Here is a 576,716-nt window from a genome sequence, read left to right as displayed (position 1 = left end):
GGCTCAAATGGAAGACCATGGGACTCTTGATCTCAGGGTTATGAGTTTGAGCCCCATGTTGGATATGGAGACTATTAAAAGAAAATAATATTAAACTTAAAAAAAAAAGGAGACCTTTAGGTTGATTGAGAATGCAAACAAGTCACTGACATTATTTGTAAATACTTAATTGCATTTAAACTAGAAGATGATTTCCAAGAACATCCACAGGCAAACAGCAGCAGCAAATAATAATGGCATACAGAAATGCAAAAGTAAATTTTGTCCCATAAAAAGCAAACAGGTACTGGGTATTTTACAGTTAAACCATGCACCAGAGATACTCACAAGCACAGATTTTAAAGAAAATAGGAAGAAAAGCACACGTAAGTGGAAGGGTAGATATACCACTTGACCTCATGGTGAGAGAGAAGAGAAAACAAAGAAAAGGAAGAAAAAAAAGAAGTTGCTTCTCGTGACGAAAGATGAAATCTGGGGTCATCATACCCTTTTCACTCAGATGACCAACGAACTGTATTTATAACACAACACGTAACTCCTAGGCCACTTTGAAATATCCAGTTACGCAAGAAATATGCAATCATTGAAAATACTGGAAATGCCACATCCGTTAAAACGGGAAATAGGTGAGCGTCTCATAGCACAGTGAAAACGCTCCCTCGGCCTGAACTTGAAACAGTCTCTTGACACTTCAGGGTCTAGTTTCTTGATCTCTAAACTAACGGGCGTGGCCTACATATCGCCAAGGTTGTGGCAGGACTGTGGCCACCTGAGACTACCAAAGAAAGACTTACTTCATCCTACCAAGCCAGGTGCTCACGGATCAGTTCTTCCAAAGTCGTCTGCCAGCCTCCATTCGTTTACTAATATTATCCCTCTAGGTTATAATTGATAGTAGCAACTAGCCTGGGAAAACTTCAAGTAGTCGTGTAAGTGAAGTCAGTTAAATACCGAGGTGACACAGGGAATGAAAACTGTGGGAAATAAAGGGTTTGTTTTCTTCCCTCCCAGGCCCAAGAAGGATGTTCTAATTGTTCCATCGCTTGTCCCCCAAGCCACATACAAGTGAATGATAGCGCCACCTATCAGCAGCCTCCAGTACTCAGATGAGTTTAGACATGTATTCCTGCACGTGCACATATATAAATGTAAACACACGTACACTTTTCAAGGTCAGATTCTTTCTTGTCTTAATGCCAAAAAACTATGTGACTTATATTCTGTTTATTTTTCAAATGCTGCACATAATTTAAGTAGACACATGTTGTATATGTGAGATAAACTAAATAAACGTTTAGCTCAAACAATGCTATATAAATGAAACAAAACAATCAGCTGACAGGGAAGGGGGAAGGGTAGAAAATAAAGACTGAAATAGTCTGCAGACCAATTTCAACCAGAGCGAGCTGTGCTCCCTTCCTCTCCCAGGGGCGGGGGTGGGGGTGCCTCCTTAGTTTCCTCTTCTAGAAAAGGGGCCCTTTCCTGCGACCTCCAGCATGGAGAGTCAAGAAAGTGGAAGGTGCTAAGTTCACGTTCCTCTTATACGTACCTTCGGTGAGCTTCATGAATGCTGTCAAACCAGAGAGTCTTATAGGAAGGGCTATTAAGAATTCCCAAAAGAGGGGCGCCTGAGTGGCGCAGTCGGTTAAGCGTCCGACTTCAGCCAGGTCACGATCTCGCGGTCCGTGAGTTCGAGCCCCGCGTCAGGCTCTGGGCTGATGGCTCAGAGCCTGGAGCCTGTTTCCCATTCTGTGTCTCCCTCTCTCTCTGCCCCTCCCCCATTCATGCTCTGTCTCTCTCTGTCCCAAAAAAAATAAATAAACGTTGGAAAAAAAAAAAAAGAATTCCCAAAAGAAAGCTTAGCCTTGGGGGGAAAAGCAATTGTGAATTAAAAAGAAGCAGAAGCAGAAGCAAGCAAGCAAGAAAGAAAGAAAGAGAAAAGAGAAGAACAAAGAGTTTTTCTATTTCCATCCACTAACTTCGATCGAATTCACCTTCGCCTGCTCAGGACAAGTGTGCAGGACATGAGGTGACATCTGCACGGTACAGCTCTGGACACTAAGACCTGTAATTAGTCACTACTTTGAAAGAACCAAATCTGGACTCAAAGAGAAAACTTTCTGCCATTTTATTCCAAGCAGCAAGATGGCATATTTGCAGGAGAGCCTGGTGTACCCCAGATAATTCTGCAGTGGAAGAGCTGTCATCAGACAACCAAAAAAGGCCAAGGAAAGGCCCTTAATGAGGACAGTGGTAACAAAATGAAGAAAAAGAAAGCGTACACACACACACACACACACACACACACACACACACACACACACTAGCAGAGACCGTTACCAGTCAGTCTGAACATACGCCAACTCCCCTACGTGCGCGGCAGAATAAAACCGGAGGATGGGCATGTGTGGCATGGCATTTTGACACTGAATAAACCATCCTGCTGGTGGCATCGCTTAAGAAAATGCTTGACGAAATGCTGCCAGCCCACAAGAGGATGCGCACCGTCTCTGTTCACAGTGCAGGCAGCCCTTTATAAGGATGGTCGGTCAATGCTGAGTGGGCTAATTTGAGAGCTCCGTCATCAGATGGCATTGCAAATTTCATTACGTATTTTAAATCACGTTAACATGGTTTGTTAATGCTGGTGTTCACTGAAAGGCCACAGCTACTTAAATAATGAAGAGGCATGATAATTTTTATACATGTTATAGAAGTGACATGTGTGGCTACTCTTAATATTCCTTTCTTAGAACCTGTCTTACATCATTCGTGAAGTGTCATCACCAAAAACATAGATCAAGATGTTTCCGAGACACCACAGACTCACGGTGCTCATAGTTATTTATTGAGATAAACAACACACCTACTTGAAGGAAAAATACTTAAATTATGTTCACGATACTATCCTATCACCTGTACCCAATATCCCGGAGGCAAAAATGTCACACCACTGTTTTAAAAAAGAAGAGACAGGATAATATTTTGTTAAGCACTAAACAAAACTTAAATGTCAGATATCTTCCTTTACTTGTTTACTGATGCATGCATGTACCTGTGAGCGTGTCAACAAATTCACCCACATAGGTATATATTCCCCCATGTATTTCCTGGCCACGTATCTCCCATGTTCGGTTAACACATCGAAAGTTGTTTCTCTTGCTTCTGCAAAATTTTATCTCCTGGCCCCTGATACTGCCTTTGTACAGGCTCAGAAAACCTTCAAAAGGCCAATTCTTTCAACCTATCTATTGGTCTCTAGGCTCAAAAGTCTCTTCTTCCCGACTCACTTTCTCACTGCCATATAAATGGCCTCTCTAAAGCCCAGACACAACCTGGAGCCAGCAGAGGCCATCGGGGGTAGGGATTTGGAGCTTGAGCAATTGAGTCCACGGGAAAGAGCTCAAATCTCCACTCTACTGCTTTTTGTTATGTGGCCCTGAGCAGGTTATTCACCCTTCCCGGCTTCCTCAGCAACAACAACAGGGGACACCATTCTCAAAGACCCACAGTGAGAAATAGATAAGGTATGTATACTAGCCCTGGAAGACACAGCAACCACTCCCTAAGTGTTAGGGTATTTTCGTATCATCCCCCTCATCATCACAGTCTTATCGCCATCATCGTCAATATTAACACAAGATCATAAGATCCCACATCTTCAACCAGGTCCTCGGGGGGCCTTTGATTTGTTTTGTTTTGCTTTTTGGCCTTCACCTCCTGCGTGACTCAGCACAAATCCTTTACTATAACACTGACCCTGTTTTGCTTTAACATTAGAAATTTTATTCACCATGAGCTTCTCGCACTGATTTTGACTTTTCTTAATATTGCATTAAAATACTGTTTATCTTGATCACGGGGGTTTTTTTTAGCACATCCTTAAATTTGTCTCCAGAGGAGGCGCTGGCCCTACCACTGCTGCAAAGTCTACCTGAAACGTTCCCCTTTTCTTTATCTACCTGCTTCCCCTCCTACACATCCTTCAAGTCTCGGTAAAGAAAGAGGTCGTCTTCATTCTGCATTATTGGCTACTCTTACATCTGCCCCCAAAGGAGAAGAGCACTGTGTGTCCAGTGGTCCCCGTGTCTCCTCACGCCAACATTCTTCATATATCGCTGCCCTGTTTAACGGAAGCACCCACAGGCCAAGGATTCTGACTTGCTCACTTTTGCATTTTCTCCCCCCTGCGGCAGCACAGGAGGGCACTCAATGAACATTTGTCAGATGGGAGAAGATCAAATAGTTTGAGAGCGGCAATTTTCAAAGGACAGATTGCTATATAGTGGGTGGTAAAACTGGGTCACAATCAGCACTTTTAAAAATGAAATACAATCAAGAAGAAAACAGCCGACAACACCACCCACAGTTAGAGAGCTGTTCCATAAAATGTTTGTTTCAGACACACACACGCACGTGCACACACACGCATGTAATACACAAAGATACACACACACGTATAAACGTGGGGATACATGCACTGGGTTGTGACATAAAAATCTTCCGTGGTAATCAAAAAAGGTTTGAGGGGCTCTGGGGTGGCTCGGTTGGTTAAGCATTCGATTTCGGCTCAGCTCACGATCTCACAGTCTGTGAGTTTGAGACCCGCGTCGGGCTCTGTGCTGACAGCTCAGAACCTGAAGCCCGCTTCAGATTCTCTGTCTCCCTCTCTCGCTGCCTCTCTGCCACTCGCCCTCTCTCTGTCTCTATGTCTCTCTGTCTCTGTCTCTCTCTCTCTCAAAAATAAACATTAAAACAAAACAAAACAAAACAGGTTTGAAAGACAATGTTCTGGAGCACCAACAGGACACGTTGACCCATCCTTTACCACCTGCCTGGCCACCACACAGTAAGGGCACGCGTTTCAAAATCATCCAAATGTTTGGAAGTTCGTAAAAGAAACAGAAAGCAACAGCCTCAGAGACCAATCCCGGATAACTGAGAAACCCTAGAATGTCGGAACAGACTTACAGAGGAATTTCTTAGGTATTAGCTGCGAAATGAATACCAGTCGTTTATCAAATCCATAACATATACTTCTGGATGAACTAACCATCACAAAGACTCACGGAAAACAAAACTGCACGTGGTGAGACTGAGATCTAAAAGTGTGGTTTGGTGGGAATACCCGACCCAAAAATCTCATGAGACAAAAGCTGTAAAACTCGGCGTGTGCAAAAAGCAGATGATGACCTCTTGGCTGTACAATGTATCGAGGGGTGTGGGGAAAGGTCCTGGTGAAAAGGAGTTTGGTAAAATACAAAAATTTTTAAAGCAACACCTTAAGTATCTGTATCAAGTTTAAAAAGTTGATCAAGATATTTAATTGACTTAATGGAATTTATCCTGTATTAGACTCTCATGGGGAAAAAAAAATTGGTCATTGTTAATATAATTCCGATTAAAATGTTTTATTCATAAATACGGAGTTAAAGAAAAAGTCTCGGGATCAAAAGAGCAGGCTGAAATAGTTGGTTTTATCTCCCCCTGCCCCCAAGCAGATTTTCTAAGTGTACGTGGCTATCTGCATGATATAATGAACCCATTTGTTGAGTACGTAGTGTCTACAAATGTCCACATACACTGTGATTGATAGCTAGCTTTTGTTGTTTTTAGAAACCATCCTGAATGAACTGAATATGAGATAAATACATTTTTCACAAAGATATTTAAGAACAGCTGACTGAAAAATAATAATGGGCATAGGAGAAAGAGAATAATCAAGAAATAGAAAGAGAAAGACGAAAGAAGAAGTAAATGTATATCAGGTCTTTGAAGAACTGTGATTGCATGCATATACATGTGTGTACTTCTCTGTGACTAGAAGTCTTGCCATCTGGGCAGCTGGTATACTCCTTGACAGAAAACAATATCTAGCATCATATAAATCATATGAGGAAAAAAAAAGTGGAAATAAAAGCGAAAGCCCCCCCCCAAATTCCAAACGCAGGATGGTTTTATTAAAAGATACATCTTGTTGGGGCTCCTGGGTGGCACAGTGGGTTAAGTGTCCGACTTCAGCTTGGGTCATGGTGTCACGGTTGATGAGCTCGAGCCCCACGTCAGGCTCTGTGCTGACAGCTCAGAGCCTGGAGCCTGCTTCCGATTCTGTGTCTCCCTCTCCCTCTGCCACTCCCCTGCTCACGTTCTGTCTGTCTCTGTCTCTGTCTCTGTCTCTGTCTCTCTCTCTCTCTCTCAAAAATAAATAAACATTAAAAAAAATTTTTTTAGGTTCTGTTTTTTTAAGTTCTGCAAAGGGTATTGCATCATCTCTTCTGTTGAATGTGGACAATTCAGAAATATGCCCCAAAGTGCAGACCAAGATGAAGTGCTTTTGGCCTTATATTATTAACAGATTTAATGTGATATGCCTGTACTTCAACCTACATCACTTTAGTAATTCATAGTTGATCTGCTTCCAAAAACGGATTTAAGGTGACCCAAAGAAAGAAAAGGCACAGAACAAGAGGAACAAAATGTAGAGCCACTAAAAACCAGAGGAAGCTGATACGCTCACCATTAGCATTAATATGGCTTGAAAAGGCACAGAATTGGATGAGCAGCTCCAGCAATACGCTACAATTTCATTACCAAGCAGAAGAGAGAACGGTAGGTGCCCAGGGGCTCTCCTTGGGATTCAGAGTTCAAGGGCATTCCCAACACGCAGTGTGGTACAGCTTCACGTGTTTTGGGGTCAAATAAGAGACAACATCCCTGACAGTAGCTTCTTGTGTGTCCTCAGAAATCAGTAAACCCCAAGAAAGTTCACATTAACAAGTAGGACACAAGAAAACCAGTATTTCTTGAGGGTCTACTCTATGCCCCAGGGTTGAGTGATGACTTAATCCACAAACAACCCAAAGATGTGGGAACGATTTTCTCCATTCCAAAGAGAAAAAGAAAACCTGAGGTCCAGAGAGGTCATGTGATTTGCCCACTACAAGGAAGGGCTGAAGCTCAGAGCCCTGCGTCTTCAACGTCAAAGGCATGGCCTTTGTGCTTACATTGCGATGCGTTTCTCTTCCACAAGATAGATGAACACGCTCTTCTCAGGTCCTACAGACCTTACACGGCTGGTAGCGAATGGCAGGAAATAAATGAGTGGACACATGGGAGGTGCTTAGAACAGGTGAGTCCTGATAAATCAGAGCAGTGGTTTTGTGGTTATTAGGTTTTTTTTCCTCTAGATTCACAGAGCATACACTTATCCAGGGAAAACTCACAGCGAATCTCTCAAAAAGAAAGAATACATTTCAAACCTTAACGTTAGAGACTTAACAAGGCAGCGTGTCAGTGGTGCACACGGCAAAGGTAAGCTTGTTTTTGCTCTGTATGAGAAAGACCTCCACTCCGGGTTCAAATATGACTCCGACAGAGCCTTGAGTCTGGCAGTGAGACAAAATGACACTGGAAGATGTGGCACGCAAGCTTAAGAGGAAAGCAAACCGCTACAGAGAACAGGCCCTTCTGGGTCTGGGATATAGGAATTTGGTACGTTCCCCTACATTTCATCCACAAGGAACATGCCGGCTCATTCCTAATGGTTTTAACAGAGTGCACGAAGACAGAAGAAATCTATATTATTTTCATGACTGGATACATTCCAGAATCTAATTCTTTTGAAATACGTTGTAATTTTTTTTTTCTTTTAAACATCTTCTTAATGCCTTCTTTATAGGACACGTACTCAGAGTTAATGCTGAGATGTTAGGCCCACAAATTTCATTACGTGGTCATTTATGGTTATAGAGAGTCAACAAAGACACAAGTTACACATAACACACCCAAAAGCCAACAGGAGATGCTACGCTCTAAGAAGGAAAAACAGACTTATTGTATTCACCTGCCGAGGAATATTAAAATAACAAAAAAAAAAAAAATTTAAGTTCCCAGGTTTTACAGTTGTTTTTTTTTTTTTTCTTTCTTTCTTCTGAAGAGTGAGAATACTAAGAAAACATTGTGCAGGTCTCAGTAGTTGATATACAGTATTTTTTTTGGATCTGGCGAATATACTTTTTATAACTTTTCTGTGAAAGGAGGGACCTTCGAGCTCAGATTACTTGGACACTCTTACTGTTTATTCTTCCCTTTTTTGAGCAGTCAGAAGAGATTTCTCTCAGTACTTCAAATAAATAACATATCCAGCTGAACAAACACCATACATTCCCGTGGATTACTTTGGCTTCTTAAAGAATATTTCACTTTCTTTTTTTTTTTTTTCAAAATGTAAATGATTAAAGAGACCCCATCCTATGAAACTTGGAGATGAAATGTCTCAAGCGGTGTAGAAGGCAGTATGTGGCGAAACAAAAGCCCCATCTTAGTGAAAAAAAAAAAGAGAGAGAAAAAAAGCATGATATTTCACAGGGGAATATTAGAATATTACTAAGATATTTTACTTATTATACTTTCTAAAGGAGAGGTTTTATAACATGAACACATTCAAAATCAATCTCTACAATATTTTCTGAAAACAGCAAAATGAAAGTGTTTCTTCCCCTTACATTGCTGCTGAAAAAAATAATAATAATAAACCCCAAAACCGAAACAACAAATCCTAGAGACTATACATAGACTGCAACAAGAATAATATTCTACGTGGACTTTGAAATGATCGCTGAATTTTATCTAGCTTTATGGCTTTAAAAAAAAAAAAAAAGCCCAAGTTCTCTGGCCAGTTTTTGAAACTTGAATCAAAACTCGGCAACACACGTTTCTTTAGGAAGAAAATTTGGGCCATCGATTAACATGGCCCCCTCTACTAAAGAGGCAAGAAAATAAATACTTGACTTTCGGAAACAGAATCCACACGTTTCTTTATTTTTTCCATAAGCTCTCTTATTAAAAGACTAAATCTTATCTCCCACCGTGAGGCAGAAATGCATAAATATATAAAAAACAAAGTGGGGGCATCTGGTACCTCTTGCGGCCCAGAAAGAGGGAAGAAGACAAGAACGTAGAAAGGACCCGAGCAGAACAGCAAGGCAGACAGAAGCGTGTCAGTAAGGACTGCCATGGCGCAAGGCCAGGAAATATCGAAGCCTGGAAGCAAATCTGTCACCAAAAGGCACTGGAAAAAACCAACGACACTGGACTTGTAAAGTGTGACAGCCTCACAGTGCTCCCTGCCTCCCGGTCTCCACGCCGCGGTGAAATCCTCTCTCTGTGAATGCGGGTCCCACCCAGGGACTGGCTTCTAACAAACAGAACGGGCCAAAGTAGTGAGGTGTCACTTCTGTGCTAAGGTTGCGAAGGACCGGGACTTCATCACGCTGACAGACTGTTTCCTCCTCGGCTTCCGCGCTCTGATGAAACAAGCTGCCACGGTGGGGAGGCCTGGGCGGCAAGGAAGGGAGAAAGGGGCGTCCAGCGCATGGCCAGGGAGGAACCAGAGAGTCCCCAGTCCGCTGGGCCACAGGGAGCTGAATCCTGCGAACCAGCACGGGACCCTGGAAGTGGACCCCTCTCCAGCTGAGCCTTGAGACGGTTTCAATCTGGCTCACCCAGGAAGGGTGGTCTGGGAGCCGACCCGGAAGCAGGCAGCTCCGTGAAGCCATGCCCGGGGTTCCAAACCCACAGAAACTGGGACGGAAGAAGATGGGGTGTCATATTTATAAAAGTGCACAGGCTGAGACAGGTGCTTGTGGGGGGAAAAAATCACCTACACTAGGTCAGCTTGTACCCAGATTCAAACCTCGCGCGTCCCTGCACTGTGCTTTACTCAGTTCTGGGGAGTCTAGGTAGGTCCGCGTTTCTGAGGGTCTCACCTCGGGTTCATGACAATGAAGTGAGACGCAGTTAGCTTTCCCGCAAGTCTGGACCTGTGGGGTCTTCTGGGCCGGTCATTCCCAAGGGCAGGCCCAGGACTTTCAAGAACAACACAGCAGTGACACCATCAGGAGTTTTCCTGAAGTCAAACGCCGTCCACCGCGAGGTCTGCTTTTGGGTCCACAGTCGGGTCCTGTTTATACTTTTTGGCGTTAAAATACCCATTCCTTAAAAAACGGTGCTGATAGTCAATGGTGGTGGGTTTGTTTTTCATGTTTTCGGGATAAAAAGGTACGAACCTACCTTAGTATCCCTTTCTTACTTCCTTTCAGATTATACCCATTCTCTAAAATCCGTAAACCACATAAGCCATGGGACTAATTTGACTAATCTGGTCAACCGACTCATTTTACAGATGACACAACTGAGGCGCAGAGAGGGCAAATGATGTGCTCAGAGACACACGATTGTCTGATGACAGCAAACTCTAAGACGGCATTAAGTGAGACAAGGCACATAAAGATGTAAGACCCAGAGCCTGGAGCCTGGCCCCGAGTACCTTTGCATGTGACACGACCACCGGAACTGATTTTCTTAGTGTCTCAAGAAGGGGCGGGGGCAGGTGTGGGTTTCAGTTTCTCTACAACTCAGAACACGGGATCTGAGTTCTTTTTCTTGCTGCCAAAAACGCACACGAACCGCCCACCTCCCAAGGAACGATCCGCGCGTCCGGGGAGTGACACAGAAAACAACGTCCACAGAGGACACGTGGCAGAAGTGCTGTCACGGGGCCACGCAAGCTCCTGGCGTCTGTCTCATCGTGCTGGCCTCCGACGTCTACGCTGCACGCCAGCCAAAACCCGCCGGAAAAAAGCATGAAATTGGAGAAAAGGAAACCGAGAGGGGAGGATCAAAGGCGGCACCACGGACTTAAAAGCAATGAAAGAGCTAGCGAGGGAGCGGGGATGAGGCCACACGTTACCAAAACGCCGGCAGGGGTGCAGAAGAAAGGGAGGCGAGGAAGATAAAACGAGGGGACTTTCAAATCTTGGCTAAATGTTCATTAAATAATTTGTCACACATATTAAGGCCAGATCGTCACTCCCCCCCACCTCTGGAGTCCTCATTCGGGAACAAAGGCCTAACCAGACTTGAAACGCTGAAAAGCCAGGCGGAGAAGATGCCGGGAAGAGAGGCTGTGGCCTCACAGAGCCACGCGTACTTCCCTTGTCTTTGTCTTCAACAAGCAAGGGCTGATCTTCCCTCAAAGCTAAGTGTGCAGTTGGTGGCTCCAAACAGGCAGCCGGGAGGGCTTGCGATTCGCACCACGGAAACCCGTCGGGTCGCGGCGGCCATTCTGCGTGTTCCTCCGGCTGGTGGGTGGTGTTTCTGCGCTCAGCGCTCGAGGGGGTATGAGACCTTCAGGAACAGACCCAGAGCCGTCAATGGGAGGACAGACATCGACTCGAGGGGAAGGGAAGGGACCGTCACTCGCCCGAAGACATGATGATGACCACAATAATAAATATTTATTGAGCATCTAGCGTGTTCTGTGTGCTGTGTCGTCCTGCTCGTCAATTCTCAATGCGTGTCAGTTGTAACAGTGATACCACTTAGTGTTTGTTGAGCATCGAGCACATTCTAGATGCAGTGTATTCCTAAGCTCCTTCAATTCTCAACAAGAACCCCTGAGGTAGGCCGAACGTTCCAGTTCATGAATCTCAATCAGCTTAGAAAATGTACCCAAGAGGTAAGGTGGGAGGGAGAGCCGGGGTCTCACCCAGTTTTACAGCCTCTTCCCCACGCCTTCCGGTTCTCTCCTTAGGGTTTCCCTCCACACACACCCCTTTGGAAGACCCCTTATCCGGCACTTGGCCGGGAGGCTGGGGGGCCTGGGTTCTGGTCCCAGCTCTCCTGCGTACTAGCTGCGGGATGCAGGCCGGGCCCCCTAGCCTCATCCGCTTCTCTATGTGCACATTGTGAAGTGCGGTGCTCTGCCCTCCTCAGATAGAGTAATGATAAGGAATGCCTTAATGACTGTCATTCATTAAGCACCTAATCGTCTTTCATTTATTCATTTACAAATATTTACTGAGCATTTACTTTATGGACCAGGGATACAGTGGTGTGAATGCAAAAACAGCACTTTCAAGAGAGGGAGAGAAAGGCATTAAACACAGAACCGCACAGATTATTTTTCTAAATTGTGTTTGTTTCCAGGGATCTGTAGGAGAATTTCTGGGCGTCCTTCATTCGTTCATTGGGCACATGTTTACGGAGGACTACTGCGTGTCAGACAGTATTCTGAGAACCAGCCCTTAGGAGGGCACAGAAAGGGAGTCTTGACCACATTCTGATCTAATGCTTCCTTGGGCTGTGATGTTTGGATTGAGCTTTGAAGGACGAGTAGAAAGTAACTAGACCTGGAGGAAAGGGAGGGTTTTAGACTAAAGGAAGTATGCTTCAGCATCCTCGAGAAGGAAGGAGAATGAGCTCTAATGAGATTGAGGTAAAGCTCGCCGCATGGAAGGGGACCAGACAAGGCCATGCTCCTTTCATTCAATTCTCACATGCTTTCACAGTGACCCCTAAGAAAGACAGGATTCCCACCCGACAGATGAGAAAAACTATAGGCACACTTATTCACCAGAGCCTGCTCAAAAGCCATCGTGCCATCCATTTTCTCTGCCACCAATCTCACCTCCAACCCTAGAGACACAAAATGCCAGAAATGCACTTTCCCAGCCTCCCTTGCACCACGGCTACGGACAAGCGACTCTGAATCCTGGCCAGTGGGAGCTGAAGCAAAGTGCTACAGAAGACAGTTCTGAGATGGAATGCTCTGAGATGGAATGTTCTCTTACTTGATAAAGAAGGGAGGTATGCAAGGAGGAGTCCCATCCCTCCCATTCTGCCTTCAGACCTCATCATGTAGGACGCAATGGTTGCTGCTACTGCAGCCATCTTATAAGCATGAGGGAAAAGCTAACACAAGCACAAAGAAGCTGCCTAAAAGTAGCCAAACACACCCCTAACAGCCCTTGGATTTCTGGATACATGAGAAAAACAAACCAATATTATTCCAAAGATTTTTAATTGGGCAGTATTAACTCACAGCACAAAACATGAACACTGATGTAGAATACGAACCTCACAAAGGATGCATCATTTCAAAGTTATATAATCATAAGAGGTGGAAACGTTGAGTTTTGAATACAGTCCTAATGGTTCTAAATGCTTTGCTCTTTTTCACTCTACCATATCCCTTGGGCTGTACCTTGAGCAAACACCGTTAACTTTCAAGCTCTGGACGGAATCAGAGGTGACTAATAAAACCAATGCCAATGATAATCCGGGAAAGTGAGCAGAACGTGTGAGATAGCGGCTATGTGACCTCGGCAGGAAGAGCACTGCCAACAGGTCCTCCTGTGGGGTTCTGCAGGAAAGGTCAAGTGCGGCCCAGCCACGGCGGGGTCGTAGGAGTCTAGTTTTCTAACATATCTGGACTGGCAAAGGCAAAGCAGCCAGAGAACTCAACCCTCACTCGGGAGTCCCCCAGCATTTACATTAGTGAGGAATATTCTGAAATTTCTACTTTGAAAACTCTCTCTCCTCCTCCCAGCCCAGGAAAAGGCCCTTGCCTTCTCCTCCAGTGCATGGGTAAAGATTCCAACGGGGCTTTGTCCTTGATAATATCTGGAGTGTAGTCAGCTGCAGGTATTTAAAAGTGGGGGGGGGGGGGGAGGAGAAGTATTTTTCTAAAACACTAATTTAAAGAACAAATCAACATCTATTATCTCCTTCATTATGTTTTAAATTATACAACTATAAATCACCCTGCGGCGGGTCGTTCAAGGGCAGAATTACCCAGCTTGGCTTTCGCGAAGGTTAGAAGAATGGCATCTTGTGCTTTTTCTAGTTATAATTTATAACTTTGCAACAGGACCGGTGGTGCAGATCCATCCATTAGCGGGGTGGCCGCACATCTGTTAAAACTCAGCCCAATGACTGCCTCTACACGGCCACAGGAAACGTAACTCAATCATTCCAGAAGTTCGACAAACTCGAGCCATTTTTTAATGTAAAATGATTTGAAAACGCAGCTCCCTAAAACATCTGCTAAGCTCCTGCTACCCTAACACATGATATTCTTTCTACCGTTACCTGCCAACATAAATATTTGGTCACACAAAACACCCTCAGAGGCACGTGACAGAGCTCAGCTTCAAATTTACATACCGATCCGCAAAGGGCTGGCTTGGACCTAGGAACTCGAGCTAATGCGTTGTTTACCAGAACTGAAAGTTTACGTGGGGCAAAAAAAGAAAAAGAAAAAGAAAAAAAAAAAGGCCGAGGGTTAAGTTCATGAAGGTACTCTCAAGCATTTTAAAAAGGAAACAATAACGGCACGAGGAGATCTACACAGTGGGGACGCTGTGGTGCATCAGACAAGGCAAATGTACTTGGGAGGAGCCGGTAAGGGTCTCCAGGCAAGGTGGGTGAGTTAGGATAATCATTCTAGCATTGTGTGGAACCGTTGTGAGGAATTAAAGCATCACAGGGTCTGGACTAAGGTGCAAAGGCACATCCTACCTGGGGGCACAGCAGGAGTCTAAAGTCACCAAATGGCAACGATTGCCAATAGCCAAAATTGGAAATCTCTTCTATCACCCAATAATACAATAAGCCTGGTTTTGTGAATTAAGTTTCTTGGAGAAATACCAAGGTATGAGCACTTTATATATCCTTACAGTATATATTCATGCACACATATGCAAGATACAATTTTAGAGTATGTTAATTGCATAAAAGAAAGCTAGGGAGACAAGAAAATAATGTATAACATAGACATGTGACTTCATTATCAAAAAGCTCCCACCAAACTTTAAGATGTTTCAAGAGGAGCTAGAGTCCTGCATATTTTTTAAACAATATTTTAAAACAATTCTATTCGCCAGACGCCTGGCTTGTTCAACAGGAAGAGCATGTGACTCTTGATTCGGGGATTGTGAGTTCAAGCCCCACGATGGGTGTAAAGATTACTTAAAAAAAATCCTATTCCCATTGGTATGAATTATTTTTATTTTTACACAAGTTGGAGGGAAAGGAAACAAACGCTTCCCCCACAGACTCCTCAAACACTTGGCCTACCCTCCAGACCTCAAGGGGACGCGGTGCCAAAGACACAGCCTTACCAGTAGGGGTCGCTGTGCTGAGATTAATCCCTATGAGTTTCTCATTAGTGATTATTATACTGCAGGCAGCCAAAATGGAAAAATTAATTAATTTCAAAGTGATAATGCATTTACAGCAACAATTAGAAATGTATAACTGTAAAAGGGCAACATTTAAAAGACAGATTACATTTAATAAAGTTGCACAAGAACATCCAATTGTAAAATTACTGATCTGCAACAATATTCCTTAAAGAGGCACTTAAAATAGCCTGACTCCATGAAGGGTGACCTAATTACTGTAACTAAAATCGCCGTAGTCACAGCAAGTCACAGCAAATAAAAAAGGGACGTTGATATTAGAATACTGCTGTTTAATACTTAAGGGAGCCAGCTACAGTGGAGAAGCAAAGGCAGGGCTTCCGAGCACAAGGGTGGGCTGAGCTTCTCCATTCCGTGACCTTGGGCAATGCGATGGGTACCCCAGCAACACTCATGTCAAAAGGAGACCCTGTTGGAGTGACACGCAGACACATCAGTGCAGCACAAACGGCCCCCTGGCGATGAGGACGTTGCATTTATGCTAAGCTTCTTCGTGGGCATTGAGGAATCCAGCTTTCACAGGGGGTGACAACGGGGATGCGACTATGTGGCTTATGTCCAAAAATAAATGTGTGTTAAAAAAGGGAGAAGGACACTCCGCATCCACAAAACAAATGTCTTCTCATGACAGAAGTAGCGTCAAGCCCCGTACGGGAGGATAAAACACAAGGTGACCTTTCCAGTGAGCCTGGTCTGTCCTGCCAGTGACATAGCCCCATCATGCTGATATCTCTCCCGCATACACCCCGTCCACACACACACACAGTCTACATACACACAGTCCTAAATGTCTATGTTGTGAAGAAGCAACTGTCTGTGACTCTGACAAATTCATTCCCATTCCACGTCTTTATAAACCTAGCCAGAGAACTCTGATGGCCAAGAATACCACCGGACACCTAAATATATCAAAACACGATTAGAAAAAAGAATGTCCTAAAAATCTAAACCTACATACATACTTCATAGTCTTTATCATCTATATGCTTCTCCAAAAAAGTGCATCATGGCATAGAAAAGATGCTGTTTTTCAGTTACTGGGGGCCCAGAACATGGAAAGTTCATTCTACTATGGCTCCTGGGAGACCAGGTGTACGTGTCCGAGGCCAGACTCTCTTCATCTGGACACCCTTCCCACTTTGCCATTTGCCTTCTCCTTGGGCCTCTAGGGACAGAGACAGAGGTCCACCCAACTATGACCAGCAGACTCCGGTCTACGGACTCCTTTAGTTCTGCAATCTTTATATGCAACACAAACAATGACACTTCGGAAAATAATCCTCTCCAGAGGTAATATAAACAATAACAACAACCATCATAGCAGGAATACTACATACCTACTATCTAGGCACATTATTTAACCGTGCTTTCCAATCTTGCAGCTATGTAAATCTAAATCAATCAAGGTAAAATCCAATGAAAAATTCAGCCTCTCGGTTGTATTTAGCCACTTTTCAAGGGCTCCAGAGCCACACATGGCAGGTGGCTACCACAGTGCACAGTCAGATGAAAGTCACCACAGAAATTCCATACCCAATGTTATAAATGTCATACCCATTAGGGTCAATCCCCACAACAACCCGTATTGCCATTTTAAGTGTGAGGAATCAGGCTCAGAGTGGTTGGGTATCTGACCCACGGTTAAGTGGGAATGGCTGCTGGAGGAGAAGGCAGACTATTCAGAGGCCACATGATCATTTTCCCAGGATAATGAATTCACCTTGTGATACTCTCAGAAGCCAAAACGTGTTTGGACCTTTCTGAGGATTAGAGGTTAAGTCGGTTAACTGGAATAGTATTTGCATGCACTAATTTCAAGCGTTTTTAAAGGCCCGTGGTTTAGGAAAAAAACACCATACCAAATATACTGTGTAAAATGTGCATTGCTCATTTAAAAGACTTCCTACTAAAACGTTTTCATGGAAGAAGTTTCTAGATATGGAGGTTATACGACCATCGAGAATGTAAAAACTTCCTATTTACCTTTGTGAACGCTTCCGAATCTAACCACAGAAGTGTGATTCATCCAAAAGGACTCACCTTTGGGGAAGTAAAGAATAAAAGGCACTTGGGACCGACAAAAAGTTTTCCAGGTGAGGTTCACATCCATTAAAAGAAGAATTTAGAACATCAAATATAGATTCCCAACTGAAACAAAGGAATCACTTCGGCTGATAATTCAACAGTCACCAACCCATGTTTTTCACCTACTGACACAAAACATGGTTTTCAAGTACTATGCCCTCTGAATAACAGCAATTAAAAAAAAAACAGCATCAAAAGAAAGCAAAGCATCTCCACCAAGACTTCAAGCCATCCTTAACGCAATACTGGAAAAACCACGTTTTCTATCCAGCCCTCCAAGACGCCTTTAGAGAAACAGCTATAATCTAAGTCAACTGAAAGTGTTCGAGAGCCCTGACTGGTGGCTTTAACGGGCCCGAGGACGTGGCTGTCAAGACCAGACTCGGCACTACCGGAGGAGAGAAGCTGAAGAACACGCGTGTGTCCATTAAGAGCGCACTGAAGGTGTCTGTGGCGGCGACAGAAGCCATTCACTTACCATGGACTTGGTGAAAGGCCTGGCCAACGTAAACAGCAGCGTGTACACCCACCAGTTACGATGAATGGACGAATACAACATGTTTCCAGGGTGCACGGCGTTCGACGTCACCCCACGCGGGGACAGGCGGCGGTGGAGCTCGTTGGAGAAGAGAATGTTGCACAGCTTAGACCGGTTGTAAGCCAGCATGGCCCAGTAGTCATTTTTAGATGGAGAAAGGCGGCTGAAGTCCAGTTTGCCCGAGGAATCGTTAATATCTGTGAATCTAAACAACACAAAACAAAAAAAGATAGGAAGTATGACATGAAGCAGCCAATCTCTGACTCCTGATAACAATAGCGTTTTATTTTTATTAGAAGTCTGAGGACACCACCACAGAGGCAACTGAAAACCCAACTGGGCAAATGTAGAAACAAAGTCTCCCTTAGAAATGGACAATAGTGACTGGACACGATAAAACAACAGCATCCAAAGACACACTACGTAAGGGCCCAAACTCAGAAATGGGGCAATCTTAACACACTCAACTCCCCCTGCTTCCAACGTGTATTTTTCAAAACCTTCAACAGGAAGTTCAAGGATAATTAAATTAAATGGAAAAGCATCTTAAATAAAGGGCTACAGCTCTTGGAAGCAGAAAGATATCACATTCCTAACCTTTGACGGGGCTTTCCTGGGTTATTTTAGCCAACGCTTGAGTCCTGTATATTTTCATTTGATCCTCCAAGTAAATATAGATGAGTCTTGCTGCCCCCAAGACTCTTTTCCAGATTAAAAATTAATGATTATAAAGGGGTTATGACCTTGGTGAGGTGCCATCAATAGCCTTATACGTTTAAAAGATAAATGTAAACAAAGCCAGAATGAGTTCTGGCAGACTCTACTGTTTTTAAGTATACCCATGGCATAGAAATACACAAATCAAAGTAAGTAGTTGATGTTTTATAATTGGGTCTGACGGAGTCATTAAACACCAGCTGTTTGTTTCTTTTCTCTTTCTTTCTTTCTTTTTCTTTCTTTCTTTCTTTCTTTCTTTCTCTCTCTCTCTCTCTCTCTCTCCTCTCCTCTTCTCTCTCTCTCTCTCTCTCTCTCTCTCTCTCTTGAGTAACAGCAAAGTAGTGACTGCCCTAAAATAAAAAAAGGATCATAACAAAAGGAATTTTCTGGAGGTTGATCTCATCCTTGTTAAAGACTCCTCATAGTTTCCTTCATTAAATTAACTCTGAGCATTTGCACCAAGTAATAAGGAAATATAAGGAGAGTACTCCGGGTGCTGGCTATAGAAACAAAAGCAAAAGGTAAAATGAAAATCATGGAATAATCTGGTTGTTCCTGGATATGAGCAGTTCAGGGTGAGCTACAAGGAAGGTAAAAGCAACCCAGGGACAGGTGAAATTCATATTTTCATGGAAATGAAATAGCCCTTCTCCAGGACTCAATCAGTGACATCCAATTTCTAGTGTTAAATGACATTGCCGCTCTAAAGTCATCAACAAGGCTGATAGCCAGAAATGTTATCACGGATGCAACAACAAGACCCTGAAACTAATTGTTGGCTGCCTGTTTCCAAGTCCCCAAACCACAGGAAGTGCCCAGACTTGCGAGCTTAATCATCAAAAGCACTGGAACTTAGCGGGAAATTTGAAAATTTATGGGGGCCTTTTTCTGATTGTTATAATGGCTGCCGGCAGGGGCCGGGCATGGTAGACGTCCTGCAATGCAGACGGGGTCTTGCTCCATGAAGATCGTCCCACTGGACATTCATGCAGATGAAAAGCCCGTGTATAATTATCTGAGCCTACAGCCTGGCTGTTTTTCATATATGCACAGTTTTCACATCCACTGCGTTTCCAAGACAGTGCTCCTACAGCCACGTATATGAAGAATGAATGCACTTTCAGATTTCATGGGTTTTGGGGGGAGGTGACGCTTGATTCCATGCCAGGAGTATTTCAGTCTGCAGTGCCACACCTGTTAATGGTCCGCATTTGTGAGTATCCCAATGGAGGTGACCGAGGCATGGACACGCACATCTGATTACTTATCCTCCTTGTAGTCCTTCTCAAGTTAAGAAACAAGCTATTTTGTTTCACATTTATTTTTTTCTTTCCATTACAGTTAAGCTAGCATATTGAATTAAAATGCATTTATGCAGGGAAGTTCTATTATTTCTGAACTTTAATCCAACGTAGTAATAAGGTATTACAGAAAAAGACTGTTGACAGCTCAGTGGTCCAATGTATGGGCCATGTCTTAGAGATTCTACGTACTCTGTGCAGAAATAGTATCAAGGATCCAGACCACATCTACATGGTATGGGACGAAAATACCATCCTTCTCTTACTCTCCACTCTTTCTCCATCACCTTTGCAGGAAACCAGTCTTGGCATCTGTGTTTAGCCTAACCCAGCATGAGCGCCATTTCTTCCAGGAGGCTCTACCTAACCAGCTCTTTCACTGCTTGTTGTCACAATGATTTCTTGGGTGGCAATGGGGGACAGATTGAAAGAAGCCAGGCAAAGCAGATTGAAACACTTGTTTCCAGGGAAATGAGGTGCCCACTCGCCAGGACCCAGGCGGTGATATTCCCAATATCCAATGGCCCCACGCACCTCCCTGCCAACATCAGTAACAAAGCAAGTCATGCCATCTTTGCATTTTATCTGTATGCTGGGTACTGTGTGCTGTGTCCCGTGTGCCTCTGTCCTTACCATGACAGAGTGCGGGCCATTTGCTCACCTGGCTCCCCCAATGAACTGTGAATTCTTGGAAGGCAGACAGTCAGCGTATTTACGCCTACCGCAGTGCCCAACACATAGCAGGGACTATATACAGGATTAGAGAATTAAAGTTCGATCCTGGGTTCAGAATTCCAAACTAAGCGCCAAGCTTCCTTTGAGCCTTGCTCCAAAGGCAAAATTTAGCATTACCTTTGGGTTCTCTATATCCCTCATCGATATTTGCATGTGGCACTTCTACAGTTTAGAATGAATTCCCTGCTTTGGTTTTTAAGGACAACACGGAAGTCTTTCATGTGGGGAGCACTAGGTCAGTTAAACTCCTAAGAGGTGGGAAAGGCATTCATTCCTAGTCCTTAATCTAGAAACAAGGCAAAAAAAAAAAAAAACCCACAAACAAACACAAACAAACAAACACACCAAAAAAACCCACCATGATGGGAAATTAGGTGGAACCAAGTTGAAGGAGCTTCTCAGGTTGGAGAAGCACAGCTAGGAAACAGGAGGCCCACCCTTTGCAAGCAGCCCCCATCCATGAGCAGATCCCCGATTTCCTGCCCTGCTGATCCCCTGGGCAGCAAACCCATTTTTCAGGTCTGATTAGCTTGTATTGACAGTCCTCTGGAAAGCAGGAAGGGGGGAAAGCCTTGGGACCCCTCTGAGCCAGGGCGGGCTTCCTGAAAAATGACTGCGTTCACCTCTCCGCTCAAGAGGCAGTAAAACAACCCTTCAAATGCTGCCGACTCTATTTTCAACTTGAAGAATCGACAAAGCCACACAATAATGTCTTAATAGAATTATCCCCCTTCCAATACAGCAAAATGTGACCATTTTGCTCTCTGGACATCAACATTTGTTGTTTGAGGGGACCTCTGTCTTGTATTTCTACATATACTGCTCCCTTATTTTTTTTTTAATGGAGGATTTTTACATTACCAAAAATAATTAGGCTGGATTCTATGTAGACAAAAGCTAGTATGTTCAAAGAATAGGACAGAATTTGCCTCCGAAGCTGTGTACGTGTGTGTGTGTGTGTGTGTGTGTGTGTGTGTGTGTGTGTGTGTGTGTGAGTGCGCACGCAGCAACTTGGCCCTCAACGCAGCTGCAGCCATTCACAGTTGTTCAGCCAGCCCTCCGCTCTTTTCATTCCATTTTAATTGTTATCTGAAAATTTTTCACAGCAAGGAAGTCGAGTTCTCCTTTTCATATGATGTATTTTAGGTATGCAGAAACTGCATTCACTCGCTCAGACTCCAGATAAGTAACTAAAATACAGTGAAGACACGGGGAGGCTAATAAATATTTTGCCTGGGGGCAGTCTGGTATAATATTTTCTGCAAACATAGGACTTTATTTTTCCCCTAACAGGGGGTCTTGACTCCAACGAAGAGATTCCGCCAAGGTTTATGGAGGTAATTAGATATCAACACTTCCATTTTACAACATGGTTTAAGGCTCTGGTCCTTGAGCAGTGAGTGAGTGCTTTCCCAGGACTATGCACCCAGTATTCACACCACCTCTAGGGCACTACAGGAGGCCATGCAAGTGTAATAAACAAACCAGCTGGGGGGAATTAGCATTTTGTAAAACACACACACACACACACACACACACACATGCGCGCGCGCAAAACACACAAAACACACAAAAATACCCCTTAACATGTGCGAAGAATGACCAGAAAGCAGAAAACTAGGGCCAATCACCAGACAGGACAGGGCCTGATAACACATTTCAGGAAGTCCTCATCTCTAAACTAAACTGGGTCTAATTCAGGAGACCAAGGCCCTTCCTTCCAATTCCTCTGTTAAATGAAATTAAGATTCAGATCTCCAAGGTAGGCTCGAATTACGCTGAAGTCAAGGAGAGAACAAAGGCAGCACATGAAATACCATTTGAGATACAGATTTACAAAGCGAAGCAAGAAGCTACAATTCAACATAATCTCCCATTAAATACCAGCTCATTTAAACATATCCCGTGGTGCCCTCCACATCTGGCAAATGATTGGGACTGGCAGATTTATTTCCGGAGCTCGCGCTCCCGCGCCGGCCCCCACTCCTGAGCAGGGCCACTCTACTTTTTTTTTTTTTTTCCATGAACCTGGTGTGATTTGCAAAGATAAGGATGTCCAGATTTTGTTACCACCTAATTACTAGATGTTTCGTGTCTTTTAACACGGGGGAGGATTATTACGGGCATTTTCCTTTCATTTCAGCCCTCATAAATGTAAAATGGTAAAAGTAAATCTATCTGCAGTATGTCACTTCTACTATAAGCCCCTGTGTTTGGGAGTGATAAAGGGTTCAGGCTAACCCTTGGCTGGTCTCTCTCTTCCCAGGGGTTACATTTTATGGAAGCGTGATTAAAAAAATAAGCTTCATTCTGGGTCACTAAAACATTTCAGGACTTAAGTCGGAGAAGAAGGGGGAAAAAATAGGCCCCTGCACACTATTTTTTTTTCCAGCTTCTTTGCTAAGAGTGAATGCTTCTGACCACACCAGGAAAATCTCCCCCACCCCACACATTAAATCTAGCCTCGCCTGGCGAGTCCTTTGTCTTCTTCGATCACCTATCTTTAGACAAATAGTTGTTCATCAAACTCTAGAAACAAATACGCTGAAAATAGGATGAAATTTTCAAACGCCTTTTTAGTCAATTGGATATTCTCCTAATGGTAACAGAAGAGAAGTGCCATCTGATGTTTTAATTGAAATTTTAACCAAAAGAGGCATGGCCAGATTTCTAATATGTTCTAACTACAGTACTTCCCTTTCTACAATTACACAGCTAATGTCTGCATTGAATTCCCTAATTTCTCATTATAAAACAATTGGATTTCATCTCGTGGTCTTTAATTGCATTGTTTCTCCTGCTGGAATAACTGCACATTCTTCCTGGTGAGGTGTTGAAGTTGTTGAATGACAAATCAATAAAGGTCAGGCATTCAGATTTAATCAATTATTATCCCATCTCGAAGCAAAATCAATGAGGGGCTTGAAGTAGAGTTGTGAAAACCATCTACATTGCTGGAGACAAAACCCCCATGTCACCCCCCTCCACAATCTCCAAAACAGAAAGACCTCAAAAAATTAAGGAAGCCAGGTTGAATACACCTGAGTGGCGTTACTGAAAATTACTTTCAGGAAGAGAGCCTTGGGGGGACACTGGCTGGCACAAGGAAGGGGCCATGGGAACAAAACAGCAGATTCAGGGGCATCTGGGCAGCTCAGTCAGTTGAGCATCGGACTTTGGCTCAGGTCACCATCTCTCGGTTCCTGAGTTCGAGCCCCGTGTCGGGCTTGCTGCTGTCAGTGAGGAGCCTGCTTCAGGTCCTCTGTACCCCTCTCTCTATGCTCCTCCCCCGCTGTTGTGCTCTCTCTCATTCATCATCAAACAAACAAACAAACAAACCTTTAAAAAAAAAAAACCCCAAACATATCAGATTCTAACCCACCTATGGGATTCTGAGGAGACCACAACTACTCGGGCAGGAGCTGAGCGGCACAAGACATCTTGAAGGAGTTGGACAAGGTAGAAGTGTCCCAGGTGATTCACCTGGAAGGTGGTCTCCAGGCCGTCTTTGGTGAGGCTCCAGGGGAGAGCAAAAGCCCCCGCATTGCACACAAGCACATGAAGGGATCTGCAAAATAAAATATCACCGTTATGCGGACATAAACACTCTAAAACCAAGGATATCCCATGCCCTGACGGGAACAACCAATCTTTCACTGTCTTCAAGACCCAGCAGCTGGAAAAGGGATCTCCTGCAATGTCACATCCTAAGCCACTCTGCAGGGGAAGGGCTTGGACTGGGAGTGGGCTGCAGGGACCCAGGGGGCTTCCTGGGATGTAGGACTTTCAGAGCTGAAACCAGGACCATACTGGGCAAACTGGTCACCCAGGATGGATCTCAGAGTCTAAAATCTAATTTTATCTGTGCATCTTAGTTTAACCACTTCTTCACCTCTAACATCAAAACAGCCCTTAAGTAGATGTAAGAAATTAAAGAGAAAATCTGCTATATAAACAACAATACAGGAACCAGCATTTAATAGGTTCTAAGTAAGCACAGCAAGGGGGAAGTACTCTGTGAAAAACAGGCACGCAGGGATTCCTGGGTGGCTCAATCATATAAGCATCCGACTTTGGCTCAGGTCATGATCTCACGGTTCAGTTCCTGAGTTCAAGCCCCACATTACAGAGCCTGTTTAGGATCCTCTGTCTTCCTCTCTCTCTGACCCTCTCCCACTCATATTCTCTTTCTCTCTCTGTCTCTCTCTGTCTCTCTCTCTCTCTCAAAAATAAGCAGAAAAAAAAAAAGAGAGAGAGGCATACAATGTTTGAATATATTCCTTTCAGAGGTCAAATTACATCTAGACAACAGAAATGAATGAGCCGTGGGGATGGGTAAGTGGAGATCTATTATACTATTTTCTCCCATTGTGTTTATATTTAATTTGTTTCATAATAAAATTTAAAAAAAAATAAAAGTAAGCCTTTCATCATATGAATCAAAATCCCAAAGCCTCACAGAGAAGTGGTGCTGGTGGGAAATCATCCTAATATATTAATAAAAATTGTTAAAATGTCATTTATTCAAGGCTACCCACAGCGTCTGCAATTACAATATGAAAGCAAAATGTAGAAATAAATGACATATAAAACTGGGAAATCATGTAATGAATTTGCATGGGATGCATATGATAGAATACTACACAGCCATTAAAATGATAGATCTTTCAACCCTGTAAAATATGCATGCTACAAAACAAAAGATATAATATTGTATGATCACACAAACACACACACAAAATATTTATGAAGCACAGCCAAAAGTGTGAATAGTAGTTATCTCTAGGGGTGGGTGGAACCCAAAATGTCTTAAATTATCTTCTTTCTGAGTTTTAAGTTTGAGGAAATATGAGCTATATATACATTTTTCTTTCGCCTCTTGTGCTTGAGGGGTCATATCTAAGAAAGCATTCCCTAACCCAACATCACAAAGATGCAGTTCTATCTTCACTCCTAAGAGTTCTAGGTTTGGCTCCTACATTTAGATCTATGCTCCATGGAAGCTTAACATGGATAGACAGTGAAGGCAAGCAATAACTTCATTCTCTGGCAAGCGGGCATTCCAAGTGTAGCTTCGTATGTTAAAAAGACTACTCTTGCCTGCATTGAATTGTCTCAGCACCCTTGAGGAAAATCAAGTGACCACCTGTAAGAGTTTATTATGAGACTCTCTGTTATATTCTTTTATGTTACTACTACAGTCTTTATTACTAATGCTTTGTAGTAACAACAACATACATATATACGTAACATTTTATATATGTTATAAACATTTTACATATATATAGTTATATATATTTATATATATAAATATAGTTATTGTTGAGAGAGAAGGATAGTGCCCCATTGAGCACCAGCTATGGAATCATGGGGGGACAGGGAGGGAGAACGAGAATATTAAGCAAGTTCCTCAGTCTGCCCAGAGCCAGAGCCACCTCAGGTCTTGATCTCAAGACCCTGAAGTCTAGACCTGAGCCAAAATCAAGAGTCAGATGCTTAACCAACTGAGCCACCCAGGTGCCCCTATGGAGTAAATTTTGAAAACTGGGAAATGAAGGTCCTTAAACTTTGTTATTTTTCAAGCTTGGGTTGGCTAGTCTGGGGCCTTTGTATGCACATAAAAAGTTTAGAATCAGCTTTCAATTTCTGGCAAAATAGCCAACTGCAATTTTAGTAATGTTTACATTAAAATTACAGATCAATTTTGAGAATACTGTCCTCTTTACAATATTAAACGTCTTGATCTATGAACATGGGATGTCTTTATATGCATTTAGGTCTTTAATTTCCTTCTACAATATTTTATAGGTCTCAAAATAGAAATTTATCACATCTTTTGTTAAATGTATTCATAAGTATTTTATTCTTTCTAATGATATGGCAATTTGCATTGATTTCTTAATTTAATTTGGAAATTGTTAGTTACTAGTATATACAAATACAATTGATTTTTTCATATTGATTTTTTATCTTCTAATCTTGCTGAAATTATCAATTAGTTTTGTGAGTTCTTTTTAAATTATCTATTAGTTTTAATACTTTAATGTGGGTTTCTTAGTATTTTCTACACATAAGGTCATTTCACCCACAAATAAAGATAGTTTTACTCTTTCCTTTCCAATCAGAATGTCTCCCCCTACCCCAATTACTTTGGCTGGAATTTCCAGCACAATATGGAATGTAACTGGTAAAATTTGATATCCATGTTTTCTTTTCTGATCTTAAAGGTAAAGTATTCTTGGGAATGCAAGCTGGTACAGCCACTCTGGAAAACAGTATGGAGGTTCTTCAAAAAACTAAAAATAGAACTACACTACGACCCAGCAATTGCACTGTTAGACATTTACCCACGGGATACAGGTGAGCTGTTTCCAAGGGATACATGCACCCTATGTTTATAGCAGTACTATCAACAATAGCCAAAGTATGGAAAGAGCCCAAATGTCCACCGATGGGTGAATGGATAAAGAAAATGTGGTATATATATACAATGGAGTATTACTCGGCAATCAAAAACAATGAAATCTTGCCGTTTGCAACTACGTGAATGGAACTGGAGGGTATTATGCTGAGTGAAATTAGTCAATCAGAGAAAGACAAAAATCACAGGACTTCACTCATATGAGGACTTTAAGAGACAAAACAGATGAACATAAGGGAAAGGAAACAAAAATAGTATAAAAATAGGGAGGGGAACAAAACAGAAGAGACTCATAAATATGGAGAAGAAACTGAGGGTTACTGGAGGGATTGTGGGAGCAGGGATGGGCTAAATGGATAAGGGACACTAAGGAATCTACTCCTGAAATCACTGTTGCACTATATGCTAACTAACTTGGATGTAAATTTTAAAAAATAAAAAAAAAAATTAAAAAAATAAAAAATAAAAAAAAATTTTTAAATAAAAAATAAAATTAGGGGCGCCTGGGTGGCGCAGTCGGTTAAGCGTCTTGACTTCAGCCAGGTCACGATCTCGCGGTCTGTGAGTTCAAGCCCCGCGTCGGACTCTGGGCTGATGGCTCAGAGCCTGGAGCCTGTTTCCGATTCTGTGTCTCCCTCTCTCTCTGCCCCTCCCCCGTTCATGCTCTGTCTCTCTCTGTCCCAAAAATAAATAAACGTTGAAAAAAAATTTTTTTAATAAAATTAAAAAAAGGTCAATGTAAAGATTCTGAATTTCACTAGAGATTTTAATTTTGAAAAATAATAAAAAGAACTGTCTGGAATTGGAAAAAATGCAATATCTGAGATTAATATATTAATATATGTGTTTAAATATATTGGACACAGAACACTAAATAATTAAAATTAAACACAGACTTATAGAAAATACAAAAATGAAACATAGATACATGGAGAGAGAGAGAGAGAGAGAGAGACAGAGAAATAACAATGCAATAAAAAGAAAATCATAGACCAGAGCTTAAGAAGCATGTGGTAGATGTTTGTAGAAGAAAAGAGAAAATATCAATCCACAGATGCAATGAACACAGCAAAGCACAAATAGGATAAATACAAAGGCAACATCTTTTAAGCACATTACAGAATAAACGGCGAAAATCAAAAACAAGGGGCAAGAAATTGAAAAGGCCCTAGAGAAAACAAGACACATTGGTTTCAATAAAGCAAAGAATAAGATTGGCAGATGACATTTCAATGGAAATGAGGAAAGACAAAAATAAATGTAATGATATTTTTAAATTGCTCAAAGACTGTAACTACCAACCTAGAATTGTATACCTACAGAATGTTCCCACCAAAAAGTAAGGATAAATAAAGACATTTTCAGATAAACCAATAAGAAGACGATTTGCTGCCAACACTTCTGAGTAAAAGATAGAAACTAATTTCAAATAGTAATGGGTATGTAGAAGGTAATAAAGAACAATATAATCATTAAATTGATGTACACATGTAACTTGTCTGTACAACACAATTGTAATATCTTTTAAAAATTAAACAATGCAACACTAAACCATCCTACACACCCAGAAAACTGACTGGAGGATTAACACAACAATCTGCACAACCTGAACCACAGAAATCAGCAGGTTCCCGGCATGGAGAAATGACCTTGGGGAGCTAGAAGCCGCAAAAGGTAAGGAACCGTTTTTGCGGGCAGAGAGATGATGGAGACTTGTGGGGGGAGAATACGGGAAAAGCACCCCACCCCAAAAGCAGCTGGAGAGAAAGTGGCAAATTGGAAACAGCCGCAGGGACTAAACTAAAAAGGGAGAAAGAAGAAAGGAGAGGGTTTAAATTCCATTAAGACTGTAAACAAGGGGAGCGCAAAGGCTATAACTCCGCAGCTCGATAGCTGGCGGTGCTCTGGTGGGAAGGGCGAGTCCCCAGGAACAGAGTGGGGTCCGGGAGGTTGTCGGGCCACACGGGAAAAAGCGGTTCCACTGCTGGAAGGACATCCGGTAGAGACTGCTGAAGCCACCTGATCCCAGCAGACCCTGGAAGGCGGCCACATTCACTGGTGCTGGGGCAAGATTGTTAAGAGTGAAGCCTGGTGCCAGATGTGTGTTGTGATTTTCCATAATCCCTGAGACGCTGCTGCTACACTGTCTCGCGAACTTTTTCTGGGGCGGGCTGGCACCTGGCCACGGTCTCGGGGCACCGGCAACCACAGGGTCCAGCAGGCGTTCCTGGGTGCAGCCGATATTCGGCAAATACTCATTTGGCCATTGCTCAGTGAGACCGTCCGGCAGAGGGACGAAAGGGGCCAAAGCCGCAGCCCTTCGGAAGTAAGGGGCTGGGGAAAACAGCCACATCTGAGACAAAACGTGGGAGAGAGGTACTGCCTGGGGCCTGGTCGCGAAGAGTGAAGAAGCGGGGAGTGGACGAGAGCTGAAGACAGAGGACAGGGGCGCGATTGCTTATCAGGGAGAACAGACTGGGTAGGTGGGTGGCGCCATTTACACCTCTTCCTGCCCATGCACACCAACGAGCACTGCAACAATCCACCCCAGTAGGCTAGCAGCACCCTCTAGTGGAGAGCAGAGCTGTTACACTGAGCCTCGTCCAACTGGGCCAACTTAGCTCCTCAAGAACACAAGTCTCACCGCTGGCTTAATTTATGGACTATACAGAACTACAGAGAATGACTTCTAGGGGAAAAGAAACCAATTTGAGTCCTACTTCAGTCTGTTAGCAGGTTCATCTATTCAATTTTCTTTATTTTTTGTTTTTTCTTTTTCTCTTTCGCAATTCTTTTACTTGAATACAGAAAGAGAAAAAATTCATTTTTATTTTCCATTTTTATTAAAAATATCCTTAATTTTTATTACTGTATTTTTACTTTTGTGTAAATTTTTTCAAATTCTACTTTACTCCCATCATTTTATTTTAGTCTACTTCAGTGTATTCACCTTTTCAAATTTTCGAACAGTTTCCATTTTTTCTTTTTTTCATTTTTTTCTTTTGTTTGTTTTCTTTTTCTTAAAAGCAGAAAGAAAAAACTTCATTTTTGCTTTCAATTTCTATTAAAAATATTCTTATTTAATTTTCGTTAATATGTGTTTTCCTTTTATGTAATTTTTTTCAAATTCTATTTTATTTCCATCATTTCATTTGAGTCTACTACAGTGTATTGACTTTTTCAAATTTTCAAATATCTTTTTTCTTTTATCTTTTTTCTCTTTTTCGTTTTTCTTTTTTCTTAAATACAGAAAAGAAAAAATTCATATTTATTTTTAATTTTGATTAAAAACATTTTTAATTTTTGTCCTACTATATTCTTTACTTTTGTGTATATTTCTTCAAATTCTATTTTACCCCCATCATCTCATTTTAGTCTACTTCAGTGTATTCATTTTTTCAAATTCTCAATTTCCTTTTTTTTTCCTCCCACCCTTTTTTTTTCTCTCATCTGTCAAACGACTTTCAACACCCAGACCAAAACACATCTAGTATGTAGCAACATCTATTCGATTTTTGGTGTGTGTGTGTGTGTGTGTGTGTGTGTGTGTGTGTGTTTAATTTTTTATTTTAATACTTTCTTAATTTTAATATTTTACTTGCATTTTTCTACCTCATTAATAACTTTTCTCCATTCAAAATGACAAAACGAAGGAATTTATCCCAAAAGAAAGAGCACAAAGAAACGACAGACAGGGATTTAACCAACACAGATACAAGCAAGATGTCTGAACCAGAATTTATTTTTTTTTATTTTTTTTTCAACGTTTTTTATTTATTTTTGGGACAGAGAGAGACAGAGCATGAACGGGGGAGGGGCAGAGAGAGAGGGAGACACAGAATCAGAAACAGGCTCCAGGCTCCGAGCCATCAGCCCAGAGCCCGAGGCGGGGCTTGAACTCACGGACCGCGAGATCGTGACCTGGCTGATGTCAGACGCTTAACCGACTGTGCCACCCAGGCGCCCCTGAACCAGAATTTAGAATCACGATATTAAGAATACTAGCTGGAGTCGAAAATATATTAGCATCCCTTTCTGCAGAGATAAAAGAAATAAAAAATACCCAGAATGAAATTACAAATGCCATAACTGAGCTGCAATCATGGATGGATGCAAGACGGAAGAGGCAGAACAGAGAATCGGTGATATAGAGGACAAACTTATAGAGAATAAAAAAGCAGGAAAAAAGAGGGAGATTAAGGCAAAAGAGAACGATTTAAGAAATAGAGAAATCAGTGACTCATTAAAAAGGAACAACATGAGAATCATAGGGGTCCCAGAAGAGGAAGAGAGAGAAATAGGGGTAGAAGGGTTATGTGAGCAAATCATAGCAGAAAACTTTCCTAACCTGGGGAAAGACAGACATCAAAATCCAGGAAGCACAGAGGACTCCCATTAGATTCAACAAAAACGGACCATCAACAAGGCATATCATAGTCAAATTCACAAAATACTCAGGCAAGGAGAGAATCATGAAAGAAGCAAGGGAAAAAAGTCCCTAACATACAAGGGAAGACAGATCAGCTTTGCAGCAGACCTAGCCACAGAAACTTGGAGGCCAAAAAGGAGTGGCTGGATATATTCAGTGTGCTGAATCAGAAAAATATGCAGCTAAGAATTCTTTATCCAGCAAGGCTGTCATTCAAAATAGGAGAGATAAAAAGCTTCCTAGACAAACAAAAATTAAAGGAGTTTGTGACCACTAAACCAGCCCTGCAAGAAATTTTAAGGGGGACTCTCTGAGGGGAGATAAGATGAAAATATATATATATAAATAAATAAATACCAAAAGCAACAACAGATTAGAAAGGACCAGAGAAAACCACGAGAAAGTCCAATTCTACAAGCATCATAATGGCAATAAATTCAGATCTTTCAGTACTCACTCTAAACATCAATGGACTCAATGCTGCCATCAAAAGACACAGGGTAACAGAATGGATAAGAAAACAAGATCCATCTATATGCTGTTTACAAGAGACCCACTTTAGAACAAAAGACACCTTCATATTGAAAATAAGGGGATGGAGAACCATCGATCATGCTAATGGTCAACAAAAGAAAGCCGGAATAGCCATACTTATATCAGACAATCTAGACTTTAAAATAAAGACTGTATCAAGAGATGCAGAAGGGCATTATATCATAATCAATGGGTCTATCCACCAAGAAGACCTAACAATTGCAAACATTTATGCACCAAATTTGATGGCACCCAAATGTATGAATCAATTAATCACAAACATCAAGAAACTCATCGACAGTAATACCATAATAGTAGGAGACTTCAACACCCCACTCACAGCAATGGACAGATCATCTAATCAAAAAATCAACAAGGAAACAATAGCTTTGAATGACACACTGGACCAGATGGACTTAACAGATATATTCAGAACATTTCACCATAAAGCAGCAGAATACACATTCTTCTCCAGTGCACATGGAACATTCTCCAGAATAGACCGTATACTGAGACACAAATCAGCCCTATGTAAATACGAAAAGATCGAGATCATACCTTGCATATTTTCAGACCACAATACTATGAAACTGGAAATGAACCACAAGTAAAAAAATTTGGAAAAGTAATAAATACTTGGAGACTGAAGAACATCCTACTATAGAATGAATGGGCTAACCAAGCAGTTAAAGAGGAAATTAAAAAGTATATGGAAGTCAATGAAAATGATAACACCACAACCCAAAACCTCTGGGACACAGCAAAGGCAGTCATTAGAGGAAAGTATACAGCAATCCAGGCCTTCCTAAAGAAAGAAGAAGCATCTCAGATACACAACCTCACCTTATGCCTTAAGGAGCTGGAAAAAGAACAGCAAATAAAACCCAAAACCAGCAGAAGATAGGAAATAATAAAGACTAAAGCAGAAATTAATGCTATCAAACAACAACAACAACAACAACAACAACAACAACAAAACAAACAGTAGAACAGATCAATGAAACCAGAAGCTGGTTCTTTGAAAGAATTAACAAAATTGATAACCCGCTAGACAGTGTGATCAAGAAGAAAAAGGAAGGGACCCAAATAAATAAAATCAAGAATGAAAGAGGAGAGATCACAACCAACACAACAGAAATAAAAACAATAATAAGAGAATATTATGACCAATTATATGTCAATAAAATGGGTAATCTAGAAGAAATGGACAAATTCCTAGAAACATATACACTACCAAAACTGAAACAGGAAGAAATAGAAACTTTGAACAGACCCATAACCAGTCAGGAAATCGAATTAGTAATAAAAAATCTGCCAAAAAACAAGAGTCCAGGGCCAGATGGCTTTCCAAGGGAATTCTACCAAACATTTAAGGAAGAGTTAACACCTATTCTCTTGAAACTGTTCCAAAAAATAGAAATGGAAGGAAAACTTCCAAACTCTTTCTACGAAGCCAGCATTAGCTTGATTCCAAAACCAGACAGAGACCCCACTAAAAAGGAGAACTAGAGACCAATTTCCCTGATGAACATGGATGCAAAAATCCTCAACAAGATATTAGCCAACTGGATCCAACAATATGTTGAAAAAATTATTCACCACAAGCAGGTGGGATTTATGCCTGGGATGCAGGGCTGGTTCAATATCTGCAAAACAATTACAGTGATTCATCACATCAATAAAAGAAAGGACAAGAACCATACGATCCTCTCAATAGATGCAGAGAAAGCATTTGACAAAATACTGCATCCTTTCTTGATAAAAACCCTCAAGAAAGTAGGGATAGAAAGAGCATACCTTGAGATCATAAAAGCCATACATGAAACACCCAACGCTAATATCCTCCTCAATGGAGAAAACCTGAGAGATCTCCCCTAAGGTCAGGAACAAGACAGGGATGTCCACTCTCGCCACTGTTACTCAACATAGTATTGGAAGTCTTAGCCTCTACAATCAGACAACACAAAGAAATAAAAGGCATCCAAATCGGCCAACAGAAGATCAAACATTCACTCTTCTCAGATGACATGATACTCTACATGGAAAACCCAAAAGATTCCACCAAAAACTTCTAGAATTGATTCATGAATTCAGCAAAGTTGCAGCATATAAAATCAATGCACACAAATTGGTTGCATTCCTATACACCAACAGTGAAGCAACAGAAAGAGAAATCAAGGAATCGATCCCATTTACAGTTGCACGAAAAAACCATAAAATACCTAGGAATAAATGTAACCAAAGAGGTGAAAAATCTATACATTGAAAACTATAGAAAGCTTATGGAAAAAAATTGAAGAAGACACAAAAAAAAAAAAAAAAGGAAAAAGATTCCATGCTCCTGGATAGGAAGAACAAATATTGTTAAAATGTCGATACTACCCAAAGCAATCTAAATACTCAATGCAATCCCCATCAAAGTAACACGAGCATTCTTTACAGAACTAGAACAAATAATCCTAAAACTTGTATGGAACCAGAAAAGACCCCAAATAGCCAAAGTGATCTTGAAAAAGAAAACCAAAGCAGGAAGCATCACAATCCCAGACTTGAGCCTCTACTACAAAGCAGTAATTATTAAGACAGAATGGTAATGGCACAAGAACAGACACTCAGATCAATGGAACACAAAAGAGAACCCAGAAAGGGACCCACAAACACATAGCCAACTAATCTTTAACAAAGTAGGAAAGAATATCTGATGGAATAAAGACAGTCTCTTCAGCAAGTGGTGCTGGCAAAACTGGACAGCGACATGCAGAAGAATGAACCTGGACCACTTTCTTACATCACACACAAAGAGAAACTCAAAATGGATGAAAGACCTCAATGTAAGACAGGAAGCCATCAAAATCCTTGAGGAGAAAGCAGCCAAAAAACCTCTTTGATCTTGCCCGCAGCAACTTCTTACTCAAGACGTCTCTGGAAGCAAGGGAAACGAAAGCAAAAATGAACTATTGGGACCTCATCAAAATAAAAAGATTCTGCACAGTGAAGGAAACAATCAGCAAAACTAAAAGGCAACCGACAGAATGGGAGAAGATATTTGCAAATGACGTATCAGATAAAGGGTTAGTATCCAAAATCTACAAACAACTTATCAAACTCAACACCCAAAACAAATAATCCAGTGAAGAAATGGGCAAAAGACATGAATAGACACTTCTCCAAGGAAGACATCCAGATGGCCAACCGACACATGACAAAATGCTCAATATTACTCATCATCAGGGAAATACAAATCAAAACCACAATGAGATACCACCTTACACCTGTCAGAATGGCTAACATTTACAACTCAGGCAACAAAAGATGTTGGCAAGGATGGGGAGAGAGAGGATCCCTTTTGCATTGTTGGTGGCAATGCAAGCTGGTGCAGCCACTCTGGAAAACAGTATGGAGGTTCCTCAAAAAACTAAAAACAGAACTACCCTCCGACCCAGCAATTGCACTACGAGGCATTTATCCACGGGATGCAGGTGTGCTGTTTCAAAGGGACACATGCACCCCCATGTTTATAGCAGTACTATCAACAATAGCCAAAGTATGGAAAGAGCCCAAATTTCCATCAATGGATGAATGGATAAAGAAAATGTGGTGTATATATATCCAATGGAGTATTACTCAGCAATCAAAAACAATGAAATCTTGCCATTTACAACTATATGGATGGAACTGGAAGGTATTATGCTAAGTGAAATTAGTCAGAGAAAGACAAAAATCGTATGACTTCACTCATATGAGGACTTTAAGAGACAAAACAGATGAACATAAAGGAAGGGAAACAAAAATATTATAAAAACAAGAGGGGGACAAAACAGAAGAGACTCATAAATATGGAGAACAAACTGAGGGTTCCTGGAGGGATGGTGGGAGGGGAATGTGCTAAATGGATAAGGGGCACTAAGGAATCTACTCCTGAAATCACTGTTGCATTATATGCTAATTTGGACGTAAATTTTAAAAAAATTAAAAATTAAAAAATAAAAGAAAATTAAACGATGCAAATAAAATTAAAATGGATGATAAAAAAAAAAGATAAAGTATCCAATCTTATAGCATTAAGAAGGTTAGGTGTGGATATTTTTTGTAGATGCCTGTATCAGGTTGAGGTAATGCCCTTGTAATCCAAGTCTGTTGAGTGTTTTGATCCAGAAACGGTGTTAGAATTTTCCAAATGCTCCTTTTGTGTCTATTGGCATATCTTTTATTTCACTGATATGATGTACTGCGCTGACTTTCAGATGTTAAACAAACCTAGAACTCCTTGGATAAATCACATCTCACCATGGTACATAATCTGTCTTCTATATTGCTGCATTTGGTTTGTTAATATTTTGTTGAATATTTTTACAACCATATTCCTACGTGATTACTGGTCTATAATCTTCTTGTGATACCTTTATCTGGTTTTCAAATCAGAGTAATAATGGCCTTATACAGTGAGTTGAGAAGTTTTTCTTCTTATCCTATTTTTTGGAAGAGTTTGCAAAGAATTGATATTAGTTCATTACTTATTCATAATATTAATGATATTGTTAATGATGTCAATGGTAATAATTTCATTAAGAATTGATAATAAATGCTTGGAAGAAAGAATGAATTTATCACTAAAGAAAAAAACAATTAACTCACTGTTTCTTAAAAGGTATTTACACACCAGTGCCCGGGTAACTCAGCCAGTTGAGCATCCAGCTCTTGGTTTCAGATCAGGTCATGATCTCATGGTTCAGTTCATGAGTTTGAGCCCCACACTGGGCTCCACACTGACAATGCAGAGCCTGCTTGGGATTCTCTCTCTGTCCCTCTCTCCCTGCCCCTTCCCCACTCACATGCACAAACTCTCTCTCTCTCTCTCTCTCAAAATAAATAAACCTTAAAAACAAAGTATTTATGTAAATCTCACTGCCACTAGGCAATCTAAGTCTGGTTGAGAAACTGTCATATACGTTCTGTTGCCTGATATATTTCCAACCCACATCACCTACCTAAGACCTAAAAGTGGTGATGTGGCTGGGGTCAGCTGTATTTGGGTGGGATCACATGTTTTCCACATATGGAACCCACCACAGTTATCAATGTACAACTCCCCCAACAGTCCCATTAGTCTCTTAAGAGGTGGACAGAAAATGCTTTGAGGCATCTGGTCTACCTACAACATTCATCAGAGCCTATTTCAAATCAAAACAGAATCTACTCATTTGTAACCAGAAGAACCCATATGTTGTAATAAGGCAAGACTGTAGGAAAAAACTTTATGAGAGAGAAAAGGGAAAATGGGCCAAGTGAACATATGACTTATATGTGAATGCCTTTCCATTTTCATCTCAAATATTTGGTTCACTTTTTCAGAGTTGCTGATACTTTATTTTTCTTTTTTCTCTTTGAGTGCTGAGTGTGGGTTGAGCACTTATTGATAGTTTGTGTACATAAGAACTTTAGATGACAGGAATTATTATCACTGATAGTAATTAAAATGATTGTCGTCATTTCACAAACAGGAAAACAGGGATTAGAAACAACTGTCCTACGGTCAAAATAAGAGTCAGAAACAGCTAAAACAATAAAGAAACAAATATATGAATAAGAACAAAACAAAACAAAATCAAAACATCGTCTGACTTCAGAGCTAATGCACAATACCTTCTTTCTTAGATAAGCTTCCTTAAATGGACAGAGAGAAATTCTAGCCCAGCCATGTGATTATACTTCCCTGACTTGTGGTCGGTTAATTAATTAACCTCTGTAAACCCGTTTGCTCTCCCTGCAAACTTAGAACGGCAGCATACATTCCTCCCAAGGTTCTGATGAGCAAAATCCCAGTATCGTGTAAGGTACATGCCAGGTTAAATCATTATTACACCCCTTGCCTCTATACCCTTCCCTTCTATCCACCGGAGAAAATATAATTCTTCAAAGGTGATTTTTGCAGCATTTCCGTGTCTTTAAGATAGGCCTGGGCATTCGGAATTTTGACACCATACCTCTTGATAACTACAAGGCCCCCTCTAGGTAACTTTACCCTCGCCTGCACATTTTCTCAAGGAAATGCAAAACACATCAAGAAACCTGCTACCAAAGACCTCCGCCTGGAGGCGTGAATACACAGAGGACATGGGAAATCCTCTCCTCTTTTACCAAATTTTAATGCTCTTCATTAATGTTAATTGCACAACACCAGAGGCGAAATATGTACCCTGTACCTAAAACTTGTCACCTCCATTAATTAAAAACCGGCTTATGGAATATGGAACTATAAAGTGCTAGACTTTTCTTAATTGTAAAGACACTTAATTGGCTTGTACAAAAGGAAAAGAATTTCTTTTGCCTCACTTTAATGAGGTTTTTATTATTCAAATGGCACATTTTGCTCAGTTTTGACTAAAAGCCATTGCAATTCAAAAGGCTCTGAGATGATGAATATTTACAGAATATCAAAAGGAAAGTTCAAACTATAAAGATAGAATGGAAACAAAAATAGGATCATTCCAATTCCAAAGCTGATGCTGTTAGTCAGCACTCTGGGACTGATTCTTTTTTCTTCTTTGGTGGATTCTGGTCTGTGAGGGGTGAGTGAGGACAGGAGAGGTCTTCAGGGTACTAATGGAAGATTCCAATGAAAGGGGGTGTGCTTCCTCTCTGTGGCTCTAATCTACCCACAGAGAAGAGCCCCTCCCTCTCTGTGGAGGGGACCCCGGCATTCTCTGTGCCTGCTGGGAATGCTGACAAAACAGCACTCCCGTCCATTAGGACTAACGTCTTCATTTGGGCCAGAAAATGACTGCTCAATGGTAGGGAGAGTGGCATTCCAATTATTTACGGGTGGGTATGCTGTGTGTCATCAGTGGAAGCAACGACAGGCCAAGGTTTCTAGCCAGAGTAGCCTTAAGTGATACTTCACACTGGAAAGAGGGGGTCCCGGGGCAAAGGCTGTCACTCACTGGCTTTCAGAGAGCTGATCTCTAAGTTTTCCTCTCATACCCTTCTTATTTTTTTTTTTTTCTAATTCTGGTATTACTGACCTATCACATTGGTTTCAGGTGGACAACCTTTCAAGCATCCCATCCATTGAGTATACCCTCTGTTCCTGGCCTTTTCAATCATTCCGTCTCCACTGGCTCATTCTTGCTGCCTTTCAGGCTAATCAGACTTTTCTGACCATCAGGAAAGGGAAAATGGGGAAAAGAGGAAAGAAAGTGGAGAAAAGAAAAAGGAAGGAAGGCGGAAAGACAGGAGGGAGAAGGCTGGAATGAGGAAATTGTCTACTTGACACTGGGGCTCTTTCAAGTCGCTCTAGCTTCTCTCTTCCCATTTATGGGCTCTAGTTTTAAAATATTTATCTCCACTCATCATCTCTTTTCCTTGCCCCAAACCCACTTCTTATCACCAAACCGACTGAATGCTTTCCCATCACTGTCCAGAACCTCTCAAGGCTGCCTGAAGAGTAATGGCTTTGCAATCAAGAAACCCAACAACTTCCCCTCTGTTGAAACGGACCTCCTCCGGATGCCACCACTGCCCCATCTTCTGCCTCTTCCAGCCAGGGACTCCTAACGACGTGTCTATACAGATGAACTTCACACCCACAGTTCCAGCACCCATACTCCTCCCAGGTTCCAGAATCCCATTCCTACCCACCCCAAATCTAAACTCTTCATCGTCTCTCCTCAGTTCTTCCCCCCTTCCGATGTCCTTGTTTCTACAGTGGATGATACCCTCTAACTGGTCACCCGATGAGAAACACTTAGAAAACCCTTAGTCTCTAAGACTAGTCAACACCAACATCTCTAGACTCTTCAGACTGTTAATATTTTGCTAATTCCCTACATTTCCAATGGAGGAAGCATCAAGATGTTCTGTCTAGATCTCAGTTATGGGTCCAGTGTATCCATTTTCCACTGCTGAGAGCAGGGACTTCTCTAGAGAATTGTCCTTGACCGATGGGCACCATCGCATCTGTAAACTCACGTCCCAGACCCAGATGTTCTGCTAACAAGAGAAACTAATTCTAGTGTGAGTCCTTCTCCAGGAACCTGTGGGATCAGGCTGAAGCTAGACTCCAGTTGAACATAATCTGTTTCCCTCCCTGCCTTCTTCTGAGAACACTCCCCCAATAAGTCATCTGAACAAACATGCCCAACCCAGGCTTGATTTCTAGGGAAGTCGAGCTAAGACGATCACTGTCTTCAGCTCTGGTCACTGCAATAGCCCACATGAGGTCTTCCCACCTCTACCTTCTCCCGTATTTGACCTATCGTCAAGTTAAACACATTCTCAGAGTCGAATAGAAAAATTGATGGAGACATTAAAAACTTTATAAAACTAGATTACAAATAACCAGTACAAGATTTAACATGCTAAAATCCTCTCATAGGGGCGCCTGGGTGGCTCAGTCGGTTGAGCGGCCGACTTCGGCTCAGGTCATGATCTCACAGTTCGTGGGTTCGAGCCCCGCATCAGGGTGTGTGCTGACTGCTTGCTCAGAGCCTGGAGCCTGCTTTGGATTCTGTGTCTCCTTCTCTCTGCCCCTCCCCCACTCATGCTTTGTCTCGTTCTCTCAAAAATAAATAAATGTAAAAAAAATTTTTTTTAAATCCCCTCATAGCAATCATTAAAATAAGATATTTCCAACCAATGAAATCAGAAGATTTATAATATTATTTTACTGTTAATAATGTTATAAAAGCTGATAGGAATATATATTCCTGCACCTTGGATACGTGTTGTTTGAAGGCAATACATTTGTGGTAATTTATTACAACAGCAACAGAAAACTAATAGAGTAAGGTGATAAATGTTTGCTGTTTTAAGTCACTAAGTTTTGGGAGTAATTTAACAGCAACAGATAACCAATAGATGCGTCATGCTATGTGAAAGAAACCAAACTCAAAAAGCTGCATACGGAATTCTTGCATTTATATAACATTCTGGAAAAGGCAAAACTCCAGGGACAGAAAAAAAATCGATGGTTGCCAGGGGCTCGGGGTAGAGGTGGGAATTATTCCAAAGAGGCACAGGGGAAATTTGAGGGGAATGAAACTGCTCTCTGTCTTGACAGTGGTGACTCCATGACTGTTTGTCAGAACTCATGGAACCATGTTATTAAAAGGGTAAATTTTACTGTATGTAAAATACAACTTACAAACATAGATACAACTTAAAAATACATAGAAACTTAAAAACATGGAAAATACAACTTAAAAAGATATATAGAACTTAAAAAAATTTTTTTTTCATGTTTATTTATTTTTGAAACAGAGACAGAGCATGAACAGGGGAGGGGCAGAGAGAGAGAGGGAGACACAGAATCTGAAACAGGCTCCAGGCTCTGAGCTGTCAGCACAGAGCCCGACGCGGGGCTTGAACTCACGGACCGTGAGATCATGACCTGAGCCGAAGTCGGCCGCTTAACCAACCAAGCCACCCAGGCACCCCTACAGAACTTTAAAGAATAGAGAAACAAAATAGGGCCCTGTGTGCTTCTAATGGCCCCAGTCACACCCTGGGGATGAGCGACTTGTGTATTTGTGTGCTAACTGCACCTGGAGGGGGGCCACACCAATTGGGCCTCATTCACTTCCGAGTCTCTGGACCAACCTGAAGAGCACCTTGTACCTGACAGGTGATTAAAACAAAACTGTTAAATCTGACTGAGGTCAAGTAAAATACTCATGGACTATTTACGATGTGCTTTGCCCTGGGTTCCAGGAGACAAATGAGGAGAAAAAATGTTAAAATCTACTTGCAGAGAGAACAGGTCAATGTAACAGTGTAGAGAGTACAGAATACTTGGCCCATGTCTACAACACCCATGCTGAGGGTCCCATGTTCTTTCAAGAGCCAGCTCAAACCCCAAATCCCCCGTGGAACCTTCCTGAACTGCCCTACCCATAACAATAGCTCCTCTACGTGGCCCCTAGGGGTGGGTCGGTCGAGCATCCAACTCTTCATTTTCGCTGAGGTCACAATCTCACGGTTCATGGGATCGAACCCTGTATCGGGCTCTGCGTTGACAGCGTGAAGCGTGCTTAGTATTTTCTCTCTCTCTCTCTCTCTCTCTGTCTCTCTCTCTCTCTCCCTCCCTCCCTCCCTCCCTCCGCCCCTCCCCCACTCACGTTCCTTCTCTCTCTCAAAAGTAAATGAACATAAAAACAAAACACAACAAAAAGAATGGCTCCTCCTCTGAATTTGTAAAGCATTTAGTATCTGTGTAATTCCATAGGCAACTGTCGAACCTCCTCTTGGTGAAAGCTTCCCAGAGGTTCTGACCAATCACAGAAACCCTTTCTTATGAAATTTTACGTTCTACTTATAAACGTTGTAACAGCAGGGCTGCAATTCCATTGTTTCGTTATGCCCTATAATACTCGGCATAAGATGTTGGTCAGAGACAAAGTTCAAGAAGTGCCTGTTTATTTGAACACAGAGACCTAGTAAAGATGAACTGAGAGACCTATACATGTTCCTTGACAAGGACATTCACACGATGTCAGTCTAAAGAAACACTGTTGGTGGTTCTTGTAATGTCAATATTCTTTTTTAATAATCATAGCAACCCACAAGGTAGACAGCATCATTACCATTTAACAGAGTGAAAAAAACTAAGATTCCAAAGGTCTCTTGTCAAGTAGTTGAAGAGGCCAGACTTGAAATCTAGGACTGTCACCAAAACCTTTTCTTAGCCATGAAAACACATGGGCTTTACAACAAGGGAGTAGGAAGGCTTGCTGTATGGGGCCAGCGGGTTGAACACAGATAGTGGGCTATGCGAATGGCACCCCCAGACTTGTTCAGTGCACACCCTGCACAACTACAAACAATAATGCTCTGATGTGACATTAAGAAACTGAACTTGAGGGGCGCTTGGGTGGCTCAGTCGGTTGAGCATCTGACTTCGCTCGGGTCATGATCTCAGGGTTCGTGAGTTTGGGCCCTGCATCGGGTGCTGTGCTGACAGCTCAGAGCCTGAAGCCTGCTTCGGATCCTGTGTCTCCCTCTCTCTCTGCCCTTGCCCTGTTCACACTGTCTCTGTCTCTCAAAAGGTGAATACACATTAAAAAATAAATAAATATGTGTGTGTGTGTGTGTGTGTGTGTGTGTGTATACACACACACACACATATTTATTTATTTATATATATATGTGTATATATATATTTATTTATATATATACATATGTGTATATATATATATACACACACATATATATTTATTTATTTATATATATATACATATACATATACATATATATGTGTATATATATATATATATATGTATATATATAAATTAAACTCGAATAAAATGCCAGTATTTCATACTGTCTCCAAACTGACTCTCACCCATGGCGATGGTAGGTGTGGACATTTCTGGACAATAGAGAAACTAGTGACGTTTTTATCACATGACTTTCCAATCCTTGCTCACACAGTGACAGAGTGCTTTGCTGCTTCACTTTACTGGTCCACTTAGATGGAACTAATGGGGTCCCTCACTCGGTCCCAAATGCCCATTGTACACATCACAACCCACCCCGTCTCCCAAGTGCTACTCAGAAGACACTTCCTTGGAGAATTCCTTGCTCCAAATCTGGATGATAGCACTGTCTCCCTCTTCTGAATTTCGTAAACACTTTCCCTCAATCTTTTCCAAGGTTGCCAACAGTGTGATTGACGGAAAGACAGATATAACCAATGGACACAAGTTCCTTCGACCTACGACCACTAGATAAATGCATGGGACAGGAGACCCATCTGTTTCCCAAGATCCCTGACCTACAAGTCCCCTCCTACTGACACCGACCCCTCGAGGCCCAACATCCTGTCTGTGTTCTCCACAAACATCCACTGCCATTCTCAACCCTGCCAACCATTCTGAATGCTCTTCAGTAACTAACAAAAACCCAACCCAAGCACATCTTGAGTGTTCATTGGAAACAGAAGATCAGCTTCTGAGGTATAGCGTCTCCCAGGAGGCTTGGCCTTCAATTCTGCCTGGGTTGTATCCATTCCTCCACGACTTCACCTTTGTGCCACGATCTGTTATCTTTGCCAGCAGACTACAATCTGTGTCCATAGGAAAGAAGTCTTTGCTTGCCCAGCCTTTGTTTGCATGCAGTAAGGAGTAAGCCTTTGGTGTAGAATGAATGAATGAAAGAATGAATGAGTCAATGAATACACTGAATCAGTGCTATTTTCCCAAATCCTAAAACATTTGGTTTATAAACCATACTCCATAGCCATGTTTTACACTATACTGTTACCTAGAATATGGCAAGAGAAGGGGGGGAAAAGTGCACTTGGTCCTAGCTGATCCATGAAGACAGAGTTATTTATGCTTTGAGGATAAGACCAGCCCATCATGAGTCAAACAACCAAAGAACCAGACACACAATGTCAAACGTGAAGACTGAGAAGGTGCTTTCAAAGAGTCTATGATCAGCAGTAGCAACCATCACAGGGTTGAGTTACAGTGAAGATTTGTAAACTGAATCATAACATGCTCCAAAAAACGAGACAGACCTTTACAGCCTAAATAAACACCCTGCGGAATATTAACACAATTGTGGCTTTTGGGGATTCCATCTCAGACACGGCAAAAGAATGAGCTCAGTGTAATGTTATGTAAAGGGAAATACTTTTCAATTCCTCCTTGAAACAGAATGCCACGCCATCTGGGGCGTTTCTCAAGCGAGCTGTGGGGAATTCATACTATTTGGAAATAGTCTGAAATTCAATAGAAAAAAGGGCCTAAGGACCCAAAGTCCCAAATGCAACTGTTTCTCAGACTTACTGTTAGGTTTTCTTTTTCTTCCAGAAGAGGAAGAGGAAAAAATTACTGTAGAATTCCAAGGTGGATCTCTGCTCAAAGAGCTAGGGCTGCTTGATTTTGAATTCATGGGTGGCAGCATACAACAGAACACAGAAGTTCTCTTGAACAGCTACCTCAAGCCCAGGGAAGGTTCTCAACACTCCAGCAATCCACCAAGACCATAACTGTCCGAGAGGCTCGCGCACAGCGTGCGTGCCAATGGCAAAAGTCAAGAGGATTTTAGGTGCCATACCAACAAACTTTTACAAAAATGCTTACTTATGGTAACATACTGGAAACAATATATAATCAGCTGCTCAAACTCACAACAATAATAATGATAAAAGAGAGAGGAGAGGGGTGCCTGGGCGGCTCAGTCGGTTAAGCGTCCAACTGCAGCTCAGGTCATGATTTTGTGGTCCATAGGTTCAAGCCCTGCATCAGGCTCTGTGCTGACGGCTCAGAGCCTGGAGCCTGTTTCGGATTCTGTGTCTCCCTCTCTCTCTGCCCCTCCCCCACTCATGCTCGGTCTCTCTCCATCTCTCAAAAATGAATAAACGATAAAAGACATTTTTTTAAAAAAGGGAATGATAATACCCACCTTGTTTGCTAGTTATGAAAATTCGAGAGAAATGTAAAATACCTCACATCAGCCATTAAAGGGATGGTATCTAAAACATGCTATTTTTTTCTCGGCTGCCTATTTCCTAGACCTTGACTACACTTTGGGGACATGCTAGCTATCAATAATTCAGAGATATAAAATATGTATATAATGGTCTCCCATATTTACAAAATACCTATACGTGGTTTCCCACATTCTTACCCGATATCTCTGGCAGGGAAGATCCTCAATAAATATGCAAGGAAATCAGGCAAGTGGAACAAGAGAAATATGAACACATAAAATCAACATCAGTTTAGACGGTCAGTGACGGCCTCGCCGCGCTTCTAAATTTTAAAGGACCCGCATGTTTTAAGAATTTAAGGACACCATCAAGCATTAAAGTAATAATTAACCCAGAGTGGATTCTGCTGTTAAGATAACCCAGCTACACTTTTTTTTTCCCCTAAGTTAGAATAAAGAAAATAATCCAAACCAATCAGCAGGAATAGAGCCGAGCACTGGCTGCGTCCCTGGAGACCACCAGGAATTTTTCATTTCATGCACCATTTACAACTTCTTAGAGTGAATTCCAGAACATCAGTACATACACTTAACGGAAAATAGAAACACGCTTGTTTTTGTGATTTCCTTAAATTTTTGCCTCGTGTTGATTACCTTGATTATATTTTCCCGTCCTATCATATACAGGCCCAGCAGCAAAATCTCAACCTCGCTAAACGGCGCAAGGTCTGCCACAGGAAAATACCTACATCCTCTTCCAAGAGGGCTTTCCAGAAAATATGTGTCAATTTGGTAATTATGCCACGAAGAGCCCTTAATCCAGCTGACACGATATCTCAAATGCGGGTGTGATGCTTTGTTGTTACAGTTCAATGTTGTTTCGTTTCGTTCTTCCCCTTTGCGTTCAGCTCTTTATCCCCCTGTGTTCTGGCTCCCTGGGAGTATTTAATACTTTGGACAAACAATGATGAGCGCAATAAGGATGGAAGGATGGGAACAGTAAGGATAAATAAATTCAACCCCGCTCATAACCCAGTAACTTCACTTGAACGTAGCTCCCACAGATGGAGCAAATGCAAATGAACCAAAGTCTCTCTTGGCAAACTCCCATTTGTTCATCTGACGAATGATGGTCACGTCCTACAGAAATTCACTGGTGATGTGAAAGTAGTCTTGGGAGGCTAATGTAGAGTTGAAAAAACTCCGCAAGGGAACTCAGAGAGTGTGAGTGTTACTCATATAAATGCAGGAAGGGAAGAAGCTGGCGGACACGGAGGGCTGGGGCTGGCATTATTTAGAGAAGAGGGAGCTGGTTACTTTCTTTGTGGTGCTCAGTTTTCTGGGACACAAAACGTAGTCGTCACTACGGGTGGCCAGAAACCCCTGAAGGGCTGAGTCTGTCGCTGAAGTCACCCCTGTGCTCCCACACGCAGCACCACGTCTGAGATGCAATAGAAGTTTGGTGAATCACTGGATCCCTGAAAACTAAATAAGAGATCGCAGGTGACAGCTCTCTGCATCCTTGCTCGTGTGATTCAATCACTGCATGCGCACAGAAATTTGGCTTTAACCCATACAGCCTCTCTCCGTGTTGGCTTCGTCCACAGTGCAGTCACCTCTGTGCCACTTGCCTAATTTGCATCAAATTTAAGGACCACCTGTAATCACTTTTGTAAAAAAGACGACTGAGGGGCACCTGGGGGGCTCAGTCGGTTAAGAGTCCGAATTCAGTTCAGGTCATGATCTCACAGTTTGTGAGTTCAAGCCCCACACCGGGCTCTCTGCTCTCAGTGCAGAGCCTGCTTAGATCTTCTAGCCGCCCCTCTCTTCCCCTCACCCGCTTGTGTTTTGTCTCTTCCTCAAAAATAAACTTAAAAACTTAAAAACAAACAAACAAACAAAAACGATGCACTGGAAACCAACATCTGTATTTCTCGGTTTTGTCCTCTGCAAAAACAGCTGCTAAGGAGGGCTGCTGTTCTGGCTTTAGTTTTAAAAAATTAGTATGTGTTAAGATAGAGTACTTGCCTGTGTCCAGCTTATACATAAAAAGTGATATGAGGACTCTGGGAAAGCGCTCTATGGTTCACAGAGCTCGTGCGATTTGGCTGTCCGGCACAGGGAATAATTAAATGAATAGGGCACGTGGCCTTAGAAAACACATCCATTACGAAAAAAATCAGAATTATCCGCGACACTTGAGTGAAGGAACGAGAGCTGGCAGTAAATTATTTGGCCATGCCTATGAAGAATCCACTTGCCCTCACAACTGAAAACACTGGCTCGTCTCTTTCACTGTGATTTCCTTGTGGGAGGGTCCTTATATGCACACCGAGCGGTGACTATAATACAGGACCTTGCTCACAGGGGATTCCTGGCATTTGCTGACAAGGCGAAAATAATACCTGGGCATCCTTCTCTAAGTATAATGTATCCCTCCAAACGTTCTACTCTGTGGACAAGCGGAAAATATAAAGTCAATGAAGAAAGAACTCGCCTCTCTGAAAACAAATTAGCATTCTTCTGAATTAAAATTGTATTTTGTAGCCATAAAGCAATATTAAGCATTACAAGCCATTATTTATAAACTTCTGCAATACCAATCTGCTAAATAAATTCTGCTAAAACATCTTGGGAATGTTCATTTTTTAATATACTTACACAAGAGCTGTCTAAGTACCAGATGATGATTTCATTACCGTGACGCAAAAGAGCTTTGTTAAAATATACCTTATGTGGTCACGGGGAAGGGAGGGGGTTTAAAGTGGGGTGGCAGAGGGGAACTTACGTGGACAACAGGAAAAAAAATTAGCTGGGGAATGTGCTTAAGTGCATGGTCAAGTTACTCGAACAATAAAACGTCTCATGCATTTTGTACATTCCCCTGCCAATGAGGACTCCTGCCTCTGTTTTGCCTAGAGATATATGGAGCTGTAATCGAGTTCAGAAAGCCCCTGACAGCTGTGTGCTGCCATTCAGACCTGAAAGATTCCATGTTATGATAAAAATTAATGTACTCTGACATCCTCTGGGACTCCCTGGGCCCTGGGAATAGCTAATGAAGAAATACAACCTTGCTGGAAACAGCGCGCAGCTCAGGAGTTAAGGATTAGTTCACATACGGTAGCAGTGTGGCCCCTCTGTCATCAGCTGTAAAGCAAGCAGACCCCAGTGCCAAAGGGAGTCAACCATCATTGGTTGGAATTCTTTCCTGGGTCAGGAGAGGTCAAATAAACAAAAAGCTTTACAAAATAATTGAGCCCAAGTTGGAGGCAGCCTGTCACTTTGCGCTGGTGGCTCAAACAGAAAAAGGTAACTACAACATCTTGGGTCTCTCGTGGGCTGTGATTGTGGACTTGAAAACTTCTCCCCAGGAGACGTGCTTTCTAGAAGATCAGAAGACCGCTGGGCACGTCCCAGTGGGCCGTTCTTCAAGAGGGGCTTGGCAAGGGCCTTGTTGAGCATGGGAGGAATACTGGTCCCCAGAGAGTCGTTTCACTGTCTGAATCACCCTACCTTCTAACACCTTTCACCCCCAAGTACCATGATTTCTTCCAAGAAGGCAAGACACTGGGAATAAGGTTCACAGCGGCATTGCTTCTAATTGCCAGGAAGTGGAAATATGCCCCATGCCTACCAAATGATGCATGGATATGCAAAATGTGGTCTACCTGTGTAATGGAATATTATTTGGCCATAAAAAGCAATGAAATACTGATCGTGCCATGGCTCAGAAACATTATGCTAAGTGAAAGAAGCCAGGGGCAAAAGATGAAGTGTTGTATGATTCCACTAATATGGAAGTCCGGAAGAGGCAAATCAGTAGAGAGAGAAAAACGAGCTGTTGCCAAGGGCGGAAGCAGGGGTGGGAGGTGGGAAATCACTGCTAATGGGCACAGGCGCGAGTTTCTCTTTGGAGTGATACAAATGTTCTGGAAATACTGCAATGGTTGCACAAGCCAGTGGATAGAATAAGAACTACTGAACAGTACACGTGATTATTTTTTTTAGTCTTTATTTGAGAGAGAGAGAGAGAGACCGCCAAGTAGGGGAGGGACAGAGAGAGGAAGACACCCAAGAAGACCCCGTGCCACCAGCGCAGAGCCTCACATGGGGCTCAATCCCACAAACTATAAGATCATGACCTGAGCCAAAAGCAAGGGTCTGACGCTTAACCCACTGAGCCACCCAGGCACCCCCCCGAATTGTACCCTTTAAAATGGTAAATTTTAGGGGCGCCTGGGTAGCTCAGTCGGCTGAGCGTCCGACTCCAGCTCAGGTCATGATCTCACGGCTCGTGAGTTCGAGCCCCGCGTTGGGCTCTGTACTGAATCTCAGAGCCTGGAGCCTGCTTCGGATTCTGTGTCTCCCTCTCTCTGCCCCTCTGCCACTCGTGCCACATCTCTCTCTGTCTCTCAAAAGTAAATAAACATAAAAAAAAATTTAATGGTGAATTTTATGGTCTACAAATTCTATCTCAATTACAAAAAAATCCTTGGCTTCTGAGAAACCTACCATGACACTCTAGGAACGAGCTAGGTGGCCTCCCGTTGGGCTCCATCCACCATGAACTGGAGCAGCTGTGGCTAACAGCTCTCCAGGCCCCATCCACCCTTGCCTCACACTTCCACCAAGAACAGAAAAGGAGACTCAACGGGCGCCTGGGTGGCTGAGTCGGTTAAGGATCCAACTTCGGCTCAGGTCACGATCTCACAGTACAGGAATTCGAGCCCCACAGCGGGCTCCGTGCTGAGACCTCAGAGCCTGGAGCCTGCATCGGAATCTGTGTGTCCCCCTCTCTCTGCCGCTCCCCCACTCGCACTCGGTCTCTCTCTCAAAAATTAATAAACATTAAAAACAAGTGAATTTCACATAAATAATGGATAAACATTAAAAAAAAAAGACTCAAGCAAGACAGTGAGTTCAATGAAAACAAGGTTGTGTGGTTTGGGTGTTCTGGGTTTTTTGTTCGTTTGTTTTTTTTGACAGTTGATTGATTACGCAAAGCTAAATGGTTTCAGTTTGTGACACTATTTTAGCCTATTATTAGGATCTTAACAGGTAATATTACGACCTACCGTAATAGTTTGCTGATTTAGTATCTCAACTAAATAATTACAGAAAACTTAGGGAAAAACATAGGAGAAACAAATTTTTAAAAAGTACTTGAAATACATATTTAAACACATAGATGTTTAATGTCTTTCCTACCGAATGCGTATCGTGCCACTGAAAGTAAAAAACAAAACGGAAGGTGATTTCTGAAATACGAACAGCAGTATTAACTATGGATTAGTAAGAGTGTGTTCATGGATGGAAATTTATAATGTCTTAGATTTGCTTTAAAGTAATCTCGCAAGAAAGGGGCTTCAGATTGAGTAAAACTGACCATATGTTGATGATTGTAAGACCTAAATAAAGGCTATGGTAAAGCCCCTTATACCTCTTTTCTCTCTTGTGTGTATTTCAAAGTCTCCATAGTAATAAATTTTAAGAAATCAAGAGAGATTAATGGAGGACCAGGAAAATGGTCAATTTTCATATGTACGCTTTTCCACATTTTTCCAAATGTTCTGCAATGGGTGTGGACCACTTTTGCTGTCACAAAACTTGTGTATACATGATGGTAAAATAAATAGGTCTGACATCTGCCTGAAAGATCATAAAGGCGGTTGAGCCTTTTATTAAAACGAAACAGAACTAGACCAATGTGATCACTCAGAAACCGTCCCAAGAAGACAAAAACAAACCGAAAAGCAGGACGGGAAGCCCCAGCTGGCAGCCTGCCCCGGCAGGTAGTGGCAAACCCACTTTGTTCCAGTGGTGCAGTTGAGTGCAGTGGCAAATAAAACAAAACGAACCTCATCCACAGCTCCGCTAAGCCTGGGACTCTCCCACAGGATGAAAAAGAGGGAAGAAAGGTCTGCTTGGGCCAAGACACCTGAGGGTCAAACAGGGCAGGGAAGCCTGGGATTGAAATCTATTTTGGTGTCAGGGTCTTTAAAGGTCATAGCGAATTCTCATGGAAAATCAATAGGAAGGCCTCCCTCTAACAGGGTGGCAAGTTCTGCTTGTAGGTGTCACAGCAGAGCTGAGCCTGAGAAAGTTTCTGAAAAATTAACACAGTCGCATGCCAGAGCTGTGCTTCTACAATGGAGAAAACCCAAGGAGGAGCCTAGAACACCGCCATCTAAGACAAGGAATGAGCTAGGAATTGGTCATAGTGATAGTGAGAGAGTTGGGAGACGGCCAGTCCTTCCTGACTCCCAGCGCAGTGCTCTATCCACTTTCCCAGACTGCTCAGCCCCAGTGAGCTCCCCCACGCATCTTCACCAATAAAGGAAAACCTAGGATGTCTCTTCTGCCCCCACCAGGAAGTGGTTTCTCCTCCCCCTGGGTACGATGGGCACAGACGACATGAATCAGTCACTGAAAAGAGAATTTCAGCGACTAACGAACAGAAGCCTTGCACTTGATAATACATAGTTGATGGCCATTAAATAAATATTTCAGATTTCAATAGCAATTGCCCAGTGTTTAAGAAAGTAATGAGAAAAAGTTACACGTAACATTTCTGGAGGGTAATTTGGCTGTATTCACCAGCAGTATTAAAAGATATTCTATGCTTTGATCCAGAAACTCCCCTTGCAAGAATGGATCCTAAGGAAACAAGAGATCCAAAAGGAGGTATGTGCAGGACCTTACCATAGTGCTTACAATAGCAACAAAAAAAAATGAGAGTCAACCTAGCATCTGACAATTCAAGCTTGGTTACATAACTTTACATATATGCAATGGATTCCTGTAAAGCCCCTAAAATTCAAGCTATAGAAATATGTTTGGTCAGGCGCCTAGGTGGTTCGGTCAGTTAAGAGTCCATCTCTTGGTTTCGGCCCAGGTCAGGATCTCATAGTTTGTGAGTTCAAGGCCCAGGTAGGACTCCATGCTGACAGCACGTGGAGCATACTTGGGATTCTCTCTCCCTCTCCCTCCCTCTCTCTCTCTCTCTCTCTCTCTCTCTCTCTCTCTCTCTGTCTTCTCTCTGCCCTTCCCCTGCTTACATGCATCTCTCTCTCTCTCTCTCTCTCAAAAAAAAAAAAAAAACTTAAAAAAAAAATCTGTTTAATGACATAAAAAAAAATTCCCATGGTGTTCTTAGAATGAAGAAAAACAGGGGCGCCTGGGTGGCTCAGCCGGTTAAGCGTCTGACCTTGGCTCAGTTCACGATCTCACCGCCTGTGAGTTCGAGCCCCGTGTTGGGCTCTATGCTGACAGCTCAGAGCCTGGAGCCCGCTTCAGATTCTGTGTCTTCCTCTCTCTCTGATCCTCCCCAACTCGCATTCTGTGTGTCTCTCTCTCAAAAATAAATAAACATTAAAAAAAAATTTCTTTAAAGAATGAAGAAAAACAGATTATAAGAGAATATATGTAACATAACCACTTCCCAACCACTAAGGTGGCTACGATGAGAAAGGATGGCTGTAATTGAAGAACATGAAGAAGACTAACAAATGTTGGCGAGTTTGTGGAGAAACCGGAAACTCACGCACTGCTGGTAGGAACGTAAAATGGTGCAGCAGCTATAGAAAAGGTTGACGGTTCCTCAAAAAGTTAAACGTAGAGTCACCACATGACCTCACGACTCCACTCCTAGACATACACCCAAGACAAATGACAGTACACATCCACACAAAACTCTGTACACGAATGTTCATAGAAGCATTATTCTTAATAGCCCCAAGGTATAAACTGCCCAAATGTTTACCAACTGATGAATGCATAAAGTATTATATCAATACAATGGAATCCTATTTGGCAATTAAAAAAAAAAAAAGGACAATGGAGGGCCGATACGTGCGGAACATGGATGAATCTTAAAAACATTATGCTAAGTGACAGAAGCCAGACACAAAAGGCCACAAATCCAGACACCATAAACAGATTGGGGGTTGCCAGGGAGGTGCTGGGATGGAGAGGAACTGCACGGTGACAGCTGATGGGTTAGGGTTTGTTTTCAGGATGACGAAAATGTTCCGGAATTCAACAGTGGTAACGGTTGAACAACTCTGTGAATATACTAAAAACCAATGAACTGAACACTTTAAAGGGTGAATTTTATTACATGTGAGTTAGATCTCAATTAAAAATGCGTAAAGAATACATGTAAACAGACTTTCTCTTTTCAGGAAACTATGAACACAGAATAAAAACGGGTACATCAAGCTGTCAACATGGAGTGTCCAGGATGGTGGAATTATGGTTAATTTGTGCTTTATTCTGTATGTTTCCCTAGAATCCCAAAACTTTTCCTGAAGACTTATGGAAATCTTATGGAAAGACCCCGAGAAAGTCTTCCAGAGAGGTGGTATGGCCACATTCAGGACAGACGGGTTGACTGTCCAGGGGTCAGGTCTCAGAACTGCCTTTTCTGAGTAGCTACATAAAACACAGAAGCACATGACAAGACGTGAGAGGAACAAATATGTGTCGTGGGGAGAAGGGCATTTTTACCACAGATGGGCTCTTCTCCAGACACAGATACATCCTTGACATATAAACACTCCTCGCTTTTAATCCTCAGGATGCAGCTCGGACCCTCCATTGCACTCCATCTCACAGATGAGGAAACGGAGGGTCAGAGAAACAAAGTTAACTTGCTCAGGGTCCTATGCTGTCAAGACAGGCTTTGAACCTGAGCTGGTCTGACACCACACTAATGGTGGTGAGAGACCTCTGTCAACGCTCTGAGCTGCTTTAGGGGAGGGGATGACAGCAGAAGAGGTGAAGCAATTATCCCTGCTGAACTCCAGGTGGGCAAATGATAACCACGACTCCAGCCCCAGTGAGCCCCAGTGAGCACACAAGAACCGCCTGGGAAGATTCTAACGGCCCAAGTCCCAGCACACATCCCAGAAACTGGAAGTCAGAATGGGAGTAGCAGCCAGGCGTCAACGTTTTTTAATGGTGCCCAGCTGACTCCACGCACAGCAGAGCTGAGACCCACGGGTGAGGGTCCCTCGGGGGCTCGGAGATCTGATGTGGCAAACTAAAACACCTCTGTCCTTTCAGGCAGAGACATCGTGCCCAGATCCATTTCCCAAAACCACATCGTTTGTCAACCTTCCCATTACTAGTGCTTCTCAGACAACCAGGAACCTTTTCTTCTTTCTGTTTTTGGTTATCAATTACTGCATAATGTCAGCTAAAACATCTTTTTGATTACAAGTCGGTGTCTGAACTGTAACAGAAGTAGAAGCTTTTGAAAGGCAAAATAAGAACTTTTGCCGCTAATTGAGAGGATCTGTTTCAATTTTTCTGAATGACAAGGTGTTGGGTAGATTTTTACGAAATAAAGAAAACAAAGGACTCACAATATCAAAAACACAGTGTGGTGACAGGTAGTTCCACTAAAAATATCATCTTCCTTGGGGATTTTCAGCAGGCTGCCGCGGCACAGCACCGTTGATTTATTTCAGATGTATATTCGAGTTTTGGGGCTGACAAGAGTTAGCTTCTCAACAGTTTACTGGGGAAACGATATGGTTCCCACGTTATTAAAACGTGAGCGCCGTGGGGCTGAAGCACACGTCCCCCACATGTCAATTCTACAAAAGCAGAATTCGGACGTGACAATGGGGGTGCCTAGGCGGTACCCAGAGAAAACCCAAGCTGGGTTCACAAGCCAAGATGGGACGTAACATTCTCGACCACAGGCAGTGAAACGTTTTTCCTGAGTCTTACAGAAACCAGAGGTCTCTGAGAGTAATCACGGGCTTGCTGCGTAGACGACTAGGAGGGTGGTCTCAGCACAGGTCAAAGAACAGGCCTGGCAGGGCCCAGAAAGTGCTGGTCCCTGTGCACACCCCGTGATGCCAGGCCGCCAGGGCCACGTGGTCTGCCCTGCACCAGGGGAGCCCATGGTTTCCCAGAAAGGAACTTTCATGGTATGGTTTTGTTTAGTCTCGTTTTTTTTCGTTTTTGTTTTTTTGCCTGCAGGAGCTACTGTATACATGATTACTTTAAAATTTGCTTCCCAAGATCTGTAAATATATAACCTCAATACCACCCATGGAAGTATCAGTTCAAGAACTGGGAATGGCTGAGAATCGGCACGTTGAAAACAGAGTTCGGGTCACCAAAGGGAACTGTGGTTTTCCATTTTTATCCTTCCTTTCTCCCTCCCAGCCACCCAACCCACCCTATCCATCCACTTCTGTGAGCTTATTATAAGGCAGTATATGTATGTAATCATCACAAAGAGTGATGATAGTGATAGCAACGACACAGCTAAAATTTATTAAGTGTTTATCAGGCATCAGGTACTAGGTTTTACAGACATCATGCTATTTAATCCTCTCAGCCACCCACGATGGAACTGCCATCATCTCCTACTTGTACTGATGAAGAAACTGAGGATCGGAGAGATTAAGGAATGTGCTGTGGTCTCCACGCTAGTCAGGTGTGGGACAGAAATCCAGAGACGAATTAGCCAAGGCTGTTGCCTCTGTGGGGATGAGCCTCACAAAGAAAAATCAATGGAGAAAAAAGCATCCCCAAAGGATTCAAGCGTGATGATGGCATGTGTTGTTGACACTCTGAGAAGTGACTTATCAATTCAACCATGGTGTGGAGGTGAGAGTAGGGAACATGGAGACTCTATACAGGATGCGACAAAGTCATCCGGTGAGCAGGTGGTGGACAGGTAGGAGAGGAGGGGCTCAAGTCAGGAGCACAGGCCCAGAATCAGGAGGCAGAACCTCTCAGCATCTCCCTACGCAGAGTACAGAGACACAGGATTGGGAAGAGACAACGGTAAATGAAGGTGGAGGAGGGGCCAGACCCCAAAGGCCTTGGGAGGCCACACCAGCAAGTAAGTGCAGCCTTGGCAGTTCAGGTGGCAAGACATCACCGAAAGGTCCCTCCGCAGGACAGTGTCAGGGCTGGGTTTGTGTCTGAGAGTGATCACGGTGGCAGTTCAGGTGCATAAATAGCAAAATGACCCCTTGCTCTACTTCTGTCTACCTGATCAGCATCATGATGAAGGCAAGTGGGAAGTAAGGGGAAATGAACACTGACATTTGGAATAAATGCACAAAGACAAGTGCAAACGAGAGTAAATAGTTGCCATTTCTGCTTACCCTGACTCTGCAGACAAGACCCCTTCTACGTCTGGTGGAAAACAGCCCAAGTTCCTTAACTGAAGGGAGGAGCTTCTCTTCCATTGGGCTTAACCTCCTTTTACATATTTCAGCAAAATGACTTCCTCTTGGTGATAGCAAATTGGCTGGAAGGAGCGTCTCCTTCAACCTTGAAGTGACCTTAATAATTGTCCCAGTAGGCAGAGGTTGTCATCCATCCTATTAATGGGACAAATTGCCTTTGGAGGCAATGCGTCCTGCATGATGCATTTCCCAAATGAGACAGATCTTCCTGATTCTCCAAACTACTGTCTAAGCCGAGCTCAGAGGCAGCACAGATTGTGGACCAACTTGTAGCCTCACTCCCTACTGGCGAGCATGACCTTGGTCAAGGTCCTTAATCTCTTTAAGCCTTGATATCTTGATCTATGAAATGTGGCTGCTCATTGAATTAGGCTGAACCCTAAGACACCGCCATTCTTCCACCATTTGTGACCTACCCTGAGTCCTAGTGAGGATAAAAGGAGATGACACAGAAGTACTTAACAGGGCTTGACACATAATAAATAGGTGACAGATATGAGCAATTACTATCATCATCATCATTACACGGTTCCAAGCCTCAATTAGGACTTTAGTGTCTTAGTATTTAAACAACACTTAGTTGTCTTAGGTGACCTGCTTTCCCATATGGCAGTTATTTCCAAACCTCAGCAGAGCACGCTGTTCTATTCAAATTCTTACCTTTTCTCCAAGCCTCTAAGTATCAGAGTACTTTCTGCAGGGCTGAAATTAACCAAGCACACAAATGCTGGCTATATATACTTATTTATCTTGATCGGGCTAACATAATCCATTTTCTAAGAAAAACGGCATGTATTTCTCATAGTAAGACAAGATGCTATCAAAATAAGTCCCATTTCAAGAGACAGTGGGTTCTGGCCCAAGAATTAGCAAGCCACAACTCCCAGACCAAATCCCAACCTCAACCCACTTCCTGTTTTTATGAATAAAGTTTTATTGGAACACAGAAAAACACCCAGTCATTTCTAACTTCTCAGTGGCTACTTTTGAATTACAAAGATCTCACTCAACAATCAAGATGCCCTCAACACTAGCTGCAACAGAGACCATCTGGCTGACAAAGGCAAAAATATTAGAATAGATTTTTATGTATCTGCCTGATTCTCTATGGAAAAGCTTTGCTGACTTTTACTCTAGTCCACTGACTTAAGCGTTCATTGTTGAAAACCAGCAATAAAATATTATTTACTAGAGCTAAAGACATAACATGATTTATGTATACTTTGGTGGGATGGTGAGTGTAGGAGAAGGCAGCCACAGGGTAATTGTACCTGTCCTCCAAAGCTGGGTTTTTATTCTTCCTGGAAGGGAAGTTTTTTTGTGTGTGTCTTCAATTAACATATATCACTTTGATGTCATGAAACATGATAGTGATGGCTGAACTGAGAAATCTGTTGGGAAATCAAAACTGTTTATTTTGCAAACATCGTTGTGGTTAATTCGAACACAGTTTCATGTATTCCTTAGCTGTGATGGCTTTTAATGACGGTCAAAGCCTCACTGAATTTTTTTTTTCTGACAAATTTAATTGCAATGTGGCCCCTAATTAACTTAATAAATATTCTCCTCCACTAAGGATTTGTTTTTGAAGAGAGTCATCATGGAAAGCTATCAAAAAAAAAAAAATCCTCAAGCTTCACAAATATTCTAAGAGAGAAATAAGGCTGGGTAGAAGTGAGGCAGCAAATGGTGTAATGCTAGTGCCTAGCCCAGTTCCTGGACCATTGTAAACACCGAATAAATAACGATGTGAAGGGAAAAAGTTAAAACACACACACACACACACACACACACACACACACACACACACACACACACACAGAAAAGGAGGGGAGCAGAAGGCAGATGGGTACTTTGGTACCACAGAAGATACAGGCTGATTATTTTCAGAAGGTCCCACTATACCTTCCCAATGTACCTGTACATTCAAAGCAGGATGCTCTTATGGCAACACTAGTCATCTGGAAAAGCTACCGAAAGCCAAGGGAAACAGATGTAGCAATAGCAAAGAAAACAGATCTAGCCATTTACTCTGAGATCCTCAGCGGAGCGCTGCGATGACGACAATCATTTCTGTTTGGATCTTGTCATGCTTCCAGCTTGCAGGCAACATGAAGGTCATTTTCCCCCTTCTCTTGGTTGCCAGGAATCTCAAAGCTCATTCTGAGGTCCAATTTTTAAGGATTTCGAAAGATTATTAAGATCCACTGCTTGGCTAGGGCCACATCTTACTAGTCTGCTTTTATCCCCTTTCTCTGTGGAAGTACATTTCTTATTTCTTTAATTGTTTTTAATGTTTATTTATTTTTGAGAGAGAGGGAGAGGCAGAGCGTGAGTGGGAGAGGGGCAGAGAGAGAGAGAGAGGGAGACACAGAATCCAAAGCAGGCTCCAGGCTCCGAGCTGTCAGCACAGAGCCCAACACAGGGCTTGAACTCACGAACCGGGAGATCATGACCTGAGCTGAAGTTGGATGCTTAACCAACTGAGCCACCAAGGCGCCCCAGCAGATTTTTTCTTTCTATTTTATCATACTGCAGGTATTCTTAAAAACCTCTCAGATCATTTTAAGATCAAGAAAAGCAACAAATACAAATTAATAATAGTTACAGACAGTGCACTGAGATGTGCCTTGTTGTTTCATGCATCATGGCTTTCCTCCTCAACAACCATGAAAAAGGTAGGTAACAATCTACTTTACATAGATCTGGAAAGTAAGGCCCAGAGACGCCAAGAGTTTGCCCAGGACCACACAGCTAGTATATAGTAGAGCTGGGACTTAAATCTAAGTTCAGTTGAGCCACAAAATTCTATTCTTTCCACACCAGGGGTTAGCACACTATGGCCCCTATGCAAATCTGGCCCATCGCCTGTTCCTCTAAATAAAGTTTTATTGGAACACAGTCATGCTCACCCAGTGAAATATTGTCCATGGCTGCTTTCACACTACAGAGGCAGAGCTGGGTAATTGCAACAGAGATCTTACAGCCTGAAAAGTCTAAAATGCTTACTCTCTGGCCGTTTATGTAAGAGATTGCTGGCCCCTGCACTACACTATACTACTTGGAGTTAGTGTTTTCATTTAAATTTTTTTTAATGTTTGAGAGAGAAAGTGAGAGGGAGTGAGCATTAACGGGGGAGAGGCAGAGACAGAGAGAGGGCGACACAGAACCTGAAGCAGGGTCCATGCTCTGAGCTGTCAGCACAGAACTCAAAGCAGGGCTCAAACCCACAAACTGTGAGATCATGACCTGAGTTGAAGTCAGACGCTCAACTGACTGAGCCACCCAGGTGCCCCGTTTAATAAGAAATGACAGTATATAAAATGCTTTTGAAATTTTTGAAGAATTATATAAAAAGATGCTTAGAGAATTAAATTTGAGAAGGCAAAGAATTTCCTTACGAGGGACTCATTCTTCCCTGATATCCCTAGATATAGTAAATGCTTCACAATATAAATTTTCAACATCCTAAGATGGAAAATGTATGGGATGGGAAAAAATTAACTTGTAGCCTTTTTAAATTTTTCCTTAAAAAGTCATAATTAAGATCTAGATTTAGAGAGTTCATTATAGCAAAATCTGCCTCTCCTTTTTTCTTTTCTTTTAGATTTCATACTGGGAAGAAAAGCAATACAATCCTCGGTTGGGCAAACCAGAAATGGATTTCTCATGTTGAGCAAAGAGTAAAAAGAGTAATGCAGATATGTCGGCTAAAACATTATTCTTAAAATTGAGCTGAGGAGAAAAAGAAAGATTAAGCTGTAATTTACACATCGGTCCTCGGGGTAATTTATCCCTCAAAATGTAGAATTTATTTATAATTTATGGCCCACCCATTTCCATAGAAAGATTTGAGATGGCAAAATTTGGAATAAGAACCCAAGAATATTATATCTGGGATTAGTAGATTCAAATTCTGAAAGCAATTTAGTAAAAAGTAAAAATAAGTAACTTTGTTCAAGACCGTCCCCCTCAAATGTTTAAAAAATAAAGAACAGAAAACTGTTCTCTTAGCACTTTTTTTTAAAACGTCACTACTCTGTATTATTTTCTAAATGAAACAAAGTCTACTTTCCTTAAACTATACTGGAGACAGAAAGCTGAGAAGGAAGTGTAGAAATCCATGATCGAAAATGTAGTTCTAGAAACCTTCAGAATTGTGTATATTATTTTAATATGAACTATCGATTTCAATTAATTTCCAGAACAAATCAAAACCCTTGGTCAATAGCGTAAGAGCTGATTGGTGCCTGGGATCCCAGCCAAGAATTTCCTAGATTAGGTGCCATTAGTAACTCTTAAGATTTCAGGATTGGAATCGAGGTGTCCATTATTTCAGGAGTATGTGGAACTCAGACGTTATAATATCTTGTGAAAAACAAAAAACAAAAAACAGAAAAAACCTACGGAGCTCCGAGGTCCAGCAGCTGGTGAAAATACGCACTTTTCAGTAAGCCAAGCAGCTAGAAACTAAGAATGAAAATGCGTCACAGCAGCACAAACAACCAACTATCGTGGCAGAGCTCATTCCAGAAAATGCCAATATTGGGTCTGAATGATTAGTAAAGGTCCCAGCTCTTCGTACTCTGACGGATGCCTCTGCCTGCCAGGCGGTGTGGAGCCTGGCTGCTTTCCAGGATTGCAGCTTAAACAAAATTTCCTTCAAAATTCAGTTTGGTTGGGACTTACCACAGGCTTTGGCTTGGAACTTTCCAGTAATGCCCAACATAATTCGACCTGAGACACACTGGCCGACCACCACCACCACTAACTCTGGGGAGAACTGTCTGGAAGCAGGAGGAGGATTCCGGGCCTGACCACCCAGAAGACTGAGTAAAGAATAACAGAAGGAATGAATGCAAATGGAGGTGAGCAGAGGAACGGAGCGGTCAGGGCGTGCTGAGCCCAGGAAAGCTGGCGTTGGCAAGTAGCCATGTCTGTCCTCTCCATGGTAGACTATGCTGTCCCTATGCAGCACTCTTGCCCCAGAATTAAAGAGGCACCGGACCAAGCCACTAGAGTTACCTACACTTCACAAGAAACTTGGGAGACAAAAGAACAAAAGAACACGATAAATGGCACCACAGGGATGTAGTCACTGACGTAAAGAACACAGAAAACTCTAGAGGACAACCCTGTCCCTTAACCAAGTAAGTTGCATTAATTAAAAGAAGGTTTTTTTGAAGGGAAACCTATAAAGTGCATTCACATAGTTTGAACAAACAACTGATCTAAACAAACCGAAAGAGAGAGAATAGATTGGTCGCCTGGGTGGCTCATTCGGTTGAGTGTTCGACTTCAGCTCAGGTCATGATCTCTCGGTTCACCCACCAGCCCTGTGTCGGGCTCTGTGCTGACAGCTCAGAGCCTGGAGCCCCCTTTGCATTCTGTGTCTCCCTCTCTTTCTGCCCCACCCTGGCTCATGCTCTATCTCTCAAAAACAAGTAAGACATTTTAAAAACATTTTTTAAAAAAAAAGAAAGAGAGAAAATAAAAATGTTTCTTGGTTTTAATGGTTTTAAGCTGCTAGCTTTTGGAGCAACTTCTTACTCAGATACATCCCAGTACAGGAATCCGTACTAAAAGGTGGGACTGAGTGAGGCATGAGACATACCAAGAAGGAGAGTTGTGGATTCAGACACACTTGGGCTCACACTGCGGATCCACCACTGGCTGCAGCTGGAAACCTGATCTAACCTCTCTGTGAAAGGCTGGAGCCTTTCCATTCGTAAACTACAGACAAAGGTAACTAATGCCTAGGGTTGTAGTAAAGAGAGAATACACGTGTAGGTGCTTAGCGCCTTGCCTTGCGCAGAATAATCAACAAGCCGACTAGCAGCTATGATTGTATATAATCATCAGTAGCGCTCATTCTAAGAGTGCCTCCCACCACCATCTCCACCCCTCACCCACCCCCACCCCTGCAAAGAAGCAGATCTCCGCAGAGATCCCGGAGGAGGCTGAATCCATATCTCCTGGTCGAAGGCAGAGGGAGGGCGGACCTGCAGGACGACGGACCGCATCTTTCACCAGCGGTTCGGCTGAGCATCTGTTTCTAGCTTTCTCTGCATTGGGTTGCACAATACACTACCTCTCCCGGGGCGGGGAAGCTCGCGTGAGCTGGAGCAGGATCCGGGGGGAACTCGCATGGGAGCAAGGAGCCTGACCGTGTTGCTGGTGTGCCCAAGCGCCTGAAAACGTTACGGTAGATGGGGGTGTCCAACGGAATTGCGACGCGAGGGTTTTTTCCTCTGCTCGGTCCAACGGCGCCAAGAAGAGGCTGGTTCTGAACCGGCAGCCTTTCTTTCACTTGTCATTATGTTTTACACACAAGGAGATTTTAATGTCTGAAGATGGGCGGTGATGAGAAGGAGGAGGCTACACGTGTTTTTTGGCAGCCTAGTCACCAGTACTTAAATTCACTTCTGACAGCGCTCGGAATCTAAAGCCCTGTAAGTACCAAGCTGTCATCTGCCTTTCCAGGAGAGACTTCGCCCTGGCGGTGTTTCAAAAGTAAAATCACTCACTTTTTTATGCATATTTTCGCCACCACAATATTGCTCTAAGCCGTGTGAAAGACTGCATCTCGAGAGACATATAAAAAGAGGTTTGCGGTACCGGGTTTTGCTAAACAGGAAAATCGCCTTCGTTTCTGAACCCAGAAGGACAAAAATTCAGCCATTTGCCAAAATCTGGGATTAGGGCAAAAGAGGTGCATCCGAGGGCGGGGGGACTACAAAAGGCAGCTGAACATGAGGATGTCTGAACTACTTTAACTGACGGTCCTGTTAGGACTTGGACGGCGGTCCCATTATGTAACAGTTGGCGTGCCTCAGCACCGCTCGCATCCAACGAGGAAGCCGAGGGAGGCAGCCTGTGCGAGCCTCTGCCAGAGCCTCTCCGTGTCAGGGACAGCGTGACAGAAGCGGACGGAAGTCCCACGGCTGCACCTGACCCGCCAAGTGACCCTGCGAGAGCCACTCCCCGCCTCTGATCTCAGTTTCCACCACAAGTCAAGCAGAAGACAGGACCGTGCGGTGTGTGAGGGGAGGCCCAGAGTGACGGCCGCAGGGGCCCTCCGCCCCTCCTGCTTCCCAGCCGCGGGCCCCCCTTAACCAGCCTTTCGCGTCCAGTCATGCTCCCCTCGTCCGTGTAACAGACTAGGAGCCAGCGGTCAGGGAGAAAATGCGCAGGAAGGTTCTTGACACGTGGCCCACAACGCATGCTCGATAAATGAGTGGCTACTGCTCCCTGTTGCTGCTGGGACTACTGCTATCCTTGCAAACAACCACAGAAGTAACAGGTTGAGGAGTTAGCCATTCAGCAACGAAACTGCTTGCTGGCACCTGAGGTTTACGGCTCATCTGAGGTGAAGTGGGCTTCTCACGGCCCCCGCTGCCTTCCCAGAGCCCAGAAGAGGGGCCGGGGCCCTGGAGGCACTCACTGAATGTGTGTTAAGTGAACAAGCAAGTGGAGACATGAGTGGAGGAGGTAGACATGAGCAATCGTCTTAAAAGGGACTGGGGCACACCGGACCTGACGTCCTCCGGAAAACACCAGCGAGGGCCAGCAGCCAGCAACTGCCAAATAGGGCACAGAACAGGCACGGCAGACTCAGCCAGGTCTGCAGGCTCGGTGGGGACGTTACCCAGCCGTTCTGTGAGTGCGGGGCCTGCATTTACGGGGATGGAGCCACTCCGCCACCAACTCCGACTCTGTGTGTCAGCCTCAAGGACTCAGGCCACTTGCCAGCTCCCGAAAGGGCTTGGGAGAACAGACTTCCTGGCAGTGTGAAAGAGCAGAGTGAGAAACTGAGGCAGACTCAACAGGGGCTGGCCACGGGCCAGCACCTTTGGAATATCTGCTTTCAAATGCCTCCGCCTACAACCGTCATCTGCTTGGAGAACTAGAAAACCACTGACTGCTTCCCACCAGAGCCTAACCCAAAGACAACGGGTCATTTGTCAGCCTTCTCCAAATTTGGTCATTCTGGGGCCACTTGTGGAACTATCGTACCCTTGGCACTATGTAAACTGTCATTAACTTAACCCTCGTGTCCAAATCAATGCACTAAAAAAAAAAAAAATTAAATGCAGTTATTTTTTTAATGAAATTTAAACCACTGTGTCAAACGAGAAACCACTACTGGTGGCCCTCCATGTGAGGGAACCATAAAAATAAACCCTTGGGAACAAAATATCGTAATTAAAACTGAGCTAGCCTCCATTGCTTTCCCCGGCTCTGGGTCTGAGGGCCGCTGTGTCTCTGATAGAAAGGGAGGCCGGCATGTGGGGGCATGAATGCTCGCCAGCCCTGAGCTAAGGCTTCCTCCTTCGGGCGTGTTGAAAGACTATAAACAAGAAGGAGGGGAAGGAGCGAGCTTCTCACGACGTGAGTCCATGTGTCGGAGCCACGTTCGCACGCCACGTAAGCTCACTGCACACGCGGATACGGTGGAACCTTCTCACGCTCTCGATTCTCGGCCCCCTTGCGGTACTGGGTAACTGAGGCTACTCGTTCCCGGATGCAATTAAAACACGCTTTTCCTCGATCCCGAGACACACTGCCAAAATGTCTGTAATCAGGATGCATCATACAATCGGCTGGCTTTTATTAGCCACTTTAACTAGTGCTTCAACAGTGTCTTTCCATTTTTATTGGGGGGGAGCTGTTATTAAACTGAAGGCACATCTCATAATGAGGGTGACTCAAGAAGTCAAGAAAATATGGGACACCCTAACGGGGCCAATATAAATGAGCCCGCCGTCTGGATGCCAAGACAACACAACAGCCTTGTGCTTGCGTTCTCCCAATTGTGTTCATCTGATAAAGACATTACAATAGCAAGATATTATGATCTATAACCCTCCACTGAAACACTCACACATTCTTGGCCTTGAACGCTTGAGCAAAATGCTGCACGCTACGGAGCAGAGCGAGGTCCAGGGTCATTGCTTCTACCTTGGCTTTGTGCTGGAATGAGAGAAAATAAAAAGAAATGATAAATAACAGCAAGTTTAGTTCATGGTATCAAGTTACAGTAAATGTGTTATGGAACATGTCGGAATTCCCCTGTTTAATATTAGACGCCCAGAGAGAATATAAATCATCGGAATGAATGGAAGAACAGGGCTTTTACTGCCAAGTTTGGGAGGATGTGAGGCTGGGAATCCGCTAAAACCACAGGCTGGGGATTGTGCTGTTTCACTCAGCGCACAGAAGACGCTCCAAAGGGTCTTCAGGCTCACACATCTCCTCTCCATCTGTGTCCTAAAAAAAAAAAAACTATGAAAATAGGGGAACGCCACGACAAAGCCTGGCTCGTGCAAGAATTCAGTAGATGACATTTTAATCTCAAAAGCTGCCATCGGGGCTCTGGAATGATTCCATCGAGCCTGCATCAGAAACTAAAGACGATTCATTTCTAGAAAATACAAAAGCAGGCAAAACTCATTTATTCCAGTGGACCCTGAGTGACCCAGGTCCCGAAGAGCCCTCTGGTTTAGCAACCCAGAAAACTACAGCTGGGTGGGCGCATGCAGATAATAAGAGTGGCTGCTGTCTCTCCAGGGCGGACTCTGCACCGGGCGTTTCCTTGCATCATCTCGTTTCTTCCCTGGAACAACAGAGTGGGTTACACTCTCCCCGTTTTACATGTGGCCCCTTGTAAGAGATCACAGAGCTCACAAAGGTGGGGGGCAAGGGTTCACCACAGTCTGACGCCGAAGCCCTCGTTCCCTCTTTGCCGGAGACTAGAAGGCCTGGAGCCTCAGGATTTGAAGCAATCGTGCTCCACTAGACAGCATCCTAACACATTTCTGGAAAGCTCAGGGTTGCCTCTCAGCCTTCCCCAGTGTTTATGGGGCACTCCCCACTTGTGAGTCTGGCTGGGCTGCAGCGTATGAGATTAAATATAACCACTTCTTTTTTCATAGTTTATTTATTTTTGAGGGGGTGAGGGGAAGAGAGAGAATCCCAAGAAGGCTCCACACCGTCACATGGATCCCGACGTGGGGCTCGAACTTGTGAACCGTGAGATAATGACCTGAGTCACAACCAAGAGTCAGATGTTTAACTGGCTGTGCCACCCAGGCACCCCTAAATACTATCACTTGTTAGACCTATCTCCTCCAAAGGATGCACAGCCAAGAATGTAGGGGCCACCTGCTCGTTCAGGTAAGGAAAGTCCCAGGAAACAAACGGTGAGCCTGGGAGTTCTGGTCTAGACTATGCTGCTAGTGACAGTGAGACTAGTAGCGTAACAAGCTACTTCCGATGCTATGAATGGGGATGCGATGGCACAGTGGAGAACGTCCTCCACCTCAGCCATCTTATCAGGGAGAGACACAATCTGTGCTGAGGTGCTTAGCGTATCTGTGCCCATTGATCTTGGCCGCCTAAGTCCTGGGCTGTAACCCAGCCTCGAACAATAAGCATCAGGCACGGGAAGCCGGGAGGCCAACTGACTTGGGGCCATTTAATATTCCTGAGGGTCAGTTTCCTCATTTGTAAAAGGTGAACATTAACTACCTTCTCACCGACTTGTGAGAAGTATAAAGCACCTAACATCCAGCTTGGAAGACAGAAGGGATTTAATAAACTTTATGAGAAGGAGAGAAGACGTCTGCCGTGCCAAATTCCTTCCCTGATGCGAGTCTGTGACGAACGGTGGTGCGGGTGCACTCCAGTGCAGCGTGGTGGATGAAATGACGCTCATGAAGACCGCGTGGGACCAGCTCGCTGTGACATCCTGGAGGATCCAGGTCATGTGTACTCACAGAGCCCAGTTTTAGGGAGAGGGGTGTACGGTGATTAGATGACGTCCCCAAACCCAAAAGCACACAGGCAGCGAAAGCAAGCTGGCCGACGTAGATGTACCTTCCTGGGACAACAGTGGCAGAGGCACAAACATGCCGATTTGGGAAGGAGGAGGGCAAGCATTTGACCTGAGCCAGGAAGAGGGAAGGTGCCAACGCGTGGGTGTTAAGAGTCTCCTAAGATCACTGGGGTGCCAGAGAGGCTCAGTCGGTTGGGTGTTCGACTCAATTCAGCTCAGGTCATGGTCTCGCGTTTTGTGAGTTCGAGCCCCACATCCACCGCCCCCTCAAAAATAGATAAACATTACACAAAAAGTTTCCTAAGATTAGAGAATAGTGGGGCTGGGGGATCCACAGTGATTGAGGCCACACCCCTCGTTCTACAGACAAGGAAAGCGCCAGTGGCACAAATGAGCGCATATGAGTGAGGCTGTACCCTGTGGACAGCTTGGGCCTCCTGGCCAGGAGAAAAACCCCGCTCGCTTTCTGTCTACACAGCTGGTGTGTCTGATGACTAAAATCTCTTGGGAGAACCAAGCCTGACAATGGCTAACTTTTATTCCCCATAGGTTCTTATGCTTCATAGATGCTGGGCCACCCAATTTGACATTAACAGTTAGCAGATACAGTGGCCTTTCACCTCATCCGAACCCCTCTGGCTCCAGCCTCACCATTTAGAACATTCACTTAGAATCTTAGACAACTCTGAATGTATCACAAGAGGAAAGTCAGATATTCATTTTGTTGGGGAAGGGGTGGTGAGGAAGGACACTGTTCCTCTCAGCCAAGCCCCTTAGGGACACCCCAAGGGATGTGCAGGCAACATATCATAAAAATGCATATAAATATTTCCTTCATACAACAGGGGAAACATTCCCAGGTGGTGACCCTAAAGCAATATCCCAACAAAAATGATGGTTCAGCCGAGTGGGCCAGTATACCCTTCTGTGTGTGTAACTTACAACTGGTGAGTTATCTTTTGGTCCCCCCCACCAACCTCCACTCTAAAATAAAGTACAGAGCTGCCACTACCAATAAGAACAAAATCAGAACATACACACCCAGAGGGAACAAGGGGTCACAAGCCATCGAGTAGTTCAACAGACTAATCCACAGGCTGTGGGTTACTAGGCTCCTGGGGACAGTGATTCAAGTCCACGCACTATTACTCAGGTAATTCTCCTGCCCCCGGCATCAGGTTTCCGGTTTCTGCTACTGACCCTGAGAAATGCAGACAAACTGCAGGCAATCCTGTAAGTTCAGGGAAGAGAAAACACATCTTGTAGAATTAGGGAGGGTGGATGTGTTTGTGTGGGGGGTGGGGGGTGGGGGGGTTCCTCTTCTGATTGTCCAACAAACCTAGCAACGTTATAGAAATGTTTTTCCGGGGACATGCTCTAACGGGGAAGGCAGGGGCTGAGACACCGCAAACAGAACCCATTTCTGAGGCATAAGCTGCTGATTGTTAGGTGAGGCAAGAGGCTCCATCTGCCAAGGCGAGCTTTCTGCCAAGTCTGGACGTGAACCTGGGACTGACCACAATTCACGTTCTTGGTTTAACTCGTGAACTTTCTGTTGTTGTTGTTGTTAACTTTGACTTGGAAATACCTACGGACTGACAAGACGCGGCAAAAATAGCACCAAGAGTGCCCACATAGCCATCTCCCAGCACCCCCAATGGGGCCGTCTTAGCCACGTCTATAGTACACGGGTACAACCGGAAAACCGACCGTGGCACGACACAGTTCATTACAGCACAGACATCACCAGGATTTCACCAGTTTGGGGATGCACTCACTTTCTTTTATTGGGAATATCTTGGTGAATAATTCTATGACACTTGCTTCTCTGTATAGATTCATGTAACAATCACCACATTCAAGACACAGAACTGTTCCACCACCACTAAGGAACCGGTGGGTTTTGTTGTTGTTTTTTTTTTATTAAGAGGTGTTAAATTAGCAAACGCCATCTAGAACATAAAAACCCGAGGCCTTGTTTGGCCTCAGTCTGCTCTTTGGATTGGCAAAACATGCACATATACAAAGCCCCAGCTTAAAACCCCTTTGTAGCTTAGAATGGCCAATGAAATACGGCCCAAGTCCCTTAGGATGGTTCACACAAGTGGCTTCGGATCAATCAGGATGCACTTCACTATCCTTACGGAACAGCTCCCAAGCCTCAATGTCTTTAAACAGCCGAGGATTCCCACTCGCCCATACTTCATGCCCATCCCAGGCAGATGGGGCCTCCACCTTCTGCAACATCACTTGCTTCTACAGCGTGGGAAAGAGAATGGGACAAACTGCACACGGAACGGGTTTTAGAGACCTCTACCCAGCAGTACAGATGTCACTTCTGCTCATATTTTATTGGCAGAGCAAGTCATGTGGGCTACACTTAGCTTCAGAAGGTGCAACCTTCCATGTGCCCAAGAGCACACAGAGAAATATACATATGGAAGAAATGGAAATATGGAACGAAAACCGGTAGTGACTAACACACATTTAATGACTTTGCCCTCTCCAGGGTTATTTCACTTCCCACTTCCCACGTCCTACTTTCATTAATTACAGAAAAAATTCAGAAAAGACAGATGGATATGGACAAACAAAAAACAACCTCCCTAATTCCACCAACTCTAAAATGAACTGCTAGCCTTCCATAGGTCCCTCCCTTCTTCCCAGCCATCTGGATAGATAGATCCATCCATCTATCCATCCACCCAACCACCCATTCACCCGCCCAGCACTGCTTAACAGGAAGAACTTCATATTGAGAGCTTTGAGTCTTAAAATGGTATAAAATGCCTCTCTCAACCCTTCCCGAAATCCTTACTCTTCTCTCTAATCGCACCAGTACACAATCTTCTCATCTCAGGCAGAATGAGAATGTAAATTTATTTTAAATTATGTATACAGATGCTGGTACCCATCATTTTAAAAACAGAACCGCACAGGTGGCATCCACACATGAAGCATCAGGCAACTTCTAAGTAGCTGAGAAGCCCACCTGCTCCTGACCCCCCAGGCTCAGCCAGAAAGACGCAGTAATTAAGCACCCCACATGCTCTTCCTCCATTTCCCTGGGACCCAAGGACATTTGCTGGTGGCACAGTTCACTGACACCCTCAATAGGCCAAGTGCCCTTGGTCTATCCTTTTTTGAGTTGCACAGTGGGTCTGAGTGATTCGAGAGTCTGTGAGTGCCGAGCCAAAGGGATTGTGTGCTGTTGTTATGCAAGAGTGATCTCTCATATCACTTTATGACTATAAATCAGCCAAGTGTGACTCAGATGTCATACCGCCTGAAACCAAAGGAACCATACGGAGATCATGCGGTATTTAAACGGACAAGTGGGGAAACGTCATCCACAGCAGAGACAGCAGAGACAGCAGAGCCAGGCTGACCTGGAGCCCCAGCCCGGCGTGACCACAGCACTGGCAGAGTGACTTCGGAGCTGCTCCTTGAAATGCTCTCAGGCTCCAGTGCCTTGTTTGAAAATAGGCATTGGCCTTGTGTGATTAGAGTAAAGATGAGATACGCTGTATATATAAGGCCTGGGGCACATATATAATAACTACTACAACCATTACTTGGAGGGCCACTGCTCAAACGTGGTACCCACTGGTTTTCAATAGTAAAGTATATTAGGGGTGCCTGGGTGGCTCAGTCAGTTGAGCGTCCAACTCTTGATTCTGGCTCAGGTCATGGTCTCACGGTTCATGAGTTCAAGCCCCGCACTGGGCTCTGTGCTGACAGTGTGGAGCCTGCGTGGGAGTCTCTCTCTCCTCCTCTCTTTCTGCCCTTTCCCTGCTCATGCTTGCGTGCGCGCGCGCTCTCTCTCTCTCTCTCTCTCTCAAAATAAATAAATAAACTTAAAAAAAATAATAAAGTACATGAGTAATTGTGGTCTCCCTTCTGTATTTCATAAAATTAATATAAGCATCTCTGAGAGAGTCTGAATAGCAATTCTGCAATGGAGGATCATACAGGACCCCGAAACAGGAGGAAAGGGACTCACTGAATCCCCCTGAGGCCATGATAACCCAGTTTCCAAATTCAATGATTGGTGTGAACCTAAAAGGTGCTGGTGAAGGCCACGGACTCCAGCTTTACTGCCTGGGTCTGAATTCCGGGTCTAGCGCTGACCAGATACGTAAGTTACATCTCCCATTTATGCCTCTATGAAATGGAAATCATGATAGCACCTACCTTATCAGGAAACGAGGTAATGTATGTAAAGCACTTGGAATGGTACCCAATTACTGGACATGTATTCTATAACTGTTAGCAATGAATGTCCTTATTGTGACTGTTTTTGTTGTCATTTTCACCATTATCATCACTGCGGTCACCATGATCACTACCATCATCACCATCATTATAACCATCGTCACTCCCACCACCATCGGCACCAAATCGCTTCATTCTTCACTGAAAGGACTGAATGGGACATAACAGGCCAACAAGAGGGATCTCAGAATGTTGGTCATATGAGTCCTTGACCCACAGCACCCCCATCCCTACCTATCCCCAACCCAATGTGGGCAGTTTTCACCCACCACCATTTCATAGATGTAGAAACTGAAGTTCAGAAAGCTCTTGAGCAACTTGACCCAGATAACAGTGCCAGAAACAAGTTCACACCAAGCCATGGTTTTAATCACTGTTCTATACTCCAAAATGCCCATGCGACCCACCTGTCCCCTCTCCCCCTCAGCCCTGTTACTCCCCAGAGGCCCTCAAATCAAGGCCAACACCAGGAAACCACCAAATCCATTGGTCAACATTAACAGCAACAACATTCACAAGCATGAATCCATTCATTCATTCATTCACTAACTCTGCCTCTAAAATAAATGTATATTTCACGGATTCCACTTCCTTTACTTCTTTTCTTCTTCCCCCCATCATTGCAACATGTAAGAGGAAAGATATCACCCATAATTTACTTACAACCAATGGAAGAACAAAAAAGGTAATAATAGCTCATGGCAATAAGCCTTTTAAAAATGTTTACACATAATTCAAGTGGCCAAGCATACTTACAAAAAGAAACTTTTACTTAAAAGTCATCATTGGGACACCTAAGTGGATCAGTCGGTTAATCGTCTGACTCTTGATCTCGGCTCAGGTCATGATCTCACGGTTTGTGAGTTCGAGCCCCGCACCAGCCTCTGCACTCATGGTGCAGAGCCTGCTTGGGATTCTGTCTCTCCTTCTCTCTGCCCTTACCTGACCTGTGCTCACTCTCTCTCCTTCTCTCAAAATAAACATAAAAAAATGTTTAAAACATCATTAGTCATAAAGGCCTATGAATTAGCTGGGAGTATATCAACGTGTTTGCCCCATTATCTGACTTCTCCTTGTAGTGAACCCAGAGTATTTGGCATGGGAACCAAGACCCATTGGGCATTATGGAGCGTGCGCAGTGAAATCAACTAAGTATACTTCAGAATGGTCTCATCTAGTATGTGACCCTTGCTTCTTCCACTCAGCTTGACACACACACCTTTGACACAATCATAGGGAAGCAGCAGGTGAGACAGCTCTTCATTGTGTATTTGAGGACACTACCTCTGCGTTGGCCAAGAGGAGGAGTACCCAGGACAGGTGTTGGAGGTGGAAGGATGGAGAAACCCAGATGTGCTAAGTGGGCACAGGGAGCCGAGCCTCTGGTACACCCAGAGGGAAATCTCCCTCATCAGTGGAGACTCATCACATGCAATGGCAGATACGAGATTTACTATTTAGGGGCAATTAGCTACTGTGTATCTTCACTTGAAGATGCCGATCTGTGTGGATCTGATGGGCATGTGCTTACTACCCATTTCTTACACTCATAGAAGAGTTAATTTCTGTGTTTCCCTTAAAAAAAAAAATCTAATTTATATATATTCATTAATTATAAAATCCAAAAAAATAAGGAGCATCTATGGTATGCCTGACATTTTTCATTTAATAGTAACGTGAAGAATCTTTTAGAGTGTGTATCATTCCCCCATTTTACAGACCAGAAAACAGAGGCTGATAAAGGTTGAAAGCGGCACAGCTAGTGAGACACAGACCCAGATTTCCAGCTGAGATATGGACAGTTCCAAAGCTCACGCCCTTGCTGGAAACCACACTGCACTGCACCCCTGTCGCCAAAGTCGTCACCATGGAACACCGAGAAGCTATAAAGAAATTAACATCATCGATATATTCTTATTTGTGTCTATTTTATATCCCATTTATTTTATGCATTTAGAATTTATAAGAGAAGCCTATTGCTGGAGGAGAAAATGTAACCAAGGCAATAATCTACATTCAGAGCTTATTGCTAATGGCATCCTGCAAATTCTAATCCAATGGGCCTTAATTGCATTATGCTGATGTCTCTCACCCTTCCACTTTACATACCCTCAGTCCTGATTTTATGTTCTGAAGCCTTAAATAGGAGTTGTCACATTTACAACAGCAAGAGACACTGGTGCTGAGCATATTATTGACATGGCATTATTCACTCAACTACAATACAGACCTAACTAAACTGGTTTAATAATTCATCAATATCCTATGTGGGACTTCAGAGCACTAATCTCTCCAGTATTATTTAAGTGATGTTAATGGTGCCAAGGAACGGCAGCATCTTCCCCGGAAAACGCGCCAGCGCACAGATACTTGTGTCTCCTTTCAGATCTGGTACCTTTCACTCAAACAACCATCATGAAAACATCTGATGGGGCGTTTGCCCAGTCTTGGCCAAGCCTAAACATGAAGAGGATGCACCGATAAATGCTCTATCTGATAGGGCCCCCAAGGGGAAATGAGAGTTTGAGAGTCTCCTTTATGGCTCTAAACACTGCACCTGTCTATATGCCACTGTGCATTTAACAAGAAAAATAGTCTTAGACCACATTCTGCATCTCAAAATAGGAAACCGAACCAAAAACCATCCTAGGCACAGCCCGGGATTTTTTGTGAAGCCTTGAGGGACAGGGGCTGAGTTTGTCATTCCTAACCTTCAGATCAACCATCAGCATCCCCCCGCCCCACTCCAAGGCCCTCATGAGCACCTCCTAACCCCGCCCTCCCACCTGCAAAAATACACAAACATCCCTAATAAGAAAATCATGACAACTCTTTCTTCATTATACACAGGTCAAAAACGTTGTCTGGTGTGGCTGGAACTCAATTTATAAAATAACTGTATCAATATCTATAGGTAATTGTGAGGCTGATTCAAGAAGAAATTGCACTGGGTAACAGCTTATTTAATTTGGTGTAGGAGTTACGTGCCGCGTAAAGCAAAACTATTAAAAATGCTTAGACAGTAATTGGCAATATTTTGCGCTCGGGATAAAAAATGCTTATCTTGCCAGAAACTAACAAGAGAGTGAAAATATTCGAAAACCTTCCAATTTCCCTCCGTGCGATGCGTTCACTCTGCAGCTTAAAAACAGTTTAAGGAAGGACAGCAATGGCACAGGAGTTTGGCAGTCAACATGATTGTGCATTTATGCCTCGCTATTGAAGAAAGAGCCTTTTTTCATAGTGAATTTTTCATTCTAATGTAAGTGATGATTTACGTTAACTATAGGTAAAGCATGGTTACATTTTCCTGAAGGATTGCAGGCGAGTAAAGAGTAGTACAATAAGTTGAAGCATAAAAGCTTTCTCTGTCATAATATTTATTATAATGGCATATAAAATAGCTGAAATAAATAATAGATGACTGAAGGTAAATTCATATGATAAAGAATCCTTCAGCAGACACCATTACTTTTGACTGGTCTAGTTTTATACACAGTTGAAGACTCTTAATAAACAGACCCTATATCTTATGTAAGTACTGGAAACATCAAAGATGTGCTTAAAAGGCAACATACTGGACATGAGCTAATTTACTGTATAATTATATTCTCAACAGGAACAGTCTATATATTTTGCATATTTAGTAGCTGTGTTCTTAATGAAACTTGTTAAGCACCGGAACCCCCTATTTGGGGGAAGCTGCTGATGAAAGAAGTATCCGTGCCCCCCACCCCGACGACTCCCAGATTCAGAAAGAGGTGCAGAGCAGAAAATAGAGATCTGGGGCCCGCTGAGTATCTGGTGGCAAGTCAAGAGTGGGGAGGTAAAGTGAACGGAAAGAGGAAAGGAAGATGCGTCTGCTCTGCTTTAGAGGATTCTGGATTCCACATGACGGTCGCATGGAGCTGGGAGGACCTCAGATGCAGAGACGTGATCTTCGTGAGAACCGCTGGCATGGGGAGATCCACACACGGCTCGGCCGGCATTCAGCTCAAAGGGTCCCAACTAAGGGCATCCCCCCCGCCCCCCTCCAAGGGACGTCTGCCAAGGTCTGGAGAATTTCTGGTTGCCTCAGCTCGTTGGAGGGGCGTACCGGCATCTAACGGGGAGAGGCTAGGGATACCACTACACATCCTATGATGCACAGGTCGCCCCTGACAAGTGGCCCCAGATGTCACCAGTGCCAGCTTGCAGGTGTGAGCTTGGTGCGAGAAGCTCTGATTAACTCTAAGTGTTCTTCAGCTATTTAAATGTATCACGGGTTTTGTAAAAATAAAACGGGCTCCCTGATGAAAGTATAAATAACGCACAAGCGGATAACGTATACAGTGAAAACGTCTCCCAAATCCCGTCGCCGCAAGATAAACACAGAGACAGCCTGATGCACATCCTTCCCGAATAGAATTTCTACACGTGAATACTTGGTGCAGCTAAGTTTCCCTACAAACATAGCATTGAGGCTCATGCATTATCTTACAATCTTGTTTTTCCCAACTAACACAAAAATGGATATATCTTTTATTTTTTTATTATTTTTTTATATTTACTTATTTTTGAGAGAGACAGAGACAGAGTGCTATCAGCAGAGGGGCAGAGAGAGAGGGAGACACAGAATCGGAAACAGGCTCCAGGCTCTGAGCTATCAGCACAGAGCCTGACATGGGGCTTGAACTCCACAACAACAAGATCATGACCTGAGCAGAAGTCAGATGCTCAACCGACAGAACCACCTAGGCGCCCCACTTTTTTTAATGTTTATTTATTTTTGAGACAGAGAGAGAGAGAGAGAGAGAGAGAGAGAGAGAGAACACGTGAGTGGGGGAGGAGCAAAGAGAGAGGAAGACGCAGAATCCAAAGCAGGCTCCAGGCTCTGAGCTATCAGCACAGAGTCCAACGCAGGGCTCTTAACCTCACTTAACCAACTGAGCCACCCAGGCTTCCCTGGATATATCTTAATAGAGCTCTGGTCCCAACTTATGCCAACCAGTATGTTTAGGCCATTGTAGGGGGTGCTCAAACATTTATTAAAAGCCAATCCCCTTAGGAGGACTCAGCCCTCCACATCCTTCACTGGCTTTATGAACTTATTACTTAAATTCTCAGTGTCTAATGTTCCCTGTCGGTAAAAATGGAAATTATAGAAGACCCTCCTCATTCAGGATTGCTGTATGGATACAGTGAGACCATATCCATGGAAAGCATCTTAAGCGGATGCTCTGGAAATGTTACCCATTGTTCTTGTTGTAATGAGTATTATTTTAGGTCCTTTCTGGGGTTTTTTGTCACTAAAAGCAATGCTGTAATACCTATACTTTGCAACATGTGAATGGTTTCTGTAGGATAAATTCCTCAAAGTAGACTTGTGAGGGGCGCCTGGGTGGCTCAGTCGGTTAAGCGTCCGACTTCGGCTCAGGTCATGATCTCGCGGTTCGTGAGTTCAAGCCCCACATCAGGCTCTGTGCTGATGGCTCAGAGCCTGGAGCCTGTTTCAGATTCTGTGTCTCCCTCTCTCTCTGACCCTGCCCCGTTCATGCTCTGTCTCTCTCTGTCTCAAAAATAAATAAACGTTAAAAAAAATTTTTTTAAAAAGTAGACTTGTGAGATCAAGAGATGCCCACATTTTATTTTAATTTGGGTAGACGTGGCTGGGTGTCCTCCAGAAAGGTTACAGCAATTTCCATTCCCAAGAACATTGGAGGAGACTATGAAAGAAAATCCAAACAACCAATAATTCACACTGACATTTATAGTAAATTAAAATGCAAAGTTTTATATCTCTATTTCAAATACCTGTACGCAGCAAATGACACAGAGTAGGTTTTTGAGACAGGCTTTAACTGAGGAAATGAATGAACGAATAATGCACCACTAGACTTGGGACAAATTCAGAGGCAGAGATAAAAGTCGGCCAGGGATATTAGCAGCAACAGCTTTCCCTAAGCCAGTTGGGAAGCCAGCAATTTCTCCTGGTGCTCCATGCTGGCAGACCAAGGGCTTGCCTCTCAGAAGTTGGCCACACTCCTGGATGATGGATATGAACTCGGTATGCAAAGCAGGCAGTAAACATGTAACAGTATCATCGTGCCTGAGAAGTGACCACGACAGTTATTTTTAATTTATAGATGAATCCAAAGGGAGAAATCTTTCAGAGGTTCTACAGAAGCATGGCAAGATATTCAACAGATAATATGGAAAAGATAACTCACACACACACACACACACACACACACACACACACACACACACACACGCCTCAGAGAAAAACGAGGTATCCCGCTTAAAGCGGCATGTGCCTAAGCAGACTTTTCTAGGTCCAACCAAAATACCCATAAAGGCAGAAACAGATGAGAACACACACAAAAGACAAGTCGCAGTCAAATTATCCCCAAATGCTGTGCATCTTTTAACTCAACTGCAGGACCAAATAAATTACACTTAAAAAAGACTTGGACAAAGAACTGAAACAACGATAACAAGGAAGATAGTTTTTTAAAGGAGGAAGATTTCACTGAGTCATTATATCATGTATAGTCTGGTTAACATAAGAGAGACATGAAATAGCTTTACCCTTTGTAAGAAAAAAAATGTAGATATGTATGTGAAAATTTCAAGAGAAAGAAAGAAGAAAAGAAAGGGAAAGAAAGAAAAAGAAAGAAGGAGGGAGGGAAGGAGGAAGGAAGGAAATCCCAGTTCCACCAGCTACTAATTATATGATTCTTTTTAACATTTATTTATTTTTGAGAGAGACAGAGACAGACTGGTGGGGGGGGGGGGGAGAGGCAGAGAGACAGGGTGACACAGAATCCGAAGCAGGCTCCAGGCTCTGAGCTGTCAGCACAGAGCCTGACACAGGGCTCAAACCCATGGAATGGTGAGATCATGACCTGAGCTGAAGTCAGATGCCCAAGTGACTGAGCCACCCAGGCGCCCCAATATGATTTTTTTTATCAGATTTAGTTCCCAAACCAGCAGCACGGGGGGAAATGATGCATGGGGATCAATCCAAAAAAGTGTTGAAAAAGAATTAAATATAATAACAAAAGAAAACATTTGGTAGAGAGGAAACATGAAATGCAATTCAGAAATGAGGACCAATGTAGCCATAATCACAAGCAATATAAATATACTTAAGTTCACACAGTAAGGTAGAAACCAACAGACTAGAATTTAAAAATCACCTCCAGGTTGTATAATGAAGATACACCGCAGACAGAGAGAACTGGGGTCCCTCAAATTAGCTTTCCCCTTTCCCCAGCCTGGGGTGTGCTGGGCAGGGAAAGCCACTGTCCCCCAGCCTGCGTGAAGGTGGCTGGGGAATCCAGGCTTCTATCAAAGGCCTGAAAAATGGAAGAGTGTGTAAGTCCTGAGCTGTTCCTTTTAGGAATTAGGTTGCCAGTCTTTGCTTTCTCCTTCCCTAAGACAAATGTAGATCATGATGATTTCCCAGGGGCAAGGGGGGCGTAGGGGAAAGAAGCTGGGATATTTATTCACTAAACAGACAACAGCCACCTGTCGATCAGGGACACCATGTGGATCTGTGTCACATATCAGAAACCATTTGGTAAAACTGTTCTGTTACACCTTAAAGACTGATCAAGTACCTGGAGCTCAAAAGAAGAGCCAGAATGTCCGTGTGGACTGCTCTGTGCTCCTTCTACCAAGACATTACAAGAAACACAGGGGCGCCTGGGTGGCGCAGTCGGTTAAGCGTCCGACTTCAGCCAGGTCACGATCTCGCGGTCCGTGAGTTCGAGCCCCGCGTCGGGCTCTGGGCTGATGGCTCAGAGCCTGGAGCCTGTTTCAGATTCTGTGTCTCCCTCTCTCTCTGCCCCTCCCCCGTTCATGCTCTGTCTCTCTCTGTCCCAAAAATAAATAAACATTGAAAAAAAAAAAAAAGAAACACATGTGCACAGGGAAGAATCTTCTGGATGGCAAGCAGCAATGACATCAGGCACATCAGAGAGTTGGGGAAAAAAAAATGGATTCTGGAGCCCAAATAGCATAAAATGAGCCTGAAAAAGTCTTTGAGACACAAAAGCCATTACGACTTCTGAATTAATTCAAAAAAATGCAGCCCAAGAGGATGTATCGGGTTAATGATACTGCTTGTCCACTGAAGCCTGTTACTTGGGATGGTTTCAGGGTAGTTGCTATCGAGGAGAAAGAGGGAGAGAGAAAAGAGAAAGGGAGAGAGAGTGTGTCCGTGTGTGTGTGTGTGTGTGTGTGTGTGTGTGTGTGTGTGTGTGTGTGGCAGGCCTGGGAGGGCTTATCTGACATCGGAACCAGGCTTGCTTCAGGAAATGAAGTCCAAACAGAAGCTGAGGAAAGGGGAACCCATGCAGAGTGTCCAAGTGAGGCCAACACCGCCTGCAGAAGCCGAGCGCTCGACGGCTGTACCGTCTTCTCAGCGCACAACGCATGCTGGTTGGGGCATCGGCACACGGGGCCACAGTCACATCTGACTGGTCTGTGGCCGCCTCCCTCGTAGAGAAATGGGACACACTGAATCACACTGGGTAACTGTGTTGAAAGCCAGCTAAGTTACAGACTGCATGTTTCCAGAAGAGCTTCTCCGAGGGCATTAGAGTGGGGAGGGGGAGCACGGGGGACACCACTTTGCAAATGTCCATTAGAAGCCGCTGTGGAACAGCAGGCACGTTAAAGCAGCCTGGCCCTGGTGCATGCTCTCCCTGCCTCTTCAATATTTATAAACAGCTTCTTCCCTTTTCCCTTTGGCTGGACGATACACATGTTACCCACAGGCTGGACCTCTGCTGTTGCAGTGTGATGGGGTGCCCAGAGTTTTACCTCCTTAAAGGGAGGCTCTCGTACATTTGCTCCTTCTTCCTTAAGGAAATCACAGGCTTTAGGACACTGTACTCCTTTCTGGGATACTCGGTCTGCAAAGCAACACCCAGAAGGATGTGGGGATGTTAAAGGTTCAGTGAGGATCATACTTCCTAATTAAGCCACGTGTCAACTGCCATCACCCATCTAGAACTTTAAGACATTCTTCCCCTGTAGAAATTTACAAAATGCATTCCATAAGACAAACACTCACTGTGAATTAAATATATTTGAGGACCTACTCTCTGGCAGATACTATTCAGGGAAGGGACAATTAGAGATTTTGCCACATCTTACCCTGTGGAGCCCTTCCAAGGTAGACCTAATTACCAGTATTTTATAAATAAAACAAAGGCTGAGAATGTATGAAAAACCTGAACAAAAATCATACAATTAGAAGCTGGCGAGACTGGGATTTCAGTTTTCCCTCCACCCTGATAAGTCAAGTCTCCTTACAGGACAGTAGTACTGCGTTGGCACCAGAATTTTCTTCCCAACCCTGAAATTATCCCTGAATCCAGAGAGTATGGTGTGGCCAAACATACTTCACTCCCAAGAATGTTATTCCTTCTACGAACCTGAAACCTTTTATAATTTTTTATTTGACTTTGACCATTAACATTTTAACTTTATGATGAAAAAAAAAAAAAAAGCTAACTTCAATCTCTCCCCTATCCCCATCCCCTAGGCTTTGGATTAACCAAATTTGATAAGTAAATCATGTGTAATTTGAATTGTTTCCATATGTGTGGAAATAGATACTAATCAAACCAACCTGCTCATTCTGAATTAGTGGAACAGATTTTTCTCTCCAAATGGACATAAGTCCTCTAGAACATGGGTCAGTAAACTTTTTCTTGAAAGGACCAGAGAGTAAGTATTTCAGGTTTTGTGGGCCATATAAACTACTCAACTTTTATAGCATGACAGCAAAAGCCACCAGAGATAAGGTAAACAAATGGGCAATGGTCACGTTCCAATAAAACTTCATTTACAAAAACAGTAGTTGGGCTGGATTTGTTCCCAGCAGAGCATAGTTTGCTGATCTCCATTTTAAAACCAGAATCAGGAACACTGAGTGTGCTTTCTGAGGTCTTGTAATTAGTAGGATTTACAGATTCCGATGAATGTAAGAGAAAAAGGCGAACGAGAGTGTGTTGTTTTATCACACAGGACATTTGATAAAGATACAGATAACACACAGCATCAAACCCCAAACTGTGCAGACTTAAGGATGTACCATGGGCTCAGCAGTGAGCATCTCTTAATTGCTCCTTGCAATGTGTTTACTATTAAATAAATTTCGGGAGCGTTACACTTTCTAAGTATCAGCGCTAAATGGTTCTCACAATTCCATGTCTCTATGCGAACAGAGAACCTTTTTGAAATACATTTTGGCATCTCTATAAGTTAATAAAAAAACAGTTAAAAAATTGAAATTGGGGTTACTGGACATTTTCCAAGCATGCAAAGTCTTAGGCATTTGGGGTTGGAGTAATTGACATTTTTCCCCTCACTGGGCTCAGAGGTATGTTCCCAGATCTGCTGAAAATTCTCTCTCCAGAATCCTACCAACAAGCATCAGATTACAAGCCCCATCTTGGACACTGGGTATTTCGGTCCCAATCATATGCATTTATATTTCAGAAAAACAAAACAAAACAGCAACAACAACAACAACACAACGCTTTTCTTAACAAAAAGAAAGCTACGCACACCTTTTCCTTTACTAGAGAGGAGAGAGTCCCCAAGGGAGACACAGGGCCAAGGTAGGGGGGAATACTGGAGTGGGATGGACCGAAGCACGCGCGCACACACTAACAATGAACACACGAAATAAAGAGATTGTTCACAAAAGAGTTACTGATGAGGCCATTTCTTCCATGTCCTAGAATTTTACTAAATCCAAATGACAGGGGTAGATTAAGGGTGATCGACAGACTACAGCCATTCCATAAAGTCATAAGAATTAAGGCCACATTAGCATATTCAGGAGAATTCATGCCTTCTGCGGAGGAAAGCAAAGATGTGCCCTCCAGCAGGTTATTATCTGAATCATTTGGCCACTGGGGAGGAATCCAGTATCAAGCCATGCTGAGAACCAGGTTCTTAAAATACTTCAAAATAAATACAAGGTCCTCTAACTAACAGGAAAATATGAAAAGGAAATGGTATCGTAACCACCAGCTGGTTCATGGCACGGGGATCCTCTGACTGACGCTCAGTTTCACGGGCTGTGACAAACCACGCAATCACGTGGACGGTGACACAAGGGGGGGGGACAGTTGCACCGGCCACTCAGGGCCAGGTTTCCAGCCAGGTGCTTTGCAGCCACACGGATTTCCTTCTTCACCCTTAGCACCTTTAGGAAGTAGGTATTAGCATCTTTATGCCACGAGAAAATGAAAATCAGGTAACTTTTAGTCATAAAATCAGATGTAGGGAGGATATGAACCAGGTCTAACTGGTCCCAAATCATCTGCCACCTGCTCGCCCACGATACACACAGGCTATTACGATGGCCGTGACCGTAAACTGGAGAGGAAAGGTTGAAGGCTGTCAGAATCCTTGCAAATGATGAAATTCTAGGTACCTAAGCAGAATGGGAAAAGGGTAAGAACACTCGGGAAAAGTCCAGAAAGACCACACGTGTAGAAAAAAAGCAGAGAAAATACCCCATTCCCCTTTCTCCCAAGATCCATAATCATATGCTGCACTGTTCCCTGCAAGTGCAGACATACACAGGGTAGCACATTAATCCTTCAAACACTAACAGATGCTGGCAGGGATTTAGACTGGAATGTATTTACAAAGTGACAAATTATGTTCTGTATTATAGAGAGAGAGAAAGAGCACCCACAAACGGGCTGATAAATGTCAGTTGCACTCATGACAAACGGTTTATTTTTATTATACTGTAACCACAAATGTTTTTTTTTCCCTTTTTTTTTTTCAGGGAGTCCCAAAGATTTATTTGTTGCAGGGAAAAAACAAGATTATATATGACACAAAGTAATAACTGTAAGATCACTGATATTCCGGGCACTCTGCCCTCCTGGAAAGCTACCTCCAAGCTGAACAGAGCCACTAAAAGTGCTACCTTCTCCGAAGCACAGTAAATGGTTAATAAATCAGAACTGATACAATGCCTTGTAATTAGATATAGTCTTAGTTCACAGACTAGCCGATTGATAGACAATATCCAATTCCCCCTTTCCTGGCTATCAGGAGGGTAGAGTAACTATTAAAATAAATTTCATGGCTGTGACAGGTAAGAAAATATACCAGAAGCTAAAATGTAATCAGTATATCCAAACCCAAAATAAAATTATAGTCTTTGCTACAAACACGGTCGCTGGGAAGGAGGCTTATGGACACAGAGCGACATCCACAGGCCTATAAGGGCAAGGTCACTAACTTCAAAGGAATGTTCAACCTTGAGAACAAGATTGAGAAGAGGGATTTGGCCTGGGGCCAAGAGAAAATGTAAGCATTTATTATTAAGAGACCATTCTGAAGAATTCCTTCCAGACACTTGGACAGTCAGACAGTGGCGGCAGTGACAGGCATTCGTGAGCAGCCACCACAGCAAGATGGTGGAAAGGTGGTCAGGAGGGCACACCCCTGGCTTCTCAGTTGGGCTCTCCCCTGACTCCTTCTGTGACCTTGGGCGAGTTCCTGCCCGCCCCAGAACCTCTACCACCTCAGCTGTGAGCCAGACGGTTTGTGTACCAGGCTGTGGGTGGTATCTCTTCCGGAGCCCATGCCTTTGCCTCTAACTGGTTGAGGGGTGGTGAAGACGGGAGGGCTAGTAGAAGACAGGACCAGCGGTGGCCAAGGAGATTCACTAGAAAGGGGAACACTTTCTCTTCTGGGCTCTCAGGTGCAGAGTTCTCGTGAAATCACTGCAAATTAAAACTCCCCACACTTGGCATGCTCTAAAAGCAAGATTTGAGATAGAATGACAGGAATATACAAATACATTTAAATCCACAGATTACATACAAGGGTGAAGAAATACACACACACACACACACACACAGCAGGGATTACCACAAAGGAAGGTATTTTTCTTTTCCCATGATACAATGAATAGAAAGGTTTTTGTGGTGGGGAGTGAACGGGGGTGGCACCGTCATCAGAAAACAGGCAGGAAATTTTCTCCCCAGCCCCTGTCCCGGTGCTAAGCCACGAGTTTGTAAAAAGTGCACAGAGACAGTCCCTGGGGACAGGTGACTAAGATACAATCCCAATTCCACCAATTCCTTCATGTGTTTTGACCTCTTGGAACCCTGGACCCTCACTCCTCCCATCTGTGAAGCCATAATATTTATGTCTCCTCCACTGTAAGATCATAACAGGGTTAGATAAGACTATGCTTGTAGCCTATATGGCCCAGCACCTGCTTGGCACATAGTAAGTTCTTGATGAGCTACACTGCTCCCTGGGAACCCCACCACCACTACCAAATCCCTTCTAATCCTGAAAGAAATAAGTGCCCTTCTCGAAGGTACTACGTCAATGTATTCTTTCTTGATCCTGCTTCACGTTCCCATCACCACTTTCCTATGTCTTCTCTCTTGTTATTTCTAAAGATGAGGGAACGAGACACAAATTGGGCACTAAGCATGTTCCCATGACTCCCCTTGCACTCCCTAGGCCAGTGTGTCCCAAATACTAGACCTCCGACTGTTTTCACTAGCCCATGGCGATATGAAATAAAAAATGGGGAGCTTGGAGGAATTTAGTGAGAAGGTAAGTCCACTCAATTAAAATGGCAGTCCATCACAGAAGCCAGCCAGGAGACACCCTTAATGTCTAAAGCTGGGGCCATGTGAGCAACAAAATAAATAATGATAATACTGGATTATACACCACAGAATAAAATATAGACCCATGAGTCTACGCTATTATAAGTAAAATAACGGACTCGATCAGTAAGTGGAGGAAAAGGGATAGCTCTTACTTCAGGAGAAGTCCAATTTAATACGTGGAAAAAACATGATGGAAATACAAATCCATCATTAGGCAAACATCACAGTTATTCACTGCTGCTGACGAGATCTACTCTTGAATGTTAAAGGTAGGTCAGCGTGTCCATACTTACGGAGAAAGAACATTCGCACAATCTCAAAGCGTCTCCCCCCAAATATTTATGAATTAAGGAAAAAAAAAACCTGGTAACATTACACTGGAGAAACTCAGCATATACCACCTTAACCAAATGATCAACGTTACTTCACTATGAACATCGCTGGTGATAAGGCTATCAACATCGTGTATGCCCTGATGTGATGTACTGAGGATAAAACGTTACTTCTATGAAATTCTGGCTGAAATATTAAACTCAATCTAATCGGGACCAAAAAAAAAAAAATGAGACACACAAGATTGTCAACATTAGGAAGGACTTGGAAGGAATAATGAACTGTCAAAGACTGGAGGAAACAAGGGTACACTACAACTAAAGATGATGTGGGATCCTGGACAAGATACTAAAATTTTTAAAAAGATAGTAGGGGAAATAGGTGCAATTTGAGTAACGTAGTGCAGCCGAGAGCACGTACCAGTGTTGATTTCCTGGTTTCAACAGTTATGTTATGGTTAGATGAACTGTCAAAACCAGGGGAAGGAAGTGAACTCTCTATACTATTTTTATAACTTCTGTGTGAGTCTAAAATTAGTTCCAAATAAAAAGTTCATTAAATGAAATATGCCTTTAGAGTAGGCCTATGTCCTCACAATGTTTGGTGTTAAAATCCCCTTTGTTTTATCAAGTAATGTTGATTGGGGTGCCTGGGTGGCTCAGTCGGTAAAGCATCCGACTTCAGCTCAGGTCATGATCTCATGGTTTGTCAGTTCAAGCCCTGCATCAGGCTCTGTGCTGACAGCTCGGAGCCTGAAGCCTGTTTCAGATTCTGTGTCTCCCTCTCTCTCTGCCCTTCCCCTGCTCATGCTCTGTCTCTGTCTCTCAAAAATAAATAAACATTTAAAATATATATATATATACACATATATATATACATATACATATATATATATATATATATATATATATATATATATATATATATAATGTAATGCTGATTGTTGATAGAGGCATATTGTTACATTTTGTTGTTAATTGTTGCTGTTGTTGCTGCTGTTTTTACTGTCCTTTCTTGGGGGAAAAAAGTAATACCTGTTTGGCAAGCCCAAGTTTGTATTCTCATTTTTATCTTCTTCTGAAAAAGTTTATCCTCTTGAAACGCAGAATTCTGGGAACTACTAACCAAGCCCATTTAAAACTACTTACTAATGACTGAATACTGAGACAATGAAAGTTTACAAAATGGGCACTGTCTCCCTCACAGAATCCTATCAATACCCCAGAGACAAAATTAAGCCCCTACAACAGTGGAGTGTCAAACCAAAATCAAGCTCATGGTCACCTCTTCCAAGAAGTCTCCTCTGACTGCTCCAGGTTGAGTATGGCATCATGCTAGACTCTCCCACAGTTCCCTGCGGGAAGCAGGGATGAAAGAACCCAGCACAGAACGTTGGCTTCCTCACGTGTCTCTCAGGCCATCTTAGAAGCTTCTTAAAATGAGGGCCTCTCACGCATACCTTTATATCTACTGGGAGGTAGAGTCCCCACCACCACCACCACCTCCAGTGAAAACTCAAATTAGTAACACATTTTTTTAGGGGCCCCTGGTTGGCTTGGTCAGTTAAGCGGCTGACTCTTGATTTCGGATCAGGTCGTGATCTCACTATCCTGAGTTCAAGCTCTGAATTGGGCTTTGCGCTTACAACGTGGAGCTCGCTTCAGAAACTCTGTCCCCCTCTCTCTGCCCCTCCCCTGCTGGCTCGCTCACTCTCTATCTCTCTCAAAAATAAATAAACGTTAAAAAAAATTTTTAATATTTTTATATGCATCTCTCTAGGCTTTATGACACTTCATACATGCTAAATATATTTTTAAAATCCTCTTTCAATATAGAACCTATGAAATGCTGAGAAACACACAATCTAAATCATTTCACATCTTTCTATCTTTCGGCTCCAAGGTGGATTTAAAACAAACAAGCAAAAAGTTGTTTCATTTATTTCCTAAGTACCAACTATCGATCTCTGAAGTTCCCTAAGCACTCTCCTTATACCAGTTTGGGGGCCCTAATGATTGGTGCTTTAATAAGGATTAAGTGCAGGAAAAAAACTTAATTTGCACACCCTAGGTTACAGATTACCCTGAGAGCTTTAAAGGATTTTATGTAAAACGTGAAAACTTTTTGTTCAACTTTCTGTTCCTTGACGTTGACGAAGACTGGGACAAAGGCCCCCTCATCAATGAAACGGAGAGAAATGCTCATCTGGCAAGTAACACAAATCATAAAATGATAACCCCAAAGTGATGCTGAAGGTGTGGGGAAAAGACCCTCCCCGAAAACTGCAAACAGAGTGTAAATGGAAGCCACCTTTCTGAAGAAGAATGACCAATTTGCATTTAAAAGCTTCACTTCATCCAGGTAAAGCAGTGGCATTGTTCAGGACTCTGAAAAATTGAAAACAGCATCTGTGCCCAGCAATAGGGGATTCATTTAAGAAGTCAGGAAGGCAGAATGTGGAGTCACTGGGACCATACTTGCAGAGGATTGTTATCGGTATGGAAAGATGGCCAAACTAGGTTGGGTTAAAAAAAAAAAAAAAAAAAAAAAAAAAAAAAAAAAAGCAGACTGGAGTGTGATTACCATTTTAAGAAAAATAGATCAACATATCTGAATGTTTAGAAGACAAAAGAGATAACACATGAAGTTAATAATGATTGCTTCTGAGACTCAGAAGAACTTCTTCCTCCTTATCTATGCACATGTAACTAAGTATAATTGTGAAATTTATAAAAATACACTAGTTTTCAATCAGGAAACAATTTATCAGCAGTGTTCCAATTTGACTAAATAGATACATATTATATGTGAATATATAATATACATGAATCAATTGACTGCGGGTGTAGGCATCTTTTTTTCCTGGAACGACACTCAACAGGTTATCTTTTAGCAGAAGGCTGATGTTTAACAGATACTGGGAAGAGCCTAGTCATTTTGATTTTTCTATACTAGTTAAAATTCGATCCTGGGCACATTTTTTTTTTAAATAAAGAAGTCATTTCTAAGAGTATCCAGAAGGTTATCCTGCGTGTGGCCCACGCATGAATACGATGTCCAGCCCTAAGGCATAACTCAGACCCTCGAGGAAACAAACCCTCAGGTATACAAGGGACCCAAAGGAAGCAGTACTTACTGACCACAGGATCAGTAGGGCTTCCTGTCCTCAGGGAAGAAACCACAGCCAGAGAAGTCAGTCCTAACCAAGTCGTATCTGAATTCTGCCCTTGGTGAGCAGTGCCATGCTGGGTGATTCACCAAGCTTCCTGAGCCCCAGGTGAGTGGGGTAATTATATATACCCAACACTGAGTTAGATAATGAGCATAAATCATCCACAAAGCATGTTGAATATGAAGGATAACGTGCAAGGGAAAGCTTAGCATGGAATAAACAGTCCATAAATGTGTTCCAGGCCTGTTTTTTCTTATGCGCATCCCTAACCCTAATATCAAGGTTATGATCACATCACAAAGACAAGGTTTCAGAAAGGTTACATGTTGAAGGCATCCAGACCTGCTCTTAGCCTAAGGGAAAACACAAGCACTAATGGGAAGAAAGGTGGCCATGAGAGGCGGGGCAAGACGGATCAGGCAGGCCTCTCATAGTCATGGATGCGAGTGCGTGTGCCTGTGTGTATGTCTGTGCGTGTGCGTGTCTGTACCTGTGTCCGTGTGCGTGTCTATACCTGTGTGCATGTGTGTACGTGTGTGTGTCCATACCTATGTCCGTGTGTGTGCATATGTGCATGTGTGCGCTGGGAAAGTGGGACAGCTGTGCCCCTCCCTAGATCAGGTCTCAGCAGAATCTAGCAGTGGCATCCATATTATCATCACAGCACCATCCAGGGAGCCAATTACCAACCCAAGTGCCCCCCGTCACAGGCAGGACTGTCAGACATCAGGGACCTTTACTGTGATAATAACCACTGGGGCCATATCTGCATCCCAGGAGAGAAAGCAAAGTCTATGCCCCGTGTCCCCCGACCAGTAAGTACCCCTCTCTTGGCCTTCAAACAGCTACTCCCATATCTCCACAATCAGGTCTCAGAAAACGCAAATGGAATTGAGAGAAAATGGGTGTGGACACCAACAGGCTGGCTTCCTTTAGAAATCAGCCGTGTAACCTCTGATTGGAAGGGCCCCACCCAGGCCACACACCCGCAGGGGAACTTCAGTTTCCATGTGAGAGTCTTTCAAAGAGCACCACCTCTTTGCCCTGCTGCCCGGCTCTGCTTATGCTTCAGGCAGAGCACTGGAGATTAAGTTTAGGGCGACGAGACCAGGGACCACGATGGCTCTTCCCGCCCTGAAGGGGGACTGAGATTCTCCCACATGCCCACAAATCCACGAGAAAAATCAAGCTTTGCGTAACAGAGCTTTTAGTTTTCACTACTTAGATGGGCTTTACTCTTATTTTAAGCAAAATTTTATTTAAACTCACGGAACAATATATTCATATATGTGCACACACACGTGTATACTAACGCACACATACTTACGCACACAAGCACACAAACACGCAAGAACAAGGGCTGAACAAAGAAAAACAGTTTCCTAATCGTTGAAGCAGGCTGACTGGCATATGTGGACTCATTATTATATTACCCTCTTTACTTGTGAATATATTTGAAATTCCCTAACCAAAAATTGTTTTTTTTTTTTAAAAGCAGGCCGTATCGGGGCGCCTGGGTGGCGCAGTCGGTTAAGCGTCCAACTTCAGCCAGGTCACGATCTCGCGGTCCCGGAGTTCGAGCCCCGCGTCAGGCTCTGGGCTGATGGCTCAGAGCCTGGAGCCTGTTTCCCATTCTGTGTCTCCCTCTCTCTCTGACCCTCCCCTGTTCATGCTCTGTCTCTCTCTGTCCCAAAAATAAATAAACGTTGAAAAAAAAAAATTTTTAAAAAAATAAAATAAAAAAATAAAAGCAGGCCGTATAGTAAAGCACAAAAACATGAAAAATAAGAAACATAAATGAACAGAACTAGAAGGGAACAGATCAATAATTACAAAACTGTGTAAATAGTTTACATAACTTACCTAAGAACATTCTTACACCGGTCAAAAAAAATGAAATCCACATATTTATCGGTAAAGATATACCAAAAAATAATTCAGAAAGATTAAGAATAAAATGCATTAAAAAGCACAAACAGTGGCTGGCTGAGTATTTTTAAGCCTATGAAAAATAATGGTCTCTTCAAAAAAAAAAAAAAAAAAGGGAATGTTTTCCAGTTGTAATTGCGGGTTTATGTGGTTTTTCAATACATCATCAAGGTCGGCATCAAAATTAAACTACAATAATGAGCAGATTACCGGGCTTCACGGCCATTAATGAAATAAAGTGCCCGATTCCCTCTCCAAAGTCATTTGGCAATATGTGCTAGGTCTGTGGATTTCAGTTAAATAGTTGCATACCTATGCACCTGACCAAAAAAGAAAAAAAAAGCATCAGCTGACACTCGGTCTAATCCCTATGCCAAGCAAAAAGAGGAGACCCTTTATTTCTGGCGGGGGTGGGGCAGGCACCCGCAGACGTTTGCAAACAGATGTTTACAAACAGAAGGTAACTGATAAAACACCAAACACAATGCTGCATTGTCTTCCGTGATTCACAGATGAACCCATTGGAACCACTGCAAAGAGCCTTCCTGGAAAACGTCCAGAAATTAAAAGGTGCAAACAAGCTGCCTAATCCCCTTGCGTAGACTGAATTCTTATGAAGAAAATAAAGTTTATTGTCTGGAAAGAGAGAAAGCATGAGGAAAGCACTAAAGCAATGGCGGTGAACAATTAGACAGATGTTCACTTGAGGAAATAAAGAGAACAGAAGAAGCCATCGCCGAGGAATGTTACGAGGACCCTGACAGGTCGGCACCGCAGCAAGGGCACGGGGAAAGTGAAAGCCATCGGAGCCCAGGCTGTGCAACTTCCCTGCTAAGTGCTGACCTTGCGGAACCGGCCTGCAGGTGAGGTGGCTCCTAGCAAAGGCAAGTTGCCCTGCTCCTTTTTAATAAGTCTTTAAGATCTTCTCAAACCTGAGCTGCAGACTGTAACTCACGAAGGCAGAGAGCTGTGTTTCTTACTCTTAATAATATCCCCCCGACTCAAATAAAAGCAAAAAAAAAAAAAAATTACATGCCCACGTCTCTGAACATTGGTAAATGCCCCCCCCCCCCCCACCTTTCTTAAAGACCTGTAGGGGAAAAAGCACAGACTCCTTCAGAAAGGCACTGGGCTGCCATTCTGGTCCCGACCGGCTCCAGCAGGAGGAGGAAGGACAGCCAGTTGATTACTGACTGAACATCGGTGTCAGGGCTGCTGGACAATTCGTCCTCACTGATCGATGCAGGGGACTGTGTTCTCCTTCTTCCCTTGGACCCTAGGAGGCTCTCCGGGAGCTCTTCAGCCCACAGGCAAGATCTACTCGTAAACGGCCCGGTATCTTAGGCCCAGATATTTGGATGGGGCTCTAACTCCTGATGCACCTGATTTTCTGGGTTCCTTTTTCTCCTGTGATTTTGTGCACGGATCCTGCATCAGCAGTCTCAAATCCTCTCTGCAAAGAAGCAGTGAGGTTTGCCTCCACAGATGGTATGAAGCAAGTTTGGGGAAAGGACCAAGTAGCTCATGGGCTGGGAAGCTGGATGACTGGAGAGGTTGACCACAGACAGGTACAAAGAAGAAGGGAAGGGGCGCCTGGGTGGCGCAGTCGGTTAAGCGTCCAACTTCAGCCAGGTCACGATCTCGCGGTCTGCGAGTTCGAGCCCCACGTCAGGCTCTGGGCTGATGGCTCAGAGCCTGGAGCCTGTTCCCGATTCTGTGTCTCCCTCTCTCTCTGCCCCTCCCCCGTTCATGCTCTGTCTCTCTCTGTCCCAAAAATAAATAAATGTTGGAAAAAAAAATTAAAAAAAAAAAAAAGAAGGGAAAACGGGTCTTATGTTACCTACCCCTCACACGAAAATCTCAGTGTTATTAGTTTACGAGAAAAGAAACGGAAATAAATTACCCATTCCATGCAGCTTCCAAGACTGCTTTTCAATTAAGTGAGAGGAGTTTAAAAAAAATCTTTTTAATCTTTAAAGGCTAAAACTAAAAGCTACTGTTATAATTGATCTCTCTTGTCCACTCCTGTCCAATCCTTTATGGGGTGGACATTCAACCATCAACCAATCCCCAAAAATCCACTCTGGTAGGCACTAGGGGGTACCAAAGAAATTTAGGACCCAGGCATTCTTGAAGGGGAATATACATCATAGGGACTGTGGTGAGCAGGATGATCCCCCCAGCTGAAGAGGCCCATGTCCTAATCCTTGGAACCCATGAATGTTTTAGGTTACAAGGCAAAGTAACCGAGGTTCCAGATGGAACTAAAGTCGCTAATTAGCCAACTTTATGATAGAGAGATTTGCCTGGATTATCAGGGAGAGCCCAATGCAATCACGGGGGTCCTCAAAACTAAGAGGCAGAAGAGAGAGAACGAGGGAGGTGTCAGTTTGAGAAGGACCTGACCACCCAACTGCTGACTTTGAAGACATAGGAAGGGCCCACAAGCCAAGGAATGGGGGCAGCTGGAACAAGCAAAGATGTGGATTCTCCCCTGGAGCCTCCAGAAAGGAATGCAGGCCTGCTGACACGTTGCTTTTTGCCCTCTGACACCCATTCTAACTTCTGACCTCCAGATGTGTAAGATGATAACTTTATGTTGCTTTAAGCCACTGAGTTGATGAAAATTTGCGATATCAAAAATAAGAAAGGAACACAGGTATACATTTCTGAAAAAATTTTTTTAAGATTTTTGAGAGAGAGACAGACAGGGCACGAGTGGAGAACAGGCAGTGAGAAAGGGGGACACAAAATCCAAAGCAGGCTCCAAGCTTGGAGCTGTCAGCACAGAGTCCAATGCAGGGCTGGAACCCATGAGATCATGACCTGAGCTGAAGTCGGAGGCTTTGGCTCACCAACTGAACCACCCAGGTGCCTCCAGTCATACATTTTTAATGGGAGATTTCACATTACCAGTCTAAATTCCTGGCTCTTCTTGAAAAATGAAGAAAGAGATGGGCCTCCTGGGTGGCTCAATCGGTTGAGCATCCAACTTCAGTTTAGGTCATAATCTCGCGGTTTGTGGGTTTGAGCCCCATGTCGGGCTCTGTGCTGACAGCTCAGAGCCTGGAACCTGCTTCGAATTCTGTGTGTCCCTCTCACTTTGCCCCTCCCCTGCTTGCACTCCGTCTCTTTCTCTCTCGCTCTGTCTCTCAAAAACGAATAAACATTAAAAATATATATATTCATATAAAAAGAAAAATGAAGAGAGAGAAATGTCTGTGAACTATTTTGAGCAGAAGCAGAAGCAAGATGCTTCTTGAAACATTCCTGTTTCTTCGAATATTCTTGAAATAGACATGCCTCTCCACCTCACCTAAAAGCTTACATGATACCCCCTACCCGTGAGCCAGGCACACTGCTATGGCCACAGTTTTGGCTAAGCTGATGCAGCCAGGCGTCCTGCAGCTTTCTAAGTTTCCACAGCAGCTTGACAATGTGTGCCTGCTTCCTCAGAATTATTCTCGCCCTTCCAGAACTCTGGTGGTGCAAAAATGCAAAAGGGGTTTCAAGAAAAGGCTCCCAGGGACTGTCATTTAGCCTCTCCGTGTTGGGCATGTGGATCACTCCTCCACCCCCTCCCTTGCTGCAGGGACCCTATCCATGGCAGCCCTGGAATGACAGAGGCACGTCTCTGATACTTAGATGGCGCATACACAGCCCTGAAGGCCCACTTGACTCCATTTGAGAACACGAACGCTTCCAAGTGGTGACCATCAGCTCAGCTACCACCTCGGCCACCGGGGTTTTGAGAGAGAAGTGTCTTCTTCTCCCCACGTGGAACTGAGTACGTGGGATAGGAATCGCTCTGAAGTCCCCGAACAGTCTTCAGAATGGCAAAGAAGAAGAAGGAAGAAAAATCTTAGGGACTCACTGGCCTCGGTCCACACTCCTATCTATAAGACAAAATGGGGCCGAGCTCATAACTTGCAACGGAGACGCGAGTCATTGAGAATGAGGTTACAGCGACCAGAAGGTGGGATCAGAGGCGGTCTCGAACATCAGCAAGCTCTCACTCATGTTGTTCACCAAGTGCGGTATCGTCTTAAAACTACAGACAACGAGTTCGCCATCACACCACATCCTCCGGCCCAGCGGTTTCTTTTTTTGAGAGAGAGTGAGAGAGCACGAGTCGGGGAGAGGGACAGAAGGAGAGACACAGAGACACAGAGTCTTAAGCAGACTCCACACTGTGTGGAGCCTGACACGGGGCTCAATCCCATGACCCTGGGTCATGATCTGAGCTGAAATCAAGAGTTGGGCACTCAACTCACTGAGCCACCCAGGTGCCCCATCCCAGGAATTTCTTTTTAATATGTTATGTTATGTTATGTTATGTTATGTTATGTTATGTTATGTTATGTTATGTTATGTTATGTTATGTTATGTTATTTTTTGAGACGGAGAAAGAGAGACACAGAGAGACAGAGCACAAGCAAGGAAGAGAGACAGAGAGAGAGACACAGAATCCAAAACAGGCTCCAGGCTCTGAGCTGTCAGCACAGAGCCCAACGTGGGGCCCGAACTCACAGACCTGCTAGATCATGACCTGAGCCAAAGTGGGATGCTCAACCGACTGAGCCACCCAGGCACCCCTCTCACTTTCTATGTTAAAAGTTTAAACGGTCATTTGTGTTTATGTGAACTCTCCACCCTACGATTTCATGGGTTTCTCTCTTGAACATTCTCAACATTTTCCCTGAAGAAGGAATACATGTATTAATAAAGAGGACACTATAGTAGTAATAATAATAATAATAATAATAATAATAATAATAATAGTGTCACCATACCACCAACATAGCAAACTAGAATTAATCATTTTATCATCATCTCTGGGTGAGAAAACTCAGACGCAGGAATGTTAAAGGAAGCTGACCACACTCTAAGTGGCTGAATTTGGACTGGATGTAAGGTGGTGCCTCTACCACAACCAGCCTGCGATGCTGTCCATGAAAGGGTGCCAGGCCAGGCACATTCTCAAAGTTTCTGAACTATGGTTCCCCAACAACACTATGCATCCCAACAGATTTCTGGACTCCAGTCACAAAGATTCTAATTCAGAAACCAAGGGGTGACAAGAACCCTCAAAAGTTCTTTTACGGAATTTTGCAGGTAATAATTTTGAAGCAGGAGGGTCTGTGAAAGCTCCTGGCATTTACCTAAAAAGGCACAGTGTACCGCATGGGAACGAAGCAGGCATTAGGATAGGGCTGACCTTATAAGTACTTCCAAAAAAATTACTTTTAAATCACTCATCCAATAAACCACATGAAAAGGTGCTACATGTGATCGGCCATCAACGAAATCCAGCCAAAACTACAATGATACACCACTTCACACCCACTAAAATGACCACAGTCAAAAAGATAGACACTGACAACTGTTGGCGAGGAGGTGGAGACACTGGAATGCTCACACACAGCTGGTGGAAAGGGAAAATGGTGCAGCTGCTGTGGAAAGCAGTCTGGCAGTTTCCCAGACGGCAGAACACAGAGTTACATGTGATCCAGCAACGGCATTCCTAGGTTTATACCCAAAGGAAAGAAAAGCATACGTCCACACAAAAACACAACTGGCCGTAACAGCATTATTCATACTGGCCAAAAAGCGAAAACATGCTAAAAAGCGCATGAACTGAATGAACAAATGCAGTGTGAGATGTCTCTGTAATGGAATCACATTTGACAACAACAATAAAACATGCTAAAACATGGATGAATCTTGAAAACACTATGCTCTGTGAAAGAAGCCAGACACAAAAGACCATAGACTGCGTGACTCCATTTATATGAAAAGCCCAGAATGAGCAAACCTACAGAGAGTGTTGCCCAGGACTGAAGTGAGGGAACACTGGGAGCCAGGGAGAGGTCCCAGATGGATTGTATGGGGTTATTTTGGGGGATAATGAAAATGTTCTAAAATTGATCGTGGGTATGGTTGTACAACTCTGAATATACTAAAAGCGCTGAATACTACACTCTAAATGGATGAAGTATAGGGTATGTAGATTGTATTTCAAAAGGATCTTTTGAAAAATAATTCACAAATGTCTGCGCTTCAAGAATTCTCAGTAACACATTATTTGGGACAAACCTCACAAGTGATGGAAATATATCAGGTGATTTCTAGGACTCTGATGAGATTGTAGGTGGGAAAATTATGGTATATGCATATGAAAGAATATTGCCCAGCCACTGAAGAGCATGCTAAGAAAGAAGATTTACTGATATTGAAAAATGTTTGCAACTGATCACTAAATTCAATAAAAAGCAGGCTATAAAAAATACACAGTGCAATCTTGTTTCATTTAAAAGTATGCATAAGTAGACATATATATCATGTGGGCATTCATATAATACACAGAAGAGAAAAAACCCACATCTGTGACACAGACAAAAATGATAACAGGGGTTATTTTCTGGGCATGAGACTGAGCCCAGAAATAAAAAAAAATCAATATGGCTCAAACTTGGGATTCGTTGTTTTCCAATCACTGGACTTACTAGAATTATTTCTGTACCGTATTTGTTACCCCAAGGCATTACTATTTCATCCATGACACCTGCATACCAAGCATATTTTCAGTCACTAGAAACAACTGCAAATTTGGGTTGGCTGACAGAAAATCTGTGAAGGGTGAAGAAATGTCAGAAGTGCATGCCATTGGGGCCCATGCCACTCCAGGGCTAAGCGGGGGGCAAAATCCAGCAGGACTGTGAAGGCAGCCTAGAGATCCCCGAGGGCTATCTCACGACAATTAATGCAGTGTGATCAGCTGATCGGCTGACCGTGACCTGTCAGGGTGGGGAATGAGTGAGACAGAAATACAGATACCTCCTGAAAACTATCATATCCCCATATAAATGTTGGGTGACAGTATCTGTTAAAAAGCCTCATCCCCAGTTGTTACAGGCTCAGTTGTGTCCCCCAAAATCCATATGATGAAGTCCTAACCCTAATACCTCAGAGTGTGACTGTCCTTGGAGGTAGGGCCTTTAAAGAGGCGATTAAGTTCAAATGAGTCCATTAGGGTGGCCGCTAATCCAAACTGACTGTTGTCGTTTTAAGAAGAGGAAGTTTGGACACAGATACCAGGGATGTGCACACAGAGAAAGACCACGTGGGGACACAGCAGGAAGGTGGCTCTCAACAAGGCAAGCAGAGAGGCCGCAGAAGAAACCAAACCTGCTGACACCTTGATCTTGGACTTATAGCTTCCAAAACCATGAGACAAGAAATCTCTGTTGCTTAAGCCACCCACTCTGCTGTACTTTGTTAGGGCAGCCCTAGAAATGCAATACACCAACCTCAACCCACACCACGGCCCAGTCTTCCTCTTTCCTCATCTGCTGGGATGTTTTCTCACTCTCTACTAGCTCCTGAATTAGCCCCATTAACCCATTACCCCCCCAACACATACACATACACACACACACACACACACACACACACACACACACACACACCAGATACAAACCTTTCTTTCGCTCTTACATTTGGGTCATAGACACCTGACCCTCTTCCCTGATTCTCCAATCTAGACATCGACATACCTCTGGGTTAATTTACCTCCATGACCCCTCTCGTATTGCTTTCCTCTTGCCAACAACCTTTGCTCCGACCCCACCACCCGCGCCTTCTGTTAGGATGGCTCTTTGCCACCACCCTTCTCGGGATGGAGTGACATTACATGGGCTGCTCCAGTAGCAGGTGACCTTTTAGAGTCGAGCTTCTCTACTTAGTACCCTCTTCGGCATGGGCATAGTACACGAGGTCTCTTGGGCTTGTGCCTTGCTAAGATGAAACAGAGCTACAGCACAGAAGCAAAGACATTTTCAAGCTGTCTCTAGACCTTAGGGGTTTTGGCTTTGTTCCCACTGCAGAGCCATAATAAAAGAACAATTTTCAAGTCTGAGTGAAACTAGACTTGAGCTTTGTGTGTTAGGAGATGAAAGCAGAAAGGTGTATTTTTTAAATGGAAAGTTTTATATTCCTTTAAAATTTGGACATGATTTTAAGAGAGTCTCGTTCTTGTCCTTTCGGGTAAGCTTTCACACTGCTCAGGGGAACAAGGCCATAATCCATATTGTTTTATGGGGAATTCGTTTTTAAGATATGTACAACATTTAAGGAACATTAAGGAAAGGTGGAAACTGAATTCCTTCCAGAAAAGCTTTAACTGGAGATAAGACAAAAGGCCACAGGTTAGCGATCTTTCCAAAATTATAATCAGAAATTGCCAGGGCAACTGTTGAGTAGCCTCATGAATTGCAGCATGGAATTATTTTCATAGACGTTTAATGAGAGAGTAACGAAATTAATTTCCAAGGAAGATAAAAGTGAAGGACATTTTTGGCAATCTGGAGAATACAAGTACATTTATTCATTAGATGAGTATTTACCCAGTGTCTACTAGGCTAGGCTTGGTGCTGGAAGGGTACAAAGAGACACAACCCCATGTGGCTTGTCAATAGGAGGGGGTAGGATGTGTAAGCGAGGATAATATGATGACACTGGGGGAAGGGGGTTGATGGGGGAGGGAGTGAAAAGACAGCTCTGGGACCTTGCAGAAGATACATGCAGGTATGAATAATCAAACTACACACAGATATCCAGAAGTGAGCGTATCGATATGGGAGTCGGAACGATGGTTGAAATTTTGGGAGCCACTATGATCTCCAGACAAAGAGAAAGGGTCAAAAGCAGAATTACCAAGCATGCTGAATTTACATGGTGGGAGAAGAGAATGGAGGCAGCAGTGAAGTGGGTGGGAATGATCAACAAGGCAAGTGTTAGCAGATACAGCTTGATTGTGGAAATGGGGTCACAACCGTGCAAATACACTAAAGACCATTCATGGGTGAATCATATGATATGTGAATTATACCTCAGTAAACCTGGTGCCCCCACCAAAAAAAAAAAAAAAAGGAAAAAGAAGATATACCAATAAGCATATTTTTGGTGTTCAACATCATTAGTCATCATTAGTAAACTTATTAAATAAAACCACAATGTACCACTGCAGGCTCAAATAGAAAACTAAAAAGACTGACAATGTCAAGCATTATTGAGAAGTCAGAGGAACTGGAATTTGCCAAGAATGTGAACTGGCCCAATGCATCAGGGGAAGGCTTGTCAGCCTTGGAAATGTTAAACATATTCCCACTGTTGACCCCCTTGTTCTACTCCAGGGAATTATCCCCAAAGAACTGAAGATGTATATCTGCACAAAAGTGTGTGTGTGTGTGTGTGTGTGTGTGTGTGTGTGTGTGTGTGAGCAGCTTTATTCAAATTCATACCCCATTTAAAATAGCTAAATGTTGGAACCAACCCAAATGTGTATCAATAGGTAATTCGATAAACAAAATGTAAGGCATTCAAACAACAGAGTACTACTTAGCACTGAAAAAAATGAGCTACCAATAAAGGCAACAGCATGGGTGAATCACAGACTCATAATGTTGAGTGAAAGAAGCCACATGCAGCAAATGTACTCTAGGATTTCATTTATATAAAATTCTGGGAAATGCAAATTTATCAGTAGGATGGAAAACAGGTGATTTCCCAGAGCCAGCACTATCTGGACCGCAAAGCAGCATGGATAACAGAGTGAGCACCAGAAATTTTTGTGGGGTGATGATGATGCTCTATCCCTTGATTGTAGTGGTAACTTCATGGGTATGTGTATCTGTCAAAACTCATTATGTTGTATGTCTTGATGGATGCAATTTATTAGACATAAATTATACCTCAACAAAGTTGGTAAAACCAAAGCAAGCTAGCAAAAGGCATGTGACAAATGCCTCAACTTCTTCCTTTAAAAATTATCGAAGTGACATCCAAATAGCCCATCCTGCTTTCAGAATTAATGAAAACAGTATCAATGGCCACCTTTACTGAGTGTCTGCCTGTATGTATCACAAGCTAACTAAGGCACATCCACAAATTATCTCATTTAATTCGAGCAATCCCATAAGGTTAAAATCCCCCAATTACAGTTGAGGACTATAATGTCCAGGAGACTGGCTTCCACAGAAGTTCTGTGGCTCTGAAGTCAACACTGCGTATGCTCCAACGCACTGCTTTTCAACTACTTGACTGATATGATCGTAGTACGCGTAGTAACAGTGAGAGTAAACCCTTATGGGGTTAACTACACGCCAGACAATCTCCTAAGTACTCTGGGTACATTACACCATGCATTTTCCACAACCACCTTATGAGGTGAAACTATTATTAATCCCCTTTTCCACCTGGGGAATCAGGAGCTCAAGGAAGATAAGTGACTTTCCAGAGATCCCATGGCAAGGAAGCCACAAGGTCAAGACCGGAACACAGGCAGTCTGACTCCAGAGCCTGTGTTCATCCAATCCACTTCACAGAGGTCTCAAGAAGTTTTCTTTTAGTGCCTGACATTAGTTAGAATTTGATGTGCTTTTATCCACTATAAATAAGAAAAAAGTAACGGGAAGTAAAGCTTGAGCAAATCCAAACACCAAGTGGGTAAAGAAGCTGGGATGAGAATCCTTTTCACTCAATTACTGCTTTTCAAATGAGCACAAAGAGCAGGTAAGTGCTAAGAATACAGGTACTCATTAAAACGTAGGGCCCCCTCTCCTTGCAGCCTACATCTATGGAAAGAGGGTGGGAGCAGCCCATCCTCTGCAGATTCTCAGGATAGACTCGCAGATGCCTAATAATAGGAAAGGCAAGAGAGGGTTCCGGTGGGCGGCATGTCCTGTGTTCATTTGAAGAGAGCCCACTAAACATTCAATCACCCGTGGAGAAACACTGGCAAACAGGTTCATTTCGGTAACCCAATCATCCTCGTTGCAGGAAATTACTTGAAAACGGACATTAAGAGCTAGGTTTTTATGGCATATTTCTTTAAGCAAGTACCTTCAGACCAAAAAAAATACAAAATTAATAAATGCAGATTTTAGAGAAATTAAGCAGGGAGTCCTATCGCTTACCAGACCACAAAGAAACGCTCATCACCAGAAGTCCTCTGAGCCCAGCATGTTTATTCATCATCCTGTCAAAATACTGCCATTCATTCATAAATACAAGCCGGTATCGCCTGCACCTGGCTGAGGGTTCTGTTCAGTCTGGTGAAATGCACTAATTGCACACCTTCTCCCTCTGCCCTTAGGACGATACACTTGACAGTGGTGAGGAAGAGTAATGATGGAATTCCAGAAAACTTCTTGGTAGTGGAGAAAAAAAGAGGGGGTGGGGTGCCATGCGAGGAAGAGGTGGGCATGAGGGGGAGAGAAGAGTAAGCGAAGAAGGCAAAAAGGGAGAAAACACTGATGGAACTGGACGCAGACTTCTCTGTTTAAACCCGCAGGGCCGGAGTCAACATGGTCATTATCATTCTTAGCAAAAGGGAAACTTTCCAAAGCCAAAATCAGTGTCATACCAATACTAAAGCAGCTTAAGGACAGACAGGTTACAAGAAGTCACTCCTTTCTCCATGAGTATGCTGACCAAAGAGACAGAGCTCTTTGGTCTTCAGCCTGAGGAGCCAAAGGTTGTATCCTGACTAAAAGGCCATTAAATAGACCCTTAGCTGGGTGCACAGCCATACAAAGATAGACCAAAACGCTGCCCATGAAGCCACGCGTCCATGCCCTGCCCCTTTAAAGATCTGCTTCCCTTCTGTACCTGTACTGGATTCGCCATTACAAAAGCTCAAAGGGGCTGCACCCAAAAAGCATTAAGACCCTGCTCAGGGCACTACTTTACACGATGAAATGCGGGGAATCTGGAAACAAGGGATATACATCATCAGGTCCCACCAAAAGTGGTGCCTGTTGACAGCTGGCCGTCAGTGATTGATTGAGAATTAATATGGAGATGGAAGGTTGAGAAAAATGAGGATCTGTGCGCCGACCATTTAATGTGCCTAGAAGCAAGTATCCAAGGGAAGTGGCTGTGGATTATGAATTAGTTTACTCAATCAGCATAGCATCATGGGTGACAGGCAAGTTGATGAAAGCTAAGGGCGCGCGCACACACACACACACACACACACACACACACACACGATCCTCTCCACTGACTGTGCTCTGAGGGCACATGGAGGACACCCAGACATCACACAGAGCCACAGTGCTGTCCTATGACCCTGACATCCCTCTGTTGTCACAGAAGCCTCAAGTTGAAAAGGAAACAGCAAAAGCAAGACGAGGACGGCGAGAGCATTGCTAGGCCTACTGGATGGCCATGATGTATGTCAAAGGCACATGAATACACTGGGCGTTCTGCCTGGTTTCTCGAACGTTCCAAAGCACCTTTCTGGCTATCTGCAAAGCCCCTTCTCCGAGGTGAATCTATAGCTCCAAGAAGATGCTTGAGTTTCATAAAGTGAACGGAGATCCTGGAGTACGAAGGGCTCCCCTGGACCGACACTAGAAGGAGCAGGGTGTTCCACAGCTGTTCTGACACCATCGTGCTGATGGCAGAATGGTAGTGCATCGGGGGCAACCTGGTGACGCGGGTTTTCAGATACTGTTCAAATCTCCAAGAACAGGAAGCCACGGGGCTAGCCCCTCAGTACACATGCATTTAGTTAACAGAGTACAAACAAAAACCCAAAACCCGGATGCTTACAAAGCAGGTGGAAAACAAGTAAGTGATTTAACAGACAAGAAAGCTGAGCCTTAACTATGGGGACAGCCAAGAAGTCACGCAATTCACAGCACAGCACCACCAAAGGCTCCGAAGCTGGTGGAGGCTGGTACTTCTGGAAGTGGAGGATTTCTGCCCTCCATCCAGCCAGGGCTTTGTCATTTCTAAACCCCAGAGAAAATACAAGTTTATTCCCTGAAAAGAATTTAAACTGTTGAGAACAGTGGTGTGACACCGCAAACAGAAATAACGTAAATGCTTACGCACTGAAGGCTGAAGACTCACCCTCTTCCCTCACTTGGCTCCCAGAAACCCTGGCAGCCAAATGTGTAGCCTCCTCCAACACAGTACTGAGGACTCTTCTCTGCACACCTGTCGCCCAACAGGAAGAACCTAAAGATTCAAACACAGGGATTTCCCCAACAAAGAGTCTAGCTAGACCACCTGTCAGTACAGTCCATGGTTGATTAGCTCTTCCCAAGTTGGCAACAACTTTCTGGGTCCCTACTCTTAAGTACAAATAGACATCCACAGACAGATCACCTGGGGAAAGACTTCATCATCAAAGACAGGGACCAGAACAAACAATTAAAAGCAATTTATAGGAGACAGAAGCTATACGAAGAGAAGAAAACCTAAAGCAATTATCATTAATATCAGATGTAAGAGAGTAAATTTCATCCGCAAAGCAAGAATAGAATGCTATTAAGCAAAAGGGAATTGTGGGAAAACCAACCAAGCACACAAAACACAAAAATGTGTAGAAATTTAAATATGCCAGCAGAAAGGAAAAACTCATGGGAAAGCTAGAAGAAGTCTCTTAAAAAGTAGCACCAAAGGCAAAGATGAAATATAACAGAGAAAAATAAATATGAAAGAGTCTGGGAGGTCAAAGACCTGAATAAAAAAGTTCTTTAAAAAGAAAAAAGAGGAGGTGAGGTGTGGAGAAGAAAATCATCAATGAAATATTTAAAGAAAAGTCCAGTTTTTAAAGAAAAACTAAAGGATATGTGTTTTGAGACAAAGGGTCCCAATGAGTGCCCAGCACAAGGGACAAAAATAGACTCATATCACAACATATGATGTAAAAGTTAAAAACAGTGAGGGCAGGGGCACCTGGGTGGCTCAGTCCGTTGAGCAACCGACTTCAGCCCAGGTCATGATCTCATGGTTCTTGGATTCGAGCCCTGCGTCAGGCTCTGAGCTGGCAGCTGAGAGCCTGGAGCCTGCTTCAGATTCTGTGTCTCCCTCTTTCTCTGCCCTTCCCCTGCCCCCCATGCTCTGTATCTCTCTCTCTCTGTCTTTCTCTCTCTCTGTCTCTCTCTCTCTCTCTCTCTCTCTCTCTCTCAAAAATGAATAAACATTAAAAAATAATAATAATAAACAAAAAACAGTGAGGCCATACTAAGCATTCTTTTCAGGGCTTTTATTTCCTAGTTGGAGAACAGCAAAGAGTAGAAGATATGCCTCCCTTAGTACTTTCAAAAGAGAAACAGAGAGAAATAAAAAAGACAGAAGATCAAATGGCTTTGTATTTCCCAAAAGCAACACTGAAAGCTACAAACCATTAATGTCTTAAAACCCCAAAGAAAAATTCATTCCAAATCTATAATTCGATACCTAGCTAAACAATCAATTAGGTGAGGGTGGCAATAAGAACATTCTGAAACACAAAAGGTTCCAAAAACATATGTCCATATAGGTTACTTTTTCAGAAAGCTACTGGAGGATGTGCTCCTACAAAACAATACACAAACCAAAACAGCAAAAGACATGAACAGGACCTCAAACTCAGGACAAAGGTGAATGAATTTTCCAGATTATGTAACATAAGGTTAGCTCTAGGTAGAACCACAGTAAAGCGTTCTTGTGCACCAGGTGTAGAGGACAACCAGCCCAAATTGTCAGCCGGAAGACTCTAGGAGAGACTTTTCTTTCAACAGGAAAATACTGGAATACTTGCTATCTTCTAAATCTTTTGAAAAGAGATTTATACAATCAGATGAGAACCTGAGATACAATTACTGACAAATAAGTAAAAAAAACAACAACAAAAAACAAAAAAAAACTAAGCAAATGAGAATAGAAGACATGTATTAACACCAAGGAAAAGACACTATTGTGCGGGAGAGAAAAAGTAATCTTGGCATGCTCTTTGGCTTATCTGTGAACATGCCTACATATTCACAACAATACAAATACTAAATTGCTTAAAAATTTCATGATAGAACTCTAGTGAGAGGTTGGAGAAGACAACAGAAAGATGTACCTACAGGCAGACGTGTAAGGATGAAGGAAAGCTAAATTTTCTTTACTGTTCCGGGAAAGCCCACAGACGACGTCTAAAACTGGAAAATCAAGAAGTAGCCATCTCAGTGTGGTTAAAGCTATACCTATAGAAACCAAACGAATCCATGAAAGAGAAAGGAAGAAATGAAGAGACAGAACTGGTGTTAAGAAATGTTTTAATTTATCATATAAAAGCAAAATGAATTTACCTGATTATAAACTCTGTGCAAGTATAATTTTTACAAAAAGAACAAGAAAATAATGAAGGAGAAGAAAGACTAACAGAGCAAAATGGAAAAAAAAAGTGAAAAAACAAAAAGGAAAAGGGATGAGGGAAGAAAAAAGTCCATAAAATATTCCTTTATGTCCAGAGACAATCACACATTAGGCTTAACGTATGACAGAACATAACCCGAACTCCCAGCCCTTTCTGCTTTCCAGAATGCATTCATGATAGATTATTAGGGCTTTACTGCCCTATGTCCAACTCAAAATATTTTCTGGAGGAAAGGGGCATTTTAAAAACCAATTCTCTTCAATAAAAGAGTCTCCAGTTCTTTTTAGAAACTGCAAAAGGTCTAAGAATATTCTATGTGTCCTTAACTCCTTTAAGATAAAAATAGTAAAACAATTTAAAATAAAGACATTTTATCCCCCACAGGGCAGAAAACACAACACAATCTCTCGAGGATAAAACTGCTCACTACTTTCATGACTTTGGAAGACAACACATTTGTCTCCATGGATGAAGCAAACAGTCCAAATTCTCAGGAGCCGGAAATGCATAAGGGCACTGGGGTGTAGACCACTACCTGCTCACCAGGCAGGAGGAAAAGTCTGGTTATTCTGTGAGATTGTAAATTTTTGTGCTTTTTCTCATTCACAAAAGTAAATCGTTTAACATCTTATTTACATAGGAGAATTCAACAGTAATAAGTATACTATATGGATACAAAACTCAGGACCTAAATTATTAGCCATCCCTCACTTCTAGAAAGCTTTGATCTCTGTAATTTTGGGTAAAAATAAATTTACATATATTTAGAACAAAAAACATTGAAAAAAAATACTGTCACGCTCATAGACTTGGTTGCTAGATCTGCTACATTTGGGCAAGATCTCTCTCTAAGGGAGACCCTGGCAAGAAACAGAAGGGGAGAGAGGGCGCAGGTGTCCCAAGAACAGAAGAAGTACTTCTATACCGATTCGACCTTAAGGACCTCAGACTTGTGACAAGGTCCTCAGCTCTTTCTCTACAAAATGAAGGGGAAAGATGGTAGCCAAGAAACTCTACCTCCAGGATTCAACTACAATTGCTTGAGTCATCTTGAAGTATGTGGATGTCTTGTTCTGAGCATTATTGAGACCCCTCCAAACTGCAGAATCTTAATTCTAAGAATGACTTTGCTAGGGGAAATGGTTACATGAACAGATGGCGCTTTTAAAAACACTTTCTGGGGGCACCTAGGTGGCTCAGTTGGTTGGGACTCCAACTCTTGATCTCGGCTCAGGTCATGATCTCACAGTTTATGGGTTTGAGCCCCGTGTCAGGCTCTGCACTGACAGCCAGGAACCTGCTTGGGCTTCTCTCTCCTTCCCTCTCAAATTAAATAAGTAAACTTAAAAAAAAAAAAAAAACTTTCTGGGGGATTTTTAAGACAGTAAAACTATGCTGTATGAACCCGTAGTGGTGGATACACGTCATCGTGTCTTTGCCCAATCCCATGAAATACACAACACTAACAGTGAACCTGAATGCAAACTGTGAACTCAGTTAATCCTATGTCAGCATTGCTTTATTAGTTGTAACAAATATGCCACACTCATGAGAGCTGTTAATGACAGAGGAAACAGTGTGTGTGTGTGTGAGGGGATGTCAGGTGGGCATATGGAACTCAATGTACCATCTGCTCACTTATTCTGTAAATCTAAAATTGTACTAAAAAAAATCCTTCAACATAGTCTCTCCAGGATTTCTACAGGCCCCCAACCTTATTAACATACTTAATAGACTTGATAAAAGATAAAGTCTTAGGGCACCTGGGTGGCTCAGTCAGTTGAACAATCAACTCTTGATTTTAGCTCAGGTCAGATCCCAGGGTGGTGGGATCGAGCCCCACATCGGGCTCTGACGGTGAGCATGGAGCGTGCTTAAGATTTTCTCTCTCTCTCTCTCTCTCTCTCTCTCTCTCTCTCTCTCTCTCTCTCTCTCTCTCTCTCTCTGCCTCTCCCACTCATGCTCTTTCTCTCTCTCTCCCAAAAACAAAAAAGATAAAGTCTTAAGGTATTATGAACTGGCTGCCTACCACAAACATGTTTTATTTGAACTGCAGGTATTTTAAAAAAAGAATTAATTGTTAATAACTTAAAGTCATAAAAGATTGAAAAGAGACAGACTTTTTTAGCCTCTAGCAAAAACAAAAAATCAGAAATCCCATCCCCATATGAACATGCGCCTGGAGCTGAGTAGCCCTTCTCTCTCAAATAGGTCAGATTGTGTCTCCTAGTTTAACACAGGTCCTCACCACTCCCTATTGCCTACCCTAAGTTCCCTTTGATCACTGTATTATCTGCCTGGCAACCTCAAACTATGCATTTCATTGGCCAGGACAAATAGCATCACTATCATGTGAATTCCTTTTAGAAATGCTAATTCTTGGGCCTCATCTCAGTCCTACAGAAGGTGAAATGTAGGTTCTCAACTGTAAGCATGTAACAGAATCCCCTAGAGGGCTTGTTACAACTCAGATCACATGGCTCTACCCCCATTTCACCCCTCTCCCTACCCTCCATCAAACCCTCCAGCTTCTGATTCGGTGGGTCTGAGATGAGGCCTGAACATTTCTATTTCTAACAAGCTCCAGGGTGATGCTGATGTCATTCCTCCAATGACTTCATGAAGAACTTCTGATTTCTGTCTTTAGGTATCTCATAATACATGCCCATCTCAACTTGTGCTTCCTTTTCTTAAAAAAAAATAAAGAAAGTTTGGCTACTCCTCAATGGAATTTTCCTCATCTTGTTTGATATGATTATGACTTGATTTGTTTTTGGGGGGGGGGGGATTTTCCACTTTCCTTGGTGGGTGGTTTTAGTTCTTTGGAAACTTCTCCCATATGGGTGAGCATTTTGTTTAGTTAGCTATTTAAAAACAATGTGGCTTTTTCTCTGTGGAAACTGGGTCATTTAAATTAATTCTTGGATTTATAATACATATAATTAGTTCTAAACAATATACAACTCTATGCTCTGTTTGGGAATATCTTGATTACACAAATGTGAAAATAATTGAACGGAATGATGGCGAGAAAAACAGCCTTAAAAAAATCCCCCATTTCTGATTTTTTTTTTTTTTTTGCCATTAGGCTATGAATTGTGTGACACCCTCACCAAAAGCGCTTGCTGTATTTTTAATGGTTCGCCCATAGCTCAGAGTAAAGTCTGAACTATTTGTTGTTCGCTGTTGTTATATTCTGTTCCAAGGTTCATAATTTGAAAATCGACTTTGGGGACTTTTTGCTCGGTCTATTAAAATGATTCATGTTGCATTCAACATAAATTGTGCATTCACAGAGGAGGGTGAGAGCCCGTATTCACAGCATAATAACTAAAGTGAATTTTGTACGAGCTGCAGCTTACAGCAGCGATGTGGTATCATTTGTCTTAATTTTTCTTTGGCATTACATTAGGCGAGTGCATTTACATTTCCAGGTATGGCTAACCACTTTAAAAACTTTGTTTTTACAGCGTGAGTAAAGGGGGAATCAAATCTGCATGTTTATGTGATGTAACATCAAATAATGCCATTTTACTGTCTGGAGTACGTGGGGATTTACATTCCATTTACCTGACTTCACAAAGGGAACTCAGGCTGATATGCAAAGTACATGAAATATTTACCACCAATGGATCACGGGAGGCTTCTAAAAGAAAGAGAGGGGGAGGAGATAATACCTTTCTGCTATGGCTGTGTTTTTCCTTCAATACTATAGTAACTAATTTCTTAAGTGGATTAGCCATTTAAAATTCAATTGCATCTTATGTAAAAAACCAAACTCCAAATAACTTGAACCAGAGCTTCAGGTCGCATTTACGGAACAGAGCGAATATCTGAAACCTGAATGAGCGTATATATATCTGATATCTATACATACATATAAACATATGTACACATACACACACACACAAACATATGTGCCTCCTGCTCATGAAACATTTATTCTGGAGAACTGAGATGGAGTATTCCTACATTTCCATTAGCGTCACTTAAGATGCATATATGTTTGTGTGTATATTTATATATTTTTATCAGAAGAATTCTGTAAATATGATACACTGATTTTATTATTTCACTTTAATGGAAAAGGTAAAAATAATACATCTTAAATTCTGCCAAGTTTATTTTTCACAAAGTAAGTGCACGATAAGAGATTATGATCGCTAATCTGCATGATTATAATGCTTTATAAGAAGTCATTATTTTTTCAAACATGAAAATGAAATCTTGAAAGGGTAACACCTATATAAAACATGGTATTTTTTCCAAGTTGCTCCGAACGTCCAAATGGAAAATCTTAGTTGAAGTGATCTTCTGTGCTTCTGCACAAAGATTATGAACAAAACAACATGGTTTATGAGGATATAGGTAAAAGCATGAGCAATGGACACAGGTATGGGTTCACATTCAGACTTCACTCTTTGCTGGCCATGGGGCATCAGCAAATTGACATTCTCTGAGCCTCAGTCACTATGTCTGTAAAATGGGGATAATAACACTTCCCACATAACCCACGAGAATAATGTTCCTTAAGTCTTGAACGCACAGAGCAAAAGGAGCCCTCAACAAATTAATGCCAGCGAGCCTCATCAATCACCATGATCGCCATTATTAAAACTATAACGCACGGGATAATTTGGGCAACTGTGGAATCATCACATCCGATCATAATGACATAGAGGAAAAGCAACAGCTCATTAGCCACCAGAAAAATTCGTTTATCAGCCCATTTAATTGAACTACGTAAATACTTGGGATAGATGAATAGATGTGCTTTTGCCCGAATGAACAGATTGGAGCCAAACCTGATGAGCTCTCAGCTTTGCTCTAATACCCATCTTTCAGGCTGTTAGCTCACTAACTCCTTAAGCCCCCACATAGTGCAGGCTACTCACCTGCCCTTGGCTTTAAGGAGCATGTGGCCTACTGGGATGTTTCTTCCACTTGAACTCTCCAAAGAACTACCTGGGGAGGATTTTAGAAATGCAGTATCAGACATTCTAAAACAGTAGGTCCACCTGGAGCCTGGGAGTCTCTCTCTCTCTCTAATGAAGCGCCCAGGCTCTCTGGAAAAAGAGGTGGCAAAGTTCACGGTGGAGGAAAACACAAGCCGGGATGGAGGCAGGCACAAAGCAGGGTAGGGACCCAGGAGACCCAAACCTAAGTTGGCCTAGGGCACTCAAGGATGGCTTCTCAGGGGAGAGGGTTTTTAGTCGAGCCTGGACAGACAACTGCAAGTCCAACTCCCTTGCAGTTCTGAACAGCATCCCAAACCATCGTCCTCCACTCCAACATAGTGCTCAAGGGCAGAGCTGTGCAGTCGGAACACCTGCTCCAGATTCTAGCTGCACTGTCGAGGCACACTTAGCAAATCACGTACCCTGTCCTTAAGTCTTAGTTCCTGTGTCTATAAAAAGGAAATGATTATAGTAGATATCTCAAAGATACTCCATGATAAAGCAATGTATGCCCAGGGCTAGCACACAATAGGCATCTTGTAAAAGAACAGCACTATGGACAAGCCAAAGTCCACGTAACGAGGGACATTTATAGATGAGCATTTCATAATAACAAAATTCCACTTTGTTTCCATAGGCCCCTGTCATATAGTCATTTTGTGCCCACTGCTCATGAATCTGGTACAATAAGCAGGGATAAGCACATTATTTCCTTCTTACACAAGGCTGTGTCTTCATGTGTCCAGCCAACTCCTATCTATTTTGGTACATGGAAGTTAAATCAAAAAGAATGAGCAGGACACCAGGGTGGCTCAGTTGGTTAAGCGTCTGACTCTTGGTTTTGGCCCAGGTCATGATCATCAGTCACAAGATTGAGCCCTGAGTCAGACTCCACGCTGAGCACGGAGCCTGCTTAGAATTCTCCCCGCCTCCTCTCTCTCTCTATCTCTCCCCCTCTCCCTTTTGCATGCTCTCTCTCTCTCTCTCTCTAAATTAAAAAATGACGAAGACAGTCTCCAAGAAATCTCACCTACATGTAAACTAGAAAAAAGGACACTGTCATGATATTTTGTACATTAGTATATAACTGCTTTATTACCTGGTTATATTTTATTTGTAGGGAGAGCATGGAACTCTTACAAGTTTGCACAAAGCCCACAAACAACAAAAAAATTATGTTGATATTACCTTCACCCTTAACTACAGTTTTGAGAGCTGATAAGACTTCCAGCTAAACATTTTATTTAATAACAAATGCAAGAAACTCAAACATAAATAAGAAAACACTTTTCATGATGATTGCTGCAACTGAAAAATATGTTTTACACAATAAAAAGGCCTTCCAAATTTTGGACACAAATCCGAATCAAACATATTCAGGGACTGTAGGTATTAATAATAGAGAGTATGAAAAAAATCTATATTTTAATCTTTTTGGGGGCAGAAACAAATTATCTTATTTACTACATGAATGGTTTCCTCAATTTAACGCCAATCTTTCGCGTCAACTTCCACCTGTCTGAATAAACAGGCTGCACAAGAACAGACTAGATTATTTATATTATGAGGTAGTGTTTAAAAATAAAGTGGAGAGATCACTTTACCTATATGGAAAATAAGAATAACATGCGTATCATCCTGGCTTACAAAAACCTCATTTTATTTTCTTCGGTTTCCACGAGCAAGTTTGAGAAGCAGACATGAAGGAGTAAATTAAATTCCTCCCTGAAGGGGAGTAAAAGGAGGAAGGAGAGTCTTTACATTTTACTGACATGTTCAGAAAAACGGACCTGTATATAGTGTATACAAAGGCAGCTTCCCGTCTGTTTCACAGTTGGTAACTGGAATGGAACATTTTATCAAAAGTGAAATTGTCTTTCAAAACACAGTAATCTACAATATGTTATCTGGGGCTTGTGTGGAATCAGTGACTTTTTCTTTTGTTTTGTTTCTAATTGGTGGGAAAATACGCATAACCTAAATGTTACCATTTTAAGTGTATTGCTCAGGGGTGTTAAGGGCATTCATATAGTTATTGGGTTTTTTATTAAGTTAAAACAGCAATGATAAATACAAACGTGTCATTAAGCAGCAGTTTCAATTCTTAAGGAATTTTTTTTTTTAATGTTTATTTTTGAGAGAGAGAGAGAGAGCACAAGTGGCGAAGGGGCAGAGAGAAAGGGAGACACAGAATCCAAGCTGTCAGCCCAGAGCCCAAAGCGAGGCTCGAACCCACGGACTGCAAGATCATGACCTGAGCTGAAGTCGGAGGCTCAACCCAGTGAACCACGCCGGCGGCCCAAGGAGTGTTTTCAAATGCCATTTAGGTGTCAGCGATAAATATCTACAGGGACTGCCATTATGGAGGAAGAAAAGACGTGTCCCTTTTTTCTTTCTGGCTACGTTGACAAGTCTTCTCCACGACCGTCTCCTCTTCCTGCGCATGAGTTCAGAAAACGGCTTCTGCTCTAGAGAAGCTACGCTTGAGGACATAGCCAAATGCCACCAAATTCACCCGAGGACCCTGCACCTTGGCCTCACGGGCCATAGTCACACGCCTGCGTGGGAGCAGCAAAGATAGGTCACACTTGCCACAAAGCCCAGAGAACTAATCTGGCTGCTGGCCTTCCGGGAAGAGCACTGGCAAATGCTGAACCGGCACTCTTTCCAGAACCTGAGAGGTCGGAGGCCCCTCTAAGAAACACCTTCATCTTTTTGTCGCATCCTATTTCCTTCAGAGAGCCATTCTCCAAACACCCACAGGGGAGACCTGGCTGGACTCCGGGAGTCTGAGAAGCACATCCCACCATCCCTGGGAAACCAGGACCGGTGGGTCCACCACTGCCCTGGGGTTGCAATTTCGCCCCAACTATTTCTTACGATAATTACAAACGCACCAGGGAAGGTCAGCTGCCCTGACAGCGGGAGGAGGAAGTGGCGACGTCTACAGTGTGAGAAGGGTCTTGCGCGCCTTCGAGAGGTTTTTCCACAGAAGGCCCGGGCTGGCTGGCCGTGCTCAGGTGTCTGTACTGCGGGCCTGTTCTTAGGACTGACCCCACCTCACTCTCCTTCCTCATCTAATTGGATTTCCGCATCTGCTTCCCCTCTGGGCCTCCACACTGGGCACAGCAGGCCTCCAGCAAATGTCGCCTGAGGGAAGGCCTCAACCTTTCAGGGCTCCCCTGCAGGATAATTTCTCTTACCTTCACCATAATCTCCTCATTCACCACCCACCTGTAGACAAAGGCAAAGAAAGCGACTTGCCCATGTACTTCTCCACCCAGAAGTGTTGAAGGACTGTGATTTTCCTTTTTAAGCAGCCTAACGAGTTCATTGACCGCTCACCAGGACCACCAAGAAGACCCCACACCCAGACATCAAATACACTAATATTTCTGCAGGGTGACCCATCACTAGTCACGTGACATGTAAAACGGGGACAGATGAAGATTATAAACAGGGACCCGATGGTGACACTCAAGCTATGCTGCCACTTAAGTCTGCCATCAACTTGAGGAACATTTTTTTTTCTGCTTATTTTTAAGGGTTTGGGATGTTTTGAATCACAGATAAGGGAGTGAAGGCCTCCGGAAATCAGGACTCATTCAGATTGGCTGATTCCTGACCTCTTGCTCTTTTAACGCTGCAAAGAGCTTTGCTGAAACCCGACCAACCTGGCAAAGAACCACTTTAGGTTAAATAGTGGAGGCACGGCAGGGGAGCAGAAAGAGACTTTAGCTATTTGCTTGCGGAATAAAGCATCCCCACTGGACAGACCAGAGATGACTCCTTCAGTCAAGAAAATACAAGTCTGTGGCGGCTCCGAGTCATGTGGAAAGGACAGGTCCCCCAGTGGAAGCCTTGGGGGAGGACGCAGCGAGCCTCCAAGTGATGGGAAGAGATAGGCCATGATTTATACTCGCTAAGCACTCCAGGTTGAGCCAGTGCGTCTCAGCTTCGAGGAAGCCTCCTGCCCTGTGGATTGGGTCCTCTCCATGGCCCCTGGGGAGGTGGTGGTCAGAGAGCCCGAGGAACCTGCTCCAGACCCATCGCTGGGGAGGTGCAGAACAACACGGGAAGTGAGCAGGCCTTGAAAGCCTACACACTTTGCACCCCCATCCGGACTTTTAGGGAAACCGGCACAAACAAATCAAGCCAGCCTGTCATATGATGACAGAGTGATTTCTTTCCCAGCGTGACATATTCATTTATCATCTTTCATAAGACAGACCTGGACTGTAATTTAGTCCCATTGCTCCTGGTTAAATGAACTCCGGGTCTGGATGGGTTTTCAAAGATTCTCCAAAATGGGTTCACTGAGGGGCTTGAGTGTGAAGAGGTCAGGATTTGAGTCCCGAGGGGAGGCTTCGAGGAGGGGGCAGTCCCTGGCACTGTGCCAAGGATCCAGGACACCAAGGATGACTTAATTGATAGTGTTGATGATAAGGAGCCCCCAGGCCATAAGAAAAAACAGCAAGAGAAATTTGGTTGGAAAAGTAGGATTTTTAGATGTATTTGTTGTTTCCATTTGTTATTTAGATGTATTTGATAGTGGGAAAGTTACATTCAAAAAAGCTTCAGAAACCGTCCTTATGGGAAAAACACATTTTGAAAATAAAATAAATATACTTCGGCAATGAAAGTTACATCCACATTTTAAGTAAACTGCACCCTTAAACATCTAAATGAAATAGCTAAGCCTATGTCAGTAGCAATCAAGAATCCAAAAATCCATTGGTATTAATGATAAAACATAAATCATCAATTAAACATGTGCTCTGTGCCAGACACGGGACATTATGTTCTTTTTCAACAATCCTGCCAGAGATTTCTACCTTAGAAGGAAAATACAACAAAACAAATGAACTCAGAGGGGTTAAGTAACTTGTCCAAAGACACACAGCAAGTAGCAGCAAGGCTGGGATTTAATATTTAAATTCTCTCACTAAGCCAAGCTTCCTCTAGGTGAGAAGGACACCCGATGGGCCTGTGTCTCCTGTCTTGAGTTAGGACCCCGTTGTTCGCGTTCCCCGCACCGTGGCGGAGCAGCGTGCTTTCAGCGAATGTGCCCCCGAGCACTTCCTTCCGTTAAGGTCTGCCTAGAGCCACGGACTTCTGGACGGGCCGCCAAGTTCAGAGGCAGATGGGGAGTGGAATTCTGTACCCCCGCTCCGGGCATCCGTGGAACCCTGGCGTCCTCACCTATAAACGGAAGTGCAGCACCTCATGGGGGGGAGGGAGAGGGCGGGGGCTCAGGGTGCGAGATGACAGCGTGCACGCCAAGCTGCGCGAAGCAATCAACGCGGCGCGCTTCATTTCATTAATTACGATTATTTTTTTAGTCCTCCTCATCATCTGAAGCTGGCGATGAGTGTTGGAGTTAAGGCACAAAATCAAACAAACTTCTAACTTCTAAGCCTTCTATTCCAGGGAAACGGACTTGCGTCTTTGCCTGAAAGGCTAATATATCAACAGTCACTCGGGTTACAGTCCCATGAAAAACACAGGGTGACAAAAGCCCCTTGCAGCAATCTCCAAGAAGGAGAAATAAATTAATCAAGCTGCCAAACGGAGAAGGCCGGGTTGACCTCCTTCTGATCTCATTACTTCTCTATTACCCTCTTGAAAAACATCCTCTTACAGAGATCACTAATTGAAGATTATGTTGAGGGAAACCGCACCTCTCCATCGCGGTGGTAACTTTGCCTCATTTGTCATTCTAATAATTCACTTCTTTTCTTTTCTGAAGAGACAGAGACACTAATGGACTATCATCAGTTAAAAAGGCAATTTTTCCATTTAATTGCACTCATTAAATACTGCAATAGAACAATTGGAAAAGCAATATTCTCAATATTTAATCATAGTATAGGAATAATGAAACATTGCTTCAAAATAAATCCCGGAATATTTATAAAGTTGTAAAAGGAGCTGTTTTAACAACACCTGCGATCAGAGGCAACATATTTAAAATGAGACACATGATTTTTCATTTCTCCCGATGAGAGCTGGCGTGCACACGAACCGCGAAAGGCGCAGCTGCAGACGGGCCGTTACCAGGAACGCTCGGCTCCGGCTGGCCAAGGTCCTGGGGCCAGGAAACCACGCCGGGTTGGTGAAGGAGACCTGTAGGCCTTCACTCAAACCAACCTTTCAGGCAAGCGTGACCAAAAACAAACAAAAAAAATCTGAGAAATGGGCTTCGGGGCCCCTGGAACAGGTGTTGCTCTGTGGGTTTTCTCAGAGCAAAGACCGATCACCACTGTCACATTTCTAACTGCTAGACTGCGATGTAATTCACACACCATACAATTCACCCATCGAAAGTGTATGATTCAATGGTTTCTAGTGCATTCACAGAGTTCCGCGTCCTCTGCCACAGTCAATTTTAAAATATTCTCATCACCTTTAGCTGTTATCGTCCTAATCCCCCCACCACCCCCTCCCAGCCTGGGGCAATACAAATGCACTTTCTGTCTCTACTAATTTCCCTGTTCTGGACACTTCACATAAATGGAACCATACAATACGAGCATGAGGTTTTCAAGGTTTGGCGATGCTGCAGCAGATCACTACGCCGTTCCCCTCGACGAGTGTGCAAAACTCATCATCGTGTGCACAGACCTCAGTTTATTTGTTCAGTGATGGATTTGGGGGCTGTTTCCACGTTTGGACTATTAGGAATAATGCAGTTACAAACACACATATACAAGTTTTGTCTCTGTTTTCTTTTCTTTTTTTGGCTACAGATCCAGGAGTATAGTTGCTGGGTCATTTGAGGAACGCCAGACTGACTTCCAAAGTGGCTGCATCATTTTACATCCCCATAGGCAGTGGGTGGGGGTTCCTCACTTTCTCTGCACCCCCGCCAACACTTGTTATCGTCTGACTATTCATTTACACATTTCAGCAGCGAGGCGGGCAGCGTCTAGGACCAGGGAGACAGAGAGGTACCCCAGCTCGCTGCAAACAGAAAAGGCCAGTTCCCTGACATGTCAGAGGCTGCAGGACCTGGGTGGGAATGGCGTGGGTTTCAGAGTCAGGCAGACAAAACTCAGTCCGAGCCCTGACACTTCCCAACTGTTGAAAGTCTGGGCAAGTCCCCAGAACTGGCTGACCTTTCATTTCTCTTGTCTGCAGTATACAGGACAAAAGCTCATAGGGTGAAGGGGACAGACACTGAAGGAGCAACATGCAGGGGAGGGTTCCCAACGATATGCCTGGCATCTAGCCACTTCTCCCTAAAGGGGTACCGACGATTATGAAAATTAGTGGATGCGGCCTCAAATCCATCCCTGCCGTCCCATTAGCCACGACCTGTGCCTCAACGCTTCTTGTGTATTCACACCGTACAGTATCACAACTCTGGGCAAGCCTCCGGTCCTTAGGACTGAACACACCGGATGCTTATCCTGCCGTGGGCCCAACAACCTCAATAACCAATAAAGTATGTGAGGCAGAAGTAAAAATACACACACGCGCGCACACGCCTGCATGCACGCACACACACACAAAGTGACCAGGAAAGTGCAACCTTACTTATCAAAGGATACTTGGAAGAGAAACATGTCTTCCTGATTCCAAAGACATAAAGTAGGGAAGCCACTCTCCCTCATTCTTTCATTCTGTGCATGAGAAGGAAGGTCTACAGGCTCACAGCCAAGCGCTGGGCACGACCCACTTGGAGGGCAGACCATCCCTTCATAGGCAGCCCCCTCTTCCTCTCACTGCCTGGTGTGTTCAAACTCAGTGTCCAATCAGCTTCAACCAAGCTTAAAGAAGAAGACAGAAAAAGCCAAAGGTATTGGGTCTTCGAATAATACTGGACATCATTAACTGAGCCTCAGGCGCATACTGACAGTCTCCCTGCTATTAATAGAAGATTACAAGAGGCGCAGGGCACTGTGGACAAGAACTGTCTTGTTATCTGATGTGTAAAGAGCACACAGCACAGCGTCTGGCACATAGTAGCTGTTCAATAAGTATGTGCTGAATGAGTAAATGCATGAGTGAATGAATGAATGTGTACCATAAGTAATGCCATGGAACCGTGTGGATGCCCCCTCTCAACTCATGCTATAATTTCCATTAGTGCATAGAAAGCAACTGAAAATAAACAAATCCAAGGGTGGGGGGGAAGATCATTGCTCTAAGCTTCAAGACAAGCCCCTCAGCCTCTTCTCAGCCTCAGTCCATCAGATGGCCATCCCAAGACTCTCAAGAGCACCCCCTTAATTCTATATTCAGATTATTAATGTATTTTCTACCATTTCTCTATAGCAGACATCAGCAACCATCAGCCCACCATCCAAATCCAACCCACTGCCAGTTTTTATATGTCCTGTGAGCTAAGAATGGCTTTAATATTTTTAAATAGATGGAAACAGGGGCACCTGGGTGGCTGAGTCGGGTAAGCATCTGGCTTCGGCTCAAGTCATGATCTCATGGTTTGTGAGTTCGAGCCCCGCATCAGGCTCTGTGCTGACAGCTCAGAGCCCGGAGCCTGCTTCGGATTCTGTGTCTCCCTCTCTGTCTGACCCTCCACTGCCCCTGCTCGCTCGTGCGCGCTCTGTCACTCAAAAATCAATAACATTAAAAATTTTTTGAAAAATAAATGGTTGGAAATCGATCCAAAGAAGAACATTTAGTGACATGCCAACATTCTATGAAATTCAAATTCAAATTTCAGGATCCATATATAAAGGTTTTTTTTTGTTTTGTTTTGTTTTGTTTTTGTTTTTTTATTGGAGCACAGTCCCACCCATTCATTTACATGCTGCCTGGGGCTGCTTTTGTGCTAAAAGGCAGAGTTGGATGGTTGTAATAGAAACTGTACTTCAAAGCCTAAAATACTGTCTGTCCCATTATGGCAGAGGTTGGCGGATACCCATTCCATTTGCCAACTTTACCTACATTGATAAAAACACAGTAATCATCAGAGGCAGTGTCATCCAGCGTCAAAGGGTTAATTCAGGAGATGTATTTGGACCTACCTGGCTTTGAACCCTGGCTCCAACACTCATTCACTGTCTGATGCTATAGGCAAGCTACTTAACCTCTCTGAATCTCCATTTTCCCTGCCAAAAATGAGGCTAATAGTATCTCTGTCACCGGGTTGCTGCCAAGTTTCAAAAGTGAAAACATATGGCACAGATCTTGGCCACAGTAAGCACTCAATAAATGCTAGCTGCCATGCTTACATACTATTACTTTAAAGGAGAAACTCTACAAAAGTAGAGAGACGCATGATGTTACAAAGGGAGTCAAAGACAAAATGTCACAGCCCCACCCCTTCCCGCAGGGCTGGCTAATACACAGAAGGTTTGGAAGACGTTAAAAACAACAGAACAACAAACTATATAATCAGCGTATAACCAAATCCAGATGGATTTGGCTCATTGGCTCCTTTACGTTGTTTGTCCTCGTCTCCCCCACAAACCCCATCCCACTGGCAGGGCGAGTGAGAAGCAAATATACAATCATCCCATGTATATACAACAAAATTGAAACCATTTGGCTCTTTGTAAAGTTTGCAGCTAAATGTTTAGGCAAGACATGTGGGTTTGTCCATTCAAGCTGCTGTTTCGATGCACTGACATGAATGTGTGTTCTATCCACAACCTGTCTTTGTGGGTCTGTCACTTGCAATATGTTTACCAGACGCTCAAAAGTGAAATCCACTCGCACCTATTTGGTATGAAGAACTAACGTCACCGAACGCCACCGGAATCAGACACCCTTCCCCCTCCCCCAACGGCCACTCCCCCACCTCCAAATGTTTAGAACTAAGCTTCAGAGCTGGAAACACATCAGACCACAGACCTTGGCTGAGGCTCCACTCGATGGGAACCCGGATGCTAAGACCATCTGGGCATGCGCCTTAAGTCCTCCACCACGCGACTCCCTCTCATTTACCTTTCCGTGTGCTCTGGTGTGTCCCTCGGGGAAAACGACAGAGGAGTAAGATAATACACACACACTCAAGCCTCATGTGTTTATTCACTGTTGGGACATCCTCGTAAGGTCCCGCAGACCCACAGACATCAGACGAGGATTCCTACAGCAGACTGCAGCTCGGCTTCAAGTTCCACGAGCCTTCCAATCATGTTATTCTACTCCAGCCTTCATCGAATTCTTTAAAACATATTTAACTGTGAGGCCTCTGTTTAGGCTTACACAAGAGAAAACTGGGGGGGGGGGGGTAACGGGGTGGGTGGGTGCTACTCCGTCTTCAAGATTTCAGCTCCAGACAAGACGCATCTCTAATCAAAGTTTATAAATTCCGATTTCCTCCAGGAATTTCAGGTACCAAACCTTTTTCTCTACTTTGGAAAACACGAAAACGTTTAGGAAACAATGCAGCTTTTGGCAGTGCTGAATGTCAGCATTCTCACATTCCATTTGGAAAGCCATTGGTTAAGAGGTGAATCCGTTATAAACAGAATAAAGCTGCAAACAACTCTGACTCTGATGGTAGGTGAGACAATTAACCTAAAATCTCTGCATTCTGGCACTCACAGCAAGACAACAGCTTCAGAAAACAGGAAGCTATTTTCGTTTTTGCATTCGAATCATGGCTTCAGTTAAAGGCATATACCGTGTTAGTACATATGGGATGACATCAGAATTTCCCAAGAATACAATCTCTCTCTTCCGTTAGACGAGGTATACCATCTTCTGCAAAACATCTGGATCATTTGTCAATAACCACGAGAACCAGATGGTCAGAAACATCCAGATACTTAAAAACATCTGGATATTTCATTCTTCACCCAGATGTCTGGCTTCCCCCAGGTGCAGCCTATCTTTGGTTGAATGACTCGAAAAAACGTTTGGCCAAGAGGTAAGTCCCCTTCATCAGTTCATCCTCAGGATAATTATGTTTGGCAAAAGAAGCCTGCATTCTTTGGGAAACAAAGCTGTTATTGGGATTTATCTCATCCATATGAATTAACGAAACTATTTCAGGAAGACGCTGGGAAATAAAAACCCAAGTGCAAAGCTGGCCCACTGTGTGAGGCAGGCTCCGCCATGTTAGACTGTCTACTGGGAGTTCACGGAAATATAACTGCCCCCTACACGCCATATCAGAACCAGAGTTTAGCATGACAGCTGACACAGAAGGGGAAGGGGAAGGGGAAGGGGAAGGGGAAGGGAAGGGAAAAAGGAAAAAGGAAAGGAATAAGGAAAGGAAAAAGGAAAGGAAAAGAAAAAAAGAAAGAAGAGAAGAAAAGAAAAGAAAAGAAAAGAAAAGAAAAGAAAAGAAAAGAAAAGAAAAGAAAAGAAAAGAAAAAAAGAAAAGAAAAGAAAAAAGAATAGAGAAGGTTCCTTGAGTGAATGCAGGTAGAATATCTTACAGTGCTAGTACACTCTTCCACTCAAACATCTCGGTGAGATCTTGGCTGTACATCTCCAATACTGTCATTTGTTCCTTCAGTCAACAAAGATTTACTTGGCCCCTACTGTCTGCACAGTCACACACACACGAGGGTGAGGAATCACTGATAAGACAGATACAGTGCCTGCCCTCAGTTCCCAGGTTAGCTGGAGAGACAAAGATTAGACAAATAGTCTCACCCACATACATATGCCATTATTTATATAGGTGGTGAGTGCTATAAAATAAAGAATTTAGGGGTGCCTGGGTGACTCAGTTAAGCATCCGACTCTTGATTTTGGCTGAGGCCATGATCTCATGGTTCATAAGGTAGAGCCCTGTGTCAGGCTCCCATGTTGGGCTTAGAACCTGCTTAAGATTCTCTCTCCTTCTCACTCTGCCCCTCCCCTACTTGCACACACTCTCTTTCTGGAGAAAAAAAAACAAAAACAAAAAAAGAATATAGCTAGAGATCATACTGGGAAGTGGTCTAAAATCCACAGATCAGAGCAGGAATTCTCTTAAGTCTGGAAAGATGAGGAGTTAGCAGAGCACATTCTAGACGCCTGACAAGATGCTGGCAGAGGAAAAGGGCTCTGCCTCCTGGTGGAACGGAAGAAAGGCGGGGGCGGAGGGTGGAGGATGGGACTCCAAAGGCAGGTCTCTGCAGTGCTGGGGCAGAGTCCCGTGTTCTCACTACGGTGGTGCCTACATGTGGTAGAATGGCATAGAACACAAGTTAGTTTTCCACCACTGTGCAATAAATCAGCGAAAACATCATGCCTTAAAATGACACAACTTCCACGAGTGTAGAGTTCTGTGCATCAGAGGTCTACCACAGATGTCAGCGGGCTAGTGAGATCAAGATGAGGGCAGTGTGCGTGCCTTTCCGGGCTAAGGGGAGAATGCATTCCACCTGCGTTTCCAACTTCAGCAGGGCTGCGCACTTTCCAGGACTCGTGTCGCCCTCTCTACATCGCCACGGCCAGCAGCGTCCGGCTTACTCCTCAGGCTGGCCTCTCCCCGGTGCTCATCTGATTCCCTCTCCCACTTCTAACGCCCTTGTAGTGACACCGTGCCCACCCAGATGACCCTGGATGACCTCTCTCTTTTCCATTCGGCTGATTAGTAACCTAAATTTAACGCGTGACCCTAATTCCTCTTTGCCATGTAACACAGCATACTCTTAGGTCCCAAGCACACAAAGCGATCGGCTCTGGATGGCCACGACTGTGTCTGTCACAGAACTGCACGCTCACGCTGTACCAATGTCGGATTCCTGCTTTTGATACTTCACTCTACTTTCATGAGATCTAACCACTATAGAAAATCAGTAGGGAATATATGGATCCTTTCTATACTATTTTCGGTAGCTTCCCTGTGACTCTGTGATAAAAGTTTTAAACAAAGTGTTTCTACAGCCAATACTTACAAGACATATTACATGTGTGCGACACAGTTCAAAGCATATGATATTTATGATCCCATTTAATCCCCACTACAAATCTATAAAGGTGGGTACTAGTCTCTTTTTACAGATAAGGAAAGGAAAGGAAGGACAGGCTTTATTAATTTACCCAAGGCCATTCGAATCCATATAGGATGTCTCTAAATGTTGTATCTTGACATTTGTTTATGTTTTTTGGACTCAAATGTTAATTAAGGGACCAAAGAGATGGACCATATATCAAAAAAGTAGAAGAACGCAAATTCATGAGAATTATCATCATTAAAAAAAAAAAATGCCTTGGAAAACAATGATCCTAGATGGATCATAAGAGGTCATGGGGGAGGGGAGCTAAATGCTGAGTTTGAACAAGAACCTCTGAAATAGCTCTCTTCACTTCCAAAAAAATCAACTGAGTGGTAGAAGGGGTAAACATTGGGAGCAGAACGATCAATCACTGTGCTTTGGGATCCATGGCTTACAAATTAATTTAGAGGCCAGGAACCTACTAAATGCCAGCTTCCTTCCTTTTCCTTCCCTTTTCCCAACCCCATGGATCCAAGAACAAGTCTTGGTTGGAGGAGTGGGGGGGGGGGGGGGCGCCTTCATTGACGTGTGGCGCAAGGGACCTGTGGCTCATTCCCACCCTTTTGTGGTTTTCTGCTCAGGGGGAATGGACAGTTGACCGTGACCACGTCCACAAGGCAGCAGCCTGGATCCTCTCCTGAGAATCTAAACCTGTAGCTGAGTCACACGAGGAAGGGGATGAGAGCGGAGTCGTCCCGAGTGCAGCAGCACGCACAGGCTGTTCCACGAGTTCCTGGTCCCCTGACCGTGGGGCCCCAGAGCCAAGGACGAAAGCCGCACACCTACCACGGGCAGCCCAGAGTAGAGCAAGGTGCTGACGCACCAACCCCGGACTGCCCCCTCCCCTGCGGAAAATAAGCCATGGTGCGGCTTTCTGTTACATGCGGCCAAGTCTGTCCAGACGCAAGTGTGTTTTCCTTCTCCCAAAACTGCTCAGTCTTCTCTGCTGTTTGCAACCAAAGAACCTTAAGGTACGCAACACCTCCCACCATGAGAGAAAGCTGGGAATTCCTTTGTACTTTACGCCCTGCCCTCATACCCCTCTGCTCCCTCTCCATCAAAACCAACATTTGCATAGAAATTTAAACACAGATACAAAAAAAAAAATTTTTTTTCCTCCCAAGCCCAGGGCTTCTAAAGGTTTCTATAGCTGCTTCTGGACTGCAGCGGGCACTCAATTATCAGCCCCTCTAGGAAGTAGGGATCAAGTACATGTCAACCTCTAACTTTGAATGTGAGGGACAGAACGCCTTGAACACAAAAGGGAAAGTGACTCACATCCCCTCGGTGTTTTCTGCAGGGATATTGTTAGAACCAATTTCTACTCCCGGATCTTTTTGTGCTCGCGGGAGAAGCAGGCAGCGGTCCAAACACCGCGTAACCTTTTCGGCAGCCATAAGGAAAACGTCACTACCACTTTGCTTTTTGTGCCGAGGCTGAAGAAAGAACACGCAGAGCCAATGCACGAGGGGATTAGCAATGCCTTCCAAAGAAGAAACAGAAAATGTTTATGGGGAGTGAAAATGAATGATAATAGTCCCACTGTCCACTCTCATTTCCTAGTGGTTCGACCAAGTCCCTGGATGTCATAAACACTGAAGCGGGGGATAAAGGGCTCTAATAAATCATGGTGAGGATGTCGTGAAGGGAGCCAATGGTGAGGCACACCTGCTGAGTAGCTAACTCTCTGGACAATGAGTCGACCGGCAGAGAGCAGGCTTCCAGAACCCACACACGGGCAGCCAACAAGTAAAGGGGAAGTGGATTCCTCCCATTTCACACAAGTACATGTGCGTGCATACACACATGCACACGCACACGGTCACACATCTTCTCATTCTGAGAAGGGAGGCAAGGCACTCCATCATCCTACCTTCCACCTCAATACTTCCCTATGCTGCAGCCCAGGGTTTCTCCACTGGGTACCGCTAACATTTGGGGTACTGCTAACAGTTGGGGTACAGCTAACATTTGGGGTCAGGTAGTTATTTGCGTGGGGGCTGTCCTGCACATTGTACCTCTCCATCACGCAGGAATAAAAACTTTCCAGGCATTGCCAAATATCCCCCTGAAAGGTAATGTCATGCCCAAGGAAGAAAAAAACTGGTTTACCTTCCCTCTGTGTGTGTGTTTACCCGAAACACCATCAGCGCTCAGGTTTTTACAGCTGGTTACCCCATCCTTCACTTGACAAATTCCTATTCGTCCTTCCAGATTCTGCCTCAAAAGGGCTTCCTTCCAAAAGCCTCCTCGACTCCCCCACTCCTTGGAGCAGTTACATGCCCCCTTCTCCATGTAGCCCCAGTTTTCTGGGCCACGGGAGGCTTCCCCTCACCCCTGGTCTACCCACCTACCAGGCTTCACCTCTAGACTCTAACTTCCTTACAAGCAGGAAACAAGTTTATTTCATCTTTGTACCCGCCGTGCTCGACCGTGTGCCTGTATCATAGCAGATACTCGGTAAAGGCTTGTTGGAAAAACGAGTAAGGAGTGAACAAAGAGACCGAGGGAGGCTTGGGCAGGAGTACGTCACAGAACACAGAGCTGGATTTCGGTAGCACGGCCCCACAACTTTCAAAGCAGCGTGGGCGAACACCAGGCCAAGAGTCTGCAGCCTGTGATGGGACATAGCAGAGGATTTCAGCAGCAGCAGCATCTGACAGGCACAGACTTTCACAGGTCATACGCCTGGAGGGAGCAGCGGAGAAGGCAGCACAGGAATCCCAAAGGCCCTGTTTTCCAGATGAGCAAACTGAGACTAGGAAAGCTTAAATACCTCGCCTAAGGCCACACGGCAGAAAAGGGCTGGGAGAGCAGGTCGGCTGTCAGGTTCACGTCCAAAGTTGCCTGCCTTGTACCACCCGACAGGGAAACGGAGCCCTCAGGTGAGAGCCGGCCATGCTGACAACAAAGCTGAGGGAAGTATTTTATTTTAAGCAGAAGGCTAGGAGTGGGCACAGTCCTCTTGGGAAGGAATCTGACAGCACGTCCAAAGACCTTGTGACGGCCCAACCTCCGAACTAGCGATTCCACGTCAGGGAAATCAACCTAACAGAACCGTCTTGAGATACTGGGGCGGGAACGGGGACATGGAAAAGTTCGGTGCATAGACACAGCCAGTGCTCACCGCGGGGCCACTTTTAACAGGAACAAAGCAAAACAAAAACACGAGCAGAAACTTCCTGAATATTCAATAATAGGAAAAATGGTTAAGTAAATACAAACCCACTCGATTAAACACAATGTTTCTATTAAATGCCATGTTACACGGTGTACTACCAGGATGTTAAAACAGGGGGAAGTGGGGTGCCTTGAGGGCTCAGCCGGGAAAGCGTCCGACTTCGGCTCGGGTCATGATCTCACAGTTTACGGGTTCGAGCCCCGCGTCAGGCTCTGTGCTGACAGCTCAGAGCCTGGAGCCTGCTTCAGATTCTGTGTCTCCCTCTCTCTCTGCCCCTCCTGTACTCGCTCTCTCTCTCTCAAAAAATAAACATTAAAATTAAAAAAAAAAGGGGGGGGGAGTGCCTGGCTACAACGTGACATGAAAGCATGGGATTTGAACTTTCATAAATGCAACCATCGATAATTGGTAAATTGCATGAATTAAGTAAATTACAACATATTCACACAACACAACGCTCTACAGCCATGACAGTGAATGATCTACAACTGTATGCAATATTAAGCAAAAATCTCAGAAGGGTCACGTTGAGAGAAGGAAGCCAGACACAGAAGGAGCACCTCCTGTCTGATCCCATTTGCATAAAGGGATTCCATTTCTGCCAGATCAAGGACCGACAAAACTAGACTTTGCTACCCGAAGTCACGAAGTCAGGAGCGTGGGTATCCTTCCTCGGTGGGGTCCTGGGTGTAATGAGTGAATGAGGGCAGGAGGAGACCTCTGTGTTGCGCTTTCTCTCTGGATCCAGGTACTGATCAGCTGTGCGTGGCAGCTTTGGTTAACTTCATCCAGCAGCAAGAATGTACCACACACTTTTATGCACGTGGGTTGTGCTTCCACAGAGTTTTAAAACCACAGTCACAAGTCCGTGAAAACAGGAAGCTGCTGCTGGGAGTTAGGAAAAAGGAAATCGCCACATGAATGGGGTGGGACCACACCATTGTCTTGTCATCCTTCTACTTCTGCATCTTTTCCAAATAATTCGATCATAAGCATTTCTATGGGGGGGGGGAGGAGGAAGCAGTAAACAAAACATTGTGCAAAACTACAGGAGCACGCCGACAGGGCTGGAAGACACAGGCGTGCACGTGTGTGTCTGTTCTGCTCTTACCAAAAGACGCATTACCAGTCAGGAGGAAGGGGGTCCTTCTGAACCCCCCAAGAGCAAAGCCAGCATTCTCTCTCATTAGCAAGGCTGTACCAATTAACTACAGAGAGACGGTTTTAAAATCGTGTGGGAATCGGGGCGCCTGGGTGACTCAGCCAGGTCAGCATCGGATGCTCGATTTTGGCACAGGTCAGGTCACGATCCCAGGGTTGTGGGATCGAGCCCCGTGTGGTGTTCCATGCCGAGCGTGGAGCCTGCTTAAAGATTCTCTCTCTCTCTCTCTCTCTCTCTCTCTCTCTCTAGCCCCCCCCCCGCCCCTTTCCTGCTTACGATCTCTTTCCTCCCCTCTCTCTAAAATAATAATCTTGTGGGAATCAATAAAGAAACACAGAAAGATGCATTCACAGTAAAACATCTGAAAACATATACACTACAATACGGTGGGTAGTTTGAGTGATTTTTATTTTCTTCTTCTGTATTTCTCTCTCTCTTTGTTTCTTGTTTAAGTAAGGGAAAGGGATGCCTTATTTATACCTGAGTTACTCATCTGAAAATGAGGATAAGAGAAAACAGTAACGGCGAGGTTTAACAAGCCCTAAGTAGTGTAAGCATACACTGGGTGATAAAAGCATACTTAACAAGTGATTTTTTTCTCCTTTGTCTTCTTCCTCTTCTTCCTCCTCCTCTTCCTTCTTTCCCTTCCTCTTCCCCCTCCCCCTCTCCCTCTCCCCCTTCTCTTCCTCATATAATTATTTTAGTATTAAATAAAATTTAGTATTGTATAAAATCTTGAAGAATGTAAGGTGAAAGCTTTTTCTTCCTAAAAACAACGGTTCTACTTCTCATGTCAACATTTCTATTCATGATTTTGGACACTAATTTTCAAAGAGAGGTAGTAGCTATTTTAGGGAAAGTTCTACTTTTGCTTCATGCTTAATATTCTCTTACATAAGAGACAGAGAAAAAGGGCAAGGGACAGTGAGGGAGAAGGACGGAGAGGGGGGCGATAGAGGGATGGACAGATGGAGGGATGTAGAGATGGATGGACGGATGGATGGATGGATGGAAGGAAGGAAGGAAGGAAGGAAGGAAGGAAGGAAGGAAGGAAGGAAATGTCCAGGAATGGTCAAGCCCTTCAAATGAAGGAGAGGCTCTCTGTAAAAGATGCCAACAAGAACTCCCATCCCATGCCTGGAATGACTTCCCCATGGGGTTCCAACTGACCGTGGAAATGGGAAGAGGCTGCCAGAAGAAACGAGGTGACTCCCTAAGTAGGAACACTAGCACTGACAGTAGAGGTAGTGTTGGTGGTTGGACTCAGGCACCGGCAGCAGCAGGAGGAAAAACCGCGGGAGTCGCACCCACACCCAACACCTTTTCACAGGGCTTTCCAGTCCTTAGCTGGTAAGGAGGAAGTGCAGGTGCAGTTGGGGCTGCTATCAGCTGACCTTGAGACAGAGACCGTCTGCCCCATCGGGGTGACCCAATATAATCACAAGGTCCTTAAAATGCGAGAAGGGGGCAGAGGAGAGAGAACCAAGGGGGCGGCCCTTTGAGAAGGATTCAGCCCAAGGCTGCCGGCTTAGAGACGGAGGAAAGGGGCCCCAAGCCAAGGAATGTGCACAGTGTCTGTCGCTTAGAAAAGCAAGGAACTGGATTTTCCCCCGGGAGCTTCCAGAAAGAACAGAGCCTGCCAATCAGAGCCTGATTCTAGCCTAGGAAGCCCTGCACTGGACTTCTGACCTCCAGAACTATAAGGTGATGAATGTGTGTTATTTTAAGTCACTGAGTTTGAGGTAATTGGTTATGGCGGCCATAGAAAACTAATTCCCCCAGGCTACTTTTGAAAACAATTTTTATTATATAAGCAATACATGAACACATTTCCCCCTTTGGAAAAACCTGAAGCGTCTGAACAAGGCTGAAGCCCCCCCCTGCCCTCAGCGCTGACCCCACTCCCCACCCCTCCTCCGGAGAACCACTTTAAGTGGGGCGTGCACTCAGCTGGCCTCCTAATCCGCACCGCTTCCCACGGCCAAGTGCACGGCTCACGCTGCACACATTCTTTCAGCACTCCCCGTCGGGAAACGGTTAACACAATGGCCCCAGGAAGGAAAGCAGCTCACGAGCCCAGAGACTGCACTGGGATCGGTGTCTGCGTGTGCTCCGGGGGGCGAGGAAGTGACACTTTGAGGACCTTCCACATACCTTCTGCCTCCCATCCAGGTGGAAATTCCGGAGCTGATGTGAGGAACCGAGCTCCCCAAGACTGAATCTGCTAAATACTCATGGCTTAGAAGATTGAGAAAGGAATGTCTTTATACACGTTGGGCCTTGAATTTACCAAAAATCCAGCCTAACACATACAGGGAACCTGAACAAGAGCAAAACAACCAGCCCAACCACACTTTCCTACCACAAGATAATGAACGGCTACGAAGCTGCCAGAAATTGCTGGGACCTTATCCTCCCCTTCTTATTTTCCCACCCTCAGGGCATCTGGGATGCTTCACAAGTCTCGCGTCTGCTCCCCAAGTCTTCCGGGAGACTGCTCGCAAATCACAAATGAAGTCAGACTTTCGGAGCCCCTGGGTCTTTGAAATTCCTGAAACCACACGTGGGGACACACTCGACGGCCCTTCTCAGGGGTTTCCTGAGCGTCCAAACTGACGCCACGCCTGGCTCTTGCCCACAGGGCCAAAAAGGGGGGCCCTGCCCGTGGTCGTAGCTTCAGGTCTCCACGACTCTCTGAAATTTTCCTGGCTTCTCTCAGGGGCTAATACAACAGAAAGGGGGTGGACATGGGCCAAGGCAGATGTCAAGAGCGTGCAAGGTGGGAACGAGGCCCCGCTCACGAAGCCCTGCCGTGGCTGGTGGAAGCCAACTCCCGGAAGCCAGGTGGAGGCACGTCAATCCCCATCCCACAGAGGTGCCGATGCACTGGGAGGGCTACGAAGGGACCCGCACACAGGGTGACATGCTGACCGTGTCTACTTATCAGCTGGGATGGAAAGTCCGTTTGATGTACAGCCGAAGCCATCAATCTGTGACTTGGCCGCGCGCTCAGACAGGAGCATGTAGCAGCCCCACAAGGAGTATAATCAGCGTGGGTTTGTCATTCGGCAAAAAATGAACGCATCTGATCCACAAACACTCTGTGTGCTGGTGTGCACTCACACCCAATATGTGCCAGGTGGTGTGATAGAGAACCGGGGAGGACCCTTTTCTAGAAAAGCCACCATTTCTGTGGGTTCTATGTGTAGCTGAAGGAAACTCATACGCAGAACATATCAAACGAATGTTCCTATGAAAAATGCTGTATGACCCTTGTATCTGATGGCATTAAGAAAAAAAATGCGGATTCAGTAAGGTGGAATGAGGGAGTGGCTATGGGTGATGCTGGTGATGATGATGAAGGAAGAGAAGGGAAAGGAGAAAGGAAAGGGGGAGGGGAGCAAAGGGAGATGATGACGATGACCATGGGGGCCTCAGCTGGGACGGTCACTGAAGGCTTACCACTGCCAGTCACGGTCCCAAGCACTGCGCCCCTCTGACCTAACTTAATCCTTCTCATAATCCTACCATAGGTCCCATTACTATCCCCATGTTCTGGAGGGTGCCGCTCGGTCTGAGAAGGGTTAAGCGTATGTCACGGTCCAACCAGGGGAACAAGGTTCAAACCCACAGCCAGCATCCGTGGGCACCGAGGCAGACGCTGCCTCGTTCTCTCCCTCCACCCTACTAACAGCCCTGGGGAGTCACACACCCGGTGAAACAGCATCACCTCTCCCGACTCCCTGCCAGCCCAGCTACAGGTGGCCACGTGACCTGCCTCCGGCCACTGACCTGCGGGGGGAATTCATGGAGTGAGCTGGCAGGTGCCCGTTGCCCTCCACTCTCCCCTTCTTCTTGCCTGGAAGACAGACGCGACGCCCCGAGACTGAGCAGCCACACGCTAAGAAGGGTTCAGCGGAAAGACTAACACAGGTGGAGCCCCTGGTGGCATCGTGGACCCGGGCTCCTCAACCGGACTGCCTGCTCCCAAGTCTCTTGTAATGAGAGAAACATTAAGGTCTTGTTGGGGAAGCTGGGGTCAAGTCCTTGTTGATGCGGGCACTGTGGGAAGATGAATCCCAGGCAGCACAGATGAGCCCCCATCCTTCCATCAGCCTCCACAGCCCGAGACCTGAGAGGAGGTTGGACATGGGTCATGAAACAGACGATATCTGGAAACCTAAATCGTAGACAGGAGAGCTACTCAAAGATGCACCGTGCAAGCGAGGTTTGTGGATTGTGGGAAGAAGTGGGTGGGGTTCAAGTTTCTCAACTTTTTGAGCTAGAGCAAGAAATATGCCCTTGTGGCCACACACAGAAGCAAGGCCAAGACACTGAAATAACAGTGAATGGTTGAGGCCACACAGGGGGCCTGTGTTGGGGAAGAGTGCCCAGATGAACTCCAAGGTAACCCTGCGCATTTCTGTGGGTGCCCTATAGCGGGATTCTGAAGGAGCTATTGTCATAGGGGAAAGAAAATGTGCAGAGGAACCCTAATAGCCTGAGCCACCAACGCATACCGACGGACGGAGCCACATAGTAAGAGTTGGACTCACCCTTCCAGAATCCTCTACCATAAAATGCCCAGAGATATTCCATAGTGCATTTCCCCAAAGCTTCTCTATCTCACGTTTTCTTTTTGTCACCTGCTCCATTTTTAGATGAAGGAAGGAGAAAGAAATCATTGATTCGTTCATTACAAATGCACTTAAGCTACAAAAACGTGAGTTACTAAAAGGCAATTCCTTTGGAAGACTTCGGCAGTGGCACACAGATGCTTCTCCACACAGTCTCTGTGGGCGGGTGTCTATATATAAACGCAGCACGAACCAGTTGTGGGATGTACCACCGGCAAAAGTGGATTGGCCGTGTGAAGGACATCTGTATTAGGACCCGTTCCCAGTCAAAGGAAAGCAATTCTCCTTGGTGGTCCAACCACTTTACTTAAACAAAAAGAACCGAGCCAACTTCCATCAATGAGCCTTTCTTCTAACCAGAAAAAGAAGAAGAAGAAGAAGAAAATAAAAAAAGAGAGCTGCCTACTGGTTACGGCGATGATGTGTCACAAGGTTAATAATGATGGGTTTCAGGTCACTGGCAATTTCTCATTTCAAACTAACTTGAACCATCAACCCTCAGGGGCTGATTGTTTACTGTAGGATATATGGCATCCACCGTCCTTGACGGACACCCAAGCAGTGGATGAGTGACACTCTGCCATTATACCGTGACCAAGCACAAGACAGGCGCTCTCGATCCCTAAAAAAACAAACAAAACAAAACAACACAAACAAACATACAAAAAAAAGTGCCCCTAAGCTCAATCTCCACGGGGGCCCATAGACTTGGGCAGATTCACAAGGACTGGAACTTGAATGGGCTGGTGACTCATAGTCAATTCATGGGAACCAGACTCTTCCAGAGGGAACTGGGGAGGAGGAAAAAACTCTAAATATTCCTGCAGTGATTCAGAGGACGCCTCTGCTTGTTCCTCCATGCTGTCGGTCACTTCTCACATATCCCCACTTCGCTTCTAAATGGCCCGAGGACACATCCAGAGGCTACGTGGCTTTCTCCTCCTGCTATGATGAGAGCAACATGGAGCGACACAAAACTGCAGGAGAAAAGCTGCTTTGGCTCGGAAAGAGGACAATCGACAATCGGCAGAGGTAGAGCCTAGAGAAGACTAGAAACCGCAGGACCTGATGCCTTAACTCAGCTCCAGCTGTTACTTCTACTTTCAATCTTCAAATCCAATGAGAAACCAGATTTTTACACGTAATCTCTCAATTTGTATATGCGTCTTGGCTATTTCTTAAAAGTCTTTGAGTGGTACGGGGCACCTGGGTGGCTCAGTCACTTACACATCCGACTCTTGGTTTCAGCTCAGGTCGTGATCTCGTGGTTTGTGAGTTGGAGCCCCGCATCAGGCTCTGTGCTGACAGTGCAGAGCCTGCTTGGGATTCTCTCCCTTTGCCCTTCCCCTGATCATGCGCTCGCGCTCTCTCTCTCTCAAAATAAATAAATAAGGGGCACCTGGGTGGCTCAGTGGATTAATCGTCCAACTTCAACTTCGGCTCAGGCCATGAACTCATGGTTCGTGAGTTGAAGCCCCACCTCGGGCTCTGCACTGACAGCTCAGGGCCTGAAGCCTGCTTTGGATTCTGTGTCTCCCTCTCCATCTGCTTCACCCCTGCTCGTGCGCTCTCTCTCTTTCAAGAATTATTAAAAAAAAAAAAAAAGTTAAATAAATAAACTTTAAAAAATTGTTTTTAAAGTCACCGTATGGGGAAAACAAACCATGTCTGCTAGTAAGCAATGGGTACTGTTGCAAGCGAACACCCCACTGGGTTTTCTTCTCTGGAGCCCGCACCCAAAGCTGTGCTGGGCCAAGGAAAAGGGTGGGAGGAAAGTCCTAAGACTTAAGAGTTTTGTCATATATTCGCCTGTCAAACTCATGAGCCTAGAAGGATGATAAACACACTCAAAAACCTCATCTAATTTTAGAGTTAAGTTACTTTGACGCAGGCACCAAATTTATGGGAATATAATCCCCTCTCTGTGACGCGGGTCATCCTGACCTCCCCTGGCCCCGCCAAAGGGGTTCTACCAAACGGCCCAGGGTCCATAGGCCCTGGCGGTGTATTTGCCATCGGGTGCCCTTCGTTCCCCAGAGGAGCCGACAGTGACGAGAGGCAGTCCTGACCGAAGCTTCTATCTCTCTTGCACTCTATGTATGGGCAAGTAGCCCTGAGGTCTTGGGGCTTTCATTTCTTGAGACTTGAATCTTTCTTTCCGCAATTTTTTTTTTTTTTTTTTTTTTGGTCTTGCTCGCCGCAGCACAGAGCCCTGGGAGCCCTATCCTGCCTGAGATAAATACAGCGCTCTCCCATAATTCTAATTAACAGATTTTTTTTTCCTCTCCTCGAAAGTTTCCCCAAAGGAAATCCTTCTCAAAGCCAATCTAAGCTGTCCTGGAAGTCAAATCCAGATTTACAAAAGTACAACAAAACGCACAACAAATTAAGTTTCCTTGACAACACAAAAGTACCAAAAAATAAAGAAAAGCCTCACTGGCTTTAAAAGGAAGTTGGCGGGATCCACAGTATCCAGACGGGAGGAACCTTCCCCATGACCCGGATCCCCCTAAAAAAAAACTCTATTGAAAACACAAGAAAAAGATCCAGTCACGTGTGAGCCTTGACTGACTGCACCCTGAATGAGAACAATAATCTGTGAAAGACATTTTGAGAAGAACCAGGTAGATCTGGGTATGGACTATGTCAGAAATTATTATCAAGTTGATAAGCATGATAGCAGTGATACATAGAAAAATGTCTTAAGGTGGCGCCTGGGTGGCGCAGTCGGTTAAGCGTCCGACTTTGGCCAGGTCACGATCTCGCGGTCCGTGAGTTCAAGGCCCGTGTCGGGCTCTGGGCTGATGGCTCAGAGCCTGGAGCCTGTTTCCGATTCTGTGTCTCCCTCTCTCTCTGCCCCTCCCCCGTTCATGCTCTGTCTCTCTCTGTCCCAAAAATAAATAAAAAACGTTGAAAAAAAATTAAAAAAAAAAAAAAAAGAAAAATGTCTTAAGTTTTCAAAGATACCTGGCAAAGTACTTTCGGGTACAATGTGTCAACATCTGCAATTCACGTATATGGGTAGGTGGGCGGGGAGATGGATGAATGGATACAAAGACGGATGGATGGATGGGTAGGGTAGGAAGACGGATGGACTGACAAAACATGGTGAAACGTTAGTAAATGCTGAATCTAGGTGGTGGTCATATTACATAGGTTGTTCATTTGCACTATTATAGTCTTGATTATGTTTTCTGTATGGTTGATAATTTTCACCACCAAAAAGTTTTAAAACCTGTTATTTTCACAAGTTCAGTGTTTCAATTAACTTTAAAAAAAAAATACGTTTTAAGGTATGTCATACAAAGAAAAGTCCCCATGCGGAAAGGAGGGATAATGTGGGAGTTGCTCCAGTTAATATTGTAGAGAAGGGGGTCTGATTGCTGAGATCTCCAGACTGAGAGCTTTTTTCAGAACATTCCTTGCGCGCCTGGGTGGCTCAGTTGGATGAGCATCCGACTTCAGCTCAGGCCATGATCTCACAGTTTGTGGGTTCGAGCCCCGCGTCAGGCTCTGTGCTGACAGCTTGGAGCCTGGAGCCTGCTTCTGATTCTGTGTCTGTCTGTCTGTCTGTCTGTCTCTCTGCCCCTCTACCGCTCATGCTCTCCCTCTCTCTCTCAAAAATAAACAAACATTAAACAAACATTAAAAAGAAAAAAAAAAAGAACATTCCTAAAACTCTAGACGTTCATCTCCTTCAGCTAAGTGGTACGGAAACAGGCTCAGAGAGGTTCAGTGACTCCCACATGATCACACAGCAAGTTAGTGGCAGGTGAAGAGGCCTGGTGGATTTTAGGGCTCCCCTCTTCAATATGCTGCACCACTGAGCTGACTGACCTTGCCCAATTCACAGTCGATTTTCACAAGGGTAAAGGATGCCTTAACAATTGACTTTATCATTCATGCTTTGTTCTTTGGAAATGATGGTCCTCAGAGCCACATGCTTTAAATGAGCATTCTCCTCTTTCCCATTCACCCAATAAACTCTTTATCACGCTTACTGTAAAGGGCATTATTCTGGGCACTTGGAAAAAATATATTTCTGCAGCCTGGGGCCCCTGTCCTAGAAACACTAACACCCTACAAGTTATGTGCTAGCATAAAGGACAAATCCCTAAGAGCCATCCCAAAAAGGGTCAACTTCTAAAAATGGTTTCCAATCATTATATCTCACTGACAGGAGAAAAAATGTTATCTTGATAGTAAAGGATTTAAATTTATTGCATGGCTGAAAATGGTTAGTGAAGTGAAATTATAAAGTAATGAATCATTTCCTAAAAAAGTTGAACTGTTAGTAATGCCACTGCACAAAGAACTATTTAGAGATGTCAGAAGGAGAAAGAAAGAAAGAAAGAAAGAAAGAAAGAAAGAAAGAAAGAAAGAAAGAAAGAAAGAAAGAAAGTTAGTTATGAAGCCTGCCCAGGAAATTACTCCTAAATGTACACACTTTCCAGATTAAATTACTTTTTCAAAAGGAAAGAAAACTAAACAGACTCCATGATTACTGCTGGAAAAAATGAAGCTGTCTCTTCATTTCTATCCAGTTCCCTCTGGTTCAAGCTTGGTCCTTCGTCAGCAATTTAATGATCTGTACTTCTCAAAGTTGCTCTTGTAGGCAGCCCCCCCCCCCCCCCAGATGAGCCAGAGGACTGGCCAGGCCCTTCAGATTTCTCTATCTCCTGGGTTCTGGGAGACGGTTCCTGCCTCATCTCGCCACACTCCAGCTGGGACCACTTGACCCAAAACTTTAGGCCAAGTCCTTAGATGGCAACACCGATGACCACCTGGTTGATAAAGAAATGGGATTTCTGGGGCGCCTGGGTGGCTCGTTCGGTTAAGCGTCCGACTTCGGCTCAGGTCACAATCTCGCTGTCTGGGAGTTCGAGCCCCGCGTCGGGCTCTGGGCTGATGGCTCAGAGCCTGGAGCCTGTTTCAGATTCTGTGTCTCCCTCTCTCTCTGACCCTCCCCCATTCATGCTCTGTCTCTCCCTGTCTCAAAAATAAATAAACATTAAAAAAAAAAAAAGAAGAAATGGGATTTCTACTCAACCAACACAGAAGAAACCAGGGCACCGTAAACTGAGTCTGTGTGTCAGTTTGGACTCCCAGGCCCAATCATTCACTCTTCTTCGTTGTTCGTACTAATAAACGTAGGCAACGGGGTTCACTCCATTCAAGCGATCGAGACCAGATGCATACTTAAGACTCTCAGGGTCCACAGAGGTGAGGCACCAACAGAGGAAGAGTTCACATGAAGAAGGTGGCTTTCACTTTTAAACAACTGTGTCACATAACATGGCCTCTGTCTGCCACCGCCAGGCTTCGCTCTGGCATTCAAAATCCTCCAGAAAAGAGGCTTTCTTTCTAGGAGTCATTCTTCAGGGATCTGAGGACGCTGATAAAGATGTGGCTCCATCCACCCCAGATCTTAGAGACTCACTGCTTAACCTAATCTCAGAACATTCTCCCAAATATCTCCTGGGCTCCTAGCAAAGTGGAATGCTGGCTGCAACAGCAACAACAAAATATCTTCTCTTTTATGAACCTTTACCAAAAGGAGGAGGGGGAAGAATGGGAGGAAGAGAAAGGATAAGAAAAGTAAGAACAGTGGCTGTAAGTGTAGCAGTAAGAGAAGCTGATGTTTATTGACGATTTACTATGACCCACAACGTGTCAAAGAATTTGCATACATTATCTTGTTCCACTCTCACAATCTAGAAGGCAGAGACTATTAATCCCATTTTATAGGTGAGAAAACTGAGGCTCACGAAGATTAAACAAATCCCCCCAGATCACACAGACAGTAAGGGACAGAGCAAGGATTCAGACACAAGTCTATCTGAATCCAGAAACCCTGTAGTCTCATCTGCTCTGCTGCTGGCGGCCTTCCAGGATGTTCTTTTGAGGAAAGACCTCTTGTCATGTCTTAGCTCGGCACCCTGCCTCGGCATTATGGCCCAGCTCTGTAGACCATTAGGGTCGCCCAAGATGGGAGACGTGGCTCCTTCTCCAGAACCCCCACATAAAAGCAAAGACTTTAGAGCAAAGATCTTATGCCTCCTACTGGATTGTAAGAACAGTTTCTAGGACTTTTGTATTCCCCTAGGCATAGACAGGCACCCAGATTATCGACTGGAAATTAATGCCACACTGTGTCAGCCGGATAGCCCATCGCTGATGGAGGTATCCAGCCATGGTTTGTGGAAGGACTGAACCTCCTCAGTAGCCAGAAAGCAAAAACAAACTGCATTTGTTCTGTAAACATTTATTCAGTCCATAATACATTCAAGTTCCTTAGACTCCAGCAGCCTGCTTGAAATTGTCAGATCGCCTCTTAGGAGGAAACTAAATGGCATATCTCTTTGGCATCAAATGAAAATCACTTCTTAATAAGGTTCTACAAACGACAGCCTTGAGGTGCTTCTTCCAAACTCTGTACCCGAAGTCGTGGGGGATGCTGTTGCAAGGCTCCCTACGCAATGCCATAATTACCAGAAAATGGAAAAATCCAAGGAACACCGGGGCCGTGGAGCAGGGTTCAGGGACTGAGGGCAACTGTTGATCCATGCAAAGATCAAAGCTGTGCAGAAACCATTCTCGGGTTTACACAGCTGCATGCTCCGTGCGAGGGCCATAAAACAAACACAATCTGGACGGGAGGGAAAGGTCTGTGATTGGGAGCGTGTGGGTGTCAATGACTCCCCAGGACATCACATGAACCAGGCCAGAAAGCCACCTCACTCCGGGGCTAGAAAAAGAACCTGGTACTCTTTTCCAATCCAGGACATATTTTTTATTGGGTTGAAAAGAAAAAAAAAAATTCAGCATTCTAAAACATAATGAGAAAGAGGGAAGAGAATCATTAGCAAATATGCAAAAAAGTTCTTGAGTTTAATAAACATGGCCCAAAAAAAAAAAAAGTGAATTGGTCAAATCTTAATAACCTAGAGATGAGAAACTCCCTGTTCCAGCTTATCTTGTTTAGTTGCTGTGTACAACATCTGAATGGGACCCAGAGCTCTCGAAACTCCTTTAGGTGCATAAATTTCTAAACTAAATAATAACAAAGCCATATGTTACTGCGTTTTTAGATATGAATTGCTGTTCGATGCACAAACACAACAGCAGCTCCCGCTATCGTTTGGATTCATTAAAAATAAAATCATCTCATAAGCCAGCAAAGTTGATTTTTATTTTTATTTTTTTTTTTTGCACTACAAAACTTTCATATTTCCCCTGTGTGCAAAAGTATAATTTTTTTATGTGGTTGTTCTCCATGTCCTGAACTTGATATACATGTAATATTGGGAAATGAAAATAATATCTATATGTATGTGAATTCCTCATTTTGTGTATTAGAAAACAATATGTTTTGCTCATTAAAGCCGCCAATATAAATGCTATAAACCATGAAATTACCTTTGAGCCCTTCCTGAAATAACCAGTTCGCAAACAAATGATCCATGCAAAAAAGGAAAGGGGAGATTACAATAATAAGACTAAGTTACATTTTCATCTCAGGATTTTTTTTTTAATGTATAAAAGTATTATTACCGCAAAACCAACATCTGCGGCAGGGACATCCAATTTTACAGGAAACACCAAACAATACAGGTAGCTTGAACAAAATAAGTTCAAGGAAGGGCTCTTTGTATTCTCCAAATGGGATACCGAACTCGTATTTACAACACGTTATCTCAATAAAAGAACCTTACTCGTGGTTTTCCCACTTGGTAGGGCCGATTTAAAAGCAATGATGGCAAAAGCATTTTGCTAAAATGACTCTGATGTTCCTCCTGCTTAGAAATTAAGATTCTACCCTGCTGACGACTGACAGAAGGTGTCGATGGCGGGAATCTTCTCCCAGGAGTCAATACTCCGAAGCTGCGATTAGCAGGGCGCTCGCTCCAGTGTGATCCCCAAAACCAGCAGCAGCAGCATGTGGGAAACCACTGGGCATGCAGACCCGGGGCCCCACCCCAGACGTTCTCAATCAGCACCGCTGTAGGTGAGGCCCCGCGAGTCTGGGGTGTGCTCACGACAGAGAACCGGCCTCGGTCTGAGAACGTCAGTAACCAAAGCCTCAGATAACGACGTCATCCTGCGTGCGGTCAGCAGCGCTTCTTTCTTCTGCAATGGCCTGTCCCTCCCTATCCAGAAAACAACATCTGAGCCAAGTGATTTGCACATTTCGGTCTGGATTAATCCCTGCCACTCTCTCCCATTCTAGCACACGTAATCTATGAAGCTGTAACGACAACTGCAAGACGACATGGGACTCCTGAATCTCCTCCAGGTGCTGACCACTCTCCTGTGGTAGCCCCAAAGAAACCGAGAACCAGGCCAGGGTGATGGCATCTTGGGCAGGGAATGGCCCCCCGCTTCCGAGCAGGACCTATCAAAGGATCTTCCGGAGCATGAGCCCCGAGTCAAGGTACCTGTTTCCCATGGGCCAGATCTAGTTCTTGGCTCATTCATCCATTTGTTCATTTAATTACTGAGTCATCCACACAATCATGAAACAAACTTTGATGGAGCTCTCACTTCTTTTTTTTTTGTTTTTTCCTTTGGTGCTTCATGGGAACAAAAAGCTGTGTTAGATCATTACAACATTCTCAGAGTGCACAGTCTAGTGGGGAAAACACAGGTAACACAAATAGATGATCTTCACGGAGCAGGGTGAGTATACGATAGAAATCTACACAGGACAGAAAGAATGGAAGGATGAAGAACTGGTGGTTTTGGCAGGAGGGAGTCAGTCACACACACACACACACACACACACACACACGCACACGCACACGCACGCACCAGAACTGAACCTTAAAGAACGATTAGAAACCAGGCAGGCTGGAGAAGGGAGATGGGCGAGTTCCAGGCAGTGGCAGACCGTGAGTAACAGCACTGATGCGTGGCCGGGACTCCCTGATTGAGAGCCCGTGAGGCAAGAAGTCTGCCTCAATGTCTACATCCCCAACCTGCTGGGCTTGGCACATAGGTGCTGAGTGAGGTCCACACGAGAGGAAACTGGACAAGCGGTAAGGAAGTCATCAGAGGAAGTCAGCCCCTGAGGCAGGAAGAAGGTGTGTGGCCCCATTTGAGTGACCTAGACAAGGAGAAAGGGAGGCTGACCAGCCCAGGGCTCAGCAGCAGAGGAATGGAAGTGTGGAAGGCAGGACACCAGTCAGGACTATGTAGGGAGCCTGGTTGCTAAATGTGAGTGAAGCCCAAGGAAAGTTCTCAATCACCTTGTAGGAGGGTATGAATGTGCTTGGATAAGATCCTGCCAGAATTGGCCAGACGAGGCTGGAGCCAAGAGTACCCAGTCAAAGGCTCCCACCCACTCTATGACCTATTTAATAATCCTGCCACCAGCATGGGATGGGGAGCAACGTCCAACTGCCCTAGACCTTGAAGAGTAGACAACTAACCCAGAGATCCTAAAACCACTGTAAGGAAGAGGAAGAGACGAAGGAAGGAAGGGAGGACACACAACCCAACAAAATGGTGCTGGGCTGTCACAGGAGATACACAAGAGAAGAGGGGACCATCTGTCTAGATTTCATTTCTAAAGAAGCCTGGGCTCAGTTATAGGAATGGCAAGAGAGGGGGCAAGAGGACAAATCTTCCCTGCCTCCTAAGTACACACTAGAGAGTTCCTCAGGTGACCTGCCAACGTCCTCCTTCCGAATCCTTGCAGCAACACCAAGAAGGGGATGTGAGATGCCCATCTTGCTGCTGAGTTAACCAGTGGCTCAAAGAGGTGAGGTCACTTGCCCAGAGCCACACAGCTGGTAAGCAGACGATGCAAGGATTAGGTTCTGGTTGGACTCCAAAGTCCGGGGCTGGGCCCACCTGCGTCAGACAGAAGAAAGGCTCAGATACATCAGAGGCTGAAGTGGCTGCCAGGCCAGGAACAGGAGACTAGCAAGGAAGGGTGACGATCAAGTGCGCCCACAGGATTGGAGTGGGGTGGGGGTGCGCTCATGAGATTCTAGAATTTTCTACCTTTTTGGCAGAAAAATCTCTGGACTAAGAATTCTGCACTGGGAACCCTCACCATTCTAACCCATTCCTGAAAACCTTACAAAGTCTTCTGACAAAACGCACGCTCAGCTCGGCAACCGGGGTCTGTCTGAATGCACTTGGCTCTTCTATGAATCCCTCCAAATACTTGAGGGTAAGGGCCGCACATTTCAACCTAATGGAATTTCCTGCCGTATTCTGCAATGCCAGAATTCCTCCAACACAGAAATAAATTTGAGAAGAACTTTTTCCTTCCTTTCTTTTTTTTTTATGAAATAGAACATAATCTTTTCAGTAAATCCTAATTTAAAGCATTCTAAGTCCAAAAGATAATTATTTGGACCATATAAATACTGCATGTGGGTGTAATATGGATTGCATGCAGAGACATAAAAAAAAAAATCACTTGGCTCTGTTATTTTCTTAAAATTGCTGTGTTGTTGCCATTTTTATTGGGTTAATTAAAAGACCATAAAAATCAATCCCAACATGTTTGGAAACAGATTTTCAAATTTTATAAACTGTGTTTGGTGGGCGAGGCCAAAGATAAGAAAATAACAGACTTCCGTGCACTCAGAGCTTTGGTGTGACAGGTCATTCATTCATTCATCCGACCCAAATCCCCTTCTCTGGCCCGGTACTAAAACCCTCGCTGCTCTGGTGGGACACAGAAAATGAAGGACATCTTGTTTAGATGAGGGGTGGCAAACTTTCTACAAAAAAGCCAGAAAGTAAGTATTTTCAGCTGTGAGGGCCACAGGGTCTCTGCAAAGCAGGACACTACCCTGACAGCAGAAAAACAGCCCAAGACGATCCCTATGCAAATGGCTGTGGCATATTTCAATCAAATTTTATTTGGGGCGCCTGGGGGGCTCGGTCGGTTGAGCGTCCGACTTTGGCTCAGGTCACCATCACGCAGTTTGCGAGTTTGAGCCCCGTGTCGGGCTCTGTCCTGACAGCTCGGAGCCTGGAGCCTGCTTCAGACTCTGTGTCTCCTTCTCTCTCTGTTCCTCCCCCACTGGTGCTCTCTCTCACTCTCTCTCAAAAATAAATAAACATTAAAAGAAATTTATTTACAGACATTATAATTCGAATTTCATATATTTTCATGTGTCAGGAAATACTGTTCTTCTTTTCACTCTTTCTTTCAACCAGTTAAAAATGTAAACATCATCCTCAGTTCGTGCAAAACCCGAGGGCGTCACAGACACTGGTTTATACTCTTACCAGCGTAAGATACCACGGTATGATTGACTCAGTATCTGCAAAGAAGATTCTCAGCTGACAAGTCCCAGGGGGCTACCAGTCCGGCATGTCAATCCAAAAGGCATGGCTGCAGCGCAGAAAAAAAGAGGCTCCCTTCCTCAGCTGGTGGCCATCAGACCTCTCTGCTCATTTCAAAGATGGCTCCTTGCCCAGTTCCAAGCAGCGGTCTTTGGTGACTCTCCCGGCTCCCTGGTGGCCTTGGCAATTTGCTCCAAACTTGATAAAGTGCTAATTTTGCTTTTTACAGCCGTTGTGTAACTTTGATAAAAAGCCAAGCCAACCCCTTTTGAAAATCTGAAGAAACGTTAGCCCGCAGATGGAAACCTGGGGATCCGCGTAACAACCAGACGGCAATTTTCATGGTCAACTTCTAAAACTGTCCAAACAGCGGTCTCTGACGGAAATAATGAGAAGCCTCTGTGCTATTCCCAGGTCCCCTGTCCTGCCTCAATTGCTGAATGTCAGCCCCAGACAGCTCAGTTATAATGACAGAAACATAACGTAGTTCACGCAAGTGGCCTTCAGTGGGCAAATGTTCAAGCACATTAAGGTTTTAATATAATTATAATTATAGAACATGTTCAACCAATTAACCACAAATATGCTGTTTATCTGAAAGGCTGCCAACACTGTGAACTGCAGTCAAAATAACATTAGGCTGTGGTCCTTAAGCAAAGAATACACACTGAATCAAAAGAGAGATCAGAAGGAAAAGGCCAAAATAAATATTTTATCTGATATTTTATGAATATTTCCTCAAATGCCAGATTAAAATATGTCATTTCAACTTCCCATATATTTACTTGATGAAATCAGATTAAGTGAGTTCATGACACTGTTGAAAAACATCATAAACCAGAAAGACAAAGAGAGAGAGAGAGAGAGAGAGAGAGAGAGAGAGAAGTGTATTTTGTAAATCTTGGCAGTCAAGTTCCCCTAAAGTGAGCGTAAGTATAACATAAATAAGAAATGGCAATTAGAACAAATCATATTTTTAAGGTATTTAGAAACTTCTCCTTGCTCCTTGTACCTTTCTTAGTTACAGCCACCAAGAGTTTAAGCAAAATTAAACTTTGCCTTAGCAACTAAATACGATAAGCCTTCTCATAACTTTCCTCTAAGAAAGAATTAAAAAAAAAAAAAAGAATCCAGTTGTACGATTTGTATATACACAATTTGTACTGCTGTAAAAGCATATTTTGAAAAGTGCTCCGTAAATAATTAAGCTATTCCTTTTACCATACTTCCTATATTACAGAAGTCATTTTCCCACCAAGAATCAATAAGTCATTCCTCACACCAGTCATTTTTCTCCATTTAACGGAATGGACGAAAGTCCGACACTGCAAGTTACATTACCTCTGAATTATGTGTGTAATTTAAAATTCAAAGTACTACACTAAGGAGCTTTTTAGACTGACCACTCTACACTCTCGTCATAAATATGGTCCCTTGCAGACCCTTCTGACAGATTTACAGAACAACAGGAGTTTGAAACAGTTAAGCCGTGAGCCCTACAGGAAAAGCCACGCTCGGTAACAATGCCACAGGAACAGTCTCCTTTTCAGAGGAAGCGCAGGGCAAACTGTCATATATCATTCCCCAGGAAACGACTCTATGTTTTTAGATTAATGGTAAAGCCATTCTAGAGCGTTTTAACTTTAATTACAAATAAACACGTGGGCAGATATTGACATGTCAGTCTGAAGAGTGCTCCCTAAGTAAATGCCCGTATGATGTTTGCTTGACCAACCCCAAGTCCTCCAGAGAGAGAGAGAGAGAGAGAGAGAGAGAGAGAGAAAAATGGAAATGTGTGTATCTGTGTGTGTGTGTGTGCACGCGTGCGCAGCAATCTCATTTTAAAGAATTAATAGAAGTGACTTTAAATACCTGTAACTGAATTCATGGGCTGATAAGCTTCTGATTATCAATGAGATACAATTACTTCACTCTTCACGAAAATAAAAATAAAGTGACTCCTAAAACTCTCAATGAATATCCTCAAATCTGTGATAGGCTGACTCATGCTGTAGACTCGGAAAACTTGAAGAAAACACCTGTCAAGTAAAGGGCATTTCTCTCCATAGTACACATTATTTTACTCAGTGCCTCCTAAAAAGAACCAGACCCACTCACACCCCCAAGCTAGTACGAAAGAAAATGAGACTCCCCAACACTGTGTTTTTCAAATACTGGTTACGTAGAAAATGCAACAATAGGTTTGATTTGAGAACTGGGATGTATGTATACACTTGGATCTCTTGTGCTTTCTTGGGTTCATGAAACGACCCCTCTACCTTTACGGGAATCTGGGAGTTTCCCTGTCCCCTTCGTTCCGGGACAAGGGAAACCGTTCTTCAGGAAGGCACTATCTTGGATCCCCATGGCAGAAGGTTTCTCAGAACACTTCATCTTAAGAGCTGCTGCTCATTCCCAATGCCCAGTAGCCCAACAACCTTCCCCCCCCCCCACCTCTTTTTTTCATTAGTAAGTAATTCTGAGAACTGTACACTTTCCCTGATGTGGAACAATCTTAGACCACTGGAGCCTTACTAAATCACTCTAGGACATGCCTTCTCTGGGTCATCAAAAATCAACTTTCCTGCCTAGGTTTTATTCTTGCCAATTTAGCATTCCCAAGACAAATCACTTAAAAAACGCCTTAAAAATCATTAGCGCTCATTTATTCAAGCCTGAAGCGGGGGAAGAAACAGACTGGCAAAGTTTCGCTGCCAGCACCAGGTAAAGTTCTCCCCTCCAGCACTGTGTGCTCCCAGCAAGACTTCTTCGAGAGCCGCCTTGCACCGCATTTCAGCCAGGACCCTCACTCTCTCTGGCTCCCAGCTGCCAGGGCACCTTGTGTTAACTGAGAATTTGGGAGAAGAGCAGAACCTCCCTGCTGGGTGTTAGTTTTGCATGGCAACAGGCAACGATCTCAACTTGTGAGACCCCAAGGATAATTCTTTTTTCTTCCCATCTCCAGGATGGTATTTTTTTTCCTCCCTTCTTATATTTGTTTGGACTTCTTCCCGCTTGAAAAATGCGCCAACGTCCACCCAACTGATGGATGCTTGCGGGTGAAATACCAGATCTGAACAACTGTATACCGACAGAGCCTGTAAATTACAATCCAACGCGGTTAGTTCAAATAAAAGGAAATTTCATCTAAGGGAAATGATACTCTGGGAATTGTCGTTCTCCAAAGGATTACTTCTAGGGAAGTAAGACTTATAAAGGGAGATGTTGCAAATGTATCGGGCTCCTCTAGGATATAAAGGGTCACTATGATTGTTCGGGCAATGCTATCGTGTAGAAGGATGTATTACTCGTGAAAGATGGACAAGACATATATTCTTCTCCTTTGATAAAACAAAATATTGCTCTGTGAACAGGCTTGTTGCTTCCAAACGCATTTTATTCAAACAACCACCAGGACCATAACTTCACAACAAAAATCAGACCAACCTAGATCCACCTGCTGTGAATAAAACTAACACGACTTTCATTGCCATAAGGCACTGGCCCTCATCAGACCCTCTCAAACATTTCCCTCAGCCATTCATACTATGACTCAGTAATAAACTGCACACACATATATATACAAACATACGTATATATGTATGTGTGTGTGTGTGTGTGTGTGTGTGTATATATATATATAAAATAGGTGCTGCAAAAAAAAAAAAAAAGATAAACTCATAAATAATTCGATGCACTGTCTCCTGCCAACTGACCATGTATCATTCATGTTGCAACTGTCATACTAAATAAAAACTTTAAACTATTTCCTTTTTTTTTTTTTCCATTAAAAAGCCCAGGCTGTAATTGGAAGCAATTGTATGAACTGTCTTGAATGTAGTAGGCTTTCAGAGACGGATTGCTTAAACTTCCTGGTTAAAAAATATTCACCAGGAATGGCTGACTGACAAAGAAAAAAAGTTAGGTAAATCTTAGACAAATGTTTTCCTAAAGGGTGTTTCCAAAGCTGCGTCACTATCATAATCTCTAACTAGATAACACCGAACGTGAACAAAAGAGCTTCAGCCCAAACTTAGGGAAGACAGGCTGTGCTGGTTTCTTCAGACTTTTTAAAAATATGCTGTCACTGTAACACTTCTTCTTTTCATGCCTTTTACAGATAATTACTACCCACACGGTCATTAAGATAAAAATAATACAGAAAAAAAGATTTATAAACCTAGTTTAGTGAAACGATCAAACACATCTAATATTATCAAAAAGTATCTAATCTTTTCTTCAAAGATTTGACTTACTAACTCAAAATCAGAGGAGATGGCCCTCCTGGCCTGGTCTCTGCCTTGGCCCCTGTACCTTGACTGAGCCGGTTCCTTGTGAAGCCACTGGAAACAGGGCACTTCGAGCCCTTAAAATGTCTTAGATGCAGAGGAAGAAAGCAGCAAATGTGTGACATCTTATAGAGGACAGCAAATACTGTTAGCTTTGTTTTCAATGGTAACTCGGTTCCTGCTGAACTGAGTCTCTCTCCGGACCAGTGGCGGGTCAAAGTTACGGCTCTTGTTCATGACTCCATGACAAAGGATTCAAAATGAGCTTGGTACCCAGTAACAGATCAGGCTTTAACCACCTGAGCTAACAGTCCTTCCAGCAGACATCGAGGTTTAAGGAGAGTCATATATTGCTTAGGCAATTAGAAATCATTAAGTTTCAAAAGCAAAGCAAAACAGAAAAGCTAAGCTATCTGAAGCATCAGGCCTCATCTGCCAAAGGGGAGAAGTTCGTCTTATTTCATTTTTCCCTGCGAAACGCATCACCAGTTCCCACGTTTCCAAAATCTCTTGTTGTTGTTTTGAACGCCAAGGTCAAGCCTACCATATCTTGTCCCATTATGTCACCCAGTGGCTGATTCCCACCCAGTGATCAAAAAAATAAGCTGGAGCATGACCCCACTGGGGCAGTGACATAAAAGCATGGGTGTCCAGCATGACAAGGAGCCGTAAGATAAAACAGACTTTCTAACTTGGAAAAAAGAAAATCGGGAGGTTTTTATTTTTTTTTTTCTAAATAAAGGAGAAATTAACTATGAATGTCTTGAGTGGTTATGAAACCAATATACCTTTGGGATAACAGTAGAAACAGCTTAAATTTTTTTCTATGACACTCACCTGGTCATATTTAGGGTGGCTTCATTGGTATGAGCAGCAATTAATAAGAAGCCATTCATTGACTCATTTTTGTGTTTTAGTTTACTGTTCCCTTACACTTCTAAAAGTCTGCCCATATATATTGTTTATAAATCACACCAAAAATACATCAATTAAAACCACAGTTATATTTTCTTTTCAGGAAGGGGGGGGTAAAAATCAAGTCCTAGAATCTGACTTTCACGTTTTACTTAATTACAAACAAAGACATAACGCATTATTTTTCTGTATCCACGAGAGGCAGGCAGACTGCAATTTTTATTGCATGTTAAGTTTTCGCTAGATCACAATATTATTAAGCTTTAAATCAGAGGATTGGTTTCTTCAGCTAAGCCTAACAATACTAGAAAGTAAAAGAAAGGAAAAAAAAAACACCTCATCTGGGGCTGTAATATTTGCTGAAAAAAATCTACTTCAAAACATTAATCAAATTTTTCGCCTACTGGGCAACCATATGGAAGAGCAGCATGTGAATCTCACAAACTTGCTGATCTCCTGTAACTGGGTGCAATTAATTACGCCGGCTGCATCCATCTCTTGGATTTTCGCCTTGTGAAAAAAAAAAGTATTTATTGCAACAGCTTTTACAAAACAAGGGAATGAAAATCACAATTGATTAATGAGCTGAATGGAAATATTTCCGTTAGCAGATTTTTTAAAATGAATAAGGATTAATACCGTGGGTAGAAACGAACACACGTTGTGATCTCCCTGTACTTTCCGGGCCCCCCAAAAAGGTGGCGGGAGCGTGGGTAGTGAAGATGCTGAGGAACGTACCATGCATAATTCACTAGCAGGCTTTGGATCGCAAGTAATAAAGCCTTAAACCAGTGAAGTAATAAAGAGGTTGGCTTTACAAGATACTATCCTGGGAGACAAAAAGCTTGTTCTTTGATTTGAAAACACAGATATTAAATACTCAGTGGGTGAGGAACATCGCAGGCCTGACAAAGAAGGGAAAGGAAAGTGGCCCTTAGAAAAAAAGCAATCTACTTTGTCCTTAGCTATTTAGGCCCAAAGATTGCTACACATATGGTCCGGTTATTGTTTTAAGACCCCTTCATAAAAGTGAGCATCTGAAGGGAAGGAAGGATGGCAACACTGTCCTTACCTGCTGGCTAAAGGGACAAACAGTACATAATGGCTGCCTTGTGCCCCACCAGCGCACAGCTCTCATGCATTTGCCTTTTCCTAACCGTCGGAACCCGTGACTCCAGCCTTCCGGGAGCCGGCTGCTTGACAGGCACGGGGGTCACCATCCTGCCCTCCGTGCGGGGCCCCGGCCCCAGGCTGGAGGGCCCCAGACCAGCAGCTGCTGCCCTCGGTCCCTCTCTAGAACGGCTCTCTAGCCGGGCATTAATGACATCTTCTTCAAAGCACCCTTACTTCAGGACCATCAGGTCCAATTTCTCTAAACAGCAAACAGCAGAGGAGACCAGTCTCCGTATTTGCCACTTGTTAAATACTTATCTGGACAAAACAGAGCAAATGCTAAAGGTAGGTGGAAGGAACATGTAAGCTGAGAGAGATCAAACATTGTAGAGCTTTCACAACCTGTGAAGCAAAGAGCCGCAAAGAAGGACCTTTGCAATTCAACTCTTAGGCCAACTTTTTACTTCACTGCACCTAGTGTATTGAAACTTCTACCAGGAAATTCTACAAAGGGCTTGTTAAAGAGGATTTTTAATAATTTCACTAATGCCCACATGACACGTGGGGCCAATATATTTGTTCCTTCGGGACAATCACCTGAAAAATGAAAGCACCCGAGAAAAGAGGAATGAAGTTTTATAAAACGAAGGTAAGTCATGTTTTTAAGTGACCTTATTTCATCTCCAACAACTCATTCCAAATATGGTCTATATTTATGTTAACACAAAAGTTCAGAAATTTTGATGCAGTGGACGAGAAAAAAAAAAAAAACACGTGCACTTTAAAGTAACAAGCAGATCTAGGTAGACAAGAGATTCCAAAGGCCAGCAATTGGGGAACTGAATAGATAACTTAAAAAACTCTTTTATTAAAATCATTCCAGTCGAGAATCAGAAATGCTTTATAATCAAAGAAGCCGCTGTTTTGAAGAAACCATCATCCAGGGAAAAGTAGGAGGAGGTTACCAAGAAAATGTGCTTGGCTTCTTGAAGAGGGGGGAAAAAAATCTAATGGGAACTGAGTGGTCCAACTCCTTAAACCAGTGACCCTGCCAATGTATGCCACTCCCCACCACCACCTAGTAGACGACTCGAACACCTCCTACGTGCAATGGTTGTTGGCTTAAAAGTTTAAAGAGCTAACAAAATGTTTTAACGAGATACAAATCTCAGAGATCATTAATCAATATGTTCAATGTTATTTGTGATAATTCATCATGACATGATATTAATGGGTTACTGTACCCTTCAGAGGTGAGATTAATGCAAATGAGCTGCCACAATTAACTTTACTGCTCCCAACTCACAAGAATGGACAGATGATTATAAATGACAACTATATGTCAATTACAATATCCAATAAAGTGAAGCTTAGAGAACAATCCGTCTCCTTTTACTGCTCTTCCTTGACGTAGCTGAATTTAGCTCAACCCACTGTTGTCACAATGTAGCCATTGTTTGGAGGAGGGGTAAGGGGTTTGGCTTGGCTTTCCACCACCCCCCTTTTTAATTTTTCAGTTTCTTAAGAAGTGCTTCAAAAATACCCATGTAAATACATTTTCTGAAGGAGGAGAGCCACAGGAAACCAGGAATAAATGCCTCATTCATTCTATGTGAGTTAAAGAAAATTGTATCCATTTTCAAATTGTAGCAGCAAGGCCAGCAAGGAAATCACCTACCCAGCTGTGTATAATATATTTACTCAATTAAGGAAGGAAGACATTAGCACAGCATCCTGAAAAGGCTTGAGTTTCACTAAACAAAAGTTATTAGAGGATCACTCTGTTGAAGTAAACAGGTCGGAAGGTGGAAAAGCGGGTATGAGGCCATTGTCAGAAAGAGAGGTTTAAACTTCTTAAAAGCGTAGACCCACACTTGGGGCGTCCGTTAATACCCAGGTACGTACACTGCCTGCAGAGTATTTTGATGCCAAAATCCTTCTTCCTTCCATGGGTAGAGGGCTGAGAGAAGCCTCTCTGGTGCAGACCAGCCTATTACAATGCTGCCTCCTAACCGCAGATGCCCTCACTGGCAGGTGCGCCCAGTGGCTCTTGAGTGTTGGCTGCTAAGCCACAACTACCCCCTTCTGCTTCACCTGGGGCTGTGCCCACTAAGCCTCCTTCTCTGGCAGAGGCTGGCTAATCACTGCCTGCCAGCCAGCCAGACCCTTGTCTCAAGCAGCATCCACGCTCCAGCTTCATAGTCCAGAGCTCCGCATGGGCGCGGGTGGAAGCCGGGCCACTCCCCCTGCCCTATGCCATTTTCCTCACCCCCCTTCTTGCGAAGGCGCAACGTCCCAGATCAACCGAACGAGAAGCCTGCCTTGAGCTCTGCTTCCAGGAAGGAGCTGCAGTGTGACTTACAGAGGCCCATACTTTGCCAGTCATCAATAAGAAACCACCCTACGCATTCCTTTTCTGAAGCCATACTCAGAAAGGACTTCTTCCTGAGGTCTCCAGAGACATCTAAAAATAAAATTATAACGCAAGACTGTAAAAGGTTCACAGTGGAGTCTGGAAGCGACACCTAGGACTGTCCAGGATATAAGCCCATGTCCTGTCTGTGGCCAAAATGGCACTCATTTCTTCATTAGGGAGCTGGGCCTCCCAGACTCCACGTAGGGCCAGGCCTTGGGACCAAAGAACCGCATCCTGTGGGTCATAAATGATTCAGGGGTAGCACTTGCCTCAAGCCAGGCCAATCCTATTCTCGCTGCGGCTTTTGGGTGGGGACAGTGAGGGAAATGGCTTCTTGCTGCCGTTGCGGAAGGGCTAGTCCGTATCAGTGGCAAGCTTGATCCCCACTCAGAAAACTCTCTTGGAAGAACACAATTTTTAAAAAAATCAAAATCAAGAGGTTAAAGACGGGGCCCTCATGACATAGTTAAGCTCTGGGACAAGTAGACTCTACACCAGGGGCTGGCAAACAGACCACTGAGCCCAATCTGGACCTCAGCCCCATGTTTTCAAACAGCCCAGTGTCTAAAAATACATGTTTAAATGGCTGAAGAAAGAAAGAATAGATTTTAACACGTGAAATATTACATGAAATCCAAAGCCTGGTCTCCATAAGTAAAGTTTCATTGGAGCATGGCCACACCTGCTGGTTTACCCATCGTCGTTGTGGCTTTTCTTGCTACAGAGGAAGAGGTGAGTGAGTATTGTGACAAGAGACCACGTGGCCCACAGTGCCAAAAATATTTATTATCTGTCCTATTACAGAGAAAACTTGCTGACTTTTGCAGAAAACTTTACATTCATGAGCCGATAATGACCCTTTCCAGGTAAGCTAGTTTGAACTCAGACTCTTTCATGTACAAGGAGAGCATCCTGATTAACTATTCGTAGCCCCTCCCTCGAACCCAGACCCCTCTGCCCCCCAGTCTGTTGGAGATCCCCAATATAAAGAATCAATATACAGACCAGCTGACTGGCTGTTTCTCTCACCTCATCCTTAGAGGTTATTGCATTTTTTTTTTCAATGAATGTCACAAAGTATTGAAATGTTCACCTTAACACATGCAAAATACAGAAAATCAACCATTCCAACTCATGGGAAATTCTAAGCCAAACACTGAAATATAAAGTAGATTAAAGGTGGGGAAATAAACTTTTTTTTTTTTTAAGGAAAGCATTTTATTTTTGAAGTTTATTTATTTATATATTTTTTGAGAGAGAGAGAGAGAGAGAGCGAGCACACGAGCGAGCAGGGAAGAGGCAGAGAGACAGGGAGACAGAGAATTCCAAGCAGGCTCCCCACTGTCAGTGCAGAGTCCAACGTGGGGCTCAAACTCACAAACTGGGAAAACATGACCCAAGCCAAAGTGGGAGGCTTAACTGAATGAGCCACCCAGGTGCGCCCAAACTTTTTTTTTTCCATGTACTTGAAGAACATACTGAATCAGAGAGGAAATCCCACCACTGCCAAAGTGTGGCCCCCGATGGGGAGAGCCTACCATGGTTAGCCGTAATGGCCCCGAACATTCTAGTCCCGGCTCAAGAAACTCAGGTGCCTGGTGAAAACACAGTGTGACTTTGATGACTTTTACAGAAGATCGCCACGAGGCGAGATGGGAGTCATCCCCTTCATTTCTGGTTTCCTGTGTTCCATCAGGAGATAGTTGCAGGTTGGAGTGTCTCTTCCCTCTTCCTGGCTGTGCTCACCTCTGTCTCAGGACAGGAGCAGTGATCACCATGCAAAGAGATGCAGGCTGCCTCCCTGGACCCCCGGCTCCGTTAGCTCAGGCTTGTCAGGAAGGTTAAGGGCCAAGTTATTTTCTTTTGTGAAGACTCAAGGGTATCTCACTTTTATTTTAACAATATGAAGACAACTTTTGTTTCCTCCTGTAACCAATCTGCTACACTAGATCCTAATAGCTCTATTACATTTTCCATACATTCTCCTGGCATGGGGCATAAACAGGCAAGACAGCACCGGATAAATCACAGCCAGCAGCAAAGACATTCTCTCTAGGGAATGAAGGCTCCCATTTAGCATCTTAACTCACTCCCTTTTTTGGAAACACCGAGTCACAAACGAGTCTCTCAAACCGAAGAAATTGAAATTGATTTCTTAGGGTAATAATTAACCTTGGAAAATAACTACGAAAGGTTGCTTATTAATTATTTTTTGTAATATACTTTGGGAATATTTCCTTTTTTTTCATAAAAGATGGAGACAAAAGTAGACACATTTTATGATCATATAAAATGTTATTGGATTCCTATTTTATGGGAGAATGAAACTCACTTAATTTGCAAAATGCTCGATATGAGAGGGCAGGGCTCTCCCCCCCTCCAATCTCCCCCCCCACACACATAGCTTTTTCAAGACCCTTAAATATCTCTTTTTTAAAACAACACAATCCTTCTGTTACTTATTTTTCAACACATAACTGCAGTAGAGTTTTTAATACATCTGTCCCTATTTAAGTCTCCCACTGTTTTTTTTCTACTTATTCAAAAAAGAAAGTCCTTTTCATCAGAATTGCTTACAGGGCACTCTGGTGACGCCCTCATTCTCTTCTCAGGATGGAAACAGGAACGGTCACTAAGAAACTTGTTACTATCCCAAGTAACGAAAACATGGGAGCTAGCATGATACTATAGATACAGAGGTAGATACTATATACACAGGGTTGGATACGATATACACAGAGGTGGATAGTATATATACAGAGGTGGATACTATATATACAGGGGTGCATACAATATATACAGGGGTGGATACTACACATATAGAGGTGGATACCATGTATACAGAGATGGACTTATGTCCTGCAAGCAATTTAATCCACACACATACACACACACACACACACAGAAACTGCCAAGACGATTCTTTTTTTTTCCTTTAGTCACCTGCAAAGTCCTCTAACGTAATCACAAACTCATCAAGGTACAAGTTAAATCACGTAATAGACATTGCCCCAGATACTACACGTCTGTTGGATCACCAGGGGAGAACTCCAAACATTAACAGGCTAAGAAATGTCCCCCAAAGAGGTAAGAGGTAAGATTATTCAAGGTGTCTTACTTTTCCCTTCCTTTGGTGGTTGAAAACATTTTATTCTGCACTGTTTGCAGGGAGGGGGTGTTTTGTTTTCTCCAAAGAGACAGACAAACACAAAAACAATTGCGTGGAATCAAGTTATGCGAACATCACGGAACCGCTTCTTGAAGCATTCCAAATATACGTTTTTGCTAATTAATTAACAAATTCAAGCTGGTTAAATAAAACCTTCTTCCAACACCTCCTATTTAATTGCAGTTTGGCACCAACAAATATATATCAAAATTATAGTATTTCCCCTGACAGGAAGCTCCTTCCTTCCACACACTATTATGACTCTCTGCAGAGTAAGCCAGAATTGCTGACAACCTTGAACACTGCGACAACAATATTACTATACTTGGCAAAGAAGTGCCCTTGCGGCGAGAGAAAAGCTGTAATTTTGACTGTCACTTCACATTACACTAGATATTATTTCACTGTATACACATGCACACACTCACAAACTCTTAATAGACTACAGTTTTCGCGCTGTCTGCCTTTCCAATATAAATGGCAATATAACACCAGCGCACCGCCAATGGAATCCCGGCGAGAAACAAATGGTTTGCATTATGGAAACATCGTCGGAGGATGCCTTTTAAGGCATATTTCATTCCTTTGTCCCCTACTCATGCCGGGTACACCCCAGCATCAACTTCGTAAGCTAATTGCTTTGATTATCAAGAGAATTTCAATTTTTTTTTTAACCTCTGTAGAGGACAAGGTTATCAGTAACAAATCCTAGGCTTGAAAATCCCCATGACATGTGGCCAAGGAGGCACCACATGATTCTTAACGTTTTGGACACTCTTCAAGTCCGATGCCTGATTTGGAGAACTTCCAGATTTCAAAATGCATCCTTCCCGTGCATTTATTCTGCTTTTCTCTCGGCGAGGAGGAGTCTGTTAAGGGGCAGCGACCACTGGGCACGTCGCTGCTGAACCAGACTGGCACACGCACAGCGACCCCCACAAATCCCGCAAACTCTGCACACCGTCCCTACCAGAGAGCAGAGTGTGTCTCTGCAGAGAACTGAGTGCAACATATGCTTCCTCCCCTCTAAGCTCACGCTGAAGCAGATTGGGCCGGGCTCCCTACTGGGCCCTGCCTCCACCCCCAGCTTTGATTTACAAGATGGTATGGTGACATTCCCTCTATCTGTCCAGGGCAAGGAATTCTGTGATGTCAGTGGGAGCTGCAAGTGGAGACCCCAGAACCCAGAGCAGAGGTCAGGAGGACTGAAGAGGTGGAGGAATGTGCAACGTGCCCCAAGGAGAGATGCTAGGCACGGCGGGGAGGTGGGGTAGGGCATGGCTCTGGACCTCGCCTTTAGGAAGGGGTCCGCCCCTCATATGCCCCTGGGAGGAGAGCCACAGAAAGCCCGGGCAGCCAGGCTATCCGACAAGGAGACAGGAGCTTCTTTCTCTACTTAATCGCTGCTGTCCGCCCCCACCTCACTCCGATGTTCTTTTCTACCCTCAGATCAGTATTTCCAAATATTAAAAGAAGATATAAACTCAACTGCACTGAATCGAGGGGAAGCAACAGCCAACTCTTTGCCCTCCATCGAGGGAACGCACCCGAAACTTCACCGTGTCTGCTGACCACACCAAATTTAACAAGGTTCACAAATGAACTGGAGTAAGTTTCCCACAGTGACACATTAATAATAAGTTCCTTATCCCATCTATCCCAAGCCATGAATATGTAATGTTGTAAAATGAGTCCTTTTCACACAACAGAACCTCAGACGTGAATAAATAAAAACTATCCATCACAAGCCTGTGAAAAATTAATGAGAGTTCGGAGACGCAAGGAAAAATGGGGACTGAGGAGAGATGGCCCAGTTCATAAAAGCCTCCCTAACTTTCGGGTGGTAAATATCTTCGCCTCCGCCCCTCGCGCACTGCCAGGTGAGGGCACAGGACAGTGACGGTCCACCCCACCCGCTGGGGTCTACTCAGCATCTGAGGACTTGGCTGCAGCATGTCACCGCTGCGGTCACGGCCACACACGCTTGACCCCCATATTCTGACGGTGACCCCACCCACAGGGGCAGGGCCCGGGCCTCTTGATCGAATTATTTATAGTTCACGACCAACCTGCTTCCAGAAGGATCTGAGGTTGCTCACGGCCGTTAGGAGAACGGAAAAGCAGCAGGCTGCTGTAGGCACAGCTAAATGCTGGGAGACGGGAAAAGCCCTGATTTGTCCGTCTTTCCTACGAGTTGCTAGGGACACGTGGCACTTGTCATTTCCATTGTCATTAGCAGCACCATCAATGCCACTCACTGGCGATGTGCCCTCAGCCACGGCTGTGCTGGTGCCATGCATAGATGAGCCCTCAATCTCTCAGTCTTACTCCTTTTGACCGACTGGGAGACTGAGTCTGGGATTAAAGAACTGAACTTCCCCACAATCGGAGAGCGGGTGGGGATCACACTCAAAGAAAGGGGGTTCTCACCCGGGGCTACTCGTTACCACTCACGCGATCGGGTGTCCTGATACCGCTTCTGTAACCTCTCATACCCACTAAAGGGCCTTTGATGGACAAACCACTGGGGGTGAATGTCTTTTTCACTGGATTTTTCTGGGGCTGGAAGTGTTGTATCGAGGGACAATCGCCATAAGCAAGATTCCACAATGAACCGATCGGGGCAATCCTGTCGACCCCTCCGAGCCCCGTTCTTCCACCTTCCACTCCAAAGTAGAGACAGTGAAGTACGTGGTTAATGGCACCGTTACTCGGAGCACCCTGTGCTGTTTTGTTTTTAGCGCTCTGCTTCTGCCTGGGGCGACTGCCTCACCACCCTCTCCACCTGCCTAAATCAGTCATCCCTAGAGATGCACTTTTGGGCCTGTGACTCCCGGTGTGGCTGAAGAGGCCCTCCTCCGCTCCACCACAACACTCAGCACACTCCAGCAGGGAGGCCGGAGGCTGCAGGTGATGGCTGTGGACCAGCCAGGCAATGTCAATGAGGAAGGGAGGGCAGGTGACACCCCAGGGTGTGTCACCCCTGGGGGAGGGCAGGTCACCCCTGGGGTGACACCCCAGGGATGGGCGAGAGTGAGCTGACCTGGAGTGGATGCCCCCTGTCCCTCCAACTATGACAGCCACTGAGCCCAGCTCAGCTCTGCGAAACATGGGGCCAGGGTTCCTGGAACACTGGCAAGTTGTGGGGGGACAAACCAAGAATCAACGTTTTGAGTAAACGTTCTCCATTTCAAAAATGAGGGGTGCCTGGGTGGCTCATGCAGTTAAACACTGACTTCGGCTCAGGTCATGATCTCACGGTTTGTGGGTTCGAGCCCCACGTCGGGCTCTGTGCTAACAGCTCAGAGCCTGGAGCCTGCTTCAGATTCGGTGTTTCTCTCTCTCTCTCTCTCTCTCTCTCTCTCTGCCCCTCCCCCTCTTGACTCTCAAAAATAAGTAATTGTTAAAAAAAAAAAAAAAATGAAACATGAGGGCCAAAGACACACACTTGCAGGCTGGATTCAGCCATGGTTTAGATCTATAGTCAAATCTTCTCTCCGCAGGGGACGCTGTGTCAGCCACATGTAGGCAGGAGCCTACCACATGGGCAGCACTCACTGCTTCCTAAACTGGACTGATTCACATGGTAACCTGAAACTAATGGACCAGAAGCACAGGAAATTAATACAACCAAAAACAGACCAAAAAAGGGGAAAAACTGTCGGGCTACTTTTGAGAATGTTACTTTTCATCTCTGCAGCCAGTAGGGACTCGGTATACTTCTGCGGAGGGCTGCTTGGGAATCCACCAGGCACTCAAGGAAAAAGAATTTCTGTTACTTTCCCTTCCCCAAAGAGAATCCCCGATCCAGGGAAGGAAAGCAGTGAGGGACAGGTGAAACAAGAAGTCATCGGGCTGAGAGTTAGCTTAGTAAAGTCCAGAGTCTAATACGCCAGGAAGGACACAGAGCCTGAGGCCAAAACACAGGACTATGCTAGAAAGTAATCAACCCCTTGTCTCTGAGGCACAGAGACTCAACATCCTTACTCTGATCAGCAACACGGAATACCTGATGCAAAAAGATCTAATTCTGCCAAAATCCTACAGGGCTCAGGGGCGCAGGAAAGGTACAGCTCAAGGAAGACAGGAACTATGTACTGTCTGAGCTATTAAATGATAGAAAACTGGGGCGCCTGGGTGGCGCAGTCGGTTAAGCGTCCGACTTCAGCCAGGTCACGATCTCGCGGTCCGGGAGTTCGAGCCCCGCGTCGGGCTCTGGGCTGATGGCTCGGAGCCTGGAGCCTGCTTCTGATTCTGTGTCTCCCTCTCTCTCTGCCCCTCCCCCATTCATGCTCTGTCTCTCTCTGTCCCAAAAATAAATAAAAAACGTTGAAAAAAAAATGATAGAAAACTATGTAAGGTATGAAATCTGCAAAAAGAGGGGAAGCCGACCTCACTCTGACCTCAAGGGAGTTTACAAACCAGTAGGGGAACCACGAAGAGTTCAGAAACTAATATAATACAATTTGTTATATGCTAAATGCACCAAAGACCAAAAAAAAAAAAAAAAAAGGCATTTGGAGGGTAGGAAAATGTGGTGCTAACTCTGAGCAGCTACAACCTTGAAACACAAAGGGTTTCAAAGCATGGGCAGGAGTCAGACATCAGGAGACAGGAGGATGGTAGGGGAGGGGGCAGGGAGGGTAAAAATGGGGAGTGCCATCCCAGCAGAAGGAACAGCAGGAAAGGAACAGAAGCAAGAAAAGATTCTAGTTCAGCTGAAGTGCAGGGTACAATGGGAGAGTCCATTAGGATGTTAGGAATATATTTGCTTGTAATTTGAAAATCAGCCATTTGCAAGGCAAGCAGGACACCTCAGTTAAATGCGGGGTTCTCCAGTCCAAATCGGCCAATACAATCATGCCAGGACAAATTCCTTCCCGTCCGCATCCCTGACTGCCAGATCTAAATCTAGATGCCGACAGATCACTTCCACTTGGAGGCCTCACGGGAGCCTTGAACCCCACACGCTACCGTGGACTCCTGTGTTCCCATCCACTCCTTGTCCTACATCCCACATCATGGATGGCTCTGCCATGTACTCCACGGTCCACGGATCACTAGCCTTCACCCTTCCTTCTCCACTGGCCTCGAATATCACCCCCTACAGGTGTTGACCATATTGTGATTTCAGCTCCTTCCTACCTCCCAAACCATCTCCTCCACTCTGTACCCAGCGCAACCACGTTTGTGCAGACACCTCTCGCCTGGGCGACCTGAAGCATCTGCCAGCAGGCCCCTCCACCCTCGTTTCTCACCCAGCTGCCAGAATGGACACCTGCAAGGCAGGTCCCATAATTTCACACTTCAGCTCCAAATTCCTTCTATGGCTTCTATGGATGCAGTAAATGTCTACTGAATGAATGAGTTGTCTGAATACATGCTGCTCTCTGTCTGGTCCAGTGGAGGCCAGGCTCAGGGCGGAAAAACACTTCTGTGCGGAGCTGGACAAGGAACCAAGTGAGTTAATCTGATTTCCACACCACCCTTCAACACTGGTCCTTGGGAGAAACTTAGCAGGTGCAGCTGAATGGGGAATACGGTGGGAGAAGCTGGCTGGGACCAACTGAGGGAAGAGTTAGATGCCAGCAAGTTTGGACTTGACTGCTACCCAAGGGGAAGCTCATGAATGGTTTTCGTCATGTGGACGCACCCAGATCTCTACTACGGTAAGGCAAAGGACAGCATGAGAGGAATCGATTTCAGAAGGGATCCTGGGAGGTGCAGAGACAGATCAAACATTCTGCCACTGACAAAAATGAGACACAATGCTCAGAATTAGAGTGCAGATTGGGGGGGGGGGAGAGGCTGCAAGAAATTGCCAAGGAGAAATCACCTGCAGTCAATGACCATTTACTGGGGTGCCTCTGAATTTGAGATGGAGCCCTGATGACAAACACTCAACTCTTCACTGTACCTGCTGCTGAGGACATCGCCTTGTGGAGGTAGAAGGCAAAAGGAAACCATGCTGCCCCATTTCTCACTGGCTCGACCTTTCTAATTGCAAACAACAGGCATAGACTGTCATGGAGAAAAACAGCATTGTTCTTATTGTGATGTAGCGTTATTACTCTAATTGCCCTTACGAACAGCTACAATGTCCTGGACATTTCCCATCACCCACATAAGGTGCTTGGTGCTTTACAGGAACATCTCATTCAGTCTTCAGAAAGCTTGGACTTACTCTGCAGGTGATAAGGTAGACGCTATTATACCCACAGCGGCAGATTCAAGAGGGCCACAAATTCTTCGACACTTCTATCTCGGAAAGTGGGTGTATGTCTGTTCCCCTTGAATCAGAGTGGGCTCTGTGGCTGCTTTGACCACAGGAGTAATATCATGCCAGTCTCTAGGCCCAGACCTTAAGAAACTGCCAGCTTCTACATCCTGTCCTTTAGAACACGTTCTCTGGAAGCCCTGAGTCACCACATAAGAAATCTGCCTCCGCTAAGACTGCCATGTCAGAAAGCCACGCACAGGCGTGGGAGGCGAGAGGCCCAGGTGACCCCAGTATCCTAATCACCCCCAGGAAGGTGCTATGCATATGAGTGACCACCCTAGACCAGCTGAATGCCAGGAACTCATCCACCAACAGAGTGCCACTGAGAGACCTTGGTCAATGCCACAAGGAGTAAAAAGATTCATCCAGTTGAGCCATGGCTGAATTCCTAACTCAGAAAAATCACCAGGCAAAATGAATTGGTTGTTGGTCTAAGCTTCAAAGTTTAGGTGTAAGGTGTCATACAGAAATAAATAAATCCATTTTCTTTTTACAAATAAGCTAGCTGTGGCTCCAAAAGTTTGACGAGCTTATCAATGGTCTCCTGGCTGGGATGGGAACCTTGCTCTGCCTGACACGGAAGCACACAATGTGTATTAGGTAATCCCTGAAAAAAATAAAAAAATAAAAAAATAAAGCCAGACAGGAAAGGCAGACTAACAAAATTCCCCAAGCTCTTTGGACTGCGTGCTCACAAAATGCCTCACCAGGCCCCTCCCCCACCCGCCGCCATTAACTTGGTAGAAAAGGTTTTCACTGCTGGAAAGACTGAGCTCCTTAATGACCAAGAAGTAAAGGCAAATCTGAGGACAAGAGACAATCACTCATCCCAAAGCCTCCTCCTCAATGGGGCAAACAAACACTGAGCTCCCATCAGGAAAACAAGAAAAGGGGACATTTAACTGAATTACTACATGCGCTCTCTGCCTACACCTAGATTTTGAAGAACTAAGAGATGTAAAATTCTCATGACTGGCTCCCAGGATCTTTCGAGATTTCCAGTAATATTCAAATGCTAAAGCAGCCCAGGGGTGATAAATATGGGCATGCTTCTAGGTTACAACAATATGAAACTTCAGCAGATTGTAGTTTCTATGAACGAGATGCTGGAAGCAAGAGTGAGTTTACATGGGCTTGTGATTTGCTCTGACAAGATACACACGCTCATTCCTTCAACCTAAGCAAAATTCCCAAGACTAAAGCAGATTTTAAAGTCAGGTGGACGAGAAGACCATCTGTGGAGGGGATGATACATAAAATCATCAAAAGTATTTTTTTTTTAAAATATGGCTCAAAATGACATAGAATAGCATCCACACATCTATTCTCAGTTACCTGGAAAATGGGATTTAAAATAATGGGCTTAATATGGGTGGACTTCCAGAGTTCTAGGAGATAACATAAAAATCTTCATTTAATATCAGATTATCCCAGATTAAACAAAAAAGTGGAAACCACTAAAGACTGGTAGGACTATAAGACGATGGGGCCTTTCAGAGCAACTGTTTTACCCAAACAAAAACAAGGAATTTGACAGTGAATCCACTTAAGTTTCCGAGGAAAAAGTATTCTACCTTTTGTTTTTTGTTTTTTTTTTTATTTTTTTTTTAACGTTTATTTTATTTTTGAGACAGAGAGAGACAGAGCATGAACGGGGGAGGGTCAGAGAGAGAGGGAGACACAGAATCTGAAACAGGCTCCAGGCTCCGAGCTGTCAGCCCAGAGCCCGACATGGGGCTCGAACCCATGGACCGCGAGATCATGACCTGAGCCGAGGTTGGACGCCTAACCGACTGAGCCACCCAGGGGCTGCTGTCTTTTTTTTTTATAATGTTTATTTTTGAGAAACATTATTTTATAATGTTTATTTTTTATAATGTTTATTTTTGAGAAAACATTTTATAATGTTTATTTTCTCAAAAATAGAGATGGGGCGGGGGTTGGGGGGGGCAGAGAGAGAGGAAGACACAGAATCGGAAACAGGCTCCAGGCTCTGAGCTGTCAGCACAGAGCCGACGCAGGGCTCAAAGTCATGAACCATGAGATCATGACCTAAGCCAAAGTCAGGTACTTAACAGATGGAGCCACCCAGGCGCCCCATCTGGGAAGCTTCACTTCCAGCTCTTTCACGATGGATCGAGGGATATGGAGCACCTTAAGATTCCTCTTCGGTTCCCTTTTATGTCCCATTTTAGAAGATACATCATCCTTAAAGGGGCCAAAGTATCTAAAGACCAGACAAATGTCCAAAAAATACACAGGCCCATCAATGTAGAGGAAGTGATTTATAACCAACATGAAGAATTAATTTAAGAAAGCTGTAAAATATTCCAGCTCGTCACTTTGAAAATGGGCCAAAATAATGGCTGCCTTTGCCGTAGAATAAGCTGTGAAAAGAGTATCAGCGTTGGGGCCAGACGGCCTTGGGATCTGAGTCTTGGGACCAATGCTGATGGTGACACAACTTTGGGTAAGGCTTCACGCTCGCAAGAGCTTCCATGTCTAGATCTGCAAAAGGCAAGCCCACCGCAGAGGGCTACAAAGAGCACGGAAAGGCACCTAACAGGTGCAGAGTAAGAACTCAAGGATTTGAATACCCATCATAGTGAGGCAACAAAGTGTTAAGAACATGGGCCTCAGAGTCTGGCAGCCTGGGTTCTAAAGGGTTACTGCCACCATTCATTTACCAGCTGTGTGACCTTGGGTAAGTTAACCAGTCTCCCCATTATAATTCAGAAAAGACGGTAATAAAGGCACTCTTGTGCTCACCTGTAGGAAGAGGATGGAAGTACGCACCTCACAGGACAGCTGTGAGGGTGAAGGGCACTAGTGAATGGACAGTATACATAATTAACAGTATTTCACTGTTTGCTGTTATAACTGTTGTACCTTCGATGTATCAGACGCTGTACTTATAGCTTTCTCCGTATCAGCGCTTAGCACATTTCTCCTGTAACGGGCCAGTAAATGCTTTAGTAAATACTTTCGTCTATGGGAACATATGTGGTCTCTGTCATACAGTCTTTGTTTTTTTATTTTTGTTTGTTATATTTTTATGGGTCTGGAAAAGCAGGCTTGTGGGCTGGATTTAGCAAGCAGGCCACAGTTTGCTCATGCCTACCTAGCTCTTTATAACCTCTGTTACTGATTTGGTAATTTTCAAACTGTGAAGAATCTAAGATTTCACCCTATTTGTAATCTAAGTAGCCAGCTGCCACGTGTTGTGAGAGCTAGTAGAAGACACGAGACTCCAAGGTCAGATACAAAGTACTTGTTGCTCACAAGAGTGCAAACAGTGCAAAGTCCATTTCGGTATCAGCTCCAGTCACCTCTGTCCCCCGGTCCCACAAGGCTGATGCAGAACAGGTGGATGCTGCACCCTTACTGGGTGTGAGTCATGGAAGAGAAACAGTGAGACGAGGAATCCAAATCTTTTCTCAGGCAAATCAACCTCAACTTAGTGCTGGAGGAAGACATTATCTTCCATATACTAGACAGCAAACAACCCTCCCCTCCGCTCCCATAGGAAACACTATCTCTATCGTCCTGTGTTCTTTACTCCACAGAATTCCTTGAAAAGATAGTCCAAAACGAAAGCTGTCACTACCGTTCCCAAGATGTGCAAAGCCAGGAGAGACCAGAGGAACTCTGTTTCCCCACAATGATCAACGGAAGAAAAAAACCAACGCTAACTAACACTAGCTTAATCTGAAGATCCTTCCTCTGAACTAATCAAGCAGATTTATATTTTCTAAACAGTGCTCTCATGAAAAGGAAGTTGGCCATTTCAAGGCTCATGCCACTGAGATTAAAAGTTAGATCATACACATCTTTTCTGCTGAAAAAGTGCCTTTAGTTAAAAACAGAAACCAATTTGTAAATGTGAATTAAATGCATACTCTGCAAAAAAAAAAAAAAATCTGGTGAAAGGGGAAAAAAAATTCTTATGTGTAGATATAAATGTTTCCTGACAGACGTAAATGAAAACTAATATGGTGACATTTTTCAAATTAGCCATTGGAAAACACTGTGTCCGTGTGTGTGTGTGTGTGTGTGTGTGTGTGTGTGTGTGTGCTTTAAACAGCCTAAGCATTTTTTCAGTTAGGTTGGTCTAGGAAAGTATTTATGAAAAGGATAATAAATAATTAATTCTACTGGCTAGGAGCTTCAACTCCTTTCTGCTCCGACAATATACATTGAAATGCTGTTTAAATTATAGGAGCAAATTGATTCAAAAGGCTTCCATTAGTGAGCTGGCAAACAGGTTTGAAGCTGGCTAATAAATTTTAGATAAAGATATAGCCTTTGATGAGGACGGCAACGCCAGAGTGCTGAACTCCGAGTCACCAGTTTGTTAAACGGTGGCTGAAGTCTAGATTTCTCCCTGTCTCATAACTCACTGTGTTAAGCATCGGCAGAGACAAACCGGAGTGCCTGCTGTGTGCACAGAGGCTGCTTATGGGGCTCGGAATAACATATGATCCAGACCTTCCTCAGTGTCCCTTCCTGAGTCTCTGTTCTATCAGGTTTTCCAGCACATTAATCAAGGATAATTAGGCCCACCTGTGACATAAAAAGTTCCACCTATGATATGCCTTGCAGCCTAAAGTCATGTCTGAGATATCTATTAAGAAAACTCCTTCATCAAAATCAAGAAATTATGTATGAAGCTCTTAATTCCATTCGGACACATGTCCTTTTAGCTGGATGCAACCTGCTGGCCTAGGTTACAGAATATTATGCAACTATTAAAAAGAATATGTTGAAACTGTACTTACTGGCTGGAAGGCAGATCTTGTATACTATCTAGGGATGGGAACGTATGTGTCCACTTACTTTGGAGAAAAAGAACACAGTCTTCAGCGTGTGTGTTGCACATGTGAACGTGAACAAAGAATATGCAAGAATACACCAGCTATTAACTATGATTACCAGGGAAGGAGGCAGGGTTGAGGGGAGGAATACAGAGTAAAATGAGGGAGTTTAAGTCCCCCTGTATACAGATCTACACTTAAAAAAAAAACTGCTCAAATAAGCATGCATTTCTTTTGTAATTGAAAAAAAAAAGAAATCTAAAACCAAAGAAACAAAACTATAAGATGGGCAAGCCATTTATTCTCTTCACTTATTTCCACCTGGCTCCTTTGGGGAACCTGCTCAACGGCTGGACTAGCTTTCTTTCCATCCTCCCTTCCACCCACGTAACCCACTGACCATCCTAGGAGATGGTGGGCTAGGAGGACGCAGTTTGGGAATCACCTAAACCTGGAAGGCAATTCTGGCTCTGCATGGTACTGGGTCGTGCGCTTCCTCTCCTGCAAGTGCAAAACTATTGCTGGAGGGACCGTGAAGGCAGGCAGCAGGATCTCAGGACAGCCAGCTCTGGGCAGAATAGGCCATGCTCAGCTGCAACAGTGAATCGGGCTGATAACACTGAAGCCCGTGACAGGGAAGTGATGACAGACGACTTCAAATGTATACAGTCTCAAGTTTGCTCCACTTACCGATGGTGGGGAGTGGGAGTGTTTTTTTGTTTCGTTTTTTTGTTTTAAGGAATACCATATTCTCCTTTGCTCCATTCCACGAAGTCATTTATGCAATCCCAGCCTGCCACAGGAAAGGCGGAATTTACAGATGAAAATCCCAGAGAACTTATCCTAACTGTACAGGGACCTGAAGGAGCCCGGGTGAGTAGGAAGAAGGTCCGCCAAGGCCAGTCTCTGAAAGAGACCATGGCCAGTGGACCCCCATGGGCCTGATGCACATGCCTGGGTTTCCCAGCCGGTGACTGCATTCCTCGGGGGCTCAGCACTCACAAGACCCTGCAAACGCCACCCCCAGCAAGGCACACAAAATGCGTTCCCGTCGGACCGCCTCCGGGAAGACTCATCAAAGTTACTGACACTTAACACTCACCTTCAAATTTTAATGGGCTACAAAATAAAATACCCAGATTGTGCAAACGGAGAAAATGAAGTGAAAAGTTAGAGTTATCCATTTTTAATTAAGTTCTTAATTATATCACAACAAAACAAGCAATTAATTTCCGCGCGGCTACATTAACCACTCCACACTTAAGCAAGGCCGAACGACTAAAAAGTATGTTCTCTTCTGGCTCAGATAAACAGAAGATAGAAAATTACATGTGTGTGCATGAGGGAGAGAGGGGGTGAGGGAAGGGGCAGAGAGAGAGAGGGATGGATGACGGGAAACAGTAACTGGCATGTACCCAGCATTTATCAGGTACCAAGTGATGTTTCAAGTAATGAGTCTAGCGACATGTGGTCATTCCTACAGCTAATCCTCACGCAACCCGCAACCCGATGCACTGGGTACAGTGTTACTTCCACGTGACTGATGAGGAATCTGGAAAAGAGGAAAATCAAGGCGCTCGCAATGTTGTTCCTGCAACGAGTCAGTGCAGAGACAAAATGGACTCGTGGTCTAACCCCAAAGCCTTCTGGTGACTGCTACGCTATCCTGCCTTCCCAGGAAAGCAACAAATAAGAAGAACAAAGGCAGATGTGGGAAGCTACAGGAGGGGCCACCAAACCTCTGCCAAGAACCAGACAGTAAATATTTTGTGGGATTGGGGGGCCATAAGGTCTCTGCCCCGACGGCTGAACTCTGCCATCATGGTGCAAAGGCAGCTACAGACAACGTATAAACAAAGGAGTGTGGGGCTGTGTTCTAATAAAACTTTATTTACGAACACTGAGGTTTGATTTTCATTTAATTTTCACGTGTCACAAAACACTATTCTTCTTTTGATTTTTTCCTCAAACATGTAAAAATGTGAAGCCACTCTCAGCTCTCGGGCTGTACAAAAACCCCAGCAGGCCAGACTGGGCCCACGAGCCGCTATTTGTAGGCCCCTTTCCGTTAAGGCCAATACAACATAAGGAGACGCGCTTGTTTAGGCTTTAACATCAGACAGGCCTGGGGCTGAGTTCTGTAACCTTGGGCAAGCTCCTTCACAGCTCTATGCCTCAGTTTCCTCGCCTGTAAAATGGGGTAACAACACCTACCACACCATTTTATTTTAGAAATAAAATTACACATGAGGCGAGCCCAGCGTTGTAGGACACAGGACAGACAACTTCCTTAGGTATCCCGTTCCCTCAACAAAGCACTTAAGGAGTCCCTATCTTCCACCAGGAACTATTTGAGGAAGTGGGGAGGCAGCTGTGGAAAAAAAGCAGACAAAACTTTCTGCCCTCATGGAGCTGTCCTTCTGGGGCCAAGTCCTTCCCCGTGGGTGGGCCCGGCCCCCTGAAGAATGAGCCAAGACACTGGGGTGCTGTTCTGTTGTTAACCATTCCTTCCAATGTCACCCCACCTGCAGTGCAGGGCGAGTCTCAGGTAGGGGAGAACACAAAGACGGACAGTGCATGGATGTCAAATGACTCCCACTGTTTTGAGGATTCGGGCAACAATTATGCTCCCTTGGGATCCGGGATGTACGAGTAACAGAAGCAGTGAAGGGGCGCCCAGGTGGCTCAGGCGGTTGGGTGTCCGACTCCTGATTTCAGCTCCGGTCACCACCTCGAGGTCACTAGATCGAGCCCCGTGTTGGGATCCGTGCTGAGCATGGAGCCTGCGTGGGATTCTCTCTCCACCCCTCCCCTGCTTGCACTCACTCTCTCGTGTGGTGTGCATTCTCTCTCTCTCTCACGATAAATAAATCAACATTTGAGATAAAAAGAAGCAATTAATGACGAGAGGGGAAGAGCAGGAGCCAGAGGTAACCCCACAGGCTTTCAAGGCAGAGCGCCATGAGCATGATCTGTGCCCCGGGCTGAGGGCGTCCCCGCGCGTGTTCTCCAGCCCCAGTTAGGCTCGCTCCTAACGACTCACGGGAACTCCTCCTCCTACCCTACGAAGAGGGGCATAATTTGGGAGAAAACAGAGAACACTGTCATCTCCTAAGCAGGGTGCAGGGAGGCATAATTTCCCCAAACATATAAGAATAAAACCTCTTAACTCCTCTCTCAACTCCCTGCTGTGAGGGCCTGAAAAAGCCTTTCAGACGGGTCACTGGGAGGAAAGTTGCTGCATGGCCTATAACTCACCTTATCCCAAGTGGGTCCCCGGGGCCGTCCGTGGTGACGAGTAAATTAACACCAAATGTCACTTCAGAATGATCAAGACCCAAGAAGCGACCTCCGTTACGGCAGTCACAGACACACTTAGGGCAGATGGCCAGGAGCGAGCCACCCAGAGAAAAAAGGCACACTTCACCGCTCTACAGCAACAAGGCATCACAGCCAAACACGCACTTGTCGGCTGCATTAAGGGAAAACTCTGGAGGCGGCAAGCAGGCTGGAGTTTCAAAAGATGAATTAGAGCAAGGTTGTTTCCACACGGCCAGGCCAGAGAGCATGCCGCTCAGTCCGTCCCATGGAGAGGTTTCTAGAGCCTGGGACTGGGCCTTCTTGGAGGCAGGTGGGCAGGGGGAGGCGGACACCCTTTCCACTTACTGCAGGTAAATAGAAAATCATCCCAGCAGGGTGTCGGCTCGGGCTTTCTCGTCGGAAATTATAAAACTGAAAACCATTTGCGAGGAACAAAACGGGCCAGTGGTCCCTTCTCTTTTTCTGTTTAAAGCCCCTAGCACCACGTCTCTGCACAGCCATGAAAGTCTCATCTTAAGTAACAAATTGGCTGGGGCCAACAGGATTGATTAGGGTGCATTTAGTTACTGCACGACTCTAACGGACATCTGTTTTTACCTGTCCTGAGTCCATAGCTCCTTCTTCTGACGACAGCCTCTCGATCACCTCAGGGCCACCACCTCCAACCCCAAAAACTTCTCAGGGGGCCCGAGCCCACCTGCTGAATCAAGGGGTGAACACGTAGCCAAGCTGGACGAATCAGAAGTGGCCACCAGGACTGGTGTTCAGAGATGCCACATGAGGCGGGTTGGTCCATTGTGAGCAAAGACCTGGGCACGGCCTAGATCGACAGGGTAGTGAGAATCACTCTTGTCTGAGGGGGCTGAGAGAACAGGGTTCAAGCCCCTAAGTGCTGGCTTGCTACAGTGTAGGAATGGAGAGAGACACAAGCTTGAATAGCCAAGCCTCTGCGTCCAGCCAGGATGAATACTACTTTTTGTGGTGGCCATCTGATAGTTTTCCAAAAGCCCTCAGAGGAGGATGCAAATACCTTCCCAGGCTACTACCACAATGGTATCAAGTCCCACATTTCTGACGGTCAGAGTGAGGCCATCTACAAACGACTTTTCTCTTAGCCTGCCACCTCCCTGCATCCCAGACCAGTCTGTCATTGATGGCCCAAGACTCAGTCGTCCCAGGAGCTATTAATCACACACCATCTAAGACAGGGGATATCTTTGATTCCCCCTGATTCCCCGTCCCTTCCCCTCTGGCGCTCTCTTAACATTTTCATTGCGTGAACCTTTCGTTAAGCGGAATTTAGGCCTTATCTGCCAGAGAGTTAGCACCTTCAGAACGTGGCGGACATCCAGAGACAGCCAGTTCAACGACAATCGGCCTCCATTACCATCTGTGAGTCCCCAGCACACAGGCTAGTGGCTGCTGTATAGCTGATCCTGAATAAAATTGACTGAATAAATAAATAAGCAAAGAGTTCTCCTCAAATACACTGAAGACACCTTGAGAGTAAAAGTGCCATTCTAGGGGTGCCTAGGTGGCTCACTCTGTTGAGTGACTCTTGATTTCAGCGGTCATGATCCCAGGGTCCTGGGATAAAGCCCCACATCAGGCTCTACCTAAGATTCATATTCATTCCATCTCTCTTTCTCTCTTCCTCTGTGCCTCTCCCCTCCTTATGTGCTCTCTCTCTCTAAAATAAAAATTAAAAGTGGTTTTCTAGACCCCTCAATCCGCCAACAGGGCCAGGCAGGACACTCTGTACCTAAGAGATGCTCAAAATATATTTGGTGGATGAAAATAGATGCCCCACCACCAATTAAAAGCACTCCCAAGTTCACTTACAAACAACTGGTACTGTTTACAATTTATGGGGAAAACAGGAAAGAGAGGGTGTGTATATTCCCTATTTCTCAAATTCATAGAGGCCTAGTCAGACATGATGAGGCCTTGGGCCCTACCGGGTCTTCGAATTTGCATTATTGATCTAAAATATAACTTACACAGGCAAATTCTAAATGCAAATTGCCAGAACGGGTGGAGAAAAACCTGAGGTGTTACAACCGTGGGCCTACAAGACCCTGCATCACATCACTAGAAAGGCGAAAATGTGACCGCATGCACGTGATTTAGAACCTGTGGTATTGCATCCGGGGCCTTGGACTGAGATCTCAGTACCGGGGCCTCCATAGTGGCCCTTACTCCCCAGCACGTAGTTTCCATCACAGATTCTTCTACAGTGAGAAGGCCCCACAACTGCAAGTATATCTGCAAAAATACAGATGCAGTTCAACTCAAATGTAAGACAAAACTAGGGGGGAAGAATCACTCCAAAAGGGGACTATGGGTGACGTTCTTGTCCTTCTTTTTCCTTCATGTAGTTAGGAGGACATCTTTTAAATATAAAGCACTCTCTGGGAGCCTGGACGGCTCAGTCGGTTAAGTGTCCGACTTCAGCTGGGGTCATGTACTCACGGTGCATGGGTGTTGGGTTCTGTGCTGACAGCTCGGAGCCTAGAGCCTTCTTTGGATTCTGTGTGTCCCAGTGTCTGCCCCTTCCCTGCTCATACTCGGTCTCTCGAGGAAAAATACACACACACACACACACACACACACACACACACAAATTTAAAAAATAAATAAATAAATAAATATAAAGCATTATCTCTCCGACCCAACCACCAATCACCGGGTGTTGAGTCTCTTGGGAGACTTTATGAATGGGGCAGCAAGTAGAGGGAGTAATTTTACACTAGCTACACTTGAAAAGGGAAGTCTGAGGTCCAGGCGCAAAGGTCACAACACGCACAACAGGCACTTCAGCAAGTCTGACCACGTGGACGGCCTACAAGCACAGATGAGAGAATCAGAAAAGAGCTCACCTTGAGTTTACCAGGTGTATCAGCCCCGGGATCAGGACCCCGAGAACAGAGAAGGTAGCCGGGACCTTCCTAAGTAAGCCATCCTCATGCATGAACAGTAAGGGCTGCCTTGGGTACCGGAAAGGGTTAACAGACCATGCTCCTGAAGACCAGAAAGGAATGGCTCGGGGAGCTACGGACCAAGAGCATTACAAAGGGGCAAAGATTATGCCACTTCTGTTAACACCCTAGGGGTGCAGTGGAAATGTGGCAGTACTGGGGAAGAGCGGCCACCCCCTTCCTAGTTCGTTCTGACTCCCGAGAAATGATCCAGAGTACAAACCTCACTTCCAGTTCCAGGCAGCCGTAACTTTTCTGATCCATAATTTCTCCCGTCCCGGAACATTGAGACAATCCTATCCATCTCGTAGGAATGCCGGAATGAATACGTGAGAACCTGCATCGACCAACTAGCCTAACACTAGCATCCAGCAGACGTAAAATAAGTGGTAGATATTATCACTACCATCATCCATCAGCATCATTAAGTCATTCAGCTCAGGGTCAAGGGCGACTTCCGGCCCACCGGGGGAAGGTTGACTATCACCCCCTCAACATGTCACGAATATCTAATGAAGTACAGCTATGTTATCTCAGCAATGAAGAACTATAACTCCACAATCCACTGATTCCTCAAAAGCCCCAGAAATTTGTATTAAAGATTTCCCATCTTCAGGCAATACTTTTTTAGATTCCACATTTTTCACAACCAAACGCTATTTCCAAAATATGTCCTTGGGAGCTTTCTGCATTAAAAAGGGAAAAAAGGAAAAGACACTCAGCTGAGTCATATGATCCCTCCTGAAGTTTCAAGTGAGTTTCGTTTTTAATTATGTCTCCTTGGAAACAAATGACCCACTGTCATCAAGGCAAGACCTCCTGACTAATCTCCCAGACTCCGTGGTACAGGAGGGCTGGTAAGGAAGACCCGCCCTAGCCTAAAGCAGCCCCTAGGCTGCAGACATGAAAAAGTGAAAACAGGGGTGACCTTGAGGTATTCCTCTGGATGGACAACGTACATTTAGAGAGCAGGCAGGCAGTTTTCAGGCGGGACCCCAAACAGAACATGACTCTTCTAGACAAGAGCAGTTTAAACACTGCCTCAGCATGGACCACGGCTGGTCAGAGCAGTCCGTGCAAAGAACTCAGGGAACTTGGGTCTCACTCTGCACGTACATAAAGCAGGGGCCAGCGTTATATATGAGGGGGATGTAACTGAATAAGAAGAGGCTGCGGGGGCCTGGGTGGCTCAGTCGGTTGAGCGTCCGACTCCGGCTGAGGTCATGATCTCGCAGTTCGTGAGTTCGAGCCCCGCGTCGGGCTCTGTGCTGACAGCTCAGAGCCTGGAGCCTACTTCAGATTCTGTGTCTCCCTCTCTCTCTCTGCCCCTTCCCCACTCATGCTCTGACTCTCTCTCTCAAAAATGAGTAATAAACATTAAAAAAAAAATTTTAAATAAAACAAAAGAAGAGACTGCAAATCATCCATAAGTTCATGGGGCTCTTGAAAAAGGTACAAGACAATGAGCCAGACAGGGAACCCCAGACAAGGCTCTAGTGAGGAGCTGTATTCTTAGTCACAAAAAGGCACTCATCTGCTCTCTTGGACAAGAGGAGCGAAAAGAACTTACCGGAAGCCACTGCACATCATTTATGGTAGCTACCAACATTTACGATTAACTGCAGCGGAATTCCATTCCAAAGTGGGGCTCCCAGTTAGTCCTTCTGTCTCCATGAAGGTGGAGGACTCTGGCAGGCACTGTAGGCAAGCAATTCGCACCCAGGCTGGCCACCCATCCTTAAAAACTGTGGGGCTCTGCATTACTGAGACCCATGCCTCTCCGAGCTGCACATTACACAGTCCTGAAGCAAATGAAAGATGTCCCCACAGAATGAATCCAAGGTGATCAGCCAAGGCTGAGCCATCGAAAAGACAAAACGTGCGGGAGGCCACAGTTCAGTCAAGACGACGTGGTATATATTTTACCACGTGTATTCAGATGATTGACAGCCAGCTCCTGCTTCCTAATGCTCATTGATTATGTATTAACAACATCACCAGCTTATTTTAGCAAGCATTATCTGCCAGGTAGACTCCTAAGAGCTATTTAAAGAAAACACACACATTGCGGTCATTTTAATCATCATGGAAATTCAATCATCATGGAAATAAGACACGATTGAGATAGAAGTTCTATGTCCCCCAATAAGTCCCACTGAGGGATGGGGTATTTCTGATCCAGAACACAGGAGATGGTAGCACCTCTCTTTCCATGACTGTAGCATCAAGTCAACCCAGTTATGAAATGCAAACTAATCACTTAGGATAATTCAGATGAATCGCACAAGATACAAGCCCTATAATACCTAAACCGAATACGGATAAAGCACTGGATAGCAATCACACCGAACAATGTCTTTATCACTTTCCTTTTAAAATAGTTTTAATCTAAAAGAAATAAAGCAGTGGTAAGTACAACCACAGCGGATACAAAAGAGAGTATTAAATTCTCCTAGGAAACCTCCCAATTTTAATTAGGGTGCCAGTAAAATTAAATTTTCCCAATTTCTTATCCCTGTCAACTCACCAAAAATGCTAGACTTGCTATCTTTAATGTAACACACTGAGTCATGAAGCTAAATACTCATTTGTTTATGTGCACATTACCTACCAGGACCAGCCCTGTCTGAGTCAAAAAAGAGGTCAATTGTCTCCACGAAATTTAAGGTTGTCACAATCTCAAATTGGGAACATTGGCTCATTCTGCAAACATTACCATTATCTTTGAAATAACTGAGCACAGGGGCGCCTGGGTGGCTCAGTCGGTTGAGCGTCCGACTTGGGCTCAGGTCATGATCTCGCAGTTTGTGAGTTCAAGCCCCGCGCCAGGCTCTGTGCTGACAGCTTGGTCAGAGCCTGGACCCTGCTCCAGATTGTCTCCCTTTTCTCTTCCCCTGCCCCACTCACACTCTGTCTCTATCTCTCTCAAAAATAAACATAAAAAAAAAAAAAAAAGAACTGAGCACAACATCAGTTGGCTCATTTAGAAGTGGATAAATAGAAACTGAAATAAACTCGGTGAGCTCACAAAGCTTTTGTGTGAAATCTAAACTTTTCTTTTATTGCCACTTACCAAGACACGAATCACAGGACAAAAAGGATAGGTCCGGTATTATTTAAAAAAATAATAAAAATAAAAATAAAAAGTCCTCCAACTGGTCTAAAACTGATATAGTTCTACTACAAGCTTTCATTGTATTTAATTAGTATTTTATCCTCAAAGTCAATTGAGTAACAACTCTACATAATACTTATTAGAGAAATCTTATTAAAATCCTGTTTCCTCAAATGGACAATTCCCTACTCAAAAATAAATAAGTAAATAAAAATCCCTATTCAAAAATAAAAACAAAAAAAAAATAAATAAAATAAGGAAAACAATTCACTAAACCCTGCCCCCACCCTTATAGAAGTTCACATTCCTAAAACAGGAATATAGGGTTTTCCTCGAGCTGATCTCAACTTGCTTTCCAGTTTTCTTGCACATCCCTGGGGAACACAAGCTCCATGACCGGGGCGGGGGGCGGGGGGTGTCTTCGTTTCATTTACCGCTACATCCCCAATGCCTACAACCATGTCTAAAAACATCGAGTGCCATTTTGGACTGAATGGCTGAATGGGTATCTGAATACAGTATTGGCCTGGGACCCACAGAAGATGAACACCTGCCCTAGGCCCCAACCTTTAGAAAGCACCATACACCACACCTCCCCCCAAAAAAATACATTCACTGGGAAACGCACTCATGCCCCCATTACCTGAGATCTGCTGCTGAGCACCTGTATAGCATGGCACGTACCCTAAACATCCACTCTGGTGACTGCCACCAGTCAGGCCCCAGAAAACCGCTGCTCCACGTCTCTCTTACCCTACATCTTTGAAACAAAAGACCACTGTATCTGAATGCCCTTGTGGTTTCTGGTGCACTGTTTCCAAGTTCAAAAATAGAAAACGCTTCTGGGTATCAGGAGTATTTGAGTCTTACAAGCTTTTAGATAACAGAAAAGACAAATTAATTAACTTGTCAAATCCTTTCTCTCAGATAGCCTGAATCCGAAAGATTCTTGTATAATAAAGTATTGTGTCCCACAAGCACAGAGTATCCGTTTTCTTGTGTCCCAGTTCATGATGTGAGAGGCACTTAAAGACTGGCAGATATTCACAGCAGATGCGGGTAGTGGCCAATATGAAGGCCTTGCTATCACTCTTAATTGTGTGTATTTGCAGAACTAGATGTAACATGCATCAAGCTAGATACCGATTCCCTTCACCAGATGGACAGTCCATGCGACAATTTCAAATTATTTTTATAATGATATGTGATGTGACTTAATTTTCTTTAGAAAATTAAACTTCAAGGGTAGCTGAGTGGCTCAGTCAGTTAAGCATCCAACTTCGGCTCGGGTCATGATTTTATGGTCCATGGATTCGAGCCCCGCGTCGGGCTCTGGGCTCATGGCTCAGACCTGGAGCCCGTTTCAGATTCTGTGTCTCCCTCTCTCTCTGCACCTCCCCGCTCGCATTTTGTCTCTCTCTCTTCTTCTCTCAAAAATAAACACTATAAAAAATTTTTTTTAATTAAACTTCATGTTTAAATAATTTTATGTAGTTTTATAGTCGTTTGAAAAAAGTATTTTATGAATCAAAGAAAATGTTGATAATCTTTCATTTTTCATCTAAGTTTTAATAAATATTTTTAAAGAGAAACAACGTAAAAGCATACAACCACAATCTGAGATTTTCAACTTCCTACATTTGCTTTAGTTTATATTTTTGTGAATTGCATAGTATTTTATGCTTGGGGTCATCATAATTTAACTCAATAGTTAAATATTTTTAGTGCTTCCTTTTTTATAGTATAAATAATACAGGCATAAACATCCCTATACGTAAATTTGTGGATGTGTCTTTAAGTATTCCTTTAACATATTTTTTCCACTTATGAAAATCTTAGGTGAAAAACATTTTTAAAACTTTTGCTATGGGGCGCCTGGGTGGCGCAGTCGGTTAAGCGTCCGACTTCAGCCAGGTCACGATCTCGCGGTCCGTGAGTTCGAGCCCCGCGTCAGGCTCTGGGTTGATGGCTCGGAGCCTGGAGCCTGTTTCTGATTCTGTGTCTCCCTCTCTCTCTGCCCCTCCCCCGTTCATGCTCTGTCTCTCTCTGTCCCAAAAATAAATAAACGTTGAAAAAAAAAAAAAAAAGAAAACTTTTGCTAGTGACCTCCACATTAAACCTGAGAAATGAAATGAGGAATTCTATTTCTTGCGCACAATGTTTCAGAAAACCCACTTCTGCCCTGCTCCAATATAATATGCTAACAGTTTTAACCTTTGTTAATTAAAGGTTAATTAACTTCATGTATAAAGGTTGAATACAGTTTCTATTCTAAGCTGTTTCTTCCTTGCTCGTAAACCTGAATATTTTCCAAATACTTATTGGTCATTTGAATGATGTTTTAGAATTTTGCCAATTGTCCTACAACTATTATTTTTTTTAATTTTAGCTTGTTGATTCGTAGGAGCTATTTACTTATTAAGCAGATGAAATATATGAACAGACAGCTAAAAAAAAATCCTATTACTAACTCAAACATGTACTTACAAAAATTATTCAAAATTGTGCTCCTTTTATTAATGTGGTGTTAAATTACTTTATGAGTTCTTGAAGATTCTTATTTTTGGCACAGTTGAGGTAAGGAATGAGCAGTTCCCTGTGTTTCCATCTGTGAACACCAGTAACAGTATTTGCAGGCCAAACACAAGTTTAAAGGAGACAGGGAAGTGAACTCTGTAAAGTGGAGATTTGTAGAGTGTGATAATGAGGCAAGTCGTTATGTTCTAACTGGTCTTAACTGTTCCATAAATGTTTCCTTTACCCTGTAAACTTTAAGGTCAAGATAATATGAGGAGCACTTAAAGCAAAGAAAAGCCATGTGGGCCTTGGCTAGGGAACATGCCTTTTGGGGGTGTGGGGAGGGGGGGAGGTCGGGAGGAATCTGGAATACTCTTTAACTGCCGTTCGAACACATAAAAATATATTTTCTTCTCTAGCACTACTGCCAAACTGAAACAAAGAACAACTAGGCCCTATCACTCACCTTGGAGGAAGTTCCTAGGAGAGACAAGCCCCCAAGAGGTCATGTCCTGCTCTGCAAAGCAGAGCCCTGCCCGACACGCGAAAGACACAGCAAGCTGGGAATCTGAGGGATGATCCAGCTTTCCAAACAGCGAGATCACCTCCGCGGGCCTTTGGTTTCACACCACTTGCGGTATGTTAATACCCAAAAAGCGCCCGTCATTAGTAAATCGCCCAGCAAAACTATATTTAGATTCATCGAGCCTATTTTGTAATCCGTTTGTTTTTTTTTTTTAATCCCAGGAAACAAAGAGCTAGCAATATAGGGTAGAACTTACTGGTACTTTAAATTAACAGAATTTTCTCCTCACCATTGTTAATGCTGAGATAGGCCAGGTTTCCTTTTTTGTATAAGTGGCTAATATAAGCTTTTTTGAATGTCCTTCCGACCTCATTAGCAAAGGTGAGGTCAATGGATTATTGGTTAGTGCCTGAAACATCTTAAATGCCACAAGCCATGCCTTTGAAATAAAATATTTTTTTTTAATTTTTTTTTCAACGTTTATTTATTTTTGGGACAGAGAGAGACAGAGCATGAACGGGGGAGGGGCAGAGAGAGAGGGAGACACAGAATCGGAAACAGGCTCCAGGCTCTGAGCCATCAGCCCAGAGCCCGACGCGGGGCTCGAACTCCCGGACCGCGAGATCGTGACCTGGCTGAAGTCGGACGCTTAACCGACTGCGCCACCCAGGCGCCCCTGAAATAAAATATTTTTGATTACATGGAGGGTATGTTCATCCATGGGCAAGTCAGGATTCATAACTTCCACAATTAAGTCTTCCCTGTATCAGAATTATATACGATAGGACTTGGACTTCTAGATATTTCTTTCACTAGGAAACAAAGTTTGGGCCATTTTGTCCATATTGTCTCTGATTTTTTTAGGCCAATAAAGAACAGTGGAGATATATTCAGTTCCTGTTTCGAGGGAGAAAAACAAATCCTGTGGCTCAGAATAGTTATGTGTCCCAGGTCACACAGCTGGTGAGGGGTTGAAAACCCAGAATCGCCGTCTTAGATCAACACGAGTTCCAAAAGTTGTCCAATCATGTTTCCACTCAGAGCAGCAGAGCGTGTGTGATAATTGTTCTAAATCTTTCCAAAAGAACGAAGAAGCTGTGATCTAATTACAGGGCCTCCCAACGAACAAGGAATGGGGGGGCTAGCGAAAACCTCTGTGGCCCGACTTTGTTCTGTTCCTTGGTTTTAATTGTGTGGTTGCAGGGGGCTGGGAGGGTAAACAGCACTGCCTCCCACCGGGCTCCCAGCACGTTTTCCCCGCAGGAGTGAGGTTCTGCCCATGATTGATATGGTTCGAGACATACAGGAAGAATCTTGTCACTCAGCCCCCCGCTTCCATCTCTGGCTCCGAGGAGCCTGCAATGCCTCACAGGAGCCTGTAACTGTCAAACGGCATTCCCCAAATCCATCAATACTGCCTGCTGCTCTACAGGCTGCAAATATTTCAATCACTCCACAGACCCGCAGCAGCAGCATCTGAGCGGACATGGAAGAAAACGCACGAAATCTGATGGCTTTATTTACTCTTCAAAGTAAGGGAAACACACACACACACACACACACACACACACACACACACACACGCCGAAACCTTCACTTTCCAAATGTTTACTGGGAGATTAGAAAAACAACAGACGACAGCCAGTGTGTCAGCCTATAAGAATCACAAAAATCCTTCTTTAAACATTCTAGCAACCAGATGAAGACTCCAGACCAGGAGCCCCTGTGTATGTTTAAGAAGTTCATGGGGCCGGCATTCCTTTGGATTGTCAAGAAACAGACAGGGACTCAAGTCCAAAGCCAGAAGTGTCAGAAAGTGAGGATTTCCTTGGCCTCACCTGAAGCAAATGTATGTAGATGTGATTCTTAGAATCACAACACAGGACACCAGGGCTGCAGGTATGGTTGCTCAGTTGGTATACTGAAAAATTGAATGGGTCACTATTTACAGAGACTACAATGTGTATAGAGCCTTCTATCCGGTGTACAATTACACATAACAGCTTACAAGACTACAGAGAGAGAGGCATCTGGGCCACTTTACCACTCACTAGTGCCCGGTTCTGTTTTCTATTCATATTTATGAATGCACTCATCAATCATTCATTCATTCAACAAATACTCACTGAACGCAGATGGGACGTGAGTTTCATTGATTCCTGCAAATACTTTATTGGGTAGACACTGTTCTTCCCATTTAGCCAATGATGAAACTGAGGCTGAGGCAGGTTACGCATTTGGGGGTAGGGAAGTGGGAAGCCCACCACAAAGCTTTGTCTTCTGAGTCTGAACCCAGCATACTTCTCTCCTGGACTGAGCTGCTAGGTTCAGTGAGGCAAAAAGTTCCTTCTTGTTGTTAATTGTTTTTGATGTTTCTTTATCATTTTTAAGACAGAGACAGAGTACAAGCTGGGGGGGAGCAGAGAGAGAGGGAGACACAGAATCTGAAGCAGGCTCCAGGCTCTGAGCTGTGGGCACAGAGCCCGATGCGGGGCTCAAGATCACGACCTGAACCGAAGTTGGACGCTTAACTGACGGAGCCACCCAGGCACCCCCAACAACTTCCTTTCTTAGCAATGACGTTGGGTGTTGAGTTCTTGGACAGGAGAGGCAGGAAAGCAGGATATGTGAGGATGCAGTCAAGTGACAAGGACAGTAGGCTGGAAGCCGGTGGTGGGGCCGACTGGAAGATCAGTTTTGACCTGCCGCTCACCCCACTTAGGGCAGGCGTGGAGCCTCGCGGCGCAGTGGCCGGGCCCCGGGACTGGTGGTCAGATGCACGGGGCTCACGTCCTGATACCGCATGGCCTTGAATAAGCTGTCACTCATTCCTGAGCTTTCAGTTCTTCATCTATAAAATGGGAACAGTAAAACCTCAGGGACATTTTGAGGGATGAACGTGATTATGGTTCTGGAGGAAGCAGGAAAATGTCTGGCTGTCACGGGCGCTCAATAAACTGTGGAGACTACTCTTGCTTAGTGTTCTGGGATGTGTGATTCTCAGCTAGGTCTCCCGCATCTCAAGGGCATGCGTTTTCCTAACCGGCGTGCGTGGGTACAGGACGCTCTTGTGCCGCTCTGCCCCAAAAAGACATTAGGGAGAGTAAGTGTGTACCCGCTTAACCATAGGACTTCTGGCTCTCTCCCCTCTACCCAAGTAGTAAAGAGAGCGGTAACTGCAAAAGCCAATTTATCGAAAAGAATGTATATTCTTCTCTTTCCACGGTGTAGTTTCTTCTTCTTTCCTTTACGTTTAATCACAGAAGTCCCTTTTCCCTGCTTCTCAAAGGTACCTGCCCCTACCGACTGTTTTGGAAGTAAGGAAACCCAGGAACAGCTCTCTTGGCTCATAAAGTCGGCGTGCCAGACCCAAGAAGGTATGGCAGGGGGCAGGGGCGGGGGGGAGAGGGTAGTGAATGTGCCAAGACAGTTACACTCTTATTGCTTATGGCAATGTTAAACAGAAAATCAGAGGCCCTGGACAAGACTTGTAAAAATCACAACGTGAGAGCTTACCGTAAAGGTGAAGAACATGACAAGGGAGGCTGTGGGTGGCATTTGAAACATGTCGGAGACCGTGCTGGAAACCCACCCTGAGCTGTCCTTGCAAAGCGAGGCCTCTTTGGAGGGTGACCCAGTGGCCCCCTAAGGAACAGGCCAAGGTGTGGCCCTGCCCGTGGACATACGGACAGCTTCCAATCCCGTGACTGGAACTGAGAAACGAGGGGCACAAGTCACAGACTGTTCCCGATGCTCTGTAAGAGGGCTCTGAGAGCAGGGAGTCGGACAGCTGCCTGAAACAAATGACTGAGCGATGGAGGAGAAGAGGCAAGGCTCTGTGCGAGAAGACAAAACGGATTTTTTTTGGTGTATTCAAGATAATTCTTTATGGAATGTTAAAGAAATAAAAAAAAAAAAAAAAGACCATCATGCAGAGATCCCAAGCAACCCTAGCTAAGTAAGGAGAGTAGACCAGACGTCCTGAGCGCGTGGCTCAACAGATTTCATTCTTGCCTGGGACCTGTATTGTAAAATGAAATACCAGTGGATTCGTCCTGGGAGACAGTGAGGGCAGAGCTGGAGAGTCAGCTTCTAGCCCTGCCTGGCACTCTGCATACAATGAAAGCACACTCCTAATTCTACCACCTTAGCCTTCTCATGCCCAAGTCACTATTACATAACTCTTACCATTAGTCTCTTGGGTTTTATTTCTTGAATTCCATTTTAGTGAAAGTAATGGTGTTCATTCCACTCTAGGACTATTTAACACCAAAATGAAGCTTTATGTTTATGAAGTGAAATATCGTGTTTCCCTGGCTCTTGGGAACTCTACATTAGACAGACTCAACTCAAACACTGACCCAACCACTAATCAAACGTGGTCATGACGTCGCAATGCCCACGAGGCAGGAAGAGATGCTCTATGGAAAGCACCAAAATATGAAGCTAGGACGTGATGGTATCTTTCAGGTTCCCAGCTCCCTCACTTACTGACCCTGTGATCTAACGCAGGGTACTTAACCCCTTAGAGCCCTAGACTCTTCAACTATAACCACATTTATTCATAGAGTTCGTGTAAAGACTGAAAGACAAAACACATGCAAAACAGTTAGGACAGGGTCCGGCAAAATAAGAGTTAATCTATAATATACATGATTATTATGATTATCATTGCTTTCATTAATGAATCACTGGTCTCTGACACATTAACAGTGTTATGTGTTGGAAAGACTATGTACGACCTTAGGAATGTGACCTCAAGCAAATTACTTAATCCATCTGAACCTCGATTCTCCCTCTTCTGTGAAATATGGACTCTATCAGGGATCTCATGGGGATTCAAGGACTTGAGGAAGTAGATGCCAAATCTGTCTTTGCTCTCTTGCAAAAGAGAGCTGGAAAATTTAAACAATTATTCTGATCTACACAGAGAGTAGGGTCCGACATTTATAAAGGGCCTACGTGAGTAGATGATATTACTGCCACTAGTTGTGCTCCTATCAGCCTCTATGCTGAATAATCAATAATAAATGTTGTTTAAACAAATGGTGTAATTTTCCAATCTGTGTTGTTCTAAACTGACCTTTGCTCCTCGTTGCCATTTGTAATGCATGCATAATTCATTGATGAAGCAGAAGGAGAAACAAGGATGTTGGTCTAAGTGGCCCTTTTTGGGTTGTTTTTGATGATTTGTTATAACCCTATAAATAAAACAAAACTTGTCATTGTAAATATGTATTGTGTTATCTAGAGGTATATTTAGTGGGTAAAATAATAAAAACTAGCCTGCCTCTCCTGGAAATCTCAAGGTATAATTAACTGCTGGTAAGATTTATTCCAGAACATGGGAGCCCTAAAGTAGAAGGGAAAATAAAGGCCACTGACAACATGAATGCTACAAGAAACGCCTAAAAGGCAGAGCCATTTGCCATTTGCAGGAAGTGTTTGCTACTACGCTTGTCCGGGAGGCAAAAAGGGAGATTGAGACGGTATTTTTGCTCGGGTGGAGATACGTGTGTACGTATATATACACATATACTTTTTAATAAATCATCAATCAAGGGGTTGGCAGGGCTAACTTGTCAACTTCAACCTTGTCTGTCATTGGTACACACACACACACACACAAACCTCTCTGGCTGGACAGAAATATGTACACGAAAATATGTGTATGCATATGCATACATAAACACACACGTGTATATTTTTGAAATAAAGCAGAGATCAAAAGGCTTTCAGAGCTAGCTCCAGTCAACTCTAACCCCAGCCTGCTGTTTGTTCACCCACACACACTCACTGTGCAATAAACCCTTTCAACATGGGAGACAAGAGCAAGACGCCCCTCTTCTGTCCCCAAAAGGCACCTCTGTGTGCTCCCTCAGATCATAGCTGATGGCATGTCAATGAAACGGTGCTTGCTCTGGTCCCGGAGATCAAAATGAGGGCTTAACCTGCAATTTACTCTACAAGTCCCATGACACTTGCCAGATCTGAAGACTTCATTCTAATCTTCCCTGCTGAAAAAATAATCAAATACTCCGGCAAAGATGTATTGACAACTCTTAATTAACCATGCTAATGGGGGTAAGAGAGAGCGTGGATAAATGAAATCCACACATAACCTAAAACCTTCATTTGGCCATTAATTTCCAACTTCTCCTTCACTAAACCTTGCAGGGGGGCAGGTATTAGCACGTGCTTTAGCAACAGAAGTACTTGATGGCTCTGTCTGCACCGTGCCAGCCAGTTGTTGGACAAGCTAACAAGCAAGGAAGTGGCCGGGGCACCATGTAGTCCAAAGGTACTGGGGCTTAGGGGTAATGGTTTTGTATCCTTTTGGATACAAGTAAATATATTTTAGGTGGCTTTTAGACTGAGATTAGATGGAACAGTTTTGTAGCAACAGAGGTTGACCGGAGAGAGACATTCTGGTTCCTTACCTACCACTGCTGCTCCTCAAACAGAAGGAAAGGAGAGGAGGCATAGGGAGAGGGGCCGGCACATGTGCAAAGTCAATGGTGGTTGCTTTGGAATGAGCAGCTGATTGCAATGGAACAAGCTGCAGAAAAGGCAAAAGCTGATGCTTATGAACTGACCCTAAGGGAGCACATGAACTTGCACTTACAGAGCACCTGCTATGTACCAGGCCCTGTGCACACATACTGTGATGAAACAGCATGAAATGAGACCTTGGATACAATCTGGGCAAGGAACAAAAGCGGGCTTCCTCCTCCTTCTTCAAACACCTGGCACAGCTGCACCAGAAGGCAGGAACCAGGGCTGATGGACCTTGGGCAAAGTTACTCCAGACGTCCGTGCTCAGCTGCCCCGACCGGTCATTTCGGCTTGGCCACCCTGCCTGGCACGGCACAGACACCCAGTAAGCAATCCTTCCAACGCGAATAACTTGTATCTGTTGGGCACCACCGACTGGCCAGGCATGTGTACACGACCATCTCACTTCACCTTGCCAACGAAATGTCTGTTGTTATCCGTGTATTACACAGGGAGGGGAAAATGCACAAAGGAAATGAACTCACGTGCCCAGAGGAAGACAGGTAGAAAAGAGCAGTGTTGAGAATCAAACCCAAGCCATCAAGCCCCAGAACCAAGCTCTTAGCCACGACACTGGCAGTTCTGGAGCTCTCCCTGACGTGCCAGATAGACAATGTGTTCAACACTCAGAGTGTGATTTCTCATTTAATCCCCTCATGGTCCTGTGAGTTAGAGATTACTGCTGTTTCACAAATGAGGAAACTGATCTCGGAGAGAGAGGGGAAGTAAATTGCCAAGGTCACAGAGCCAGGGAGTGGGGGTGGTTCGCCCAAGGCCGGGTCTGCTTCTCCAGGTGAAGGTAATGATTTGGAACACAGGTCTGGAGTGGGTTTGAATCACTCTGTGTACAGCTGCTCCCCAGGGACCTGGCCTCAGCCCTCTGATTACTGCAGGACTTTATTACTTTCTGAATTCCCTTTGCTTATCTCACTCGCCCCTTCCTCCCGTTTTCCCCTTCTGGTGCCCTCCCCCCCCCATTCCAGGCTCCCAACCCCCACACACAGCCATCCCATCTCTGCTGTAAAATGTGAAACGTTCACCTTTCAAAAGCTGCGGGATGGTTTGCAGCGTGCAATCCTTGGGAAGAAAAGGGCCCTACAAATACAAACAAGTCCCAAGTGTTGTTAAAATGATCACTTCGGTTCACCTGAGTTTATACAAAAACATTTTCTGTGGTCTGATGTGCCCTGAGTGTGCAGGAGGTGAGGGAACAGTAAGAACCCAGGTGGGCACCGTGAGGACCAAAGAGCATCTCTCAAACAGTGAAGTGATCCAGGAACCCATTCATGGCCCAGAGGCGGGAGTGAAGACCTGTGAAGAGGGGACCCATATGCATGAATTTTAACCAGGGGGTTCACAGGACTCCCCCCCCACCCCCGCAGAGGGCAATGCACAATGAGGGACTGAGCAGACCTAACGGAAGCAATTGCAGTGCGAACCTGGGCCAACTGGCAACTGGCATCACCCTCTGCATTCATGCATCACCTCCCCCGTTCAACCCGAACCACCAATCCCAGGGTCTCTAGTGGCACTTCTTGCACCCATGGCACAAACAGAGGGGAGTGGCCAGTGGGGAGATGGGTCCACTCAGGGTGCAAACAATAAACAGGTGCACTGTCCGTAGAGAATTTCAAAGCAGTAATACAAGTGGCCCAAGTCCAAATGCTTTTTATCATCATACGATCAGCATTTCTCAACAGCGTCAGAGAAAACTTACTCCTCCCCTCCGGGGCGGGGTGGGGGGAGCCCTCATCCATCGCCCCCTCCCTCTGGAGTTGGCACACACAGCTGTGAACACTGCACTCACTCAAGGAATACTCTCCAGAGGACTGAACCTAATTAAAGGGGTCTGGGGTAGGGCAGCAATCCTGTTGATTTCTGGGCAGAAAACATGTAAACTGACACTGAGATACACAAAATACATCTTTCAAGAAACACCATGCCACGCTGTCTTGTGTGAAATAACTACACATCCCCATGCAAGACTCCAACGGCACAGATGGACGTCGCTACGGGCTGACTGGGGGCATGACATTTCGCCGCCCTGTGGCTACAAGGATCATTCCCAGGACCCCAGGATTTATTTCCCTTTCTCAGGAGCCCAGGACAGATCATGAATCCCCCTCATCAGCGGGACCATCGCTGGCACTTCCAGACTGGCACCCAGCACTCCCCCCACCTTCACCGCCCCCTGAACAAGATTAAAAGAACAGACTTCTGAGCGATGGTCAGAGTGGAACTGGCTTAGGAAGAGGAAGCTGAAAATATTAAGAAATCAACATCGGCATTTAAAAGCAAAGCCCTTTCCACACCACAGAAGACGCTTCCCCTATTCATCTTGTTCCCTGACTCTGCTCCACCAACTTGATGGAAGATGGTTTAACTGACATAAAAACCAGCTATACATGAATAGCAGTGATTGATGGAGCCATTCCAAGCATCAGCCAAAAAACCGACACTAAAAGATGCCTCAGGCTTCCCGTTAACTGTTTTATGAGGGGACCCAATACTGGTTCCTCCTCTTGTTTAAGAATAAATTAGCAGAACAAGTACTTTCAAAAACAGGGTATTGTTGTACAGAGGGGAAAAAAAGTAGAAGGTCTTTGGAATGTGAGTATATGTGTAGGGCAGTTAGGATGGTGACCGCTGGGTCACAGAAGGCTTTTTCCATATGCAGCTGCTTGGTTTCAGGGTACATGATTTAACTGGGTTTTCGTTAATTCCATATAATACCAAATGGTTCTATGAACTTACTGAACAAACACAACATCTCAGCGGCCACAGAGCGAAAATCCAGTCTTCAAGGGGAGTCTTCCAAAGAATGTATGGATGAGCTGTGACAGGGAGGGGAACTGCGGGAGGTCACTTGCCAAAAAAAAAAAAAAAAAAATGAGGAAGGGCAGATTTTTAGGACTTGTGTGAAAAGCGTAGACTCGTTCAATCCAGGGAGAACGGTTCTTAGTAAGGAATGGACAAGAGCAGGGGTTTCAAGAGTGTTAGCATTTTGCAATTTTGTTCTCCTTCCTAGAGCGCAGAAAGCCTTTCAGCAGCCTTTCTCCCTTCTTATTTTGAAGAAGGTTAATTATGACCTGGGAGCGTCTTCCGCATCCTGGCACTTGAGGCTCAGCCATCGTCGAAGCAGAGTATTGTCCGCACTGCACCGCAAGAAGTGACTTCAGAGGCATCCAAATTTAGAACTCCTTTTCAGAAGCCTCGGGACCGGTTCCATGTCCTGGCATTCTATGGTGTGACAAATACCCGTCCAGTTCCCAATTGTCTTGGAAGCCGTGCACATAAAGGAAGCATAAAATCCACTCCATTTTTACAATAAAATAAGCTGGTCATTTAGCCCATCTGGATAAGTCCTTAATCGGAAGATCCACTTACTCCCATCCTTGCCCCTGGCTCTCCAGGCAAGCCCAAGGTACATTCTCCATTATGTGGTGGGTCTCTGGCCCAAGTTCATATGTAGTAGGGGGTTCCCAGTGTCCGCACCTTTGACCTGGAAATTCCACTTCTGGCAAATCGATCCCACAGAAATCATCTTAACCGGGAAGTACTTGACAACCAAAGATGGTCATGGCCTTGTGACTGGCAAGAGTCAGTAACAACCTAAAACTCCAGTTAGCAGGAGAACGATGAAGTGAAAATCACAGTTCATTTACATGGTTTACTGTCACGATGCCTTTCAAAGGGCTGCTTAGAACAGTCTAGAAAACCAGGAAGGATTGAAATCTTAAGTGAAAGAAGAAACTGGTACCTAGGTACCACTATGTATATAAGGTGTGTAGGAACTATGCAAAAAAAAAAAAAAAAAAACACACATGATCTCTGGATTTGTATTTGGACTGAGCAAAATTAACTCAGAATTAATTTGTAGGGGAACCCATCACAAGTGTGTATGTGGCAATTACAACAACACAAGACAACAGAGAACAACCTGTGCATCTAAAAGTACCAGACAGTATGTACCAAAATGCTAACAGGGACTGTACTGGGTCATTTCTCTTTCTCTCTCCCTCTCTCTTCCACGTTTCTGTGGTGTCCATGTTTTTACTGAGCATGTTCTTATTTCATATGGGAAATCCTTAATTTTAAGAAAAATGAAACTCTGAGAGGAAGAACATGCTTTGTTTTTTTAATTAATTAATTTATTTAGAAAGAGTGAGAAAGGGGCAGAGAGAATCCCAAGCAGGCTCCTCAGCACCAGCGCAGAGCCCGACTTGAGGCTCGAACTCACAAACCACAAGATCATGACCTGAGCCAAAATCGGACACTTACCGCACTGAGCCAGCCACCCATGCACCCTGGAAGCAAACGCTTCTTTCCACTCCAGGGAAAGCAGATGATGCAATGCCCGGGGGGTTTGGGTAGCACCTGCCTCACTGCTCGTTCGCCCCCGGGGGTGTCTCCCCTGCTCTGAACCCGCACACCAGGGTCAAGCCCCTCACAGATGACCAGGTTTCTTCCCGGCTGACTTGGATCATCGCCCTTAGCTCTGCCCAGACACAGTGGGCCTACTGATGGACCTGAACAGCGGACCGACTGATGGACAAGGGTGAATGCCTGGAAAGGGGACCAGGAAGACCAGGGGTAGAGTGCAGTGTGGCTCCCAACTCGAGGCAAGGCTGACGTGGCTGTGCAGCTGTGTGCATTCAGACAGAATGCCAAGCCCCACTGAGTCCCAATTTCCTCACCTTCAACAGGAGTATTAATAGAGTATAAGGAGGTTTAAACAAGGCCATACATGAATTGTGCCATAAATGGCAATTTCTCACCATCTGTGACCCTAATACTAATAAGTGACCCCTTCTCACGGGTGACAGGGAGATCACAGGAGCGTCTTCCCTGTGGGGACTCGCCCACCAGCACACGGGCGGAAACAGGGAGAGCCGGGAACTAACAGCCCGAGCAGGACGCGTCCCAACCCCCCTGGAGATCTTCCACCCCGCTCGGCCAAAATGTCCTACACGGGACATCAGGCACTGGAGGCGGAGTCAAGAACAAGGGCTCCCCAAATTCCTAAGGCAGGAGAGCATCACGTGGTCGCACTTTCGAGAGGAGGGATGGGGGAGACGTGCAGGTTGGGGAGAGGGCATGTAGGAGTTCGACTGAGCTTACTTCTCCTGAGAACGTGTTTCTGTTTCCACTGCCTCCTGTCTGTCCTCTCCCCGGGGGCCCAAAGACCAGAAAAGAGCCAAGGAAGATGGGGGGGGGGATGTCACCCTGGCCACCCCCACTCTTTAATGAACCCCCTCAAACCCTGGGTCTACGTCTCCCTCACCCAAGGATTTATGCCTCGTTTTCAATGGAATGTTACATTCGGTCAGACCATGAAGAAAACTCCTCATTATAAACTAGGAAATGTGTGGAAAGAGAATTATTTACCCAAGGCAGCGCTCAATCAGTGTTGCCCGAATATTTATTTAGCCCACACACGGAGAAGTTGTGTTAATGTTTGCCAAAGAATGTAGCTTTATAAAGTAACTGGGTCAAAAAAGACAGCATATCATTTTACAAATAACTTTAAAATTGCTCAAGTTAAATGGCCGGCTCGCTCAGGTTTGTCTTTTCAAAACGCTGCAGAAACAATATCCAGAATTATGTCTCATAAAATACAGGTATTACAAAGTGGCTGTTTAGCCCATTAAGGAAAATGGAGAGTGAAATCTGAATTATTTCTACCCGAGGCAGAAGCAGGCAGAGTTACCAAAATTATGTTAGGCCAGTGCTACAATCCTTCAAGTCCGTGGGCAGCGAGGCTAACGCTCTCGCACCAAAACTCTATTAGAAGGGCTGTGTTTTTCAGTCAACAATGACAGGAACTCCATTTCTCAGCCCCAACTCCAGTGTGGCTATGGCGAATTCACCCAAAGCATTTGCTTTTGGTTTATCGGTGGCATTTGTCTGCCCCAAAGGGCCCTGGGAGGGAGAGGGCTCTCGGTGACATTGCTGGAGAAGATGGCTTGAGGCAACTTATTTAACGGATCCAAAGGCAAGCATGACAGCCCGCGCCTTCAAAGATGTGAGCAGGGGCGCTGGGTGGCTCAGTTGGTTAAGTGTCCGACTCTTGATTTAGGCTCAGGTCATGATCTCACGGTTCGTGGGTTCGGGCCCCGCATGGGCTCTGCACTGACAGTGAGGAGTCTGCTCCAGAGTCTCTCTCTCCTCTCTCTCTGTCTACCCCTCAACCCCCTCTCTTTCAAAATAAATAAACTTAAAAAAAAAAAGTGGGTGAATCTGAGCAACCATGTTGTAATAATCATTAACAGTAAGGGCAACAAGAATAGTGACAATGATCATGACTGGAGCAACCAAGAGGCACATGGGCCCTGGTGATAATGGAGGAGGATACCAGGTAAGAAGAAGAGACGGCAGAGAAGGGAAAAGAAAAAAAAAAAAAAACAGCCACACAGTATCACCAACTGACATTCACTGAACACCCCCTAGGTGCCGGAAACAGGGCCGAGCGCTTAGCTCGTAAAGCTCACCTAGTCTTCCTCAAACAGGCAGGTAGACAGCACTGTTCTCCTCACTGTAATGTCTGTAGGTCACAGTGCCTTCACCAGTGCACCGGAGACACTGCTGGCCCCCCGAAAGGCTGGTGTTGGGGGAATGGAAGCCTGTACGGCGGTGGCAGTACACAGGGGCATCTAACCTGATCAAGAACACACCCATCAAGACGGGTGTCACTTGGGCCAACGGATCCCTAAATCCCAAGTTTCCAGCTTGAGACTAAGGGGTGCATGGCCTGACCCTAATCCATTCTGAGCATGTCTCCCTGACTCACGGCTATTTCTGCCACTGCTGGAGAGTGGCCACATGGGCTCATTAGAACTCTACTGTCCTCCTAATGGAATCAGGAGCTTCTTGAGGGCACCGTCTTATAGATCCTGTCCCCACAATGCCCAGGCCAGCCTGGCCCTCGTAGGGGCTCAGTAAATATTTACTCATGAATAAACAAGGGAACGTCATGAGATCTCTGCTCTGGGATGACGGCAGGGAGGCCAAGCAGCTGCTCAGACTTCTGGAGGCTGCAGATCCAGAACCAAGACCTCGTGAACTTCCTCGGGGAAACTGAGGGATCTTAGTTCCCTGGGGCTGCTATAACAGATCGTGACAAACGGGGTGGCTTAAAACTACACAAATCTACTCGCTCCCAGTTCAGGAGGCCAGCAGTCCGAAATCACCATGTTGTCAGGGCTGGTTCCTCCTGGAGGCTCCGGGGGGGGAAACCACCACGCCTCTCTCCCACTCAAGGGTGGTTGCTGGCGATCCTCGGTGTCCCATGACTTGTAGACACATCCCTCTGGCCTCTGCCTCCATCGTCACATGGGCTCTCCTCTATGCCTGTGTCCCCTTTTCTTACAAGGACAACAGTCCTTACATCCAGGATTTCGTCCTGAGATCCCTAACTAATTACATCTGCAAAGACCCTGTTTGCCAATAAGGCCACATTCTGAGGTTCCAGGCTCACTATTCATCCCCCTTCACTAGAACTTGGGCCCTGCCCACAGTAGGCTTCCCTTCCTCCTTTCTCCCCATGGCTTAGAACCAGAGAGCAGCCTTGTCGACATGGACTTAGAGAACGTGCACAAGTAAATGTCTTGACCCATTCTGTGGTGAGTCTTGAGGGGAAAAGAGCAGAGGGCTCCAAAAGCAAGAAGGGCCAAATCCCTAAAGTCGTAAGCAGGATAAAGAAGAAGCAGAGGAACACAGGTGGGTCTCAGGGCCTGGGAAGTGAGGCCTTCGGGACCCTCAACTGTCCCACTGGCCCCAGGAGCAGAAAACCTAATTGCTATCCGTGGGCTCAGTTCCGCAGCAGTCTTGGCCTGAACGAGGCTCTTCACTCCTCAGGGGGACAGGAACCCCACTGCCCTGCCGCACCCCCCCCCAAGCCCGCCTCCTCCAGCATCCACAGAGGGTCACACAACCGCTCGGACCACTAGATGGCACAGCACACAGTACAATCGTGTTGGGCTGGGGCCGCAAGCGGCTGCGGGGACACGCAGAGGGACAAAACCGCATCTGTCAGAAGTGAGCACCATACACCCTCACCCTAGGCCTCCGAGATAAACTCGCGTGGAAGACCGTGGGGAAGGGAAGGGGGAAACAGTTTCAAACAGAGAGGGAGGCAAACCATAAGAGACTCTTAAATATAGAGAACAAACTGAGGGTTGATGGCGGGGCGGGGGGGGGGATGGGCATTGAGGGGGGCACCTGTTGGGATGAGCACTGAGTGTGATATGTGAGTGAGGAATCATGGGAATCTATCCCCAAAACCAAGAGCACAGTGTATACACTGTATACAAGTTAGCTAACTTGACAGTATATTATATATATATTTATATATATTTTATACATATATTTAAATATATATATAATAAATATATTAAAAAAAAAAAAACAGAAAAACACGCATGGCCACTGCGAATCCACATGATGGGTGTGGCCAGCTCAGAGAGGCCATCCTGGCATCCAGTGGGCAGAGCACAGCAGAAGGCCACCCCCCGTGGCCTGCTTCCGTAATTCAGAATCCATCCATGGGATAAAGGTCAATGGATGCACAGACTGTGTGTCATGAAATACCCCCAGCGGGGTTTAGGGTAACGTCCTGTAACAAACACTTTTCTATTGCTGCACTGGAAACAGGATTATCCACAGTAGAGTGGGAAAAATAGGGACACGAAATCAGCTCAAGTCAGGTTTTACCACCAAGAGTTTTCTGGAAATACAAAAAATAAATATATGTATATAAATACACATATATATACGTGTATATATATATATATATAGTTTGTTTTTCAGAGCTTTTTTGGATTTTACAATAGCATAAAGGAGACTGCAGATGGGTATTTACAAGTCTGAATCCAAGCACTTTTTTTTTTTTAATGTTTATTTATTTTTCAGAGAAACAGAGAGAGCAGGGCAGAAGCACGGGGACAAAGGATCTGAAGCGGGCTCCGTGCTGACAGCAGAGAGCCTGATATGGGGCTCGAACCCACAAACCATGATATCATGGCCTGAGCCAAAGTTGGACACTTAAGGGACTAAGCCATCCAGGCACCCCAAGGCACTTTCTTAGCGAAGACAGCCTAATCCCCAAGCGGGAAGGTGTGGCCCGAGTCTGACACCCAGCAAGGCTCAGACCACCGCCTTGGTCCAAACAATTCCATCTTGTACCTACTTTGTAAAGCAGGCTTCCCCCAAAAGGTTTCATTTGATGAAAGATTTTGAAAACTACAAAAGAGACTCAAAAATCACTGCTCTACATCAGGAGGTAGCAATTTTCTTTCTTTCCTTTTTTTTTTTTTTGTAAAGGGCAAGACAGTAAATATTTTAGGCTTTGTGGGCCAAGCAGCAAAACCAAGGATAGTATGGAGGTATTCGCAGAATAAGAGAGAAGAAAAATCTCCACATGACTTTACTGATAAAATTTAAAATTTTATCTATGGACACTGAAATAGAAATTCCATATAATGTTCATGTGTCATGAAATAATATTCTCCTGTTGATTGTTTTTCAGCATTTAAAAATAAATGACAAGAGTAAAAACTATTCTTAGCTTGCAGGCCATACCCAAACAGGTGCGGGCTGTATTCGGCACAAGGGCAGGCAGCTGTTTGTGACCCCTGCTCAAGGTCATTCCTGGTCAAGCAAGGTCCAGAGTGAGACCCACTGTGACCCTCTCCCACAAAGGGACCAAGGGAAAGCCCTTGGCCAGATCAGAGCAATACAAACCTCATAGCTCCCAAAAGTAGACATCCCTCACCTTTGACTCACAAGTCATTCTGGAAAAAACAAACTGCTTTCTCCTTCATTTTTAAAATATAAACACCAAAAACGGTATGAGCCATAACTGGGCAAAATTATTTTCCTTAAGCAAACACTCCCTTTTAAAAAATTATATATATATATGTATATATATATACATTTATATATATATATTTACATGTATATATATACATTTATATGTATATATATATATATATACATATATTTATATATATATATATATATATACATACAAAAAAGCCAAATGCAATGTTTTTTCTCTCTTGGGATCATGGCACAGAAGACAGGCTATGAACTTATTCACATCATGTTCAGCGGGTACCATCGTTAATCTGAATATTTACAAAATGCCCAGTGAACATAAATCAGCAAGACTTCGAACCATCGTAGCAGCCTCTGAAGGCTTATCACGAGCTTACTAAGCCAGGCAGGGATGCAGATATCACCATTAGAGAACAGTCCATCCATTCCCAGACTCCAGGACCCCCTTTGATGCCCACTGTGACACTGAGCACACGCTAATTATCTTAAAAAATTTTTTTAAGTTTATCTATTTTTGAGAGAGAGGCAGAGTGCAAGTGGTAGAGGGGAAAGAGAGAGGGAGACACGGAATGTGAAGAGGCTCCGGGCTCTGAGCTGTCAGCACAGAGCCCGAAGTGGGGCTCAAACCCACAAACCATGAGATCATGACCTGAGCCAAAGTTGGACACTTAACGGACTTAACCACGCAGGTACCCCAAGTGCATGCTTATTATTAAATATGAACATAACTTCTTGATTTATCGGTTTCAGGGTACACTACTATCCTAGCATGCTTGGGCCAAGAATATGCAGTAATAGATTGGACAAACCCTGAATTAAAATGTACAGTCCAGGGGCACCTAAGTGGCTCAGGTGAGCATCTGACCCTTGCTTTCAGCTCAGGTCATGACCCCAAGGGTCGTGGGATCAAGCCCTGCATCAGACTCCATACTGATCATGGAGCCTGCTTAAGGTTCTCTCTCCCTCTGCCCCTGTACCCCGCTGGTATGCTCGTTCTCTCTCTTTTGTGTTCTCTCTCTCTCTCTCTCTCTCTCTCTCTCTCTCTCAAATAAAATTTAACAAAATAAATGAATAAAACGTGTAGTCCGGCCTCAGAAAGAGTTGGAAACAATTACGGAAAAAACACATGCGAGTAAACCACTTAAAGGCAAATCTAGTGTTTAAAATGGCAATGCAGATGATGTTCCCAACATGGAAAGGAAAAAAACACAAAATGACCTTTAAAGCTCTGAATGTATCCGCCAAAAAATCAAGGTCAGCTGACAACCTGAAGAATCAAAAGCTTCACAATAACACCTATTTATTTTCCAACAGCCTCAGATCCAGAACCATCTCCCACCTTCTGCTGGAAGTGTGCATAAGGAGGTCACTGATGAAAACAGTATTCGTTGAGATCTTATACTCTGAGCTCACTGTGCACATCATTTCATCAAACATTTTTAATAACTGCTAAAAAGCTATTTTGTCCCCATTTGACTGAAGAGAAAACTGGGCCATAGGATTTCAATTAACTTCCCAAGTCGCAAGGTTAGCAAGAGGCAGATCTGAGGCTCAAAACCTGTACTCTACACACTAGAGTCTAGTAAACAACTATGGTCCCTGGGCCAGGTCTGGCCCACTGCCTGTTCCCGTAAATAAAGTTTTATCAGAACACATCCATTCATTTATGCATTGTCTGTGGCTACTTTCATGTTCCAACAGCAAAATGAGTACGGTTGACCCTTGAACAATACAGAGGTTAGAGGTGCCATCCCTCACACAGTTGAAAATCCATCTACAACTTTTGACTCCCCCAAAACTTAACTACTAATAGACTACTGTTGACCACAAGCCTCACCAATGACACAAACATTCGATTAACATATATTTTGTACATTATACAAATTATATATATGTGTGTGTGTGTGTATGTGTATATATATATATATATATATATATATATATATATATATATATAACCTAAAAAAAAGAAAATGTTATGAAGAAAACCATAATGGGGAACCTGGGTGTCTCAGTGGGTTAAGCGTCCGACTTCAGCTCAAGTCATGATCTCACGGTTCATGAGTTCGAGCCCCACATCAGGCTCTGTGCTGATGGCTCAGAGCCTGGAGCCTGCTTCGGATTCTGTGTCTCCCTCTCTCTCTCTCTGCCCCTCCCCTGCTTGTACTCTGTCTCTCTTTCAAAAATAAAATAAAATATTGAAAACAAAACAAAACAAAACCAATAAGGAAGGGAAAATACACTTGCAGTACTGTACTGTAAAAAATCAACATACAGCCAAAGTAATATTGAAGAAGACCAAAGCGGGAGGCATCACAATCCCAGACTTTAGCCTCTACTACAAAGCTGTAATCATCAAGACAGCATGGTATTGGCACAAAAACAGACACACAGACCAATGGAAAAGAATCGAGACTCCAGAATTGGACCCACAAAAGTATAGCCAACTAATCTTTGACAAACCAGGAAAGAATACCAATGGAAAAAAGACAGTCTCTTTAACAAATGGTGCTGGGAGAACTGGACAGCAACATTCAGAAAAAAGGAACTAGACCACTTTCTCACACCATTCACAAAAATAAACTCAAAATGGATAAAGGACCTGAATGTGAGACAGGAAACCATCAAAACCCTAGAAGAGAAAGCAAGAAAAAACCTCTGACGTCAGCCACAGCAATTTCTTACTTGACACATCTCCAAAGGCAAGGGAATTAAAAGCAAAAACGAACTATTGGGACCTCATGAAGATAAAAAGATTCTGCACTGCAAAGGAAACAATCAACAAAACTAAAAGGCAACCAACGGAATGGGAAAAGATATTTGTAAATGACCTATCGGATAAAGGGCTAGATCCAAAATCTATAAAGAACTCACCAAACTCCACACCCAAAAGACAAATAATCCAGTGAAGAAATGGGCCGAAGACATGAATAGACACTTCTCTAAAGAAGACATCCGAATGGCCAACAGGCACATGAAACCATGCTCAACGTCACTCATCAGGGAAATACAAATCAAAACCAAACTGAGATATCACCTCACACCAGTCAGAGTCGCTACAATGAACAAATCAGGAGACCATAGATGGTGGCGAGGATGTGGAGAAACGGGAACCCTCTTGCACTGTTGGTGGGAATGCAAACTGGTACAGCCGCTCTGGAAAAGTGTGGAGGGTCCTCAAAAAATTAAAAATAGATCTACCCTATGACCCAGCAATTGCACTGCTAGGAATTTACCCAAGGGATACAGAAGTGCTGATGCATAGGGGCACTTGTACCCCAATGTTTATAGCAGCACTCTCAACAATAGCCAAATTATGGAAAGAGCCCAGATGTCCATCAACTGATGAATGGATACAGAAGTTGTGGTTTATATACACAATGGAATACTATGTGGCAATGAGAAAGAATGAAATATGGCCTTTTGTAGCAACGTGGATGGAAGTGGAAAGTGTTATGCTAAGTGAAATAAGTCATACAGAGAAAGACAGATACCATAAGTTTTCACTCTTATGTGGATCCTGAGAAACTTAACAGAAGACTGTGGGGGGAGGGGAAGGAAAAAAAAAAAAGTTAGAGAGGGAGAGAGCCAAACCATAAGAGACTCTTAAAACCTGAGAACAAACTGAGGGTTGATGGGGGTTGGGGAAGAGGGGAAAGTGGGTGATGGGCATTGAGGAGGGCACCTGTTGGGATGAGCACTGGGTGTTATATGGAATCCAATTTGACAATAAATTTCATATTAAGAAAAAAAAATCAACATATAAGTAGACCCACGAAGTTCAAACCCATGCAGCTCAAGGGTCAACTGTAATTGCAACAGAGACTGTACAGCCTGCAAAGCTGAAAATATTCGCTCTCTGGCCCTTCAGAGACAAAGGCCTCGTTCTGGTTTCTGGCAGGAACCAACCTCACAGCCCTCTGCCGGGGGCAACACGTACACTCACAGGCTCCCAGTGAGGCTGCATGTCCTCGGAGATGGGTGGCTCCGGGATCTCCTTGCCTCGATTACCTTGGGCTTGCTGTCTGTGCAATGGGAGGGAGCACCCATGATGTGAGAACAGCCAGACCCCGAGGTGGCCTGGCTTGAGTGCTTTGTCCAAAAGGCACAATGTGACTACACATGACCAGTCAGATTCCGTCCCTTTGAAGGGTCTGAAGTGGGGGGGGCCCAGAGTAGGAAAGAGGAGCAAAAAGGCACAAGGTGGGAAGCAGAGACTGCAAAATGAGCTGGGAGGCCCTGATAGTCGCGACAGAGCAGTGGAGTCAAGGTCAAGGGCCCCTGTGGCACCGCAGCTGTGGTCTGGAGGCTTCTCTAGTCTAGAGGAAGGCAGTGCTCTCTCGCTTCATCCTTAACCACGAGCATCTGGCATGCGCTTCCTGCTCTCCAGGCCACCAGGGGATCAGAAGAGCAGGCCAAGGTAGGCTTGTCTCACCATTCCAGAAGCTCAACGTTACTGACGCGTCCTCTCCAAAAACAAAATGTGGAACCAAATCGAAGAACACACACCATGACTGAGAAACACGGACACATTCTAAAGTGCTGAGCTAAATGAAGAAAGAAGGTGTGATATGTTCCTTTCCCCATCAATAACAATGATAAATATTTCATGATAATTTAAAATAAATTCCTAATTATTTGTGGCGTTTTCCTCCATTATCATCATCAACATTATTGTGTGTGTGTGTGTGTGTGTGTGTGTGTGTGTGTGTGTGTGTGTATTTTTTCTCATTTTAAAGCCAGCTGGTAAGGGGTGGGGTTTTCCTCTCCCCCTTCTCTGGATGGAAGGACTCACAGTTATTTGTGAGTTTTCAAAACCACCCAGCAGGAAGTTGGAAGTTTGGTTTCTGTCTCTATCCCCTAGTTTAAAAAAAAAAAAAAAAAAAAAAAAAAAAAAAAAAAAAAAGGAAAATCTATATCCAAGATCCTGCTATGTCAACTTGATCAAAAAAATTTTAAGTTAAATTTTACTTTCAAATCCCTTAGATGATGACATTTATGGGTCTTTCTCATTTTACTTCCATTTTTAAAATACAGACTTGTAGGTGCCCCCCACCCTGCCCAAATCAATCCAAGTGAATTACCATCAATGTGTAATGAAAATCAGAGTGACTTCTGGGTTGGGAAAATTAAGTTGGGAAAATTTCGAGGTGATGGCTTCCTAGTTCTTCAAGTTCAAAAGTACCTGATCAAGTCCTGGACTGCCCGAAATCCTGAATTATACAAACTGCTCTTTCTCAAGGCTTTCAAAACTGAAAGGGCATGAGGCCATAGGAGTCCGGCTATTGGAGAACGTGTACATCCTGCAGAGATGTACAAAAACACAGCTACTTGAGCCAACACTTTGGTGAAAGGCATGGGGCCCTACACTGCACATGTGAACTTCTCATGACCCTCAAGTATATTCATGTGATATATCGTAAATACCATAAGGCAGATTTGTAATTACAGGGAGCAACTGATTTTAAAAGGCCTCTATCAAAATTAATCCTCATAAAAATGTAATAACCTGAACCAGAGAATTCGGGGGTTAGGGCATTTTGAACATTACACTTTAAATTTATAAAGGCTGTGTATCAGTTAGCATTCACAAAGGTTTTATGTTTGTTGTTTTTGGGGTTTTTGTTTTTTTCTAAAAAAAAAAAAAAGCAAAGGAATAGCTACATGTATGGTGAATTCATTATAAAATCCAGATATAAAAAAAACAAGTATGAAACAACCCCATGTTCGGGACTAAAATCAGTTAAGTTCCTCTAACATAATTAACAAGCTGGTCCTGTATTTGTAGGATTAGAATGTTAGGCCACACGGCTCAGTGGGAAGGCCAGGAGGAGCAGCCAATACTTAGATGCCTCTAGGGCCAAGAACTGGGGATGGCTTTTCCCAGTGCAAGGAATCAGCACAGAGCCCAAGGAGAGGAAAGCATCGGCATATTTTGGCGAGACTGAGGTATATCCTGGAACGCAAACAGAATCGTCCAAGGACAATGTGTCAGATTTTTGGTTGAGCTCAAACGGGGTGCTTGTCATGGAATCCATTCACGCAGAAGCCACACATTGTCTGACACAGGCCACCACAACATACTGAAACTATCCCTCCACCTGGCCATTACGATAGGGGAAGATGTATCTTGAACAGAGGTGAATAAATCTGTACAACAATGAAAGGTCAGCTAAGCACACTGGCCATGAGCAATGTCTCGAGAACATTCCAGATATGTGGAACTACAAGAAAACCTAACTCTCTGACTTTGAACTGGTTTCAGCTGATGTGACCACTATTCAGACAAAATTAATGAATATTTTCTTTCCTGGCCTTCCTTCCACAAACCTCTAAAAGATAGTAGCATTAAATCAGGGCAGGTCCTTCAGAAACAAATAAACAGACCCAGATATTCATTCCTTTTGGATCTCTAGATAAATGATAGTGAGAATCCTGAGAAGCAGTTGACATTTTTTGAAGGATTTTTATAGATCTCGCTGAATCTTCAAAAGAGCCTACCTTAGGAAAAAGTAAATTCAAATTTTTAAAAATGTTATTCCTCCTACTAAAAAAAAAAAAATCTGGGGCGCCTGGGTGGCTTAGTCGGTTGAGCATCCAACTTTGTCTCAGGTCATGATGTCACAGCTCGTGAGTTCAAGCTCCACATCAGGCTCTGCACTGACAGCTCGGAGCCTGGAGCCTGTTTCAGATTCTGTGCCTCCCTCTCTCTCTGCCCGAACCCACTGGCATTCTGTCTCTGTCTCTCTGAAAAATAAATAAACATTAAAAAAAAATTTTTTTTTTAAAGAAAAAATGTTAAAAAAAAAAAATCAGTAAGGGCACCTGGATGGCTCAGTCGGTTAAACAGCCAACTTGGGTTCAAGGTCAAGATCTTGTGGTTCGCGAGGTTGAGCCCTGCATCGGGCTCTGTGCTGAGCTCAGAGCCTGGACCCTGCCTCAGATTCTGTGTTTCTGTCTCTCTCTGCCCCTCCCCTGCTCATGCTCTCTTTGTCTCTCAAAAGTAAATTAAAAAAATAATAAAAAAATAAATACATAAATATAATTTAATTTAAAAAAAATAAGCCCCTTGAGAGAACCTCCAAGTTTCTCAGACTTCAAAAGATAGTTTTCTTTATCACGGCCCCAAATTTGTAGGGACAAGAATTTCTGTCCAACAGTGAGCGTTGCTTTCATGAAATCCTTATCTATTCAGATTCACTTCTACAAACCTGTGTAAATCCCTCGTTGTGAACCCCTATCTGAGACTGGCCCAAATAAGTTCAAGGCTGTTGGAAAGGCAGTGCCTGACCAGCTGCAACCAGGCATGGGATGAGAGTAAAGTCACAATGCCATGTGTATTTATCAGGTTCCAATGAATGAGACCCCACAGACACTTCCTGTACAGTGCCATCCTTATTGGTGTAAATGAATGAAGAGACAAACACGTTCGATTCGGATTGCAGTCACCCTGGCACTATTTCTCCCTAGTGAAAAACTGAAATTCTTCAATGGGTAAGTTTTCCTACTCGTAACTTTGAGGAGAGTGATTTTTGAAGCTGTCGGTGAACTACTTCATTCCTCTAAAAAAAAAAAAAAAAAAAAAAAGGAATGCACTTTCTATCGCTTTCTATCATCTGACATGTTACATACTGTATAAATTTTATTCCTCTGATAGAGGGTAACAAAGACTTCACCTTATTCACAGGTGTGTCCTAACCCACAGCAGTCACTCAGTTAGGACTTACTGAATGATTGAATAAATACATTGGATTCCATATTGTGTAGGGGAAAAAAAAAAATCAAAGTTTAAGCCTCTTAAAATATTGACACGCCTTGCAGAATTTACCGTACGGGCAAACTTGAAGAGAAGTCCAATGGGAAGGACTTCTAAACAATGGCAATGCAATCAAGACAAGGCCCAATTCCAACCCCGTATTTCTCTGAATCAGCTACTCCTTTGGTTCGTATATTGCTCCATTCAGCCAATGGCAATTCCGGGAGAGAGGCAATTGATAATAATTATGTTTTCTGCCTTCTCTTGGGTTATGAATTTATCATGATGCGAAAGTTGAGCTACTCTGATGCCACGTTAACAATGATAAACACCATAAAGACAAAAAGAAACTAAATTTAAGCATTTAGATTCTGCAGGGGAGTTTATTAAACGGATTAACTAAGGAAAGGCAAAGCCACGCAATTATGGAAAACAGGTAGCAGCACTCTGGCTGGCTATTTCTGACGGCCACCTGAGAACGGATTTCAAATGCCCTCATTTCTGCAGGTACATTATCTTGTGTTTTATTGTTATTCACAGCTGCAAGTTGATTAATTTGTATTCAGAAATTCTAAGTGGCAAATGTGCAACGCATAGTAATATACATTTTCTTTATGGACACAGTGAAAATGCCTAAGCCACTTCTCGTGTGTAACTCTTGCTCAACCAGTGAGCAAAATGCATAAAAGAGTTTTGCAAAAGGCTTTGAAACAGTTTGATTTGGGAGGAAAGCTGCAGGAGGAACCGCCTCTCCCCTATCCATTCTCTTAAAGAAACAACTAAAAAAGACAACCAAAAACCCAGAGAAAAACAAAACAGAACAAAACAACAACAACAAAATCTACGTCTGAAGGAAAACCAAACAAAGAGAATGCTTGGGTAATGTCAAGCTGCCAGAATCATCAATGTCGTCAGTTCATGTTCTTGTCTCCCTGCTCTCGAAGCGTTTCTAATAAAACTCAGACAAACCAGTGATGAGTCACACCAACAGGCCTGCGTGCACACCACAGTCTGAGCTTAAATAAGAGATAATGATACCTGTTAAATCCATTGCCTAAATGCAATCATGGGAGGTTCTTAAGAATACTGAACTAACTCTCCGTTTTCTGCACTAAGGAGATAAGGAGCGGCACGGATAACCAAAATGGGTGGAAAATATAGAATCACCGGTTTGGGGCCACGTATCAGGATCCATCCCTCATCAGCCCCTGAGCCTAGGCCCCAGGCTGATTTATTTTCCCCATCATGTTTCCCCTGCTTAAAGTGAGTTTACATTCCCTTTCACACCGAACCTTAGAAGTAGATCTGAGACCAAGCTTCCTAGCTGGAGAAAACAAATTTCCCATTTGAAACCTTTGCAAATTATCCACGGCTTTGACAACAGGTACTCAGCACCTGCCAATATTCTCATTGAAAAGTTTCATCAACCACTTAAGGTAACTTAAAATGCCGTAAAAGTGGCGGATTACCAGGCAAGCATATTCATCAATATCATTCAAATGCAATCTGGGATTACTTTTTCATAATTTCCTGTGCTTAAATTCCTAACTGCCATGAACACGGCCCGGTCAAAGAATCTATCTGTATGTGTGCGCCCATACATTATGCCTGTGCTCATTTCCACCCAAGACACCACGGACACAGCTGAACTACCAGACCTAGTCTTCTGTAAATTCATTACAGCAGGTCAGATGTGACTGCAGACGCTCATGCTATTTGTCACTCTGTAATTCAAGTATTTCCCCAAACCTTCCTTGGCAGCATATACTGGATAAATTGGGGTGTATTAGACTGTCAACAAGGAAAGAAGCATCTGAGAAGGTGCTCTCAGGAGAAAGAACAAAAGATCAGCCACTACTGCTCAGGAGGAAGACTGATACTGATGGGGGCACTCTGCTAAGGTTTCACTAATGGGATTCCACATGGCCCACGGGTTTATGGCTTAAATGAACTACAGACACCGAAATGGTCCACTTAATTAACCCAAAAACAAAAAGTATGGCTGGGAATCTGAGACCTACAGCAACTGCAGAAACAGAAATTACTTCTTCCTCAGGCTAATTACTCCAGGTCCTATAAATACACACAAGGTCACAAACAGTCCACACCATTATTTTTAAAAAAACTTTTACAGAAGAAACTAAACTTCTAAAGGGCCAGATATAGGTTAAACCATACAATGGTGACAATTAAAAGTGAAAGTCTCTTCCTGAGTTTAAAAGAACAGGAAGGGGTGGGGGGGGGGAGGTGCCTGGGTGGCTCAATCAGTTAAGTGTCCAACTTCAGCTCAGGTCATGATCTCAAGGTCCGTGGGTTTAAGCCCCACGTCAGGCTCTGTGCTGACAGCTCAGAGTCTGGAGCTTGCTCCGGATTCTGCGTCTCCCTCTCTCTCTGTCCCTCCCCTGCTCGCTCTCTCAAAAATAAACATTAAAAACAAAAATTTTAAAGAACAAGAAAAAAGGGGAGATTATAAATAAAAACTAAACAAACAGGAAAAAATTAACTTGAGTTGAAAAGTAACTTAATTAAGAACCAAGAATTCAAGGTTCCAGTCCTGGCTCTTCCAAAAATATTTATGGAGTTTTTGCTGAGTATTCACACTATGAACCCTGGTTTTATTTCCAAAACAGAGAATTAATATTTGCCCTTATTGGTGTGTTAAATTCAACCAACAGGAACAGTTAAGCAGCCAGATGAGCACATGTTAAAAGGATCCTACAGACAGCACTATACAAATGGGACACGCTGTTATTATTTTATTGAGTTAAATGACAAGCTCCTTAGCACACACCAGCCCTGGCATAATTCAGGATGACAAATAATCTAAGGTATAAGAATAAAAACGAGAAGATACCAGGTGACCAAGGAAAGTGCTATTAGATTTGACTTTCTACATAAACACCACCAAGAACTCAAAACAGTTAAGTTGGGATTAAGGGACCCCTGGAACACACAGTCCCCAGAACCCCCAGGTCTGGTGGAACATTTCCACAACTCCACAGGGAAACAGAGTACTCAGTGGATGATCTGCCAGCTGACAATGACATGTGCAAGGTGAAACCTCAATGGTACATTTCTCAAATAACGCCATTCACCAAAAAGCTCAAATTTTACAAGGCCCGCAAAGATGAAATCCTGTTTCATCTACGAGAATGGGATTCCTATTCATGCAACAAATGTTGACTGAAAGGGGGGACATGGCTATGCATATGGAGTCTCCTCCTCACAGATGCCTCTTCCCCATGCAAGGAATACAAAGTTGCAGTGCCAACAGAACACCTTGGACTTCACGATGACCCTCGTGTGTCGTGTCACCAGCCCTCACTCTCCACGCAAAGGCTGGAAGTGACAGGCCCCTGGAGCGGGAAGAAGCATCAAGGCATCTGTGATGTCCTCCAGCTCCCTAGAATGGGGTCCCCTCCCAACCCACCCTCCCCAAGGCCCTAGGTGATTACCATAACTCTACTGGCCAGAGAGGTGTTCCAGAGGCCATGCTGGTATGGTGTCCTGGTGACATCTTGTGGTGAAATAGAATATAAATCAGCCTAAAATTCTACCCATGGCTGCATTTGGGTTAACTAGAACCTGATTTCACCTTTCTTTGTTTGTTGGTTTGTTTTTCCTACCTGAGTAACTTCTGACTTTACCCCTCCTTCTCTGAAGAGAAGCATCTTCTAAGCCCATAGACAAGAGGCATATACTGGGGTCTAGGAGATACACAATTTTAATCACAAATCAAAGAAAACACTTCCCAGGAGTGATTATATATACACGAGACAGCAGCAACTTTCATGAGAGGGATGATAGGTATTTTCAAAAGGATAAAGATTCTACCTTCCATTGGTCACCAACTATCCCAATGGATGAACAAATGAAAAGGTGACAGGACGGAACTATAGCATATTGGTTAAAGTGGCCAGGTAACATGGGTCTAGCTCCCCTGACTTCAAGAAAGCCTGAGTTATGATGATAAAACTCCCTCAAATGTGTATGAAAAGTATGTTAATGTTAAAATATATAATCCACAAAAAGTAAACTTGGGGTGTTTACCTATGTGGGGTTAAAAATGAATCATGAGGAAGAAGAAGATTCCACAAATAAAATGATATTGTAGTAATGTTAAGAGCCCACATGGTCTGACTGCAAACATAGATGAAAGATTACACAGCCCTGAGGACACTAACAAGAAGGCAGGCCATTTGCATCGTGAACTAAAGAAGTACAAAGGAAGGGTGTGCAAATGCTAATATAAATACCTCCTGGTGTCCAAAGCAATTTCTTTTTAAACATTTAAGAAGGCAAGAGGTGCACATAATGGAAGTGATATGAATCTGTCTGTATGAAATCCTTATGTCCGGGAACAGCTCTTAACTGATTGGCCTGGTCACTGGAAATGCATTTCCTGCATATGACACACAGAACGTGTACCTTTGATAAGTGTGCCCATCAGCAAGAACCACAACACAGTCATGTCTGGCCTTTATTACCTATTCGGTGTGACAATAAATGAGACACATCTGTTACCTCGTGTCATCTCTAAGAGGGGCAGCAGCACAGCAGTGAGCAGTGTAGCTCAGGCTACACAAGAAAATGGCACGGGACACCAAATAACATTTTAAAGCATTTTCTTTCTAGTATTTTCTAGGCAATGCCAAGGAAAATCATTATTAAGGCTTCTCTGGCATAATATGCATCCCTGAGAAAGCAGAGGTCTGGAGACTCGAAACATTAGGGACCTTTCTCTTGGATGCCTGGGAAGTGGCAGGCTTGGTGACTTTTGCAAACCAAATTAAACCTAAACTCAAGTTCCAGGGGAGGGCGGAATTAGAGCATTTCACCCATGGAGGTCTTGTCTGAGCTCCTAAGAATATCCATCGCCCACCATTCATTGCACTAATGCTGAGGTTACCCGGAAGAAGAAGAGATAACTGAGCATTACATGCCTTCCTTCTCAAAGGGAGCCAAAATGCCAAGGTTATGGTTTTTTGGTTTTGTTTTTTAGATGCAGAAATAACAGTAAAAGGAGTGGCAGCTCCAGAACTCTTTTTTTTTTTAAAGTCTTGGGTGGGGAAAAAGACAAATATATATTTCAATGTAATATGAAAGGGAGTCGAATTATAAAAATGGAAAATAGCATTTGCTCAAAGGGATGGGCTGGTTGGAAGCTGAAAAGCAAAATATACCCAAAAGGTAGGATTCCAGGATTTTTATATATTACTCTAATATTTTATGAATTAACATGAAATAATATTGAAGTATATTCACTGAAAATACTAAGTATATCCATTGAAGTATAGTTTTCATAATCAGCCCAGGTGTACTTACTGGGGAAGGAATAAATTATTCCAATAACTGGTGTTGGAACAACTGACTAATCATCTGGGGAAAAGAAAATAGATACCCCATTTCTCTTGGCAAATTAAAAAAAAAAGGTTCCCAATGAATTCAATGATTTCAAGGTTAAATATAGGAGCGTTTGGCTAGTAAGGCACGGTGAATAGAATGTTACAGTGGAGAAGGATTTTTAAAACATAACGATGAAAAGCAGAGACAAGAGACACTAGGCTGACGAATTTGGCTACACTAAAATGAAGCATAGGGGCGCATGGGTGGCTCAGTCTGTTAAGCATCCTGGTTTTGGCTCAGGTCATGATCTCACGGCTCTCAGTTTGAGTCAGGGTCCATATGTCAGGGCAGACATTCTCTCTCTCTCTCTCTCTTTCCCCTCCCCCATTCATGCTCTGCCTGAAAACAAAAATAAAACCTTAAAAATTAAATTAAGCATAAAATTATAAGACAAAAAAAAGGAGAGATCATGAGGAAATACTTATGATAAACATAACAAAGGGCTACTATCCCAAACTGAACACATAAAAAGTTGTTTCATAAACATAAAGGCACAGTGATAGAAATCAATGGACATGAAGAGACTATTTCCAAAGAGACAGTGTTGATAAGTACATATAAGACAAAACAAAAAAAGGTTTAGCTTCACTAATTCAAAGAAATACATAGTGAAAGTAGCCAAGATTCAACTTGGCTTTGGAAAACTATACGAAATGAAAATACAAGCAAGTAACCTCTCAATCTTTCAAGAAGACAATTTAGCAATTTACCTCAAAGCCCACCCCCTCTCTCAGAACCAGCTCTTGGTTGCACACTTGGCAATCAGTGATTGGTGTGTGCTACAAAGACATTCGTCGCGACTGCATTTTCAATCGAGAAATTGTACATAACCTGTATGTCCAACAACAGGGGATTGGTTAAGTAAATTACAGTCCACCTATACATTAAGGCACTGGGCAGCTATTACAAATGCTGCTGCTGCTGATTTAATAGCATGGAAACCGTGTTAATTGGAAAGGAGCAGTTTCCAGGACAATTCTCTTTTCTTTCTTTGACCTGACTGCATCTTTAAAATTTCACACGCAATATGTTTGTGTATCAGAAACTACACATGCGAAATAATCACCAAAAAAATAATAACAATTTGTTCCACTTAATAGAGAAGAAGAAGAACAACAACAACAACAACAAAAACAAAAACAGATGCAGCCTCTGGTCCCTTCCTTTTCACTGACAGACTATGGGAGCTTCAGCCGTCACTTAATCTGTTTGGGCCTCAGTTTCCACATCTGTAAAACAGGAATAAGGACGCCTTCCGTATCTTAGACATACAGAGAAGGCTGACAACACAACTGTGTGAATATACTCTCTCTGCATACCCACAAGTCTATTTTGTTGTGGTGCTGTTTTGGAAACCGTTGTCATACTGAGCATGTGAAAAAATGTTGCTGAGTTCTATTTGACAAATGTGTCCACTTGGTTGGGCTGAAATGCCTTTCGCCATATCTTTGCAAGTGAACTCAAACACCCTCTCCTTCTGGAAGCCCAGTCCAACTGCAGGGATGGTTCCCTCCTTCTGTTGCCCAAGACACCTGGTCTAACCACTCCCGTGTTTTCCGTGGCATTGTTTTGTGGTCTGCCCCCTCACCATCTGCCAGAGGGCTTCCTTCATACCTCCCCCACTCTGCCCGCCCTACCTCCCATAGGTGTCAGCACCCCTCACCTTGGTCACATGGGTCTCCTGGGGCCCAGCCAAGCTTGAGAAGTAGAAAAAGGCATGTTCCACACAACTGCAGGGTTTCTCAGCCTCGGCCCCACTGGCTTTTGGGGGCTGGACAATACTTCACGGGGGCCTGTCCCATGCCTTGTAGGCGTTAAGCAGCATTCCTGGCCTGAACTCACCAGATGCCAATAGCAACTCATTCCCCCCTGAGATGTGACAACCAGAACATGTCCAGACGCTGCCAGATGCCCCGGACAGGGAAGAGGGCAGATTGCACACAGTGAGCATGGCACTATTTTCCTTTTGCTAATGGGCATGGCCTCTGAGCAGCAGACACGCAGATCAAGTAAATGACCATCTTGAGCTCAGTGCCCTGGCAAGAGAGTCCGTGGCCGTGCCTCAACCCAAGTCGCATGAGCCTGAACGACGTGTGACAGGGAGGGCACCGCTCTCCTCCCTCCTCAGGCTCCTTCTCAGCCTGGAGCAAAAGGAAGGGGGTGGCCCCCTGAACCCACGGCCGATTTGCGTCTCCTCTGAGAGCGTGTTCTGGAACCGCTTCGGAGAGAGCATGAAGATCTTTTGTGAGATTACTTATCTCAAGCGTGTGTCACTTTTTCAGCACCATAAAACTGAAATACTTGAAATAGATGTCACTACATTTGTCATGAACTGACATGGCCAATTAATATTACAAATTCACCATGGAGAAACGCTTCCAGCTCCCAAGGTATAAACTGCTGAACATCACAATTTCATCTTGTAACAATGGGCCAACCTCGCCAGGGCTATAAATACGACCAAGTTGATTAAATGTTTTGTAAAAAGTGCTGCTCCCTGGGAGTCGCTTTCCAGGGCTGACACTTGCACCGTGTGCCTAAAGTTAACAGGTGTCACCCATGTCTTGGCTGAGAAAAATATTTTTTTTCCCTTTCTTTCTTCAGGAAAAAGTTGACTGCTGCATACCGTGTCGTTTTTCTCCCCACAGCTAGCAAATGGCACACTCATTATGGGACATGAAAGGTTCCGGGCACAGGTCGTCCCACATTACGTTGCCATTTAGCTGGGTGGCCTTCTTTTCTCTTCTTTCTCTTCTCTTTTTTCTTTTCTTTCCTTTTCTTCTCTTTACTAGTCTTCCTCTGGTCCTTCTTTCCTTTCTTTCCTCCTTCCGTCCTTTTCTTTCGTTCTTATTTAATGAAGTGGTACCACAGCCAGACTCTTGCTTCTAACGAGGCACAGCTGGGCCTTTGGCCCTGAGACACACATGCTGGAAATGAACTTGGAAAACAGCAAGTGGCCTCCCTTTAACTTCTCGTGAGCCAGCGTCACCCCACTTTGCCCCCTGGGAGTCGGCCAGCTTCTTTTCTGGTGGCCATCTTGGCGGTCAGGCAGAAAAACGCCACTGCTCACAGTTCACATGGTGATTTCTGGTGCTTTTCAAACAGGCTCCATCTACCACCTCCAAGGGAAGGCATTTGACATGAATTCCACAGGGTGTTTTAGGGGCTGAGAGGCCTTGACTTTCCTTTCTCAGAGCAAGTTTTAAGTTCGTGCACTGTGACTTAGTTCTCCATATTGTTGGTTTTCAAGACAGGGAGAGCATTAGGGGAAGAGATTATGTATTAAGGAAAATGAGTAGTGGCCAATAAATTACCCAGACTGAATACACAAAGTTGACTCTGGAAATAAGGTTTTGGAGGAAGGTGAGACCTATTTGCATGAGTGTATGAAATCAGAGAGAAATGTGTCAAAAATAAATGACAAATCTTCCCAACACAGGATTGCACATGAATGGATGGTAATAATCACGCATCAGTCAAACTCAGCGTGTGTGTTACATCTTGCATTTCATCAAACAGAGCTAGCTCTTGGGTCATTAATTAGCAACCTCGGTTCTAGATACCAGAATCGGAGAAAGGCTATACAGCACACTGGTCCTGCCTCCCCACAGTGATTCATTTCCTTATCTACTTCTCTTTTGCTTCCCTCATTTTGCTAACAATGCCTTCTTGAAGAAAACGAAAACCTTTCTTTTCAAAGGAAAACTCATGAGTCCTTGCTCACAAAGCTCACCATTAATGGAAACAGGGATCACTTCTTCAAAGTGCACTTAATTAAAGTAATTTACTAACTCCTTTACATCTAATACACACACACGTGTGCACACGCAAAGTCTTACAAGTTTTATGTATTTATACTGTACTTTTTTCCTTATTCTTCTTCTCTAAAACAGACTCTTTCTGTTTTAGAAAGCTGAACCACTCCCTACAAAGAACAGTTTACTCCAATACAAATTATAGAAAATATAAAAACCCCAGTAAACCCTTTAATCTCTAACTTTCCAAGCAGGTGAATTAATACAGAGGACACTCGAGATTTATTTTCTTTAAGCTCCGACAGTAAAGAGTGTTTCAAAGTCATTCTCAAAGCCCTGGAGATTTTTAAAATCCAAATGAACCAAGCTTAACTTTGTGGTGTGATATATAATAAAACCTACTGCAGGATTCACCTACTTAAAGATACACAGTACACTTGGAAGACAGAAAAAGAAATAGGTGCTAAACATGTACGGATCTAATGGTTGAAATTTTTGATTAAAGGTTTCTTGCTTCAAGTAATAAATGCAAGCTTCTTGCTGGTTAGTTTGCACCCTGATTTTTCCAAAAAGAAATTATTGGAGGGCCGCCTGGGGTGGCTCACTCGGCTAAGCGTCCAACCCTTGATTTCAGCTCGGGTCATGAGCTCACAGTTCGTGGGTTCGAGAGCAGAGTCTGCATGGAATTCTCTCTTGCCCTCTCTCTCTCTCCCTCTCTATCTGCTCTCCATCTGTCTCTCAAAACTTTAAAAAGAAAAAAAAAAGAAATTATTGGAGCAAAGGCCATGTGAAGGGAAGAAATTGCGAGCATGTCTCCCTCCAAGAACAAAGTCCTTATCCTGTGACCATAGGTACCTCGTCATCACATCCTAGCGCAAAATTGCTCACAGGGTCCTTTTACTCTTCTTGGTCTGAGTCACACCATCTGCTTTTCGTGTCAATCAAAGTGTAAATGGTTTTCTTATCCTTAACTTCCTTGTCTTACATAAGAAAACATTAAGCACATTTCAAATAAAAATCTACAATTACCAATAGCTGTGTTAAAAAGTACCCAAGGTGAGACAGCTGAGTGGAAGGAAGGAAGGAAGGAAGGAAGGAAGGAAGGAAGGAAGGAAGGAAGGAAGGAAGGAAGGAAGGAAAAGAAAGAAAAAGAAACAGATGATAAAATGGAGGAGAGAGCGGGGCGCCTGGGTGGCGCAGTCGGTTAAGCGTCCGACTTCAGCCAGGTCACGATCTCGCGGTCCGTGGGTTCGAGCCCCGCGTCCGGCTCTGGGCTGATGGCTCAGAGCCTGGAGCCTGTTTCCGATTCTGTGTCTCTCTCTCTCTCTCTGCCCCTCCCCCGTTCATGCTCTGTCTCTCTCTCAAAAATAAATAAATAAATAAATAAAAATGGAGGAGAGAGCTTTGATTTTCTCTTTAAAATCTCAAAATACCACTGGAGACTGTGGAGGAAACAAAAGAACAGTCAGAGGCTTTGGGGGATTACTTAGAAAAAATCATTTCAGTCATACAGTGAGGACCGAAAGGAACACGTGTTGGATAACTGTTCTTCACTTTAGTAATTACCCAAGCTGAATAAACAACGCCATCTTAGGAACTAAAGGTGCGGAGGAAGGTGAGAACGCTATGCCTGCGCGTATGCAATCAGGACGACTCGAGTTGATGCTGTTATTTTGCCTACATGGAAGCATCAGTGATATAACCACAGCCTTTGAATCACAGAAAATTCACCCATATCACATATGAGGCCCAAGAAACGGAACCCCAAACTCAAGAAAACATCAAACAGAATTCCAACACATTCTAGACACCAAGTGGATAAAGAATTTGAGTGAGCGCCCTGGATTACAAACATTAGCAATCACCGGGCGTTACCTTAGAACGATAACCCACTGCAAATTAATTCTGAATTTATCAAAACGCAATTTATGAAGTAATTATGCTGACGATGACTCCTGAGACGTTTTAAAAAATATATTACTGTGTGAATGGGGTGACTGGGTGGCTCAGTCAGTGAAGTGTCCAACTTGGGCCCAGGTCATGATCTCCGGGTTCGTGAGTTCAAGCCCCGCGTCGGGCTCTGTGCTAACAGCTCAGGGCCTGGAACCTGCTCCGGATTCTGTGTCTCCCTGTCTCTCTGTCCCTCCCCTGCTCGCTCACTCGCGCTCTCTCTCAGTCTCTCTCTCTCTAAGATTAAACATTAAAAAAATTTTTTAATATTTATTACCGCTTTATTGATATACTTCATATGCAATATAATTCATCCATTTAAAAGGTACAGCTCTGTGGGTTTTAGCGTATTCATAGTGCTGTGCAGCCACTGCCACAGTTGAGAGAAGAGAAAGGAAGGGGAGGGCAGGGCAGGGGAAGGGAGAGAAAGAAGGAAAAGAGGAGCCAGAGATGTGGAGGCGCATCATCTACGGCGCGTTCTTGCGCCTCTGACATCGTAGGATTTCCCACCGACTCCCAAGGTGACAGAGCTCCGTCTGCCTGGTTGCCATATACAGTCTCTTGCCAAGTAAAGAAAGCAAAAGAGAAAGCAAGAGAAAACTGTTCGCTCGCAAAACTGAGGCTCACCGAGTTAAGAAATTAAGTTGTACAGATCAGAAATGTAATCATAGGAGACAAGCTCTGAGAATTTTTCAATCACTGTGGGGATGCGTCAATTTAAAGTCATGTTACATTAAAGAGAAAACCGTCTCAGAGAGTCCCCCCGTGTCACTTTAGATTAGATTTGTTGTTGTTATCGGGCTGTGCATTTGGTCGGCTTTATTTTACATTTTAAAGATATTGCTTAATGCCCGTAAATAAGAAAACACATAACCTATGACTTGTTCTCGGTTGCCCGGAGACTAGCAGGCACCACAAAATTAACATGAAGAGTGAAACATGCAGCGCTCATCTGGATTCGTATTAACATATTAACTAACTTCCATGCAGCAATCAAACATAGGGCAACTTCAAATCCAGCAACTTCTTTTTTTTTTTTTTAACTCTGCTCCACTTAATTTAAAAGTTACACAAAAATCAATTTGTGGTCTGTCTCCCTTCACCTATTCGACCATGGAGGAGGGAGGCGGAAAATTCCATCCAGTTTGTCTCAATGTCTCCTCAAGTGAGACTTCCTTCATCTCACCGAGATCTTGTTAAATTGCATGCGAGCTTCGTCCTGGGCTCTGAGGATTTCTAAACATCAAGTTGCATAAAAGTGACACTTCACCAATTTAAGTGATAAGTTTTCAAATTGTGAAGCGTCTAATTGTAACAATAAATTCACCTGGCTTTCCTCTCTGGCCAGACATCTGTATCTTTAACAAACAAAAGTGGCAGTTTAAAAACAATTAGACTCAAAAACTCTAATGAATAAAAATCACTGTCTCTATCGATAGCACATAAACTCGGATGCACTTATACACGGCATGGCACATAGGCTAAGGAAGTTCTGAGCCAGGAAGGGCCCTCCCCGTGAAGTAACGCCTCTAGACATCAAAAATGTAGAGAAAACATTAAAACCTCACTGTGACGGTCATAAATGTACCAACTTTATCATTACATTTTGTTTTCCTTGGAGGATGGAGAGTAGGTCTTCATATTGTTTGACCACAGAATTCGAGACAAGATTGTTTCCTACCCCATACAGTCCAATCACACACCCACCGACAAGCCACCTCTGAACGGCAAGGGCACTGAGGAAAGTGAAGACAACGGGGGGCAGAGCCCACCCAAAATCGAGACGGTTGGATGGGAGTGGGCCTCTGCTTTCCAGGGAAGAGTAGGCTGCTGCTGAAATCCAAGAAACTGGCCTACGAGTTTCCAAACTGGCTCTGCGTTGCCAAGGACGTGCAATCTGGAAGGATCTTTGGGGGTCATTTGACTGCACTCTCTCTCCAGCTTAGATGCTGACTTCGGAACCTGACCTCTGCAGAAGGTGAGTCTCCACGGCCTCCACAGCGTACAGAATTATTTATCCCTGTACCCCTATATATTAAACGCCCTTGCCCGGTAGGTGAAATAACTTTGCCAAGTGAATGGATGAATCTTCTGGTGAACGTTACAAACAGGTGACACCTGGCACATAGTAACTTTCAATAAGACATTTCTCTTCTGAGCCTTTAGTAAGCTTTTTGGTGCCTATTGAGGTCAGAAGCTCAGAGCCTGGTGGAATAGTCTGGTTCAGGCTCTGATCTCATCAGGGGGCTTGTGCTGGTCACAGTGTGGATTTACAAACAGCAGTGTTCTATCTTTGCTAGTACATTAGCCCATGCAATTATTTGGGACAACCCTTGGCTTTCCACTGCTCACACGAAGGCTACTTCCTCCTTGCCTGTATGGTCTTCTTATATGTTCAGCCTTTTTGTTCCCACCATCGTTGTGTCTACAGTTCTACCAACCAGAAAGCAGGATCAACCAATTACCCTCACTTTGGGGTCTATCTAAACCACTCCATACATCCTGAAAGGCAGGGCAGGAAGTTAGAAAGAAACAGGAAGGGAGTGCTGGATTCTCTTACTGTGTACGTAGGGCCACGCGCTAACACTGTGTAGGAGACAGAACGATGCCCCTCCCTTTCTCAAAGCTGTCCAGGTCCCAGGCCCCGGAACCTGTGAACAACACATTGGGTTACGTGGCAAAGAGGAAATCGGGCTGCAGGTGAAAGAAGACTGCCAAGCAGCCGAACTTAAAACAGCGTGCCCTGGGTTATCCACGTGGTCCCAAGGTAATGACAAGTGTCCTCAAAGGTACAAGACAAGTGTCCTCAGAGGAGGCGGGAGAAGACAATCAGAGGAAGACCTGCTGCAAAAGAAAAGCTCAGAGAGATGCAGAGTTGCTGGCTGTGAGGACGGGGCCGTGGCCAAGGAGTGTGGCGGCCACAAAGACAGGGAGGCAGGGAACAAGACGCCCCTTGGACCTCCAGGAAGGAACACTGACACCTGCATCAGCCTTCTTTCCTACGGAACTGTGCCACAACAAGCCCATGTTGTTTGGCCACTACAACACGGGGGCCACTACATTTGGGACAGTGGCAACAGGTACCTAACACACCTGGATACTGCGGGCATCCATTCACTCTCTTCAGTCCGCCCCCCGGCTGGCTGATTTGCAAATGGCCCAGCAAAGTGTTGATCTGCTTTAAAATAATTAAGCCAGACTTTAGGGGGCCACAGAGACAAAAAATAAATTTTATATTTGTTACAAACATTACTTTTATCGTTGTTTCCTGATGATTTCTGCCTTTTGGCTGTTCGGATTCAACTGACCAGAAGCGGAAATTTACTGGGATGGAAGGGCCCATGTGGGTCACCTGCCAAAAACAGGCAGTGTGCCTCCTGGATGAGGGCAATGGCCAGCGACATGCTCCTGTCTCTGTGGTGCCTCTAACTAGCTGTCTTGTCTGGAGCCAGTTAACCTGAGTCCCAGTTTGCTCTGTTGTAAAATGAAAATAGTAACAGTCCCAACATCTAAAGGACCATCATTAGGGTTTTAAATAGGACACTACGCATACCTTGCTCAACGCAGCACCTGACACACAGTGTTTGAAATGAGGAAGAAACCGAACCGTGGGACCTGAGTGATTTGCCAAAGAGCAGGGCTATGTGGCAAAGACAGAAACACAATGCGGTCTCCCTTCCCCGGCTCGTGATCTTCCCCTACAATACCCTGCATCTAATACCGAACCTTTCATTGACTCAAGCTGATGGATTTTACTCCCACGTTGGCTTAAATAGCAAGGACAATCCACTTAAGTGAACCCCGCTCTCATCCAGGTCTAATGCCGTTTGCATATAATTAAGTACCAAACACCGTCACACCAATGGAACTAAAATACACGAAGCCAAGGCCCGGGGTTCCGGTCTAGCTCCGAACGTTTAAACTGAACAGAAATGGGTATTTATCCATGGACTGTTGACATTCAACCTGTTTTTCACAGAGACAAAGCAACTCATTAACAAAGACATAAAATGAAACTATGAAAGCAACTAGGGGTCAACCTGCAGAGAGAGCAGCGAGGTATCAGGGTTACACGGGAATCAAGACGTAGCCTCGCACCCCAGCAGGGACTTGAGACACTAACGTTAGGGAAGGAAAGATCTGGCAGTATGGCCACCTGGCACGATTGGCAGACACACCATTACTCAAAGGAAGGTGCCCTCCCAGGGGGCGGAGGACCAGAAAGGCTGGAGGGCGGGTCAGCCTTGGACAGAGGGGATACGCTCAAGGCAGCAATGCTGAGGGCCAGCCCTGTGCTTGGTGACGTATACAGCTGGTCATCCAACCCTCGCACAAACCCTAACTGGAGCGAACGGTTGGAAACCACGTTTTACAGGGGAGAAAAGGGGAGTTCAGAGGGCTTCGGCACTTGCTCAGAGGTCACACAGACAGGAACCGGAGGGACTCACACTTGGACCCTTCAGTCTGACCTGGAAAGTACTGATACTTCCGGGAAGAGGGACAGCAGTGACCGTGCGGGATGGGCCTGCGGCGGGGACCCGGATCCTGAGGCCTGAGGGCCCGGGAGGTCATTGTGAGATGTGGGACCAACATGGCACTGGCCATGAGCCCAGCAGTACAGTCAGAGCACAGGCAGCCGGGAGACAAGGTGCTGGTGCCCCAGAACTTAGGCGGGACCTCCTTCCAGTGGAAGGAGAGCCGAGGCAGCCCTACCGGGAGGCGCACAGCAGAGCGTGACACGTTGATCAGCTCCTGCTGTGTGGCGGGGCCGTCCCCTCACACCCCGGACAGGTCTCAGACAGCCTCCTGAAACCGCCCTGGGGGCCCCAGAGGCCCTGAGGTCTCCGGAGCTTGTCACTCAGGCACCGAATACACTTAGTCTAATTGGATATTATTCCTTCTTTATGAAGCCAAGCAGGTTGTTACCCAGTTCCCTGGGTAAGACACTTGCAGCTTCATTTTGCAATTACATCTCCCTGGTATTTGTCATGGCACAGAAGTGAAATCTCTGTGTCGCCGGTCCCCGATGTCAGCTTTTCCTTCTGTTTAAAACATAGGTGCTCTGCCAGGTCTTTTAAATCTGTAAGCGCTTTTCCACCCTCTACAAAAAAAAAAAAAAAAAAATCCTGCAACATCTGACCAATTATTTTCCAACCCACATTAAAAATAGATGCCATTTCCACTGCCACTGTGGCAGTTAATAAAACTGCTCACAGCTGCCCTGGTTCTTCACTTCTTTGGGGTACACAGTAGGCTTGCACTTCCCTGTCCATCCAAAGTTGGACATGGCTGTGGACTTGTTTTGGCTAATGATCTGTGCAGGGGGCTGGGAGGGGGGTTTGGAGGGGTGGGGGCGGGAGATGCAAGTAATACTCCTGGGCAGAAACTTTCAAGGGCAGGCACTGATCTGCCGTGTCCCCTTTTCTGTACTGCAAACGACAGAGTCATGGGTAGGAGATGGGGCTGAGGTCAGTGACTTTAATGAGCAGAACTCCACCCACCCTTCCTTCCCTTTTCTTGTGAGTGGGAAATAAACTCACTGCCTTTACAGAGTCACAGAGATCTGGGGATGTTTGTTACTGCATCACAACCTAATGCATCCTTACTGGTACAAGCCATTATAACCAGTTCAAGTCCGGTCTTTATGTTCTACCTCCTTGTCACAAAGTTTTAGCTTCCCTTTCGCCTCCCAGCAGTATGGCACGACTCATGAGCTATCAAGGGTGGGCTGGGCAGGCCGCCCAGGTTGTGATGTTCATCCCAAGCCCCGCATCCTTTTTGGCTCCTCCCTCTCTAGGCAGCACACCCTTCCCCTTGGACCTAACCTGGATTCACAGAGCAAGATAACAGACCTTGCTTTTCTCCCCACTCTGTCTTGAAAAGGTTACAGGTGGAGTCACCCACATTTCAGTTCCAAAACACAAATCCTGGCACAACCAGGCTATTAGTCCTTCCAAGGTTTTCTAGAACCCAACATGAGCCACACATGTGGTCAAAGAAAGGGTCGCTCATCCCGGATCCCCTGGCAAAACGCCATGACTCCCGGGGCCCGAGTCCTCTCGGAACGCCTCAGCAATCGTTTCCCTTGAGGGTGTCCCGCCAACCTAGAATGATCAACCTCCACCCTCAGAGAAGCATCTTCTGTTCCTGCTCCATCTAGGGAGACTTCTTCATTCTGCAGCAACAGCTGGTGGCCTAAGAAGCAGACAGCCGAATGTCCTCAGCCACACTGTTGCTCAGGCCAGACACTGCTCTCTGGAACGAGGTGGGTTTCCCTGCTGGGTGCCTGACTGGGAAGGGCAGTTCACAGCCCTGGGTCCCAAGCAGGATGCTTACCTGCTAGCTGCTCTCACATACCCTTTCCAAATCCCCCAAAATAAGGGAATATGATCAAATAAAATAGAGTGACCACGATCACAGGCTAGACACCTAATACGCATTATCTCTAACGTCCACAGCAAACTAAAGCTCAGAGGGGTTACACGGCAGAGCCTGGATTTGAAACAGGTTCCTCCACCCACTCCACCAAACTTCCATCCCTCATGCCTTTTAATTAATTAATTGGGGGGGGGGTGGTCATTTTGGGGGCATTATTCTTCATTCCAGGAAGATCCTCGTCAATCATACCCATACTGAAACGCCTTGCTCCGGTTTCCCAATCAGCTGTTCCGTGTTACCCACACTCACCTTGAACCCCTCCTTCTGGAACCTCTTTTCCACACACGTGGCTCAAATAACACACGTGTTTCTCACGGTTCTGGAGGTTGGAGTCCAAGGTCAAGGTGATTCATTCCTGGGGAGAACTCTCTTCTAAGCTTGCAGACAACTACTGCACTGTGTGCTCGCATGCCTTTCTTCGGTGCATGCCCGCAGACAGAGACCTCTCTCTTCCTCTGCCTCCAAGGGCACTATTCACATCACGAGGGACTCCCTCTCATGACCTTGTCTAACCGTAATCACCTCCCAAAGCCCCCGCCCCTCCACCTCCCGGTATCATCACTCTGGACATCAGGCTTCAGCATATGTATGAATCCAGAGGGGACACAAACACTCGGCCCATCATAGTCGGGAACAGAACTGATGCGTTAACTGTAGGCGCACAGTGTAGCTGCCTATTTTTGTCTAATTTTCCAAGGTGCCACTCTTTGTGCCTCCTAAAGTAGCCCCTGACAACGCACCAGCAGCGGCAGCAGTGACTGCCAACCTCCACGGGAGCTTCCAGATGCAGGTACTTTATTAAGCAGTTCACACATGGGATCTCCTGTCGGCAGGGCTCTCTCCTGCACTCCATGCATGTCCCTCTCTGCCCAAATGTCACCTCACCAATGAAGCCTTCCCCAAAAACCCTAACAAAATAATGCTCGGTACACAGGAGGCCCACAATACAGGTTTGATGAGCGAATGAAAGACTGAAGGAGTGAATGCGTCGAAAACGCCCTTCAAAGCCATGTCTCTGGACTCTTTCTGATGAGTGAGCCCTACGCAATGGCCACGAGAAGACCCAGCTGGCTCCATCATCACCTTCCTGGGAAGTAATGCCCACCCCAGACTCACAGGAGCTGAGCAGCACTAGGACGGAGCCCGGGGTGACCCATCCTGTGCCACAGAGCTGGGCCAGGGCCAGAATCAGAACCAAGAATAAATGGCCTGTAGCTCTCTAGCCTCTCAGTAGGAATATCTGAAGTATCTTTAATCAAACTTTAGAGGCTCAAATTGCCCACAATTCTAGAAATGCCTCCAGTTACTATGGATTTATCAGTGAAGAGAATGAAATAAAGAAAATTTGTTCCATAGTTAAAGCCAAGGCCACTTTATCCCAGATGTACTTAAATCACTTAGCTCTTAACAGAATCTTTAACTATAAATATACTAAATTTGGTAGTAGGATAGATTAACTACAAAAGGAAATTAACACTGCCTCAGAGAATGGAGATAACATATTAAGCCACTGAGAGGCCACTTTTGAGAATTATAACTGGGTAGACCTAACATTTTTAAATGGATATTAGAGATGATGAAATACTATGTGGCCACCCTCCGAAATGCAATTGAATTTACATTGATTAAGAAAGAGGGAGAAAATCCAGTCTCATAGAAGGCCTTTAAACAAGCCCCCGAACGATTCCTTTGGGAAATAGGTTTTGGTGACTCAGTGGCGTGTCATGAGTCGTCCGGCAAGAAGCTGCAGCACTGAGGGCCGTTATGACCGCACGCGAGCAGGATTTCCTCCGTGGAAACGTTGACACTTGCCTTCCGAAGAGACGGGTGGGGGGGGGGGTGCGAAAGCCGAAGTTGGTGGGGCTTTGTCCTTAGCCCTGTTTGCATTCTCCAAAGCCAACGGCCGGTCTCGTGATGCAGTACATCACAAATCCTCAGCGGTATCGACTGCTTGAAGCGGATGCTTCCCCGTTAAATACAGCGCAGCTCAATTAACGGCTCTTTCAATATACAATTTAATTTTTCTTTCATCTTGATCCACAGCCTGGCTCAACATGAGAAATGCTAGAATAGATGGACTTTGAATATTGAAGCAAGTCTTTATAAATAAACCTATCACACGTGTAATGATTTCTGTCATAACATGACAGAATAGATGAAGCCCCCATCTAGTGCTTCTACTCACACGTCATTTTTCCAATATCACCAGAACCTACCTTTTTTTTTTTTTTTTCGGCTTTTCCCTGATACTTTTTTCCAGTTATCCCTGAATGGCATTCTGCTGTTTGAGAAAAGTTTATCCTTCTTTTTTTTTTTTTCCTTCCCTGTGTGACAATTCTTCAGAAAGAACAAAGAAAATTTACTATTCTGTTACTTACATGTAAGATAAGGAATGTAACTTATAAATGAATTATGAAGGTCTTACCCTTGGAAAGACATACATATTTCATCATAAGTGTGATCCGTAACACTTATTCCACATACAGTATTTATATTTACACACGATTATTCAAGGTGTCTTTTAATCTCACCGAGCCCATACTTTCATAAGCAAATCAAACATTCTCCTTTAACCTGTAAGGCACGAAACAGAATGTACAAAAGGGGCTCCCAATTGACCCTGCAACACATACTCTCTCCCTGGATGGAAGGTATTCTGTTTACAAAGAATGCTGTGATTCCGGTGATTTCTCAAAGGTACACGACGCAGTGTTCAAACGGCTCCACGGGCTTGCTGTTGGTCAAAGAGGTAGCTGTTTCACTGTGGACCAGAGACAGTTTCTTCTGTTTAAACATGTTCACAAAAACAGACGGGACAACACTGAATGCCTTGGATGGGAGCCAAGCAGCGCTGACTTGGATGTCTCAGTCTTTTGGGGCTGGTTGAGGAAAGAACAGGGCCTTCCCTCGGTAAGTGAAGGAAGTATCAGGGGAGGCCGGCTGAAACCCCTGATCAAACCATTCTGGTTGGTCTCTTTGAGGCTACGGGAGAAGGTTCATTGCCAAGCCGGGTAACATCATAGTCACGTCACAGTGACAAATGACTTATTTTAAATTTACTGGTTTTATCCTGGTGTATCTGATTTTCATGGTATAATTTAGAACCTACTTAAAAAATTCAAAATACATTTCAGATTTTTCAACTCATTCACTGCTTGTGTAGCAAGAAATAGAAATTACACACAAATATGGATGTGTGTGTGTGTGTGTGTGTGCCTGCGTGTGTACAGACACAAAAGAGCAAGCATTCAAAACAGGAACTGACAAAACGACCCACATTTTAAACACCCACCTTCCATTCTTACTCTGCTTTCCTCGATACTGGACTGCTGACCTAATTCAGAGCGAACAATACAAAAGCTGTAAGAGACTTTTTAATTGTCAGAGATAGAGCACTTAGAATTTATAGTAATTAACTAGTCATTAGTTCAAATAAGAACATTAATTGGTATGTTCAGAGAATCTGCAGCATTGCAAAATTTAAAATAAACATTACAAAGATATCATTTACAACTAATCTATATTTACCACTGAAGTGAGCTTCAAACTATATTTCTTTCTATTACGCCTTTATTGGCTACGGCACGCAGCAAATGGGGTGTGTTACACACAGCTTCCTAACCACCTAAATTTATAAAACCCAATTACATAAATTAATTAGGAATGAACCATACATTTATGCCTTTGTTTGCAAGTGCAACATATTAAACATGACAAAGTTAATAAGTAGACCCTAAAAGAAAAAATAGTGCCGTGTATTCATTTTCCATAACAAATTTTTATGAGATTTAATTTGACTTGTCTAGTCCTAAGGGTCATGATTCTTAATAAATATGCAGTTTCTTGCCATTTCATATATAGGTAAGGGTATGTTTTTATGGTTCCTAAAGGACCAAGAATGTATAAATTCAAGTGCATTTATTTCCAGATCCAGAGACAGAAGGGCACAGAATTACTCAAATGTTATTTCTATCTTGCTTATCTCCTCCGTTGTTATCAAAGACAGCGTTTCAGTAATCAGAGCAGTACGCACACAAAATTAAGTGATTTGCCATCACCTCGCTTACCATGGGATACAACCATTAAAATAAGCTTAGTCTTAGCTCCAAGGAGGAATAAAACACTGATACAAGTTGAAGCTAATCAGAAGAACATGGCTGGAAACAGAATATAATTTTATTAATGCAAAAGTCAGAACCCTAAAAATGTGTACCATATTTAAAAAAAATCAAATAATCTTACATCATTGTTGTTCAGAATGGTATTTTCCTGCACGAATAAATGCTGGAAGAAAATCATCTATTTTTTTTTTAAGGTAAAAGGGAAAAAAAAGTCTGGAATGAAGATAATCTCTCCCTTTACCCTTAGTCAATGCATATTCCTAATAGAATCATTCATGTGTCTCAACAAGATTCCCAGGTTCAGAAGGGCAACCTGGCAGGCATGTGCATTTAAGTGCACTTTTACCTGCCTTAAGAGTGTGGGTTAGAGGAAAACCCGAGACGTCGTGACAAGCCTCCAGCCTCTGTTCTGTCACAGCCCATGGCAAACACATGAAAATCCTCAGGTCACAGACCACCCGGACAAATCAGACAACGCCCCCCGGTCCCCAGCCTGACTTGCCCTTGCTGGCTGGGGCAGAAGGGACCCCTCACCAGAGTAAGAGGGCAGAGCTCCTCATCACCAGAGGAGGGAATGCACAGTCCGTCTTAAAAGGGCCTGACTTCCCCTTTCGAAGACAAAATCCTCTCCCGGGACCCTAGGGACGGGACATGGGGAACAGGGGACACAGCTTGCAGCCTCCTCCACACCCTTTCATCCAGCCTCAGACCCCACTGCTCCATGTGGTTCCTCCACATGTGCCTCCAGCTCAGCAGGACCCACACTCGCTCACTCCTCTCCTCACTTCCTCCTCCTCCTCCTGCACTCCTCCCTTCAGTGAACGGCACCGAAACCCAAGCATCACCGGCAGGGATGTGCTTTTCCTCCTTCGGTCTGAGGCCCTTGCCCACAGGATGCTGTAAGGCTGCAAGGCCCTTCTCTGCTTCTCTTCTCTCTCCTGGTAATGCTTCCCAATTCAAGTCAAAACCCACCTCTTCCACCATGTTTTTTCGGACTCCTCATCCCACTGACCACCTGGATCACATAGGACGGTGGTGTTCAAATGCGCCAACAAATTCTTTGACAATCCTCCCTTCAAGAGGTAGAGCCCAATTCCCCTCTCTTCAGTGTCGACTGGATGAAGCGCTCCACTCCTTCTTTTTTTTTAAGTTTATTTATTTTGAGAGAGTTTTGAGAGTTTATTTTATTTGAGAGAGCAAGCTTGGCGAAGGGGCAGAGAGAGAAAATCCCAAGCAGGATCCACCCTGCCAGCTCAGAGCCCAAAGCGGGGCTCGATCTCACAAACTGTAAGATCATGACCTGAGCCGAAATCAAGAGTCAGACACTCAACCGAGGGAGCCACCCAGGTGCCCCAAGGTGATCTACTTCTAACGAAGTGAATGTGGCAGAAGTGAAAATGAGCGACTTTTGAGACGGGGCATAAATAGTACCGTGGCTTCTACCGGGCTCTCTCACCCTTGGATCACACGCTCTGGAAGAATCCAGCTGCCATGCTGTAAGGACTCTGTAACAGAGGTCCCTGTGGCCTCCAGCCAAAAGCCTGTGGGTGCACCATCTGGGAGGTGGTCCTCCAGTCCCAGTCAAATCTTCAGATGCCAGCTTGATGGCAACCTCATGAGAGAACCTGTACCACAACCACTTAGAAAAGCCACATCCCAATTCCTGACCCAGAGAAACTCTGGGAGACAGTAAATGGTGACTTTGAGGGTAACTGTTGGGGTCATCTGTCATGCAGCAGAGAGAACTAATTCAGGTACCCTTCCCGTGTGCTTCCACGACTCCCTATCTCCAGCACCCAGCATGGCACCGGCATATTGTTGACACTGAAGACGTCTGAGGAAGACGTGGTCGACAGCTGAATGAACAGATCAACGAACAAATGAACCAACACCGTGAGAACTGCTGGTAACATATGTAAGATACTCTCACTCCAGTTATATGAATGCGACACTATGATGTTCTGGTAAGATGATCATTTACAATAACCACTGATTCACTTTGGAAAGACGAATAGAGACTCTGCCACGTATCCATAATAACATTTCAGGAGGCTACACCATACATCATTTTGGAAACCACTGCTCTGAGAGATCCCCCCTCAATAAAATTACCTCTTTATTGAGAGAGAATTCATATACCATGCAATTTTCCCACACAAAGTATACAATTCATTGTTTTTTTAGTACATTCACAGAGTTTTGCAAATATTATCACACTCAGTTTTTGGACATTTTCATCACCCCCCATTAATTAATTAATTAATATTGGAAAAATATTTTAAATGTATACGCTGTAAGCAAATAATTTCTAAGATCCCATCCCATGGAAGTAGTCAAATATGGAATAACTTACATAGAAGAATGGCCATCAAAGCATGATGATTAAAAATGGGAAAATAAGGTAAATATCTAACCCGAAGAAATAAATAAATCATGGTTTTTCCTGTGGGATAGAACATGCTCATGTGGGTATTTAAGAGCATCATGTTTTAAGAACATTTAATGACACGGGAAAATGCTCACAAAATAGTTAAGTGATAGGGGTGCCCGGGTGTCTCAGTCTGTTAAGTGTCTGACTTTGGCTCAGGTCATGACCTCTTCTCTTGTGAGTTTAAGCCCCACACCAGGCTCTATGCTAAGAGCACAGAGCCTAGAGCGTGGGGCCCGCTTCAGATTCTGTCTCTCTCTCTCTCTCTCTGCTCCTCCCCCACTCACGCTCTGTCTCGATCTCTCAAAAATGAACAAACGTTGCAAAAAAATTAAAAATAAAAATAAAGTAAAATAAAAATAAAAGGAGAAGGATTCAGAGGCTACCACCACACTCAGAAGAAGAGTGCTGTGACCAAAAGTGGTACCTGTCACAGACACAGGAGACGTGAGCTATGGTATTGTCATACCTGACAACAGTTACAAGAGCTGCTGTTTAATGAAATTTTGCAATAAACCACCTGTATTAAAAGCAAAATTGTTGTTCCCATTAGTAAGAACCCATCTATTTTATTTTCAAATTTTATGTTAATTTTATTTTTTTTTAACGTTTATTTATTTCTGAGAGAGACAGAGACAAGGACAGAGACTGATAGCTGATAGCACCAAGCCTGACCAGGGGCTCGAACTCATGGACCACGAGATCATGACCTGAGCCGAAATCAGACACTTAACCGACTGAGCCATCAGGCACCCCTAATTTTATTTTAAATCCATCCATTTTTAAATTCAAAACTCTACACATCATTTTCTCAGCATGGACACACACCTAGACCAGTAACACAGACTCAAAACTTCAGAGTCGCTTTCTCCAGCCCCCTCTACTTTGGCCTCACCATCCAATCAGTTGTCTGTCTCCATAGATCCCATTTTATCCAGACTTAATGGTCTCTTACTGCAGCCTCCTCCATAGAGCCACGTTTACAGCATTTACCAACTAAGGTCCTGGAGGAATCCCTCAGGCATACCACTTAGAAGTCCTATAATGGTTCTGCATTTCCTAGCATAAAAATTTCAAACTCCTTAGCCTGATATTCTAAACCCTACAAAGATTCTGCCTAATTTCTTTTCTGTTTCTACTAAAATTGTCTGTTGCCACATTCAATGCAATGGTGAAACTTAAAATAACCAGAAATTTAATGGATGGAAGGATGGAAGGATGGAAGGATGGAAGGATGGAAGGATGGAAGGAAGGAAGGAAGGAAGGAAGGAAGGACGATTGCTGGGATGGATGGATAGACAGATGGATTAATCCTAGTCTGTTGTTCCATGCAATTTTTTTGTTTGATTGTCTGCCTACCTACCTCCCATCTCTTTTCAACGAAATCCTTCCAGGCCCAACTCTTCCACAAAGCCTTTCATCACCTCATCTTCTAACCCCTTCACTGAAAAAGCCCCATCTGTGTCCCAAACTTCCACAGTTTTTAAGTCATTTATCCTGTCCTCCTCATCATAGAGTTCTTTCGCAAGTAAGTTCCCCGCCTCCTAGAATTCAACTCCTGGCATGCAAGGCTGGTTTAAGCTCCAGCTTCACGAACTCTACACAATGTCCTTAACAAAACTGTTCATTAATTAATAATTATTCATGAACTGGTCGGATATACATAGTAACTTTCAATTTTTATTTTTAATTCCTAAAAGATAATGACCTAGAATTAAAAATCCTCTGTTCTGCGATTTTAGAAAATTAGTGGTCTAAACTCACTTAAATAATGGCAAGAAGGTATGACATTAAGCACCAACAGGGAGGGTCTAGCTTTGCTTTTACCCCGGACTTGCTGCACAATCCGAAGTAAGTTTCTTCTCTTGTCCCTGCATATTCCTCATCCACACAGTAACCAGGTATGGAAGCAGGTGCTGCGTAAGGGCCTTTCCACTTTCCCAATTCACAGTGCCAAGATTCAGATGAGAACAGAAGAGGGATGAAAATTGATAACCCTGACCTAAGCAGTCACTCTATGAGTCTAATCCATTGCATTGATAGAGACTACAGTTTCAAAGAACAAAAGGCTGGAGGGTCTCTCCATGGGCGTTAATAATGGCTTTTCACATCTGTGCCCCCTCCAGATAGGAAGCCAAATGCTGCAGCTGTGAAAGATACGTTCTTCCCCTACGGAGCCCAACTAGGCCTCTTCCCATCTGGCAATACCTTCCCCAGTTGCCCAGCATCGCTTTCACCACTGCTGTCCAGGAGTTAAGGCGGTGGCAGACAAATGTGTCCATGGCAACACCATCATGACCAAGGAAAGCACACACATGAACGTGCTACCTTCTAACTCCCCACAATTGGAGAGAATTCAAGGCAGCAGGCTTTCACGATCACCGTGAACTCACACCCACTCTGAAAAGCTATGCTTAGGATTTATTCCAGACGTGGTTTTTTTCGTGTGATAATGGTAACAGGCAAGGTAAGAGCAAAATGTGAACAATCTGTCACTACCACACCAATGGAGAAAATGACAAGACTATGTCATGACCAAGACCTTCTTGAATACTGAGCCCGGTCTCTTACCTATCTCCTATCCCTCTCCCTTCCCCATGTAGTTTTATTAACTCACCTGTCCACAAATTCCCCCCTAGTGTCTCTCCTGACTTGTGGTGGCAAGAACGAATGTTAAAACCGAAATCTCCTGGTCACGCCTTCATCTCACAGACTTGAGACATGGTCTTCTTGTCAACAAAGAAAAGTTTTTGCCTAATTCAATTAGTGAATACGCTACATCTCTGCCAAGAAAATAAGTATAGAATATCCCCCCAAACATACACAGAATTTTGCCATTTCCTTTATAAACTTCCACCCAAATACATTCAAAACATTTACTATAAAACCTAACAAATTTTCCTTCTCCATTAAAATACATCTCCCTTCTCAACGAATCTACCCGTCAACAGTCTTCCTGAATACTCATTCACCCCACCACAACACGAACCTGTGCTTCACAGTTCGGCAGATGCACCTGTCTCAGCTCTCTGTCCCCAGGCCAGAAAGGAAGATGGGGCACCAAGGCGCCCAAAACATGCCCAGTCTGGTCAGCCAACTAGGCTTGGGGGGAATCCAGGAGCCAAGTCAAAAGTGGTCCCTTACCAAATTTTCAGCCAGACTGCCAGACTAGGATGGCTAGCAAAAGTTTAGGAAATGAAAGACAAGGTCAAGCGAGAACAGCTTAAAAAGTGGAAATAATTTGAAAAAACTGAAGAATAGATGGAAAAGGATGCCCAGTGAAGGGGGTAAAGAGGAGGTACAGATGAACTTAATGATGACTCAGAAATAATTCCACGTGGACAACCTGTCACACATGGCTGGACTAGGACCCCATTCCCAAAGGACCCCAAAATTGTGTTCAAAAAGTATTAATGTCTACTTTTCTCTTGCATTTTTTCCCCACCTGTGATTCACAGACCTAGCCAAACATTTCTCATATCTCACAGCTATTAATGCTTTGGACTTTGAATAGAGTCTTAAAATAATGAAGCTCAGATCACTAGAATGTTCTCATCATGCCTTCTCATTCTTTCAATCTTCTGTTAAGCTTAGAACATTTTCATTGCATCCTCAACCTTGTCCACATTCCCCACAGAATGATGCTATCTTAATCTTCCTTCTCGAAAAATAATTGCCTCAAGAGACAAGTATTTTGGTTCTCAGGTGAAACTCAGAAGAATTTCAGGTTGCAGAAGAAAGGAAACATACTGCCCGATTCGTGGGTATCCTTGTAATTGTAATGAGAAGTTTTTATCTGGGTGTTTCCCAGTAGTACAGACCCCTCTGTGTGGGGTGGATCAGTAGGGGCAGAATTAAGAACCAGAAACGACTGTACTGTTTTCAGACCCACGTCTCCTCTAACTGCTTCAGTGAGAGCCAAGAATGGGGGTCTCCATTTGGAAGGCAGAGGTACATGTCTGCCTTTTCATCGTGGGCTTTTCTTCTCTTTGCAGTCTGCTGTACACCCAGACCTGCTCATAAATACAAAAGGAATGTATTGTTTTTAATGCTATTTTTTAGAGAGAGAGACAGAGCATGAGTGGGGGCGGGGGGGGGGGGGCGCGTGCAGAGAGACAGAGAGGGAGACACAGAATCCCAAGTAGGCTCCTGGCTCTGAGGTGTCAGCACACAGCCCGACACGGGGCTCGAACTTACGAACCGGGAGATCATGACCTGAGCTGAAGTCGGACGCTCAACCAACTGAGCCACCCAGGCGCCCCTGGAATGAATTTTTTACTAGCCTAAACTGAACTTGGGAGTGATGCCTGTTTTCCCCTCGAGTGCTGAGGATCATGAATGCACGCGTGCAAAGCACTCCATCCAGAGAAGGCAGGCAAGAGCAGCGAGGGTCGGTCCAAGATACAGAATGGGGATGCCTAATGCAAACAGACAAGCTCACCTTGGGCAAAGACCACCATACTCTAAAATTAATCCAGCCCTTAGACATAACAAAGCTTCCCTCGGGCTTTGATCATGGCAGCTGGATCTCCCAGTACGTGGATTCACGATGAATAAACATCATACAAGGGCAAGCCTCATGCAATCACCTAAGAAGCCAACCGCCCCTGATGTGTGAGTGCGGTAATAAGAATGACAATAATAAAAATGTTGTGGCGATCTAAGCTATAATAAACACTCTGCTAAGACTTCAGCAATACCACCTGAAGCACTCACAACAGCCCTACAAAGCAGCTATTAATATCACATTTTACACATGGGGAAACTGAGGCTCAGAGAGGCCAAGTGCCTGGACCAAACCTTGTTTTTATTCCTTTCATTTTCTTTCTTTCCTTCCTTCCTTCCATTCTTTGTTACTGTAGCAAGCGCAAATGCTACAACCATATAGAAAATCAATTGAAGACATGTAAGCCAGGTGACAGAATGAGAACTCAGCTAATTTCGCAGTGGGTCAAGGGAAACAAAACAGGAGGAAATCAGAAGGCTGGAGAGTAACTGTGAATTGCCTACTATGTGTAGAGGGAACACAGTCAGAGAATGAACAACAAATACTGCCCTTCTATCTTTGACGTTCTGCCACTGGCTCAAAGTCTAGCCATGGAAACCTGTTGGTGACACCCGAAGGAGGAGATAGTAAGCAATGCCTTATTTCTTTGCTGGCTGTCTCACCAGGCTTCAAAAGAAAACCAGGGTGCACACTGGCCACTGGGTCACTGGTGACTTCTCAACCCACTACCTTCATAGGTCCATAAATAATTATTTTTCCTACTTGGAATGGCTCTCCTTGCATATGTTAGTGTCCTTCCTCCCACCATTGATCATTCCACCCAACAGGCTGCTTAGTCTGTCAACGACTCATTGATGAGGAAGCCTATATACATAAATGCCATCCACCACTTGATTCGAACAAGAGAGAAGAGAGATCTCTGAGTCTGGAAATGAGCCTGAGCAAGACACTCCCAGATGTAATTGGTGGGGGAGGGGGAGACCGAGGGGTGGATGACATGTGTACCTGAGTCAGACATTTGGATAAAAGATCACCTCATCAGGCTCAAAAATATCAGGTAACGGGCACCAAGGCGATTCAGAATCTGCACCCCTAAGCCCTCTAATGAACTAACAGCATGCCATTATGATAGCAATTGAGAGAGGATAAGAAAGGAGAACCCCTGTGAACATTAAGGTCATTGTCCAAGGGTCATAACACAGAAAGAACCCTAGAAAAGGAGATATAATAGAGCCACATTAATTGGCCTTGGGTAAGAAATAATTATAGGACCATAAAGATGTAAATGTATATTGTTTCTCATCTTTTAGAATCAATCCACAGAAAATACAAATCAAAACCACAATGAGATACCACCTCACACCTGTCAGAATGGCTAACATTAACAACTCAGGCAACAGATATTGGTGAGGATGCGGCCACTGGTGGTGGCACTGCTGGTGGGAATGCCAACTGGTGCAGCCACTCTGGAAAACAGTATGGAGGTTCCTCAAAAAATCAAAAATAGGGGCGCCTGGGTGGCGCAGTCGGTTAAGCGTCCAACTTCAGCCAGGTCACGATCTCGCGGTCCGTGAGTTCGAGCCCCGCGTCGGGCTCTGGGCTGATGGCTCAGAGCCTGGAGCCTGTTTCCGATTCTGTGTCTCCCTCTCTCTGTGCCCCTCCCCCGTTCATGCTCTGTCTCTCTCTGTCCCAAAAATAAATAAACGTTGAAAAAAAAATTTTTTTTTAAATCAAAAAATAAAAAAAAATCAAAAATAGAACTACCCTACGACCCAGAAATTGCACTACTAGGCATTTAGCCAAGGGATACAGGTAAGCTATTTCTAAGGGGCACACGCACCCCAATGTCTATAGCTGCACTATCAACAATAGCCAAAGTATGGAAAGAGCCCAAATGTCCATCGATGGATGAATGGATAAAGGAGATGTGGTGTGTGTGTGTGTGTGTGTGTGTGTGTATACACACACATATATATATTTATGTGTATATATAAATACACACACATATACATATATATACATATATATACATAAATATGTGTATACATATGTATACATAAATACGTGTATTTATATATACACACATAATAATATATAATGGAATATTACTCAGCGATCAAAATGAATGAAATCTGTCATTTGCAACAACATGGATGGAATTAGAGTCTATTATGCTAAACGCAATAAGTCAGTCAGAGAAAGACAAATATCATATGATTTCACTCATATGTGGAGTTTAAGAAACTAAACAGATGAACATAAGGGAAGGGAAGCAAAAATAAGATAAAAATAGGGAAACAAACCATAAGAGACTCTTAAATACAGAGAACAAACTGAGGGTTGCTGGAGGGGTGTTGGGTGGGGGGATGGGCTAAAGGAGTGACGGGCATTAAGGAGGACACTTGCTGGGATGAGCACTGTGATATGTAAGTGATGAATCACTAAATTCTCTTCCTGAAATTATTGTAACACTGTATGTTAACCCACTTGGATTTAAATAAAAAGAAGATTTTGTGTCAAAAACTTTTAAATGGCATTTGCTAAGTCATACTAAAAGTTAGAGTAAACCTTGAAAAAAATAACCCATAGATAATGCAGGAAATTTAATTATGGCTATAGGATGGATTGCAAATGTTATTATTCACGACAAAATAGAAGTGTATGAGGCAGAAATTAGGGGGCAAAGGGAAAAAAAGAAAAAGTGGAAATATTGGTAGCAGATACCAAAAGGCTCACCTAACAAGGTACAGAGTCAAGGGCACTTCCAGAGTAGAAAACACACACATCCGTACCATATAAATACATGTACACACATATATACACACACATATAAGTGCATACATACATGCATATAATTCACAGAATGTACAATATAAATATATAATACAGAAATCTGACGTTGCAAACACAATGGGAGCGAGAAGATAGAACCAATGAAGTTGGTATCAGTGAGCTGAATCCACATCCGTAACAGCAAACGTCATTAGCAAGTCCCTGAAACTGAGAGATCAAGACATGGCAGTTTAAGCACACTGTTGAGACACAGGAGGCAGCCACTAGAAGCATCAAAAACACCAACTGTTCAAAGTGGCTGCCTTTGTTCATCCTATAAAGCAGTACCCAGAAAAGCGCCGGGCACAGAATCCATTCTCTACAGTATTTGTTGAATGAATGAATGAATGAATGAGTGGACAAAAGCAGAGGGTGGGAAGGTAGGGTAAGAGGCTACTGCTTGCTATTATTAGCCCTTCAGAACTACTTGATTTTTCCCCTAATAATTGCAAATATTAACTTTCTTGTGTGTGCCTGGGGGCAGGGGGTGTGGTGTATTGTTGTTGTTTTGGGTTTTGGTTTCATCTTAATTCTTCCAGTAAGAATTGGGTTTAGGGCACCTAAGGGGCTCAGACTGTTGAGCCTCCATCTTCTACAACTCAGGTCATGATCTTGAGGTTCGGGAGTTCAAGCCCCGAATCGGGCTCTGTGCTGACAGCTCGGAGCCTAGAGCCTGCTTTGGATTCTGTGTCTCCCTCTCTCTCTCTCTGCTCCTCCCCGGCTTGCACTCTTTGTCTGCCTGTCTCTCTCTCTCTCAAAAACAAATAAACATTTTTTTTTATTTTAAAATAAACAAAAATAATAATAAAATTTCAAAAAAGCAGCATTCAGTCTGGAAGTAGCTGTACTACCAGTTTAGTGTGTGCTGAGACCCCCAAATGCACCTGCCCCAGGAAAGGGGAGGCAGCCTGGGAATGGAGGGCTGGAGGGCAAGCACCTGCGGAGATGAGAATGGCTCACCAACTGCTGCAAGTGGACAGCGGTACGTTTTTGGTTGATAAACTACAGTTTTAGGCAAAGGAGTGAAAACTGCCATCTGTTCCACAATTACCACACACTTGCTGTTTAAAAAAAAAAAGGGAAAGGGAGGAAATTAAAGGAAAGGGTGGGGGAAGGAAGGAGGAGTCTATGACCTTGTCAGTTTGCTATGTTTAGTTAAAACATGTGGGTTCTGTTTTCAAATTCTACTTCTACTAAGGAGTCAACGGTGCAGCCTCAGGCAAGCTGTTTACCTATTACTGACTTTCCCCTCATTTTTCAGATGGGGACACTGATGTCCGTTTCACGGTGTGGCGAGAGGATTAGATTAGCTCATGTCGGTAAACATGTGGCACGTGATAAGGACTTGGTTTCCCTTCTCTCCCTCTCTCCTTGGGTGAACACTGGAAGAATACATAGCTCTCCACCAAAGAACGAGTTTATTCATAGACACTTCCTAAAAGGATGGGACAAATGTTGCATGGTAATGTGTATTAAACTGAAATTAACTTCAAAGCACATGGAAAGCATTCATTAAATCCAAAAGATATTTTGATGTAAATTTTTTTAAAAAAATCACAGAATATAAAGCTCAGTCACTAATTAGCTGAATTAAAAACAAAACAAAAAGAGCCTGCATCATTTACATTATACCTGATGTGAAAGGGGGATAATTTAATCACTGTTTAGAGTGTCATCCACATGGTGTGTTTATATTGAAGCGGGTCCTCAGTTTCCTTTCTATAAAAAAGGAGATGAAATCACAGTCACAGAGGTACTCAGGAGTGAGGACTAATGGAGGTCAAGTGCCCGGTACCACGCCTGGCACAGGGCTGGCCCTCAACTCAAGCTTACATACCACGTGAGTAATTTTCTCTTATGTGTGCGAAGGATTTCGCAAGGATAACAAGGAAATCAGAATCATGTTTTGCCCTCACTTAAAATGCTCAACCCAGGCAGCAGTCAGTGGGGGTGATAAAATTGCCTCATGGATCTTACCATGACTTTTGTCCAAAATGATCAGAGAGTACATTAAATCATTAGCAGAAACTTTGCTGCCTGCTGATTTTACAATGCAGGCAATGAAATTCATTGCAGAAGCAAAATAGGGCCAATAATATAATTACAGCGCTCTGCCTATGCAGTCAGAGCTAATGCTATTATTTGACATTGCAAGGCTGTGTTTTTTTCCCCAGAGTCTCGGTGCAGACAAGGTTCGCCCTAATTGGTTCCAAAGCACAACCTCCCCACTACAATCTTTCCTCAGGACCAGTAATGTTAATTTCCACACGACTGTAAATAGTATTTGCAAACAATACAAACATGGTAATAAGAGGCTAGGTGGGTAATTAATGTGGTTACAAAGTAGCTTATTTGCATTTTTATTTAAAAACGGCCTTCTTTAAAAAGCAGCTTAGATTTCTCTTTGCAAAAGGAGCCCTGGTTAAAGAGTACAACAGTAATTACTCTCTTTAGGGGTTCCTTTATATGTCCTTCAGGGAATTACAATGAAAAGATAAGCAGAATTATAAAGGAAATCATGTAAAATATGAAATGTTCTATAAACACTTAGTAGTGTATTTACCATAAGCTAGGCCTACCTTTTTCATTAATGGAATATTTTAACCAGCTTATAATACATTCAAAATAATTGTAGATATGGCTGAAAGTTACAATCATCTAAACTTTTTTTTTTAAGGTATAGTATTATAAGATTTTCTATGCCCTCACAATCAATTCCACATGATCTTCTCCTGCCAAAAAGTACACTAAAACAAGGCAAAGGTGACCATCTGAGATAAAACACAGATCTGTGTTCTTCTCCAATAAGAGGAAACTAGAATGTTAGAGCACGAATTACTTCTGTCTTTTCTCAGTTTACGTCTAACATTCCTGGGCACCAGACATAGGGAAGTGAGGAAACGTCAAACGCTAATCTGGAATGGAATTCAGTCTTTCTCACTTCTTTCCCAATTGTAACATGCAGAAATTTCTAGACGGTGGACGGTGGTCAGGACCATTCAGCAGCTGATATACGTGAATTCCTTTGGAGGCCATTTCATCATCCCCTACAAACCAGGGGGAGGGGAGCCAGGAGCTGGGTCACAGAGAGGATCAGTCACACCCCTACTGCTCAAGGGGTTCAGGCATTCTTGGGTAAAGCTGACGCAGAGGAACGAGCCAGGCTTCATGAAGGGGCCGGTCCCGGTCAACCTGCGGGTCCCAGGGAAAGTCTCACACACGGCACAATGCTTGTGGAGCACAAAGAAGCCAAGGGTCTGAACAAGGAATTAACGGTGGGCCCTAAACATGGAACTGTCAGCACATACCAAGGTAGTGGGGCATACAATAGCTTGCCGGGTCTGGGGAAACCGGGTGGGGGATGTCCAACAGGATCTCAGCAGAAGGCAGAAGAAGCTGTTAAGTGCAAATGTCAGCCAGGTAACAACTCCATTCACTAATTCTGTCAAGGAACATTTATTCAACAGGGTCTGCTATTTGCAAAACTATGTTTTACATGAGAATGCACATTCCATGGGGGGCGGGGGGAGGCAGTCAAGAAACAATGAATACAACACATGAGAAGATTAAATAAAATGTTAGCACATTACAAGTGCTAAAAATAAAAGAGAAGGTGGTTTAAAAGGCACAGGACTGAGGGTGAAGGCAGGCAGGAACAGTATGCAGAGTAGAGGGGTGGGGGTCCTGTGAGGCCCTCCCCCACCTATAAAAAAGCAGCTGCTACTCAGTCCCAGTTAATGATTGCCGAGTCTTCCAGTATTTTTAAGAGAAGCCAGAAATTTGGATACTTAAGCACTATCTTTTTTTGCTTGTTTTTAATTAAAAAGCAAACACGTCACCCACAAAGCAGCTTTAGGGGCAAAGCTCAGGGACTTGAAAGGCGCAGCCTATTGGTGTCAAAAAAATAAATCTTTGGGGTGCCTGGGTGGCCAAGTCGGTTGAGCATCCGACTCTTGATCTCAGCTCAGGTCATGATTTCACAGTCCATGAATTCAAGCCCCAAGTGGGGCTCTGCACTGACAGCACAGGGCCTGCTTGGGATTCTCTCTCTCCCTCTCTCCGCCCCTCCCCTGCTTGCGCACGCGCTCACTTTCTCTCTCAAAATAAATAAATAAACTTTAAAAAAATAAAAAAATTAGTAAATCTTAAAAAGGTGTATCTTCACTCTCAGGCCTCCAAAACTTCAACACGAACAAGTTATTTTTGGCTGAGTCTACCTCTCTCCATTTTAGCAACTGTATTCATGCAAATTCCCTACCTTATCGATACTGGGTCACTCCCAAGTCTTACCAGCCTCTAAACACTCAAAACGTATCATTGTACTGCAGGGAGAGAAGACCGGACCTAAATACAACAAGCTACTTGGTATTGTTTTGAAAATAGTCAGCCGGTGAAATGTATTTATACTTTAGACAGAACTCAGAGGCTGTAATGATGTTTTAAATACGATTTCAAAATACTTGAGAAAAGCAGAAAAGCAATGAAGTGGAAGAGAGGGATAATAAGTTTATGACACTCAAGTAAATATATCCAGAAAACTGGGTCATTTATACCAGAACTGCAATCTTTTCTGCTAAAATATGCAAACGACAGTATGAAAAATGGTTTGTGATTTTAAAGAAATATAGCACTACAAACGTCAGTGTGAGGAGACTCAATAACACTTAATGAAACTTTGGATTTCAAATTAATTACTGATTGACTAAGGCATCTACAGGGAAAACAGCCTCGATTAGAGAAGTCTGGGAGAGGCCGTAAATCTGGATGCCTCTTTCGACGACTCTGGTATTTCCTACTTGTGTCATTAATGCTGGGTTAATGCTGGTCACTCAAAGACCACTGGTTTCATTCTCGGAAATAAGATGGGTCAATATTTTCCTGACTGTGTCAGATGCTCCTTTCTTTCTTTCTATCTGTCTCTCTCTCTCTTCTTCCTTTTTTTTTTTTTTTTGCTATGATTGTATTTATGGTTTTAAATGCTTAAAAGAGTTTAAAAGAAAAGGTTAAACAAATTTGTGAAGCAGTATTTTAGGAAAGATAAATGGTACCAGTATTAAGAAAGCCATCTTTGGTATACTGTATTATTGATTCATAATTAATGTTCCCTCCTTGCCTTTGCTATGCTTTCCAGTAGGTGGGATACACATTCCTGTCCCACGGATGTTGGTTTTAGCCATGACACTTGATACGGCTAATGGAATATGAAGCAGACATGAGGTATCACAGTGTCTGAACAAAAGTCCCTTGGGCTTTGCCATCTGTCAAGAGAACAACAAGGCCCTAGTGACTTCTCCTGTAGCCTGGGTCCTGGAAAGAGGAGGCATGAGATACAGCACAGGGAAGCCCAGCTAAGACAGTAGAGCTGCAGCCAACCACGGCCCTCAGGTGTCATGAGCAAAGAAATACACATGTGTTTTTGTCAGCCCTTGAAAATCTGGAAATGCTTGTTATAGCAGCAAAAGCTGACTCATACACTATCCCTGCCAGTCAACTAGGAAGACGTCTACCACAAGATTCAAGTCATAATGGTGTTTTGGCCTTTTTTTACATAAGTCACAGAATTCGTAATATTCAACTATAGCAGCAGCAGGCCCATAAAAAAAATTCTCACCTAATGGATAAAAGCCTTTTTTAAAAAAATAATTATTGTCAAAACACGGACAAGGAAGAGAAATATCAACCATCATCTCTATCAAGAGCTTTAGAGTAATGAATAGTCATTGGGTGGAAAACAGTGAAAAGAAACCAATAACATTACAAAGTGTTTACCACGTACCAGGCACTGTTCTAAGCTATTATGAATACCCACTATTTCCTCACAAAAACCCAGGGACATAGGGATGATTTTCATCCTCCTCTTATACATGAAAATGCAGAAACAGGTTAACTAATTTCCCCTAAAAGATAAAATGGTCTCACCTTTTTATTCTCCATATAATTGTGGGTTAATCCTTATGAAACTGGCATTCTCTGTGTCCTACCTTCAATATAGCCAAAGCAGATTCATTAAGAATATCCCAAGCACCAACATCCCATCATTCCTCAGGGAAGTTTGCTCCTATGGTCAAATATCCCATAAATTCTGAGAACCACCCTGGCCATTATTGCAATTCATTTCTCCACGTAGCTGCATTTCCCAGTCTTCTTCATACTACTCTGAAATGTCATGCTCAAAAATCCTGCCTCAGATGACAATCCCTTTCAAGGATCAAGAACATGCCTTGCTGTAATCCTCACCCAAAATGTGCCTCATGTAGGAAATCTGTCTTAATTCCACCAAACTATAGCTATAAAACAGCAACCATGTACAGGAGAAAAAGAGAGAGATCAAAACTAATAAAATGGAATTAACATATTTAGGTAGGATGTTATATATAATGTGTACAAAACACATTTCCAAAGTTTTTAAAATGAAGACTTCTGAAATGCTGAGATCACAGGACATGTTTTTGGAGCATTTTGTTGAAAGCTCAAACACATGTATTAGAAACTCATTATTCTGCTATTTTCAATCAGCAGGAGTATATTTTTCTACCTTCCCTACCTGTAACCAGAGGAAGATCACCCAAGCTAGTCAGTTCAACGCAACAGCGTGGTCCAAATGGTAAGGGGGCCTGTCTTCCAACATGAACTGTGTTCACGAGGCTATGAGCCCAGGCGGTGAGGGGCTGTGGGCTACAAAGCAAGAGGGGCACCTTTCCTAATCCTTACCAAAGGGATCACGTGGCTGATGGCACTAGACTCGATGGGACACGATCCTGTGGTCCAGCAGCGCTGTCTTGCCTGATCTAGTCCTCATCGCAGGGGTCAAGAAGGGAGGACGTAAAATATATTTTATTCCAATTTTGTTTTTTAAACAGGAGTGAAGGGCGCCTGCGTGGCTCAGTCGGTTAAGCATCCAACTTCAGCTCAGGTCACCATCTCGTGGTTCGTGAGTTTAAGCCCCGTGTCGGGCTCTGTGCTGACAGCCCAGAGCCTGCAGCTTGCTTGGGATTCTGTGTCTCCCTCCCTCTCTCTGTCCCTCCCCTGCTCGCACTGTATCTTGCTCTCTCTCAAAAATAAATAAAAACATTAAAGAAATTTTTTTTAATAAAAGGGAGTGGGAAATGAAACAAGTGAGCTTGAAGCTGGTATTCATCTTTAGTGTTTAGACCGGGCTCCAGACTCAAGTAAAGGCCCTTGAGAAAATCAGGTGATTATGAGATTCCTGGTGGCCTGGGTTCCAAGCGAACACCAAGTGGGGTCTGGAGGGACAGCACAAAGGGACTCCAATACATGAACCCATGACATGGAAGGTGCTCGGTCCAGAACCCTCCATCATTAGCACAGTCACTTTGCAATCCATGAAGCACGCAGGGCAGGGGGTCAGCTCAGAAATTAACGACCCGGCTCACTAAGAAGCTGAGCTGGGATTCAAACCATATAGTACCAGCATGACTAGAGGCAGCCACCGAATAGATGCCGGACCTGAGCCGAACTGCTCTAAAGGGGCCCAGCTCCTCCTCTTATCGTATCTGTAGACCAAAACTGACCAGACTGAACATGAGCTGCGGCCATTAGGGGCTGGGAGTGGGAGAAACTAAGAGTCCAAGACCTACTAGATCCTCTCTTACCCTGTCTCCTTGTGGCAGGACACATGGCTGCTAGCCGCCCACATGAATATCCCTCTGGCTCCCAGCCCCTCAGACGAGAGAGCCTTCTCCGCCGACTACCGACTGGGCTGGCTCAAGCCAAGGGCCCCTCTTGCCACTAACTCCTCTGGTGTGATGGACCCCAACTGGCCAAGCTAGTGCGTGCAAACTACGACCAACACCTTCATTTTCACAGTCCCCAGGATGGAGCTGTTAATAACGAGCCTGGGGGCAGGTGCCAGACCAGACAGCAGCTGCCGCGACAGGGAAGCCGCGACAGGAAAGCCGCGGGCGGGAAGCGTGCTGCTGAAGAAACGTAGGAGGGAGTAGTGGCTATTGCCGTGTCAGCCACTGGCTGTCCACTAACTCCCCGATCCCTTCGCTTTCTCAAAAACTACCCTCAAGGGCTGGCATCCCCATTTTCCATGTTGTGTGTGTGGCTCTACTTCTGGCCCTCTTCACATGGCTGTGGACCCGGACAAGCGAGCAGCACCATTGCAGAGACACACAGGCCATCATGATCAACCTGCACCAGCAAAGAAGGGGATGGACACAGGGGCCCCCTCTGTGCGATGTCATCAGAACACCGAAGGCATCGGTGACTGGCCATAAGCAGCAGTGAAGAGCCAAACTACGAGGTCAAAGGGCAAAACCAGAGGCAGAGGGTCCGGGGGTGGGGGGTGGGGGGGGGGCCTCCACTGCTCAGCTGAGCTGAAGCCCTGAAGGCCTCCCCCACAAACCCATCACAATTTGCCTCTGGAATCTACCTATTCCTGGCCTAAGGACCCAAGCTTCCTCCTGCTTCTGCCACAACTCAGCCCCGAACTTGCCTCCTGGGACTCCATCCTACAGAGGAGCTGCGTGCTCGCAGCCACGGCTCGAAGGAAACACAAGCTCCAACAGGAGTATCAGGAACTCTGCTAAGGACCACACCTCTGCCTGCCCCTCCAAGTTCCTCCCACCCCCTCGCGTTGCTCCCCTCCTCTGACAGTCCCCACCTCCTTCCCAGCCCTCCAAAGTAGTTTTATAGCAGGATCTAATCTAATCTTCATGGTTAGCCAAGCACGGAATCAAAACAGAAGATGTGCCACACTTCATCACATGTAGGTTCCATTTTCCTCACTGGCCCCAAGAAAAATAATTTATATGATTTCAAAAGGCATGTCTTCCCCCCCTCCTGCCCCCCACCCACACACACACCCAACATCTATTAGGGGTCTTAAAATCCATAGATTTTTCCATATCCTTAAGTAAGCCAATGACTTTCCATCCTGGACCATAACATAATGGACCACAGTTTAGCGCCCTCCCTATACAGTATTACTGTTCATTTTTTTCTCATTTTAGCTCCTCAAAACTTCCAAATAATACTTCTACTATTCCTGGATTTTTCAAATATGACCCTAGAACTCCAATCTGTAGTCTTAAACCTTTATTTTTCCCAACTAAGGCAAGCGAACGGGTCTTCTATGTTTGTTTGGGTTTTTTTTAACTTTTTGTTTGCATTTATTCATTTTTGAGAGATGAGAGAGACAGGGTGCAAGCAAGAAGGGCAGAGAGATGGAGACACAAAAACTGAGGCAGGCTCCAGGCTCTTAGCTGTCAGCACAGAGCCCGACGTGGGGCTCAAACCCACAAACCGCTAGATCGTGACCTGAGCCAAAGTCAGACACTTAACGGACTGACCCACCCAGGCTCACCAAGTGGTCCTCTAAGTTTGGATGAAACCTCTTACCATCTCTTGGATCACCTTAGCTTTACTGATTTAACATTCATGGACAAGTAGTAAATTCCACGGAAAATAGCTAGCTGGAAAACCACAGAAAGTACCTTTTAATCAACCGAATAAGAAACTAAACACTCCCAAGTTCTCATAACCCTGGTGAGGCATTACAGTGAATGAAGAGATGTTATATTAATTAAATTCTTGGAATGCATCCATAATGCTTAATGGAAAATGGAAGCCTTAGGAGGTCTTAAATGCCTGGGAAACACCCATCACCTCATTTAAATCCCTGAAACCCGCTCACATCTACCAAAGAACCTGTTCATATGCAATCATTTACATTACACGAAAATTGACTTAGAGGAAAAAAAAATAAGGAAGGAAATAGCAAAAATTCATCTAGCTTCCATATATTGTTTGATTTATTTTCTGATTTGGTTCTAAGTTACTCGTTACAGTCATTTAAAGTTTCCCTCAACCTCCAAGAAGAAAGTAATTGAGACTGGAGAATTCAAGTGCATTCATTCACCCATCCATCCATCCATCCATCCATTCATTCACTCACTCATTCAATAAACAGGAGAAAGGCACTGAAATATAATCATACGGGCCAAGTCCTATGCTTACAGACTACCTATTTTTATTACAATTACATGATAATCATGTGGACAAAAATCCAGGTTACTGAATGCCACCAGTGTGCCTCACACCACACCAAATAGTGGATGTTCAAATAGAAACACCACAAATCATATGACACGCATCATTATTAGTGCCTTCAATTCACCCATGTGGAAACTGAGGATCAGAGAAATTGGATTTTGTGTCTATCACCACGTGGGACTCTCACTGGCACCAAATATATGTTCAAAAGTGCTTTTTGTTAGTGTGAGATTTCCAAAGTCATAATAGGTCCTGAAGTGGAAAACAGGCACTACAAGGAAGATTCCATCCTTCAGCAGGGTGGGAAGACATATTCCTTATAACAAAATATAAGACATCCCATACTGATGTATAACCCATAGAACTGGTGGCATAATCCTCCTGTCTTGTTCAGGCAAAGCAAAAGCAAAGAATACCGTGTCTGCAGCTACACGATATGTTTGAAAACGACGTGGGGAGACAGGAAGGGACCATAGAGGAGATTTACTAGGCAGGGCTCTGGTCCCTGGGTTGTTTCACCTGGACAAAATGCAGACAGGTGCTTCTCTGTGGCCTCCAAGCATGCTAAAAATTATGAGGAATGCCTTCTCCCTTAAGAGGAAATGGACACAAGTCCTAGGACATATCAAGAAAGACTACTTTAAATAGCCATAGAAACAAAAACCTAGTTAACCTTGTCATTAAAAAAAAAAAAAAAAAACGAGAGCCAAAGCATAAGAGACTCTTAAAAACTGAGAACAGGGGCGCCTGGGTGGCGCAGTCGGTTAGGCGTCCGACTTCAGCCAGGTCACGATCTCGCGGTCCGGGAGTTCGAGCCCCGCGTCAGGCTCAGGGCTGATGGCTCGGAGCCTGGAGCCTGTTTCTGATTCTGTGTCTCCCTCTCTCTCTGCCCCTCCCCCGTTCATGCTCTGTCTCTCTCTGTCCCAAAAATAAAATAAACGTTGGGAAAAAAAAAATTAAAAAAAAAAAAAAACTGAGAACAAACTGAGGGTTGATGGGGGGTGGGAGGGTGGGTGATGGGTATTGAGGAGGGCACCTTTTGGGATGAGCACTGGGTGTTGTATGGAAACCAATTTGACAATAAATTTCATATATTGAAAAAAAATTAAAAAATAAACAAACAAACAAAAACTATTTCCAAAGTTTCCAAGTGTAATTTTTGAGGCTCTTCCTTGGGGAGGAAAAGAAATCTGAAAACGTAGGAGTTAGATCCAGCACAGATTTCACAGAACACCTGGCTTGTGTAGATCACACAAAATGGCTTTTGGGGGAAACGGCATTCCTTTCTCCTCGAAAACCTTGTGAGAAAGCAACTGGCTTCTGATGTGACAGCAGCCACCCTCACCTGCTTAGGGTGAGCTACACAAAGGGCAAGAGGCTTAGGTCCTGAGGCCTGGAAAAGAGGTTCAGTGCTACCCTCCTGTCTTTGGCAGGTCAAGGCACCAACTTCTACTCTACCATGCCCCACGTCCTAACGAAACTAGTCTTCCAAAGACCATGGGTTCCCCGAGTGTAGGCTTTTCTTCTTGGTGTCTGCCCAAGACCGCCTGCAAAAGCTTGGCATAACTCCGCCACGCGCTAAGGGCGGGATAAGCAGGCAAATGAACAGGAGCCAAGAGCATCTTTTGCTACTGAAGGGCCTCGAAGTTTTACCTTCAGTAACAGCCCTGGTTAAAAAGTAACTCAAAGAATAAAAATGAGAAGTGTTCTGGAGTGAAAGAATAGTTCGGTATCCTGGTTGTGGGTGGTGGTTACACAAATATGGGTGCATGACGATATAGCGGGATAACACTTCATGGACCTACACACACACACACGCGGAAATGAGTACACGCAGAAATGAAATCTGCAATTCATAGTAGTACACCAATGCCAGTTTCCCAGATGCGATCACTGAACTATGGCTGTATCAAATGTGATCATTTGGGGAAGCTGGCAAAGGATCGCCAGAAACGCTCTATACTAGTGTTTGCAACTATAGGAAAGTCCAAAATTATCTTGAATTTAAATTTTTTAGGAGCGCCTGAGTGGCTCACTCAGTTAAACATCCGACTTCAGGTCAGGTCATGATCTCACAGTCTGTGGGTTTGAGCCCCATTTCGGGCTCTGTGCTGACAGCTCGGAGCCTGGAGCCTGCTTCAGATTCTTGTGTGTGTGTGTGTGTGTGTGTGTGTGTGTGTGTGTGTGTGTGTGTGTGTCTGCCCCTCCCCTGCTCGTGCTCGGTCTCTCAAAAATAAACGTTACATGGGGCGCCTGGGTGGCGCAGTCGGTTAAGCGTCCGACTTCAGCCAGGTCACGATCTCGCGGTCTGTGAGTTCGAGCCCCGCGTCAGGCTCTGGGCTGATGGCTCAGAGCCTGGAGCCTGTTTCTGATTCTGTGTCTCCCTCTCTCTCTGCCCCTCCCCTGTTCATGCTCTGTCTCTCTCTGTCCCAAAAATAAATAAACGTTGAAAAAAAAAAAATAAACGTTACAAATTGAAAATTAAAAAAAAAGAGCTTTTTACAAAGACTAATGCTAGTAGAAAATTACAGCAGGTCAAAGGATATAAAACGCCAGGTTAAATTGTGAGTTCTAGCAATTAGGCATTTGTGAGAAAGACAGCAGATCATACTTTTTTTTTTTCCTCCCCAGTGCTTGCCCTTTGGATCAGCGCCGTTCAGTAAAAATAATGCAGCTCGTATGTATAATTTAAATTTTCTAGCAAAAAGGTAAAAAGAAACGGATAAATTAACTCTAATAACATCTTATTTAACCTAGGATATCTAAAATTTCACTTTAGCATGGAAACAACATAAAAAAAATGTTAATCAAGTATTTTCCTTTTTTTGTAGAGTAAGCCTTCAAAATCTGATAGGTATTTTGTTTGACACTTACCCATCATTTCAACCTGGGCCAGGCACATTTCAAGGACTCAACTGCCACATGTGGACAGGAGCTACCATACAGGACAGCTCAGCTCTAGGTACCACCTTTAAGTTACCATTAAAAGTCACTTGGGCTGTTGGGGCGCCTGGGTGGCGCAGTCGGTTAAGCGTCCGACTTCAGCCAGGTCACGATCTCGCGGTCCGGGAGTTCGAGCCCCGCGTCAGGCTCTGGGCTGATGGCTCAGAGCCTGGAGCCTGTTTCCGATTCTGTGTCTCCCTCTCTCTCTGCCCCTCCCCCGTTCATGCTCTGTCTCTCTCTGTCCCAAAAATAAATAAACGTTGAAAAAAATAATAATAATAAAAAAAGTCACTTGGGCTGTTTTCATAATGTAGGCTTTTTATTTCCTACGAATGTATGCTTCTCTCCAGCATTTTAGGCCTACTCTATGGGGGCAGTGCAAACCACTTGGGGTAATATATCTTGAAGAAGTACAGTTGATGAGCTTCCAGACATGAATTTATTAAGGAAGGAAGGAAAAAAGAAAAAAAAAAAGAAAGAGAGAAAGCAAGAGAGAGAAGAAAGAAGGATGGAAGAGAACAGGGGAGGAAGGGAGAAAACCAAAACCACAGCTCAACTTGAAAAAGTTTTGAGGCCTTGAACTTTGTTTCTGGAGACAGTTGTGGATCCTTTCTGTCCAGATCATCATAAAATGAAGATAGCATCATTGAAGGAGTTTGGGTACAGCTGGCAGGAGGGTCTTTGAAAATGCCTTTCTGGTTCCCTTCCAGTTCAAAGTTGTATCAGAAGCAGAGTATGGGTTCAGTAACTGCAGAACACCTTGAAGGAACCACGGAAGGGAGCCCTTAGGGCTGCCCTCTGATGTCCCAGCTCTCCACCTCCTCCTGCTCTCACGGCGGGTGTGCACCCTCCTGCACCTGGAAGCTGCACGCGGCCGCGAGCCTTGCTTTGGCCAACAGAACGTGAGCAGATGAGACAGTGTCACCTTCCGAGCATAAACATGACGAGCAGTCCACAGGGTCGCATGCCTTTCTCTTCCTCTCTCACACCATCCGGCAACACAGGCTACTCTGCTGGTCCTCGTGGCCGAGTGAGCTCCCCTTCTAACAGCCACCCAAGCGACTCATGATGGAAAGGGTGTTGGAGCAAGAAATAAACCTTTGTTCTCGGGAGGCCCGGCGACTGTGAGGTTGTTTGTTGTTACGGCACAGCTTGGCCTGTCCTAACACATAATTCAATTGTTGACTCCGTGCACGTGACATCAACTGTTCCATCCAGGGTGTCTCCCTGAATATTAGGGCTTTATCGCATCTGCTATATAACCCGGGCTCGGTTTTACAGTGGTTTCATTACCAACCATAAAAACTGTAACAGTGGAACTGTATAAACAAACCGAACAGTGTTTTTACTGTAAAACATGAATGTAATATAAATATTTGTCTTTGCCTTCTCTCGGCATCTGTAATGAGAGCAGAAAATTCATGCCATATGTTTATAGCATGAAGAAGGGAAAAAAGAGATCTCAACGATTCATCATGCGGGGACCAGCTGAGCTGTTTAATATTTGCAATCCATCCATTTTCTTTCAGATATAAATCCTCCACAAATCACAAAACCCTTATGACCGTAAGTTACCAAATCCATGACTATTTCTGCAGAAGGGTCCTCGCTAGGGAGAAGGTGGATGGGGTGCTCTGAGGTCAGTTTCTGCGACAAGCTGAGAAACCACGCGGTGAGTCAGTGCATTCGACTGTGGCCTCTCCCAGCCAGCCTCGACGAAATCCGAAGGTGAAACCGCTTCTCTGAGGATTTCAACAGACCCACCCTACCTCTGGCCGGAAGTGCATCTGAACGTCTGGGGTCCTGGCAGCTCCTCTTTCTTCAGTCCTCACAGGGAGAAACACTGAGCATGTTAAGTGGTTTCTGCCTTCTGTAGGGCCTTACGACCTTGTGGGAGGAGATGTTACTGCACCCCCGAGGTCTGTGCTGGGCACGGGATCCAGCTTCTCACGCAGGGAGCAACGGGGGGATGTTTTTATTTCAGAGCCGTGATGGAATCCTTGATGTGAAGTTGCTGAAGCCTGCCCAAAGTGTTTGTGCAGCCTTTTAGGATATGAGCCGAGAGGCACAGAGAATGATTCCATTTTCTCCAAACCGGCTCACGGACCAGAGGTTTCTGGAAACTGTCACTGTCCTACAAAATCCAATACCACAGGGAGGAACCTTTCTTGAGCACAAAGCAAACCTACCCAGTTGAGGCTCTGGCTGGCACTCAGGAGGCCAGCCCCTCGTGGGCACCGGGGCTGCTGGCAGGAAGAGGGGAAGGCAGGACACCTTCAGGGCTTAGAACCCAAAGCATGCAAGGCACGGAGAGGTAATATTCAGAAGCCCTCCACCCGGTGAGTGGCACCTGGCCGGTGTTACCAAGCCTGGGCCACAAGCTGGGCACCGTTATCTGATCCGATCCTGACAAGCATCCTAGCAGCCATCATTAGATTTTTTCCATCATTAGATCAAGAGGTACACGGAGAAGCGCCTTGACTGAGATCACACGCTTCCAGGGGATGAGAGAGCCAGGATTCCTACCTACGTTGGGCAGATTCCAAAAATCTGTGTTTGCAGCCATTAACTACATGGCTAGAGTCAAAGAAAAACCTTCCTACTTCCAACCAACCAGTCCTGTGCCTCCAAAACGTGACGAGAAACACAGGCCTTGTGTCTGCTCCTGCCCAAGTGTTACTGAGGTCACCATAAACCAAGTCTTGCTCTCCTCCTCCCCATCCACCCACAGACACATCTACTAGAGTGTTTATATTTATTATTAATTTACACATCTGTCAACACACTCATACTCCTCGAGAGCAAGGATAACATCTTATGTATCTACATATGCCCAGAGTCGAGTGGGATGCCTGGCATATGATAAGGTGTCAATACACGTTTGTGGCTTCGTAAGGACACGTCTGGTCACCAGTGCGTTACCAAAGCATGGACTGTAAGCTCCTTGGAGGCAGGAAACTTTGCTTTTTAGTCACTGCCGTATCACCAGTGCTGAATGCAGTACTTGACTCAGAGAAAGGCGCTAAGTATTTGTTGAAGGGAGGGAGGGAAGGCAGGCGAGCAGCGGAGAGAGCAGAGGGGTCCAGGAAAGCTTTGTGGGAAGGACACCCACGGGAGGGAACTCGCGGGCTGTGCAGGTGCTGGTTGGATGGACAAGCTCGGCTGAGGTCCTTCCACGCACAGGAAACATTCTGGGCTGAGACGCGGGCGGACTGCGGAGTTGAGGAGGAGCAGTGAGTCTGATGCAGTGAGACAAGGAAGAGACAATGGTGAGGGATGAACTGAGACAGGCGGGCAGGGGCTCCAGACGATCTTTTTTTCTATCTTTGCCAGCAATTGTTGGGCACACGCCAGACACCCACATGCCATTCTAAGCCCTTTATGTGCAGGACTTCACTTGATTCTCACGACCTTTTTTGGGGGGTACGATACCACCCCCACGTTACAGATGAAGAAACTGAGGCAACAGGAAGTGAGGGTCACCTGGCTCACGAATGGCAAACAGAGAATCACACTCAGGCAGAATGAATCCCAAGTCAGCTGCATATCCCCACGTGGCATATCTTATAGATCGATCCCTTCAGACTGATGAAGTGAGTTGTAGCATCCCCTCCCAAGAAGGTGCCTAGCACAGAATAGGGACACACGGATGCTAAAGGAAACCTTTCCAACAGCCATCAGGTTGGTCAGGTGAGCTATTTCCTCCTCTTAAATAAAGTCTTTAGATACCTCCACTTTGTCTGCTTATAAATTTAAAATATATACTATCTTTTTTTAAAAAAATCTATATTTAATTATACGGCATCAGTGAAATTTCACCTGGGGAACGATAATCTAACATAAATGAATAGATCCAATAGAAAAACCTGTAATTTAAAATAAACTCCTGTGTTAGTCAGAAAAAAAAAAAATTTACTCTCTTCAAAGAAAAAAAAATTACTATCTGGTATGAGGTAGCCCCACTCAATTAGAAAATTGCATCAAGAGCAAAGAACCAAATAACCCCCCTAAATTCCTCCTCTCCTGGCGTAGATTTCACTGTCAAGCCCAACCACGAAGTGTGTGCAGCCGCGCTGGCCTGAGCTTCATTAAGGCTTAAAGTCAATTAAGCCACGAATTGGAACAATCATTCCTCCTTTGCAAAGTATTGATATTTTTTTTCCTGGCCGCTTTAGGGCTTTTCCAGCACTCACGAGGAGATTTATGTTAGACAATTTCTTTCTGATTAAAACAAATCATAGCTCAACAATTCTAATTTCCTCCTTTCTAAGCAAGAAATGATCAGAGAACACTGAAGACCGTGATCAAACCCATCGCACAGAGGCCGTCACTAGGAAGCTCCACAAACACACTCCTGAGAGGCGTTCTCTGTCTCTCCCTCTCTCCATCTCTCTGTGTCTCTCTCTGTCTTTGTGCCTTGATCTCTGTTCTCCCCTAGGAGTTCATCTTGTGTGTGTGTGTGTGTGTGTGTGTGTGTGTGTGTGTGTCAATGTCTGTCTTTCTCCATATGTCTGCTCCCCCTACCTCCAGATATCTGTCTATCTCTCTCTCTCTCTCTGTTTAATTCTCTTTCAGTACACATTTACCTTGACAGCCTTCTGGACAATCACCTGATTCAGTATTATCTGTATTATCTGAAAGGGAAAGGGATGTTAGAAGCAAAGTCAACCCAAGCTGGTTTTCTGACCTAAGTAATAGGAAACAAGAAGGTTCCCATGTTTACTTCCAAAAGCCCAGCATCATCCAAGGCCTTTTCATTGATGAGCAGTTACTGCTCTCTCAAGAAAAGACCAGAAGTCTTCTGGATCCATGCACCAGCCTTTCACACGGGGCCCTCTACCCTCAGAGCTGCCCTCTCCACGTAAACAATTCATCTTCCTGTCCTTCAAAATCGAGTTGACTGAGGAGTCCAGTCCTCGCTGCAGCCAACGCCCAGTGCTCCAGAATGGCCAGAGAGGCTGGTCAGCTGAGATTTCCCAAATCGGGATTTGTAATTTTCAAAGAACTTGGAATCGCAATATGCTTCACGCAGTGTCCCCTAAATAACAAGCCCTTCTTTAATGGGCGACAAGGCAGCTGAAGAACTGGGGGAACCACAGCAGCAATGACACGAAAATCAATTTGCAGAGCTCAATACTTCAGGAAAATCATCTGGTTACTGTACCCTCTGCTGGTCTGATTTCCAAAAACAAACCAACCAAACCATCCCCTCCCACAGTGACAGGAGGCTGCTGACTGGGTCATAACCACCAAGGCCCAACTGTCAACCTGACTGCACCCACAGCCATTCATTCCACAGATGTGTCTAAGTCCCTCCTACCGACCAGCCACTGTGCTACACACAGGGCCAAACAGAAGAATAAAACGGGCAAGGCTTCTGGCTTCCTACAGCATTTCACCTCTGCTACTTACAGGCTGTGTGAGCTCGGACAAGGTCCTAAACTTCTCTGAGCCCCATAGCCTCATCTGAAAACAGGATTCAGAACAATGGCTACCGAACAGGGTTGTCATAAAGATGAGCGGAATTAAAGATTTAAAATGTTTTGGACACTGACTGGCACGCATTATCATTACTGTTCTCATAAAAATAAAAAGGGTTAAACCACCCAACTGACATTGTCAGGTCCTTAGATTCCTGTCTTACAGGCAATTCTATGCTCTTTTTAAAAACATGTATATACATGTATGTTTTCTCACAACAGGTAAGTGGACAGCATGATAATGTCTCAAAAGAAGGCACGACTGGGGGACACCTGGGTGGCTCAGTCGGTTGAGGATCCGACTCTTGATTTCGGCTGAGGTCGTGATACCAGGATGGTGGGATTGAGCCCCACAACGGGCTCTGTGCTGACCGTGAAGCCTGCTTGGGATTCTCTCTCTCTCCCTCTGCCCCTCTTCTCCTGCTCATGTTCTCTCTCTCTCTCTCTCTCTCTCTCTCAAATAAATAAAATGAAGGGGAAAAAAAAGACGAAAGAAGGCACAACTGCCTAAGTAACATTGAACAAACAGGTCACTTACCCTCTCTGGGCCTCAGTTTTCCCACCTGTCAAGGGGGCAAGTTAAATTGGCTGACCTCAGAAAGTCCATTCCAATCTTAAAGCTCTAACATTTTATAACGAAACTACACCCAAATATGACCTGTGAATTCATTACTGTCTCTAAAAAGACCTTCACTAGTTCACAATTGAGTTTCTCATCATGCTATTCTTGCATAAACTGGCTCACATCTTTGCTGTATCCCCTAAAAGTAATGGCTGAGAGAATCGTGCAAAAACCCAGTGGGTCATACATGACTAAGAACTTTATTTTTAACCTACACTTCAAAGGAATGTAGAATTATCTCTGCTCTTCCTTGAGATCTCCCCAAAGCTGTCTGTGTGGGCAGGTCTTCAAAGATGCCACAGACAGTGGTGGCTCAAGCCTGCAATACAACTCCAGTCACCGACGTCACTGCCGAGTACCCCAGCACTGCCACCAACATTGCAGATTTACCCAGCGCTGAAAATAAGCTTTGAACCAGCTTTCAGACATCCATGTTTATGGTCTAGGCAGGCTGCGAACCAGCCCAAACCAATGCACTACTCATTTCTCAATGGCTTCCTGGGTAGATTTGCCTTGTGAAAGGGTCTGACTCTGTCTAACACTGGGACGCACGCCTACTCCTCAAGGATCCATCACTGTCCATGAGAGGGAGATCGGAAGGTTCCAGACAGTGGGACACACAGTATGAAAGGAAGGGTCTCTGGAATAAAAACTCCACATCCTGCTCGACAACAACAGATCTGGAGTTACGGTCACATCTGCAACTGTCCAGGAACCAGGGACGCCCTTGGGCAGGAAGCTGGCCGAGCTTTTGTGAGAGTAGACACAGGAGCGTCTTTAAAAGGAAAAGTGCTAACAGGAGACAACCCAGTACTACGGGGACTAAGGCCAGCGTGAGGCTCAAATGTGCCCCATCACAAGCCAGACCTGTCCCTTGTGTATTGAGTCCAGCCAGGCCAGCCACTCAGGGGCAGCTCCACTCAGGGGTGCATTTCTGGAATACAGCGTTGCTCAGACTTTACAGTTTCTTTCCTTGCTTATTGATGCCTGCTCTCCCAGCACAATTAGCACGAGCCCCTCCTCTGGCTCTCAAGATTTCCTGATTTGAACAATATGTGTCTGATCACCCTACCCCTGACAGAGCGATGCAGATAAGTAAACACGTTTCTCTCCCCATTTTCTCAGAGTTTCTGAAGAGTAAGGGCCATTTTCCCCCGTAAACGGAAAGGTTAAAGGTTCTCGGAGCAGGAGACATTGGAAGGGACAATTATTTTTATCCTTCGGGACTTGGTGTATGGATTTAAATTTTTTTTAATGTTTATGTTTGAGAGAGAAAATGGGGGGGGGGGGATAGAGAGAGAGGGAGACACAGAATCCGAAGCAGTCTCCAGGCTCTGAGATGTCAACAGTGAGCCCAACACAGGGCTTGAACTCATGAACCATGAGATCATAACCTGAGTCGAAGTCAAATGCTCAACCGACTCAGGCGCCCCGGATGACAGACTTGAAAACATTCTTGAGTGTCAGGAAATAGGCAAGCATATTCTGTGAGCTAGAAAGGATCACAGCTGCCACTTGGACCCCACTGCCCAGGAGCAAAGCCAACGGTGCCTCTATTTCGGCCTGAGTGCTTATCTTTCTGCATCACTGTGGACGGATGGCACATGCCCACATGGATTCTTGAGTGGCTGCTAGGACCTAAAGAATAAAGCTCATTCCCCTAGGAGAACAGAACCCCAAGGCCTGAACGAGCCGGCTTCAAATGGAAGCTTCTGGACTCCTCCGCAACACTGCATCCAAAGTTGGCTATTCCCCATAAGCCCCTCTGCGCATCACCTCCCTTGCACTGGACCGTGCCCCCACCATCTCGGTTGACTACAGCCTGCCCACAGCTCCTTCCTCGAGGACGCTGCTTAGAAGCACCTGAGAAAGCATTTGTCATGAGTCCTAGAAGAACTTCATTCTGACCACGCTCACTGGGTTCTGGCATGGGTTACACCTCAGAAGTCATCCCTCGCTTGTGAAACCCTTGATGGTAATGACAATATTCCAAACTGTTTTCAATCACCCACTATACGAAACTCATTGTAGACAATTTATAAATATTTCTACCATTAAAAACATAGTCTGAAAGTCTTCGTCTAGTGGGGTAACTGTGTGTGAGAACATCTGATTTTTGTAAACAAAGTTAAAACTCTGCCCCTGACCTTTCATTAATAACAACAACAAAGAGAAATCAACCAATCACTCAAATAGTCTCAGAATTGTAGAGCGTTGCTTAACTTTTTTGTGACTCAGAATCCCCTGGAGGGACTGCAAAACACTGATTGCTGGGCCCCATCTCCAGAAACTCAGATCCCTTCAGGTCTCAGGTCTCAGGGTGAGGCCCAAGAATTTGCATTTCAAACAGGTTCTCCAGTGATGCTGTAAGCTTCTGGTCAGGGAAGGGGCTTTGAGCAGGCACTGGGTAGCTTCTGCAGCAAGGGAACCACAAGGACTAATCAATGAATCACTACTGAGACCATCAGAGATGTGTCCTATCCTCCTCTGCCTTAAAAACAGCACCCTCCCAGCCCCCTTTTCATTTTTGTCTTCAGATGGCTCACAATTTGATGTAGATTTTAAGCATCCTGTAATTCATCAACTAATTCTCTCCTGGCTACACATTCCAAGTAATTAAAGTTCAGTAATAACTTATTCTTTCTGCTCCAGCACCTGCATTTCATTTGTTTATTTTCCCAGAGTCATAAATCTGAAAGGCTGTCAAAGTGCCACAATATTAGTGCAATAATCAAAGTTAATTAGTCCTTCTCAATAAACAACAACAAAGCCATTACAAAGATGCATTGAAGCTTCTCCCAGCTACCCAGTTTACGGATCACATTGTGGCTGGAACAATTAGACTCTGAGAACTGCCGGGTAAATGAGCGCAGTGTTCGGCAGTCATTTAAAAGGAGACTGTGCGCTTCATTCACACTGATTCATTAACTCCAGGGAAGGCAAAGCGGGTCTGGGCTCCGCATCTGCCGCCTGCAGAAGGATGCGGCGACAGACGGAGATCCCCCCAGCTGCCAAGCCCTGCCATGCGCATCCCAGACCCCAATAATAAAAGGAGACAGGGGTTGCAGAGCGAGGAGAGGGGCCAGCCTGACCGCCAACTTTTAGTAACCCGATGTCTTCAATAACTTTTGGTTTATTATTTAGGGAATTTGAGAGATGCAGGTGTTAGGCGGATTCTGATGAGAAGGCAGCCCAAGGAAACTCGGAGGGCAGGACCGGGGCCGGTGGGTAGGAGACGCTTGGAGAAAGAGGCTGCCTTCAATTTAAGAGAGACCTTTGTCATTCGGAGGTGCTGCCTGACAGGGAGGAGCTTCCCCGTCAACCGGGAGAGCAGGAGCCAAGGCCTGGAGATCCCTGCTCAGGGATGTTGTGTGAGCGGTGTGCACGTGGGAAAGAGGTCAAACAAGGTGACCTGGACAGCTGAAGAAACCCTAAGAACTTAAGGTTCCTTGCATTTGGAAGCAATCGCTGGGCGAGTGCTCATGTCTTGCACTGAACTCACTGTCCTGTTCCTCTCCAGAGATCCTTCTCCCCTTGAGGCATGACCCCCATGCGCGTTACCCACCGCTATGTAACACGTATCCCCAAAGCGTGGTGGCTTCAACCGGTAAGAATTCGTTACCGCACCAAGTTTCTATGGGGTCAGGAATCTTGAGTGGTTCTGAGTCAAGGTCTTTCGTGAGGTTGCCGTCAATCTCTCGGCCAAAGTCACCTGCAGGCTTGAGGAGGCTGGAGGGGTCCAAGGGGGCTCACTCTCGAGGCTCCTGGCCGAAGGCCTCAGTTCCTTGTCACGTGGGACTCTCCACAGGGATACCTGAGCATCTTCACAACACAGCAGCTGGCTTCCCCCAGAGGGAGTGATCCAAGACAGCAGGCAAGGAGGAAGCCGCACACCTTTTACGACCCTTCCTGGGAGTCCTACTCCATCACTTCTGCCACATGCTATTCATTAAGGGTGTCACTAAGTATAGCCCGCGTTCAAGGGGAGGACAATTGGGTTCCACCTCCTAAGAAGACTATCAAAGAACCTGTGGGCAGATTTTAAAAACACCACGAATACCTCTGAGGCCTCCTTCTAGTCATGTCTGCATCCCCTAGTTGACTAAGTGGAGGGACTAGTTCCACAGGAGTCCCCTAGGGGCACCAAGTGGATTTTTCTCCACTCTTCTCCCTCAGCAACCCCAGCCTCTGCAAAAGGCCGGCCAACTCCACACCGTCAGCACCGGGGACAAGGATGGTCACCTCTCTGCTCCCTGGGAGGGAAGAAAGCGCCTGCTCCTTACCTTAGCTATTAAAGGACACACTGATGGGAAGATGAAGGCAGGTTTGGCTGTGTCCTCGGACTCTGATCATTTAAAAAAAAAGGGGGGGGGGAGTAGAAAGACAATACATTTTCCAACAAGACTTCTGGGACTATTTGTCTAATTTAGGGAAATGATGAGCAAATCAGCCTGTCCAGCAGGTACCTGGAAGTTTCCTGAGTTTTTACTAGGAGCCACATTCTGTACAAGAGAGGCTATGTCTTCTGACACCCAATTTCCAACACGGAGCAGGGGAAGAGGTCCCCACACCAACCAACAATTCTCCTATATCAGCAGTGTGTCCAAGAATTCGCCTCAGTTCTGACACCATCTACCTGGAGATCTCATCAGATCCTACAGGCTATGGGTTCAGTGGGACAAGACTGGCTCCGGCCCAGGCGGTCACCTATGCTTCTGACCAACAGGCTACAGACTGGCAGTTCCCACAACCCTCTCCTTCGACTTGAGACTCCAGTCACCAAGTCTACCTGTACTTCAGACTGACCAGCTATAATCAGAGGTTCCCAAACCCCCACTCTGGGCTTGACTGATTTGCTACAGTGGCTCATGGAACTCAGAACATTTTACTCACTAGACCACCGGTTTCTTATTAAATGATATAACTCAGGGCAGTCCGATGGAAAAGATAGACAGGGCAAGATATGTGAGAAAGGGCACAAGCTTCCTTGCCCTCTCCAGGGGCACCACTCTCCAGGATCTCTGTGTGTTCACCAACCCAGAAGCTTTCTGAACCCTCTCCTTTTTGGGTTTTTACGGAGGCCTCATTACAATCAGGCATGACTGATTAAGTCACTGCTCATTGAGGACTGAACTTGGTCTCCAGCCCCTCTCCCCATCCCAGGGGTCCAGGGGTGGGACTAGAAGTTCCAACCTCTCATCACACAGCTGGCTTCACTGGAAACAGGTCCCCATCTTTGGGTGGGGCCCAAAACTCACCTCCTTAACAAAAGACATCTCTATATAGGGCTCTCCTCACTTGGGAAGGTCCAAGGCTCTTAGGAGCTCCTCCAGAAACAGGCAGGAAGACCAAATACACGTTTCTTGTCATACATCACAAGATCACAATATGTGTTATTTCACTTCATCCTCACCATGACCAAGAGCTATCAAGGACGTAACCAAATTTGCCCAGGGATACCCAGTGAGCATGTGCTCGAAACTGGATACACTCCCTAGCCTGTGTAGACTCCAAAGGTGGGGTTCCCTCTACTCCACTGGGCTGCCTCCCTATAAATTAAACATTAGTCTATTTTGAATACACAGTTAAAGTAAACCCTGATTTATTAGTGTGTGCTGCTCCATTCAGAGACTGGCTGCCTTGTCTACACTGCATCTCCATATTTGTCCTTGTGTAGGAGGTTTTATTCTTTCTCGTCTCTGTTTAATCTAACACCTGCAATGTCTGAGACTCTCTGTAAATGGCCCATAATAAATATGAAAAACAGTCTCAAGCATATTTTTTTCCTCTTAAGTAATGAACAGAGTCTAAATGCCTAGTGGCCAGAAGGAGGCCTTTGAACCAGTGGCTGAACACCATCTCAAGATGAAATCTGTCTCTTCAAACTATGTCAAAATTGCTTAATAAGAACTCAGGGGACCCCATATTAATGAAAGGATACATCTGCTTTGGGTTTCACATGATTGGGAGTGATGGCTTGGATCTAGCCATTTATGCTCGACTTTCACTCTTTAAAACTCCACGGTTAATCACAGCCCTCGTTATACAAAGGTTACAATGGATATAAAGTTTGAAAGATTCAGTTCAAGACTGAGAGCAGTGACCGGGGGAAAAAAAGAACGCAAAACAAAGACACACAGACAACGATCAAAGAACAATGACACCCAAGACTATGTCAATGCAAAATTTTCGGAATGAGAAATGAAACAAAAAACTTGGAGGATAGGACCAAGCCCAAGTTTGGGGCATTGTGGAGATACAGACAACTCAGAATATTTTAGCAAACAATTATGTCGATGAGGGAGAGGCATAATTTATTGCCTGATACAGAATCTTTCCTGAGCCCGTGAAAAAAAAGTCAAAGACGCAACTCAAATACAAGAGTAAATACCCTGTATGCCACTTGAAGTTAAGTCTGGGAAGGAGACAGAAGGAATGAGCTTCCTTTGGGGAGGGGAGGTACACCAGCTCCGTCAGATTACCAAAAGGCACCCAGAAGTTCTCTTTCCTGGGATATCAGTACCCTTATTATCATGAACAGAAAAATGCTCACATAGAAACCTCTATGAATACAATCTTTGGCTAAGTCTTTACAGAGGCCAGTCTTTTGATAAAACACACACCAGGAACTTGGAATTAGGTGGCAAGATGGCTTTGGAGTCAGGCAAATATGGTTTCATACCCAGGTTCCACCCTGTAGCTCCCAGCTGGGTGAGCTCAGGCAGGCCTTTTCACTCCCTCTAGCCTCCAATTCCAAATCTGCAAAGTGGGTTTAACACATAACATGGATATTTCATTGCTAAATGTTAAGCATCAGGCCTTGTAGAGAAATACATATGAATACCTAACCCCATCTGCAGGGGATGATCACACCATGACATTTGAAAATGGAAGTGTCTTAAGGGAGAACTCTAGAACTTTATCTTCACCTGTGTGTGTGTGCAGGCTTATTGATTTAAGCAAGTGGTTTATATGGTTCGCAGACTTGTTTATACCATACTTTATTTATTGAAAATCCAATACTAACACATAAAAACAATTTTTTAAAGCTAAGAAATGAGGAACCAAACCAGCAGCTGAATTAAGATGAATTTTTCCCAATAATCCACAACTGTTAATAATATTAATAGTTTTTATATTTTTGGTTTAGCTAAAGATCATTCAAAACGACGGGGATGAGCCCTACTGTGATGTGTTGAATGACAACCATCTTTCCCGAGCCAAGTCACCAGCTCAGACGGGCATCGAGCTTGTAAATTACCCACCCCAAAGGCTGCTCGCTCCCCCGAACACACAAGCCACATAAAAGAAGGCATCCCACCACACCTAAGGCCTTTGATCTGGAAAGTCAAGTTAAAGGATGTCAGCTTTTATTACCAAAGGGCAAATTCCAACAAATGCCACAGCTCCACCAGATCATAAAGGACATTTGAGGGAGCCTAACAGTAGCTCAATTCCTCCAGGGCTCTTAAGAAGGCATGCGATTCAGCACTAGGCATCCCACCCCATCGCTCTCAGTATCACGTCATGAAAACATAGGGGGCTGGTGTCTCCAAAAAGCACAGCAAAATCAAGTGTCGAACCCATGTGCCTAATACATTGGTTGGCATCAAGTCCTCTGTATCTCAAAACACAACTAAAATCATGATTTCCGATGCTTATCAATGAGGCTGCACCATGACATAATACCGGCAGCTTTCCACATGCCTGCCCTCCAACGAGATAAATAGCCCCCGTATCAAATCTATTGAAAACCGGAATAATGATGACACTTCAGTCTCGCCAGCATCAGACTGTGTGGTTACAACCAACCAGGCATACGCTCTCCCTGACACATGCATATCCCATTACCTCTGACTAATAAATCTTTTCTTTTTACCCCTCATCTCCCTGCTTTCTCAATAACCATTTTGGTATAAGCCATCGCTCGCTGTTCCTGATGACTGATCCCTTAATCATCTTTCCTAAATATATGCAAAGTGTATTTCTTTGTAAATACAAAAGAAAAAGCAATCTCATAAATAATTAAGATGGCTTTTCAAATGACAGTTGAGTGCTAATATGAGCTTCACTGGAAAATACTAATCAACAAACTAAATACACATCTAATAAAATGTAGGAGTCCAGACACAGGAAGACCGAGAAAGAATTCATTGCAACCCCATTTGAATCATGCTGATAAACATCCTCCCTAAAGCAACTCTTGAAGCCACTTGGAGAGGTTAAGAAGAGTAAGCATCACTCGTACCTTCATGTATAAATAAGAAATTATTATTATAGTTATTAATAGCAGCAGATAAAATTTAATTGAATACTCAATCTATCCTCAGCAATGCGTTAAAGACTATACATGCATACGGTCAATGCATTTAATAGAGCCGCTTATGTCTCCTGGCATAAATATTGTTGTCTGAATTATTGTATTGTTATAGATGAAGAAACCGTAGTTGAAGAACTTAAGGAATTCACTCAAGGTCATAGGGTGTATTTGCTTCTATGCTTCGCCATTAGAACACAGCATATTTTACAGCAGTGGCCATCAGCTGGAGATGACGTTCCCCACCAAGGGACATCTGCCCAGGAGGCACCCTGAGACCCACCCAGCCTGCCTTCTCTAGACCTCTTGGGAATCTTGGCTAACACACCCAGGAGAAAACGAGAGCAGCTGAGCTGGATCCCGGCTGCCTTCTCCTGGCCGAGAGCACGCCATCCTAACCATTCCTAGGAAGACCTGAGGTTTAAGCCAAATAAAAACACAAGTCAGAAAAGCATGGACTTGAAGTCTTCCTTGGGGACCGGAGCTTCTCACCAAACTAAACATGGCTGAGTCACTCCTCCCTTATGACAGGGGAACAGGTCCAAGCCACAGTCTGAGGATTCGCAAGTGGGTCGCATAAGAATGCCACTGGAGGACCGTCAGCCCCTCTTCCCCAGACCAGGCTACTTCTGGCCAACTCCTCGATTATCTCAGTCTCCAGTAGACGTCAGAACTTCAGCACATTCACTGGGCCCCACATGTCACCAATGGGCAGCCCCCATAAGTGAACTCTCTTACATAATAAGCAGATAAGCTAAGGGCCTGGCATTCATGAGGCGGGCTTGCTTCCCCTGCCCTTTCAATCCCCCTAGCAACCCCAGCCACGGCCCCACCGCTCTTCCTCCTGCACACAACTGATGTGTGTGTAGACAGGAGGGGGACCTCAGTCCCAGCTGCTTCGGTGCTATTCAATCTCCTTCTTCCCCAGAACCAAAAGCCTCAGTTCCCAAGTTATAAGAATCTAAAAATTCAGGAATGGTAATAAGGTGAGAGAGGAGGAAGGAAGTAGGAGCCCCCCGTAGGCCTTTCAAGAGCTCTACCCCGGGTTGCCGGAGTCTGGTTGTGGTTGCTTCTAAAGTACATTTTGATACCTCATCAACTATTGCTCATTGCATACAATCCCCCTTGGAGGTCCTCAGATCTCAGGGTGGAGAATGGGACAGGCCACATCTCATACACAGAGCAACAAACCATCCTTGGAGAAGTACTTACTGAGTAAAGGAAATCCTAAACCACACAAAAGAGCAGAGATTCAGACACACCTATCAGTGTCCCAAATGTAGATTCTTGCATGGAATCCTACCATAGAGACAGTGCTGCTAACTAAGAGAATCCACTCCATCCTGAAAACAGGAGAGTAAACTACCTACTCAGCCAGCCCATTCCGTGGGCTCCTTGGAATACCCAGGAAAAAAAAACAGGTGCTTGTCTTAGAGGGGACACTAGTCTGTAATCCACTTAAGGATGTGAATGAGGTAGATCACATCCTCATACGGAGGGCAACTTAACAACATAGGCATGAACCCCAGATCCAGAGATAATTCACTGAAATATGACTGGGGACTGATGGGCCTCCCTACCCTCCCTCCTTTTTAAATTATGCTGAATGGATTGGCCTTTTAAGAGGGTAGTTTACTTCTATATAGTCCATGTTATCCGATTTTAATTGTTTTCGATTCGTATTACTAACTTTCGAGCATCCCAAACATCTCAGCAGGAGGGCGTTTTCCCGTGAATTAATTATTAGCAGTCTTAATTGTGTATAGGCTCTTAATAGAATTCCATATGGAATGTGTTTTCATTTAAGTTATGTTTTACTAAATAGCTAGATCCCCCCCCAAAAGTGTTTTGAGAACTCTATAAAGGATGTCTTGAATGAAAAGGGATTGCTGAGGACAGTAAGATACCTAAGTATTGCTTCCTCTGAGACACAGGGTTAATCCTGAAATTAATCCCTCAACCAGCATCTAGCAATTCTGAAAGCAAAGCCTGAAAGGTAATGAACATGCATGATGCCAATATTGGGAGAAAAGCCACACCGTGAGGTGGACGGACTTTGGGACTGGAGGCCAAGTGTGCCAACTGTGCCAGGAGCCTGCCTCTGTGCTCGTCAGCCGCGTGACTCTGGGAGGACCCCTGAGCCCTCCACCGCCTCTTCTAGAAAATGGAGAAGACCAGGCTTTTGTATCTCCTGAACAGGGATATGAAGTGCCTTGCCCAGGACCCAGCACATGACAGGGACTCAATAAAGAGCGGCTGTCAGGTGTCCCACGGTGAGCAGGAGAATAATGTTCCACTGGCTTGGAGGCAGACACGCGTGTTCTGGAACACAGCAGTTCTAGAATGTGCCGTGAAGGCAGGAATAGAAAGACCAGGCAGGGAAGAACAAGTTGGGGAAGGAGGCGTGAACTCCATCTTCAGAGCCAAGCTGAGAAGGCCCGCGGAGCCCTGGCACATGCGAGCCAGGGCTGAGCCAAACGGCCCACAGACTTCTGAGCGAGCTTTTGCTGCAACAAAAAACTTTGGATCGTTTCGAGAACCTCCCGTGAGGCACCAATATGCTACAGTACCTTCCCAGCTCTGCTACTGATAGGATTCATCGTGGATAAAGTATGAACACGCTCAAGCTGGCTAGCAGCTGGAAAAACTGGAGTCAATCAAATTGACCTTGAGAAACGCAAGGAGGTGGCATTTAAGGATGTGCCAGGTTAAATCCCAGCGCTGAGATGAGGTAAGGCAGGGCCTGAAGGAAACCAAACCAGCAGGTATGGAGGGTGGGGTAGTGAGGGGAGCTCCAGGTGGATCTCGAAGGCAGGCACCATGGTAATAATGCAATGACAGAAAATGGCTTTTGGTGCTAAATCTGAGCTCCCATAATCATCATCTAAGGGGAAATGAGGAAAGAGTGTAACGATATTCGCAGGGAATAGGCCAACAGATGAGACAGGACACAGAGATCAGTCTACAACCTACAAAATCTGATTTAAATGTTTGGACCGCCATGTGAGTAAAATTTGTTTTGCTCCCAATTCCTTTACTCATATGCCTGACAGTGAATACTTTTGGGTAACTCTTCCTCTGGGAGCACTGTCTGCCCGTGGACATCAAGTTACTAACATCGTAGCATGAAAGTGTACAAGGATACGTTCTGTCCTCTGAAACCTACTCCCAAAACCCAATTTTGGCTTAAAATGCAAGAAAGAGAAACAAAATGGTGGGTCTTTAAGCTCATACCATTCAACCTTCTTTGTCAGAAGGAGAGAGGAGGAAACTGAGGCACTAAATGGATTAAGAGGCTTGCAAAGGCCCCACTTAACTAAGGCTAAATAGGGCAGATCCAGGGTTTTCTGCCTCTCTCCATAAAACAATGGCTATAATGAGTTAAATACAAAATGTATCTGTTCTCACATATGAGGAATAAAGATAATCTTTGAAGTGCATAAACATTTGTGTTTTAGTATTACCTTCTAAGACAAGTTTACATATTAGTAACATCGTACAATATGGTTCTTGCAGTATTACGAGGGCCACTGAATTTGGTTTTTTGCTAGTTTAGGAATAACATCAAATGGGCAAAACTGTGCAAGTTTGACACTGCCTGTTGCTAGCTAGGTACTCTTCCAGCAGCGAGACAAACTGGTATCATACCACCCAATGCCAGCTGAGAAACTGCTACCAAAATTTTAAGTACAAATGCCCTTTGAATCAGTGAGTCCGCCGCTAAGATTCTGCCCTATGTAACTTTCTGGATGGAACACTGGATGAAAATGCAAGCGACTGAACTTTAAGACAGTGTCACTTAGCATAGCGAAACAAGGCAAACAACACAAGGTCCAAGAAAAGGGAAAGTGCTCAGTTAAATTACAGTATAAGCACACGACGGAGATTACACAGCAGTTCAAAACATGAGGTGGATCTATATGCACTGATAAGATCTTACGGGATTCACTGAAATACTCCAAGTACACAACAGTACGTGTATGTTTACTAGTATATACAAACTTTTGTGAAAGAATATACAAGAAATGGTTCATAGTATTTACCTTCCAAGACAAGTCCTGGGAGGGACTTTGACTTTTTATTTCATACCTTGCCGGTCCTGTACGAGTATTCAGACCATATGCACATGTTACCATTTTTTGCCTTCTACATCTCTAAAAGTGATTACTACATCACCTAATATAGGTTATTACTTAACTTTAGACTCACAGAGATGATAAGACCCTCAGAAAAAAAAAAATGGGCCCTGTTATTTCAGTCTTAATTTAACTCAAAACAATCCACAGAACTCAAGACAAGGGCTCATTTGAAATATACTGAATTTCAGGGGCGCCTGGGTGGCTCAGTCAGTTAAGCATCCAACTTCAGCTCAAGTCATAATCTTGCAGTTTGTGGGTTCAAGCCCCACGTCGGGTTCTGTGCAGACAGCTTGGAGCCTAGAGCCTGGAGCCTGTTTCAGATTCTGTGTCTCCCCCTCTCTCTGCCCCTCTCCTGCTCGTGCTCTCAAAAATAAACATTAAAAAAAAATTTTAAATACATAAAAAGAGATTTACTGAATTGGAAATATTTCATTTGAAGTATACTGAAAAGGCAGAAATTAATCTTCCTTTTTTTTTTTTAAAGTTTATTTATTTACTTTTGAGAGAGCATGAACCGGGGAGAGGCAGAGATAAAGAGAGAGAGAGAATCCCAAGCAGACTCCACAAACCCAAAACATCAGACGTTCTCCTACAGGCACCATGGTGTGTTTCTTCGGATGGCAAGAAGTCTTCCACAGCACCCAGGAAAGGAAGACGGCCTCGGCAAGGGCTGTCCGACCGCCCTCCCGCTCTGCTCCCAGCCACTCGAGGGTCTCCTCCTCCCAGGGCCGCCACACAGTCCATGCCCTCTGCCCAGTCTGACCTTCTCCGTCCCCCGCCCCCGGCCCCCCACCCCGGGTCTTTCCTGAGATGTCAGCTCAGTCACTTCCTTCTCGGGGACTCTGAATGTCCCCGCGTCCAGGCGTTACTCACCATTTCCAAGAACGACGTACACTTCCTAGGACCTAGTACTGCCATGTCAAGTTTTCACTGACGTTTATGTGTCTTTGGTTAAATCACACTTCCACCCTGGGCTGAAAGTTCTACAAAGACAGGGTTTCCTTAACAGAAGACCGCAGTACCTATGACAGGGTCCACGTCATAAATACACGAATACGAGACAAGCGAATGAACGAACACAGTCTACACTTCACACTGAAGCCCAGCGATCCTGTTACACAAGTGACCAACCTGGGCCACTCTCTGGCTCAGACCCGCTCATGTCTTCTTCCTCACTGACTCTGAGGTCCCAGTGACGCCCCGCAGCACCTCTGTCCCCCTCCTCCCCTGCCATTTGGCTCCAGCCACACCAGCCTCCCTGCTGACTCTGAATCCTCCAGGCACGCTCCCAAGCCCGGGCCTTTGCACGTGCCGCTCCCGCTGCTTAGAAAACACACCCCCCGCCCCGGGCACTGACGCAGCCTGCTGCGTTACTTCATCTGAGGGTCAGACCAGACGTCACAGCCTCAGAGGGTTCTCTGCGAACTGCCCAACCTCACGTAGTCCACGCTACACCTGTTCGTCCCTCGCTCTGCTTTACCGTGCTTCACAGTGTTTATGACAACTTGGCACTGTGTTCGGTATTAAACGGAATGACCCCTAACAGTCTGTTTCTCCTACAGAAGGCAAGCCCAGGGGAGGACAGGGACTCTGTTCTGTTTGATATGCTGATTCCTTAGCCTCAACAGTACTGCAGGCCTTCGGTAAATGTCTGTGCGCAACACCCACATCCACACAGAGAGAGAAGAGCAAAAAGTGAAAAGCAGAGATAAGGTTCAAGCCCACTGCCCCCGCCCCCACCGCCTTCTAATCTTACAAACCGTAAGCATAACAAACCCTTAGCTGCATACACGGCGTTAACCACATTTTATTTTTCTTAATAAATGAGCTGAATGAGTAAACATTCTCAAACCTCTGACTAATAAAGAAGATGACATTGACAATGAACCATAAACAAACGTGTGGATAATAACAGGCTTGCTTGCCCTTTCATTCATAAAATAAACAAAGAGAATATGACTTTAAAAATAAAGAAAAACGTTATTCCAAGAGCAATAAACTTTATGCACTGTACTAAAACCTCCATGTGTTTATCCGGCGTGTGTATCTGACAATTAAAAAAAAAAAAAAAAAAAAAAAGGTCAAGTGCTTGCTTACCCATTCTCCTAAAATGCGTGACACAGCTTCATTGGCCCTTGTCATATTCCTACAGGCGAGGATCACGTGTGCACCATGGAGGGCAAAAGACTTGGCAGTTTCAAACCCTATGGTTTAAAGGAAAGTCAACATTAGAAAACACAAATGCAAAACATTGACTCAGCTGAACGGCCTTTACTGAGCACCACACACATTACCCAAGTGGCTCTCAGCCAGAGGCCATCTGTCCCCTGGAAGACAGTTGCAAACACCGAGAGACATTTTCAGTGGTCACGACTGGGGATAAGGTGCTATTGGCAACTCGTGGGTAAAGGCCAGAAGTGCTACAAAATACCCTACAAAGCACAGGATGGTCCCCCACGAGGGGGAAGCACCTAGCCCAAAGTGTCAGCATGGTTGAGGTTGAGCCCCATCCCCAAGATGAAGACCAAGCCATAGGAAGAGATCACAGCACAGTCTGCTGTTTAATGACCATCTGAGAATGAGCAGATCCTGCGCTCAACACAAAGAATAAGGAATAAAGACTCAGACATGGTCACTGTCTTTGAAGAGTTCATGGTTTCTCTGCCGCTCCCCAACGCTCGCTCTCTCTCTCTCTCAAAAATAAATTAATATTCAAAAAAATTTTTTCAAGTGACCACACCAAATGTTGGCAAAGACGTAGAACAACCAGGAGCCTGCACACCACACACTACTCTAAGGGCGAAATGGCGTGTCTTGTGAGCTGTGAGAAAGACCACACGGCAAACCCCGCAACAGCGAATGAACCAATCCTACTGGAGGGGGCAGGAACGTCATTCAGCCAACGCCATGTCAAACGGCCACCGACTGCTGTTTCCAAGATACCGTGAAGATGTGTGAGAGATCCGCATACCAGTACCTCGCTGAGATAGCCGTGTGAAAGAGTCTAGCAAAATCCATCCATTCTTATCTCCCACAGATCGAATCTTCACGGAGGCCAGTCTATTTATATAAACTAGCTCTCAAGGGAAGCCAGCAAAGCATAGTGGAAAACTCAAACTCAGGAGTTCGACACACTTACGTTGACCGCAGCTCTAGCTATTTATAAGCTGTGGGCTATGCCTTTAACCTATCAGAAACCCAGCTATCTCTCCTTAAAATGAGGAGTAAGTAGTCAACTTACACTAAGAGCCTAACATAAAAATAGTAGGTAGAAAATAAATGTGAATTCCCAGTTCTTTCCAAAATCCTCAGGTCCTGTGTCTCCTCTGTGACTTGCAGGACCTATCAAATATAACACAGTCATTACGACTGAAAACTTAACACTCTCTCCTCCATCTGCTCCCAACAGCAAACCCAGGAGCTGACTGGCTTTAACATCAACCAGAATTTAAAGAAATTAGCTATAAGACCCACCATTCCATTTGTCTGAATACTGGCTCCAGAGCACACGCGACCTTGACTGTGGAAACAACTTGAGCTATTTTTCAGGTTATGCCAAGTTCTGCATCCCAAATATTCACTTAACGTTATCTAAGGAGAACCTCCTATATTTGAACCTGATGTTCACATACTGCCCGAAGGATTTCACATCTGAAACAGTTAACATCTAAATCTGTTTTCACCCTCTCTGGTGTATGTGGTGAAAGCTGCTTGAAACCTTATCTTCAAGCCATGAGGCCAGAAGACAATAATCTGGAATTTACTAATTTTGATCCGTGATGCCAACTTCACCACTTACCACCAGTGGCAAAGGATACCTAACATCATGGGCGAAAGAGAAAGAAGTAAAGCACCAGGTTTTATAGCCCAGCTGTTCCGAGACTGGACGGGGGCAGGCCTAGGACAAAATCTTGCTAACCGATGTGCTACATCAATCGGACTAATGAAATACTGACAGCCATATGGAGGGAACATGAAGTGGCCAAAAATGACTTCACTTGCACTCCTAGGACTTTACACACCCAGAAGAGCTTGTTGAAAATGGCAGACTCTGTGTCCCTGTGAAACGTCCAGGTCAGAGCAATTACCAGAAGTATTTTTTGTCACATTTTCATCAGAGGGCATAGGAAGAAAAAAATGATGCGGAGGAAGAATGGGGGACACAACACTCAGCCATTGGTTAGCAACCATATTTTTAAAGGACTGAGAGAACACTGATACAATGCAGGGCCAGGCCCCCCCGGGGCTTTATTCATCCATTCACCAGGTTAACTGTAAACTCTGTAGAATCTGTGCCTTTCTGATCTCTGTATCCTATAGGACTAACACCCATTTGGATTCAATAAATATCTGCCCGAGGAATGAATGGTTCTTACAGGTGACTAATAGGCTACAACTCTGGACTATTTCAAAGCAATCCAAGTTGTTTCAAACAACACGGACGGCTCCCTAACTTCCTTTTTACCAATGAATAAAATATTAAGATCCTGCAAAACAGGGCTCACCGAGGTTTTGAATGACACTACCTGGCAATCTGTAGGGGAAACGGCATGTGCATGTTCTATCCGAATTTATTTTTCCAAACAAGTCTCTTAAACCATGCTACTAACTCACTCGACAAAATGACCTACAGCAAAGGAGTTTTTAGTACCAAGAGGAACACAGACCACAGATCTGCACCCTCTCTGCTTTATGGAATCCCTGGCTGTGGTTACCAAGCAGCCATATACTCCTGTGTTGTGGAGAATTACCCTCTGGCTCTTACATCTTCCTTTATCTGAGCACCGCGCTACATGTTGCCGGTCACCTTTTAAAAGCTGCAAGACACAGCTCCATTTTCTTATCCTTTACAATTGCCTTTGGAGCCCCAACCAAAGCATGGAGATTTCAAAAGATGAAGGTTTAACAGGAAGGACAGTAACACTAACACTCCTACAGTAAACCATCTCTCTAGCGTGTAGAGTTCTATAAAAAAAAAAAAAAAAGGAGGAGGAGGAGGGAAGAGGAAGGAGGGAAGAGGAAGGAGGAGGAAGAAGAAAGAGGAGGAGGAGGAGTGGGGAGGGGGGAAGAGGGGGAAGGAGGGGGGACAAGGAAGGTGGAGGGGGGAGGAGGGGGGTGGAGGGGGGTGGAGGGAGGTGGAGGGGGGTGGAGGGGGGTGGAGGGGGGTGGAGGGGGGTGGAGGGGGGTGGAGGGGGGTGGAGGGGGGTGGAGGGGGGTGGAGGGGGGTGGAGGGGGGTGGAGGGAGGTGGAGGAGAAAAACAAGAGGGAAAGGAAAAAAAAAGAAAGAAAAAAAAAGTTTAATAATGCTACCTACTGCTAGAGTCCCGGCAAAGCTCATGAGAATAGCATCCCTCATGCTCCTAACACCGAGGCTGATGACCGGTTTAATTAGCTAAATGTACTTGTGCTGAGCCAATCGTGCTCAGTGCCAAAGTTTGTGCAAAATAATGAAGGCAATGGTTTACTAAATTTAATAACCTGATTCATCTTATAAAAAATTAACTTGATGACAATGTTTAAATTGAACCGGCTTAACTACACGGAGGTGGCAAGTGCGTTCAGAAGAATATTTAAAGCTAATAATATAAAAAAAAAAAAAAAACAGAGAAGACGTTTTAAAACAATGGGCACCATCCGCTTTCTAGCACTTGTTACGTCTGATCCAATCGGGAAGAGTAAGTGGCCATGAAGGTTAACATCTTGCTGTCGGGTTTAAAGATTTGCATATAAACATTAAAATACCATAAAAAGGAAAACACTCCCCCCCTAAATGTTAAATACCTGCTTTCTCACACTAGATTTCATTCTCTAGAGTGGAGGCTACAAACTGCTCATCAAAGGATCAATCAAACCCACCGCCTGTTCTGTTTGGGCTCAAACACTGTTTCCCCCCCTCCCCCTCCTCCTCTCCTCTCCTCTCTTTCTTCCTTCCCCTGTTCTACTTCCCACTTTCTCTTCCTCCCTTCCTTCCTAATATGAATTAGTCACCAGGATCAAAAAAAAAAAAAAAAAAAAAAAAAAAAACACCCAAGAGATTATGTATCTGAGGGAAGATGTCCACCTTCTCTGAAAAAGCTTAGGACAGGACCACACGGGGCCCCTAATCGCACTGCCGCCCCAGGCTAGAGATGGGGTCTGTGCCCTCCTGTTGGCCATGGTCACCACCCACGCTGCTGACTTTACCTGCCAGACCCTTGCAGGCATTCGATGCTCGCGCACACACGATACAGGTAAGATTCATGCTAGACACAATGCTCAAGCGTGGCCACAAAACTGCCTCGGTCAGAATTTTCACATCCGAATTATCGCATCTCAAAGAATGCTTCACACTGACCGGCTCAAGACTTTATTGGAACCCCGTCAGGTCCCACTCTGTCAAGCATGAGAACATCAGGATGCCAGCGACACCCCGCAAGACCAGGAGGCAGCACTCGCTTTGCGCTGGGAAACGCAGGAGAATGACCCGGGGACCTCTAAGAATCAGGATCCGGGCTGCACATTTCGTGACCTGCCTTCTTTGCGTTTCCCAAATGTCACTGAGCGGGAGCAGAAACTCTGGGCGAGAACCATGCTGGGACCAGAGGATGTAAAAATGAACCAGTTGAGGCAAGAAAGGCCAAGACAATATCATGGACTGGAGACGGGGCCCGCATGAATGAGGAAGAGGGAACATGACAGAAGAAACCGTGTCTGGCAAGCAGAAACTGTGGGGTCCTGGCAGCTGGCAGGGAGCTGTGGAAGAATGTGGGCAGAGAGCAGCACTAGGAAGAGTAATAATTAGTATCAGTATTATAACTAATGACATGTTATACAGTGATACGTATTATATAGTTAAAATACTAATTATCATTATTATTATTTTATTCACTTAAGATCCCTCCGGTGGTCATACAGAAGGTGGGTAAGCTGAAGACACTGAAGCCTTGTGAACAGCCAGGAAGGGATAAGGTATCCTCGTAGGCTGAACAACTAAGGGAAAAATGAGAAAATAATCTGGGAGGTAAACATCGCACCAAAGCCTGACGACTGCCTGAGTCTAGGTCTGAGGGAGAACCCCATGTCTCCACAGATGCCAGCCCGGCCCCGGAAGAGGTTGTCCACTGGTTTACGCAGGCAGTGAATGTGGAGGAGGAGGGGTGGGTTTGTGCGTGGCGGTGGAGGGGGCGGGTGGAGCAGGTGACCATCCCCGGTCCAACTCACTGGCAGGACAGATAAGTGGGGACAGAGTCATGGATTCCTCAGGCACAATGGACATCAAGGTGGGAACCCAGTCCTCACAAATACGGACAAAGACCCTAGTTGCTAAGAACAAGGTCAGTTCTTTCCCTAGCACTCAAAGTCTCCTTCTGGTTTGGGTTTTTTTAATTTTCTCCATATTGTGGATTTACTTGGGCAGTGTCCCCATTTACTGTAAATTATGGTTTTAATTATCATTTTTATTAAGATGCCCAAAGGAGTTGGGGCTTACAGCACCCGTAATTTCTAATGGGTTGTTATTATTAATTTATAATTGAGAAACACTGGAGACAAATGATACTTGCAAATGCACACAATTAAAAGGCCGGGAAGAAGGTGATCCCCGCCCCCCAACATACCACTACAGCAATCTTTAGGAATGAACGGATCAACAAGTTGCAGAACCTTCCAGCACCCGCCAACTCCCCCACCCTGGAGCTCTACCAACGCGTACAGAACAAGGTGAGCCTGAGGTCTTTCATCCTGAGTTAGCTTTGCGGAAAATTCAAACCTGGGGACAACTTTTGTGTTAATTCACCACTGCGTTCAGCTTCCCCAATATCCTCCCTGTAAGTACAAGGACCGAACTTCCCAAAGTGATCTGATTCATGTGAATGAAATTACGGTGACTCCATGTTGACCACGATGCTGAAATCGACGCTCTGAGGGCACTTCAAATGAAGGTCCAGGAGACATATTCACCAACGCCCTAAGGTCAGTGCCACAAGTGCAGTGACCAGATAACCCACCCTGCTGCTTCTGTCGCCACTTCAACTACCTGAACGTTTACATTTCCCTGCCACGCCATCTCAATTACGTAGTTCTCAGTTCGGAAGAGTCACAAATCACACTCGCTCAACACTAACTGTGACGGCCAATTCTTAATAAATTACAAAACTATACGGGCCTCTCCAGAGGAAAATAAGGCATAATCAGCCCTGCTTTTAAATGCATGTGTTATGGACAGCTGGCAACAAGTCCCAGCAATAGCCCTTGTAACATACGCAGGCTTCAAATATAATCGTTTACCAAAGAAAGATACCAACTGGAGAGGGAGGGATACAGCAGCAGGAAATGGCCACGTCACACAGAGCATCTTTTGGAAATACCGCCAGGCTGCATTTACGTGTTTTGGGCAGTGCAACACTAAGGCCGTAAGTTTTCTAAAACCACAGGGTAAATTCCAAGTGACTGTCTGGGATCCCTCAAGAGGCAAGACTGACCCCAGGCTGCCTACTTGTGCTGCCCGAGTAAGTTCTCATCCCACCGGGCAGGGACCGTGTGTACCCCGTGTATTCGGCATTACAGAGAAAATAGTGCCCAAAGATATTATAATTAACATGGCCCTAGGCAGCCCCAGTGAAGACAGACTTTGTAAGGACAACTAAATTGAGCACGGTCCATGCAGATCAGGGTCTGGGGGAACCAGGCAGCCACATATATCAATGGTGGGGGGAACAGGGGAGTGGGAAACAAAAGGACTCAACGTGGCTCAGTTAAGTGAGCATCCAAATCAGGTCATGATCAGCTCAGGTCACTTCAGCTCAGGTCATGATCCCAGGCTCTCAGGATTGAGCCCCGTGTCAGGCTCCACATGGAGTGTGGGGCCTGCTTAATATTGTCTCTCTCCCTCTGTCCCTCTCCCTGTCTCCCTCTGCCTCTCTCTCCCTCAAAAAAAAATTTTTAAATAAATAACAAAATGATTCAACATCTTTGGGGGCAATTGAGTTCTATCTATCAAATTGTACATGGCCACACCCTTTCACCCAGCTATTCCACGTCCAGAAACTTGTCCTACAAATACACTTGCCCATATGAGCAAATATGGGAGAGGAATGTTGCATAAACCAGCATTGCATAAACAACCAAAAAACCGGAATGAATCTAAACGTCCATTTCCCTGTTATACTTAAAAATTTTTTTTAACGTTTTTATTCATTTTTGAGAGACCAAGACAGGGCGTAAGCAGGGGAGGAACAGAGAGAGAGAGAGAGACAGACAGACAGACAGAAAGAATCTGAAGGAGGCTCCAGGCTCTGAGCTGAAAGCACAGAGCCCGACATGGGGCTCGAACGCAGGAACCGTGAGATCACGACCTGACCGACTGAGCCACCCAGGTACCCCTCCCTGTTATATGATTAAGAAAAAACATTGAAATTACAGAGTAACACGTGTGATCCCCCTCGGTGACACACAAAGGTAGGGGAGGGACATGTTTAAATTTACACACTGACTACTTGGGCACATGAGCTATTGGTAGGGGCCTGGGAAGCCTCATTTGCATTTGTAGCATGGATGCCGTTTCCACTTTTAACACACGCGTGTACACCTGAAAGAATAAGAGGCTAAATGCGAATGGCGGAATGTATCTAAGTGATCACAGTGGGCCTTTGCAAATTTTAACACAGAGGAATCAACCCAAGTGAGAAAGCAAAGAGAATACACCAGACGTGTTTTGAGCATCCTGGTTTTAGAGAAGCCCAGAGAAAGAAGGTGAAGAGGAGGATGCGGGAGCGAGCATCACTTCGTGCTGGGCCGCCGCCAGGAGCTTCAGGAAACACATTATCTAACTCTCGGATGCTCTTCACGGCAACCCTACGAAGGACCATTGTCATCACTGCATCTCTGAGAAAACTAACGGGCCCCAGAGGTCTTGGGACTCCCAAGATCAAAGGGCAAAACTGAGTCTAGAGTAGGAGGAGCCCCCTGAGGGCAGGAAAAACCAAGCGGGAACACCACTCACCAGCTCCACTGTCCCCTAATTGCCTCTGCTCCACTCGACTGATAGAAACTGATACGTACTCTTTGTGGCCCTGACAACACATGTTTACGTTTTCGGCATCTGTGTGATTTAAGCTAAATCTTACTGAGCATGGTTGTCCTTCTGAAAGAGAGAAATGGTCCGCACGCCACGGGCTTCAGTGCCAACGGCCGACCAACAACGCCCGTTCCTTTTCTGTGTCATCTTGTCAAGGCAAAGGATTCAGGCCTCTTCAGCTACTTGATTACATAAACGTACTTACTTAATGGAATCTGTCCCCAAACTGTGATGCATTATCAAATTACCTTCTCTCTTATTTAATATTTCATCACAGGGCTCAGAATTAACACCATCCTTTGCTTTCACAAACATTTCTCTGTGCAAGGCCTATGAGACAGGATAACTAATCCGCAGAAATAACGTTTCTCTCCACATTCTCCAAGGTCAACAACGTACAAGCACGGACTTCGCTGAACCCTGCCTCTACACTTTCAACCAGTAAGTCCTTTTACAAGGGACGTTCTTAACACCCTAGGCTTACCAAGCCATGCTCAAACTTTTTCCTTCATTTCTGAAAGGTTTCAGCGCCAAACTTTGGAGATCTTTATTAAGGCCAAAGACAAAGACCTCCCCCCGCAACCACCCCCTCCCCCCTCCCAGTCTCAAGAAGAAAGTGGCATCACGCTGGATTTTTTAGCAAACTGTACATATGGCACTGTTATAAATGCAGGCCAGATCCTTAGGGAGGTAAATAAAACAGGACGAAATAGAAGAAATAAAAAGCAAAGGCTTCCCATTAAACACACACACACACACACACACACACACACACACTCTTAAATCCAGCTTATTGGCTGTAGAAACTAGTATGTATTTTCAAGGCGCTCAAGAAGGTACAGTTTCTTTTACTCTTTGGCAGTAATACAGGAAAGAACATGACAGCTCTGTATAACCTCTCAAATTCAGAGCATGCTACTTTGGCCCAAGTCTATGCTCTTCGGAAGGCAACGCTTTTTTATAAGTAAAAAATCGCACGCATGCACGCACGCACACACACACACACGCACACTCCCCCCGCTGGTGTTACCTCCTTACAGAACTCCCCACCCACAGCAGTATTACCAAGAGAACCACAGTGTCTCTGGTGCTTGCAAGTGGAAACGGTTTACCCTGAAGTTTGGCCTTTTTCACTTTGATGGATTAATTTATAGCCACTTCAAGAGGAGAGAACCCAACTCTGAATCTGCAAGCGCGCTGGATTATGTTACTGAGCAAGTTCATTGTTTTCACAGCTGGGCCAGGATTTCCTTTCACGACGGAGGCCTCCGTCACTTTGCCAGCCCGCTTGAGACGGGGTTCTTTATGCTGCAGAGCAAGCAGGGAGGCCGCCGAGGTCCCGCACCACACTTGTCCAGAAAAAGACCCCTTTCTTTTTTACTTTCTCAACAACCGATGGGGCCATGACCAGCCTATCTCCCAAAGCATTTTCCAATCTTGTCAATTAAGAAGCAGGGTTAGGAAGGGACTGTTCAAAAAAAGAAAAAAACAACTTCTCCATTCCACTGAGAGCTTCCAGAAATGAAAAGCCTTCTCCAAGCCCGCATCTTCAGTGGGAGCAATGCAGCCCGCTTTCTAATTCAAGCCCCTGCCCCCCCCCCTTTTTTTTATTTCAGATCGACCTTGACTCTCACCTTCTAAAAAGTGGTATATTACTTCGCCTCTTGAAAAGATTAAATTCTTTATGCTCCCAAAGTCATGTGGAGGTGCTCAGAACGCCACACTAGGAAAATTCACTTTTTTGAGGCTCACTTTAGAAGCGTCCAAATTGACTTTCATTCTCCACCGCTTATAACTTTGTAAGATGTAACTTCTCGGAAGTCTGACTGAGATTCGGCCGTTGAAACTAGACGTGTCGGGAGACAGGCCCACTAACTCTGCTATAGTCAGACCTCCTCCAGCTTCTCCTTATGCAGAACAAAACCAGGAACTGGACGTTCACTGGCATGGGTTAGGGAGCAATCATTCAAATGAGAGATTTGCTCAAAATGTGCAATAAGGAGACAAAATGTACAGCACTTTAGAGCAGACTGAATTTAATGCAAAAACGCCCAAGAATAATCCTTTACCTTGTAGTCATTAAAGAAAAAGTATCCCTTGTAATCTATATAACCCAGATCATCCAAGAATCTTTAATATAATCACTTTTTTTTTAAGTTTTACAAAATCTAACAGTGGCTTGGCTCTGTGTGTATTTGCATTGTTTGTTTGTTTTTAATGTTTTCATTTATTTTGAGAGACAGAAAGACAGAGTGCAAGCAGGGGAGGGGCAGAGGGAGGGAAACACAGAATCTGAGGCAGGCTCCAGGCTGTGAGCTGTAGGCACAGAGCCCGACGTGGGGCTCAAACCCACACACCACAAGATCACGACCTGAACCGAAGTCACTTAACCGAATGAGCCAGCCACTATCTCATTTTTTTTCTTAAACTAAATTGCCACTTCTGATGAGTCCTCTTGCAATAGTCACACGGTCCACAGCCATCCTGCATGGAAGGTACCAGCAACGCTGGCTTTCAGAAGGGGAAGTACACAAAAGTCTTCACTTCCTTCCACAAGCCAGGCTGCGCGAAACAAAACAAAGCACAAAGAATCGTTACCAGTTTGACGCTTACCTTTTTGATAAGGCACTCTGTAATTACAGTGCCTGGGTCCCCAAGAGACATATAATTCGTAAGAGAAATTCTCCGTTTCTCCATCACTTTTTAAGCTGAGATCTCCTTAAATAGAATCAGACCCACCGACGAGGGGGAAAGGGGAAGGAGTTTTTAGTTTGATAACATTTTGTTTTGGAACACCATGATGAGGGATTAGTGAAACACACCAATTTTAAAATCTACCTCTCAGTAAACGTGTAATCTAACCATCAGCTGTGATCGGGCACCTGCTTGGCATGAATGTCAGAGATGAGCAGGGCGCCTTCCAGCTGAGGCTGATTTTTGCCTGACTCCTGAGGATGCGGCCAGATGTAAATTTGTGTTTGGCTCCCCTCTTACCACTGCCGCCTCTGGGCCAAGAAGGTCCCAGTAGGAGTCCCCACGCAGGTAATATACGAGATTAGGGATTAGGCTTAACTTCATTTCAAAAAAGGAGAGCGAGTGCTCTGAGCTGGTTAAGACACACGGGCCCTGAGAGAGGACTCCAGCTTGCACGCAGCTTCAGTGCAAACTCAGAGCCTGGAGGGGTCTCAGTTCCCAGCAGTGGGAGCCTGTGCAATTGGGGAGCAGCCACAAAAGATTCCAACGGAGATTCGCCCTCCTAGGATAGATAGCTGGAGGAAGCGTGCGCAACTAGATGTTTTATTTGGCTCAAACGTGCAGCCGGCCCCGCGAGCACATAACGTTTTAGAGGCTCTGTTAAGACAAGGTGTACTCGCTTTTCTTCAGTGCTTTAAGACACAGAAAAGGAAACAAGAAATCAAAGAATTTCTTGGAGGCAACACAGAGTGGGAGGCTTACTGGTTGTTATGGACTGAACTGTGTCTACCTAGAATTCCCACTTTGAGCCCTAACCCCTGACGCGACTGTGTCGGAGACGGGGCCTCTGAGGGGGTGGTGAGGGTGGGAGGTCAGGAGGGTGGGGCTCTGACCCAAATACCCCTGGGGCTCTTCTGAGAAGAGAGGCGGCAGAGATGTGTGCACACACACAGGAAAGACCCGGTGAGGCAAGGAGGAGGCAAGCAGAGAGGCCTCAGGAGGAACCAAGCCTGCCCGCACCTTGATCTTGGCCGTCTAGCCCCCAGAACCATGAGAGGTACGTTTCTGCCATTGAATCGCCCAGTCTGTGATATTTGGTTACGGCAACCTGAGCAAACTGCTACACTGCTGCTTTTGACCAGATAAGCTCTCTCCGAAGCTTCCTGGCCTCAACTACCAGGAAGTAAAATCAGAATTTAGGTCATTCCTAAACGAGGCAAGTGAGTAAGGTGGAGGAGATGAGACTTCTATTGGTCAGAAATCTGACTTGTCTTTGGGGTTTCTCTTGGGAAACTGAAGAACATTATCCACAAACAAGAGAGAGTTAAGTCCTTGCCACTCAACGAGTGGCAGCAGCATCAGCTGGGAACTCAGAAATGCATATTCTCAGGCCCACCCACACCTGCTGCAGCAGAGAGCTGGGTAGGTGCTGGGCCCGGTGATCTGGGTTCTAATGAGCCCTTTGGGGCCTTCAGATGCTTGTTCAAGGTTGACAACTTCCAGTCTCGTTAACGCCCAGAACTCCCCTTCTCTAACAACACATGCTGTCTAGTGTTTCACACGTACGCACTATTACATCAAGGTCCCATTTAACTCCCAACGCCGTGGCTGCGCAAGGCTACCACTACCCCTATTGTACAGACAAGAAAACTGAGGCTCAGAAAAGCCAAGGTCCAACAGCTAGTAAAGTGGAAGGGTGAACACTGGACCCTGGGACCTGATTGCCTCTAAAGTCCCTTGCAGATTCCTCCTAGGCAAAGCCCGTCCACTTTCTCTCTGAGCCTTGGTCCCCACCCCTGGGAATCTCATGAATCTCACGGCAGGAAATTATTTACATGCCTTCTCTTCTGACCAATGTCCCATCAGGGTTACTCTTTGGAGTCAGACCCACCGGAGTTAGGCTCCTGCCTCTGTCACATTCTGGAAGCCTTTGAGCCTTGAAAAGGCTGCTGAATATTCTGGGTTGAACTGTGCCCCCCATCCCCACCTCAAAATTCGTATGCTAAATAGGGGCACTTGTACCCCAATGTTTATAGCAGCACTCTCAACAATAGCCAAATTATGGAAAGAGCCTAAATGTCCATCAACTGATGAATGGATAAAGAAATTGTGGTTTATATACACAATGGAGTACTACATGGCAATGAGAAAGAATGAAATATACACAATGGAGTACTACATGGCAATGAGAAAGAACGAAATATAGCAACGTGGATGGAACTGGAGAGTGTGATGCTAAGTGAAATAAGCCATACAGAGAAAGACAGATACCATATGGTTTCACTCTTATGTGGATCCTGAGAAACTTAACAGAAACCCATGGAGGAGGGGAAGAAAAAAAAAAAAAAAAGAGGTTAGAGTGGGAGAGAGCCAAAGCATAAGAGACTCTTAAAAACTGAGAACAAACTGAGGGTTGATGGGGGGGGGGGTGGGAGGGAGGGGAGGGTGGGTGATGGGTATTGAGGAGGGCACCTTTTGGGATGAGCACTGGGTGTTGTACGAAAACCAATTTGACAATAAATTTCATATATTGAAAAAAAAAATTCGTATGCTAAAGTCCTAACCCTCAGTATCTCTGAATGTGAGCTTATTTGGAGATAGAGTCTTTGCAGAGGTAATCAGTTCAAGTGGGGTCATCAGGGTGGGCCCTAATCCACTGTGACTGGTAAAAATGTGGACCCAGCGTGCACACAGGGAGGACACCGGTGGAGCACATGCAAACCCGGGAGAGAGGCCTGGACCACACCCTTCCCTCACAGCCCTCAAAAGAAGCCATCCCTGTGAACACCTTGATTTTGGACTCCTGGCCTCCAGAACTGTTTAAGCCACCCACTCTCTGGCACGTTGTTACAGCTGCCCCAGGAAATTACTATATTTAACTTCTAGGAGCCTCAGTTTCTTCATCTGTACAAGGGGATTATTAAGAAGAGGTTACTCCTTCAGAGTTGTAGGACTATCAAATGAGTTATGCAGAGTTCTCGGCCGGCAGCAAGCTCTCAACACATCAGGCTTATTATTAATACAACATTAGCTAAAACGCCCTCCATGTGATTTATATCTCAAACTTTCCTATAGAAATCTAAACATCTGTCCAGGAGGCTAAATAGAATAAATGATTCTTACCCTCCCTAGTACCTATTCAACAATTAATCACTAGTGCCAATTCCTTCCAAAAAAGCATTTAGAGCAGTATATTATAAACACCCACATACAACACAGGAATTTTAACTAACTTGAAAACCAGAGGTTGCTAGGGACAAGGGGTAGAATAACAAATTGGTGGGGCAAAGAAGCAGAAAGAAAATTTCTGTGGAGATGTAAATGTTCTGTATCTTAATTATGGTAGTGGATTGCTGGAATGTACACATTTGCAAAGGTCACGTGCACAATTAAAACGTGTGACCTTTGTTACGTGAAACTTCTACTTCAAAAAGCTGTTTTTTAAGTGAATGCATATGCCCCTATTAAGAAAGAAAAAAAAAGAAAAAGGTGATCTCCCAGAGAACTAGAGTAAGCTGACTACTTATGTGAGCATTCAAAAATGTTAGCTCGAGCTTCCTGGCAACCAAGGTAATGAGAGGAAATAGAATACTTTATAATGCCCTCCCTTATTAAATGAGAAAAAGCATATCAAATTTTTAGAAGAGATGAGCTTTACTTTCTTAACAACTCTTAAATTTTGCCGGAGAAATCCTTATACGAGAAACGCGTTAATAAGATAAACCTGTGGTTTGCAAACTTTGTCAATTCTAGTCTATTAAAACATGAAAGAAGCCATAGACAAAGTGTAAATGACGGGCATCACTGTGTTCCAATAAAACATTATTAACAAAAGTAGGCAGGGGAGGGCTGGTTTTGATCCATGCGCCATACTTTAGCTGTTGACCCCCCAGAGGAGACAATGCACTTTCAACATTCAATTCCAAGCTGCGTGAAGGCAAACGAGAACAAAGTATGGAAGGACATGTGGCTGACCTTGACCTTTCTAGAACCCGTGTGGATAACAATGACAGAAAACTGAACTTTAGATAGTTTTCAAGATTCTATGAAAGTATCTGTGAAAGAGAATCTCATTAAGACATATATAAAACAAATTTTTTAAGTATTCAATTTGCATCAAAATCTTATTATACTGCCTCACTCTGAATTTCATTCAACTCACTATAACTGCACTGGCTTTTCATTGCAGTGCTGGATGGTTAACTATAAACTACATCCTGCCTCTCCCTTTGTGTGTAAAATTGACAAATGTGTTGTTTTTGGACTCCAGAATTCTGGAGAAAGCCAACTGAAATGAATTAAGATGACTAATGAGTTGATTCTGTTTCCAATCCAACAAAATGTTAATGTAAGAACCATGTCATATGATGCTATGTGTTTTAGTTCAAATTTAACATCCAATATTGAATAAGGCAGTTTCTAAGTAAATTACTAAGCTAAAAATATTCTTTCTGCATAGCAAGAACTCCATCTTGTTTAAAATAAATGGAAATTTGAACATCTTTGCTCAGATCAGCCTAAATAAGAAATTAGAAAAAATGCAAACCTCCATTATCGTCAACAGTATTGATTCCATCTTTCTGGAAAAAGTAGCGCAACACTGTATATCAAAGAAAACAGTTCATTTACATCATGACTTCGAGCAAAGTTCTACAGGGAACAAACAGTCAAAACCGTGCTTTTCCAGCGTGCCAGGTAGGTGATCACGTCCAAGGTGAGTGATCCACAAGACACCATAAAAACAGTCGTGACACTGACAAGCCAGGTGTCTTTGAACATCCAGCTACTACGGGGTACCTGGCATTCGTAGCTCTTTTGCAGCGTGAGACTGTTTTTACAAATGTTTTCATTGCATTTACTTAGCACTTGGCAGAGGGGCCGCTGTGGCTCTAACACATTGCTACACAGTTTTGTTTTAAAGTAAATGAACATTAGTTTTCCGTCACATAATATTGGACTAATTTCTATATCCACAGAAGCAGTAACTATGACACTTTCAAAAGCTGTTGGAAGTACTACAATGCCAACGTAATTCCATAAACATTTACCACATGCCTTCCGTCACTAAGACCCTATACGGCAGGTCTTAGATGTTCAGCTCTCATACCAAATCTTTCTAGTTTTCTTAAATTAGGGACATCTACCGACCACCAAAAGAGGAATTTTATAATCACCTTCACTGTGAAAATAGAATCTATTAAGAGATTATTTAAAAAGAGAAATCAATAATTGGGGGGAGGGTATCTTTCAAACAAATAAAAAAAGAAATTTAAAATTTTATAAGGAAGAATTTAGAAATCCAGGGTCTAGAAATGGAAACTACATAAAATATATGTATTTTGCCCCTAGGTTTTAGATTCAACTATGACAGCCTGTCAGTAACTGATTTTTTTTTTTCATTACCTGACAGTTACTTAGGAAATTTCCATTGTTCAGCACAGGATAATTCTGAAATCAATAATTCTATACTAATTACATGCTGATAAATTTCCATCAGAAAAGTAATCATTATAATAAAAAGGTAACAGAAACATCTCTAGGCATATTTTATTTCTAGTTCTATTCAACTCAATGACTTTTTTTTTTTTTTTTTTACGAATAAAAGCACTCTCCAAAGCAGGTCTCTATTTACCTGCTACTAATGATTATAGCTCCTTAAAAGTACCCGGATTTCATAATTCAGTGTCTATTTCTTCCCCCCAAAATTGCACACAAGCGCCCAGGTACGAATGTATTTTTCTTCCCCCTGTGGAAAGGGGCCAGAGGTTCCAGGACATTCTCAAAGGAGGACAGAGGCCTGGAATTCTTTTTTTTTTTTTTTTTTTTTTTTTTTTTTAAGCAGAAAGCTGTGAAAACATTTTGTTTGTTCCCCTGAAAGGTAAACAGAAAGAAGTCGAGTACTGTGTACTTGACAAAATAGACCGAGCCTCAGAACAAGTCCACTGTGCAATCATCCCATCTCCAGCATCAGGGGCCTTAACCGTTAAGAGTCCAAATCCCTACATGACACTCAAACTGTCTCCGCAGCGTCCTCAGGAAGAAGCCGCCCAGCCTGGGCTGACGCACACCTCTGTGCCCAGGAACTCGTTTGCTCCCGGCAGCCTGTTCTGTTATTGGAAAGCAAGCAATTCCCCACTTGCTTCCTAACGGGTGATAAAAACAAGGCAAAAGAACAACTACTTTTGAAAATCATTCCCCATAAGAAAGTAAGCTCCACGGAGGCGGCGGCAGAGATGGGGGGGGGGCGGATATATTTTGTTCACTGATGTAACCCCAGATCCTAGAACAGAGCTAGGCACTCAGTAAGTATCTGTCAAAAGAATTAGTTGTCAAAGGTCCCCAACGCCTGGGCAGCACCAATACCAGAAGCAATGCCTCTTCTACAGCCCGATTTTTAATGGGTCGAACCATGTCACTCCAAAAAATGTACACTGAAGCCCTAAACCCCACCCCAGGAGCTCAGAATGTGACCTTATTTGGAAATAGGGCCTTTACAGAAGTCGATCGAGTCAAAATCAGAACATTAGTGTGGGCTCTAATCTGGTATGACTGGTGTCCCTGCAAGAAGGGGTAACTTGGACCGGGAGACAGACACAGACGGGAAGGGACGCAGGGAGCAAGCACATCGAGGGAAGATGAGAAAGAGACGAGTTCCACTGCCAGAGCCAGGAACCGCCTGTGGCAGCCGGAAGCTGGAAGCGTCGAGGAAGGATCTGCCCACTTCAGGTTTCAGAGGGAGCAGGGCCCTGCCCACACCTGCACAGCACACTTCCAGCCTCCGGAACCGGGAAATAACTTCCTGCTGCTGCCAAAGCCCAAGCCAACGAAGACAACAGTGGAGGATTCTTCCCAAAATGGGACTGATCAATATCCCTGACAGCCTTTTAACCTTGGGCCGGGGCGGGGGGGGGGGGGGGGGGGGGAGGGTTGGCTGGCGGTGGTTTTTGGAGCACAAGAAACTCGGTAATGGTGCAGGGTGCACCGTACTACCGTACTGGGTCCCTCCCTGACACTTGCACGTATCCCAGTCCGACTCTGCTCCGGCCGCTGCTGCAACCACCAGCCCACGCCAGGCAGCTGGACAGACTCACCCGGGGCGGCAGGGTGGCGTTTCCCTGACCCGGCAGCACAGCGCACCTGCACAGAACAGCTTGGGATTCAGCCACGTGCAACCCCAAAATGCTGGGGCATAGTACCTACAGGGCCACCCTCGTGTGGTGGGGGTGGAGGCCGGCGGACAAACGTCTTCCCTTTCGTTCTGCGGGCAGACAGCTCTGAGAGGCACCTCAGAAGGTTCCTCCGCAAGTCCACGAGCTGAATGCTAGTGGCCCACGGCTTCGCCCAACTCGGTGACACATCCCTACCCCACCTCTCCCTCCCTCCTTGTCTAGTCCTCTCCTCCCTCACTTGAGTTCTCTGAAATCATGTCCCAAATTATCCACAGATAAACCTTTGTCTCAGGTTCTGCTTCAGGGGGGAGCCCAAGCTAAGATTTAAAAACCTCTTAAAACATTTGCAGTATAGAAAACCTCCTTAGTTTTATAAAACCAGAGTCCACGGAAAAGCCCCCTACCCCCAATTCTAACCAGTTGAATGCTGCTTCCTTGTAGAATACTGTCCATCGGTCCCCAATCCTGTTCCCTGAAGGACGCCGGGTTGTTGCTCCCGCTCCCGGAGAGCTGTTGCAAGAACTAAGTTACGTAGACCTCCGCCTCCACCGATGAACAGGTGCTCCTGGGACTTGATCTGATGACTTTGCGAGCCCTCAGCAGGTCCGCGGCTCCAATCAGAAATGAACACAATGTTCCACAGGTGGTCTGATCACCGGGATTGTTTACTTTTCTTTGCAACAAACCATGAAAGTTTCAGCCACCCGAAGGTATGAACAAACGGGTTGTCTGCCCCAGAGCCTTTCCTCCTGCAAAGGTTAAGGGGTTGCAAGGAACGTCGCACGGCAGAAACTTCTCTGAGCAGCTGTAGGTAATCGAGATGCCAAACGATGATTGCAATTCAGAAGCCCCGTTTTCAACATGTGTTCCCCTTTCACATCAGTGGAGTGGTACATTAAGCACTTTACTCTCACTCTCCCGCAGCGTGGAGCACATGGTTTTCGCAAGCTTGATTACGGTCTATGGCAGTTGGGTGATTGCTACTGAAGTCAAGCAGACGCCTGCTGACATCTCAGAGTGGGCTCCCCCTAATGTGTTTTATTATCATACAGGGAAAAAAAATAAACTATTCTGAAAAATACTCAATCAAAGAGATATGGATTCTTACCATATCTTTACTTGGGGGGGGGGGCGGCAGAGATTCAATTAAATCCGGAGACATTTACCCGTGTCCCTCCATATTCCAAGCTAGGGAGGACCAAAACCCACAAGGAATGTGCACTTGGAGCCTGCTGAAAAGTCAGGGCAGGACTCAGTCTCTGATCCTCCTTTCCCCTTTTGTTTTCACAGCCCTATCTTGGGCTAACCACATCACGCACATCTTTACTGCTCAACTGAGTTCTAATTAAGCATTATAAAAAAATAAAACAAATTAGTTGCATGTTGTAAACGTCCGTTGGCAAGTGTAATAGCACGGCTCTTAATATGAGAAGTGAATTTAATAAAATTTAAAAGAAATATTTCACCGAAGACAGAATAATTAAAAGGCACACTGTGCTGTCAGCAAAGCTGGGCTGGCTCCGGCAGCATTAGCAGAGGGAGTGGTGCTGCTGTGGGCTGCTCGGAATGTTTCTGCAGCGCGACCACCAGCTCTCCGAAAGATGGTGGAGCCAGCCTCTCAGACCACCGTCCAGGAAACAGTCTTCCAAACCACTTCCATCCCTTCGGCCACTTGGAAAAAGCTGATTCGTTCAGGGGCGCCTGGGTGGCTCGGTCGGTTAAGCGTCCGACTTCAACCTGGGTCGTCTCACGGTTCGTGGTTCGACCCCACGTCAGGCTCTGTGCTGACAGCTCAGAGCCTGGAGCCTGCTGCGGATTCTGTGTCTCCCTCTCTCTCTGCCCCTCCCCTGCCGCCACTCTCTCTCTCTCTCTCTCTCAAAAATAAACATTGAAAAACAATTTAAAAAAAAACTGATTTGTTCAAAAGAATTCTTGCTTCCCTGCAGTGGGACATGCTCCCCGCCCCTAGCAGTGGCTCGCTGACCTGCTCGGTGCTTTTCACTTCCTCCCGTGCTGTTTGTGATGCTCACGTGCTCTGGAAAAGGTCTCGGGCCAAACGGATGTGGGAACGCACAGGCCTGCTTTACTCTGTTCTGCCACAAGTCTGAATACTGTCCACATGGAGCACACACAACCACGGCTTTGCACAAGCCCTTTCACTACCCTCCATTAGCAATTTTGTATGCTACCGAGGGGCAGTTGAACAACACAGGCAAATATTTATCGAACTCCCCAAGTGGACCAGAGATGGTGGGGCGGCCAGCTGTGGAACTGCGCCCCGGTAAGCTGGTTCATTCATTTGAAACTCAAGTGATTTTTCTTCCCTATTTCATTCAAGTGTGCATCTTAAACCAGTTCCTTTTTACCTCTTAAGAAACACTGTGACCCTCTGTGCGTCGGCATCCATGTGAAATTATCCGTGGTAAATTTTTTTTTAAAGATAAACGTGAAACTTAGTCCTGGAGACAAAACAATAGATGAGGTGACTCATGGTGAGCGATACAAGGTGACAGCCACCACATCACGCTGGGTGCTTTTCATCTCATCTCACTGGATTCTCCAGCTCTGTGAAGCTGGTGTCATGGTACCCACTCGTACATGACGACACTGAGACTCAGGGGTTAAGAAGACAGGAAGAAAGTCTGAGGCCCCAGAGTCAGCAAGTTGGAAAGTAACAGAAGTTCCAAAAAAGAAAAAAAAAAAGGGAAAGAAAGAAAGAACACTGTGTCTAGTTATGTAAGAAAAGAGCAAGGCTCATAATCTGAAAGAAAACCAGGGAGTGGGCTGTGGATACTCGTGTGTGTTAAGAGTCTGACTTTCCTGAGGCGCCTGGGTGGCTCAGATGGTTAAGCGTCCGACTTCGGCTCAGGTCACGATCTCGCGGTCTGTGAGTTCGAGCCCCGCATCGGGCTCTGGGCTGACAGCTCAGAGACTGGAGCCTGTTGCAGATTCTGTGTCTCCCTCTTTCTCTGACCTTCCCCTGTTCATGCTCTCTCTCTCTCTGTCTCAAAAATAAATAAATGTTAAAAAAAATTTTTTTTTTTAAAAAAGAGTCTGATTTTCCTAAAGTTTAATAACTTAAACCATATTAGGGCGACTGGGTGGCTCAGTCACTCGACCATCAGACTCTTGATTTCGGCTCAGGTCACGATCCCAGGGTCATAGGAATGAGCCCCACATCAGGCTCCAGATTGAGCATGGAGCCTGCTTAAGATTCTCCCTCCCCCCTCGCATGCACACGCTCTCTAAAATAAAAAATTTTTAGTATATGTGCGGCCAAAGCAAGCACATAAAATGAAAAATTTTTAATTAAGGAAAGCAGTAATTTTAACCGTACTAGTGTTTTATTGCTGGAGGGCAGGGGACAGGGGCGGGGGGGATAGCATTCCCATTTCAGATGTGTCTTTCTGGGGGAAGGGGCCTCCGTCTGTGTTAACACCCGGGCCCCTCAGTGTTGCCCTCACTTGCCCCTGCCCGGGGAGGCGGTACAACCCCCGTGGCTGGGAAATCGGAGAGGACTGCACCCACACGGCACCGCCTCTCCCGTCCTCTTACAGAAACCACACACCCTGTTCTGCTGTGCGGCAGCTGCACGCTGCAGGGGTGGACCCTGCCCTCGCTGGAGGTCCAGCGGTGTCCAGCGCTGACCCATCACCCCATCCGATTCTGGGGTTCAGGATGAGAAAGCCTACCAGCCCACACATATAAACCGTGCTCTCCAGTATCCACTGGACCAGTTGCTGAGGTGACACTTTAGTCTTCCGTGTGCCTCATCGTCTGTCCGATGTCTCAATTCCCTCAAAACTCGGGAAGGGGACAGTGTGTGACTTGCTCCGGACCTCAATACCTCTTTAAGGGGCCAGCAGACCAATCTGTGCCCCGATTTCTCCCTTTAGCATAAAGAGGTCTATGTTCCTCAAGTCTCTGGAATTGAAAGAGAGTGTGGCTACACATTTCAAAACAGTTTAGAACTTATAAACAGATGTGACACAACAGCACATTAATAGGTCTTTGCCCCTAGACCCAGAAGTGTTCACACGTCACATGATGGAGACTAGCTCTAGTAAGGTCTAGAAGGAGGGATGTGTGAGGGGTGACCACCAACGTACACACTCGGGGAACAAGAGCCTTTCTCACCATGTCCTGGGAGTCCAAAAAGCCCATCATAAATCTGAATCTATAAGAGAACACTTTTTTCCCTCGGCTGTATGTTATTCTTTGTTTCGTTGTATCGCTATAATTTTTAAAAAGCACAGGCGTATCATGAAATCCCGTGCTTTGTAAAAGATTCCATTATAAGAGTAATCATTATTGAAGCTTTTAGCCCAGATGTAATTTCTTACATGTTACAACAAGTTTGGCACGCATTGTGAATTTTAGCCAAGGTTGATAAAGTTCAATAACTTGGCTAACCAACCATGTGTACTACTCATTATAGAAGTAATAAATAGATTCATCAAAATGGACATGAAAAAGCCATAAGAAAATCGGATGCCGTTTCCAGCCTGCCTCATAAAAGCACCTCTTGGACTTTAATATAATTTTATATACAGTTATCACAGCTACCCATCATTCAATACCAGGCATATATAAAACAATCATCCACCCACATTTGCATGCTGAATAAATTCCAGTTGCACAGGTGAATTCTCTACTGTAGAGATCTCAATAGTCACATAAATGCACACATTGCTTATATGTTCAACTTCTAAAAGAATTCACATCAAGTAGAAAGGAATCAGACAGACGTTGCCTACAAATCTCATTTTCCTTAGTGTTATCTTTTGGAGATTATTCTTTTAGCTTATTGATAACTGAAACATTTAGCAGCAAGAAAAGAAAGCCTGATTCAGACAAATGCCGTGGCTGCAAGAAAGAAATCTCAGGACACAGAGCAGAAGAATCTCCTGCGATCAAATCAACGGAACCCCACAGAGCCGAACTCTAATGTCTGAGCAAAGCGTCCTCAGTTGGGATAAACCTTCAGCGACGGCACAGCAGAAATATCCAGATTCTCCCTACCACGTGTCTCTCAGTTATGCATCTATAAGAAACTCACACGCTGATTCCGATGTTCTTTGTGAAGGAAGCTAAAGCCCACCCTTCTTGGAAAGAGACCTTCCCCTACATCTGGTCAACCTCGGTGGAGCTGGCTAGCGTCACGCTGCAAACCAAACATTCAAAGTCAGGGTGCGCTTTTGGCACGCTGTACTGTACCCGCCCACACCCTGAGAGGTAAAGAACTATTCCCGAGCTGTGGCGCACGGATGCCTTTTCCTCCACTCCAGGGGGGGAAGCCTGGGCATACAGTCTGGACCCTCCATTTCCCAGCAAGGCCAGAGTACCGCGGGAGCCAGGTTTGTCTACGCTGTAGGGTCTGTGTTGTTACAGCGTTCGGATTCTTCACGGTGCGGACAACACCTCTTCCACGTGTGCCTCATTTCTGCCCTCTGCCATTCTCGCTGTGCCCTCAGCGCTGTAGGTCACCGGAAGCTTCCTCCTGCTTCGCTTTCACGCTCTCTTCCGGATTTTTTTCTCTTGCATAAGTCTTCACAGTAGAATCACTGCATGACAACATTATAAATATCCTCATACCCTCTGGTTCTTTTCATATCTACCATGGGAAAAAAAAATACAACCAAGCTTTCTAAAACCAAAGTTATACTCTCAACAGCAAGGAAAACCTTCCTTGTATTAATTACAGGCGGCACCTAAATCATCACAATCTTAGCCAAATAATATGAATTTTTAACTCAGCGTAAGCAGAACAGTGTAACAGTCGAGTGCTTTATTTTCCCCAAAAGTCAGCAACTGCCAAATTCTTCCAAGAGCTTAAATGCCATAATGACAGATACTGGTGTACAGAAAGATTAAAGTAAAATACGAAACTAAACAGAGAAGGAAGAGATGAGCCAGAGATGTGCTTTGAATAACAGAAGCAAAGAAAGAGAAAACTCTCATACCAATTGCCACGATGAAGAAAAAAGGTTAGAAGAAACTAAGGAGAGAAGTGTTTAACGTTTCCCAAAAGACATAGGGAATACGTCAAATTCAACAGGCGTTGCATCCACTGTGTGCACAGAGAATAATCTTTGTAACGTCCATACTAATAGTCGCTGCACTGCCCAGCACTAAAAATCTGGTTAAATTTCTCAAGACAGAATTCAGATAGCTACCCAGAAACCCTAGCAATAAGCAGATACTTGTCAAAGGCTCTAAACAAAGCCATCCTGCCAACATATGGACTCTGAGACCCAATACTAACATTTAGGCAAATAATAAAGTCAACATTGAACAACATTTGCTTTTTTATTTGTCGTAAGACTTAATTCTCCCTGATATTTTTTTCTTTGTCATAAGACTCACTTCTCCCCAACATGAAAACACACACACACACACACACACACACACACACACACACACACACACAGAGCCATACAACACAAAGCCACTCTTAAAGGAAACGTTTGAGGAATGTTTTAGAAAATACATCTGGCTTCCTAATAACCTGCACAAGATCCACAAAGTCTGTTAGGGAGATGGAAGTATTTTATTGATCATAAACTTGAAATCACTTTTTTCTAAAGGGGACAACTCTGTAATATTCCATTCCCTTCCCAGCTCAGCTTAGCCTTGAAGTATATTCACTGCTTTTGTAAGCTAGCGTCCCGGTGGTATGCCTCCTACACAGCATAGTCTGGAATCTTCAGCTGTTCCATCGTTACATTCATCTAAAGCCATGAGGTTTGCTCTTCAGGGGTGAGTTTGAAATTCTTTCACATTCACGTGCCTCTCTATGAACAGTTTAAACAAGAACCCATGATAGTTAGAGTTTAAATAAAGTATCCTCTGAACATTACACACTATTAAATTCTTCATCCCAAACAACACCAGCTTTCTAAATAACTAAAACACACAATCTTGAAGTCACTCCTTAAAGACTGAGTATGCCATTCTAAGATTTAAAAACCCTGAAGTTCAGCTAACTTTTAAGTGTTACATAATGGGGTGGTGGCGGTGGCGGGGGGGGGGGGGCAGTGCCTGGGTAGCTCAATTGCTTAAGCGTCTGACTTCAGCTCAGGTCGTGATCTCACAGTTCATGGGTTTGAGCCCCACATCAGGCTGTGTGCTGACAGCTCGGAGCCTGGAGCCTGCTTCGGATTCTGTGTCTCCCTCTCTGCCCCTCCCCCTGCTCGCACTCTGTCTCTCAAATATAAATTTTAAAAATGTTTAAAAATAATACTTACATTTTACATAATAGGTAATAAAAAAAAATTCCAAGCTTGCTTGGAATTTGTAGATCCATATATTACGCAAAAAACGTGACCCCTTTCTCTGCAGCCTTGACAAAATATTGAATGCTAAGTTCAAGCTACGACTCTCTATGTGAAGCTCAGACAGTGTTCACCGCAGCCTCTACCATTTGAGGAGCTACGAGACGGATCGGAGTATAGAAGAATTATGGCAATTATAAAACCTTGCTCGTCTACACTGTCAGGTTAATAACCAGCATTAGCAGAGCTCAGCCATACCATCAGCAACTTGGGAAATAGAGAGCCCGGGGCTCCAACGCTAAGTCAAAACACTGAGCAAAGCACAGAAGCTAGCAAACGGAGAGCCAGCCAGCAGCGGAAAAGCAATCCATCCGCAAAACAAAACGAGTAAGTATGCCACTCAGACGAACCACCGGTTTTTAGCACACGATCCGACTGGTGTGCGACTGCTTAGACCGTTAGCATTAAGCACGAACGTCAAAAAACGCAGGATGAGCTTAAAAAACAATCCTAACAGAGCCACACGCTTCTTACCACAAGGCGAGCGATGGAGCTGTGATTCATGTAAATACAAGGTAGGCAACTCCACCTGACCGCAGATCCACACGCTCTGCGAGTGTAAAGCGACTTTTCCCTCACCGCATACCTACTACGGGTTTTGCTTTCTTTTATGGTTGCTCAGAAGATGCACACGTGGAAATGGAGCTGAAGAAAAATCAGAGACTGATAGGAAGACTTTTCTTTTCTTTTCTTTTCTTTTTTTTTTTTTTTTGGTTGAGATAGCAAAAGTTCTCTTTACAAGAGATTTGGTAATCATCTGCAATGTCTTCCCAAGAATTAAAAAAAGGGGGCTTTAGTATCTTTACTTTTGAAATACAGACAGAGAAAGAGAGAAACAATTAGAAGCTACCCAGAGCCATATGTACATACAAGGAAATGTGTGGTTAAAAAACAACAACAATTATTCCATAAAGATAAGTTAAATGCTCTCTAGAGCACGAGGATAAAGGTGCTAACATCTCGGTTAGTCTGTAGCTCCTGCAAGGGTCGGCACATTCTCTGGTTCTACGCTGAAGATTTGGCACCCAGCAGTGGAGAGTCAGTATTTTCTGACTGCACAAATGACTGACCGAAGGGTGTTCCTGTGGCCATGAGTGGCCAGTCTACTCTCCTCACAGCCCTCATCACAGGCCCAAAACCAGTTCTAAGCTCAAGAATCCACAAGGACGCAGATCGTGTAAAACAGCCCGGCCTAACTGCAGGCAAATGGCCTGCTGGAGGCAACGAAGTCTCAGCCTCTGAGTAAGTCTGCTCGGTGGTGGGCACAGGACCCCAGTGTGGCCTGCCCTTCTGATTTGTTGCGAGTCAGGAATCAAGACGACTTTCAAGTAAAATATCCTGATTTCAGCATGTTGGCAGGTAAACAACGACAAAGCCAAACAAAAAATATGGCAGGCCACTGTTCTCTCTGCCCTGGCTGGGGGGCTCTCCCCGTAACTACCTGGCCCCCACGCAGAGAAACGAGCCGGCATAAAAATGTTCCCCTCCCTTAACTACGATCAGGATAGTGGCTTCCTCAGCAGCAACGCAGGGAAAGCTCCAGACGTTTCTACACCATCCTGCTTCAGACAGACTCGAACCGGAAGAAATGGGGCATCACAGGGCTGCACCCTAGCTCGGAACACTGAGGCACAACAGACCAGATTTTTTTTTTTTTTCTCTAGAAAGTATCACCCAGCGTGAAGAACTGTTTAGGGAGGGAAGAGGTGGAGTGAGGACAGAAGTGTGTGTTCGATGCTGAAGCTCCAGGCGTTCTTGGGGATATCCCACCCCCTTCTGCGGTGATGCTGAATTACAGCCTCCCCAAAGAGGCCCAAGTCCCAACCCCTGGAACCTTTTAGACAAAAAGACTGCCTTCTACGGCCACAAAGACTGCGGATGTGATGAAGATAAGAGCCTTGAGATGGGAGATTATCCTGAAGTACCCAGGCGGGCTCCAAAGAACCAAAAGTGTCATTGGAAGAGGGAGACTGGACTCCACAAGAGAAGGTGAGGGGACGTGGAAGCAGAAAGTGGGGTGGCACAGTCTGAAGGTGGGAGAAGTGACTGCACACCAACGAACACGGACAGCCAGAGGATGGAGTCTCCCCCAGAGCCTCGGAAGGAGCTGGTGCTGCTGATGGCCTCACTGTGGCCAGTGAAAGGGACTTCACACCTCCAGGAACTGCAAGGGAATGGATGGATCTGTGTCGTTTCAATAAAGGAAACACGCGTAGAATGTGTGAATGACCGGTGCACACACGTGCACTCGGGAAAGTCTAACAGTCCCACAACGGTGACACGGAAACACGGCCGGTGTCCCTCCCGTCTCTCCCTGATCAGGCCAACGGGTGCTAAAAGAAACGCCAGGCCTGCAGCAATTACGAGACTTGGTAGAATAAAGGGCCCTCGTGCACAGAGACCGACAGCTCCCCAGTCAGCTTTTCGGGCAGAAAGGACGGTATCCCTTGCCAAAAACCTGACTCCGCTCCCTGACTGAGATGTTTCCCCGTATGGATCTGTTACAGCACTCTCTACCTTGTCAAACACTCAATCCGGTAACTGTACGTGAACCAGGAATTGAAACTTCCCTCACTAATAAAGTTGTAATGGTGTTGTTTTTTTTTTCTTTTTGAATGCATTTGGAATGCAATGCCGATGTCTCCTCTGATAGAAGCTTCTCCAATTCAGCTGCTGTATTAGGAGCCACGCGGCTGCCTTGGCCAAACACAGCCATGCAGAAAAACTGAAGGCAGTCGGAAGACACATGGAAAGATGCGAAAAGTTTTGAGATTTCCTCCTTGCAGGCATTGGGGGCTGACAGAGCAGAGGCTGCCCATTTGAAAGGGATTGATTATTTTCATTTGTTCAGTTCACGTGATCACCAGGAAAACGGTTTCCAGAATCAAGACGTTGCTGGCAATTTCATTGATGTCATGTGAGCAACCAGCACCCAGCTCACTCTCGCCTCTACAGAGTGGCCGTGAGCAGGCGGGGAGCGGCCTGAGCAGCTGGAGCTTAAGGAACCAGGAAGGAAAGCTTACTGTCCAATGACAGACATCTCCACCGAAGAAAGAAACCTCAACACAATTGGAGCCCGCGGCCGTTCTGCCTCTGCAGAGAGTTCCTTCTTGTCATCCCAGATTTCTGAGTATCTGCCGCCTCTGGAGGGACAGGCTCCGGTAAGACTTTCGGGTCCTTACCACCAAATCGACTGCCAAATGCACAATAAAGTCACTTGAAATCAGGTTACCTTTCTGAACCGGGAGGGGATACCTGCAGAAACCTCTCAGCACATCCCAACAAAACATCAAGAGATGCTCTATTAGCCCACCCATTACAGAATTAAATTACTCTCTTCCTCCTCCTCCGCCTCCCTCCAAACCTACAGCTTCCTTCTCCTGCAGGCGCCTCTTCTCTGACCACTATTGGGATTATTTTTCCACACCCGCAATCGTACGGTACTGTTCCTTTGCCCGTTGCCTTCTAGCCGATCCTTACAAAGTAGGGGACAGCAGCAACAATTATTGTCTCGATTTGACAAATGAGGAAAAAGTAAGGCTCAAAATAGTTAAGCGGCTCACCTTACACTAATGACAACCTGTGTCACGGGCCAGTTCTCATCCTGACATGTCCCCAGGAGTCTCCAATTCCTGCTTAAGTGCCGATAAAACTCTATTCAAACACCGATACGGTGTTTGGTCTGACCGCGTAAACGGGATGGCAAGGTTGGACGTTTGCGCAGAATACACCGGGCCGTCCTGGAGACCCTCCCAAACGCAAGCGAGCAAGCGCTCTTGCTCCATGCCCTCCGTACGACACGTGCACTCGCTCTACGTTGTATGCTGTTCCTTGCTTTTCACCCCCAAGCTGAATCGATCATTTTCCTTCACTGCAACAAAAATACCTTGTCTCTCTTTTTTTTTTTTTTCCTTTTCACTTGATACATTTTTTTTCTGGATGAAGCTATCTGACCTCCAACCAAAAAATCCCTAAAAGGTTTCCTTTCACACTAAAGACAAGTCAATGCCTAAAACGGTTATTTAGAAAGGTCATTTCAGGACAAACTCACAGATACTAAGGCAGCCTTTTGAGGATCCAAGAACCAGGAAGCTAGGAAAATACCAAACTAATTTCAGTAACCCGATCGCCTTGCCTCCCATTCCCAAAATGCCTGCAGTCTACTAAGCGCCTGCAATGTTGAGCAGACAAATCCCTGGGCACTCTGATGTTCCCATCTTTAAAAACTTTGCAAAATAGGAATGCCAGCTGTGTTTCATAGATGTGGAACAAGAGTTCAGAGAAGGGAAGTAACTTGCCCCAAGACACTCAGATGGGACGTGGTGAGGCCCGGTTTTGAAACTAGGTCACGTCTGCTTCCTGAGCCAGTATTTCTTCTCATGCACCCCGCTGCCTCTCCAGATAGAAACTCGCTACCTATCAAGCTTCCCCTGCCTGTCAGCAGAGCTATTTTCAGCAGTGGTACAATTTCACCACGAGGGAGCCAGGCTCATCAAATGAGATAATGCACAGAAATGCTCTGAAGAGTTGTAACCATCATTAATAGAAGATCTGGGGGGACATCCACAACACGAAAATAACCAAATGTCGCCCATGGTGTCCCCTTGGGACTCAACCACTGCCGTTAAGTGACCAAGTCGGAATCTTCTGGGGGGGGGGGGTCCCTCCTTAAAAGCAGGCATTAAGCGGCAGTGCCCATGATTTGAGTTGTAGCTGGTATAACAGACAAGACGGACACTCAAAAGTTTTTACCGAAGCAAACAGGAGTTAGGCCAACTTCTTCCTCATGATTTTTCTCTTGATTGCAAGATTGAACGTGTGCTTAAAGTAATAGACACTTTCAGATAAATTAGCTTCTCACGGAAAGGGACATTTTGAATATTAAATTATACCACATGAATGAAGCAATCAATTAGCAATCGATACATACCCAATGGTCACGAACATCAGATGAAAAGGCAATTCATAAAAGAATAAACATAAATGGCCAACTGCAGAGCTGATCGATCTAATAATCAGAGATATGCAAATTTAACCGAGACTTTAAAAAAGAAAAGCTAATCTCCAAGGCTGGCAAGGACACAGGGCAAACGCACATTTCAAATTAGCACAGTTTTCCAAGGGCTATGGTTTGATCAAAAACCAGTGGAGAAGGTAAGGTTAGGGAACGAATCCCTTGACTGGACAATTCCACTTCCGGAAAATAAAACTGCAGAGTAGTCCCGGACGGGTACAAACGTTTCACTACAAGACGTTCGTCTCCTTTCAGTGGCATCACCAAAAGCTTTTGAAATCCACCCAAATGTGCCACGGTGGGAGAATGAGAAGAACCATATAAGAAAACACGACACAGTGACTTAAAATGTTGTCAGATATTTAACAGCAGGGAAAGATGGTCAGGTTCCTCGGTTCAACAGAAAAATCACAAAACAAGGGGAGGGAAAAATGCTCAGAATCCCACGTGCTGAATATCAACAACTATTTCCGGCTGGGAAGAACTTGGGGTGATCCTTTGATCCTTTTTCCTTATCTGCATCTTTTTATGTTTACTCATCCACACTTTCTAAGTTTTCCATAAAGGATTTAAACCGATAACAAAGGATTGTAAAGGACTTAAACGTGAAGGCATACAAAGCCACTCTAGCCTGACACCTGGCATATGGACAAGCCTGACTGATGCCAGCTCTCGCCCCCCCGGAAGTCTCCCCCGATCCCCAGTTTACAACACCGAGGAACCAGCACCCGGGCTGGCGCAGAGCGGGCTTTCACAGACTTGTTAAAATAAATGTGTCGGGGCCACCTGGGCGGCTCAGTCGGTTAAGCGTCCGACTTCGGCTCAGGTCATGATCTCGCGGCTTGCGGGCTCCAGCCCCACGTCGGGCTCTGTGCTGACAGCTCAGAGCCTGGAGCCTCTTCAGATTCTGTGCCTTTCTGTCTCTCTGCCCCTCCCCCACTCACACTCTCTCTCTGTCCCTCAAAAATAAATAAACATTAAAATAAATGTGTTGACTTCGGACTGGGTGAGCTGCCTAAGAAGAGCTTGGTCGGGACTGTGCTCCCGTCCTTGGGACACGGAGGCAGCAAGCAGCAAGGAGAGGGCCCGGGGCACGAGGTCAGGAGCTCTCCACTCCAGCCCCCCCAGCCCCATTAACTCAGGGGCTGTGTGACCTGGGGCAAGTCACCTCACCTCTCTGTTTTTGTTCAGACTCGTTTCAAGCCGGCTGTGCGCCCTGGGGTGAGAATTAAATAAGACATGTGTGGAAGCCTTGTGAATTCTAAAGGGCTATGCATAGGAGATGATATGACAGTAATCAATAACTGCTAATCTGGAATAATTAAGTACATTTTACAGGTAAGGGTGAAAACGAAACATATTGCACTACTGTTCACCTCCATTTCCGTGCAACTACACAAGAAACTGCTTTGACTGTGATTTTGTTCCCCTTTGTAGGAGAGAGCGCGCTCACAGGAAAGGCCCCGCTCCGTCTACCTTGCCAGTGTGTCCCCAACCCTAGAGAAATTATAAAGAGCACTGAAATATGAGCTTCCTCGCCCCGCCCCGCCCCGCCCCACGTCACGCACACAAACTCTCTCTCCCGTTCTCTCCTGCTCTTGACCGCATGAGCGCACAGTCTCACGTCTCGCCTCGGGGTCCAGTGAGGAAACCTTGACTTGCTTTCGGAGACAGCACGATGGGAATCGGGCTTCGAGCAAGGCTCCGGAACACCACGCAGCACAGCCTGCTGAACGAGTCACTCACCGATTGGAAACAATTAGATCCCAACTGTGTCACACGGCTACTTAACGTAGGAGGACACTTCCTCTTCACCTCCTTTAGCTGGGCTGATACAGACCGGCCATCCCATGCGAGGTAGTGCCGTCTACGAAGCCCAAGGAAGAGGACACATTTAGGCCAGAAACTCCTGCCTTTGCAATTTCGATCAACTTGCCAAAGGCTTCACTTAAGACAGCTTTGCAAGAAGGCCTACCGGCCACCCCAAACGTTATTCTGGAAAAGGCCGAGGACGTAGGTCTGAAGAGCACAGCGTAGGTGCTGCACCAAGCGCAGGAGAGGACGTGGGCCACGTCAGACTCAACAAGCCAGGACCCAGGGCGTTTCAACGGCCAGCACACCGTTGATCACAATATCTGTAATAATTCCCAGAATAACCATCTAGTTGTGACAATTTTTATTTCATAAAAAAACAGATGCATCTGTGTACGAACGACCGAAATAGCTTTCCTCCAGTGAAAACGTTCTGGGGTGTTACAAGTGTATTCACAATGCTTTCCCGTCTCCATCATCTTTAGGAGAGAAAAAGTAAGCTGCTGAGAAAAAGAATGATACAAATAAAAAGTAATGTAACGTAGCGGACTCGTGCTGTCCCCATTTGAAATTTGAAAATAAGCAGTTTCATGAAGCCAAAAGTGTTTCCTTTCCTGGGCCAAATTTCTGTTTGAGAACCGGAGCATGCAATTAATGGGTTGCCTCAAACTCTAGTTAGGGAGCCAAAATAAAAATCACACTCCTTAAGATCTTGTACACACACGGCCCTGGCTACTTGCTTCACCTTAAGTATTTGGTTTCATATGGCCTCTCTTATTTAAGAAACATATACTGGATCCAAAAGGACATAGTTTCTACTAGTACAAAAACATATCATTAATAAACAGTTTAATTACAAATAAATTATATAATACTGCATAAGGCTGAGGTGGCAGGGGCAAGGAAACTATGTTCTTAGAAAAAATTCTAAGATCACCAAGGCATTCTAAATGAACCTTAAACAGAGGCATTAATATTTAAATATTACAATTTCTACTTAGAAAAAAAAAATCACATTATTGATAGGCCGGCACACTCAAAACCAATAATGTCACAAAAACACATGCCCTTGTGTAATCTGGCAGAACAGGGCTGCTCCTTGAACACAATGGACCTTTTTATTAAATGGACCTCTTCATCCTTGGCATTTTATACAAAAAAACAAAACCCAGAAAAAAAAGGGGGGGAGAAAAGGAAAAAGAAACAAACATGACACCAGGAACAGTCTTCAGTTTGAACTCTTTCACCGAGAAGTACAGGGACTAAAAGATATGTTAGGAAACTAAAAGGCATTATTTAACAAAAATGAAAGCAAGACCAGCTGAGGAGGAAAACTATATTCAGCAGCCACCGACCGCTTTTGTTTCACGGTATCAAAGAGCAACAGAGCCCTCTAGTGGAGGAAAGACAGAACTGTATGAAGACCTTTCTCTTCCAGGCTAATTTATTCCAGAAAATATGCACAACACTTTCTCCAGAACAATCACTATGTCACTGTAGTATGGAAAACCAAAAGATCTAAATACTTAAACTGGGTATTATGTGAAATAATTTCCAAAGTTTCAAACTTTGTAAAACACCTGCAACCTCAAATCAGGGTAGAAATCCTATTTTTTAAATATTTGCTTTAGATTATGATTTTGAACCATTCTGTCATTGAACAATAACTCATACGACCCTCTCTTGTTATAATGGCACTGAAACAAATGATTTAAAATCTAAACCTACATGCAAGTATGAAATTCCACTCTTAGATGACAAAAGTTTGGGATCTACAAAAAAAAATATGTACCAACTTACACACAATTTATATGTTATTATATGTTTATATATACTTAAATATCCTTTGTATATTACCAATTATGAGATGAGGCTCATTAGAATATCTCAATTGGTCTCTTCCTTTAGATATATAGCTTTCTTAAAATTTCCACATACTGTGAGCTAGATCATGTGATCTCCGTGGACATTCAGTGTCTAAGAATATTTCAGCGTAAAATGGTCATTTAATCCATAAGGTACTAATTCTCAATTTTATGTGATATCATTCAGGCACTTTTTTTTAATATTGCCAAAAATCTCAAAATGGTTTTGGAACAAAATAATTTTAAAGCCTTTTTACTTAATATACAGGTATATTTTAGCATAAAAGAAAAGTGGTCACAAAAGTTTTTCATTTAAAATGAGAGTTGAAATTTCTAAAAGGTTATTTAGATCATTTCAGAAATTATCTCTCTCCAAATGAGCACCAGTTTCTTAAAAAGAAGATGAATGCCAAGATCCCACTATTCTGAGTCGTACTGACAGTCGGGAAAGGAAAGGAGGCATTTCAGCCTCCCAAGTGCAAGGACAATGACCCTGTACGAGTACATTCTGACAAAGAAAATGACTCCCAAGTTAGTCTCAGGCCTTGGATTTATGGGAGCTTTGGGAATAACTGGGGGGCAAAAAAAGTAAACGTATGGTTTAGGACAGAAGGCAAAATTTAGTAACACTAGGTGTGGAAAAGAGAGCAAAGAACTGAAGGCATAAAAGAAGTTAGTCCAGTTCCTAAAGGTGAAGTGTAGGTGTAAAATCCTCAGAATACACTTCTGTACGTGAAGAAGATACTTTGCCTGTATTACTGTCCAACTGGTAGAATTTATACTAGATACAAATTCATCATGGAGGTGACCAGAGGGATAAAAGAACACGGCAACTATGCTTTGCACCATAATTTCAACACATGATTTAGGAACGGGACCCCAAGCTTTAAAATACGGGCTCTCAGAAGCCAAAACGAGCAATTTCAATGTCATACTCTAATGTCATTTTGGGATTCCGACATGAAAATCTGATACCTTCATTTTGTTTTAGGAGAACAAATTTAGGGGGGGTTTTCACAGCTTGAGCATACCCATTATCTAAAAATGGATCAATTTCGTTATTTAAATAAATACACATCATCAGAATCCCTGTAATAAAACACAGGGAGGTGATTATATAACATAAATACCAACAGAAAGTGAAGCGTAAGTCCTAAAACACACTTCACTGTATATACCAAGGTGGCCAGCCAGTATTTCTTCAGGGAACAAAAGTTTTATTCCTGGTGATGAGTTCTGCGGCTCACAAATCGAAAGCAGACCAGGCTATCCTAGATCTAAAGTCACGACATCTGATGCAGCCCAATGTTATGAAGGTTCAAGAGGTCAAAGGAACTTTTCAACTCGAATCAACTCCGGAAGGGATTGAAAAATCAAATTTAACTAGTGGCGGTTTAAGGCCGCAAGGAGAAACTTTCAGCATCATTGCCAATGAACATCACACTGCAAGTATCTCGTTTGCTCATAGCTGTGACTAGTTTTTAAGTGGACATTTGACAAAATCTGGTCTCACTCCTTAAACATGATCGTGCTGCCTGCCCGTGGCAGCAGAGTGCGTGAGTCCCAACAAAAGCCCCTGCTGACGGGAGACCGTCAACAGGGAGGGCGCTGTCCCACACTGGGCGCTCAGCGAACCCCTCACTGGAAGAACCCTGCCTCTGACGGGCACGTGTCAGCCCGCAGATCCAAGAAGGTGGCACTTCGGACGGAACCGTTTACACGCAGAGCCGAATCAGGGCGACTGACAGGTTGAGTCTAGAAAAGCAGCGATGGGGTCCTCCAGGGTGGGAAATCCTAGCCTAACACATCCCCTCTCCCGAGATTCCGGGTGAGGTGTGTATGTAACGATCACCGTTAAATGGCGGCAGCCATGTCCACTCAGCTTTACCAAATCGAAGCCAGCAAACAAGTCACTAGATCCAGAGAGTCGCCACTCAGCCGACCCTCCCTGCTCAGCGCCACGCCGAGCACAAACGGAAAGCAGCTCCTCCCCCGTGTCTACTGCTTAGCGGTCGCGACTGTGGGGTTCCAGGCCTCTTGGTTTGCTAGAAGAAGCTCTGGGTGAAGAGATGGCTTCCCCCGGGGCACTGAGAGGCTGATCTCCACAGAGAGGGGTCCAAGCTACAGCTCTCAATCTACAAAGGTCTTCAGGTTCAGAATGCTGGTTGGACAAAGGTCAAGGAGAGAAGAGCGTTAGTTTCCGAGGAGACAGCTTCCGAATGCTGCGAACGCTCGCAGCTCCCTAAAAAGGGGGGACAGAGCTGAAGCCGGGGGTGCAAGCCACGGGCGGGATGTCCCCAGCAGTTACACACAGTGAGCGGGCATCAATTTATCTAAATTTTATCTAAACTGTGGCTAATTTAGAGAATGTTGGGGTGACATCACGTCAAAGGGATTACATTACCATCATTTAATGCAGGTGGCGAACTCTCTCTGTAAAGGACCAGAGAGCAAATATTTCAGGCTTTGCAAAGCCATATGGTCTCTACCGTGATTACTCGGTTTTGCTGATAACACGAAAACAGCCACAGACCAAATGGAAACAAACGGGAGTGGCCGTGTTCCAATAAAACTCAACTTACAAAATCAGACACCAACGAGACTTAGCCCACCAGCCAGGGTCTGCCAACCCCGAGTCTAGAGAGCTGAACTGCCTCAGCAGCAATGCCTGGTTACAGACGTGAAGTGTGAAAACAAAGATTTCAAGAACGCATAACGCTTTGTGCCGACATCTCTTCAGAATCCTCCTATCTCCCAGAATCATTCTGATCTTCTTGAGCTGAATTAAGCGGGAATCCCTCCAACTGCCTTACTTAGTACTACAAACTATTGAAAATTCGAAAAACTCTAAAGATAGCTCTGTATCACTCACAGCCAGAGGAGGAAGACAATCACACAAAATCTGCTAAGAGGCCGCTTCAAGGTGGGCAGGCTCCCAGTGCCTCACTGAAGTTCATCAAGGAGAGGTGCCCCCTCTTACCTCCCGACCATCCCCGCCCATCAGAGAGAGCGAGCCTCACCGAGAGCAAATTCCAACAAGGCAATGCCTTGTGGAGAATTTTTAAAATATAAAAAATAAACAGTCACTGGAAATACCAGGTTTGTAAATCAGCATTTACAAAGCAAAGTGGGTTACCTATGTTTTTAGTCAAGGAGTCACCGCTCCCAAAATAAACACTATTCTGCTTCGTTCCAGCCCACACTACTCCAAAGAGAACAGACATCCACAAGGGTAAAGGCTGGACAGTTAACACACAGTAAGGCAGGCTCCAAATTTCGGCAAGAGGAAAGTGAACACCAACACCATTAAAGCTCTGATGGAAGATGGTTCTGGAATGCCCACAACTCTTGGAAATGAAGATGCTCAATTCACCCCGCATTCAGTTATTTCATTTGAAAAGTGGTGATAGCAATTTATAAATTGACATGTTTCACAGTTCAGGAGAAGGAAGGACTTTATCTAGAAGCCACAGCCTACTTGGGCAAGGACGCTTTCTAAGGCAGCCACGCGGGATACAAAAGCGAACTTAGGGATGATGAAAAGCCACGAGCCTCTCTTCAGCCTCTTTTCTTTAAGCCTGAAACCACTGCTGCCGAGGGAAGGTTATTTGCAAGGATTTGATTGCTCGGAATTTTCAGTGCGATATTATTTCAAAAACTAAGCATAAAAACCTTTAGCACCACCTGGACCTAAGCTTCCCAAGAGTGGAGAAGAGAGGGGCTGAGGTGTCGGCACTAAAGGCAATTTCCGAGGGGAGGCTGGAGCTAGAGAAGAAGCCGGGGGGCGGAGGGTGTTTGAAGAGGAAGGGCTGGTCGCCCCAAGGCCCTCCCAGCACTCCTTCCACTCTGAGCTGTAGGATCCGCCACCACTGCTAACTGGACCACAGGCACCTGCCTGCAGTGTCCACCAAGTGGATTATGGACATCAGAGAGGAAGAGTCTTCAAGAGGTTCAAGGTCCATTCTAACGAACACCACATTCACTCTCACTGCTGCAGAATCCCCTCCTTTACGATGGTTACAGATCCATCGAAACACAGCTCTTGGTGTACTGTGAACCAACTCAACTAGTCCTGGATCACAATCTTTGATGCTTTCGATGCCGCAAATCTTTGGTGGAGCATTAGCCATACCCAACGGTCTGCTATCTGACGTCAGACAGAACAAAGTTTGAACTCTCGCACAGAAAATAGCCAGTAGTCACGTACCTTACTGATTAAAGGAAAAAACTGTCTAGCCAGAAGAGTAAAGGAATGAGATATTTTAGTTTCCTGGTTAACTGAGTGTTAAATAAAAAAAAAGAGGTTTTACTTAATTCCTTAAGCACTGATTTTTTTCTTAATTACTCCACACCGTGTTGGTCCACACCTTCCCATAAGAACAGTCAAGGCAATCAACACAACATATTGCTTCTTGGGTGACTGAGGATCCAGCCATTATTTTTAGCACAGCATCATCATCAGTTTCCACATCAATGATGATTATATAGAATTCACCCCAATACAGAAGTTCAGAAGATATTCTGAGCCTACGATGAGGCCTGAGAGTTGATTTTAAATAAATTCCCTTTCTGGGGCGCCTGGATGGCTCAGTCGGTTGGGCGTCCGACTTCGGCTCAGGTCATGATCTCACGGTCTGTGAGTTCGAGCCCCACGTCGGGCTCTGTGGTGACAGCTTGGAGCCTGGAGCCCATTTCAGATTCTGTGTCTCCCTCTCTCTCTGCCCCTCCCCTGTTCATGCTCTGTCTCTCTCTGTCTCAAAAATAAATAAACATTAAAAAAAAAAATTAAATAAATAAATAAATTCCCTTTCAATTTTTAAAAATTCCATTTGCCTCTTTGCCTTCATAGACAAGCGTAGTCAAGACTTCGGCTCTGGGACTATCGCCTGCTCGGCTATACAGAACGTATCTTCACCTCCCGCGCTCCCCCTGATGCTGCCGGGGGGTGTCTGCGGAGGTTCAGGAGGGAGTAACTGAAAATCAAGAAGGACAGAGCAAGGAGACAATGGAGGAGGTGCACAAAGGGTGAGAAGACAAAGCTTAAGAAAGAGGTGGCCAACGAGGCGGGGGTGGGGGGACCGCGAGGGGCCAAAGGGCAGAGAGAACTTGCCAGAAGACACCCAGAGGTAATTCCATGTTTTATCTGCGTCCATCACCCTGAGAATGCAAATCCTTACTCAGAGCGGTTTCGTTCTTACAGGTACGTGCACTGATGTTAGTGGATCAAAACAAAGTAAGGATAAAATCACATGGAAAGTTCCTGTACAAGCCTCTGCTCTGCCACGGTTCCTTCCGGCAGCCCCTGATCCTAAGGAAGGAACCCTCTGGAGCCATCTACCTATGACGTCACTGCAGTTGAGAGGGTGAATCCAGAGGTTAAGACAAGGACTAATTCCCCATCTTCACAGAGGAACGAGATCCTGTTCCCAAAGGAACTAAGTGACCAGCTGAACCCTGCAGCAACCTTTCTCCCCCTATTTCATTACCAGTCAATTCTGGTTTCAAAAACCCAGGTAGCTGAAATGTGTCCTCACACCACATAGACCAGGTCGGGAGCCCTCGCACGGAACGGGCTGTCTCCAGTCCTTCAAAACCAAAATGGCCACCACCTTGTGCTGAGTGTCCAGCCCTCAGAGAATTCACGGCCGACCCCCCCCCCCGCCCCGCCCCCGGCAGCCCCCAGCAGCCCCCAGCAGCCTTGCATGAGAACAGTGCAGTTTAAAAAGAGGCCAGCGTCTTCACAGAACAATAGCAGGAAAGGCTATCAACACATTTTTAAATTAGATAACCACTACGAAAGATTTCATTACGGTTAAAATTTAAGGGACAAAAAATAACAACAACGACCGTAAGGTATGGCCTACCTATGCCTGAATTGGCTCCGGTGACCACAACCACTTGGCCAGTGAAATCCCGGCCCTGGAGTATCTCCATGGCGGTGGTGCTGCTGTCGTATCTCTGTCTGCTGGTCGGCTTTGTAGGATTATCGTCCACAGTGAACGCCAGTCTTGGGTCCAAATAGGTGGTTCTTTTATTTATATGGCTGCAAAGGAGAAAGCAGTGAACCCAGGCATTTATAAACATGAGATAATCTTAGAGTTTGGACTAGGCAAACCCCATTTTTCATGTACTAAAAAGGCTTATTCTTAACCCTGGAAAGAACTGGCATCCATTTAAGTCTGTCTTCTGGCCTCCAGAAGGATTACATTCCTGCCTGGAAAGATAATCATCAAATCCTTTTCTTCAGAACCGCCTGTAAAATACGCTGCAGCATACAGAAAGCACTGTCTTGCATCCTAAGATCTCAAAAAAGGAGGCAGCTTTGGGATTTTTTTCTTTTTTTAATTCATGTAAATGTGGCTGTAAGATCTGTCAGCCACTCTTTTCCATAGATTTCAGGGAAATCTCTGAACCCTGTGCAAGGGCAGAGAGGGAGAAATCTCAAAATGATATTTAAAAAAAAAAAAAAAAGTGTGAACATTCTGAAGTTGCAATGATTTTCATTGTAAGACCATATTCATACCTCCTTCAAGCACTATAGTTGTGATCTGGCTTTGAGCTAAGTCTTATAGACACAAAATTAAAATACATTGGTACACACGGATTACTAGGTTACTCCTATGTAACAGATTTATTGCTTTACATTTTAAATGTACTCTCTCCGATCGGAGACAAAAGACCTCAAAATATCTTAAAAACCATTAAGAACTAACTCTTCTGAATAGATGAGATTTTGTGACTTAAAGTTTACTTGTACTATATGTGTGCGCTTAAAACGATATAGTTTAAAAATCTATGGGGCGCCTGGATGGCTCAGTCAGTTACGCGTCTGACATTGGCTCAGGTCATGATCTCATAGTTCGTGAGTTCGAGCCCCACAATGGGCTCTGTGCTGACAGCTCAGAGCCTGGAGCCTGCTTTGGATTCTGTCTCCCTCTCTCTCTGCCTCTCCTTCTCTCTCTCAAAAATAAATAAACATTAAAAAAACATGTTTTTTAATCTATACTTATCACCCTATAAGTAGAGAGAGCCAAGAAGAAGCCAACTTTCATTTTACTTATAACCAGAGCTGCCGCAGAGGCATTTGGACGGGCACAGTGTGAGAGGCCACAACGTGCTGTGCGGCCACCAGCCGGGGCCACATGTATACACCTCTCCCGGCTCCTCCCAGACTTCCCTTTGGGAGGCTGAGAGAAGCCAGGGTGAAAGCATGTGCACCATGGGAAGGGACCTGGGCTTTCCGCCCCATGCCCAACCCCAGCACAGGTTGTGGACATCATACCAGCACATCACGGTAACAGGCTCAGAGGAAAGGGGCCAAGGAACTACCCAGGAATTCAACAACATCAATGCTCAGTAGATAATATAAGTCACAGTATCTCTGTAAAAAATAATAATAATAAGACTCCATGGCCATTAAGCACCACTGTCTTGAAAAATATACATATGAGAAAATGCTCACAAGGTATTACATGGGAATAAAACAGGTTACTGAATAATTCACACAGTACACTCCCTACTTTTTTCTAGTTTAAGGAAAGCATGTGTATAGAAACCAGACTTGGAGAATCAATCAAAAAATTGTTAAAAGTAGTTATTCCTACTGATAAGATTAGTTATATGTACTACATGTTTTTCTATATTCAAGGTATATTACTTTCGCAACTAAAAATTCCCACCGTGAAGCAAAACACGGGGCGCCTGGGTGGCTCGGTCGGCTGCACAGCTGCCTCTTGATCTCGGCTCAGGCCAGGATCTCACAGTAAGATCAAGCCCCACGAGCCCCACGTCAGGCTCGGGGCATCAGCGCGCATCCTGCTTGGCATTCCCTCTCCCTCTCTCTCTGACACACGCACACGCGTGTGTGCACGCTCTCTAAATAAACAAGTATGCTTTAAAAGAAAAGAAAAATGACTGAGAATAGTTTCCATACAGCCACTTACTCGACAAAAAAAACTTGTCCGTTCTCATCGGTCTCTTGCTCCCATCCATACGGCAAGTCTGAAACACAGGAAGGCTGGCAGGTCTGTGCGCGGCAGGGGTGGGGTGAACGGACACGCGGGCCGGGGTCTGGAGACGCCACGCCCTCCCACCCCCACCCCGAAGCCTGGCCCACCGACGAGCAGCCACGCTGGGCCACACTCAGGCCGCGTGGCCGTTCCAGAAAGCCCAAGAGAGATCACCCTCGCCAGCCCACCCCACTCTCATCGCCTCCTCCACCCCGTCCCGCGAGCTCCTCCGAGCAAGGAAAGAACCTTCGAGGAATGAGAGCGGCCTGTCACCCCTCTGACCGTGACAGTTTTCCTAGGTCATTTACGCTTTGGATACAAGGTTCTTCGCTCTATGAGAACAACATACGGACCTCCCGCTATTCGTTTTCTTTTTCCAGTTTTCGGGTGTTCCCACTGGGTCTTCTCTTCAGTGTGACTGTGAAGAAAAAAAAAGTTAAAAATCCACCAAAAACAGTAAGTAAAGGGTTACACTTCTAAAACTTAATAAGCTGCATTAACTTTTTTTTTCCCCTCCCAAACAATACTGTCTCTCAAGAGTAGTAAAGCCAGAGTTCAGAAAAGAAATACTCAGAGCATAAATGTTACTGTTTGCACCAGATCCAATTCCCTGGGTGGGGAAGAGCAGCAGCCGGAGGAAACCTCCGGAAAGAACGGCGCCGTGAGCTGCTCCAGAGGAGGAGGGGAAGGGCACTGGGAGCAGGTGTGGGTCAAGCCCAGGAAGCTCACTCAGTGAAGCCCTCAGAGCGTCACAAGGGGTCTGCATTTGTTTTTGTTTTATTCCGGGATAGGTGGCCAGACTTCAGCCTAGCATATAATGCCGATATTTAGAGATCATTAGATAGAATATGAATCTTAAGTATTTATTCTTTCCACAGATGCAACTTCAAAGTGTTTTGACCACTGACTCCTAATTGCTCCCAAGAGGTATTTAAGAATGTGGCAGGATTGGGGCGCCTGGGTGGCGCAGTTGGTTAAGCGTCCGACTTCAGCCAGGTCACGATCTCGCGGTCCGGGAGTTCGAGCCCCGTGTCGGGCTCTGGGCTGATGGCTCGGAGCCTGGAGCCTGTTTCTGATTCTGTGTCTCCCTCTCTCTCTCTGTCCCTCCCCCGTTCATGCTGTCTCTCTCTGTCGCAAAAATAAATAAACGTTGAAAAAAAAAATGTTAAAAAAAGAATGTGGCAGGATAGCCCCAAAGGTCAACTAACTGCCCACCCAGCCAAGTTACTCAACTTCAGAACCTCGATTTCCCTACCTGCAAAATGGAAAGAACCCTAGAACTGATCTCAAGGAAATGCTATGAGGAAAGGTACATAAAGGGTTGAACACAGTACCTGCGTGTAAAAAGCCTCAAAAGTGCTACCTATTATTTTAAACAAATCAGATATACAAACTAGTCTCATTTTTGTGGTAAATTTGGCATTTTATCTAACAGCATACAAAGTTATAATTAAAATCGTGAGCCAACAACAGACTAGAGACACCTGTTAACGGGTGATGAAGTGTCGGGAGAAACAGAAAATTACTGCATCAGAGAAACAGCTGGATGTTGTGAGAGGCATTCAAAGGAGAGGCTGGATTCCCTAAAAGTTCACATACTCATGCCAAAGTAGAAAATAATGATTAATCACTGACATCTAGATGATAAAATCTCAATATTCCTTCCCCACCAATTGCTTTCAACAGAACAGACAGACAGAGCAGGAATCCACTGGAAGATGTGACACCCAGCAAGCAGGGTTTTGTGGGAAATGCCGGCTTCTGGTCTGTTTTTGCAAACGCTCAGTGGCAGGTGCAGGGTCACGGGGGACACTGGACTCGGGGCCAAAGACTCGGGTGCCTGCAGTCAGCCAGTCTCCCTGCCCCACAGTCACCTCACAAAGCCACTGGAAAGGCAAGGGACGCTCTACCTGTGACAGCGACTGAACAGTGAAGTCACTGTACAAATGCAGGGTTATCAGCAGCAATGACCCACTTCTGCTTGTACCTCGGCCACCACAAACTCCTGCTTGCAGAAAGGGAGACTCTGAATCCCCGGTAAGGACGAGCCCCTCCCCGCTGACACAGCCCCTGCGTCTCCTCGCACAGTGGAGGGAGCGGCCAGCAGACAAAACGGACACCTCCAAGGACACACGCTGCTCCCGCTCTTTGCCCTGCCCTACCCCCTGCTTCTCAAGAAAGTTTCCGGGGACGCCTGGGTGGCTCAGCCAGTTGGGACGTCCGACTGCAGCTCAGGTCATGATCTCGAGGTTCATGAGTTCGAGCCCCACGTTCAGCTCCGTGCTGACAGCTCAGAGCCTGGAACCTTCTCTAGATTGTGTGTTTCCCTCTCTCTCTGCCCCTCCCCAACTCATATCCTCTCTCTCTCTCTCTCTCTCTCTCTCTCTCTCTCTCTCTCTCTCTCTCCCAAAAATAAATAAAACATTAAAAAAATTAAACAATAAAAGTTTACAGATGTGATCATTTTCCTCTGCCTGGTGTTACGAGTAGTTTCCATGCCACAGGCAGGCATCAAATGAGCTTTGAGCCGAGCTGCTCAAAGACCTGCCCTCGAGAATCCACAAAGTGCCCCTGTGAGAGGAACGCGGACCCTCTCGGGCAGGCGTGCGTCCCCCTGAACCCTCACACACCCAGCCCTGCCCCTGCCCTCGTAGCCGCCCCGATGTAAACAGGGGGAGTGAATAAACGCTTTCCAAAGGAGCTGGAAAATCCTCTCAGAACGTGTTTTTTCTATCCTGAAAGGTTAAAAAAAAAAAAAAGAAAAAGAAAACAAAACAAGATAACCACTCTCACCCCCGTGTTTTTGACTTTGACAAAAAACGCCCAACCCAGCGTTTCCTGACATTTCAGCCAGATCGCTCTCTGCTGGGACCGTCCTGTGCTCTGCAGGATGATTAGCTGTATCCCCGGTCTCCACCTACCAGATGCCAACATCCCATCGTTGTGGGATCAGAAAGCATCTCCAGATATCACCAACTGTCCCCTGAAGGACACAGCGTCCCTGGGGGAGAACCCCGGGCCTCATAGAAAAGAGCATAATTTGGTAGTAAGAATCTCAGAGCCCGAGGCTCATGATTTCTGGCTCTCCCACTCACCAGCCGTGTGCTCTTGTGGAGGTGTTTAACCGCCCTGTGCCTCAGTTTCCCCATTTGTAAAATGGGGACAGTAACACCAACTGCTTGGGGTTAGAGAAGGCTGAATGAGTTAATGTGTGTGAAGAACTAAGAGCTGTGCCTTTCACACAGAAGTATTAATTTGAATAAATACTTACATGCAAAACTTAATTAAAAAGTGTTCTTAATTGTAACCTAAAATGACTTTTTAATGAACAGAAAAGCACGACACACGTCCCCAAAGTGTTATCTTCTTCTCCTTTAAACAGAAACCCTCTTCTGTGTTTTCTTTTTCAATAAGCTTTTTTGTCACTTAAAGAGATAATTAACAGTGATCTTAATTTAAACCAAAAGGATCAAAATTAAATTCATACCACATTACATGGATATCATCTCAAGAATGCTATTCTAGAATTTTTTTTTTTTTTTAAGTATAGTTAACTTGGAGGCTGAGAGCTGACTGTGAGGAGGGCTTCCGAAGAAAAGGGGGCTGGGGGTGGAGAGCCCAGAGGCACAGGTGCCTGCAGCGACAGCCAGGCACTGAGACCTCGTCCTTCCATGCCCACCTCCCAGCTTGGGCATAGAGGCTGCTCTGGACCATGTGAGGGATGGGAGAAAGGCCCACCAGCTCTCTCTGGTGCCAGGTCTGCCCTCAGGGGCAGGGTCATCCTCTCCCTGAAAGCCCAGCCTGGTGGGCCTGGAGCCATGTGACATGTGTGCTTCTGACTGCACCATGGGAAAGCACGAGGCGCCCACAGAAGCCACACGATGGGAGAGGGGCAAAGCTATGAGTCCGCGAGGGGGTCTCATTAGGATCCCAGAGTCTCACTGGGAGCTACAGCCTCTGTCCTTGGAGGTGGCCTTGCTGCCATTGAGAGGAAGACCACATGAAAACAGTAAGGACGCAAAGGGCAGTCTTCTTTTAGCCCATTAGCAGTTTCCCAAACCCCAAGAGAGAACAAGTAACCCTTTCAGAGTTAGAAGAAAAGCACCAGGATGCTTGCAGGTCAAGAGAGATCAAGGGGAATCCAGGATTAGGATTGGTCAGAGGCATGCTTCTGCCTGGAGAGCTAAAGAACAGAGAGCAGGGGAAACTGGAGAGAGGGACCCCCAGTTAGGACCCAGCCAAGCCCTGTCCCTACATTCAGTGTAAACAATGGGACCAGACAGGCCAGTTTGAGACCCAAAACACCGGGGAGGGCTGGGAGACTGCCTTTTTGGAGACCGTACGTGCACCACTGAAAGCCCTGGCTGTGGGCCCCCAGAAGCTCTCAGAGGAGCTGGCTGGGATATGCAGACCTTATTTAGTGAAAGCAGCACCCAGACACTGGATGCCATGGAGGACGGAAGCAGATGAGAAGGGCCAGCCAACATAAGGGGAAAGGCAGGGTGACCCCAGGCTCCAGGCAAACTTGACAGGAAGCCAGGGGGCCTAGGGTAGGTGGCCAGAACGAAGGCAGGCCCCCCACAAAGCAGCAGGCAGAGAAGGGCTCTGACAGCCAGGGCCCCGGTGATGGGCACCTTTGCATTCCAAAGCCCAGTATGCCCCCGCTCAGCGAGGCCGGAGGAAACCTTCACTGCATGAATTACTTCCCCCACTACACAGGGACTTACTTTGTCTCCCGGGTGCTAAGCACAGGAGATACAGAGGGTAACAAGAAAAGGTCCCCCCCCCCCCCATGAAACTTACAATCTGGGGAGAAGACAGCACAAACGGGGACAGTATGGCTAAAATGACTACAGGCAAGGCCAGGGACCATGACTCAGATAACAAGGTGCTGGGAGGAGGGTGCAGGGGTCAGGGACAAGGGGAAACCAGTAGCAGTTACGCTCAGCATTGGGGGGATGACAAAACCCTTCGTGCAGCAATCCAGGCAGAGGGAACGGCAAGTGGGCGCTCAGAAGCTGCCTGGAGCCTGGCTACAGCCTAACGGCCCCCTGTTGCTAGACTCATCCTTTCCATTCTCCAGACCCCGAGACCACCTTCCAAAAGATGAAAGACATAAACCCCCTGGCACCCCCTGGATCCAAGCCTTCGGGGGATCCCCGGGTCCTGCCGATGGAGCCCCAGCTCCCCGACAAAACGCGGACTTTCTCTGCCGCCTCAATCTTCCCACGCCTCCAGCAGCACTCAGGCCACACGGAGGCCTCCGCTCAGTTTCCTCCACCTGGGCCGGTCCCGAACACGCCCAGGAGTTGGGAGGCCAACTCTCGGGCTCACCTGCGGTGTCCCCCACCTCCCCACACATGCCTCCTGCCAGCAGGCTGCCGCTCACTATACAAAGACTGCACGGGAACCGCCCACGCGTCACTCTGCCATGTAACAACGGGTGACAACTGGGCCTTATTTATCTCAGTATAACCAGCGCCCAGCAAAAAGCCTGGCATGTGATAAAACCCCAATGTGTCATGAATAAATCAACTCTCCAAGGTCTTCCTTTTTTTTTTTTTTTTTTCTTTTCTGGTTTTCTTTCTACCAAGCAACCAAAGACAGCAGTGGCTCACAACCTGGGGTAGATAAGATTCGCCTAGTCGGATTTGACAACATACCAATGGAGGCAGGGAGAGCCCAAACCAGTTAAATGAGAAGCGCTGGAGGAGGAACTAAAGAAAAGATATTTTCTACATTTTCCAGATGTTGAAAATCAGATTTACATCCACGTTTCTCAAAGCCAATTGATAACCTGCCTTACGTGGAAAGCCTAGAAAACACAGATTCCGAACCACGGTGGGTGTCTGCGGCACGAGGGTCTCTGAAATCTGTATTTGGGGCCATTGGCAGGTGATTCTAATATCAGGCTTCAGTGCTGTCACGGCTGCAGGGTAGTTGGGGGTAAGTGAAATCATTGAGCATGGAGTACTTATGAGATCTGTGCTAAGTGCTTTATGTACGCGGCCTGAATTAAAACCCTGTCAACCCATTTTACAGATGAAAAAGACTGAGAGTTCTTTCAATGGCCCAAAGTCACACGCTTAATAACGGCAGAAAGGGCCTGCTACTAGTGTTTCCAAAACTTTGCTGGGAAACTGCTGGAGCTCTATTATATATGCATACAGATGTATATGTGTGTATATAGATATATGTACATACACACACACATACATAACTATATTAGATTTATTTAAAATACATACTTCCAGCTCCCTCCCTGCCCAGACCCCCGAGGCATCGGTTTTTTGTGTGTTGTTTTTTTTTTCCTGATTTTTTTTTTTTTCGAGGGAATAAGGCCTGTTAGCCACCAGGGCACCGTGCAGCGCCGCTTCGTGAGCAGCAGAGGGCGCGCCTGAGCGCTGCCAGGTGACCCCACTGGACCCAGGGCCCAGAAAGGCTGCCGACCCCTCCTCAGGACCTCGGGGGCCTCCCCGAGGAAGCTCTTTAAGTATCACCGCCGCTCCGCGCGGCCTCGCCAGGCTGCAGCGCCGGCCCGCGCCGGCCCCGCGCAGGTGGCGTTCGGGGCAGCGCAGGGTCCGGGGCACGTGAGGCCGGCAGGGTTCCAGGTGCGGCCCCTTCCAGGTGTGTCCCAGGCCCGGCGGCCCCCCTGCGGCCCCTTACTTGGCATAGTAAACCCAGCCGTCCTTGGTGGTTCTCTGCTCCCAGCCCGGGGGCAGCTCGTCCTCGCTGTCCGTGTCGTCCAGGCCCGCGTACCGCAGGGCTGCCATGGCGGTAGGGGAGGCGGTCGGTCACCCCCTCGCTCCGTCACCCGCTGCCGGGTCTCCGCGCCCAGGAACTCACTCCCGCTACAACCGAGCGCCGCGCGCGGCGAGACCCAAACGCTCGCGCCTGCGCAGTGCGCCGCCCATTGCCGCTCTGCAGACTCGGTAACTGAAATCCAGTCTCCGAAGTTTCGGAGCTGCCGGGATGAAAGGGGCGTGGTCCAGGAAGAGCCCTGGTTGACAGCATCGGAGAGGGCGCACTGCCGCTCGGCTGGAAGTAAAAGCCGGTGAACGCTCTGTGACTCAGGAGATGGAGCGGAGCTTCGTCCACCTCCCGGGCCGCAGGGAAGGGGCGTGGGCATCCAGTCACGGTCCAGAACTCCGCCCGTTGCTGAGCGACCTGCAATGACTTCCGCGTTGTTCTGGCCAATCCTGCAGGAGCTCCAGCAAATGAGCATCCTGGGAAATGTAGGCCAGGCCCAGCAGGACTAGCCGGCGGAGCAGAAAGGAGGGATGCGGCTGCTGGTTTTCTGGCCTCTGGCCTCTCCTTCTTCTAGAACGTTATAAAGAGTGGACGTTCCTGCTTAGAAACCTTCCAGAGCTTACCATCACCCAGGCTGATTCACAAACTTCTTTGTACATGGAATCGTAACGCTGTAACGCTGGGAGCGTTAAAAAATGCGAACTCCCGCACCTTCTAATGACCCAGACTTGGAAAAGTTTTTTCCAGGCACAGCAAGATACTGCTTATAAATAAAAGGCTAACGTTTATAAAGGGCTTAATTATGGGCCAAAAATTCATTGACTTATCTTTTTCATGTACCGGACACGTGGGCAGAGTTAGAAGAAAGAACAGAGGAATGACCGACAGTGGAGACTGTATTGCTTATATTACAATTATTTATTTTATCTGCGTACTCCTGACGGAACTCACAGAGCACCACCACGTCTTACGCTTCTTTCTATCGCCAGCGCTTAGTAAAATGCCTAGACCGACAAGTTTATTGAAGGAAAGAAATGAATGAATCAATGTGATTTCTTAGGTTTGGCCCTCGACAAATCGACCTAGTTTAAAATGAAATTCCCAATTTACAAAATGGCTCTCTCGATTCCTCTTGGAGCACCTACAGGTATTCCGTAAATGTCCTGTGTCAAAAACTGGAAGTGTATCTTTAACTTGGCCTTGCCTAAGGAGTTTTCCAGAACATTCCCCAGTTGCAACTTGCTCCCCAACTCAGCATTCCAGGGAAGTCTACTGACCAGGATTTCTGTGGCCTAGGTCTTGGAAGTATGTAAGCCTCCCATCAGAGAAATTACGTATTTAAGGGGGTGGGAGGATGGGGAGGCAGGGGCCTGTGTTGTTTTTGGTCTTGTTCAAGTCCTAAAATTGATACGGCTTTGGGATTCCTGCTCTGCATGCTCTTTGGGGAAGAGACTTGCTTTCCTTTGAAGGTGCCCAACCAAGAACTAACCTAGTGAAAGTATATGTTACTTTTCACAGGTCTGTCACATCTCAGATTTACCAAAACATCACTCTCCAATCCATGTGCATTTAAATAAGTTAATTAATGAGCTGCTCTTCTGCTCACCCCAATTTAAACCCTCGTCTCTGTCACCCAAGTCTATTCATTCCTTCCATATAAGTAGAGATTAGGTCACAATGCCTCCTCATGATGGGGAGGAGAATAAATGGAATGAGTTGATTAGTCTTAGTCCCCCCCGATCATAATCTGTATCTCTGTTCAAGGAATGACTGCTTAGGTTTCTCTCAGGTTGCCCTCACCACAACCTCTGCTGGCACCTGTTACCTACGACTCAGCATCAGGCCACCGGTAGTGATAGAGTATGGCGTCTTCCCCAAACTTGGTGGTGGTCCCCTTGGTAAAATTCTCCACCTCTAGGCCAACGATCTGTTCTTCCTACTACTTAAATTATGCCCTCAGGGCTTCTCGTGCCATGAACATCAGGGTTTCTCAACCTCAGCGCTACTGACATTTGAGGCCAGATAATTCTTTGTTGGGAGGGAGGGGGAGGTCTGTCCTGTTGTAGGATATTTAGCAGTATCTCTGGCCTCTACCTGCTAGATGCCAATGGCATCCCTCTCCCCCAAGCTGTAACAACTAACAAGTCTCCAGGCTGTTGCCAACCGTGTGCCCGCTTGAGAACACTGATCTACGCTGACAGGAAGCCAGAAAATTACTAACTCACAAATTAAATGCTGAGATTTACTTAAGACATGGAACAGCCCCTTCCTGGGCAGAGATTCGCAAGGTGGGCAGACGCTGCTGGCTCAGATTGTCCCTTCTCTAGCATTCCCCAAGGGCGCTGGTTTCTTCGATTCCTAGTCCCTCAAAACAGGTGAGAGACATGAGCTGACAGAAGTCAGGCTGAGTGGCCCAGACAATACTAATGGCCCCAAATGGTTATGGTGACCTCATTTTATTCCTCTCTGTGGCCTCTGTCAGAAAGCTAAAGAAGTAAGACAAGCGGGCATTTGGGGACTTGTGAGGGTAGGCCTGCCACACGTTAGAGTTTACAGTCTTTTAGCTTCACTCAAACTGCTACTGTTTTGGTGATACTTACTTGATTGCGAGCAACAATTCAAAAGTTTATATGCAGGGTGCATGTGAGCTCAATTAAATGTTATTAGGGCCTTTGAGAGCCCAAGGACAGGTCCGTCTTTTTCCTCTCTTGGATTTCACAGTTCCTTGCTCCCCCTCTGTCTGCTCTGCTCCCTCTTTGCAGGCTTCCTCTATTTACTGACAGTTCCGTGCCCCTTGAACTCCAGCTTACACATGGCTTTGTCTTTGGTCTCACAAGGATCTATAAGAGGGCAAGCTTAGTTAGTGTATACGATTATTATGGGTTTGGAGAGCCTTAGGTTTGGGAATGAGCCACGGTCCTCAAGATGTACCCCTAAGGAAGCCTAAAGAGCGGTTTGTTCTGGTAAAGCCAACTAAATCACATTGATTGGTGGTGAGGAGATTAAAGGAAAATTCAACGTGTGGTTCTGTAACTGCACACCAGATGGCCCTATCTGCCCACGATTTGAAAGGCCAAAGACCACCCCCCACCCTTTCTGACAAGGATTTCTATATTTGAATTGTCTTTTCCTCTTTGAGTGACCATTTATGCAGGAAGTGACAATTTATGACCATAGATCGATGCATTGTTGCTAAGAGCGGTTTTGTCATTACTCGCAGGGGACACAAGTTTTAGTGTAATATCCCCAGGGCCACATGTCATTAGGTCATGTCATTACTGTGATGCTGGCCATCCCTGCCCCCACAAACGCACACACAAACACCCCAACAATTCTGCAAGCCGGGTACACCTGAAATCGCCATTCTTTGAGAAATTAAGCTTCATGTTTTTGTGCCAAACTCCATAGGCTAATGAGACTTGGGAAGCTTCCTGACTCCTGACAAACTTCTCGTGGGAGGTAACCAATAAGGAAGAATACTAGGCAGGATTCTCAGGCGACACTGTCCTGAGCATTGTGGCCTTACATAGTAAGGCGTGTTTGTATTTCACTTACTCATTCAAACACACAATGAGTGAGAAAAAACTATGCCATGTGTCTGAGGAAAAAAAAAAAAACAACAAGAAAAACAAAACATCCCCTGCATCTAGAAACCAGTCGGTTAGGATAAGACCCACAGACGTACAGGGCACCTGGGTGGCTCAGTCGGTTAAGCTTCCAACTTCAGTTCGGATCATGATCTCATGGTTCGTGGGTTCAAGCCCTGTGTTGGGCTCTGTGTTGACAGCTCAGGGTCTGAAGCCTGCTTCAGATTCTGTGTCTTTCATGCTGTGTCTCTCTCTGACTCAAAAATAAAGAAACATTATACAAAAAAAAAAAAAAAAAAAAACCCACCTACAGGCAAAGAACTATGGTTTGAGGGTTTTAAGAGAAGTTTGAACCAAAATGTACAGGTGTACTGAGACAAGGGGAAATTTCAGGGATAGGATTTCCTATAATTCTCTTTGGGACCAAACTCAGCCAACGTCACTTATAGTGGCCAAGTCACTTAACTTCCCTTATTCTCTTATCAAGCTCTGTTTTTACAGATGAGGAAACTGGGTCACAAGGAATTTAAGTAACTTGCCCACAGTCACTCAGAGAGCGAGAGCCAGCAGGTGCTGGAATTAGAATCCAGACAAGAGGACTAGCCCCCAAACTCACCCTCTCAACCACCTTCCCCCTGTGCTTTCTTTCCACCACAAGGGGTCCCCTGTGCTGGTCCACAGATGGGTGCCCAGGGATTGCCACTCTTCCAGGGGAAAGTGAGAAAAATAAAGTAAAAGAAATGAATTTTTCATGAAACTGAACATATTTCACTTAAAGTACTATTTTTTGTAATATTATATCTGTTCTACTTTTATTTATTTTCTGGTGGTCTGTTTTGTTCCTTTTACTCAGCATGTCTTTATTTATTTTGAGAGGGAGAGAGAATCCCAAGCAGCCTCCACGCTCACCTCAGAACCCAATGCAGGACTTGATCTCACAACCATGAGATCATGACCTCAGCTGAAATCCAGAGTGGGACCCTCAACCGGCTGAGCCACCTAGGTGCCCCTCCCAACCTGTCTTCTTATGAAATTTCTCAAACATGGAGAAAACTTGACACAAGTACAGTGAATGTCTATATTACCATCCCCCCCCCAACACGCACACCTCCGTATAGTCATTGTTAACCTCCTGCAACATGTGCTTTAAAGAGAGAACCTGATTCCCTGAGGCATTAGGAGACACTGATTGCTTTGTATTATCAAAGTCCTTGGGACTAAGTGATCAGACTCAGGGACTAAGTGATCAGACTCATTGTCTCCAGCCCACAGCTAGGCACTCTCCCCTGGTGATTGCATTTCCACTGCGGTGACCTCTCGAAATCAGATCCTCACCTTTGGAAATTTTATTTGTTGTATTTACTTGCCAAGGTCTCAAGTTTCAATGTCGCCTTAGTATATAACTGCTCACCTCTGACCATTCTCAGAATTCTACTTCAGCCTAACTTCATGCCTGGCTACCTTCTGCCCCACAGGGAGAAGAATTACCCTCCAGGGAGGCGGTCCCGATGTCCCAGTCACTGGAAAACTGTGGTGAGGAGGCTGTTCTGCTTAAAGTCCTCCGCCCCCTGCTTCAAGTGTCGGGCACAAGGCAAGATTATTGCGTTAGCTGTTGTCATTGTTGTTATGAGTGAACTGAAGTGAACTTTTAGAATTTTATTTTTTTTAAGGTTTTTATTTTTAAGGAAGCTCTACACCCAACATGGGGCTGGAACTTGCAGCCCTGAGATCGAGTAGCGTGCTCTTCCCACTGAGCTGGCTAGATGCCCAAAGGACTTTAAGAACTTTAAAACTCAACCAGGAAGCACAACTTTGCTTTTATATCTGACTTTGAAGCATATGCATAATTACATGAAGGTTTTCACAAACATTATCACATACGCCATTGTGACAAACATGTAGAGCTGGGTATCATTGGCCTCACTCTATAAGAGATAAACTAAGGTTCAGGGGCGCCTCGGTGGCTTAGTCGGTTAAGCGTCCAGCTTCAGCTCAGGTCATGATCTCGCAGTTTGTGAGTTCAAGCCCCGCATTGGGCTCCGTGCTGACAGCTCGGAGCCTGGAGCCTGCTTCGGATTCTGTGTCTTATTCTCTCTCTGCCCCTCCCTTGCTTGTGCTATCTCTGTCTCTCTCTGTCTCTCAAAAAATATATAAATGTAAAAAAAATATCTTTTTTAATAAAAAAAAGAGATAAACTAAGGTTCAGATTAGCAAATACATCACAGATTTGGCCACAGATAGAGCAGAGACTATACCCAGTTCTCTGAGTTCTGAAGTCTGTTTTTTTTTTATTTTTTTAAAACGTTTATTCATTTTTGAGAGACAGAGACAGAGCACAAGCAGGGGTGGGGCAGAGAGAGAGGGAGACAGAGAACTGGAAGCAGGCTTCAGGCTCTGAGCTGTCAGCACAGAGCCCGACATGGGGCTCAAACTCATGAACCGTTAGATCTTGACCGGAGCCGAAGTCGGACGCTTAACCGACTGAGCCACCCAGGCACCCCAGAAGTCTCTTTTGTTTTTAAGTTTATTTATTTATTTTGAGAGAGACAGTGGGGGAGGGGCAGAGAGAGAGAGAGAGAGAGAGAGAGAGAGAGAGAGAGAGAGAATCCCAAACAGGCTCTACGCTGTCACTGGAGCCCCCAGTGTGGGGCTCAAACTCACAGACTGAGATCATGACCTGAGCCAAAATCAGGAGTCGGATGTTTACCCCACTGAGCCACCCAGACACCCCATGAGGTCTGTATTCTATTAATTACCTTTCTCTACGGCCTCCCATGATTAGCATAGGAAATCTGAACTCAACCAGATGAACTGTGTTTACTCGCACTCGTGGGATGTTCCAGCACATTTGTGGTAAATTCTTTTGGAAAGGAAAGAGTCACATACCCTCCCAGACATTCCTAGCCCTGCCTCTCACCCTCCCCACAGCTTCTCCATAAAGCCTGTCTTCTGTGGGCACGTAGATCAACAGCCAGCTGTTTAAAATGCAACTCCAAACAGCCCTTTCTTTACCCTCCCTTTCTTGAGGCTATAAAAGAAGCTAGGGGTGGCTTCCAGATGAGAGAGCATTCCAAAGTCCTAGCCCAGAGTGACGAGAGGAAGGCTTTCACTGTTCCCACTTGCAATGTTGCAATTTGTGCACGGATTATGTATTCTCAAAAGCTCATTTTTAACTAAATGCATGAGTAAGTACATAAATAAAACTAACATTTCCGGGGCCCCCGTATCTCAGGCCTTTACTACCACAGTGGTATCACGTGCACGTTCTGCAACCTGAATTTTTGTGAACTTGGTCCATGTTTGCGTTCACAGCCTCATCTGCCTCCTTCCCCTTCTTGAGGCTGTTAGCAATACACATACACAGAGGCCTGCACGTTGTCTCGTGGTGTTCTCTGCCTCTAATGCCCTTCCCCAACCGCAGGATTCCTAGTCTCCTGCTTCACGCCCCTTTGTGTGTGTCTTACGGACCTGCTCGGCAGTCAGTGACCTCTATGGTTCTTTCTCAGAATAACATCTGTAAGTGGATAAAATAAAATACATACAGGGGCGCCTGGGTGGCTCAGTCGGTTGAGCGTCAGACTTCCACTCAGGTCATGATCTCATAGTCTGTGGGTTCGAGCCCCGCATTGGGCTCTGTGCTGACGGCTGACAGCCTGGAGCCTGCTGCAGATTCTGTGTCTCTCTGTCTGTCTGTCTGTCTGTCTCTCTCTCTCTCTCTCTGCCCCTTCCATGCCCACACTCTTGTCTCTCAATCATAAATACACATTAAAAATTAAAAAAAAAATACATAGAGCGACACCTGGCTGGCTCATTCAGAAGAGCATGTGACTCTTGATCTCAGGGTTGTGAGTTCGAGCCCCCTGTTAGGGTAAATCAAAACGTAAAAACTAAATAAATAAAATAAAATACATAGAATTGTAAACGCAAGTATATTGAAAGACAATTATTAAAATAGTAACAAAATTGTTAGATAATAATACCTGTGCTTCATTAACATGCATGAAATATCAAGATCTGCTGGTAGGTCTATCAATCACCATGATTTTAAAGTACTGATTAGCGCTAATAATATTTGAAGGTATCTTCAACAGTAGTCATGGGAGAAAATATCTGGGATTTCTACTGATGACGAAAATCACAGGTACTGTGTTAGTTTCCTGCATTTATAATGGAAGGAAATGCTCAACTTCAGGCATAGGTTTGTGAAAGTCAAGAAGCAATTTTCCTCCATCCAAGGTCACAGACTCCTTGAGTTCTGTGCATCCCGGGGTATGAACCCTCGTTCCCAACTTCGCTGTTTCAGGCATGACCGCCTCCAGAAAGTCTTCCTTGAATTCCCAACAGAGCTAACCGACCACTGTGGTAACCAGCCTCCAAGGTGGCCCGGTGACCCCCCACGGCCACCCCGGTGTTCCCGCTCTCATGCAGTCCCCTCCCACACTAAATAGGACCGTCTGTGTGTTGTGTCGAGTGTCACGGCAAGGACACGGGACTTGCCAGCCTTCATCATAAAAGATGTTGTGGCTGCCTCCTTGTTCTCCCTTGGGTCACTTGCTGCGGGGAAACCGGCCGGATGACGTGGAACAGGCAAGTGGAGGGGCCCGCAGGAGGAAGAGCTGAGGTCTCCAGCCAGTAGCCAGCCTCGCCTTGCTGGCCGTGAGCAAACCACCATGAAAGCAGCTCCCAGCCCTGATCAAAACCTTCGGGTGCCTGCAGTCTTGACTGACACCTTAAAGTCACTTCATGAGAGACCCTGAGCCAGAACCATCCTGCTAAGCCATTCCTGAAAGCCTGACCCTCAGAAACTGCGTGAGGAAAGACAGACTCACTGTTGGTGTATGTTGGGGGTCATTGGGTTAGCAGCCATAGCTTCTGTCGTTGGTACACCCTCCTTTGGCCTTCACACAGGTGGAATCCCGTGTCTCCTTCCACGTAGCTGTTAGCATGTAATATTGAAACCGTCTGATTATGTCCATTTCCTCTATGTCTGTAAGAACCATCCGCTTACATGCTGTGCCCCCAACTCCACTCATCCTGCAGTCCCTGGCTTCCAAGTATGAAGTCCAGCACAGACCTTCGCCCACGTAGATTTTAGTCAAAGCTTGTTGAACATCAAAGGGTTGGCAGCCACTATCATATCTCAACGTGAGGGTAACTACATTAGGCCTCAGTTTCCCCATCTGGAAAATGGGGGTTGTCAACGTCTGCCTCTTGGGGCTGAGATAAAGATTATGTGAGTTCACACACATAGTAAGTTTTCCCTAAATGATTATTGCTGATACTAGTTACTAATAAGTCTTTGTGGATTCCCCAAACTTCAGTTTTTCCCCCTAATGGGACTAACAGCCCCCACGGAGAAATTACAGCTGGCATTCATCGAACACATACTCCGTTCCAAGCACTGCGCTAAGCACTCACGACGAATTATGTCATTCTACCAGCCACCTGATGAGGCCGGGATAGCTATAATCCCCGCTTTACGGATGGGAGAACTGAGGCTTAGAGAGGTAAAAAGCTTGCCTCCAAATCAGAGACGTGCAACGCCCCACTAGAACCTGGTTTTCTCTGATTCTTCACCGCAGGCTCCGCACGAAATCACGGTAGTGAACTTGCAGACTGTAAAAATCCCATTTTTAGACAAAGGATCCTTACTGCTGTTTGTCAGTGTGCCCTCCTGGGGCCCCCAGAAGGGTGAAAGGAAGAAAGGAGACTGGAATCTGCAATGATACTTACGCTGCTCAGGTTTATACACAGCATCTCATTTCATGCTTCCAGTCTCACCTCCCCCTTAATGCAGACAAGCACGCCCAGACGAAGGGCATAAAATTACATGGCTATGGTCTGTGTGTGTGTGTGCGTGTGTGTGTGTGTGTGTGTGTGTGTGTGTGTGTGTGTGTGTGTGTGTGTATGTATCTGTCTGTGTGTGTGTATGTGTCTCCAAAGCTGTTCCTGGAGCCAGCATTCCTAAGAAGTATTTAGCACAAGGCTAGGTGCTTTAGACTCCAAAGCTGAGTAAATTTCAGGTACAACATCTGTTTAATAAATGTCAGTTCACTAGGCTCTGGTTAATCATAAAGATAGATACTAAAATGGCTTACTCAAGCCGGATAACATCTATCTTTAATAGAGATTGGTGTCTTGGGTGAAAGACATAGGATAAAAACCTAAAACAAAAGAGTCTTTAAAGGAAGGTGCACGCCAACTGCACCCCCCCCCCCGTCCTCCTCACTGCCAGCTGGAAAATGGATGTGATGCCTGGAGCTTAAGCAGCCTCCTTGGGCCATGAGGTAACACTTGCATCCAGGGAAATGAAGAAAGCCACAAAAAAAGGCTGACTGACAACTTTATAGAACTCTCATGTCAACTCTTTACTCCCAATTTCATATTTATTTGAGAGAAATAAACTGCACGGGTTTCAACCACTCTTAAAGTGGGTGTTCCTGCCGCTTGACCCAAGCCTAATCGAAGAAGTTCACCAACACCAACTTACTTTGCTTTCCAGATTCCAAAATGTTCTTTTTATAATTTCCTCTCCTTCTTCCTTTCTCCTTAAATATTTATTTACCAAAGCAAGATAAAAGTATTACTTTTTTGTCATTTTAATGAGTTTTTGGGAGAAAGTGGCTATAAATGTATATGTCCAATCTACTGTCTTGAAGTTTACCCTCATAATTTTTTTGAGAAAATTAGACGGTGTAATGAGTAGGAAGTTCCTAGTATAATGCCTAACCCAGGGCAGGCACTCATTAAATGCCCACAATTATTGTGTCTCTCTTATCATATTATCATGTGTCTCTCTTATCATGTTATTTTTTCAAATGCTTTCTCTGGTGCTCTTATCTAAAGGCCACAGTAGATGTAAATTAAAAAACAAAACGCCCCATGCCATGCATATATTTTGGAGTTGTGCTAATCTAAATCAGCACACGTTTATTGATTATTTTTTCATAAATCAAGAGAATATTTGTTGTGACAGGGAAACTTAAACAGCCTGGTTTAGCTCCCCTAGGCAATCCAGCATGTTTTGTTGACTTAGCAGAAATAAAATGGATCACATGCAAAGAAGTCATTCCCCTGCCATCTCCCTTCCTCATGGGCTAGGTCCTTAGAACTGTGATCAAATTCTTACAAGAAAGTTCAGAGAGAGACGTACCAGGTCTTTTCCTCAACACTGTGCGTCTGTGTGTGTCTGTGTCTTTGTGTTTATGTCTGTTCTGTGTGTGTGTGTATATCTGTATGTACATGTCTGTGTGTGTGTGTGTGTGTGCGCGCCTGTGTGAATCTGTGTGTGTGTGTGTATGTGTGTGCATGAGATGCAGAAGGTGATGGGGGCGGTGAGGGGGCTCTGGGTCCCAGGGTCTGACAGAACTGAATGCTCATTTCACCCCCTATTTCCAGCGGGTGTTTGGGTAAAAATCTGAACTTCAACCTCTATTTCTTCAGCTGAAAACACAAGGGTAATTTCTTTCTTTCCTCTTTCAAACTCCAAATCTCCTTTTAAAAACACCAAAAACCCACAACAGTTCTAATCTTTTCATCTTTGCCTTTCTCTTTGTCCCAGTGCTTTCTCCATCTCTAGGGACTGCTAAAAATAGCCCTACAACCCAGCTGGAGGCGGCATAATGGCCGCTTATGCAAGTCAGGAGCCTATCCAAGTCAGGCTCTGCCCCTAAGATCTAATGCAATTAGATCTCAGTTTCCCCAACCAGAAAGTGCCGGTAACGTTAATGCCTGCCTCTTGGAAGGGTGAGGGAAAGATTGCATGAGATAATGCCTGCAAATGCTTAGAACAGGGACTGCTGCATGTTCCCTAGTAACTGTGAGCAAATGATACTATGTTGCAGGCACTGTGCTAAAAACTTTCTGTGGGTTATTTGCTTATCACAAAAACCCTAAGAGACCGATACTATTATTTTCTCCATTTTGCCAGCAAGGTAGGCAAAGGGTAGGAACTTTCCTAATTTATCTGTAGAGCCTAAAAAATGGTGCAACCTGGGTTTGAACTAAGTAAATCTGCCCCATCCGTTACTGTCTTCTCCACTACTCTGCGGCACCGATCTGAATCAGCCTTTGTGCTGAAGGTAATTAACTGATTGTTGCACTTTCTTCAATTTTTTGCATCAATTTAAAAACATTAAGAAATTATTATGTTTGTCTTCTGGGCCAAGTATAGAAAATAATGGCCAATATCATTCATTCAGCTCTTACCAAACACTCTAGACAATTAACTCATTGAATCTCACAATGACCCCTGGAGGAGGAGACTCTTCATATCCCCATTATACACATGTGAAAACAGAGGCCGAGAGGTTGAGTATGAAGAAGTAGCAAGTGGCAGAGATCTGGTGCCCCAACTCATACCTTGATATCATGCTGCCTCTGAAGACATGGTCCCTGCCCTTAAGAAACTTGTAATCTGCCCGAGAAGGTAGCCCCTTGCACCTGCAATATCCCTACTTGTGTCCCCGCTCCCTCACTTTCCCCCACCTCTTCCACGCTCAGAAACTGCCCCGCACAGCAGCTTACCCGTGTCAAAGTTGAGCACTTGAGCTGCACCCCCTCCATGGTGACCACCCTGGCTTCACCCTGGATGTAGGCAGCGGTGGCCCGCCTCTGGGACCATGTGATCTCAAACAGCCTTCTGCTACACTGCCCCAGACACATTGCAGCATCCCGTGCGCGGGGCTCAATATCCATCTTGAAGGTGTTGAATGCTTGATGGAAGATGGTCTTCATTATCTATAAGGAAAAGGCAAGAGACTTAAGAGCCTGGGTCTCTGCTCCAGGAAACCCATCAGCCAGGCTGACAAAACTATGTTCCTCCACATGATTTTTAACAACAAGCCAGGAGATGAATGGAATTTCCCATAACTGATGCTGGTGGAGGATGGGTATGATAATTAAAGTTATCTCAAAAAAAATTTTTAAGTAGGCTTTGCACCCAGGACAGAGTCCAGTGTGGGGCTTGAACTCACAACCCTGCGATCAAGACCCAAGTTGAGATCGAGTCGGGTGCTGGGGGCTCCTGGGTGGCTCAATTGGTTAAGCCTCCAACTCTTGATTTCAGCTCAGGTCATGATCTCATGGTCTGTGAGATCGAGCCCTGTGTGGGGCTCTGGGCTGATAGCGTGGAGCCTGCTTGGGAGTCTCTCTCTCTCTCTCTCTCTCTGCTGCTCCTGGACACATGCTCGCTCTCTCTCTCTCTCTTTCTTTTAAAAATAAATAAATAGGGGCGCCTGGGTGGCGCAGTCGGTTAAGCATCCGACTTCAGCCAGGTCACGATCTCGCGGTCCGTGAGTTCGAGCCCCGTGTCAGGCTCTGGGCTGATGGCTCAGAGCCTGGAGCCTGTTTCCAATTCTGTGTCTCCCTCTCTCTCTGCCCCTTCCCCGTTCATGCTCTGTCTCTCTCTGTCCCAAAAATAAATAAACGTTGAAAAAAAATAAAAATAAATAAACATTAAAAAAAAAGAGTTGGATGCTTATCCCACTGAACAACCCAGGTACCCCACTTATCTAAAATGTTGCTTATGATAGGTTAATAATAAAGAAAATGCCAGTCTGTATTTGGTTCTTAATGTGACACCAGAAAAAAAAATTACAACTCTTTTGATACAGCCTCTAAATGGAATGTAGCTTTTCCTTCCATTGTGAATGTAGTCACTGTGATACCCACAACTTCATGTCCAATAAAAATGCTGGGTGTTTTCAAATGACATCATGGTTGGTGCAGAAATCCCAAGCATTGTGTATGCTTATCACATCTTTGAAATTAACCAAGTTATAAAACTTATATCTTATGTCGCTAGATCTTATATCATGCATTGTGAAAGAAGCACATATATTCTACTCGTGCATTTTTTTTAATTGATAACTGTATTTTAAAAGCACAATCCTGAGAGGGTTTCTGTAGGTTTCTCAGACTGTCAAAGTCCTCTATACAAAACAGGTTCAGATTCGATGTCTATTTCATATAGTTTGTTTCTGACATTACTTCCTATAAAAGAATCCCCCTATGAAGTTCGTGCTTTTTTCTGTCCTGATTATTGAGATGAGCTGAGATACAGAGAGGGGAGGCCAGTTTCCAAAGATCACACCGTAAGCGGCAAAACTTGCCTTTGAAATCAGGCCCCAACGTTCAGTGGCCTCTTAGACGTAGTCCCTGCCTTTAAGGAATTTATCATCTGCTGGGACAGATAGATGTATTTGTTGCACCTGCTTTATTGCATCCTGCATACAACTCCCATTTCCTTCCCTACCTCCATCCGAGGAAAGTTTCTCTGTCTCTTAGCGCATCACACAAAAAATAAAGGTAGACGCATTTTCATTAACTGCAGATTGTGTATTGAGAATGGTTTCACGTGTCTGAAACTGTCTTCGGCAGACCCTGGGTGGAAAGGGCACCTAAACTAACTTATCCTACGCGTGGATTACTTTGGCCCAGAATTAAAGATTTAATGGATGAGCTGGGCGACAGCCTACACAGGCCCATTACATTTTGAGGTGACTCATTTGAGAAATTTTCTTCTGTAGACACCAGTACACTTCATCCCAGGAGGGAAAAATCTTCATCCGCGCTCAGCAAAGAACCCGTCTCTGTGTTACAGTATCAAGAGCTAAAGCAAGAAGGGGAGAAAAAGGAGCTGGGGATAACCTAAAAATGCATCTGCCAGGGACACTGGCCTCCGATTCGGTGTCTTCTGTTAGCAGGTAAGAGGAGCTTCCAAGGTGAAGCATTTTTGCAGGCGCGTTGCGATTCACGTCAGTGCAGATTCTAGCGGGACACACACTAATAGCTATTCCCCTCCTCCTTGCTCAGGGAACCCAGCATTTATCTGGAAGCAAAGTGCACCACCCCAGCAAGTAAACCTCCATCATCCAAGTTAATCAAGGTCACGCCTTCTCTTTGCTAGTGATAGGTCAGTGGATCAGCACGTAACCCAGTTCTGGCCAATGAGATATGAGGGAAAGTCTCTTGAGAATTTCTGAAGAGGTTTTTCCTCCCGGAAAGAGAGGGGCTTTGGAAAAGAGAGTTTGCATTCTACTTGGAAGTCTGTGATGTGAGGGCCTGGTGTGTGGACTTGAGGCAGCAGGACGGAGATACTACGGGGACACTGGACCTGGCTGGACAGACGAACAGAAGAGCCTGGATCTTGGGGGCACCTGGGTGGCTCAGTTGGTTAGGCGGCAGACTCTTGATCTCAGGTTAGGTCGTGATCCCACCGTTCCTGAGTTCAAGCCCCGTGTCAGGCTGTGCACTGATGGTGTGGAGCCTGCTCGGGATTCTCGCTCTCCCCGCCCCTCCTCCTGCTCTCTCTCTCTCTCTCTGCTCCTCCCCCGCTCGCGCTGTCTTTCTCTCAAAATAAACAAACTTAAAAAAAAAAAAAGAAAGAAAGAAGCTGCTTATACAGTTAGGACAAAAATATCTCTGGTAACCAGAATGCCTGATTTGGAGTGGTTTCAGGGCTGGTAATTTAAGGACCCACATTCTTTTTATCTTTTCAGTCTGCTGTCCTCTTCGGAACATTAGCTTCTCTTCTTGCACTGGGTCCATTCCCGGTTCCGAGGTTGCTGCCACTGCCCGAAAGCGAGAATATGCAGAGGCAGGAAAAGAGAGCATCCCTTTTCTTGTGTCCCCACTCAAGAATGAGGGAAATCAGGGCGCCTGGGTGGCGCAGTCGGTTAAGCATCCGACTTCAGCCAGGTCACGATCTCGCGGTCCGTGAGTTCGAGCCCCGCGTCGGGCTCTGGGCTGATGGCTCAGAGCCTGGAGCCTCCTTCCGATTCTGTGTCTCCCTCTCTCTCTGCCCCTCCCCCGTTCATGCTCTGTCTCTCTCTGTCCCAAAAATAAAAAAAAAAAAAACGTTGAAAAAAAAAGAATGAGGGAAATCGTCCAGGACACCCCTCCCTGGCCAGAATCACACCACATATTCATCCTTGAATTGACCATTGACTAGCAAGGGGGACAGCATTCTGATTTTTGAGTTAGACTGAAGGAGATTCACCCTCACCCTAGGGCCAGGGGGAAGCCAGTTCCAAAAATCCCATGAACACAGTCATGACTGCATTAGCAAGGAGGAAGCTGAGTGTGTGTGCTTGTGTGGTGCCGATGCTGAGTGAGGAAAAGAGAAGTTTCCTAGGCATCAAAGAACGCCTGGCCACCCACTCTCATGGTGCATCCACAGGAGGAAATACATTAGAAGAAATACTGGCACCAAAAATACGGTGTGCAGCCAAGGGAGACAAGTGTGATTCCAAGGGAAAAAACATCATGCTATGAAAATGTTCAGTAATGAATTCAGCACTTATAAAATACCATTTAAGTGTTGCTTCCTCATTAACAGTGACTTCTAACTTATCCCTGCCTACCCCCCATATCTTTTTGGTTGATCTGACTGATAGTCAGCCGTAGTGAATCTCTAACAGCATGAGGCAAACACAATCAATGGAAATTTTTTACAAAGCAGAATTGCAAGTCTTCCCAAAAGTGTGAGCTTTCATGAAATCTATGCCGGTTATTTCAGAGATCTGCTTCAAGTGTGGGCAAAGGAACCCACAGAAGCACACTAGTTAACAATTGAGTTAACAAATAAATATATTGGATTATGGGGCTAAAAAAAAAAAAAAGACTACTGATCAAAATTCATGAGGTTCTTGAATATCATTTTTGCCAGTGAGACCTTCTTTGTGTTCCTAATGTGGAAGACAGTTGTGAAGGACAAGGTTGGTAATGCTGTTGTATAATTTTGCAGGAAAATTAACCATCCCTCCCCCCCTCCAAATTAACATTTGACTCATTTTTCTTTCTAAAATTCTGCAGAGTTGCTATCATGGCCTACATTTGGGCAAATATCACATACAATGAACTTACTGTCATAATTTATAGCCACAGCTTCCCCTCCATTGATAACACAATTTTGGTTACTTATCAATGGGGCCGAAGTCCTCATTTTAAGACACCAAACGATCTTGGGGTAATAAGGACTTCCAGCCTGCTAAAATCATGATTACGAAGAGTCTCTAGAAACATGCTTTATGATGCTATGGGTATATGATGCTATATGATGCTATGTGTAAAAACACAGGGCACCAAGAGAATTGTAAGCATGTAAAAATATTTATACATTTGGATAAGAACCGAGGCAAAAATACAAGTGGGTACGTATAGAGGAATTAAAACTAATTCCTTTTTTCCCTTTTCCTTTTCTTCCCCCCAAATATATTTTATTCTTAATGATTTTTTTATTAACAATAAGCCCAGGAAAATAATCCAATATGCTTTTGAGCTATTTAGCCTAACATTGTAGTAGTTTTGTGTATTGATTAGGGACAGCCCTGATGTGTGCTCCCGGGGCATGAAAGGCAGAATCTAAGATGCCTCAAAGACCCCCATCTGGTATTCACAGTCTTGAGTTATACCTGCCCTTTAATGTGGACTCAACTGATCAACTCTCTTCTAAAGAATACAATATGGCGGAAGACGTGGAACGTCTCTTCTGGAATTAGGTCATAGACTGTGACTTCCATCCTGGGTGTCCGGCCTCTCTCCCCCTTTGCTCAGTCACCCTGACTGAGGGAAGGCATGTTATGAGCTATCTTATGAGAAGGCCTGTGGGCTCCCGACAAGAGCCTTACAAGGGAGCTTGATTCACACTCCACAACCACACATCCACACACGGACCCCAGTTAAGCCTTGAGATGAGGGCAGGCCCAGCCTCCACCTTCACTACAGCCTTGAGAGCCATGCTGAGCCAGAGGGAATCAGCTAAGCCATACCTAGATCCCTGACCCACAGACACTGAGACATCGTCAAGGTTGTATTTACCAATATTGTGCCTGGAAACACTTTTTTTTTTCCTCTCTGGGGGCAGAGTTACAGAACTGCTTGTTAGAAATCAATAAATGCCACTGACATATTTTTATATAACAGAAGTGTTGATGACAATGTTTATTTGAAAATGAAAGACACACAAAGGGAAGTTTAAAGTACTCTAGAGTTTCTTAGACAATGAAGAGCAAAGACGTCTCTACCCTGTTCTCCTTGTACTTATTGAGGGGCTGAGAGAGAGTATGGCAGAGAAATCTCACAACATTGGAATCAGAAGCCGGACACGCCAAAGCCATATATCAGTGGCAGAAGGTTCCATAGGTTTTCGGGTGGAAACCCAGCTGTTTGACTGCCTGATGTGAGCTCGGGGATTCCTTCCTTACATAGGTGACCTCGACCCCATAGGCAGAGAGAGATCCAGGTAGAGGCTGTGGGCTCAGGTTTCTGGTGTGGGCATCTGGAGGCAGAAGCAGGTTAGGGAGATGGTGGAGAAAAACAGTTATGACAACAGAGCTTTCTAGTTGATTCTGACCACAGGTCTGGCACGGATCGACTCACATGGTTATTGCTTGTTATTTCAACTAGCATCGGCTGAGAGCCCAGCATGTGCTAGACGTGGCATTAGGCTCTGTGGATACCAAGAGAGAAAGGGTGCAGTCTAGAACCCTAAGTCTAGGCCCCAAACCAGAGTTACCAGTGTGGCTCAGTAAAGTGGATAAAGAGTCAAGATGTGTTTGAGTTTGGGGCACCTGGGTGGCTCAGTCGGTTAGGCGTCCCACTTAGGCTCAGGTCATGATCTCACAGTTTGTGAGTTTGAGCCCCGTGTGGGGCTCTGTGCTGACAGCTCAGAGCCTGGAGCCTGCTTCAGATTCAATGTCTCCCTCTTTCTCTGTCCTTCCCCTGCTCTCTCTCTCTCACTCTCTCTCTCTCAAAAATAAATAAACATTAAAAAAAATTTTTTTTAATTATTTTCTCACCATTCTAGAAGCTAGAATTCTAAGATCAAAGTCCTGGCAGGTTGGTTTCTAATGATGCCCCTCTCCTTGGCATACAGATGGCCACCTTCTCACTGTGTCCTCACAAGATTGCCTCTCGGTCAGTGTGTCTTGTGTCTTAATCTCTTCTTCTTCTTTTTTTTTAATATTTATTTATTTTTGAGAGAGAGACACAGAGCATAAGCGGGGGAGGGGCAGAGAGAGAGGGAGACACAGAATCCAAGCTTTGAGCTGTCAGCACAGAGCTCGACACGCGGCTATAACCCATGGACCGTGAGATCATGACCTGAGCCGAAGTCAGATGCTCAACCGACTGTGCCACCCAGGCGCCCCATTAATCTCTTCTTATGAGGACACCAGTCCTATCGGATTCAGGCCACATATAGGACCTCATTTTATCTTAATTACCTCTCTAAAGATTCCAAACACAGCCACATTTGGAGGAAGTGGAGGTTTAGACTTCAACACATGAATTTGAAGGTAGGGGGACACACAGTTCAACCCCTGTGCTGAAAAAGTTGAAGCCTGTCTAAGACGGACAATGTGAAAATTAGCTCCTACTGAAAAAGAAAGAGCAGGGAGAGAAGACACAAAACCACAAAATTCACAGGAAGCCTTTTCTTTTTCCTTTTATTTAATTTAATTTGTTTTTTAATTTACATCCAAGTTAGTTAGCATATAGTGCAACAGTGATTTCAGGAGTAGCTTCCTTAGTGCCCCTTACCCATTTAGCCCATCCCCCCTCCCACAACCCCTCTAGCAACTCTCTGTTTGTTCTCCATATTTAAGAGTCTCTTCTGTTTTGTCCCTCTCCCTGTTTTTATATTATTTTCACTTCCCTTCCCTTATGTTCATCTGTTTTGTATCTTAAAGTCCTCCTATGAGTGAAGTCATATGATACTTGTCTTTCTCTGAACTCATTTCGCTTAGCATAATACCCTCCAGTTCCATCCACGTCGTTGCAAATGGCAAGATTTCATTCTTTTTGATTGCCAAGTAATACTCCATTGGAGATATATACACCACATTTTCTTTATCCATTCATCCATCGATGGACATTTGAGCTCTTTCCATACTTTGGCTATTGTCAGTAGCGCTGCTATAAACATTGGAGTGCATGTGTCTCTTTAAAACAGCATACCTGTATCCCTTGGATAAATGCCTAGTAGTGCAATTGCTGGGTCATAGGGTCGTTCTATTTTTAGTTTTTTGAGGAACCTCCATACTGTTTTCCAGAGTGGCTGCACCAGTTTGCATTCCCACCAACAATGCAAAAGAGATCCTCTTTCTCCACATCCTCGCCAACATCTGTTGTTGCCTGAGTTGTTCATGTTAGCCATTCTGACAGGTGTCAGGTGGTATCTCATTGTAGTTTTGATTTGTATTTCCCTGACGATGAGTGATGTTGAGCATTTTTTATGTGTCGGTTGGTCATCTGGATGTCTTCTTTGGAAAAGTGTCTATTCATGTCTTTTGCCCATTTCTTCACTGGATTGTTTTTTGGGTGTTGACTTGGATAAGTTCTTTCTAGATGTCATTTGTAAATATCTTCTCCTATTACGTTGGTTGCCTTTTAGTTTTGCTGATTGTCTCATTTGCTGTGCAGAAGCTTTTTATGTTGATGAGGTCCCAATTGTTCATTTTTGTTTTTGTTTCCCTTGCCTCCAGAGACATGTTGAGTAAGAAGTTGCTACGGGCAAGATCAAAGAGGTTTTTGCCTGCTTTCTCCTCAAGGATTTTGATGGCTTCCTGTCTTACATTGAGGTCTTTCATCCATTTTGAGTTTATTTTTGTGTGTGGCGTAAGAAAGTGGTCCAGGTTCATTCTTCTGCATGTTGCTGTCCCATTTTCCCAGCACCACTTTCTGAAGAGACTGTCTTTATTCCATTGGATATTCCTTCCTACTTTGTCAAAGATTAGTTGGCCATGTGTTTGTGGGTCCCTTTCTGGGTTCTGTATTCTGTTCCACTGATCTGAGTGTCTGTTTTTGTGCCAGAAACATTTTCCCTCAAGATCACATAGCAGCTACAGAATGCCATACGATTGTGAACCATTGCTTTGGGGGCTGGAAGATATAGTATCTTCCCACACCCACTTCTTAGAGTAGTACCTAGAAAATAGTAGGCACTCAATAAAGGCTCAATGAGTGGATGAGTGCATAGTTATTAATATACATAAGATATAGTACGGGTAGTTAGGTAATAATCAACAATTCCTATGTTCCTTAAATATAACCTAGTTATTTAAATGCTTATTTTCACAATGTTAAAATTGAACAGATTTCTTGCTCAAATTGTATCAAGTACTGTGTCTCTTCCAATTTTATTTTAATCTGTAGGTGTACATTTAACCCACCAGTTGGAAGATACTTGTTCTGCCTAAGCATTAATAAAGTCAGGCGTTTTCTTCTCTGAATTATTCTATACTATCTTTGGAGGGGGAGGGAAACGAGCCTTTGGCAATAGTAGCAGATTGAGTCTGGGATGTGAGCAACGTAGTCCTCCATAAACAGATGAAGCAGTTGGCAGAAGTTCGGTGACTCATGCCATCTCATGTGTTACTCCAGTGTTTCTCAACCTCTAACAAGTACCAGAATCACCCAAGGGTCTCGTCGAAGCACAGACTGTCGGGACCCATTCTTCACAGTATCTGATTCTGGGGCTCTGGAGTAGGCCCTGAGAATTGGCATCTCAACTAGTTCCTGGTCATGCCAATGCCGCTTGTCCAGGGAGCGTACTTTGAGAACCACGGAACTGCCCGTGGGTCTCTCAGCTTCGGTGCTCTTGACACAGGACCCAGATAATCCTTCGGGATAGGGTTGGTGGTCTTTTGTGCGTCACAGGATATTTAGTAAAAATCCTGGCTTCTATCCCCTAGATGCCATAGCACATTCTCCTCCTTGTGTGACACCCAACAATGTCTCCAGACATTATCAAATGTCCCCAGAGTACAATCATCCCCAATTAAGAACCACTGCTCTCTAGCATTTTCTTCTACTTTTTGACTTTCAGATTCAATTGCTAATATATATTTCCACCCAGGGCTGCAGAGAGGAAGTTCTAAACCATGAAAGCTAATATTCATTCAGTATATAATAGATACCATGCATTGGCCGAGACTTTTGCATACATTATCCGACCAAATTCTTATAATAAAAATTGAAGTAGGTACTAAGGTGAGTGACATTCTACATTTGAAGGAACTGACACATAGTGGAGAAAGGTAAACCATGGTGAATAACCATATGAATTAAGAGCTGATTGCACAATATGTGCAAAGGCCTCTGGGAAGGCATTATTATCCCTATTTTAAGATGGCGGAACTAAGCCTGGTTTCTGGTTTCAGGACTAAGGTTTAGAGAAGCTGAGGAAATTGTCTGGGTTGAACACCCAGTAAAGGGCGGAGCCAGTCTGGTTCTAGAACCTGTTCTTTACCTTCGCATACTTTTTTTTGTTCCACCTTATCCACTTTGGGGGAAAAACAGGTGAGAGCAAAAGATGAATATAACTGTTAATAAGGATTTGGATTTGCTCTAGATTTCAGCCCCCCATGATAACCTTCAGTTCCTTTAAACTTGATAAAAGCAAAATTATTTGTTAGAACACAAGTCTGCAGGGACGTCTGGGTGGCTCAGTCGGTTGAATGTCTGGCTCTTGGTTTCAGCTCAGGGCATGATCTCATGGTTCCTGGGTTCGAGCCCCACACTGGGTTCTGTGCTGACAATGTGGAACCTGCTTGGGATCCTCTCTTTCTCCCTTTCTCTGCCCCTCCCCTTCTTGCCCTCTCTCTCTCAAAATACATAAGTAAGCTTAAACACACACACACACACACACACACACACACAAACACACACAAACAAGTCTGCTGAAAGACATTCATTAGTTGGAAAGAATTCTTACAGTCAGATTTCTAGAAACTCCTCTTTTTTTTTTTTGAGACAAATCAACATCCATACACTATGACTAACTAAAGTCCAAAGTTTATTTCTATTTACTGATATGTCCTCCAGTGTCCTTTCTCTGTCTTGTGAGCTCACCGAGGACACCACTGTCTATTTAGTAGTCATGTCTCCTTAGGTCCTCAAGACTGTGCCTTTCCTTGCTTTTAATGACCATGACCATTTTGAGGAGTGCTAATCAGTTATTTTGTAGAATGTCCCTCAAATGGGAATTCTCTGATATCTTTATCATGGTTAGTTTGGGGTAATGGTGTTTGGGAAGAGGCCACAGATATAAAGTGCCATTCTCATCACATCATCTCAAGGGTACCTCCTACTACCATGACTTATGATCAAGGTTGATGTTAACCTTGATCTCCCGCCTGAGGTCATGTCTGTCAGGTTTCTCCACTGTGGCTATGCTCCCCTCCCTGCTTGGCCCTTTTCCATACAGTCCTCTCTGGAAGGCAGTCACTGTGCGCAGCCCACACCTAAGCAGTGAGAGAGATGCTTCGCCTCCTTGAGGACAGAGTACATACAGACATTATCTGGAACATTCTAGACATTTCCAAACATTTTTTTGTTTCCTTTCTAGTTCCTTGCAAATAATAAAGGTTTATGAAATGTTTCTGAATGAAAGAATAAGGAAACATTATTAGACCTAGCATTTGGTTCCCCTCATTCATTTCTCCTGAACCAACAGTATATAAGAGACGTTTTGTCTCTGAACTATGGATGCCTTGTGAGTGTATAAGCCTTCAAGGGCAGAAACCAGGCCTAGCTGTCTTTGTGGGGTAGGGTCTGGCAAACTAAAAGTGGGGAGTCTGACAACATTTTAAAATTGGTATGTTTTTTCTTGCATCTCAACCCAAATTTGATCAGTAACCATTTTTCTGGTTTTGAAATTGTGCTATATTATGTAAGATACTACCATAGCGGAAATTGAGTGAAAGTTATGTGGCAGGGAAGGAGGGTTATAATCAAGGGGGGAAAGGTCTAAAAATACTCCTGGGGCAGAGGGTGATAATGGAGAAAAAAGTTGAGAAACATTGCTTCTAGACGATGTTCAGTAGGTAAGAAGAAAGCCACTCTGAGAGCTTGGGTAGAATATATTGCTAAAACAGGTGTCCAAGGAAAATCAGATACCTGGTCCTCTTTGCCCGTTTAAGAGATGAGGAGATTGAAACCAAAAAAGATGTGACTTGCCCTTGAGCCCTTCAGTGAATCTGTGGCAGACTGAATCCAAGAGAAAGCTTCTGAGGCCACGATTACCTCTCCTTCCGCTTCTGCAAGGAGAGCGCTTATCAGACGGCTTCTGGGCACCTGCATGAGAAGCACACATGCACCAGCCCAAGTTGGCAAAAGGAAGCAACAGAATCCAACACGGCTTGGAGCTTGTGGCCAATTTCCAAGGGACTTCAAGCCCTGTGATTCAGCTGAGACTTAAATGTTAAATGTTTAAGCGATTCTTGGACAGAAAGGAGGTCCTGAAAAGTTTGAGGTATGCACTGACTTGCTGTAAGAGACATTTTTATAGAAGTTCTCATAAAAGACCAATCTTCCTTATAGTCTGAAATTAAACAGAACAGAATTTTAAAACGTAGTAACCCCGATGGAAACCTATTACATTGATGTGATTACCGGTGATCTTTGGAAGTTCTAAATATACAATCACAGGATTAGCTTATTGGAATGAAGACAGTCATTAAGAATAACCGATTACCTCTTTTACTTGTCATATTTTAAATGCTTTGCTAATACACTCAAAGAGTGAGCCATTAAAAAATCATCTTTTTTTTTTTTTTTTTTTTTTTGCCTACGTACAAATCATGCAATAGAGCAAACGGACATATAAGGACAGGGAGAGAATAACAGAATTCTTTAAATACATAGAATTACAACTGAGGGAGTCGTACATTATTACTAGCCTGTAGCATGTTTAATTAAATTAAATCCAGACATCCTTTGGTGACAATCAGAACGGTCCAAAGGCAGCCATCAGGGCTTCAGTGTAGCTCTCAGGCTGGCAATCCAGAGTCTACGGGTCAAATCTGCAGATGCCTATTTTGTAAAAAATGTTTTGCTGGAACACAGCCACGCCCATTGTTTGCGTATTGCCTATGGCGGCTTTAGTATTACTACTCTCTTCTGGAAGGAGATAGTAGCCTCTACCGCTTAAGAAAGAGAATGTAATCAGACCCTTTGTGATTGGAGGGTTTAAAAGAAAAGGCTGGGTGGCTCAGTCGGTTAAACGTCCGACTTCAGCTCAGGTCACGATCTCACCGTTCCTGGGTTCGAGCCCTGTGTCAGGCTCTGTGCTGAGCGCTCAGAGCTTGGAGCCTGCTTTGGATTCTGTGTCTCCCTCTCTCTCTGCCCCTCCCCCACTCATGCTCTGTCTCTCTCTGTCTCAAAAATAAATAAAAACACTTAAAAAAACTAAAAAAAAAAAAAAGAAGAAATTCAATGAGCTATTAAAAAACAAAAACAAAAACAGGGGCGCCCGGGTGGTGCAGTAGTTGAGTGTCCGACTTCAGCTCAGGTCATGATCTCGCAGTTTGTGGGTTCGAGCCCCGCGTCGGGCTCTGTGCTGACAGCTCAGAGCCTGGAGCCTGCTTCGGATTCTGTGTCTCCGTCTCTCTCTGCCCCTCCCTGGCTCACAATCTGTCTCTCTCTCTCTCTCTCAATAATAAATAAACATTAAATAAAGAGAAAGAAAGAGAAAAAGAAACAAAGAAACAAAGAAAGAAAGAAAGAGCAAGCTGCCCCAGTTCCAAAGAAGGTGGACCCTAGAACCAGTCTGGCTGGAGGGTGGGGTGGAGGGCAGCCCCATTGTTGGGGATACTGAGTGAACTAAGCACTGAGAACAGACACGGAGGGTGTGCTCCGAGGTGCTCAGTGCTGGAGGAGAGGGACTGCCCTCCCTGGAGGGGCCCTTGCTGGTCTGCTCAGTCTCTCTCTCTCTTTAGCAGCTGAGGAGTCCCCTCCCTCTGCCTGGCTCTGCACGGGACTTGAGCCACCGCAACCTCAAGGACCAGCAAGAAATGGGGGAAGAAACTGGCCACTGACAGTCCGATTCGCCTCTGGGGTTGTACAGGTTAACGAATCCTTTTCTGTTCCAGAGATGAAGCCGGAAACAGTCTTTTTCCTGTAAACTGAGTGAAGCCCAGAGAACTCAGCTTTGTGTGATCAGACACCTGAAATCTGGAATGCCGTCTGCTGTCTTCCACAGACCCAGCAGGGAAGAGAAGGAAACTCCTCGACCAAAGAGAGGTAGGGCTTCTGCGGTTCCAGACACCGTGTGCACGGGGAGACGGGCAAAGGGCTGAGCTGCTGACGGCGTGTGGGCTTCTCTCTGAGGCGTTTTCCTAACACGGGTCAACTCCCCAACACCCACTGGGCATCCAACAATTCGACTCCATTCTGATGCTAACCCCATGAGGTTCTGGAGTGATGGGAAGTTCAGAGTGGGCGGCCAAGAAAGACTTCTTGAAGATGTCTTTGGTGCAAAGAGGTGACTCTTAATTTCCTTTGTTCATATAATATAATATATATATATATATATATGCACACACACACACACACACACACACACTTAATGTTTATTTTTGAGAGAGACAAACCCGTGGGCAGAAAGAGCTGCCCTGGGGTTGTGAAGACTGGTTATATAGTACAGAGTTGGGGGAGGTTAAAGTCAAGAGGAACTTTCTTTTTTTGTTGTTGTTGTTGATATTTGTTTTAATGTTTACTTTCTTTTTGAGAGAGAGTAAACACCAGCAGGGGAGGGGCAGAGAGAGAGGGAGACACAGAATCTGATGTGGGCTCCAGGCTCTGAGCTGTCAGCACAGAGCCCGATGCGGGGCTCAAACCCACGAACCGAGAGATCATGACCTGAGCTGAAGTCGGATGCCCTACCCACTGAGCCAGCCCAGTGCCCCAAAAGGAAGTTTCTTAATGGGGTTTCCATATGTTAAATAAGACTCAGATTACTGGAGGCCTAGCTATTGACAAACTAAGGTTGTTTTCCCCTCTAGCAATGCATTAACATTAAGACAGTAGGGAGTTACTGGACTTTAGGCTATTGATAAGATTGCCCTTTTCTTCTAAACTGATGGAGATTCTATCAGTTTAACCATTTGTTTTTGGGCCTTTCCTTTGTTCTTGGGCAGCCGGAAGTGACTGAGGACTGTCAGACTTACCCCACCTGCAGGGGGGTGGTTTCGTGGGTGTCAGCTTGCCTTCTGTTCCCTCATCAAAACTCCCAGGATTCACACAGAAGCCGCACCTCAAGGGCTCCATAGCCCGTTAGACTGACCCCACTTGGGACACCAGCCACAAACGGGGTGCCCAGGCTACCCCCACTTTTTCCTGACCCACGATCCCCTCTCAGGTTCAACGTTTGCTGGAACGGCTCCCGGAACTCTGGAAAACACTTTACTTAGGTTTTACCAGCGTTCATGGAACAAGGAGGCCATGACACCGAATTGGCTCTGAAGCCTTGGCGGCTTTAGGTAAGCAAATCAAAATCTAAGCTTGTAACTGCCTCGGGGTTAGGAAGTCAAAACACTAAGGACAACCTACCTACAAACAGCCCACGAGGCTGTAAGCTTTAAGCTTTAGCCAATCGACCACAGCCTTACCCTGCGTCCACCTTTGCTCTACCCAAGCCTCTCTGAGCTCCCATTAAAGTGCTCCTAGCCACACCTGGTTTCACACCGCCCACTCAAAGCAGTTTTGCTCAAATAAAAGTCATAAAATTGTTAATGTGCCTCACATTATCTTTTAATAGTTCTAGTGTCAGGGAACCCAAGGAGATCCCCAACATCCCCTGGGACCAAGAGTCACCAGATGATGGTACCTGCGGGATCCCTTGAGCTCGCTGCTGTGGCTGCCCCGGAGGTGGTGGGCCCATCCCACTTGGATCCTGTTGTGTTAAGAGCTTTCAGGCTATTTGAGCTTTTTTTTTTTTTTTTTCCAGACAATCCGGAAAGCCCCTGGAGTCAGACCGAACCTGATTTAGAAACTGGATAGGTCCGGTGTCAGACTGGTTCTGACTTAGAAACCAGCTGGGTCCAGGGTCAGACTGGCTCCAGGGCTGGACTGCTTCTGGTTAGAAACTGCACTGAATCTAGAATCAGACTGGTTCCAAGTCAGAGTGACCTGGGTCCAGTGTGGGTCCTCAGGTATTAACATTTTGTTTTAAGACTGAACAAGCCGATTAACCGCACCGAAGATAATTTTGAATTACAGTGGCCACGAGGGAGAACTTTTAACCTAGGCTTACCAGTTACAAGGTGCTCCGGGAGGAAAAAAAGGGTCTCAGTCAGGCCCTCAGTATAAAGGGTAGAGGGAAAATTATTTTTTCCTTCTCTGTAGTTTCTGGTGACCAGGATGAGACTTGCTGGGATACCCCACTCACTCTGGAGCCTGAAGGCAGCATCCTTGGAAAACTGGCAGAAGACAGCAAAGGGTAAGAATTCTTATCAAAGGCAGGGATCCCAGATCCCTACCTGTAGTGCGTGGTCGAGAGAGGAAGGTAAAATTTCATGTTGTCTCTTCCTTTCCAAATTCGAATTGGCAGGAAAAAAATATTGGTTATCAATCCTTTCTCTCCCAAGGACGGCTCTTGCTGTCTCGTTTTGTGTGCCGAGAATTTGGTTTGGGTGCTGTCAGATTGGAGGCTCCCAAAATACGGCCAGACAGAAATGGGGACGGTAGCCCGTTTGTGGCCAGGGTCCTACCAACCGTTGCCAGCTCTCAAGAGGAATTCCTTGGTCTTTCAGTTTTCTCTAGGACTGGCTCTGCATCTGCGAGGGCAGTATCCTTTGCATCTTCTTTGGGGACCTTCTCTTGCACCTTCCCCTGTGTCCATGGGGTTGTTCACTATTGCCAGGAATATTTACTGTTTGTCCCAGGTGAAACCTGACAATGTATTCCAATATGTTCAAAAGGTGTTGTTGTTGTTGTTGTTTTTAAGTAGCTCTAGGGTCATAAATTGGCCGGATTGGAAGCTGATATTCAGAGCCTGTAGGAACTTTTCTTAAGCCTTCTCCCTTAAGCTAAAATGAAACTCTATACCCAGAGGGAAAGCCTTGTGGAAGTACTTACTAAAAATTCTGAAGAAACACAACTCTAAATCTAGAGCATAGAATTATTTTTTTAAGTATTTCTTTTTTTTTAATTTAATTTTTTTATTTTAATTTAAAAATTTTTTTTAAATATGAAATTTATTGTCAAATTGGTTTCCATGCAACACCCAGTGTTCATCCCAACAGGTGCCCTCCTCAATACCCATCACCCACCCTCCCCTCCCTCCCACCCCCCATCAACCCTCAGTTTGTTCTCAGTTTTTAAGAGTCTCTTATGTTTTGTCTCCCTCCCTCTCTAACCTTTTTCTTTTCCTTCCCCTCCCCCATGGTCTTCTGTTAAGTTTCTCAGGATTCACATAAGAGTGAAAACATATGGTATCTGTCTTTCTCTTTATGACTAATTTCACTTAGCATAACACTCTCCAGTTCCATCCATGGTGCTACAAAAGGCCATAATTCATTCTTTCTCATTGCCATGTAGTATTTCATGGTGTATATAAACCACAATTTCTTTATCCATTCATCAGTTGATGGACATTTAGGCTGTTTCCATAATTTGGCTATTGTTGAAAGTGCTGCTATAAACATTGGGGTACAAGTGCCCCTATGCATCAGTACTCCTGTATCCCTTGGGTAAATTCCTAGCAGTGCTACTGCTGGGTCATAGGTTAGATCTATTTTTAATTTTCTGAGGAACCTCCACACTGTTTTCCAGAGCGGCTACACCAGTTTGCATTCCCACCAACAGTGCAAGAGGGTTCCCTTTTCTCCACATCCTCACCAGCATCTATAGTCTCCTGATTTGTTCATTTTAGCCACTCTGACTGGCGTGAGGTGGTATCTCAGTGTGGTTTTGATTTGTGTTTCCCTGATGAGGAGTGATGTTGAGCAACTTTTCATGTGCCTGTTGGCCATCTGGATGTCTTCTTTAGAGAAGTGTCTATTCATGTTTTCTGCCCATTTCTTCACTGGATTATTTGTTTTTCGGGTGTGGAGTTTGGTGAGGTCTTTATAGATTTTGGATACTAGCCCTTTGTCCGATATGTCATTTGCGAATATCTTTTCCCATTCCGGTGGTTGCCTTTTAGTTTTGCTGATTGTTTCCTTGGCAGTGCAGAAGCTTTTTATCTTCATGAGATCCCAATAGTTCATTTTTGCTTTTAATTGCCTTGCCTTTGGGGATGTGTCAAGTAAGAAATTGCTGCAGCTGAGGTCAGAGAGGTTTTTTCCTGCTTTCTCCTCTAGGATTTTGATGGTTTCCTGTCTCACATTCAAGTCCTTTATCCATTTTGATGTGGTTTTTTTTGTGAATGGTGTGAGAAAGTGGTCTAGTTTCATCCTTCTGCATGTTGCTGTCCAGTTCTCCCAGCACCATTTGTTAAAGAGATTGTCTTTTTTCCATTGGATATTCTTTCCTGCTTTGTCAAAGATTAGTTGGCCATACTTTTGTGGGTCTAATTCTGGGGTTTCTATTCTATTCCACTGGTTTATGGGTCTGTTTTTGTGCCAGTACCATGCTGTCTTGATTACAGCTTTGTAGTAGAGGCTAAAGTCTGGGATTGTGATGCTTCCTGCTTTGGTCTTCTTCAAAATTACTTTGGCTATTTGGGATCTTTTGTGGTTCTATGCAAATTTTAGGATTGCTTGTTCTAGCTTCGAGAAGAATGCCAATGCAGTTTTGATTGGGATTGCATTGAATGTGTAGATGCTTTGGGTAGTATTGACATTTTGACAATATTTATTCTTCCAATCCATGAGCATGGAATGTTTTTCCATTTCTGTATGTCTTCAATTTCCTTCATTAGCTTTCTATAGTTTTCAGCATACAGATCTTTTACATCTTTGGTTAGGTTTATTCCTAGGTATTTTATGATTCTTGGTGCAATTGTGAATGGGATCAGTTTCTTTATTTGTCTTTCTGTTGCTTCATTGTTAGTGTATAAGAATGCAACTGATTTCTGTACATTGATTTTGTATCCTGCGACTTTGCTGAATTCATGTATCAGTTCTAGCAGACTTTTGGTGGAGTCTATCAGGTTTTCCATGTAAATTATGTCATCTGCAGAAAGTGAAAGCTTGACATCATCATTGCCAATTTTGATGCCTTTGATTTCCTTTTGTTGTCTGATTGCTGATGCTAGCACTTCCAACACTATGTTAAGCAACAACGGTGAGAGTGGACGTCCCTGTCGCGTTCCTGATCTCAGGGGGAAAGCTCTCAGTTTTTCCACATTGAGGATGATCTTAGCTGTGGGCTTTTCATAAATGGCTTTTATGATGTTTAAGTATGTTCCTTCTATACCAACTTTCTTGAGGGTTTTTATTAAGAAAGGATGCTGAATTTTGTCAAATGCTTTTTCTGTATTGATAGACAGGATCATATGGTTCTTATCTTTTCTTTTATTAATGTGATGTATCACATTGCTTGATTTGCAAATGTTGAACCAGCCCTGCAGCCCAGGATCCCACTTGATCATGGTGTATAATTCTTTTTATATGCTGTTGAATTCAATTTGCTAGTATCTTATTGAGAATTTTTGCATCCATATTCATCAGGGATATTGGCCTGGAGTTCTCTTTTTTTGCTGGGTCTCTGTCTGGAATCAAAGTAATGCTGGCTTCATAGAATGATTCTGGAAGTTTTCCTTCCCTTTGTATTTTTTGCAACAGCTTAAGAAGGATAGGTATTATCTCTGCTTTAAATGTCTGGTAGAATTCCCCTGGGAAGCCATCTGGTCCTGGACTCTTATTTGTTGGGAGATTTTTGATAACTGATTCAATTTCTTCGCTGGTTATGGGTCTGTTCAAGTTTTCTATTTCTTCCTGTTTAAGTTTTGGAAGTGTGTGGATGCTTAGGAATTTGTCCATTTCTTCCAGGTTGTCCAGTTTGTTGGCAAATAATTTTTCATAGTATTCCCTGATAATTGCTTATATTTCTGAGGGATTGGTTGTAATAATTCCATTTTCATTCATGATTTTATCTATTTGGGTCATCTCCCTTTTCTTTTTGAGAAGCCTGGCTAGAGGTTTATCAATTTTGTTTATGTTTTCAAAAAACAAACTCTTGGTTTCATTGATCTGCTCTACAGTTTGTTTAGATTATGAATTACTTATTTCTGCTCTGATCTTTATTATTTCTCTTCTTCTGCTGGGTTTGGGGTGTCTTTGCTGTTCTGCTTCTATTTCCTTTAGGTGTGCTGTTAGATTTTGTATTTGGGATTTTTCTTGTTTCTTAAGATAGGCCTGGATTGTAATGTATTTTCCTCTCAGGACTGCCTTTGCTGCATCCCAAAGCATTTGGATTGTTGTATTTTCATTTTCATTTGTTTCCATGTATTTTTTAATTTCTTTTCTAATTGCCTGGTTGACCCATTCATTCTTTAGTAGGGTGTTCTTTAACCTCCATGCTTTTGGAGGTTTTCCAGACTTTTTTCTGTGGTTGATTTCAAGCTTCATAGCATTGTGGTCTGAAGGTATGCATGGTATGATCTCAATTCTTTTATACTTAAGAAGGGCTGTTTTGTGACCCAGTGTGTGATCTATCTTGGAGAATGTTCCATGTGCACTCAAGAAGAAAGTATATTCTGTTGCTTTGGGATGCAGAGTTCTAAATATATCTGTCAAGTCCATCTGGTCCAATGTATCATTCAGGGCCCTTGTTTCTTGATCCTGTGTCTAGATGATCTATCCATTGTTGTAAGTGAAGTATTAAAGTCCCCTGCAATTACCACATTCTTATCAATAAGGTTGCTTATGTTTGTGATTAATTGCTTTATATACTTGGGGGCACTCATATTCGGTGCATAGACATTTATAATTGTTAGCTCTTCCTGATGGATAGACCCTGTAATTATTATATAATGCCCTGCTTCATCTCTTGTTACAACCTTTAATTTAAAGTGTAGTTTGTCTGATATAAGTATGGCTACTCCAGCTTTCTTTTGACTTCCAGTAGCATGATAGATAGTTCTCCATCCCCTCACTTTCCATATGAAGGTGTCCTCAGGTCTAAAAGGAGTCTCTTGTAGACAGCAAATAGATGGGTCTTGTTTTTTTTATCCATTCTGATACCCTATGTCTTTTGGTTGGAGCATTTAGTCCATTTACATTCAGTGTTATTGTTGAAAGATATGGGTTTAGAGTCATTGTGATGTCTGTAGGTTTCATGCTTGTAGTGATGTCTCTGGTACTTTGTGGTCCTTGCAACATTTCACTCACAGAATCCCCCTTAGGATCTCTTGTAGGGCTGGTTTACTGGTGATGAATTCCTTCAGTTTTTGTTTGTTTGGGAAGACCTTTATCTCTGCTTTTATTCTGAATGACAGACTTGCTGGATAAAGGATTCTCGGCTGCATATTTTTACTGCTCATCACATTGAATATTTCCTGCCATTCCTTTCTGGCCTGCCATATGGGTTTCCCTTTGTAAATTAGGGCGTGTTTATCCCTAGCTGCTTTCAGAATTTTCTCTTCATCCTTGTATTTTGCCAGTTTCACTATGATATGTCGCGCAGAAGATCGATTCAAGTTACGTCTGAAGGGAGTTCTCTGTGCCTCTTGGCTTTCAATGCCTGTTTCCTTCCCCAGATCAGGGAAGTTCTCAGCTATGATTTGTTCAAGTATACCTTCAGCCCCTTTCTCTCTCTCTTCTCCTGGAATTCCAATGATATGGATATTGTTCCATTTGATTGCATCACTTAGTTCTCTAATTCTCCCCTCATACTCCTGGATTTTTTTATCTCTCTTTTTCTCAGCTTCCTCTTCTTCCATAATTTTGTCTTCTAATTCACCTATTCTCTCCTCTGCCTCTTCAATCCGAGCTGCGGTTGCCTCCATTTTATTTTGCACCTCATTTATAGCATTTTTTTAGCTCCTCATGACTGTTTCTTAGTCCCTTGATCTCTGTAAGCAATAGATTCTCTGCTGTCCTGTCTACTTTTTTCAAGCCCAGCGATTAATTTTATGACTATTATTCTAAATACTTGTTCCGTTATATCGCTTAAATCGTTTTTGATCAATTCGTTAGCTGTTGCTACTTCCTGGAGTTTCCTTTGAGGAGAATTCTTCAGTTGTGTCATTTTGAGTAGTCCCTGCGGTGGCTCCAAACTGTCTGGAGTAACTTGCGTTGGTGGGCGGGGCCACAGTCAGACCCGATGTCTGTCCCCAGCCCACCGCTGGGGCCACGGTCAGACTGGTGTGTACCTTATCTTCCCCCCTCCCAGGTGCAGGACTCACTGTGGAGTGGTGTGGCCCTTGTCTGGGCTACTTGCACACTCCCAGGCTTGTGGTGCTGCTTTGATGGGATCTGGTGTATTAGTCGGGGTGGATCTGCAAGGTGCACAGGGAAGGGAGGGGCCCAGCAGCACCGGGAGGGAGGCAGGCAGATCCGTCGGAGGGATGGATCCACAGAAGCACAGCGTTGGTGTTTGCACTGTGCAAGCAAGTTCACTGCTGGGAACTGGTTCCCTTTGGGATTTTGGCTGGGGGATGGGAGAGGGAGATGGCGCTGGCGAGCACCTTTGTTCCCCGCCGAGCTGAGTTCTGTCTTCCGGGGCTCAACACCTCTCCCTCCTGTTGTCCTCTCGCCCTCCCGCTCTCCCAGCAGAGCTGTTGACTTTTAACATTCCAGATGTTAAGTCCCTCTGGCTGTCAGAACTCACACAGTCCGGCCCCTCCGCTTTTGCCAGCCAGACTTGGGGGCTCTGCCTTGCAGGGCCGGCTGCCCCTCCACCGGCCGGCCCCCTCCCGCCAGTCCAGGTAGCGCGCACCGCCTCTCCGCCCTTCCTACCCTCTTCCGTGGTCCTTTGTCTACACATGCCTCCAGAGAGTCCGTTCTGCGAGTCTTCTGGCGGTTTTCTGGGTTATTTAGGCAGATGTGGGTGGAATCTAAGCGATCAGCAGGACGCGGTCGCTGCCATCTTCTCCCCATCCAATCCCCTAATTTTTTATTTGTAAGTAAGCTCCACGCCCAATGTGAGGCTTGAACTCATGACCCCAAGATCAAGAGTCACATGCTCTACGAAGCTAGCCAGCCAGGTGTCCCTGGACCATGGGATCTTTTGATTTCCATCTTAGTTGAAGAACTTCTCCTTGATACAAAATCAAGGCTAATGTAGTTGGGTAGGCAGGCCAGTGTCTTGATGGGATATGATTTCAGTTGCAAACCAGTGTTTTGAGGAATTAAAATAACTGTACTGGTCTTACAAATCGAGTCTTTACAAGAACAGAAATGTGGCCATAGACACATTTTCAAGCAAACCCATCCTCTTTACCAATCTCCAGACTTCCCCACTTCATTTCCAAAGACCTGCAAATATTGTGAAAGAGTGGGATTTAGGAAACAAAAGCCCTTCTTGGAGGAACTTTTATCTTTTCTCTGTGCCTTTGAGATGTCATCGTAGGCACCCAGAGCCAGCTTTGAAATGCAAACTTCAGGGAGGTATTTCTTGTCCAAAAAACAAAAAACTACTCAGGTGGATGAAAAATCTTTAAGTCTTTCCCATAATTATTAGTAAACACTTCAGCCATCTGAGCAGGTAAACTTATTTTATCTGTCAGAAACACAATTTGGATCCAACTGTTAATTTGTTTGTTTGTTTGTTTATAAAGTACAACTATCCCCACAGTCTATTTTATTTTATTATTTATTTTTTTTTTAACGTTTCTTTATTTTTGAGAGAGAGAGAGAGAGAGTGAGAGACAGAGCATAAACAGGGGAGGGGCGGAGAGAGAGGGAAACACAGAATCCAAAGCAGGCTCTAGGCTCCACGCTGTCAGCACAGAGCCCAACGTGGGGCTCAAACTCATGGACAGTGAGATCATGACCTAAGCCAAAATCAAATGCTTAACAGACTGAGTCACCTAGGCGCCCCCAACTGTTCATTTATAAACTAGTGAGGTTTGCATTACTGTACTTGTATCCCTGCTAAATTTTAAAATGGAAGTGGTAAGATCTGAGTCTATATACATTTCTGTATTTTTATGTATATATACTATAGATATGTGATATTTTTCTACCCTTGGACTGTATAACCTATAACTAAAATTGATTTGTAAAGAGTTCTACTAGATTGGCTTAAAGACAAATAAACATTTACATAAATTAAGTACACTTTCAGAAATATAGAAATGAACCCAAATGTTTTTTTCAATTTAATGGGATCTAGGATAATCACAAAATAAAACCTAGTTTTAATTTGTTGGTTTAATTAAAACAGGCATATCTTTAGAGTTACCAGCATTGAATATAATATTTTCATTTTATTTAGTTTAATGAAAGTCAGGTTATCTCTATTATAAATTTGTCAGCCAAAAAGATAAGGTGATGGTTAGCTGTTTAATGTCTCATGAAATTTTTATGAGTAGTCTGAGAATAGTACTTAAGAACAATAGATAGAAGTAAGATAAAAGTTTATTATAAAGAAACTTTTCAACAATAATGAGTCTTTATGGTATGCCTATCTAAAAATAGTTTCCAAAGTCCTTTTGGAAGTTAAAGGGGGAATATTTATTGAATATCTAGATCGTTTCCCAAAAAGACAAAATACCAAAACATTAATTACTGGACATAGGCTTATCTACTCTTTGGTTTCCTTTTACAGAGGAACTAAAGATACTCGGGTCTATTAGTAAACATGTTTTGTGCCACATTGAAAAGTTTATTACGGGGAAGAATATACTTCTAGGAATTGTGAAATGTATTTTTATAAATTTGCCAATCCACAGAATGCTGGTGCAACAGTCTACCATTGCTTTCTTCTTAGTTTTAACTGGAATTAAGGATTCTAAGGACAAAGAGCTCTTATCAATATATGTAGTTAAAACTACTTGGAGGGCACCTCAGTGACTCAGTCAGTTAAGCGTCCAACTTCGGCTCAGGTCATGATCTCACAGTTTGTGAGCTTGAGACCCGTGTCAGGCTGTCTGCTGTCAGCTCAGAGCCCGCTTTGGATCCTCTGTCCCCCCCCCTCTGCCCCTCTCCTCTCAAAAATAAACATTAAAAAAAAAACACTTAGAAATAATAAATATGAGAACAACTGCATACAAAAAATAGGTAAGGAAAGTAGAATGAGTGTTTGTTCCAGAATTAGAAACAGGAAAAACACCCAGACAGAATCAGAATGGATCTGAAAAAGTTGTAGAAGGTTTACAGGAAACAAATCTTGGAAATGGAATTTTATGTTTGGCCAGACTAACTAAAATGGGAATGAGTTTACTTAAGTTTTTAAAGAATGATTTTATTTTAATTTTTTTAATGTTTATTTATTTTGAGAGAGAGAGACCATGAGCAGGGGCTGGGCAGAGGGAGAGAGAAAATCTTTTATTTTTTTTTATTTTTTAATGTTTATTTGTTTTTGAGAGAGAGATAGAGTGTGTATGGGGGAGGGGCAGAGAGAGGGAGACACAGAATATGAAGCAGGCTCCAGGCTCTGAGCTGTCGGCACAGAGCCTGATGCGGGGCTCGAACTCACGGACCGTGAGATCATGACCTGAGCCAAAGTCAGACGCTTAACTGACTGAGCCACCCAGGCACCCAGGGAAAGAGAAAATCTTAACCAGTTTCCAGCTCAATGCAGAGCCCAACATGGGGCTCGATCTTAGGACAGTGAGATCATGACCTGAGCCAAAATCAAGAGTCAGACACTCAACCGATTGAGCCACCCAGACGCTCCAAGAATGAATTTTATTTATTTATTTGTTTGTTTGTTTATTATGTCTATTTATTTTTGAGAGAGACAGAGTGCAGGCAGAGGGGAGGCAGAGAGAAGGAGACATAGAATCTGAAGCAGAGTCCAGGCTCCAAGCTGTCAGCACAGAGCCGGAAGTGGAGCTCAAGCCCACAAGCTGTGAGATCATGACCTGAGCTGAAGTCAGATGCTTACCCTTCGTCTGAGCCACCCAGGCGTCCCCAAGAATGAGTTTTAATATCAGAAGTATACTTGTAGAATATTAGAATTTAGTTTTCTCTCTGTTAAAAGGACTAAGTTTTCCTGGACTATTAGCCTGCGCTTGGTAAGAGATTGTGAAAGGTGTTTTTTTACCTTTTGGGTAACCTACGTGGAAAGCAAAGATTCCATGTCTTACCAAAATAATTTACTGTGCTTCACGTTGTCTTTATCGGGTCTTTGATTACATAAGAAAACCCAGTCTTCTCAATGTTAGAAGAACGAAGTTTTGTTCACAGCTGTATAACCTTCTCCATTCGCCTTTAACATTGTCTATTGTCATGTTAGTGAAATAGATAAACATAACTTCATAATGATCTGAGATCCTATTTAGGCCAATGTTGGCATCTTTTGGCACTCCGGCAACTTCCCCAAATCATGTTCTCAATGGAGTTTTTTTGATCTCAAAATAACTTTGAGATGTGAGGGTCCCTGTGCACACATGCACGTGCGTGTGCACAGAGTCAGGGAGGGGCAGAGAGAGGGAGAGAGAGAATCCCAAGCAGACGTTCAACCAACTGAGCCATCCAGATGCGCCAAAGACTTCTATTTTTTTTTTCAAAGTTTTTTTATGTTTATTTATTTTTGAGAGAGACAGAGCGTGGGCAGGGGAGGAGCAGAGAGAGAGGGAGACACAGAATCCAAAGTAGGCTCCAGGCTCTGAGCTGTCAACACAGAGCTCCACATGAAGCTTGAGCTCACAGACTGCGAGATCGTGACCTGAGCTGAAGTTGGACCTTCAACCGACTGAGCCACCCAGGCACCCCTGCCCCCAGGACTTCTGTTAAGTCGAGTTATCTAGATTGACACTCCCCAACCCCTTTGGACTCTTGCAAGATTGGAAAAGTGAGGCTTCGAGCGGGAGACTTCGGGATAAGGCAGGTAGGCCCAAGTAATTCATTTTTACAGTGAAAGGTTGGCTCTTTTCATCCTGGTTATGAATGGCTGACGTGCCTGCCATATCTCAGTCTGGACCACTCTGGTTCATGCCCAATGTGTGTAAGATAACTGATCAGTTCCTAGCATAGTCAGTAGTGGATTCTCTGACCAGTTTCGTTTTCGATGATCCATGTTTTTTGGCCCAAAGATTGAGCATTCTCGGTTGATGCCAAATCATGTTCATCGTATCGTTAGCATGATACAGATTGATTAGAGAAGTCACCCTCCCTAACACTCTCCATGTCGATGATTCAGCCTGTGGAGCTGCTGTTGTGCAGTCAGGCGGGGCGATCACCGGGACAAATATCCCAGAAACCACCTGGTTGAGTGCTTTTTGTAAATGAGCTCCCGGAGGCAGAACAGACTTGTCTGCGGACCATAAATGAACTAATAATCAACCTGACCGCTTAGAATGGAAGGAGTGGGGAAGACAGTGTGAAAGACCCTCCACAGCTTACCTGTCTCTGGTCCAGTCTTGTGATGGTGGCATTAGCTCCGTAAGCGTTGCAGGATTCGACCACGTAATGTGGACTGAGCCCCAGCACACGGCAGGTCTCCCCCATGGGAGCCATCAGCCACCACAATGATTTTGGGCCAGCCTAGCACTACACCCTTCCTCATCAAATCAGCTGTAAACTAAGACACAAAGTGAGCAGCGTTTGCACAAACATGTACCCATGACACGGATGGTTTCTGTTGATGACTGAGGTGGTGGCAAGCAAACATACTTTGCTGTTCTGTTTGCTGTTGCTGGTGCTACAAGTATTCACGATGTTATCATTCACATAACTGTCTCAACGCTTAGAATCATAGCTGCAATTTAGGACCTATCTATTATTCTCGGGATGAACTGAGAGTTGTAGGTGTATGCTGGCATTCAGCGTCAACAGTTCTATGAGGGAGGTGTTCTGGTTAAGTCCATTTTATAGATGAGAAAAACAGGGATTGGAGAAGTGAACTTACTGTCCAGTATCAAAGAGCTAATACGTGGCAGTCCTAACTGAACACAGGTCTCCTACTTCAAAGCTCACGGGGTTTGTTTTGTTTTTTGGGTTTTTTTTTTTGCCACTCCTCCAGTAGGTACTAGAGAGGCAGAAGGGAATACAACATAGTGTCTGCCCTCAAACCTAGAAAGTTACATGACTCATTTGCAGAAATAATTGTCAGAGTAGAATGTCATCTTTCACCCACTTTTAAGTAGCGTTGTCTTTTTATTGTTGAATTATAAAGAGTTCTATGTATATCCTAGCTACAAACCAGATACATGATTTGCAGAGATTTTATCCCATTCTGTTGATTGCCTTTTTTTTTTTTAGTGGTTTCCTTTCAAGCGCAGACATTATAATTTTGATGATGAAGTGTGATTTGTCCATTTTTTTTCTCTTGTTGCTTGAACCATTGCCTAACCCAAAGTCACAAAGACTTACACCTATGATTTCTTCTAAGAGTTTTATAGTTTGAGCTCTGACATTTAGAGATTGGACCCATTTTGAGTTGACTTTGGTACATGGTAGGAGGAAAGGCGCCAAACTGATTCTAATTCATCTAGCTATCCAGTGGTCCCAGTACCATTTATTGAAAAGATTATGTTTCCCCATTGAATGTTCTTGGCACCCTTGACAAAAGTCAATTGCCCGTAAATATACAAGCTTATTGTTGGACTCTCAATTTATTCCATTGTTCTGTATCTGTCCTCAGGCCAGTGTCATGCTGTCTTGATTACTCTAGCTTTGTAGCAACTTTTGAAGTTGGGATGTGTGAGTTCTCTAATTTTTTGTTTTGTTTTGTTTTGTTTCTAGATTGTTTTGTCGACTCTGGTTTCATGTACTTCTATATGAATTTTGGGATCAAGCTTGTCATTTTCTATATGTCTTATGTTTTTTTTATTTCTGCCAAGAAGCCAGCTTGGAGTTTGATCCTGATAGCATTGGTTCCCTGGATCAATTTGTGGCTTCTGGGAAGGGCTCACCCTGTGTGCAGCCCTATGCTAAGCATTTCACTGGCATTATATCACTGCATCCTCCAAGAACCTTATGATATATATCGGTACAGTGACCATGCCCATTTTATACATGAGGACAGTGAGGCTTTTAGAGTGTCAGAAGTCGAGTTTCTCGAGAAACAGATTCAGAGACAAGATTTTCATGCAGCAGGTTCACTGAGGTGGGTCCGCAGGCTTAACATCTGGAGGGCAGGAGGGAAGCCGTGTTGGGTGGAGAGAGCAGTTGAAATGAGATGCGGTTACAACAGAGGTCTCAGCCGATCCCAGAACTGAGGCAAGACTCCATAGTCTTAGAAATAAACTCTAGGAAGCTAAAGCTAAAGCTTTGCCTCACTAACTGTGTTTAGTGAAAGTGTGGATGCTGTCTCGGTGGTCTGGGCTCACTGAGGTAGGATCTTTCTGATGGCCGTCCCTGCTCCTCAGCTCACCTGACTTCCAGAAGAGGAGCCTGTAAACACTCTCTTTCCCAGCAATTGACATGTGAAATGCAAAGAGTCTGAGCAATTTAATAAGGACTCATCTTTCCTTGACTGTCAGCATGGCAAGCCTACAAATCTTGTACTCTGGGAGCTTTAGGTTGCTTTTCAGGGCACAGCTGAGTCTCCACAAACAATACAATTTAACCATTTGGTCATGTTTTGCCAGAAGTCCGTAATGCGTTGACAAACATCTGATATATGGCTACGAAATTTAGATTTAGAGTTGACAAACATCTGATATATGGCTACGAAATTTAGATTTAGAGTTCCAAAGATCGAAATAGAGGATTCTCAACTTGAGCTCCTAAGGCCCCTGAAATGGTTAGTGTATGTGAATATAAGTGTTTTATGGGAGGAAGACTCAAGCTTCCCTGGTAGACGTCATAACCCCCCACAAAATACAGGACCATTGGTTTAAAAAAAAAACAAACCTGAACTCTCCCCCCACCTTTTTTTTTTTTTCATTTATATATCCACTTCTTAGTTTTTCCTGATCTTGCTGAAAATTGGTCTTGGGTTGATAATCTGGATCTCTGGCATGCCATGAGGATAACAAGATGGAAAATCGCAATCCATCATACTACCATGCATCTGGTGATTAAACCATACACCGGTGGCCCAACTCTGGTCTTTTCTGCGCATCGGAGAGTTGGGCATTGTGCTGAGAGCTTTTGCCTTGCTTTAAAATACTTATTTGCATTTTCATCTATCCCACAAATATTTCTATACTGTATTTTACTAGGCGATATGCAGAGTCTATGTGGTGTACAAAAGGTAACCTATAATCTCAATAGGTCTTCAGTCTGTTTGAGACTTAAATAGAAGGAAGGGGAAGTGACATTTATTGAGCATTTTTGTTTTGTCAGGAGGCTAAAAGCACATATTATCCTGTTTGCCTCTCAACAATCTGAGGTTGCTATTGTCCATTCCCTCAACTGGCAATTCTTTTTATGAACCAGAAGACCAAGGCTCAGAGAATTTGAAGAACTTGTCCTTGGTCACATAGAAAATGAGTGGTGAAGCATATTTAAGAAATGCCATGCATGCACTTGTTCTTGCTTATACATCGGGGCTCTTCCTCTTTTCTCTTGTAAGGGATTCTCAGTGAGTGGTCAAGCAAGACCCTAGAAGTTCCTTTTAACTTTAAGCATGGGAGAGGAGGACTGTTCCTATCCCAGCAACAACAGTATCAGAGGAGGATGAGGGAGAGAAGACAGAGCTGAAATAAGGGCTCTCCACTTTACCCTGTTTCCCCACCCCATTTGTTTGAAAGAAAAGGTCAACTCTGACTAGCATGGAATAATTTTCAGAGTTGAGAGGCCTGGGAAGAATAGTTAGGCTTCCTTCTTTTTCCTGGAAAGGAAACTGAAGCGAGGAGATTATCAGTGCCACTCAGATGATTTAATAGAGTATTCCATCCTTGTGGTCTTCTCAGCCTGCCTTCACATGATAGCATGAAAGCATATTTCTGTCCCTGCTGCCTCTGTAGTCCTAACTTTCAAGTCTAACACTAAGAATGCATGATTATTTGCTGTGTACTAAGCACACATGCTATGTGTTTGCGGAAATAAAACTACTACGTTCTGCATATGTTTCCACTTAGTGGATTATACTAGAAACACCCCAAAGGTGCATGGTCTGCATAGGGAGACCTCAGAACAGGGCTACCCCAACGCTCAGTGTCAGGAAACTGACCAGTGCTAGCTAAATGTCTACTTCGTGCCATACATTGTACTTGACATATCCACACATCTTATTCCATTTCATCTCCAACAATAATCCTTTGAGCTTTGTCCAAGGATATCCAATTTTTAGTGGAGGACACTGAGTACCTGAGAAGTTAAGAAATTTCTTTTATTTCATCTGGTAATTAGTCATTGGTGGAGCCCACGTGTGAGATCAGGTTGACGAATCCTACTTTCCCCCTCTACGTGGATGCTTGTCCTAGCAGGTTAGCACACAGGGATTGGGATCTGAGCACCTGGCTACAGGGGAGCTGAGAATGCTCTCCAGGGGCTTGGCTTTTATTCTGTGCCCCTTGGGGAATCCAGCAGATACCCAGGGTGGAGTATGTGTGTGTGGGTATGGGTGTCATCTTCTCTACAGTTGGGAAAATGTGCTCACGATGGATGAAGAACAAAATAGAGCTAACATCCATTGCATACTTACGGACATCTGCTAAGGACCCTATGGACATTGTCTAATTCAACTGTCATAATGACCAATAGAGGCAGGTACAGACCTACAGATAAGAAGATGAACCTTGTAGAAGTTACCTTGCCCCAGTTAACTAAGCAAGTTTGCTAGTTAACTAGCAAGTTAGGAACCTTACTTTGTACCTAGGTCTGACTGACCTCAGAGCCTTAATCACTTTGTTGCTTTGCATCTAATATCAAGAGCAATTATTCTTTCTGTACCCAAATCCCAGCCTCTGCTAAACTGCAAAAACCTTTTATTTCTGGGCAGTTCAGTTAAGTAAGTTTAATTGCCTAATGTCAGAGCGCTTTCTTTTTTTATAAAGTATTTTTTTAATTTTTTTTAACGTTTATTTATTTTTGAGAACGAGAGAGACAGAACATGAGCGGGGGAGGGTCAGAGAGAGGGAGAAACAGAATCCGAAACAGGCTCCAGGCTTTGAGCGGTCAGCACAGAGCCTGACGTGGGGCTCAAACCCACGGACCGTGAGATCATGACCTGAGCCGAAGTTGGACGCTTAACCGACCGAGCCACACAGGCGCCCCAAGAGCGCTTTCATTTAGAGAGCTGCCAACTTGAGATAACCTCCCTCTTTAGTTTGTTTTTGGTTAGTCATTCACTGGGGCTGCTGTTAATTTTAATTAGTTGTTTGACCTTTGACCACTATAAAGTTCATCTGATTAAAAAATATTTTCTTAACATAGAAAATTGCCAACAAATACCAAAAGCTCTAGGTCAGCCAGGCCAGACATGCTTGAATAAATAACCACAGAGCTTATAAAATGTCTGCCTATGCCCTTGACATTTGTAGAGAGACATTTATGACCCCAACACAATCTTTACTATCATTGGGTTATTGCTAACATACCGATCTTAACTTGCCCCCGAGCTTTGATTTTTCCAATGGCAAACTTTTGCGCCTTATGCTTTTCACATTTTCTGCATTACTGGTACTACACAGATCTCATCCCAATTAAGATACACACACACACACACACACACACACACACACATCTATGTATACTTTCTCAGCAAAGAAAGCTAATGCCATGTTAATGGTACTCTATAATACAGAAAGGCAACAGAAAGCTTCTGTAGTGGACGGGGAGAGGGGGCTACAAAGACAGCAGAAAGAATGTAAATTAAGCATAAAAGAAGATTTCCACCTTGTTGGAAATTGGAGACGTCTAATGAGGTTTCAAATTGTTATTTCGCAAGAACGTCCTTCTTGGAAGATGCCTAGAAGTAGGGTCAATTTCTTTGGTAATTCTTGGATTTAGGAAAAGACTCTTGGATTTTGTAAGTTTTCTTACAAATCCATATATCCATTTATTCTTTACTTAAATCTCTTGATTGACCTCTTATTCTTTGGTGGTGTACAGATTGCTAGGCAGAAGTAACTTGGTGGGAAATACTTGAAAGAATCGAAAGGAGGGAAGAATGAGTATGATACTTTGCTTCTGGTCAGAATTTTCTCATTAAATTTATATACGTGTAGACTGTTTTTCCTCCACTGTTTTGAGGTTGAGTTTCCATGGTTATAACCTTCTCCCTACGTTGTAAGTTGGGGTGGAAGCTGGTCTCTGGGGGCTAGATCCATGTTACTGGCAAAAGAAAAAGTTCTTAAGACCTAGTCTCTGCTTCACGTGATTATTTTTCCCTTTCTCTGTAGCTGCACTGTGGTTGTTAAAAATGTCTTTGTTTTTTCTACAAAGTGGGCTGCCACTTAGGTCAATGGAAATCTTGGTTACTGAAATATTAAGCTCTCAAGTGAGTCGGGGGTATAACTGTCAAATGTGTTTGACAAGCACAAAAGTATCAAAATAAGTTGGTCCATTAAAGTCCACTTACATATATAAAACATTTTCCTCAATTTAAAAGTAATATATCTGCTCATTTTAGAAAGTGTGTAAAAGAGGGAAAACACAAAGAAGAAAATAAAATTCACCCATAAAATCCTTCATCCAGAAGTAACAGCTTATTAACAATTTAATGCATTCCTTTTCAATCTCATGTGCTTGCTAATGGCTGTGTGTCTAAAAATCTACAATAGTGTCTGCTCTGTTGTAAACTTAGTAACTATTTGTGGTATGTGAACAGGATGATTTATGTGACCAGAGTCTGTTTGGGTTTTGACTACTGTGAATGTTCTGTCAGTTATAGCTATAAGCAACATTAATCTCTTCTGAGTTATTCCTGCTTGGTACTTGATTTCCTTTGGGTGTTTGACCTTGAGAGCCTGCTCTCCAGATTTATCTACATAAATATGGTAGTACATGTTAAGGGTGCTAATAGCTTAGTTAGATAATATAGCCCCATGTTAATGTTAATATTAATTTTAACCTGTAGTATGCCCCCAGAAGGGAGTGGTAGCATGTGGTGTTAGAGAACTGACCCTGAAGCCATGCAGATAGGGATTTTAATCCTGACTGATTACCTTCCAACCTTTGCGGCCTCAACAAATTACTTAATCTCTTTGAGCCTTAATTTCCCCATTGCTAAAATGACATAGTAAAAACACATATCCTATGGTTATTGTGAGATGAAAATATGTACAAGGAAAAAAAAATCACTAAATAAATTTGAATGGCCCACACTGGGACTCAGAAAATTCTTTTTTTTTTAATGAAAAAAATTGTTTTAAGAAAATTCTTGGGGTGCCTAGGTGGCTCAGTCAGTTAAGTGTCTGACTCTTGATTTTGGCTCAGGTCATGATCTCATGGTTTGTGTGTTTGAGACCTGTGTCAGACTCTGTGCTGACAGTGCAGAGCTTGTTTAGGATTCTCTCTCTCTCTCTCTCTCTCTCTCTCTCTCTCTCTCTCTCTCATAAACATTAAAACAATCCTTTAAAGAAGACATGGCTTGGGCCGCCTGGGTGGCTCAGTCAGTTGAGCATCCAACTTTGGCTCAGGTCATGATCTCGTGGTTCACCAGTTCAAGCCCCACATGGAGCTCTGTGCTGACGGCTCAGAGGCTGGAGCCTGCTTTGGATTCTGTGTTTCCCTCTCTCTCTCTGCCCCTCCCCCACTCACACTCTGTCTCTGTCTCTCAAAAATGAATAAAAACACTTAAAAAAAAAAACATGGCTTGTGCCATGTAAATTTTTATAAGTGGAAAAGCCATACTGTTATAAGATTAAATAGTACCCTAGATTTTTTTTTCCCCAAATGAACCATGCTAAAAGATGACAAATATTAAAATTGAGCATTCAGTCTTCAAAGAGAAACTCTAGGGCTGATGGGCTGATTTGGGTTGCTCATTCTGGCTAAATCTACACCTTGGAAAATTACTGTCATTTTAATCTTCTTCTCCTTGTTCTCTGAATACCCAGGAAATTTCTTTTCTCAGAGCCACGTGTCATTTGATTTTTGAGCATTTGCTTCTAAAAAGATGAGGCCCCTTTTATCTTAAGTTCTTGGAAATCAGTTTGCAGCTGGTGATAATTTTCACTTTCTAAGCCTCTCCTATAAGTAACAGACTGCCATGCCCTTCTACCTGCACTGTCTCATAAAATTGCCACATAAACTTTAATGAAGTAAGGGTATTATTCCACTTTCTAGCTATCTTCAAATGTTATAGAATTGCTTTCTGTCTGTCAAAAAGCTGATTTGGCAAGAAAAGAAGACAGCCGTGTCCATCAGTTGTCACTGGCCCCCTGTGGTCAGCTGGTGTTGGAGCTGGGGGTGGTCGAGGGGCGATATGTTTTCCCAGGCCTCTCGTCACCTTGGTGCGCAGGGGAAGGCAGAGACTAGGCCGCTGCCCCTTCCTCTCCAGGAGGCCGAGCAGGGGCTCCTGGAAGCGCCAGTAGTGAAAAAGTGACCATTGCGCCAACAGCCCTCCATGTTGCCGAAATCCACTCCTCTCGGCCAGAGGTAGCGGACATTGGCGGGGTCCAGCGCCATCTGCTGCGGGCGCCCCTGCGGCGAGCCCGACGAGCGCGTCCTGCGGGGTCAGCTTCAGCACCCGCGCGAGCGGACAGCGACGAGTGCCGTGTCAGCCCCACCGGCCTGGGCCCTACCACCAGCAGAGCCCAGCAGGCGCGCTGCCTCCGCGGCCGGTCCGCGGCCGCCCGGGCCGGCACCACCAGCAGCCCTGCCAGCCGCGTGCCCAGCACCGTGTCCGCGCCGAGGCGCTGCCGTTGGGCCCCGTGGTCTCCGCGCCCATCCCTTCCAGGGATCTTGCGCTGCTGCAACCACTACGCTACCCCGGGGCAGGGCCCCTCCCCTCCAGCCTGCACACACCGCCCACCCCCCCTCCCCGCCCCTTGACACCTCTCTCCGACTTCTGTGGTGTCAGCAGACAGACCGCCCAAACACGTAAATAGTTCCAGAAGTGGTTGCTGATAAGTATACCCCTTCATCGGGCTCAAGGCCGTGGTCACCCTTAGACATCCTGATGTCACTTCTTGAGACCTTCTAAAGCCTTGTTGTTTTACCCCCAACGACAGGTTTGTCGTTGTTTGTCATTCTGTTCTTTTGGTAACTTTTCAGTTTAATGTCGGTCTCCTCTATGTTTTCGTTCTTTACTGTAGGCCCAGTTCTTAGCACACCTTGCCATTTGTGTAACCCAAATGAGCATACCAGATGTAATAATAATGTTACCTGCTACGCGTGAGGCTTCTTACCAGTGCTGCCCGTCTGGCGCCAGCATCTGGGTTTTTTTAATTTATTTATTTTTAGCTCAGTAGAGTAATGAATGTTTGTCACATGAACCATTACCAAAAAAAAAAAAAAAAATTGAACTGTTTATTTTTAATCCTCACAGTTTTATGAGTTAAATATTATGGATATTATGAACATTATTGTTTTACCCTGGTTTATTTACAGATTGGTGAAGTATTCAGAGAGGTAAGATGACATCTTCCAGGTCACAAAGCTAGTGAGCACATAAATGCTGGTATTCAAACCCGGGACAGACTGACTCCAAAGTTAGTGGCATTTACAGGGCCTGCTTTTGCTTAAGTGTGTACCAACTTTTTAGAAAGCAACTTAGCGCCATGTTGGAACGTGTCTAAAGTTATTCCTACCCTTTGATTCAATAATTCCACTCTGGAAATCTGTATTAACAAGGCAGGAAAATCCAAAGTCAAGAAGAAGAAGAAAAAATCACCACAAAGATGTTAATTGCAGCATTGTTTACAGAAAAAGAAAAAGTAAAAGCAAAATTTCCATTTATTTAAATAAATATAAAACATTTATATTTAGTTGTTCAAGTAAAATTCCAAACAAAAATGTGTTTGGAAAATTGCAATCATGTATGTCCTCAAAGAATAACACACTGGAATATTATAGAACCATGGAAAGTACGTTATGAAAAGGCTAGGAAAATGGTTATATTTATAAGTAAAATACAGCAGTATATAACATTGGTTAATGAAGTATTCTCTACAATTTTGCATGGGTGTTGGTAGAATTAGGCCCTGCTGGATACATATGCCCAATAAATATTAAATGGATAAATAAATGAAAAAGACTGAGATAAGGGATAATTTCTAAAATGTTTTTTCTACTCTTCATTTTTTTTCTTTAAAAAAATTTTTTTTAATGTTTATTTATTTTTGAGAGACAGAGAGAGACAGAGTGTGAGAAGGGGGAAAGGGCAGAGAGAGGGGAAGACACAGAATCTGAAGCAGGCTCCAGACTCTGAGCTGTCAGTACAGAGCCTGACATGGGGCTTGAACTCATGAACCCTGAGATCATGACATGAGCTAAAGTTGGGTGCTTAACCTACTGAGCCACCCAGGCGCCCCTCTTCAACTTCTTTCTATGGTGAGTTGTTTTGGTTTTATAATGTAGCAAAACTATAAAGATGCCATATCTAGAATATTTGCTTGCTTATAAATTGTATTTGCAAATCAGCTCACAGTGCTGTGAATGATTTATCATTCCTACTGATAGATAAGGTGTAGGGACCCAAAGTTTATTCTTGGAATCCCATATGTCCTAAGTGTAGAGTCTGGGTCTTGGGACTCCAAGTTGCATGACCTTACCTGACCTTGACCTGGACTGCCATGTTCCAGACTCTGAATTAGGAGACAGGAAAGTGAATTGTAGTCCCTACCCTGTCCCTGGCTTGCTGGGTGATTTGGGTAACTCACTTCTCTCAGGGTCTCTCTTTCTTGGACTTTTGCCCTGCTGCTGATCTAAGGTGGCTTTCTTTTCCATTCCCTCTTTCAGTGGAGAGAGGGCTGTCTGAGAAAGGGGTGACCATCATGTCCAATACTGCCCCCTCTGGTCACTCCATCTTCCATCTGCCTGTTTCATTTCCTTCTGTTGCTATTTTCATTATGTCATTTAGTGATGCCATCTTGTCATGTCGATCTTTCCACATTTTGTGATGTCCTTTTCAGAAAAGACCTTGTTTATTTTTTGTGTATTTTGCCTATCTAGAGGGAAGCTCTGTGAGATCATAGCCTAACCTGGGCGATAAGCCAACATAGACTAGTTCAAATGGAAAAGATAACTCATCTTGTCTTGTGTGGCTTGAAGGGATTGGAGTAGCTCACAGGATTTACAGAAACGGAAACCGGGACCTGAGAGATGATGAACTCAGCATGATGTGAACACACATACACATGCTTATTTCTCCCCCCACCCCAACCCCACCTCATCATTTCCTATCATCACCATCTTTGTTTTCCTTCATTCTGCACATTGCATCCATCTGGAAGGGAAGAATTCTGCCAGAAGCCCTAAATTCACTGTTCCAATGTAGCATCTCCGGCAGAAAGAGTTTCGTTGTTCGGTGTCAGAGGGCAACCACTGGAAAAGATTCTACTGGGCTTTTCTTGGGTTGTGTATGACTCTTGGAACCAGTCACGCTAGGAGTAGAATTGTCATCTGTGCTTGCTCTTGTGTGTGCATGTGTTTTTTTTTTTTTTTTAATCATTAGTGTATATTCAATTTGGTGTTTCTCCACAAAAAGTTATTTATTTTTAAGTGTTTATTTTATTTATTTTACGGGTTGGCAGAGAGACAGGGAGAGAGAATCCCAAGAAGGCTCCATGGTGCCAGTGCAGAGCCCAATGTGGGGCTCAATCTCACGAACCACGAGACCAGGACCCAGGCCGAAACAAGAGTTGGCCACTCAACCGACTGAGCCACCCAGGTGCCCCTAAAAAAACTTATTTAAATCATTGACCATTTTGTGGTGTTCTATTTAAACTACATATTAATAAGCTGTAAATCCACATAGCTTCCATATGTGAACAGAAGTACTAGTATTTTCTTCTGAGATTCCAGTGGATAGTCTTGCTCTCCTCCTGTGTGCTATGTTTTTATATCCTTGAGTGTAGGTACCATAACTTCCTTTCTGTTCCTCCAATATTGCCTAGCAAATACCTAGTCAGTAGGTACCCTCTGAATTTCTGACATCAGATTAAATTCTCTGCTTAACTAGCTGAATTTGTGGCTTCTTCATTCATTGTATGTGCTTTATTTGAGGATATGATTAGTTTTCACTACCCTCAGAGCAGGAAAGACTATAACTTTATTTTTAGTTTAAGAAATGCTATTCAGCAATGCTAGGGAAGAGAAAGAAATCATTAAGCATTGCAATAAGTTCTCCTTCACATCATGAATTTGAGCCTCTCTTATTGATGTTTCCTTGAATTAATTGATTTTTACCTTGTACCTCATTTAATGATATGGATGGCATCTGTGGTAAGTAAAAAAATTGCTCTCAGTATTGTTCTTCGCTCAGATGAACTGTAGATCTTACCCTTGACATTTGAGCTAAAGTGAAACAAACTTTCAGGAATCCATCAGAGATTCTCTGGGCAAGTAACTAAAGCTTCAGGCCCTTGCAGTCAGACTGCGGTGCGTGATCTAGTGGGCGTGGTTTCACTTCATGGTAGAAGTGCTGAAGTTGGGACCTTAGCCCCGATCCTTGGGATCTGCAATTTAACAGATTTCCCAGGTGATTTGGAAGCACAACAAAGTTCGAGAAGCACCGCTCTAGAGATGAGAATCAGCTTCCTGGGAAAACTTGTAGGGCCTTGACTGTTGGGCTTTGAATATAATTGATATCTTCAGGAAGCCTAAGTGTTAACCCGAGGGATGACAATGTTAATGAATGTTGATGGCCTCCTACCATGAACTTGTGAGAGACATTACTAATTTCTCAGGCTGCCCTTTCCACCAGACTTTAGGATGCTTGTCCACATTCTCTACCTAGTCTGGTAGCTTTCATGGAGACAGAAAAGTTGGCCTAAGAGTTAAGACCTATTTATGAATCTTGCCTGAGGACCAATTGTTTTTTCCTAAATAGTGCCCCACAAGCCAAACAGACCAAAGGGAAACCTAGGTTAGGGAATCTTGTGGGTGTGGCTTTGGGATAATTTGTTGGGGAGGTAATGAAATCAAGATCATGAATTTGGCCTTGGGCAAACCAGATAATTTCTTCATCCACTCCTTTCTGTCTTGTTCTGTCTCCTGTCCATCTGCTTGCTCTTCCTCATGCTGAACTCATTTTGATTTCCCATCACTAACCTTCATCCAGTCTTTTGAATTAAGTGTCTTCTCTTGCTCTTTCTGGTTGGGGTACTTGGGAGAAGGATCATCTTAGTATCTGTAAGTCTCTTCTCCTGGGAACCCAAACTCTGACACTGATTTAGATGATCGCTGGTTGTCTTTATTCACCCCCTTTTTTTTTTAATTTTTTTTTTCAACGTTTATTTATTTTTTGGGACAGAGAGAGACAGAGCATGAACGGGGGAGGGGCAGAGAGAGAGGGAGACACAGAATCGGAAACAGGCTCCAGGCTCCGAGCCATCAGCCCAGAGCCTGACGCGGGGCTCGAACTCCCGGACCGCGAGATCGTGACCTGGCTGAAGTCAGACGCTTAACCGACTGCGCCACCCAGGCGCCCCTATTCACCCTTTTGAAACAATCTCAGACTTATCAAGGTCATCTGTTTCGGGGCACCTGGGTTGCTCAGTCTGTTGAGCGTCCGACTTCAGCTCAGGTCATGATCTCACAGTCTGTGGGTTCAAGCCCCGCGTCAGGCTCTGTGCTGACAACTCAAAGCCTGGAGCCTGCTTCCAATCCTGTGTCTTCCTCTCTCTCTGCCCCTCCCCCAGTCTCATTTTGTCTCACTCTGTCTCTCAAAAATAAATAAATATTAAAAAAAATTTTTTTTTAAAAAAGGCCATCTGTTTGACTAAAACGGTAGCCCAAAAAAGAAAACGATTAGAGTCCACTTCCTTGCCCACTTGAACAGGCTTGATATTATTTCAGTTCCCCCATAGTTACCAAGGATGTAGGATCTGAGTCAACGTTTTAGATTCTGCTCATAACTCCACTACTTCCTGGCAGGTGATGTGGGGCATGTCACCACATCTCTCTTTTTTCACTTTGTTCTTCTGCGGAATGAAACAATTCTGGAGCCTAACTCCCAGGGTTGTTCTGGAGGTTAATGAGAATCATGTAAAATTTGGTACAGTACCTGGGATATGATGAGAATGGAATACCATGAATGTCTACTAATTTCATTATTGTCATAATCTTTAAGGAGATTCTGGTTGTGTTGGAAAGAGTTGGTCAGGGTCAACCAAAACCAGTTGTAGGTACAATTTTCTCTTTAATATTCCCCTCCTCCCTCCAGACTTTAAGTCTTTATTGTCATATAAAGTTATTCTCCTAAGACATCTAAATCACCAGTTCAATCAGATACGGGGTATTTCCTCCCCCCAAATTGTGCCAAGTTTGATATAAACCAACATAGTTTGAATAACTATAATCAACATCCAAATACCTTCACATCAATCAGAACTCAGGCTTTATTATTATGCAGTAAAAGAAACTAAAACTTAATTCCAAGCACACGTAATTGATGTTTGCAGAGAAGGATATTGCTCATAAGACATACCCAATATTTAAGGGAAAAAATGACACTTACTTGAAGAACATAATATACTTAAAATTGTTGGATTCTAAGAAGCCCATTTCCCAGAAGCCTAAGCTTTGTAATTTCTTATTAGGCAATGAGGTTATTTTACACAATCTGGTTAAACTAGTTAATGGAAATAGCATTTGACAGAATAAAATATTGCATAGATGTATCACTCCAAAATAGTACTATTGAAATCCAATGTTCAACCTCCAAAGATAGATTGCCCCTAATAAACTTAAATATATGCTTGTTGAAATATATGTAAGTATATAAAGTATATAAAAAAAGGAAGCTGACATATTTAATATCAGCTCTCCATTTCATCCAGGAGGATAATGATACGGAAGCAAGGGAAAAGTAGACATATTTTCTTTTTCCTATTTTATTTCCCCATACAGTCTGCCTTTGGGTTACTCATTCAAGTCATAAATTGTAACGTAATGCTGGGGCTAGAAGTTGACCAAATATACTCCTTTTCAGATCATGACTGAGCATTTTCAGAATCAGCGTGTATATATGGTGCAGGAAGAGGGTCTTGAAGAAAAGAAAGTTAAATCAGAACACTTCTGAGAAATGTGTATTCTGAAGTGGCAGACACAGTACAAGTCCCACCAGGGGATGCAGCCACTCAGAAAGGTTAACGGGCCAGCAAGGGGCTGTGACTGGGATGGAACAGATGGGGCATCAGGCGGAGAGGTTTCTAGATTATACCGCACCCTGAATCTCTGATTTAGAGAATTCTCATCAATAAAATGTCTGCTAAACTTCCAAGAGAAAATCTTCTAGCCTAAGCTTGTTTTTCTGGATTTTGTATTTTTAACACAGACCTGGTTTCTGGATAAGGGAGAGGGCCTAGGAAATTGGGGAGGATTTGAGAGCCCATTTTGCAGAAGCCACATTAACGGTGTGCACGTAGGTGGATCATTATTTTCTGATCTGTAGCCCACAGAGGGCAACATCACAATGAAACGTGATAGAGAAATTGGGTATCTCTTGTATTCCTACGGGCACAGATGCCCATGTGACAATTCTGACTTCCTCTTGTGAACCATCAGCCTATAAATCGTGACCGAGCTTGCAAAGGGTGTATCAAGGGATGATAAACTCGCATATGTACCTCTTGGTGCTACGACAGACCTCGTCACTCCATTTGCCCTCAGCTGACTGGGAGAACAGAGCACAGTTTTCGCGCTTACCGCCATTAGGCTGTGCACGGTCCCAGTTGAGGAAGGAGATGGTGACTCCGTTGACATCAACAAACTTGCCCTCGGTGACCATGTCATTGATGCCCAGCCAAAAGTCATTGACACCTGGCAGGCTTCTTTTACCATAGTCTCGGAGGGCGTTGATCTCGTCAGAGTTTCTGGGGACCACCAGGGTTCCTCCCTTGGAGATACAGTCTTCGTTAGCTTCATGGAAGTGCTTCAGGCCTTCCGAAGCAAGGTAGCATTTCTTGTGAAACTTTGTGCCTCGGAGACAGACTGTAAAGATGTGAAATTGGATATATTAAGAGGCTTTTTGAATGTTAGACATCTAGGGCTGGACTTGGAAAACGGCCATTAATATTTGTGGAATGAATGATATGTGATGATAATGCTGAGTTAACATTTATTGGAGATTTTGTATGTGTCAGACCCTATGCCAAGCACTTTATAATAATGAATTTGTGTCAAAATCACAGCAGTCCCATGAAATGAGATTGTATTGCTCTTGTCTTTACTATTGAGGCTTATAGAAGTTGTTATTGTAACAACTTAGTGTGTAAAAATGTAACTTACGTAGTATAGATGATCACAATTACATAAACCCACCTCTGTCCCACCCCACCCTCAAAACATGGTTTTTAGTCTCATGCTGCTTTGATATATACCTACTTGCTAGTTTGTATAGCTCCATTGTGTGCTGAATTTCCTTGGAACTTTTGGGACTGGGTGGTATTTCATAATGATTTAAAACACAAAACAGACAAAAGTCTGAGCTGACATATGGAGAGACAGTGATTTTGTTACATAGATAACTCAGCCCTGGTAATATTGTTTAGGTTATCCAGGATAAACCAAACATAAAGATAGTTTTAGGGCAAAGCATTAGAGGGTTGCCTGGGTGGCTCAGTCGGTTAAGCGTCCGACTTCGGCTCAGATCATGATCCCACGGTTCGTGGGTTTGAACCCCGCGTTGGGCTCTGTGCTGACAGCTCGGAGCCTGGAGCCCGCTTCAGATTCTGTGTCTCCCTCTCTTTCTGCCCCTCCCCTGCCCACACTCTGTCTCTCAAAAATAAGTAAGTGTGAAAAACAACATTAAAAAAAAAGCATTGGAGAACCTCGCTCTGACAGTTACTAGGTGTGTAACTGTTGGAGAAAATACTTAATTTATCTGTGCCTCAGTTTCCTCATGTATAAAATGACGATAATAATAACGGCACCTATCTCATAAACTGTTGGAGGATTAATGTGTTAATGTTTATGAAGCATTTACAGTGCCCAATTGTGGGCAAAGCATTAATAAAACCCTTTTGCTTCCTGCATGGGCATTTGACGTTCCTTTAACTTTCGAATTCTGTTCCTGGAAGCCCGATAAAGGGAATACGTCAGTAGTAGTATCAAGTAACATCGCTTATGGTAAAAATAACCTTGAACTGGTAACATTTAGCTGGCCTGGGAGTTATAAATCCTTGATAGGAAGCCATAACTTTAGTTTTCCCTGAAAGTGCTAACTCTTGTAACCGGACAGGTCTCTTGCAGAACCCTTGAAATTCTGCTTCTGGAGTTGTTATGTGAGGTATTGGATCGCGGGGGTATGAGTCTTGTGAGCAAGGGCTATTCTTGAACCCACGCAGTGTGGCTCCCTTTCCCTTACGCCTGGGAGCCAAGAAGGGTAGCTCTGGGACAGCAGCTTGGACAGCTGCATCCACTGCTTGGGAGCCCTAGCCCCTTGCAAAGAGGAGTGTTAAATGCTGCCCTCTTTTGGCAGAGCTGTGGTTCTAACCAATGTCCTTCCATTTGCATCTGATGCACAGTGTGGCCCGAGTGAGTCCTGTGATGCTGTATTTAGTTGAACCTCAGCAGATCTCCCCGATGGGCACGTAATAAACATCTGATGAATGCTAATTATTTTCACCCATTAATACTTGCTTCAATTCTGTTTCATTGCCTATCAGAGAAGAATTATGAACACACTTTTAAAATGCATTATTGACACGCCTGTTTTTATTTCTATACCAGCCATATATAGGAGAAGGGAGTGGAAAACCAAGCTGATTTCCCAAAAACAGTTGTCTCCCCTGCGTTTGAATCCTCTCTCCTGGACACACCTCTGGCTTGCCAATGTCTCTTTCAAAACGATGTCACCTAGGGGTGCCTGGGTGGCTCAGTAGGTGAAGCGTCTGACTTTTGATTTCAGCTCACAGTTTGTGAGATCCAGCCCAATGTCGGGCTCTGCACTGACAGCACTGAGCCTGCTTGGGATTCTCTCTCTCTTTCTCCTTCTGCCCCTCCCCTGCTCACATTCTGTCTCACTCTCTCTCTCTCCCTCTCTCTCTCTCTCTCTCAAAATAAGTAAACAAATAAAAATAAAAAGGTGTTACCTAGGACTTGACATGTACTCTAGGCGTGGCTTGAATTGCTGGCAAATCACAATTTCTTTTCCTGTCTCTTTTGAGACAAAGCATCGATGGGGATGGGTCGGGTCTTACCTGTCTGTAAGGCTTGCATTTCCTTCAGGGCATTGACTTCTCTCCAGAGCTTTTCAACTTGAGTCTTCAGGTCTCCATCCTTTTCTGGGGGATATTTTCGAGGGGGTGGGGTGGGGAAGGAGGAATGAAAAGTATGTGATTAGAGTAAGATAAAAGTAAAACAAAATAAAACTTTGGGATCCAGAATGTAAGGTGGGGGTGGTCTTGATGAAACTGACCCCAGTGTACATGAAAAGTAACGCATGAAAGGAAGTCGGCCAGGAAGATGCATAGAGCTTGGTTGTGCTAATAAAACCAGAAGGTCCTTCTGTGAGACAGGGCTGCTATGCCTCGCCAGCCCCATCCTGTGGGACTCGCCCTCCATCAGGCATCCAACCTGTTGACTTTCAGAGCATCTTAGAGCAACGTATGTCATCTCCAGACGCTTTCCTTTGGGTTCCTCCCACCTGGAATACACTTGCCCCAACTCTTGTCCATTTCCTTATTGAGCTGAAATATCTCTTCTAGACGCCTCTTCTCCGTATTTTCTCTGTATTAGCATCTATCTGACTAATCTCTTTCTTTGAACCTTTCACTTTTCTTGAGAGCACTTTAATCCATAATTATTTTTTACTTGCACTTTCATACATCTTCCTGTCCATGGTGCTTCTGATGCTTAATAGAATGAATAAACAAGATCCTAGGACTGATAGGGACTGCCTTAGATATTGACAGTTTGAGCTCTTCAAAGGCAGGAATTATAATAAATTGTAAGAAATAATAAAAAAAAAAAACAATATTGAGAGCCAGCATATACTGTGCACCAGGAGCTTAATTCTTTCAATATTCCCATGAAACAGACACCATCACTATCCTCCGCTCACAGAAGAAATAGAGGCACAGAAAGCCGAATTAATCTGCCATACGTCAGCCAGCCGCTACGGTGCAGCTGGGATTTGAATCTCTCTCCCTCCAAGTATGTTCTCTTCACATCACTCTGATCTGCTCTTGCACAGTAATTGCCTGGGCCCTGGCACATGGCCTTAGAGGAGATGCTTGAAGCTTGGTATCAACTGTCCCCAGCTGCCTCCTTATGTACATGCCATATGGGGAATCTGTGTTCTGTCCTGGATTTTTCAGGACGGTCCCAAATCCACGCACGCTGATTCATCCTCCTCTTAACCTTGCAATCTGCCAGCCAGGTGGTCCCACATTTGGGTTAGGAAAATGCTTTCTGGGGTACCCGGGAGTGTACCCCACCTCCTTTTCACTTGATAGTGCACATCAGTCCTCAAAGCATCCAGTAGCTCAGCTCAGAAATACAGTAACCCATGAATTTGCTCAAGGAGACCATTCAATCCAGAGTAAATATAAGGGTGCATTCAGAAGGCAAGCCCCTCGACTGTTTGTTGGAGGCCAGGTTTGCAAAGACCACGGGAGACTTGCTTCCAAGTTTGAAGTTGTCAACCATACAAATGTCACCACCCTTCCCTCTCAGCTTCCTGCTCCATTCTGTATAAATAAGTGCCCTCCACAGGGAAGCTGTAAACTGTAATTAACATGAAGACACATGAATAATATTATACTCCTGAGAGTCCATTATGGCAATCATTATCCAGGTCGCTTGGCTTTGCCTTCTGTCCTTTGTGACAAACGTGGATGTGTTTTGTATACACTGAATGCAGGGAACAATTATTTCACTGTAAAAATTATATTTTATTCATTTCTATGACACATAATTTATTAAGACCTATGGCTTAAATACCACGGAAATTTTGTTTTTGGAGTTAAATCACTCAATAACCCTTTTGAGTTAAAAAAGAAAAAAAAAAGAAAAAAGCTTCCTTTCATTTTCTTGATGTTTTTCTCCAAAAGTAGTTTCAGTACAGAAATGCAAAAATAATTCCTGGGAAGCAACCAGGAAACACACACAGGAGTTCTACCTCAATCTCATTAACAACCAAAAAAGGAACATTTGTCAACCTTATTAACCATCAGAGAAATGCAAATTAAGAGACGTGTTTTGTTTTGGGGTTAGGTTAGCAGAGCTTCAGCCGATGATGCGATGTTAGGTGTGTGTGGGGGTTACTCTCATACTCTGAAGACCGAGGCGGCCTGGGTTGATGCCATTATTTTGGGAGACGATTGGAGAGTGTGCTAAACCTGCGTTTCCTAGAGGTGTATCCTAACGTCCTACCTTAGCATGGGGTCCATATATGTGATCAAAGCCATTCACCGAGGCATCGGATCAAAAAAGATGGAAACCAGACAGAAGTTCACCAAGAGAGAACAGAGTACATGAATCACGATCCAGCCTTGCAATGGAAGATTATGCGGCTGTAAAAGGGACGGGCGTATGCCTTATGTGGATAGCCAGGATCCAATAGATGAAAGAAATTAATAGCCAATACTTATTTGTTTAAAAATATCAAGTTTTCATTGTGCATTAGAAAAACTCTGGTAATACTATTTCCCGACCGGTAACAGTGGGTAATTCTGTGGAGAGGGTTGGGAGAGAAAAAAATGGCTTTCCCTTTTGCATTTCTATGGTTTGGTATCATTCCCAGGTACTTAAAAGATTTTAAAATTGTACGTGTTGGTGGAAAGAGAAGTGTTCGGAAAGTTCACGGTTATTGCTTCACTTACTGGTTTAGAATCTGCGTTCTGACCTAACAGCAAAAATTCCTCGGGGAGGCTGATGTTTACACGGTGTCCGCAGTCAGTTAAAAGGCACACGGAAAGAAGCTTAAGTGAGCTCTTGCGAGTGGGTGGGGGTGGGTTGGGGGAGCTCGGCACCACCTGAGCTGAATGGCTTTAGAAATGCCCCCACAGCACGCGTGCGCACACACACACACACACACACACACACAGGTCCGCGTGTTCACGCCCCATCCCCCACCCCTCCCCCCACGGTCACCCCTTTGCCATTGCCTCCCAGCGGTGAAGAGACTCTAGCAATGAAAGTGCCCCATCACGCAGTGTCTTTGCTCTCCCTGTTCTCATCTTCACCAAATGTTTTATCATTCGTGAGAAGTATTTTAACCTTCCATCCAATAGAGGGAACAGGAAACTGGAGTATTTTATAAGGAAAAGAGATTCCCCCTGAAGAAACCTTGCATCAGACCTAAATCTTAGAAATAAATGCCCCCTGAAAAGGGCACTTTGTAATATATTCAGAGCAGGACACAAGACAAGCCTCCTTTTTACCCAACCCCCCGGCCATGCTGTGTGTCAAATCCAGGCTTGAACTCCATGGGTACGCTTGGTATGTTCTGTTACTAAGGCAGTGAACTTGAGAAGGAAATGGTGTCATTATATTCACCCTGAAATATCCTGAGAGGAAAATGAAAATAACTCAGGGGATGAGCTAAAACATCACTCTGCTTCTCTCTTAATACTTTTTTCCTCTTGCTATGGTTCAGCATATTGCAAATAAGTTACTGTTGTCTTTGTTCTTTGCAGGACTTTTTTTTTAATTTTGAGAGAAAGAGAGAGAGAGCAAGGGTGGGGCAGAGAGAGAGGGGTACAGAGGATCCAAAACGGGCCCTTTCCTGACAGCAGACAGCCCGATGCAGGGTTCGAACCCACAAACTGTGAGATCGTGACCTGAACCAAAGTTGGACGCTTTACCAACCGAGCCACCCAGGTGCCCCTGTTTTTTTCTTTCTTACCTCTTCACTCAATTCGAGCCACCCAGGTTTGGGGATTGCTAGGAGATTCAGTTTTGCATTACAGTGTTTTCGAACATGATGTGACTTCGCATGAAGAAATATTTTTAAATTTAAAAAGAGGTTCAATTTCTCTCTGATGTGAAAAAGCTTAAATGTGTTGCATAGACTGTCCTTATGTTGTCAGGGGTACGAAGACATGCGCACGTGATAACCAATGACGAAACGGAAGCCATATCACAATAACTCTGTCCTTACCTATACATTTGATAAGAGTATAGCTCTCTTACAAATACATTTGAACAGTTATACAGTATCTAAGAATGAGACAGTATACTCTATTAATCAGTCTATTCTACTCGATCCCTCATTCATAATACCAGATATCCACGTATCTATGTTGACTCTCTCTAAAGAACATTCTGTGTGGCTGAGCTCGCTTGACAAAGGATGTACAATACAGAAACTTTTTCTGTTAAAAACAAAAGGCCTACTGCTGATTCCTTGAAGTGTCAAACTGTCCCAGAGAATTAAAAGGTCACTCTGTTTTCTGAAATGCCATATCCACATGATGGCATGGCACGATCACCGGAGACAGTTTTCCCGGCAGAACTGGGAAATGAACACTGCCCAGTCCCTCCCCACCCTGAGCAATCCTAGAATTTTGCTGGAGTGAAAAGCCCCATTACCTTTCACTCGGCGTTTGCTGTGCTTCCTGGCTTTGAATTTGGATGTGTGGCTGGTGGTCTGGTCCAGGAGTAAGGTGATAACCAGGATGTAAATTACAAGCCCGTTCTTTGCCATGGCTCTTGGGTAAGTCTGATGACCACTCTGCCAGTTCCTCTGGAGTAGCTAAGAGGCGAGTGGACTGGGCAGCCTCATCTTGCTCTGGAGGGCGTGGGCCAGCTTTATAAAAGTGCGTGTGAAGGTTGGCTGGCGTCCTGCTGACGAAATGTTTCAATTCCTCGGCTGGCCACAGCATAAGGTGTCCCCTTGTTCTTGCGTCTCGGGTTAGACTTTTTTTTTTTTTTTTTAAATATTCCGGTTACATTTTCTACTTGACTTGCCTTTTCAGAGTGTATGAGAGTTAACTAAGAGCTTAAGGGTTTTACCTGCTTTCTTCTTTTCTTTTTTTAAAGTTCAGGAAGTTTGGAGTCTCTCTGTGAGGACCTCAGTTTGTAAGCCCTTGCTTTGGACCTCCGAAGTTCACTTAATGTTCTAGGAAACTCAATTCGGTTTTCAGGGCAAAAAAAAAAAAAAAAAAAAAGGCACACACAAAAAACTAGGAAAGCTACTGCGTGTGTGTGTGTGTGTGTGTGTGTGTGTGTGTGTGTGTGTGTGACATCAGAGTCTACACATGCTCAAGTGTCTATACAGCTCCAGTGGGACTTGGGAATGACTCACTCACAGCGATGGCTAGAGTGGAGAGTCCGTGATAAAGGAGAAGCCTTTCTATTAGGATTTTGTGGATTAACCAAGAATTGTATTTGGGGGAAACACACCTCAGAATGAAAAGAAAATTAAGACAGTGACTTATTTCCGTAAGAATTAATGTAGAATATCAATTACAGCTATTTTGCAGACCCCCATCGGCCAACACTTTTTTCCTTGCAATTACCCCAAATGCTTAAAAAATACTTTCGAAGGGAAGATAGAAATTAACAGAAGAATAAACTGGAAGACTCGGTGTGATTATTCTTACCTTAACAATGGGCTTTTTAGGACAAGTACCGGGGACCAGATAGGCTTTCGTATGAAAAGCAAGGGACTTCCAGACTTCCATTATTTATTTATTTTCTTCCTTCCTTCCTTCCTTCCTTCCTGTCTTTCTCGCTCGCTCTCTCTTTCTTTCAGACAATACAGGAAAAACCAAGGGGTGATTGGTTCCTTCTGGATCTTGGGAAAACCAGTCGAATCTGTCTTCATTGCCTTCCCGTCACAGCCTCTTTGTACCCTTCCCACGTATTGACACCAAAGTAAAACCGCTTGATAGAGAAAAGTCTGACATAATTTAGTAAGTGGGAAATAAAGAATGAAGGTTTTACTTATAACGCAGGCTCCTCATACTGATTTGGGCCGTCTACGGGTGGGTAGACATTTGAGGGCGTTGTGGAAAGAAGCTGAGCAAATTTCCCATTCTAATTTGACCTCTTTATCAGCTGTGTGACCTCTGGCAACTCGCTGAGCCTGCCTGGGCCCGTTCTCAGACTTCGGAATGCCTACTTTGCAGGGCTATTGGAAAGATTAAGTGAATAGTGGCTATAAACACTTAGCACAGTGCCCAGTGCTTAATGATAATAACAGTAATAATATCTGTAATATCCTTACCATTAATTATAACAGTACATACAATTTATGGAATGCCAGATCTCTTTTGCCTTCAGAGCGAGGCTATGGGCTAAGTATTCTATTTATAGATCATCGAAGCTGAGCCTCAGGACAGTTAAGTGGATTTCTTCATCCCTCAGATGCCAGTGGAGTCAGAGTAGAATTTAAAATCTAGTTTGGGGGTACAAATAAAAAAGTAAATAAAATCTCATTTTGCTTGACCCTGGGAGATCTCTCCTCTGACCTGGCCTGAGAAAAGAGATGCTTTGATTTGAGTAGGGAAAAGGATCAATGTCTTATAACTGATCGTATGATTGATCGGAAATACTTCTGGCCAGCTTCTCAAATCCTTTACTCTGAGAAGAGATTTCAAGCTACAGAATGGTGGGGGGAAAGCTAACGATTTCTCTTGGATCTTTGATCTCTGCTGTGTTCGAACTAGACTTGTAACAAAAGGCTATCTTTTTCCTTCAAAATGAATCTGTATTGTTTTGGGTTCTTCTTTTCCAGGAGAACCTCTGTCATTTTTTTGAATTTGTTTTCTTGGAGCCAGACTCGAAAGCCTATGCTTTTGTCCTTTTAAATTAATACACTTTATTTTTTAGAGCAGTTTAGAGAAGTTAGTTAGAGAAATTAATTAAATTTAAATTAATACACTTTATTTTTTAGAGCAGTTAGAGAAAAGTGAAGCAGAAAGTATAGAGAGCTTGCCCTGCCCCCCCCCCCCAGTTTTCCTGTTATTAACATCTTGCAAAAAAACAAAACAAAAAACAAACCAAAAAAAAGTCCTGTGCTTGTGTGGTGTATTTGTTGTAATTGATGAATGAATATTGATCTATTGCTGTCAGCTAAAGCCTACAGTTTACATTAGCGTTCACTCCGTGTTGTGCAGCTCCGTGGATCTTGGTAAATAAACATGTAATGTCACATATCCACCATCACAGTAGCACAGAGAAGAGTTTTGCCGAAGTCCAAGCTTTTTGTTGTAATGAAATATTTCAGGGGCGCCTGGGTGGCTCAGTCGGTGAAGCGTCTGCCTCTTGATTTTGCTTCAGGTCATGATCTCATGGTTTGTGGGTTCGAGCCCTGTATTGGGCTCCACGCTGACAGCACAGAGCCTGCTTGGAATTCTCTCTCACTCTCTCCGCCTCTTCCCTGCTCTCTCTCTCTGTCTCTCTCTCTCTCTCTCTCTCTCTCTCTCTCAATAAATAAATAAATAAATAAATAAATAAATAAATAAATTTTAGAAAATATTTGAGGATTGACTTCTTCCCTGCCTACACTGCCTAGTACTCCTCAGGACTCACCCCTGGCCGCTCTAACCTCCTATACTCTCTCCCTTAAATGATCTTAATCCTTCTTGTGGCTTTAAATTCTCTGTCTGGGATTCTCCCACATTTACCTCTCAATTTGGGTCTCCTCCTTCAGATTCACTGTTGCAGTTGCCCACATGACGATGTCTTGGAGACATTTCAAATTCGTGATGGTTAAAATGAAATTCTGGGGGCACTTGGGTGGTTCAGTCGGTTGAGCGTCCGACTTCAGCTCAGGTCCTGATCTCACGGTTCGTGGGTTCAAGCCTCACGTCGGGCTCTGTGCTGACAGCTCAAAGCCTGGAGCCTGCTTCGGATTCTTCGGATTCTGTGTCTCCCTCTCTCTCTGCCCCTCCCCTGCTCGTGCTCTATCTCTGTCCCTCAAAAATAAATGTTAAAACAAATTTTTAAATGAAATTCTAGATTCTTCCCCCATTAACCTCCCATGAATTTTAAAAAAGTCTCATTCCTCCCGTGGCTCCCTGGTACAGTTAATGTCTCCAGCCCATTCAGGGGGCCACTTCTGAAACTCTAGGCGTCTTTTTGCCCCCACCCCACCCCTCCTTTGCCTGCAATGCCCTTCCTCATGACCTTGTCAACAGCAAGTGCTGTGGTTTCTGCCCGCACATGCATGCTTCCTCTTTCTTACCCTTCGTCCCATCGGAAGTCACCAAGACCTCTTGTCCTGAACGCAGCTCAGCCACCCTGTTCCCTCCCAACTCAAGCCAACGCTCCACATATCACCAAAGGGATTGTCACTCTCCGACCTAAAACCCTCCAAATCTTACCATTGTCCTTATGATGAAACCCAGGCTTCTTACCTTGGTTTCTGAAGACCTCCTGCCTGGTGGGACCCACCTGGTTTGTCCTCGTGACTGTCCATTTGTGGAGGTCTTTTGCCAACTTTGAGCCATATCCCGTTCTCTCTTTCCATCCCACTCTGCTTTTCCGCGTGCTTTTTCTCTGTCACTGTACCCAGTCCCTTCCCACCCTTGAACTGTTGGTGTGAGTCCAAGTGAGTCTGACTGGCGCCTTCTTGTCCTCCAGATCTGAACTTGAAACTCACCTTCTCAGACATATCTTCTCTATCCTATCTGCATAGTCTAGGGAGTCCTACTCTGTTTTCTCCATGAAGGTACCCTTCTTCCTTTACAGCCCTTCTCATACTTTGGTACTCATTTAAAAATGTATTTACTTAATTGACTGCCGGGTTGGATGTCTGTCTCTCTGGATAGGCTGTAAGCTCCCAGAGGGCAGGGGCTCTGCTGGGTTAGCTCAACTCTGCATGCAGCACACTACTTTGCACACTGTGTTTGCTCAATAGCTATTTACTAATGTGTGGCGGGATGGTTTTGCTTTTGCTTCCCTCCCTTGCTCTGAGGCTCCAGCAACCAGGCACTTGACCAAGGAAACAGCAACTCAAGTCTTGGAAGAGTGAAGGGACAGACTCATTTGGCATAAGAACATTTGGAGTCATGCTAGGAAACCAGCCCGCTCAGCACTGGGGAAGCTCAGATTGGCTTTCAGGTGCCTGGCACTGAGGCCAGACAGGGATGGGAGCTTCCTTTTAACTTCTCTTCCTCCCGCTGAGATTCTAAGTCCACTTCATCCTCATTTAGGGAAAAACCTTTGGAAACTAAATGGCTGCAGGTTTGGCTGGGAGAAGATGGGGGTTGGATCTGAGAATATTCTTAATGTAAGGGTTTTTGTCCTTATCCCAAATGCTGATTGACATCAGACATGGCCTTCCCCTTTGGGTGAGCCTCCACCCCCCAAAACCTCAACAGGAATAACAGGGGAGAAGATGGCAACAATCTGGGAGAAAATCACATCAAGGACTACACACACACATCAAAGGTATTGGGGGCAGGTGGCCTTGTCCCCACCTTGTTCTTGGGGAGGGCAGACCTCCTCCCTCAGTGTTCTTGGAGGCTGAACAATCCCTTTTTTGTGGGGCATGATGATGTCATCAGCTCGTCCCCTGGGCTGGACCAGGCCTTCTGAAAGGGCTATTTAAGAAGAAGTGCACATTTATAGCCAGGGAATAGGAACTATAAAAATATTGTCTTTAGTCAGAAAGTGTTTTGGTGAGGATTTAAAAACTGTCACCAGAGTTTAAATTTCCTTAATAAATTGCTGTTTACAACATGTCTCCTGACCACCCTGTGTAACTGATGTGTTTATTCCACCGGCTGCTATTTTAAAGTTGCGCTAAGCCGCTGTTTTCCAGAGTGTCTAACAAACAAGTTCATCTGTCCTCATCGTTGTTTGTCCGTTAATACTCACGGCTGAAATCTTTGAAGGCTGTGTTCAGGGGGTCAAGGGCAGAATTTAAGGGGAGTGATAGGGCAGAACTCATTACAGCAGGGTGGAGGTTGAAATGCTTGAAGGAAAGATTGGTTATGGATTGTGTACAAATTGTGTCATTTATATTTAGGCCTATTACTTGCAGCTGTGACTGGCAAAAGTGTCAGGGAATTTGAAGAGAAGGCTGTGGACGGGGGTTAGGGAGAGAGTTCAAAGACCTTGCTAAGATGGGATAGCACTGGATATAGGTAAGGAGCAAGGACTCCGAGAGTCTGGGGTTAAGATTTTAGATCTGTTGCTTTTTAGTTGTGTGACAATGGTCAGACTTTGTCATTTCTCCTAACTGTAGCTTCCTCATTTGTCTTAACAGAATGTTGAGAAAATTAGGACATGTGTATAAAACATTCAAGCCACATCTTGTCATAGTACGTCATCAATCAAGGGAACTTAGGCTTCCCTAATGACGGTGATATGGATGCATGAGGCATCATATCTCTATAAGGTCCTCAGACTCACCCTGGCCCTGACCTCAACCTTACAGGTTTGGTCCTCTTTGCACCCACACTGATCATACTTTATCGTAGACCTTCTAAACATCTTACACTGTTTAGTCTCCCTCACATTTTTTACCTGGGACACAGATCTTGCCTTATTCTCTGCTGATTTTTTTTTTAATTTTTTTTTAACATTTATTTGTTTTTGAGACAGAGAGAGACAGAGCATGAACGGGGGAGGGCCAGAAAGAGAGGGAGACACAGAATCTGAAACAGGCTCCAGGATCTGAGCTGTCAGCCCAGAGCCTGACGCGGGGCTCAAACTCACGGACCGCGAGATCGTGACCTGAACCGAAGTCGGACGCTTAAGCGACTGCGCCACCCAGGCGCCCCTCTGCTGATTTTCTAGACCAACAGTTGGACCCGCTGTCCAATAGAACGCTCAATAGCCATATGTGGCTAACCACTCCTATATCGGATGGCATAATTTTAGTGTCTAATGCAATGAATAATGCGTAGTAGGCATTTAATAAATGTCTATTCCATGAAGTGGTTCAACCAAAAGGATTTAGAGTAAGGAGAGTGGTGATTTAGATTCAATTAATCTCATCCTAACTACTGTGCTAGGATTTTTTTCATATAAAGCCTATAAGGAAGGCATTGTTATCCCTGTTTTATAGAAGGTGGACCTAGCCTTAGGGAGTTAAGTGGCTTTTCTTGGAATCTTCAACAGCTGGTCTCCTCAGCTGAGGGGTGGGCCCACCCCACCCAGTGGTGAAGGGATTTGGGGCTCTGTGGGCTTACCTACAGATCAGTGTGACATTTTCTGGTAAAGTCAGGGTGGTGGGATTAGAACAATGGCATCCCAAGTTTGGGAGAGACACATCTCTGCTTTGACCGCTTCTCATGGTGGAGAATTCACTCCCCACGAAGGCAGCCAGTTCTGCTGCTAGAAAGTTTTGCTTTACCCAGAAGACCCTACCCCTAGCTCTCTTGTGACCAGCAAGAAGAAATCACAGCCCCCCGTTTAATCCATGAAGGCGCCCTGACATTGCTGTGCCCGATCAGCTCCGTTTAGACTATTTCTACCTTTGCTCTGATTTCTTTGGGTTCTTCCAAACTTAGTTACAACAACCCCTGCCTGAGTTTCTTGTGCTCTGCTCCAGGCCTGTGGCAGCTACTTCTCTGAGCTGGTTTCTAGTGTGTGATCTCATCTTGAACTAGCTCCATCCCCTCTTTCAGACCAAGTGTTCTTCTGGCCCCATTCCACTCTGCCTTCTTGTGGGGCCTCTCAGTGGCTGAAGCTACCGCATCCTTGGCCTTGAACAGACTGATACCTCACTGAAGTCCTCACTTCCCACAGCAGCGCACGGTACCGCCAAGTGTACAAATGACATCATGTGGGTCTGGGGTTGAATCGGGGCTCGCTCGTTTACCGGCTATGTGATGGGGGCGAGCTCATTCGTCTCTCTGAGCGCCCCATTCCTATCAATTGGGGGTCATAATGACCATCTGCCACCATTATTGGGAAGATAAAAAAGGCTCCCTGGAAACAATCAATACAGTGGCTGATACAGAAGGGATATTTCATATGTACACTTTGTATTGGTAAGTTAATTATCGTTATCACTGTCATCATTACAATAACGTCCTAGCCCTTACTGACTTCGCTCTGAAGTCATCCCTCTGCAGCCACCCAGCTGGCTATCCCCCCCTGGCCCACCTTCCAAGCACTCACTGTAGTGAACAGTGCATTTTCTTAGGGAAGCAAATATTCCATTGGTCTCTTTTTCCTACGTGTACCAACGTTTCAAATTTATTGTGAGTTTTGCCTGGCCCTGCTGCCAACGTGGTCCAAAAATATAAATAAGTCAGTATTCGCCTCCCTTCCACCGAGAGCAAGGGCAGCCCTTGGTGGAAAACCTTCATAATTCCTCTCTGTAGGCCTCCCGACATTGGACACAGTGGAAACGGTTTTCAGCCCTCAGGTAACAACAGTGAGGTCTTTGTTCTGCATCAGAATTCAGAGGCTTACAGACTCTGTGTGTTCTTGGAGCAAGATGACTGCAGGTTTCAGAGTGACCCATTGGGAAAATCTGCCTTTCTGGGGATTAACTAGTTTTCCAACTTTTAAGTCCCTGACCGTTTTCCTGGTGGAAATTTAGTGATAGAACTAACGCCATCTTGTGTTCCCTCTTGAGCTGTCTCAAGTAAACAGTCAAGCTATGCCATCTGGTTTAGATAGCATAAAAGGGGATTGCCTTTTGGTCATCTCTCCAGAAAGTGCTTCCCAAGGCTGAGACCCTGCACTGCTACAACCTGATGGGGAGGCCAAGAAAATTGGTCCGCAGACCAAGGAAATCTGTTCCTCATAAAGAATAGGAATAGCAATCAAATAGATGAATTGTATGGATAAGGCATTGCTTATATTTCCTTTGGATTTGAGATGAATGAAGAGACATAGAAGATGTGGAGGGTGGAGGGATCAAAGCAAGTTTGGTATTGGACAACACGGTCTTAAGGTTTTCATGGGACACTCAGCTGTGTTTGTCTAGCTGATGATAGGAAATAGTGGTTGGACACTTGAATGAGGTTAAAAAAAAGACTTGTTTGAGAGAATCAATGATTTGTTCATAGGGAATCAATGATACATCAACAGTGGGAACCTAATGATGGGTCTGAAGCCAGGATACTCATACGGGGAAAAGAGCATCAGAGACAAATCCATGGGGTCTCAGATACTTAATGGGTGGGGAGAGACAGGAAAGGGACTCAGGGGTGGGAAAGCTAGAGAAAAAGTTTATTTCCCTTCATTGATTTTTCACATATTTTGAAGGTTCTTGGGGAGGAGAGAGGAGACAGAACTGGCAGATACGCCAAAGAAGTAAAACAGGAAAAAGCCTGAAATAAACACTGGTCTTGGGAGTTAGAAAAATGACTGCAGGCAATTTCTGCAATGCATAAGACATGGAAACCAGATTGCAGTGAGTAAAATAATAAGTAGAGATTGAAAAGTTAATTTTTCAGTAGCCTTTTTTTTTTTAGGTTCACAGCAAAATTCACAGGAAGGTGCGGAGATTTCCCATATACTCCCTGCCCCTACATGTATGTCTCTGCTTGCATTTGAGGGGCAGGAGAGTAGAGGGGGTGTGTGTGCAAAGCAGGGGCACATCTTGTCCCTCCACAGTCTCCTGCCCCAGGCTCTGCTTCTACCCCATCGTCTTTGCAGGCCCACAGTCTTGCATATGCCTCACTTTCAATGCAGGAATGTGCTGGCCACGGGGCCACACACATCCCTGCCCATGGGCTGGTGGACAGAAGATGTTCCCACCACAGGCTCTGTGTGGAAATGGCTGGGGTGTGGGGTGGTGGTTAAGGCAGAAGGCTCTGGTTAAGAGACCACCTTGGTTTGAGTCCTGGCTTTACGAGCTCTCAGCTGTGTGCCCCAGCTATGGTGTCTCCCACGTCTGAGGAAGAGAAAGTGTAACAGCAGTACCCAATTCCTAGGTAGAGGCCGAGTTAGTGAATACACAGGAGATGCTGACAGCAATGCCTATCCAACGGCAAATGCTAGCGGCACTCATTAAATAGATGGGAATGGTGAATGGTTCGAGCCCTGGGTTGAAGTTTTCATCTGGCGGGGGCAGGGGGTTGGGTGTCCATTTGGTGAGCTGTCCAAGAACCTGTGCTGGGAACCTGGCCTCCTGACTCCTCCTTAATGCCGTGGGTGGTGGGAGGCAGGCTGACGACTCGGAGGAACCTGCTGTCTGTATTCTGTAGATTTGGGTGGGTCTGCAATAGTCACAGGTTTGCACCTGTTACTTGGCCAATAAGTCATCACATATTGTTAATAATATTTCATGTACCTTCCTTTACTAAACTGGCTCCAGTTGTTTAACTAATTTCCAATTTTTCCTTTATTATACACAATGTTGAGATCTACATCTTTGTGTATCAGGTTTTTTTTTTTTCTGTACTCTAGATTATTTTTTTAGGACCCCCTGTTCTATAAATGGATTTGCTGACAGGCAGCATATTCTTATGCTTAACAACACAGAATGGAGTCTAGGTTGCTTGATAGCAAATAGAGGCCCTGCCACCAGCTCTTGGATCATGGGCAGTATTCTCAACTCCCCCACACTTCGGTTTCCCCATCAATAAACTAGGGGGAAATAGTAGTATTTAAAATAGAAGCTTGCTGTGGGGCTTAGATTAATACTTACAAAGTGGTTACTTAGAACAACACTTAGCCTATAAAAAGCATTAGTGATATTTGATACTACCGAGCCAAAAGGGGGTGGATATTTTAAGATTCTGGATACATCTTGCTAATTATATTCAATGGGAAAAGTGGAGACCTTAGCTTGTCTCCTTCCCAGAGGGAGGGAACAGTGATGGGGGTGGGGGGATAAGAGAAGGGTCAGTTTCGGGACGCAGCGTGGACCACGCGGCCTAACAGGCAGAGTCACGAATTCTTTTTTTTTTAATCTTTTTTTTTTTTTTTAATTTTTTTTCAACGTTTATTTATTTTTGGGACAGAGAGAGACAGAGCATGAACGGGGGAGGGGCAGAGAGAGAGGGAGACACAGAATCGGAAACAGGCTCCAGGCTCTGAGCCATCAGCCCAGAGCCCGACGCGGGGCTCGAACTCACGGACCACGAGATCGTGACCTGGCTGAAGTTGGACGCTTAACCGACTGCGCCACCCAGGCGCCCCTTTAATCTTTTTTTTTAACGTTTATTTATTTTTGAGACAGAGAGAGACAGAGCATGAATGGGGGAGGGGCAGAGAGAGAGGGAGACACAGAATCGGAAACAGGCTCCAGGCGTTGGGCTGTCAGCCCAGAGCCCGATGCGGGGCTTGAACTCACGGACCGCGAGATCGTGACCTGAGCTGAAGTCAGACGCTTAACTGACTGAGCCACCCAGGCGCCCCCAGAGTCACTAATTCTTAAAAGGTTTCCACATGGGAATGGCTGTGTCTTTCTCTTTGCTTCTTCCCATGAGCATTTCTTTTGATCTCTTTACTTCTGTGTATTATATACAACGGCATGGATGGTGGTAAGGTGGTGGGTCTGGGCTAAGACAGGTACACAAGCTCCTAAATTTGGGGCGAGGTTCTGTGTTCTAGCCCAGTACACTGTGGGGTGCTCTCTAGTGGAGTTTGGGACAAGCTCTGTACTGGCCGTGTCAGTCCTCACGTCCACTTGCCGTTGTCCTTCATGAAGGAGGAGGTTTCGGTGGACCAGGGCAGGATTAAGATATTTCTGTACTTTACTGACCATGATATCATTTAATAAGGCCTCAAATGAATGCCACCATCATACATCACTCTGTTTCAAACAGATGCGCCCATGTTCCCACCAGGAAAATAAGTATGTAAGAAACAGATTTCAATCTTATATCTTTTCTTAGCGATGTGGAGAGGTCCCTCAGGTTAGGAAGCAAGATGGCGGCTTACTGGAGTGCTGTGTTGGTGCCTAGAAAACACTGCTCTTTATCTCAAAGGCAAAAGCCTCTAAGGCTTTAGAATATGAACCAGCTTTTCTTTGCTTTCAGGAAACCACTAGCACATCCATTTTGAATGTCTGGTAAACAGGGAGGGAGTCAGGGTTTTATGAGTGTCTGCTTTTCATCTCAGGAGACCTTTTCAGCTTCTTGCTTTCCCCCCCGATGAGCAGAGAGGGGCCATCCAATTTGCATTGGATGCTGGTTTTTGCTGAAGAGTTCCTTCCAGTAGAAACCAGACAGGAAATATTCCCAGAGCCTGTTTATTTGGGTGTGGAGACAGCAAGTCCAGGAGACAGGCTGATGTCTCCGAAAGACCCACATTCACCACGCCTGCTTCCTTCTATAATTTATTTCTGCCCAAGGAGTCTAGGCCACCCTCCAAAATATATACCAGATATCTGGGATTGCAGTTGAAAAACCCACTACTTGCCTTGAGTAGGCCTTGTTGGGAATAAAGGAACAAACAGTCCTGGCTTGGGTCTCTTGACAGTTTAGGAGTAAGTCAAAGGATTATTTTCTCTGACCAAAAATTGAAAAAGGATTACTCAAAGGGGATTAATCTATCGGACTTCTAAGCCATCATTAAAATTCTGCTGTAAAAGGATACTGAGCGACATGGAAAATGCCCATAGTATATTTCTAAAGGGGGGAAAAAGCAGTTATAAACCAGAACTTATGGGGTAGGAAGTAACAGGTATATGGGTATGCGTGAATGTGGGGGTCTGTACAGACTAGGGATAAGTCAAAATACTAACAATAGTTACTTTGGGTGCTGAGATTATGGTGTTTTTTTTCCTCTTTGGTTTTCTAGGCCTTCTCCATAAAATATGCATCGTATTTAAAGGTAAAAATTTTATTGAAGGATAACATGCACAGAAATGTGCCCAAACTGCAAGCAGACCCCTCTCTGATTCTTCATAAAATTTAAATCTGGCCATGCTACTAATACCTAGATAAAGCAAGCAGAAAGTCCCCAGTGCCCCAGAAGCCTCTTGAGCCCTGTCCTCGTCACTATTCCTTAAAAAGAAAACCACCACTGTAGCTTCGCAAGATGTCGACTCAGCCCGGCTCAACCGTTTCCCAGAATTCCCTTCCCTGTATTCTTTGGCTTATGGCGAGGCACCAGATTCCCCTGAAAAACACCCACAGCATCAAAGCAGGAGGCCGTGAGAGGTTGATCAGGGTTCTGGTGTGTGCTCGTGGGTTCTAGCTTATTTTCCTCCTCTTTCACTTCATTTCCGTCTTCTCTTCCCCATGGCCGACCCAAGGACCTCAGACCTGAAGACCACAGCCTTACAGAGACTGCTCAACTAGTTTTCACTATTGATTGAGGTCAGATCCCTGCAGTAATCCTTTTAATACATGTATGTGTCTGCACATGTGTATATCTCACAGTGGCTTTGCTTCTCTGGTTGAACCCTGTCTGATGACAGAATTAGAGGGTGGATGGTGGCCCGTCTTCAAGATGGCTCTCAGCGGATGGTCCTCACTTGTTGGTGTTCACATCCTGTGTATTCCCCTCTTATAATGAGCAGGACTGACCGGGGTCACTAACAAGATGTTCTGGAAATGGACTTCCAAGATTAGGTCATAAAACGTATCACAGCTTCTACTTCTACTTCTCTCTCTGCTTTCTTGCTTTGGAAGAAGCCAGCCGCCATGTCGTGAAGACATTCAGTCAGTCCTACGAAAAAGTCCACCCTGAGCCGACCCGGTCAGCTAACCCACTCCCAGATTCCTGACCCACAGGACCTATAGAAGATAATAAATGTTGTCATTTTGAGTTGCTCAATTTTGGGGTAATTAGTTACAGAGCATTACACCCACAGAATTCTGAAGAGGTGAAATAGGTTTTTTTAAGGCCCCTAAGATTTGGGGTGGTTACCCACAACAGATGTACAAAACCTTTCTAAAATCCTGAGAGTCATGCTATAAATCTGAATCAGTTAGGGGGTATTCGGCTGTATGTAGCAGCACTGGGAACAAATTGGGCTACATTTTTTCTCACATAATAAGAAATCGAGAGGTGGATGGTTCCGGGATGGGCTCAGTGGCTCACCATTAGGTATGGGTCCAGCGTCTTTGCAATTCCCTCGGCCTTCTCAGTTATAAGTTGGCTAGAGTCGCTGCAAGCATCACATCTTCCCAGCACACTTTGAAAACAGAGATGGGGGCTTTGTGGAAAGATAGCCCTCACATGCCTTCCTTTTATCACACGAGGAAACTCACTCTCAGGTGTCCCCTAGAAGATTCCCCCTTAATGTTTCATTGGCCTGAATTGGGCCATAGGGTTATCCTTAGAATGGCAGATCCACTTTCTCTGACATGAAGGGCACACCACCAGATTCTTGAACAAAACCGGGTTCTGTCAGCAAAGAAAAGTTTGGAAAGGTGGTTCTTCGGTAGACAACCAGTAGGGTTTGCCACAAACTCCATGACAAAATCTGACTTCCAGACCTTCACCTCAATCACCAAAGGACTTCTGTGGCTGTGTCTTAGCTTTTATTTAAACTCCTGGCAGTGTACAAGGTTGGGTTCTATCTCTCTGGAACACCAATCACTGTAATTTGGGTAGTTTGTTATTTATCAATGCCTGTATCTCTTGCTAGACCACACATCTCATGATTCAGGCCTAAGGATGCACAGGGGACTCCCGGAAGTTCATTCTCCTGCCCTGCTCTGCCTTGCTTGTTCTGTCCCCCATTTCTTTTTCTTTATTTTTCTTTTTCTTTCTTTCTTTCTTTCTTTCTTTCTTTCTTTCTTTCTTTCTTTCTTTCTTTCTTTCTATTCCTTTCTTTTGAGAGAGAGAGAGAGAGCTGGGGTGGGCAGAAAGAGAGGGAGGAGAGAGAGATAGAATCCCAAGCAGGCTCTGCACTGTCAGCACAGAGCCCAATGTGGGGCTCAAACTCAGGAACTGTGAGGTCATAACCTGAGCCAAAATCAAGAGCCAGACACTTAACTGACTGAGCCACCCCCTTTCCCCTTATTTCTGATCAATAGGAATCATTGTGAGAAGTAAACTTTTCAGTTTCCCACTGAAGTTTATTTGTAAATCTGTCCCAGGAATGTTCAGTTGACTTGTTGGGCATAACTATTTAATAAAGCAAGATGCTGGGTGTATAGCAAATGGAATATTCCACTGTTAATGAGAAGTCCCACAACAGGGAAATTGGATTTCTCCTTTACTTTATATAACTGACAAGCCTTGATTAAATATTAATTGGACTCTCCTAGAAACAGGGCCTGAGTTTAGCGATATAATTGTGGCTCATGTTCATAACTTAGGAGTCACACTCCTTAACTGCTTCCTCTGGAATAATAGTGTCATTTCTCCAAGGCTCATCAAGTCAAAGAGAATAGATAGAGAAGGGGACGTGTGTCAGACCTGGTTTGCTGGACTGGATGGGAAGGCCACTGCTTAGTTTGACAGGAGTATTGTCCCTGTCTACATCTCTCTTTCAGATTTGTCCATTTATGAATATCGGTCGGGTCCTGCTATGTACCAGGAAGGGTTCTAGGTGCAAAGACACAACAGTAAACCACACAGACAAAATCTCTGCCTGCGTAGAGCTTAAATTCTAATGTTTTCTGACCTACACTTTTGAGAACCATTACATGTATTCTCAATTAATGCTCACAACTACCTGTGAGATCTAATTTATTATCTCCCGTGATGGACACAAACTGATTTCTTTTTCCCCTCTGCCTCCGTGTTTTTCTCCTCCTAGTTATAAAATCTCAGCTGTAAGAAATGAATTGTGCTTTGGGTGGAGACGAACAGCTCCCAGTTCAGTGTTCTGGAGGTCGACCAGTAAACCAGATATGACCAACCAGAACATCTTATCTCCAGGCTCGAGTTCTCTCTAGGGCTTAACCACCAGAGCTATCAGCGAGACTTGATTTCCCCCTGTTGAGATTGCTAAAGAGATGGTCACTGGCCGAAAAATATTCACATGCTATCTATGCATGTACACAGACACCTAACACACACACACACACACACACACACACACACACACACACACACACGAGAGAGAGAGAGAGAGAGAGAGAGACAGAGAGAGAGAGAGAGAGACAGAGAGAGAACCAGTCTATCGACATCTTATGAGGTTCTGTTATTTGTGCTAAAGTCAAATGTCTTTCAGAACCGACCTGCTCTTTACTGTTTCTCTCTCCCATTTTCCTCCCTTTCCCTCTCTTCGCTCTCTGATTTTCAGCAAATACTTATTGAATACTGTCTAATTTCTTATTGCATAGAATTGTCTAAATTCTATGTAACATATTACCACAATCTCAAGAGCCTTGTTTATTACAAACCTAAGCTTATTATCTCAGTCTTCATGGGTCGGGAGTCAGGTCTCAGCTGGTCCTCTGCTCAGGGGACTCTATCAAGGCATCAGCTGGGTTATAGTCTCATCTGGAAGCTTGCTTGAGGAAGCATCTCAGGTTGTTGGCAGAATTTGCTTCCTTGGAGCTGTGTGACTGAGGTCCCATTTCAGTGCCGTTGGCCAGGGGCCGCTTTTGGCTCCTCAAGGCCACCCCCGCTCTTAGCTCTGTGGCCCCTCACAGGCACCCTCACGCCATGGTCATTACTTCCTCAAAGCCAGCAAAGGAGACTGTTTTGCTCCAGTTTGCTAAGATGGAGTCTCATACAATGTAACCTGACTTAGGGAACGACGTCATCATGTTTGCCATATCCCATTGGTCAGAAACAAGTCACAAGTTCTGCCCCCACTCAAGGGGATGGAATTATGCCAAGGCGTGATTCATTGGGGGTCACCAATGAGTACATCTGCCGCAGTACTACTTTACGAAGCAGGCGCTGGGCACCACACCGGGGCATACCGGAGTGCAAAAGAGATATGGCTCCTTCCTGCTTGGAGCTTACTTTCTTATAAATTCGGAGTTTGCAAATTATATAAGCCAATGAAATGCTGCCTCTTCCCCAGTTTGCTTTGTTTTTCCCCTTAAGCTAGTTTGAGGTTTCGGCAGCAGGAAGAATCCTAGCTGACACAACTCCATTTTGTAGATGGGACGAATCTGCAGGTGGTAGGATCCTGTCCTGGGGCTCTTTCTCTGGGCCCCGAGTCATGGAATGGGGTAGGACTTTGGGGTGAAGTGTGGGGGTTGACACTGGTTTGGCTCCACTGTTTACAAACCGTCTGACCTCAGACACTTGACCTTTTTGAGCCCCAGTTTTCTGATCTCCGAAATGAACATAGTACCTGTGCATTATAGGCCTATCTTGGATGGTTCAGATGTGACCATGTTCTGAGAATAGCTGCAGACCTAGGTAAATATTGCTGATGTACTTGGAGACCAGCATCGAGATCACACCACTGGGGGATGTTTCTGTACCAGTTGGCGGCTTACCTGGACCTTCCCAAAGGAACCGTCCTGAGAGGAAGCACTCTGACTTTTCTCAGCATCTTTGCTTCTCTGGCTCTTGACACACACACAACATGCGAAGTGAATGCTGGTTAATCTTCCCCGGATCTTGTGTGTTCTTTCATCAAAGCATTCATGGGAGACAGAATAATGGCCCCCCAAAGATGCCCTGATCCCTGGAACCTGGGAATATATGAAGTTACATGGTAGAAAGGCCTTTCCAAATGTGTTAAGGGTCTTGAGATGGGGAGATTGTCTTGGCTTATCTGGGAGGCCAGTGTAATCACAGGGTCATTATAAAGAGAGAGGCAGAAGGATCAGAGGTGGAGGGAAGGAGATGTGATAACAGAAGCAGGGGCCTCAGTGATGCTATGGCCAGGAGGCCATGGAATGTGGGCGGCCTCTAGAAGCTGAGAAAGACAAGGAACAGATTCTTCTCTAGAGCTTCCAGAAGGAACGCAGCCCTGCTGACACCTTGATTTTGGCCGGTAACGCTCTTTTACGAACTTCTGACCTCCAGAACTATACAGTAATAGATTTGTGTTGTTTTAAGCTGCTAAATTTGTGGTCGTTTTTTATAGCAGTAATTGGAAATTAATACAGGGCTAGTCTGATAACAGTATTATTTGACATGTGTGGCTGCAGTGTGGGCAGGAATCAGCTGCTATCAGCACAGCAGAACCAATCTGTAAGTACTTGAGAATTTTGCAAGGTCACTGTCACACTCTCGATAGCATGGAGTTGACCATGTTGGAATTATTTACAGAAGTCAGCAGCTATAAGTTATAGCTTAAAAAAGTTCTGGAGAGCTGATTTGCCAGCATACCACTGCGGGCAGGTTTCTGTGTGTGATGGGGAGTGTGGGGGGACCTGGTCTAAGTGGAGAGAGATGTATGTGATGTATGGTGATTCCAGAAAACACCAAGGCCCACGACGGCGGGGGCCACATCTTGGCCATCTCTGAAGCTGCTTCTTCCCTATGCTTTGCACATTGTACGTTCCCAAAATATTCATGAAATAAAAAGTTGGAACATGTTATCCTTTAATGACTGGCCCAGACTGGGATCAGTACCCCAATCTTGCCCTCATGCATCCTCTTGTCTGACCAACCATCCGGGGCACCTCGAAACAGTAGAAAACCATGGGACTTGAAATCAGCGAGAACCTGAATTTGAGACACTGCCTTGTCACTGATTAGTTACGTGACCCTGCAGAAGTAGCCTTTGTGAAGTCTAATTTCCTCATCAGCAAGATGGAAGTTATGCTTGCACACTGTTGCGTGGAGGTCAAGCACAATAATGGATGTGGAGGGAGTTTGTCGACTCTGAAATGCCATGTAGAAGGGCACCTGGGTGGCTCCGTTGGTTGGGCGTCTGATTCTTCGTTTTGGCTCAGGTCATGATCCCAGGGTCATGGGATCCAGCCCCACTTTCGGCTATGCACTGAGTATGGAGCCTGCTTAAGGTTTTTCTTTCTCTCCTTCTGCCCCTTTTCCCCATTCATGCGGTCTCTCTTGCTAAAAAAAAATAATAAAATAAAATAAAATGCCATATAGATAGAGATCATTATCATGTTGAAAACTGGGTAAGAGCCTCATGATCTAAAACTGTGGTTTCCCGCTTAGGGTGGGGTGTGTGTGTGTGTGTGTGTGTGTGTGTGTGTGCACGTGTGTGTGTGTTTGAGAGAACACATAAGAAATAAATATTTGTGGAGTTTTAATAAATACATTTACAGTGAGGGAGCCCACCTGAGGCTTTCTGAATATGAAATTCAAGGGCCCTTCTGGAAGTGGACAGGCAGAGTGTCCAAAAAAGCCCCACGGGTGATCCCAAGTTACACTCCCTGTTGCACGGAGGGAAGATGGGGGTGAGTTTTCAGAGGTATCTGCACAGGACCTTGAGTAAGTCACCTCCTCGCCCTGCCTCCTGAGCTCCGTTTCACCATTGGTCATGACTGGACGTAACGAAACGATTGCTAGGGTTTCTTCCAGAAAATAAGAGGCTTATTTACCTGCTGAGCCCGGCAAAGTACGTGACAGCACACAGGTTCTTGACAAAGGTCTGCTGGATATTTCAGTGACTGAGAAAAAGGAGGGGAGGCAAAGAGAAACTAGCAGCATGTCTTTGACTGACCACCAGGTGGCAGGAGCATCATGCTAAGTCCAAGCTCTGGTGCCTGGCTGTCCTCCAGGGGTAGGGGTGGTTGACCGCCCCCTTCCTTGGCCTCGAATGTCTTTCTAGGGTAAGGTTTGTCATGAGAGTATGGCGGGGGGAGTTGCAGGAAGCAAGGGGGCCTCTTTCACAAAAAGCCTCACACTGAGACTACGAATTTCACGAGAGGCCTCACAAATGAATTTATCTCCGTTGTCATAAAAATACACAGATAGGATGGATAGAAAAAAAAGACTTTCAGGCCACTGTAGATCTGTATATTTTTTAAATTTAACATTTCTTATATTCTTTGGACAGTCTCAACAACATGAGTGGCAAGTTTCTCCCCACTTCCTTACCTCCCCTGCCCCTCCCAGAACTGCACATTCACCCCTGCCCTTCAGAGCCAGGTGTGGAAAGGGCCTCAGGATTGAAGCGATCCCAGACTAAGCCTCAGAGCCCATGCCCATTGCAGGAGGGACCAGGCACCTAAGTGGGATTTTTCAAAATGCACCAGAATCACCTGGGACTGGTGTGTATAAAAATGCCAATTCCTGGGAATCACCAGACTGCAACTCGGATTCCCCGGAAGTGCTTTAGTCTGGCCGGCAACCAGCTGCACGTGATTCCCACGTACATCCCAAGCGTGAGAACCACTCGGTTGGGCTATCTCAGGAACCTTTCTGGGGCTCCCATGGGCCCTCTCATGGGTCCAGAGATGCTCCAGTCACCTCCAGCTTCACACACATGCTCACACACCGACAACACACACACACACACACACACACACACGCACACACACACACAGGTTGTTTTATGGTTTAGTTTTTTCTGGATTATATGCACGATGATGCATGGTCATTGTACAAATCTATGGATTATAAAAGCAGATAACACAGGAAACAGAAATCCTCTGTAATGTTGTAGATCAGAAAGACCTATGATGTTAGTAGTTGGTATTTCACTGCTTTCAATCTTGACCCCTCCGCTATTTAGGTATAAAAATAAAGCAGGTTTTTTCCCCCCCTGAAAAGCTTCGTAGAAGCAAATATGATGCCTACCCCTAAAGAGAGACTTTCAAAGACGTGTAACAGAAATCTATGATGCAGGTTATCACGTTAGCGGATGTTCCTGAAAAACGCTCCAGAGTCCCAGTTCAAGGACATCTTCTTGGGACAAGTTTTTCTGCTGTATAATGAGGCTTAAAGTTTGTGACATATATGTTTGCCCTTGTGCTCTTTCGAGATTTCCTTCCTTTACTAAGGCTGAGGTTGCCTTGCTATGCCCATGAGTTGATGGTGTTTGAGCCCTTCCTTCAGCCAAGTGCTGAACTAAGTGCTTTATGTACATAATCTCATTTAATTCTCCTGGCAACTCAATGGCCAGCAGCCATTAGTATCCTCCTTCTATGTATAAGGAATGTGATTACGGGGCACCTGGGCGGCTCAGTCGGTTAAACATCCGACTTCAGCTCAGGTCGTGATCTCACAGTTCGTGAGTTCGAGCCCCACGTCGGGCTCTGTGCTGACAGCTCAGAGCCTGGAGCCTGTTTCAGATTCTGTGTCTCCCCCATCTCTGCCCCTCCCCCACTTGTGCTCTGTCTCCCTGTGTCTCAAAAATAAATAAACATTTTTTTAAAATTTGTTTAAAATAAAGAAGGAATGTGATTACAATTACATGAGGTGATCACAGGACTGGCCTGAGGGCCCACAGGTAGTGAAGTTGTGACAGGGCCAGGATTTCTGAAATTGAAGTAGCCTGTCTTTGGAGCCACACTCTTGGTCACTACATTAATGGGGCCATCCAACTGTTTTCATTGCTTGCCCAAGAGAACCTTCGTAAGGCATTTGCTCTTTGTCTTAAGGAAGAACCAACTGTGCTTTGCTCATTCTCTAGGATTTCCCATTTAATTCTCTCAACAATGGTGCAAGGAGGGTGCTCTTATTCGAGTTTTGCAGAAAAGGAACCGATAGCTGGAGAGCGCGACAGGTACAGTTCTAAGCAATGATTCCTCTGAACCCTCCCCCTGTGATGCCCTCCCCCCTAGTAGCCACACCTTTGTATAATCTCCTGTCCTTGAATGTGGGCAGATCTTGTGATTCCCTTTCAATTAATGCAGCAAACGACAAAGGTGAAGGGATTTTGCAGATGTGATTGGGGTCCTTGAGCAGTTGATTTTGAGCTCATAGGAAGATGACCCTGTGTGGGCCTGGCTGAATCAGGTGAGTCTATACAAGAGGGTCCAGGCCTTCCATCGAGCTAGAAATACTGTTCTCCTGGTCTTGAAGAAATACGCTGTCATGTGAGAGGGCGTATGAACATGTAAGTGTGGTAAAGGGCCCTGGGATCCAGAGGGAGGACAGCCTGCTGATGCCCTTGATTACACCCCTGTGAGGCCTGTGCAAAGTGACGTCCAGAATCCTGTTCCATGAAAACGATGAAATAATAAATGTGTATTGTTTTGAGTCCCTAAATTTATAGTGATTTTTTTATGCAGATTGGTCTTCCCTGCCTTATATGCCAGACCCAGTACTGCAGGTTCAGCCCACAGGTGCTCCTTAGTTCTGAATGACAACTGCCCGGGGGATTCTTCGGTATCTTTCTGGAATTCATACGCCACCACCCTCCCACCCCTGAAAAGTTCGGAAATGATTGGGCATGTGGATTTTTCTGGAAGACCCCAGAAGATCTAGGTCCCACTGGTGTAGTCGAGCCCTGTGGCCCGATAGTTAAGCCACACGCCTTCTAAGCCAGAGGTGGTGGGTTTGGTCTCAGCCGTATTTATGGTTTCCACCCTCAGCAAATAAAAATACAACCTGGGTGCCCAGTTGCACTTGTATTCCAGGTCAGCGACAAGGAATATTTTAGTATAAGTCTATCACATGCCATATTTGGGACATACTTATGCTAAAAAGTTATTCGTGCCTGAAATTCAGTGTTAAGTGGGCATCCTGTATTTCAGCCGGCCGCCCACCAGCAAGGTGCCCCTTTTATTTCCCGAGAGGCAGCACAGCTGAGTGGCTGATGAGGGTCGAGCCCATGGACTCTGGCGGTAGGCTCGGATGTGAATCCTGGCACCACGCGGCTGGCTGTGGAATCAGAGTGAGTTATTTCACATCTCCTTGCCTCGGTTTCTTCATCTGCAAAATGAGTGCATATAGCGAGAGGAGTAAGTGAAATAATCCATGCAGAGTGCTTTTCGGGGGCTTGCCTTGGTAAGTGATCCATAAATATTAGTGGGGACGGTGCTGGGAATCCCTAAGGGTGTTCCCAGCACCAGAGCAAAATACTCGGTGGGCAGGGCCGTGGTTTCCATCCCGGCACTCTTTGGTCCCAAACGGAGCCCTCTCAGAGTACTGGGATCACTTTGGGGGACCGTTTGGGGACGGCGTTTCAATTTGGGGACTGCAGATGCTTGGCAGCGAGTGATAAGCTACAGAAGTGGCTGACAGATGGTTTCTCTCTCCATCTGAGTTTCCTAGTGTGGAGGAAACTAAACTTCTGTCGATGATTCATTGTTGAAGCCAGCTTTAGCCAGCATTTAAATAGAAACGGCTGGCTGTAGAAAACATCGTCACCACCCAGGAGTGAGATCTGTTTCAGAACTGTGGTGCGCAAAGTGCATTTCTTGGAGACGAAACCAGGGTATTCACTTATATACACTGGCATGTCTTCGTGTCTTCACAAGAAAGTCAGGCTGTCCTGGCCGCCCGCCTCCGTCTCTTCCAGCCACCCTGCAGATCAAAGCTTCCGTAAGCCTTGTTTGCTTGAGAGCATTTTTCCCTCAAGCTGGATGTTCGCACCGTTGGGCCACATACATTAAGAGCAGTGCCCTTTAAATCTTGATTATGGTGGCAAGGAGACGGTTTTCATTTGAGGTTGGCATGGATGTCTTTTAAAACCTTTCCAAAACTGGCTGATCTCCTTTTTATCAACAAAAAACTGACCTCAGGCCCAGAGACTCCAACAGGCAATAGTTGTTACCTAGACTCTAATAACGTTTTATTATATTAGTTTTTTTAGTATTCTTGTGGTAACTCAAAAAAAAAATTTTTTTTTTTTACTATTTTTTAGAGAGAGAGAGCATGAGTGAGCAGGGGAGAGTGGCAGAGGGAGAGAGAGAGAATTTTTTTTATATATTTTAATTATTTTAAATGTTTATTCATTTTTGAGAGAGAGAGAAACAGAGCATGAGCTGGGGAGGGGCACAGAGAGAGGGAGACACAGAATTGGAAGCGGGCTCCAGGCTCTGAGCCATCAGCACAGAGCCCGACGTGGGGCTTGAACCCAGAGACTGTGAGATCATGACCTGGGCGGAAGTCAGACGCTTGACCGACTGAGCCACCCAGGCGCCCTGAGAGAGAATATTTTTAATGTTCGTTCGTTTGTTTGTTTGTTTATTTTTGAGAGAGAGAGAGAGGACTTGCACTAGCAGGGGAGGGGCAGAGAGAGAGGGAGAGAGAAAGAATCTCAAGCAGACTCCGTGCTGCCTGTGAGACCGTGACTCGGGCTCAAACCCACGAACTGTGAGATCATGACCAGAGCCGAGATTGAGTCCAACACTCAACCAGCACCCAAGGCGCCCCTTGGTAATTTTTTATTTTGACATAATTTCCAACTCATAGAAAAGTTGCAAAGAACAATGTAGGGAACTCCTTTATCCACTCCGCCCAGATTCACCTACTGAGTACATTTTGCCCCATTTGCTTTATAATTCTCTCTGTCCTTTTCTCTGTCTCTCTCTCTCCTCATGTTTTTTTTTTTCAACCATTTGAGTGAATTTTGGAGACATTATTCCCCTTTATACCTAAAGTGCTAAAGTGTGTATTTCCTAAGACCTGGGCCTTTCTCTCACTTAGACACAACACAAAAATGATCAAAATCAGGCAATATAAGGTTGACACAATGCTATTATCTAATTTGCAGTTCATACTCGGTCCCATCAGTTGTCCCAATAATGTCCATCCCCCCCACTGCCACCCCAGCCCAGAATTCAACCCAGAATCGCTCATTATCTTCAGTTGTCCTGTTTCTTATCTCGTTCGTTAGTAAGCAGTTAGCCTCCCTTTAGCTCTGTTAATCTAGCCGTTTTTTAAAATGTTTATTTTTTTTTGAGAGAGCGAGAGACAGAGGGTGAGTGCAGGAGGGGCAGAGAGAGAGAGAGACAGAGGGTGAGTGCAGGAGGGGCAGAGAGAGAGAGAAAGAGAGAGAGAGAGAGAGAGACAGAGGGTGAGTGCAGGAGGGGCAGAGAGAGAGAGAGACAGAGCGTGAGTGCAGGAGGGGCAGAGACAGACAGACAGACAGACAGACAGAATCTGAAGCCGGCTCCAGGCTCTGAGCTGTCGGCACAGAACTCGACACAGGGCTCGAACTCACAAACTGCGAGATCATGGCCTAGGCCGAAGTCAGAGGCTTCACTGAGTGAGCCACCCGGGCGCCCCCAATCTAGCCATTTTTAAAGAGTACACTCCCATTTTTGTTTCCGTTTGTCATTTGCTTTTTAAGATGTTCTTCAGTTTGGATTTGTCTGGCATTCCCTCATGAATAAATCCAGGGATGCACATTCTGGCAGGAATATGACAGAAGTGATATTGTGCCCTTCTCGGGAAGCAAATGATGTCAGTTTGTCCGTATTGATGATATTACCTTTGATCACTTGGTTAAGGCATTGCCTGTCAGATTTCTCAACTGTAAAGTTATCATTTTTTACTTTGTAATTAACATGTAATTTGTGGGCAAGTATTTTGAGACTAGATGAATAACCTGATTTTATCAAACTTTCACCAATTAGTTGATTTTATAACACTTCTTTTGTATTAATTAGCATTCAACTGTAGTAATTTTTTATTGGTGGACACATAGATTTTTCAACGTTATTCATGGTTTATAATCCATTACTATCATTATTTATGTTGATGTGCGAATTACCCCATATTTGGGCCCTGGGGGGTCCCTAACCTGCCTTCATTATATTGATGTTTACGATTACTTTCTTTTCTTGGCAAGTGATACAGATTTTCCATTTATAGTAGCAACAGAATTTTTAAAAATTTATATGCTTAAAAGTGAGTCTATTTAGGGGCGCCTGGGTGGCTCAGTCGGTTAAGCATCCGACTTCGGCTCAGGTCATGATCTCACGGTCTGTGAGTTCAAGCCCCGCGTCGGGCTCTGTGCTGACAGCTCAGAGCCTGGAGCCCGTTTCGGATTCTGTGTCTCCCTCTCTCTCTGCCCCTCCCCTGTTCATGCTCTGTCTCTCTCTGTCTCAAAAATAAATAAACGTTAAAAAAAAATGAGTCTATTTAAAGAACAATATTGATATACTTAATTATATAATATTAATGATACAATTATATGTAATATATGGATATATACAACATATTAAGAAAAATATTAATGATGCTTTGGGTCCAGGTATGACACAATTCACAAAAATGTTGGTATGCAACATTTGAGAAATACTGCTCTCATATTATGCAGAGGTTGGCTCTGTTTTTTTGTATTTCAAATATTTGACCGTTGTGTCCCAATTAAGAACTTGCAGTGTTTCCAAAGTGCTTGTATTCTGGCATGCACACTTTGTCTCTTACACTGCCTCTTACTTGATGTGCCGTACCAATCCTTTGCCAGGCTTTATGTCCTGACTTTCCTTTGGGAAATCGAGAATGTGGCCAGGAAGATGAACTATCCCTATCACAATCTTACCAAGTTATTTGAGGCCCAGTTCAAAGACCCTCTTTTAATTGGGTAAGGTTCTTTAGTGGATTGTAATAAAAATCAGGTCTGGCTTGCTTAAACTAGATGTATGGGCTTGCCTACAGAATGCAAGACAAGTCTGAAGATCTAGGCTTGGGGAAAATAGAAACATGGCGGCTTTGGGGGTCTGGGTAGTAGGGAGTCATGGGAGGCTCTTTAGGGTCCCGCCACCAGGGTGATGCGCTCCATTCACTTTCCTATGTTTGCATCTCTTCCTAAACTTCAAATTACTAGAACATCCATTTAGCTTTCCCTGGGTCATGAGTCCCATTTGGCTAGAGGAGGGAAGGGCACCTTGATTTACCAGACCCCTGAAACAACATACAAGGTGGCGTCATTCCCCGCTGGAAAAATCAGGGGCAATTGACAAAACACGTCACAATTACAAGTGCTTATTATGTACCAGGCACTCACTTATACATTTAACATCTATTGACTCATTTAATATACACCCTAACCCGATAACATTTTAATGTTGTCATTCCCCCTTTACAGAGGAGACAACGAAGCAAGAGATGAAACACAGAATTTGTTTAGGGTCGTACAGCTGGTAACCAGATGAGTCAAGAGTCAAACCTAGTACATCTACCTTTAGAGCCCCTGCTTTCTGGCCACTGAGCTGTGAGTAAGGGTGCAGTCAATTCTTGGCAGGAAAAGCCTTCGAGTGTCCATCCACTTCCCCTCCACGGAGACTGTCTTATCCACTGCACAAATGCCACCTCTCCCAATTTTGCACCCTGGAGCCCTATGCATCTCTCCCTTTTATGCTGCTAGCCTTCTCTGGTTGATTGGGTCCCTGTCTCACTCTGTCTTCTCGACAGTGGGCTTTATGCCAGCAGTGGCCAGGCTGTATTTACCTCTGAATCCTATACAGTACATAAAACAGGTCCATGCACATAGCAAAAGCTTAATAAATATCTGTAGACTGGAATTGAGTCTCCTTGATAATATTTACCTTAGTAGAGATAGATGATAGATAGATAGATAGATAGATAGATAGATAGATAGATAGATAGATGAGAGAGAGAGAGAGAGAGAGAGAGAGAGAGAGAGAGAGAGAGAGAGATAAGGACAGATTGCTCCTGATTGAGAATGGGAGCTTTTGATATCCTCTTAATTCATCTAGTTAAATACTTGGTTCAATTTGATGGTGGGCTGACTTCCTATCTTGCTAGTTGATTAATCTCAAAGGGTCATTGGGACATCCAGACTTCTGCCCCCAAACAAAGACACTTGTCAGACCATCTCTTAATGTCGGCAGTCCACTGAGCATTAGCTTGGGCTCAGTAAATAGGGATTTATGCTTGTTTCTGCAAAGGATGAAGAGATCACATGTATTGCGATATGTGCATTGGACTGATTCCCTGCTTCTCAGCACAGCTTTTTAATTCATCAGGCTGCTGGGCCTCCTCCTGCTGGCCTTGGATAGAATTCTCCAGAGTCAGAAAAACAGCAATAATTTCTTCTTGCTCCCTGGGCAGGTTTTTGAAAAACTGAGAAGGGCTGGCTTCAGAAGTCATTTTAACTGACACTGGCTTGGCTTGTGGATAATTTTTTCCAACATGTTAAGTGGTATTGTGCGTTTTCAGTGACTTGGGCATTAGAGAATGCTTCGCTTGATTGCTGGGCCCAAATTCTGGAAACTCAGTTGCTATGTGTAATGTTGGGTATTTTACTTAACTTTTGGGCTTAACTTGGTCATCAGTAAAAGGGGACTCGTATCACTTACTTTATAAGGTTGTTGTAAGTACTTGGCAAGTTAATACGTCAAAAATGCTATTTTCCCCCACAGTAGCCTCCAAGATAAGGATTTGTCCCCAAGATAAGCCCCCAAGATAAAGGACAGGTCATTTATATAGGTCATGTTGGGGCACCTGGGTGGCTCAGTCGGTTAAGCATCAGACTCTTGATTTGGGCTTGGATCGTCATCTCACAGTTCATGAGATCAAGCCCCACGTCAGGCTCTGTGCTGACAGCGTGGTGCCTGCTTGGGATTCTCTCTCTCCTTCTCTCTTCCCCTTCCCTCTTGGTGCTCGTTCTCTCTCTTTTAAAATAAATAAATAATCATTTAAAAAAAATAGAAGGTGTTGTCAAGAAGCAGGAGTTGGGGAGTGAGGAGAATGAGATCAGGAAGGAAACACAGCAGTATTCTTAGCAATGCCCTATAAGGGCGTGCTAATGAGTAAGTTACCACTGTGGGCAATTTAGGTTTGACCCCACCAGGGACCTTAGAGATTCTGTGTGGAACATGCCCCAGAAATGATGACACCAAAGAGGAATCTGGGCATTTATCCACTGGCTCCCATCCTCCATGGTGGAGGTGCCCACCCCCGGCGGGTGTTAGCCCCTCCCCACCATAGTAATTGTGGGTTACCTTAGTGCCCTTGTGCCCTATGGCACTGGAGTTCACCTGCAGGCCCAGAAGAAGACAGACTAGTCCAAGTGCTTGAAGTGAGATGCTGTCAGCACGCCAGGAACCGTCCACAGCTGCAGGTGAACTCTGGTGCACCAAGACGATATGTCCTGGGGCATCAGTGGTGACTGCCACGGGGACCTAAAACAGTATCTGGTGCCCCGGTACTCCATATTCCGTAGCCGTGGTGGACACCGTTTTAACCGCCCGGCTTCCCTCCCTGTGGGGATCTATCCCTCCGTCGCTTGACTTGCTTCTGGTAGAGCTGTCGATCAGGTTGCCACTCCCACCATGAGCCGGCTTGGGGGTGGGCACATGATCCGGGCTGGCCAATCAGGATGGCCATCCCTCGGCCATTTCCGTGGTTGGTTTAGGATGGACATGTGACCCAAGCTGGCTGAATCAGAGCCTTCCTGAGAGGACCTTGAATCCCAGCCGAGCTAGTGGAGGGGAAGGGCCTCTTCCTTGTTGGGAGTCGGGGGTGGGGGGGGGTGGGGAACGATCGCCTTGCGGGGGGGGGGGGGGAAATGATCGCCTTGCCCGGGGTGGGGGGGGGGGAATGATCGCCTTGCCTGGAGGACGTGAAGGCGCACCTGCTGGCCCCCCATCTTTCCCAGCCGATTAAACGCGGGGAGGCCACCTAACCTCTCTGGAATGTATGGTCCCTATCTGAAAGCAGGACTGATGCCTCCTTTCCAAGGAACCATTTTGATTCAATGAGGGTGTGTGTAAAATGCCCAGCAAACAGCAAATCCTCGGTAAATGTTAGTTTTGTTTTGGTGGTTTGCCTTGATTTGATTTCACTCTATGGAGATCTCTGAACGCTAAGCTGGGACGGTTTTATGAAAATGATTCCCGTTTTTTATGCCCGTGTTTGTGAGCCTGCCTTGTGGGTCCTACCTTAGCTCTGACTCCGGGCTCTGATGGGTGGTGATTTCCTGTCTGGGGACCTCCCATGGACAAGTGTCCCGCAGTCCTCAGGAAAAGCCTGCATCCCCAGCCCCTCTTGGTCTTCCCACTCCTGGAAGAAAGATGTGTTCTTGCTTTCCCACTCATGCCAGATTAGTAGCTACCTTCATTCATGATCAAACAGACTATGGATCGCCCCTGGCGGACAAACCAGAGAACTACTGTATCAATATGCCCCCGTCCCAACCTGTTCTGCCTCCAGAACTGGACCAAGTATAATGGTGAAGTTTATTTGGGCAAGATATTCCATGGTCCTCTCTTACATGAGAACATTCTCCAACAATCCCTATTAAGCCCTGTGCTTTTAGTACAAAATGCAGAACCCTTGAAGGGACATTTGTGGATTTCCATAATCCAGTCTTGTTAATCTTTTGTCTCTCTCTCGGTGCATGCAATAGGGAAATGGACCATTCTGTGAACCTACCCTGTGCTTCCCCACGGATGTGCCCGAAGGTAGTTAGTTACTTGTTCTGGAAAGCTCTCCTTACCTGCTCCTGATGGACATTATTCATCAATAATGGCACTTTTGGGGCGCCTGGGTGACTCCGTTGGTCGAGCATCCAGCTCTTGATTTCAGGTCAGATCATGATCCCAGGGTCATGAGATTGAGTCCAACATTGCACTCCATGCTGAGTATGGAGCCTGCTTAAGATTCTCTCTCTCTCTCTCTCTCTCTCTCTCTCTCTCTCTGCCCCCTCCCCTGCTTGCACACAAGCACACACTCTCTCTCTAAAATTAAAAAAAAAAGCACTCTTTACCACTGCCCACATAATCTCTCAGTGCCAAGGCAGGCTTTACAAATCAACTGCCATTTGCATAAGAGATATAATTTGTTTGTTATCGCATCATTAAATTGTAAGCTCTTGGATGGCAGAGGCTATGTATTTCTTATTTTTCCTAAGACACTAAAAATAGTGTGTTGGGAACATGCTAGGTATCTGATTAATGTCTGTTGAATGAACAAAAAACCTTGTTTGAAAGCATTTACCATCTGGCTTCCAGACTGGAACTTGTGGGTCGTGGTTTCAATCTGGTTACACATACATGGTTAAATTTGATCTTCGTAACAATTCTGGGCCATAGACAATATGATTATCCCCATTTTAGTAGGGGGAAGCTCAAATGCCAAGCCGTTTGCCCAGATTTGATCCCTGATTTGCAAGACTCCAAGGCTTATGCTCTTAATCACTGACATGCGGGTGCATATGCTTGTGATGTGTTGAGGCTTCGGCTCTTCCTGAGTCAGTTGCTGTTTAGGTACCAATTTGAATAACTCAGGGGACGTCTTTACCAGCATCTTTGCTTGGCTGGTTATAGGAGCTCTGCTCATTCTGCTCAAGGCAGAGAATGCAAAAACACTTATGTCTTCGACAATCCAGGCTGCTATAACCAAGTATCTTGGACTGGGAGGCTTCTAAACAACAGAACTGTGTTTTGTACAGTCTGGAGGCTGGAAGTCTGAAGTCAGAATCAGTGTGCTAGCGTGTTCAAGGTCCTGGGAGAGCCTTTTTCTGGTTGCAGACTGCCAGTATCTTTATATCCACACACAAGGGAGAGAGAAAGAGAGAGCAACGCTCTTGGGACTCTCATTGGGGCAGTAACCTCATTCATGAGGGCTCCACCCTTGTGACCTCACCTAATCCTGATTACCTCCTGAAATCCCACCTCCCAATACCATTACACGGGAGAGAGGGAGAGTTACCACATGAAATTTGGAGTGACACCCACATTCAACCCGTGACTGAATTTCTTTCCCCACAAATACATCTGGAAGTGAAATATTGAGATCTACATATTCTCTAGTGTTAAAAAACAAAACGAAACGAAACAAAGGAAGCTATTGAGTCTTTCCCAAACATCCCATTCTTCCCTGCGTTAGCAAATGGGAGTAAGGAAAAGAAGCCAAGGTTGATCGTGCTTACTCTGTGCCAGGCACTACGCTGTGTGCGTCGCGTGCATTATTCTCCTAAACAACACCCATTCGTCTTAAATACTTCACTCAAGCATCACTTTCTGGGGGTACCCTTTCCTTGACGTCCTCTTCTGTCACAGAGTTGACCCCTCTCTACTTTGTGCTCCCACTTGGCCCCTAACGTGGCCTCTCTGAAGCTGTGTGGCATATACCGGTGTCCATTTCTACTCATTCTCTAGACCCGCCTGTCCAAAATGGAAGTTGCTAGACACAGGTGCTCCCGAACCTTTGCAGCGTGTCCAGTCCACACTGAGATGTGCTGCATTAGAATACACACCAGACTTTGAAGCCTTAGTACGAAAAGTGGAACATAAAAAGTCTCGTTAATAGTCTTTATGCTGACGGTATGTTGAAATGGCAACATTCTGTATTGGGGGTCACATGAAATATTAAAATTATATATTTTTTTTACGTTTTTACTGTGACTGTTAGAAAATGTAACCTTGTATGGGGCTCATCTTCATATTTTTCCTAGATAGCACAGTTTCAGACTGTGAATTTCTTGAGGAAAGGTCTGTGTCTTATTTTCTTTCTATTACTAGGACCGGGACAGGCTCGTGCACCCAGTAAGCGTTCACTAAAAACCTGTTGAACAAACGTGTGTCTTCGTTTAACGTGGAGCCCCAGGTCTTCTGGTCCCAGCGATGGGACCTGAAATTTGGCCGAAAGACCCCAATGAGCTAACTCATCACAGTGGAGGTTGGGGAAAGGGGAGCATTTTGGCCGTCTCCTCCCAGTAGAAGCCATACTCTTCAAGTCAAAAGACCAATTAACAACACACAAAACAAAACAGAAGGGATGCTGTGAGCTAACGGGACAGCCGGAATGGGGGAATAGTTAGTAAGCCTGGAATATGGTTGATGGAAAACCTCAAAAACTTCCCCCTCTGACTTCAGAAGAGCAAATTCTCTGGAAGAGCTCCAGCAGGAGCTGTGGGAACTTCCCTGGTCCATAGCCCGTCGCTGCTTCCATGTATCCTAATGGCTTCCTGTGGCTGTCCATCTGACAGCATTGTCTGGCCACAGCCACGTGGGTGGCTCACACAAGGGCAAGGGCAAGAGCGTCGGGGAATCAACACGCGGGTGGAAATAGCCCTCTACAGTGATGCGTGGAAACTGATGGAGAAATGTGACAACTTGCTCACTTTTCAAATGGGACAACTGGGGGACCTGTCCACCTCTCCCACAGCGGTAACCTGCTCATCAACATACCCTGAACTGGCTTCTTCCCTTTCCTGTTTTATATTCCCCTCCCCTCTCCTCCCCCAAGCTGTCCTTCTTGGGATCCTTGTTTCATCGTCTGATTCTGGAGGACCCGAACCAGGGCAGCGGCAATCGAGGTACTTGATGTCTAACTGAGACCCACACTTTGACCCATCTCATATCCCTCTTCCCGCTGAACCCTGCCTTTACTCTTGGTAATCACCTCCGTGCCCCAACTTTCATGCCACACCACCACACATCCTCGTTCCTTTCCACAGAAATCCAAGATTATCGAGCGGCATCCAAGACCTCCAAACCTGGTACTGACTTCCCATCATGCCATTCTCCTGCTCCACTCCATCCCCATGTGTGCATTTCAGGTACATTCTTCTCTCTACTCCTCAATGTGCCCTCAAAAGTCCTTACCTCTTTGCTTCTACACACATTTCCCCACGCCCCCAAACAGCTTTTGAAAGGTTTACCTCCATTACCACCCAAACCTCGTTCACGACGCTGAAAGGAATTTTGTTTCCGGCCGCTTGACCTCTTCCCCGTTCTCAGAGTTGTAAGTGAAGATGTGGATTCCAGTTTTTGTTGCTGGAACTGTTTAAATGTAACAGTGCACCAACACTGGCTAAGTGAGACCACGAGATTTATACGGAGTACATGAACACTAAGTAGGAATATATGAGAAAATTCTTCATGGAGGCACTTTGAGAGAATTTTACTGACAAGGCGAGTAACTTTCTACTTTGTAAATTCAGGTTTAGGTATGTGGCATTTTATTGACATGGAGCTTGGCTCTGTTTTTTTGGCTTCCTGCTGAGAACACCTTAAACATACTAAAGCCTCCCTAATCATGAATTCCTCTTTCATGAAATCTTAGCCTTGGGGATTTAATTTGTGTATCTCTTTGGTAACCTTGAGGATATTGGATCATGAAAATGAAAGTGGTTGAGATGTGTGAGTTTTAAAATCAGTACTTGAGGGGTGGTTCAGTCGGTTGAGCATCCGACTTCAGCTCAGGTCACGATCTCATGGTTCGTGAGTTTGAGCCCCACATCAGGCTCTGTGCTGACAGCTCAGTGCCTGGAGCCTGTTTTGGATTCTGTGTCTCCCTCTCTCCCTGCCCCTCCCCTGCTTGCACTTTGTCTCTGTCTCTGTCTGTCTCAAAAAACGAGTAAAAACATTACTGTTTCTAAAAAAAAAATCACTAATTCACTGCATATTTCATTGGAGGACCAGAAAAAAAAAATGCTTCTTGATATGCATAGTATTTGCTGCAAAGCAAAACAAATTTACAAGCATGTTCTTGAAATCAGAGGAAACAGAATACCTGAAGAGTTTCTGGGGAACAAAGGCTGGTAATTTGAAATGCATCCTATCTCACCCTTATTTAAGCCAAGAAGCATGATACGGTGTTTGGATTCTAGCTTGGATTGAAATCCTGGCCCCACAACTTACTAGCTGTGTGATCTTGGGCAAGTGCAAAATCTTAATCTTCACTTTTGTCACCTATGGAATGGGTGTAATGATAAACCCTACCTCTCCGGGCCCTTGGGAGTTATTATATATGTTATTTAATTATGATTTTTGGGCGCCTGGGTGGCGCAGTCGGTTAAGCCTCCGACTTCAGCCAGGTCACGATCTCGCGGTCCGTGAGTTCGAGCCCCGCGTCAGGCTCTGGGCTGATGGCTCGAAGCCTGGAGCCTGTTTCCGATTCTGTGTCTCCCTCTCTCTCTGCCCCTCCCCCATTCATGCTCTGTCTCTCTCTGCCCCAAAAAAATAAATAAATGTTGAAAAAAAAATTTAATTATGATTTTTATCTATACAGCTTTCTTAACAGCATATAGAAGGTGCCTTATAAATGCCATTATAATTATTGCCATTATTATTATATGATGTCCTGGACAGTTCTTTTCTTTAGTGGTTTTACTTTGTTGCTTGAGGGAACTTGAATGTTTTTTCTTTAAAAAAAAGCCTTTAGCTCGTCTTATTTTGACTCCTGTTTTCTCTATACAGTCTTTAGTTTCTCATTTGAAGATTCTTCTATCACATATTTTTAATTTCTTTTTCTTTTTTGGTCACCCACTCCTTACATTTTAATCGTGGCGATGTTTTCCCAACAGCCATGGATGTGGGGTCACTGACGCCAGGCTAGGTTATGCTATGCTGAATACTTTATTATATATTTTATGTAAACATAATTTGCTTTGTAGGCACAATGTAACAAAAGCTCTAAAGCCACAAATACATTAGACAATGTTTCAGTTCACTCCAATCAAGTTTAGATGACAGAGAAGCCTTCACAGTTCCTTTAAGGCAAACTGAGACTTTCTTTACATTTCCTTCAGAAAACCAATCACGTGACAGGAAGAAGGTGCTTAAAAAACGAGGGTGCATTAAAGGGTTAATTTTGGTATTTATCCTGTTCTTCAGGGCACAACCTGACCTTGATAGTGAGACTCTAGTTTTCCTTTCTCACTCTGTATTCCGAGGAGCCAAAAGGGTTTCTTCTTTAACCAACGGCCATAATTTGACTGTATTAATCTTGCTAGTTGAAAAACAGATTTGGGGAAGCATGATTTTTTTTTTAAATGCCTCTCCTCTGGACAGAACAAAGGCCGGTGGTGGGATTCTGCGAAGAGAGTTCTCGCCCCCCTCGCAGAGGACCGCCCTGATGTGGCCGGTGGCTCTTTGTTACCCCAGCCCTAGAAAATGCCATTTCTGTCCAGCTCACCAGGAATGTCACTTGGGTGGTTCTCCTTAAAACCTCATTGTCAGCTTGGTTATGGGAGAAACATGACCAATAATACAGCATTTAGCGAAAGTTTTGGGGGTGGGGAGATAAACCTCCACATTATCTTTCTATGTGGCCCAGAAATGAAACGCCGGTGAGTCATGGGGTATAAACAGAAGATGTCAGTGTCTTCTGAGATACTGTCACCTCCCTGCTCATCAGATGGCGGCACCCTTTTTTGCCTTCATATTTTACAAGTACATTCACAACGAGGAGAAACTCCCTTCAGATAAATATTTGGCATAAATAAGTCATCATCACAAGCTTGGGGTAGGAAAAAACAAGAATGTGATTAATGAGGTGACATTTGTTACAAAAGGACTTTGGAAATGAAAAGGTAATTGCTGGAATGCATTCATTCCCATCACTTGGGGAAAGAGTTGGGTCGACCCTAAGGCTCACTGGTGGAGAGGTGGGGCAAGGTGGGAGCCCTCCAAGGTCTTCCAGAAAGCAAAGTGACTTGGGGGGGGGGGTTGCTAATCGTGTGGGCTCCATGTGTCTCCAGCTTGGTTTGTGAATGAAGGAGTCACCCTTTGAGCCAGAAGGAGTAGGAGCAGTGACTGAGGGGCCCCCTGGTGGAGACACTGAGACTCTTCCTCATCCGTCAGGGGAAAGGTTCGCCTCAAGGCATGTCAAGTGTGGTGGGGCTGGGTGTGGGGTTTCCTAGGAGTTTAGGAGCTGGAAAATCGGACAAGGGTGTGCAATCAAGTAGTTTGGTCCCCGATTACCAAAAAGCAGGGGCCCTACAAAGAGTCTGCACCGTAATTTTATATTTCAGAGGAGAGGAACTGCACTTTTGGCATCAGATACTGAACGTCAACCGTTTGTATCGCTAGAGTTTGTTACATGTCGGAACATGCTTTGGCAAGAAAAGAGACACTCACTGATTTTCTTTTTCCCCAAATATGGTCTACAAGGGAGGTCTTCCCCGGGGGATCCTTGGTAAAGGTAGCTGCTCACTACCAGGAAATGGAAATAGCAAAATCGGTAATGCCCGTGGCAGGTGTGCAAATGTAGGCAAATCTCGGTAATGACCTCTGAAATAGTCCCACACATGGTGAGTTTTCTTACAATTGAAATAAAATGTACATGGTGGGGGAGGGGAGGATTTTGCTCATGAGACATGGTTTCAGAGGAGAAGTCTCTGTGGCTGGTCCTCAAACTCATGCTGTTGACCCATCCTCTATCCTGAAAACTCCACGTCTGTTTTCCTGTGTTGATGGTTAAGAACCAGTGAAGGGATCAAGCATCAGAGGCTGAGAGGAGAGTGGTTCAACCTCTGGACCATTAAACAACTCAATGCATGTAAGGGAGTTGCCTCTTGAACGGGGAGAGGGAAAGGATTGTTTGGAGAGATCCTAAATGTATGGGCTCATAAAAACACCTCCCGGCCTACCCTCTTTCTGCCAGCCACATTGGCAAGCGCTCTTGTCAGAATCATGGGTGGCTGGAGGCAAAAAGTGTCACTGGCCTGAAGCTTCCCAGGATCTGGACACTGCTCTTAAGATAACACCCTTCAGTCGAAACTTGTCTTTGCCCACGTCTGGTCTTGTAGGCACTGGGCCTGAGGGCTTGTATTAAGTTGCAAGGCTGTTCTAAGAACTGTCAAGAAGGACCCAAAGATGGACGGTTGTGAAGGAGGGGAGAGGGGAGAGAGTAACACACAGGTGGGGGAGGGACTTAATACTGCGTGGGATGGGATTGGCACTTAATTTCAAAAACAACAGTGATCAACAGCTTTTTAGCTCAGCTGACTGCAGACAAACACAACACACAGTGGGCTACAGCATTTGTTCACTGGGGCACAGAAGAACTTTCTCCACCGGCTCCTCTTGTTCCAAATCATCCTCCGTGTTCTCCTGCCAGGGTCCTGGGTTACTGGATGAAGGGCATCCGCTCCTTGTTCTCGCTGTCGCCCTCGTGGTCCTCCTCCTCTTCCCCCGCCTCGCTGGTCTCTGTGCTGTCGTTGGCCATCTGCAATTCAACACAGGGCGTTTTAGAAGGTCTGCGATGTCTCCTCCCTTCCTGGAGCATCTGAGGAAGCCCCTTGGGAAGGCCTCCTTCGAGGGCTAAGAGTTAGGGTCCTTTCCTTCCCCAGGAGGGCAGTGTGGTGCCGGCTGTTTTAGGGTGGGGGCCGTGACGTAAGGATCTGAGTGCAAGGATTGGGAATTTGGGAGATGATTCCAAGGAAGCGCTGGTAGGGAGGAAGGAGACGAGACAGAAAAGGCAAGGGAGCCTAATAAGTAGGCTCCTGATGTGGGCAACTGGGGCTCAGTCCTCTTGGGGACCACTGGGAGACAGTGAGGGGCATGCCCCTCACAGGTGTCCCACATATGGGGGGGGGGGAGGAAGCCAAGGAATGGCCAAGGTGGGTATCTCCCTGGCCTCTCTGGCCAGTTCTGTACGTGCTGGCCACACATGCTGCTGGGGCTGGAGGCTCTCAGTCAGAGGGGCCAGGTGCTGGGGGACGCCCTTAGGCACTGAGAGCGTCCACTGCACGGACTGGCCGGGGTTGAAATCCTGGTGCTGTCACTCCCTAAGAAGCCAGAACAACCATACTAACAAAGGTGCATTCGTGTCCTTTATTGTCTACACAGAACACCGTGTCCACGAATGTGGACTTTGGTTCTAGCTAGCTAGCCATCTTCACCAGTCCCTGGCGTGGTTATTATCCCTCTCTGAGCCTCCCTCTTGTGGATGGTTACAACGGGAATAAACCCACCTGCCTTACAACGCTATCATGAGGACCAAGTGAAACAAAGTAACATGATGTACTTGAAGCGTCCAGCAACGGGCCGAGCGCATGACGGATGCTCAAGACATCCTAGTCCTGTCCATCAGCAGCCCCCTTAGCGAACTGGGCCTCAGATTTCCACTCCTAAGCCCCAGTCGACGTCCTTTGCCCTGAAGCCCAGATCTCCTAAACCCGAGTCTTTGCCTATGCCCACCACTCATTCTTTCAAACAGGAATTGGGCCCACGGTCCTCGGGCCTCCCCGCGTTGCCTGTCCTGGAGCTGGATTTGCCCTCCTGGCCACAGGCAGTGTCTTCTTCCTGCAATGCCAGCCCGCCACTCCCTCCCCTAACTGGTGCCTACTTTGCTTTCAGCGCTCAGCCCGCTTTCTCAAGGATGCCTTCCCAGAATACCCTAACTGGAATGGTCCCGCCCCGCCCCCCCCCCCCCCCCCCCCCATGACCGGCTCTTCTTTGTAGCACAGATCAGCAGTGTCCCATCTGGACGGATGGCCTCTTGACGGCCGTCCACCTGCCCCGCCACGGGAAGCGCAGACACCGTGGAAGATGACCAGGTCTCCTCTTGTCTTCCTGTGTCACCCTCTGCAACTAGCACAGGACCTGTCACGCAGGAGCGTAGAGTACGAACTCTGAGAATAGCGAGCGAATAATCGTGAGAGCTCTGGGGGCGCCTGGGTGGCTCCGTCGGTTAAGCATCCGGCTTCATCTCCCGTCATGATCTCGCGGTTCGTGAGTTCGAGCCCCGCGTCGGGCTCGCTCTCTCTCTCTCTCTCTCTTTCTCTCTCTCTCTCTCTCTCAAAAACAAATAAACATCGACAAAAATAATCACGAGAGCTCTGCCTTCTTAGTATGTACCCCACATTCACCAGTGTGCCAGGGGACTCAGGCACATTACCCCTTTCCATCTTCTCAACAAGAAGCAGCAGAAACAGTAACTACTGCCCCCTGTGCAAGGTGGGCAGGCTCTGTTTTCCCGCAGCGCGCAGGGACACCCAGAGGTGACGTGCCCGGGGCAGTGGCGGGGCGGCAGAGGTCGGCAGGCTTCAGAGAAGGCTGCCACTGTTCTCAGGGGTGCCAGTCAGGCCGGGGCCAGAGCTGTGCCCCGACGCCATGGGGTCTGGAGGAAGCAGCCCGGTCTCTGCTGTGACCCTGGGACCCGTCCTCAGGTGAGCTCAGCTCCGCCCTGGCTCAGCCTCATTGAGGGAAGGCCCCACGCAGGAGAGCCTTCACCCTTGGTAGGCACTCCATAGGCACTCCTGGCAAAGGCACTTCCAGAGCGCTGCCCGAGCCCCTCGTGGCCCCGATAGTTCCTGGAGGAGGGGGAGTACCGTGCAGTGTACTCAGCGAGGCAGATTCGGGGCCCTTGGCTTGGCCTGAGCTCTGAAAGTGGCCCTTCTAATAGAAGAAGGCCCCTCTATAGGCCCCGCACTGCCCCCACCCCCAACAGCTGCCCAGTGGGAAATGATGCGTTCCCGAGGGGCCTTGACCCCGTGCCATTTCCTTTCGTTAGGCGCTTGCCGTAGAAAAGATTCGCCGGACCCATCTTGGCTCTCACGATGCCCTCTGTTTATTTAGCCTGACTACACGCTCCTCCTCCTTCAGGTCTCGTCTCTATCCAGGCAGGCCGTGGCCTTCTCCCCGCAGAGGCCTTCCAAACACCACAGATCTGAGTTGGCCACTCACCACATCTCTTTGTTTCTTCCGGTCCTAAGGTAGAAGCCCTCCTGAGTGAGATTCAGGAACCAGCACCAGGGCGGGTCCTGAGGTCTCACCCTCAAAGTTGGGCTTTTCAGCCCAACTGGTGAGAATCCCCTGTGGTCAAACAGGCCTTCCCAAAGTCCAAGGGCCCAGCAGGACCTCCTGTGTAACAGTCACAGGCAGGAAGCTGATGTCAACTATCTTGCTTAAAACAAACTGTCCAGGTTGGCTCTAGATCCCCTCTACTGATGGGGTAAAACAGACCCGGTCATGTGTCTTAAGAACAACAGAAGTGCACAGAAGACCCGAGAGCCCAGCCCTCGCCTCCTCCCTAGCCTCAACCCCTCATCTGCCTTCAGATACTTGCTGTCACACTCCTAGAACTTCATAAGCACTTAACATACGATGTCCCTATACTTGGTGGTCATTTGCACTTTGTGAAATGCCCTCTCATGAAATCACCCTTCATTGAGTGAAATGACCATCCTTCCCGAACTACTTTATGGTTACAAAAGCCAAGGTACACTTAAAAAAAAAAAATACACACTAAAACATGCAAAGATTTTAGCTCTTTTTTCTTTTATAAATGCCCGATGCAGGTTCAAGACTCAACGGGTGAGAAAGCGAAGAAACAAAAAACCCCAAGTATTTTCGCTGTTAATCCTTTCCCAGAACTTAGTATGCATGGGACAATGCCTTATGTGTATCACTCTAATTGACTTGTGAGAACTTCGTTTGCAGACAGGGCTACTGAAGATAGACAGGCGGGATAATCGCCCAGGGTCACACACAGGAGAGGAGAGCCAGGCTCTGAATCCACGCAGTCTGACGGCGCTCTGTGTGTCGACCGCACACTACATCGCCCCCTCCCACCACCGGTGGCCCCAGCAAGCAGGTTGGGGAGTGACTTTGACACGCTTCACTCCTGGAGGGATCCCTGGACGTAAGGGTACCCTCAGGAGGCATCTCGGAGGCAGGTGGCATCCTTCTGTTGAGAATGTGCGTGACTCTATTAGATTTTACCAGGAATTCCTCTCACCTGTGGCAACCAAGAGGCAGCACCTGTGATAGGCAGGTTATCCCTATCTTTCCTGACTGCCCTTAGATTGCTCTTGAAATGCTCGCACTGAAGCATTTCCTTTCCTTCTCAGCACGCATCCCAGCGGTGTGACTAATTGTCCATTTGCACGGTTGTTTGATTACACAGGTCTCCTCCGCGAGCCAGAGAGCCGCCTGTATTTCCCTCTCCCCCACCTGTGCCTGCATCTGATAGACCCTGTCGTGCTGAACTGAACGGATCCCTCTGCGTTTGACTCACCAGTGGAGTCGGGGTCTTCTCTACATCCAGAATTAACTTGCCGATGTTTCCTCGGTCGTGGATCCGCTGCATGGCCTCCTTCACCTGAACCAGGAGAAAAACGGAAGCGCTGATTGGGTGAGAAGTTGCCCAGGTGGAAAAGCCAAACCAGCCGCCGCCCACGTGGGGGCGCTGTGGTTCAAGGTTAGCAGCCAAGCCAGAGATGCTTTGGGACCCTGGGTGGAAATAAATTGATTGTGTCACTCAGGCACTCTGAGCTTGTGCAAGCAACTTGGTCCTCTGGGTCTAAGAAATGAAAGTGATAGTCCTTGTAATAAGACGACGAAATTTTCTTTAAAGGGGGGGGGGGGGGAGTTGGTGGGGAGGAGGGTACCGTGAGGTTCCAAGAAAGACATCAGTCAGAGTAAATTCTGATCGGTAAAATTATTTTTCTCAGAGTCACTTGTGCCCTGCTTACCAAAGTGTTGTATAACTCTGATTCGTAGTTTAACTAAAATGATCCATTACCCAAGCTAAACTATATTCAGGAAAATTCCCTTAGGTTACTCCTGGTTATTGCATGGAAATTTTGTTTCTACGTAAGTAGAGTTTTCTCCAGAACTAGTATTCTGCCCAGAGAAGAGGACCTACTTTTCCTTTCAAATGATACGGGCTTACTTAAAAAGCAAGCGTGTGCCCTGATCTGATTTATGCTTTGAGCATTTCACTCTCTGGCTGTGCGGAAAATGAGCTGTAGGGGGCGCTGGTGAGGATTAAATGAGATAAGCAAAGGGCAACCATGCCCAGTGCTTGGCATGAATAGGCCCTCCACATTTCTTAGTGAAATCTAAATGGAAATACAACATCTCTTGATTTTTAAAAAAAGTTACAAGAGATCTGGCCTAAATATTTTTTCCTGAAGTCTCAGATTTTTAAATATTTTTGTTCACTCATTCAAGTCCACAAGTATTCATGAAATGTCCTTATAGGCTACATGCCATGTTTGTTTGTTTTTGTTTTTGTTTTTAGTTTAAAGTAAGCTGAGATGTCTGTCTTTAGGGAAACCTGTCTTCCCGTTTGGATAAAAACTTGAGCCGTTAAAATGTGCATACTCTAATTGCTTTTCTGGGACTTAGCCTAAAGACATAATTCAAATTGTGGGGGAAAAAACTTACCACACAAAAGATACTCAATCATAGCATTGCTTTTAATGGTGAAACACTTGCAGCCACTTCTGTATCACAGAGTAAAGGAATGGTTAAGTAAACCACGACTCTTAGATTTAGCTACAGAATGGAAATACTATGTTGCTATTAAGCTGCTAATTACAAGGAAAGTACAGCAGGGTCAAATGCCTTTGTAATGGTGCTAAATGAGAAAATCGAGATGAATATTTTTACTTACATCCCCATAAAAACATGGACATCCTAAAATAATCAGAAAGGGGTTCAGACACATAATAAAACATTAGGAGAAATGAGTGCCTTTTAACTCCAAACATTGTTATTTGGCAATATGTTATCAAATCAGTATGTAATGTAAGTTAAATGCATATTTAAACGTAGTCTTTGGAAAACCTAGTATCGGTTAGAATCAGCCCTTTTATAGACTGGTAGTGTCATGTGATTAAATTTCCTGACCCTGATACACATCCAGTAGATTTCTTTTATTTCTGTGGTGAACACTGCTTTTCAAAATGCTGTCATATCTGGTCATCACGACTGTATACCAAGAATGTTTAAATACCGTGGCAGACAGCCTCCAGAATGGTTCCCAACCTTCCTTTCCCCCTGACACACACCCTTTCTCCCTCGAATGTGGGCCAAACCTGCTGACTTGCTTCTGACCGTTGGAAAACAGCAAAAGTGATGGGATGTCACCTCCAAGATTAGGTTATGAAAGACTGATTTCTGTCTTGTCGTCTCTTCCTCTGACTCTTCGTGCCTTCTTGCTCTGGTGACACAAGCTGCCCTGTTGTAAGCTGCCCTAGGGAGAGGCTCACACGGCAGGGAACTGAGGCAGACCTCCCACCGACAACCACTGATGAACTGATACCCTCGGTCCAAAAGCCCATGGGGAACTAGCTCCTGTCAACAACCAATGAGAGAGCTCAGAAGCAGATCCTTTCTGAGTTAAGCCTAGAAATGAGAACGCAGCCCTGGCTGACACCTTGGGAGACCCTGAGCCCAAGGACCTAGCTAAGCCATGCCCAGGTTCCTCACCCACGTAAAGTGAGATCACAAATATTGTTTTAAGCCAATAAGTTCTGGGGACATTTTGTTATGCAGCAATAGATAACTAACATTCTTTCCTTTCATACATAGTTCTTATCTTGTAAGATATATGTCATACCCATTTTACAGCTAAGTACCTTGATGCTCAAAGATCAAAGCAATCTGTCCAAAGACTATGTGGCTATCAGTGACAGAACTGTGGTTCAAACTCAGGTTTGTCCGACTTCAAAACTGATGCTTCCTCCCCCTGCCCCCCGCCCCCGTTCCACCCAGACTATGTTGTTTCATTTGATTCTCAAAGGCAGAGGAAGGTGGTAGGTAACATCTCACATAATGATTTCCCAGAATTCAGTTGTTTATTACCCTGACAAGTCATTAAGCACCTGGAAACTCCTTGGAGACTCGAAGAATTTTTGTGCCATTTCTCCAGTAAGATAGAGCCCAGGGACACTGAAAAGCTGTTTTCTTTCCAGTTAAAGCTTATTGTGATACTAGAAAAAAGCCCCCCGAAGGGCTGGCTCTAATCTGCATATTTTTTTGGACAATTTCCTTCTGAAATGAACTGACTCCTTGAAGTTCCTTTTGAAGGGGATAGAGAAAGGGTTGGGAATGTTTCTGAGACATAACTGAACTAGTCTGATCCCCAGTCATGCTGTTTGAGTTTAACATCCTCTTAGGCTGCTCTTGGAGACGTGAAAGAGCCCTTTTGATGACAGCGTAGAAGGAAAGAAATGGCCATTTTCTGATCAATTTTTTATCAGGTGAGGCACTTTACACACATTGCTTCCTTTTATCTGCACACCACAGGTTCACAGATGAGAAACCTAAAGGTGAAAAATCTAAGGAATCTGTCCCCGGTCACCCACTGAAAGGAGTTCGAACCACTTGGGAACTGAGAGAGCAGTTACCCCTTTACAGGACTCTGGACAAAATCCGGGACAGGGCTCTGCTGTCTGCACCCCGAAACTGCCCTCACATAACTCCATCACGAGGTAAAGTCTGCAAGAAGAGACTTTGCTCCCAAAATACCAGTTCGTAAATTGAGAGATAGATGTTATACCCATTTTACAGCTAAGTACCTTGATGCTCAAAGATCGGTAGGTGACAGTGACCTCGGTAGGTGACAGTGACCAAAAGATGGTGGTGACAACTTCCAGAGAGCTCCTTGTCTCTCTTGTGGCTACCATTTTTGTTTTTTCTTTTCTTCCTAAGGGACACTTCTGCTCCAAACCTTTTCCCAGCGCACTTGATGATGGGAAAATCCTAGTAGCCCCGCACTGCCTAATGCAGTAGCCACAGTCACATGTGGCACTGAGCACCTGAACTGGGGCCAGCCCAGACTTCGACGTGCTGTGCGTGTAAGCCCCGCGGCCAACTTCAAAGACAACGAGAGCAGATACACTATCTCGTTACGAATTGGTGACATCGATCACGTGGTGAAACGTTAACATGATAAATACTCTGGCTTCAATAAAACAGACTACTAAAGTTAACCCCCCCACACTTTTTACTTCTCTGGATGTGGCTACTACAAAACTGAAAACGTGGCTTGTGGCTCACATAGTCATCCTGCTGGACAACACTGGACTGACTTCTCAGGAACGGACGTCTCTTGTCCTTTCCTGTGTCACTACTTTGTCTTACGCCTCCCTCACTCCTGCCACCGGACGCTTATCTGGAGGTTACTGGGCTTCTCAGCTTTGTGCCTCTGTATACACGGGGTTCCTTCCTGGACTTTCCTGGTCCTGGATCTAACTTGGATTTGTTCTGGGGCTCTTGTTCTCGATGTGGACCCTTCTAGGAAGCTGCTACTCCCCCGCCCCCACTCTGGCATTTGGGGCCAAGTCTCCTTTGGGCTCCCTGGGCACCTCAGGCCAGCTATAACATCACCCTTACCCCCAGCTTGGAACTTGGCCCTTCTCTCCAGTACGTTAGGCCAGCGCCGTGCAGTGGAGATACGAAATGGGCTACAAATACACTAAAATTTCTCTAGTTACTCACATTAACAAATGTAAAAAGAAACTGGTAAAATCAATTTTAAGAATATATTTTCTTTGACCAAATCTATCCAAAATATTATCACTTCAGTATATGCTCCACATAATAAGGTCTCCATGAGATATTTTATGCTCCTTCCTCCTTTCGTACTATACGTGTCTGGAATCCAGGGTGTATTTTGTTCTTACAGCGTGTTTCAATTCAGATGAGCCATGCTTCATGTGCCCAGTGGCTGCACATGGCTCATGTCTACCGTATTGGGGAGTGCAGCTCTAGATGGTGGGACAGTGGCACCAACCTCAGGGACCCCAGCGCACGGGTGTATTGGGCATATGATAGCCTCCAGGATGAACAGATGGATGAATAAGCAAGTGGTATGTGGAGAGAGTGAGAGGTCACGTGGCTGAGCCACACGAGAGGTTTCTGTCTCACCTGACGCTCATCTCAGAGCCCTCGGCCCAGGCAGCTGCCTGTTGGGGGCCTGCTCAGTGCTGCCCGGGTGTCCCAGTGGAGTCTGTTTGTAATCAGGGCCGTGGCCTCTCACACCCAGTCTGAGAAGCCACCGCCAGCTGTGTGGCTGGCCAAATCTGGTCTGGGCAGCTGGAATTTCCCGGGCTCGGGATTCTGGGCATACTCAGGCTATCTCAGCCAGAGCTGGTCTCCCCTCCGGACAGTGGGAGGAAATTTGAGTCATATGATTAAAACACCTCAAGATGCCGAGATCCTGAGCACAGAGGCTACCTGAGCTTTTCTGATACTTCTTTCCTGTCCCTGGGAGGCCACCTTGGTACCATCCCAAGTGGATGGCAGCAGGCGGCAGTGAGATCATCACTGAGTCCTACGCTCTGCTTCGCTGTCATTCCAGCAAGGTGCTTCATCTCTGCTCCTCACCTGCTTCATATGTTAAATGATAATAGCTCTCTTCTATCCATTCATTGATGCAGTCAGTCACTCCTTCAACAGTGCCAAAGCCCCGTTCAGGAGCTGTGTATAAAGTAATGGATGGTGGGACACCTAGGTGGCTCAGTCGGTTAAGCATCAGACTTCGGCTCAGGTCATGATCTCACGGTCCGTGAGTTCGAGGCCCGTGTCAGGCTCTGTGCTGACAGCTCAGAGCCCGGAGCCTGTTTCCGATTTTGTGGCTCTCTTTTTCTTTCTCCTCCCTCCCTCACTCATGCTCTGTCTCTCTCTTCTGAAAAATAAATAAATGTTTAAAAAAATTTTTTTTAAGTAACGGATGAAATCAGTAGGCTCTCTCTGTCCTGAGGTACCCACGGTTTTGCTTATTAAATAGGCTAAACATAATGAAAAGAATCTCACAATTAAAAAACTGTGTTCTTAATTTGTTTATTTAGCCCCCATGGATCGCAACCCATCAGAGTTGACCCTGGGCCATTGTTGGTTCATGCTCCAACAAAGTCTAGTGGCATTCAAGATGGCATTCAAGCATGGCCTACGGGAAAAATGTAATGGGTTCAGAACACGTTTGCAGAGGAGCAGTACTTGGTCATTCTTACTTCTGTCTGCAATGGAACCAGGAGAGATGGGGTTTCTGAAAGCCTGGGAAGACAACGGTGAGTAAACACCTACAAGACTCATGCCGTCATGAAGCTTATGGTCTAATGGGAGATGCAGACCATCAAAGAATGACTCGAACGAATGCAAGATTGACACTTACTAATTCTAAGATGGTGTTATGAGCATGTGGATAGGAGGTTTGATCTGTTTGGGAAGATTAGAGAGGGCTTCCTTGAACAAGTGGCAGTCGAGCTGGGGTTTAAAGGATGAGTACAAAGGAGCTAAGACAAGAAGGGAGAGGGGACTTTCGCAGGAGAGGGGGCAGAATGTGAATGGAGAGACTGACAAGGGGGCCAGTGGGCGCAAGGACAAAGAGCAAGAGTGAATGTGAGGCAACGTGCTGGTCAGGTTGGTTGGGGCCTTTGGTACTATATTGCAAAGAGTTTCCAAGGATGCAGGGGCCCACAGTGACCATACAAATCTAGAATATCTTTCCACCTCCAGTCACCTTCTGAGTAGTCAGTTTTTTCACACGTGAGTAATGAAAGTTAACAATGCTCAAGCTTTGTTGGGATCTCATTTAATGTTTCATGATATTCAATTTCCTTTTGAATGGTGTGAAAGGCACAAAGTCATTAGGGTACAAATGACACCACTTAATAATCAAAGCATTTGGCCTGTGCTATGAATAACAATAAGCCTAGCCACCCAAAACAGGGGAAAAAATGAAGATGGGTTATTCCATGGATCACTGTGCCTATTAGGTGATAAATTAAAAGGTTTGAAAAGGAAGAAATGAGTAATACTGTAATTAAGAAGCAGATCTACCAATGTCATCTATGGAAGATTACTCACATTTACAACAGCCATCTTTGGAATGGCTTAAAATACAAAGGGGGTATTGAAAAGCAATACATTCATTGCAAATAGACTTGGAATCTGGAATTTCTATGTTTTGTCAAATAACTCTAGGAGTCTACAGTGAGTGAGCCCTCAGATTTTGACCTAGATGCAAGAGTGACTGGAAAAGTAAAACGTTCAGGAACATAAATTGGCCCACTTGGGAAAAGAGAGAAAAGATTCAAACAGCCAACTGCTTTTTTGGACGAGTTGCACAGGTGTCTTTGCAGTAATGCAGGTTGTGGACTATGGTGGAGAAAGGGAGGTGACAAGGGTGCAAAATTTAAGGAGGCACCCACTCTCAGGGTCAGGCAGGCGCTGGGTCAGCACCTGAGAGGAAGCCCCTCCTTAACTTTTAACCCTTGTCACATCTCTTGCCCCACCCTGGTTCTGGTCCTCAAGGATGACCGTTATTTTTAAAGGAAGGGGAACACTAAGGAGCTTTTAGAAGTATCTGTTTGGCCACTGAACAGCCCATGGGGATGCTCCAAGAGGATTTTTCAAGGGGCCATTAGTAGGAACTCTGGCTTCAAAAAGGTAAAGAACATTCTGCATAGGAGGAGGCAGGAATGCAAAAAACAAGATGGTGGAATCTAGATGGAGCACCTGGTCCTTTTTCCTTCGTGGATATTTGGATGACACTGACTCTTGACCATGGTCACGAGGGGTTCAAGTGAATTAAATATTGAACCAGAAGTTAGAATGTTCTGCAGAAATCTGCAGCCCATAATCAAGCCCGACTATATATTCTTACCTATTGTATTTTGAACTAAAGCAAGAGATGAAAAACAATCTAGTGAATTGCCTCCAATGTTTGTTTTATTTTATTTACCAATGTTTCCCAGTGCTGGATTTGGATGGTTGAATAGAACTGAAGTGGACACTCGGTGGATGCTTATTCCAACATGAGAGTGAGGTTCTGGGGAGGAAGAGAAAAAAAGTGTAGGAGATGGTTCCTATGCCATGCAGAAACATATCCGTTGTACAGTCTGTAAGAGAGACATTTGAAATGTGATGGGGCACAGAAAAGGAAGCAGCTGGGGAGGGGAAAAGGATGAAAACCAAGGAAGTGACTCTTTGAGATTTGAAGGTCAAGTAGAAGGCTGTCACTCAGCCAATAGAAGGACATATAACCAGTCCCAGGAAATATTGCGCACGTCAGAGAATGAGTCACTCATGGCCACAAGACCACGGAGAGTGATGATGAGTTATTGAAAATGCTCGTGAGTTCCTGAAGCTCCTCAGGTCTGCTGGACAAGGGTAAAAAATAACCTGAGCTGCCACCGCTCAGGAAAATTCCACATGACGGTGGTAGAACTTGCAACATATAATTCTGACTGGCCCTTGCTTTGCATCTTTTAGCAAAATCCTCCAGCCGGGAGATTCCGTATTTCTGCTCAGAGGACTCTGGTTCCTTATTAAGCATGTAATTATCTTGCTTCCAGATAATATGGTTTTATTTGCTCACTGATTGATAACTACGATGTTCCATGGTGGCTGAGGGCTTTCAGCTGGAGCTACCAGCCATGAGTTTGTGGGAAAAGGTTAGAACTATAAGGAGGCCAAAGAGACCCTTCAAAATCTTGGAAGTTCTCTGATGGGCAGCCATATTTTTGAAAGAATGACAACCAGACGTGCTGACCTTTACAAAATTACCGTTCAGAAGGCAGAGGTGACGTTTCTTTAGGCTTGGAGAGAAAGGGCCCACTTGCAGATGTGTGGGGGGGCATCCTTAGAACCTAAGGGAATTGAGATGTGTTGATTATGCCATTGACATAGCTGTGGTTTAGTCAAGGGCGAGCTGCCGAGGGTGCCAAAGGAGACCAGCCACCAGAGACAGATATGTCTGGGACAAGTTGTCTGGATAGTAAAATGGCCTAAAGTAAGGAGCGGAAATAAAAGAGGAGTTGTGTTGCTGTTTGAGGTGCTTACCAAGTGCTCATGTTGAAAGCTGGCTCTCACCGTGACTGAAGGGCGGTTTCTTGGGGCATCTGGGTGGCTCAGTCGGTTAAGCGTCCGACTCTTGGTTTCGGCTCAGGTCATGATCTTACAGTTTGTGAGTTCGAGCCCTGCGTCAGTCTCCATGCTGACAGCGCGGAGCCTGCTTGGGATTCTCTCTCTCACCCTCTCTCTGCCCGCCCCCCACCCGCTCTGTCTGTCTCTCTCTCAAAAATGAATAAACAAAACAATTTTGAAGGGGAGTTTCTTGAGGATCTCCCCACTTAGAGAGGAAGGACAGGGCATGGCTAGAGGCTCTGGACCTGGCACCATATCGAGGAGAGTCACCGCTGTCTATACAATGTGCTGGGAGAAGGCAAGAGTCTCAAGGAAGGAGCTGTATCTAAAAATCAGGTAAATGTAAGGGACAAGGCGGAGGCGGTACCGCCGTGGGGGGAGGGGGGCGTCACTCATTATCATCACAGCAGCTGACATGACAGACACTTAGCAGGTGCTGTCACTGGGCAAAGCATGACCTCACTTCATTGCATCAACCCTGTGAGGTAAGTGGGAGTTTGTCAGACTGTCAATCACGGGTACATAAAAATATTCTCCCCTTTCTTCCGGAGTCCCTGCTGCTCATGGAGGAGAGCTGGGATGAAAGTGAGGTTTCGGGAGAGTTAAGTGGCTTGCCCAGTGGGGAGGAGCCAGGCTTCAAACTGAGCCCCACGTAACTCCAGGTTTCATGCACGTTTGCTAGGCACGCACACGTGGGATGGAGTGGGAGACAGGGAGGGAGGCTCCGGGGCCCTGGGCACCGCATTGTAGGACCAGTAGTGGGCTATTTCCTCCGTACTTGGTTGTGTACCTTGCTTGTCCCTTGGTTATAACACTTAACCCATTCTATCTTGAAGCCTTTGTCAACCTAGAACTATTGACATTCTGCGCCAGGTAATTCTTGGATGTGAAGGGCTGTCCTGTGCATTACGGGGCCTTTAGCAGCATCTCTGGCCTGTCCTCTTTCAACGCAAGTGGCACTTCCCCCTTTGACAAAAATGTGTCTAGATATTGCCAGATGTCCCTTGGAGGGCAAAATCACCTCCAGTCGAGACCTATCATATTGTGAAAGCATATTCCTCATTGTCCCCTCTCCATCCCTCCCACTGGTCTCTGGGCTCAAGGGGAGGCACTGTCTCCCTCTGTACCCACATGACCTTGATCTTGGACAGAGACCGGCCCACAGAAGGTTGGGTTCTGCGCTATCCCCGGTACTAGGAAGAGCACGTGGTACGCGGCAGGTGTCCAATAACAGAAGAACATGAGATGGTCTCTGACCGCAAAACGTTCATTGGTTATGTTAGGCTTTCTCAAAGTGTGGACGGCAGGCTGCCTACATCAAAATCACAGAGTGCAGCTTTTAAAGTGGTATGTTGGCCTTGCCTATACCTGTCTGTTGAGACTATGGAGACACTCCACTTTAGGTGATTCAGGGGCTCTGAAGTTTTAGACCCTTGAGCTTAACTGGTTCTTTGTTTCACAAATATTGACCGCCCACTGTGAGTCAGGCACTGTGCTCCTGCGGACTTGTGACAAGGGACAGGGAAGACCAGCCCCCTGCTTGGCTAAGATCTCTCTCTCTGGGCGAGTCTGTCCCCCTCTGTCACATCTGGGTAGAGCCTAGTTTAACACTCGGCTTATCTATCACTGCATGTTAGACACTAGCAGAGGGCCGCAGCCACAGCCTCTCCCGTTCTGGGACATCGGGGAAGGAATCCGCTCTCCGCTTTGGCTCTGTACCCTGGTGTAGACATCAAACAACTTGATTTCGGCTCAGTGCGTCAAGAGACCTTCAGGATACTGTTGTACTATTAATTCGACCCATTCACTGGCTCTGTGTGGCCCCTCAAAGGACCTAGCAGCTGAGTTTCATGTGCTCATGGCCTGAGGGGATGATCTCTGTGGCGGAGGGGTCATGGGATGTGCGTGCATCAGTCAGAATCAGCGGGTGATCGAGCAACCCGCAACCTATGGTACATTGAGCCAGAGCTTGCTGCAACCTGAGCGGGAAAATCAGAAGCAGAGTTGCATGCCGGAAATGCAGCGGGAGACTTATTTCATTTTGAGGAAGGAAACTAAGATCTAGCGTGACCCATCTAGTACAGATGCGTATCTTTGTGTTTTTTTTTTTAATTTTATTATTATTTTTTTTTATTTTTGGGACAGAGAGAGACAGAGCATGAACGGGGGAGGGGCAGAGAGAGAGGGAGACACAGAATCGGAAGCAGGCTCCAGGCTCCGAGCCATCAGCCCAGAGCCTGACGCGGTGCTCGAACTCACGGACCGCGAGATCGTGACCTGGCTGAAGTCGGACGCTTAACCGACTGCGCCACCCAGGCGCCCCAGATGCGTATCTTTGAATAAATAAATGCAGGGGCGCCTGGGTGGCTCAGTCGGTTAAGCGGCCGACTTCGGCCCAGGTCACGATCTCGCAGTCCGTGAGTTCGAGCCCCGCGTCAGGCTCTGTGCTGACAGCTCAGAGCCTGGAGCCTGTTTCCGATTCTGTGTCTCCCTCTCTCTGACCCTCCCCCGTTCATGCTCTGTCTCTCTCTGTCTCAAAAATAAATAAAAACATTAAAAAAAAAAATTAAAAAAAAAAAAAGAAATGCAAACCAGTGCTCTATAAAGTGAAAACCAGAGTCCAGAAATGAAATTGTATTTGACTGTAACTACCACCAAGTAAATAATTATTTGCAATACAGACGAGACCCTGGTAATAATACCTTGAAAAATCACACCCAGTCTATGGCTAAACTATTCATTTTTTTTCACTTAAAAAAAATTATGGGGGCGCCTGGGTGGCTCTGTGGGTTAAGCAGCTGACTTCGGCTCCGGTCATGACCTCATGGTTTGTGAGTCTGAGCCCCACGTCTGGCTCTCTGTTGTCAGCACAGAGCCTGCTTGAGATCCTCTGTCCCCCCCCTTTTCCTGTCCCTCCCTCACTAGTTCTCTCTCTCTCTGTCAAAATAAATAAACTTAAAAAATAGTAATAATAAAAATTTAAAAAACACGAACACATGGTAATATGTGGGCAATGTATTCATTTCCCAGAGCTGCTGAAACCAAGCACATCAAAGTGGGTGGCTTAAAACAACAAGCAATTTTTTTTCTAAGTTTATTTATTTATTTTGAGAGAGAGAGAGAGAGAGAGAGAGAGAGAGAGAGAGAGACCAAGCATGTTTGTGCATGCGAACAGGGCAGGGACAGAGGGAGAGGGCGAGAAAGAATCCAAAGCAGGCTCAGAGCTTTCAGCACAGAGCCCGGCGTGGGGCTCAATCTAAACCGAAATCAAGAGTTGGGTGCTTAACAGGCTGAGCCACCCAGGTGCCCCAACAACAGCCATTGTCTCTGGAGGTTAGAAGTCTGAAATCAAGGTTTGATGTATTATTAGCTGCCATAATTTATAAGGAGACACATCCCTTCGTCCATTATTTAATTACCAGGGATAAACAATCCATACAGGAAAGGCAGGATAAATAATTGATTTTTTTCCTTAGGTTTCCTGGTAGCTACAGCTTTTCAAAAGAAGCGAAATTAGGGGTAAGGCCTGACACGGTAAGGTCACCTCTCCTGTTTCTTGCTGACATGAAACGGAGAAGGAGTAACTGAATATTCAGAGTGATCACATCTATGTAAAATATATATTAATATAAATAATAGTACGTTATATTCTGAGTGGTAGGGATATGGCTAGTTTTCATTTTCTTCGTCATCTGTGTTTTAAATTTTTATTTACTTATCTGGACCTCTTTATGGAGGTATACTTGACATGTAAAAAGCTGTACATAATTAATGTTTACAACTTGCAAAGTGCGCACTCTTGAAAGCGTCACCGTCTAAATTAAAGCCATAAACCTACTCATCCCCTCCCAAAGTTTCCTCCTGTTCTCTTCAGTGTAATAATTATATTTTAATTACGTTTTATGGTAAGAGCACTTTCACATAAGATGTGCCCTCTTAGCGGATGTTAAGTATAAAATACGTATCGTGTTAACCGTAGGCACCATGCTGCACAGCAGCCCTCCAGAACTTATTTATCTTGTGTAACTGAAACTTCGTACCCTTTGACCACCGCCCCCCCAGTCCTCCCTCCACCGGCCCCTGATAACCACTGCTCCGTTCTCTGCTTTGGTAGGCGTGCCTAGTTTAGATTCCACATATAAGTGAGATGATATGATTTTCTGTGTTTAGAAAAATGACCACAGTGAGCACGTGTTCATCGTATTGTAAGTGTGAATAGTGATAATGAGTGTGCCCCCTAGGTCTATTCATGTTGCAGATGGCAAGATGTCATTCTTTTTTACAGCTGAGTAATGCTCCACACCGCACCTTTATTCATTTATCTATGGATGGACCCTTGAGTTGCTGCTGTATCTCGGCTATTGTAAACACAGGGGTCTAGGGGTACCTATATCTTTTTGAACTAGTGTTTTTTATTTTCTTTAAGGAAATGCCCAGTAGTAGAATTACTGGATCATATGGTAACTCTACTGCTAATTATTTTGGAGGAACACACAGGGTATAACGCTAGGTAAAATCAGTCAGAGAACGACAAATACCATATGATTTCACTCACGTGTGGAGTTTAAGAAACGAAACAAACAAACAAACAAAGAGACAAACAGAAAACCCAGCGTCTTAAATACAGGGGACAAGCTGGCGGTTGCTAGCAGCCAGTCAGTGGGAGGTCTCTGCTCTCATCTACCTGTGTGTGTTGTCTCCCCACCTCAAGCCCCCAGCCCACCCTGGACGACGATTTTCCCAGCCTCCTATCTGGTCTCAGGCTCCAGGTTTTCCACACCCCAGTCTGCCCTCCTTCTGCTGTGAGAGCCGTGATTACTGACGGATACTGTTGTTTGTCCTTCATGTCCCCGCTGCTGGGACCGTGCTGTCAGCTCAGTAATCACAGTGATAATAATAGTGATTTTTGATGGCCAGTGCTGACCACTTAGCGCGTGACCTAGGCACATGCTAGGTACCAAGTGTTTTTCGTGGAATATTCCATTTGGTCCTCCTTAGAACCCTATGATGGATGTGCCGTGATCATTCTCATTTACATATACAGACAATGAGGATCAGGGAGGTTAATTAACCTGCCTGAGGTCACAGACATAGCAGCTAGAAGAGCTAGGATTTTTGGCAGAGACTGTTTATGAGATAGCGACAGGTGAGACCCTTATGTCTGGGATTGCCTTAAAATACTCCGGACAAACAGTGGGGTGGGGAGGGAGCGACAGAAGGCAACGAAGTTGACCAAACGTTAATCGTCGCAGAAGCTGGGTTGATGGGCATGTGGATGGGGCAGGACGGTCAGTATTCTACTGACACTTTTGAATATGTTTGGAATTTGCCAAAAAGCTTATTAAAAAGGAACTCTGAGCTCTGCTCCCCAAACAACAACTATAACAACGGCTGCAGCATCCACGTGCTCAACTGCTACACCATCGTTAGGAACCCGATACGTATTTGATGACGACGTTACGACTGAGGGCTTTGGCTTCCTTGGAAACTAGGCGCTAGAGAAGTTCAAGGTGCTACTTTCACCTCCCCAGATGGAAGAATGTATCCTTTGAACCAGCTAGCCCAGCTCTGAGGAGGTAATGACCTCCAGGATTGACCACGTGCCAGGCTGCATTCAGGAAGATGAGTACACACAGCCCCTGCCCTAGGCAAGCCCGTGGCTGCCGAGGAGGAAAGGCCACCGAAACGCTCAATTCCAGTAGAGCGTGGGAAGAGCTATATTGTAGGTATGAATGAAGAGGCATTCGAGCCAGGAGAGGAAATGACTCAATTTAGAGAAAAATGGCATTTGTGTTGGGTTGCGAAGGAGAGGGAGGCGTCTTCCGGGAAGACAAGATGCGTGTACTTGAGGCAAGAACAGAGTCCTGGAAGGGGGTTGTGGATCGTTCAGGGAACTGAGTGTTAGTGAGGGGGACGCTGTGTGCTGAGATTTGACGGTTGGGCTCTTTTGTGGGGACAGGGCGTGGGAGAGGCCTTCACTTGGAAGCCATGGGAGGTGTGTCCCGGCAGGCGGGGCACTGGACGAGGACAGGAGACCGGAGAGAACTGGGAATTAGAGATATGGGTGAACTAGGTGATGCTGGTCAGGTGGAATTGACAAGATGGCCGTGGGATGTGGAGATAAGCTATTAAATCCCACTTTGCCTTTAAGACCATGTCAGGTCATTTCTAGAAGCCATATCATTCCCCCAAGGGTAGAAAGAGCCTCTAAACACTGACCTATGTTTTGAAAGATTCTCCATCAAGCAGAGACGAGATCTGAGGTAATTTGATTTCTCTTCATCCATTTTAATTAGCTTTGGCAACAGATGACCTTGCTGGCCCCGGAAGCTTCCTTATGTCAGAGTCTGTGTGACGCTACAGTCTCATTTCTAATTATCTGTGCCCGTTTGCCGAAGTTCGCGGGTGCATTTGGAGGGCTAGTCTCTTCTCTCCTGCATCTTCCTCGCTCGTCTGTCAGCTGAGTTTTCTCCTCTAAGCACCAAGAGATAGCTATTAGCCTTGGGACTGGGTCGCCATGGCAACGAGACGGCAACCAGACTCAATAGACAGGGGAGAAGAGTACAAAGATGGGAGGTGTTGTGAAGCAGCCTCCCATTCCCGCCCCGGGGGCCACTGCCTCAGCCAACTGGTTGACGAGAAGGGGGCAGAATGGCTGACCAGTCTTGCTCCAAACTGGGGTTCGCTGGGCGGTCAAACTGGACTGATGCCCGAGGGGTGGCGTTTGGACAACAACTGCTGGGGGACAGTGGATCTGGGAAGGTCCCCGTAACAGACGAAGGGTCCGGGGGAAGGTGGGGAGGAGGATAGCAATTCACCCGCACTAATAAAAACCTGAGGTCGTATCCACACCAAGCAGCATAGGAAATGTCTGTAGAGTCTTTAAAACGTCTTTAAAACACATTGCACAACCTTGCAATTTCTCTGACTTAGTAATTCCGCTTCTGGATATAACTGGAACAATAACAGGAAAAAACCTTATATTCAAAATGTTTGTTAGGGGCTGAAACAATCAAAATGAGCACCTAGATGTCCATAAAAGGGGAAACAGCTGAGTGAACTCTGACGTACTCATTTCTTGGACTATGATGCGGCCATGATAGCTTTAATATGCTTAAAAAGAGTCTCTGAGAGGGGGGAAAAAGTATCCTGCAAAGTTTTTTTTTATGCAGTATGATTATAATTTCCAAAAAATGTCAACCCCCCCCCCCGAACCAGAGAACAGTAAAACCAAACCCCAAATGCACAAAATGAAAATACTGGAAGAAACAAGCAACAGAGTACAATTGATGCTTGAAAAACACCGGGGTTGGGGTGCCAACTCCACTCCCCACCCCTCGGTACTCCCCACAGAGTCGAAAATCGACGTATAACTTTGCACTCCCCGCAAACTTAGCTTCTCATAATCTACCGCTGCCTGCAAGCCTTACCAATAACAAACAGTCGATTAACGCATATTGTGTATGTTACATGTTTCATATACTATATTCTTACAAAAATGTAAACTAGAGAAAATGTTATTAAGAAAATCATAAGGAGGAGAAAATGCATTAACGGTACTGTATTGTAAAAAATCCGTGTGTAAGCGGACCCGCACAGTTCAAATCCACTTTGTTTCAACGTTTTTTTTTTCTTTTTTTTTTGGGGGGGGGGGACAGAGAGAGACAGAGCATGAACGGGGGAGGGGCAGAGAGAGAGGGAGACACAGAATCGGAAACAGGCTCCAGGCTCCGAGCCATCAGCCCAGAGCCTGACGCGGGGCTCGAACTCACAGACCGCGAGATCGTGACCTGGCTGATGTCGGACGCTTAACTGACTGCGCCACCCAGGCGCCCCAAAATCCACTTTGTTCAAGGGTCAGCGGTATATACAAGGGTTATTGTTGGGTGGTGGGAAGACAGATGGGTTTTTTTTTCCCCTTTTTTTCTTTCTTTAAAGGGGCATATTTTTAAACGTCTCCACTGAGTATGTGTTATTGTTCCTATTAGAAGAAAACCATTTTTAAAAGCTCTGCAATCTGGAATCAGCCCTGGTTCCAAGTGAATGAGCTAATAATCTTCATACATACAGGTACCACAGGCCACTTACTACACTTATTTTCAGGCCCTTCTATCGCCAAAGCAATTCTAGGCATTGTGGGAGCTACAAGACCAGACGATAGGACAGCTTGGCCCCGTGGCTATGACGGGCTAGATCTGTTAGCTTCCGGATGGTATCCTCAAGCACTCTGAATGGACTTTGACTAACCCAGACAATCTGTATGAATACACGGCAGACAGTCCCGTGTACAATGCGGAATCTATAATTAGCCTCATCATTTTTCATTACTTGGGATTCCATGCAGGTTTTAAAAGAAATCATCCCATGGATGAAGAAGGCTTGGGAGAGCGTTCAGTTTATCTCTGCGTGTGTGCAGGTGGAATTATGCAAAACCTGCCCCCGTGAAGGTCCCATCTGCCTGGATTCTTTTACTTTCCCGCTGCTCATCAGTCTGCAGAGTCTTGGCACAAAAAGAGAGGCAGGTACACCTGCCTCCCAGCCACCCACAGCTGTTTAAAAAACTGAAATAGATCCAGAACAATAATGCGGACAAAAATAGCTATTTGAGCTCTGATTATGTTAGGCAATATAATAGTGATAGTAATGACGGTAAAAGCTATGCTTTTCTGAGTACTTACAACACGCCAGCGGTAACCGGCTAATGGGTTCATAGGCACCATCTCCTTTAATCTTCGCATCAACTTTGGTGCTTTATTTCTACTTCACAGAGGAGAAAATCAAGAATCCTAGAAGTTAATATGCTCAAGGTCTCACAGTTAAAAAAGTGGAAGAGCTGGGATTTTATTTAAAAAAATGTTTTTAATGTTTCTTTATTTTTGAGAGAGAGAGAGAGAGAGAGAGAGAGAGAGAGCATGAACAGGGGAGGGGCAGAGAGAGAGAGAGACACAGAATCCGAAGCAGGCTCCAGGCTGCGAGCTGTCAGCACTAAGTGCGACGCAGGGCTCGAACTCATGAACTGTGAGATCATGACCTGAGCCGAAGTCGGACGCTTAACCGACTGAGCCACCCGGCGCCCCAAGAGCTAGGATTTAAAGAAGGGAACCAGGGTCTGTAAGATCTATTCCATCATCGCCATTGAGATATTTAGTGCTTCTAACAAGTCTGAGAAGTGGGGGGTACCGCTGCAGTTTTTAAGGATGAGAAAAAAAGCTGAGAGAGGTTGAGTAATTTTCCCAACATCACACAGCTGGTGGGCAGCATGGCTAGGATTCAACCCCAGCTAGTGGCTGAGCAACCCTGGGGCCCGCTCCCTTCCCCCTCCTACAGCACAGAGGCCCTGTTACCTGGCAAAGAATCTCGGGCAGATACTTCATTTCTAACACTTAACATTGGACCCCGCCCACAGCAGATGCTTAACAAGATGTGCTGAAAGGCTGAGTAAATGACATATAGATGCTGGGAAACTCTAAGCAAGACAGTGAGAGAGGTCAAGGTGCATCCATCCATCCCAAACAAGACAGTCAACCATCCAAGCCAAAGTGTCTTTGAATCATCATCAAAGGACTGTTGTACACCTCGTATCAGGGTGTTTGTCCAAACCCTAAATGTATTTCGTGCTCTGAGTGATTGGCTTTGCCCTTCCAGAAGCTAGGTGCTGCTCCACGGGGCTGCCTTGCCGGGAGGTGCCTTTGAATATCACATGGGAGGCAGTCATCATGGGAGAAAGTCAAGCTAGAGGCATTGTGGGAAGATGAAATGCCGTTGCAATCCCCCAAAGAGGGTCCTTAACCCTGCCTACAGAGTATGAGATGTGGCTACAATCCACGGAGGCCACGCCATTCCTTCTCAGCATGGGAACCCCAGAGACTCCTCCAGCATCCCAAGAGAACAAACACGTCGTCCAGAGCGACCCAGATCACTAACTCCTTAGCGTGTGTTTCACAGCCTTGGCCCCGGTACCATCATGGGGCGGATAATTCTTTGGGGGTGGGGAGCGAGCCTGTGTGTTACGGGATGGTTAGTGCCATCCCTGGCCTCTGCTCACGAGATGCCAGCAACATTCCCCCAGTTGTGAGAAGCAAATATCCTTCTGGATATTGCCAGCTATCCACTGGGGAACAACCCCCGCCCAGTTGAGAACCACTGCCCAAGAGGTAGGCATTAGAAATTAGAAGCCAGTGGGGGTTGGGGGGAGACAGGCCTGTGGCCAAGCATCAGGTAGTCACGTACAGGTGGAGACAACTCTGAAGTTCTATCATCTTTAATGGTTCTGTTTTACAGAGAAAGAGAGAGAGAGAGGGAGGAAGAGCTTGAGTGAGTGGGGGAGGGGCAGAGAGGGAGGGAGGGAGAGAATCTTAAGCAGGCTCCATGCACAGTGAGAAGCCCGATGTGGGGCCCGATCCCACAACCCTGGGATCATGACCTGAGCTGAAATCAAGCGTCAGATGCTTAACCGACTGAGCCGCTCAGGAGCCCCTGCATCATCTTTAAACAACGCCCCTTTCCCCTGGTCCCGCATTCGTGGGAGCTGGATAGGGATGGTGATCCTAACAGCAGCCTAATAACTGCCATTGCTATGTGACAGCCATGTGTCCTGTGCTCCTAGACACATCATGGCTCCTGCCAGAGGCCACACAGCTAGCGAGCGGCGGGTCTGTGGACCTGAACCATTGTGGTGCACTGTCTACATATATGCGACCCCGGGGCCTCCCTGAACTTGCTCCTCTGAAGTCCGGCGGGTCACTGATTGGAGAAGGGGAGAGAGAGAGAGGGAGAGAGCTGTTCTTATTTCACTGTCACCACTGCCATTACCACTCCAACCTGTGGAGGGCGCTGCTGTCCTTCGAGGTCTGGCCCAAGTGCACCATTGTCATTTTTACTTAATTAATGAATGAGATGAGAATGGGTTCTAACATGTAAGTAGGACTCAACCAAAGGCTCAGACACAACCCACTCCAATAATTTACTCATCCTTCGATTAAGACCATGACATCTTCTCTTGGGCTCATGGTAACCCTACAGGGATCAAGAACAAGGAACACCAAGGAGGAAATCAGCAGCGAGAGGTAAAGGGACTTGCCTAAGGACACACAGCTAGTAAGTGACAAAGTCTGGATTAAAACCGATGTCTGTCTGACTTGAAAATCCCAGCTCATCCCACCATTCTTGGAAGATGGCAGTCCACGTGGAGGCTTAACATCTAGGCCAGCTTACTTAGGGACTTACAGGCAGGTCGCGGTCACTCTTTCACGGGGGGCCGGAGCCGGAAGGAGGGAAAGACGTCTGGCTCAAGTTCTCAGAAGACCACCAGCGGAGTTACAGCTTCACCACCTCGGGAATCTTGACCTTTTGCCAGTCGCTTCATTTTCCTGACTTCGGTTTTCCTTTGGAAATGGCCTTGCGGGGATGTTCCCTCTGACTCCAGGGGCAGGTGGCCCGTAGGTCTCATGGATCATTTTAAAGAGCCCAGGAAACGTGCTTGCTCCTTCCTCTCCGTGCAGGGCAGTGGGGTCTACTTCGGGGGGGATGAAGCAAGCTTGTTGGCATCCCAAGGAGATGATCCCTAACTGTGTGTGGGAGTGTGAGGTTTAGTTACTAGTCTTCTAGTACAGTCTAAGCCTTCTGGAGTGACCCAGCTCAGAAAATCCAGAAAATACCTTTATGAGGTCAAGTGGCCTTCTCTACGGCCCTTCTGTCCTATCCCTTGGCAAGAAGATTAAGCGTGAATTCATTGCGTCTGGGCGTGTGCCGGGCCCTGGGGCAGAGCTAGCTTAGGAGAGACCGTGGGCCTTGGAGCTCCAATCCCACCCATATCGCTCCCTAGCTGGGTGACCTTCAGCAGGTCACTCAACCTCCTAGAAACTCAGTTTTCTCATCTGTGAAATGGCGTAACAACGCCCACCTCATGGGATGGTCATGGAGGTAGAAGGAGAGAAGGGCATAAAGCCACAAGCACAGAGCCAGGCATACGGCAGGAGCTCAACAAATAACGGGTCCTTTCCTCCTCTTCACCTTCTTGGAGCAGGATATTCAATGTCACGGGCTGGGTGAAAGTGAGCCCTAACAGCAGGGAGTTGCTTGGGACTTTCTGGGGGCTGAATAAGGATCTTTCGGAGTACTGGGCGGATTCATTTGTTTTTGTTTCATTTTTCTTCCTTGTGTGCTATGCAGACGGGCTTGGGTCAGAAGATGTGTATCTGGAGAGGTAAGGCAGACAGGGCTTCAAATGCCACTTAGAGTGTTTCAGGCCTCAAGTGGCAGGTGAAAGGGAGCTACATTCCTTACTCTGGGGGGTGATACATCTGATGCGTGAGGATGAGACACGGAGCGCGGTGACGTCTGCCCCCGTGGTAGAGAAGGGGGCTTGTGCTCAGACCTAGTTCAATCCACATGCCCATCACCTACCAACTGCATGACCTTGGGCCCGTCCCGTAACCTCTCTGCCCCAGAGTAGTTACCTCTCTGCAAAATGGGAAGTCAGCAGCAGCAACTGTAGCTTTGGGGGCTTGCATGAGTTGCCACGGGAAGGTGCCCTGGGTGGTGCCTTCCAAGATAATCCAAAACCTACGACAAGTGGCGGTTAGAGCCAATGGCGTGCTGGAGCCAGCTCCTGCTGGCTCATGTAAGTGGCAAGCTGACTGTGCACATTTCTTCCCAGTTCTGAGCTCAGTGATGTCACGTTGCTTGCTTGAAATCAGCCATGTGGGAATATTTACACCAGGGAAATTGGCACCTGCTATAAATCAGCGTGTGACAGCACACTGCTACTTGTGTCTAAGTCTGTTTGATTGAGATGAATCATTTACATGATGTTTGATTTAGGTGGGAGCAGGAGACCCCAAAGGTAGAGAATAACTACAAATGTAACCAAGCTGCCTCCGGGCATTTCTGTCCCCAGAGAGCCCTACAAGCACACACCCCACAGAGGCTGGGTCTCATCTTCTGAAGATTCCCAGCGGCAAGTGACTTTTGCTTCATCCAGGTATCTCCTAAGTACAAGTAGCATATTTAGTAACATGTTTCGAAGAAAACTCTGTGCTGTTGCCATACATGGGGAAAAAAATCAGTATTATTTACCAGAAAAAGCCAAGCATAATAAGTAAAATAAAATGCAACGATTTTATTACATTCTGGTTTGATACCACTGCCTGCCTGAAGACTTGAACCTGGGGCCCCCTCCCTCTTTGGAAAAGGGTGAGGAACAGGTGTTCTAGAGGTGTCAAAGCACGTGAGCTCCCCACGGGGACTTTAGTCCTGGCATGGAGCATTAAGAGGGAAATGCAAAGGAAATACTTTTCTCACCGGATGATTCAATGCGAGGCTGTTCCATGTTAAAGCCCTACCCCATGCCATCACACATAAGTAGATGAAACACTGTATTCGATGTTACTAGAAGATCGGAAGGCGGAAAGAAAGCCATTGGAAACAAAATTAAGCAGGGACGTGTCACTGAGCTGAAGGCAAGATTCGTATTAGCTTCAAAACCAAAGTCAGCGGTGTGTGTGACTTGCTCATTATCACTGATGATTAAATATTCAGGAATTTAGCAAGTCAGCCGACAGCACACTGGTTGCTTGCAAATGGCAAGGGTGGGAATCTTTACACCACGAATACAGGCAGATGCTACAAATGGGAGCAGCCCACACCGCCAAGATCCCATTGTTACCACACTCAACTCACATTCCTCCAGCTGAAGCCTTCTTTGCCGCTCTGAACTTGTAAAGAGCTTTACTCTTTAGGCTTAGACTTCTGGGGATGTCCCTCCCCTTCCTCCTGCCTTGGAGTATTTGCGGGGGAACAACTTCAGATGCACTGAACAACTTCTTTAAGGGTGATGATCTCATTTCCATGATTGTATCTTAAAGAAGAGTGATAGACACCAGTGCTGAGAAATTTGCCGTAATTGATTACTGTGTATAAAGTACGCTGACAATCCTTCTTTCCAACGCACACCCTTTAATGAGCTATTTTAGCGCTGGCTCTGCTAAATGTTTGGATTTATAATGCCCTGGAAAGTCAGTTTCTGAGGGTGTAATGGCTATTAGGGAACAACAACAAAAACAAGATAGAAGACAATAAATTGAGTGCGGGAATTTTTCAGCCTTTGTGTTCCCTCACGTCATTGTTGTCTGTTTCATTCCAAGCATTGCTGTGTATCTTTTTGGTCCCGAATCTCAAACCCTTCAGTCTTCACTAACCCAGGAAGCAAGAGAGAGGCCACACCCAGGTTACCTGATATCAGGGAAAGGGCAGGGCTTTGGGATTAAGTTTTCTGTGTGGCTGTATCTGGCACAGAAGCGTGACTTGCCATCCGTGTGAGGTTAGATGGGTAACAACATGTTTGTTCTGTACCTGGTGTGTGTGTGTGTGTGTGTGTGTGTGTGTGTGTGTGTGTGAGAGAGAGAGAGAGAGAGAGAGAGAGAGTGAGCGCAAGAGAGAGAGCAAGTGCCTTGGTTTGGAGCACTTGCGGATTTCTTGGTGCAACTACTCCCACCATGGCCAATCTTTTTTTTTAATTTTTTTTTCAACGTTTATTTATTTTTTGGACAGAGAAAGACAGAGCATGAACGGGGGAGGGGCAGAGAGAGAGGGAGACACAGAATCAGAAACAGGCTCCAGGCTCCGAGCCATCAGCCCAGAGCCCGACGCGGGGCTCGAACTCCCGGACCGCGAGATCGTGACCTGGCCGAAGTCAGACGCTTAACCGACTGCGCCACCCAGGCGCCCCAGCACCATGGCCAATCTTAAGCTACAATATAATGTCACTACTGCATAGTTGGAAAGAGATGCCATGCGGTGGGCTCTCAGGAGCTCCAGCACACCACTGAGTGTGGCTCAGATAAATCTCCAGTCCTTCCAACGTTTCAGAGGACTGGTAAGTGCTCAGTCCCACAGAAACGTGTAGACAGGTACTTTCCCAGAGTTAGCGTGGAGAGGTGGTGACCAGGTCCAGCCAGCAATGGAAGGGCTACCCTAGGACCCTCTTTGGGTGGGGTCCATTGGGACCGTAAGGGGGCAGCAAAGCGCCTCGGGGGGAAGAAGCAGTTCCAAGTAGGAAGTCCACATTCAGCAGATGATGGGTGCGGGTGCAGAGGTCCAAAGCCTCATTCCAGGAGCGGTGAAAGGATCCCGGGATGCGTTCGAGTCAGCTCACCCCTCCTCTCCTGTCCCTGCACTCATGTTCCCTTTATCCTTCTATTTTTTTCTTAGCTTTTTTTTTTTATGTTTATCTATTTTTTGAGAGAGAGAGTACGAGCAGGGGAGAGGCGGAGTGAGAGGGAGACACCGGATCTGAAGCAGGCTCCAGGTTCTGAGCTGTCCGCACAGAGCCCGATGTGGGGCTCGAACTCGTGAACCACGAGATCATGACCTGAGCCGAAGTGGGAGGCTTAACCGACTGAGCCACCCAGGCCCCCCCTTAGCTTCTATTACCTTCTAATATAGAGTGAAAAGCAATGTATTTCTTCATTATGTTTATTGCCTATCCTTTTCTTCCCTCACTCCCCCACCCCCACCCAGTAGAATGGAAGGTCTACATTTTTAAATTTTTGTTAGTTCTGTTCACAGGTGTAGCTCAAGTGCCTAAACCACAGCCTGGAAGACAGCTGGGATTCAATAAACAGTTGTTGAATTCGGATCCGGCAGGCCAGGGAGGGAGGGCCAGGGAGGGAGACCCAAGAAGGGAGCCCAGAGCAGCGGTTCCCAACTTGCGATGGGAATTAGGGTCGCCAGGGGATTCTGGTAAAGTGGGAGGATCCGGGCCCCCCTTCCAACAGCGTCTGATGCACTGGGTCAGAGGTGAGGCTCAGGAATCGGCCCCAGGTGGTTCACACTTAAAGAAGCCCAGTCTCTGCAGTCAGAGGGAACAAACACCAGTGGCTCGGGCTCCCGGGAGCAAGGGGCCTGCCCCTCGCGTTCCTAGCGTGCCCCTGCCCAGGTGCCGGCACGAAGCTCAGTGGACCCGCCGGGGGACGCCCGGGCCGTCGGGTAGACGGGAGTCAAGCAGCGGTCTCTACCCTGGGTGAGTCCAGAACCGTTTCAAGCATCTGTGGCTTTTCTAGTGCCGGCATCAGCATCGGTAGGCTTGGCGTCTTACGTGTTCAGAACAATGTCTTTTGTCTGCAGAAGCGCACATCTTCCCAGTCCCTATACCGTCCGTGCCGTCGGGTCTTCCTCCAGAAGACCGTGGGCCCATCTCCAGTCTTGGGAATGCTTTCCCAGGTCACTGTCAACTCCCTCCAAACTTCCGGCTTGAGGAGCCTCTTTCGAATCCTCGCGTCAAAGGGGCATTGCTGCTTGTTCCAGGGGCTGCTGGTCTCCTTCACGTGACGCCAGAGACCCAGCTTGCATGTCCCCAGAACTTCCCCTTGGTCTCAGAACTTGGCTGTTGCGCAAAGATGGGGGGGGGGGGCGGTGCGCTGTGGCAGGAAACGCTGCCTGCGGGGTGACCTGAGACCACTGGGGCTCCTCTCGCTGGGCTTCCTGATCCGGGGCAAGTCATGAAGCCTCAGTTTCTTCCCCTCTAAAACGGGACACCCGTTGTTCCAGACGTTTAGGTGGGGGGAACACGGCTCCGAAGTACAAAAATCCTTCGACCTTCAGTGTTAGCATATAAAGACAACTAGGCTCTCACCATACCCCACCCCCCAGGCCTTTCCCCTGTCAGCCTAACGAACTGATAAGAAAAATCATCAGGGTTGTGCGCTCCCTATAACCTAATCATGCCTCCCCCCTTCTCCCTACCTGCTTTGCCCTCACCGATTCCTGGAAGAGAAAACTCGGGGTGTGGGGAGAAGGGAGGCAGGATGCTCTGGACAATGGAATATTTAGTAGATATTGACCATATTTACCCTGTGCTGGGCAGTTTAGATACGTGAGCATGAGCGACAGTCCCCCCCCACACACGTGTTATTCCTTCCGTCTGATGGACAGAAGAACTCAGGCTCAGAGGGCTTGGACATCTTGCCGGCGGTCTCCGGGTCGTTTGTGCCAGACTCCGGTCGGCTTCACTTTAGCACCAGGACTGATTTTACAGAGCAGATCTGTCTCTGGCAAGGGCTGTGGACACAAGCCAATGAGCTTGAACCTCTTTCTCACGTTCATCACTTCGTGTTCTAATCTTCATCCTCTCTCCCTCTTTCTCCATCTCCCCGTCTCTCTCTCTCTCTCTCTCTCTCTCTGAGATCTAGGGTAAGAGTAGGATTTTCTCATAAACGTCTGAACGGACAGTGGAGGGGATACGGGGCATAAGGTTCTCGCTCACTGGAAATACTGAAAACATTTCTGGTGCCCCCAAGAGGCTGCTCGCCTCCGATTTCCCGGAGAGTTATAATTCTGTAGAATATCCGTTCTGTTACCTGCACTGCCAATTTATTTCATTATCCGTAATAAGCAGTAATGACATTGCTTAATTGCACTCCATAAAAATCTCAATTATCACTTCAGAAGGATATCACATTAGGTGAAGAGATGTCTCCTACAATCGAAAAAAAAAATTTCACTCTTCAAATGAATCTTTTATTATTTTTTTCAGGGATGCTTTCTACCCTGTGAACCATTTGTGCTGGTTTCTCTTATCAAAGTTTTCTTATCAAAGTCAGAGCCAAGTGGAGTAGCTGCATTTGGTGGGGCCGAGGTGGGACCGTAAGGGAAGGGAGTGTCGTGTGGCATTTTTCTCTCCACTCAAAAATGGAGACTGGATCAGAGTCCCTTTCAGAGGTAGAGAGATGGGGCCGTTAAACTGCCATGAAATCGCTTCCCAGCATGCGGCGTTCATTCCCAAGATCGGACCCTCCCTCTTCCTTATCCTGACACTTCCATCACCTGATGCAGGACCCGCCATAAATGGGCACCTCCTGCTTGTCTTTGAGACTCTACGATACCACGTTAGTAAGGACTCTCCTTTTTTCGACTTGAACCTAAACCCATCCGTCTCCCTCTGCCTTCTCTGCTGTAATTCCCAGTTTTCTGTGGTGGCCACTGTTTCATAATGTATAGTTTTGGAAGCCCTGCTTCACGTACCACTGTATCAGTTCCCTCTGGCTGCTGTAACCCGTTACCACAACCTCAGTGGCTTAAAAGCACGCAAACTTATTATCTCGCGGTTCTGGAGGTCAGAAGTCCAAGATGACTTTCCCTGGGCTAAAATCAGGGTGTCTGCAGTTCCCTCTGGATGCTCTCAGGGAGTTGGATTCTGTCTGGGTCCCTTGGCTCACGGTCCCTTCCTTCTCCTCCGGAGCCAGCAGTATCTTCAAATCCCTCCCTGGCTCTGACCTTCCTCCTTTTTATAAGGATCCTGTGATTACGTTGAGCCCACCTGGCTAATCCAAGAACCTTCCCCCACCTCAAGACCCTTAACTTAGTCACATCCGTAGATCTTTTTCTGTCTTGTAGAATAACATATTCACAGTTCCCAGGGGTTAGGACACGGACATGTTTGGGGGCCACCCTTCTGCCTACCATTACCACATCCTGAATAGCAAACAGTACACGTAGGAGTTTTATAAATATCTGAATGAATGCATTTGTAATTTAACCAGTCCTCCCAACAGCCCTGTGAGGCAAATAGAGTTTCTAGAGTCGGACAGCTATGGGTTTGGTTCTGGCTTTGTCACAGATCAGCTGAAGAACCTTGGGTAAGTTACTCAACTGTTCTGAGCTACAGTTTTCCCCCAGTTGAAAATAGGAGCTAACGTGTATTGCAGATTGACTCAAATGAGACAGAGAAATGAAACCATAAGATGTGATACTTGAAATATTCTGTCACATTCATTTCCTTTTCTCGGCCACTGAAATGACCAAGATCGTAGGAGCTTGAGGTACAGCCACACGTGCTACCCGTATCTGATTCTCTTCTTCCTGGACACTCAGGAGAACTACATTTCCCAGCATCCTTAGAGTTAGCCAGGACCGTGTGATTGGTCTTAGCCAATGAGATTTGTGTGGGAGGCTCTTCCCACCGCTTCAGTCAACATTCATTCTCCCGTGTGCTCTCTCAGCAATCCTGGTTAAGAAAGACCCCTTGTATTTTTCCCCATCGGATTTTTGTGAATTCATGGAGGCAAACAAGAATGTGGGTTTGTGGGCAGAGCAGAGCAGAGAGAACGAGAAGCCTGGGGTTCTGTGGCTGGCTTAAATAATGTGGGGTGATACCTCATGGATTGCTTCATCGGCAGGAGGTGGCATTCTTTTCCCCAGATATGCTCTGTCTCTACTGCGGATTCTAACGAAGGAGCGCTGTCTTCTTCTTCCCCCAAGTCTGAACTATTGCATCGCTAGGATTTGGCAACCTGATGGCAGAGACATAGCTATATGTTGGTAGAAAAGGTAGTTTCCCAAACTGTGTTCCATGGAACACTTGCGCCTCAGGAAATTTTAAGTGAGCTACAAAGGAAAGGGCTTCCCCTTCTGCAGTCAAGGAGGACAGTGCAGTATAATCTGTCAATAGGAAGTCCTGCATGAAAGAAACCTGCTGAACTTCCTTTAACCTAGCACTTCTATTTTTTCTTTTAATGTTTTTTTTACTTATGCTTGAGAGTCTGGGACAGAGGGGGGTGGAAGAGGATCTAAAGCGGATGCTGCACTGACAGCGGAGAGTCCGACGCGGGGCTCGAACCTATGAACCGTGAGATCATGACCTGAACCAAAGTTGGACACTTAACCGAGCCACCCAGGTGCCCTTAACCTAGCACTTTTTAAACTTACTTCAGTTCAATCTTACATGATGCATTTCTTCTCCCCACCTTGCAACGAAAGATTACGAATCCAAAGATCACCCTGCACTAAATACCCAGGTGTAGATGAATGAATGAAAACCCAAGGCAAAATAACACTGGATGGGATCCTTTAGAGGAAAAATGGGCAGCCGAAAAATATCCCAGTAAAGACACATTTTTTTTTTCACATGAGATCAGAAGTTTTCTTATCAAAATAGAAAGTTAAAGTCCACATACTGCCTAGGTGTAGAATTTGGGTTTTCTCCCTAACATTTTGAACTTATAAATATATTACTAATAAGCCTGCCATGTGCGAGCATTCACTAAGACTCATCTATTTCTGTTAGCTATGTAATTTTCATATCCCCTCATGGGTTTGCAAGGAATTACTACATATCCCGATTTTATGGTTTCCAACTAGGGTTCCACTGTACAACATTCTGCACTTACAGGGATGCATTTTTTTTTCCTTCTTTAAGATCACTTCCTAAAAAGTATGATGAAAAGCACTATATATCCAGTAAATTTTGTGCATGAGCAAACACAGTATTTGGCCTCAGGCCCCCCACTCCTTTTCCTGATCTACCTTTTAACATCTCTTAGACCTTAATCTTTTGTGGAACACATGTTGGAAAATCTGATGTAAAAATGGGTTCTAAGTGGGGGCACCTGGGTAGCTCAGTCGGTTGGGCATCTGACTTTGGCTCAGAGCGTGATCCCACGGTTCGTGGGTTCAAGCCCCGTGTCAGGCTCACTGCTGTCAGCGCGGAGCCTGCTTCGGATCCTTGGATTCTCTGTCCTCCTCTCTCTGCCCCTTCCCTGCTCACGCTCTCTTTATTTCAAAAATAAATAAACATTGGGGGGAAAAAAAAGAATCCTAAATAGGCTGCTGCTTTTTGTTTTCCAGAGGTAAAATGTGTGATCTTGGCCAGGTGTTTTCTCTCTCTGGCCCTCAGTTTCCTTAGATAGATGGATAGATGGATAGGTAGATAGAAAAAGCTATTGAATCTTTCATTTTCAGCCTTCTGTCATTCCTTGTGTGCTGAAGTCGTTCTGTATGAAGCTACCCTGCTCAATGCCCACTCACCCCCTTCGACAGAAGAGTGTTCTTCTGAGGCAGTAATTCTGATCTGGGAAGCAGTCTAATAAAAGGATTAAGCTGTTGACGTCTGGAGTAGAATGACTTGGGTTTGAATTGCAATTTTACCACCAACTGACTGTGTGCTTGTGAACAGGTGGTTTTTTGTTTTTTTTTTAAGCCTCATCTGCAAAATGGAGGGAATACTTTATCCACCTCGAGAGTTGTGAGCTTTAAATGAGATAGAATTTAGGGGCACCTGGGTGGTTCAGTCAGTTGAGCGTCCGACTTTGGCTTAGGTCACGGTCCCATGACTCACGAGTTTGAGCCCCATGTCAGGCTCTGTGCTGACAGCTCGGAGCCTGGAGCCTGCTTCGGATTCTGTGTCTCCCTCTCTCTCTGCCCTTCCCCTGCTCCTGCTCTGTCTCTGTCTCTGTCTCTATCTCTCTCAAAAATAAAAGAACATTTAAAAAAATTTAAATGAAATAGAATTTAAAATACTTCGTACAGAGCTTGGCACATCATAAGCACTCAAGAAATGAGGCTGAATATTGTGTCTTAGGTTGGGTCAGGGTCAAGCCAGAAAGCATGAAGTGGCAGGAGATCAGCCCACCCTTCTTCACCTGCTCATTCGAGAAGGGAAAATGCACTGGGTAGGAGAGAGGACATACATCTGCATGCTCCCTTGGACAACTCTGCAATATCGGGATGGGCCAAGAGGAGATACATGTCTCCTGGGAGCTATAATGAAGGGTCTTCTCAGCAGTCAAGGCTTTCAGGGCCCTAGGGATTAACATTGTCCAAGCACCAAAGGGTGATCCATGCCTTGCACGGTTTTATTGGGTGTCAGGGAATTCATTCTGAGATGTAAGTGAGGCAAGAGCCCTAAGACCGTCTAGAACACTGAATCAGGATTAGGGGTGTGCTGCTGAGTATGATTCCCTGAGGCGTCATCTATATGATGCTCCTCGCCCCCCAGCCCAGAAACCTGTCCCACCTGCTAGGACAGTCATTCAAAGGACAATGTCAGACTAAACTTCTGCTGTTCCTCTGCACTGTGGTGAGAGACAGAGCCAATGGATGGGGTAGGGGGAGGCGGCCATTACACAGAGAACAGCTGTGTGTGTGTAACAGTGAAGAAAACCCAGCAGCTGCCACTGGGGCCGTGCATGGCCAAGAAACACAGAATATGGGCTGGGGTGGAATTTGGTGGTTCATTCCGAGACTGGTAAGGAATATGGGCCCAGGGTAGATGTTGGTGATTCATTCCACTAAGGAGTATGAGCTGGGGTGTTGGTGGCTCATTCCAAGAAGGACAAAACCTGTGGTTTGGGGAAGGGGCTATATTGGTGGCTCATTCCAAAATGGATAAGGAGTGGGGGCCACGAAGGGGGTTTAGAGGTTCATTTGGAAATACGGTGCTGTTTCTGGAAAGGCATGCAGGAAGCAGAGTGTATTGCGTTGGATAGGATGGTGGCCTGGGGGGCATTCTGGAATCATTCTGCTGGCTTCAAGTCCCAGTTCTATCGTTTACCAGCTGGGTCTCCTCAGACAATTGGTTTAACCTCTATGTGTTTCCTCAACTGTAAAGTGGGGGTAATTACAGTACCTCCCTCATGTAACCTTATGAGTATGAAGCACTTAGTAAGGGTGAGGGTGGCTTTGCTCATTCTGTGAATGTCTTCATTCTACCAAAGAGTTCCCATGTGATTCCCTGTCTCTCTCTCCATTCCGGAAATGTCAGTGCTCTGAGATATGTCGACTACTTGGGAAAATGGGGCTGTTTTCTCCCATTTGAAATTTACTTTTATATTTTAAATGTTCTCTGGAACATATCCGTGATTTGCTAGAGCTGAGAATTGCCACTAAGGCTTTATTTATGAAGTATGAAACACTTAAAGAAATTCAGCATGTCTCGGAACTCCTCAGGGAATAATACAAATAATATGTTCTTAAAAACATGCGCGGAGAGCTTGTATAACTCCTGTTCCCACCAATGTAGAAGAGGGCTGCTGGTCTTTCCTTCACTAGCGATTCCTGACTGGAAGAGAGTGCCCCACTGTTCAGGGGACACTGAGTCAAGTGCTAATTGTTGAAGGAGAGAGAAGGAGTTTCTGGAGACAGAGATGTCATATTTCATCCGGGTAGAGAATTCAGAGCTCAAATATAGAGCATTCAAAGTACATCAGTACCACGTAGGATAAACAGAACAGCTTCCTGGTGCAGCAACCTACAAAGCGTCAAACATTCTTTGCAAATTTTTTTAATGTTTATTTATTTTGAGCGAGCGAGAGAGGCACAGCGTGAGTGGGGGAGGGGCAGAGAGAGAGAGGTAAGAGAGAGAATCTCAGGCAGGCTCCACATCATCAGCCTGATGTGGGGCTCGAACTCCCAAAACCATGAGATCATGACCTGAGCCGAGATCAACAGTTGGACACTTGACCGACTGAGCCAGCCAGGCTCCCCTCAAATACTCTTTTAAAAAAAAGAAATTCTTACTTGTCTGACTCCTCTATCAATGTAAGACATTTTGTGCCATTGTTTTTATAACTGATTTTGGTAATATGAAACAGTCATTTCAGAGGGGCTTGCTTTCCAGTCTTATTCCTTTGATCATAACTATTTCTTTAAATGTCGCCATGGTGGAGAGAATGGGGTACAAATGCTTTAAGCAGGAAAAGGTTGGACGTAACTAACATCCAAGAGAGAGGTTTCCGAGACGCCAGTTATGGGACACCGGGATAGGACTCTGGTCTCACGCGAAATGTAGTGTTCTAAGAAGTCTCAACTTGAGGATGAACTTTTAAAAGCTGAGAGACCACCTCCCTCCGTCCCTGAGTCCTGCCCCACCCGTGGTGGCATAACAGAGCCAAATAATCGCCGTTAACAATAGTAGAATTAGTGAACAGTTTGTACAAGTCCTGGGCACTGAGCTAGGTGATGACATAATTTTTCTCACGTAGAGTACTACACAGAAGCACTTGTCAGAAAGGAATCTGGTGACCAGAGAGGTGATGGCTTCCCAGGTACCTTATGGGTGGCAAATGGCTCACAGCCAGGTCTTGATGTCCTCACAAAGTCCTCACAAAAGGGAGGCTGGCTCTGGGGTCTCTGATGGGATTCAACTACATTAAAACAGCCTGGGCAATATGTCCTGCTGTGAAAATGCTGCACTTGAGCCAAGTAGACGCCAAAGAGAAGAATTGCTTTGTTATTCTGATACTGCAAAGAGGAGGCATCCCGTGGTAGAAGGAAGGATTGAACCAGAGGTCCAATGACTTTTGATTTCCACACACAAAGGGAGTCAGAACCATTGATCAGCAATGCTGATTACAAGAATTTGAAAAGCGTTTTGAAAACCTGATGGCCGTGGCGGTTTTATTTGCTGAACTGCAAATCAGGGGAGATGGCCTGATGTGAATCAATGGGTGCATCTAGGGCGACCATAGGGAGACAGCATTTGTTCGACCTTCATCAAGTTATTTAACCTTGCCAAGCCTCAGTTTCTCCATCCGTAAAATAGGCACAACAGCGGTACTCACTATACGCCCTCCTAACCGCGTGGTGGGTTCTCAATTAAGTAGCTGATGTGATACCGTATTGTATATTCCTAGCCGGACTAGAACATGTACATGTGTAACGGTTCTTAAGTGAACCATTGGTTGATGGATAACTTCCGGGACAGCCATGATGGGGTGATCTGAGGAGCCAGAGTTCTTTCCGGATCACAGGTAGAGGGAGACGTGTCCCCACAAAGGGAGACTGCAAAGGAATGACATCTCTGAGCCGAAAACGAAGGCTCAGCCAGAGCTTTAGGTCAGGAAGCTGCACAGTCAGAAAAGCCATCAGGCGTGGGGCTGGAGCCGGGGAGGGCTGTGAGCCAACTTTATTTTTTATTCTGAGATACTTAAAAAAAAAAATCTGGCCGCATTTCCACGCACTTAATCAACTACCACATTTTTGAGTGTTCTCTTCTTTCCCCATTATTCTTTAATGACGGATCGTTGGCAGGAAGGGATCAAATGCACATGAACCACTGATCATCAAGGGACCAAATGAAGCGTCTAGTCAATTTCATGGTCAAGGACTTTCAAAGCAAGAAGGGGGGTTTTAAAGAAAGATGATGCTTCCGGATTTTTATGTTGTTTTAAAGAGTTCTCAAAGGGCACCGTCGTGTGATCCAGCAATGACTCCCCAGATCTGTGATCTATAAGCCTCTCAATTTCCTCTACTCTCTCCTCTAGACTGTACATCACTCAGTGCTGGGGAAAGGCAAAATTGATTCTAGGAAGGAACACCGTGAAAAATGCTTTGGGTTAGTCTCCTCTCCCGCTGAGTTTGTTTTATAAAACAAAGCAGAGAAAACTGGCAACCTGGAAGCCGAAAGCGTCCCTTTGTCTTTCATTAGCTCGGGGATGAGGAAAGCGGCATTTACTGAATGAACACCTTTCGTATATGGACACCCTTCATTCCCCTCAACAACTCCTTACATTTAAGGGGTGTGAGCTCAGTTTTATCACCAGGGCGAAGCTCCAGCAACTTAGGTTCCAACAGAGATGTTTGGTAATGCCGGGGTCAAATTCACACCCGTCAGATTCAAATAACTCTGAGGGGCAGACAGTGCTGTAAGGAGGGCCAGGATAAGGGCCAGGAGACTCAAGGAGGGGTTCCCTCACAAGGTTGTATGTTAACTCTGAGAACGAGCTCTGGCTTACGTTTCGCACCGAGCACCTCTCTGCCCCACCCTAGTCCATCCATGCTGCCGTCAGGATTGGTTGGTGGTGGGGAGCAAGTGGGCTCCCAACTTTAGGGACCGCCTATGAACTGGACACCCTACCAGGAGCTTTATGTAAAGAGCGACCAGCTTCCCAAATGCCTTGAGAGAGGGTATATTAACCTTCTGTGTGCCCGTGATTAGGTAGAAATAATTGTATAAACCAGAATTTCTCTTATCGAGAGGGCCATATACTTGGCAGGAAATCCTTTAATAAAACAAAAAGGGACAGAATGAGCTGGCATTTCCCTGCCCTGGGGCTTCGGTATTTGCTGACAGCAAGTGTGAGAGGGAGGAAAGGGAGAAATCACTCTGCCAGGTGGAAGGAAAGAATGTGAAGATCTTAGGAAGCACGGTGGAGGAGAGATGGAAATAAGGGGGAGTGAGTGGCAGTTTAAAGAAGGCCGAGGATCCATGTACCTTGGTGTGACCCCCTAGCCCCACCCTCATATGCCCCTGAGTCCCAAGCAGATTCTACGAAAGCTCAAAGTGCTGGATGCATTGGGGGGGGGGGGGATGAGGGGGCTGCATTATGCAGTCATGGTGCTGAACTGATGCCGGGGCAGTTCCAGGTGAAACAGAGACCCTGCCAGGATCATGGCCACCAGACTGTAAGCTCCAGAAAAAAGCAAACATTGAAAAGCATCAGGTCACTGATACAGACCGTGGGATTGTCTCTGTGTCTGAATCAATGCTGCTTTTTGGTTTTATTTTTTTTTAATGTTTATTTATTTTTGAGAGAGAGAGAGTGTGAGCGGGGGAGGGGAAGAGAGAGAGAGAGAGGGAGACACAGAATCTGAAGGAGATTTCAAGCTCTGAACTGTCCACACAGAGCCCGACGTGGGGCTCGAACCCATGATCTAACCCATGACGCTTAACTGACTGAGCCACCCAGGCGCCTCTGAATCAATACTGCTTTTTAAGAGGAAAGAGGTCCCCGGCGGACATCTATATTATGCACGATACAGAAAACAGGGTTCAGAGAGGGTGAGTCTACTGCTCATTGTCCCACAGCTGGAAACAGACAGTGGGATCTGATCTCTGGTGAGTCTAGGTCCAGAGCTGCGCGAACCTCGTCCTCATCTGCGCGGCGCAGGGGGGGAGAGAAGGTGAGAAGGCACGTTCCAAACTATGAGGGAGACATTAAGGCTTGTGGAGAGAGGACCAGCTTGATAAAGAGTCTCTTACACACCAGCTTGTGGCCACTAACCCTCTGAATAGCTGTCCTAGGATGGTTTTCTCGGCAGCCACTTTGTTGTTGTTAAAGGCACTTTAAATCCACCAACTTAGGTAGAAAACCTGAGCAGGAAGGGACCTTGGGAGATATCCTTGCCCATCCCCCTCATTTTAAGGATCGGGAAACCAAAGCCCAGAGGAGAAAGTCCAGTGACCAGGTAGGAAGCTGGCTTCTGAAAAATGCCAAAGGGATTCCACAGAAGCCCCATGAGAGTAGAAAAAGCCTTATTGGGGAAGAGGTCTGCTTGATTTTGTTAAAATCAATCCTTCCAGGGACCAGGATTTGAAGACCTGATTCTGGGTTCCTGAGGTTGCTCCTTTAAGGGATGCCATTGGCCACCACCCGGTCCCTCGCAGCTTACTGCTGGCTGATAACCTCACGGCTGCCCCCTTCCCCAGAACTGGGCTCTGGAGGCTGAGGAGTGTGTATTGGGAGGCGGGGGAGGGGCAGGTCTTCAGGTTATGAGGTCTGCTGCTGGGGGAGGCTACTGTGAGTTGGGGACATTTCCCAAGCCCAGCGCTGTGGCGAGATAGCCTGGCTTTGAGAGGCCCACGAGCCTAGTGCGGTGGTTCTCAAGATTTAGGATGTGTTGAGGTCGATCAGGATTCTGAATGAGAAGGTCTGGCTGGGTTGGGGCCCCGAAATCTACATGACAGAGCTTCCTGGGGTTCCAGCTCCGTGGTTCACACAGACCACACTGCATCAGGGGCACCGACACAGAACAAAACGCTTGGTTTGGGAAGCGCCACAAAGCTGGGTTGAAATCCTGGCTCTCCCGAATGGTAGCGACCCGGCTACCAGAAAGGAGCTTTATCCTCCTTCCCGGATAACAGCTTAAGCTGTTACCGATGCTTTTTTTTTTTTTCTTTTTCTTTTGATCCAACTGGAGTTTTAAAATTTATTAAAGGAACTTATATGACATAAAGATAAAAGGGTGCTGATCGTCCTTAAGCTCCTTCATCCATGAAGTGGGAAAGGTTTGGGGGTGTGAAAGTTTAGTAAGAATTTCTTCCAAGTGCCCAACACAGTGCCTGGCACATAGTAGGAGCTTTATAGGTGTTAGCACCCTTGTCCCTCTCTGCCTTTATTTGAGAGGCTGCTGTCTTTCCCGCTCCTCCCCCTTGTAGGCTCCTATCTTTGCCGTCACATGCCAGACCACCTCTCTCCACGTCACTTTCCCGGCTGTGACAAGCCACCAGCAACTGTCTGTCTTTTCCTCATAAGGAATTAATCTCCGTCCATTCTGAGGCCAAGGCAGAAGAAGAATGTTCTCTTGCAGCCATTAATAAGCAGCACATTCTCACAATGGCTTAGGCTTCCTTTGTTCCGCGGAGACATGTCTGGCTCGGCTGCCGTGATGGAAGGGGCCCTGGTAATTACTGCAATTCTGTGGCTCTGAGATGCTCGGCTTGAACACTGTGCCTTTGAATTCCAAGACCTGATAAGAGCCTCCTGTATTTAACGCACATGTGTGTGCGCAGACACACAGACACATCCGGGCACACACAGATGCGTACGTGTGCACAGTCATTCTTCACGTATGAGATACGGTGTCCTACATGCTTGAGCTGTCCAGATGGTAATGACTTGTCTGAACAGGTGCTAATCTGAAGGAAAGTTTTCCTAAGCTGGACACGATTCCCCGATTGTTATTTATTCAAGTGGCATTTGAGGTGACTTAGAAAAATACACGTGCCCGAAGGTCTCGAATCGGATCAAATTTGGACAAAGAGAACATGTTCATAGAGACATAAAATTAAGTCAGGGGTAAGATGAGCGGGTAAAATACCTACAAAAGGGAGGCTCAGTCAGTTCAGCGTGCAACTCTTGATTTGGGCTCTGGTCATGATCTCATGGTTTGTGGGATAGAGCCTCGCGTCGGGATTCTCTCTCTCTCTCTGCCCCTGCCCTGCTTGCGTGTGTGTGCATGCTCTCTCAAAATAAATAAATAAATAAACTTAAAAAAAAATCTACAAAAAGGCCCTTCAAGTTTGTAGGAGAGCCCACATCAGGTGCCCACAGCCGATGCACAGAGGGAAACAATTCATGATAGGATTTGTGGTCTCCAGCAGATCGGAGCCAATTGTGTTCTTAAGAGAAACAGTGTTCTGTCTCCCACTGGATGTTTTCTCCCACGGGTCCTCATCAAGGGGAATCTCTGACATGGATAAAGTTCTTCAAACACCCCCCTGAGATACACAATGAGTTTCTTCCTATTGTAGCATCTTTCAGTGCATGACAGGAAAATGTCAACACGCTGCTGGGTAAAAGTAGTTGCAGGAGGAGTCAGAGAAATAGGGTCTTGATCTGCAGCGTTCTTCGGCTCTTACTCGCTTCAACAAGGAAAAAGTCAGAAGCTGTCGGCACTCGCTTCCCAGGTCCCACGACAGTCCTATCACCTTTCAGTAACAGCCCTTCCTTCTAAGATGAGATTTGGCCTCAGAATCCTTCCCAACACAGATTTCCCGGTGGCCACTGGCAACCCGCTGAAATTGGTGTAGGAGATAAAATCGATTTGCCCCTGCAACTAATCTAGAAGAATGGATGTTTGTGTTAACTTCTTTTTTTTTAATTTTTTTTTTAACGTTTATTTATTTTTGGGACAGAGAGAGACAGAGCATGAATGGGGGAGGGGCAGAGAGAGAGGGAGACACAGAATCGGAAGCAGGCTCCAGGCTCTGAGCCATCAGCCCAGAGCCCGACGCGGGGCTCGAACTCCCCAACCGTGAGATCGTGACCTGAGCCGAAGTCGGATGCTTAACTGACTGAGCCACCCAGGCGCCCCTGTTTGTGTTAACTTCTAATGGATTCATTATATTATGTGTGTGTATACACACCTGTACATTTATAGAATACATATTTATACACGGAGACATATTACATATACACACATATATTTACATACGCAGTCTTCTGGTCACTGGGTAACATCTTGAACTATAACTTCGTGGGGTTTTTCAAGTGCAAGTGAGCAGGCAGAGTTATTTTGCACCTGCTACAAATGGCAGCTGTGTTTTGGGGAGAATTTTGGGCAGCAGGACTACTCTGCTTTTTCCTCCCCCATGGCTGGGCTACTGGCTTTCACACTCCTGTCTGCTCCTTGTGAGTGGACCCGCCTCTATTTCCTCCACCCCTCGAAACTCGACGCCCCACGCCAGGCCAGATGAGAAGCAGACAAGATTTGCAGCAGTTAGAACTGCATGAAAAGTAAACGTTCCCAAGACCTGAACTAGGTCTTAACTGACTTGGCATAAGCTTTCAGCATCTCGGTGAGTTTCCAACAGTGATGGCTCTGCCCTCCCTTCTGGAAATGTAATGTGTCTGGATATGATGAATGAGCTATAGTGAACCAGTCCTAATAGGTCCGGGTGTTTCTTGCTTTCTGAAGTCTTGCTCTGCGAACCCAGAAGCCAAGGAGATTTAGACAATAAGGGATATTTTCCAATTTCTGCCCTTTGTTTGTCTCTCGTCTCTATTTCACATATAGACTCACTTTTGCTCGCACATTTGAAGAAATGGGATCTGAGAAGAGAGCTCAAACTCCGACCACAACACGTGCACGGTCCTACATCCTCCTCACCTATCCCAGCCCTGCGGAGCAGGGTGGGGGGGTGTTCTTCCGTTTCACATATCTCCACCTCTAATTAATTTTAAATAGGCTGCCTGGCAATGCTCTTGCTGAGCACTTCACATCCCAGACTCTATTTCTCTTAATTGGAGAATGTTTTATTTCAACTAATCAGCCCAGCATCTTTTCCAATCAAAACAGCATTCTGGTCTAGGCACAACACCCATCATCAAAGGGCCAAATCATATTTGCAAATCGGAAGCATGAGGGGCTTTCTGTTTCTTCCCTGGCACGCAGGTTGTAGGCAAAACACACACACACACACACACACACACACACACACACACACACACACACTTAGAAACTCTAAAGGTACTTGTATCCTTGCATTAGTGGCTGGTTGGTTTCAACCCTTGTCCTTCCTCATTGGCACAGTCTCTACTGTGAGAGGCGATATTGATGCCTGAGCGTTGTTTATCAAGCCAACACTGTCGTGAATAAATAAGAAGATGGATAAGAAGGAAGGATGGATAATGCCTGCTTCCCGAGTGATTTAATTTTAACTAATAGCCATGCTAAACTCATGAGAGGAAGACCAAGCTTATTTCACTGAACAAACATTTACTGGGAGCCTATTTCGGGCCAGGTCTTGTGTTACACATCCTGAACCCTGAGATGAATGAAGGAAGTCTCCTGCCCCCAAGGAGCTCAGAGCTGGATGGAGAAGAAAGGCAAAGTAACAATTCTGTAGAATGCAGTAAGAGGGAGGGCAGAGGAAACCAAGAGGCCTCCAGTATGAAAGAATTCCTGGTAGGACAGAATGGTTTCTTCCTGTGCCCTTCCCTCTTCCGTACCGCTCCTCATCCATGGCATGTGTTCTGGAGGGGGATTGCCTCTGGGTGGCAGAGTAGAAAGAAATAGTTTATTAAAAAAGTAACATATTGAAGTTGTATCCTGGATGCGGTGTCAGTGTCCCCAAGAGACACGCGTATTTGGCTTATAGATGCCCCTTTCGCAGGATGTAAAAGGCAACATGCCTCTTTGACGAGACAGCAGGATGGAAATTGGGGCAATGCCCAGGTGTGCTACTCCAGGATGAAGCCAGGGCCCCGTAAGGTGTCAGGGGAGAGGAATGACTCAGGAGACTAAGGGGAGGCCAGAAAGCCAGGAAACCTGGAAGCTCATACCTAAGAGACTATTTATGGAGTGAAAATTTAAGAGACCTGGTTCGCTGTCCTGTAGGATGCATACTCATGAGCAGCTTTGGAGGGCTGACACGTTTCCTTTCCATTTTAAGCTTATATTTTCAGGGGTGGAGCTGGATTGAGAAAAAAACAGAAGAGGAGATTTTTCTATCCTTCCCACCACTCAGGGACACCAAGTGCACCATGAGTCATACCTATACTCCCAGTAGACATTAGCTGGCCACAAGGAGAGCAGGGGTCAAGGGGACAGGAGGCAAGTGGCCAGAAAAGTAGACTAACAGAGAAGGTGGTGGGTGGGGTTATAGCAGTGGCTGTAGGATACAGAGAAAAGACTAGACTCAAGAGAAATGTAGAGGAAAGAATGGACAAAATACGTGTTTGAATAGTGTCTGCGGAAGAGAGAGTTCTACCATGGCCGCCGGCGTGGACGGTAATACCGTTAATTGGGACGTGATGAGAACCACATTTCCAAACGTCTCCATCAGTAACTAGCTTCCTGGGCTCACTGTGTCATCTTTTCATGGCCTCTGAGACAACACAGAATAAACAGCTTGCTGGACCAGCTGGTGTAGGGTCAGGGAGAGAACCTTCCAGTTTCCTGAGCCAATTAGCAAATTCCTTAACGTCTTTGCTTTGCATCCCCATAGCTCCCCCATTCACATACTTACTGCACCAGGAAATCCTTCAAAGTGTGTCTTTTTGATAGAAGAGATTCAGATTTATGTCTCTGCTCTTGCCTAGGTGGATGTCCTATGATTTACTATTTCCTAGGATGATGGGAAGGAGCTGCCTACATCTGGAGAGAATTATAGATCCAGAAATTTAGTGTCTGACTTCAAGTGATTTCCATTCCTGGGGCTCCCCTAAGTATGAAGATGGGGAAGCCTGGGAATTCAGAATCCTTCCCACCTGTGTCTCCCACGCAAAGGCGAAACAAATCATATACCTTCCTCATGACTCTTTAACATACTTCAGAAGTCATCTCTCCTGAGAGAGAGGAAAAGCAATTTGCTGGAACCCAAAGATCAAGGCAGTATAGCAGAGGGATGCTTGGGTGAGACAGAAAGAACCAAATCACTTCACCCTACACCTGTGTGGTTGAGCCTTGATTCTCTATCGGTAGCCATGGAAGCAACACACGTTGCAAAACATGAAGAAAATGGGATTCGTTCTCTGAGCTGGATTGAAAAGCACCCTCTGAAATGCAGTGATTTCAAGCTGAACAGGAATCTTCGAGACTACATTAGGATGAATTTAATTATCTCTGCTAATTTGCAGTGGGACCTGAGTCCCTTTCGCAGTTTGTATTATCCAATATTAAAGGAGACATGATTGCAGGAACTACTTTAATAAAAGGTAATATCCCTGAAATTACAAAGCCTAGGCCTGCCTTTCTACATAATAGGTACATCTTAGAGCTCAAGATGCCTTAGCCTTCCCTTTTCTGTCTCTTCCAACTTGTCTCCCCCTCTGATTTCACCTCCCATCTCTCCTCTTCATACTTGGAAGATGAGCCTAGACTTCCTCTAATCTCTTCCTTTATTTTCCTTTCATCATTCATCCAAATTGGTCCTCAGTTAATGAAGTGAGGCTTCCAAGGTGAGTCTGAGAATCTAGGTTATATTTCAGAGGGTCCATTAAGCCAAGGAGACAAATTACTCAAGAATATCTCTTACCCAAACCCTTCAAGTACTGGTGGATGAATCATAAACTTCAATTCACTGAAGTAATACACAGAGATGATTTTTTTTTTCTCAAAGCAACGTATGTTAGAATTCCTGGCTGTTACCATGAGGATAACTAATGTCACCATGAGAGCAATTACCACTAATCAGAGCGCACTCCTTGCACAGGAAGCTGACAACAAAGTGGAGAAATGACAGAGGTCGCTTTGAAGATGTGCCTGCCTTTCAAAAAAAAGAGACAGAATTCAATATGTCATAAGAAGGATCCCCTTAGGAGGAGGTTAAAAAAAGAAACTATGGATTCTTTTAAAAACCTTTCTTTCTTTGATATTTCTACATGCAATGAAAATCACAAAACACCAGTTTAGAAACCACGCTCATATTTATATGTTTTTTTCATCCTTAAAACAACCTTATGGGAACCCAGTAATATTCCCATTTACAGCCAAGGAGGAGACAAGGACTTTCTGAGTTTCATAGTCATGTAGCTATTAAGAGGCACAGGTGGGACTTGAATTCTGATCTTCTGAACACGAGCCCTTGGCACCTTCTTCTATACCATGTTGTTGGGATCTTATCATAGGGGAAGTTCTGGGGAGGCAGCATTTCCAAGAACACTTCTTTGCTCAAGAACGTGCTCCAGTGAATCCCCGGATTCACTTTGGAATCCCCTTTGATGGAATTCCTTTTGGTGTTGAGTTCACCAAATCCAAAATTAATGGGTGTAGCCGACTCCCATTTTTACTGATCCCGGAGTGCCATGCACCCATTTCTTTGCCCAAAGGCTCTCTCTTGCTGATGCTGCCTGTACAACAGGCCAGGAATGTTAAAAAATTAACGTTTCCCATTCTTGGAGCAGCTTTCAGCCAATGACTGTTGGAAGTTGATGCTTAAGTATTTTGGTTCCCTCGTCCTTCAGGTGGGATTACATGGAGATGGGAGTCTTACGGTGCCTCATAGTTGCCCCATGGGATTAACCTCCATCCCCCACAGGGCTGGCTGGCTTCCTAATGCACCTTGTAGTGATTGCTTTATTTCCTATCTCGCTTTCCCACCGCTCCCACCAGGGTGTTCCAGAGCCTAAATAAGTATCTCGCACTTGGATCCCTGTCTCAGAGTCTGCTTCTGGGTTCCAAGACCCTGCCTCTGACCCCATCTCATCTTTCCCACCAGTACTTGCCATTAGTTCTCCATTCATTCATGTGTCCCCACAGGCTCGGTGTTGGAGCATGCCCGGTGCTGGAACGCCAGTGCTATGTTCTCCTGCCTCTAAGCCTTTGCTTCCTCTGTTTTTACCCAAGCTTGGCACCGTCCTATTCTATGCTTCCTTTAAGGTTCTACTCAAGGCCATCTTCTCTGTGAGGTCTTCACTGATGATTCCCCTATGGGTCCCTCCCATCTACTTCCCAGGCCTTCTGTGACATTTCCCCACGGTAAACAGAGTACCCCTTTGTCATACGTTTTCTTTTCCCCTAATTCTTCTTTCATCCATGCCATTTGTTTCCTCCCACATAGACTTTAAGTTCCTATGGATTAGGGTCATGTTCACAACCAGTGGCATGCTGGTATGTTTAACAACCAACTCTCTTAAAACATATATGAGTCTATGGATGTATATACATTTACTATAAATTTTACTGACATACAGGATGTGTAGTCCACAATTTACAAGTGATAGTAAGATCCACACTACTCTTTATTTGAAAGCCCATAGAGTCAACTCATTCTCATCGAATGTTTTTGCTGATTTTTGCTGAACTGTTCTATCTGTGGCCAACCTATGGTCACAATTCAGTCATGACTTGACAAATTGATTTGCATCCCAATGTGATTATTCTTTCCCCAAAAGATTTGGTGTTATTGACCCTGATAGATGATTGATACCTGATCTGCTGTTAGGCTATTTCTCACTCTCATCCAGACTTAACTCAATAAACTGTCACCTCTCTGAGCTTCGGGACTAGACGTGACACATTTTCAAGTTTAACCTGCAGTATTCACATTTTCTCCCTTACTTTCTTACGTTTATACATTGTCAACAACAACAACAACAACAACAACAACAACAACAACAACATCAAGCCCTGGTTTCCATGGTGTAAAAAAGCATGATGACTTTCAAGCTACCCAAATGGTATCACTAGATGTAGAGTCATGAAGCCATGTAACCGTTATTTAGAACTTTCCCAATACAGATCAAGTAAGTGTAAATAACCTCAAGAGCATGGATAGTCAAATGGAAAATAATTAAGAACTGATGAGTTTTAAGTACTTATTACCTTTTCTTATAATAGCATTTTCTAAATTGTAAGTTGATATACTTTGATTTTTAACATAAAAGTTTTGTTGAGTGACCGCCTCACAAAATTCCAGACTATCTAACAACAGGCTCTTGTGAGATGGTACGAGCTAGCTCCAACACACCCCTGCATCTAGTCTGTAATTCAGAGTGTGTAGCATGGTTCGTAACAGCTCTCTGAACCCTTGCCGTGTGAATGAGTGGCTTTAGTTTTCAAAAGGGCAGATGACCGGAGAACTTGAGAAAATAAGGCAGCTCTCAGACATTTTCTCAGTAAATGTTGTTGCCCAACTGCTCAGGGCGCCGAGCCAGAGGATGAGAGGGCTGGTCCCTGGGCGGACGGTAGGGAATCCGATCAAGGAACAGAAGTTGCCGCCTGACCTCTTTGTTACTTCCTTATTATAACCGAGGACCTCGGCTAATTAGCATTTGGATTCCCCGATTCTCTCCTCAGCAGGGCACAGGGCTAACCAAAGATACTGTGTGTCTAAGGCTGGGGCTATGTTTCTCATGGTCAGTTAATAAACGGGCATTCTGGTTTGGAGGCTGGCCTTACTGGATGGTGCGGGCTGGCGTTGACCCTGGCTGGTTACTACTGCAAACCATTTGTGCAGCCTTGTTCGATGGTCGTCGGTGTTCACATGTAACGGTTACAAGGAAGGCTCTGGAGTCAGACTTTTGGGGTTCAGATGCCTAGTATTAGTGGTGTGACCCCTGGGAAGTCATTGAATCTCCCTGAGATGTTGCTTCATTCTCTATCAAACAGGGATCGAGACCGAGTCTTAGACACTTGTCGGGATTCAGCATGAACCATGCATGGATCGCTCTTAGCACAATGGCAGGTTGTATAGTATGTGGCCAAAGAATGTAAGATGATGACGATGACAATGACATAACGACAACGACGACTATGATACTGATGTACTAACACCTTTGGGCAGTGGTAGCCTAAGTGTCATTAATGCAGGACCTCTCCGAGTGTGTAAGATGTCACATGCCAAGTGACTCTGTAGGCTGAATTTCCCCACCACTGGTATTCATGCTTGGGAAACACACCCTGAGAAGTCCATTTTTAGCTTTATCTGGAAGTCTTTGAAATTTCCCTTCAGGAGAAAAGAGCAGCTGCTATTTCTCAACTCTTCATCTCCCTCCCCTTGGAGGGAAATGTTCCTCGTTCCTGTCAGGTGTGCCTGTTCATCAGATAGGGGGCCCTTGTCAGAGCGCAGGGTCATCGAGGGGAGTTTCAAGCATCCTCGTTTCCCGTGTGGGAAGAATTCATATCTTTGCAAAGAATATTCAAGCCCTAATTAAATTTCACCATATTGGTCATTCTTGTTTCCCAAGAGATCAGAAGGGGCGTCTCCTAAGACTGCCCTCTCTAGCAATTTGGCCGCTGACCCATCCTTGATAAGTGGCTTCCAATTGTATTCTTCTAAGAGCCGGAGATGTCCCCGTAGGAGCGGCTCTCCGAAGCAGGGAGGGGAGAGTGAGCTGGCAGGATGGGGTTGACGGGCTGAGGCAGTAGGCAGGCATGGAAAGATACGGCATCCCCGTGACGTGGGTTAAAATCCTGTCTCCTCCACCAAGCCGATGGCCGATCTTGGACAAGTTATGAATCTCTCTGAGCCTTTGTCTGCCTACCTGTCAAAGCTGGATTGGTTGTGAGTGCGTGAGAAAACGTGACCCTGAGCAAATTACTTAACTCCTCTGTGCCTCATTTTCTTTCTTATGGAATAGGGCTAAATAATACTACTACTTCCTATGGTTATTGTGACGATTAAATGAAATATGGCGCATTTAAAGTGTTTAAGACCATATCCAGTTCATAGCAAGTACTCGATGTGTGTTTTGTATTTTTATCATTATTATAGTATTGTTATTAGCATCATCCTTTTTTTGTTTTTTAGTTTATTTTGAGAGAGGTAAACATAGCGCGAGTGGGGGAGGGGCAGAGAGGGAAAGAGAGAGAGTCCCAAGCAGAATTTGTGCTGCCAGCACAGAGCCTGATGTGTGGCTTGAAGTCATGAAACCACGAGATCATTACCTGAGCTGAAACCAAGAGTCAGATGCTTAACCAACTGAGTCACTCAAGTGCCCCTAAAAATTTTTTTTTAATTTTTTTAATGTTTATTTATATTAGAGAGAGAGAGAGATACTGCACGAGCAGAGGATGGGCAGAGAGAGAGAAAGACAGAGACAGAGACAGAATCTGAAGCAGGCTCCAGGCTCTGAGCTGTCAGCACAGAGCCCAACGTGGGGCTTGAACTCACAAGCTGTGAGATCATGACCTGAGCTGAAGTCAGACGCTCAACCGACTGAGCTACCCAGGTGCCCCCCTAAAAAATTTTTTTACATTTATTTATTTTTAAGAGAGAGAGGCAGAAAAAGAGAGAGAGAGGGAGACACAGAATCAGAAGCTGGCTCCAGGCTCTGAGCTGTCAGCACAGACTCCAACATGGGGCTCGAACTCCCAAGCCATGAGTTTGTAACCCTAGTCCAAGTCGGACGCTCAACCAACTGAGCCACCCAGCACCCCTCTCCTCTCTCTCTCTTATTTGAAGCCACTGAAAGATCATTGCTATCAGATGATGACCACCTACCCTTCTGCCTGTTCCCTGAGTGTTCTTGGCTTCTTCTGAGCTCTGACAGCTGCTATTATCTGGGCCTTCACTTGACAGTTAATCATGTAGAGCCTTAGGATGGCTTTTCTATTGTTGTCTGAGCTGTTTTTCCAATTTGTCATTGCTATGCTATGCTTTTGTTACCATTCTCCCTACACAGGCAGTAAACGGGGATTGGGGGCCCTCTCTCTAATCACTGATGCTCAGAAACCCAGTTGGGCTTTTGCCCTTCATAGACCTAACGTGCTCAGCTCTGGGCTAAACACGGCACACGGCACAGCTCAGTATTCTTTCCTGGGGAAGAGAGGAAAAGGAAAACGAATATTTATGAGGTGTCAGGCACTGAGCTAGTAAGTTAAGCGCTGGGAATCTAAAACTCAACACAATATCTGCCCCTGCCTTTAGGAAGCTTGCAGTTTGGCGGGGAATATGGACAATGGAAAGACACTATATCTCAGTGTCGGAGGTACAGGGTGCTGGGGAGCACATTAGAGGGACATGAGCTGGAGGAGGTTGGGGGGGGTGCAAGTGTCCAAGAAAGCAGAGCTAAACAGAGGCCTAAAGAATTATGCAGAAATGGACCTGAGGCAGGCCAGAAGCCTCGATATTGATGTTTCTAAGATACAGTCTCACAGTAAACATTCTGGAATGTTCTGAGAGTGTTTTCCCCCAGTTCTATGGCACCAAGTGGTCAAGCAGGCATGTAGGTAGGCTCTCCTCACACAGGAGGCAAGAGTGAGCTGTGTGCCTGATGGAATCCATCCTCCAAGCGACTGTATTGTCAACCAACCCATGGAACCTGGGGCCGGGTGTGCGTACCAGGGAAGCTAGCTCCGACGGCTGATGATGTATGGGTGCCTCTTCCCAGCTATGCATTCAGCGATGTTGTATTAATGACTTGCTCTTGGTCACGACGGGAGTATTTCCACCACAGAAACCGGCAAATGAGACGTATCAGGGCTTTCTTCTCCTAGGCCGGTTGTTGAAACTTTTACCGGCCTACCACTGTGTGTACCTGCATTTGGGGGCTTTCTGTGTTGTCTCTCACAACAGGCACCACTTTTTACAAATCTGTGTCTTATCCCACAATATTCATTGTATCGGACATCTCTTGCACAGCACTTTTTATCTTCTGGGTCCCCTTCACGTTCTGGCTACTGCTGCTGGGACCACACATAAGAAAATGCTTTTTTCGGGTTCCATGTAGTTTCGTCATCATTTTCTCATTCATTTGTGAGCCATTGGTTAGCCCCAAACTTGCATTTACTGAGCACAGGTGTAGACCCATTTTATGCAGGGCCTCGGGCTCTGTGTGCCTCACCCCGAAGCGTCCCTGATGTGAAAGTGGGGGGCATGTGTGCAGAGCCCAGAAGTACCAGGAAGTTGGTGTCTGTGACACCCCCTTCGCTAATGGGGATGGACGTTCAATGACAACACGTCTCCTCTGGTGTCCTCAGAAGACGTTGTAAGATGCATTTCCTGAGCTTGCCCAAGAAACGAGCTAACTCTAGCTGTATTTATGCATGGAATCAATCCACTCACAGCCAATCTGACTTGGGCAGCCAGGGAGACAAAGGCTCAGAGTGATTCAGTCAGTTGTCATCTGCTCAGGAGGAGACGAATTTGAACTCCCATCACTGGGACTCTGAAACTTTCCATGCCTGCATACTTCCTCTGCCCGTCAACCCTCACCCTCCTCTCCCTCCTCCTGATAATGGCTCTTTATGGGAACACCTCGGTCTCTGGAAAGAGACCTTTGTTCCGTTCCTGAATGCCCTCCTTCTCCCTCACTTTTCCTCGGTGAGATCGCTTCTCACATAAATGTTTGCACACAAGCCTGTACCCCAGCCTCTGCTGTGAGGCCGTCCCAGCCTAAGGCGTCCTCTGGGTCTGCTGACATCTGTCACATGACCCTGCTGTTGTGATAAGTAGGAAGTGGCCCAGGGTAGAGAACCAGATCAAGCGCGCCTCCTCTTTGAAGCCCTCCCTGTTTTCCCCAGACCTGGTCATGCTATACTCCCAGCAGAACCACATGATACTGGGATGGATGCATTTATACAGCAGAGACCTCTCTCCTTCCAGACTCTAGCAACTAAGACAGTAGGATGTTGTATTCCTCATAACATTTCCTAGCACACGGTAGATATCAATAAGCTTTTAGAAGAGTAAATAAAGCACCTTTTTTTAAGGTTTTTTTTTTAATGTTTACTTTTGAGAGAGAGAGAGACAGACAGAGCACAAGTGAGGGAGGGGCAGAGAGAGAGGGAGACAGAATCTGAAGCACAGAGCCTGATGTGGGGCTTGAAGTCATGAACCCTAAGATCATGACCGGAGCCAAAGTCGGATGCTTAACCGACTGAGCCACCCAGGGACCCCAAGAAAGCACTTTTTAAAAAGTTTACTGTTTAGCACATCTGGGAGGAACTATTCATTCAACACTCCCTGTCGGGTGGAAGAAGGGGACAGCAATTCCCGATGTGTGCCAAGGCCATCCGAAAACCGCAGAGGTGGATAGTGAGGGGGAAAGTCCAACAACAACAGGCAGCGAATAGAAGCCCAAACCTAGATCCGACACAGATGCTTGGAATGTCCGTGACAGAAGCGGCAGCCGCTGCTCTGGACTCTCTTTAATGACCGTTTTCAAAAAGGCATGCTTCTCAACACGGCGAGTCTGGGACAAGCTCACTAACACTGGAGGGGAGGCCGGACACAGGCGATGAAAGCTACAGAGTGTGAGTCATATTTGCAAAGCACGGAGGGAAGACCCCGTAACACAAGAAACCTAAATGCGTCTAATGACACAAACAGAGAATAAGGATGCGGGGAAGACTGCCAACTGAGAAAAACTGAGCGAAGAAAGTCAACTTGTGCATAATGGGGCGACAGAGGGTGCTGGAAGCTGGTAGCCAAGTGGAAACAATGTGAAACTTGACCTGAACAGCAAAGTGATCCCGGGGGTGAGGCAGGGGGCAGCAGGGACTACGCCATATTTTGCGTCTTTCCGGGGAAGATCTGAAGAAACCTCCCAGTCAATATTTTTTTAATTTAATTTAATTTTAGAGAGAGTGTGTGAGCGGGGGAGGAGCACAGAGAGAGAGAGAGAGAGAGAGAGAGAGAGAGAGAGAGAGAGAATCCCAAGCAGGCTCCATCCTCAGCACAGAGCCCAACGCGGGGCTTGAACCCACAAACTGTGACATCATGACCTGAGCCGAAATCAAGCGTCAGACGCTTAACCGACTGAGCCACCAAGGCCCCTCCCCCTCCCCTCTGCCCCCCCCCCCCATCACATTTTAAAACGCAGAGAATAAAGCTGGAATCTTGGCAAAAAGAGCGCAGTGAGAATAAACGTTAGGCGTCTCCTTTCAGCTGTTGCTTTTTTTTTCTTGACGCGGCCTCAAATTCTCTTCTCCTTTAAAGATAACGAAGCCATGCCAACAACTCTTTTAGCTGTAAGAAAATTATCTCAAGATTGGGAGCCCCGAAACAGCCCATTGTCTCCACAAGGTGCCCAGAAGTGGCGGGCACATAAAGCCGTGTCCCCTGACAGGTAGGGGGTGGCTCAGGCGAGCCTTTGGTAACCACATGACCACTCAGGTAGAGTTGAATTCCTCCTCTTTGCCAGCAGTATTTCTTGAGATCTCTCCCGTGCTTGAGCGAGCAACACACTGTTTTAATGGTTTACACGTCTGCTTTCCTGCCTCTGCAGCGCCTAGCTCTGGGCTTGGCACGTAGTAGGTGCTCAGTAAACGCAAGTTTGGGGCTAACCAATGGCTCACAAATGAATGAGAAAATGATGACGAAACTACATGGAACCTGGAAAAAGCATTTTCTTAAGTAAAAAGTGGGTCAAGGAAGGAATCCCTACATAGCCTGAAGGCACACGTCTTGGCCTGAAATTCTTGTGTTAGTTAGGAAGAAAAGGATCGCTTTAAGTGTCTCTGGGGAACTTAGAAAGTGTTACGGACTGAATGTTTGTGCGGCCCCTGAACGTCGTATGTGGAAGGCCCAGCCCCCAATGGGCCAAGGCAAATGCTGACGCCATTTTGTTGTAACCCTACCTTCCTACTTAAGGATCATAACACACTCCTACTTTGCTCACACAGGCTGGTGATCACACCTGGGCACTTACAACTACAGCTGTGTGGGGGATGGGCAGCAGATATGCAGGAACAAAGCCAGGAATGGGCTACCTTAAAGCAGTAACAACAGTTTTGTGGAAGGTGGCACAAATTGTGGGTGGTCTGTCTTCTTCTCTTTCCTAAGTATTGTACATTGTGATTATACGGGATTTACGTAATTCTTTTCATTGCAAGAAAAAAATTATTCTGGGGTAAAAGGCAATACAATACGCAAAGCACGCACACAAACACACACATGCACACAAACACACACATACTCACACACACGCATGAGCTCCAGGATAAGAAATCTAGCTTGGATTCCTGCTTCTGCTACCTTGTACAAATAACATTGCCCAGTCCCTCTCTTTTTTAAAAAATTTTTACTGTTTATTTTTTTGTGTGAGAGACAGAGTGCGAGAGGGGGAGGGGCAGAGAGAGGGAGACACTGAATCTGAAGCAGGTTCCAGGCTCTGAGCTGTCAGCCAAGAGCCCGACTTAGGGCTCAGGCCCACGGACCGTGAGGTCATGACCTGAGCTGAAGTCAGACACGGAACCGACTGAGGCCCCCAGGCGCCCCCTTTTGAAATTCTATATGATGGGCGTGATGTCACCCGTCCCGCCTATCACTGTGGGTTTACTGCGGGGCTTGAGGCCAAAAAGGCCAGTAAAATGCTGTGCAAACAGCAACCTCTCTGAACTGTCCCGTCTATGCTTCCCAGCACAGCCCTTCATTCAGCGGTTTGGATGGTAAAAGTGATCGTTTGGGGTACGTCCAAGTGCCAAGCAATAGGAATGCAGGGAAATTAGCCCAACTCGTTCATAATTTGAGGCCACGGGGGCGAGGCAGGAAAGGCAAGTAGCAAGTTCAACGACCAGCCCTAGAGTCCAGGGAATCTGTGTTGCCCTTAGAGTCCTGTGCCTTGCAGGAGGCGTCCACTCTCCCAGCCTCAGTCCTTCTTATCTGAACCTCGGACATAACTACTGCCACCTCCAGAGGGCTGAGGCGACTGACCACCGTGTGGTCACCCCATCCTCACCCACTGGGGGTTTGTTGAGCAAATTTGACAGGGAATCCACGAAAATGACACACATTTAGGGAGAGAGGTGGAAAGGAAGAAACCAAAGTGGTATTGAGTACAACCCTGAGGCATTTCTAGACAGCATGCCGTTCATAGCTTACGCGTGCCTCGCACCAGACCAAAAGGGGCAGGAAGAGCCAGGGTTATCAGCCCCGTCGTACAGCTTCAGAAAACTGAGGCTCGCAATTCAGAGTCACCCGTCCGCAGTCAGAGAAGGTAGGGGCGGAAGAACCAAGGTCTTGAAAACCAGTCGTCTCCGGCCAAACCAAGAGGCCTCCAATCAGAGAGACGGGGCAAGCAGGGTGAAGGGGCCGGGGCACGGTCACCACCACCCTCTCCTGAAGGGGCCACGGCTATGGCCACGAGTATGGCTGCAGGACACAGTCAGCCTGAGAGCTGAGTTTGGGCTTCACCCCTTGTGTTTGGGCGACCTCACCCAAGCCACTGACCCCCCTCAGTGTCATCCGTGCGGTGAGGAGGTAAGAGATCCTGACAGCACTCAGCACTGCTGTGCGTCCAAACGAGCCTGTGCGCACAGAATACGCCCGGGACAGCGTCTGGCTCAGTGTAAACGTCAGACTCGAGCCGCCGTCGTTACTCTGTCCCTTGGCCAGGGCTCACAGGCAGCTGCTCACTCGCAGATGATTAAATGACTAACCAGAGCGCAGTACTTTCCTGGGCAGCACCTACCAAAACAAGCCGACAGTTTAGTAATCAGAGTCTAGATGGTCGGCGGATCTGTGGGTCCAAACACCAGCATGTGTTTATCATTTGTGCCGCTCGGAGCTTCTGTCGCATAAAGCAGCTCCCACAGATGCCTCTGGAAGCGAGTAAAAGCGAAAGGCAAGGGGCGCCTGGTGGCTCGGTCGGTTAAGCGCCTGACCTGGGCTCAGGTCATGATCTCACGGTTCGTGAGTTCGAGCCCCACCTGGGGCTCTGTGCTGACCGTGCAGAGCCTGCTTGGGATCCTCTCTCTCTGACCCACCCCCCCCCCTGCCGCCGCGCTCACTCTTTCTCTTTCAAAATAAATAAACTTTTAAAAAAATTAAAAAAAAAAAAAAGCAAAAGGCAAGGGCACTAGTAAAGCCTGTTTATGTCACAATGGTGGCAAATCAGTGGCTGGGGGGGGGGGGGGGTGGTGGTAGGGAACCAGCCCTGGGAGGATTAATGACAAGAGTCAGGAAGACAGGGCCCCACCCTCCCCATCCGTCCCCAGATAGTAACAACTGACTTTTATGGGGGCACCAGGACATGCCCCACAACCTTGCCCTGCACTGTCTGGGACATTTTCACAACCCTATAGACACTGCCATCATCCCCATTTCACGGATGAAGAAGCAGAGTCTAGAAATGCCTCTCCCAAGGACTCACAGCTGTAACCAGTTGGAAAGAGGCTTTGGCCCGACTCCAGAGCCTGCTCCTTTAACCCTTAAGCAAAAATTTGTCTCTTCAGCCCTTTCCAGTTCACAAAACATTTTCCCATTTTGAGGGCCTGTGACTCACCATTTGTTGTGTATTGAGCTGTGTCCCCAGATCCTCCCCCAGAAAATTCATATGCTGAATTCTAACCTCCAGGACCTCAGAATGGGACCGTATTGGGAAATAGGGTCTTTGCAGATAAAATCAGTTAAGATATGGTCGCACTGGAGTGGGGTGAGCCTTATTCCAATGACTGCTGTCTTCATAAGAAGGGGTGATTTGGGGCCAGACACAGAGAGAGAACCCCAGGTGAACACGAAGGCAGACACGGTGTGGGGGGTGATGTGTCTATAAGCCAAGGGACACCAAAGATGGCAGTGAACCCCCAGAAACTGAGGGAGGGGCTGGAACAGATTCCTCCTCACAGCCCTCAGAAGGAACTAACCCGCTGATACCTGGATCTGGGATGTCTGGCCTCCAGAACCGTGAGACAATACATTTCTATCTCCGAAGCCATTCAGGTTGTGGTTCTCGGTTATGGCGGCCCATTTTAAGGGCTGCCCAGGGAGGAGAATGCATCCAGCAGGTGGAATTGGAGGCAACCTCCACAGCATGCCTGTCTGCCAGTACATCCTTTCTTCATGCATTCTCCGGGGAATGCTTAAATGTATGTTCCAGTGCTCAAACAATCTTGGTCTGCGGCACAGTTAGCTCCCTCATCTGCTTCTAGGGAGTAGATCAGAATCCGCGATGAACACATCGGTACAGATACCTCGGAAAACATTTGAAAACGGGTCTTCTGGTGTCACCTTGCAAATGAGACCTATAAAGTGACTGCTTCATCGACTTGGAAAGCAAACAGAAGCAAGCAGACATTTCTAGCCTTGGAAGCAGCAGAATTTTGTCTGGGCCTTTTAAAAACACGGCCAAGAGCAGCCTGCATTGACTCTGTCCCTGGCTCACGAGAAAATCCAGTCTTGTGATGTATTTTCAGCCAAACGATAGGCGTGAAGGCAAAAGCGATCATTTTCTACGTAACAGAAATGAATTCGGAGACTTCTAAGAAGGGGCGCTGAGCTGTGAATAAACCTAATCCTGCAATATGTCGTGGTCTCTGGTGGAGGCAAAATTGTCTGCTTAGAGCCTGGATGGTAGACGCTGCACCAGGCTGATGGAAACACATGCCCCGAGGCCCCGGAAATCTTTTGCACCGCACATCCTGTGTTCTCCTTGCTCGGTATCTTGCGTGAGAGCCCCTGGCCCCAAAGATCTCAGCTCTGTGGGGGATACATTTGCATCGCATCACAAGAGTAATAGCCAGCGAGCACTTACCACCTGTCAGGCATCAGGTCATTTGATTCCTGCAACTGGAAACTGATGGAAGGCACCATTATTTTCTCCATTTTTTGTATGCAACTGTCCACGAACACGTAGATGAAGTAGGCAAGCCCAGGGGACCCCAGAGGAGGCGTTCCTAACTCAGGGCTGGGGGTCATGGCAAGACTGGCGGATGTTGGGGATCCTTTCCCAGAAGAGTCAACGCCATCCCCGAATCTTGAAAGGGGAGCAGGAATTTCACAGGACAAGGATGAGGGAAGGGCACGACAGGTGGAAAAACCAGAGAACGGCACGAATACAGGCAAGGGGGCAAGAGACCCAGGTCTTTGAAGCGTCGCAATGGTCCAGTTGGCCAGAGTCAGGACGGCACAGGTGGGTGGCGGAGGGAGTTTCTACGTGCTCCGTTTCCTCCGCCCCCCCAAGGTCTGCCTCCCGGCCTCCCCATCCCCTCATGCTCCACCAGAAGCACCTTCTTCCTGTGCTTCGATGTGCCAAGCTCCGCTCTGTCCAGTTTCTGGGCCTGTGCCCAGGCGGGATCACGTGCCTCGGTCACCCCTCCAGCTCCCTCCTTTGGGTTTTACATCCTGCTGATGTAACTGTCAGGCCGTTCACTCCTGCCGCCCTGGCTGCTCCTTGAGGTGGACCCATGTCTTCCCATTTGCAGGTGCCTTTTTGAAGCCCAGCCTCCGTATTTCAGCGGAATAGATGGTGTCTTCATTCCCGATCGCTGCCGTAGCAAACCACCCCAAACTTAGTAGCCTAACACAAAATACAAATTTATTCTCTTACAGTGCTGTAGGTCTGAAGCCTGAGATGGGTCCCTGTGTGAAAATCAAGGTCTGCAGGACTGGTTCCTTCTGGAGGCTTTGGAGGGACGGGGGAATCTGCTTCCTTGCCCTGTCTATCTTCTGCAGACGCCCGCTTTCCTTGGCTTGTAGCACCACATCACATCATCTCTTTCCCTGGCCTTCCTTTGTCGTATCACCTTGTCCGACTCTGCCTCCCCTGGCTCCCTCTTACAAGGACTCTTGTGACTATAACACCACCCAAATACTCTAGGGTAATCTCCTCCCCTCAAATTCCTTGATCACATCTGTAAGGTCTCTTTGGCCCTACAGGGTCACACATTCGAGGACTTCAGGGATTAGGATGTGGACACCTTGAGGGGCTATTATTCAGCCCGCCAGAGATGGATAAGCTAGCCAGAGCTGTGTCTCGGTTTCCTGATCTGTTGGGAAGCTCAGAGCAGGGTGGAGGGCAGGTGCACGGCAGGGCTTGTGGGCATGATGGTGCTGATATGTGGAGCTTCAGAAAACACACGTGATGAGGGAGGGAGAATGGGCGTGGAAATTGGGAATGTGTGTGTGCGCACACGTGTGGGGCAGGGGGGCTGGTGGTGATTGCGTTGAACTGAAAAATCTAGGATTCTGCTTGAGAGAAAGGGGGACACACGGCAAAGGGAAAATGAAAGTTAGGGACATAAAGCAAACAGTAGCAGTGGCTTCTGGGGCCTCCATTTCCTCATCTGGAAACTAGGGGAAGGGACCAGGCTAAATGGAAGGTTTTATAAGGCCATGCAGATAGGACATCCTAAGGACTCAGGCCGGGGATCTGGACTCCCCAAGCTGTCCCTCCTCCCATCTCCCAAGTCTCCTGATCCCAACTTTACACAGCCCTTCTTGGGACGCCTGGGTGGCTCCGTCGGTTGAGCGTCCAACTCTTGATATCAGCTCAGGTCACGATCCCAGGGTTGTGGGATCGAGCCCCACATTGGGCTCTATGCTGAGTGTGGAACCTGCTTGGGATTCTCTCTCTCCATCCCTCTGACCTCCTCCCCCGCTCGTGCTCTCTCTCTTTAAAATAGACAAACAAATACATAAAATACAGGGGCCTTCTCTCCACCCCCCCAGTGTAACAGCTTTATCGAGACACAATTTGCACGTATGGTGCATTACGACGCGTATAACACGTATAATGCAATGGCCTTTCGTACAGTCACAGAGTCGTGCAACCACGACCACCAGGAATTTTAGAACATTTTCATCCCTCCAAACAGAAGCACCGTACCCTTTAGTGGTCCCTTTCCCCTTTCCCCGCTAAGTCCCCCAGCCCCAGGCAACCATGAGTCTACTCTGCAGCGGCTCCTCCTGCCTATGCCCGGGGGGGGGGGGGGGGGGGTGCGTCCTGCTCAGTGCCCAGGGGGAGGCACGTGCTGGTCGTCAGCCTGTCTTACCCACGCGTTCCCTTCCTGACCCTCTGCATTCAGACTTCTGCCCTCCTCGTCCTACCGAGAGGGCTTTCTGAAAGGTCAACCATGACCCCGGGCCCAATCCAAAGGCTTTTCCTCTACGTGCTTCCTGGTCAGTCAGAGGCACAGCCAATACTAATGGCCTGTCAGATGGCCGTGGAGGTCTCCTTACCAGCGTCCTGTCTGCGGACGCCTCGTCTCTCCCCTGCTGTTGTGCAGGCTGGGGCACGCCAGGGCCCTGGCTTTAACCTCTTCCCTCTGCAGTAGAGAAGCTAACGTCCGTGGCACGGACCCGAGAACCCAAGTGGCCACACAGCAGCAACGTGGCCTGGGGCACCTCCCTTTGTCACCAAGTCCACTTCCTTATTTGGGCCACAGCGATAGGGACAGTACCCACCACTCGAGGTTATTGTGAGGATTAAATGAGTTAATGAACGGAAAACTCTTGGAAAACTACTTGGCCCGGGTGTTGGCTAACGTGATCATTTTGCTTATTCTTCTGTGCAATGAGTTTATTCGTTGACATTGTTTTTCCCCCAAAAACTTCTTAGCGTCAGACTTGCCTGGACTTCAACTTTTCGTTAAATGCAGTATGGGCGGGAGAACTGGGCAGGCGTGACTTCCCGAAAGCCTCATTTTTGTGACCTGGATGGGGGCAGCGATAATAGCCGGGCCTTAGGGTTGTTGGGGAGTTCAGATGATCTCATACACGCAAAGCATTTAGAACAATGCCTGGCACACAGTGAGTCCTCTAGAAATGGCAGCAACAGCAGCAGCAGTAACAGGGACAGGCGCTCACCTCGTCTCTCATCCCCGTGCAATTGTGGGTCGGAAATGCCCGGGGACGTCCCCAGCCCCATGTTCCGCCATCACCTTAAGCCAAACTCACAGCTCAGCTCATCCCACTTCCTCATGGAAGCGCCTACCGCGGCTGAGTAAAATATTATTTGCCAGCACCCCACTCCTGGTCTCCCGGGATACAAGACCCCTGGTTGCCTCTGACTCTTGCTTCTGGTTTATCTTTTATTTCCAATTTTCGTCCTTTCCGGTGACGCCGACTTGCTTATTCTCCTCTGTTCCGCGGCCCCCACTTTTGTCTGGGGCTTACCGACCCACGCCTAAAAACCCGCAGTGACCTCCTGGCCAGACCAGCTGCCCCCCAGTCCATTCTCCAAACCAGTATGCCCGTGAAACACCACACGTTGCCTGCTTTTGGGTGATGTCTGCAAAATACCCTCCCTGCCCCCAACCGTGTCCCTCAGCGTTTATTTATTTTTGGGACAGAGAGAGAGCATGAACGGGGGAGGGGCAGAGAGAGAGGGAGACACAGAATCGGAAACAGGCTCCAGGCTCTGAGCCATCAGCCCAGAGCTTGACGCGGGGCTCGAACTCATGGACCGCGAGATCGTGACCTGGCTGAAGTCGGACGCTTAACCGACTGCGCCACCCAGGCGCCCCCAACCGTGTCCCTCAGAAGGAGCGTCTAAATCTTTAAAGATGCTCCGCGCCAGCCAGCTGCCATCTACCGTGATCACGGACGACTTTCCACAGTTTCTCCTTGAACCTCTGCCTCCTTAGCTTGGGTTTGGACAACTGTATCCGATGCCTGGCTTTGTCTTCTCTTAACTTACCAGCCTGCTGTTGGGACTTGAAGCCTGCTGTTTCTTTACACAGACAGTCACACTCCCCACCCCCACCCAGCCTTGTCTCCGGGTCATTCCATCCTCTGTCGCTGGTGCACAACATTGATCTGTCTCTTACCAAGCCAGTCTCTTGCTCCAGGGCACATAAGTGTCCCCAACAAGCTCAGCATCATATTATTATTTTTTCCATTGATTCTTGTAGGCAGACCTATCTCTGTATGGGTTTTGTGATGGCAAAGGATGGAAAACACACAGAGGATTAAACCACGACCATTAACGTGAAGGGACAAATGCGGGGGAAATACGACGAGGACTAAGGGGCACATAAATAAGTGACTGCATTTGGCGGGCGAGCTTTACTACAGTCAAGGCAAAGAGAGATCTACATGGAAGGGCATAATTAACGTAATTTACTAAAAGGTAATCATGCCAGATTGCTAGGGAGGCAAATTGTCTCCTCTTTTCAAATAGAAGGATGACATCATCTCATAGATCAGCTCTAGCAGGATTTCTGCAATGACAGGCATGGTCTTTGAATATGGTAGCCATGAGCCACATGTGGCTATTGACCACATGAAACGTGCCTCGTACCCCTAAGGAACTGACTCTCTAATTTGACTTAATTAATTTACACGCAAATAGCCACATGTGGCCAGTGTACCATACTGGAGAGTGCACATATAGAGGTTTATGTAGATCATGTTGTAAAATGCTACAAACAATGTCTTCAGTAAAGGGTTTTAAGACCGCCAAGATCTCCAGGCTACTTTCTATCCATTTGCTAGGGTGGCTATAACAAAATATCATACGCCGGGTGGCTTAAACAAGAGACATTTCTCTTCTCACAGATGTGGAGACTGGGGGTCCCAAGTGAGGGTGTCGGCAGGGTTTGTTGTTTTCCGGAGCCCCTCTCCTGTGCCTGCAGACGGCCATCTTCTCACCGTGTCCTCACATGCTTTCTCTGTGTGCACATCCCTGGTGTCTCTCTGTATGTCCTAATCTCCTCCTCTTAGAAGACACCAGTCAGACTGGATTAGGGCCCACCCCAAGGCCCCATTTTAACCTGATTCTTTAAAGGCCCTATTTCTGGGGCACCTGGGTGGCTCCGTTGGTTAAGCGTCCAACTTCGGCTCAGGTCATGATCTCACAGCTCGTGAGTTCGAACCCCACGTCGGGCTCTGTGCCGACAGCTCAGGGCCTGGGGCCCGCTTCAGATTCCGTGTCTCCCTCTCTCTCTCCGCCCTTCCCCTGCTCACACCATGTCTTTCTCTCCCTTTGTCTCTCTCTCTCTCTCAAAAATAAATAGACATTAAAAAAAATAAAAAATAAATAAAGGCCCTGCTTCTAAATACAATCCCATCTGAAGCACTGAGGATTAGGGCTTCCACACATGAATTTGAGTGGATGCATAATTCAGCTCGTAACAGTTCTCCCTGTGCTATTAGATGGCAGGTGGGAAAAGATAATTTATTTTGTTACTTTTTTTTTACTTTAGAGAGAGAAAGAGCAAGCCCATGAGCAGGGGAGGGGGAGAGTAGAAGGGAGAGAGACAGAGAGAGAGGGAGAGGGAGAGGGAGGGAGAGGAAGGGAGGGAGGGAATCCCAAGCAGGCTCCACACTCAGCGCTCACACCCGCAACCCTGGGATCACGCCCTGAGCTGAAATCGAGAGTCAGATGCTCAACCAACTGAGCCGCCCAGGCTCCTCAGGAGAAGACATTTTTAACCAGAGGTGACAGCGACATAGTCCAGGTGTATGTTATTAGTGGCATACTGGGACCAGGAAGGGCTTCTGGAAATTGAAAGGGTCAGATGGTACCATGTTCCTTGGGCCACGCTCTCTAAGAGGAATCGCCTCACCGAGAACGTCAACTGCTCCTCTCTGCTTGGCAGTGACCGCCTCAGGGATTTGATTCCATTGACCGAACCAGCCTTATCTCCTCCCCTCCTTAGTCAGCCACCTCTGCCGTGTTTAGCTCAGACTCTCAACCCCAACGACCCCATACTCACCCCTGCTTCTGAGATTTTGTCACTGTCCCTCATGCTCGTAATCCCTTGTTTTTTTTTTAACCCCAACATCAGGGAAAGAATTCGTATCCCTCCAGCCTCAACCAAGCCCCACCTCATTCTCGGAACCACCTCTGAGCATTCGTTCTCACTTAACAACATTATTCTCTCTAGCTCTTGAATCCAGGTTGCACTTGAAAGCAGGACCCCACGACTAAACACCTCAGTGTTGTCTCAGAAACTAAATCATGAACTTAAGGGTCGGGGAACGAGACGTCTGTCTCTTTTGTAGACTCGACATCATGAAAGAGTACTAGCACACAGTAGGTCTCAGTAATGTCACTACTCTTGGTTGACAGATACATATATATATCTTTCATCCTTTTCCCACCTCTGAACTGTTTGGAAAGAGGAGGTTTTTTCCAACTTACTGTCCCGCTGCACGTTTAATATCTGGAGGCAAATCTGATGCCGGAACATCTCTCTCTGCTCCGTGTATTAAATCTATAATAAAGTCAAAGATAGATGGCTAGAAAGAAACCCTAAATCGTTTCTGAAATTATTAAATCTTCTAGTCTGAGGGCTTGGAGAGCCCAAGAAAATTTTCTTTTAATCCCTATGGGCTTTCCGTTCCATCGATGAAGTTACACAGCTAGCCTGAAAAGCAATTTTGTGAAATCATTTACCGAAGGGGAGGGGAAACATCGTTATGGTCATCCTTCTGCGGTTGGCAAGTAATAAGCATGCTCTATTCTCCTCTGGCCCAGGACAGCTGCATGGGCTTGAGAAATAGCTGGGTTTTGCCCAAATGCAGCTCTCAACAGATGTCTGCAAATATCGTCAAAAAAGAACCCTCGGAAAGTCGGTGGGTGTGACTGATGAGTGGCTGTGGACGTTTTTGTTGGCAAACAGGCAGCAGCTGTCTGTCTCCCCTTTGCGGGTGACTAGCTTTCGAAAGGAACCTGTAATTCCTTTGTTTTCCTTGTAACTATCTCAACCGATATGACTTCTTTTAAAGCAGTGTTTCTCACCTAGTTCCAGTTTCGCCCCTGTTCCCCATCCCATTCAGGGGACATTTGACGGTGTCTAGAGATATTTTTTATTGCCACAGCTGGTGTCTGACCAGAGATGCCGCTAAACTTCCTGCAATGCCCAGGACAACCCCACCCCCAGCAAAGGATGATTCAGCCAAAATATCAATTGAGCCCAAGTTGTCTTAAAGTAATAATACCTTGTTTTAGTTACGTCTTGTTCACTCATTCATTTATTCATTCAACAAATATTTACTGTTGAACATAGAAAATACCCAGTTAGTCATATTTCTGTATATTGCCAGACTCATCAATCCACTCACGTAATGTGTGTTTATTGAGTATTGACTCCAGGCCAGGCACTGGGGTCCTGAATGGCACAGTTGGGGTCCTTCCTCATCTGGGGTTTACTTCCTTGTGGAAGGGAGGCAGAGCCTCAACAAGTCAACAGATGAACAAGATAGTTTCTTTTTTGTTGTTGTTTATTTTTTTATTTTGAGATAAAGAGAGTGTGGGAGAGAGGGTGAATGGGAGGAGGGCAGAGAGAGAGAGAGAGAGAGAGAGAGAGAGAATCCCAAGCAGGCTCTATGCTGTCAGCGTGGAGCCCGATGTGGGGCTCGGTCTCACGAATCATCTCTTAGCCCTGACCTTGACTACCTCCAGTTTTCTCTCTGTCCTTGACCACTGAGAACCGGTACCCGTGTAGTCCAGCCCGTCTACACCACTGAGATACCACAGCCAATACCGTACGGATGTCTGACTCGGTAAATTAAAAAGTTTTCAAGAAGAGTATAACAGTAAGCTAACCATCTTGGAAATGACACAGCAGAAGGAATGCCTGATTATCTGATTTAAGAAGCAGCTGAATCACAGTGACCATCTGCAAAAGAAAAAAGACTGGAAGGAAGCAAACCAAAATGTGATAGTGTTAGCCAGTCTCTGGAGTGTGGACTTGATGTTCATTTTCTCCTTACACTTTTGTTCTTAATTTACGAGTTTCCTACAATAAGCATATATTTCTTTCACCATAAGACACAAGGGTTTTGGTGATTGGTGTTTTTTTTTTTAATTTTTTTTAATGTTCGTGTATTTTTGAGAGAGAGAGAGAGACAGAGCATGAGTGAGGGAGGAGCAGAGAGAGAGGGAGACACAGAATCCAAACCAGGGTCCAGGCCCTGAGCTGTCAGCACAGAGCCCGACACAGGGCTCGAACCTACAAACTGTGAGATCATGACCTGAGCTGAAGTCGGACGCTTAACCGACTGAGCCACCCAAGGGCCCCGGTTGTTGGGTTTTTTTTAAAGACCATTCATGATTCTGCAAGATCAGAGAAGCATATACAGCATCCAGAACCAGTCCTATTTGATTACACATGGAGCTTCACAAAGTTTTTTGGGAGGCAATTTCTGTGCTCAGGGAAGCCATTGGATTTTGGCCAACCTAGTTCATTAGGCAAATAGCACCAGCTTTATTTCCAGGACAATACCTACTCTCTGTTCCACAGACCATTATGTTTGTTAGCTTTTTTCAAGGATGTCTGTGATTCCCAAAAGTACAAAAAAGTTCTTGTACTGTAAGGCACTCACCCATGCAAAATGCAAAAGCCATACAAACACAAAACACATTCCCACATATTTTAAGATCTTTCTCAGGGGCTCCACGCCTTCCCACAGCCAACAGCCTGACCTAGGAAGATTTCTCAGTGAAATGCCCCTTGAAATCTAGGCTTTACTTCTTTATTTTCTCCCCACAGATAGCTACCACGGCTGGCTTCCCAAATGTCCAAAACTTCCCCGATCCTGGAGAATTTCCTAGACCTGGCCTCCACCTAGCACATTCTACCTGCTGCAGTGAAGGTTACATTAAGGATTCTTGTTTTGGTTTTTTTTTTTTTCATGATTAAGGAACGCTTTCACACACTAGAACTTTTGGCAGATCGGTTAATGAAAACAGTCCAATACCAGATCCGACGATTCATGAATAATTACAATGCCCAGTGTGACAGCCAACAGCATCTCGTCCCCCAGGGTCTCCAAGCATCTGGGTTTAGCACACAAAACATTTCAGCTCTGAGCCATGGTCTGCCCCAACCTGGATGTCCTATGCCCACAAGGTGATAATGTAAATGATGTTGCAGCCATATCCGTACCTTCTTAGAACCCAGGTGGATCGTCCACACCCATTAAAACTTGATGGCCTGAGAGGGATTCATGGTACAAATAGTAGGCTGAGGCACATGGGTTGAGAACCACTATGGAATTCAAAGCGTTTCTTACATCTAAAGCGTGATACGGTAGGACAATGACTTTTAGGACCGTCATTTGAAACGAACAAACCTGGAGAATAACCTTTGCATAAAAGATTATTTTTATCCCGGCCGCCCAAATCTCCCTGGACTAAAAACAGATTAATTGCTGGGGGGGAAACAAAACCCACCACTCTTACCTCCTCCAGGGCCCAAAGGGAGTCGACCACGGGCTTGATCTTCTTCTGGTTGTAGAGCTCAGTGAGTTTGTCCACTACTCCTCGAATGAGGCCCGCACGGCCCTGTTTGAAGAGCAGGTTTAAAAGGGAAAATCCCGCGATGACTTTGTTCTCTTCATAGAGCTTGATGGGGTTCACCTTCTCGACCTGCCACCACTGGAAGGAGAGAAGGTGTCGGTTACAGGGAACCGGAGCCGGTCGTGGTCACAGCCTTGTGGGCGGCGGACGGGGCCCCAGTGTGGCGGGTTCCAGGCGGCCAAATGGTGGCCCGTGTTGGGGTCATTTTTAAAGCAGCTCTCCAGCCAGTGTTGTGAGTGCACGGTGATGCTTAGGAGCAGAGCACGGGGGTCTAGGCAGGGGCAAGAAGCCAACTTTCTGAAAACAACCATCAGGCCTCGTGTCGTCGGAACGTGAAGGCCCCGGGTTAGGACGGTCCGCGCTGGAGTTGGGTCCTGGCTGCACCACTCGAACCCCTGGTCTTCTGTGTGCTTCGTTTCCCTCAGCCACGGAGAGGGGCTGGGTACTGCCTCTCAGCTGTCTGGGAGAGTTTGGTGTATGAACGGTGGTGGCAGTGACAGGGTTGGGGAAGGGGCAGGGTGGCAGCGAAGGCCGCCGGGTGTGGTGGGGACTTGGTGGGATGATGATCCAGCCACAGGAGTGGCGTCCTAGGGGCAATAAGGGCACGCCTGGAGAGCTGGGTAGGAATCCAGCAGAGAGAGAGTAAGGGAGCATAACCCAGGCAGAAGAAATAGTGTGACGGAACCGTGAAGCCACTGGGATGGGATTAAGCCAGTGGTTCTCATCTGAGGGAAGTGTTACTCCCCATGGGACAATCTGGTCATGTCTGGGCATGTTTTTGTCGTGGTGACTGGAAGGGAGAGGCATCTACTGGCATCTAGTGGGTGGAAGCCAGGGATGGTGCTGAACATCCTACATTGAGCAAGACAGCCCCTCATGATAAAGAGTAGTCCAGCCCAAGATGCCAGTACCGCTAAGGTCCTAGGTGGGGGACACCCAAGTGACAAGTGTGACTCTCTCTTTTCCAGCCTCTCATCCCCCAGGCCAGACATGAAAATAAGAAAAAAAAAAAAATTCATGAACAGACTGCAGAAATGGTTATCCAACGGTTTTGTTCTGGTTTAACTGCATCTTCTTTGGTGCTGGTTAGAATTTAGAAATTCCAAGTTCTAGTTTCTAGAAGGCTGTAAGGCAAAATGGTTAATGGTTTAATGCACAGGCCAAGAGGCCTGTGATGGGTCCTTAGGAACATTCCTAATGTTTACATTACTGGTGTGTTTATTTACCTCCTGCCTTTCCTGGATCCTAAAAGCTCCCAAAAGCTCACAAAAGATTTTGGTATGTTTTTTTAAGCGGGAAAATCATATTGTTAGGAACATACGTGTGAGAAAGACAAGTTGAAAACAGGGATAAGATGCACACACAAAATTCTTTACTAAGGTACACTCCCTGAGGGCCCAGAGGCCAGCTCTAGTAGAGACATTTATTTGGCCATGGGCTGCTTGCGGCAAAAACAAAGCAGAGAAATGATTAATGACTTGTTTCACGGTGCATCTGCAATGTCTCAGTAAATGTTTGCGAAACGAGTGCCTGATAACTCTGCGATTTCTGCACAGTTGTAGTTCAGTGGGCTCCAGAGCCTGGCTTTGAATCCCAGTTCGGCCACTTAATAGCTGTGCAACTTGAAGCCAGCCACTTAACCTCTCTATGCTAAGTTTCCCTACTGCGCCTCACGGCGTCATCGTGAGGAATAAACGTGTCAACATATACAAAGTCCTTACAACAGTGTCTGACCTGGAGTAGGTCTGTATATAGACCTATAAATATAAATATAAAATATTTCTATAAATATAAAATATTTCTGTTATCTTAAGTTGGAAGGGATCTTTTTGATTTAGCGGAGAGTTCTGGATTTGGAGTCAGGTTGCTTTCTAGGCGTTAACTGTCGTGAACCATCTTTATGGTCTAAAAGCAAACGGCATGTTTGGCCAAGAGCGAGTTCGAGTTCTGCAAGGGTTTTAAGGTAGAACATACTTAGGACATCTGAGTGAGAAATTCTTGTATGGTTCCAAGTATGCCTTTAATTTCTAAGCCTTTCTCCAATGTATAGAAGAAAATTCCTTTCTAGAACCTTCTAAGCCTTTGTCCAATGTATAGAAGAAAATTCCTTTCTAGAACCTTCTAGAACAAAGTCATCGTTCCCCTCCTGGCGGTGTTTTTACGAGAGCTTTCACTGAACCTGGGCCCACGGCAGTCATTGCATTAACACCGTGTGCTGTGATTGTGCGTTTGGGAGAGACAGGGAAAACATTCTTCCAGTTGCTTGCAATTTGGGTCAACGTGGTTACCCACAGCAGGCTGTCAGCATCACGTTAATTACAGCCACAAAACAGCTCTGAGTGGCATGAAGCCTGTCTTCAGAGGACTCGCTGCTCAGACAGCATCCCTCATCACACCCCGTGCTTGCTGCCTTGCAGATTCTGTAGTTGCAACGCTCCTTGACCTGAATGCTGAAGTTCAAACGCAAAGACAGCCTCTTTACTCCTACTCGCACAGGACAGGGGGTACTGATCATTCCAGAACCAGGGAATGTTCGGGGGTGAAGCCTTTCGCAGCCAGTGTTGGCCATTTAAGGGACACATGAATACCCCAGGGGGCCACACTTAGAATCATATCTAAACCCCTCTCTACGGCTTTCCCTGGCCACCCTATTCAAAATGCCTCCACTCCATCCTGCACCCTGTTTTCAATCCCTTTCAGAGTTCTTATGACCATAATGATAATCCTCGTCTTAATTCTGTTTTCCTTGTTTCAGTCTGTCTCCCTCATTAGAAGGTAGGAGGCCCAAGGGGCTGCAATGAACCCATCTCATTCACTGCAATACCCTGGTATCTTGCACACAGGGTAGGTGCTTAGAAGATGCTTGCAAAGTGAGTGAGTCCATCATGCTACTCTGGCTGCTGTGGAGGAGGAGGAGGAGGAGGAGGAGGAGGAGGAGGACAGGGAAGGAGGAGGAGAGGAGGGGAGAGGGGAGGGGAGCAGGGAGGGGAGGAGAGGAGAGGAGAGGAGACAAAAGCAAGCTCTCACAGGAAGCAGAATTCCCTGTTGAGGGGGCAGCGGAAAAAATTGAAGTTCAAGCCCAAATAAGTTGATTCTAGCAAGTGTTTGCTCTAGGTGAGAATATAGATCTGGATAGTTTGGAATGCCCGGGGATGTGGCTTCTCAATTGCAAAGTAACCGTTACATGCAGAGCATGATTATTGAAGCTATTGAAGCTACTGAACACAAAAATCTGCCTGTGTCCTAAATCACCCCGGGGACTTGCTAAAATTGGGGGATCCCATTTGTATCTCCAGCTCAGTAGAACGGAGATACAGAGAGAATCTTAAGAACCCCCTCCCGCCCCCCCCCCAGAGACCCGGTCAGAAAGTGGCCACACTCAAGGTTGGTTTCTCCACGGAGCAAAGAAGATGCATGAAATGCCAAGTTTATTTTTGACCAGGGGTAAGAAACACAAAAACTCACGCAATCTCTGCTGAAATCAAAATAAAGCTTTTTTGAGTTTCTCTGAGGCTTGCACCTCTCTGCTTCGTTTAGACAAAGCAGCCAGACTATGCACACGGTCTTGCCCATGTGTAAGGAGCATGATGGAAATGCAGTCTCTATTGAAAAAGAATGACACGGAGGACGGACACACCAGATTTAGGTTCTTAGGTCAATGTCTTTACATGGAGGAGCTCACAACACGCAAATCAATCACCACACTACCTACCACAGTACATTTGACGTGTGTGGATACTTACCGATTTGGCAAAGCTAAAGAAGCTCTTGGTCTCTCCAGTCACCATGTTGGATGAACCTGCAAATGAAGGATTCCCAAGTCAAGCTATTGCTAATGAAAATCAGCATCTCTTGCCACACATGGAAGAATGGCAACTGTCTGGTCCAGCAGTGCCAAGAGCTTGAAAATAACTTCAACTCGGCCTCGGAACAAGGGGGGAAATGGAGAGGATGGGTGGCGTCAGGTTGACTCAATTTGAGCCAAGCGTCATGGGATCAAAGAGAAAGTACTATTTCTCAAGGTGACCCTGCCGTTACTTTGGAAAATTGGGCACGTAGCAAAAATGTGACTTAGGCCCACACTCTAATGAAATGATGAGTTCCTGAAATGTCTTACTGGTTCCATTCTTCACGACTGGAGATGAAGTCTTAGGTGAGCCCAATTCATGGTCTGAATTCGATTCCTTCACCAGTTAAGGGGCTCTGATCTGGGCTGGGCACTTACGTGGCAGGGAGAGGTGGGGCTGAGTTAGAAATTAGACGGGTGGAAAAAATGGGGTACAGAAGAGCTAATGAGGGTGAAATAGGTTCACGAGCCAAGGAAATGATATGACCGACATACCAGCTCCAAAGAAATCTGAGCAGGAAGGTCAAAACCGCTTGAGACAAATGGTGCGAGAAATGGAGATTTGCTGATGGGAACACGCAGTATTCGACGGGAGGATGAGGGAGGGAATTAGGAGGATTTCCTGCCATGTTCTTACAGAGAGAAAAGCTCCCTTTGTGTGGTTCCTGGGGTTGGGGAGTGGATGAGAGAGCTCTTAACAGATCAGATGCCACATTGGTGTCTTTTCAACAACTCTGTTGCCTTGCCCCCAAAGATTGGGAATAAGTCCTTCTTAGTCCTTTTCCACTAGTGAATGAAAAAACAGTGTATATTCTGAACCTCCTTATTTGGCCTGTGTCGTCTAGTAGCCAGTTATTCAATCACTGCTTCTGTTTTTATCACCAAGCAGGACGGTACTCGGCTCTTGTTACCTAGTAACTGATGCAATCAACTAGATGCTATGTGAGACGGTCAAATTATGTTCTTCCAAATGGCATCATGGAACTGGGGCAAAAACAGAACTGGCAAATAAATAAGAACGAATAAACTGTCCGTCTAACATCTGACTCACATGTTAGTCAGCGTTAGTATATGTGCTCCCAAAGCGAGTACAGCTCACATGTTCATCATATCTGGTATCCCCGCATCGTGCACTGACGCTCACAACTCCTTTTATCAATAGTGGGAACGGGTAAAGAATCACGCATCCACCTCCAAAGACTTTCAGATGTGTGGCCGCTATTGAAAATACTGCAACGCTCCAGCAATGGGAAGCTTATCTCCTCTCTTTCCGTCATAACGATGATGATAAAAAGATGCTCGAATATTTCTACCTCTCAAATAACTCTTCAAGAAGCTTCTCAGTGAATAGCAAGGGAATGAGCATCTTTTTCTGAGTTCCACAGAGCGAAGGCTCAACTTGCTATCAGACCGACAGGGGACAGAAGTGCTAAAACTCTCAAACGTTGGATAGCCCCAGGATCACTGGGCGTTAGAATGTGATATCTGGCTTCAGAGATGGTTTTTTGACTTTGTAGAGACTCATGCTGACATTAGTTTACAATCGTGTGACAGAAGAGAGAAAGAAGAGAGGAGGAAGGTCTGGGGTCTCATTTTGCTGGAGAAAATCTCCCAGAGAACTTTCATAAATTCCAGCTCAAACTCAAGAGCGTTATCAGGGAATGTGCTCCAGCCATCCAGGGCTTCTTTGGAATTAGGACCCACAGGAGGAGTTGAGAAGAGGAAGAGGCTGTGCTTTGCAAATTCATCTCCGATGGTGGAGAATCTCCCTTAAAACCCCCATATCCTCACCGCCCCCTCCCGTCCTACTGTGGGTCCTTGATTCCTTCATTTTTTTTGGACTTCCTCTGAAGCCAGTACTATTTCCCACCTGGGCCACCTTCTGTGGGTCAAGTCCCATTTCAATGGCTACACCAGCTTGGCCTTGCTTTACCCCTTTTGGAATGAGAAGTATTCATGGGGTTAACAGGCCAATAGGCATATACGCTTGCTTTTATAATTGAAAATAACGACTGGCAATAGCGAGACTATGGAAAACATTTAAAAATTAAGCCCCCTCCCCGTCTCGCTACCCCAACACATCAACACAAGGCATTTGTCAGTGCCTTTGTAAGCACAGGTGCAGTGCCCCCTGTTGCAGACCGTATCTCTGCTTCTCTTCAGCTCTTACCGTATAAAATATAGGTTCCCAGTGGTTTGAGAAGGCTGAGACCTTTTCCAGTGTTGTCCCCACAGAGGCAGTCCAGTACAATGTCCACTCCTTCCGCAGAGATTCTAAAAGGTGTGAAGACAAAGTAAGAGAGATACTGTAACGCTCATGTTAGGGACCAAACCAGGAACAGCAAGGGCTCTGGGAGCGGCCATAAATAGGACAGAAGGCCGGGAGGTGGGTTTACCTTCCCGGATGCAACTACAAGAATTTCACAACCTGGAGGCCGCGAAGAGTCTGGCCGGTGGCTGCTACCAGGGGCCAGCCCGGGTTAGGCGGGAAAGCATGGACATCACAGCCAGATACCCAGATTTGCATCCAGCCATGCCATGCAGCCTTCTCCTTTGTTAGGGGCAGCGAGCCTTTGTGGTGACCCATGAAATGCCTGGCCGATCACCAGTCACGTAACGGTCACTCCGTAAGTCAGTTGCTCAACAATTGATGTTTGTGGAGCTTGGGTAATGGGCCAGGCTCTGTCTGAGATGCCGGAGACGGAGTGGGGAGCAAAGGCAACATGTTCCTGTCGTCATGAGGTTTCCCGTCTAGCAGGGATTAGCTTTTCTTCCCTTCTCCCTGCCTCCTCAGTGGAGCTCTAAAGACCCGTTAGTTAACTCACAAACTTCTATTCGTTCCATCTCTGGGTTCAATGAAAAATGGAATCTTTGAGGAAGAGGGCTAAATACAGAGGATCTTCCTCTCTGCAGCAGAAGGTTCCACAACAGAGAGGATCCACATTTGTATTCTATGAAGCAGACGAAGCATTTCTTGATCCCTTCTTCCATTCATTTATGTATACATTCCTTGATTCACTCACTTATGCATTTAACAAACATCGGTGGGCTTCCACTGTTAGAAGATATGATGCGGGAGAGAACTGCCAACAGGAAGGCTCCAGCGATGCTAGGGAAGATATTCAAGCCCCGCAGCACCCGCTTGTGGCTGGGCCCTGCTCTGCTTCGGTTTGTGAGTTTGCAGGATTATCTTGTCTTAGCACAGAGCTGAGTGTTGCCACCCTCACCTCCGAACAAAGTTCAGGCAGTGCCACTCAAGTCAACAGCTGGGTCCTGTTTTCCCCAGTGGGAAACTGCACGTGTATGTCTACAGTTCAGACACTAAGTCAACTGCCCCCAGCCCCAGCACAGCTGAGTCGTGACCTTTAAAGCCCTCAGGTCAAGTCCAAAGTCCAGTCATCACACTGACTCAACAAAAAAGATTAGTTTTAGCTTTTGCCTAATAGAACGGTTATCTGTAAAGACAGGGCCGTTCAAGTCCCACTTATAAGTTCACTTATAAATTCCCCACTATAGGGAATGAGGCCAGTGGATCTAAAACCGAAGTGGGCACCAGGATCTCCCGGAGGGCTCATTCCAACGGATTGCAGTTTGCCCTCCTTCCCCCCTCGCCTCCTAGCGTCTGCTTCAGTCGGTTTTGGAGCCGGCCCCGAAGATTTGCATTTCTTTTTTTTTCTTTAATTTTTTTTTCAACGTTTTTTATTTATTTTTGGGACAGAGAGAGACAGAGTATGAACGGGGGAGGGGCAGAGAGAGAGGGAGACACAGAACCGGAAACAGGCTCCAGGCTCCGAGCCATCAGCCCAGAGCCTGACCCGGGGCTCGAACTCACGGACCGCAAGATCGTGACCTGGCTGAAGTCGGACGCTTAACTGACTGCGCCACCCAGGCGCCCCAAGATTTGCATTTCTAACAGGCTCCCCGGAGATGCGGATGCTGATGATGCTGGCTCCACCCTTTGAGAACCACTGGTCTAAGCCAGCTACTGAGGAGTCAAGCTAGCATTATTGTTTTTTATTAATAATTAATTTGTTCATTAAGTATTTAGCCCTGACGCTGCACGAGGCAGCGGAGATACAGTGGTGAGACCAAACAGATTTGATTCCTCCCCTTTTAGAACTTTTGTGGGGCAGATGTTAACCCATATTTCACAAATGAATATCAGACTGAAACTGATTGGGGTCTAATGCCACAAAGGTGCTACGAGACTGTGCCAATCTAGTGTGCCCAGTTACGTACGCCCAAAAAGGCATCCCTGGGGAAAGGCAGAGCGTAGGAGTTATCTAGGTAAAGAGTGGCAGGAATAGTGTTCCCGGCGGGGGGGACAGCATGTGTGAAGGTCCTGTGGTGAGAGGAGGCCTGTGAGCAGGAAGCCTGGGAAGCAGCCAGTTTGGCTGGAGTAGAGATGAGAGGGAGCGTGCTGAGGTGAGACCCGAGAGGCAGGCGAGGGCTGGAACGCACACACACGGTTGGGTGGGCTCCAGGCTGGTGCCTCACCCCCGGCGATCAGGTCTCCACCTTGCTTCACGGGCTGGGTGACCATGCCCCTGTCTTCCTCACTTCTGCCAAGTCTTTCTTCTGCCAAGTGTGTTCGCTGCCGAGGAGGTAGGACCCTTCACTGCTTCTACTGCCAGCCCTTCTGAGCCACCTAGTCTTCTACGTGAAGTCCGTTTCCCCGGGACCTCCTTCCTTTACTGCAAGACACCCACCTGTGCTCAGGAGCAGCCCTCACACGCTGGGCTGTGCACACTTTCTGGGGCACCCCTGACGGACCTGCCCAGGCCCAAATGCTCGCTTCTTGCCTGACGCTCCTCACATCTGGACTCCACCTGTGAGCGCCCATTTTCTGCCCCAAACTGCCAGGCACAGCTGCCCCATCTAGGCCCGTCGCTCTTTCCTCTGGGTCTGCGGAAATGCAGAACAGACCCCAGCAAGGGGCGACCTATAGCCTACTGCCCACTCCCTCCTCCTCACCTGCCACTCACTGCTCAGGGCAGTGTGACCTTGTAGCTATTCCCGAAACCTTCCTGCCTCAGGGCCTTTGCATATGCTGGAATCGCTGCCTGAACAGCCTTTCCCCAGCTCCCCTTAGAGCTGGCTCCTTCTCATCCTTCCCGTCTTATTTTTTTTTTTAATTTTTTTTTCAACGTTTATTTATTTTTGGGACAGAGAGAGACAGAGCATGAATGGGGGAGGGGCAGAGAGAGAGGGAGACACAGAATCGGAAACAGGCTCCAGGCTCCGAGCCATCAGCCCAGAGCCTGACGCGGGGCTCGAACTCACGGACCGTGAGATCGTGACCTGGCTGAAGTCGGACGCTTAGCCGACTGCGCCACCCAGGCGCCCCACATCCTTCCCGTCTTAACCCACATGAGACTTTCCCCAGAGACGCTGTAACTAACCACACCACCTGAAATGGCAGCCCCAGATGGCCTCTCTTTCAGTTCCCTTTGCGTTTTCGCGTCTGTACCAAAGACACTCTTCAGTATCTATCACGGGCTGCGATTATTCTATTTGTCTGTCTCTTCCGCCAAAATGTAAGCCCCATGAGACGGGGACCGTGTTTGTGCTGCCTGTTGTCGTATCCTCAGCCCTTCTCATCCTGCCGGACACAGTGTTAGTTCTCAGCAAGTACTGATGGGTCGTATGAGTGGATGATGAGTGAATGAACGCAAGGCAACGAGGAAAACATTTTAAGAACGGCGTTCTGCATTGCTATCTGAGTGCTTCCTTCAAAGGGAACTCACACTTCCTGAGCTCTACTGTATCCCGGGCATTGCAGAATTAATCTTTATGACATGTCTAGGAGACAGGCATTTTAACTGCACTTTTGTGAGGAAGAAATGGAGGTTCTCGGATGCAGCGCCTTGCCCAAGCTTACGTAACTAGTGCACCTGCAATTCAAACCGCGGTCCAGTGTGATTCCAGAGCCATGGCCTTTTCACCGTTCCGAACTTAAGATTTAATAAACGTTCAAATCAGTATAATTACGGAAGCACTGCTTTAGCAAACAGCTCTGGGAAGCAGTCAATTTCATGCAGTCTCTGAAGGATTCTGGTTTAAACGCTGTCTTTAAAAATAAGTACAGAGGGGTGTGTGGGTGGCTCAGGCGGTTAAGCGTCTGACTTCGGCTCAGGTCATGATCTCGCGGTTCTTGAGTTCAAGCCCCGCTTTGGGCTCTGTGCTGACAGCTCAGAGGCTGGAGCCTTCTTCGGATTCTGTGTCTCCCTCTCTCTCTCTCTGCCCCTCCCCTGCTTGCACAGTCACACACACTCTCTCTCTCTCTCTCTCTCAAAAATATTTTTTTTTAAGTTTAAAAAAATATAGACATGCACAGAGTTAGACTATGTTACTTCAAACAGAGAGGCCAAGAGGTTTCTATTTTAAGCTGCTTTTTTGTCATGCTAGATGTTAGGAGAGGCCCCAGGTCAGGGTCCTACACATTGGTCCTAAATTTCCAACCACTGCACAACCCCTTGCCGAGTGCTTAGGTCACACCGGACACTGGGTGTGCTGAGCTGGGGGTACACAGATGAGGGTTCACGTTCATCCCTGCCATCCAGGAGTTCATACCAGGGAAGACAGACTAAATGGACAGCCCAGACCTAATCACCATAGCTCCAACGGAGCCACTTGGGGTGACAGAAGATGGTCCTTCTGTTGAGTGCTAATGGGTGAGAGGAATCGGCCAGGTGCCAAAGGAAAGGCATTCTGCAGAAGACACTGTGATAGGCTGACCTGGGGCAGTGAGCATCGAATAGGCCCAAGGAGGAGGCTCTGGGACACCACCCATGGTAACGGGAGGCCCTGTCTGGACACCGTCTCCTTCCAGAAGGACACAAGAGTGTCTGCCACAGCTGATAACTAACATGGGGGTGGTGGGCAGGTGTGGGGGTGGCCTTAGGGCCCTAGGGCACTGGGCTCGGGAATCAGAATTTCATCTCAGTATTTAGCACTTCGTTTGCTACTTACTTGCCGTGTGACCTCAGGTGAGTTCCTTAGCCTGTCGTTGTCTAGCGTCCCCAACTGTGGAAGGGAATGCAGCTGGTAACACCTGCCCCAGGCTCCTCTGTGAAGCCTGGGTGAGTTTCTGCACATGGAACATGATGTTCATGGTGGCTTCTGGGTCCACAGTAGCTTTTTTTATTTTTTCAGAGTGGGCCAACTTGAAGAGAATTCTTTCAGTGTGGGAAGAGTATAAACGAAAGACTGCAAAACGTCAACAACCCCAACCATTAGCCCAGACAACCATTAGGGTGGGTGGAGCCACCAGCCCAGAAACCACTAGAGCAGAGGCTGGCTACCCTTGACCCTGCTAGCACAAGGTGTCCCACGTTCAAGAGCACTTTCGAGGTGCCAGCCACAGTGCTGAGCGCTTCCTGAGTCCCGCCTCACTGAGGACGCTTCACGCCAACCGTGTAACCCAGGGGCCATCATCATCCCCACATAATGGATGAGGAAACTGAGGCTCCACGGGGTCAGGCAACATACTGTAGGGGCCACTGCAGGGAATGGGATTTGGGCGGGGGACTCTGGTTTGACCCATTACATCCATTACATCTAGAAACCAAGTGAGGGCACCAGAGGCAGAGTCGGCTTTCCTAAGATGAGCTGTGGTCAGCCCTGGTGACCGTCATTGCCACTAGTGGGCACACAGGTTCCCAGCAGGGGCTGCACAAAGCTGGGGGCTGCTCCCCGGGCAGCCTGCAGGTGAATTTCAAAATGGATCAAGTGCCCCACCCCCATTCAATCATTACAAGCCCAACCAGGGGATTAGACGGAATGGGACTCAGTTGGGTCTATTTGGAATCAGGGCCTCCCTTACTCATATTCACAGTTGAAGGGCACCTTAGCAGCTCCTTTTAATGGAACGATCGTGAAATTCACAAGCAGAGCTAGGCAGCCCCTCAGAAGGTCAGGGGCCATCCTCATTTCTTAGCACCTCCCCCCCGCCCCCCGCCGCTGAAAATCTCTGGGGGTGTCCGCCTTGCCTGTGTGTGTGTAATCATAATTACACAGAAGCAGACGGGGGGGGGGGGAGGGCTTTCTCCTGTTGTCATAAATCTCGGCACACTCAAAGCCCAAACAGAAAGAGCCCCAGCTCAGAGATGCTCTGAGCCCAATTCAGCAGAAAGATATTTGGGAATGGCTGATCGAAGGCTCCCGTGCCTGTCCTTCCTGGGTCCCCAACCCCTCGCCCCTTTATCACGGATGCCCCTCTTTGCTTCCCGCCCACGTGGATCCAGTGAAGAATCCCTCCTGAGCGGCGGTAGGGCCACCAGGGCCGTTCCTGGGAGAGAAGCCCTTGACTTTGCCAAGAAGTTAATTCCCCCTTTATTGTTACTTTCATCTCCAGCTGGATCCTTGGCTCTCCGCTCAGTGCTTCTCTTTCTGAATTCCTTTTTCTCTGAGAACTCATCTGTGCCATCACTTTAACCACTTCCAAGCTCATGATGGGAGGATGAGGTCATTGCAGGGTGCCCGGTGCAGGGCAGGCTTCTCCCAGAGAAGTGTGTGGCACACACAAGGGTCTGACGCACAGAAGGCAGCGCGCAGTTCCTGGCACATAGTAGGCTTCTCACAGGGGGCTGAGCACAGTACCCCGTGCACAAGAGGCTTTTCACAGGGTGCCAGGCACCGTCCCTGGACTATAGGAGGCTTCTTAGTACATGTTGACAATTACTTGTCAATACCACCTCTAGGAATCCTTTCTCGATCACATTCTCTGTTCTCTCCGAGTGATGACACCTCATCGATTTCCGCTGCCTCAGTTTCTTTACCTGTAAAACGAGGCACTTTGCCCTCGCAGGACCACCCGAGGTGCATGAACGATGGTCTAATCGTATGGGTCAGCAGAGTGGAGGAGACCAGCAAAGCCGGGTGCAATTATCCGCCTTGCTTGTGCCCGCGCACCTTGCTGGGATTCGCTCCCCACCTCCCTCTACCTACTTAGATGCTTCCCATCCATCATGCTCCCCGCTGGGGGCTGCCCACCTCGGTGATCTCTCTCGTCTTTCTCTCCTCTATTTTGGAAGTCCTTACTGCTGGAAGCACAGAATCCAAAGCTTCTCACTCTTCTGTTTGGTTCAAGCATAGTCAGACAGAGAAGGGGTGAGTGACGTAAAGGTTCGGTCTGTGTTACAAACACTTTGCCCCCATTCCCTTTACAATGCCTGCTGGAAGGCTGAGAACGGGTTCAAAGCAGCTTAGCAGTTGACTGGCTTATAAAAGAGTTTGCATCTTGGGGTGCCCGGGTGGCTCAGTCGGTTGGGCATCCAACTTCGGCTCAGGTCATGATCTCACAGCTCGTGGGTTCGAGCCCCGCGTCTGACTCTGTGCTGACAGCTCACAGCCTGGAGCCTGCTTCGGATTCTGTGTCTTTCTCTCTGCCCCTCCCCTCCTCATGCCCTGTCTCTCTCTCTCTCTATCAAAAACAAATAAACATTAAAAAAAAAATTAAAACAAAGAGTTTGCATCTCAAGAAATTTTATGTTAATATTTTTTTTTCCTGGTGGATCACCACCAAACGCTGTAACAAACAATAACTGTGGTCCAAAAAGTAAAGAGAAATCACTCTGCATTCTACTCCTGCTGCATATTAGTGGTTATATTTTTTCCCACCACTTTCATTTTTTTTTTGTCTTTATGCGCCAAGAATTTATACAAAGCTGTGATCACAGTGTAGCTGGAATTTGGCATTCTGCTTTTTTTTTTCCCACTCAATATGCTACCGTGGGTATTTTTTCATTTTGTGACAGAATCTTCATAATTATCTTTTTTTTTTTTAGGGGCTGCATAATATTCAAGCGCGTGGGTGTCGCATAATGCACTGAAGTGTTTTCCTCCTGTTGATAATGGAGGCTGGTTCTGAAATCTCACTGTAACAGACAATGCTATAATTCACCTTGTTGGCATATGTTGAATACCTACCATGAAGCCAAAGCATTTACTTGGTTCTGCAACAGGCAGCAGGTGCCTGTTCCTTTGGATTTTTTCCTGAGGGCAGGGGTGGTGGGAGAGAGAATGAACCTATCTGTGGCTTCCCAGTGATTTTTAATTGAATCCCAGGGTCTCTGCTTAAAAACATAAGGAATTGTCGGAGGTCGCATTTGAAAGAAGGTGGTGGGAACGTGGGTCTCAGATGCTGTCCCTTTCTGCTCCTCTGACATCAGCAGGAATCATTGACTCGGGGGCTAGGAAGGTAGGTCGAGGACAATAAAGGGTAAGGGGGTGGGAAAATTCTCCATGGAAAATGGGGAGGGCAGACTGTCCCTTTTTTTTGATATTTTCAATATTTATTTATTTTTGAGAGAGAGCGAGCACGTGAGCAGAGGAGGGGCAGAGAGAGAGGGAGACACAGAATCCGAAGCTCCGGGCTCCGAGCTGTCAGCACAGAGCCCAATGCGGGGCTTGAACCCACAAACCAGGAGATGGTGACCCGAGCCAAAGTTGTGACCTGAGCCAAAGTGACCTGAGCTCAACCTACTGAGCCACCCAGGTGCCCCAGACTGTCACTTTTTCAGAAGAGTAGCTACCTCCTGACCTGGTTTTCCCTTTGCTTCCCACACTGTAGTACCTCCAGCTCCTCTGGCCTCCTTTCAGATTCTTGAATTTAACCAAGTCTTTCCTGACCCTGAGCCTTAGCACGTGCTATTCAACTTAGTCAGAAATGCTGTTCCTTTGGCCCGTTTCTCATCCTTTAACGCTCAGCCCGAGTCTCACTCTTGGATGAACGCTATGTCTAATCTCCCTGTCTGCATATGTTCACCAGCAGCCTGCATATCTCCATCAGAGCATGTATCAAAAGCATAAACGAATCCATTTTTAAAATAGTGTTTTTATCCCTCTTCCCCAACTAGACTCAAAGCTCCACAAAGATAGTGACGCTCAAGGTGGTTTTTTGCCGGATCTTCCGCCCTAGCACAGCACCTGGCCCATCAGAGACACTTGGTAGTAAGCAGGTCAGGGTACGAATGGAGGAAAGGATGTTTGCCAAAATATCACTTAAGGGGATAAAGGCAAAGACTGCTGGAGGGACACTGGCAGTCCGTTTTCCCCATCACAGCTCCAGAGATGCAAGTTACAAAAGGAAGAGCTACCTGAGGGTTACGGAAATAGGCGAAAGTCTATGCCGGAAGTCTTTAAAATATGCCTGCAGTATCTACATATCTGAGAAACAGGTGGCGAACTTCTAATAGCGAGTTTTGGAGCTCTCTATCCATGTCCTACTGGAGATATCGGGACAGACTTGAACTCTGTGCAAATCTTTAAAATTAAAAAAAAAAACAAATCGGAGGGGCTCCTGGGTGGCTCAGTGGGTTAAGTGGCCAACTTCAGCTCAGGTCATGATCTCATGGTTTGTGAGTTCGAGCCCTGCATCGGGCTCTGTGCTGACAGCTTGGAGCCTGGAGCCTACTTCGGATTCTTTGTCTCCCTCTCTCTCTGCCCCTCCCCTGCTCTCTCTCTCTCTCTCTCTCTCTCTCTCTCTCTCTCTCCCTCAAAAATAAACATGAAAAAAAATTTTTTTTAAACAAATCTGAAAATCCAGACCATCAGAAGGCTCTCCTTCCCAAAAAACTCCCCAAATGTCACCTAATCTGGTCTCAGTCTGTCACCCTCACCGGACCTCTCATCCTCTAGTCCTTCAGGCTGCAGTAAGTTCTTTAGTATGAGGCTAGACGGACGGCTGAATTTCTCTGTATCTTACACCTTACTGCTGGGCAAAGAAAAGACCAGAACAACGGCCCTGAGACACCTCTGAAACCCCTCAGGAGCTGGGGGTGGAGAAGGGCAGCAGCAGAGGTGTGACCCACAAATCATCTCAAGGCAGCTGGGTTTTCTACCTGATGCCCTGAGTTGACGTGCACAAGGCCATAGCCGGTGGCTCCTGGATCGTGAGTCGGGTTACAAACCAACGTTCCCCACCGTAGGAGATCAACAACATGCATGATCTCCCTGCCTGCAGCCTCCCACCCCCCACCCCCCTTCATTCTCTGCACTCTTCAAAACTCCAATCTGATCATGTCACCATGTTGGCCCTTCGGCGGCCCTCGGTCACACCCAGGTTGGAGTCCGCGTGTCCTTGGTCTGGTATGTGAGTGAATGAGAAATAAACCTCTCTGCGTTAAGGTCGCGTTAGAGCAGCTATCGTAATTTCACGCCGGCCGGTCACCCGACCGCACTGCTCCTCAGTATCGTCCTCTCCACATGGCGGTACCAACAGGGTTGCGAGAATCCAATGAGCTCATATGTATGAAGTGTTCAGCACAGAGCTGGTGTTACCAAGCCCCCGGCGTATGTTTCCTAGTATTACCATCACTGTTACTATCACCGGCCCTCGTCTAAATGAGCACCGCTGGTTTTTTTAAGAGGCAGAAGAGCAAGGACCAACCTGGCCCTCTCTAGAGCACACACCTTACCTTTTCACTTCTTGCACGTAGTCTGCATTTCTGTCAAAGAGGTGGGTCATGGAGCCCTTGATTGCTTCGTGCTTGAAAGTAGAAGCTGTTCCAAAGACAGTCACATTGGGGACAGTGGAACACAGCTGAGCCACAGCTTGACCCTGGAAGTGAAACACAAGACACCGGTCACACGGGAGGGTCACCGCCCGACAACCGGTCTCGCTGGGTGTAGGGCAGGACTTCTCAACCCTGCCGCTATTGACCTCTCTGAGGCTGGATGAGTCTTTGTCGGGCTCCGCTGGGCTTTGTAAGGTGCCTACGCAGCATGTCTACCAAATTATTCTACCTCTACCTGCTTGCTGCCGATAGCTCCCCTCAGTTTTGATCACCAAAAACGCCAAGATGTTCCCGGGGGCGGGGGGGGGGGGACAGAGTCTCCCTTGGCTGACAACTAGGGGTGGTGAAGGAAAGTCCACGTAAGCCAGCAAAGCCACGGTATCAAGACTCAACAACTATCATTTAACCACACTGAGCCTCAGGCTCCTCATCTAACCTTAGCAGTAATGGTACCTGCTCCATACGGTTCTCGGGAGCTGTTCGGGTTTGGATTCCCCCCGAAGCCGACCCCGACGCAAAGATTTGAGAGCAAGTACCTCATCTGGAATATGACCACAGGAAATACCAGGTATCAAGACAGAAATCGAAGGCGGCCAATAAAGGGTGTGCTTTCAAGGCAGCACCCAGTGGGTAACTGGAACTCAGTCCCTCTGAGGACCCCCGTGCACAAGTGTAGAATACACTCAGAGGTATCCCAACCACATGGTGAGGAGGCTGGAGTATTTTGATCCCCCGAATTCCCCTCTGTATCAGTCGGGGGTTGCTTCTACAGAGGTAACTCCCAGGCACCTCTGGCTTGTGGAGGCAAGCATGCTCCCACAGCCAGATGGAAGCCCTAAGTCAACAACCATCAGCAATGTTGAGCGCAGAGAAGATACGGTGACGGGATCTGCTACACCGTGTGTCAAATGAGGCAATATGTCACACGGGCCAAGCACCTGGCATAACACATGACACTTAAAATGAGGCACTCCGTAAATCTGAATCATCTGTACTCCTTTGGGGCTGGGATGTCCAGGCATATGAGGAAGAGCCCAACGCATGAGGTCTAAATATTGAGGGGTCTAAGAGAAATTACAAATGTAGTTAGACATGGGTGGTTTTTCCATGTCCTGTTTCAACAGGGTCAGATATGTAAGTCATTGGACAAAATCCTGCGATCATGTGAAGTCAGAAATCTTCCAGTAAAACCCAGTTTGCTGGTAATTAAGGTGCCTTCCAAAACCAGGTACTGTTTCCAGTTTTCCACCTGCCATCTTAAGGAGGCAGAAATTATTCTACCAAAGTCACCTGTGAAATGTAACCTCTGCCCAACACTTCATTACATGCCTTCATGTTGGTGGACTAAATCAGGTTGGCAGGCCTATTTCTGGAAATGTTTTTTTTTTTTTTCTTCCCAACATTCGCAATGAAAGGCAACACTGAGAGAATCATAGAATGTCAGAGCTGGAAAATCATCCAATTATCCCCACCCCGTCATTGTTTCACAGATGAGGGAAAGGTGACTCAGAAAGGTTAAGGTGACTCAGTTTTCAGAGGCAGATCTGAGAGTCAAAGCAAGGTCTCCTAACTTCTAGTTATTGCCATTTGCTATAATGCCATGCTGCCTACTTATTTTGACATTCTAAGCTAAGCAGATTTTGAGGCTGCTGCCGAAAATAGACCTGTTACTGATTTGGAGGTCAACATTTTAGGACATGGGCATGAACCTAAGACTCCAGACAGGCTATCATTCTGTGTTCTAAGAATAGCTTTGGTATTTGGTTCATATTTTTTTTTTTTCATTTGATTTTAGAGAACAAATACGGGACTCTCCTTCTTGGCGAGTGGAAATATCAACAACCAGTGCAGCAATCCTCTAAAACTCGACAGGGTTTGGAGGGTTAACCTCTTTTGTGCTGGGATGAAACATCAGAACTAGTTGATCCCTCCTGCCCACTGTCCTTAGGCCAACATGACTTTTACTCGGACAACTACTTTTCCAAATTCCTATTATGTACTGGTCACACTGTGCTGTGGATGGATGTGGGAGTATCGGGAATCAACAGTGCACCCTAATCTCTATCTCTGGGCCCCCCCCCCACCGAGCCTCAGATTTGTGTACTGAATAACCACTGGGCTGTCTGTCTCTACCTGGCTATCCAAAAACACATCGAATTCAACTCATCCAAAACATTATTCTTGGCCATCTGCAAATGACTTACTCCTTGCATTGATTTGCTGGTTGCTGTTGTAACATAATACCACAAACTGGGTGGCTCTGCCAACAAATTTGTTTCCCACTTGTGGAGGTCAGAAAGTCCAAAATCAAGGCGTCGGGAGGGTTGCGTCCTTCCAGTGACTACGAGCGAAGGGTTTGATCCAGCTCTCTCTGCTTGGCTTGTAAATGGCTCTCTTCTCCCAAGGCCTCTTCACATGGTCTTCCCTCTACGCCAACCTGTGTCCAGATTCCCCCCGTTCTTAGAAGGACGCCAGTCCTATCATTTAAACTTGATTACCTCTGTGAGGACCCTACTGCCGAATAAGGACACATTCTGAGATAGTGGCGCTCAGGACTTCCCCATATCAGTGGGGTGGGGCATGGTTCAACCCGTAACATTCCTCTTCCTGTACCTCCTGCCTCAGTGGATGAAAACTGTACCATTCGCCTGTCCCTCGGCTGAAGTCAGGAGTCTGGGGGTCGCCGGACTCCTCTTGGTCCCTTGGCCTCACATCCAGTTAGTGTACTGCATCCATTCCACACCCTTGTGACCATCACTTCGTAGTCTGGGTTGTTGCATTTCCTCACCTGGATGACGACACCACCCTTCTGGCTGGCCTGGCTGTGTCCACGTCACCCTCTGGACAGAGTGGTTTTTCTCAAACTCAACCCTGAGCATCTCATGACTGGTCGCAAAGCTTCCCGATGCCTATCACTAGCTTTCAGAAAGAAAAGCACACCCTTCGGTTTATCCCACGGGCCGGCCCTCTGGCAGGTGGCCCAGTCTATCTCACTAACATGGCTTCCCTCCACTTCTCCACTCTCTGCTCCCTAACGAGACAAGGCCCTCGATCCACCCCCGATTGCCATTTGCCGAGCCTGGTGCTGTGTGACCCTCATTCCGTGGTGTCCTCAGAATGAACTTCGAACCTAATTTTGATGAGGAGGAGACTGAGGTTCACAGAGGTTAGGCACCCAGTCCAAGGCCAGTAGGGTAAGATGGCGGACTTTGATCTCCTGTACCCACCAGTTGAGCAACGTTGAGTAACATGTCAGTTCTTCTGGTCTTTCATCTTAAAATGGAGCGTGCAATGCTATATGTGAGGTTCTTGTGGGACGATTTGATATAACGCATCCAAGGGCTTAGAATGCTCAGTATTTGCTGTCACTACTACTTTGAGTGCTGTTAGGTTTTCTTGCTGTGATTATTACGTCAGCAGAAGCAGCAAATTCACGATCCTATTCTCCCGAACGTGTAACGCTATTTGAGCATCGACACTAGCTTCTCACAGGCTGTCCCCTCCCTATCCATGCCTATCCTTCCACTTTCTTCTTCAGACTACAGCCCCTCCCCCCCGCCCCGGCCCCCCACCACCCAGGCAACTCCTCTTCTAGAAAACCTCCCCAGGCGCTTGCCTCCACCTTCCCCTGGTGCCTCCTTTAGTGCTACCATAGACCTGGGGTTCCTTCCTCTGGGACAGCGGCCACCATGGCTTTCTGCGGCTGCTAACTGATCTGTCTGTGAGCCCCATGAGGCCAGGGACCGCGCCATATATCTGGCTCTGTACCCCAGTGCTCAGGGCAGAGCCTGACACATAAAACGGATTTGGTAACACCTGATGAATGAATGCATGAGAAACCGGAATGTGATGTGACAGGGAAGTCCCTCATCAGTTTGCAGATCGCTACGTCCTTTAGCATTGCAGAGTAGGAGTAGAGCACAGATTCGATTAATGTATCTAGTATCTCACCCAAGCAGAACTTTACCATTTCCATTTTATTTTTTTTAATTTTTTTTGAACGTTTGTTCATTTTCTGAGAGAGGGAGAGAGACAGAGCACAAGTGGGAGAGGGGCAGAGAGAGAGAGGGAGCCACAGAATCCGAAGCAGGCTCCAGGCTCTGAGCTGTCAGCACAGAGCCTGATGTGGGGCTTGAACTCACAAACCGCAAGATCATGACCCGAGCCAAAGTCGGACGCTTAACTAACAGCCCCCCAGGTGCCCCACCGTTTCCACTTTAAATAAAAAGAAACGTGTGGTAGCAAACTGAGACGTTATAAGTAACTGGGTTACTTATATATTTATATAGCATCTATGAGTATTTTACATAATATAAAATGCAGAAATAAAAATATGTATAATTAGAATATATAATTAGTATATGTATAATCAGTATTATATAAACGTACATGTATATAAATAGTAATTTTAGTATATAATACTCCATTTGTAAAATATTAGTATGATAATAAAATAATATTATATAGTCATATAATATATAATTAATGTAAATAGCAAAACATGCAAGTATTCTACACGATATTATATGATAACATATTCTTATGTAAATAACAATGGGTGGAAAACCAAATTCAGTGGACACCTGTTTGTAGCACCCCCCCCCCCCCCCCCCGCCGCTTGAGCTCTCTATTAATTCACTAAGGCAATGAGAGGCCCTTGCAAGATCCTCAATGATCTAAGTAAATAATACTCAGCACTCTGTATTTGAGCACAATGTGTGCTACTCTCCTTCCTCCAACTCCCAAGATGAGTGCCTCTAATTTATCCTCGTTTCTCCCACGTGCCTAGCAAATAGCACGGACTCAATAAACATTTGTGGAAGGCGGAATGAATTTTCAATAAAAAGGATTTTGCAATTTACCTGCAGACCCAGAACATACAGTGAACAAGACAATCCATTCTCCCAGCAACAGCAGCAAATAGAGATCTGCATGTACTTGTTTTTAATTTCTTTTCCTTTCTCTCTCTAGAGCGTAAGAATTCCACAGCAAGCCTCTGCTCTCCCCTGTGGCTGGAGATACAGCCAGTACAGCAGCTGACAGTCCCCTTGTCTCCCCATATGCCAGGCACTGTGCTTACGTGCTTCGTTAAATCCTCAAACCGCTTTTAGAGTAAATACTTTTATTTCCCTTTTATGCCCGAAAACGGGGGTTCAGATGGGGAAAGGAACTTGTCCAAGGTAACACGGCTTGTACGTGATAAGGCTGGGGGTCACACTCAGGTCTCCCTGACTCCAAAGCCACTCTGTTAGTCTTCTTATCCGTCCAGCTAAGCACTCGAGTTGCTGACCTGGAACTGAAGTCCTAGACAAAACCAAGGATCTTTGGCATCAGTCTGCAAGGCTGCATTGATCTACTCTTTCGATAGCTTTGTCTTGGGTTCATACGGGTGAACAGACTTCAGCCAGCTCAATCCTAATTCCAGGGCTGCTGAGGTTCCTTCAGGCAGAGCACAGCCATGAGAAATCCAGGGACGGCAGTTGAAAGGGAGCTGTTTTGGGCCACTGAAATCTGACTCTTAGCAAGAGACTGCTGGTTCAAGGTAAGATCCTATTCCAGAAAAGCCAGGCACAGCAGACACATGATTAGAGGAATGAATGCATCTATGTAAAGGGCTTAGTACACTGCCTGGTACATGCTAAGTACTCACTAAGTGGCACTTTTTCAGCTATCAGTGCCTTGGAATTAGGACTGAGCTTGGCTGAAATTCTGATTACCCCTTCGATGGGAATTTAGGACAGATGATCCTGTCAGTGCACTGGGATTCAGAAATCAGCATCAGAGACTCAAGTAACTAAGACACAAAGAATGGATAACTTTATGACACGAATAACCTCTTCCTCCTCAGACTTGTTTCTCATCATACACCCAAACTCTACCTTTGGCCATTTGGAAAAATGCTTAGTCTTTCCTAAGCGCCACTCCTTTATCACCCACAGGACCTTTGCACATGCAGTTTCCACTGCCTGGAATCCTTTTCCCTGTCTTTTCTCCTGGCTGATGCCTACTCATCCTTTGAATCTTGGCCCCTCTGTTTTTTCACTGAGTTATTCATTCAGTGAATAATTTGGGGCTATTTAATAAGTGCCTCTAATGGATCAGACACTATGAGAGGCGCTAGAAAGAGAAAGGAGAACAAATTATATATCGTCCCTGTCATCTCGGAGCTTGCATTCCAATAAAGGCAACCGTATTAATAAAATAAGTTTACAATTAAAAGTACAATCAGTAGCCTGAAACCAGTAGGCTGCGAACACCAATTTCAAACACTGAACCACTGGGATCAGACCACACTGGTGCACCGTGTTTTTTCAAATGTACAGAAAACGAGAGGTATGAACTAAAGGGGAAATATGGGGGAGAGAATAGATAAAACAGAAACCAGATTTGGTCTCTCTGTCCTCTCCAGTCCTAAGATTTCTAGCACACACAGACCAATTCTTCAGCTGCTAAAGAAAGTCTGTTTGAGGACACCTCCCAAAGAGAATGCAAGTTCACTCATTACCCTAAGTCTGATGAAAGGGTGAGATTTTTCTATTGCTAACTTGACCATTTCTGAGATCATTTGAAAAATAGCCTTACATTTGGGGCGCCCAGGTGGCCAAGTCGGTTGGGCATCTAACTCTTGACTTTGGCTTGGATCCTGATCTCTTTGTTCATGGGATCGGACCCCGTGTCAGGCTCTGTGCTGATAGCATGGAGACTACTTGGGATTCTCTCTCTCTCCCTCTCTCTCTCTGCCTCTGCCCCGCTCACATGTGTGTGCCTTCTCTCTCTCTCTCTCTCTCTCTCTCTCTCTCTCTTTTAAAATAAATAAACTTAAAAAAAATAGGATTACATTTATCTCTTCCAAAAGTTGTTCTCCCTTTTACACAGCTCATGGAAACCACAGCCACTTAGATACTCAAAGAATGGAAAAGAATTAGCAAAATGAGCTTGTGAATGTACCAAGAAGAATCCTAGGGTGAATGGTGAAGCAAGATTGTTTTCTTCCAAAGAACCGTCAGTTTATTTTCCATCTTCATCAATGCATAGATGCACTTAGTCCGAGAAAGATAACTGAACGTTATCACAAAATCTAGGACACTGGATACCCGGGCCAGCCTTATTCTTGTCTTATGATAATACGAATTCCCACATGGGATTTAGACACAGGTTTAGAAACACTGATTACAGATCAGTGCTGTCATTTGCCTGTTCAACAATCCGGTTGACTTGATTGTTATAAGGAGAGAAAATTCAAATCCAACTGTGGGGGCTGATCCACGTGACCCGCCATCAAAGGCAGCAAAGAACATTCTACGTTCTCACCTAGTAGGCTCTAAAAATCAGGTTTTTCTTGTTTGTCACCGCACACCTGTTGAACTACGCATGGCATTCCCGTTGACATACGTGTGCGGACAGTTTCCATAGCAAAGAAGCGTCAGCGGCACACGGCTGAAGGATGAGAGAAAGGGAGGAATCGACTGCTCAGGTTGGAAGTGGGGAAACTTCTCTTTACTCCCAAAAAGCAGTAGACACATTCCAGGGAAGACTTGGTAGATAATACCTTTATTTCCCACTTTTATTTATTTTATAGATCAGTGCTTCTCAACACGTGGTGCCGTAACCAGCGGCACCCACACCACCTGGAGTCTTGCTAGAAGGTTCCACCCGGGATCTACAGAATCAGAAACTCGGGGGGTGGGGCCTGGGCATCTGAGTTTTAACAAGCTTTCCAGAAGATTCTGATTCAGCTCACATTGAGAACCACCAATACGTATCATCCTTCAAAAGCACCCACTCTACTCCACATAATTTACTGCTAAGGCCCCCATAATGCTCAGAATATCTTAATATGGGATTTTTTTTTAAGTTCACTTATTTTTGACAGGCGGTGGGGGGAGAGAGGGGCAGAGAGAGAAAGGGACAGAAGCTTCAAAGCAGGCTCTGTCCTGAGAGCAGAGAGCCCGATGCGGGGCTCAAACTCAGGAACCATGAGATCACGACCTGAGCCGAAGTCAGATGCTCAACCGACTGAGCCACCCAGGCGCCTCCTTTAATATGAGGTATTTTATTTAAAACCAAGGTGGAGCCTTAGTATTAATACATATTTATAGTATAAAGTCTATTACTTACAGTATACATAATTCTAACACGCAGCCCTTGCTGAGGTCTAGCGCTCTGTAAAGTTTCCCTTCTACCAACTGGGTCACTGATGGATGGCATCATAACAACCCTCTGTTCCGAGTTGGGGTTGACATCACAGCCCGTGGGTTTAGTATGTGGGATCCTATAGATCAAGGCATGACTAACACAGTCTTCTGTGAGTCAGAGGTGTCAGAAGAGAAAAATAATCGCTCATCCCCATTAGCAGGGCCTGAAGTTCTGGATGCTTGGAGAACTCCAGCCTCCCTGCTCCCCGGGCCTCAGCTTTGCTGCTGAACATCCAGGTTTTCCAAGCCATTCACAGCTCTACCCATCAGGCAAGTGCAAGAGCGAATATTTAAACCCTGTCCTCTGCTCCTCCCGCCACTGAGCTCATGTCAGAGGCACTCAGTGGAGACGCAGTAGAGCCGAGTGATGAAGAATGTAGGTTTCTTTATTCGGCCTCACCTGCACTGAGTTTGCTGTGCGCCCAGGCAGTCTAACTGCTCTACAAACTCAGTTCATTTGGTCTGCATCATGGCCTCCTCACTCTCTAGATGAAAAAAACGGAGGCACAGAGCAGTCCTAGAAATGTCCAAAGTCACACAGCAATACCAGCGACAAGAGTTGAACCCGCATTACCTGGGGGGTGAGTCTGAAGGGCTACGAGGAGAGAAGGTAGGGGAACATCTCTTCCCGGCCACTCTTTGTCTAGCACTGCAGGCCCTTCACACACCTCGTTCTACCCTCCCGACATCGTATTCCCATCATGAAGCCGGGCTCAGAAATGGAGGCTCCGAGAGATCCACGAATTTACAGAAGGTTTTCCTGCTGGGAATTGGAAACTGAGGCTCAGAAAGGCTAAGTACTAGCCGCCGGAAGTGACTGCCTTCTTGTCACTAAGCCGGAGTTCTTTGTTCGGGACCATCGGGACAATCTCATAGAAATGAGACACATCAGAGGTTGCAGAGCAAGCTGCAACTCCTGGACCCCACACCCAGTTCAGTCCTGGAGCCACCGCCTGACCTGGCTGAGCTTCAGATTCCCCTCATTTAAGTCGGGGATGATAACGTCCACCTCAAGGGGTCAAGTGCGGGGCAAAGGAGGCAACATAAGTGATGTGATTCCCCAGGGATGACCCAGAGCAGGTGCTCAATAAACAAGCTCCGCCCCCTCCATAGTCCTCCTCTTCTGGGGAGCCCTCCCGGAGATCCTGAGGAGGGTAAATGTCTCCTGCTTTGTCCCCAAACTCACACACATCACTACCCAACCATCTTTTACTCTGTGCTGTGATTCTCCCCTCCGCTCCTCTCCCCTGTCTCCTCCTCCTTTCTCTTCCTCCTTCACCTCTGACTCTCCTCCTTTTAAAACATCTCTTTCTTAGGGGTGCGTGGGTGGCTCAGTCGGTTAGGTGTCCAGCTTTGGCTCAGGTCGTGATCTCATGGTTTGTGGGGTCGAGCCCCGTATCAGGCTCTGTGCTGACAGCTTGGAGCCTGGAGCCTGCCTCGGCTTCTGTGTCTTCCTCTCTCTCTCAGTCCCTCCCCTGCTCACACTCTGTCTCTCTCTGTCTCTCAGAAATACATAAAACATTTAAAAAATTTAAAAAGAGGGGCACCTGGGTGGCGCAGTCAGTTGAGCGTCCGACTTCAGCCAGGTCACAATCTCGCGGTCCATGAGTTCGAGCCCCGCGTCGGGCTCTGGGCTGATGGCTCAGAGCCTGGAGCCTGTTTCCGATTCTGTGTCTCCCTCTCTCTCTGCCCCTCCCCCGTTCATGCTCTGTCTCTCTCTGTCCCAAAAATAAATAAACGTTGAAAAAAAAATTTAAAAAGAAAAGAATCTCTTATCGTATCTCCCACCACATGTCAACTCCTTAAGGAGAGGACCACATCTTATTCCCCTCTGTATCCAAAGCATTGAGCCCACTGCTTAGATCTCAGTGACCGTGTGTTGAATGCAGGAAATAGCAGTAAACAGAAGTTTAGAGAACAAAGAACATAGGTCAGAGAGGAGCCACGAGGTCAGAGGGCAATCCAGGGCTGGGACTAGGAATACAAGCCCTTCTTTGCTTTATCTTCTTGGTTGGGTGTGGACAAGGTCAACCCCACATCCATTTGGCAGTTACAACTTTACATCAGTGAAGGGGGGAAACTTCCGTGCCTGCCCAGAGTAAATATTTTCTTGTTTTTCTTTTCAACCATATACATGGAGTAGAAAGAATGTTAGGGCACAAGATGCGGGCAGAGGAAAGACACAGCAAAACCTTGGATTGCAAGTAACCTGTTCTGTGAGTGTTTCCGCAAAATGAGCAAACGTTTCTAATAAATTTGAACTCGATAAACGAGCGATGTCTCGCAATACGAGTAGTACATGATGCCAAACGTCACGTGATCACAACTGAGCCAATGGTTCTTGAAATGCGCTTCGATACACAAGTGCTTTGGATTACAAGCATGTTTCCGAAACGAATTACGCTCGCAAGCCATAGTTGTACTGTATTTCTCAAAGAGCCCCCAGAGCCTGATAACAGTTGGATCCATTTGGTTCCTTCCAGCTCAGAGGCTTGCAGACATTGCCCTGTTCTTGCCCCGCCCACCCATGCACACCTCCCAGCTTCTGAGAATCTGGTCACCTCTGGGGACAGAGGGATGTGTTCTTGAAGGGATTTGGCAGGGATGACTCTTGCTGCCAGGCATGAGCCCCGCTCCCCACTTGGGCCTGAAACCCTTGGTCGGCACAGCTGGGCCTCCTACAGACTGTCCGTCACCAAGCACAGCAGGCAGCTTGGGGACTGAGGGTGGCAGGCAGGGGACTTTCGCTTTTCCAAAGTTCCTCCTAGGAGGTGGTCCCACTAGGATGATGACCAGGATGATGTGCTGGTGGCAGCTCAGCCTTCTGCTCTGATCGAGAGGGAGGCCGGTCTGGTATCACTTCATGCTGTGTTCGCGGGCCCAACAACAGGGCGTACTTTCGTTTGAGCAGTAGGGAGGGACAGCCCCGAGATGGGGGTTGAGGGAGACACAGAAGTGGGGCCTTAGGGGGACATAGATGGTAGGAGATTCAGGACAAGACCCTAAACAGGCTGGCTCCAAAGGGAGCCCTGGACACACAGGAGCAGAACTGCTGAGCCCTGAGCTCCCTCCTGCCATTTCGGCCCTTCCCACCTCGAATTTCTCATATGGGCAGGAAGGGCTGGAGCACAGCATCTCCGAGGGCCCTACATGAGGCAGCTCAGCGTCCAGGGAGAGGAGAATAGGGACTTAAAAGAAAACCTTGGGGTGTGATTACAAGAAAAAAGCTGTATGTATTTAATGCATACGTCTTCATGAATTTAATGCATACATCCCACGAAACTCTCATAATAACCAATGCCAGCAACTTCACCTTCACCTCTAAAATGCCCTCCCTCCCTCTTTTCTCTTTTTCTGAGATCACATTTAGCCTAAGGCCTACCCTCTTCACAAATCTTTAAGTATGCAACGTGGTATCGTTAACTAGAGGCGCTATGCTGTGCACGAGATCTCTATGACTCAGTCGTCTTGCGTAACGGAAACCGTGACCCCTTTGCTACATCTCCTCTCCTCCAGCCCCCGCCACCACCATTTCACACTCTGCTCCTGTGAGTTTGGATGTTTTAGATCCCTGGTAGACGTGGGATCACGTAGCATCTGTTCTTCCGGGTCTGGCTCATTTCCACGTAGCGTCATGCCCTCCGGGTTCCGCCATGGTGTCACAAAGGGCAGGAATCCCTGCTTCTTAAGGCTGAATGATAGTCTGTTGTATGTCTACACCACATTTTGTTGACCCGTCCATCTGCTGACGGACATTTAGGTTGTTTCCACGTCTTAGCTGTGTTGACTAATACTGCTATGAGTGTGGGGCGGCAGATATCTCCCTAAGATTGTGATTTCGGTTCCTTTAGGTGGATACCCAGAAATGGAATTTCCAGGTCATACAATAGTTCTATTTTTAATTTTCTGAGGAGCCTCCATAGTCTTTTCCATAATGGTTGTACCAATTTGCACGTCTACCAACAGTGCACCAGTGCTCCTTTTCAATCACATTCTTGCCAACACTTATTTTTTGTTTTTTTTTTTTGAGACCAGCCATCCTAGCAGGTGGGAGGTGTTATCTCGCTGTGGCTGTGGTTTGCACTTCCCCCGATGACAAGTGGCCTGAGCACCTCTGAGTCGGGCAAACCTGAATTTGAAACCCTGATGTAGCACCGATGGGCTGTGTGAGTTTGGACAGAGACTTCAGCTCTGAGCCTCAGTGGTCTCATCTATGAAGTGGCGAGCGAGGGGCACTGGGGCGGCTCGGTCGGTTAAGCGTCTGACTCTTGATCTCGGCTCAGGTCGCGATCTTACGGTTTTGCAAGTTTGAGCCCCACATCAGACTCCGTGCTGACTCTGCAGAACCTGCTTGGGATTCTCTCTCCCTCGGCCCCACCCCGGCTCATGCTCTCTATCTCTAAATAAATGAATAAAAACTTAAAAACAAGTTAGTACCAAAAAATGAACAATAAAATGGAGAATGGGCTTACCGTGCTAAGTGCTGGTGAGCACAGACTATTTAGTTATATAGTGCCAGGCAGAGAGTCCATTGGAGGGCCTTTCTGCTCTTCTCACGCTAAAGATTGGACATCCTATGTTAGGATCCTCAGCCTGCAAGTTCCAGGCTATACAGCGTCCTCTCAGGCCCCCTGGGATTTATGATTATCAGCTGCAGGGCAGGTAGCTAGGTTGGAAGGGTTCGATTTATGGCCATCACTTCCCACTCCCCTACCTCCTGCAGGCACAGCAGGAGCCCTGGCAACGGACGGGGGGGGGGGGGGGGGGGGGGGGGGGCATCCACGTTGTAAATGTTTCAAGTCTGATGTAAATTACATGTTGTTTTTGGCATCTCAAAAAATCTTTCTGGCTGGGGAGCCCGTCCTTCTCTGGGCTAGCCAATCTTGGAAATAAAAAAGGGCTCAGCTGGGAGCATGCCATCCATATGCAAACTAAGCAATCCAGAGCCAGACCCCCTCTGTCTGGTCCATATATCCCAGGAGGCAATATTCCTCTGCGTAGATCACCCCAGGGCTAGATATCAGGCAAATAGAGACCATCCCTACGGCCCAGACCCCACGGAAATTATTCTAACTAGCCAATCCTAGGCTGCCCGCCCTGCCCCACCTTGCATTTCCACAGAGACCCCAGTAAAGGGCATTGCTTGAGTGAATCCACTGCCGTTGTCTTCTTCCTCCTAACCACCCTGGCGTCTTTCCCATGTGGTCCTCTGCGGCATGCTTTGCGTCCCATTTTTAGGACCTATGAGTATAATACACTTCGTTTTTCTGAGCCTCTCCTCTGCCTCCTCTTGTGGCCACATCTAATAAAAACATACAAAACAGCATCCCTCTTTTGTCCCAGGGGTTGAGTGTTTTTGTGCAGTGTACAACTTGCCCAGCTGCACATGGTGACCCTACTAACCAGCCCTCGTGAGGATCATACCAAGTCTTGTGTCTCCTGTCAGTACCACTTCCCAACCGATGTAAATCACGGGTAGCCACAGGCCATCCCCTCGTTCACAGACTCCCACGTTGCCTGAGACTTGGCCTCCAGCAACCATGCGACCGGAATCCTGGCCGGGGAGCCAGTCCAGCCCACCAGATGGCAAAGTCTCCTTCTCGGGACTCCAAATCGTGGCGGGGCGGAACCACTTCCAGGCTGGCTGCCTTCCAAGCAGTGCATCTGAATAGATTTCCTGGATGATTACATTTGCATAGTAGGAGGCCGGATTCACATTTCCAGCCAAATTATAATTTGTACCCACAGTTTGGAGCTGTGGTTTTGATAAATGCATCTATTTCAACCCAAACCTTATTAGGTGGAGTGATCGTAGAATGTATCGTCTAAATTGGGATACTTTTTGAGAGTGAAGGGGGATGCTATTATTCATTTTTTTCCATCCAACAAGCATAAGCCGGAGGTGCCCTAGGCAGATTGGGTCACCCTACCCTATGAGGGTAGCCACCTTCATGTTAAGTCAAGGTAAATCCAGGTGGCCAGGAGAGGAGAGCCAAGGTGTAGGCCTCCGTGAGACCCGGAGTTTGATCCTTGGACCTACCACTCATTACTGGAGGGACGGTGGCCCGAGTACTCTGAACAGACAGCTCATCTCTAACGTTGGGATCGTATTACCCGCTGCACAGCATTGACCTGAGTATTAAATAGTATATGGAGAAGGCTCTGCCTGGGGTTGAGTACCAAGTGGCGGCTTAGGCAGTATAAGCTTACATCCCTCCTCCCGTCTTTGTGCCTCTGCTATATTGCCTGTGCCCCAACCGCAGAGATTTGGGAACCAAGGTGCATCAGAGACTGGCAGAAAGTAAGTGCCCTCATCTGAGATGACAGTTTCCACGACTCAGGGGTCTGCCTGCGCGCCTTTTCCTGATATCCCTGTTCATTGAAGGCCCCTCATTAACCGGGTCTCCCGACAGGAACAGGAGCCCGACCTTCTGATGCGATCAACGACTTCACTGGAAAGCATTTGCCCCAGGGCACGAAATACCCAAATTCTCAAAGCACTGCTCTCCTCTGCCTGCCCTCAGAGATCAGACCTCGGGACTTCCTGTGGCTTCAAACCCCTCGGCTGAGGGTCTGAACTGGGTGTTGCAGAGCCCATCCCAGCGGGAGGGTGGCAGTGAATGGCTCTGGATGAGAGGACGTTCAATCTTCGGGCCTGTGGGGAAGCGAAGGGCAGAGGCTGGTCTCCCGATGGGGATTCCCACAGGGACGTTCAGTCCCGTCTGCTTGACATGTTTTCCCTCTCCGTCCTCAGACCTGCTGTCTCTAAAGAGCACCTCACTAGGGGAGCGTGGGTGGCTCAGTCAGTTGAGCATCCAACTTTGGCTCAGGTCATGATCTCACGGTCCGTGGGTTCGAGCCCCGCGTCGGGCTCTGTGCTGACAGCTCAGAGCCTGGAGCCTGCTTTGGATTCTGTGTCTCCCTCTGTCTCTGCCCGTCCCCTGCTTGTACTCTGACTCTCAAGAATGAATAAATGTTAAAAAAAAAATCTTTTTAAAGAGCAGCTCCCTTCCCGGCGCTTTGTCCTGCTGTTTCAAATCAACAGCAAACTTTCAAAGTTGACTGACTTTCTTTGTAAACGCAACAAGTATAAAATGAATTCCACCCTCAGTGTTGTTGATCAAGCCCTCTCTCTTACAGTGACACCACGAGGCCCAACACTAGATCCTTAATGGACACTCCTGGGACCCCCTCCCACCTTTGCACAGCACCAGGCACATGGAAGGTGTTCGTAAGTGTGGGAATGAATGAATGGGTGGAAATCTCTTGACATCTCTTCCTTCTTTGATACATCTCAGGAAGGCGACATCCTGTTCCTTTCATGGTATCCATTTTTGCAGTTTGACAAGCTTTACATTTAGCTTTTGTTCCATTCAGCACATAAATCAACGTGTTATGCTCTGTGCATGCTTATTTTGTGCCGCGCACCGTAGTAGACTTCTAGGAATACAAGGAGCAGACAGCAGGCTCTGGACACGGATTGACTACAAAATACCCCTGACTGTACTTACTAGCCTTCGGGAAGTGTGCGGCTCACGTGAGCTTGCAGAACGTTCGTTTTGCACACACGTGTGTGGTGATGGTGCCCGCCCCTCGGGTGTGAGGCGTGACGGATGCCATCTCATGAAGGGTTGGCCATCCTGCCTGCACCTGCTAATATTATGGTTAAGGACTCTGACTCCTCTTGCATTTCCCCAACAAGCTCTCCGACTGGGCCGTCACACACAGGGGGACAAGAAGGTATGAACATGAAGAGCATCGAAAGCCGAGATTCACGGTCTTCAAGACCTAAAGATGTTCTAGGTCCTCCACCCTCTAATCTAGTGCAGAAAGCCCAACCCAGCTCCCGCTCTGTCCTTCCAGGATGAAAACTGATGAGACGGAAATGGAGAACGGATGGCCTCCCCAGTTCGCCCATTCTGTTTGGGGGCAACTCTAATGGTTCTGAAGGTCCCATTTATATTGCGCTCTGGGGTATTGCGCTCTGAGTGTATTACTCAATCCCTGTAGATTTTGCTTCCGGGAGTCATGGCGCACAAAACAATACACTTGAGGGGGCTCACACCCCGTATTACTACTCTGTTGAATCGCTCTAACATCATTCTCACATCCTGAACCTTCTTTTTTCCAGCCTGACCGTGTCCAATCCCTTTAGTGTCTTGTCACTGGCAAATAGAACTACATCCAGTGGATGACAGCTGGTAGGATGAAAATCCTCTGAATTGTGGCATGGTGGGACCACCTCCCTCCACTTCTGCACTGGCAGTTCTAGGTATTTCTGTGTTTGCAGCCTACTTTTGCATAACAGAACTCGAACAGATCAAACAGATGAGCAGAACACTACAAAAGTGGGGAGAAATCGCATTGCTATTCCCGACCACGGCCTAGCAATATTGCACACTCTCTGAAAAGCCAACGCGGTCATCCCCCGGTCTCCTGGGTTTCGCCGCTTGATTTCAGAACCGCTTAGTGGCTGATCGGGCTCTCTTTACATGTCCGCACGAGCCAAATGTCTTGCATGGCCCAGTAAATAGGTGTTTTTCTTTAGGCAACAGCCTCCATTTAACCTTCTCACTTTACACACGGCAAGTTGTATCGCATGATACGTTTTTAGAGCTCTCTCAAGTCCACACTCTGGTGGGCAGGCAGAGTATGCATCCTCAGAGGAAAAGCATGCACATGGGCCCATTATTGCCAAGGTTCTGAGATGCATTGCTGGAACAGTATCAGGGCAACCCAGTTTGAGGACCACATGTGTGTATGTCAGAAGCACGGGGGATAGAGGGAGAGGTGGATGGCTGGGCTTTTGTCTCCCGTCCCCCTCTCGCACACCCCCTGCTTTTGTCCACTAAATATTTATAGGTTGCAGTCCACAAGGGAGCTAAACATAAACCACTTACGGTTTCTGAGTTTCCTGTCTGCTTCCTCATTCCCCAAAAGCCCCTGGCAAGATTGAGGCTATTATTTCCCTAAGCACAGCATAAACTCCGAACATCTTGGTAAGCTCTTCTGATGTGGGAGAGGAGGAAGTGCCACATTGTGCAGTGGAAGGATCTAGTCTGCTCTCTGTTCAGCTCCTTAAAAAGTATTATTATGAAAGCAACACATGTTCCTGCCCATGGTAAAGAATGACATTTGGAAAATACGGAAAACTCTAAAAATACCAACCATAATGCCGTATCTCAGAGATAAATACTCGACATAATCTGGCTCATTTTGTGCCAGCAGTTTTTGCAATATGTATGTGTATATATTTGATTCTTGACAGAACTGGAATCACACTGAATATACCACTGTGTGCCCTCATTATTTTTTTTTCTTACTAGGCTCATATTGTAAGCATTTTTGTGGGTTGTGAAAAATTCCCTAGCTTCATCATTTTGAATGCCTGGGGAATCTTCTATTGTGTAGGTCTATTATAATGCCTTTTAACCAACCCCTGTCTTCTAGGAAATTGTAATGCCATACTACTGTAAGCTGTATTTCAATGAACACCTTTGTACATGGATCTTTGACTGTAAGTTTCAGAAGGCAGAGTCTAAATCTGGTTTATCCGCTGCTGTATGTTTTGTGTCTAGCACATTGTTGGACAAAGTGTCAATGCTCATTGTTTGAATAGAGTCTGGGTCCCTGTGTGACGAACTCTCTGAATCTTTCTGGAGAAGAGATTGCCAGTAGGTAGGGTTGCATCATGTGTTTTCATTTATTTAATGTTTCTTGATTATTGAGAGAGACAGAGACAGAGAGCGAGCGGCGGAGGGGCAGAGAGAGAGGGAGTCACAGAATCCGAAGCAGGCTCCAGGCTCTGAGCGGTCCGCACGGAGCCCGACGCGGGGCCCGAACCCACAAACCACGAGATCACGACCTGAGCCGAAGCCTGACGTTTGACGGACCGAGCCACCCAGGTGCTCCGCATCCTGTATTTTAAATGGCAACGCTACCAGTATGAAATTACAAGGTCAAAACGCTTAGCACAGTTCTAAAGAGACGATTGGAATGGAAAGCGTGCATTTCAGACTCTGTGATCCACAGACTAATAAGGCAGAGTGTGCTGCGGGCATTTTGCTTTGAAGAATTCATTTTGGTATTGGTAAATCAAACATGGTCGCTGGTTTAATGGCTTACAAGCCATATTAAGTAATGAAACTGTGTCTACATGTAGTTCGCAATTTGATGAAAACAGACTCATTTATTAGTTCTACATACTTAATAAATGTATCCTCCTCTGCACAATTAAAAACCTCATCATCGTTACACAGATGCTGTCTGCCTGGAACAGGTGACGTTTACCAGTTTAATTTGATCAAGTGTCTCCCAAGCGCCCACTCCAGCCTGGACCCCGTGTTATGTGCTAGAAACACAGAGATGCCTAATGATCCACTCTGACCTCAAGAAGATCTATCTAGACAGGAAGACTCGTGGGCACTGTGGCATGCTAGTGCTTGGTATATGGAGGTAGTTAGTACATAGCTGTTGGATGGATGGATGGATGGATGGATGGATAGAGTTTGGCCAAAGCGATATCAGTAAAACAACATCGAAGGTGTAGAGATGGGAGAGCAGGGAAGCCTTCTAAGAGGAAGTGACATTTAAATGATGACCAGGAACCTTCCAGGCCGAGGGATGAAGGGAACAGCAAGGGCTGTCAGGTCGAAAAGCGTGCGGTTCCAAGGGGAAGGTGGGCAGAGGGGCACGGCGGGAGATACGGAGGTTGGTGGGAGTGGATGTTGGGCAGGGGAGGCTTGAGTTAGCCTTTGGCTGATCACGAATGACTTGTTAGATGGTTTGGTTCCCCCAGAGCAGACCCTAAGATGCAGATCTGTGTGCGTGCGGCTTCTTTGGGAATCGATCGCAAAGATGGGAGGAAGAAGGAGGAAGTGGGGCAGAGAGGCAGGGGAGGGAGGGAAGCCTGTAAAATGGCTCCCCCCGGTGAACAGCTGGACCCATCGCTGGTGGGGACGAGAGACCGTGTGGACAATGCTAATACTCATCATCCCATCAAGAGGGGAGGAAGCTCAGGAATTTGCCCCCCAACCCCCTTGCTCATGAGTTGAGGGATGCTCCCGGGTCAGTAACTCCCAGATGCTTCCAGCCTACCCATGCAAGGGCCAACTTCAAACGAGAGAATGACCTCGGTGAGTGCCGGCATGAATCGGAACTGCGCGCCGACCTTGGGCAGGGATGTGGTATATGGGTGGCGTCTGGATGTCTGCCACACAGCCCTAGCGGGTCGCAGCCTGGACCCCAGCAAGCCGACTCTGTGACTAGACAAGGAGGACAGCCCTCTTCCAGTGACTTAGGGCCATCAGCTATTCCTGCCTGGGGTGTGTGCTGCTTCCTGAAGCCCACAGTGAGCTTCCTGCTTTTGACATAATCGCCTCCTTTTCTCTGCTTAAATGTCATTCACTCAGGGAGGTCGTCTTTGAAGATTCAATCTGCATCTTTCTTCCTGTTTACCCTCTCTGCATCTTGAGCCTTTCTTTTTAGAGATGTAAAATATTATATATAATATAGGATATTTATATAATTACCTATACTACGTAACAATAAATACTACATAATACCTTGTAACATGCGTGTATTTATACAAACAAAATGTGCATCTATATCCGTATATATACACATACGCATACACATGTTTAGAAAATAGGGTATATGTATATAGGTATCTGTTTGCCATTTGGTTCTGTGCCTGTCTCCCTTATGTGCCACTGCATTCTAGACACCCGCCGTGGTGCCTGGCACATAGTAAACGCCCAGTGAAGGTCTGCCGGGTGCATAGATAGGATCCACTGCCTGCGTCGTGCACTTGCTGTCAGAGGAGGCTCCATCCCCACGATTGTCCCCCTTCCCAGCCCCGGGCTTCAAGGTGCTGTCATCTCTCCATGCTGCGGCATCCTGAGGCTACAGGAGAGCCCTGAGTAGCAGGGAGTAAGACTGGCCTCTGTCTGGCCCTGAAGGGGAGGCTGGGTCTTGGCATTGAACTTGCAGCCGCTTCGCATCGTGGGGATGGGCTCTAGAGAACAAGGCTCCTTTCAGTGCCTTTTCTCCAGGCTTAAAATATTTGCCGTCCTTAATGCATTCCTGACTGGATGTATCCCCTAATCGCCTCAAATCCAGGATTTCAGCCTCACCGGTGTAATTAATTCCCTGGAAGGTTCAGAACTTTTTGTGGGAGAACTCGGGGGCCCCTGGGAAATACGGATTGCCAGATAAAATCTGTATTGGCCAAATCTGGCCACCCTACTGGGATCCACCTTCTGTCGGGGCTCCGGACAAGTGAGGAGTAACGCTCTCCCCCCCCACACCCCCACCCAAGCTTCACTCCTGCCCTCCCACTGCCACCTGGCTTCTCAGGCCAACGTGACCCTATATGCCATCGAAAAAGACAGCTGGTCACAAGGTAGCTTCAATGCTCCCAAAATAGACAACAGGCAGAAGCACTGAGCAGATGGGTAGACCCATACCTGCTGTCACCTTCCTCGTCTCCCTTAGTGGTTTAAAACACAGGCTTAGAGAAAGACCCACCTGACCGTGATTTCTGTACTTCCATCTTTGCCAAGCATGCGACTTTGGAGAGCCGCCTCAGTTTCCTAAGCAAGCCTCAGTTTCCTAAATCTCAAAATGCATTGATGATCATAGTATATACCTCACAGAGTTGCTGTGAGCATAAATTAAAAAATGGGTACAAGGCATTCGACAGCATACTTGTGAAAAAGTTAAGAACAAAATGGATTTCCATGCCTAATTTTACGTATCTATAATACACGTTATACACAAAATTCACAAAACTTGATGGGGCGGGTGCCTCAGGAGGTTGAGTATCCGACTTCGGCTCAGGTCACGATCTCGCTTTTCATGGGTTCAGACCCAGCATCGGGCTCTGTGCTGACAGCTCAGAGCCTGGAGCCTGCTTCGGATTCTGTGTCTCCGTCTCTCTCTGCCCCTCCCCTGCTCATGCTCTGTGTCTCTCTGTCTCTCAAAAAATAAAAGAAGACGTAAAAAAAAAAATTGTTTCAATAAAAAAATTCACAAAATTTGAAAAGTTGGACATCGGAATTTGACAATTAAAACATCATTTCCGACAGCAGCACAATTAAAAATAGCTAAGTGGGGGTGGAGGGCGCCTGGGTGGCTCAGCCAGTTAAGCGTCCAACCCGTGATTTCGACTCAGGTCATGATCTTGAGGTTTCGTGGATTCAAGCCCACGTCGGGCTCTGCAATGGCAGCGCGGAGCCTGCTTGGGATTCTCTATCCTCTCCCTCTCTGCCCACCACCCCCCACCCGCACTGTCTCTGTCTCGCAAAATGAATAAACTTAAAAAGAAGTACAGAATAAACTAAAAATAGCTAAGTGGATATCGCGTGCCAGGTGGCACACGGACCCCTGGCATACATACATCGGCTTTTCCTAGCAAATGCTAAAACGTGTACGAGATCATTCTTCCATTACTATCGTCTCTGACGTAGGGTGGGAGTTGCACGTGATCACGGGCGCTGTTTACCGTGTGCTCACTGGGGCCGGCGTCGTGCCGAGGATGCTACCACCTTGCTAACCGCGGGACACTGTCTCGCACACAAGGGGACAGGGACTCAGAAAGCTTAAGCAAGTGGGTTCAGACCATCCAGTTAGTTGCCAGAGCTGACAGGCAAACACAGGTGGGTCTGGCGTCCGAGACTCTGAACTTCTGGGCCGTGATAAGCATAAACTCGCCTGTATCAGTACAGTGGACCGAAACGAATAGTAATGCGTTCCTTACATCCATAGTCGATGTGATTACACCTCGAGGAGCACCATCACACCAAGGCAGTGGCATCTAATTCCACGCGAACTTCTAAGGAAGCTCTCTGGATCACCGGTTCTCAAAACTCGAGCTTGCGCTGGAATCCCCCGGGGGGGGGGGCTTGTTAAAACCCAGACTGTGGGCCCCATCCCGGTTTCTGATTCTTCAGTAGGTCTGCGCGGGGCCCAAGAACTGGCATTTCTAACAAGTGCCCGGGTGATGCTGACGGTCCAGGGACCGCACTTCGGAAACCACTGACTCAACTCTCTGAATGCTCACATCAACACTTCATGATGAAGACAAGGAAAGTGGGGTCCCAAGAGGTTAAGTAACTTGCTCTGGTCAAAAGAAATCCACCTTTAACCTTTCAGTTGAGCTTCTCTTCTTTAAGCTGATCCCAGAATCATGTCACTTTTCTCTCCCTGATGCTGGTGGCAAAGCCCACCACAGGAGACTAAAGCCCGGGGCTCCATTTACCCAGCTCAGGGCCGTGTTGTGAAGGTATTCCGATGTTCGGGCTGGCACACATCCTGGGTTTGTTAATACCAAGAGAAGCCCCAGTGATTTGGGAAGAAGACAGATATTCACCCGCTCCCATATTCATCCACATACTCAACCTGTAAGCATTCGTTAGTTCCTTCTGGACACTCGGCAGACTTCTAGACAATAGGAGGATTCTCAGAAAGGAGAAAATGAGCTTCCTGAACTAAGTGAGTCTGGGGCTCTGCAGCAAGGTCTAAATGGGGGCCATCGCTGAGACTCTCAAGGATGGACCAGGTAGGCCAACAGGTTTGCATGGGCTCCAGATACCATGTCGGATCGTAGTAACGGTCGCTGCAGTAATCATCGTGGGCCAAGTTCCCTGAAGAAGGACTCTGAGTGGAGATCTGCATGCAGGGTGTTTACTGGGGAGTACCCTCGGGAAGAGCATCTGCCAAGGAATGCGCGAAACAGGACTGGGCAGAAAGGGGGGGTTGAGCTGTGGTACGGTCGCAAGAGATGCTTAAGCTCGTCCCACAAGTTGCTCCAAAGCTGGGCTAGCCCTTCAGAGTTGTCGCGGTTGGGGCGAGGGGACAGTAGCCACAGTGATGGGAACAGAGGCCGCCCCAGCAAGGGTCAGGAAACTTGACAAGGCAGCTCCCTTCCCCCGAGGGCTTTTCCTGGAGAAGGACACAGTCCTCAGGAGGCAACCCACCTACAGCAGCTACGGGAAGTGGCCCCTCAGTCCTGAAGGGCCTTTCGGATGGCACATCACAGCATCCACTAGTTTTACTAGGTGACATTTATTCAGCACTCACGGTGGCCAGGCGTTATTTGAATGTTTTACACCCATTGATCCGTTCAGGGCTCCCACTACTCTGAGGTGGGTAGAACCACCCATGTTATCCACGAAGAAAGTAACGCACAGCGAAGTCACAAGTCCTAGAAATCGGGATTCAAATTCAGGAAGTCTGCCCCAAAGACGGAATGCCTAAACAACCGTTGTTAACTGTTTCTCTAACTCTCTAAAAGTTTAAAGAAGGGGGCCCAGGGTTAGGGGAATGGGTGCTGGTGACGAGAGAGACAGGTTAGGAAGTTTGCAACCCGAAGGTAAAGAAGAAAACATCACAAGGAGACACAGGGTCGCCAAGGGAAGTGGACGGACAGGACCTTAGAAACCATGGGGCCTTCCTCATTTTCCTGATCAAATATTGACTCTACCTTATTTTACAGAAGAAGCAGGGGGTCTGCCTCATTTTACAGGTAAATCTGAGGTACAACAATGGCAAAGGGCTCACCCAGGGTTACACCGTGACGATAGCAGCCCAAAGCACGGAGTCCTGGCTGCTGCCCTCCCTCTCACTGTTCTAATGAGGGGAGTTGGAGCGAACATCCTGGAACTTAGCCATTTTGAAATCACTCAGCAGACACGCTGTTTCTAAAGCCTCAATCCATTCACCCTCTGGCAACACAGGAGCTTATGAAAATGTCAACCATGAGTTAAATCTCTGCTCAAAACCCTCTACGACTCCGCATGGCTTTTAGGACAAGGATAAGGATGAGACTGTCAGCATGGCTGCTATGGGGTCACTTACCTGCCAATCATTCACTGTCACTTCTTTGTGCAGATTCCGTGTCATTGCCCATTCCTGTAACCTCCCATCCCTCCTCCCTTCACCGTTCTTACCTCCCGGTCTCCTGCTCATCCTTAGATACCAGCTCTAAGTTTCCTCCTAAGCACAGTCACCTCTGATCCCCAGAGTGCCTTGGTGCTTGGGTCCCAGGTGCTTGGGTCCCACGGTCTACAGTCACAGCACTCTGTATTCCTACGACAGTACCTATCACCACTGCCATCAGGGATCCACATGCCTCTGGGAAATATGCATCATATCTATGAGACGGCAGGCTTCAGGAGGGGGTGGGGGAGAGAGAGAGAGGAAGAGAGGGAAGGAAGGAGAAAGAGAGGGAAGAAGAGAGACTGAAAGGCAGAGAGACAGAGAACGAGAAGCAAGCACGAGAGATGCAGACAGAGAAACAAAAAGCTAGACAAAGGGAAAGAGAACCAGGCAAAGAGAGATGCGAGAGAGGCGGGGGGTGCGGGTCATGACCAAGTGCGGTGAGTGTGGGCCGGGAAGGGTGGAGGCAGGGTGGGGGGACTCCAGCTTGGGTGAGCAAAGGTGGGGTTCACATTTCCCCTCGCTATCCGATCGATCGCACAGTTGAGAAGCCCAGGTGCGTGTTGAACGGGGGGTGAGTCAGGGGCAGCAGTGGTTATCATGGCGTGCACCGCGGGGTGCGAGGGCACCCAGAGCCTGCTGGCGTCGGTGAGAACAGACGAGCCTGCTCCTTGCTGTGCATCTCACTCTTTCCCAGCTGAACTGACTTGGCATCTTAATGAGGGCAATAATATTCTGCAAAGCAAGTGCGCCCTTTGGGTGTGTCGCTAGGAAGTCGATGGGTCCTCAGGGTCGGATAAATTCAGCAAAGACTAGTTCGTGTGTTTGGAGTTCTCGGCACGTGTCCAAGGGCTAGAATTACAGAGCGAGATTCTCCTTAATGTCTAATTATGTCTTCCGTGTTTGAGGAGAGTGATGTCTGGGACGGGGCCTGTGTGACGACCCCACTGACACTGTGCAGCCGGCCGTCAGGAAAGATACACGGATGGGGCGGAGATCGGCGCGGGCTGCCTGCTGCCCCAGGTTTCAACAACCAGCCGCCAGCTGAGTGTCCTATTTGCTGCCCACTGGCTTCTGGCTGTAAATGCCAGAGTGCTGTTGAATAATATTTTCTAATCAGATAACAGTAATTATAACATGATGGTAATAATACCGCTAATGAGAGCCTCTGACACTTGAGTTTTCTGCGCACCAGATAGCATACCAAGCCCGTCCCGTAACGCTCTTTTAAAACACCATATAAAAAGTAGGAGATAGGTATTACATCCATTTTCTACAGATGAAGAAACAAGGTCCGGTGAAGTTAAAGTACTTGTTCGAGGTCTCTCCCCTGGACCCCAGAGAAGCTAGGATGAAAACCAGTGGTGACCCCAGAATCGGGACCTTTTTGTTTCATGCTATCTTTATAACTTAAATGCTGTTTTTTGGGCCCCGTTCTTGCCTCCTTCTCCTTTTTCTTCCTTCATTCCCTCTATAAACCTGACACCACTGTGTCAGGTCCTGGCTCGGTGCTCAGGATACAGGGATGAAGAGATCACACCATCCCTGCCTGCACCAACCCGGCGGCCATGGCTTCCTTTCGGCTGGATGGTCAGGACCAAGGGCAGCTCCGGTGCTGAATGTGCCTGGCTCCTCAAGAAGTTGCCCATGTCCCAAGAAGATCCTCCCCTCTTCCTGAGGAGCCGTGAGTTCCTGGGCAACCCCAGGTTGTCCTCAGCTCTTGGGGGAAGAACCCCACCAACCAAACCCATGGAGTGGAATCCATTCCAGCTCACTCTAAGCAGAAGCAGGGTCTCTCTCTCTACCAGTGTCGCCAACCCGTCAACACCACCTTGTACTTGAAAACGTGGGTCCTGTATTCAAAGGGACCCGAGTTCATAAACCAGCTCTTCCTCTGCATAGCTGTGGGAGTGGGAGCAAGTTACTTAACCTCTCTGTGTCTCCGTTTCTTTGTGAAAACGAGGATGTGATAGTATCTGCCTCATGGACGGTGTACGGAAATTGCTGGGCTCCTTCTAATCTAGGCCTTATCCCCTTGTGAACTGATACATTTATTCCACGACCAATGAATGCACGAATCCCATCTCAGGGGCCAAATTTAACCTTTCTAATATTTATGATAAAGATGGTTTCTTTGACCCAGTCATGATTTACTGTAAAGGAGTTAAAAGCAGCTAGAGTAAAGATCAAATGAGGCTTTTGCAGACACAGACGTCCCTCAGAAGACGTGTTTTTAGACATATTTCTCCTTAACCTAAGGCATACTGCTGACGTAGGGAATCCAAGCACCGGCTGCCAGCCTCAGAGGTTTCCAGGAGCAGAGACGTGAGGCATTGCTCACCAAAGCACCTGTGACATTTAGGAAGGTGAGGGCCTTATTCTTGGGGTCTTGAGAGGACAGGGTGTTAGGTATCCCAGAGTCCTCAGGCTGCAGCCCTTGGTGCTGACACTGCCCTTGCATGTCTTCTTGTACCTTTGATTATTCATGAAGGAGATGACAGAGCCACTTTGTTGTCTTTAAATTTTCAGAGGCTTCGCTTCCTCGTGTTGTAGATCCTGGGAGGCGGGAGGTCTTGCTCTCGTGAAGTCCTCCTTGTCCGGGGTACAACGTGGGGCAGGCAGAAGAAACGGGGGCAGGTGCCCGCCTTCCCAAGGCCATGGCTGTGGTGTACTGTCAGCGGCACTGGATTGGGGGTTCCTGGCCCTGGACACATGCATTCAGATTTGATCCTTCCTACTAATTAACTTTGCAGGCTTGGAAACAAAACCCGACCTCTTAACCTAGGAAATCGTAATCCCTATGCTTCACTGGGTGTTTATCACGTGCCAAGCACCGCCCCAAGTTCACAAGCACCACCGAAGGCTGGCACTAACATCACCTCCATTTTACAGGCGAGGAAGTTGAGTCTTAGGGTGGTTGGGAAGGTGGGGCAGGGAGTCTGTCTCTAGAGTTCGTGCCCCATCTCTTCACTGTCAAGTGCTATCCAGTGGGTTCCAATGGGGGAGGGCCGTTCGGACGGCTACATGAGTCATGTTTTCAAAGACTCTATACGCAGCTACGGTTTGTTCGGCCCAAGCTGGTATCTGTCTTTGTTTTCCTTCCTGCTCTCAGGTCTCATGCATGTACCTGCTAGCTGGGGTGCTGAAGGACACAGACTGACCACGTGCTGGACCACAGAATGATGGAGGGGGTGATGGGTGGGGCGGCCCCAGGGCCATGAAGAGGGGGCCTCGTCGAATGAGTAATGGACACCAAACGCAGACAAAAACATCTGCGAAAAATATGCAGAACGTTGGACGGCCTGAGCAAGGACATGGAGGGCCTCTTAATAGATTGGAATTTACAAGATCCCGAGAAATGATTCCCCCCACCCCCACCCCGGGATTAACTCAATGACAGGGCTCTCCTCAGCTCAGCAAATAACTTTTCTAGAACACAGAAGAACGGCCTGCAACAGCTTTTTGAAACACCAATGTTTGCTGCACTTACTATATAGCAAGGAATAGGCACAAAAAGGATAAGACCCAGGTGCTCTGATGGCGGGGGCTTGGAGGTTGGGGGAAGGGAGAAGACAAGCAAAGCAACACATAATAATGACAAGAGTTAACGCTCCGTGTCTGGTTTTATGTGAGGTGCTTCCTAAGCATCAACCCAGTCGGCAGACACAAAAACCCACTGAGGAGTAAATGTACCGTTATCCTTCCCGTTACGTGAATGAGGAAACTGAGACGCTGAGTAGCCCTGCCCCCCTGCCCGAGGAGGTGAGCCGTGGATGTAGACTGTCTGCCTCCAGGGCCCGTGCCTCCTTCTCCCTGGGGACAGCGGAGGGAGGAGGCGGGCACAGCCTGGGGATGCAGGGACGTCAGATGCCCTCTGGGGGCAGGAAAGGAAACGCAAGGCTCGCGGCTGTAACAGGTGATCCCAGGAATCTCTCAGCAGTTAAGGCAACAGAAGTTTCTTCCTCCCCCTGCTCACATACAGTCTAAGTGGGGGGGGGGGGGGGGGGGGGGGGAGGGGCGGCGACACGACAGGGCAGGAAAAGGCAGGAACCGCAAGTCCTGGGCAGATGGAGACTCCGCTGTCTTTAACGTATGCTCCGGGTCAGCCTCACCATCTGCCAGGAAACTAGGAAGACAGCGCAGAGGGTCTCACAAGAAGGGGCACAAGGTTAGCGGTGGGCATCACACGGCGGCCTCTGCCGTGGCCCACGGGCTTGAGCTCAGGGGTGTGGCCCCAGCTAGATGCAGGGCCCGGCGGGGCGGGCTGGCTGGAAAATGCAGTCCCTGGCTGGGCGGCCATCTGGGCCACGTGCCTATGGAAGCTTCGAGTCCTGTGTCACCAAGAGAAGAGGGATAGGGAGAAGTGGCCAGGGAGAAAGACAAGATCCAGATGATGAGGGCCATTTGGGGGCCGAGAAGCTAAGGAGACCGAACTCTGTCCTCCCAACAGTGGGAGTGTCCGCGGGTCACAAGGAGTGACCAGAGAAGACTGGGGTGTTGGCCGCCAGTAGAGCTGACTTAGGAGGCTGTGCACAGGAAGGCAGTCGAATGGCCGTTGCAGTAAAGTGGGTGAGAGAGACCAGGGCCATGATGAAAGCAGCAGGAGACGCGGCAGAGAACGGCGGGTGGCTGTAGGGAAGGTCCTACGGTCTGTAATTCTTTATGCCTACCCCTGCCTCTATGTCTCATGAATGCCCTACCCTCCACCTCCACCTCTGTCTCCACTCTTGTCTATCTGCTTATCCTCCAGACATCACAGTGCAAATGCCACTTCCTTGGGGGACCCCCCCCACCGCCGACTTCAGCCCTCACCTCTACCCCAGGTCATTTCCCTATGACAAGCACTCTTTTGGCTCCTTTTTCCCTTTCCTAGCACTTGGCAAAGTTATCCCTGTGATTATTTGATGTATATGCCCACCTTTGATTTATAGGGCATCTCACTGAATGAAGAAAATCTGGTGTTTTTCTATGTTGAACGCCTAGTGCCTAATCCAGTGTCTGGAACTGAGCGGGCCCTTGCTACCTCTGGGCTGGATGAGTGAATGAATAAAGGAACGGATCAGAGGATGTGGAAACTTCTCGCATGCAGGAGAAGGGCTCACCGTGGTTCCTGGGTTGCTGGCTAGATTAGTTGGGTAGATGTGAGTGCCTTCCATGATCAATGACAGGTTTGTTTTCAACAAAATACTCTCACGTAGTGATTTTGCAGATGGTCGTTGTCTTTTCTGCTAAAATAGAATGGCTATCTGATATGTCCAAATCCTCCGACACGCCGGGGACCCCCACTCTCCCCAGGCTCTGACCGTGTAATGCTCATGGTTAGTCGGCCACTCGGGGGACCCCGTGAGGTAGGGGAGCCTCAGAGGGCCCCCTCCAAAGATCCTGGCTCTCCTTTCTGTGGCTCTTCTTCAGAGTGATTTGAACGACACTGGAAATGCCCCATCTATAATGAATAGAATTTAATAATTGAGCAGTAGCTACATAACTGTGTCTGAAAGTCGAGCTCTGCTTTCCTTTCCAAGATCTCTGGCCCATCGCCGGCTGCCTTCTCTCTGTTCAGCTGAGATGATGAAAAGGTAAAAGGATGCCAAAAACTGGAAAGCATCAAATGGCAGTCACGGAAGCAGATACCCAGAGGATGACAGTCACACTGATCTCCAGAAACTGAGCACATCCCAATCGAGATGCTCCAAGTCCTAGCAGCTCGTTAAATGGGATGGGCGGCAAAACCCTCGTCGTGAAGTTCCTGACACGAGCCCCACTCGGTTACTTATTTTGTTCCTTTTCCTTTAAGAGGTTGCAAGCCCGTTTTCAACTGGGTTCTAAAGATGTGATTAGGGGCATTACCTTCTCAGACTTATCTGGTTCTGCTATTGCCAGGGGCAAAGTGCCTTCAAAGATGTGACAGAGCAGTGTAGACACCGGGGCAGTTCCACTGAGAAAGTATTCTACTCTGGACAGGACTGTTTTCCTATGCAGTCGTTTCTCCTTATCCGCGGTTTTGCTTTCCACGGTTTCAGCTGCCCGCGGTCAACCTGGATCCGGAAGCAGGTGATCCTCCTTCTGACGGATGATCAGAAACTCAGTAGGAGCCTAACGCCGCCTCCCAACGCCTACGCCATTCACCTCACGTCACGTCACGTCACCACATAGGCATCGTAGCGTCTCACGTCATCACAAGAGCGGTGAGTACAGTACAATATTTTGAGGTCCCCTTCCTATAACTTTTATTACAATATAAGTTGCAGCGGTTCTGTTTCTTGCTGTGGTTGTTAACCTCTTACTGCACCTAATTTATAAATTAAACTTTGTCACAGGTGTGTACGTGTAGGAACAAGCACGGTCTGCACAGAGTCTGGTACTACCTGCGGTTCTGGGCATCCGCGGCGGGTCTTGGAAAGTACCCTCCCCCCCCTTGGAGAAGGCAGGGACGGCTGTGCCGTAGTAGTGTCCTTCGAAATCACAGTTCAGGCTGGTGTTCCACACGTCCTGTCTGCAAATTCCCCAGCCTTGGATAAAAATCAGACAGGGGTCTTGGCGCCATGAGACCTGCAAACTTCATGTTAACTCGATCTGGGAAACTTTATCCTAATTAGGTCTAATCTCCGTCATCCTATCAACATCAAGTCAGAAAACATACACCTGGGCCACAGCCCTCGGCCCTACAGTCAGCCCTGGGTAGAGGTTGAACAAGCATCTGTCAGGCAAATGAATAAATGAAGGGAGGAATGATTTGGGTTCTCCCAAGACTCCAGGCTGTCGAGTGGAGACAGAATAGGTTTCGGCATCAGCCAGAGTAGGGTGTTGAATCCTAGTTTTGCTGCTGGCTGTGCGTGCTCCGCGGTGAGAAGGGAGGCAGCCCAGGGAAGGTGGCTGTATTCATTTCTCATTACCGTAAATTACCACACATAGTGGCTCCAGAAAAACAGATTTATTCTATTTCTTTCTGGAGATCAGAAATCCAAAATGGATTTCACTCGGCTAAAATCAAAGCGTTCCTTCCGGAAGCTCCAGGGGAAGAACGCATCTCCCTGTCTTTTCCAGCCATCTAGAGACCGCCCACATGCCTGGGCTTGTGGTCTCTTCCTCCATCAGCAAAGTCAGCAGTGTAGCCTCTTTAAATCTCTTTCTGGCTCTTCCACCTCCCTTTTCTATCCATAAGGACCCTTGTGGTGACATGGGGGGCCACCTGGACAATCCAGGATCTTCTGTCCATCTCAAGGTCCTTACCTTAATCACATTTGCAAAATTCCTTGGCCATGTAAGGTTAGGTACTCACTTTAGGGATTAGAGCACAGATCGTCTGCGGGAGGTCAGTCTCCTGTTACCACAGCAAACATGAGCCAGAGGCTGCGCTTACCAGATTTGCCCCACAGTGGTGAGAAGCGCCCCCATTCCTCCCCAGGATGCTACAGATAACACATAAAATGTATTCCCTAGGGAGGTCTCCCCCAACCACAAGAATAGTGGCTGGTTGTGTTCTTGGGAGGAACCTAGCTCTGCCTGGTAGTGTCTCACTGGTCTTTCCCTGGCGGGGCAATGGAATGGTCTGGGCTCTTCCGAGGACTCCTTTTTGTTGTTGTTGTTGTTGTTGTTGTTGTTGTTGTTGTCGTTGTTGTTGTCGTTGTTGTTGTTTTGAGGGAGAAAGAGAGAGAGCATGAGCAGGGAGGAGGAGCAGAGAGAAACAGAGGGAGAATCCCAAGCAGGTTCCATGTTCATTGTGGAGCCTGGCGCGGGGCTCGATCCCACCAACCCTGGGATCTTGACCTGAGCTGAAATCAGGAGTCGGATGCTCAACCGACCGAGCCACCCAGGCACCCCCGCCCTAGGACTCTTTGGTTTTTGTCAGAGAGTGTCAACTCCACCCAGCTTGGTTGAGTGTTCATACACATGGATGTGCACTTCGTCAAAAGTCTTTCCTTTAATGGTCACCTTGAACTCAGTGCTCCACACCACCAATCAAATCTTGGTTGGGAGAAATACCATTCAAGGAGACCCACTCGCCTGAGAGATGGGCCGCCCAATGACACCTTTAAACTCTCTGTAGGTTAAGCCAGACTACATCCTTTTGGCCCCAAGGTATCTGCTTTCACTAAATTTTGCTTTATTTTGGTGCTACTAGATGATGTTAGGGATACACCATAAGAAAAGCCATCACAGAAATAGCTGCCTGTATTACACCAGTATTGTTGAGGGCAGTTTATTGTGTATTGCATACATTTCTTATGAGAAACCGCAGAGAAATATTTCCCTGGTCTCAAAACCCAGTACTGGGTACCGTTTCCCCTCGTAACTGGTTTGTTTCCTTCAAATGAACACTAGCTTGCGTGGCTGGTTGTTCTTCCCTCTTTGCGCTCACTATTAGGAAGGAAAAGTCCGCAGCAAAGCTTTAGGACGTCAGAGTCTGCATTATGGGCACGGACTTCTCTTCCTACCTCCTCATCCCTTCCCCCGGTTTGCCTTCACATGTTTCACTCTTTGGATCTTTACCGTGATAGTGTCTAGAAGCCCTGAATAAAGCATGACAAGAACTTTTGTTATTTCCCAAGGTTTTCTTCCCTTTTGTGAGACAGACACGTGCCCTCGATGCACGCCTCTTTGTTCCAGGAACAAACTCAAAATGAAAAAAAAAAAAATCAGAAAGAAAACATCATCAGTGCCAGTGTTTAAACACTGGCTCTCAGCAGAACGGGGTCCAGCACCACTGTAAAGAGGGGAGCTTCTGTTGTTAATATGAAAACCAGTCTCTGGCACTTGGTATGCTGAGCACACGGAGATCATAAATGCCAGCATTCTAAATGGCTTGCTTGCTGTTAGGAGATTCACTGGCACTGAAATCCATTTCTTTTCTAAGGATGTTTAGCTTTTATTATATCTTTACTCATGGTCAAAAGACATCAGCAAATTTGCTAAGGTGATTGAAGATATTCCTTAAGTTTCACGACTTTGCCTTCACGTTTTTGTACGTGAGTTCGTCTTCTTGGAGAGCAAAACAGAAATGCGCTTTATACTGCATAAGATTTTGATAGTTGTAGAAAGCCCAGATAAGGAAAGAATGAATGTTAGCGGAACCTCTGCGGAAAACATCTTTATGGATAGACCCAAGCGTATGAATTCATTTCTGAGCTCATCAAACCACAAAATCACCAATACTGAGAGCAACCCTACTCAAGGGTGTATCGGGACCTTCTCTTTTTAATCTCCAACCCATAGAATCCAGAACATAGAATGTATTCAATAAACACTTGTTGAATTAATGAGTTATACTTCTCGTGCTCAGAAAGACTAGAGCTCTACTCTGACTCCAGTAGACCGTGATGGGAACACAGTGCTTACCACATGGCAGGCGTGTAATATGGACTGAGTGCCTGGGGCTGAGACACATCCAAACCATGGAAGAAATTTCTGCCATCCCTGAGCTCTAAGGCAGCAACTTTGTATTTCCATTATTTCTCCCCTTACCAAAGCCACAGCTGACAGGTGATATTAGCAGGTTCACCTACTCGCACAGACATTCTTAGGTTTATGTGTGATGCCCAGCGTGCTAATACAATCTCCATCCACCTCTCCCACTCAAGAAAATAGATCAGAACACAAATGAATAAGGATGTCATTAATATGGGAACAACCTAGAATCCATGGCAACTTATTGAAGAAGTAAATCATCCACCATTTTGGTGTTTCGGATCATACCGGTAGTACATGACTTATAAGCCGTTGCACAATGATCGACATAATAGTCCATTGTGACACCAAGACTGAAACCATCCCTGAGACCCACTGAGTCCTAACATGCCATCTCAGAGACTTTTCAAACCCCAGAGGCTCATTCTACCCCCAGCGCAATCATCTATATGAGCCATGCATATGTGCTTCATCCAGAACCACAGAGATCATCCCTACGGATGGACAATAGCTCACATAAGAACCTCACTGTCAACTGGGTATCAGTCCACCTTCACCATAACGATACTGAGGAAGAGGACGCGCAACCAACCAACTTACCACACCACCGCCAGCTGAGTGCACCAGCACGGACATTCCTTCTCGGAGGTTGGCAACTTCGAAGAGCATCATATAGGCTGTGACGAAGTTCATGGGGAATGCGGCAGCCTCTGAGAAGCTCATGTCATCTGGGATCTTGTAGACAAATTCCACTGGCGTGCAGACCACCTCTGCCCAGGCATTGTAATTGACAAATGCCATGACACGGTCCCCGATCTGGGCACGAGGAAGCACATGGTTAATGGAAGCTTCCTACTCTTTCCTGAAAGATTTCTCAAATACTCTTAAGAACCTGATGAAAACTATAGATTCCTTCCCACAAAGAAAGCCCAAACCCTCAAACATGCACACCCTCACCGGCCTCCCAATTCCAAGGCATTTGCGGATGCTCTGAAGCCCATCTATGAAAACTTGCCAGGAGTCATAGAAGCCAGGTCTCCATCTGCCTTCTGAAGCTCTCCTATACAAGGTCACCACATCACACACCGTGGAATACTGGTGTCAGAATCTCATTTGACCAACGCAACCTCTCGTCCTATCTCTGTTTTGGAGTGGAGGAAAACTAAGCCATAAGGCAGTTTACACAGGCGGGGCTAGGTTATCTCCTCTCATCTGTTTTCTTCCACTCCACATGGACTCCCTGCCAGGCTAGTGCATTGGGATATTTGCATCAAAGCCTAGCACCGGATTACCGATCACAGTAGAGGTGAAACGTGGTGCATCAGAAGAAGCCATGGAAACCTAAGTGCAGGAGACTGAACAAGAACAGCCAAACTTAGAGCAGACTAGGGAGATGCCGCCAGGTATGAAGAATAACCTTTTTTTGGACATGTGTTATATGTCAGGCGTTGTCCTAGGGGTGTCACATGTGTTTTTGGTTTTGGGTTTTTTTTTTTTAATTTTTTTAAATGTTTATTTATTTATTTATTTATTTATTTATTTATTTTTGAGAGAGAGAGACAGAACGTGAGCAGGAGAGGGGCAGAGAGAGAGGGAGACACACACTCTGAAGCAGGCTCCAGGCTCAGCACTGTCAGCACAGAGCCCGACGCGGGGCTCGAACCCCCGAACCATGAGATCATGACCTGAGTCGAAGTCAGACGGTTAACTGACCGAGCCACCCAGGCGCCCCGGGTGTCACATGTTTTAACTCATCTAATCTTTACAAACCGCTATGAAGGCATGGCTGAATGCGTGTTCTTTTCACCAGTTTTTTACATAGCCAGACATCATGCAAAAAACAAAAAAAAAAGTGGGGGGAGTGGCATTCTTCCCTTTAAAGTCGTTCAGGTGATATGGTAAGCTTTTTCATAGTATATCATTATTAAAGGGAAATACAACTAAGTGAACTGATATTGATGACTTGTATGAACTGCTCAGTGCTGGTTAAGCTGACCCACTCTGCTCTTTGGTGTTAGTTGCTTTCAAATGCAGACTTTCCAATGCAGTATTCAAATTGCTGTGGTCGTAGCGAATTTTCAATCAATGAATGGCTTTCATACACATGTGCTTTAGTTTCATATACTTACAATTGAGCCTCCTGTCTTATTTTCTCTTAGCTTAGCATTTCCCTTCATCCCCTCCTCAACAAACAACAACAAAAGCCTCCTATGAGATGGGGGTGTAAGAGCTCGCATTGCAGATGAAGGATTATAGATTTTACAGGCATTTATATTGAGGCCAAGAGACATGAAAGCACCTGCCCAAGGTCAAGTAGCTAGGGAGTAGCTGAGCCAGGAGTTGAGTGTACCAAGGCTGACTCTAGATACGAATGATTAATTCATCACACCTGAGGTACATGCTACAGAGACCTATTTTTCTAAAGGTGTCTACCAAAGAACCTACCACTTTTGGGAATATTGGTGTCACTCTTTAAGTCTCCGTTTCTTCAGCTGTAAAATGAGTATGATGTAAGGAAAGGGTCCTCCCAGAGACGAGATAACATAACACACATGCCGTACTCTTGGCACGGGGCATGAAAAGCGAGGAAAGAACAATCGTTGTTGACTCTTTGAGAGAACAGATGGGTTCCTGGCCTCGTGGGACTCCCAGCTCAATGATCGCACACTGAATACAGACCTATTTCACGAACTAGAAGGAATGGCTGTCTAACGAAAGAACTGACGGAAAGGAAAGGCTATTCCCTGGCAGTGAGTGTCCCAATCCCTGGAAGGGTTGAAGGCCAAATGGTGATTGTTGAGAGTTACCATCTTACGTGCAACCGCTTGGGCCAGAGGATAACCAAGGTCTAACACTGGCATTCTCTTTTGCACTGAATCATGCAAACCGAAGATCCAAAAATACCACGGAGTAGCTGATGACCCCCAGTGTCCACACAGAGGACAGTGGAGAGTAGTTTAACCACCTTGACAGGGCTGATCACCCTGTCACAGGGCTGACTGCTCCAGTCTCTTATTCAGCTTTGCTCCATGAAAATGGCAAGAGTGGCTTAGCCATCACATCAGCCCTAGCCTGAGTCCAGAGGTAGGCAGCTCCTTTGTTGTTTTTTGTGTTAAATATCCAGTTGACCTCATTAGTTGATTTTGTTAATAAAAAGAAGTTCGTCCTGGGCGGTTGAGCCCAAATTATTCCTTTACCACCGTACCTCTGGAGACAACTTTTCAAGCCTCCCTTGCACTGGATCAAACCAACAGAGCTATTCAGTGTGTTGTTTCATGAAATCCCATCTCCAACATGATTGAAAAAACTAAATCAGAATTCCAGGGGGAGGGGCGCCTGGGTGGCGCAGTCGGGTTAAGCGTCCGACTTCAGCCAGGTCACGATCTCACGGTCCGGGAGTTCGAGCCCCGCGTCGGGCTCTGGGCTGATGGCTCGGAGCCTGGAGCCTGTTTCCGATTCTGTGTCTCCCTCTCTCTCTGCCCCTCCCCCGTTCATGCTCTGTCTCTCTCTGTCCCCATAATAAATAAACGTTGAAAAAAAAATTTAAAAAAAAGAATTCCAGGGGGAAAATTAGTACTGGCTTTCCCCCAAGCCACACCCTGACTGGACACCTGTAGGTGGCTTCTTTCATTTGTTTGTCCAGCTGGAAGACACTGGAGGGAAGCGGGGGTGAGGGGTAGGGTGCTACCACTGGTTCTATTGCTTACCTGGGGACCGAAAATGCAAAGCCATATGAAAGAAAGGAAAAAGCGCATTTACTTCTTTCTTAACACTTTTCTGCTCGATTATCTGGAAACCGGTGGCAAAATGCTGAGTGGGATGAGACTTTCAGACATTTGTCACAATGAATTTAGAGCATACTAATACTCGCAGAGTATATTTGAGATTGAGCAGCAGTCTCAAATTCAATGCCAAGGGCTTTTTGGCATTCCATTTATAAGATTTTCCTTCCTGCATTTAGCCCCGCAGCATTTGCAGGTTGGGAGCAGGGGCAAAGAACATGGGATTGTAAGAAGAGTCGGTTCCAGATTCAACTACCTTTGCGTTGACCTCAAAGGAAACAACTGCACCCTTCTGAACTTCATCTCCAAAGGGACAATAGCAGTATTTATCTCGCAGCATTGCGGTAAGGCTGAAAAAGAATGATTTGCCCATGTTTCTGGTTACGCCGGGTTCTCACATGTTAGCTCTGTTCGTTTCTCCCTGGGGAAGCCCTTAAGTTATGAGCGAGAGCTCTTGTATCTGATTGGCATTGGTTTTCCTCGCTCCAAACGGCTGCGGTTTTGTGCGATTGATTTGCCCACAGTTTTTCAGTCATTAGAGACCGGATTCTGTTTGATTTGCATTACCGTGGTAGGAAGGGTCATATGTCTTTTCATCGATTGAAAATTTTTTATTATAGAGAATTGTAAACACTTACAAAATAGTCAGAAAAATATAACCCTTTTTATCCGTTGCCCTATTTCCAAAGCTATCAACCCACGGCCAATTCTGCTTCATTGACAGGTACTTCTACCCTTTGCCTTTAAAATCATCGTTTAAAAGCGTCACCTCCCCAGTGTCTGAAATAATGGTTTAAAAAAGATTACTTAAATGCATCAGTTAAGTAGATACCTAAGGGAACCAAATTATGAAATACAGAGGCTATTTCTCCCCAGCTGCTATGTTGTGTCGTCGATTTTTGCACCTGAGGTACGGGGCAGATGGGAGCCATGTGCAGGGTGAGGGAGTATGCCCACCTGGTTGACCCGAGGCGACACGGTCTTGTTCAGCTATATCACATGAAGAAAAGGGAAACTTTCGTTTCCTGGGCCACTTCCCAGACTGTTCCCAGGAGCAACCAAGATCGTGCATGAGAGATGCACAGGGTATGTGGAAAATCTATTTTTGATAAACATTGTTTAAAAAACAAACCCTAACAATAAGACAACAGTCCTAACACACACATGTTCTCGCAAACATTTTTTGCCTCATCTTTTCTGATCGCAACAGATTCCACATAGGTATTACTTCTTCCGTCATTAGCCAAAACATTACCTCGTATCCTTTCACGCTGTCCCCCAGAGCTTCCACGATCCCAGAACACTCAAATCCTGGCACCAGGGGAGTCTTAGGAGGGTTATCGATGTTCCCTTGTCGTACCATCAAGTCAATGAAGTTTAATCCACTGTGAACGACAAATTTGAAAAGAGAGACATTCAAAATGAGAGCCAAGAGAACACAACGACCTGACTTTTCTTCCATTCCCTTCTCGTCCCTCCTTCCCTTGCCCCATTCCTCCCTCCTTTCTTTTTTTTTTTCTTTTTCCTTCCTGGAAAAATATGCCTAATAGTAAGTCATTTGGCTGGACCTCACTAATAAAGCAAAACAGTTATCTCTCTAGATAAGGGATGCTTTCCTGGCAGTTAAAATAGCCATCGCAGAGGTGGCCTTCCAATTCAAAAGACCGCCCCTTTGTCCCCTCAGAGCCTGCTTAATCTAACAACATGTACTAAATAGCCCAGTCATTAGCCATGCTAACACTTTGTCAAGGGTAAAGAATATACTAGGAAGAAGTGATAAGAAGACACAGGGAAAGCAGCCAGACATAATGGCCATCAGCCAATCTACTGAGAATCAGAGAGAAAAAAGACCAATTTAAAAGGTCTTGGAACAACTGTCACACATCAGTCATCACAGAAACTCCTAGCAGCACTGTGCCATATACAGCGCCCATAAAGGCGAATATGAACGACGGAGAGACTACGTTATGTCCAACAGGGGGGACGGTAACTAGAAGAAGTGAGATCAAACGGATAGATCAATGGATATGGTAATACTGGAGAGACTGTTTCGAAAATCTTAGTTCTCTCTGGATGAGAAAAGTGATTAGTCGTTTCTATTAACATATTACTTTTGAAATAGGAAAGTTATCATTAAGATATATTAAACCACCTCCTTGGAAAACCATATACTTGATTTTCGTGAGAATAATGCCAATGCTCCAAACTGTTGTTGTCTTTTTTGAGAGCTACTCTGGGAAAGTGCATTGAATACTCATTAACTAATCAAATGAGAAAACACATCCCAGTGAATGTGTATTTTTTTTCCACCGGATGCTCTAATGTACTTCCTGTCTTCATAAGCCACCATCTTAAGAAAGTCTGGGGTTATAGAAACCAGACTCTTCCATGTGGCCCATTAGCATCTGGCCACAGCTTCTTTTCCAAGCAAGACTGCTCGAACTACTTTTGAAACACAGCTTGTCCGTTCCTCTCCCCACCTCTGTGGAGCCAAGGAAACATCAAATTGTACCTATGGCTCCTGGCCTCCACTCCTCAGTCCCATCCACAGAGAATGGATAATGGCGAGGAGGGTGACTTCCTTGAAAGGTGGGCTCAAAAGGAGCCACCTTCCCAAGGTTTTGCTGCTCACACATCAGGCAGGTTTCACAACTGCCCCGGCTGAAGTATCGCTGATGTGTGTCCCCCTTGAAGGCAGCTGCGTGCCTCGTATTTCTTTGCTTCCAGAGTGCCCGGCATGCACCAGGCCCGCAGCAACATAGCAGGCGCTCAAGAAAATCTGCCAAATGGAGGAATACGTGTGAGTATTCAAACACAGGTGCTGCCAGATTGAGTACTAACTCCAAACTGGTGCAGCCACTCTGGAAAACCTTATGGGGGTTCCTCAAAAAATTCAAAATAGAACTACCCTCCGACCGAGCAATTGCACTAAGGAATTCATCCAAAGGATACAAAAATGCCGATCTGAAGGGACACATGCACCCCAATGTCGATAGCAGCGCTATCCACAATAGCCAAATTACGGAAAGAGTCCAAATGACCATCGACTGATGAATAAATAAGGAAGGTGTGGTATATATGATGGAACATTACTCAGCGATCAGGAAGAATGAAATCTTGCCATTTGCAACAACAACGTGGGTGGAACTGGAAGGTATTCTAAGCGAAATAAGTCAGAGAAAGACAGATACCGTGATTTCATTCATATGTGGAATTTGAGACACACAACAGATGAGCATAGGGGAAGGGAAGGAAAATAAGATAAAAACAGAGAGAGGGCAAACCATAAGAGACTCTTAAATACAGAGAACAAGCTGAGGGTTGCTGGAGGGGAGGTGGGTGGGGCAGATGTGTTAAATGGGTGATGGGCATTAAGGAGAGCACTTTTCGGGACGAGCACTGGGTATCATATGTTAGTGATGAATCACTGGGTTCTACTCCTGAAGCCAAGACTATACTGTATGTGAAATAGCTTGAATTTAAATTAAAAAAAAAAAAAAGTGTCCAAGGGATGCTCAGAGTAACAGACACATTTCTGAAATGTGCATGGAGACTCCCAAAGATCTACTTTAATGGTTAACAGTTCTGAGGGTCATTGATTAACCAAATTGTTCTCCAGTAGCATGGCCACTTTCTTAAGAGCTTGGAGAGGCCCTGGGCACAATTTCCAATGCCATCACTTCTCCCTCTGTAACCTTGGACAAGTTCCTCAGCCTCTGTAAGCCTCCATTTCTTCGTCGGTAAAGTGGAGGCTTATGATAGTACCTGTCTCGCAGGGGTGTCGGGAAAATTAATGACAGTTAAACACCTAAGCATAATGGCAGGTACGGAGTAAGTTTCAATAAGTGCTAGCATTTGGGGCGCCTGGGTGGCGCAGTCGGTTAAGCGTCCGACTTCAGCCAGGTCACGATCTCGCGGTCCGTGAGTTCGAGCCCCGCGTCGGGCTCTGGGCTGATGGCTCAGAGCCTGGAGCCTGTTTCTGATTCTGTGTCTCCCTCTCTCTCTGACCCTCCCCCGTTCATGCTCTGTCTTTCTCTGTCCCAAAAATAAATAAACGTTGAAAAAAAAATTAAGAAAAAAAATAAGTGCTAGCATTTAAATTTGTATCTTAAGAAGGCGCAGTACGTGACACGTTTTAGGAAGACTCCCAAGAAATAAGGGTTAAAGATAGTTTCAGAGCTGCGATGGGCAAACCTCTGCTATCCATGAACTTCACTTCTGCGAAACAGCCCATCTTCCAACAAAACCAAATAAATAAAGCATCACTATATAACAATAAAAGGAGTTTCTACGTCCCAAATCAAGCACTTCATCTCGGTTCACGCATATTTTAGCTCACTGTATTTTCCTCTGTGTGAATACCTCTGGTTTCCCAAGACCCTGATGGAGAAATGCCAGAAGAAATTCCTTAACAGTTCTGTACACACGCTAGTCCCCTGGAGAAGGTTTCATCCTAGACGCTTGTTATGCTCTTAAATCGGGCTGCCTTCAACCCCCGTCCAGCACCAAGTGGGCACACTGATTCCAAACTGAGAGGCAGCTACTCAATTCCAGTGAGAAGGGCGAAGTAAGACTGACTTAGCCACCCGTCTTCAGGAAAGGAACGTGAAGTGGGTATATATCCCAGGGGACGGGGAACGGGTCAGTGTTTATCTCCACACAAAGAGGTGGTGAACAGTTGTTAATGGAGTACCTTGACACGTCGTACCAAACCCGTTTCAAGGTCCCTGCCCACGCACCTGCTCCTGGTATGGATAAAGCTCGCGTTTACTGAGGGTTCAATTTGTGGCAGGAACTGTGCTAAGTGCTTTACTTTTGTTATTTAAGATTCAGCAGTACTCCTAGGAAGTATGAACTGTCACATCTGTTTTTCAGCTGAGAAAACCGAGGCTAAGCAAGATTAAGTAACGCCACATCTTTAGAAACCGTCAAAATCAGGCTCTGTATGCGAGCCACGGCTAGAACTTGAGCCCTGACATACAACGCCGTGTTGCCCACTTCTGGGAACTTCACTCACCACCCTTGCTAAAGCGACACATCCAAGGGGCCACGACTATAACTTCTCTCTCTGACAGCTGATTGCAGCACTGGTGGGCCCAGAGTCGGGGGAGTGGCCATTCCCGACCTAAGCAGGAATCCATCTCTTCGTCTGAAATAAATAAGCTGACCTAAGAATTGGGTGTTCTCTCAAAAACTCTGAATTGGGACATACGCACCAAGAAAACAACTCATCATCATCAAGGACACGGAAAGATAAAACGAGGGACCTAGTGACCTGTGCTCCGGGGAAGGGTAAGTTAAAAAAGCCGGTAGGTAGGGAAATGAAAAGAAGAAAAAAGCCGAGGAAGCATCTCAACGACCTGTCCCAGGGTGCGCTCACAGATGCCATCGCCAAGTTGCCGAGAATGCCAAGTGCTTGGTGAAGCCCGGGCCCAGCACGCCTCCTGCCCCCGATTGTCAAGAATTCCTTTGCTAGTCCACACCTGTCTTTAGAACCTCTTTGTTTGAGTTATGTGTGTGGTCACTGTCTCATGAAAACCAAAAGATACACACAAAAACGAATACCATAATCAATAACCCTAAGTCATCCACTGGACAGACATTACTGACCTCATTTTTTTTAAATATTTTATTTATTTTGAGAGAGGGAGAGGGAAAGAGTACAAGCGGGGGAGGGGCAGACAGCACAGAGCCTGATGTGGGGATCGATCTGATGAATCGTGAAATTGTGACCAGAGAGAAATCAAGAGTTGGACGCTTAACCACCTGAGCCGCTCAGGGGCCCGCCCCAACCTCATTTTGTTTTTTGTTTTTTTTTTTAGAAAATACCTGTAACGTCGTGTAGAGATAATATTATTTGCCCAAGGCCTTGCACACAGTGAAGAGTGAAGCCACGGGCTTAAACCGGAGGCTAACACTTCTTTTTCCAAGCAATATGCCTTCTTAATTATAGTTTCTAGTATTCTCTAAGATAATCTGATTTTCACTTGGAAATTGTTTTGGGATGGCAATGACGGTTTTCATGACCCGGGCTCACATAGTGGGTCATCTTCATTAATTTTTTTTTTTTAATTTTTTTTTCAACGTTTTATTTTTATTTTTGGGACAGAGAGAGACAGAGCATGAACGGGGGAGGGGCAGAGAGAGAGGGAGACACAGAATCGGAAACAGGCTCCAGGCTCTGAGCCATCAGCCCAGAGCCCGACGCGGGGCTCGAACTCGCGGACCGCGAGATCGTGACCTGGCTGAAGTCGGACGCTTAACCGACTGCGCCACCCAGGCGCCCTAATGGGTCATCTTCAGATATCTCTCTTACCTAATACTTATATGGCTCTTGAACATTTAAGATTATTGCAAAAAAATAAAAAATAGTTCTGGCAAGTGCTTCACATAATGTTCTACTAGGTAGTCATATTTTTCTCAAAGATTAGTATAATTTAAATAAATAAGGCCTTAATTTTTTCCTCTCATACTGTTACTCAGAGCCTGTGTTTACAGGGTTATTATTGAGGTGCACCTGGGTGGCTCAGTCACGTAAGCATCCAACTCTTGATTTTGGCTCAGGTCAATGATCTCACAGTTTGTAAGATCGAGTCCCACCTCGGGCTCTGTGCTGACAGCTCAGAGCCTGCTTGGGATTCTCTCTCTCCTTCTCTCTCCCCCCCCTCCCCCCCCCCCACATGTACTCATACACTCTCTCTCTCTCTCTCTCTCTCAAAATAAATAATTAAAAAAAATATTACTTCGTTACATCCACACAGCACGGCGCCTTCACACGCATCTCATTAAACCTCGTAACGATCCCAGAAAGGCAAGATGTACAGATGTTATTATTCCCATTAAATATATGTGAAGAGGGAGACTCCTTAGATAAGAAACCTGACTTGTCAAAGACAACACAATTAGCACACGGCAGAGCTCAGACTTGAATCTAGGTCTGCAAACTCCTTGCTGATTGCATATCCTGCCGCACCATGAACTCTCAATTACTCTCAGAACTCTCAGTAAATCAAGTGTGACTGAAATCAATAATTCCAAGAACCAGCGACAAGAAGCCTAAGAGAAAACAGTGAAAGGAAAGAGACGCAGGCAGTCCGGGCTGCGGTTCTGCACCGCCGTCACTGCATCATGGCCTTGGTAGAGTCACCGAAGCCCGCCTTCGCTCTCCTGCACTGTTCACTGGGCGCTCCTTTGTCCTGTCCAGTCTCCTTAAGATATAATCATAGCTTACATAAGGAGGAAGACACGCTTGGTGGTCTTAATAAAGACGCTGACTTGGGATGCCGAGATTGTATCTAGAAGCTGAAGGAAGGTAAGCTAGCCGTGGCCTCTATGCTTTATTATCTGTTATCCATTAAGTGATAGAGTCCAACCCTGTGAAGTCTCGTGAGAGGTGTTCAGCTGTTGTCATTTTACGTTCTGCTAGAGTCAACGAATATTGCTCCCATGATGCTGGTGCCACATGTATTAGAGCGTGGACCACTTCAATCTCCGTGTTGTGCAAGAGGAAAGATGAAATACCTCGTGCAAGGTCATAGAGCAGGTGACAGAACTGAGAAACGAGCCCTTTTCATGTGACTTCCAAGATTGAGTGTTTGACTGCTAGGCTTTCATTCTGTTAACTCCACACCATGGGAAACTACTATGTGTTCTTGTCCTCAGCGTTCATGGTTTGGGATCTGTCCGTTGTCTTTTGGATATGCTGATCATTATCAGAGAAGACACAAATGAGTTGTCAAAGGACACCACTAAGTGGATGATGGAAGAATCAACTAGCTATAGTTTATTCATTTTCCAATAGGAGAGAAAATTGGCCCAAAAAAGTTTAGCAAAGAAGAGGCAAGTAGATAATGGAGAAGTTCCCCCTGCCTTTTATTCTCTAGCTGAAAGGAAGGGGAGGGCGGTTCTTCTATGAAAGGATTAGATCTCTAGCCTCTTGGTTCCTTCCCCAGGTTGACGGTACCTTTAGCACTGGGAAATCCAAGTTTCCGTGGGAATCCAAATATTGTCAGATCACCACACAGAGAACCGTGTGATGAGTATGTCCTTCCAGCAGCTTACTTCTGTTGATGAAGATCACTAGAGCCCTATCATATATTTTGATCTCAAGTTCAATAGAAATCCCAAGGATTGCCTGGTCCTTGGCTCAGTTAGGAGACATGGCCAATCATCTTCCGAAACCTATCACTTCCCCTACTAGGGAATACTGTTGAGCATATCATTTGCTACAACACACGTTCGCTTCTTTAGAAACACAGAGGAATTTTCCCTCAGCTCGCAGCACAAGGACCGGTTTGTATGGATCTTACAATCCCAGCACTTTAGAAACCAATTCTATGCTTTTCTTTGCATGGGCTAGCAGGAAGCTCTGAGCCAAATTTGCGGCACCCTCCCACCCCCACCCAACTGCAGGGCTTTATGTATTCATTCTCTTTGTCATCGGAACATTCAGCTTCGTCTCAACTTTCTGAACGCTTTGGAGTTTCTATTTAAAAAAAAAAAAATCTTAAACTGTATTATAATGCATCTCAAGCTTTGTTACGTATCAGAATGCCCAGGAGGGCTTATAAAGACTCAGATCGCAGGGCCCCACTGCTGAGTTTCTGACTCAGCAGGTCTGGGGCGAGGTCCAAGAATTTGCGTTTCTAGCAAGTTTCCAGGCGATGCTACCGCTGCTGGTCTGGGGATGCCGCTTGGAGAATAGTTGCTGCATCCTTTCTTCTTAAGCTACTTCAAGTCCTTTTTGGAATGAGGCAAGGTATAAATTAATAGATGATGATTAAATAGGTAAGAAAATGGAAAACTCTGGCATTGGCCTCTAGGGCACTTACGTTTTTTGATCCTGGTCCAAAGGGTTACATGTATGCTTGCGAAATGCGGTCTTATTAGATTAGGTTCATCGTGCCAATTTGTCTGGCTCCTTTTTGTACCCTCATTCTTTCATCCCAAAACTTGGCTCTTCCTCCTGAATTTGTATCCTCTGAAAAATGTGGTTATCACGCCATTTACTTCCACGTTCAAACTGCTGACAAAAAACAGTCACATTCTTAGTGACTTAGGGTGTTTGTAAAGAGGGTGAAGGATGTCGTGGGAGGGAATCTAAAATGTGAGACTAGCTGCCATGTTTTAAGTTTCTTGAAATCACGAGCTCTCATGATTCTCTGAAACATCTCCTAGACCCTTTGAGTTTGTGTCTGGCGAGTTTTCAATGAGACCATGAGGCCACAGTCTTGGTGGGTGATGGCAGGCCTCCCCTTCCCCCGTAGCGGTAATTGCTGCCCACAGAGGGTACAGCCTGACTGAGCCTCTAGTACAGTCAGTTTCTGGATGCATGTCAGGATCATTGTGGTGTGCGTGTGTGTGTGTGTGTGTGTGTGTGTGTGTGTGTAGATAGATAGATATATATATATTTTTTTTTTTTTTTTCCTAAATGTGTACATCTTGGCCTCAGCTAGCCCACGCACATAAGCTCATGTGCCCTTAGGGTTGAGCAAAACTGTTCTAATAGCCCAAAGTCAGCTGTTCCCCTAAAGAAGGAATGGATTCTTTCTTTCCTTCTTTTTTAAAATTTATTTTGTTTTTGAGGGACAGAAAGAGACAGAGCATAAGCAGGAGAGGAGGAGAGAGAGAGGGAGACACAGAATCCGAAGCAGGCTCCAGGCCCTGAGCTGTCAGCACAGAGGCCGATGCAGGGCTCGAACACACAAACCACGAGATCATGACCTGAGTTGAAGTCGGATGCTTAACCGACTGAGCCGCCCAGGCGCCCCGAGGATGGACCCTTTCTGAGAAGGGTTCTCCCACAGGGCTTCATGATAGTTGGAGGGCCCCCCAGAAGCAGGTGGATATCTAGAAACCCCCATTCTGATTTCTCTGATGATGGGGCAAGGGGAGAAGACGAATTACCTGTGGCTAGATAACATTTATGGGACACTTGCTATGTAGCAGGCATGTCTTATAAGCATAATTGTTTACGGCAACCGTAACAATGCTAAGAGATAAATCCTGTTACCACAGTTTACAGACATCAGAACCGAGGCATGTCGAGGTTCACGGAGCCAAGGTGGGAACGTGAGCGGTGTGAGTCCAGAGGCTGCACTTTTGCCTGCTGTGTTTTGCTTTGCTTTGGACGGACCACCCCTCCGTTTTCCCAGTTGTAGAGAGGGGGGCTTCTCGATTCATCTGTCACATTGAGCACTTACTCCATACTGAGTATTGGATATCAGAGTCAACAGGGGACCCAAAATTGTAAAAGCTAATGACAGTGTGGTGCGATGGGTGGTTTTACAGAAGTACCGGCAGAGGCAGAGAGCTCCCACGGCCACCAGGACATAGGCTGTCCCGCAAGATGACCATGATGTCAGAACACTGGCCCCCAGAAGGACCTCCCCAAGGGATCATTGCAGTGGCCCGCTGCAATCGCTATAGCGAAATTTAGATCCTTGGCTGTGGCCCTCTGGCTCCTCCCCACGCGATTTGCTTGAAAGCCTTGAGCCTTAGTTTTCTCACCTCAAAAATGGGATAGCAACGTGCTCGCCCTTTGGGGTGTTGGTGCGGCGTGTATGTGACAGTACATGTAAAACGGGAGGCCTCACACATGGGAAGTACTCCATAAATGTGAGCCGCGGTCATTGTCACCACCCCCCAGCCCACCATCTCCACGCAAAGAAGGTGTCATAGGTCAGGTTCCAGGGGAAGCAGACCCAGAGACTGAGGTTTGCATGCAGGAGGTGTGAGGGGCAGAACTCTAGGAGACAACCCCTCTGTAACATGTGAGGGCAGCTGGGCTGGGTAGAGGATGAAGTTAAACGCTGACATAGAAGCAAGAAGGACTCGTTGTATCCATGGAAAGTTCCAGAGCTACGATGGCCCCACAGGTCGTCATGAATCAAGGCCAGGGGACTAGGCTTTCATACCCTCGGATGAGAGCTGCCCCAGGGAGGGAGCGCAGTCTGGGGCAAGGTGGCCTCCTTCGGCTGAGGGCAGTGCCTCCGCAGGGGCACAGCTGTGACCGATCAGCCACCATCACTCCTGGTCCCGGGTCCTAGAAGGGGGTTCTGGGGGGTGCACCCAGTATCCACTACAAGACGGGTGGCACATTCTTCCTTTGCAGGGTTTTATTCCTTTGGTGGGCACAGAGCAGTTGTCCCTGATGCTGAATATTTATGAAGCTCCTTTTTTTTTTTAATATATGAAATTTATTGTCAAATTGGTTTCCATACAATACCCAGTGTTCATCCCAAAAGATGCCCTCTTCAATGCCCATCACCTACCCTTCCCTCCCTCCCACCCCCCATCAACCCTCAGTTTGTTCTCAGTTTTTAAGAGTCTCTTATGCTTTGGCTCTCTCCCACTCTAACCTCTTTTTTTTTTTTTCCTTCCCCTCCCCCATGGATTTCTGTTAAGTTTCTCAGGATCCACATAAGAGTAAAAACATATGGTATCTGTCTTTCTCTGTATGGCTTATTTCACTTAGCACCACACTCTCCAGTTCCATCCACGTTGCTACAAAGGGCCATATTATGAAGCTCCTTTGTATGGTGGCCCCTGAGGAGGAAATTTCCATGCATTCTTACAACTAAGGCAGGGAGGGTGTGAAAGAGAATGCGATCTTTCAGCTGGGACCTGAGAATATACGAGGAAAGGGAAAGGCAGGAATTGAAGAGATCAAAGCACCGAGAAAGGGGCAGAGACTGAAGAAAAATAGGAAAGATGAAAGCAGGTGGGTTGTCAAAATACATGCAGGATTGGTCAGTCCTGGGAAGGTCAGTGAAAAATTGGAGTTCGGGGCTTTCTATGGGTCCGTGGGAAATCACAGAATGCTGGATAGGGTGTGGACATCAAGGAGAACATGTCAAGCTCCAGGTGGGAAGTCTGGACTTCCCTGGGCTCGGGGAGCATCAGTGGCGACCCCTGCCAGCTCCCCAAAGAAGAAGAGGGCCCCAAAGCAGGATATGCGCCTTCTTCACTCTGCTCTCGCCTGGCTGTTGCTGAGTTCATCAAAGCACTGAACTCCACATCCAAGCGGGGACAGAGCAGCGGATGTGTGAGGCATTCCCTCATTTCCCCAGAACTGACGATTTTGGTTTTGTTTCTCCATCTCAGCTGATAACTTGAGAAAGCCAGGACAATAGGCATTGGTCTCGGAAGATCTAGCTCCCAATTCTTTTTTTTTTTTTTTTTTTTCTTTTTGGGCTCGTGTAAGTGCCTGTTGGGTTATCTCAAGACTGTGAGAATACACGGATACTAATCTGCTAGGGGAGCCAAAAAAAACAACAAAAAACCACTCACTGTCTCAAACAAGGACACCTTTTAGGCAAATCTCAAATGGCATCTCTCATTTGAGAGCAACCAGAATTGTCCTGGATGGACCTCAGGAAAGAGAAGCCACCTGTGTTCCAGCAGACTCTCCTCTCTCCACCGCTGCCCCATGGTTCCCGACACTGGCCCCCTCCGCGTGACCCTGCCCGCCCTGTCTCACCACTGTTTTTAGATCAACAGACCACTGCGGCCATTTGAGACCTATTGAAGTTCTCCGACACATCTGATGTTCTTTGTAATCTACCATTTTGTTTATTAAGTCAATAACGCTATTGTTGCCCCACCCAGATCCCCTTATCCACAAAATCGGGATGATGATGAGGGCAGCACAGTTTGGGCTACGGTTGTACAAGTCAGTTTGATTCCCTCTGAGAGAGGAAATACATTCAAATCCTGTGTCCAAATTAGCATTCAAAACACATTTCTGTAGTATTCTAACATGGAACAAAATGGCCAGTGATTGAGAGTCTAAATATCAAGGAGCCAGCTTTCAACAGAAACAGAAGAGCGTGGTCCAGATGGGTCCAAAACAAGCTCTCCTTGATCCCAAGACTAATCCCTTGATTTTTGGACCCGGAGTTATTTATTTACTCTCAGCCTCTCCTGAGGACACAGCGGGTATTTGTTCCTAAGAAGGTTTCTAAAAAGGTTAAAATCTCTATGTTCCATGTTAGACGTTGACCAAGTCATTGACTTCAAACGGGTGCCTGGCAGTGATTGGTTACGTAGAACATTCAGTCTAATTCAATTTAAATTCAGCGAGCCCCCCTGTGACTTGGGGCTTGGCATCTCCCCTTCTCAGGAGTTCGGAGAGGACAAATAAATGACTACATGGTGTGACAGTCCCCTTAATAAGAGACGGTACAAAGGTCATAGCTAGCAGAGGGCAGTTACTGACTCGCTTAGCAGGAATCACGGAGGCATCCCCAAGAAACCATCACTTAGGAAAGGGTGTATTCTTTGCTCCTCCTCTCCCAACCTCTTCTCCCTCATCCAACCTCTAAGTGGCGGGGAGAAGCCAGTGTCAGACATTGCAAGGCGCTTCCTGCTTGACTCCTTCCTGGAGACCCAGAGAGGCGGGGGCTCCGCAGAGAAACAGCCCATTTTTACTATGATGTGACATTATCCCTTAAGTCATTGCTGCTGTTAAAAACAGCATTTAGTAAAACAGTTGTTTCAATTGGGGGAATAAATGGGGTGAAGTCTAGAGTAGCAAATTGTGCAACAGAACATTCTGCAGCGGTGGAAATGTTCTGCATCTGTGCTGTCCATTATGGTGGCGTTGGCCATATATGGTTACCAAACACTTGAAATGTGGCTAGAGTGATTAAAGAACTGAACTTTTAACTTTAGTTAATTAATATTTAAATGTAATTAACCTAAGAAGAAAGCAGGAGCAGCATCACTATCCTATTGTCTTCCCCACAGATTATGAGCAACTCCAAGGCAGAGTTTGTCTTAAAATACACCTCTCTCAGTGTTCACTGCTTAGCACAGGGGGGGCCTTGCAGAAAACGATTCCTCCGCTGAAGGGGTCAGTAGGAAAATAGCTAGGAGTGATACAAGCTCTTTCCTTCCTTCTTGCTGAAGAGAACGAGCTCAGCCGTGCTCGATGCTTGGCGGCAGCCTTATTGAGTATGTTGGTGTATCAGGAAGGGTAGAGGGGGACTGAGGAGATCAAAGTCCTGCTTGATTGATGTGCTTTGGGTAAAGCAAAGATTTACTTCTGGAAGGTAAAAGAATAGGTGTGAAAGGTGAGCAGAGATAAATGTACGAGACCAGGAATCTAAGGGTAGGATTTGCGAGTCTGGGCGAGTTTGAAGAGCACGGGGGCCAGGTTAAAGGTTAGCAGGAGGCACAGAGGATGGAAATGGGAAGAGGAAATTTTTGAGGGGTTTTTCTCTGTAGCACAAATGCGACCTGCTTTGGTGTTTTCCAAAGGACTCGACAGAATTTGACAGTGCTTTGAAATTCTATTGGAAGTTGGGCTTCTATTCAAGAGCGAACAGACCCAACTACATCAAGGATACAAAAGGGAAAAGAAGAATAGGAAAAGCAAAGGCAATGTCAAAAGAGCAAAAAGAAGAAGTCAAGTCTCCCCCATGTGCTATTGGCTGAGGACAGAGAGGGTGAGGCTCCAAGGGAGTGGGTGGGTGAAAACTGCCTTTGCTATCCATTTCCCATGAAGGAGCAGTCCCAGAAGAAAGGACCTTCTCCTTTATGGTCAGGCAGAGAAGTTTCTCATGGATCTGAAGGCAGATAAACTTGGAAGGGCTGTTTTAGGAAGGTGGGCACATTGCTAGCTGCATTTAGCTACCCAGGTTCTGGCTGTGAAATGCCGACTCAAAGTTTATTACAAGGTCCCCAGGAAATACAACGTTAGTGAGTTTAGCTGGGAGGCTAAAAAGAATCCATTTACAAGATCATTCAGACCAATCATAGGAACGGTGGCTCCCCATTAATAGCTCCCCATTAGCTGATAGAACTAGGTGTACTATAAACAAATGAAAAACATTTCTTTCTGAAAAACAATTCTTTTTTTAAAAAAAAGAAAGAAAAGAAAGTCTGTAATTTGATGGATAGTCTGTTTGAAGAAGTACGCGTGTCTGTATTGAGAGGAAGGAGAGAGGGCCACAGAGCACAGCCTGAAAGCCTCACCAGTTTAGTGTAGAACTCAGACTGTCTGGGCCAGTGGGGCTGCCCCACCTTGTATCTGTGTGCCTGAATAGCAGCTAAGCCTTCTGGGGAAAAGAAAAACAATCATCCTAAGAGAACTACAGGTTGGAGCACATAAGTCTGCACGAAGACACTTGTGGCAATACAGGGGGGGAAGGGGCTTGATTCTGATATGTGGTATATCACCCTTCACCTCCAGGGGCTTGAGTCTAGGACAGAGGAGGGAAGAATGGGTACGAAATCCATGAAGATGAAGCCCTGGAGAGAGACCCGGGCTCAGTCAACATCAGCTCTCTTTGTCTCACTACTTGTGTGATCTTTGGCAAGTTCCCTCACCCCTTTGATCCTGTGTCTTCATCTGTGACATGTTTGGTACCCTAGAAATTCCTATAAAACCTGTAACATAAGTACTCAATGAAGGTCGTTACGATAATAGTGATGATGAGTAATTAAGGAAAGAGCGTTACATTTATTGGCTCCGAAAAGCAGGGGCATGCGTACCTAAGGTGGCATACGTTGCTTATAAATGGAGTAGAAAGGGTGCCACAGCCTACAGGGAGGGCCGCACCCCCTGGGATGGAGAGGAAATGGGGGAACTTGGTGAGATGGCTCCAGCTATGGTGGGAGGGGCAGGACAGGACAATAGCAGGGGGTCAGAATCAATGAGGCGTATCAGGGCAACACCCCCTAGGAAACCCTTGCACCCACCTGGCAGATTTTGAAGGGGGAGGGTCCTGATACCTACCAAGGAAAGTAGGAACAGAGTCATGGACATACCGTTTGTTTTCAAAGGCTGGGTTTTCTCCCCTAGTAGTTTGAAAGGCGTATTTATTTCCCAGTGTTCCTGAGATATAACTGACCTATAACATTGCATTGGATTAAGGGGTACAACGTACGGATGAGATACATATGTATATCGTGATATGATTACCACAGTAGGTTTAGTTTGGTTAAATCTCATTTTAGCATCCAGGCTGCTGGGGCCTGGGTCCCCGGGGGGACAAGCCGGAATGCTCGAGTAAGTGCTCCTGGAATAACGGAATAACAACCCCCAGACGTAGCACGATGGGTTGTCTTCAAGATCCCTGGCTTCCAGCACTCGGTGCAGCGGGATGTCAATAAGGAGAAAATTACAGAGCATCTTGAGAAGTCAGAGACCCGCATTTCCCAGCCTAGGGAAAGTAGTGATTAGAGAATTCACAAAGTGAACATCCAGCTTCAAGAGAACAGATTGTATGAAGGAGAGGTAAAACTGTCTGAATACGTAGCTCCTTTGGTGTCCTCGCCAGTCTCCGCGAAAAGACCCGCAAGCTGGAGAGATCCAGACCTCCTGACAGAGGAAGCCGAGGTGACAGAGGGGAGCCTGAAGCCACACCTGTGTGGACCGGCTACCACCCGTATCAGGGAAGTAAACACTGTTGGTGTTTACAAGTGGCAAGGCAACTTCTGTTGAAATGTACATCTAACATTTGGGGGACGGTGGGTCATGTATTCGCTCATTCCCCAAACATGTATCGAGTGCCTACTGTTAACCAAGCACCAGGCTTGGTGCTCACCAGTGAAGTGATAATAGAGAAAGTTTCTAGAATTTCCAAGATTACCAAATAGATTTAAAAGACAGTGGGCCTGACAGTTGGAAATATTATATATGTGTCGTTTAATGTGATTCAACAACTTGGTGCTGAGAATGTAATGTCCCGGGATAGGAAATGGAGCTGCCTTCCAGTCCCCTCTCTGACCCTTCACTTTTTGTGGTGAAGAACAGAGTCTCCCATCACCCATGACGGCTGCCATTTTGACCAGTTGGGTGTATCTTTTACCCCTCTCTTCTGGTAACTGCCTTCCATTCCTTTTGGAGTATGTCCCCACCCCCTCACACACACACACACACACACACACACACACACATACACACACACACACACTTCATGTGTTCCTGGTAAGGCAATCAATCAAGGTGTCCCATTCTTCTAGATCAGTGTAGGGGGACGTGAGATGCACATGTGGCCAATCACAGCACCTTAACCCCTTGGGCCAGACAGAGAGAGAGAGATCCAGGGGCTGATATGTGATTCACGGAGGGCCATTCAGATTCCTTCCTCGATGTATGGAAAGCGGGAGAAAACCGTTCTCTCTGGGGCTTGCCACACTCGCACGAGGCAGCTGGGGCAGAAGGCCGCCATCTCTCCGAGTCTCAAGAAGGAAGCTCGCTGCAGGCAGAACACATGAAGCTAACTCATGAGAAGAAGACACGAGATGGAAGGGAAAGGAAAGGGGAGAGCCTAGAATTCCAGAGACAACGTCATCGCGATGGTCAGCATGGCGGAGATAAGGAAAAGAGAAGTCAGAGCAGAAGATCTCTGTGCTTAGCCCGGCCTCTGGCCCACAGTAGAAGCACCGGGCATTGTGCCTCCGTCTCCTCTCTTGTTCCTTCGGGAATTCATCTGAGTCTTCTTGTGTACGTCATGGCATGATGGCACATCCTGTCTGGGGCTACTTTGGATGTTAGCGTTTTGGAGTCTGATTAGGGCCTCTATCCAGAAAACTTTACGTAAAGTTGGGACTTTTTAATGTCCTACTTCTTCTCCCTACCATTAACATATATGAAGCATATACTACACGACAAGGACTTCATTCATTCATCAAATATGAAAATGCCAACCTCATCGCTAGAGACTTTAGACGTGTTATGTCTTTTTATACACACACACACACACACACACACACACACACACACACACACACAATTACCCCCTGAGTACTATAATGGTACCCATAACACAGATGAGCAAACTGAGGTAATGGAAGACTAAGTCATTTTCCTAAGGTTAGATAGGTTGCTAAAATGATCTGATCTAAGATTCGAATCCAGGTCTGTTTCATTCCAGGCATTAACTATTTTATAACCAGAAAGCATACGTCCTTCCCATCCCACCTGGGTATGTTGTCCATGCCGACCTGAGGAATGAATCATTATCATTCCCTTCACAGAAGACAATTATCCTGCATTGGGCTCTGGGGACTACAGCCATTTAGACAAGTCAGGAGTAAGCAGGCCCATTGTTTCACTTCCCGGGGTAGGGGGCGGTGGGGGGGGGTCGGTCTAGGAAAGCACCGTCTCGCACACCCCTGGCCCCAGAACAATGATCGGGATGAGGCTTGGGTGAGGGATCAAGGGTCACTGGCAGAATGAGATTGAGGACAGAAGCTCCCTGTGTGTTTCCATCAAGAAAATATAACATTCAAAGATGAAACAGCCTCTTTCACTGAAGCATAAATTTTGTCTCCTGGGCCTTCAAACATTGAATTTACTCATTTTAATACCAGGGCTCCAACCGATTTTCTGTGTGAGATCACACACAGAGGAATCAAACTAATTTGAGATTACACGCCCGCTACCCTTTTCCTGTGAGGAGGCTCGTCTTGTTTCTAATTAAACTTTTTCTTCTATGACGAATGCCAAGATGCCAAAAAAGCTCCCTATTGAGAGAAGTGCCAGGAACGTGGGGTCACGGGGGCGCCATTTCCCCTTGCCTGGGTGAGCCCTGTTGTCCGTGTTGGATGCTAGTGATGTGCCCAGAGGTGGTGGAATTTGGGTTCCTCTGAATGAGAGCGAACCAAACCCCAGAGGCTTGACGGTCCTGCACATCCAGCTATCCTAAAAATCTCTACTGTCGCCCTCGGGTGGGCAGGCAGAGGGCCATCGCGAGTGAGGGTCGCAACAGGTCAGTCCAAATGCATACCGACCCTGGAAATTAGATTCAAAAGCCAGCACCCTGCCCCCTGGTGCCAGTGTAGTCTGGAGGTGGCACAGCAGGACCAGGCACCAGAGGGTGGGGTCAAGTGCCCGCCCATCTTTTACAGCCTGGTTGACTAAGGAAGGAAATAGCCTTCCTTGAGCGCCCGCTGTGTGCAGGGCGCAGTCAGGACGTGACAGACTCTCAGCTGGTCTCACAAGTCCACGTGGGTGTAACTACCAAGGCGAGGCTATGGGCAAGTGGAAGGAACTGTCTGCTTAAGATCACCCGGCCATGATGGGGTCGAGTTGGGGTCTGAACTCGGATCTGTTGTAGCTTCTCACCACTTGCAGTGCAGCTCTCTTAGAAAGTAAGCGCGATAACCTCAGGGGGTTATGAGGGTCCGATGTAACGCGGAGAAGGACAACGAGCTTTGTGGCAGCTAAGACAGGCGAGGGGGAGGGGGAGCGTAAATATCAGCCGTCACGCCCTTTGCGCGTCATGGGCCACCTGCCGTTGGTTTCTTCTGAGATCAGGCTGCCATTTCTGGGAACCTGCTCCGCATTCGGTGTTCCCTAAGATGTCCTATACTTCCTTTTTCTGTGAAACACAAGAAGCACTGATTCTGGGCTTCCTTTCTTCCTCCAATTGCTGGGGAGGCAAGAAGTCCATTCCATTATCGGCTGAAGAGAAGACACAGCCACCACCCCCCCACCCCGCCCTCACCGCGGAGGACCCAGTTAAAGGGCAGATGCACATTTTCCCGGATAAATAAGATCCCCGAAGTAGCGTCTCCATCTCGCGTCATCACCAAGCGGGGCTCGGTGTGAGTCAGACAGAGTCATCCTCTCCTGTCAAATCCTCGTATCTCTCTCCGATACAGAGTCATCCAGAACACTTTGTTCCAATCATCATGGCAGAGTGGCTTCCTGGCCAAGCCAAGGACCTGGCTTCCTGGCCAAGAGACCGTCCAAGCGATTTCTCAGTTTTATAAGCACTCGTGTCACTTAACCTCCTGCACTCCATTTGTTTATGTGAATAAACACAGGAAAGATACTACTGGCCATATTTCATTAGATGGGCCTCACCAGTGACAGTTTAATGCCGTGTTGTTTGGGGATATTGTACAGGCAAGTTGCCAACGTCGCAGTAGCCCAATCGAGGCAAAGGGGGCAGAGGAAGAAACCTGAATGTCTTGAGTGGATCCGAGGAGTGGTGACTGTGTTTCATCAGCATGGGTATTCTGGGTCAACGGTCCTAGCCATCTGATGTTAAGTAGGTCTCCAAAGAGTCCCATAGATCGGCAACGGAGGGAAAGTGGACGTGGTTTAGAAATACAAATGGCCATTTTGGGGGTGGGGGGCGAGATGGCACCGTGCCAACTTTGAGTCCTACCCGTTACGCTTTAGGTCAGTGAAATGCTTTCCTGGTCTTTCTCTGTGTTCCTGCTTCCAGTCTTTGTGTCTGCCTGCCTCTCTCTACCTCTTGGTCCCTCACTGTCTGTCCTTTCTCTCTTGTGCCTTTGTCACCGAATCCCTCTGATTTTCCCAAACGTAAAGAGTGCAGGAACAAAGCTGGCTCGGACCTTCACACTGCTTTTCCACGTAGCAGTTTGTGATCTTAACATGGCTCTGAATGTCCGTTTCCCAACTTGAAAATGGAGATAGTAATACTGATATTGTGGAGTCGTCCCTAGGATGACATGAAACAAAGCCCCTGGCAGGCAACTCAGTTCCTGGCTCCTCACGAGTGCTGAGTAAGTGTGAGTTCCCTCCCCTGGCTCGATGCCCTCTACCTCCGTGACACGTTAGAAGCCCACCGTGTGTTGGCCTTCCTTTCGTGTGGCCTGCCCTCGGCCCATTTTCGGATCAGCCAATGCAGCCATGACCGGCTGGGACCATTTTTCATCCAACTGCTCTCATTCTAGCAGTTTCATGTGGCCTCTCTCTGTAAATCAGTCTGGGAAAATAAATGTCCCCGATCCATTAGTGCCTTTCCATCACAAGCCAATTTGAGCCACAAACCAGAGACAAGGCTTGTTAATGGCCACTTAAATATATTTCCGCAGCCCAGCCTGGAGACCCTCAGCCTCAAATCCTCCCAGCTCCTGTCCAAGAAAAGCCCCACTGTGACAAGACTTCTGGCAGCAAAGGCAGTTGCGGGGGGTGGGGGGAGGGACCGTGTTCCCTGGTTTGCCTAAAACAGTCCCAGTCTGCTCCTGCTGTCCCAGAGTAACTATGAACAGTGCCCCTTTAACACCCCCAAAAGTTCCAGTTTGAATGAGACACCAGATGGAAACCAAGAATAATAGTGTAATAATAGCTATCATTTATTGACCACTTGTATATGCCAGGCATCACCAAAAAGGTCTTTCTACGCTATATCTCATTTAAACTTGACTACAACACTATAAAGGGAGGTGCTATTATTATCTCCATTTTATAGACCAAGAAGCTCAAGTTTAGAGAAGTAAGCGACACATTCAAGGTCAGCCAGCATACGGGGCGATGTCTGTGCCACATTCAGACCCCTTTTGCCTGGGCAGCACACCCATCCCCCGCCTGCTGGGAGTGCTGGCCGCTCAGGGCTCAGTGCAGTGCCCCAACCCCCTTCCCTCTTCTGGAGGAACAGCGCTCAAACAGGAGTCACCATTGCCTGAGAGGCTCCCTGCCCCCACTCAGAAGGCGTCCCACAGCCCAGACCTGACTGACGACAGGGGGCCAGAGGGCGTGGGGAACACAGAGACTTCCCCTATTGCTGCGAGGTCAGATTCTAAGGTATAATTCATGCCCCAGAACTCCTGGCAGGATCCAGGGCAGATGAAATCCTTGGCTTAGCTCCTCCCTTGTCCGGCTCCCCTTACGTCCCTTTCCCCAAAAGCACCCCCTCAATCAACCACTTAAGAGAGCAGCCTTGTGTCTGGCTCTGCCTCTAGGGGGCAAGACCCATGACCTATGGTTAGCAAGAGACGGGGCTGGGACTCCTGTCTAGGAAGGTCTCAGTCTTCATCACAGAGCAAACGTAACATGACATCGCCTGTAATATCCACGTGATTAAAATGACGGCCTCCAAGTCCTCAAAGAAATAAGTCACACAGGCACAGACAGGACAACGGAGGTGGCGACAGTCACAACACCCACTCCTCATTTAGTGCCAGTCTCGTTTTTGCATCTGATCCTCTCGACAATAGGAGGTTCATCTTGTCTGTGTTTTGCACTTGAGGCGTGGCAAGCTTGGAGAGGCGGAGATGTGTCCACCGAGGCCACACAGATAAAAAGTGCTGAGGCTTGGGCCTACCTCCGGATCCTTCGCCTTCCAAAGGCCACGTGCTGTTTCCGCATGGCCACTTAAGTAGCTTGCCGTGTAAACTGCTCAGTGAAGGGGTGACGGGACCGGTTCCCCATCAAAGCTGATGCTCTTGTCACCCATTAGAAGACTCTGTAACCCCTCCCGCCCTGCACTCCCCAAAACGGTTCTTTCTGAGCTGCATTTGACCAGCATGTCTCCCTTTGGGGAGAAAAGCCATATTACTTTGGAACTAGCCAGAGAATGTTCTCTTAAGTCAGACATAAAAAAAAAAAAAGTCAAAGGAGCCATATTCACTGAAGAAGGGAAGGAAAGCAAGCTGGCACTGCATTGCCAAAGGTCCAGAGAGGTAAATCACATTTCCCGTGGCTCTCCCACAGAGGGAGACAAATGGAATAAATGGAAAACAGCAGATGAAGATTCAGATCCTAACTGTACTATCTGTGTGATGTTTTTGGCAAATTACTCAACATCTCCAAGCCTCAATTCGCTCCAGTATAATATCTTTCTTCTTGCACCACAAAAGAGAAGGGGTAAATGAGATCAAATAGGCATTTCCCTGTACCTCTTCTCTTCCATTCCCATACAGCGTATGGAGTAACCAACTTGGACCCTCATTCCAGGTCTGAATAATACTAGTTCAGACAGGGTCTGCTTTATTCCCAAGCAAATAGCATATCCTACTTGATGATAAAAGGTTTCCATTAAAAACGGAGAGCACATAAAAGGGGGACCTTCATCCAGGAAGCCATCGGCTGATTCATAAAAATACAGAATGAGTCATCCTGGCTCCCAAGGCTAAACTTACAATCAGTGGGCATCTTTGGCCTGCCAATCCTAGCCCAGTGTAGGAGGAAAGACCCAGCGGGCAGTCTTCACAAACCTACTTCAATCCCCCCTTGCAAAACCGATGAACTCTGCTTCCAGCTTGGGGAAATGAAAATCAATCTGGGCCCTTTGCAATGCCGGATTCCAAATGTTGCCCCATGTCTGGTTGGCTTACTGAACAACTAGGGTGGGGAATCTGCAGTGATTCCAGAGTGTGTGTGTGTGTGTGTGTGTGTGTGTGTGTGCACGCGCGGCTCCAATAAAAAACAGGCTTGTGCATCTGGCTTTGAAAATCAATCTCCTGGCTTTCATCTTGACATTTATTATTTCAAAATGCTTCAGTTCCTATCAGCCTCTAGGCAATTAGCATAAGACTAGAGAACTCAGACCTATTTGTACTGCAAATGATGCTCTCTTCTTTAAAAAGTAGCTTCAACATTTTTACCCTCTGAACATCCCCTCTGGTGAAGTCCTAGAATCCAGTTTGGATGAAGGGGCATAAATTGTAGATACACATAGGCATCTATACCATATTTCTCATCAGTGGTGAAGAAAGGAGAATTACCAATAAATACATAGTTTTAGTTTTACAAGCCAGACGTTCTTTCACCAGCAAGTGAAGAAAAAGAATGACTCTACCCTCCCCATCCGAGCGTCTTTTCTCATTCCATTCATTCAGCAATAACTTAGTCCGTCAGCAGCAACTGATGCGGGACATACTGTGTTCCAAGCACTATGCTAGGCATTGGGGATTTATTGGCGAAAAGGGCCGACGTAAGCTCTGCCTTCTGGGATCAATGTGCTTGGTTCAGCAAGAGTTAACAAAATAGAACTACACAGGATTCCCCAGTCTGCAAAAGCCTCTTCCCTTACCCTGAATTCCCAAAAGTCATGTCTGGAGTCGACTGTGACCAGCTACATGTATGAAGAGTGAGTCAGAGATCAGTGCCTGCTTCTCTTGACAGCCACCTTCCAGCCTGCCATGGAGCCCTGCACCTGCTCTCAAGGCAGCGACTGGGAGGAGAATCTCCTTTGCGGTGTTTTTTTAGTTTTTTTGTTTTTGGGGTTTTTTTTTTGTGGTTGTTGTTTTGCCTCTGCGTATGTCCCCAGAGTCTAGGTCTGGGATTTAACCTAGAACAGGTAGGCTGACTGCTGCTTTCGGTGGGGGGGGGGGGGGGGGGGGGGGGGGGGGAAGCAGTGACTGCTGAGGACTTTAAAACACAGACATGAGAGAGGGTAAGTCCGTCTCACTGTGCTGAGGGCAAGTTCCCCTTGGGAGCTTCCCATGCTGCTGCATGAAGAACTCAGAGTGTTGGATCCAGTGAACCCTTTGGGTTGAGCCCTCCCTCCTAGAACTTCAGAGAAAGGATCATAGTGACAGCACACAGAGAGGCTTAAGCACTCCAAGGGGAATCCCAGGCGGGCCTAACTCTGAAGTTCCCCCAGGAGGAGTGGGGAATAGGAAGGGTACTCGGACTGCTGAGCTCCCTTTGAGATGGGGCGGGGGGGGGGGGGGGGGGGGGAGATGACCAGTTGTTTGCTTTTCCTCTTCGGAAAAGCACAGAAGAAGAGAAGACGCTGGCGGGGAAGAGCGAGCCTTGGCCTCACCCCTGACCAAGCTCAGATGCTCCAGGACCTAACCCCCCGCCCCCGCCCCTGCTTCCCAGTGCCTTTCCCCATCTCCAGGCGCCAGAGGAGCGGAGTGCACCAGCGGGGAGGGAGAACGCACCTCCCCAGCCCTCACTCTGTCGCCAGACCCGGCAGCGGTACAGCATAGAGGTTTAAAAAAGAGTAGGAAATCCTGGCCAGGTCAGTTAGTGGCGGCAGGGAGACCTTGGGCAAATCGCTCTTTCTGCGCCCCGGTTTCCTCGCATGAAACGCCGGACAATGACGGTCCCTAACTCGCTGGGTCCCAGGGAGTATTAAATAAGATCGCACACCTAAAACTCCAAAAACGATGGCTGGCACACAGTCCTCCAACGGTTATTATTGTTCTTTAACCGTGTTACCAAACTCCCTCTCCCGGCAGCTCAGCTGTCCTACCCGACGGAGAGCCCCCCGCCGCGCAATCTCCCAGACCCCGGGACGCTGGGCGCCACCATCCACCCCGTTCCTCCCCGCCGAGAGCTCACAGTCCCCTCCGGTCACCCCTAGATCCGGCTGAGAGAGGGCGCGGGGCCACCTCGCGGCATCCTCCGCCGGCCGCCGGCCGCCGGCCGCGGGGAGACTCGGGGACCCGCGGGAGGGCGCGGAGGGGGCGCCCACGGCCACTCTTCCCCGCGCAGCGGCCGCGCCGAGGCTCCGCCACCCCCGCCCCGGGAGCGCCGAGCGCGCAAAGAGAGAAAGCGAGAAAGACGCGGATACTGGACCAGGCTTTGACGCGGATCTTGAGCTCGCCGTCCTGCGGCTCGGGCATGGCCTTCCTGGTGACCCGCAGCTTGTTGAGCCCCCCGAAGCCGGCCAGCACCACGGCGCGCATCTCCTGGGCGTCCCCGAGGCGGTGAGAGCCGCCGCCGCCGCCGCCCTCCGCAGGCTCCTTGCCTGCCTCCTTCTCGATCATTTGCTCCGTCTCCTCCGCCTTCTCCACGCCTTCCTTGGCCATGGCGCACGGGGGGCGCGGGGCGCACGGGCTGCGGCGGCTGCGGCGCGGGGGGCTCGGGCTCCTCTCCCGCGGGTTCCTCCTGTTGAATGTGGGATGCTCCGCTGTGCAATGGCTGCAGCCTCCGCGAGCCGCGCTAAGGGCCACAGCCTCCGCCGTAATCCTCGCAAGAGCCGCGCCCCCGTCCGCCCCACCCCTTCACCCCGCCACCCTCGCTCCCCGCCCCCGCTCCCTGCCCCAGCGAAGCCTCGACTCCACTTCCAGAGCCGGTCTCAAATCGGGCTCCTGATCGCAGCCCCAGAGCCCAGACTTGCCCAAGACTCGTGAATAAAACACGCAGAGAGGACGCCGTGTCCTCGGCGGGCGGCGCAGTACTTTGTTATTTACGGCGCAGGCTCGGCGCCTTGAAATGGACAGAGGCGAACGTCTGGGCCTGGAGGATGCCTCCCGGAGACACGATTGCCTCCTCCCGCACGGATCTGCGGGGGCAGGCGGGAGAGACGGGAGGTGGGGCTGTTTCCCAAATCGCAGGTACCCGCTGGAAGGGCAAAAAGGTTCGGGAAGCGGGAAACGAGAAATCCCACTTACTCTCCTGAAGAGTCTAAACCAGGGTGTTTTTCACTCCAGACTCTCGGGTTCAGCGCGCGGATGCTCTTTAAGGGGTATCACCAGGAGCCTCTTTTGATGGCTAATTCTCACCACCCGCACCATTTCCAGGCACCAAAGAGGCTTCAGAAAAGAATCCTGTACCAGAAAAGGGTCCCCTTTTTGTTTTGATCACCAGAAGATCATTCTGTACTCTGGCCCCAACACACACACACACACACACACACACACACACACACACACACACACTCCTCCCGGTAACCGGCAAAATTTGGGGGTTTTGTTATGAGCCCTTTGAAAAGGAGCTTATAGAGAAACTTGAACTTTTTAGAAAAATGATGGGCAGGCAAGAGTGTTGGTGGGCTGTTAAGAGAAACCTTGTTGTGGAGGAGTGATGGATGTATATTCTATTACCGCGCAAACGCCGCCACCTTTGGGACCTTGGGCGACTCATTCAACCTTTCTGACCCTCAACAACTTCATCCATAAAATGGGTACCTTAATTTTGTTTATTTGCATTGTGCTAAGTGCGGGGGTGGATAGGACTTTCAGTGACACGTGGTCCTTCCCTTTAAGGAGTTTATTCTCAATCATAAGGTGGGGAGGACACAGCCAAGAAATGGAAATGACACAGTGAATGGTGTAAGTGCCTCTCCTCCTTCTGTTCTCCCTGTGCCTCTGTGCTCTAAATGCTCTGGCCTTCTGTTCCTCAAAAATGGAACCATGTTCCCTCCCACCACCTGCTGTCCCTTGACCTGGAATGTATGTTGCATGTCCTTCATCTGGTGTCATCGCCGACTTCACTTTCAACTTAAGCACCCATTCCTTGTTTCCACAGGTTGGGTCTGCATCCTTTATGGTAAACTCTCATGGCAGTTTGTAATGAATTTTTTTATATGATCCACCTGCTAATTACTGTCTGTTTCCTTTTTTTGCACTGTGGGCAGGGGTGGTTTCTGCTTTCATCCAGCATGGGTTTCCCTGGGGCTCAGCCCCTGATTGGTGCACAGTCGAAAATGCTTAGAAGAAAAAAAAACCCTTGTTGAGTGAATGAATGAGTCAGTGAATATAGATGCTACTGTGGTAGCCCAGAGGAGGGAACTTGGCCGAGGAGCTGGAGAGATCCTCATAGAGATGCGGACGTTTGAGCCAGAACTTGAAGGATAAGCCAGGTTCCTCGGAGAGGATCACAAGTCTATTCAAACACATGGAAAGGTAATGGGTAAAAGGAGAAGACACTGTCTTGATCTGTATGGACTGAGCATCAGCTGGGGTTAGCAGTCACTGGAGGCTAGGCGGAAAGATTGCTTCAAACCAGCTCTTGAAGTGTTTCACGTATCATGTTATAAAATTTAAGACATAATCATGGAGGTGACGGTCGCCACTGAAGTCTTAGGAAAACAAAAGCCAGGGAATGGCGTGACTGTGTTTTAGGATAATAACTTTGGCGGGAAGTGGGCGGGAGATGGGGTGATAGATTTACTGCAAGTGTGAAGGTCAGTCAGAGACTATGGTGCACAAACAGGCAAACAGATAAGAGCCTCAGCCGAGGCGGTGGCTGGGGGATGGAGGCTGAGTAGACAAGGCTGGTTACTGCATTGAACACGTCATTGTAAACCCAATTACGATCCCAAATTAGGAAGCCTGTTGCTAACGTGAAATAGAGCGTTTAGGCTGCATTCCATCCCGAAACAAGACTTTGACAGCAGACCCTTGTGGGGCAAGCTTCATAGTGGCCCCGCCCCAGAAGCCAGGAAATGGGTATTTGTCACTGAATTTTCTGCATGATTGGCTAAGGGCCGTTCGTTCCTGGATGCATGAGCTCCCTGGCACTTCCAACCTGCCCCGTGCACCTGGGCTAAGAGAATGCCCAGGGAGAGAACTTGGGATGCTCTCGGTAGGAAGCCATTGTCTTGTATAGGCAATGGTGAGTTAGAAAGGGATATGGGTTGAGGCTGATAACTTCCACAATATATGACATCATTTGGGGGTAGCTACTGTTCTGGACACCTTAGGTACGTTTGATTCTCAGAATAACTTTATTAGGTAAGCATTATTATTCCCACTTTATAGAAGAGAAAACTGAGTTTAACATCAATGCTCTTAACATCTCATCATGCATATTTCTTTGAACGGGCCACCCAGTTCAGCTCCTGAATAATAATACTCCATGGCATTTTTCATGTTCTCTGCTCATTTATTGGCCTCCTAATATCTCTGTCCTGCCAAAAGTCCCTGCCTTCATTGTCAGGGTTTTCCTTTAGCATTAGTCAAGGAAATCTACTTTGCAGTCAGCACATAGCATGCTTCAGAAAAATTGTTTGCCTTACATGTTAAAGGAAATATAATTACTCCCTCTGAGGGAATCTTCTGGCTGTTTACAAACCCCAGATTATAAGCGGTATGCGGCTGATTGTCACAACAACGGAGAGGAAGCACACTACAGTCTGTGCTGCTTGGGGACGAAAACCTTCCTCTGAGTCCCATATACCACTATTTGGATTGTTAAGTATTCCCAAACCTGCTCCTCTCTGGTGGAATGTGGCAAGAGCCACGCTGCGAGGCACCTCTCCAAATCAACACACTAAATCTATTTTCAATTTGTAAAATGCATTTCTTGGGCGTTCACTCACTCAGAGCTTCAAGTTGTGAAAATAGCTTACGTTGTAGGCAACGTCAAACAGCGGCCACTTATGGTGAAACGCGGCGTTACAGCTCAGCTCTGGCCACTGGTATAGGGCCCAGGAACAGCTGTGAGCACATTTGAGAGGGGTATAGAGGGTCAAATTTAGGAACCCCTCAAGGTACTGGCCATCTGAGGGAGTGGCCAACAGAAATGAGGTCTTTGGGTAAGAATATAGGGGACACAATCTTAGTACAATTTTGGGAATGGTTTTTAAATAACTTGGGATGGTTCAGTAACTTTCTAGAGAAATATGTGACCTAGGACAAATGGTCAATGTCTTCAGCATATCCTTTGTTTTTTTCATATTTATCTATTTTTGAAAGACAGAGGTGGGGAGGGGCAAAGAGAGAGAGAGGGACAGAGGATCTGAAGTGGGCTCTCTGCTGTCAGCATAGAGCCTGACGCGGGGCTCGAACTCACAAACCGTGAGATCATGACCTAAGCAGCTGTGGGTCACTTAACCGACTGAGCCACCCAGGCTCCCCTAGCTATATCCTTTAATAATATTTCTTCTCTTGTATTTTCTTCAATATAATTAGGATCTTTTGGTATACACACATCGTATTATTTAATCTACAAAGTAATCCTGTGCCATAGGGACTATGATCCCGATCTTACATGGGAGGAGATTTAACAGAAACTGCACATCTTTGCCAAGGTCACCAACTTAGTCTGTAGCGCTGAAGGGATGTAAAGTGGGAGCCATTTGAGTCTAATATGTGGATACTTAACCGCTAGCCTGGAATGTCTGTGGTTTTCTCTGCTGTTATACATTTCAAGTGCTATAGAACGGGTCAAGGGCAAGGAGGCAAATTTAGAAGGTCAATAGTGAAGAAAGGGAGGAGATGCATGCCCTTGAAAACTCTTAGTACAATCCGAGAGCTCATATGAAAGGACGTGCGCCATGATTTCCTATGGTTTGTGTTGATGTAATTTAAAAGATAATGGAGCATGATTGTCACCAGCTCAGCGTTATTTTCAGAGAAGTTCAAGCTAGGTGTGCAGCCCATCCTGAAGGTCATAGAGGAAGCTTCCTAATTATATCTCATAGGACCAGTCATAGGCGGCTAACTCTAAATGCGTCCGAGGGGAGAAAAAAGTGAACTGACATGTATTCATCCTGTGTTGAGTGCTCGCCTTGGGCTATTATTGCTAATACTGCAGACAAAATGGTGAAAGGGACAAACACAGTCCTGGTACGAAAAGGGTAGGATTCCTCCCAGGGAGGCAGATATTAGTTTAGGTTGGGCTCCCCGGAAGCACACTTTTGCTACATTCAAATATCTGAAGGCAAATGCCTTATTTGCGTGGTGATTCCAGGAAATAGGGCTCTGTGGAAATGAGGCCACCAAGGGAAAAAGTTGACGCAAGGCACGTTATCCAGCAGGTTATCAGTGTCATTGGCTCAGAACTCCAGATGACAGTGGGAAACTACCTCACAGGTGTCCTCATCAGGAGGCAAGGTCCATGGCGTGTCCACCAACTCCTGTCAGTCCTTGGTCAAGGGCTACTGGTGAGGGTGCACTCCCCATCTGCCCCTCCGGTCTGCCCTGTGTGGGGGCTGCTGTGGAGTCAGTGGCTAGACCAAGCTATCCTGAAACTGTTGCGAGTGCTTCCGTGTAACGCTGGGTCATCATGCGTGGCAGTGAGTTCCAAGAGGGTGTGGGCGGAGCATTGACAGTCTCTGCTACAAATACTAAACAAAAAATGTTAAAGAAGTAAGGAGATCACTTACCAGCCCGATAAGCACTTGCAAAGAAGAAATACCAAGTGCTGGCCAGAGGGTCAGAGAAGGCTTCCCAATGAAAGTGATGGTATGGAGTCTCTACAAAGTCACCAAGGATTGATCAGTGTTCCTTCCAGCTCTGTACTTCACCTGAAGGATCAGCCCCCGTTCTCATGGTTCAAGTTACAGCCCTCACCTCTGTGTTCCAGGGAGCATGATGGAGATGGGGGGAGGGGAAGAAAGGCCCACATCCTTTTTTTAAAGGTACTTCAAGAGTCCTCTGTGTCCATCTACTTCCCTCTTGTTGGCCAGAGCTCAGTCACATGGCCACAGCCTGTGGAAAAGGAAATCAGGAAATAGAGTTTTTTCTTAGTTAAGTGACCTTAAGTAGAAGTCAGGGTTCTACTACTGATGGGGAAGAGGAGAGAGAGTGCCGGGAGGTATAGCAGTGCTACAGAGATGCCCCTGGAGGAGAATGGAATATGCGTGGAGGATGGAGGCCAGTCCTTCCCATGCCTGCCGTAAGCGCAGCACTATCCAGGGATCCCAACCCATGTGACTCAGCACTGTTCTCTCATCAACTCCCTTAAGACCATTTTTCACCCTCTTGGAATTTTCTCTTCATAGTAATTCCACTAGAATTTTACAATGGAGGTGAAGAAGAAAACCCAATTCTTTCCAGAACCAAAAGCTACCAGTCGTAAGATACTGAAAACCATTTTACCTCTTAATGGACATGATCGTGTATGAATAGAATTAGAAACATTTCACCTCTCTTATCCATAAGTAGCTGTTATCCATAGAGATGATCTTATGAATCATTTAGTATTGTTTGGTAAATGTGGTTGGCCAAGTAGGAAGAATCTACCACATAAGACTGAGTAAGGAATTTAAATCAAGTAGTTTATGTTTTTGAAAACTTGTTCGCACTGAAAGGTAATTTCTGAGTGATTTCTTTTACCCCTTCCCCTGAATATTATCTAGGGCTTTCCCCTTAGTGTGAAGCTGTTTGATTTCTTGCATGAATCATCGCTACAATGATGCTGTCTGCCTCTTTCAAATGTTGCAGAGGGCTGTGTTTTCCCCAAAGTACTTTGCCATAGATCATTGTGAATAATGGTAAGGGGATAGGGATGTAAAATTCAGGTTGAGAAGCAAACAAAGCATTTGCTCCTCAGATGGAGCCTAAGAGAAACCAGAAAGGAGGAACATTCCCTCCCCTACCCCATCATTACCATTTTTCTTATAAGCTGAGAGAACCATACTATAAATCAGCATGAAATAACCCTCCAGCTAACTCAGTCTCTTACTTCCCTGATGTTTTGGGGCTAAGAGTTGATTTCCCGGAGAGCTTTGTTTCCTTTGTTGTTTTCTTGGCCCATATCCAGTGGGTTGGGGCTTTCTCAGAGTGATGATGGTGTGAAGCTACAAGATCTCAATGCAAATTGAAAATGCTCAGTATGAGAAAGTCACATTTTGCCTTTCCTGTTCAGAGATTAAAAGACTCAAGCCCCAGGAGAAGCCTCTTCAGGGGCAGGCATCCTACTCTATTAGTATGCCTGTCCTACCCTACCCTTCTAGTATGCCCTTCCTCTTCACAAAGTTTAATGGGCTGCTTTACCCAAAGTGAGTGAGCAAGGAATAATGTCCACTCATCATCCATCCACCCATCTACCGATTCATCTCACTATCCATCCATCCATCCATCCATCCATCATCCATCCATCCATCCATCAATCCATCCATCCATCCAACTACTCATTCATCTATCCATTCATACATCCATCCATCTGTCCATCCATCCGTTCATCCTTCATCCATCCATCCAAGTACCCATTCATCTATCTGTCCATCCATCAATCTATCCATCATCCATCCATCCGCCCATCCAACTACCCATTCACCTATCCATCCATGCATCCATCCATCATCCATCCATCCATCCATCCATCCATCTGTCCATCCTTCATCCATCCATCCAACTACTCATTCATCTATCCATTCATACATCCATCCATCCGTCCATCCATCCGTCCATCCTTCATCCATCCATCCAAGTACCCATTCATCTATCTGTCCATCCATCAATCTATCCATCATCCATCCATCTGTCCATCCAACTACCCATTCATCTATCTGTCCATCCATCCATCCATCCATCCATCCATCCATCCATCATCCATCCACCCATCTATTCATCCAGTTCCTGTATTCCTGCTATGAAATAAGCAAAGTGAAAGGAGCCCATAACCCTTTTTCCGGAACTTGTTCAGATCCCAGTTTTCCATTTACTAGTTATGTGGCTTTTAGGCTCCAAGAGGTTAAAAGAGTTGCCCAAATTAAATTAGACCCAAAAGACCTAATTTTCAGGCCTGGTGTGAAAAACTACATGAGTTACCATGACAGACTCTTCCAAGCATTATTTCCCACACATGGCAGTGGGGGAATGGACAGTTATTCCCTTTCTGCTTCCTGCATGACCAAGGTCTGGTGCATGTTCTGAGAGGGAGACAAACGTGTCAACAACATGGCACAGTGTCCCAGGGAGGCAGAACAATGTCAATCCAGGGTAAGAGCATAGAAACTGGGATGGAGACAGGCTGTGTTGAACTGTGTTGAACTGTTCCTAGCTATGTAACCGCAGGCCAACACCTTAATCTTTCCGCAGCTTTATTTCCTACTTTGTAAGATGTGGATATTGATCACACCAACTTTACAAACATGCGTGGGAAATTTAAAAGAGGTAACTCAAACAAACGTCTGTGCTGAGAAGCATCACTCTTTATATGCTAGTACTCTGTAGCTGCCTTTGCCACGGCACTTGGTATTTCAACAACTATGTTTAATTTGAGAAATTTAGAGTTCCAATCTAACAATTTCCGAAGTACATTCAGTAAAACAGTAGTTTGTTGGGATTGTGATTAGGATTGGGGTTCTAAGGAGGTCTGTGGTCAAACTTGCTTGTGACACTCTAGGTCAAGTGCAGTCTAGCAGCTTTCTTTAATGCAGGGCCATTTAGAGCCTTGAACAGTTGAGACTTTTGGATCCCAAATGGGGGTACAGAAGGCAGCTTCACCCAACCTTGTTCAGCTTTTAGCCCCTTTTCCTTGAAGTCCACAGCTAGCATCCTGCAGGATGTCTTTTGGGAAACGCTGCTCTAGAAATCAATGGATAACTCTTTCTGAATGTCTGCTCAGGGCTAAGCCCTACAGAGGAAACAAAAGGAGAAAATGGCATGACCCCTGTTCAGCGAGCTGAGAGGCTTGCTCAAGAGAAAATAAAACTACAAACAGTTTTGAGAAGACTTAAATGCTAAAGTGGGGTCCGAGTAGATGGTGAAACTAATCGCATGTCTGGTGTGGGGCACAATAGAGAGCGGTGGGGAGTATAACAAACAGGAGAGCAGATGACCATGGCTTCAGCCCAACTTCAATCTGCCATGGCCGTGAGACGTGTGCTCACGGACTGTATGCCACATCTTCCAAATGTTCAAGAGAAGCCGGAAGTCTGGATTTTTATGTGAAATGTCCAAGATTTCTAAAATCCCAACAAATATTACCTAGGACAAACAAAGCAGAGCTGAGCCAAATTTAGCCCTGGTGGCACCAATTTGCAATTTGTTGCTCTAAGCCAGTAGTTCTCAGCCTGGGGTGACTTTGCCCCTCTGGGGATATCTGGCGATGCCTAGAGACGATGTTGGTCATCACAGCTAGTGCTGTAGACGTCTCATGGGTAGGGAAGGGATGTTGCTAAACATCCTGCAATACACGGAACAAGCCCCACAACAAAGAATTATCCAGCCCCAAATGTCATAGCGTCAAAGTCGAGAGAGCTTGCCGGAAGCCACGGATCCTTAGGTCCTGTGAGCGAGGAGGCCTGTGGTTTTGACTTGCTGCCTGTGTGACTTTGGAAATGTCCTTGTTCCAGTTGGTAAAAGGAGATACTTGGGCTAATTGATACTCAAGGGACTTTCCAGCCCAGGGGCTGAGGTCACATCAGTCGTCAGTGTTGGCAGTGGCCCGGCATTAAGGGCCGTCTCTGCAGCAACGACATTGATCAGAAATGATCGCTACAGAAATGACAACACACAGCCGGGGAGTGTCTCCAAGCTGGGACACTGTTTGTCCTTTGGAAGAGCTCAGAAGCCTGTTTCATGTCTGGAGGTCTCACTCTAGACAATTGAATAAATTTGAAGCTGATTTTAGAAGGCTGCTAAATCATCCTGGGCAGTTTTGTTTCAGAGACAGTTCATGTTTTGTAGTGGGAAAAGTCAGAGGATGTGCTTTAATCTAACACACCCCTGCCTTTCCAAATGGGATGGTCTCTCCGATGTTGAGTTTGAGTTTTGGCATCGCACGAACCTGCTCATCCGGTTGGTTATCAGGAACACGGCTTGTGTGTGTGTGTGTGTGTGTGTGTGTGTGTGTGTGTGTGTGTGTTTTGTTTTGTCTTAAGGATTTAATTCAATCATGCCCCCTGGAATTGAGGCAGGCTGCAGGATGAGATGAATGGAGAGGGGTGTCGATGCTTGGGCCGGGATAAGCAGTGACGGAGGGGCAGCGCGACAGACAGTAAATGGAGGTGGTGTGATAATACACCCCGCGTGTTCCTGCGAATGGGAACTCCGACCCCACCCCCACTACTCAGGCCGCCCTCGTGTGGCCTCATGGCTCGTCTCCTCCGCGTGCCGCGGGGTTTCCCAAATGGCATAAATCACTAGGGAGAAAGGGCTTTCTGTGAGCCTGGAGAGGTCCAGGCAGGGGTGTTGTTTAGGGATCCTGGGCACTGACCCCACTCTTCCCATCCCCCGGCCCTGCAAGAGGAGGTCGTGACCTTGGGCGATGCCGAGTCGCATTCGGGAATATTCAGGAAAGCTAGGTGACTACGACATCTGCTTTAACAGCAGCGTGTAGATTGGTAGGGCAAGATCTTCTAGAATGGTCATACGAATTTGAAGACACAACGGCGGTAGCAAAGCCAAACCCCATGCTGGGTACAGTGTCCTGAACAGCTGTGCCCCTCTTAGGGGGTCTGGGGCCCAGAGAAACTCTTCCAAGTGCGCTGTCTCTGCCCCTTCTCTGGGCAGCAATCACGCTTCCAGGAACTTCCTTGGCTTGCTGGGCTGGGAAATCAGCCTAATCGCCTGGTAGGTGTGTGAGCAAATGTGTGCAATGCCTGCCAGTCCCTCACACGTTCGAAATTCAGGTAAGTATACGATGCTGGTGATGTGCGGGTGTCTTAGCTCCGGCTCCCCCCTAAAGCAGACCCCGAGGCTGGGAGGTGCGCTCAAACAGTTTCTTTGGGAGAGGATCCTAGGAAGCACCAGCGATAGAGTGAGGAGTTTGATGGCGTTTGAAAGGAAACAGGGAAGGGTGCATTTTCAAGTTGCACCCGGGGCGCGTCCCCTCGGGGGGGATTATGGAAGGCTGGGTAAAACATGCCTCTGAGTTATTCCACGCGGGCGCTGATGAAGCTGGGGGGTTTGGGCACTCATAATTTCCCTTCTCTGATTTGCCAAGGGCTGCTTGCAGGAGAATTCACTTTTCAGAACTTCTGGCTTGCCCTGCTTCGCAGGCTAAGCTGGCTCCTGTAGCAGAGGCCCTCGGGCGGAGAGTAGCAGGTGTTCCTAGCCGGCAGCTTTAAGAGGGCAGAGGTGAGTGTGAAGGGCACACGGGTGGGGCAGTGCGGTCAACCGCTGTAGGGTATCGATTGAAGCTATTATCGCCATCCCACTGCTTCCATGAAGGCAAGCCAACCGCAATATCCTCACGCTTACAGCTCTTGTAAACAACTCACAGAAGCAACACATGCTTCCATACTACATTTTCAAGCGGTAAAAAAATACAAGTCAAAACTGCCAGTGACTCACCGCGACGGGGTGGTGTTGTTTGGTCAAACAAAATCAAGGTTTGCGATGTGAATGTGGCACTAATTACCAAGGGGCAGGTTCTCCCGAGCCGGGGGTTCCAGTAATAGGCTGTGATAACTCGATTTTCCCCCCTACTTCGCTCTATCCCGGCTGCTGCCAGAAGTCAAGCCCGCAGCTATGAGGTCATTTGGCCTTCACGTGACATAGTGCGTCACTTTGTATGAAGTCTCTCATCAGTCAAGGATCTTACTCGAAACGGGCTGATCTAACATACAAAGGAAGGGAATTAATTGGAGGGAGGTTGGGTCACCCGCACAATCTAGTGCAAGCACTGCAGAGTCATCCTGGCTGGGAAGCAGACAGGACTCCGGCTGAAATTGTGCCGCGGAAGCTGTCTGGTGGGGACACGGCTCTCACCTTTCTGGTAAACAGGGGACCCCTCTGTACCACCGCCACCCACAGCAGAGGCCCGGTACCACCGCCGATCCATCACTCTGTTGCCACTTAAAGCCTTGACATTGTTGCCCCCGTACCGGACGCCAGCCTCAGGATCACTTCTCCGCTACCCTGCATCAGAGCCCAGGTTGGGCGTGAATCTGATCGGTGGCGCTTGGGCCCCGAGCCTGCATCTTAACAAGGCGGGAGGCTGGCACAGCAAATGTGTGACATCATGAGGTTCCAGGGTGGGATTCAGGTTTTGTGTACTTCCAGGGTTCGAGGTGGGGGGCTCCCCAGACGTAGGACGGAAACACAGGTGCTGGCCCGTCACAAAAGCTGACTCATGTTGGCGATGGTCCTTCCTTTTTATTTTCTCTCTAGTATGTCACAGTTAAAGATGCACAGGAAAAGCTTGGCGGGCTGGTGACAGTCTCCTGAAAGTGCACCAGAAGAATATTAAAGTGGCCAAATTAAAAAAAAAAAAAAAAAAAGAAGTTTTTGAGTTCCCCAGATAGGGAAGTGAGAGGTGCTCTCGGTAAATGAGTGCCATGCGGTCGCATCACTGCACTCCTGTTACTCCATCTCGTTCTGGAAGGCAAGGGTTCCGTCTTACTTATTTCTTTGCAGACAAGAGTAGGCACTGCATACATGCTTAAAGGAGGGAAGAGGGTGGGAAGGGAGAGGAGATGGTTCCTAGTAGGTCTTCAGGTCTTGAACACAAATAGATTGGGGCCGGGTGGCTCAGTCGGTTGAGCGGCCGACTTCGGCTCAGGTCATGCTCTCACGGTCCGTGGGTTCGAGCCCTGCCTCGGGCTCTGGGCTGACCGCTTGGAGCCTGGAGCCCGCTTCCGATTCTGTGTCTCCCTCCCTCTCGGCCCCTCCGCCGCTTGTGCTCTGTCGCTCTCACTCTCAAAAATAAATTTTAAAAAACATTAAAAAAATAGATTGGGGCAACGAATCTTGGGGCAGGAGCCAGGAGAGAAGCGCAGTGTTTAGAACAGAGGAGAACAGAATTCCACTTGGTATAGGAAAAGGTGTTTTGAAGGGTAGGGAACCTCAGATGTGGTTTGAAGAAAGAACACATGGGTATAAAAGCAAGCAAGACCGAAGTGTTTATAAGAAAACCAAATGTTCGGGGCTCCAGAGTGACTCAGTCAGTTAAGCTTCTGACTCTTGATTTCAGCACAGGTCGCCATCTCACAGTTTATGAGTTTGAGCCCCAAGTCGGGCTCTTCACTGATGGCACTGAGCCTGCGTGCAATTCTCTCTCTCCCTCTCTCTCTGCCTCTCTCTCGCTCTCTCAAAATAAATAAACATTTTTTTTTAAAGAAAGAAAACAAAATGTTCTACAGAAAAAAGTACTAGGGGAACATTCAAAGGAGATTTGGTGTCCCAGTCTGGAAAACAAAATATTTCTCAGGGAATAAAACACAAAGGAAACCTACTAATCAAGACCCCACGAGCATCACTTCTTGCTGACATCAATTACACACCAGGGCTTCTTTGGGGGGAAATGGAGGCTTTATTATTTTTAATAAAAAACCCTAGGGTCCCAGGTAAATTTGCTTTGCCAACTTCTCTGTAATTATGTAAAAAATAAAATTATTCCCATAAGAAGAGTATTGGAAACAGATGGGCCATATAATCTATTCAAGAACCTCCCATCTGTATTTTGGGGTATTAACTTGGGATTTCATGGAAAGGCATATGCTCAGAAGTGAAAGTCAGTTTCAGACAGACACAGTTCAAGTGAGAAACCATCTGTACTCATGGAAAAGGCCGAAGACACAATCTGGACAGGACAGTGATTTATTTAAGAATGTTCTGGTTGTGGGGCGCCTGGATGGCTCAGTCAGTGAAGCATCCAACTCTTAATTTCGGCTAAGGTCATGATCTCACAGTTCATGGGGTTGAGCCCCAAATTGGGCTCTGTGCTGACAGTGTGCAGCCTGCTTAGGATTCTCTCTCTCTCTCTCTCTCTCTCTCTCTCTCTCTCTCTCTCTCTCTCTCCACCCCTCCCCAGCTCACACTCACATGCATGCACACTCTGTCACTCTCTCTCAAAAGAAATGAATAAACTTTAAAAAAAAAAAAAAGGAACGTTCCACTTGGAACGTCCACAAGGAACGTTTCTCTTGCCAGTAAATTTGGAAATTGTGTCATGAGTGTGTCTTTGTGTGTCTTTCAATGCCACAGTCCGGTGTGACTGTAGGTGTTGGGCAAAGGATCCATATGGATCAACCCCCTGAGAAGGGAATCTGTGTGTGTGAGACAAAAGCCTTTGGAAGATGTAAATGTTCGACTCAGCAATTCCTTTTTAGAAAGATATATTAAGGAAATTATTAAAGATGTATGCAAATGTTTTTGCTCCAAGCCTGTTTCACTGGGGCATTAATTATAATACTCCAAACCTGGAAATCTTCTACAACAGAAGTCAGGATAAGAGGTTTGTTTCTCCTACCCATAAAATTAAAAACCATGGGATCTTTGAAAATAGTATCAATGGAAGAATATATTAAGCAGGCTGAAAAAGCACCCAGAAAAATGATACCTGTGTCTACGCTTATATACTTAAGGGTAAGATGATCTGGACACATCAAGGAAGGTCTTCGTGGTGGTTATCAGGATATCAGGTGAATATCCTGAAATGTTTATTCTTTAATGCATATCTGTACTCGATAATGTTTCTACAGTTGACACATATTGCTTTTACACTGAATACTTTTAAATGGCCTTGTTTTAAGAAAAAAAAAAATCCAGGGGCACCTGGGTGGCTCAGTCGGTTAAACGTTCGACTTCGGCTCGGATCATGATCTCGCAGTTCAGGTCATGATCTCGTGGTTTGTGGGCTCGAGCCCCGTGTCGGGCTCTGTGCTGACAGCTCAGAGCCTGGATCCTGCTTCGGATTCTGTGTCTCCTTCTCTCTCTGCCCCTCCCCCACTCAGGCTCTGTCTCTATCTCAAGAATAAATAAAACATAAAAAAAAAATGTTTTTTAAAGAAAAAAAATTCTGGCATATGTCTTCCCTTCCAGCTGTATGGATGGGAGAAAGAAGTAATTTTTAATGAGTAAGTGAATAGCTACATG

The 576,716-nt window shown here is 45.6% G+C and overlaps 3 protein-coding genes, 2 long non-coding RNA genes and 1 other non-coding gene across 10 annotated transcripts in view; 3 read left to right on the top strand and 3 right to left on the bottom strand.

Moving 5' to 3' along the window:
• Positions 1 to 317,451, bottom strand: part of WWOX (WW domain containing oxidoreductase) — a 983,070-nt gene extending 665,619 nt beyond the window's left edge. For 3 of the 5 annotated variants that reach the window (XM_003998263.6, XM_045045963.1, XM_045045964.1), the window contains exons 1-8: positions 317,208 to 317,451; positions 310,895 to 310,959; positions 310,476 to 310,533; positions 308,397 to 308,575; positions 268,688 to 268,794; positions 65,345 to 65,433; positions 23,803 to 23,988; positions 17,608 to 17,872 (exon numbers count right to left, since the gene is read on the bottom strand). In XM_003998263.6, the coding sequence (XP_003998312.1) occupies positions 17,608 to 17,872; positions 23,803 to 23,988; positions 65,345 to 65,433; positions 268,688 to 268,794; positions 308,397 to 308,575; positions 310,476 to 310,533; positions 310,895 to 310,959; positions 317,208 to 317,314 (1,056 nt within the window). In that variant the 5' untranslated portion in view covers positions 317,315 to 317,451. Of the gene's footprint in view, positions 1 to 8,177; positions 11,188 to 15,299; positions 15,454 to 17,607; positions 17,873 to 23,802; positions 23,989 to 65,344; positions 65,434 to 268,687; positions 268,795 to 308,396; positions 308,576 to 310,475; positions 310,534 to 310,894; positions 310,960 to 317,207 lie in introns of those variants that run through there. The other 2 variants (XM_045045965.1, XM_019818834.3) reach the window with 2 other exon arrangements.
• LOC109494640 lies at positions 151,798 to 157,703 on the top strand. Its single transcript, XR_002149635.3, has 5 exons — positions 151,798 to 151,960; positions 153,569 to 153,630; positions 155,704 to 155,851; positions 157,067 to 157,128; positions 157,383 to 157,703. It is a non-coding gene; the product is annotated as an uncharacterized LOC109494640 (long non-coding RNA).
• Positions 317,452 to 331,411: 13,960 nt separating the features above from the next.
• LOC109494955 lies at positions 331,412 to 427,558 on the top strand. Its single transcript, XR_002738732.2, has 7 exons — positions 331,412 to 331,584; positions 342,754 to 342,904; positions 344,022 to 344,142; positions 345,008 to 345,101; positions 418,768 to 418,995; positions 421,899 to 422,083; positions 424,445 to 427,558. It is a non-coding gene; the product is annotated as an uncharacterized LOC109494955 (long non-coding RNA).
• Positions 370,041 to 378,450, bottom strand: CLEC3A (C-type lectin domain family 3 member A). Its single transcript, XM_006941747.4, has 3 exons — positions 378,199 to 378,450; positions 373,863 to 373,946; positions 370,041 to 371,652 (listed from the first exon to the last, which is right to left on the bottom strand). The coding sequence occupies exons 1-3, from the start codon at positions 378,311 to 378,313 to the stop codon at positions 371,261 to 371,263; spliced, it is 591 nt and encodes a 196-aa protein (XP_006941809.1). The 5' UTR covers positions 378,314 to 378,450; the 3' UTR covers positions 370,041 to 371,260.
• Positions 412,472 to 562,427, bottom strand: VAT1L (vesicle amine transport 1 like). Its single transcript, XM_023246187.2, has 9 exons — positions 562,075 to 562,427; positions 538,093 to 538,222; positions 533,656 to 533,871; positions 499,418 to 499,560; positions 489,169 to 489,272; positions 486,895 to 486,950; positions 483,035 to 483,229; positions 418,879 to 418,962; positions 412,472 to 415,083 (listed from the first exon to the last, which is right to left on the bottom strand). The coding sequence occupies exons 1-9, from the start codon at positions 562,305 to 562,307 to the stop codon at positions 414,985 to 414,987; spliced, it is 1,260 nt and encodes a 419-aa protein (XP_023101955.1). The 5' UTR covers positions 562,308 to 562,427; the 3' UTR covers positions 412,472 to 414,984.
• Positions 534,836 to 534,997, top strand: LOC111558143. The gene has a single exon (XR_002738736.1). It is a non-coding gene; the product is annotated as a small nucleolar RNA SNORA15 (small nucleolar RNA).
• Positions 562,428 to 576,716: the final 14,289 nt, after the last annotated feature.

Source organism: Felis catus, chromosome E2 (assembly GCF_018350175.1).
Source record: "Felis catus isolate Fca126 chromosome E2, F.catus_Fca126_mat1.0, whole genome shotgun sequence".
NCBI classification, from domain to species: domain Eukaryota; kingdom Metazoa; phylum Chordata; class Mammalia; order Carnivora; family Felidae; genus Felis; species Felis catus.
The sequence above is the reverse complement of the archived record's forward strand: the minus strand, read 5'-3'. Positions and strand labels throughout refer to the sequence as shown.

Bases quoted from the DNA above. Each gene is read 5' to 3' on its own strand.
- CLEC3A (XM_006941747.4), bottom strand. From the start codon at position 378,313: ATGGCAAAGAACGGGCTTGTAATTTACATCCTGGTTATCACCTTACTC. The intron at 373,947-378,198 runs GTAATGGGGCTT...AATATCCCCCAG, and splicing joins CAGCAAACGCCGAGTGAAAG to AAAAGGATGGAGACCTGAAG. The intron at 371,653-373,862 runs GTAAGACCCGAC...ACATCTTTACAG, and splicing joins AATGCAAGCCTTACAGACAG to TCTGTCTCCGAGGCACAAAG.
- VAT1L (XM_023246187.2), bottom strand. From the start codon at position 562,307: ATGGCCAAGGAAGGCGTGGAGAAGGCGGAGGAGACGGAGCAAATGATC. The intron at 489,273-499,417 runs GTAAGGTGTGTG...CACACCTTTTAG, and splicing joins TACGTGCAAGAAGTGAAAAG to AATCTCTGCGGAAGGAGTGG. The intron at 486,951-489,168 runs GTAAGAGCTGAA...CTTCATTTGCAG, and splicing joins GGGAACCTATATTTTATACG to GTTCATCCAACATGGTGACT.